This window comes from Pseudophryne corroboree, chromosome 6 (assembly GCF_028390025.1).
Source record: "Pseudophryne corroboree isolate aPseCor3 chromosome 6, aPseCor3.hap2, whole genome shotgun sequence".
Taxonomy (NCBI): Eukaryota; Metazoa; Chordata; class Amphibia; order Anura; family Myobatrachidae; genus Pseudophryne; species Pseudophryne corroboree.
In genome coordinates, this window is record NC_086449.1 from 513,943,038 (window position 1) to 514,444,776 (window position 501,739).

The 501,739-nt window shown below is 45.4% G+C and overlaps 1 protein-coding gene across 1 annotated transcript; it reads right to left on the minus strand.

Moving 5' to 3' along the window:
* Positions 1 to 56,587: 56,587 nt before the first annotated feature.
* Positions 56,588 to 487,222, minus strand: TPH2 (tryptophan hydroxylase 2). Its single transcript, XM_063927454.1, has 11 exons — positions 487,067 to 487,222; positions 451,566 to 451,706; positions 410,412 to 410,595; positions 368,426 to 368,526; positions 347,914 to 347,981; positions 347,163 to 347,359; positions 335,446 to 335,581; positions 291,784 to 291,910; positions 103,396 to 103,491; positions 59,114 to 59,247; positions 56,588 to 58,990 (listed from the first exon to the last, which is right to left on the minus strand). Exons 1-11 carry the CDS (start codon positions 487,163 to 487,165, stop codon positions 58,816 to 58,818), a joined length of 1,458 nt encoding a protein of 485 aa, XP_063783524.1. The 5' UTR covers positions 487,166 to 487,222; the 3' UTR covers positions 56,588 to 58,815.
* Positions 487,223 to 501,739: the final 14,517 nt, after the last annotated feature.

The window sequence follows — 501,739 nt, forward strand, 5'->3', positions numbered from 1 at the left end:
TCACAGTCGTGTGGCAGACCCTGTCACTGAAATGATGGGTTGGTTAAAGTGTGCATGTCCTGTTTATACTACATAAGGGTGGGTGGGAGGGCCCAAGGACAATTCCATCTTGCACCTCTTTTTTCTTTCATTTTTCTTTGCGTCATGTGCTGTTTGGGGAGTAGTTTTTGGAAGGGCCATCCTGCGTGACACTGCAGTGACACTCCTAGATGGGCCAGGTGTTTGTGTCGGCCACTTGGGTCGCTTATCTTAGTCACACAGCTACCTCATTGCGCCTCTTTTTTTCTTTGCGTCATGTGCTGTTTGGGGGGTGTTTTTTGGAAGGGCCATCCTGCGTGACACTGCAGTGCCACTCCTAGATGGGCCAGGTGTTTGTGTCGGCCACTTGGGTCACTTATCTTAGTCACACAGCTACCTCATTGAGCCTCTTTTTTTCTTTGCGTCATGTGCTGTTTGGGGGGTGTTTTTTGGAAGGGCCATCCTGCGTGACACTGCAGTGCCACTCCTAGATGGGCCAGGTGTTTGTGTCGGCCACTTGGGTCGCTTATCTTAGTCACACAGCTACCTCATTGCGCCTCTTTTTTTCTTTGCGTCATGTGCTGTTTGGGGGGTGTTTTTTGGAAGGGCCATCCTGCGTGACACTGCAGTGCCACTCCTAGATGGGCCAGGTGTTTGTGTCGGCCACTAGGGTCGCTTATCTTAGTCACACAGCTACCTCATTGCGCCTCTTTTTTTTCTTCTTTGCGTCATGTGCTGTTTGGGGAGTAGTTTTTTGAAGGGCCATCCTGCGTGACACTGCAGTGCCACTCCTAGATGGGCCAGGTGTTTGTGTCGGCCACTTGGGTCGCTGAGCTTAGTCATCCAGCGACCTCGGTGCAAATTTTAGGACTAAAAATAATATTGTGAGGTGTGAGGTGTTCAGAATAGACTGAAAATGAGTGGAAATTATGGTTATTGAGGTTAATAATACTTTGGGATCAAAATGACCCCCAAATTCTATGATTTAAGCTGTTTTTTAGGGTTTTTTGAAAAAAACACCCGAATCCAAAACACACCCGAATCCGACAAAAAAAATTTGGTGAGGTTTTGCCAAAACGCATTCGAACCCAAAACACGGCCGCGGAACCGAACCCAAAACCAAAACACAAAACCCGAAAAATTTCCGGTGCTCATCACTAGTATCTGGGCCCAGCCAGGCACTCTACTGCCCTAACTGGGAGGCATGCCATGCTCCTGTGAGTGGGTGCTTCTCATGTGCTAGACATGCCCTCAAAGAGGTGTGGCCATGCCCCCTGCATGCTGTGGTCACACCCCCTCCAGGGGGAGGCAAGGGGGCCAAACAGGTGTTTTACCAGGGCCCAGGATTTCTCTTGGCAGCCCTGGTCATCAGTGCAGGACTCTGGTGGGGTAAGTATTTAAGAAATGGGTGCAGTATGTGTGGTGTGGGCACCGCACACACTGCACCCATTATAAAAACACATGTGCCTTCACGCATCTATTCAGTATCCATAAACACTTAAGGAAAGTCTGCTGATCTCCCAATATCTTAAGGTAATTAAGGTTTAATTAAGCATAACAAATATCTATATTCTTGAGCTCTTTTTATATGTGAAATTACTCTGCTTATTGGACGTGCTTTTTTATTGCAGTATGTTATATTGTGTATTAATAAATGTCATAATTACAAACTTACTAGTTTTGTTGTTACAAACAATCAATTTATACATTATACATAGCACTGCTTTTTCTCATTTCTTTGACATACAGATGTGTCCTCGTGCATTGTGGCTTCAGTCACATCAAACTGTCCTTCTTGGCATGCCAGGTCCCGTGTGCTTAGAGTCTTTCTTACTCAAAATACTGTATGTGTCTTAGTCGCATATAGAAAATAACTGGAAGCGATAAACTACTTTGCTAGATTACACTGATCAATTTAATGTGTAACATTTGTGTGCAATTGAGTCTCAAGCTGTACAAGAAGTGCTGTGATGCAGCGGCCATTGGTTTTTATCATCCCAAGTTCCGTAACGCTTCATCAACCACTTTGTACATATTTAAAACTAATTTCTGTGCTGTTAAAGTCACGGTCCAGGATCTCTAGTACAGTGTGACTGGTGGTTTGCTGTGTCTACGATGTGAATCAGACAGTACACTACAACTCTGGGAGTGGCTGTTGCACCAGGCATCTGGTGTCATATGGGGGGTCATTCCGACCCGATCGCTCGCTGCAGTTTATCGACTGCGCATGTACCGGCAACGCAGTGCGCCGGAGTATGCTAGACGGCCGAAGGCCGTTGTTCTGTAGCGATTGCCTCTGCCTGACTGACAGGCAGAGGTGATCGCTGGGCGGGTGGGACTGACATGTGGGGCGGACTAGCCCTGTGCTGGATGTCCCCCCGCATGTCTGAGTGCCTGATCGTAGCTGTGCTAAATTTAGCACAGCTCCGATCAACTCGGAATGACCCCCATGGTGTATACTGTAGACATTGGGTATATGAGAACACAATAAGGTAATAATATATCCCTTATAAATAAACCTCTAAACCCTCTAATCAAATTATTTTTTATATTTTGCTTTTTTTTTTTAGTTTTAATGTTTTAGTTAATAGAAATTGGATATTTTAATGCATATTTAATTTTTGTATGTTACAATGTGTTATATAAATGTTATGAGTGTTATTTGCATGGTAAGTGATCCTTCTCAATAAGAGCGCCCTGTGGGATGATAATACTGTTTCTCTTCTCTTTGGCATTCAGGTGTAGCCCTCCCTCCCTTCCTTTTTGTAGTAATTTAGATGAATCTTGCCGTGTATTCCCCAAGCCGCTACCTTGCTGTTATGTCAGCATCCTGATGCCACAGGAATGAAAGTAATTTACTGGAACTTTTGTGGATTAAAAAGATGTGCCCATTCTGGGCTGTGCATTAATAGCACACTTCCATTATGCATGCCCTAGGGGACTTGGTGTCACTGCTTGATACAGCCAGCCTGGTGTCACTGTGCTCCCTCTTCGTTTGTTTCACAGAGCTACCCCCTCCACTTCTCTGCTTGGCTTTACTGTAGCTGCTCCATTAGATAAAGTGTATATTGTATATGCATCTAAGAGAGAAGTGGCAATTGGTCCTACTAGCACATACAAGCCCACTGCAAAGTTGAGTCTTAAGCTGGGTACATACTTAATGATGTGTACCCAGCACAACATCGTCACTGACGGGACCTGCCGGGGGAAGGCAGTGTGCCTGAGACACAGTGGGCTGCGGGGCTGAGCGTCAGCGTGGCGGGGTGCGGCGATCAGTAATAAACAAGTAGGGCAGGCTACTGCACGGTGGAAATGTGAGCATGGGCCGCAATTGGCCCCTGGGCCAGACTTTGGACATGCCTGGTCTAGTGTGTATCCAGCTTTAGGGGCAGATGTACTAAGCCTTAGAGAGTGATAATGTAGAGAGAGATAAACTATCAGTCAATATGCTCCTAATTTTTTTCAAACACAGCCTCTAACATGGCAGTTACATGGAGTTGATTTGCTGGTACAAACAGAGGGACATGTACTAAGCAGTGATAAAAGTGGAGAAGTGAGCCAGTGGAGAAGTTACCCATGGCAACCAATCAGCATTGATGTAACATTTATAATTTGCATACTATAAACGTATACAGAGCAGCTGATTGGTTGCCATGGGCAACTTCTCCACTGGCTCAATTCTCCACTTTTATCACTGCTTAGTACATGTCCCCCTTAATACCATTAGAGCTTATTGCATTTAAGCTCAGAATTTGCCCTTAAAGGTCAGTACACACTGGCAGAGATGTGTGCTGAGCGATCTATCACAGACCGCTCAGCACACATCTCTCCCCCCACTCAGCACAGCGCGATGTGTGCTGAGCAAGGGAGGGTGACAAGGGGCGCCGCTCATTTCATCCAGTGGGTGAAATGAGCGATGTGCTAGATTGTGCCTGCATGCAGGCCAATCTAGCACCGGCAATAGCAACGTGCAGGGCCGCGCATCGCTATCGCTGGGGGATATACACATGGAGAGATCCGTGCTTAACTTCTAAGCAATCTAGTCAGATTGCTTAGAATTTAAGCACTGATCTCTCCATGTGTACCGCCCTTAACAACTAATAACTACAAACTATTAGCTCAATCAGTTTAAAAGCATTGTGTTATCAAGGATATTTTCTTGAATTCTGATTGGTTGCTTTAAATACTTATTTAAAAACCAATTAACCATTTTTTGAGAAGTTTGTGAAAATAGTGAATTTAACTAAGTGACATTTACTGTATAAATCTATATATATAAAAATGGATGTATGTGTGTAGGTATGTTCCAGCATAACTCTGGAATGCCTGGAGCAATTTACACCAAACTTGGTACACATATTACTGACAATCTTGAAAAAAATACTGTGGGGGTAAAACACCCCTAGCACCCCTAGGGGTGGGGGTGGGAAGGAGGTGACATGTAAAAATCCATAGTTTTCTGTGTCGCTGAGATGAATAGTGACTCTCCCGATGCCGTTTCAGTCCAAGTTCAGCCCCCATCAGCATGGGGGTTGAGAAGGAGTAGTGAACTTAAACTTTAAGTTTGTACCCTCCTGTTACTGCAAAGGGACCCTTAAGGTACTACTAACCATTTGTTCCTTACTCTCCTATTGTGCACCTGTCCCCCTGCAACTGCCATCCCCCCCGCACCCTGTATCTGCCCACCTACAATATGCACCTTCCACCTCTGCCCCCTACATCTTCCCTCCCTACACCCCATAACTGCCCACCTCTGCACCCTACACCTTCCCACCCTGCACCCTGAAACTGCCCACCTCTATGCCCGAAACCTTCCCTCCCTGCACCCTGTACCTGCCCACCTCTGCAACCTACACCTTCCCTCCTTGCACCCTGTAACTGCCACCTTTATGACCTAAAACCTTCCCTCCTTGCACCCTGTAACTGTCCACCTCTGCACCCTGCACCAAGGGTCTTAAGCTGATGTAACATCTATTTGCAGGGACTGGGTGAAAGATGAGGAGATGGAGGAATGACAATGAAGAGGAATGTGGAGGAGAGGCTTTACTGTGCTGCAATGTGTATAAGGGGCTCTGCTGTCTGGTGTAATATGAATAACAGACACAACTGTGTGGTCAGGTGTAACGTGTATAAGGGACGCTACTGTGTGGTGTAATGTGAACAATGGACACTACTGTGCAGTGTAATGTAAGTAAAGGCCAGTACTATGTGGTGTAATGAGTGAAGTGAAGGGGGATGGTGAGAGATGCAGACAGGAGATGATGTTATGGCAGAGAGATGCAAGCGAGAGATGATGGTGTAGATGAGAGATGATGCAGATGGGAAATGATGGTATGACTGAGATACAATGCAAAGAGGAGATGATGGTGTGGCTGAGAGATGACTCAGGGAGGAAATTATAGTGTGGCTGAGAGAAAACTCAGGAGATGATTGTGTGGCTGAGAGACTCAGGGAGGAGATGATGGTGTGGCTGAGAGATATGGGGAGGAGATGATGGTGTGGCTGAGAGATGCGGGCAGGAGATGATGGTGTGGCTAAGAGAAACAAGTGGGAGATGGTGTGGCTGACAGATGCATGGAGGGGATGATGGTGTGACTGAGAGACATAGAGAGTAGGAGGTGACACAAGTCTGCTTGAACCTCTGTTGAATGATGATGACATTGGTTATATTCCTACACAAACAGGCATCTTCCAGACCATGGGATATCCTACATGAATAGTGAGTACCGAATGAAGACGCTGTCTGACCAGGAAGGATACGTTTCTTCAGAGGTTCCCCATTGTGAGAAACCGCCATACAGGTAAGGTGCATATGGAATGAAAAGGAATGTCAATAGGCAGTGCTAGACCTTCCCGACAGGCGGTTATAGACATGCCTAGTAGGTGGTGCTAGACACGCCCCTCCGACGATGCACCCCCTAATAAAATGTGCTGCGCATGCCTATCACTGTACTGTAGTGTCATTTATTTCTTTCTTTTTTGCTATGCACTTTGCCAAAGACCTTATAGACATCTCAAAGACAGCTCTCTTCAAATAAATTAGACTACCTGTGATGAGGAAACCATTGATAGAGACTGAAGAACCGAATAATGTATGTAAAATTACAATTAATGAAAGTGTTTAAATTCCTTAAGGTGGGTACACACTATTAGATATATCTGCAGATCAATTGATCTGCAGATATATCTATGTACGGATCGGGCAGTGTGCTGTGCATACACACAGCCCGATCCGTCGGGGGACTGACGTCATGAACTGGGTGGGCGGGCGCTCGCGCCCGCCCAGTTCACCTGTCAATCACCGCCGGACGACCGCCCCGTACACACACAGCGACGGGCCAATATATCGTTAGATATATTGGCTGTCGGCTGTGCTGCGCGGCCGACGCGATACGTCTGTGAACGACGGAGTTCACAGACGTATCGCCCGTACACACTGGCCGACGGTCCCGCGATGTATCGGCCGTTCAAGAGAACGGCCGATACATCGACCAGTGTGTACGGGCCTTTAGTAAAAAGTGCCTCTATGCAATTTGCTAACTTATCTTAGGGGCAGATGTACTAAGTTTTGGAGAGTAATAAGGGGAGGGAGGTACACTACCAACCAATCAGCTCTTAACTCTCATTTTTCAAACACATCCTGTAACATGGCAGTTAGGAGCTAATTGGTCAGTAGTTTATCTCTCTCCACCTTATCACACTGCAATGCTTAGTACATCTGCCACTAATTACTGTCTCAGGGAATTCTGGCAGCTGATGTCCTTATAGGGATTCTACTTCCTTATCTGACTTTTTACTAACTTTCTAGGGGTATTCAATTGTAAGGCCAATTCCTCCAGCAGTAAACCCAGGGTTAACGCGTGGTACAGTACAGTAACCCATAGAGTCTCCGATAAGTGCCCGGAGCTATGGGTTAATGTACTTGCCACAGTAAGGCCAGAAAGCCCTACTTACCATAGATTTATGTTCGCACCTCAGGAGGGGGTGCACAGAAAGATGCTGGTTTACCTTGGGCTGAATTTGAATAGCCCTGGGCACTGCTACAGTACAAGCTAACTGAAATATTCTACAGTTATTGTGTTACGTACTGACTTGATATTTTGCCAAATAACTAATTGTGATTATTAAACCAATCACTTGTTTAATGGTAGGGACATTTTACAAAAAATTTATTTTTATTGACTGTCAGCAAATTAGAGTAATTATTGTGAGATACTCATTTGAGTTACTGGCTTATTTGTTGGCATTACCGTTTTGTTTTGGCATTACTTATTTATTTATATTGCCTGTTTTTAGCCGCGGTGCTTACTATGGGCATTTGTTCATATGTAAATACATATATTTTTTATGTGTTGTGTTAATAATGTTTGTCTAAATTATAATAACCATAACTTAGGTCATTTTTAAGCACATACCAATAAAGCTCATCTTATCTACTAGGTTGGTTTGAGTGCCCCATACAGTGAGAGTACTTTTTTTATTTCTTTTTGCTATTGTATTCTCTAATCTAAACTTCAAAGGTACACCTCCTCACTTGTTATACAGCATCCATGATAAAGGCGTGATTCTAGTTTGCTGGTGGATATACCTGCTGTACCTATCTTCTATCATAGCAGTTAGAGTACCAGTGCTTAGGATCACCCTCCTTGTTCCCCTGTTCATTAGTTTAAATGGGTCAAACTGCTCAAAAAAATAAAGGGAACACTAAAATAACACATCCTAGATCTGAATGAATGAAATATTCTTATTAAATACTTTGTTCTTTACATAGTTGAATTTGCTGACAACAAAATCACACAAAAATGATCAATGGAAATCAAATTTATTAACCCATGGAGGTCTGGATTTGGAGTCACACTCAAAATTAAAGTGGAAAAACAAACTACAGGCTGATCCAAGTTTGATGTAATGTCCTTAAAACAAGTCAAAATGAGGCTCAGTAGTGTGTGTGTGGCCTCCACGTGCCTGTATGACCTCCCTACAACGCCTGGGCATGCTCCTGATGAGGTGGCGGATGGTCTCCTGAGGGATCTCCTCCCAGACCTTGACTAAAGCATCCGCCAACTCCTGGACAGTCTGTGGATGGAGCGAGACATGATGTCCCAGATGTGCTCAATTGGATTCAGGTCTGGGGAACGGGCAGGGCAGTCCATAGCATCAATGCCTTCGTCTTGCAGGAACTGCTGACACACTCCAGCCACATGAGGTCTAGCATTGTCTTGCATTAGGAGGAACCCAGGGCCAACCGCACCAGCATATGGTCTCACAAGGGGTCTGAGGATCTCATCTCGGTACCTAATGGTAGTCAGGCTACCTCTGGTGAGCACATGGAGGGCTGTGCGGCCCCGCAAAGAAATGCCACCCCACACCATTACTGACCCACTGCCAAACCGGTCATGCTGGAGGATGTTGCAGGCAGCAGAACATTCTCCTTGGCATCTCCAGGCTCTGTCACGTCTGTCACATGTGCTCAGTGAGAACCTGCTTTCATCTGTGAAGAGCACAGGGCGCCAGTGGCGAATTTGCCAATCTTGGTGTTCTCTGGCAAATGCCAAACGTCCTGCACGGTGTTGGGCTGTAAGCACAACCCCCACCTGTGGATGTTGGGCCCTCAAACCACCCTCATGGAGTCTGTTTCTGATCATTTGAGTAGACACATGCACATGTGTGGCTTGCTGGAGGTCATTTTGCAGGGCTCTGGCAGTGCTCCTCCTGTTCCTCCTTGCACAAAGGTGGAGATAGCGGTCCTGCTGCTGGGTTGTTGGCCTCCTCCACATCTCCTGATGTACTGGCCTGTCTTCTGGTAGCGCCTCCATGCTCTGGACACTACACTGACAGACACAGCAAACCGTCTTGCCACAGCTCGCATTGATGTGCCATCCTGGATGAGCTGCACTACCTGAGCCACTTGTGTGGGTTGTAGACTCCGTCTCATGCTACCACTAGAGTGAAAGCACCGCCAGCTTTCAAAAGTGAACAAAACATCAGCCAGAAAGCATAGGAGCTGAGAAGTGGTCTGTGGTCACCACCTACAGAACAACTCCTTTATTGAGGGTGTCTTGCTAATTGCCTATAATTTCCACCTGTTGTCTATTCCATTTGCAAAACAGCATGTGAAATTGATTGTCAATCAGTGTTGCTTCCTAAGTGGACAGTTTGATTTCACAGAAGTGTGATTGACTTAGAGTTACTGTTAGGCGCCGAGGGTCCGCCCGTCAGTGCGGCCCGGTGCCTAGCAACTAGGGACGCCGCATGCGGACAGCCGCCGGCTCCCTAGCAACGCTAGACGCCGGGCGCACGGAGCCGCTCAGACCCTAGCAACGGGGACGCCACTGTCGGACCGCGTTCCCCGTTGCTGGGTCTAGATTAATCACCTCATTGGTATCCTGGCCGTGCAGCATGCAGCTGCACGGCATGATTGTTAATTACCCTGTCTGGCTCCTGATTGGAGAGCTCCCAATTAAAAGCACTCTCAGGACTTCTCACAGACGCCGGTAATAGCTTCCTGTTTGCTGTGTCTGTTGCAGAGAGTTTTCCAGTCCTGTCTATCCGGTCGTTCCTGTCCTCAGTGGTCCAATACTCGGAAGTTGTCATCCTTTCCTGGAGTCCAGACCGAGCACCTTTAACATCCAGTGGTGTTCGTGAGTCGCGGCGTAGCCGTGTGTTGCGGCTTGACCGCTTACTATTTATTATTTGGTTATATTGTGTTTCGGAGCTTTTGCGGAGGATTCCGCTCCCACAAATCCACTCTGGTATCCAGCGGTGCTGGATAGGAGTAACGGATTCGTGGATTTTTGGTTGTCCTTTTCCCTGGCGGTTTGTCCGCACATACTTCTGGTTTAAGTTAGTTAGCTTGTAGCCCCTGGCCTGGTTGCTTAGTCAGAGGGCCCCTTGTTATCACCCTGTCTCGGATTTCCCTTTGTCTCCCATTAAGACCTGAGGGGGCATCGGAGTTGGGCAGACATAATCCGCCCTTCAAACGCGGCTGCCATGGGCTCAAGCAACCATAGTCTCGCAGGGGATTTCTGATAACACGGGCGAGACAACGGAGTTAGGGCGCCAGGGGTTACTAGGCTTTCCTGCTCCCGTAACCAGCATTCCCTTCCAGTACTCTGACCTCCGTCATAAGATCTCCTCTGGTCAGACGTACTGGTATCATAACATTATTACCGGCCAGACTAAAATTTAAAATTAAAACGGGATTTGATTTTTTCCCTTATTCAGTTTGGAAGATTTGTCGGCCTCATGAATCCCACTGGTGTAGGGCCAAATCCTGGCCAGCTTCTAGTCAGTCAGATTCAAGAACTTACTCAGATGGTTCAGGATCTATCCCTTCGGGTGAGGTCACAGGAAGATCTGTTACGGACTTCCCCGAGGGTCGTTCCTGAACCGAAAATGCATTTGCCTGACCGTTTTTCTGGGGATAGAAAGCAGTTTTTTAATTTTAAAGAGTCTTGTAAACTTTATTTTCGTTTAAGACCAGTCTCCTCAGGTACGGAATCTCAGCGGGTCGGAATTATTATTTCTTTACTTCAGGGGGATCCCCAGACCTGGGCTTTTGGTTTAAGAACAGACGATCCGGCATTGTTGTCTGTAGACGCCTTTCTGCGGTCTTTAGGGCTACTGTATGATGACCCTGATAGAGAGGCATCCGCCGAGAGTCATTTGCGTGCTCTCAGACAGGGTAAGAATCCCGCAGAGATTTATTGTACGGAGTTTCGCCGTTGGTCGAACGACTGTGGATGGAATGACCCAGCCCTGCGCAGTCAGTTTCGCCTCGGCTTATCTGAGTCTATAAAAGACAGTCTCCTTCAGTATCCCGCTCCTGAGACTCTTGATAAACTCATGGAGCTTTCTATTAAGATTGATCGTCGTCTCAGAGAGCGGAGGGCTGAAAAAGGAGCACCTGTCGGGTCTGCTCCTTGTGTTTTTTCCATTCCTGTGGACATAGAGGAGCCCATGCAGATAGGTCTCTCCAAGCTGTCTCCTGAAGAAAGAACCAGAAGGCAAAATTCTGGTCTTTGTTTGTACTGTGGGAGTAAGGGACATTTTGCCCGTAATTGTCCGAACAAGTCTGGAAACGCCTCGACCAAGTGAGTTGTGAGGGGGTTCACTTTGGTCTGCAGCTTATCTCCTCAAATAATTCACTGTTAGTCCCAGCTAAAGTTTCCTTTGGCAGCCTCTGTTCCTCGGTGTCGGCTTTTGTTGACAGTGGAGCTGCAGGGAACTTTATGGACTTAACGTGGGCCAAGGCCTTAGGTATTCCTCAGTTAGCCTTGGGTAGGTGTATCACCATGCATGGTTTAGATGGGAGTCCCTTGTCCAATGGGGTTATTTCTCTCTGTACACCCCCTGTACTACTTTCGGTAGGAGCTCTTCATTCCGAAAAAATTGAATTTTTCCTTACCCATTGCCCAGCAGTTCCAGTGGTTCTGGGTCACCCTTGGCTGGCCTTTCATAATCCCATCATTGATTGGCAGTCAGGGGAGATCTCACAATGGGGTACCATCTGTAACAAGGAATGTATTACGCTTCCCATCAGAATAGCTGCTGTCATTCCCGCACCCATTCCTGTGGAATACCAGGATTTTGTTGATGTATTTTCCAAGGGCAATGCGGACATTCTGCCTCCCCATCGGCCTTATGATTGTGCTATTGAGCTAATTCCTGGTGCCACTTTGCCTAAGGGAAGGTTATATGCATTGTCCGGACCAGAAACTGTGGCCATGAATGAGTATGTTAAAGAAAGCCTAGAGAAAGGATTTATCAGGCCATCTAAATCCCCTTTAAGTGCAGGCTTCTTCTTTGTGGAGAAGAAGGATGGATCACTCAGACCTTGCATTGACTTTAGAGCCTTGAATAAAATCTCAGTAAAAAATACTTACCCTTTGCCGCTGATTTCTGTCCTCTTTGATCAGCTACGTTCGGCTGTGATTTTTTCTAAGATTGACCTAAGAGGAGCATATAACCTCATCCGAATCAAGTCAGGGGATGAGTGGAAAACGGCATTCAGTACTCAGTCGGGTCACTATGAGTATCTGGTTATGCCATTCGGCCTGTCTAACGCTCCGGCAGTTTTCCAGGATCTCATTAACGATGTGCTCCGTGATTTTCTTGGAAGATTCGTAGTAGTCTACTTAGACGATATATTGATATATTCTGACTCTATTGAACAACACGTTACCCAGGTGCGTCAGGTTCTAAAAAAATTACGTGAAAATCACCTATATGCCAAGCTGGAGAAGTGTGAATTTCATGTCACGGAGGTATCCTTTTTAGGGTACATTATTTCCCCTCGGGGATTCTGTATGGAACCGAAGAAGCTCCAAGCCATCCTTAGTTGGGCGCAACCCACCAACTTAAAAGCAATTCAGCGCTTTTTAGGGTTTGCGAATTATTATAGAAGATTTATTCACTCTTTCTCCGACCTAGTTGCTCCCATTGTGGCACTGACTAAGAAGGGAGCGGATCCAACCAACTGGTCACGTGAAGCTGAATTATCTTTTCAGGCCTTGAAACAAGCCTTTATCTCAGCCCCAGTCCTCAGACATCCCAACCCAGAATTGCCTTTCATTGTTGAGGTTGATGCCTCGGAGGTTGGAGTAGGGGCTATCCTATCTCAGAAGGATCCGGATTCTCTAGAATTACATCCTTGTGCCTTTATGTCCAGGAAATTCTCATCTGCTGAATCCAACTACGATGTTGGTAACCGGGAATTACTGGCTATTAAATGGGCTTTCGAGGAGTGGAGGCATTGGCTTGAGGGAGCAACACTACCATTTCAGTTTTGACTGATCACAAAAATCTTCAGTACATTGAATCAGCTAAACGGCTGAATGCCCGGCAAGCTCGTTGGGCTTTATTTTTTACTCGTTTCAAGTTTTTTATCACCTTCAGGCCAGGTTCCAAGAATACCAAGGCGGATGCCCTATCACGCAGTTTTCTTCCAGTTCATGATAACATTCCTGTTACTCCCATACTTCCGTCTTCAGTCATTCGGGCAGGCCTCACACAAGATTTATTTACCCAGTTAAAGCAGCTTCAACATCAAGCTCCTGGAAATACTCCTGCTGGTCGTCTTTATGTCCCTGAGTTTTTGAGAGCAACTGTTTTGACGGAGTTTCATGATAGCAAAGTTGCCGGGCATCCGGGGATCGCTAAGACTTTGGAATTAGTCTCCCGCTCAGTATGGTGGCCTGGTCTTTCCAAAGACATTAAGGAGTTTGTTTTTTCGTGTCAGGTCTGTGCACAGCATAAAGTTCCCCGTTCCTTGCCTATCGGTCAACTTATGCCCTTGAATGTTCCTCTCAGGCCATGGTCTCATATTTCCATGGATTTTGTGGTGGACCTCCCTCTGTCAGCCGGATGCCGAGTCATATGGGTGGTAGTTGACCGTTTTAGCAAGATGGCCCATTTCATTGCTCTTCCCCGATTGCCATCTGCCCAGGGATTGGCAGTTTTGTTCCTCCGCCATGTTTTCAGACTCCATGGGTTACCCACTGATATTGTTTCTGATCGGGGTCCACAATTCATTGCACAATTTTGGAAGTCTTTTTGTGCCTCTTTAAAGATGAAATTGTCTTTAACGTCTGGCTACCATCCCCAATCCAACGGGCAGACTGAGCGAGTTAATCAATCATTAAAACAATATTTGCGTTTGTACTCGGCCAAACTCCAAAATGACTGGTCCGAGTTTCTTCCGTTGGCGGAGTTTGCTTACAACAATGCCTGTCATTCCTCCACCAATGTGTCTCCATTTTTTACAGTTTTCGGTTTTCACCCCAGAGCTAATTCCTTTTTTCAACATTCCTCTGTCTCCTCACTGACCTTGACCGCTCATCTCAGACTCATTTGGAGAAAAGTGCACCTTGCTCTCAGAAAAGCGGCATTTCGGGAGAAAAAATTTTCTGACAGGCTCCGGCGGCCGTGCACTTTTAAAGTTGGAGATAGGGTATGGTTGTCGACTCGCAACATTAAACTTCGACAAACCTCAGCCAGATTGGGCCCTAAATTTATTGGACCATTTCATATTATAAAAAAAATCAATCCAGTTGCTTTCCGGTTACGTTTACCAAGAACTCTCCGGATCGGAAATACCTTCCATTGCTCCTTGTTGATGAAACCATACGTTTCTTCCAGTAGATTTCCTCGGAAGATCTCTCAGGGGAAATCACCAATAGATGTACAGGGTCAGCAGGAGTTCTTGGTGGAGAAGGTTCTCGATTCCAAGTTGTCCCGGGGTCGGCTTTATTTTTTGGTACATTGGAGAGGTTATGGTCCAGAAGAAAGGTCTTGGGTCCTGGATGAGAATCTCCATGCCCCGAGGCTCAAAAAGGCATTTTTTCGAGAATTTCCTCAGAAACCTGGCCTTAGGGGTTCCTTGACCCCTCCTCAAGGGGGGGGTACTGTTAGGCGCCGAGGGTCCTCCCGTCAGTGCGGCCCGGCGCCTAGCAACTAGGGACGCCGCATGCGGACAGCCGCCGGCTCCCTAGCAACGCTAGACGCCGGGCGCACGGAGCCGCTCAGACCCTAGCAACGGGGACGCCACTGTCGGACCGCGTTCCCCGTTGCTGGGTCTAGATTAATCACCTCATTGGTATCCTGGCCGTGCAGCATGCAGCTGCACGGCATGATTGTTAATTACCCTGTCTGGCTCCTGATTGGAGAGCTCCCAATTAAAAGCACTCTCAGGACTTCTCACAGACGCCGGTAATAGCTTCCTGTTTGCTGTGTCTGTTGCAGAGAGTTTTCCAGTCCTGTCTATCCGGTCGTTCCTGTCCTCAGTGGTCCAATACTCGGAAGTTGTCATCCTTTCCTGGAGTCCAGACCGAGCACCTTTAACATCCAGTGGTGTTCGTGAGTCGCGGCGTAGCCGTGTGTTGCGGCTTGACCGCTTACTATTTATTATTTGGTTATATTGTGTTTCGGAGCTTTTGCGGAGGATTCCGCTCCCACAAATCCACTCTGGTATCCAGCGGTGCTGGATAGGAGTAACGGATTCGTGGATTTTTGGTTGTCCTTTTCCCTGGCGGTTTGTCCGCACATACTTCTGGTTTAAGTTAGTTAGCTTGTAGCCCCTGGCCTGGTTGCTTAGTCAGAGGGCCCCTTGTTATCACCCTGTCTCGGATTTCCCTTTGTCTCCCATTAAGACCTGAGGGGACATCGGAGTTGGGCAGACATAATCCGCCCTTCAAACGCGGCTGCCATGGGCTCAAGCAACCATAGTCTCGCAGGGGATTTCTGATAACACGGGCGAGACAACGGAGTTAGGGCGCCAGGGGTTACTAGGCTTTCCTGCTCCCGTAACCAGCATTCCCTTCCAGTACTCTGACCTCCGTCATAAGATCTCCTCTGGTCAGACGTACTGGTATCATAACAGTTACATTGTGTTGTTTAAGTGTTCCCTTTATTTTTTTGAGCAGTGTATATGTAATTTAGTGGCCTATCACAATAGCATTCAAGATAATTAGGGGTGATATGCAATTGAACATGCCATGATATTTAGCTAGACACATACAGTATTGCCTGTTACAGTAGGCTCAACATTACAAGTTTTCCTGCTCACCTCTATGGGGTGTGTAGAAATACTTGTAGCATTGTGGGTTAGTCGCTAATGGATTTTCTCCCTTAATGGGCTAACTTTTCCATTTGTGCAAAATATGTTTAGACTGTGTTTTCCTTTAATTTCTAATCATAGTGCAAAAAAAAAACATTTTATCATTAGGTAACTAATATCACCAATGCTGTACCAAGTGCTGTAGCAACTGTCAATAATGATAAAAAAAATGGTGCTGGTGATACTAAAGAGTCAAATTAAAATATAATGTTTAATACTGTGTGTGATAAATATAAAATTATTGAATATATATAAAAACCGGGTCTGGGACTGAGGGTCGACAGCACAAAGGTCGACACACCTAAGGTCAACGCCAATTGGTCGACACATCTTAGGTCGACATGGACAAAAGGTCGACATGGACAAAAGGTCGACAGGAACAAGGTCGACATGGAAAAGGTCGACATTAGTTTTTTTGGTGTAGTTTTCTTCTTAGAGTGACCGGGAACCCCAATTAGTGCACCGCGTTCCCTCGCATGGCTCGCTTCGTCGCCATGCTTCGGGCATGGTGCCTTCGCTTCACTCGGCACACTTTACCGTTCCAATCGTAGTCCACGTGGATCGTTAAGTATGAAAAGGTTCAAAAAAAGAAAAAAATCGTGAAAAACTCATGTCGACCTTTTTCCATGTCGACCTTGTTCCTGTCGACCTTTTGTCCATGTCGACCTACGGTGTGTCGACCAATTGGCGTCAACCTAAGGTGTGTCGACCTTTGTGCTGTCAACCTGGAGTCCGGATACCATAAAAACCACATAAAAATGCATACAATAAGCAAAATATATTCATACTAGCTACCAGTCCGTCAAAATGATAAAACAATATAACAGTAATGTTAGCACCGGCGGCTGTGCGTGCCTGAACGGAGCAACACTTGAATTGCTCTGTTGGGCGCCATCTAGTGGCCACCACATCGCAAAAGACACTTGAATTCCAACCATAAAGGTGAGGAGCAGCATTAGCCTTTTATTATGTAGGATGAATTAATAAACCTCAGTCTATATAAAATGCAACAATGTAAAGTATGTATGAATTTATATTTATCCTCAAGTATCACCTCCTCTTAATAATAGTCAATTCAATGCAACCAGCAGATCTATAGATCTGTGGTGAGAGTCTCACACTGTAGATCAAAAACAAATAATACACAGTAGAGATAAGCACTATACACAGTTGAAACCATTAAATCAGCTCCATGAACTATTATCATTGTTGCAACATAAAGGCAGCTAAAATGTAAAATAGACACCCACTGAAGATACTTACATGCCCCAGAAATTTGACAGAATTAGGCTACTCCAATTATAGTCCTACCCCTATATTAATACTCCAGATCTAGACAGAACAAGTGGACTACAGTATATATACCATCCATGGATTAGTAATATTGGGCTACCACAACAAAGCGTTTGTTCAATGTGTGCTCACCGATAAGGTGAAAACAATAAAAAGAGACAGTTGAGTTGGAAACAAAATTCAATAGAATGGACAAACTTTGCGTTTCATTGAAGATATGATTTCTTCAAAGGGATACTGCCACCTATTTTCCTGTGGTTTAGAATTACTTCAGTAATTACAAATTTGAGGGCAGTTTTCCCAAACCACAGATACAAAAAAATATATAAAAATACAGGCCCTCATTCCGAGTTGATCGGTCGCAAGGCGAATTTAGCAGAGTTACACACGCTTAGTCTACGCCTACTGGGAGTGTATCTTAGCATCTTAAAAGTGCGAACGAAGTTTACGCAATATTGCGAACAAAAAAAACTTAGCAGTTTTAGAGTAGCTCCAGACTTACTCTGCCTGTGCGATCAGTTCAGTGCTTGTCGTTCCTGGTTTGACGTCACAAACACTCCCAGCGTTCGCCCAGACACTCCCCCGTTTCTCCGGCCACTCCTGCGTTTTTTCCGGAAACGGTAGCGTTTTCAGCCACACGCCCATAAAACGCCGTGTTTCCGCCCAGTAACACCCATTTCCTGTCAATCACACTACGTTCGCCGGTGCGAACAAAAAGCCGTGAGTAAAAATCCTTTCTTCATAGCAGAATTACTTAGCGCAGTCGCAGTGCGAACATTGCGCATGCGCTCTAAGCTGATTTTCACTGCGATGCGAAAAAAAAGAACGAGCGAACGACTCGGAATGAGGGCCACAGTTTCACTCATATACTAAAAACTCTGGATAAGGCTAATAGAAGGATGTTTGGCCTGGTGGATAATAAAGCCTGTGGAATTTCTGGGCTTTGTATGAGTCAGAATAGGTTTGGTTTAGTTAGTAGTTAACCAATAATGGACCATTTGAAGGGAGGGGTTTCTATATTGTATATTAGGGTCTGCCCCCTGACTAAAGTCTTTTTTTCCCAAGACATCTGCAGGTAAGTACACTGCCTTATTGCTTCCCTGACTTCTCTTTGTTGCTGCTTTTCCTTTCACTGGATTCTACTCATCTACTTTTTGTTCAGGGCTGGAGATAGGCTGGAGACAGTGTATATGACAATCACTATTTTAATTTGGTGCTGCTACAGCTGAAGTTCTATTGGGGTTCTCTGTTGTTCCAATTAAGGCCTTAGGCTGCTGGAAGCTGGACTGTTATAAATGGTTTGTCAGACTTCACAACTTCACAAATCAAGGCCTTCTATTTACCCATAGGCCTGATCATTTAGTTGGATTTCCAAGAGGACATACAGGGCTTTAAGTTCAACTTGAAGCAAGCTGTGTCCCCCCCCCCCCCCATCTTTTTCTTTTCTTTTCTTACTTATCCTCCTATGTCAGGTCATTATTTGGCCTATTGTTGTGTTTTTTATTGGCCATGTGTAATTTCCCTGCTTTCTTGCAGGAGCCTTCTGTGATCCTACATCTACTTGGTTTTCCTGGGTATTGGGGCTGTGTGGATGTTAATCTCATGGTGTCTCTGTTTTGCTATTCCTGTGTATAGGCTCATGGTGATGGTCATGTATTTTTGGGGTACCTTGGATCCTAGTGTTTTACCTGGGAGGTTGACCAGAATGAATGGATGTTATAGACATTGGCTTTCTGGACTGGCTGATGATGCTCTGGATGTGGTGTAAGGTGGTGTAATTGGTGTAAAATGGTGTCATTGGTCGTATTCCCTTGACAGCTTTGGCATTGCCATCACAGTGGGACGGATATTGTTTTTGGGGAAGATAAATGGTGCCATTGCCAAATTACTGTCCACTTGGGACAGTCCAGCATACAATTGACTTAAAAAAGACTTTCCCGGGGGCGTGGCCTGGACGCAGCAAGGAGAGGTTGTGCTGCAACAAGAGCTCCTGCTAAAGTGGGCTAAAAAGACTAATTCTAGTGGTGCTTTCTGCCCAGACCCACTCTAACTGATATACCCCACGGCCGTGGGCTGCGTTCTGAGTGAGGAGACCCTGCCCGGTGGCTGCTGCACCACTTTACCAACTACGGCCTAATCTGAAATCACAAGCCGGGGCCTTGAGTTTGGGGCCTGCCGTACTCCGAGCTCCGGACCCGGAACACGTCCTGAACGGGACCCGGGGAGACGAGCCTTCCCATCTGGACCTACCCGCAATCCTTTCCACCCCGTGCCTGACCGCTGGCCGCTACATTACCAAGACAACTTCACTTCCTCGCCGCGGGAGATGTGACAGCCGCACAGATCCCCCTGCTCGTCCCGCTGCCGGCGGCCATCTTGAGGTGAGAGCTGATGCTGACCGCGGCTTGCCGCTGCCCCGCTGCACTCCACACCAGCCTATCTCCCTCCACATCTCCCCACTTATCTGGGTGCCCCAACCTTCGGGACCCACACATCAGGCGATAGACGCCACAGTCAGCGGCCCGCCACATGGCCCTTGGTCCCCGGCTCCTTTCACCCCGCCAGAGCTCTGGCGGTCAATCCCACCGGGAATACACCCTGAGACCTACCCGCCAGGTGTCTCCCCTAAACCCTGGGAATCGGTACGTTCAAGTGAGGTGCCTGCCGGCCGGCGGCGCCCGGGAAGAGAAGGTAGCAGACACCTACCCCCCCTCCCTCCCCCCACCAGATGTCCCAACCTGTGGAGATACACAGTCACCAGCACAGCTCACCCCCATGCATCAACACTGAGGGGGCACAGTCTGAACATTCTCCATTACCATCACCCCCTACACGGAAAAGACGAGGCCTGCGCTTTGGGTGACACACTCAGGGAGAATCACAGTCTTCCTCACGTCTCCCGGAGATTGGATTAGAGGACAGAGAACACCAACTACCGTTGCCTTGCTGTCCCTAAAGGGGGAATCCCCACCCTCCTGGAACCATTGATTTGTGTGCTAACCCACCCCACTTCGATCTTATCCTATACTTTCAAGCTAACTGCTCTGCGACCCCGATGTCCTACATCTGCGAAACCTCCAAAATGTAAGAGCTCTTAGATCCGACCACCGCCACTCATGTTTGCCTAAACAACAAGTACATATTATCAATGTGACTGAGTTCTCCTGTTTCACTATAATTCATTGATTGGACCCAGCCAAGAGGTGCGCCTCTTAGTGATTTCTACATACGTCCCTACTGGTGAGAAATGGCTCCTAAAAAAAACAAAGAGGTAATACCCCCTAAGGTTTCCTTCCCCCCTCAGAAGCCCCTCCAAATTTCCCCTCTACAAAATGCCTCTTCCCCCTCTGTCATGCTAGACCACACGGGATCAAGTGTCCTGACTTCCGCCCTTTCAGTGTCTGGAGTGGACTGCGAATCGGACGCCCCCCTGACCGTGAGATCCCTCTGCCAGATCCTATCCACCTTCAAGTCTGAACTTTCTAAAGATCTGACCTCTGCCATCCGCGAAGTCAAGACTGAGCTGGTGGCACTGGGAGACAGGACAGACCATTTAGAACGCAAGATGGAAGAATTGGTCACTTCCCACAATGATCTCCTCTCATCCCATGATCACCAACAACAAGATCTGGACCAATTTAAGTCCAAGCTGGCAGATATGGAGGACAGATCACGGAGGAATAACGTCAAGATCAGAGGCATCCCAGACTCAGTCACCAACTCTAAATTGGAGCCCTATGCCACTGCTTTATTTAAGAAGCTTCTTCCAGCTGCAGACTCCGCGGAACTCCTGATCGACCGCATCCACCGACTCCCTAGACCACGCAACGTCTCATCTGACCTCCCTAAAGACACCCTCCTCCGAGTGCATTTCTTCCCAGTTAAGGAGCGTATTATGAGGGCCGCTAGAGAATCCAAGAACTCCGATACTTTAGGAGGTCTTCAAATATTTCAAGATTTCTCGGCTGCCACCATAGCAAAGAGACGTGCTTTTACTCCTATCACCCTCGCCCTAAGATCTCACGACATACATTACCGCTGGGGATTCCCGGTCAAACTGATAGTCACCTACGAAGATTCGACCTATATCATCTCCTCCCTAGACGCGGGTGTGAAGCTATTACTTGATTGGGACATATCTATCCAGAAACCACCTACTTCGTCCCGAGCTGCTGCCATCCGCCAGGAATGGTCGACTAATTGAGCCTCTGGACTACTGTATCAGGTCCTTTCAAATTTTTCCTATTGATATCTCCGGTTCACGGAGAATGTAGACCTCTTCCCCTCTACTGAGAGGGGAAGGATTTTTCCATTTTCTAACACCATTGTATACCTAATTACATGTTTCATATCTAGGTCTACAAGTTACAGGTTTACTCTTTCACAAGTTGTTTAATTATTGCCCTCTATTAAGGGGCTTCAGTTTGTTTTGTCATAACTACCTATTGAACACCTGTTATTGCCCCATGTGCACTCACCTGATAATTAGTGAGGATTATACTATATGTACGTGCTTTAGTTCTACCCTTTTAGAAGTTATATTAGAGTGGCGGTGCATGTTACTCCAGCCCGCCCCCGCCTTTTTCTGTACTACTGCAAACCCCTGAACCTTTTCCCCTTCCCTGCAGTAGTCATGCAGGTCCAATATACCGGACCTTTTCTTTTTGTTGTTTACCTCCTACTTTCCCGATTTGATCCTTCCCCACGTTATCCCCGCATGCCTCCCTCCCCCCTGAGCTCCAGACATGGCTCACACCTCCATCCACAGGTGCACCCTAGTATTCGGTACATGTCCTCTATATTGGTTCAATATAGATCTCTATCTCTCATCTCTGATATATGTTTGCAATGCTGAACCTTCTATCCCTCAATGTCAAAGGCCTGAACTCGCCTAACAAGCGTAGACTGGCCCTCACATCCTTCCACCAACAAAAAGCAGACGTGGTCGCACTGCAAGAAACACACTTCTCTTCTGTTAACCCTCCCCTTTTTAAGAACAGTTACTTCCCTGTGGGGTACTACGCAAATGGTCCATTTAAAAGCAACGGGGTGGCTATCCTTTTTAGCAAAAATGTCTCTTTTACCCTCCATTTTCAACTCTCAGACAAAAGTGGCCGCTACCTTATCCTCACTGGTCTGCTTGATGACAAGCCTGTCACATTGGTATCCCTATATGCACCTAATTCTAACCAAGTCCCCTTCCTGCGTAAATTATTCCTCACAATACGTAACACACTGAAGGGCTCCCTAGTTATTTTGGGTGATTATAACCTTGTTCTAGACACGAAAATGGACAAATCCCGCCAACCCTCCCAATCTGTTTCATCTGCTCACTCCGGCCCCTCCTCAGCCTTTCGCAATCTTCTTGCGGAATTCGACCTTTACGATGTCTGGAGGTCCCATAATCCCTCGGGTCGGGAATATACATTCCACTCCCTTGTCCATAATACCTACTCCAGAATAGACTTGATTCTATGCGACAAATTGTCTCTCCAGAGAACTAAGGACGTCGATATTTTGCCAATTACATGGTCTGACCACGCCCCAGTTCTCTGGAAATGGAACTTACACGATCTCCGCAACCCACCCCGCCAATGGCGCTTATACCCGTATCTCCTAAATAACCCTGTGTCTAAGAAAATTATCTCTGACTCCATCAACTCTTACTTAGCCACTAACTCTCCCCAGGACACCTCCTCTATTAACCACTGGTGTGCCTTTAAGGCAGTCACTCGCGGAGCTGCCACTCAAGCAGGTGCCACTCTCAAAAAACAAGCCCACCAACTGCAAGCGAAACTAGAAGCTGAACTGTTAGATCTCGAAACTCAAAATATAACTCATCCCTCTAGAACTCTTAAAAATGAAATCTCCAAGGTTCGAGGTAAACTCCAAAAATCGCTTCTTGCCCGCACCCAAGCGGCTCTGAATAGGATGCGCCACAAATTCTACCTCCTTGGCAATAAAGCCGGCAGAATGTTGGCGCGTAAATTACGGGTTCAGCAAGCCAGAAACAAGATTAAGTGTATCTACTCTCCCACCAAACAGAAGATATTGAACCCCAGAGACATAACGAATCAATTTGCAGAATATTATGCCAAACTATATAATCTAGCAACTGACCCTTCAACTCCTCAACCCACCTCTTCTTCTATCTCTTCCTTTTTAGATAACCTCTCTTTCCCCACTCTCACCCAGGAGCAAGTAGCTACACTCAATGCCCCATGGTCGGCGGAGGAAATCTCCGCAGCTATCAAATCCACTCCTAGAAACAAGGCCCCAGGCCCAGATGGATTTGTCTCCGACTTTTATACCACTTTTCATGACGTTCTCTCTCCCCACCTGACTGCCCTCTTCAATGCATTTTCTGACCACGGCTCTCTCCCTCCAGAACTCCTCGAAGCGCTCATTGTTACCATCCCTAAACCCGGAAAAGACCCTGCCTATGTGCATAATTACCGGCCTATCGCACTACTTAACTGCGACATCAAACTCTATGCCAAAATTATTGCAACACGCAATAATAGATTTCTCCCACTGCTGGTACACCCGGACCAAACTGGCTTCGTGCCTGGAAGACAAGCGTCCGATAACACGCGAAGGGTCTTTAACCTGATAGACTCCCTATCTGGAGATCAGGGCCTTCTCTTGCTGTCCTTGGATGCTGAGAAGGCCTTTGACAGATTAAATTGGGAGTACATGCGGGAAGCCCTCCTCCGATTCAGATTTAGAGACCGAATATTAACCTCTATTCTGACACTATATAGTTCTCCTACGGCCCGGGTGTTCAGCAATGGCTTCTTATCTGATTCTTTCCCTATCACAAATGGTACTAGACAAGGTTGCCCTCTATCCCCCCTAATATTCGTCCTGTCAATCGAACCCCTTGCAATCACAATACGAGATAGCCCCCTTATTCCGGCTCTACAATTTGGTTCATCCTCCCATAAACTAAGCCTCTTTGCAGACGATGTCCTTCTCTTCGTCTCTGAACCCGCTACAACCCTACCTGTTTTACACTCTATTCTGGATACCTATAGCCTAGCATCCTACTATAAACTCAACACTACCAAAACGGATGCCCTCCCCTTCAACATACCCCACTCCCTCCCAACCCTCCAATCCTCCTTTCCATACAATTGGCGGTAACACACGATAAAATATTTGGGTATCAATATCCCTATCTCCACTACTGACATCTTCACTGTCAACCTCTCCCCCTAATAGAGACGCTAGAAGCCCTAACAAACTCCTGGTCATCCTATGAGGTCTCCTGGCTGGGACGTATGGCAGCATTTAAAATGTCCCTACTACCCAAACTAATGTACCTTTTCCGCACAATTCCATATACTTTTCCAAAAAAGACCCTACAGACATGTTCCTCTGTCATGTCTAAATATGTCTGGTCCTCAAAACCACCATCACTGGCACTCTCCAGAATGGTCCTGCCGAGAGCATTCGGAGGTCTCTGTCTGCCTAGTATCCCCCTATACCAGTAGGCCTCTCTTTTAGCCCCCACTAAATATTATTTTGAGGCCCATTCACACTTGGGTTGGGTGGAGCTGGAACAAAATCGAGCAAACCCATTTCCCCTAGCTAATCTTTTCCGCATCCCAAAGCCACTTCGACCCACCCTTATGACTCTCCTTCCCTCCACGCAAGCCACACTTCAAACCTGGGACAAATTATCCGCCAATCTTCCATCCCCTATATCTCACATTTCTCAGATCTCCATTACTACACTAGCACTAATGATACCCCATCTTAATCTATCTAAATGGAGACGTGCAGGTATACTCTGCTTAGGTGACCTACTCGACGGACTCTCTTTATTATCCTTCTCAGCTCTTCAGTCACAATTTTCTTTACCCGCCACAGAACTCTTCCACTATATGCAAGTTGCACACTGGTGGAGAGCAATCCCCTCTACCTACTCAACGCTACACACAACTTCATATACCCTCTTCTCTCGCCTCTCCCTAATTGAATCTAAAGGCGACATTACATACTGGTACAAACTACTGATAACCCCTACCTCCCACACCAAATCGAATGCTCAATTGACTTGGGAACAAGACCTGGGAAGAACTCTGACGCCAAATGTCTGGCGTCTCATTTTCTTAACTTCCTTCTCCATGTCCAAATGCTTAAACCACACTGAAATGCATATAAAACTGATACACAGACTTTACCTGACCCCTGATCGGCTCCATAAGTTCTGGCCCTCCCATAGCAATAAGTGTTGGAGACTATGTGGCTCGGTAGGCCATATCTACCATATATTCTGGTCGTGCCCAGTGAATGCCGATTATTGGTCAAAGGTATTTGACCTGATAAACAAGGTTTTGTCCATTCATATCACGCCAGACCCGATCCTAGCATCATTCCATGTTGTCCCTCCTTCTGTTCCCCCATCCGCCAGATATGTTCTGGGTCACATCCTAATAGCCGCCCGCGCCAACCTGGCTCAACTATGGAAACAACACTCACCCCCTACCTTGCTAAAAGTTATTCATAAGATGAATCATCACTTTCTCATGGAAACGAAATATATCCCCCCCCCACCAACACCACCTCCCCCAAAGCAAGCTGGTCCCTATGGCGTCGCTATGTCTCCACCGAGGAAGGATCTCAATATTTTCATAAATCAACTATACACAACACAACCCAATTTAGCTTAATTGAACAACCAGACGATACCTGATGACATATAGTATTGGCTGTTAGGCTACTCCCCCCTATCACTGTAATCCTATACCCTCCCTACCCCAAACCGAGGCAACCTCAGTCTAGAATTTCCTCCCTACCTTCTACCAATCTATACCTATATACCTTGACCCCCAGGGCTAGAGTCCTATTTCCCTGAGGCAATGTAACGGTCTCTACTATGCATAAATATAATTGTTGTATTATATATATTTGGTTCCGATGTACTAGTCCTCATCCTCAGTCTGGATGCCCCCCCCCTCCCACCCCCCATGTACCCCCTTTCATATCTGCCTCTGTATTGAGTTGTTATGTAACCCCTCTTTTTTTGTTCTGTATCCCATAAAAGTGATTTTTCTTTCTTAATAAAAACTATTGATGTTAAAAAAAAAAGACTTTCCCTTTTTCTAGGTGACCGATTTAGGGTTTTGGTTGAGCTTGGCTAGTTGTGTATGATGGCAGTGCTTCAGCACTTCCAGGGAATCTTGTTCTGGTGGGAGTGAGTATCAGATCAGAAATGATACCATGCTTACAGTGGTACAGTATACTCTCCTTCTCAGAAGAGCATTGGCTGATTTAGACCATAACCCGGAGTAAGCTACATCACTTTGCTGGTTGAGTCATCAATTATACATGATAATAAAGAGTATGCATAAATAATTTTTGGGACAGCTGGGCATATGGGAGGCTGTTATTGGATTGCAGGGCCTTAGAGAGGTAGTCTGATCTGCAAGCTGTCTCCTTCCTACAATACGAGTTATAAATTGATGACCAAATTTAATGCCAGTAGTTGTTTGTGTGGTTATTTATTAGAATTTAATATTGTTATTACTCTGTATAGTGGTACATTGATGACATATGCCATTAGGAGGTTTATAGACTTTCACTCTATATGTGTATATACTTATTTTTTATTTTTTTAAAGCAATTTATTAATAAAATTATCTCATTGTAAAAAAATATAGTCAAGAACGTTTGTTAACGTTAATACATTTTAATAATAAAACAAAACAATTTCAAATATAGCTCAGGAAAGTGAATATACTTAGTAGCAGCAATTTTCAAATGTATACAATTTAATCTGGCATAACCAATGCTGCAGACAATTTTACATGAAACAATACCCAAATTTCCAAATGGTCATTTAGAGCTTACTTAATATTAGTTAATTAGTTGTACATTCTGTAATAACACTTGTCAAAGAAATCCCTAGACAATATATAAGTAAAGTGAAAAGCAATTAATACCATGTATTCTCTCAGGATAAATCACTGTCCCCAATAAGGCAGAGAAAAGCATTTGAAAAACTTTGAATAATTTAATATGGGAGCTTGAAACCATAATGTATAAATCAGACTCAAAAATGTGTTATAGTCTCAACTCTTTTTGTAAAAATACAGACCCATTTATTATTTAACAAACCTGACAAATCTAGAAAGCACAGGACAATATAAATGAGTTATAGCAAGTCAATCCAGGGACTGGTTGGTTGGTTGGTTGGTTGGTTGGTTGGTTGGTTGGTTGGTTCATTAATTTATTTATTCATTGATTCAATTTCCTCACCAAACATGGACCACCTAAATACATTAAGTGAACTTATTTAATAAGTTGCTTCATTAAGGTCATTTGGAAACAAGGAATTTAATTGGTAAAGCCAAAATGCATCTTGTCAACACAAATGTTTGTCAGTCACCACCCCTTTGTTTTTAATTTTCTATGTTCTATTACGGAAAGTTGTAAAACGCAGGGATCTCTGTTATGTTTTTCTGCAGAATGTTTTGAGACACTGGGATTCAGTATTATATTTAAAATATTCTGTTGATGGCCATTGAAGCGTATCTTTAGCAGTTTGATGGTTCTCAGTCCCTACATGCAATAAGCCTAAGCTATATTTGAGCAAATATACTATAAACTTTTTGTTGTAAATGATAAAACCATATACATTATTTGGTACTACTGGTGCCCCCATTGAGACACTATTGAATTGACCTTAATTCACAGCTATATTAATATGTATGCACATGACCACCATACTTGGAATATCAAGTTGAGGTAGACAGTAACCACCTTTTCTCTTTGTGCAAGTTGCATATAAGTTATCTTTTCTTTAAGAAAGCTTGGAGCAAAAGTGCTTTGAGGTTTGTTGACTGGGCCAACTGACATAATGTACTCACCACCAAGGATTCTTAAAATTCCAGCAGGGATCCAACAGTAGCAAAATCCCCAGGGTCTTTCACTAACTGATGCAATGAATACAGGAGGGGGCCATGGGTACAGGTGTGTTATTCCTTGTGGTATGTGCCCTGGCACTGCTGACAGGATGATCATGGACTGGCGCAGGGTATAGTGACCTGTGCGACAACAGTGACTGCACTGCATTGCTATGGCCCTGAGTGAATCTCATCTGCTGGGACTTTGTCACCTCTGGGATTAATTTGCACAATGAGTTCACAGGATTTTAAACACGTAACTGATTATTTTTCCAGGGCCAGATTAGGAGTCACATGGGCCTGGAGCTGAAAATTTTCAAGGGCCTATACTGAGAAGGAGAGGAGCTGTCACCAGTACTGTGTGAATGTGGTCAGAGCCATGTGGGCGTGTACACCCTTTACATTATGAGCGCCACTGTCTCCCTAAATACATAAACATAGAAAAAATTGGATAATTTTGGGAGAATCAGAGCCGGTGGAACCCGCTCAGTAGAGGGATGCAAAGCAGGGAGGCGCCAGGCTGAAGAGGCGCTCCCCCTGCTCTGCATCCCTGCTGTTGTCCAGCCCGCTGTTGCTGCGGCTCCCGCTGTGCCTATATGACAGGCATCGGCACCGGCAGCATGAAGCTGTGATGGGGAAGAATATACCTGCTTGCCTGACACTGTGTATTCCCAGGAGCTGCTGTCATGTGGTGCAGAGAGGGTCCGTCCCTCTCATCCCTCCTCCCAGCACCAGCAGGCACCGGAACTAAGGTCAGATCACCTATCTATCCTGTGTGTCCAGAAAAATAGTAGCCCCACCCCTCCAGGTCACCGGGCTCAGCAAGGCAGAGAATGGAGACATCGCAAGTGCAGACTGAGTCATGTAGGAGGAGGACAGGCTGTGTCAGGCTCCTGCAACCACTCTGCTGCTTCCCCTGGGATAGAGCACACAGTATAAATACTGTATCTGACTGTTGGGGAAAGGGCTCCTCTTCCGCACCACCCACAAGGTAAGCTGGTCACACAGATGGTTCCACCTTTACTTAAACCACGCCCCTTCCCAGCTTCACCTTTACATACACTACCATCCTTTTCAGCTGACCGATATTTGCTTTTTTTTAATCTAATGAAGGAGCAAAGGCAGGCTGTGGTGGCCGGAATGTAGAGGGAGCTGCAGCGCGCATCTCCTCATCCCATGAAGGAATACTGACAATGACAGCCTCTGTGTGCATCTATGCTGTATGGTGCCGGTGGGAGGGGCGGATGTGAAATCTGATGTCCCTTTCGCCTTCCTCCACACAGTCATCTAAAGCCCTGCCTGCCGGGATGCGGGGGGCCCGCCAAAGCCACTGCACATCCTGGGGCACCTGCCCAAAAAGACACCACAGCCTCCTCCAGGTAACTGCTCTCCTGGTCACCTGACTGCAAGCTCTTCTGCCCAATCTCATTCTGCTGCTTTCTCTTTAGTCTCTCCCCATACCTGTCTCATTCTGCATGCCTCTCTTTTCCTCTGCCTATGCCGCCCTCTCTTTCCATACCATCTCTCTCTGTCTCTCCCCATGTCACCTCTCTCTCTTCCATTCCCCTCTCTCTCTCTCTCTCTCTCTCTCTCTCTCTTTCCCCATGCCTCTTACCCTCTCTTTCTCCATGCCTTCTCTCTCCCCCATGCTTTTCTCTCTCTCTCTCTCTCTCTCTCTCTGTCTCTCTGTCTCTCCCGATGCCCCCTCTCTCTCTCTCTCTCCTCCATGCCCCCTCTCTCTTTTCCCCTCATGCTAATATCTTCCTCTCTATCCATGCCCACACTCTCTCTCCCCATTCCTCTCTCTCTCTCTTACCCCCCATGACTTAATGTGTATAAGGGGTATTACTGTGTGGTGTAATATGAATCAGGCACTATGTGCAGTATAATGTGAATAATATTGTGCTACTGTGTGGCGTAATTTAAATTGGGAAAACTATTGCATGGCCACGTCTCTTCCTTGTAAGATCACACCCTATTTTTGGCGCACAATGACCCTTTATACTGTATGGGAGGTAGGTGCAAATTTATAGTTTGCAGGGGGGGCACTGAACACCTTAGCACCTGCCCTGGGGAGAATACTACAAAAACAAATTTAATACTTATGATTTCTGATTGCTTAGCCAGCTACCTATTTTAATGTGAAGGCCTGGAGCTGTAGTTCCATCTGCCCCATTGTAAATCTGGCCTTGGATTTTTCCCTTCAAAACCGTTCATATAGTTTAAAAAATATTTTTGAAAATATTTAAATATTATATTATGCACATCTACAGAACGAATCTTCTCGGCAAAAACTGGGGGACACAGTGGGGTGGCAGGATCACATGTGATCTGAACATGCTTTGTTTTTTTTAATATGTATTAAAAGTAGAATTATGGTAGACTTACCATTGTTAACTCTCTTTCTACGAGGTACATTGGGTTCCACAGGGAAATAACGGGTGTAAAGTGGATCTTGATCCAGAGGCACCAACAGGCTAAAGCTTTAGGCTGTCCCAGGATGCATTGGGGCCTCCTCTAGGCACTGTAAGCTCAATTCGTTAACCATTCCAATGCAGCAGGAGCAGGTAAGAGAGAAGGTCGATGTTAGTCACATAGAACCACATTCTCACGACAAGAGAAGGGACTAGCGGCTAATGCCATACAAACCCATAGAAGCTAGGTGAGTCAGGGTGGGCGTCCTGTGGAACCCAATGTACCTCGCAGAAAGAGAGTTAACAATGGTAAGTCTACCACAACTCTCCTTTTATGCAGCAGGATACATTGGTTTCCACAGGGAAACATCAGGGATGTCCTAAAGCAGTGCCTCAAGGGAGGGGATGCACCTTAGCGGGTATGAGAACCTGGCGTATAAAGTAAGTATCCTGGGAGGCAGAAGTATCAAAGGCATAGAACCTAATAAACATGTTCACAGATGACCACGTAGCCGCCTTGCACAATTGTTCTGCAGACACGCCACGGCGGGCCGCCCAAGAAGGTCCAACAGCCAGGGTAGAATGGTCTTTAATAGCAGCAGGAGCTGGGAGTCCAGCCTGCGCATAAGCTTGTGCAATCGCCATACTAATCCATCTGGCCAAGGTTTGCTTATTCGCAGGCCAGCCACGTTTGTGAAAACCAAACAAGACAAAAAGGGAATTTGACCTCCTGATAGAGGCAGTCCTCTCCACATATATATGGAGAGCCCTTACCACTTCCAACGACCGCTCTTTGGAGGACAAACCAGAAGATATAAAGGCAGGAACCACAATTTCTTGGTTAAGGTGAAAAGATGACACCACCTTAGGTTAATAACCTGGGCGAGTTCTAAGAACTGCCCAGTCACGATGAAATATTAGAACGGGTGGATGACAGGACAAAGTGTCTAAGTCCGACACCCTTCTGGCAGAGGCAATAGCCAGTAAAAACAAGACCTTTACTGTGAGCCATTTAAGGTCCACCAACTCAAGAAGTTCAAATTAGAGATGAGCGCCGGAAATTTTTCGGGTTTTGTGTTTTGGTTTTGGGTTCGGTTCCGCGGCCGTGTTTTGGGTTCGACCGCGTTTTGGCAAAACCTAACCGAATTTTTTTTGTCGGATTCGGGTGTGTTTTGGATTCGGGTGTTTTTTTCCAAAAAACCTAAAAAACAGCTTAAATCATAGAATTTGGGGGTCATTTTGATCCCAAAGTATTATTAACCTCAAAAACCATCATTTCCACTCATTTTCAGTCTATTCTGAATACCTCACACCTCACAATATTATTTTCTAGGAGTGGCACTGCAGTGTCACGCAGGATGTCCCTTCCAAAAAACCCTCCCCAAACAGCACATGACGCAAAGAAAAAAAGAGGCGCAATGAGGTAGCTGTGTGAGTAAGATAAGCGACCCTAGTGGCCGACACAAACACCGGGCCCATCTAGGAGTGGCACTGCAGTGTCACGCAGGATGTCCCTTCCAAAAAAACCTCCCCAAACAGCACATGACGCAAAGAAAAAAAGAGGCGCAATGAGGTAGCTGTGTGAGTAAGATAAGCGACCCTAGTGGCCGACACAAACACCGGGCCCATCTAGGAGTGTCACTGCAGTGTCACGCAGGATGTCCCTTCCAAAAAACCCTCCCCAAACAGCACATGACGCAAAGAAAAATTAAAGAAAAAAGAGGTGCAAGATGGAATTGTCCTTGGGCCCTCCCACCCACCCTTATGTTGTATAAACAGGACATGCACACTTTAACCAACCCATCATTTCAGTGACAGGGTCTGCCACACGACTGTGACTGATATGACGGGTTGGTTTGGACCCCCACCAAAAAAGAAGCAATTAATCTCTCCTTGCACAAACTGGCTCTACAGAGGCAAGATGTCCACCTCATCATCATCCTCCGATATATCACCGTGTACATCCCCCTCCTCACAGATTATCAATTCGTCCCCACTGGAATCCACCATCTCAGCTCCCTGTGTACTTTGTGGAGGCAATTGCTGCTGGTCAATGTCTCCGCGGAGGAATTGATTATAATTCATTTTAATGAACATCATCTTCTCCACATTTTCTGGATGTAACCTCGTACGCCGATTGCTGACAAGGTGAGCGGCGGCACTAAACACTCTTTCGGAGTACACACTTGTGGGAGGGCAACTTAGGTAGAATAAAGCCAGTTTGTGCAAGGGCCTCCAAATTGCCTCTTTTTCCTGCCAGTATAAGTACGGACTGTGTGACGTGCCTACTTGGATGCGGTCACTCATATAATCCTCCACCATTCTTTCAATGTTGAGAGAATCATATGCAGTGACAGTAGACGACATGTCCGTAATCGTTGTCAGGTCCTTCAGTCCGGACCAGATGTCAGCATCAGCAGTCGCTCCAGACTGCCCTGCATCACCGCCAGCGGGTGGGCTCGGAATTCTGAGCCTTTTCCTCGCACCCCCAGTTGCGGGAGAATGTGAAGGAGGAGATGTTGACAGGTCGCGTTCCGCTTGACTTGACAATTTTGTCACCAGCAGGTCTTTCATCCCCAGCAGACTTGTGTCTGCCGGAAAGAGAGATCCAAGGTAGGCTTTAAATCTAGGATCGAGCACGGTGGCCAAAATGTAGTGCTCTGATTTCAACAGATTGACCACCCGTGAATCCTTGTTAAGCGAATTAAGGGCTCCATCCACAAGTCCCACATGCCTAGCGGAATCACTCCGTGTTAGCTCCTCCTTCAATGTCTCCAGCTTCTTCTGCAAAAGCCTGATGAGGGGAATGACCTGACTCAGGCTGGCAGTGTCTGAACTGACTTCACGTGTGGCAAGTTCAAAGGGCATCAGAACCTTGCACAACGTTGAAATCATTCTCCACTGCACTTGAGACAGGTGCATTCCACCTCCTATATCGTGCTCAATTGTATAGGCTTGAATGGCCTTTTGCTGCTCCTCCAACCTCTGAAGCATATAGAGGGTTGAATTCCACCTCGTTACCACTTCTTGCTTCAGATGATGGCAGGGCAGGTTCAGTAGTTTTTGGTGGTGCTCCAGTCTTCTGTACGTGGTGCCTGTACGCCGAAAGTGTCCCGCAATTCTTCTGGCCACCGACAGCATCTCTTGCACGCCCCTGTCGTTTTTTTAAAAATTCTGCACCACCAAATTCAAGGTATGTGCAAAACATGGGACGTGCTGGAATTTGCCCATATTTAATGCACACACAATATTGCTGGCGTTGTCCGATGCCACAAATCCACAGGAGAGTCCAATTGGGGTAAGCCATTCCGCGATGATCTTCCTCAGTTGCCGTAAGAGGTTTTCAGCTGTGTGCGTATTCTGGAAAGCGGTGATACAAAGCGTAGCCTGCCTAGGAAAGAGTTGGCGTTTGCGAGATGCTGCTACTGGTGCCGCCGCTGCTGTTCTTGCGGCGGGAGTCCATACATCTACCCAGTGGGCTGTCACAGTCATATAGTCCTGACCCTGCCCTGCTCCACTTGTCCACATGTCCGTGGTTAAGTGGACATTGGGTACAACTGCATTTTTTAGGACACTGGTGAGTCTTTTTCTGACGTCCGTGTACATTCTCGGTATCGCCTGCCTAGAGAAGTGGAACCTAGATGGTATTTGGTAACGGGGGCACACTGCCTCAATAAATTGTCTAGTTCCCTGTGAACTAACGGCGGATACCGGACGCACGTCTAACACCAACATAGTTGTCAAGGCCTCAGTTATCCGCTTTGCAGCAGGATGACTGCTGTGATATTTCATCTTCCTCGCAAAGGACTGTTGGACAGTCAATTGCTTACTGGAAGTAGTACAAGTGGGCTTACGACTTCCCCTCTGGGATGACCATCGACTCCCAGCAGCAACAACAGCAGCGCCAGCAGCAGTAGGCATTACACGCAAGGATGCATCGGAGGAATCCCAGGCAGGAGAGGACTCGTCAGAATTGCCAGTGACATGGCCTGCAGGACTATTGGCATTCCTGGGGAAGGAGGAAATTGACACTGAGGGAGTTGGTGGGGTGGTTTGCGTGAGCTTGGTTACAAGAGGAAGGGATTTACTGGTCAGTGGACTGCTTCCGCTGTCGCCCAAAGTTTTTGAACTTGTCACTGACTTATTATGAATGCGCTGCAGGTGACGTATAAGGGAGGATGTTCCGAGGTGGTTAACGTCCTTACCCCTACTTATTACAGCTTGACAAAGGCAACACACGGCTTGACACCTGTTGTCCGCTTTTCTGTTGAAATACCTCCACACTGAAGAGCTGATTTTTTTGGTATTTTCACCAGGCATGTCAACGGCCATATTCCTCCCACGGACAACAGGTGTCTCCCCGGGTGCCTGACTTAAACAAACCACCTCACCATCAGAATCCTCCTGGTCAATTTCCTCCCCAGCGCCAGCAACACCCATATCCTCCTCATCCTGGTGTACTTCAACACTGACATCTTCAATCTGACTATCAGGAACTGGACTGCGGGTGCTCCTTCCAGCACTTGCAGGGGGCGTGCAAATGGTGGAAGGCGCATGCTCTTCACGTCCAGTGTTGGGAAGGTCAGGCATCGCAACCGACACAATTGGACTCTCCTTGTGGATTAGGGATTTCGAAGAACGCACAGTTCTTTGCGGTGCTTTTGCCAGCTTGAGTCTTTTCAGTTTTCTAGCGAGAGGCTGAGTGCTTCCATCCTCATGTGAAGCTGAACCACTAGCCATGAATGTAGGCCAGGGCCTCAGCCGTTCCTTGCCACTCCGTGTGGTAAATGGCATATTGGCAAGTTTACGCTTCTCCTCCGACAATTTTATTTTAGGTTTTGGAGTCCTTTTTTTACTGATATTTGGTGTTTTGGATTTGACATGCTCTGTACTATGACATTGGGCATCGGCCTTGGCAGACGACGTTGCTGGCATTTCATCGTCTCGGCCATGACTAGTGGCAGCAGCTTCAGCACGAGGTGGAAGTGGATCTTGATCTTTCCCTAATTTTGGAACCTCAACATTTTTGTTCTCCATATTTTAATAGGCACAACTAAAAGGCACCTCAGGTAAACAATGGAGATGGATGGATACTAGTATACAATTATGGATGGACTGCCGAGTGCCGACACAGAGGTAGCTACAGCCGTGGACTACCGTACTGTACTGTGTCTGCTGCTAATATAGACTGGATGATAATGAGATGTAGTATGTATAAAGAAGAAAGAAAACAAAAACCACGGGTAGGTGGTATACAATTATGGATGGACTGCCGAGTGCCGACACAGAGGTAGCTACAGCCGTGGACTACCGTACTGTACTGTGTCTGCTGCTAATATAGACTGGATGATAATGAGATGTAGTATGTATGTATAAAGAAGAAAGAAAAAAAAAACCACGGGTAGGTGGTATACAATTATGGATGGACTGCCGAGTGCCGACACAGAGGTAGCTACAGCCGTGAACTACCGTACTGTGTCTGCTGCTAATATAGACTGGTTGATAATGAGATGTAGTATGTATAAAGAAGAAAGAAAAAAAAACCACGGGTAGGTGGTATACAATTATGGATGGACTGCCGAGTGCCGACACAGAGGTAGCTACAGCCGTGGACTACCGTACTGTACTGTGTCTGCTGCTAATATAGACTGGTTGATAATGAGATGTAGTATGTATAAAGAAGAAAGAAAAAAAAAACCACGGGTAGGTGGTATACAATTATGGATGGACTGCCGAGTGCCGACACAGAGATAGCTACAGCCGTGGACTACCGTACTGTACTGTGTCTGCTGCTAATATAGACTGGATGATAATGAGATGTAGTATGTATAAAGAAGAAAGAAAAAAAAAACCACGGGTAGGTGGTATACAATTATGGATGGACTGCCGAGTGCCGACACAGAGGTAGCTACAGCCGTGAACTACCGTACTGTGTCTGCTGCTAGTATAGACTGGATGATAAATAATGATGTAAAAAATATATATATATATCACTACTGCAGCCGGACAGGTATATATTATATAATGACGGACCTGCTGGACACTGTCTGTCAGCAGAATGAGTTTTTTAATTTTTATAGAATAAAAAAACACCACACAAGTCACACGACGAGTGTACTTTTTCAGGCAGACATTCAATCACAATATATATACTATACTGGTGGTCAGTGTGGTCAGGTCACTGGTCACAGTGGTCAGTGGTCAGTCACACTGGCAGTGGCACTCTGGCAGCAAAAGTGTGCACTGTTTAATATGTACTCCTGGCTCCTGCTATAACCTATAACTGCTCCCCAGTCTCCCCCACAATTAAGCTGTGTGAGCACAGTCAGATATTATACATAGATGATGTAGCACACTGGGCTGAGCACAGATATGGTATGTGAGTGTGACTGAGTCACTGTGTATCGTTTTTTTCAGGCAGAGAACAAGAACAGAACGGATTATTAAATAATAATAAATTATAAAACTGCACTGGTGGTCAGGTCACTGGTCATCAGTCACTAGTATAACTCCTCCTAAGCTCCAGTAAGTAAATGAAGTGTCTCACTCTCACTCTCCTATCTATTTTAATTTCTAAACGGAGAGGACGCCAGCCACGTCCTCTCCCTATCAATCTCAATGCACGTGTGAAAATGGCCGCAACGCGCGGCTCCTTATATAGAATCCGAGTCTCGCGATAGAATCCGAGCCTCGCGAGAATCCGACAGCGTGATGATGACGTTCGGGCGCGCTCGGGTTAACCGAGCAAGGCGGGAAGATCCGAGTCGCTCGGACCCGTGTAAAAAAACATGAAGTTCGGGCGGGTTCGGATTCAGAGAAACCGAACCCGCTCATCTCTAGTTCAAATGGAGACTCTTGCAGGGTGTCAGGAATCTGCATTCTCCATCTGTGGAACTACAGGTTCCAGCAGTTCAGTTCTGTTCCAGTTCCAGTTTTCTGTCTACTGCAGCCTGGAGTACACAGTGCTTCAGCTAACTCACAGCTGATCTGAACACCCAATCCAGAGGGGTGTGTTCTCACAGAGATACAACATCCAATCATCACAGACCAAAGTGTATAAACTCCAGTTCCTGGCTCAGTCTCATCGCCTTGGACAACGCGTCACATCCTTTGAACAGGCGTCTCCTGTCTTCAGTCCTCTGTCTGCAGAGATTCCCCAGTGTATTGGACCTGTGGAACTACAGGTTCCAGCAGTTCCATTCCAGTTCCAGTCCGCAATCCCCTGTTTCCAGCGATCTCCTATTTCTGGCATTTCCAAGTTGTTTCCCTGTTCCAGTGTTCCTGTGGAACTACAAGTACCAGCATCCATTCCAGCTTTCCTACGAGTCACATTCGGTATACAAGTTCTCCTGGTTCCTGTGTTCCTGTTTCCAGTGGTTTCCTTGTCATTCTTCAGTTTGCTATGAACTCCAGCCACAGTTTGCCACAACAACTTGCAGTAAGAGACTTTCTTCAGGTATTCTTCCATTACTCAGCCTGTGCACCTGATTACCAGCATCTAGCATTGTGCATTGCATTCAGCACTTAATAACTTGCTGTGTTAGAACTGTGTCCTGCTAGGGCCTTGCTTGGCTTAAAGACGTGTGCTTCTACAGAGACTGTGTGCTTTGATTGCTATTTGTTATATATCGGAGTTTCATTTGCTGCATCTGATTTCATTATTGCCTTATCATTTATATCAAGTTACAAGTTCATCTTCATTGCTCATTTGTTACCAGTGACTTTTGAAATATTCATTTATCGGATTAAGTTATTATTCATTGTTCCTGTCATCCGTTATCCCTGTGTGATAATAAATATCAAGCGCACATGCACTGAACTTTTCGTCAGTTTCCCTGTTTCCTCTATCACTCCTACACTGACCCACTAGTGCCCCCTCCGGGGACAGACAAAGTTACAGAATCCTGACACAGGGCATTCAACAACAGACAAATCCCATGGAGCCACCAGAGGGACATAGGGAGGCTGAATCCATAAGATACCCTAAGTGAATGTATGAACGTCAGGTATAGACGCAATTTTTCTCTGAAAGCAAACCGACAAGGTAGATATATGAACCTTGAGGGAGACCAGACGAAGACCTAAATCCAGGCTGCGTTGCAGAAAAGCCAGAATTCTGGAAGTTTTGAATCTGTATGCATAATAATTCTTAGCAGCACACCAGGTGAAGTAAGAATTCCAGACCCTGTAATAAATCCGGGCAGATGTCGGTTTGCGGGCTTCAACATAGTTTGGATGACCACCTCAGAGAATCCTTTGGCCCTCAGGAGTGATGCTTCAAGAGCCACGCCATCAAAGCCAGTCTGGCCAAGTCCGGATAAAGACAAAGGCCCTGTATGACGAGGTCTGGGTGCTGAAGAAGCAGAAGGGGACGCTCTGTCGATAGACCCTGCAGGTCTGAGAACCAATGCTGCCTGGGCCACGCTGGAGTGACTAGAAGCAGTATTCCTCCTTCTTGTTTGAACTTCCACGGGATCCTGGGCAGGAGTGAAACTAAAGGGAACATGTATGGCAGCCAAAAGCTCCATGGATTTGCTAGTACGTCCATGAATGCTGCTTGAGGATCCCTGGTCCTTGATCCAAAGACCGGAACCTTGTGATTGTGTCGAGACACTATCAGGTAGGCCCCACTTGTCCACTAGGAATTGAAAGACTTCTAGATGAAGACTCCACTCTCTTGCATGCATGTCCTGGTGACTGAGGAAGTCCGCTTCCCAGTTTAGGACACCTGGAGTGAACACTGCCGATATTGCTGGCAGATGGTGTTCCGCCCAATGATGGATCTATGACACTTCCATCATGGCCATGCGGCTTCGAGTGCCACCTTGATGGTTTATGTAAGCCACCGTGGTGGCGTTGTCTGACCGTACTTGAACTGGCCTGTACTGTACCAGAGGCAGGGTGAGGGTCAATGCCTTGAACACCGCCCGCAACTCCAGAATGTTTATTGGAAGGAGTGATTCCTCCTTGGTTCAGCGACCCTGAAAAGAGTGTTGCTCCAACACCGCACCCCATCCCCTCAGACCGGCGTCCATTGTCAGCAGGACCCAGTCGGGGATACAGAAGGGACGGCCCCTGCTCAACTGCTGGTCTTGTAGCCACCAGGTCAGCGACAGATGATCCTCCGGAGTCAGTGATAATGTGAGATCTGATTCGATAAGGTAGGCCATCCCACTTGGAAAGAATTAATCTCTGCAGAGGGCGGCAGTGAAATTGAGTATACTCTACCATGTCGAATGAGGACATCATCAGGCCAACTACTTGCATCGCAGAGTGTATCGACACTCTGGGGCGACAAAGGAAGCATCTTATTCTGTCTTGAAGTTTCAGGACTTTTTTTGGAGAGAGAAACAGCTGCTGACTGTGTGTGTCCAGGAGTGCCCCCATGTGCACCATGCTCTGAGCTGGGACCAGAGAGGGTTTCTTCCAATTGATGAATCATCTGTGGGCTTGCAGGAAGCTTTCAAATGACTGAGCAGGACATCATCGGAGTTTGCCAGAATCAGCAAGTCGTCCAGATACAGCTGTATCCTGACTCCCTGGCGTTGGAGATGTGCCATCATTACGGCTATGACCTTGGTGAAGATATGAGAAGCCGTAGTCAGTCCAAATGGCAGAGCCTGGAACTGATAGTGAAGGTTGCCAATAGCAAACTGCAGATACTGCTAATGCGACACGGCAATAGGTATATGCAGGTACGCATCCTGTGTGTGAAGGGATACCATGTAGTCTTTGGGTTCCATAGACAGTACAATTGAGAGCAGTGTTTCCATACGGAACTTGGACACTCTCACAAACTTGTTCAGTGATTTGAGGTTGAGGATAGGCCGGAAAGACACATTGGGTTTCGGAACTAGAAACAGGGTCAAGTAGTAACCTCTGTCTCTCTGGTACAGAGGTACCGGCACTACCACTCCTGTATTCAGGAGAGAACTCACAACCTTTTGCAGAGCTTGCGCTTTTAATGGATCCGAAGGGATAACCATGGTGCAAAACTGGCGAGGGGGACCTCTCTTGAAGGAGACTGCATACTCGTGAGAGACAACTTCCTACAACCATGCGTCTGAAGTGGTCTTTAACCAGACCCTGGTGAATTGCAGAAGTCGGCATCCCACCCTGGGGTCCCCCAGGGGGAGGCCTGCCCCATCATGCGGCAGGCTTGTCTTGTTTAGAAGCAGGCTGACGGGCTGCCCAGGACTGCTTTGCCTTGGGCTTAGTGGTTTTGGGAGCACGAGATTGTCTCAGGTATGCCTAACCTTTTGCTTTCCCTTGAGGCTGAAAGGAACGAAAAGTGGTACCTTTAGCCTTCTGTGCAGAAGGATTAGCATTTGAGAGAAAGGCAGTCTTAGCAGCCGCCAATTCAGACACAATTTTATTTAGGTCTTCCCCAAGCAAAATGTCCCCCTTAAAGAGGAGCACCTCCAAGGTCTTTTTGGTGTCTAGGTCCACCTTCCATGACCTCAACTACCAAATACGGTGAGCCAGGACAGACGTAGTCGACGCCTTGGCTGCCAACACACCCGCCTCAGAGGACGCCTCCTGAATGTAATAGGCGGCGGTGGTAATGTGAGACAGGTATTGTCTGGCGTTGTCAGATATATCCTCGGACAGCTTTTATTCTAATGCCTGAAACCATGTTTCAATACCTTTTACAGCCCAGGAGGCTGCAATAGTGGGTCTATGGTGGTAACTCAGAGTTGTTCGCAGCAGCAAATTTGTTAGCAGTTGGGCAAAACCATGTGCACTGCATGGGGGGCAGATATAACATGTGTAGAGAGAGTGAGATTTGGGTGGGTTATTTTGTTTTTGTGCAGGGTAAATACTGGCTGCTTTATTTTTACACTGCAATTTAGATTTCAGTGTGAACACACCCCACCCAAATCTAACTCTCTCTACACATGTTACATCTGCTCCACGTGCAGTGCACATAGTTTTGCCTAACTGCTAACAAATTTGCTGCTGCGATCAACTCTGAATTAGATCCTATGTACAGCACCTATAAGGGAGTAAATAAATTTCAGACATCCCTCCATGTGCTTATCTGTTGGTTCCTTCAGTGAAGTGACAGTGGTGACAGGCACAGTAGACGACACCACTAGGCGGGTGACATGAGAATCCACCGGCGCTGAATTTTCCCACTTGTTACATAACCCTGCAGGGAGAGGATAGCGAGCCAAGGCCTGTTTTGACAGAGGGAATTTCTTCCCTGGATTAGACCAGGGTTTTCCTGCCTGATGTCCACCAAATGGTCAGAATGGGGTAATAGATTTTTAACCACCTTCTGCTGTTTAAACATATCAGTTTTCTTAGCCACAGTAGTGGAATCCTCATCATCAGTGATTTGTAGAATTTGCTTAATAGCAACCACGAGGGCAGGGACATCAATTTGCAATGAAGAATCCTCGTCAGAAACACCTGATTCAGTGTCTGACAATGTCTGACAGGACAGTATGCTCCCTCTCCTCTTTAGATGACCCAGAGACACAGGAGTGACCTGGAGTAGATTTTTGTCTGACCAAGGATTGATTTAATTGCTGCAACTGGTTAGACAAACTTTCCACCGAAGGCCGATTAACCATAAGGACAATTTGTGACTGTAATGGCACAGGTGGTCCCATACAGGGCGTAAGTCGTTCCACCAGAGTACCCAGTAGGTATGTGAATGCAGCCCAGGGTGGCTCCTGATTGGTTACAGGAGCTGCGGACTGACTGGGAGATGTATGACACATAGTACACAGACCATCATACAAAATTTCCCCCTCAGGTAAATCTTTGGCACATGCTCTGCATGATGCTGGAGCATCCACAGACTTACTGCCCTTCTTGTTAGACATTGTACACAAATGCAACAACAGCGTAACTTGGGGGCTAATTCAGACCTGATCGCTGCTGTGCGTGTTTGAACAGCAGCGATCAGGTCTGAAGTGCGCAGTGCACTGGCGCATGGCAGACAGCCGACGGCTGTCTTAGTCCTGCGATTGCCTCTGCCTGGTTGACGGGCAGAGGCGGTTGCTGGACGGGAGGGGGCGGGCCGGTGGAGTTTGGCCGCCATTTAGGGCATGTCCGGACTGTTAGGGTGGTGGGCCGTGGCGGCTGCATGATGTCACATGCAGCCACAGCGACCCGGGCAGTGATGAATAGCTCCCTGCCAGTGTGCAGGAGCTGTGCTGGCTGGGAGCTACTCCTACAGTAAAAAAGCATCGCCGCTGTGTGATGCTTTTGTACTTGTATGACGGGATAGGGCCTGACATGCGGGGCGGACTAGCCCTGTGCTGGGCGTCCCCCCGCATGTCAGGAAGCTGATCGTAGATGTGCTAAATTTAGCACATCTACGATCAGGTCTGAATCCCCCCCTTAGTACGATAAAGCCAGACAGAGTACAATACCTGCGAATAAATCCTTTAGTATGTGACTGAATACACAGTACACAACAACTGCAAATAAATCCTGCATTATGTGACCGAGTACACAGTAGAATGCACGTAATAGGTAAATACTGTGATGCACTATATATATGACCCAGATGCACCGAGGTGGTCATTCCGAGTTGATCGCTAGCTGCATTACTTCGCTGTGCAGCGATGAGGCAGAAAAACGGCACTTCTGCGCATGCGTATGCGGCGCAATGCGTACGTGCGACGTACTATTATAACGAATGATGTAGTTTCACACAGGGTCTAGCGAAGCTTTTCAGTCGCACTGGTTGCCGCAGAGTGATTGACATGAAGTGGGCGTTTCTGGGTGGCAACTGACCGTTTTCAGGGAGTGTTCGAAAAAACGCCAGTAAAAACGCAGGCATGGCTGGGTGAACGCAGGTGTGTATGTGACGTCAAAACAGGAACTGAACAGTCTGAAGTGATCGCAAGCGCTGAGTAGGTTTTGAGCTACTCTGAAACTGCACAAAAAAACATTGTAGCCGCTCTGCGATTCTTTTTGCACTTCTGCTAAGCTAAAATACACTCCCAGTGGGCAGCGGCATAGCGTTTGCATGGCTGCTAAAAACTGCTAGCAAGCGATCAACTCGGAATGACCACCCTAGTCCCTTAGGGTACAGAATATAGTGATGGATATATCTGGGAAACACTGAAAGTGAAACCACACAGCAGATATAGGCACACACAGTCACAGGCAATGTAGATAATTATTATGACAATAAAGCTGCACTGGATTAGTATATGTACAGATATTTTATATATATATATATATATATATATATAGATATAGATATAGATATATATAGATATATATATATATATATATATATATATATATATATATAAAACACAGCGCGGTCCTGGGCCGGAGGTATGTATCAGAATACTCGTACAATATATCCTGTAATAGGTACACTCTTTCTTAACTAACGCTGTCTGTATGAAGACATGTAGAATACTCAAGTGTTTGTAAAGTCACAGCACTGTATACAGGCGGCTTTACAAGGGAGACCTTGCCCTGCAGTCCCGGAGACCAGCCGCAGCTATGCTTAGAAGATGGCACCCAGCGTCTCAGTCAGGGAGTGAGGGAGAGTGTGAGGCAGCTCCAGGGTGGGAAAATCTGCAGTAGATGGCGCCCAGGGCTGGGGGAAGGGCTACAGGTCAAGCGCCAACTCCCCTATGCTGGACTTCCACCCCGGGTACTGTGAGCCTTATTAGGTGGGGTGTTAGTACACCTGACCTGTACTCGATACGCCCCGGTGGTGACAGTGTCCACGTCAGAGCAGCAACCCGTCTCCCTAGGTCACGGATGGAACGCGATTTAATTGCGGGTCCCACCTAGGGTACCTTCTTACCTCCTCCCCGTAGCAACCACGCGAACCAGGAGAGCGTCTGTTACAGTATGCCTAAAGCCGGAGCGCCTCCGCCGCAAGTAACTGGGAACAGGCTGCGGGAGTAGGCAACGCCGCTTAGGAGGTGATGGAGCTGCAGCAGTGAATGTCACACTGACATATCAGTGCTGCAGCCCTTGAAGTCTTCTTAGAAAACTTTTCAGGGATGCCCAGTGCAGCCCCCCTGTTAAGTGATCTGTTGCTGCAGGCACCAACTCGAAACTGAGCTCACAGTGCCTGAAAGCAGGGTTATAGAGGAGGCCCCAATGCATCCTGGGACAGCGTAAAGCTTTAGCCTGTTGGTGCCTCTGAATCAAGATCCACTCTAGACCCCGATGTTTCCCTGTGGAAACCAATGTAAACTGCTGCAGAAGAGAGTATTATGTTAAATTTGTTTCCTTCTAGTTTTTTACATTAATTTGCACAGAACGATTGGAAGCTTTTTGCTTTTGAATACAGATTTGAGAGAAGGTGCTTTTTATGCAGAATTTCATATGATTCACATGCCTTTATTTCCTGGGCATCCTGTGAGTAAAGTGAGAGCCATGGTTACATCACATCAAAAGCACAAGGAAATTGATAGAGGTAGGGGGAGACTGGAGGAATAGGGGAAGAATAGGTAGAGATGGCAGGAATAGAGGTAAGAATAGGGGAAGACGGGAGGAACAGAGCAAAGAATAAGGGGAAGAATAGGGATAGATGTGCATCTATACATCACTGCTTGCATAAAGGCTTGTGTTCCCAGTCTACGTCCCCCTCGTATGTGTACCAGGGTCACTGTATTTGCATACCAAAGCATGTCACATATAGGAGGAAGTGTGGCACAAAAAGTCAATACAAAGTGTTTACACAATCAAAAGAGTAAAAGCTTGTATAAAGCTCATGATGGTCATAGGCAAATGCAGGGGGGGGGGGGGTTTCTGGTTGCCTGGAACCCCCCCCCCCCCCCTCCTCTTGGCAAGTGGCTCAAATTATGACGATAGCAATGATATATAATAAGATTACTAAAGCTGCGGCCACATCATGCAGTTTAAGGGACAGTGCAGAGCTGCTGCACATGCCCAGTGGTAGCAGCTACTTCTAACAAGCTTGCTGTGTGTGTGGATCTGAGTCCTCAATCAGTGCACTGGACCAGAGAGCAGCGACCAGGAAGGAGAGACAGAAGCCCAACCATGAGGTGGAAGAATGTGTGCTTAGAAAGTGCAGTACTGGTTTTATTATATATGTGTATTTATTTATTAATTTAGTTAGTTATGTTTAACCTTCTCCTGACCATTTATTTATATTATTTAAATGTTTGATACAGCCTATACTAGAGAGCATCTATAGTTAAATATTAATACTGTATTCCATACAGTATCCAGTGTATAAAAAGACCAATGTTTACATTAATGTCCAGGGTCATTATTAGGTTCTTTTACCACTCCCCCCGACTCCCACACTTGTTCCAAAGTTCTGCAGAGCAGGAGATTGTGGACTGTATTTGGAAACCCCCCTCTAGAAATCCTGCGTTTGCCACTGATGCATGCGTCAATATATCAAAATATGCTTTTGGGAGTATATTAAGATATACATATTTCAGCATATCAAAAGCTATTTTTAATATTTATGCAATTTATCCTGATCTTCCCCATCTCTTAATGTGGATTTGCACTGTAATTAAAAATACTAATTTACATAAATATTTAGAGTGCGTGGTAACATTCATACATGAATATTTGTTGATTCATTACTTCTCATATGTTCACTTATTCATCCCTATTTTGGAATATATTAATTTATACATTCATTTGCATAGGCAATCACGAAGCCTGACTGATTACATCTACATCTTAATGATATAAGAATGGAGGTATTATATTTGTGGCACAACAGAACATCTGTAGAAGGACTGCACGGTGGAAATAATTGTCATACATCTGCAGAATGTTAATGTAAAGAAGAGTAAAGGTGTGCGTATACTGTCTGCGTTTATGCAAATTCTGCCATAAATTAACGTGTCTATGGCAATCAAAATTCTGAGGGAGATTAATGTCTTGATGCTGTATAACTGTGCTTGCAGTGATATTTACATATTACTTGCTTACATTTTGTTTTAAATGCACTAGGCCACATTAGACAACTAGTCTCGCCAGCTGTTTTTATTACAGAGAATATTTGGCCATTCACATCAATCCTAGCCCCAGTGGAGCTTACAGTCAATGGGGCAGATGTATTAACCTGGAGAAGGCATAAGGAAGTGATAAACCAGTGATAAGTGCAAGGTGATAAACGCACCAGCCAATCAGCTCCAATATGTAAATTAACAGTTAGGAGCCGATTGGCTGGTGCGTTTATCACCTTGCACTTATCACTGCTTTATCACTTCCTTATGCCTTCTCCAGGTTAATACATCTGCCCCTATATTCTCTACCACATGTATACGCACATACTTACATACTAGGGTTCATTTTTTTTGTTGGAACCCAATTGACCTAGCAGTATATTTTTGGGTTGGAGGAGGAAACCAGAGTACCCGGAGGAAACCCAAGCAAGTACGGGGAGAATATACAAACTCCACTAATGCATTTAATACTGCATTTACAAGCATTCAAGACATAGGGGGTAATTCAGACTGCATTGCTGCAGCGGCAGTGATCGCAGTCTGAATTACTTTGTGTAGTGCACATGAGCACCCCAGGAGCCCAGTGAGATGCTATCAGCATCAGATTGACAGGCAGAGGCGGACCCGGGCCGGGAGGGGACGTGCCAACGGCGTTAGAATGCCGTTGGCGGGGCGCAGTCCGAACAACGGAGACGTGTCTGGACCATGGGGGGGGCGGGTCACAGTGGCTGCGTGACATCACATGCAGCCGCTGCGACCCAGAATGCGGCGGGTAGCTCCCTGCCAGCATGCAGGAGCTGCGCAGGTAGGGAGCTACTCGCCAGGTACAAAAGCATCACCACCGTGTGATGCTTTTGTAGTTTGTACCTGTGCGGGGGGGGGGGGGGGGGGGTGTAGGGCCTGACATGCGGGGTGGACTAGCCTTGTGCTGGGCGTCCCCGCACATGTCAGAGTAAATGATCGTAGATGTGCTAAATTTAAATCAACTCTGAATTACCCCATAAGCATAAAAAGTAATTTGTAAAAGTGCAAATGCACGTACACATAACTTGTCAGTTTGTGCAAACACACCTATTCGTCCACCGTGAGTGCCTTTGGAACGGCCCACAAAATGCATCAGCTCAGAATTTTGACCAAGTGATTCCAATGGAATATTTGCAAAGAATATACTTTTTCCTTTTAAAATACCTCTCACAACGGTATCACTTATATGGACTATACATACTTTGGGCATATATAATATCAACCTAGACATACTACACTATTGGTACCTTTTCGCAGTGCCGTAACTAGGCATTTTAGCGCTGTGTGCAAGAAACGACATTGGCGCCCCCCCATGCAAGATAGGGGCAGTGCGCAAAATATATAGGGGCGTGGCTTCATGGGGAAGGGGCATGGTCACAAAATAATACCAATCCATACTACGGTGCACAGTAGTCTCCATTATTCAAATTACGCTGCACAGTAGCGCTACTACAACAGGTAGAGCCCTTTTTAAACATTACAGCAGACAGTCCCTCTTTTTAGATATTACAGCAGACAGTCCCCCTTTTTACATATTACGTCAGACAGCGTCCCCTTTTTACACATTACGGCAGGCAGCGTCCCCTTTTTACACATTACGGCAGACAATGTCCCCCTTTTACACATTACGGCAGGCACAGTCCCCCTTTTTACACATAACGGCAGCCAGTCCCCCTTTTTACACATTGCGGCAGACAGCGTCCCCCTTTTTACATATAACGGCAGCCAGCCCCCCATTTTACACATTGCGGCAGACAGCGTCCCCCTTTTTACACATAACGGCAGCCAGTCACCCTTTTTACACATTGCGGCAGGCACAGTCCCCATTTTTATACATAACGGCAGCCAGTCCCCCTTTTTACACATTGCGGCAGGCACAGTCCCCCTTTTTACACATTACGGCAGACAACGCCCCCCTTTTACACCTTACGGCAGGCACAGTCCCCCTTTTTACACATTACGGCAGACAGCCTACCCTTTTTTACACATTACGGCAGACAGCATCCCCTTTTTACACATTGCGGCAGACAGCGTCCCCTTTTTACACATTACGGCAGGCACAGTCCCCCTTTTTACACATTGCAGCAGACAGCGTCCCCCTTTTTACACATAACGGCAGCTAGTCCTCCTTTTTACACATTGCGGCAGGCACAGCCCCCCTTTTTACACATAACGGCAGCCAGTCCCCCTTTTTACACATTACGGCAGACAGCGCCCCTTTTTACACATTACGGCAGACAGCGTCCCCTTTTTACACATTGCAGCAGACAGCGTCCCCTTTTTACACATTACGTCAGGCACAGTCCCCCTTTTTACACACAATGTCAGTCACTCCCCCTTTTTACACATTGCGGCAGACAGCGTCCCCCTTTTTACACATAACGGCAGCCAGTCCCCCTTTTTACACATTGAGGCAGCCAGCGTCCCCCTTTTTACACATAACGGCAGCCAGTCCCCCTTTTTACACATTGCGGCAGGCACAGTCCCCCTTTTTACACATAACGGCAGCCAGTCCCCCTTTTTACACATTGCGTCAGACAGCGTCCCCCTTTTTACACGTAACGGCAGCCAGTCCCCCTTTTTACACATTATGGCAGACAGCGTCCCCTTTTTTTTACACGTTACGGCAGACAGCGTCCCCTTTTTACACATTGCGGCAGACAGCGTCCCCTTTTTACACATTACGGCAGACAGCGTCCCCTTTTTACACATTACGGCAGGCACAGTCCCCCTTTTTACACATAACGGCAGCCAGTCCCCCTTTTTACACATTGCGGCAGACAGCATCCCCCTTTTTACACGTAACGGCAGCCAGTCCCCCTTTTTACACATTACGGCAGACAGCGTCCCCTTTTTTACACATTACGGCAGACAGCTTCCCCTTTTTACACATTGCAGCAGACAGCTTCCCCTTTTTACACATTGCAGCAGACAGCGTCCCCCTTTTTTACACATTAAGGCAGACAGCGTCCCCTTTTGTACACATTGCGTCAGACAGCGTCCCCTTTTTACACATTACGGCAGACAGCGTCCCCCTTTTTACACATAACGGCAGCCAGTCCCCCTTTTTACACATTGCGGCAGGCACAGTCCCCCTTTTTACACATAACGGCAGCCAGTCCCCCTGTTTACACATTGCGGCAGACAGCATCCCCCTTTTTACACGTAACGGCAGCCAGTCCCCCTTTTTACACATTACGGCAGACAACGTCCCCCTTTTTACACATAACGGCAGCCAGTCACCATTTTTACACATTGCGGCAGGCACAGTCCCCCTTTTTATACATAACGGCAGCCAGTCCCCCTTTTTACACATTGCAGCAGGCACAGTCCCCCTTTTTACACATTACGGCAGACAACGCCCCCTTTTACACCTTACGGCAGGCACAGTCCCCCTTTTTACACATTACGGCAGACAGCCTACCCTTTTTTACACATTACGGCAGACAGCATCCCCTTTTTACACATTGTGGCAGACAGCGTCCCCTTTTTACACATTACGGCAGGCACAGTCCCCCTTTTTACACATTGCAGCAGACAGCGTCCCCCTTTTTACACATAACGGCAGCTAGTCCTCCTTTTTACACATTGCGGCAGGCACAGCCCCCCTTTTTACACATAACGGCAGCCAGTCCCCCTTTTTACACATTGCAGCAGACAGTGTCCCCTTTTTACACATTACGGCAGACAGCACCCCCCTTTTTACACATTACGGCAGACAGCGCCCCTTTTTACACATTACGGCAGACAGCGTCCCCTTTTTACACATTACGTCAGGCACAGTCCCCCTTTTTACACACAATGTCAGTCACTCCCCCTTTTTACACATTGCGGCAGACAGCGTCCCCCTTTTTACACATAACGGCAGCCAGTCCCCCTTTTTACACATTGAGGCAGCCAGCGTCCCCCTTTTTACACATAACGGCAGCCAGTCCCCCTTTTTACACATTGCGGCAGGCACAGTCCCCGTTTTTACACGTAACGGCAGCCAGTCCCCCTTTTTACACATTACGGCAGACAGCGTCCCCTTTTTTACACATTACGGCAGACAGCGTCCCCTTTTTACACATTGCGGCAGACAGCGTCCCCTTTTTACACATTACGGCAGACAGCGTCCCCTTTTTACACATTACGGCAGGCACAGTCCCCCTTTTTACACATAACGTCAGCCAGTCCCCCTTTTTACACATTGCGGCAGACAGCATCCCCCTTTTTACACGTAACGGCAGCCAGTCCCCCTTTTTACACATTACGGCAGACAGCGTCCCTTTTTTTACACATTACGGCAGACAGCTTCCCCTTTTTACACATTACGGCAGACAGCTTCCCCTTTTTACACATTGCAGCAGACAGCGTCCCCCTTTTTTACACATTAAGGCAGACAGCGTCCCCTTTTGTACACATTGCGTCAGACAGCGTCCCCTTTTTACACATTACGGCAGACAGCGTCCCCCTTTTTACACATAATGGCAGCCAGTCCCCCTTTTTACACATTGCGGCAGGCACAGTCCCCCTTTTTACACATAACGGCAGCCAGTCCCCCTTTTTACACATTGTGGCAGACAGCATCCCCCTTTTTACACGTAACGGCAGCCAGTCCCCCTTTTTACACATTGAGGCAGACAGCGTCCCCCTTTTTACACATAACTGAAGCCAGTCCCCCTTTTTAAACATTGTGGCAGGCACAGTCCCCCTTTTTACACATAACGGCAGCCAGTCCCCCTTTTTACACATTGCGGCAGGCACAGTCCCCCTTTTTACACATAACGGCAGACAAGATAGAGAGAGAGGGAGAGAGAGAGAGAGAGAGAGAGAGACAGAGACAGAGAAATATACTTATTATCTCTCCAGCTGGCAGTCAGGCTCCTCGTGCTGGCAGCTCCGGAGGCAGCGGAGAAGGAGGAGGAGGGAGGGGGACTGGAGCCGCAGCAGCGCTATTTCATTGGTAGTAAGTGTCACTGCAGCTGTCCCCTCTCCTTCCGTATTGGCTGCCCGGCGCTGCTGTGGATGCTGGGATAAGGGAACCGCATCCCAGCATCCACAGCAGCACCGGGCAGCCAATACGGAAGGAGAGGGGACAGCTGCAGCGGCGCTTACTAAAAATTACATTGTGCTGCTGCGGCTCCAGTCCCCCTCCCTCCACCTCCTTCTCCGCTGCCCGGCGCTGCTCTCTCCTCCACAGCGCGGCGCATGGCGCACACAGCAGAAGTGGCATGTAATGAGTTAATTTGATTCATTACATGCCGCTGGCCGTTGCGCCCTCAGGGCAACTGTGCTGTGTGCCAGGCACACCTGGCACACAGGTAGTTACGGCCCTGCCTTTTCGTTTGTTTGTTTGCGATTATATTAAAGATGAGCAGGTTTGGTTCCTCGGGATCCGAACCCCCCGAACTTCATCCATTTTACACAGTTCCGAGGCAGCCTCGGATCTTCCTGTCTTGCTCGGCTAACCCGAGCGCGCCCGAACGTCATCATCCCGCTGTCGGATTCTCTCGAGATTCATGTTCTATATAAGGAGCCGCGCGTCGCCGCCATTTTCACTCGTGCATTGGAGATGATAGCGAGAGGACGTGGCAGCATTCTCTCAGTTTCTGTGTTCAGTGTGCTGCAAATATCTGTGCTCAGTGTGCTGCAAATATCTACGATCTCTGCCTGAAAACGCTCTATATCTGTGCTGCATTGTAGGAGGACAGTGCAGAATTTTGCTGACCACCAGTATATATATATAGCAGTACGGTACAGTAGTCCACTGCTCTACCTCTGTGTCATCAAGTATATTATGCATCCTTACCTGTGCTGTATTTTAGTTGTGCACAGTATATAGTAGGAGGATAGTGCAGAATTTTGCTGACCACCAGTGTATATATAGCAGTACGGTACAGTAGTCCACTGCTCTACCTCTGTGTCGTCAAGTATACTATGCATCCATACCTGTGCTGCATTTTAGTTGTGCGCAGTATATAGTAGGAGGACAGTGCAGAATTTTGCTGACCACCAGTATATATATATATAGCAGTACGGTACAGTAGTCCACTGCTCTACCTATGTGTCGTCAAGTATACTATGCATCCATACCTGTGCTGCATTTTAGTTGTGCGCAGTATATAGTAGGAGGACAGTGCAGAATTTTGCTGACCACCAGTATACATATAGCAGTACGGTACAGTAGTCCACTGCTCTACCTCTGTGTCGTCAAGTATACTATGCATCCATACCTGTGCTGCATTTTAGTTGTGCGCAGTATATAGTAGGAGGACAGTGCAGAATTTTGCTGACCACCAGTATATATATATATATATATAGCAGTATGGTACAGTAGTCCATTGCTCTACCTCTGTGTCGTCAAGTATACTATGCATCCATACCTGTGCTGCATTTTAGTTGTGCGCAGTATATAGTAGGACAGTGCAGAATTTTGCTGACCACCAGTATATATATAGCAGTACGGTACAGTAGTCCACTGCTCTACCTCTGTGTCATCAAGTATACTATGCATCCATACCTGTGCTGCATTTTAGTTGTGCGCAGTATACAGTAGGAGGACAGTGCAGAATTTTGCTGACCACCAGTGTATATATAGCAGTATGGTACAGTAGTCCACTGCTCTACCTCTGTGTCATCAAGTATACTATGCATCCTTACCTGTGCTGCATTTTAGTTGTGCGCAGTATATAGTAGGAGGACAGTGCAGAATTTTGCTGACCACCAGTATATATATATATATATATATATATATAGCGGTACGGTACAGTAGTCCATTGCTCTACCTCTGTGTCATCAAGTATACTATGCATCCATACCTGTGCTGCATTTTAGTTGTGCGCAGTATATAGTAGGACAGTGCAGAATTTTGCTGACCACCAGTATATATATAGCAGTACGGTACAGTAGTCCACTGCTCTACCTCTGTGTCATCAAGTATACTATGCATCCTTACCTGTGCTGCATTTTAGTTGTGCGCAGTATATAGTAGGAGGATAGTGCAGAATTTTGCTGACCACCAGTATATATATATATATATATATATAGCAGTACGGTACAGTAGTCCATTGCTCTACCTCTGTGTCATCAAGTATACTATGCATCCATACCTATGCTGCATTTTAGCTGTGCGCAGTATATAGTAGGACAGTGCAGAATTTTGCTGACCACCAGTATATATATAGCAGTACGGTACAGTATTCCACTGCTCTACCTCTGTGTCGTCAAGTATACTATGCATCCATACCTGTGCTGCATTTTAGTTGTGTGCAGTATATAGTAGGAGGACAGTGCAGAATTTTGCTGACCACCAGTATATATATAGCAGTACGGTACAGTAGTCCATTGCTCTATCTCTGTGTCGTCAAGTATACTATCCATATGTGTGCTGCATGTGCTGTTTGGGGACTATTTTTTAAATCGGCCATCCTGTCTGACACTGCAGTGCCACTCCTAGATGGGCCAGGTGTTTGTGTCGGCCACTTGGATCGCTTAGCTTAGCCATCCAGCGACCTTGGTGCACCTCTTTTTTTCTTTGCATCATGTGATGTTTGGGGACTATTTTTTAAATTGGCCATCCTGTCTGACATTGCAGTGCCACTCCTAGATGGGCCAGGTGTTTGTGTCGGCCACTTGGGTCGCTTAGCTTAGCCATCCAGCAACCTTGGTGCACCTCTTTTTTTCTTTGCATCATGTGCTGTTTGGGGACTATTTTTAAATCGGCCATCCTGTCTGACACTGCAGTGCCACTCCTAGATGAGCCAGGTGTTTGTGTCGGCCACTTGGGTCGCTTAGCTTAGTCATCCAGCGACCTCGGTACAAATTTTAGGGCTAAAAATAATATTGTGAGGTGTGAGGTGTTCAGAATAGACTGGAAATGAGTGGAAATTATGGTTATTGAGGTTAATAATACTATGGGATCAAAATGACCCCCAAATTCTATGATTTAAGCTGTTTTTGAGGGGTTTTTGTAAAAAAACACCCGAATCCAAAACACACTTGAATCCGACAAAAAAATTTCAGGGAGGTTTTGCCAAAACGCGTCCGAATCCAAAACACGGCCGCGGAACCGAATCCAAAACCAAAACACCAAAAATTTCCGGTGCACATCACTAGATTATATACATTTGAGGATTCCAGGACAGAAAGAGACATTCCACCAGACCATATGGATGTTTTTGTATGAATTCAGCTCTTATACAGGCCCTAAAGATTGTGACTTAGGGGCCTATTTATCACCATCCGCATCCAGGATATGGATGACAGGTGATAAAATCGCCCAAACTCGCACTGCGATAATTGATTACATCACAGGGATGTATCAATTATCGCATGCAGGAACAGAGCTTGCGATAAAGCTCTGTCCCTGCGATGCCTCTTCGCAGCATCATCGGGCTATTTTTTGTAAAATATACCCCGATGTCCTGCAGCGCATGCGCCACCGCCATCGCCGCTACCCGGTCGACTTCCCCCATAGCGACTACTCCCGTGTGCCGCGGACCCACCCCCCCAGCAGGATAATATACTCACCTGTCCAGGGAGTCGGTCCGCGCTGCTTCAGGAGGCTGCCGGGTCCTTCTCCTGCGCTGTGACCCCCGGTGCTGTAAAGTGCGCTGCCATTTTGCAGCGTCACTTTACTGCACCGGGGTCACATTGCAGCATATGGGGGACCCGGCGCCCAGCAGCGCTAACCAGAGCAGCGGACACCGGCTCCCTGGACAGGTGAGGTTTTTTTTTTTTACACTCTGATCAGCTTGTGTGTCCATCGGACACACAGAGCTGATCACTGGAGCCGGGTACCCAGGGGCAGAGAAACCTGGGCAAAAGGGTGCTTATCGCAGTGCCGCCCTGTGAACTCGCCAGCCTGAGCTGGTGAGATTATCACAGGGCACACTGCGGTATTTTTTCACTCTTTTTTTTTTTTTTTGTAAATCTGGTCAGATCGCATTTCCCATTAGAAGTATGGGGAATGTGATGTGGCTTACTAAAAAAAAAGTGAATTAAAGGGTTTGGAGCAGTTTTTCATGAAAACTGCTCCAAATGCCCTTTAATACATTCAGGTGATACTAAAAATAATGTGAAAAGTAGTGATGAGCGGATTCGGTTTTACTCGGTTTTACTCGGTTCTCAAAACCGAATCTTATTGGCTATCCAAAACACGTGACATCAGTGAGCCAATAAGATTCGGTTTTGAGAACCGAGTAAAACCGAGTAAAACCGAATCCGCTCATCACTAGTGAAAAGGGTGTGAAAACACCCTTTTTCACAATATTTTAGTAAAAATAATTTTAATAAATAGGCCCCTTAGACTTTAAGGATTGCCTGTTAGATATATGCTACACAGCCTGTATGTAGTGATTGTGGGGGTGATTCGGAGTTGATTGTAGCTGTGATAAATTTAGCACAGCTACGATCAGGCACACTGGGCCCCCTCCCGCCCAGCGAACGCCTCTGCCTGTCAATCAGGCACAGGTGATCGCTGGGCAGCGACAGCCGTCGGCTGTCTAGCATGCGCTGGTGTACTGCGGCGCCGGTGCATACGCACTTCTGAACTGCAATGAACGGCAGCATGCGATTAGGTCCGAATGTGTCTCCTAATATAAGGATAGTACAGTTTATGGTGGAACTGAATGTCTTATAATCATTTGTTTCTCAGGCCCCTATAAGGGTATTTTGTATGAAGAGTGAGCACAGGTGTTTGGCCTTATCAGATTTATTATAATATGTGTAATTCTTGTGTGGTGGTAAGTGACCCACCTTTGATAATACTTGATTGCAGCTCCTAGTGTGTGCAGCAGTCCTCTATATCTTTTTGTTATACAGTATATAGCATCCCTTATACATTATCTTAATGATGGGACATCAGGACTATGCTAATTACATGTCACTTTTGTGTGTCCGGATGTTTTTATTAGATTATTTGATGCAGAGTTGAATGACAGTCAGTTTGCAGAGCACACCTGCTCATGCTGCGGAACCAGGCATATACAACTAAGGGGTAGAGTCATTCATACACAGTTCAGTGGCATCTCTACGGATGATGAAGGCGCATATCTGGGCTCTAACAGGGCATTTTCACATAGGCAATATTCGCTGAGGGCTATGTAGGCTTGTGTAGATTCCAAATGAATCTTTTGCACCTAGTCTCAGGCTGGTTCAAGTGCGTGCTGATGATGACAGGGATAAAAAAAAAAGTGTACAAATAGCAATTATATACGGGACAGAGAGGCATCGGCCTCTCTGTCCCGTATAATGTGCACAATGAAGGTATGAAAGACAATTCCGGATATGATTGTTGGTTGTGTAATGCAGTGCTTGCTCAGTAGGACGCTGTATCATAATGTCAAAGTCAGACATTTTCCCATGGCAGCATTCCAATGATAAGATTGACAGTAAGCATTAACAACAAATAAATAATTTATTTGGCTCATGGCAAGTCAACATTTATTATTATCAGAGTTGTACAAGAAAATCCATAGTTCAAATGAAAAAGAATATATTTGCTGCATTCACTTGAATGAATATTTAATAATGTACCCAAAACACAAGTGTGGAAATTGGTAGTTTTGTATCATAATCTTTGGCTTGAGAGAGTGATCATCTTTTCCCTTGTATTTTGTAACAACTACAAATTCTGTAATATTACAGTACAGATAGTACTAGTATAATGTCACTTGATATGTCACGAACTTCGTTAAAAGGCACCTGATGCTCTGAAGGGAGACTGCATAAATATTAGCTAGTAATGTGTACTGAATAGAACTATTTATTCATCACGTCTTTATTTCATCAAATATACTAGATGTTTATGACACATCTTTACTGTGTTGGGAAGCAGATTTACAAAGTCTACACGTTAGTGCTGCTACTGCTTTCTACAATTAGGTCTATTCACAGGGTATGGATTAAAAGATTGAAAATGATTGACAGTACATAGACAGTCAATAGATCAACACCAGATTGTCGACAGTCAATAGGTCAACAGGGTGACAGTTAAAGCAGTCAACATGTACTTAGGGTTCCAAAGGTCGACATGCAAATGGTTGACACAGAAAAGGTCAATTTTTTTCCCCTTTTGCCTAACTCTAACCATCCCCTTCCACAGCCTAACCCTAACCCTCTGCCAAATGCATAACCCTAACCATACCCTCCGGCAGCCTAACCATAACCCTTACCCTAAACATCATGAAAAAACATTCCGTGTCAACCTTTTCCATGTCAACCATCTGTTGTTGACCTACTGACTATTTACTGTCTATCTTCCATCTGGATAACCTAGTCACAAACTAAATTAACAATAACTGTTTACAGCATAGGACACTATATACTTTATAATACAGCACACGCATTTTGTACATGTTCCCTTCACTGTATTTAAAAATAGATTGTAAAAGTCCAGGAACATTTTCCAGACCTATGACCAATCATCTCTTATGGCATGCATAAAGCCGAAAGAAGTGGAACACACAGTGAAATCATGGTCCCCAAATAAAAGTTCAACATAGTTGAATTTCTCAAATGAATATCTGTGAAGAATTTATGCTCTGTTTCCTATTGCTCCCCATGTGAATGACACATGTTTGATGCCATAGGGATCAGTCATCCATAGGTCTCTGGACATTTCCCATGATTTCTTTCTTGTTGGTTTTATCCTTACCAGAACAGAGGGAAACTAAATAAGCTTACGTTGCACAAGTATTATATCTGCAACACTTGAGCTTGTTTTAAATCAATAATTTCATTTTTCAAAAACTTTACTATGTATTACTTATAATGAATCAACTTCTATAGCCTTAGTGAAGTCAAGATTTTACAATGTTTAATCTGTTAATAGATTTTACACAGTCCGAACAAGGCTAATCAGTTATCTTCTTACAGCTATCGAACAACTAGATCAGCACCTCACAGTGACTTACTTATTTAAGCAATAATTGCAACAATATTGTGCTTGGATTTCATGAACTTTTCAAATTGGAAAAACAAGTGTTTTTGCTTTGCGTCCCAATACTAGCTGGAAAGCAGAATAGTCTTTGCTAATGTGATGGCAAATTGAAGCTAGGCATTTTTATTCAAATTGATTTTCCAGCTGCTTTTACTTGGAGCTTGATTGAGAGTGATGGATAAGCTTAGAACAGCAGCTATGAGTGTTACTGCTTAACTAACTAACTAAAGGTATAAAAGTAATTCTACACAGAAAGTAAACAAATAAAATTACTTATTCAATAGTATTGTATAACACTACAATATTTTTCCTAATGGGGTAGAGAAATTACTCAGGATATATTGTACATATTAAGTTCTAGATTTTGAAACATTTCACAAATACTTTACACAGATGAAAAACAAGCATTGAGGCTGTGTGTGGGTATATATACATACATACACAGACATATATACATGTATATGTCACACATATATGTGTACAGTATTCATACGCGCGCGCGTGTGTGTGTGTGTGTGTGTGTGTGTGTGTGTGTGTGTGTGTGTGTGCATGTATAGTACTGTATATTATAGCACAGGAGTGAATCAGTAATACATTACTTATTATAGAAATGATGACCTAAGATGAAAAGGATCTCAGTATGCATTTGGTATCTACAGAGAATCACTTTTATCCTGGCTATACGTCATATCCCCAAATATTTATTCATTTTTGTTAAAGCATCACACACTGTGTTTAAGTCACTCCGCAAGTCTTGGACAACATTTTCAATACTCCTGGTGTCCTTAAGGATTTGAACACTCTGGGTGTAAGGATTGAAGTAGACCGAGAAGGGACGGTTGATTGACTTTGCAAACTCTCTAAAGGATTAAAAGACAAAGTTAAAAATGCACTTTAGAATCATTTCAGTAGTCAGAAATGTTCTCTATAGTTTCTTCTTTTTTCCCCCCCTCTCTCTCTCTCTCCTTAATAACTAAATGTACCTCATCTTTTCCTTGGCTTCATCAAAGCTTTCTGACACAAAGTACAAATCCTGAAAGGTAGTGATAATACATTCTTGCAAGCAAGTTGTCTTTGGATCAAACGTTTTCACAGTAGCTTTGTCAGACAAGGCATGCTGCAGAAAGAGAAACCAAACACACCTTTTAAAACAGAGCTTCAGGAAATAAAGGGAAATAAATCTCAAAATTCACTTGTTCTAGATTTAGCATATACGATGAGCTTACATTTTGAAGATATGATGATTCAAAACATTTAATTTCATTTTAACATAAAACAGCATTTTTTTCTATTGTAATTTTAGCTATTGTTTGATAGATGCGTTTTCGGTGTGCAGCAGACTGCTGATCTGTATTTAGTACAAACTCAGTTAAAGCTAGGGTACAGTGCACAATATAGAAAATAAATATATATATATATATATATATATATAGATATAGAGGTATTTCATAGTGGAATGCATACTTGTCAAGATGTAAGAATCTGTTTATATAAACAATTATCCTTATACTATTCTTATATTTGACCGTACATGACTCACGGGTTTGTATACTGTATATACAGTAGTTTTAGTTGAGTGAGACAAACATACAGAGTCCAACCAAATTCATTAGTGTGCTACATAAATGTTGATGGGCTGATCACTCATAGAGAGTTTTAAATTCTAAAGCTGGAATTCCCAAGCGCGGTCCTCAAGGCAAACTAACAGTGCAGGTTTTAGTTATATCCAGGCTTCAGCACAAATGGTTAAATCAAAATAACTGAAGTACACAGCGACGTGCGGTGAGATGAGGCAAATCCTTTCCTGTCATACTAACATATAAGCCAGAGTTTTGCTGCATGTCTTTTCCACACATCTCTGATCATAACTCACCAAATTTCCAGCAGTATATACTGCTGCACCTGTGTATAATGCCCACATGAACCCTCGGGTTCATATATTTTGTGTAAATCTGGTTCTGCTACTAGCTAGTGCCCCCTGAATGATTTACTGCACTGTAGCTAGGTGTCATGGTGCCCGGAGCAAGGGTATGTTTTGGCGCCCCTCTCCCCTGTTCTGAATTGTGGGCCTGGCCAACATGTGATGGCGTGTTACATTTGAAAAGAAACAATATTTAAATTGGTGACAGGGTCAGTTCTAGACCTTGTAGAGCTCATTGCGAAAGTTTCCTTTGGGTGCCCCCATGTGTAAAATATGGACAGTCAACTAACATATTGGGGCATGGATACATAATAGTAGCAATTCACATTACACTGCACAGTAGTGTCCATTATTTATATTGCACCATACACTAGAGCTGCTTATACACGTTATGCCACACAGTAGAAACGCTTATATATGTTACGCCAAAGAGTAGAGCTGATTATACACATTACACCACAATAGAGCTGCTTATACATGTTACACCACCGAAGAGCTGCTTATATATGTTACGCCACACAGTAGAGCTGCTTAAACACATTATGTCACATGCCACAGTAGAGCCTCTTATATATGTTACAGTATGTTAAAGCCCCTTTTACATGTTATGCCATGGTAGAGCCTCGCATACACTTTACTCCACAGTGGAGCCATTATGAAAGTAGCTGTAGTCAACTGTTTACTTTTTTAATTCAAATAAATTAAAAACACTATGTATGCCTCGACTGACCTGACAACCCCCAAACCCTTAATGAAAATAATGCCCTAAATGTGAACTTCCACATACCTGATAATCCCTCCAATCTGTCATTGAAAATAATGCCCCAAATCTGACCTGATAATCTCCCAATTTCTCAATGAAAATAATGTCCCAGAATTGCCTGAGAGGCAGAAATAGCTGCTCTACAGCAGCTTGAGGGGCAGGAAGAGCTCCAGCATGTGCTGGCTGTCAGCCTCTTGCTGTTGCCTCTGCCTGTCCTGTTCACTACCTAGTATCAGAGTCCGAGTCAGTGTGCACCTCCTCTGCTCTGTGGCACGCCCACTAACTATTCTGGCGCCTGAAGCTCGTGCTCCACTGGAGCTACCCTCGCTACACCCCTGTATAGTACTAATTAAGTCTCCTGTGCTCAAGCATGGATATCACTAAAAACTGGACTGTCAGTGTGCCTTGAGGACTGTGAGGTTGGGAATGCCTGCTCTAAAGAGTTCTTCTACAATAATACAACAGACATTAGTTATTGAGAACATTTATAATTAGTCTAACCTAAGCAGTATAAGTTATCTTTATTTATGCCTCCACAATGTCCAGAAATGTATCAAATGATCCTTGCTGATGACTGTACCCATTATTTGAACATAGTATGAATAAATAATGTACATAAACCAGTGCTCATAAATAGCATTACTCAGGGCAAAAGCACAATGTTTTAACCAGGATATCAGTCTCTAAGAAACCAATAGTTTATAGACTGAACTGACATGCGGCTCTATGTGCATTACAAGGCTGACCGCTACTGTGAAAGCATGAATTATTGAATGTGTACATAGGAGGACAGACTAGGTAAAACATAAAGACAGTCTCCTACTATCAGCACATGCTATCTATGGGCTGGTTTGTCATGATGTGAGTTCAAGGTTCTGAATTTTAATACTTATAGCCTAGGAGGAGTCATTAAAATAATGCTAAAATTAAAACATTGCATAAGTACTAGAACACATTATGCAGATCTGTAAGTCAGTGTTTATATAATATGTATTTTAGAGATGTGCGCAATGTTGGGCTCAAACGTACACCAAAAATACAGGTTTAAAAATTGCACTGTAACTAGATTGGACATATTTAAAAAATTCACCATCCTAAACAGTGTATCACGAGAAAATATGTCATGTCAAGATATGCTCTAAGTATTCAACATCAGGAGCCAGATGGCCCCAGATGATTAAGTATCCAACTCATCATGAGTTTCAATAGAGAAAACTTATCCCTGGAGCAATTCAGTGATCAGTAACGTTGCTATTTACCACCCCCATTGCTGGCTTCTGTAGATGTGCACAGCCACTGGGCACACAGTGAGGAGGTGGCGGAAGGATCAGCTTGGATACCTCTTCGCAATCCCGGTCCTTCTTCCCATAGGAAGGAGCGGGGCTCTGGAAACAAATGGCAACTAAAGAAGGCGTTTGTTCTTGGAGACAAACTCTAAAAACTTTCCAGAGTTTGCTGAACATTAGGCGGATTTATTGGGCCCCAAATAATGAGAGGGCCCATTACATAAAACATGCATGTGTAATGAGCATTAAGTGATGATGAATAGGCACCTAAGGGGCCTATTCAGCATTGCTCCGGTGTATTGCTCCGCTGCTCCAAAAAGCTTCAGTAGCAGTAATACCACCGCCATTACTGTCTTCTGCACATGTGTGACCTGAAATCGCACATGAGCACCACCAGTAGCAAAACTTATGAGTGGTGGGCCAAGGTGCAAAAATATGGTTTGAGCCCCCTTCTTCACCCCACTCCAAGTTTACAATATGCCACTTGGCATTGGGTAACAGGGAAAGGCAGTGACTGACAGGGAGAGCTAGAGGGTGACAGGGAGAGGCAGTGAAAGACTGGCCCCCTGCTCCTAGTACTGGGCCTTTCATCTGATATTGATCAAAATGGCTGGTCAGGCCAGGGAAAACTCTTTGCTGGTCTAGGCAGCTGTGGGCACCTTAGAGCATAGGGGCCATGGTGCAGTGCATCTGCTGTACTACCAGTAGTACCACCCCTGCACACAACTGCTGGGCACACAGTGAGGAGGTGTTGGAGGGATCTACTTGGATCCCACTTTGCAACCCCATGCCTCCTTCCCAAAGGAGGGAGTGGGGCACTGGGAACAAATGGCATCTGAAGATTTTGCAGTTTTTGTTTAACTTTAAGTGTTTGGAGTTTGCTGAATATTAGGCAACCCTAGTGGACCCCCAGTGGCGTAACTACTGCCCCCGCAGTGCTCGCGGTGGCTTGGGGGCGAGGGGCTGCGGGGGTGCCGCCACTGATTTAGCGCAGATTGACATGCAGACGAGCGTCCGCATATCAATCTGTTCTCACTAACCCTCCCTGCTGTAAGTGTTACGATTCCTGTACTCCAGACTGGAGAAGATCTTATGGCAGAGATCTGAGTACAGGAATGAAATACAGGTTGTGGGAGCTGGAGAGCCTAGTAACCCCTGGCGCCTTAACTCCGTTGTCTCGCCCGTGTTATCAGAAATCCCCTGCGAGACTATGGTTGCTTGAGCCCATGGCAGCCGCGTTCGAAGGGCGGATTATGTCTGCCCAACCCCGATGCCCCCGCAGGTCTTAATGGGAGACAAGGGGAAGTCCGAGACAGGGAGATAACAAGGGGCCCTCTGACTAAGCAACCAAGCCAGGGGTTACAATCTAACTTAACTAAATCAAAAGGTATGTGCGGACTAGCCGCCAGGGAAAAGGACAACCAAGGATCCACGGATCCGACACTCCTATCCGGCACCGCTGGACACCAGAGTGGATCTTGTGGAAGCGGAATCCTCCGCAAAGCACCAGAACTCAAAATAAACACAATAATAAATAGTAGCGGACAAGCCGCAACACACGGCTGCGCCGCGACTCACGAACACCACCAGATGTTAAAGGTGCTCGGTCAGACTCCAGGAACAGATGGTAACTTCCGAGTACTGGATCACTGAGAACAGGAACAAACGAACAGACCGGGACTGGGAACTCTCTCTGCAGCAGAATCAGGCAAACAGGAAGCTATCACCGGCGTCTGTGAGGAGTCCTGGGAGTGCTTTTAACAGAGAGTCTTCCAATCAGCTGTTTGGAGGCTGATTGGATTAAATGCCATGCAGCTGACAAGCTGCATGGCCAGGGAAACAGATGAGTGATAATTACAACATGCCGTGCAGCTGCATGCTACACAGCCAGGAAACCAGTGATGATATAAACTTAGACCCAGCAACGGGGAACACGATCCGACAGTGGCGTCCCCGTTGCTAGGCGCCGGCCGCACTGACGAGCGGACCCTCGGCGCCTAACAGTACCCCCCCCTTGAGGAGGGGTCAAGGAACCCCCAAATCCGGGTTTCTGAGGAAATTCCTGAAAAAATGCCCTCCTGAGCCTTGGGGCATGAAGGTCCTCATCTAGGACCCACGACCTTTCCTCAGGACCATAACCTCTCCAATGCACCAAAAAATAAAGCCGACCCCGGGACAGCTTGGAATCGAGAACCTTCTCAACCACGAACTCCTGCTGACCCTGTACATTAACTGGTGATCTCCCCTGAGGTTTTTTACGAGGAAATCTGCTAGATGAAACATATGGTTTGAGCAAAGAGCAATGGAAGGTATTTCCGATTCGTAACGTTTTTGGTAGCTGTAACCGGAAAGCAACTGGATTGACTTTTTTGATAATGAGAAATGGTCCAATAAATCTAGGACCCAATCTGGCTGAGGTTTGTCGAAGTTTGATATTGCGAGTCGACAGCCACACCCTGTCTCCTACTCTAAAAGTGCACGGCCGCCGGAACCTGTCCGAAAAATCTTTTTCCTTGAAAGCTGCTTTTCTGAGAGCTATGTGCACTTTTTTCCAAATAAGTTTAAGATGAGAGGTCAGGGCCAGAGAGGAGACAGAGGAATGTTGGAAAAAAGAATTAGCTCTGGGGTGGAAACCAAAAACTGCAAAAAATGGAGACACATTGGTAGAGGAATGACAGGCATTATTATAAGCAAACTCTGCCAATGGAAGAAACTCAGACCAGTCATTTTGGAGTTTGGCCGAGTACAAACGCAAATATTGTTTTAAGGATTGGTTCACTCGCTCAGTCTGTCCATTTGATTGTGGGTGATAACCGGAGGTTAATGATAATTTCATTTTTAACGAAGCACAAAAAGACTTCCAAAACTGTGCAATGAATTGTGGACCCCTGTCAGAAACAATATCAGTGGGTAACCCATGGAGTCTGAAAACATGACGGAGGAACAAGACTGCCAATCCCTGGGCAGATGGCAATCGGGGAAGACCAATAAAATGAGCCATCTTACTAAAACGGTCCACTACCACCCATATGACTGTGCATCCAGCTGACAGAGGGAGATCCACCACAAAATCCATGGAGATATGCGACCATGGTCTAAGAGGAACATTCAATGGCATAAGTTGACCAATAGGCAAAGAACGGGGAACTTTATGCTGTGCACAGACCTGACACGAAAAAACAAACTCTTTAATGTCTTTAGAAAGACCAGGCCACCACACTGCGCGGGATACCAATTCAAAAGTTTTAGCGACTCCCAGATGCCCTGCAACTTTGCTATCATGAAATTCCTCCAAAACAGTTGCTCTCAAAAACTTAGGAACAAAAAGACGACCAGCAGGAGTATTTCCCGGAGCTTGATGTTGAAGCAGCTTCAATTGAGAAAAAACATCCTGTGTGAGACCTGCCTGAATGACTGAAGGCGGAAGTATGAGAGTAACAGGACTGTTGTCTTGAGCTGGAAGAAAACTGCGTGAGAGGGCATCTGCCTTGGTATTCTTGGAACCAGGTCTGAAGGTGATAATGAATTTGAAACGAGTGAAAAATAAAGCCCAACGAGCCTGTCGGGCATTCAGTCGCTTAGCTGATTCAATGTATTGAAGATTTTTGTGATCTGTCAAAACAGAAATGGTATGGGTCGCTCCTTCAAGCCAATGTCTCCACTCCTCAAAAGCCCATTTAATAGCCAGCAACTCCCGATTACCAACATCGTAGTTGGATTCAGCAGATGAGAATTTCCTGGACATAAAGGCACAAGGATGTAACTCAAGGGAATCTGGATCCTTCTGAGAAAGGATAGCCCCTACACCAACCTCCGAGGCATCTACCTCAACGATGAAAGGCAATTCTGGGTTGGGATGTCTAAGGACAGGGGCTGAGACAAAGGCTTGTTTCAAGGCCTGAAAAGATACTTTAGCTTCACATGACCAATTGGTAGGATCTGCTCCCTTCTTAGTGAGTGCCACAATGGGAGCAACTATGTCAGAGAAAGAGTGAATAAACCTTCTGTAGTAGTTCGCAAACCCTAAAAAGCGCTGAATCGCTTTTAAGTTGGTGGGTTGCGCCCAACTCAGGATGGCTTGGAGCTTCTTAGGTTCCATTCGGAATCCCCGAGGGGAAATAATGTACCCTAAAAAGGATACCTCCGTGACGTGAAATTCACACTTCTCCGGTTTGGCATACAAGTGATTTTCACGTAATTTCTTAAGTACCTGACGCACCTGGGTAACATGTTGTTCTATAGAGTCAGAAAAAATCAAAATGTCGTCTAAATAGACCACAACGAATCTTCCCAGAAACTCACGGAGCACATCATTAATGAGATCCTGAAAGACTGCCGGAGCGTTAGATAGGCCGAAAGGCATGACCAGATACTCATAGTGACCTGATTGAGTACTGAATGCCGTTTTCCACTCATCCCCCGATCTGATTCTAATGAGATTATATGCTCCTCTCAGGTCAATCTTGGAAAAAATAACAGCCGAACGTAGCTGATCAAAGAGGACAGAGATCAGAGGCAGAGGGTAAGTATTCTTTACTGAGATTTTATTCAGGGCTCGAAAGTCAATGCAGGGTCTGAGGGAACCATCCTTCTTCTCTACGAAGAAAAAACCTGCACTTAAAGGGGATTTAGATGGCCTGATAAACCCTTTCTCAAGACTTTCTTTCACATACTCATTCATGGCCACAGTTTCAGGACCAGACAATGCATATAACCTTCCTTTAGGCAACGTGGCACCAGGAATTAACTCAATGGTACAATCATAAGGCCTATGGGGAGGCAAAATATCCGCATTGCCCTTGGAAAACACATCCAAAAAATCTTGGTACTCTCCAGGAATATGTGCGGGCCTGGCAGCAGCTACTCGGATAGGAAGTGTAATACATTCTTTATCACAGATGGTACTCCATTGTAGAATCTCCCCAGACTGCCAATCTATGATGGGATTATGAAAGGCCAGCCAAGGGTGACCCAGAACCACAGGAACTGCTGGACAATGGGTAAGAAAAAACTCAATCTTTTCAGAATGTAGAGCTCCCACCGAGAGCAAAACAGGAGGTGTACATAGAGAAATAACCCCATTGGATAAGGGACTCCCATCTAAACCATGCATGGTGATACACCTACTTAAGGTTAACTGAGGAATACCTAAGGCCTTGGCCCATGTTAAGTCCATAAAGTTTCCTGCAGCTCCACTGTCCACAAAAGCAGAGACCGAGGAACCGAGGCTGTCATAAGAAACTTTAGCAGGAACCAATAGTGAATTATTTGAGGAGATGAGCTGTAGACCAAAGTGAACCCCCTCACTATTCACTTGGTCAGGAAGTTTCCCAACTTGTTTGGGCAACTACGGGCAAAATGTCCCTTACCTCCACAGTATAAACACAGACCAGAATTTTGCCTCCTGGTTCTTTCTTCCGGAGACAATTTGGAGAGACCAATCTGCATAGGCTCCTCCATGTCTATCGGAACGGAAGAAACACAGGGAAAAGAAACTACAGATGCCCCTTTCTCAGTCCTCCGCTCTCTGAGCCGACGATCTATTTTAATAGAGAGCTCCATGAGTTTATCAAGGTTCTCAGGAGCGGGATACTGAAGGAGGCTGTCTTTTATAGATTCAGATAAGCCGAGGCGAAACTGACTGCGCAGGGCAGGATCATTCCAGCCACAGTCGTTCGACCAACGGCGAAACTCCGTACAATAATTCTCTGCAGGATTCCTACCCTGTCTTAGAGCACGCAACTGACTTTCTGCGGATGCCTCTCTATCAGGGTCGTCATACAATAGCCCTAAAGATTTCAAAAAAGCGTCTACAGACGATAAGGCCGGATCGTCTGTCTTTAAACCAAAAGCCCAGGTCTGAGGATCCCCCTGAAGCAGAGAAATTATAATTCCAACCCGCTGAGCCTCCGTACCTGAGGAAACTGGTCTTAAACGAAAATACAGTTTACAAGACTCTTTAAAATTAAAAAACTGTTTTCTATCCCCAGAAAAACGATCAGGCAGATGCATTTTTGGTTCAGGGATGACCCTCGGGGAAGTCCGTAACAGATCTTCCTGTGAGCTCACCCGGAGGGACAGATCCTGAACCATCTGGGTAAGTTCCTGAATCTGACTAACCAAAAACTGGCCAGGATTTGGCCCAACACCGGTGGGATTCATGAGGCCGACAAAATTCTCCCTACTGGATAAGTGAAAAAATTAACTCCTGTTGAAATTTTTTCTTTTGTCTGGCCGGTGATAATGTTACGATTCCTGTACTCCAGACTGGAGAAGATCTTATGGCAGAGATCTGAGTACAGGAATGAAATACAGGTTGTGGGAGCTGGAGAGCCTAGTAACCCCTGGCGCCTTAACTCCGTTGTCTCGCCCGTGTTATCAGAAATCCCCTGCGAGACTATGGTTGCTTGAGCCCATGGCAGCCGCGTTCGAAGGGCGGATTATGTCTGCCAAACCCCGATGCCCCCGCAGGTCTTAATGGGAGACAAGGGGAAGTCCGAGACAGGGAGATAACAAGGGGCCCTCTGACTAAGCAACCAAGCCAGGGGTTACAAGCTAACTTAACTAAATCAAAAGGTATGTGCGGACTAGCCGCCAGGGAAAAGGACAACCAAGGATCCACGGATCCGACACTCCTATCCGGCACCGCTGGACACCAGAGTGGATCTTGTGGAAGCGGAATCCTCCGCAAAGCACCAGAACTCAAAATAAACAATAATAAATAGTAGCGGACAAGCCGCAACACACGGCTGCGCCGCGACTCACGAACACCACCAGATGTTAAAGGTGCTCGGTCAGACTCCAGGAACAGATGGTAACTTCCGAGTACTGGATCACTGAGAACAGGAACAAACGAACAGACCGGGACTGGGAACTCTCTCTGCAGCAGAATCAGGCAAACAGGAAGCTATCACCGGCGTCTGTGAGGAGTCCTGGGAGTGCTTTTAACAGAGAGTCTTCCAATCAGCTGTTTGGAGGCTGATTGGATTAAATGCCATGCAGCTGACAAGCTGCATGGCCAGGGAAACAGATGAGTGATAATTACAACATGCCGTGCAGCTGCATGCTACACAGCCAGGAAACCAGTGATGATATAAACTTAGACCCAGCAATGGGGAACACGATCCGACAGTGGCGTCCCCGTTGCTAGGCGCCGGCCGCACTGACGAGCGGACCCTCGGCGCCTAACAGTAAGGAGGGACACGGAGGGCACAGTGCACGCCTCTCCTGTGTCCCTCCTGCGTCCCTCCTGCGTCTCCGGCGGGTCTAATAAAGGAAGTGCCGTTTGTGAGCTCCGATTGGCTCACGAACCGGCACTTCCTTTAACAGACCCGCCGGAGACCCAGGAGGGACACAGGAGAGGCGCGCGCTGTGCCCTCCGTGTCCCTCCAACACAAAATAGAGGGGGAGCGCGGGGGAGCGGGGGCACACACTGGGGGAGCATATGTGCACCGAGGGGGCATATATGGCACTGGGGGGGGGGGGTGTATGTGTACCTGGCACATGGGGGGCTATATTTGGCACTGGGGGCACGTGAGTACCTGGCAACGTGGGGGAATATCTGGCACTGGGGGCATATGTGGCACTGGAGGGGTATATGTGTACCTGGCACATTGGGGGGGGCTATATTTGACACTGGGGGCATGTGAGTACCTGGCACTGTGGGGGAATATCTGGCACTGGGGGCATATGTGGCACTGGGGGGGTATATGTGTACCTGGCACATGGGGGGGCTATATTTGGCACTGGGGGCATGGGAGTACCTGGCACCGTGGGGGAATATCTGGCACTGGGGACATAGGTGGCACTGGGAGCACAGCCCTAGCAACAAGCACTACCCCCTAGCAACGCGCATGACACCCAGTGCATGAAACCCCTGGCAACGAGCATGACACCCAGTGCATGAAACCCCTGGCAACAAGCATGACACCCAGTGCATGAAACACCTGGCAACGAGCATGAAACCCAATGCATGAAACCCCTGGCAACGAGCATGACACCCTGAGCATAAAAACCCCTGGCACCATGCATGGAACCAAGAGCATGAAACCCCTGGACACGAGCAGGTAATTTAAAAGTAATTAGAAGCCTTACTGTAGGACTTAATGTGTAATGGGCATTACGGTGTGTGGCATAATGTATCACGGACATTGCGGTGTGTGTCATAATGTGTCACAGGCATTACGGTGTGTGGCATATTATATCACGGGCATTGTGGTATGTGGTATAATGTCTCAGGGGCATTGCAGTGTGGCATAATGTATAACGGGCATTGCGGTGTGTGGCAATGGGTATAACAGGCATTGCGGTATGTGTCACAGGCATTATGGTGTATGGTATACTATATCACGGGCATTGTGATATGTGGTATAATGTCTCAGGGTCATTGCAGTGTGTGGCATAATGTATCACGGACATTGCGGTGTGTGTCATAATGTGTCAGGCATTACGGTGTGTTGTATACTATATCATGGGCATTGTGGTATGTGGTATAATGTCTCAGGGTCATTGCAGTGTGGCATAATGTATAACGGGCATTGCGGTGTGCGGCATAGGGTATAACGGGCATTGCGGTATGTGTCAGGCATTACGGTGTGTTGTATACTATATCACGGGCATTGTGGTATGTGGTATAATGTCTCAGGGTCATTGCAGTGTGTGTCATAATGTGTCACAGGCATTGTATGTGCTATAATGTATCAGGGGCATTGCAGTGTGTAGCATAATGTATAACGGGCAATGCGATTCCTGTCATAATGTGTCGGGGGAATTACGGTGTGTGGCATAATGTGTCGGGGGCATTACGGTGTGTGGCATAATGTGTCGGGGGCATTATGGTGTGTGCATATTGTGTCTTGTGCATTATGTTGTGTGGCATAATGTCTAAGGGCCATTGCAGTATGTGGCATAATGTATACTGGGCATTACTATAAGGAGGAAAAATGACAAATAATGTAAGGGGCATGAATCAGGATTATTTTTCTTTCTTGTGGTGGCCAACATCTGGGCACACCCACATACCCCTTTCCTTACATAGGAGCCAGCTCTGTAGGTGTTTCATACCTGAATAATTTTAAAAGTGGTTTCCTATAACATAGCAGCAGGTTCACAGAACGCACCGTAAAGGGAACACCCAGGTGGCAGGGAACATATCCGGGAGGTGCGGGGGCTCAGCATGCATCACACAGCAAGGACCCATCCTACCCCCAGCCTCCTCCTCACCTGTGAGTGAAACAACACCAGGCTTCTGTTACCCTCCCCATGGTCGCTCAATTCATTCTCGTCCATCTTCTCTGCTTCTATCCCCGGAAAAGGTGCTGGATGCGGCGGTATCTGTCACTTGTGCCCCAGAGCTCTGGTATGAAGGGAAGCAGGAGAGAGTCCTGCAGGTTGGTCAAGTGTCTGGTGCCATCTTGCCGGTGTGTGAGGCAGTGAGTGCACCCTGGCCGGCAGCAAGACAGTCAACAGCACTGCAGTCAGGAACGGGAGGGAGGCTGCAGCGCAAGGGTGTATGAGAGTGCTGGCTGCTCCATACTCTGCAGTGGTTGCTCCCTGGATGCCATGCGCCATGCTTGCATGACGACATAACACCCAGCACCCCCGGCATTCTGGGCCACTGGGGGAGAGTACAGCAGTACAGCACTTGTTCAATGTACAATATTGCGCTGTAGGCGGTCAATAGCGCGTGGGGTGACAGCGGATGCACCCTCAGGCCACAACGCCCCAAGCAGTTGCTCTGCTTCCCTGCCACTAGTTGCTACTGTATGTTTTTTACTACTAATGACTACACTTTTTTATGTCTCTGTGGTTCTTGCATGTATGAGTAGATTTACTATAATTTGCCATCCTATGTGTATGTGTATATGAGCTATACAGTCCCTGGAAAGAAGATCGCACATACTGGTTATATAAAGTTGTGAGCAAAGACCTATCACATCATAACAGTTTTGAAGAACATGTAAATATTACTTTTCACAATTGACACAGATGTATGAGTTTACGTGTACAATAATAAATTATATGTCCATCCCCTGCATGGAAAAATATATAGAGTCAATACTGTATTTGCATACAGCTGCTCATGTCTTACCTGCATGTTAAAAATGCAGCATTATATTTAGCTTCCATAGATTGGTGCAACCACACATATACTAATATAATTCCCATAAAATGATGGCATGTAAAATGTGATCTCACATAAAGCTGTACAGTATTATTAAAAAAGCATTGTTTATATGCTATAAAATTAAGGACTGTTAGTTATTATATTAAACATACATAACAACACTTATTATCCTGATATAAATATGTTTTCAACCATCCAAGGTATTACTGGTCAGTTTCCATTACCAAATTAATTCTACAACATCTTTTTCTGTGTCACAAAGCTCGTTGCCATATTTCAACATTGTACTGCTTCCATTGCTGTAATAGTATTTCTCTTTTTCTCAAGATTTTGTTTTACCGTCACTGTATGTAAAGCCCTAAGTATAATTTTAACATACATCTCAACCGATTCTTTAGTGTAAAACACAAAGCAAACAAAATACAATAGCTGCAATTTCCGACATGGGGTGATGTTGAGCCTTTTCTTTTCTTGATCTTTTTCGAAGCAATGTAAAAACTAATTATGTCACCCAATATCAAAGAACATCCTTTGTCCCGAGCATTCTGAAAATTAAACACCTCACGCATGGTTGTATTACATGACTCATACGTTGCTGTAACATACCAAGCTGTCACAGAATATTTGACAACTAGACTCATCTTTAGCAGCAAAATGGTGTAGAATCTCAAGTTAAAAAATTAGATTATTTTGCTCTTGTAAATCCAGTGACGTTAATACTGTATTGTTTAAAGTTAGATGACATTGGGTGACTGACACATTGTGGGAGGAAGTCATTCCAAACATAACGCAGCCATATTGTGGTGAATGGTTACCTGTAGCAACCATTGGCAAAGTTTTTGAAACATCTAATGGAGTCTGTATATGATAAACTAAAGCTGAAAGGTATGCACTCCATTAGATAAAAGGATCAATGGAGTGTATCTAATCGAAATAGGAACACAGGAATAAAGGTTAACACGAGTTAAAATGTTACTTATTTCAGCTTACAACGTAATATTGCTTATATGTATACATTAAAATAATCATTATTAATGCAAATGTTTAAACAAGACGTGCTATGGCTTATTCTAGTAGAAATCATTTTGTTACTGCTCACACTTCCAGGAACTGTCAACTCCTGAAAAAGCATCAATCATCTATAATCTATGCCGTCATCTCTTGTCAGCTGATCACCGATGCAGATGGTGTCATCTCCATTTGTGTTACATATGAAATATAAAAAGCCTCCCTCACTGCAGGATACTACATGAAAGTATAATAGCGGAATATGTATGCTTACACGTACTGCACATGCATATAAATTATTGTCGCAGTTTAGATAAAAAACAAAAGCAGAGGGGAATATTCACGTAATACCCACCACTGGCAAATTGCAATATTAATTCACCAACATTTTTTTTCTGTACTTTGAAATCTATCTGCAGAACGTTCAAAGGCAAGCAATACATAAATGCCTATTGGCAGCACAGTCCTGAGAATGATTCTTTATTATAGAGTACCTGTAGCTAAACCTCTGTCACTAAAAAGTGATATGTGCCATATTGTTCCTTGGGTAATGGGTCTTGTTGCCTTGTAAAATGGTGATTATGCTTTATGAACTATAGATCTTTAATATTACTGGGCACTTGAAAGATACTGTCTACTTTGTGATGATCAACTACCAAACTCTAGAATTTATGATTTTATTTCCTGGGGTAATGCACCAGAGTTACTATTTGTTCTTCTCAGGTTAAGAATGATTTTAGATTGCAGCAGCATAAGGGTTTTCAGCCAGTACTTCAATTCTGACTATGCCCTCAAGCCAGTACCTGCAACATAACAAAGCAACTCAAAATAATAGTGTATTTATTGTCTGTCTTTGAAGAAATCCTGAAGCTTTTGTCACTTGAAATATAATTTTTTTTATACTTGTTTATATTTGAAAGTCTTTTGGCTGCAAACCTGATTTTTATTTGCTTATTTCTTTGTTCATTTTCATTGTTGCTTTTAAGGTCCCATTGAAATACACTTTTTCTTTTCCTTTATTAAATCAATGTGCTGCTTTCAGTCAATAGATCATGGCAAATGAAGTCAATAAATAGCCAGGAGAGCTTGGTGAATATTGTGCAGGCTAAATGGACATTGCAACGATAATAATGTAACAATGCTTTCAGCAGAAAAACTGTGCCGTCAAAACCGCATGTTTTTAGGTAAAGAAATACTATAAGGACCTGCAATTTACATAGACTATAATTGGAAGGAAAATGTAGACATTAAGTGTATATTCCTTATTTTATTCTGCAGCATGTAACATGTACAGGGATACATACCACATCCATACTTATGCAGCAGCACATACTGTACTGTATATTCATGTTCAAAACATCATAGACCTTGTTAGGTGGCCCCTGATAATTAAGTATCCAACTCACTGCAAGTATCGGCAGTGGAAACAAAAACACTGGAGCAATCCCTTTCACCACTACTTAAGTAGCAAAGAAAATTAGCACTGACAGGTCTAGTGCACTGGAACTTGAATTTACACATGCATAACTTCTGGTTGAGAAAGCCATAGGGAAGGAGCAGAGTCTAGGAATCAGCACCATCTGAAGATGGTGAAGGTTCTTGCTGTCAAGTACCGAAAATGTAGTATTTTTTATGAACTTAGGTCCCCATACTAGTGTGTGGGGCAGCGGGCCAGATCAGGGCTGAAAGGTAAGCAGGACCTCTCCATGACATTTTATTTGATAGCCTGACACCCATCAGATACCATGAGCATACACTGTTGATTTCTTGCAGTGCATATGGCCTCAGGTTTTCAGTCCTCCTCCAATAGGGAGGATACATTTCCCGTTCCTCACCAGTGGAGCAACAGGGGAAATATCCATTGGTCAGCCGCAGCAGTGTATACACTACCCGATGCAATCAACTTGCAATTTCAATATATCGCATCGGATGAACATTTTGGATGATTCAACATGTCCAACCAATCAAGCGCATACACTGTACAATTATCCACTGATATCGGACATATCCGCCACATAATTGTATAGTGTATGCCATTAGAGAAACAAGTCATCCCTTTCATGACAGAAACACTCCTGTGACTCTATGAGATTACATTACCCAGTATTCAGAGTTAACAGATCTTCTGTAAAGAATGCAGTGTTTTAATGGAGGCAGGACAGGTCAACAAAAACTTAAAAGTAACACCACATAGCATATTACAAAATTAAAGTCTAGGAATCCACTTCATGTCATCACTTGGGGTGCACTCAAACCAGGGTTCTTGTCTGAATCTGGAAAATATAGAGCAGTAAATGGGGCACTCACCAATGTAGTATAAATACTTCCTCTTTATTCACATAATAGTAATCATGCATTATTATTATTATTATTATTATTATGATTATGTGAATAAAGTGGAAGTATTTCTACTACATTGGTGAGCGCCCCATTTACTGTTCTACATTACAAAATTAGTAATATGAATTATGGACAGGCTAGCCCATGATGGCAATTAGGAAGATATTACAATGTGTGAATATCTATCTTTATTAAATTGTGAAAAAAGCTGATTATTTTTCTTCACAGCAGTTGCAAATTTTAAATTTACATTTTTTACAACATATGGCATTCATCTACAAAATATGTGATGCATTAAATATTCATTTCAAATTTGCTATATTTGTCGTCACACCTTTGTGGATTTTGAGAAAAAGCACCATGTACATTGTATAAGAAAAGAAACAATGTTAGTGTAACTGGTAATGGAGCAAAGAAAAGTATTGCTGTGAATCCTCATACTTATCCTTCTTATTTAAAAAAAAAAAAAATACAATAAACATTTTCCAATTGTATCCAATGCAAAGAAATCTGTTTTTGCAGATTCTGCATTCAGGGCCTACAAAATTAATTTGTAGTTCTGTCAAGAGGCAATGATAACGAGAAATATCACATAAAAAGAAGCAACTGTCATTCAAAAACAACATAAAAAGTCTTAAAAGTATAGATTATGACCCACCAATTGCCTTGGCATCTGAGACTGAGAGTATTGAAAACAACAGTAAGCCAAACACTGCTGCAGAGGGCAGGCAATAATCAGTGGAACCCATGGGACCATAAATGCCCTAGGCTGCCACCTTGGATGTCTCATCGGTGATCAAGATCTGCTATGAACCATCCATGGCGAAATCATCATGCATAAATGCGCATACAAAACAGACAATTTTGCATGTGCATGGATGCATGATGATTTCGCCTGACTAAAAGTTTTTATAGCATCTCTGGGAGTGCCGCAGTCTCTTTTTTTTGTGTGTATATATATATATATATATATATATATATACAGTATATATATATATATATATATATATATATATATATATTAGGGTATTCCTTAAGCCAAAAAGAGACCTTCCCAGCCAAAAGAAGGAAACCAGCACACCACCAGTAGCAATTTCATGAAAAACTGTATTGTAGCATGGCAACAGTCACAAAAATGCAAATGCAAACTTTATATTCCAGCCAGGATTAGCATGATACTTTACATGTCCCTCCGGATGAAAACAGAACAGGTGATCCTTCTTGCGCTTATACTAGATAGCAGCCTTTAATCCCACAAACAAGAAACCTTCACCGTGGTTTCAACATATCACACCAAACACAGAAAGTGTGAGAGAAAATGGCGCAACTAGACACTTCTAGAGACGTAAAAAGGATTGCTTACGGGGGGCGTGGCCTGGCAAGTGAGCTGAGAGGAGGTGATTTCAATGAGCTCCTGCTGGCCCTGCTCTTATTCTAGCTCTAAAAAGTGAATTGGGGGCTTACACACACCTGCAAAGTAGTGTACCCTCTCCCTATTACACTTGGGACTGGAGGGTCTGGACTGCAGAGCCGGGGAGCCCTTTTCAGGGTTCCTGCAGGTTGCGGCCTTCCCCTCCACAAGAAGCCGGGGACTGAAGTGGGACTCCCCCCCCCCCCCCCCCGCCCGGAGACATGGTTGTACGGGCCGACAGAAGGAGGGACCTGGGTGTGCACACGCATACTCCGGAGCATCGACTGGTGATCTCCCCGGAGCCTGAGACGTGCAGCTGATATCGGGACTGAGGGGTGCTGGCGGCGGCGGCTCCGTACGGCGGGTGAGTCCTCTCTCGCGGGTTTACTCCGGCGCAGCATCGGAGAACCTTCCCCCCCTCCCGCCGCTGTCCCTACCCCTCTCGACTTGCCTGCTACAGCCGGGTGCGTGCCGCGGAATCGGGGAGCAGACCCTGGAGCTCCCGCGGATAGCGGCCTAGCAGCTTACTACAAGCCGGGACCTGGATTTTACCGCCGGGCCGGCGAGGTCCGCGGTTCAGGCTCCCCACCCTCACCCTCGCTCCTGAGCACTCAACACGCCGATGCTCACCCTCTTGGAGGCCTCCCTGCTGCCCTTGTATTGGACCACGCCGTGGGCCGCGCTGCTTGGCGGAGCTGAGGGACACCCGGCGGCCATCTTGGAGGGGTCTCAGCTCTTCCCTGGATCTCCAGCTTAGTAGCACCCACTGACCCCCGGGATGCCTGTTAGATACCCCTGGGTATAAATATCTCCACACAGCCTCACATTACACTGCTGTGAAGCTCTCTGCATTGCTGCTGGGAGAATACCCCTGCATGAGCACTCTCTCTCCCCAGCAGTATACCCTCAGATTGAGATCTCACGGGGACAAGCTGCTCATACTAAGTCCTCTCCGATAGGTCTGCAATACTCCAACCTGGGCTAGTGCTGCATCTGTGGGACACCCTTCCAGACAGGCCCGCTTACAGCTCACTGCGGGGGCCCTCCCTTCAGAGGTTTCCAACGCTTTCGCAGGCCGGGAGAATACACCCACTACGTTGGGGCCTGATCAATACCTAAACTTCAGAGCGCACCCGTCTGGATCTTCCTGATCATCATCTGTGAAGTGCCTATCATGTGATCTCGTTTCGTAATGCACCCGATCCCGTGTGTGTCTCTAATGCTATAGGAGCTACTCCGCCCAGGTGTTGACTACCAGCTTATCTCACGTCTTTCTGCCACCATGCCAAAAGGGGGGAAGAAATCGAACGCCCACAACCTGGTGGGCTACTTTAAGAACTCTGCCCCATCATCCGCTAGGAAAACTTCCTCGCCCCCTCCTGCCTCGGTGACGTCAGACCGAGATTCGGATGAAGACTCTTCCTCCACTCCCGCTACAAAAGCTGACGTCGCCCTTCTCCTGTCCGAAATGCGCAATATTAAAAAATCAATCCGCGCGGAGGTACAAGAGGCTATCTCAGGTCTGAAAACCGATGTGGACGGCCTGGGCTCCAGGGTAGATGCTATCGAACGGAAACAAGAGGAGCTTATCGCTTTCCAACAAGAATCAGAACAGGAGATAGCACAAATGCGTACAGACGTTATGCTACTAGCGGACAAACAAGAAGATTTGGACAACAGAGGGCGTCGGAACAATCTTAGAGTCCGTAACGTTCCCGAGACGGTAGAACAAAATCACCTCACGGATTATCTACTCCGCCTCTTCCGCTCCCTTGCTCCCTCCATCCCGGATGACATGCTACTCCTTGACAGGGCACACAGAGCTCTACGTCCCAGATCCCAAGACGCCAAGACACCGAGAGATGTAATCCTGCGCTTTCATTACTTTGTGGTCAAAGACCAAGTTTATGCCAAAGCCCGGAGGTCCTCGACTATCCCTTTTGAAGGCTCTGATCTCGCGATCTTCCAAGACCTGTCGCCAGTCACATTAAATAGAAGGAGGGAGTTAAAGGACATAACCAAAACCCTGAGAGACAACAACATCAGATATAGGTGGGGCTTCCCGTTTGCCCTCCAAGTCAAGGCAGATGGCAAATTCCTCTCCGCCAGATCCCCCGACGAGGCCCTTCAGCTTCTCAACCGACTGAATATCTCTGGCCCCCAGACCGCTCCTCAAAACTCTCTACCAGTCAACACCTCCCCTTCCCTCACAGCTCCATCCTCAAGTTGGACCACCGTCGGAACTACTCCTCATGCCTCTCTAGATACATGATCCAACATTAGTGGTTCTCACCACAAGGACTTGTCAATTGCGTTAGCCTTCTAACGGTACTTAGAGTATTACTTAAGAGTCATGCTGAGATGCAGTAGGGTATGGGGCCCTCGGGTTGGTTACTGTTTACCGTTCAAGGCCTTACTAAATTTATTGTGTGGGGGTCGGGTCGGGCCCTCGGGGCCGGGGCTCTACGCGGGCGACCGTGTGGGCGCCGGTCCCGGGTGGCCCGACTGATTCGGGCCCCCTCTGTCGATTTCTACCAAGTTTTGCTGTTACTATAGTTGTTATGGGATCACCATGCCAAGTTTTACCCTTGACTCCATTGCCTCTGCTCCCCTCCCTCCCCCCCCCCCTCCCTCTTCCCTCGCCCTGTAGCTCCCTTAGCTTACTAATTGCAATCTGCTTATTTTAACCGAGTTTGTTCACACACGGGACCCGGTTCCCTCTCTGGGCTGCTAGGTCCACCTACCCCCCACTCGACCCCAAGGGTCGACGTCGGACGACCCAGACCTACGGGTCTATTTCCTCCTTGGGTCCGACCAGCGAGAATGGATTTGATATGTCTTCCAGTTACTGATACTAAGTTTTGTTTGTTCCCCATCTGTTCTCCTTCTCCTTCTCCCTATCTTTTTCTGTCCTTCTCCTCCTCTCTTTCCCCAATCTCTTTCAGGGTTCCGCGGGTGCGCCGCCACGTGAAGAGAGCTCCGCTCCTGTACCATGGTTCTTAGAATAATTACCCTGAACACGAAAGGCTTAAACAGCCCACGTAAGCGATCTCTGTTATTTCAGTCCCTTAAACAACTGAGAGGCGACATTATATTTCTACAGGAGACCCACTTTACTGGTAAGTCACACCCAGAACTTAAGTCAAAATCCTTCCCAAACACTTTTCATGCTTGCGACCCCATACGTAAGAAGAAGGGGGTATCAATACTCTTTGCTAGACATCTGGATTTCATCCCCTCTGAAATACTGCGGGACCCTGAAGGTAGATATCTGCTCTTAGTGGGGCTGTTAAATGGGTCCCCCTACACTTTCCTGAATATTTATGCCCCAAATCAACTTCAGGCCCCTTTCTTCCATTCCCTAAATAATCTCATAACCCTGCACAGACGGGGTAACGTGGTATTGGGGGGGGACTTTAATGTGGCTCTGGACAGTGCCCTAGATAGATCGAAACCCCTGCCCAGATCTATGCGCTCCTCTCACACGCGTAATGCAGCTGCTCTGAACCTTCTATTATCACATCACCTTCTTTTCGGAGGGTGAAGGAACCGAATGCTAAGGACTACACATACTACTCCCCCATATACGATGTTTACACTAGACTGGACATGATTTTTCTGAGCTCAGAACCCGCTCAATGTATCCTGGACACCTCCATTCACCCTAGCACTTGGTCGGATCACGGCCCGGTCACCGTGGATGTTCCAGGCCCGCATCCCCCAGCCCGCCACCATGTGTGGAGGTTAAACGACAGACTCCTTCTTAACCCCCAAACGAAAGCCCATCTAGCCACCGAAATCTCCCATTACTTTGAGACAAACATATCTCCGTCGGTTCCCCCGATGTTATTATGGGACGCCCACAAGGCGGTAATACGAGGTTGCCTGATCAGCGCCTCGTCTTACAATAAAAAGGCCAGATCCAGACGCATCCGAGAGCTCTCGGATCTGGTTACCTCCCTCTCACTGGCACATAAACAGTCAGGTTCAGAAGCAGAACTTTCCTCCTTGTCCGCGGCCAGAGGTGAACTGAATATGTTACTGACGGCTAAGGTGGAAACTAGCTTAAAATGGCTCAATCAATCCTTCTATGAAAAAGGGGATAAGGCAGATCGGCTTTTAGCCTCTAGGCTTCGGGCTAAACTCGCAAGGAACAATGTAATGTCGATCCAGTCATCCTCGGGTGAGAAAACAAACGACCCCAAACACATCACTGACGCCTTTTCCCGCTTCTACGAGAAGTTGTATAATGCCCATGGGGCCACTCAATCAAGCCCAGACTTTCTTGGGGCCATTCGCACCTTCCTGTCGCAATGCCACCTACCTACTTTGAGTTCTTCGGTTTCCGCCGAACTGAACTCAAAGATATCCGACGAAGAGATTGCCACCGTTGTCAAATCTCTAAAACTTAACAAGGCCCCTGGACCAGATGGCTTCACAGCCGCCTATTACAAATCTTTTCTCCCACAACTGACGCCCCACCTCACGACCCTCTTCAATGCCGTCTTACAGGGAGCCTCATTTTCCAAATCGGCTCTGGAGGCTAAGATCATAGTAATTCCCACAGATGGCAAAGACGCATCCAACTGTGCGAACTACAGACCTATCTCGCTACTTAACACGGACATCAAGATATACGCAAAAATCCTAGCCCTCCGACTGAATAATATCTTACCCCACCTGGTCCATAATGACCAGGTGGGATTTATCCCCGGTCGCCAAGCCCGAGACAACACGAGACGAGTTGTTACTCTGGCTCACCACATCAACCTAACACGTACTCCTGCTCTCTTGCTCTCTCTGGACGCGGAGAAAGCATTTGACAGGATAGGGTGGCCCTTTATGTTCGAAACTCTTGCTCACTTTGGTTTTCAGGGGGAATTTCTTGCAGGGATTCAGGCCCTGTACACGAACCCTTCCGCCAGGGTTTCCGTGAATGGGGTGCAGTCAGACCCTTTGGACATCTCCAACGGCACCAGACAGGGCTGCCCACTCTCGCCTCTGATCTTTGCCCTAGTGATAGAGCCATTGGCAGCCCGCATACGTGCCTCGCCCGATATTGGAGGACTGGAGGTGGGGAACTCTGTCTACAAGATCTCTTTGTTCGCAGATGACGTCCTTCTATCGCTCTCATCACCGCACACTTCTCTGCCGAACCTGTTTAAACTCCTGTCGGAATACGGACGTGTCTCGGGTTACAAGGTTAACTGGTCCAAGACGGAAGCTCTCCCCTTCCACATTCCCCCTCCCCGACTCTCCCACATGCAAAACAACTTTAAATTTTCCTGGTGCACCTCTAAGATCCGATACCTAGGGATCTTTATTACAAGCCGCTATGGAGACTTATATAAAGAAAACTTCTCACCACTGCTTAAAAACCTTAAGGCCGACCTCCATAAATGGCAATCTTTGATCATTTCCTGGTTGGGTCGAATTGTTGCTCTTAAGATGAATATCATACCTCGTCTCCTTTATCTGTTTCAGACTCTACCGGTGAAAGTTCCGGATGCGGTCTTAACACAAATACACTCATGGTTGCTCCGCTTTGTATGGAGAAATAAGACCCCTAGAATAGGTTTTTCTACCCTACGCAAACCAGTGCAGGACGGGGGCAGAGGTTTCCCAGATATCCGTCTTTACTATCTGGCTACCCACCTCAGTCAGGCGGTGGCCTGGTTTGCCCCTACACAGTCCTTACGGTGGCTTCAGCTGGAAACGGCGTTTAGTCACACCACATCTCTGTCTTCTTTACTCTTAACTCCCCCTAGGGCAAGACCTCCCCATTTACAACTGCACCCTGTGTTGGAATTCACGTGCCAGGCTTGGGACTACTGCACGCGCCGCTATCACCTGCGGTCATCCCCCTCGGCGCTTACCCCCCTGTGGGACAATCCTTCTTTCGTCCCGGGTCAGTCATTGACCCGTTCGCGCCCATGGGCGGATCACAACATCCGATTTGTCCAAGACGTGCTGTCCAGGGGTACCAGTGCACCTTTACCGGAGATCATGGCAAAATACGACTTCCCAGATGCGAACCCTTTCACCTATCTCCAGGTGAGACACTTTGTCGCTTCTTTATTGAATTCGTCCCCATTCCAACCTCTCTCTACTTTGGAATCCCACTGCTACCACAAACCACTAGCCCGAGGAATCATCTCCCTACTGTATTCCCTTCTCCAGACATGGGATCAGGCGGCGACCCCGGCTTTTATACTCCAATGGGAACGGGACTTAGGCCCGATACCAACTGACTATGACTGGTCGGACGTTTTCACTGCGGCCGCGAAGTCCTTTATCTCAACCCTAGTAAAGGAAAACGCATATAAAATCTTATATAGGTGGTACTTTGTCCCCTCTAGACTCCACAAAATGTTTCCTTCCTCTTCACCCATGTGCTGGAGAGGATGCGGCGGACAGGGCTCTTTCCTTCACATATGGTGGACATGCCCTAAAATCACCCTATTCTGGGACTCAGTCGCACACCTGATGAGTGGTGTGCTCCAGTCTCGGATATACAAAGACCCTTGGTCTTTCCTGCTGGGCCTCCCCATTGTTAATGCACCTCCAAACTCTGGTAAACTACTGACACAAATCCTAAACGCAGCCCGGTGCTCAATCGCTCTCCACTGGAAACAGAGGGAGCCCCCCCCTATACAGCAGGTCATCAACAAAGTATGGTACTTCGCAAGCATGGAAAAAATCACTGCATACCTCCATAATAGATCTTTCCAGTACCTCCTGATATGGGAACTATGGTTCGACTCTCAGACGCCTGCGCATGGTTCACGATCCCACGGGGGCTCGATGGCTCTCTTACTATGATCTTTGTAATCTTATAATCGGTCGTGTTGATCGGAGTTTACCCCTAGCATGCCCTTATCGTGTCACTCAGGAGTACTCTTCAACCGGTTCGGACAACAGGAGCGCGGTTGGCGGAATCTGGGGGCGCATCAATAGCCCCACTAACCCTGTTTCTTCTCCCCCCTCCCACTCTTCTCCCTTCTCGTCTTAACCGTCCCTCTTTCTCACTCTTCTTGCTCTTTCTCTTTAACTATCCTCCTTTCATTGCTATAACGTTGTGTTTAAGTTTCGGTTCCCGCCCAACTGAATATACTATGTATACCCATCACTGTTGCTCGTACCAACAACGTTTTTAATTTTTTTTTTTTTTTTTCTGTTTTACATTGTGGGAACCGTATATTCTTTGTCATAAGGTTATAACACTGCTTTGAGTAGCATACTGTTAAAATGTATCGGATCACCCCACATGTGGGGGAAAGTTATTGTAATGTCTATAACCTGTAAATTTAAATAAACAATTTAAAAAAAAAAAAAAAAGGATTGCTTACACACTGGTATTTTTAAATGCGATAGGTAACGATACACCTTCCCAACATATGGACACTATTCCCGTGGAGTGGAAGCGGTTATATACAATGTATATGGTTTCTACATGCAAATATACCATCTATGCCATGTGAGTGGGACCAGTAACGAATAAAAGAAACACCACCTGATTTAACTGGATTACACTATGTTCTGTGTTCTTTTATTATCATTTTAGTGTCCATATGTTGGAAAGGTGTATCGTTACCTATCGCATTTAAAAATACCAGTGTGGAAGCATGTCCCTCCGGATAACAGACCAAGGAATCCAAGTCCCCTCTGCCCAACAGCCGTTTCGGTGTTACCACCTTCCTCAAGGGCATATAACTAATTGCTGAGCCAAACGCTATTTAAACCATAGCTAGACGCCTGTCAACAGCCCCTCACGCCCACTCACCTATTATCTACAACTCACCCCATCTGTGCACTCTCACGTCCGCGCTGGCTGCAGCATGAGGTTCCCATCATGGAACGCAAACAGTCCGCGGTGGAACGCACTTCCGGTCCCAGCATGCACCACGGAAGAACATCACTTCCGCCCGGCGCTGTGGTTCCGTAATCGGCGAACCAATCACAAGTACATACAGAGTGTCACCCGGGCAACCAAAGAAAACCCAATATGTAAACACTGTTCTGAACTAGTACAATACTGGTTATTGAATCAGACTCGAGCATCGGTGAGATAGGATTGAATGTGCCTGACAGGCGTCCAGCCATGGTAACATCACAAAATAGATCTCTATCTAACCTATACAGAACACCAAAATCTATACCAAAAAAAAACATAAAAAACACATACACAGACAAATACACAAATATAACCCAGTGTTCATGAGCAGCCCCAGGAGACCATTAAATTTAATAAAAAGATGGCAAACGCAATTAAAGCTATCAATCTATTTCATAAGAAACAACTGAAAGATAATTCTTCATTTAACCCGGAAGGTGCCACAGTGTTAAAGTTGTAAATCATTTCACATTCTCTTTGCAAAAGCCTTTTGTGTCTGTCTCCACCCCTCTTCCAGGGTTTGATTTGGTCCAATGGCATAAATTTAAAGTCCCGCATGGTGTGTCCTTTGGTGGCAAAATGTCTAGCTACTGGTGGTGTATTTGGTTCAACTTTAAGCATAGCTTTTTTAATAGAAGAACGATGCATAGCTATACGCTCCTTCAGTCTCCTGATCGTCTTGCCAATATAGATGAGATTGCACGGGCAAAGTATAAGGTACACCAAGAATTTGCTCTCACATGTCATGTGGTGTTTAAGGACATATTTCATTCCAGAATGCGGATGAATGAAATTATCGCCAATGATCATATGTTGGCAATTCACACAGCCACTGCACCCATAGGCCCCATTTTTCAATGAAAGCCAATTTGCTCTAGGGATCCCAGGGCTGATGTCAGATGATGTAATAATGTCCTTCAAATTGGAACTTCGTTTATAAGCAAATAATGGTCTGTTGTGACAGAGGGACCCGATGGTCTGATCAGACTGCAAAATGTGCCAATGCCTGTGAATTGACTTTCTTAAGTGATGTGATGAAATAGAGAATGTATTCGGAAACACCATCCGTTCTAGAATTTTTTTCTCCTGAGACTTATTAAGCAAAGTGTCCCGTTCTAATGTAAGGCATTTCTGAATAGCCTCCTCAATCTCGCCTCTAGGGTAACCACGTTCAATAAAGTCATTACCCATTTTCCATAATGCATCCACCAACATTTCACTATCTGATGTAATCCTTACAATGCGAATGAGTTGAGAAAAGGGAAGTCCTTTCTTAAGTGGTCTAGGATTAAAACTATCACATAACAACACTGTATTTTTGTCAGTAGGCTTCTTAAATATAGCTGTCTCAAATTTGCCATTATTGATGGAAATTGTCACATCTAAGAAATCTATGCTCCTGGGGCTGCTGTTATGCGTCAATCTAATGGTGACCGTCAAAGAATTCAGACTATCAATGAAATTGGACAATGTAACATTGTCCCCTGTCCAAATAAAGAAAATGTCGTCGATGAAACGTACATAAAAGGCTATATATTGTGAAAATGCACTGCTGCCCAGGATATGCATTTTCTCATATTCATGCATGAATAAGTTAGCATACGATGGGGCCACATTGGACCACCATCGCCATCCCCTGTAGTTGAAGGAAAAAAGAATTCTCAAACATAAAATAGTTTTTATGCAGGATCATATCCAATAGCAGCAGTAAGTATTCACAAGGAGGACCCTTATATTCAACATTTTCAAAAATGGACTTACGAATAGCATCTATACCTGCTTCATGTCCAACATTAGTATAAAGGCTCGTTATGTCACAGGTCACCAACAAACAATTCTCAGGGGGAGACCCAAACTTGACCAACCTATTCAAAAAATCGGTCGTGTCCTTCAAGATAGTAGGCGTGGAGGACACCACCGATTGAAGAAAGTAATCAACAAATTGTGAGAGACTTTGACATAATGACCCCCTGGAAGAGATAATTGGTCACCCCGGGGGTTTGGCAAGGGACTTATGCACCTTTGGCAATATATACAATATTGGAATTACCGGATGTTCTTGGGTTAGAAACTTAACCGTTGGTTCATCGATCCAGCCATTATCAAACCCCAGGGAAATGGCGGCATCAATCTCTCGTTTATATCCAAAGGTGGGGTCATATTGTAACCTTTTGTAACACACTGGGTCATCAAGCTGTCTATAGACTTCTGCAATATACTCCTTTTTGTCCAATACTACCACCCCTCCACCTTTATCCGCAGCACGTACTACGATAGAAGTGTTAGATTTCAAGCTCTTAATTGCAAGCTGTTCCTCCTTACTGGTATTGGAAAAAGAGCGTTTGTTTTTTCATTAAGGGGATGATATCTTGTCTGACCAGTCTCATAAAAATATCTATAGATGGATTATTAAAGGGTGGTTCAAAAGTACTTTTGATAGGAAATGGAGTCCCCGGGTTATTCCTGACCCCCTGTTTACTAAAAAAATCTTTCAGTTTAAGTTGTCTCTGAAATTTATAAAGCTCCACTTCACAATCAAAAGTACTTTGCCTGTATGTTTGTACAAAGGACAAGCCCTTTGATAGCACCTTATGTTCACTCTCAGTGAGGGTGTATTCAGAAAGGTTATAAACCTTTATTTCCTCCTGCCCCTCCAGGAGTTCTCCTTTTGGGCATTTCCTTTTCCGCTTTCCCCTCCTACAGCACCTTGATCTTTTTTGTTTCTGGTGCGTGTAAGGCCCACCTCTCGTAAAAAAGGGCCACTATGGGTCGTGGACTGGTCAGAATCTGAAGTATGGGACTCAATATCCGTATAAGATCTCACAAAACGTTTTCTACCAGATTGTTTCGGACGCCATTGCCGTGTCCCCCCTTGAAAGAAAACCCAGGGGTATACTCTCAATTCTTTATAGTCAGCTCTCACCTTTTTATACTTGTTTTTTTTAAAGATCAATAAGTCAGTTTTAAATGACATAACATTATTTTCCAGCCTAGAAAGCCATTCTGTTGAAGTATCTGATTTTAATATCTCCAACCCTGCAGCCTCACATGCACTAATCTCTTTTTCAAGGTTACTGATATCATTGTTAACCTGCTGAATTACGAGCACCATTAAATCGAGGCTACACTGGTTAAGTATATGACACCATTGCTTGCAGAAGTCTTTATTGTTTCTCCCAATAGTGGGTTGATTGTTAATGCGAAATCCCCTCGGTATTAGTTTTTCCTTGTGATATTGGGACAGGGTTAGTCCATATAAATTTAATTCCACTAAACGCTTTTTCATCTTTAATAAATAAGAGAATATTTCTGCAGGACTGTCAGTGTCAAAATTTAACTGATCTGTATTAGTGAATAAAATCTTGGAAATGTCTTTCTCCAAAAATCTCTTAGTGCCTGCCAGGTCACTGGCCTCGAGATCCATTTTAATGAAACACTGAAGAAGATATCTTAGGTAAACTTCTTTAACTGAACAAAACAGGATGGTGCTGGTTCTACATAAAACTTGTTACAAAAAAACAATCGGAAAAACCGCACACATTTCACTTTGATCCATTTCAACCGGGTGCTGCAATTTCATATAGATAAAATAATAAGATTTTACTTACCGATAAATCTATTTCTCGTAGTCCGTAGTGGATGCTGGGGACTCCGTCAGGACCATGGGGATTAGCGGCTCCGCAGGAGACAGGGCACAAAACTAAAGCTTTAGGATCAGGTGGTGTGTACTGGCTCCTCCCCCCATGACCCTCCTCCAAGCCTCAGTTAGGATACTGTGCCCGGACGAGCGTACACAATAAGGAAGGATATTGAATCCCGGGTAAGACTCATACCAGCCACACCAATCACACCGTATAACTTGTGATCTAAACCCAGTTAACAGTATGACAAACGTAGGAGCCTCTGAACAGACGGCTCACAACAAATAACAACCCGATTTTTTTGTAACAATAACTATGTACAAGTATTGCAGACAATCCGCACTTGGGATGGGCGCCCAGCATCCACTACGGACTACGAGAAATAGATTTATCGGTAAGTAAAATCTTATTTTCTCTGACGTCCTAAGTGGATGCTGGGGACTCCGTCAGGACCATGGGGATTATACCAAAGCTCCCAAACGGGCGGGAGAGTGCGGATGACTCTGCAGCACCGAATGAGAGAACTCCAGGTCCTCTTTAGCCAGGGTATCAAATTTGTAGAATTTTACAAACGTGTTCTCCCCCGACCACGTAGCTGCTCGGCAGAGTTGTAATGCCGAGACCCCTCGGGCAGCCGCCCAGGATGAGCCCACCTTCCTTGTGGAATGGGCCTTGACAGATTTAGGCTGTGGCAGGCCTGCCACAGAATGTGCAAGTTGAATTGTGCTACAAATCCAACGAGCAATCGTCTGCTTAGAAGCAGGAGCACCCAGCTTGTTGGGTGCATACAGTATAAACAGCGAGTCAGATTTTCTGACTCCAGCCGTCCTTGAAATGTATATTTTCAATGCCCTGACAACGTCCAGCAACTTGGAATCTTCCAAATCGCTAGTAGCCGCAGGCACCACAATAGGCTGGTTCAGGTGAAACGCTGACACCACCTTAGGCAGAAACTGAGGACGCGTCCGCAGTTCTGCCCTGTCCGAATGGAAAATCAGATATGGGCTCTTATACGATAAAGCCGCCAATTCTGATACTCTCCTGGCTGAAGCCAGGGCCAGTAGCATGGTTACTTTCCATGTAAGATATTTCAAATCCACCGATTTGAGTGGCTCAAACCAATGGGATTTGAGAAAATCCAAAACTACATTCAGGTCCCACGGAGCCACTGGGGGCACAACCGGGGGCTGTATATGTAGTACTCCTTTTACAAAAGTCTGGACTTCAGGAACTGAAGCCAATTCTTTCTGGAAGAAAATCGACAGGGCCGAAATTTGAACATTAATGGACCCCAATTTGAGGCCCATAGACAATCCTGTTTGCAGGAAATGTAGGAATCGACCCAGTTGAAATTCCTCCGTGGGGGCCTTCCTGGCCTCACACCACGCAACATATTTTCTCCAAATGCGGTGATAATGTTGTGCAGTCACCTCCTTCCTGGCTTTAACCAGTGTAGGAATGACCTCTTCTGGAATGCCTTTTTCCTTTAGAATTCGGCGTTCAACCGCCATGCCGTCAAACGCAGCCGCGGTAAGTCTTGGAATAGACACGGTCCCTGCTGAATCAGGTCCCGTCTTAGAGGTAGAGGCCACGGATTTTCCGTGAGCATCTCCTGAAGTTCCGGGTACCAAGTTCTTCTTGGCCAATCCGGAGCCACGAGTATCGTTCTTACTCCCCTTTGCCGTATAATTCTCAGTACTTTGGGTATGAGAGGCAGAGGAGGAAACACATACACTGACTGGTACACCCACGGTGTTACCAGAGCGTCCACAGCTATTGCCTGAGGGTCTCTTGACCTGGCGCAATACCTGTCCAGTTTTTTGTTGAGGCGAGACGCCATCATATCCACCTTTGGTTTTTCCCAACGGTTCATAATCATGTGGAAGACTTCTGGATGAAGTCCCCACTCTCCCGGGTGTAGATCGTGTCTGCTGAGGAAGTCTGCTTCCCAGTTGTCTACTCCCGGAATGAACACTGCTGACAGTGCTATCACATGATCTTCCGCCCAGCGAAGAATCCTTGCAGCTTCTGCCATTGCTCTCCTGCTTCTTGTGCCGCCCTGTCTGTTTACGTGGGCGACTGCCGTGATGTTGTCCGACTGGATCAACACCGGCTGACCCTGAAGCAGGGGTTTTGCCAGGCTTAGAGCATTGTAAATTGCTCTTAGCTCCAGTATATTTATATGAAGAGACATCTCCAGGCTTGACCATGCTCCCTGGAAGTTTCTTCCCTGTGTGACCGCTCCCCAGCCTCTCAGACTGGCATCCGTGGTCACCAGGACCCAGTCCTGTATGCCGAATCTGCGGCCCTCTAACAGATGAGCACTCTGCAACCACCACAGAAGAGACACCCTTGTCCGTGGCGATAAGGTTATCCGCTGATGCATCTGCAGATGCGATCCGGACCATTTGTCCAGCAGATCCCACTGAAAAGTTCGTGCGTGGAATCTGCCGAATGGAATTGCTTCGTAAGAAGCCACCATCTTTCCCAGGACTCTTGTGCATTGATGCACAGACACTTTTCCTGGTTTTAGGAGGTTCCTGACAAGTTTGGATAACTCCTTGGCTTTCTCCTCCGGAAGAAACACCTTTTTCTGAACCGTGTCCAGAATCATTCCCAGGAACAGCAGACGTGTTGTCGGGGTCAACTGAGATTTTGGAAAATTCAGAATCCACCCGTGTTGTTGCAGCACTACTTGGGTTAGTGCTACTCCGTCCTCCAGCTGTTCTCTGGACCTTGCCCTTATCAGGAGATCGTCCAAGTAAGGGATAATTAATACGCCTCTTCTTCGCAGAAGAATCATCATTTCGGCCATTACCTTGGTAAAGACCCGAGGTGCCGTGGACAATCCAAACGGCAGCGTCTGAAACTGATAATGACAGTTTTGCACTACGAACCTGAGGTACCCTTGATGTGAAGGGCAAATTGGGACATGCAGGTAAGCATCCTTTATGTCCAGGGACACCATAAAGTCCCCTTCTTCCAGATTCGCTATCACTGCTCTGAGTGATTCCATCTTGAACTTGAATTTTTGTATGTACAGGTTCAAAGATTTCAGATTTAGAATAGGTCTTACCGAGCCGTCCGGCTTCGGTACCACAAATAGCGTGGAGTAATACCCCTTTCCCTGTTGTAGGAGGGGTACCTTGACTATCACCTGCTGAGAAAACAGCTTGTGAATGGCTTCCAATACCGTCGCCCTGTCTGAGGGAGACGTTGGCAAAGCAGACTTTAGGAACCGGCGAGGGGGAGACTTCTCGAATTCCAACCTGTAACCCTGAGATACTACCTGCAGGATCCAAGGGTCCACCTGTGAGCAAGCCCACTGTGCGCTGAAATTCCTGAGTCGACCCCCCACCGCTCCTGAGTCCGCTTGTACAGCCCCAGCGTCATGCTGAGGGCTTTGCAGAACCCTGAGAGGGCTTCTGTTCCTGGGCAGGGGCTGCTTGCTGCCCTCTCTTACCCCTTCCTCTGCCCCGGGGCAGATATGACTGTCCTTTTGCCCTCTTGTTCTTATAGGACCGAAAGGACTGCGGCTGAAAAGACGGTGTCTTTTTCTGTTGGGAGGGGGTCTGAGGTAAAAAGGTGGATTTTCCGGCAGTTGCCGTGGCCACCAGATCCGATAGACCTACGCCAAATAATTCTTCCCCTTTATACGGCAATACTTCCATATGTCGTTTGGAATCCGCATCACCTGACCACTGTCGCGTCCATAAACTTCTTCTGGCAGATATGGACATCGCACTTACTCTCGATGCCAGAGTGCAAATATCCCTCTGAGCATCTCGCATATAAAGAAAAGCATCCTTTAATTGCTCTATAGTCAATAAAATACTGTCCCTATCCAGGGTATCAATATTTTCAGTCAGGGAATCCGACCAGACCACCCCAGCACTGCACATCCAGGCTGAGGCGATGGCTGGTCGCAGTATAACACCAGTATGTGTGTATATACTCTTTAGGGTAGTTTCCAGCCTCCTATCAGCTGGATCCTTGATGGCGGCCGTATCAGGAGATGGTAACGCCACTTGTTTTGATAAGCGTGTGAGCGCCTTATCCACCCTAGGGGGTGTTTCCCAGCGCGCCCTAACCTCTGGCGGGAAAGGGTATAATGCCAATAACTTTTTTGAAATTAGCACTTTTCTATCTGGGTTAACCCACGCTTCATCACATACATCATTCAATTCCTCTGATTCAGGAAAAACTACAGGTAGTTTTTTCACCCCCCACATAATACCCCTTTTTGTGGTACTTGCAGTATCAGAGATATGCAAAGCCTCCTTCATTGCCGTGATCATATAACGTGTGGCTCTACTTGAAAATACGTTTGTTTCTTCACCGTCGACACTAGATTCAGTGTCCGTGTCTGGGTCTGTGTCGACCGACTGAGGTAGAGGGCGTTTTACAGCCCCTGACGGTGTCTGAGACGCCTGGGCAGGTACCAACTGGATATTCCGGCCGTCTCATGTCGTCAACTGATTTTTGTAATGTGCTGACATTATCACGTAATTCCATAAACAAAGCCATCCATTCCGGTGTCGACTCCCTGGGGGGTGACATCACCATTACCGGCAATTGCTCTGCCTCCACACCAACATCGTCCTCATACATGTCGACACACACGTACCGACACACAGCAGACACACAGGGAATGCTCTTATCGAAGACAGGACCCCACTAGCCCTTTGGGGAGACAGAGGGAGAGTTTGCCAGCACACACCCAAGCGCTATAATATATATGGGAACAACCTTATATAAGTGTTGTATCCTTATAGCAGCTTAAATATATAAAATATCGCCATAAAAAGTGCCCCTCCTCTCTGTTTTACCCTGTTTCTGTAGTGCAGTGCAGGGGAGAGTCCTGGGAGCCTTCCTCACAGCGGAGCTGAGCAGGAAAATGGCGCTGTGTGCTGAGGAGAATAAGCCCCGCCCCCTATTCCGGCGGGCTTTTCTCCCGTAGTTTGTAATATCTGGCAGGGGTTAAATACATCCATATAGCCTCAAGGGCTATATGTGATGTATTTTTTAGCCATAAAAGGTATTTACATTGCTGCCCAGGGCGCCCCCAGCAGCGCCCTGCACCCTCCGTGACCGTTGGTGAGAAGTGTGTGACAAACAATGGCGCACAGCTGCAGTGCTGTGCGCTACCTTCAAGAAGACTGAAGAGCCTTCTGCCGCCGGTTTCTGGACCTTCAATCTTCAGCATCTGCAAGGGGGGTCGGCGGCGCGGCTCCGGGACGAACCCCAGGGTGAGACCTGTGTTCCGACTCCCTCTGGAGCTAATGGTGTCCAGTAGCCTAAGAAGCCAATCCATCCTGCATGCAGGTGAGTTGAACTTCTCTCCCCTAAGTCCCTCGATGCAGTGAGCCTGTTGCCAGCAGGACTCACTGAAAATAATAAACCTAAAAACTTTTTCTAAGCAGCTCCTTAAGAGAGCCACCTAGATTGCACCCTGCTCGGACGGGCACAAAAACCTAACTGAGGCTTGGAGGAGGGTCATGGGGGGAGGAGCCAGTACACACCACCTGATCCTAAAGCTTTAGTTTTGTGCCCTGTCTCCTGCGGAGCCGCTAATCCCCATGGTCCTGACGGAGTCCCCAGCATCCACTTAGGACGTCAGAGAAATTAGGGTATTCCTTAAACCAAAAAGAAACCTTCCCAGCCAAAAGAAGGAAACCAGCACACCACCAGTAGCAATTTCATGAAAAACTGTATTGTAGCATGGCAACAGTCACAAAAATGCAAATGCAAACTTTATATTCCAGCCAGGATTAGCATGATACTTTACATGTCCCTCCGGATAACAGACCAAGGAATCCAAGTCCCCTCTGCCCAACAGCCGTTTCGGTGTTACCACCTTCCTCAAGGGCATATAACTAATTGCTGAGCCAAACGCTATTTAAACCATAGCTAGACGCCTGTCAACAGCCCCTCACGCCCACTCACCTATTATCTACAACTCACCCCATCTGTGCACTCTCACGTCCGTGCTGGCTGCAGCATGAGGTTCCCGTCGTGGAACACAAACAGTCCGCGGTGGAACGCACTTCCGGTCCCAGCATGCACCACGGAAGTACATCACTTCCGCCCGGCGCTGTGGTTCTGTAATCGGCGAACCAATCACAAGTACACACAGAGTGTCACCCAGTCAACCAAAGAAAACAGTGATACCCAATATGTAAACACTGTTCTGAACTAGTACAATACTGGTTATTGAATCAGACTCGAGCATCGGTGAGATAGGATTGAATGTGCCTGACAGGCGTCCAGCCATGGTAACATCACAAAATAGATCACTATCTAACCTATACAGAACACCAAAATCTATACCATAAAAAACACATACACAGACAAATACACAAATATAACCCAGTGTTCATGAGCAGCCCCAGGAGACCATTAAATTTAATAAAAAGATGGCAAACGCAATTAAAGCTATAAACCTATTTCATAAGAAACAACTGAAAGATAATTCTTCATTTAACCCGGAAGGTGCCACAGTGTTAAAGTTGTAAATCATTTCACATTCTCTTTGCAAAAGCCTTTTGTGTCTATCTCCACCTTTCTTCCAGGGTTTGATTTGGTCCAATGGCAGTATATATATATATATATATATATATAATATCATAGCTGCAGCTGCACCTCAATTGTTCACATTAACTGCTTCTCTAGTTTGGCTGTTATGCTTATTAGTGCAATGCAACTGATGTGCAGTAATAAGTTTAACACACCCACTACTGCAGAGACATAGTACTAATTCACATTACCTATTTCTCAAATGTCAATATTGGAATTATTGTTATGACTGGAAGACAGTGAACTGAAACTGCGAACTGATCACACATCTCAACCTCATTATATGAAATATAAAAATAAATACTGACATTGCTAACTAAATGATCATGAAACTAACTCACCCTAAATTATCCTCAGCAAAATGATCTAATGATCAGGAACCAGCAGCTAACTCATCAGCAAAAGCTAATGTGCATTTTGTAATAAAAGTTTTGTCAAAGATAACTGTTTGCTGGGCTATCAAAACTTAATGGACTGTGCTACGTCAATCAGCCCAGGTCCACTACACCTGGGGAAAGAGGGAAGGCCCGGAAAAGAGTATGATGCTAGAGAGGTTTACCTGGCATCCGGCACAATGGCTGGAACATAAATGACATCAGTGTGCAAAGCAAGCAACAGATGCTACAGCAGTGAGACAGGCTGTTACATATAATACCTGATTCAATATATCAAAGGGGGATTAAAAACCAAGAAAAATAAAGTGAAGATGTTGCCCATAGCAACCAATTAGCTTCTAGCTATCATTTATAAAGCACAGGCATTCCCAACCACGGTCCTCAAGGCACACCAACAGTGCAGGTTTTAGTGATATCCAGGCTTCAGCACAGACGGTTAAATCAAAATAACTGAGGTACTAATTAAGTCACCTGTGTTCAAGCCTGGATATCACTAAAACCAGGACTGTTAGTGTGCCTTGAGGACCGCGGTTGGGAAACCCTGATCTAGCACATTCTATACAGTGACAGACTGCATTTATAGGAAGCCATGGAAGCCAAAATTACTATCTTATGCCAATGCGAGTATCTGTAGGGCTAATGTTAGTATCCACACACCTTCAAGCAGGGAGCCGCACCACCCACAGTTTCTCTGTACACAGCCTCTTCCATCATCATTAGTATTACCAATGTCACCTGCCTCACACTGAGTGTAATGGGGCCCATACACTTGTGAGATAATCGGTGCACATTTTAGGTATCTTGCAACGCGATGCGCGGCACACCGGTCGAATCTCGTGTCTCAAGATAGTATGTGCTGCACTTAACATTTATCGAATCACAGTGCGGTATATCACACTGCGATGCGTGATGGGCACCCACCTGGAGTGGATGGAGGCCGCTCCCTCTCGGCAGTGACGTGCCCATCACGTGATTACCATGCGATCTATCGCATGATCGCATGGTAATCACTTTGGCAGTTCAGGTAAGATTTCATCGCACCTGAACTGCCGGTGCGATGCCCGCGATGTCGCGTTGTGGGGCATCACACAAGTGTATGAGAACCATTAGAGATCTGCCAGAGCCAGTCTTCCCTACACTGTACCACTGACCCAGAATAGCACAGAAGTATAATTACCCACCCACAATGCTCCCATGAGACAGAACTTGCTGTCTGGAAACACCTATTTCATGCAATGCCAAAATTCATGCAAGTCAGAATCAGTCAGAGATCCGCAAAAACATGTACACTCACTTCTGTGCATGCGCAGTTTGCTAAAGCTCGCTATTTGCAGCCATGTAATGAGCTGCATCAGAATCAGACCCTGTATATGCTCAGTCACCGTTACTTAATGTGAATAATAATTCTGATTGATACACCTGAATGCGGTCAGAATAAGCTTCAACAGTCAGGATTATTCAAATTTAGAAGAACAAAACTTTGTGCTGCCAGTGTTCTAGTGTAATATCTGAACATGTGTACCATGCTGCTGGGAAACAGAAAAGTGCAGACAGTTATCATTCAGAGACGGAGAAGTGACCCACCTCACTCAGGGATTCAGAAGAAAACACCGGGTATTATATATTTAAAATACTTACCTGTATAATAAATTGTTGTGTGGGTGCCTGAGCTTTTACCTGCCCCACAACATCCCCTTTCTTCCATCACTATCAGCCCAGTACAGGATGAGTAGAGTACTTGTAACCTTTTCATTTTTCCCCAATATAAATGTGTATCACTGTGGAATGCAAATAAAAGCTAACAAGTAAGATTAAAAATAGAAAGAATATAGTAGCATGCATGTTTATTCCATTTCACTAAACTATGAACTATAGATTATCATATAAAAAGATGTTTGAACATGGTTTATAAATGTAAAAGATATGTAGTTGGTTAGTACATAGAAGCACATATGAGCAACTTGCTGGCAGAGCCGGCCCTAGGCATAGGCAAACTAGGCAAAGACCTAGGGCATTTGGTATGCTTAGGGGCACCAGCAGCTTCTGCTGATTAAAATGATATGCGGCATGCCTATATTCTGTGGAAATCACTGTAATGTAGCATTTCGTATGCAGATACAGCCGCAGTCGCACACAGAATATAGGCATGCCGCATATCATTTTAATCAGCAAAAGCTGTTTGTGCATCCTAGCCACACAGTAATGCAAATAAGATGCATTTTCATAAACAAAAGGCGCCCCAACATTAGCAGAGCTGCCAGCTGACTCATGCCAGGCATGTCCTGCAGAACTAGCGGCGGTGCTAGGGGGCACCAGCCAAAATCTTGCCTAGGGCATCGTATTGGTTAGGGCCGGCTCTGCTTGCTGGAACAGACCCTTGAAAACGGTAGAACATAAGGGTTATTTATTAGACTCACACTGTCTCTGGAAAATAATTTTTGGAAACACTGAATCTATTGTACATCCTGCAAAACAGGAAAGCAAGAAAGTATCTAGTCTGAAAGAGCAAAGGGACTCAGGTGGTGGTGAGTCAGCCCACTTCAGCAGGAGTATGGAGCACTCTGGGGAGGGACTGGCTGATCTGACATATACTGTAGTACAGATGAAAGACAGTTACATTGCGTCTGCTGACTGTACCAATAGCGAGTTGCCCAACCCTTCACCTGCGCTCATTACTCATTGCCTGTGGTTTTATTGCAAAGATTAGATTTATGCTTTGTATTCCTGTGATGGCTTACTGATGTGCATTGTACGTACACCGTTTTCTGTACCTGTTTTTAGGTTACCAATTGCACAGGGCAAAATACAACTTATACACCTAACAAAAGATTATAATAATCATATACATTTATTCAGTGATGTGCGGTAGGGAGAGGCATATGAGGCAAAGCCTTTCCTGTAATACTAACGTATATGCCACAGCTTTGACTATATAAAGTATATGAAAAAGACAAAGGATATATTAGAAATATCTTCTTTGTATTATTCTAATCATTTTTATAGTTAAAACTCTGGAGTAAAAAGTCTATGGCAGGTAAAGCAGTGTCTCCCCTTTTTCCACACTTATCTGATCGGTACGCGGTTAGGATACCGCTTGTTGGGATCCTGACTGTCACAATACCAATGACAGGATCCCGACAGGGTGAATAGAACCTGTGGTGAGCATAGCTCACCACTGAGCCTGCAGCATGGCGAGTGTAGCGGGCTTGTAAGGAGCTTTGTTGCGCTCGCCCCCTTGACAGCATTCTACCGCTCGGGATGCCTATGTCGGGATACTGACATTCAGCATCCCAAGTGCCGGTAAATTATACCGAACCCCTCTGATCAAAAGTCACCATATTTCCAGCAGTATACTGTTTACTGCTGCACATGTGTATAATTTCCACATGAACCCTTGGGCTAATATATTGTGTATAAATCTGGCGCTGGTACTAGCCAGTGACTCCTGAGCCATTTACCTCACCACACGTCTCTGCATCTATCCCACATTAGGTCTATAACACAGTACACCAGTTAATTTAGTGGCACAACCAAACACAGACACATTATTAGCATTGCCTAGTACTTAACTCCAGCCAGTCCAAAAATACAGGAGGATCTATAGGGGCATGCCCTAGCGTGTGCTGGCTGCCTGTGTCCACATACTCCATAATCATTCCTGGGAGCTGAGACATAGAAGAGGAAGGTGGACCTTCATATGCATGTGGCAGAATACCTTGTTTAGTTTGATGCTCCTAAGATTGGAATCATTTGAGGTACATGTGTTCTTATAAAATGAGCAGTAGGGTCAGGGGTGTAGACAGAACTTTGTGGGCCCCATAGAAATATTTTCATGGGGCCTCTGTTCCAATGCTTCTAGAGACACCTATCCACAGCAGTTGTTCACCTTAAGCCTCATAATAGTGCCCTAGTTCATTTTATGAACCATAGTAGTGCCCTAGTTTATTGTAGGGTCACCAGTACACATTATCCAACATGGTGACCCCACTTCACATTTATGACATGCAGTGTGCCCAGTTCATATTATGAAACATTACAGCACCCCCAGTTCATATTACGCCACACTATAGTGCCTCCACTTCATATTGTGCCAAATTACAAATTCCCAGTTCAGATTATAAAACATTATAATGCCCTCTAATTTGTTTTATACCACATTACAATGAGCAAGTAAATGGACATAACTAGATATAATGATGGGCCCAAGGCAAAGGTTTGTAAGGGCCCCTGCATATCACACAAATTGGGCCCCTCTCAGCTCTCATAGCTACGCTCTTAAATATGGTCTGTATCCCATTCACCATACTCATGATACTGATTCCACAAGATGCTGAAAACTTTCTGTAGAATTTCTATTTCATGTTGATATGATAAAATCACAGTTGCTGCATACAGTATTTGTCGGCTGCACGTTCTTCCATTGCTCTATTGGATTAAGATCTGGTGAATTTGTGTACACATGGAGTACATTTAACTAATTGTCATGTTTATGGAATCAGTTTGAGGCAATGTGTGCTTTGTTACATGTAGGACTGTTTCTAGACAATTTGGCTTCCATTTGCTTTCACCAAATTCTGACACTACTATTTTGTTGCAGCAGAAAGCAAGAGTTGCTGACCAGTGTACAATTTTCCAATCTTCAGCTGTCAAAATTTGGTGAACCTATGCCCCCTGCAGCCTAAGTGTCCTGTTCTTTACTGATAAGTCAAACTCGGTATGACCTTCTTCTGCTGCTGTAGTCCATCCACTTCAAGGTTTGGCATACTGTACATTCCGAGATGCTCTTCTGCATACCACTATTGTATTAGGATGCATTTAGTATCCTGATAGACAGATGCCGGTGGTAATTTGACCAACGTCAGAATTTTGACACCTCTCGGGAGACCGGCAGCGGAAGACCAACAGCCGACAACCCGAGAGTAAGTATAGGGGGCACTGATGGGTTAGGGCCCCGGGGGGGTCTTAGGGTTCGGCACTAGGGGGGATTAGCCCTTGCTGCCACCCCTGGAGGGTTAGGGTTGGGATAGGGAGGTAAAAAAAAAAACATACTCCCTCCAACGTCAGGATCTCCAGTGTCGCGATGCTGGTGTCGGTCATCTGACCGCCAGCATCCCGGCAAGCGAGATATCATACCGAACCCATTGTATTGCATGGTTATTTCAGTTACTGTTGTCTTTCTGTCAACCTGGACTAGTCTGCAAATTTTCCATTCACCTCTCTCATTATGAAGGCATTTTGGTCACAGAGCTACCATACACTTGCGACTGAGTGGGTATAACTGGGCAGCAATAGAGTGTTTGCATGTAGGATAAGTTTGCTGTGGGCTAGTTGATGAGGTGAGTGTATTCAGCCAGCCATCTCCCTTCAGTAGGACATTCACCAAGGATAGAGCTAGTACAAATGCATGCTGATGTCTTCTTTCATCATTGGATGGATAGGGAGGTACATTCGCAAAGGTGCGGCTGACTGCATACAGTTGGAAATCTGCATTTATGTACAAACTCACAATTGTGTCCACTTTGCGTGCAATTTTGAATGTACATGTACAGAACATCTAACACATGGAAACTAACAGATAATTTCCAAGACTTACTAAATGACATAAAAAAACAAACAAATTCCAATAAAAATAAACTCTAAATAAAAGAATCACTTCAAAAAACAACACTTTTTTTTTTAAACTCCAACTTGCTGTGTTGGCATTCTCTGCGTCTGCTCCAACACACATTATTGATTGGTTGGTATGAAGTAGGATCAGAGCCAGAAACCAAGGGATGGAAAAAGAATGAAACTGCAATTTTCAAGAATTTTGTAAAAAAAGAAAGAAAGAAAAAAAAAGGAAGAATAATTTCACTATAATTTGCATATTATAAGATTATGTGAAGCTAAATTGCTGCAAACAGCCATACTTGAAATATGTATTTTGTCTGCAGCTAATTGTGAAATTTACACATGAAGGCTCATCTACAGAACATTCCTCCATCCCTGTGCTAAGAACACGATAAGGATATTCTATACCACCTGATGATAATGATTATATATTAGTGTTTTTATTCATTTATGCTATATCAGAGACTTTGGAGGCAACTATACTTACATTGCCAGCAGTAGCAAATTTCCCATTAGGCACATAAGGCACATTTCTAGGGGCGGCACATCGGCTCATGTTTCCTTACTGTCAGTCCAAAATTACCAGTAACTACAAAATATTTCCTCACTAATGTACTGTACACCATCTTGAGTTGAGATTGAATGGGTAGGACATGGGCAGACTGCTCCATGAGCTGTCCTACTTAGTAAATAAGTATACATAATAAAAAAATAAAAAAATGTCATGGCTTGTTTTATTATTAAGTCATATTAAGCTAAACTATTAATCGTCAAAATGAGGGCTTATGTTCAAACAATGAAAAAAATAAAATTGGATAGCAAGAGTAGTCAATATTGTTGTTCCTAGGGGTACATTAACCCCTAAATCCACCCTTGATTGGCAGGAATATCATACTGTAGTTATTATATTAGATTGCTCCTGTACTGCTGTGACCAGTCATAGATATTACATATTGTACAGTAATCTAGCAGACCGGGGAATGTCCTACCAGGGGTGTAATTAGGGGTCCAAGTGCCCCTGGCAAAGTAAAGGACTGATGCCCCCCCATATTTGAAATGTGTGCCAAAAAAGGGGCGTGGCCACTCAACAGTACCCCAATTCAAATTACACCACAGTAGTGTTTCTTACTCACATTACACAGCACAGTAATGTACATTATTCATGTTATGCTACACAGTAGTACGCCTTATACACATTATGCCATACAGTAGTGCTCATTATATATATATATATATATATATATATATATATATATATATGGGAAGGCGTGCATGCTCCTGGGAAAGTGGGCGTGGCCTCACAATTTTATATTATGATATCAAACTGGAAATATATAATCACACCCCGACATATGCACACACACAATTAGCAGCCTTACACACAATACCCACAGTAGTTCTACTTACACATAATGTCCCCAGTATAGTGTCAGATGCACATAATGTCCCCCAGTATAGTGCCAGATACACATAATGACCCCAGTAGTACAGTACCAGATACACATAATGCCTCCGAGTATAGTGCCTCATACACATATGCCCCTTCAGTGCCAGATACACATATGCCCCCTCCATTTCAGACACTTGTATGCCCCTACAGTGCCGGACACTCAATTGCCCCCACAGTTCCAGACACATGTATACCCCCACAGTGTCAGATACACGTATGCCCCCACAGTGCCAGATACATGTATGCCCCCACAGTGCCAGATACACGTATGCCCCCACAGTGCCAGACACACATATGCCCCCTGTTGATTTTACTATTAAAGGCAACACTTTTAGGTAGATTCAGTTTTATAGGTGGCAGCTATCCTCCCACCCCCATGTAGTTCCTCAACATCAGGGATGCCCATTAATGATCAATGAATGCAGCAGCAGCAGCAGCCACTGTAATTGGCACCGGGGTCCAGCACCACACCACAATACAAACAAGAAACTCTACATAAACTACACCTCCCAGCAGCGGCTGCTGCATGCTGTGATCATTACTGGACATCCCTGCTGGTGAGGAACTACACAGGGGTGGAGGGATAGCTGCTGCCACTAAAAGTGAATCTACCTACTGCCCGTGGGTGGCACCTCTGGATGGCGCCCCTCCTCGGCTGGCGCCCCTGGCGAGTGCCATCCTGGCCAATAGGAAGATACACCCCTGTGTCCTACTGTTGTACTGTATGTTTGAAGAGTAATTGTTACCCATTGCATTTGGCATTTCTTGGAATCACGTACTGTATGACAATGCAGCCCAAATTGTGCTAATAGAATACTGTAGCATGACTTTTCCACACTCTTACCGTCAATTCCCCAATAGAAGATAGGAGCCCAGCACCATATGCACGTAGCTGTCCATCTTGTTTGCAGAGACCAAATTCAATAGTAAAGAAGTAGCACTAGAAAATAAATGGAAGCACAATAAAGGTTCAAAGGTCTGCTTTTAAAATATAGATTTGAAATGTACTACTATTATTACCAGGACAGAATAAATCTGATACATAGATATTACATAGGGGTGATGCACCCCTCATTGTAAATAAAGCTAAAGGTAAGTAGAACGAACCAGGTAATATAACATTACAGGGCTAGAGACAGAGTGCTTTATGTAAGTTAAGAAAATACAGGGGGGGGGGGGGGACTTCAAGTATTTACAAGAAATTACAGTGTAGGATGTGGTATTCCTTACAACACCCAGGATATTCTACTTAAAACAGAACAGAAGTCATGCATCCAGAATCCATAAATCTTGACATCATAGCTCAGCATTTGTATTGTAAAGTAATTTATACAATATAGTATAATTTTATCTATTATATAATCAGCTAATGTGTCAGTCTAGCAGCTGTGCAGTGAGAGCTGGAGCAAGCCCTCTTTGACTCCTGAAGCCTGTCTCTCTTCTCATTCCAGCACTGTTTGGATGCACAGAACTGTTTTTTTTTTAGTCCTATGAGTACCTGGAACCAGCAACCCCCTGCCCTTTTCGAAAAACCCCATTTTGGATGATAGAGGCAGACAGTAAGGAAGAGATAGGAAGGTGTAGGAGAAAAAACACCTGCAATGCTATGTGCAATAGCTGGCAGCCTGGCAAATGGTGAGTCGAAAATAATAGTATAATATAATAGTATAATAGCACAGTAAAGCACAGTATTTACACAATGAATTTTCTGAATTCAGCATCCTCAACATCAAATATACATTGATAAATATGTGGACTAAAAAACTATATTTTTTTCCCCAGCATTAAATTGTTTACTATTATTACAGTGTCTAAATCTAGATTTTATTTTTTATTGTAAATAGTATTTGGTGTCTCAAGGGGCTCAGTATGATTTACCGACGGTCAGGATGCCGGCCATTAGTATACCGACAACAGTATGCCGGTAGTGGGTGAGCGCAAAGAGTCCCTTTGCGGGCTCGGTTGCTCTCTGTGCTTGCCACAGGTCCTATTCCCACTCTATGGGTGTTGTGGACACCCAAGAGTGGGAACAGCCCCTGTGAGCCAGGATTCCGGAAGTCTGTATTGTCAGCAGTCAGGATTCTGGTGTCGGCAAATTAACTGCATCCCATCTCAAGTATGCACCTGCATATTTGTGCTGCATCGTACAAACTCAGCCAGAGAAGTATATATCTGATATGTATTTCACCCTTCTTTATGTACATGTGTACAGTACATTTATATATATATATATATATATATGTTGTGCCCTGGGCAGTTTTGTGGCACCGGCATTTGCCAATGCTTTCATGTTTCACGTAGAAAAAACATTATTTTTTTATAATATCAATTACAGTAAATTCATAAATTTTTACACTAGATTTATCGATGATGTCTTTGTTGTATGGACAGGATCCAAAGAACAATTTGTAGAAATTATGTATGAGGTTAATCTCGGTGATCCAAACATCAAATTCACCTATGATATACAACCTACATCAATTCACTTTTTGGATGTAACTGTCTCTTTAAGAAATAAAATGTTGGTAACCTCACTCTACACAAAGCCGACAGACTGCAACACCCTCCTTCATGCTACTAGTTTTCACCCAACCCCGCTAATGAATGATTTGCCATTTTCTCAATTCCTCCGCATACATAGAATATGCAGTGATGAGGGAGATGAGAAAGAACAGCTATTAAATATGCGGTATAAATTCCTACAGAGAGGGTACTCTAGTCAGCTGCTTACAAAAGCTATGAAACGGGCACTTTTAATGCCTAAAATACCAGAAGCTAAGGATAGTGGTGAGCAACAAGATACATTTGTTTGGGTTAATAGTTACAATACTTGTAGCAGGCAAATGAGTACAGAGGCAAAACAATACTGGCCCTTGGTACAAAATGATCAAAAATGACCTTCCTTAGAGAATAAGAGATTAATGCCTTGTTACCGGAGAGGGAGAAATATTAAAGATGTAGTAGTGTTGACTGACATTTCTAAACTTAAAAATCCGCAGGCACATTTTCTTCCAAAAAACTCAGTGTATATAGTTGTTTGGGATGCACGACGTGCACATATCTTGAAGTAGGTAATTACTTCTTGCATCCATTTACTGGTAGGAAAATATTGATTAAGCATTTTTTAACGTGCAGTAGCAGATATATAGTTTATTATATATGTTGTGCGTGTGACAAACTATATGTTGGTAAATCAATTAGGACTTTTAAGGAAAGGATGGCACAACATAGGAGCGCAATTCAACAGTGTCTTATGAGAAAAAGCATAGATAAACCAGTTGCTAAACATTTTAAAGAGGCTGGGCACACACTAGCACAACTTAGATACAAAATGATAAACCATGTTTCTGAAAATATTAGAGGAGGAGACCGTGACAGAATTCTCCTACAGAAAGAAACTAGGTGGATCTATGTATTAAATGCTTTACAACCGAATGGGTTAAATGAATATTTATCATATAGATGTTTTCAATAAACTCAAATTTATGATTTAATTTCTATGTAATGCTGCGATTACATGTACCTAATATTGTTCAGTTAAACGGTTTGCAACAGAATTGCTAATTACGTATTTTGACTAATGTGAGGCTGATTCCTCTGACTGTTTCTATGGTGATGGGTATACACAATTTGTCTGGTTAGCGCAGATGCAGATGCGGTGGACGTGAGTCTGCTACAGATGACGTTGGCTCTAATCAGAAGTGGCGCGTTGTTGCACCGGTACACTGGGTGTGTGATTACTACTTAAGGTAGGAATGTTTCTGTACTATTTTATTCCTGATGATGGTTTTTATGAATAAAACTGAAACGTAGAAACTATGGAGTAATACGTTTGGTTTCTGCAGTACCCATTGAGTGCCGCCGCAAGACTGTGCAATTTTGCATAATTTATTTGGAGGGCACCGGGTCGTATGAATATAGGGAGGCTAGGAGTGCCAGGAAGAACGAATATGCTATAATATATATATATATATATATATATATATATATATAAATACAATAGTATCTCTGTGGAGCGCACTTCTTTGGAGTAAATTATAAAGTATTCTTGATTGAATAATATTATAGAGAGGATTGGGTTAAAATAAAGAGAGGATGACCTTGCACAATTAAGCACCCTTTTTTAAAACACACTTACATTTATTAATAAAACAATATGATTCAAATTCACATTTACATTAAAAGGAAATGATAATAAACATTTCTTTTACAGGATAATATTGTTCATTAAAAATACAATGATTTGTTTCAACTTTTCAGATATGATATAATGAACTGCTTTCATCCAACGCGTTTCATCTTATAGCGACTTCTTCAGGGGTGATTCTGTATAACCAATCTTTGTTTATTTAGAAAAGCTGTATCTTTCCTAAAGAATGTATTCCATAATTAAACTAAAAAAAGGTACTAAAAATAATTATAAAGTAGATTTGAAAATTCTGAAAAATTAATTTCCACAATTTGGCAACACTTGGTGGAGTTCCCTATTTGAGACCACCTAATAATTTATATTATTCTCCAAAGGGATTATTAATGAATAGTTTATCCAGCTTCTCTTAATTTTCCCATAGCAATCCTATATGTCTGTAAGGATAGAAATCCAAAGGTGGACTGAATGTTATCAGGCCTCTTTTAATCTCCCAGAACTGCTTTTGGATCCTTATGCACACAGACGTATAGGCATACTGCTGGGAAATTAAAAGAGGCCTGATAACATTCAGTCCACCTTTGGATTTCTATACACTGCTCAAAAAAATAAAGGGAACACTAAAATAACACATCCTAGATCTGAATGAATGAAATATTCTTATTAAATACTTTGTTCTTTACATAGTTGAATGTGCTGACAACAAAATCACACAAAAATTATCAATGGAAATCAAATTTATTATCCCATGGAGGTCTGGATTTGGAGTCACACTCAAAATTAAAGTGGAAAAACATACTACAGGCTGATCCAACTTTGATGTAATGTCCTTAAAACAAGTCAAAATGAGTCTCAGTAGTGTGTGTGGCCTCCACGTGCCTGTATGACCTCCCTACAATGCCTGGGCATGCTCCTGATGAGGTGGCGGATGGTCTCCTGAGGGATATCCTCCCAGACCTGGACTAAAGCATCCGCCAACTCCTGGACAGTCTGTGGTGCAACGTGGCGTTGGTGGATGGAGCAAGACATGATGTCCCAGATGTGCTCAATTGGATTCAGGTCTGGGGAACGGGTGCGCATCAATGCCTTTGTCTTGCAGGAACTGCTGACACACTCCAGCCACATGAGGTCTAGCATTGTCTTGCATTAGGAGGAACCCAGGGCCAACCGCACCAGCATATGGTCTCACAAGGGGTCTGAGGATCTCATCTCGGTACCTAATGGCAGTCAGGCTACCTCTGGCGAGCACATGGAGGGCTGTGCGGCCCCCCAAAGAAATGCCACCCCACACCATTACTGACCCATTGCCAAACCGGTCATGCTGGAGGATGTTGCAGGCAGCAGAACGTTCTCCTTGGCGTCTCAAGACTCTGTCACGTCTGTCACATGTGCTCAGTGAGAACCTGCTTTCATCTGTGAAGAACACAGGACGCCAGTGGCGAATTTGCCAATCTTGGTGTTCTCTGGCAAATGCCAAACGTCCTGCACGGTGTTGGGCTGTAAGCACAACCCCCACCTGTGGACGTCAGGCCACCCTCATGGAATCTGTTTCTGATCGTTTGAGTAGACACATGCACATTTGTGGCTTGCTGGAGGTCATTTTGTAGGGATCTGGTAGTGCTCCTCCTGTTCCTCCTTGCACAAAGGCAGAGGTAGCGGTCCTGCTGCAGGGTTGTTGCCCTCCTACGGCCTCCTCCACGTCTCCTGATGTACTGGCCTGTCTCCTGGTAGTGCCTCCATGCTCTGGACACTACGCTGACAGACACAGCAAACCTTCTTGCCACAGCTCACATTGATGTGCCATCCTGGATGAGCTGCACTACCTGAGCCACTGTGTGGGTTGTAGACTTCGTCTCATGCTACCATTAGAGTTAAAGAACTGCCAGCTTTCAAAAGTGACCAAAACATCAGCCAGAAAGCATAGGAGCTGAGAAGTGGTCTGTGGTCACCACCTGCAGAACAACTCCTTTATTGGGGGTGACTTGCTAATTGCCTATAATTTCCACCTGTTGTCTATTCCATTTGCACAACAGCATGTGAAATTGATTGTCAATCAGTGTTGCCTCCTAAGTGGACAGTTTGATTTCACAGAAGTGTGATTGACTTGGAGTTACATTGTGTTGTTTAAGTGTTCCCTTTTTTTTTTTGAGCAGTATATATATATATATATATATATATATATATATATATAGAGAGAGAGACAGTATATACATGTATATATACATATATATATATATATATATACACACATATATATATATGTACATATATACACTATGTGCACACAGACACAAAAAGTGTCATCACTAAATATCTAACATTACAGTACATACTGTAAGTACAGAAGCTTCTCCTAGGCATTGCTGGATTGTCTATCCTTTGCTTCACTGAGTCGTGGCTGGATGACCTAATTGCCGACTCCTCAGTGTCTCTGATGGGTTTTAGCCTTTACAGGGCTGATCGTGACAAGGATCTCTCCGGAAAACTAAAGGCGGAGGTATTTGCTTCTACATAAACAAAGGTTGGTGCACCAATGTCACGGTCCTAAGTAAATCATGTAGCCCGCAATTGGAGACGCTCATTATCAATTGCAAACCGTTTTACTCCCCCTGTGAATTTGCATCAATATTCCTGGTGGGGGTGTATATTCCACCCCAAGTAAGTGCGAATGAAGCCTTAGATTAACTAACCACCAGGATAACAGACGTAGAACTTAAATATCTAGTTTCACCGCTTATTGTACTGGGTGATTTCAACGGCACAAATTTGAGCCAGGAGCTACCGAAGTTTAAGCAGCAAGTTAAATGCCCAACTAGGGAAGGGCGCATTCTGGATCACTGCTATACTACCATCAAGGTGCCTACCGGGCTATCCCTTACGCAGCCTTAGGCCTTTCTGAACGCTGCCTAGTCCACCTTCTTCCAACTTACATCCAGAAGTTTAGATGGGCAAAGCCTGTGGTCAGGTCTGTTAAAAGCTGGACAAGCGATGCTAAGCTGTAGCTTCAGGCTTGTTTTGACTGCACGGATTGGATGGTTTTTTAAACTTCTGCTTCTGATTTAGACAAATTGGCTGATGTAGTGACATCTTACATCAGTTTTTGTGAGGACTTGTGTGTGCCAATTAAAACATCTTGCACTTTTAACAACAAGCCGTGGTTCAGTGCTCAGCTGAGGAAGCTCCGCCGGGCCAAGGAGCAGGCCTATAGCAGTGGGGATAGGGACCGGTATAAACTGGCCAAAAACTCCCTGATTAGTGAAATTTGGCTGGTGAAAAAGCAGTTCTCCAACAGGCTGATAAACAACCTTTCAGCTAACGATCCTGTGTCAGTTTCGAGAAGTATGCAAGTTATGACCTGTTATAAAAAAAATCCTACTGTCATGCATCAGGAACTGGCAGATGAGCTGAACAACTTTTATTGCAGATTTGAGAGGGAAGCCCCCACTTTTAATTTTACCCCTGACTTGGGTAAAGATGCCCCCTCCCATCCAATGAGGGTGGGTCCAGGAGAGGTGGAAGACATGTTTAATAGGGTCAAACATAGGAAAGCAACAGATCCGGATGGTGTGTCACCATCTGCCCTGAAGATCTGTGCTGTTAAGCTTGCTCCTATTTTTACCATGATCTTTAATTCCTCACTGGAGATGTGTAAGGTTACCTCCTGCTTTAAACGCTCAATAATTGTTCCGGTTCCCAAGAACTCAACCGGTGAACCACATGAAAGAGGTGACTAACACTCACTTGTATTCTTTCCTGTTTTCATGGTATGCGAACTGCAGTGTTGAGGATGCAGTCAATCTGGGGTTGCATTATATCTTACAGCACTTGGATCGACCAGGCACCTATGTGAGGGTTTTATTTGTTGACTTTAGCTCAGCATTAAATACAATTGTTCCCAGTGTCCTGCAGTCCAAACTTCTCTCCTTAGGGGTCCTGCATCAACATGCTCCTGGATTGTAGATTTTTTGACAGCAAGGACACCGGTGGTGAAAGCAGGGAAGTTTTCATCTAGTGTGCGTTCAATCAGCAAAGGGGCCCCCCAAGGATGTGTTCTCTCTCCCCTACTTTTCTCTCTATACACCAATAACTGTATTTCGGCTGAGCAATCAGAAAAAATCATAAAATTTGCAGACAATACTACCATCATTGGATTAATCAAAGACCGAGATGAGGCTGCTTACAGAAGCAAGGTGGATCATCTGTCACAGTGGTGCGGCAGGAACAACCTCGACCTAAATCCCCTTAAAACAGTTGAGATGATGGTAGATTTTAGAAGGAAACCTGCTGCCATGCACCCACTTGTGATAGCAGATAGCGTGGTGTCATGGTTGATTCCTTTAAATTTCTGGGGTCCACAATTTCCCATGACCTTAAATGGGGGCCAAATATAGGCTCCATTGTCAAGAAGGTGCAAAAGTGGCTGTTTTTTCTGAGGCAACTTAGGAAATTCAATATTTCACAGAAACTGCTGATTATCTTCTATACAGCCATTGTGGAGTCTGTTTTATGCTCTTCAATCACAGTCTGGCATGGTGCTGCCAATGAGTGTGACAGACATAGGCTATAGAGGGTGGTGAGGGCCGCAGAAAAGATCTTTGGAGCTGTTCTACCCTCTATTCAGTACCTCCACCTGTCCAGAGTCAAGAAGCGTGTAGGGAAAATTGTGGCAGACAAGCTGCACCCTGGTCACGTCCTGTTTGAAACACTTCCATCAGGCAGACGTAATAGGTCCATTCTCGCCAAGTTGACCAGAACCAAAAAAAGCTTCTTTCCGCTAGCTGTCCACTTACTAAATTATGCCTAACAAGTCTGGTGCAATGAACTGCTATGTAATTGTAAACAGTGTTTTATACTAATGTATGTTGTGTGTGTATGTGTGTTGTGTTATGTTATGCCTTTTCTTTTTATGTTGTTATTTGGTGAAGCATTGTAAACCGCAAACAATTCCTAGTATACGTAAGTATACATGGCCAATACAGTCGATTCTGATATATTGTTTTTCCTTTAGAATTACAGTATCATATCTAACATGTAGGGGAAAGAGGGGAGTTTATATGATTTCATCTATTTATTAGCCTACTGTATGTGAAATGTAAAGTATTGTCACTATTTTGTTTGCAAACCAATGCAGACTACTATAGAGATGCATACAGTATGTCTGTAAAAGCCATATTATTAGCGGGTGCCACTGTGATAATAGGGGTCATCAGCATTAGCTAATTCTGATTGGGTGATTGCAGATTCACCACTGAAGCTGATAAAGGTTTTTTTTTACAGTGGTGAATCATATATAATAAGTCTGTGAAGGTACTTTAGCAAGTTTTTTTTAATTATTGTTTTATGCATGCATGAGGAGAGTTATAACTTCTGAATGTCATTTTTTTCACATCTAATGGTGAATTTGTACTTCAAATTAAAACATTTTAAATTAAATCTGCTGAAAGTACATTTTACTTGAGCCTGATGTAAACTGGGCACATATACTATGGGTGAAAACCTGCATGCGTCTTGTGAGTTTTGCAAATTGGCATATACTGTACCTGCAATAGTGATCTGGTCACTGCTAAATCTAAAGGCCATTACTCACTACTTAACCTCCTTGATCTCTCTGCTGCTTTCGACACTGTTGACCACTCTCTTCTCATACAAACAATACAATCCCTAGGTCTTCAGGACACAGCCCTTTCTTGGTTCTCATGCTATTTATCTAATTGCTCCTTCAGTTTTCATTTCTCTGATTCCACCTCCTCTTCGCTACCTCTCTCAGTTGGAGTATCGCAAGGCTAAGTCTTAAGTCCTCTGCTTTTCTCTATCTATACCGCATCTCTTGGTAAACTAATCAGCTCTTTCGGATTTCAGTATCATCTGTATGCAGATGATACTCAAATCTACCTATCCTCCCCAGATTTGTCACCATCTGTATTGGGCCGTATCACTAAATGCCTTTCTGACATTTCATCTTGGATGACATCTCGCCACCTCAAACTTAATATTTCCAAAACAGAATTAATTATATTTCCACCAATAGTAGTTACCAACCTGATATCTTTATCACTGTTGATAACTCGGCAATCATCCCTACCCCACAAGCTCGCTGCCTAGGTGTCATTCTAGACTCTGAGCTGTCCTTTGGTCCCCATAGTCAGTCTGTCTCAAAATCATGTTACATACATCTAAGAAACATATCCAATATATGACCATATCTTACACAAGACACAGCAAAAACTCTAATCCATGCTCTCATCATCCTGCATTGATTACTGTAATAATCTCCTGACTGGTTTTCCCAAACAAAGGCTTTCACCACTACAATCCATTTTGAATGCAGCTGCGAGGCTAATCTTCCTCGCTAGACGTTCATCGACTGCAGATCTGCTCTGTCAGTCCCTCCATTGGTTACCAGTATTGTACCGCATTGAATATAAAATATTTTTACTTACATACAAGGCTATTAACCAAACTGCACCAACATAGATCTCCTCACTCATCTCAAAATATCTCCCTACCCGACCTCTCTGCTCTGCACAAGATCTGTATCTCTCATCCACACGTAAAATTACAGGACTTTATCCGAGCTTCACACACTATGTGTAATGCCATCCCATGCACAATAAGACTCACCTCTAGTCTCCAAACCTTTAAATGTTCCCCCGAAAACTCCCCTCTTCAGACAAGCCTACCAAATTCCAGACCCACCCACATAACCTTCAATTCTTCCCTATCTGAATACATCCTCTCTGTGCAGTACACACAACCTTACATATTTTTTCTTTCTTTACTCTCACACCCTCCTGATCCTTGGCCAACATTGCTGGGTGATCATATCATACAACCCATTAACAAACCAAGTAATCTGGTGGACCATATTGCAATAGGTAGCATCTATCCTTGTGTATCAATGCCTATTTCCCTATAGATTGTAAGCTTGCGAGCAGGGCCTTCCTACCTCCATGTCTGTCTGTTTTTACCCAGTTTTGTTCTATTACTGTTCTAATTTTAAAGCGCAACAGAATATACTGTGCTATATAAGTAACTGGTATTATTAATATTAATAATAATAGTGGTTTTTCACTGAAAGCATTTTTTACGCATTCTGTTCAGTCTCAGACTCCGTCCTATTGTTGTCAAATGTGGGGCTTGGCTTGGGATATTAAAGGAGTGGTGTGGCCAATGTGTGGGTAGTCTTATTTGTTCCAGTATTGCTTTCTTAAAATATTAGTAGCTACTGTATGTGGACCTGTCTTGCAGTGAGGGCTGGCAAATAAGTTGCATTAGGAAACATCATATTTCATTCTACAGGTAACATTTTTGTCAAACTTATAAAAAGATTTAGTCAGTCGCTAAAGCTCTTCATAGACAGCAACATGTTAAAACAGTAGAACAGTAAGTGAAGGAAGAGTAAAAATGAAACTTTTAAAAAATTAAATATTCAAATATTATTCAAAATTGGCTATCAAATATAATGTAATGACCTCCCTGACTGTTCCAATTAAGAATGTATTTTTTTTTAGCAAATAGATAATTTTCACATAATAAAACATTGTTTAGCATTACAAGGCTTGGATTTGCCTTTTTCCACCAGATTAGAACATAAGTGAATACTTTGTAGTATAACCTAAGTACATACTATATTTCAAAGGCTTTTAATATTTTCCAATGTGAATTTAATTTGCATAACCACAGAATTCTAAAAAGGATTCATTAATAAAAGCTTTACCCATTCTCATTTAATCATCTACGGTAGAGGTTTGATTGTAGCAGAGACTGAAGGCAGAAGTCCCTATTATTGTTAATTAATAGCATGCCTGTGCACATCAGTATAAATCGATTTAATTGGTACAGATCACGGCTCTGATTTATTACAGCCTGCTTGAAGGATGGTATAATTATTGATATTTCATGCTGCAGACACTGTAGATGAGCCACAAGCAAACTCAAGTGAGACACGAACATTAAGTGAACTTAAAAACTGTTATTTGGAATGGAAAATGTATGTATTTAGAGAAGAAATGCTTTCTGGCCAGAATGTCTTTATTATACTTGTGGAGTGATTGTCAATATGTGACCAAAATTATTATTTTAACACATCAACAGCTTTTACTTTGCTGTGAAGTTTTTCTATAACACACAAATAGCTAGCACTTCAAATGCCATGCTGAGGCATGAAGAAATAATACCTGGTTATTTAGTACATTACATAGTATGTGATTAGAGCTTTTGGCCAGAGGTTTGGCCATTTGGTTTGGAAAGTGTGACTTTGCAGACAATTTACGCTCCTGGGAACAAAAAGGAGAACACTGGCCTGAGAACAGTGAAATCTGCAGAACAATTCATGCACGTGATTAACCTATTGAACAGATTTCTCATTTATAGTATCAAATCAATGTTATTATTTCAGTGTCCCAAAAATGGCTATATAAATACCAAGAACCTTTAATGAACCAACAATAAAAAAAAAACAAAGATCAAGGCAAATTGACCTGTTTTGCAATTTGCAGCAACTGGTTTCACTGAATAATTTACCTATTTTACATATTCCTAGCAAATCACTGTGAAAAGTCTGATTCTCATTGTCAGATGCTAAGTTCTTCTCTAATTTGATGAGAAAGCCATATGAATCCCTTAACACACAAATACAAATTAGCATATATTTATTGTTCATGTTTTATGGTTTATAGAAAATGTAAAAACTATTATAAAAACAAAACCTCACACATCATTTAAAAAAGCTTACCTATCTTTGTCCAGACTATGGAGGTCATTCAGAATTGTTGGCAAACCAAAAAGTTAGCAATTGGGCACAGCCATGTTACACTGCAAGTGGGGCAGATGTAACATGTGCAGCGAGAGTTAGATTTGGGTAGGTTAGATTGTTTCTGTGCAGGGTAAATAATGATTGCTTTGATTTTACACTGTAATTTAGATATCCGTTTGAAAACACCCCACCCAAATCTAACTCTCTCTGTATGTCTTACACCTGCCGTGCAGCATGGTTTAGCCCAATTGCTAACTTTTTTGGTTTGCCAACAAACCTAAATAACCCATAAGATGGGGCTTCTGACCAATTTGTGAATCTTCCATATGGGCTTTAATTAATACTGTGGCATAACTGAATAAATGTCTGCAAAACCAACCTCCATAAGAGCAGGCTGCACAAAACGGGAGAGGTAGCCAATCCACGGTTTACATTTTTAGAAGAGACATCTTAAATGGAAATGATGTTAGATAGTTTGGTGTACTCGGTTACTAATTTACCTGTTACAGGAATGTAAGACAAATAGGGAGAGATTTAAATGTTTGAAAGTCAGTTGGGAGTCTGTTTTTTCCTATCTAATAGACAGGAAAAAACAGACACCCAACCGACTTTTAAAACATTTGAATCTCCCCCATAGTGTTGAATGTATACATCATACTGTATTTTGTGAAAGGGATACATAAAGAATACAGTGCTTGTACTGTAAGTATTGCATTAACCCACTATGAATAAATATGCCAGTAAGGACAGTGTAGGTGCTCGTGTGAATAAAAGACAAATCAAAGTTTTGCAGGAATGGAGAATTTTAGGGCAATAAAGTCAAGGAAATATCATTGAAGATGTACGTAAATCATACCCAGTGATTATCTATTACACAATGACTGTTTTATTATTATGATACGGATGTAAGTTAAACATTGTAGTTGGAGCAAATTCACTGCGATACTCAAAACTATTATATGTTTCTAATAAAGTGAAACAGGTGTAAATGTCATTGGTTGCTAGGAGATAAACTGGTAAACTAGTATCTTAAAGCTATTGCCCCCCCCCCCCCCCCCGGGAGACACATGATAGCAGTATAGCTATATAGATGCAAGCTATTCCTATTTTATCTATCTTCATGAGCATTTAATTACTGTAATGAGGTTGGAAATTAATGGGAATCTATTGGTGACAGGCATGTGACGCAGCAAATGAAGCACAATTATAACCTTAATGAAATAAAACAGATGTCTTGTGAATAGCACAGTTGGCTTTCCTCCTTCTGGCTTAGAATAATGTAACAATACAGTGCATAGAGGAAAGAATGGATCACCTGACCACAACTAGAGGATGGGGTGCTTTTGTGTGCTTCGTTCTTCTGACATGTGTAAGTAGGGTATATTATTGTAATTCTCTTGAATACGTGTAGAAAAGGAAAGTTTGAATTGAAAAGAAACTTTGACAGGTTGAATTACAGTTCATCTTAGTTTGCCCAATAAATGAAACTACAGTACTAAAAGATAAAGGCCCAAATGTATTAAGCCTTAACAAGTGATAAAGTGGAGACAGATAAAGAGTGATAAAGTACCAGCCAATCAGCTCCTGTCATTTTTTCAAACACATCCTGTTACATGGCAGCAAGGAAGCTGATTGGCTGGTCATTTATCACTCTTTATCCGTCTCCACTTTATCATTTGTTAAAGCTTAATACATTTGGGCCATTATCTCTAATGGGTAATGTGCTTTAACATATGAGAGTTCCTGGTCTAATTGCATAGCTTGCAGTACAGTAACATGTATGAACAATGTTTTCATGTTAACAACTAATTCTGTCTATGTTATGACATGATCAGTTCATGCAAGAATGATCCTGAGTGTGTAAAGTGTACCCTTTATCTGCTTGAGAAGTCTGCAGAGAAGTGATGAGCTTGGTAAAAGACACCCCATAGATTATGACTTCCATGAGCTGTCGGTGTACGACCAGGAGACAATAAGTCAAGACAGTGATAAAGTCAGAAACTTACAAAAATTCAGGATACATAGCAAACGTTTGCAGAAAGATCACAGGCCACAAACTGTATCAAGGTACTGAGTGGACTGGCTTAGTCAAAAAGAGGCCATTTCAGTAAGTGATTATAAGTCAGTAAGAGGCAGCACAGTGAAGGTTAAAAACATGCCAAGTCCTTAGCAGATAGATTCCAGTAACAACACAGGGAGAACAGGAAAAGGCAAGGGTGACTACCAAAGCATAGAGTTGTTGTTGTTATTATTATTATTAAATTTTATTTATAAGGCACCACAGGTGTTTTTCAGCGCCATACAAAGGACAGTACAGGTAGATAAAACTTAGCATTACAGTAAATAAATAACAGTAATAGAGTACAGGTAACAAAGAGACCACAATTCTCAAGACATAATACAGCTAAGATGTAAGTAGTGAGGGAGTGATCATCGTACTACTAGGAGCTGGCGGCCATAGATGGAGATGAGCCTTTACCAGCAGGAGAAAAAGCGGTAAAGATGGTCGCTGAGTAGGGGAGGGCTGTAAGTGAAATGTGTCGAGAAGAGGGCTTAGATAACAAAAGGAAAGAGGGCCCTGCTCTGAAGAGCTAACAATCTAGTGGGAAGGGGCGACAGACAGATGACATGAGGCGCAAGCAAGCGGGAGGTAGCCTGATGGCAGTATGTAAGCAAAGCTGAGATATTCAAGGCATGAGGAAGGGGGATGGAGGAGCAGCCTCAGGACTAGGTTATGCATCGGGAGGGTATGCTTTGATAATAGGTGGGTTTTTAGAGTTGGTAATGTAAGAACACTGGAGCATGAAATCATTGGTGAGTGGCATGTTACAAGGATCTTGGGTAAGAGCATTGACTCTGCCTATTTCGTCTCTGTACATATAACATGATCAATCTCATTATGTACTTTCATATATCAATGGAATGGACAGGCACAGAAGAGAATGCCTCACATCAGCCTTGCTACACTTCCCTCCTACATTCCATAGGATCTCCAGAAACCCCTCTATGCATTCTTCTCCATCTCCAAGTGTGGCTAATCTCCCTTACATTTCAAGCCATGCAAATGTTTTCCTTTTATGTGCTTCACCTAACCACAACCACCTTCTCCTATCACTAAACAACCCCTTTAACTTTCCTACTAAAGGGCCCCATACACTAGAGCAGTGGTTCTCAAACTCGGTCCTCAGGACCCCACACAGTGCATGTTTTGCAGGTAACCCAGCAAGTGCACAGGTGTATTAATTACTCACTGACACATTTTAAAAGGTCCACAGGCGGAGCTAATTATTTCACTTGCGATTCTGTGAGGAGACCTGCAAAACATGCACTGTGTGGGGTCCTGAGGACTGAGTTTGAGAACCTGTGCACTAGAGCGACCACATGTCGGAGGCGATCACAGGCGATCACCCCGGCAGCCTCCCGGGGGGGCAGAATTGGCCAAGATACATCGTACACTGCCCTTTTGCATCCGATGTATCTTGGGCGATCCTGGGCGATCCCAGCCATGCCCCCAGGTCGGACCTGGTTGAATGTGCAGCACATTCAATCTGCAGGATCCAATGTGATGCTCACGGGAACGCGCATCGGATCGGAAACACCTCAAAAATGCCTGATTTCATCCAATATATTGGGCCGAATGACCGAAATCGTCTGAAATGGGGCATTATCGCTCTAGTGTATGGGGCCCTTAACACCTCTTCCTATCAGAGTGAACAAAACTGCAAGTGGCCAGGCTGTGCTTATTATTCAGTGCTATGGTTTCCATAAAATGGAATAAAAGGAAGGTACATTTTAGATGTCCTATAAAATAAATAGAAGCAATAATAGGGAATTATCACTGACCGTTCTATGCAGAAACATTTTTATTACATAAAAAAAAACCTAGGAGAACTTAGACGGACACATATTGTAAATAATATTCATAGGCTGTATTACCCATAATAGTTATTTACTGTATTTGGCTGCATCTATTATTGAACATGTCCATTATTGCACAAGTCTTTTGCCGTGTAAATCATAGTAAATTAATGGCACAAAGAAACAGAGTGCATTTAAGATGACACTGGGAAATTTAACATACTAAACCTAAAAGCAAAAATGTGAAAAAACAAAAGCTTTCATATACAGTGCTTGCAGAAAACATGTTGTTCACTGTTTAAATGAAACCAATCTTAATAAATTACAATATAAATGATCTAGTATTAAAGCATAATGCTTATTATATACAGCAAGTAAATTAACGTTTCCCTTCTGCAATAATTTATGGCAGTGTTATGCTTAACAAACCCCTCGAAATAAAAACTTCATGATAGAATACATTTATTCCTCATTGCAGTTTAGTCAGTAAAATTTGTTGGCTCTGCTTAATGCACAGGGGGGAAAAAGCACTCAATGCTGCCACCTTTTGATGTATTTAAATTGTTGTGCAACTGCAATACCACTATAGCTATAGTAAACATATCATTTCAAAGATTATTATTTCATCAGTAGTGCAGGCTTGAGTTATACCACTACAGCTCTGATAATCAAATCATTTGAGAATATATTACATCAGTAGTCCAGGCTTGATTAAAAATATAATTTCCTGTATTTCATTGTTGGCAAAATAAGTTTTAATATTGTGGCCCATCCCTTCTATCTTTCTATCTTTTATACCCTGCGGTACTTCCCTTTAGAAAAGTACACACTAAAGAATTGTCTGTTAATCAGCTAAGAATTGTACGATTGGCCCAAGAACTCCACAATACAGATGTTTCCTTTAATACTGTTGCTGCTGGAGGCAGCATACCATTGTGCTACAGCGATGCAGAGTGCAACCTCTCACAGGTTACAGCTCCCCCATTCAATGCTATGGTGTTGGGGATCCTGCTACCGCCGCTGGGTGCAGTTAAAAACCTATGGATAGCAAAAGCGTAGCTTTCCACTGCCCCTGCTGATAAACCTCTGCCGGTTCCCCTGTGCTATTGTGGGTAGTGGAAGCACCGCTTCCCACTACCTTCCTCAGCTTCTGAGGGATGTGCTGCACAGGTAGAGGGAGCATGCGTACACAAGCTCCCACTACCATATGCTATGCCGCTGCAATCAACTCGCCATTTGAACGCATCACAGGCAACAAACCCAGAGGACACAACTTTATGTATGCACTGTGATAAAAGCACTGGAAAGGCTGTACATGGGAGATATACAGTATTTGTCCCAGGTTTCTGACCTATATGATTTAAAACCCCAGGAAAATATCTGTGATTGCAAATCATACTGGTTAAATGTTTTGGGCTTTAGTTAAAGCCAGTTAAGGGTTCCTGGGGTTGTGGATGGAGAGAGATGGTACAGGCTCCATCTACTAGGCCCATTTTGTTTCCTTAGGCCTCAGTCTTGATCAGGCTAATTAGTGTTTGCACCTATCAGGGCCAATAAAGCTGTGTCAGGGCTTTACTCAGGGTTTTACTACCTAGGTAGCAGGCTTGTACAGAGAAATAATGATGTACTGACCATGAGTACTGTGCATATGCCTTTGTTGTGGTTGGGGCATTAGGTCCTACCACTCTGAGTGAAGTAATCTGTGTGTTACTTAGTGCCCAGATGGGCTAGGATTTATTTTATGTTTTGTTTATCTGTACTTTACATTAAACCTAGCTACAGCTAGATTGCATGAAAACCCTGGACTGATGTGTTGCTTTCCTGACTGCTGTGTGTTTGGATGTGCTTATCTACCCCAGGAGAGTGCACCCCTACTTTGATCTCCTTACAGCATGTACTCGTACAAATTCTGGTTATTGCACATAAATCTGTCTGATCGCATGATTGGATATTCCAGCATATTTGAAATACACTGCTCAAAAAAATAAAGGGAACACTAAAATAACACATCCTAGATCTGAATGAATGAAATATTCTTATTAAATATTTTGTTCTTTACATAGTTGAATGTGCTGACAACAAAATCACACAAAAATGATCAATGGAAATCAAATTTATTAACCCATGGATGTCTGGATTTGGAGTCACACTAAAAATTATAGTGGAAAAACACACTACAGGCTGATCCAACTTTGATGTAATGTCCTTAAAACAAGTCAAAATGAGGCTCAGTAGTGTGTGTGGCCTCCACGTGCCTGTATGACCTCCCTACAATGCCTGGGCATGCTCCTGATGAGGTGGCGGATGGTATCCTGAGAGATTTCCTCCCAGACCTGGACTAAGGCATCAGTCAACTCCTGGACAGTCTGGTGCAACGTGGCGTTGGTGGATGGAGCGAGACATGATGTCCCAGATGTGCTCAATTGGATTCAGGTCTAGGGAACAGGCGGGCCAGTCCATATCATCAATGCCTTTGTCTTGCAGGAACTGCTGACACACTCCAGCCACATGAGGTCTAGCATTGTCCTGCATTAGGAGGAACCCAGGGCCAACCGCACCAGCATATGGTCTCACAAGGGGTCTGAGGATCTCATCTCGGTACCTAAAGGCAGTCAGGCTACCTCTGGCGAGCACATGGAGGTCTGTGCGGCCCCCCCAAAGAAATGTCACCACACACCATTACTGACTCACTGCCAAACCGGTCATGCTGGAGGATGTTGCAGGCAGCAGAACGTTCTCCTTGGCGTCTCCAGACTCTGTCATGTCTGTCACATGTGCTCAGTGAGAACCTGCTTTCATCTGTGAAGAGCACAGGGTGCCAGTGGCGAATTTGCCAATCTTGGTGTTCTCTGGCAAATGCCAAACGTCCTGCACGGTGTTGGGCTGTAAGCACAACCCCCACCTGTGGACGTCAGGCCCCCATACCACCCTCATGGAGTCTGTTTCTGATCGTTTGAGTAGACACATGCACATTTGTGGCTTGCTGGAGGTCATTTTGCAGGGCTCTGGCAGTGCTCCTCCTGTTCCTCCTTGCACAAAGGCGGAGGTAGCGGTCCTGCTGCTGGGTTGTTACCCTCCTACGGCCTCCTCCACATCTCTTGATGTACTGGCCTGTCTCCTGGTAGCGCCTCCATGCTCTGGACACAGCAAACCACCTTGCCACAGCTCGCATTGATGTGCCATCCTGGATGAGCTGCACTACCTGAGCCACTTGTGTGGGTTGTAGACTCTGTCTCATGCTACCACTAGAGTGATAGCACCGCCAGCTTTCAAAAGTGCCCAAAACATCATCCAGAAAGCATAAGAGTTGAGAAGTGGTCTGTGGTCACCACCTGCAGAACAACTCCTTTATTGGGGGTGTCTTGCTAATTGCCTATAATGTCCACCTGTTGTCTATTCCATTTGCACAACAGCATGTGAAATTGATTGTCAATCAGTGTTGCTTCCTAAGTGGACAGTTTGATTTCACTGAAGTGTGATTCACTTGGAGTTACATTGTGTTGTTTAAGTGTTCCCTTTATATTTTTGAGCAGTGTATATGATCAATGTGGTCACAGTATCATGCACAGTTTGCAGTGCTTATGGTCTGAGGAACAACTTACTGATAGGTTTTCTGATATTTTATTACATTGTGGGCATGCATAGCCAATCTATAATTATGTATCCTACGTTGTTCTCATCCAGTGTTGGACTGGAGCATGAAGGGATCACTGGGGGAATGCAGTGGTAGGGGCCCATGTTTAGGGGTGTGGTTGTCTCCTGTGAGGGTGTGGCCAGCTGCCACAGAGGTTTGACTAACTATTAGTGAGTGCATGGCCTGATAAATTTATATAGGAAATACTACTAGTGCATGCATGGTAATGTACCAGATTAATAACAGAAATACACCACAGTCCTGTGCAGTATTAGGTAACATATGTAAAATATATAATTCAAGTGCACAGTCTGGAACCTAATCTATAGAGGAGGAGGTGGCCTCCCAAGCAGCCCTATTCTTGTCACAGTATGAGAATGAGAATGCAATCTCACTGAATGTATTTTATGTGATAAAGAAATGTTCTACATGGTTTACAGAAGAAACTATGTAATTTCTTTTTTTCTTATGTTATCAAAGTGTATTTTGTGCAGTCTATGCAAATGTATGTCCTAGCAAAAGAAATGTGTGCTACTTTTAATATATGCTAAACTGTGGAATGTTTCTTAATAAATCTTTAACTTATTGTAATGTGCCTATTTCTTCCACATATACATGAATCCACAAACTTTTGTTGTTTGTATGAGATGTGATGTCCTAATGACGAGGCTAATGCCCTGAAAGCATTTGATGTTTAATATACGCTCTTTTTGCTTTTAAAAAGACCCTGAGTGCCCTTCTTTTAAAGTGTGTGTGTGTGTGTGTGTGTGTGTGTGTGTGTGTATATATATATATATATATATATATATATATACACACACACACACACACACACACACACACACACACACACATAATCCCAGAGTAGAGCCACACTCATCTTAACCTGCTCGGCAATGGTGCTGAGGTGCGTAGTTTCATGGTCATCATGAACACAATGTGTGAGCTTCAACATAGGAACCGTGGGCAAGGTACACAGCAATCACCAGACTTCTCATTGTATTGCAGAGAGCATGTGAAGATTAATCACTCACAGCAGCATTTACAAGGAAAATTTTGATGTTTCAGCCTCCAGGAGACCTTTATCAAAACCACAGTAATACTTGTTTAGATAGACACTATCTTTACAAGTATCACTACTGTGGTCTTGACAAAGAAGAAGGGTAACATTATTGCTAGTTCTTGGACATCATCTGGAAATGGCGTCCAGCACTTCCGGCATGCATTGTTTGGCATACCAGCCCCCAGTGACGATGCACTGCTGCATGAATAGTACAGTAGCTACATGACCAATCTTGGCCACAAAAGCAGCCACCATCTGCTTGGCCACACTGCGCACTCATCTGAACTTCTGTGAAGGTGAACCTCCAACTGGGGTCCACTGGGCTGACTTTTGTTTGGTATTGGGGTTGAAACTTTAGATCCATAATTCATCACCATGATGATCTCACAGGCAGAGGTTGAGCAACTGCCATCAAACCTGTTCAGTCACCGGAGCCCCCTTCTTCTCTCAAGTTACCTGCTGCATGCAAAACCTTGCTCAGGCCAAGCTTTTTGTGGAGTATTGAGTGGATGGATCCTGATGCGATACCTATCTCTTTCTCTAACTGTGGCCAGCACGGCAGCAACGTTGTCCTTTGTATTGGCGAACACAGGTCACCAACAGCACTTCTCGTATTCCAGGGACAGTCTCCCATGTCGAAAGTCTGCAAACCACTCAAACACAGTGGTCCGGGATGGTGCTTCATCCCCAAAAGCAGCTTGCAGTTGATCAAAACTCATCTGTAGACTACTCTTGCAATTGTAGAAGATCATGGCTCTCCCAAGCATCTGTTAAGCTCCATAAATGAGTTTATGAAGGAAGTGAACATGCTTCTTCAGTGTGCAGTACTGCTTATATACAGTTCTGTGCCTTGACATTTCACAAGAACTTTAGTCAGAGATTACAGTATTTGGCAATAAAATTAACTCATGATAAAAATAATGTCATTACTTTGGCATTTTAGTGACAGTTTGTATGAACTCTGACCCCACCTACCAGTGACTATGATGTTAATTCCAGAGAGTTCTGGCATAACACATAACTAGTACTGGATCCATATACTTCTGTTATACATAATTATCAAATATCTAATGGTGAAAAAAAATAAGTTAAAAAAAACAACCAATAATGTCCACAACCAATAATGATTAAAGTATAGAAGAAAGTATAAAAGCACACACGGATGAGCAGGCCACATACAAAGAAGAAAATACGGGGATGCCCCAAATAGTGCAATAGCAATGATTAAAAGAAAATAGGTAATGCTAACTATAATCTAAATAATAAAATTAATTGCTGAGAAAAATTCTATTAGTACTGTGTATTAGTGTGCATTCATGCATTTCGGCTCTAGTACACATGGTGCCCACCTACTGTACCACTGAGTATTATAAGGAAAAATTTCACACACTCAGATCACCTCAAAAACTCTGTCCTCTTTCCCCTATAAACAAATACAAAATAATTGCTGAAGCTATTAAGTTTAGTAACACAATCCAGGCACGTGAGCATGCATGTAACAACTTACACAGCACTCACCACCACGATGGCAACTGGAAGAACTGAAGATGGGCACACAGAGGAGGTGGTACTGAAAATAAAAAAGGCAGAGAGGGAGGAGTGGAGCAAGATACAGAGGGGTAGGGAAGCAAAAGGGGAAAATAGAGCAAGACAGAGGAGGAGTGAAGAGAGAAAGGATACAAAAGACAGAGTAAAGGGAAAAAAATAGAAAAAGTGGAAGGTTGTCAGAGGGACAAAGATAAATCGACAAGCAGCAAGATGTATGAAGCATCATATTTTGAATGTGATCCATCCTGCCTCTTATCACATACATAGCAGCATTTACTAATGTTGTAGGCATGAAGATTTAAGCAAAGGACATCTAGTCTAATAAGAGCTGTCCTTTGCAGTTTGTGTGGACCTCTGGGTTTATAAGCCAGGAATCCTACTGTACTCATAGTATCATATGGTAACAGTGGAGTAAGCTGTATATGCAGAGGACTGTCCTCTCATACATGAACAGCAGTATGCAGGTAATAGCAGCCTTGTCTCATATTCCTTTGACTGTTTTAAGATCGCACATGTTTAACAAGCATGAACCATTCTTGGATGCAAATTAAATGTCTTGTGGCTCCCAAGTCTATATACCAGCAATCTCTTTTGTGACTGTCTGTGATGCTTAAAGCAGACTCATTTTTATTGTTGCACTTCTTTTTCTGTGCAGCATTTACATCTTTCAGTTTGCATCCAGAAGTTTGTGTCAACTTTATGACATACAAAGCAATTACAGAAGACAGTGTCCTTATACAACCAGCCTCAATATGCCTTGTGATGCAAGACATCTGGTATGACTGAGCCGCCAGGTCCCATGCAACTCTGCTAGCACCAATCATTATTTTTGCATCTTTTTACAATAGAACTTGGTAAGGAAAAAAACTGTGGCCGCTGTATCGTAGCACTTCATATACAGGTTTAGACATATGCTGGCCATGCCACTATTCTGTTGCATTTCAGTACTAGGTAGAAGCGCTACAGCATGCAAATCCTCTAACCACCTTGTCTCTATGCCTGTCTATGTTTAGACACAGAAAGAATTTGAGAAGATTTATTAAATCTATATGAAATTATTCAATACATATATTACATACATACATACTGACATACTGACATACATGAACATGTCTTGTGTTAAAGAAAATATTAGCAGCCTTATATCAATTACAAATCTCATTTTAAGAATATCATTGTTTCAAAGATAATGGTTAGAAATTGTTTAAAACTATAAAAATAGCTTAAAATAGAAATGGCATTTGTGCAGTCTTTGTAACAAGGACATATACGGTACATGTGTTTAATTGGATTCAGATGAAAACTGTTTTCTAAGTATGCAGTCTTTAATGTGCAAGGTTATAACATCTATCTAGTTACAGACTGTGACCTACAGTATCAATGGGCAGAGATATGCGGCAGAAGTGAAGTTCGTTATGTGTATAGTAGCATGTCAGGGGGCAAAGCCACGCACCAATTTACTTTGCTGGTTGCCGTCTGACAGCCCAGCGCCACCCCTCCTGTTTGGGTAATGGGCTGTTGGAATTCTAGAAATGTAAGATAAACTATTTACCCTTTACTTTATTTTATCCAAGTTTATAAAGCCTTCATCATGAAAGCTAATTCAAGGAAACTGTGTTTAAAAAATCCAGGTAATGTGTCAGATCCTAGCATAACTAAACAGGAGGTGAGAACTTATAACACCAGAGATTTGTATGATTTGTACTAAATCAAATCTCACAAATCTAAACCAAACTAGTTAAAGGCCCATCAAATTGATGGACCCCAGGGCCGAATTATAGAGGGGGGCTGCCAGGTTTCTGGAAGTCCTGCTGCTGGGAGCCAGGGGTCTGTCATGCTGAGTAGGTGTGTGTGTGTGTGTGTGTGTGTGTGTGTGTGTGTGTGTGTGCTTGCGTGCGTGTGTGTGTGTGTGTTTGTGTGGCAAAAAGCACTTTGCAAATGTTATAGGTAGGTGTGGAAAAAATGCTGCAAAGAATGCTTTAAAAAATAAGATTTTACTTACCGGTAAATCTATTTCTCGTAGTCCGTAGTGGATGCTGGGGACTCCATAAGGACCATGGGGAATAGACGGGCTCCGCAGGAGACAGGGCACTTTAAGAAAGAATTTGAATTCTGGTGTGTTCTGGCTCCTCCCTCTATGTCCCTCCTCCAGACCTCAGTTAGAGAAACTGTGCCCGGAAGAGCTGACAGTACAAGGAAAGGATTTTGGAATCCAGGGCAAGACTCATACCAGTCACACCAATCACACCGTATAACTTGTGATAAACATACCCAGTTAACAGTATGAACAACAACGGAGCATCAGATCAACCCTGATGCAACCATAACATAACCCTTATTTAAGCAATAACTATATACAAGTATTGCAGAAGAAGTCCGCACTTGGGACGGGCGCCCAGCATCCACTACGGACTACGAGAAATAGATTTACCGGTAAGTAAAATCTTATTTTCTCTAACGTCCTAGTGGATGCTGGGGACTCCGTAAGGACCATGGGGATTATACCAAAGCTCCCAAACGGGCGGGAGAGTGCAGATGACTCTGCAGCACCGAATGAGCAAACACAAGGTCCTCCTCAGCCAGGGTATCAAACTTGTAGAACTTTGCAAAGGTGTTTGAACCTGACCAAGTAGCTGCTCGGCAAAGCTGTAATGCCGAGACCCCTCGGGCAGCTGCCCAAGAAGAGCCCACCTTCCTTGTGGAATGGGCCTTAACTGATTTAGGCAGCGGCAACCCAGCCGCAGAATGAGCCTGCTGAATCGTGTTACAGATCCAGCGAACAATAGTTTGCTTTGAAGCAGGCGCCCCAAGCTTGTTGGAAGCATACAGGATAAACAAAGATTCTGTTTTCCTGACCTTAGCCGTTCTGGCTACATAAACCTTCAAAGCCCCGACTACATCCAGCGACTCGGAATCCTCCAAGTCGGTAGTAGCCACAGGCACCACAATAGGTTGGTTTATATGAAAGGATGAAACCACTTTCGGCAGAAATTGTGGGCGGTCCGCAATTCTGCTCTATCCGCATGGAAAACCAGATAAGGGCTTTTATGTGACAAAGCCACCAATTCTGACAAACGCCTAGCCGAAGCCAAGGCTAATAGCATGAACACCTTCCACGTGAGATATTTTACTTCCATCGTTTTGAGTGGTTCAAACCAGTGTGATTTCAGGAAACTCAACACCACGTTAAGATCCCAAGGTGCCACTGGACATGAACATGCAGCACTCCCTTTACAAACGTCTGAACTTCAGGCAGAGAAGCCAGTTCTTTTTGAAAGAAAATGGATAAGGCCGAAATCTGAACCTTAATGGAACCCAATTTAAGGCCTAAAGTCACTCCCGACTGTAGGAAGTGAAGGAAAAGGCCCAGCTGGAATTCCTCCATAGGGGCATTCCTGGCCTCACACCAAGCCACATATTTTTGCCATATACAGTGATAATGTTGAGCCGTCACATCCTTCCTAGCCTCTATCAGCGTAGGAATGACCTCATCCGGAATGCCTTTTTCTGCTAGGATCCGGCGTTCAACCGCCATGCCGTCAAACGCAGCCGCGGTAAGTCTTGGAACAGACAGGGCCCCTGTTGCACAAGTCCTGTCCTAGAGGCAAAGGCCACGGGTCCTCTGTGAGCATTTCTTGCAGATCTGGATACCAAGTCCTTCTTGGCCAATCCGGAACAAAGAGTATTGTTCTCACTCCTCGGTTCCTTATGATTCTCAGCACCTTGGGTATGAGAGGAAGAGGAGGAAATACATAGACCGACGGGAACACCCACGGTGTCACCAGTGCGTCCACAGCTATCGCCTGAGGGTCTCTTGACCTGGCGCCATATCTCTGCAGCTTTTTGTTGAGGCGGGATGCCATCATGGCCACCTGTGGCAGTTCCCACCGACTTTCAATCTGCATGAAGACTTCTTGATGAAGTCCCCACTCTCCCGGGTGGAGGTCGTGCCTGCTGAGGAAGTCTGCTTCCCAGTTGTCCACTCCCGGAATGAACACTGCTGACAGTGCGCTTACTTGATTCTCCGCCCAGCGAAGAATTCTGGTGGCTTCTACCATCGCCACCCTGCTCCTTGTGCCGCCTTGCGGTTTACATGAGCCACTGCGGTGATATTGTCTGACTGAATCAGAACCGGTTGGTCGCGAAGCAGGGTCTCCGCTTGACTTAGGGCGTTGTATATGGCCCTTAGTTCCAGGATATTGATGTGAAGGCAAGTCTCCTGCCTTGACCACAGCCCTTGGAAATGTCTTCCCTTTGTGACTGCCCCCCACCCTCTGAGGCTTGCATCCGTGGTCACCAGCACCCAGTCCTGAATGCCGAATCTGCGACCTTCGAGAAGGTGAGCACTCTGCAGCCACCACAGGAGAGACACCCTGGCCCTGGGGGAAAGGGTGATGAACCATGCATCTGAAGATGTGATCCGGACCACTTGTCCAGTAAGTCCCATTGGAAGGTCCTCGCATGGAACCTGCCGAAGGGAATGGCCTCGTATGATGCCACCCTCCTTCCCAGGACTCGAGTGCAGTGATGCACTGACACCTGTTTTGGTTTTAATAGATTCCTGACCAGCGTCACGAGCTCCTGAGCTCTCTCTATCGGGAGATAAACCCTTTTCTGGTCTGTGTCTAGGATCATGCCTAGGAGAGGCAGATGAGCTGTAGGAACCAGCTGCGACTTTGGAATATATAGAATCCAGCCGTGTTGCCGTTACACTTCCAGAGAAAGTGATACGCTGTTCAGCAACTACTCTCTTGATCTCGCTTTTATGAGGAGATCGTCCAAGAACGTGATAATAGTGACACCTTGCTTCCGCAGGAGCACCATCATTTCCGCCATTACCTTGGTGAATATTCTCAAGGCCGTGGAGAGACCAAACGGCAACGTCTGAAATTGGTAATGACAATCCCGTACCGCAATTCTGAGGTACGCCTGATGAGGTGGATAAATGGGGACATGAAGGTATGCATCCTTTATGTCCCGAGTCACCATAAAATCTCCCCCTTTCAGGCTTGCAATGACCGCTCTTAGCGATTCCATCTTGAACTTGAACCTTTTCAGGTATATGTTCAGGGATTTTAAATTCAATATGGGTCTGACCGAACCGTCTGGTTTCGGGACTACAACATGGTCGAATAATAACCCCCTCCTTGTTAAAGGAGGGGAACCTTGACCACCACCTGTTGAAGATACAATTTGTGAATTGCAGTTAACACTGTTTCCCTCTCGTGGGGGGAAGCCGGCAGGGCCGTCGGTGAGGGGGCATCTTCTCAAAGTCTAGCTTGTATCCCTGAGACACAATATCTATTGCCCAGGGATCTAACAGGGAGTGAACCCACTTGTGGCTGAACTTACGAAGGCGTGCCCCACCGGACCTAGCTCCGCCTGTGGAGCCCCAGCGACATGCGGTGGATTTTTGTAGAGGCCGGGGAGGACTTCTGTTCCTGGGAACTAGCTGTGTTGTGCAGCTTCTTTCCTCTGCCCCCGCCTCTGGCAAGAAAGGACGCACCTCGGACTTTCTTGTTTCTTTATTCGAAAGGCTGCATTTGATAATGTTGTGCTTTCCTAGGCTGTGCAGGTATATAAGGCAAAATATCAGAATTACCAGCTATAGCTGTGGAGACCAGGTCCGAGAACCCTTCTCCACACAATCCTCAGCCTTCCATATGCCTCTTAAGTCGGCATCATCTGTCCATTGCATATTCTACAGGACACGTCAAGCAGAAATCGACATAGCTTTGACTCTAGGACCCAGAATACTCATGTCTCTTTGGGCATGTTTTATATATACATATCTTTTAAGACAGCATCTTTAATATATATATATATATATATATCTCTATATATACATATATATATCTATATACATACTAGGGTCTCAATCTCTGCTGATAAGGTACCTGTCCACGCTGCCACAGCGCTATAAACCCATGCCGACACAATCGCCGGTCTGAGTAGTGTACCAGAATGTGCACGCTATCTGCAGGATCCCTGAGAATAGCTGTTACGTCAGGGCTACCTTTTGGGCAAACGTGACACCCTAGGGGAAGATTCCCATCATATCCTGGCCCTAGTGGGGAAAGAGGCAGTGGTAGTAAAATAACAGAATATAGGTCCACACAGACCAATTTGGTATATCCCATTAGACAGTTCCTGACCTGTTCTACCAAGAATTGTGTATACCTTTTAGAGTGTGAATGTGGCACACAATATGTAGGACGCACGACAAGGGCAATGAAGGTTAGGATGGCGGAGCACGTCCGTAATATCAAAAAAGGCCTGGAGACACATAGTGTGTCTCAACATTTTAAAAATGTACATAGCTGTAATATTAGTCATCTTGTGAGTTTTTGCGCCATCATGAGCATTCATCCTAATTGGCGTAGAAACGACGATGAAGAAAGACTAGCTAAGGCCGAAATGAGGAAGATCTACGAACTTAAAACATTATATCCAAATGGTCTCAATTTAGATTTTGAGACCAAGTGGTTCTTGTAGATCTTCCTTTGGTCTGGTTATATTTTTTTGATAAAGAAATCCAGGGAATATTATCAGTTTGTATTAGGAGACAAAGTCTACAGTAACTCATGGTGATTAATGAGAAGGGAATCCTCATCTGTATATTGAGGATGATTCTATTAATATATTTTTTATGGGGAGTATGTGTAAATTATTCAAACACCCATGTAGGGAGAAGAGACGAGGTATAATATCAATATAAATGTTTAATTGTGGAAATATTTCATAAGATCAACTGGATTCCGTGATTATAAAATGTATTTTGTATGAATATAAAGGTTATGAGGTGGAATATAAAACACTGACATTTGCCTTTGTTTCCATATGTAAACTGTATACGGATGGAGGACAACGTTGCTTTGCGGTTCAATGGACGGCACTGGACTTCCGCATTGCGGTCCAGTCATCGGAAGTGAGATGATTCACGTGATGAATACTTCCGGCTGCTATTTGCTATAGACGGCGGGGAGAGGAGACGTGCGGTCTCCTAGGAAACCAACATACACAATGCGGAGAGGGACTTCCGGGCGGACACACGTGGTGTCACATGATCTATGGACCTTACGTAAATTGTGGCTATTCATACCCGGGATGAGGGATGTCTCCCTATAATGAAGGATTGTTCCAGTGATCTGTATCAGCTTATTCATTTAACCAATTATACGAAATAACAAATTTTTATGGATTTATGTTAGTTATTTAAGGACATTAGGCAGCTCAATATGATGATGTATACATATGTGAAAGTCTTATGACATTTGTAGATCAAAATGTGGAAATTGTAAGCCTATTTAGAAACAGTGGAACCCGATTGGCTAGAGTAGATATGTGACATAGTCAGATGGGTATAAAAAGACTAGGGGGTCACTTCCACTGCATACCCTGAGGAAGGATTGTTAATCCGAAACGCGTTGGTTATTTAAAGGAGGACCCTGGGCAGCTATCTTCCATGGTAGTTGGCATCATCTTGTGGGTAATTTTTCCCTTATGAATCCCTCAAAGTTGGTAAAATTTTCCTAGTCCATCCTACCGGTACCATTGGAAGTGGCCCTTGTTTTTTGTTTGTTTTTTTGAATACAGGGTACCCCTTTGATTTTGTTTTATTGTTTTTATATTTTGTGTATACTGTTTTTATCCCTATTGTTTGGGGAAATAATTTTTGGAATAAAAATAGACATTGTTTTCACCATATTTGCTGTCATTGGAAACTGTTCGTGTGGAGAGAACGGAGTGGCTGGATACCAATAACAGGACTGGAAAAAGATACCTTACATTGCACATAGGGCTTATATCAAAGGTAAGCCTGGTGTAGATAAGTCGTGGGTTGGAAGGCCATTTAAAGTGTTAAAGAAACCTTTATGGGAACGCATCTCATTTAGCACAGGTCAGGAGTGATGACCTTGGAAGACATTTGTAGACACATTCAGAGCAACTAACAAATATGTTGTACAATATGTTCTTTGTTTGAGGAACAAGAATCACATCGATTTGGAACGTGTATATAGCATCGCTGGGAGATCGCCTCTTTTTTTACAAATTTGGGAAAGGATATTGCCTGAGAATTCTTTGTGGGAAACTGCAGTCTCTTGTCTGGAGATTCCCTCTCTTTTTCATCATGAGAGGAGGGAAATTTACCTCAGCTTTCTTCCCCTTAAACATGTGTACCCTTGTGTCAGGGACAGATGAGTCATCAGTGATATGCAAATCATCTTTTATTACAATAATCATATATTGAATACTTTTCTGCCATTTTGGCTGTAACTTTGCATTATCGTAGTCGACACTGGAGTCAAACTCCGTGTCGATATCAGTGTCTATTATTTTGGATAGTGAGCATTGAGAGACTCTAAAGGTCTCTGCGACATAGGGACAGACATGGGTAGATTTCCTGTCTGTTCTCTAATCTTTTGTGCAATAAATTCACCTTAGCACTTAATTACACATATCCAAACAGGTGTCGGCGTTGTCGACGGAGACACCCTCTCACACACATATTTGCTCCATCTCCTCCTTAGGGGAGCCTTTTACCTCAGACATGTCGACACACACTTACCGACACACCACACACTCAGGGAATGCTGATCTGAAGACAATTCCCCCATAAGGCCCTTTGGAGAGACAGAGAGAGAGTATGCCAGCACACACCCCAGCGCTATTAACCCAGGAATAACACAGTAACTTAATGTTAACCCAGTAGCTGCTGTTTATATTGATTTTTGCGCCTAATTATGTGCCCCCCCTCTCTTTTTACCCTCTTCTACCGTGTAACTGCAGGGGAGAGACTGGGGAGCTTCCTCTCAGCGGTGCTGTGGAGAAAAAACATGGCGCTGGTGAGTGCTGAGGAAGAAGCCCCGCCCCCTCGACGGTGGGCTACTGTCCCGATTTCAGGTACAATTTTGGCGGGGGCTCATACATATATACAGTGCCCAACTGTATATTATGCAAACTTTTGCCAAAGAGGTCTCTAATTGCTGCCCAGGGTGCCCCCCCGCCCCCTGCGCCCAGCACCCTTACAGTGACCGGAGTATGTGGGTGTAGTGTGGGAGCAATGGCGCACAGCTGCAGTGCTGTGCGCTACCTCATATGAAGACTGGAGTCTTCTGCCGCTGATTTCGAAGTCTTCTTGCTTCTGTCACCGCCTTCTGTCTTCCGTCTCTGCGAGGGGGGCGGCGGCGCGGCTCCGGGATCGGACGACCAAGGGTGCGATCCTGTGTACGATCCCTCTGGAGCTAATGGTGTCCAGTAGCCCAAGAAGCAGGACCTATCTTCAGTGAGTAGGGCTGCTTCTCTCCCCTCAGTCCCACGTAGCAGAGAATCTGTTGCCAGCAGATCTCTCTGAAAATAAAAAACCTAACAAAATACTTTCTTTTTAGCAAGCTCAGGAGAGCTCACTAAGTAGCACCCAGCTCGTCCGGGCACAGATTCAAACTGAGGTCTGGAGTAGGGACAGAGAGGGAGGAGCCAGAACACACCAGAATCCAAATTCTTTCTTAAAGTGCCCTGTCTCCTGCGGAGCCCGTCTATTCCCCATGGTCCTTACGGAGTCCCCAGCATCCACTAGGACATTAGAGAAAAATAAAAGTGTTAATAGTTTAATTTTATCAATTAATAAAATGCAAAGTGAATGAACAGAAAATAAATCTAAATCAAATCAATATTTGTTGTGACCACCCTTTGCCTTCAAAACAGCATCATTTCTTCTAGGTACACTTGCACACAGTTTTTGATGGAACTCAGCAGGGAGGTAGTTCCAAGCATCTTGGAGAACCAACCACAGATCTTTTGTGGATGTAGGCTTGCTCAAATCCTTCTGTCTCTTCATGTAATACCAGACAGACTTGATGATGTTGAGATCAGAGCTGTGTGGGACTCTTTGTTCTTCTTTACGCTGAAGATAGTTCTTAATGACATTGGGTGTATGTTTGGGGTCATTGTCCTGCTGCAGAATACATTTGGAGACCATCAGATGCCTCCCTGATGGTACTGCATTATGGATCAGTACCTGCTTATATTTCTGGCCCCTGGCCATGCATGCATAGTACTGTATGTGTGCCAGATCTGAACACATAAGCACAGTGATAGCGGTAACTATGACTCTTTCCCAGTGATCCTAGCACTATCTTTAATGTTGCAGGGGTGAATTAACACCAGTTTCCTTTGTCATTGACTCCAGTATATTTGGGTATAAGTTAGCCTTGATAGTTACAGTCTATAGAACTAAGGTCATCACCAATCCAGTATTACTCCAGCCAATCCAAAGTTTTAAATATCACAACCTCGGGAGCTCCTGTCTGCCTTTTCTGCTATGGTGACTGTGTGGTCTTCAGTGTAACCCTCAGTGGTGGGAGATTTCTTTGGAGTTACTAACCCGTTAACTTCTATATAGTGCCTCCACCCAAATTTATGTTAGCTATTGTTATATTTTTAATGTGTAAATTTGGGAAAAACCCTTTAACTCTATGTGTTTTATTTTATGTATTACAGTTAATTATATACCCAATATTCCTCAGATCTTCCTCATCACTCCACACCTCAGGTAAGTAATCACCACTCAATATAGGTTTAGTTTTATATTAAACAATATATATTTAGTAGCTGATACATAAATATAACAAACATATTATACTTTTACTTACATATATCATAAATGAAGCTAAATTGGAGATATATTAATACGGTATACAATCTAATAACTAAAACAATTCTACAATGAGCTCCTCTGTGTTACTCATCCAGGCAATATTATTTCATTTAAGCCATATTACATTTACTTATACACAACATTTCATATTAAATTCTCGGGTATAACATTCTATAATATTAAATACATATATCAGTTCATGGAGATTATATATATGCATATATATATATTTTTATATATAGGTTCCTTGTTGGGTTATACCAGTAGTCCCTAGGTTTTCTGAATATATATATATATATATTCAACTGGGCTGTAAGTTTTCCTCCAATTGAAGTTAATCGAATTGTTATTTACTGCAAATGCTGTCGGTATCACCATAACACTAGAAACTCCTGACTATGTGTCTCTTGTGGAGAAATGTTACTTGTATCACTGTCTTACTTGTGATACAAATTTGTCATTGTATCCAAATAGAAACTTCTTTCAGTAGAAGTGTGATATAAAGCAGCGAGTAAATTTCCAATTTGTCCTCACTAGAGTTCACTATTCCTGTATTCAGCGATCCCTTTCCAATTGATAGCTATACTGGATATAATGTGGGATAATTAATATATATATAGAGCTGTTAATTTATTCCTTGGTAATTAGTAACTAAATATTACTGCAACCTTGACTGTCACTTGAAAACTCCTCCCCCAGCCATTAACTTAAAGTCTTATTAGATGCTTCGGTATAGTTGGTCTGGTCTCTCCATCTTTTAAGATAATGTTCTCGCTTTTCCTGTATGTATAAGGACCATTAGGATGTTCCAGTGCATTGTAGGTAATATTTCATAAATTAACCCCCAGTCCTGTGAGGTGCCTAATGATGTCCCTTATCTCACCTTTCCTAATAAAGCAGAGAAAGTCACAGTACTATAAAGGAGAAGTGTAGTGCCATGTGCGAGGTTAACAGCAATATGCCAATGAAGATATATCACAGACCTTAGCTGTCTTCACAATGGGCTCCTGCCCATTGCCAGTACACAGGGCGACGAGGATGGAATATCGCCATAGGTGGCTGTAACAGGAGGAGAGCAGGAGGCTGCGTCTATAGGGAGCTATTGCCGTAGGCGGCTCCAGCGGGCGGGGATTGAGGTATAGGCGGCTCTTACTAGCGGAGCTCACCAGGGGGCTCCTTCAATAAAGTTAATGCTGTGGGCGGGTCCGGCGGGCATGAGTGGCTGCAAGGGCGGCTCTTGTTAGCGGAGCTCCGGAGGTGGCTCCTTCACTAAAGCTAATGCTGTGGGCGGCTCCGGCGGGCATGAGTGGCGGCAGGGGTGGCTCTTACTAGCGGGAGGGGATCGCATCAGAGGCGGCTCCCCCAAGCGGGAGTTGATAACAACTGATAGCAGAGGCTTTAGCGGCGGGGCGGCGCTGGATGCATTAGTGTCTCAGGTGGGTAATCTTACCACGATGTACCTTTAGGTTCTCCCTCCTCCACCGGCTCGCCCTCTCCACTCCCGCTGGTCTCTTCTCTCTCTGCGGCAGCCCACCTCTTGTCTTCTCCCTCTGGCGACTATTGAACCGCTTCTCCTTCTCTTCAAGCCGCTCTTCTTACCCAATCTTCGGGTGCTTTCCCTCCGGACTGAGTCTCCTTCTTCTCCCCTGCTCCTGCTGAATGTTTACAGCACAGCTCTTTTATGGCAGGGCAGGGAGAGAAAGAAGTTATGCTCACCAGAGGGGCACCAGTGTGAGGTAATGCGCTGTGATCCCCCCTTTTATATCTGTTTCAGGGGGTCTCGAGAGCAGTCATTTTCCCGCTCAGGTCGCGGGACACCCCTCAATTGCACTGTCTCGTGCTTCCTGAGCTGTGTATTCAGTAATAGGTACCAACCAGTCTCTGACTGAGGGTCGCAAGACAAGTGCCTTTTCCCGCTCCACATTAAACATCACATATCCCAAGTTACATTACCACATTTTTATAATAGTTTCCTCAACAGCAGCATTATAAACATATATACATATAATATAAATATATATAGTTAGTTAGAGAATGGTCAGGTTCACAACATTTATTACAATATCCTGCCCATCACACATATAGCAACCAGTCAGGGTCACATTTCTCCCCCTGGTGATCTGTAAACTACCAACACCTACCGGAGTCTTGGTTTAATTTCACAGATCACCACAATATTCTAATATACAAATATAAGGTGTTAACACACATATACATGTTAGAGAATTGGTATATGCTAAATAGTTACATTTCTCCTCTATTCATTATACCCAAAATAAGGCCAGCTATGTACAATATTGGAATGGAGAATTAGGGGTTCATGAGTTGGATACCCTAACCGGTCATAAGTAAAAATAGTAGGAGGTCTACGCAGTCGTTGTGGTCTTGGACGGCATCTTTCTCCTCCAACTACTGGGTTTTTTGTATCTAGCATGGAAGGAGATAGAGTAAATAAGTCACGTCCTTGTGGATCGAGAATGTTACTATCATTAGAGTCACTCCAATCATCCTTAACAGCAGTATTTTCTTCCTCTGGTGGTGATAGGTCTTGGAATACTGGAGATAATGGTACTTCTTTTTCACGGGAAGCACTTTCCTGACTTTCATGACTATAGAAATACCCTAGTTCATTTGCTGGAAATTCATCCACACTACTTTCTTCTAATGACAGAGGAGAAGGATCTGAAGGTATTTGTTTAATATTCTTAAGTTCAGGGCTATTTTTCATTTCTATGTCACCTGGGAAATATACATCCTGTCCAACGGGCAACAAGTGATGCCTGTGATAGGTGAGTATGGGTCCATCTCCTTTTTCTGATGTAAGTCTATACACTGGGATATCAGGTAATTTTTCCACAATTCGGTAAGGAGTCTCACGCCACCTATTAATTAATTTTTGACGTTTTGGAATTCCAAGTCTTCTAAGGAGTACTCTATCCCCTGGGAGTAATATATGTTCAACTACTTTCTGGTTGTACAGTCTCTGATTCTTTTCTCCTTGCTTCTTAGAGGCCCTGGTAGCAACTTCAAAAGCTTCATTCAATTCTTTTTTTAGTTTCCTGACATATTGAGTGTGTGAGGATGACTTTACGTTATTGGGGGATATTCCTAAACTAATATCAATTGGTAATCGGGCTTCTCGCCCAAACATAAGTACATATGGGGAATACCCAGTGGCCTCATTTTTGGTACAATTATATGCATGGACAAGATGAACTATATGATATTTCCACTGCAGTTTAGATTTTTGATCCATGTTCCCAGCATGTTCAATAGAGTTCGATTGAACCATTTAGGCTGAGGGTCTCCTTGTGGATGATAGGGAGAGGTACGTGACTTCCATATCCCACAACATTCACATAGCTCTTTAATGAGATTACTTTCAAAGTCACGTCCCTGATCAGTGTGGATCCGGGCTGGTAGCCCATAATGAACAAAGAATTTTTCCCATAGGGTTTTAGCGACTGTTATAGCTTTTTGGTTTGGGGTCACAAAGGCTTGAGCGTATCTAGTGAAGTGATCGGTTACTACTAGTACATTGCTGTCTTGTCCATTAGGACCTTGAAAGGATAAAAAATCAATGCATACCAGTTCTAATGGTCCAGTACTACTTAGATTAACCAATGGAGCTGCATGCATAGGTAAGGTTTTTCGTAAAATGCAATTTCGACACTTTTTGCAGTATTGTGCGATTTCAGCATTCATTAGAGGCCAATACATTCTATCAGCTATAAGTGCTTGTGTTTTATCATAGCCTACATGGCCATGTTGATCATGTAATGAGGATAAAATTAAAGGAATAAATACTGCAGGAAGGACCAGTTGAAATTTTACTCCTCCATTAGCTTTAAGAGTCTTGTGATACAATATTCCTTGTCGAAATAGTAATTTCTTTCTTTGTTGTATCAAGGTCTTTAGAGGATTTGACAGAGAACTGTAATTGGTGGTTAAATGACCTGTCTGCAGATACTTAATTAGCACTGATATAGTGGGATCCTTACGTTGTTCCAGTCTCAGTTGTTCCTTGGTGATCATGGGTAGATGTTTTATTTCGGCTTTATTTATCCAACAGTACATGGAGGGAAGTGCGGTTTCGGATGCTCCCAGTGTGCAAACAGTTGCCCTGGTCAGTGTGTTTATTGTTAAAATCTGCTGGCATAGACTACTAAGTGCTGGTGCAGGTACCTCCACCCAGTCATCATTATCGCTGGTAGTTGGGGAAAGGGGTATTCTAGACAAAGCATCAGCGTCTGTATTGTGAACTCCAGGCTTATATTTTAAGGTGAAATTGTAGTTGGATAATGCAGCCAACCATCTATGACCTGTGGCATCTAATTTGGCTGTTGTATTTATATATGTAAGCGGATTATTGTCAGTATGGACTGAAAAGTTGGGCCCATATAAGTAGTCGTGGAATTTATCAACGATTGCCCATTTGAGTGCAAGAAATTCAAGTTTGTGCACTGCATAGTTTTTCTCACTATTGGATAATCCTCGACTGACATAAGCAATAGGTCGGCATTGATTCTGCTGTTTTTTTTTTTTTTGTTGTTTTTTTTTAAATCTTAAAGTTTTATTAATAGAACAAACGAAAACAGTACATAAAAGACATGAGTACGGTTGAGATAGAGCGTGAGAAAACAGGAATATATAATAAGTTCTCAGCATAATGCTCTGGATTACGAATAAAATCAAACTATAACAAAATAGATAATGGGTATATAAAAATCTAATATATCAAGAGAGAAAGAGAAAAATTAGTAATAGATAGAAAACCAGACACAAGACCAAAGAGAGAAGGAGGGGAGACAAGGGAGATGAGAAGAACTACTTGCCAGGGCCAGCCAGTGGAGCATCTGGGAGAGTTTAGGAAGAGAAAAAAAAAAAAAAAGGGGGGGAGAAAATATAAGAGCGAAATAGGAGTGAAAGAGAAAACGAGGGGGAGGAATGAACGGAGGGAGGAGGGGAGAGTGGGGGAGGAGAGCAGGAGGAGTGGGAAAAGAACGTAGAAGAGAGAACGAGCCGGGTATGAAAAGAGGGGAGGCAGAAGAGGAAGTGATGAGGTATCAGTTAAGGCCTGGTGGGTCCATTTGAAATTCAGAGTACCAGGGATTCCATACTTCATGAAATTTGTCCACAGTGTCATTTAGCAGAGAGGAAAGATGTTCCATTCTAGCCACAAACCAAATACGGTTCACCAGTTCCTGACGCGTGGGAGGATAGGTTTGTTTCCATACTTTAGCAATTTGAAGCTTAGCGGCACAAGAAATATGAAGTACCAGTTTGTTTTTGGGTCTAGACAGCTGGCAGGCCGGGGCACACAAAAGAAGCACCATAGGAGGAAGTGGGGGACAAAAGGGAATGACCGAATTAATCAGGTTCTGGACCAATTTCCAAAAGGGCACGATCTTGGGACAGCTCCACCAAATATGGAAAAATGATCCAACTTGACCACACCGGCGCCAACAGAGGTTGGGCGTATTGGGGTACATTTGATGTAAGCGGTCTGGAACAAGATACCATCGTGTATATACCTTGTAGGAGTTTTCCTTAACTGATACGCTGATTGAGCACTTAGAAATAGTCGAACGTATATCGTCCCAGACTTCGTCTTCGAGGGGGTTCCCCAGGTCAGATTCCCAGGCGATTTCATGCGGGGCACGAGAAGGGGGGACGGGTGTCAAAACAGTTCGATATAATGTAGAAATAATGCCTCGGGACATAGAGCAATGAATACAGAGGCGTTCGAGAGGGGTGGGAAGAGTAGAAATAGGCGTTTTCCTCGTAACAGACAGAGCGAAGTCACGGATTTGGAGATATTGGTAGAACGAGGACGTGGGGATAGAGTGCTTTGCCTGGAGGTCTGCAAAGGAGTAGGGTGTGTTATTATGGAGGAAGTGGTGTAGACGAGTGATACCTGCGCTGGACCAGATAGAAGCCATATGAGGAGAGAGGCCCGGGGAAAAGGAAGGGTTATTCCAGATAGGAGTTAAGGGGGATGGGGATACGTGGGGAGATAGTTTATTTTGATGTGAGTCCCAGATCGACAATGTGAGGGATACTGTGGGAATGGACTTGATGTTTGTAGGTCGGTGTAGTCTGGGAAGCCACGGAATGTTAGAAATGGAGTCAACCTGGGCCAGATCACCCTCCAGGTCCACCCACCATTTCACACATCGCGGGGAGTGCCAGGCCACAAATTGACTCAGGACCGTGGCGTGGTAGTATCTTGGAATGGAAGGAAGGCTCAAGCCTCCACATATGGAACTGTTCTGCAGGATTTCCCTACGTAATCTGGGCTTCTTATCATTCCAAATGAATTTGCAGAATTGGGTCTGGAGAGTTTTCAGGGTACGGGGGGGGGACCGGGATAGGCAGGGTCTGGAAAAGGTATAGTAATTTGGGGAGAACATTCATTTTAATAGCGTTAATCCTACCTATCCAAGAAATAAAGTGTTTTCGCCAAGATAGAATGCCCTGAGATATTTTTTTAAATAGGGGGGGGTAATTCGCTTCGAATAATGAGTGATACGATTTAGTAATATGGATACCTAAGTAGTTGATGGAGCTGTGACGCCAAGTGAAGTCAAAGTTGGATTTGAGCAGAGTCAATGTGTCCGTTGGAACATGTAGGGGCAGGGCTTCTGATTTATCATTATTAATTCTATAACCGGAGAGGTCCCCATATAAGGTTAGTTCCTTAAATAGATTAGGCAGGGAGATTATTGGATTGGTAAGTGTTAGAAGAACGTCGTCGGCAAAGAGGGAGAGTTTGTATTGTGAATCCTTGACGGTGAAGCCCGAGATGTCCGGGTTAAGTCGAATACGACATGCCAGGGGTTCTATTATTAAAGCAAAAATAAGGGGTGAGAGGGGGCAGCCTTGGCGTGTGCCGTTAGCAATGGGAAAGGAGTCCGAAAGGATGCCGTTTGTGAGGACCGAAGTGGAGGGGTTGTGGTAGAGTGCTGTAATGGCGTGGAGGAATTCACCTTGGAAACCAAAACTATGGAGAGTTTGAGTGAGAAAATCCCAGGAGACTCTATCAAAGGCCTTTTCTGCGTCCAAAGCTAATAGCATAGAGGAGAGCCTGTTAACGTTAGCGTGGTGAACCAGGGCAATGGTACGTCTAGTGTTATCTAGAGCTTGACGGGAGGGAACAAAACCGACTTGGTCGGGGTGTATTAGAGATGGGAGGAGCGGGTTGAGACGTAAGGCCAGTATTTTTGCGAAAAGTTTAAGGTCCGTGTTTAAAAGGGATATGGGACGGTAGTTAGAGACCAGTAGTCGATCTTTTCCTGGCTTGGGGATGACCGTGATTAAAGCTTTAGTGGTTTCGCTGCGGAAACAGTCGCCGGCAAAAACTTTATTGAAAAGTGAAGTTAGGTGGGGAACTAGAGAGCTTCCAAATGTTTTGTAATATGCGAAAGGTAGGCCATCGGGGCCCGGGACTTTGGACGGCTTTTGCATCTGAAGAGCTGCAAGTACCTCCTCCTCTGAGATAGGACGGCATAGTGCCTCGGAAGTGGGGCAGTCTAGTTTTGGCAAAGAGCAAGAAGCTAAATAGTCTGGGGTGGGTATACGTGCATCAGAAGCAGCGGAGTCAATGTCTGGGGAATTGTATAGTCGTGTGTAGTATTCCTTGAAGATAGAATTGATATCCAAAGGGTTATAGTGAGTAGTGCCGTTGCAGTCTTTGATCGATGCAATAGATGTGAGAGCTTTACGAGCCTTCAGTCTGTTTGCTAGGAGTGAGTCGGCTTTATTACTCTTTTCGTAGAAGCGCTGATTAAGCCAACGGAGGGATTTCTCGATTTTTTCTGTCAGGAGGGCATTAAGAGCTGCCTTGGCGGCAAATAGCTGTTTATAATTAGCATCCGTGGGATTTTTCTTATGAAGAGAGTCAAAGGTGTGGACTTGGTCGGTGAGAGATTTGAGAAGTAACTTATGTTCCCTATTACGGTGCGAGGCAAAGCTAATTATGTGACCACGGAGGACCGCCTTGTGGGCCTCCCAGACTAAAGGAGAACAGCCCGTGGGAGGATTATTTAAGGAAAAGTAGTCAGTCAAAACATCTTCTATTTTAGATTTAAAGGATGGGATCTTAAGGAGAGTTTCATTTAGGCGCCAGGAAGGGCGGGAGTTAGGTACGTCTAAGAGGTCAAAAGCAACAGTTATTGAGGAGTGATCTGACCAGACATTAGGAACGATGGAAGAGGATAGGATATGTTTGGTGGCCATAGGACCACAGAACAGGTAGTCAATTCTGGAGTATGAGCAATGCGGTGCGGAAAAAAAAATGTAGTCCTTGGAGGACGGGTTGAGGGCTCGCCATGTATCAAACAAAGAGGCTTCTTTTATCTGTTTAGAAAAAGCAATGGAGATTGGGCAGGGGCGGGTGCCTCTCTGGGGAGCGGATCTGTCAAGGAGCGGGTCAAGTACTGCGTTAAAGTCACCTCCCAAGAATACATAGCCCGCTCTATGTTTATGTAGATCGGTGAAAAAAGTTTGAAAGAATCGTTGTTGTCCCGAGTTGGGAGCGTATATGTTTGCAATGGTCACTTCCAGGTAACCCAGCCTGCCAACTAAAATAATATACCTCCCATCCGCGTCAGTGTGAACCGAGGATAGAACAAAGGGAAGTTTGTTGCTAATCATAATAGCCACTCCGTTATGTTTGGAGCTGCTTGAAGAATAAAATACCGTGGAGAATCGTTTAGAAGCTATGGTGGGGTGGTCTGGGTTCCTGAAGTGAGTTTCCTGGAGTAGGACTATGTCTGCTTGTAGAGTGCGGATCGTGCGAAACAGGTGTGACCGCTTCTGGGGGACATTAAGGCCTCGGACATTCATGGAAGCTATAGTGAAGGGCATGGTGGGTGAGAAGTAAGGCAAGAGTAAGAGAGAGATATGGGTAGGGAAGACTGGATAGGAGAAACGGCTCGCTTAGTGTAAAGAAGAGAAAAAAGAGGAAGAGTGAGGAAAGGAGGGAGAGAGAGAGAGAGAGGGAGAGAGAAAGAAAAAAGAAAAAGAAAAAATATATATAATAAAATAAAAGGAGAGGGAGAGAGGTGAAGAGTACTCTACTTGGGTCGGGTTGAGTGTAGCAGAAAAGTTAGGTGAGAGAAGATAACACCCGTCGGCAACGTAGTGGTAGGTACTCGACAAATAGGATTTTAAGAATCCAAGTGGGCGAAGGAAAAAGAATCTCCTGAACGCCCCAGAGATAAGCGTGAAAAATAAAGAAATAAGAAAAAAGAAATAGAAAAAAAAAAAGGGATATCGTTAAAAGAGAAAAGGTTATGAGGGAGCGGAGAGTGGTGTGTTGAGAACGTAGTGGGAAGGAAAGTGAAAAGATTTACAAGTTAGAGGTATATATGCAAAGGTCGGGGGTGGGGGGGGGAGCGAGCACCCCTGGGCGATAGAGGAAAGGGGAATGGGGGAGAGAGAGAAAGAAAGAAAAAAAAAAAAAAGGGGGAGGGAAACCCCACGGTAAAATGCGGAGCAACGCTACAGTTGTGAAAAACAGCCCCAACAATTGGGGAGAACATGCCTAATACGGATTTTGGTGAGTACACCACCTACCATACATATTGATTCAGGTAACAAATGGTACATTTAGAAACGTCAAACCATACAAGAGCACACCCAGTGAGGGGAAACAGTAAAAGCATGAGGGTAAAGTCTAACCATAGATGTAGCAATCCTATAATCTAGGCATTAATAGAAATGTCAGGATGGCTCTGATCGGGCCTGCTCTGAGAGCAGGCCCGATACCTGGTCAGCCAGGGTGGTAAAGGCATGAGGGGGCGCACATGGTGTGGTACTAGAGGTGAGCTAATATGGAGCTCAGGTGGGTTTGATAGGGGTGGGATGTTGAACCTAGGTCGAGAACGTGAAGACATCTGCAGGGCACGGAGCGAATTCAGCAAGGGGGGAGGGGAAAAAAAAAAAAACACAGGACACCCCTATAGAAAAATGCTAACTGGTACCATAAGTGTGATATGTCGCCCCACTGTATGAGGAGAACGTATACGTCACGGGTTCTGGAGAATATTGCTGAGGCATGTGCGACAAATAACATCAAACGGTTCAAATAGCAAGGAGTGCATGCCTGGAATCTGAACCATGGCAGGGTGCACCTAGGGAAGGAAAACATTAATAGCAGGAGAATATAGATTAACAGCATATGTAACCATCCTGAAGTTAAAACAGAAGGAGAAAAAAAAAAAAAAAAGGGGAGGGGGTTGAGGAGCCACTCAAAGTTGTACAGTAGCAAAAATCTGAAATTACGCTCAGGCAGTGTCTGCAAAGGTAGGGTAATGAAACGCCAAAGGTGTTAAAAGTCTTAAGACCGCTGCCTGGGTTGGAGTGAGTTCATCGGGGAGGGGGGGAGGGGAAGGAGGGGCGTCCCGAAGAAGTCCTGCTTGGTACTGTAATAAGGTGTTAATTGGGGTGATCCAAATCAGGGGAGGGTCCCGATTCTTCGATGTGTGATAATAGGTCTTTGCCCTCACGAGGATCCCATACAATAACAGTCTTTCCGTGAAGATCCACAATCAACTTGAAGGGAAACCCCCAACGATACCGGATATTCCTATCCCGTAGAGCCTTAGTGAGATCACGAAGTTCCCTTCGTTTGGCGATGGTGAGGGGGGCCAGATCGTGGAAAAATTGAAGTGTGGATGATTTGAAGAGGATTTGGGATTTGCCTCGCGTAGAGAAAAGGACCCTCTCCTTGTCTTTGAATTTAAGAAAGCGCAGGATCACATCACGGGGGGGTTCACCCTCTCTGGGTTTGGGACGTAGGGCCCGGTGAGATCTTTCTAGTGGAAGATGAGTGTCGCCAAGGTCCGGTAGCAAAAAGGCGAAGAGAATGTGGAGATAGGGCTCTAGATTGTCCGCAGTAACAGATTCCGGGATGTTTCGAATACGGAGGTTACATCTGCGTTCGCGATTTTCCAGGTCCTCATTTTTAGTGCGGAGGTCAGCGAGTTCAGAAATCACGTGGTCTAGGTCCCTGCCCGTGTCGTTTAAAGCTTTTTGGAAGGCATCTTGTCTTGACTCCATTTTAGTAGCTCTGGAGGCGAGGGAGGAGATATCTGACCTAATGGAGGTCACTGCACTATCTAGCTTGGATTCCAGGGATTCCTTAAAGTCAGTAATGAGAGAGCGGAGGGCCAAAATATCATCTTTCGTGGAAAGTGCCGGGGCCGATTTAGCTGAAGTCTCCATTAAGCTTTGGACTGGAGAGGGTGGGCCCCTTTGTTGAATGCCTTTGGTGGCCCTAGTGAAGTGTTGAGATATATCAGCACCCCCTTGTTTAGGAGTGTTTGACGAGGATTTCTGCATGTGGACCAGGCCAGTGCTGAGTGGGTAAACACTAAATAAGTATAGGCAGGGGGATTATGGAGACCAAGCAGGTACGGGTGTGGGGGAAATAAAGGGCGAGATCACCCAGGGGGGTCGCTCCGTCCAACCTTAGGCGTGCATGGAAGCTGTCCCAGAGCCAGGCATTTTCAAAAGTGTAGCAAGTGAGCTCAGAGAAAATAGAAAGTTTCGATGCAGTGGAAGCGGTGTGACGTGACCCAGGAGGGGTGGGAATCCGTGAGAAGACACAGGGACCTGTCCAGCAGTGTCCAGTATATCTAGTAGCTCATGTCCGGAAGAATATCGCAGGTGGAAACAGGGAGGACACCGTATGCAGAGACGTAGTGGAGGATGATCTTTCAATCACTGCTCCCACTGAGTGATACTTAGGTCCTGTGTGATTCACAAAGGCGTCTGCAGCTCTGGTCTCCGATAGGTAAGGGTCAGCAACCAGGGGGCCCTCCACTGGATGCAGGAGCATGCAGTGGGTCCAAGTACTCCACCTGCAGCTACCAGGATCACGACAGGCAGCAGATAGGCAAATCTAGGATTTCTCCTGTGAATCCAAGATGGCCGCCGCAGCTCACAGGAGACGATCCCCTCACAGTTATATTCTGCCCTGGAGTCTCCCCCTGGCAGGAGTCCCAGCTGATGGAGCCCTCAAGGGGTCAGGGATATTGTCAGGCGGTGGAGGGATGTCGGGGGAATATCCACGGCCCCTCTGTGCGTCTCTGTGCGCGATCGCGTGGCGCCCGCCTCCCGGAGCTCAGGAAGCGGGTAAGCGCCGCACTCTAGTCCCCGGATCCTCGGAGCACCTAGGCCGCAATCCGGACAAGCAGTCCCTCGGCTCCGCGATCGTCAGCGGTCAGCACAGGAGGTGTCCAGGTACAGTTGGGGAGCACGGGGGGTGATATGTATGGCTATGAGTGCCTGTAGGGGTTTTTTAAACAGGGTTGGGGTCAGAGCCCTGTTCCGATGCGTCCTCTCCCTATTACCGCTAGGCCACGCCCCCTGATTCTGCTGTTTTTGATACAAGACTCCCCCCAATCCTTCAAAAGAAGCGTCAATGTGTACTTCATAAGGTAACTCTGGATTGGTGTAAGCTAGTACCAGCGAATGTGTTAAACAAGACTTGAAACGCGGCTTCACACTCGGGCGTCCATCTATCACCAAAATTATCCTGTGGCTTAAAGTACGATCTTTGATTAGTAGCACTTGTAGCGGCCTTGTTTTTTCCTACAGGAGGATATCCCTTGGTTAATTCAGTGAGGGGCCGAGCTATTTTGGAATAATTTGGTACAAACCGCCTATAATACCCACAAAAACCCAAAAAAGAACGTAGATATTTTAGATTTACTGGGCGAGACCATCCCCTCACAGCCTCCACTTTGCCAGGGTCGGTGGATATTCCTTCTCGGTTCACGACATGGCCTAGATAGGTCACTGTATTTTGGCACATTTTGCATTTGTCTATCGATAACTTCAACCCGCGTTGTTGTAATCGGTCTAAAACTTTCAAGAGTCTATCATTATGTTCTTCTAGTGTTTTACCAAACACGATAATGTCATCCAAATAGACAATCACTTCTCCGTAGCACATGTCCCCAACTGTTTGCTCCATGGTGCGTTGGAAAGTAGCTGGGGCTCCTTTAATCCCTTGGGGCATCTTCAGGAATTCAAAGAAGCCAATGGGACAAATAAAGGCAGTTTTAGCGCAATCCTCCGGATGCATCGGAATTTGATAATATCCACATCTGAGATCCAGAATGGAAAACCATTTGCTTCCTTGGAGGCAGTTCAACGCTTCTTCTATTTTAGGGACAGTATATTGATCCACTAAAGTCCGATTATTCAAGGTATGATAATCAATACACAAACGTATGTCTCCATTTTTCTTTCTAGCTACTACAATTGGCGATGCGTAGGGGCTTTCAGAATCAGCAATGATGTTATTCTCCAACAGATGCTTCAAGTGCTGCCGAACGTCATCAAAATCAGCGGGAGCCAATCGACGAGACCGTTCTCTAAATGGACTCTCATCTTGTAGTTTAATTCTATGTTCAATGCCGGTAGCTGTCCCTAAATCCCAATCTCCAACTGAGAACACAGATTCACGATGAATGAGATGTTGCAATAGTTGTTCTCTTTCGACCTGTGAAATATCACTGCCTATGAAACAATCTTTCAATTTATTTAGGAAAGGTTCATAATCTACTGAGTATATTATATTAGCTTCTGGAACTGTCAAAGGAGTCGACACCTTCATTGTTATTCCATAGGAATTGCAGACATCTCTGTTCTGAATGTCATCCTGAAGTCTTGCTTGCTCCATACACCAATCAGATAATGTCCGGAATAAATAGGAGTTGGTCCCTACAATAACAGTTACCACTCCTTGATCAGAAGGAGGATCAGGACAAACTAAAGCCAGAAATGGGAATGGATGCTTAGGACTTCCTGATTCCACGGGAAATTCAATTTGGGTAACAACATATCCTAAATATGGGTATTTTTGATTGCTTAACCCCCATATTACTAGTCCATCAAATGCTAAAATGGGAAGGTGGGATAAATGTTGCTGGTACCAACTTTCAAAGATAATAGATACTTGGGATCCACTATCCAGTAATACATTGCAGGGCTGTCCATCAATAATTGCTTGTACCATAGGAGCCTTTCCTATAATCCCATCTGGAATTACATTAGACCACTGGGTACTCCCCATTGCACACACTTTTATAAATTGGGCGTCGATGCGGGGTTCATCGGCGTCCCGTTGGAGTTTTCCGTCGGTGTTGAAGATCTTTCTACCCTAGAGGTGTTCCTTCGTATACTTCCTCCTTGAACACATTCGAAAGCTCGATGACCAAACTGTCCACAATAATAACAGGTGAAATTGTTGTAATTACTCCTATTATCATTTCTCCTATTAATCCCCCTTCCTCTTCCCATGGGAGTTATAGCAGATGAAGCAGATAGATTGGTTTGTAGGGTAATCAATTGATCTAGTTTCTTATTTTTTCTTCCATTAATTTATATAACTTTTCAGATGCTAAATTATTTTCAGCTGCCGGCAATACTACTTTGACACGTTTCAAACTTTTTTCTCTATTTTCAATCTGTACTTCCTCCAATTTCACTTCCTTAATCAATTCTCCTAACGTGAAAGGAGGACTCTTGGCCATACTACATCTTAATCTCTGTGCTACCGGATTGCTGGTAAGAGCTCCACGCAGAAGATGTTTCATCCTCCATTCATCTATATCTTTAGCTTCTATTCCCCCTTTGTCCAAGAGTTTATACAGGATTTTATCTATTCTATAGATATATTTAGTAAGAGATTAATTTGGTTCTTGATAGGTATGATTTAGTCTTGCCAGAATATCACCAACATCCTCTAATGTTCCGAATTAATAATCTAAGGCCTCAAAGTAATCTTTTAGGGTGGAATTTGGATTACTTCTTCTTGTAGCATGGATAATGCCCATAGCTGGACCCCTCAAACTCTCAACAATCCTTTGTTTTTTTATGTGTTCGGGGCATCGCCATTCTTCCGACTGTTGAGTAGCTGTTTCTTTCCAGGTATCATAGTTTTCCTCTCCTGCGGGTACTGGCATAATTCACGAAAATATTCTTAATCTTCTATATCCTCCCTCGTAGTGCCATCTTTCAAAATGACTAACTACTTTGTCCATGACCGCATCTACATTCTGTTCAGTACCATCTTCACCTCTAGGAATGTCTGTTGCTGGCTCCCCAGCTATAGAATAACTACCTCCTATATTCCCTCCTTCTCCTACATCTGTTCTACTATCACACTCTACTGGGGCTTCTTCACTGAGATCTTGGGGAATCATAGGCCAAATAATTTTCAATCTTCTACCTGGAACATTCTCTAGCATAATGTTAGCAGGGATTAAGGATGGATCCAATTCATTACTATTAGTTAATAATACAGCACATATCACTCCCAAATTACCTCTCCATTTATCACATATGTGTGGGTCCTTAATTCCATACCATTTCTTCCCTTCTTTAAGTATCTCCTCATCAGATATATCTACTAAATTTCCTCCAATACCCACACTACATTTAATATCCACCGTCTTCCTTTTACCCCAATTATATATATCCTCTCCATTTATGCACTCCATATTCGATCTCAGCAGCAGTGCCTCCATTATGTAACCCTCAGTGGTGGGAGATTTCTTTGGAGTTACTAACCCGTTAACTTCTATATAGTGCCTCCACCCAAATTTATGTTTGATATTGTTATATTTTTAATGGGTAAATTTGGGAAAACCCCTTTAACTCTATGTGTTTTATTTTATGTATTACAGTTAATAATGTACCCAATATTCCTCAGATCTTCCTCATCACTCCACACCTCAGGTAAGTAATCACCACTCAATATAGGTTTAGTTTTATATTAAACAATATATATTTAGTAGCTGATACATAAATATAACAAACATATTATACTTTTACTTACATATATCATAAATGAAGCTAAATTGGAGATATATTAATACGGTATACAATCTAATAACTAAAACAATTCTACAATGAGCTCCTCTGTGTTACTCATCCAGGCAATATTATTTCATTTAAGCCATATTACATTTACTTATACACAACATTTCATATTAAATTCTCGGGTATAACATTCTATAATATTAAATACATATATCAGTTCATGGAGATTATATATATATGCATATATATATATTTTTATATATAGGTTCCTTGTTGGGTTATACCAGTAGTCCCTAGGTTTTCTGAATATATATATATATATATATATATATATATATGTATATATATATATATAAATATATTTTACTGGGCTGTAAGTTTTCCTCCAATTGAAGTTAATCAAATTGTTATTTACTGCAAATGCTGTCGGTATCACCATAACACTAGAAACTCCTGACTATGTGTCTCTTGTGGAGAAATGTTACTTGTATCACTGTCTTACTTGTGATACAAATTTGTCATTGTATCCAAATAGAAACTTCTTTCAGTAGAAGTGTGATATAAAGCAGCGAGTAAATTTCCAATTTGTCCTCACTAGAGTTCACTATTCCTGTCCTCAGCGATCCCTTTCCAATTGATAGCTATACTGGATATAATGTGGGATAATTAATATATATATAGAGCTGTGAATTTATTCCTTGGTAATTAGTAACTAAATATTACTGCAACCTTGACTGTCACTTGAAAACTCCTCCCCCAGCCATTAACTTAAAGTCTTATTAGATGCTTCGGTATAGTTGGTCTGGTCTCTCCATCTTTTAAGATAATGTTCTCGCTTTTCCTGTATGTATAAGGACCATTAGGATGTTCCAGTGCATTGTAGGTAATATTTCATAAATTAACCCCCAGTCCTGTGAGGTGCCTAATGATGTCCCTTATCTCACCTTTCCTAATAAAGCAGAGAAAGTCACAGTACTATAAAGGAGAAGTGTAGTGCCATGTGCGAGGTTAACAGCAATATGCCAATGAAGATATATCACAGACCTTAGCTGTCTTCACAATGGGCTCCTGCCCATTGCCAGTACACAGGGCGACGAGGATGGAATATCGCCATAGGTGGCTGCAACAGGAGGAGAGCAGGAGGCTGCATCTATAGGGAGCTATTGCCGTAGGCGGCTCCAGTGGGTGGGGATTGAGGTATAGGCGGCTCTTACTAGCGGAGCTCACCAGGGGGCTCCTTCAATAAAGTTAATGCTGTGGGCGGCTCCGGCGGGCATGAGTGGCTGCAAGGGCGGCTCTTGTTAGCGGAGCTCCGGAGGTGGCTCCTTCACTAAAGTTAATGCTGTGGGCGGCTCCGGCGGGCATGAGTGGCGGCAGGGGCGGCTCTTACTAGCGGGAGGGGATCGCATAGGAGGCGGCTCCCCCAAGCGGGAGTTGATAACAGCTGATAGCAGAGGCTTTAGCGGTGGGGCGGCGCTGGATGCATTAGCGTCTCAGGTGAGTAATCTTACCACAATGTACCTTTAGGTTCTTCCTCCTCCACCGGCTCGCCCTCTCCGCTCCCGCTGGTCTCTTCTCTCTCCGCGGCAGCTCACCTCTTGTCTTCTCCCTCTGGCGATGATTGAACCGCTTCTCCTTCTCTTCAAGCCGCTCTTCTTGCCCAATCTTCGGGTGCTTTCCCTCCGGACTGAGTCTCCTTCTTCTCCCCTGCTCCTGCTGAATGTTTACAGCCAGAGGCGGATTGGCCATAGGATTTACAGGGAAGATTCCCGGTGGGCCGACGCACCCGTGGGGGCTTGTTTTGTTTGAGGACATGTGCTCCTTTTTATAGACATAATGAATAAGATTCAAAATAATTTGCATATATGAAAATTACTTTGCCACTTAGCCTGTGATTGCAGATGATCTAGTGCAGGGCTGGCCAAACCGGTCCTCGAGATCTACCAACAGTTCATGTTTTCCAGGCCTCCTGGAGATCTGTAGAATGGTCAGTTAGGAATGAATGCAGCACATCTTAATTAGTAATGACTACACCTGTGCACCAGCTAGGTAGTCTGGAAAATGTGAACTGTTAGTAGATCTCGAGGACTGGTTTGGCCAGCTCTGATCTAGTGTATGCTCTGTCTGCCTGCTTGGCTGACATATAAGATTGAGTGAATAGTGATTGGGATACGGTTGGTGTAATAAGCAAGAAAATATATCTTTATAAAGAATGATATAGTTTCCTAAATTCTGAAGGTGTATCAAATAATTTGCTCATAATATTTAATTGTATTTCTCTTTAACTTCCTCCTTGATGCTGGACATGCCCACTATCTGGAAAGTCTTGGGGGGAGGGTGCTGCTGCCATGGCCCATGACTATACCTTACACCTCTGGTGTTGCCCATGTGGGGCCACTAGTACAAATTTTTCCAGGGCCGCTTTTTGTTCCCAATCCGCCCCTGTTTACAGCACAGCTCTTTTATGGCAGGGCAGGGAGAGAAAGAAGTTATGCTCACCAGAAGGGCACCAGTGTGAGGTAATGCGCTGTGATCCCCCCTTTTATATCTGTTTCAGGGAGTCTCGAGAGCAGTCATTTTCCCGCTCAGGTCACGGGACACCCCTCAATTGTGCTGTCTCATGCTTCCTCAGCTGTGTATTCAGTAATAGGTACCAACCAGTCTCTGACTGAGGGTCGCGAGACAAGTACCTTTTTGCCGCTCCACATTAAACATCACATATCCCAAGTTACATTACCACATTTTTATAATAGCTTCCTCAACAGCAGCATTATAAACATATATACATATAATATAGTGGAGGGATAAGGGTACCGGCGACCAATGTTGTGTAAATGTGCAAATAATTAATATTAAAAGCTTAAGATTTATGAGCCAAAAAATATAAAATCGAACAAACAGTTTTAATAGCATATATAGATAAAATACATAAAAGGTCATATAATATCCGAATCAGGTAAAAAGGTAACAAGGTAAAAGACTTAGCTTTAAAATAGGCAAGGGGGTCACTGCAGGGAACCCAACGCGTTTCGTCACATCAGACTTCTTCAAAAGTCTATTTGCCTATTTGCCTATTTTAAAGCTAAGTCTTTTACCTTGTTACCTTTTTACCTGATTCGGATATTATATGACCTTTTATGTATTTTATCTATATATGCTATTAAAACTGTTTGTTCGATTTTATATTTTTTGGCTCATAAATCTTAAGCTTTTAATATTAATTATTTGCACATTTACACAACATTGGTCGCCGGTACCCTTATCCCTCCACTATATCTTTTCTCTGGCAGCACCGTACTAGTGCTGCACCCTTAAGGGGTGGCTGACACCTCTAACAAGGTGGTTGTGTATCTTATACCTTTTTATTACATCATATATCTTTTTATTACAACATATAAATCAAGTTAGTACTGAGACTATACCCCACAAGTGGCGCTGTATCACCCTTTTGCAATATATACATATAATATAAATATATATAGTTAGTTAGAGAATGGTCAGGTTCACAACATTTATTACAATATCCTGCCCATCACACATATAGCAACCAGTCAGGGTCACATTTGTCTGCAACTTCTTACTGCAGATAAGTCAGGGACAGTGCTTATGGCATGCTCAGCCTCTGCAGTGTGTTCCACCACAGCTAATGGCAATCACGGATAATCATATATGAATCACCAGACTAGAATATTAAGAGGCATATGAAGTTGATGACATGTAAGGGACATATGAAGGGATCTGATGGCATATATATTGCACATGGATGGGTCTTATAGGATAAAAGGAGCCTATAGAGGAGTCTGATAGCATATAAAGGGTATACAGCAGTGACGTGCGGTGGGGTGCGGCAGGTGAGGCAGAGCCTTCCTGTCAAACTGATGTTTGTGCCAGAGATTTTACTGTATAAAGTAAATGAAAAATACAAAGAATATGTTTGAAATATCTTCTTTACATTATTCTAATCACTTTTTAGGATAGTATTCAGAAGTTCCTTGAAGCCAATAAGGTCATTAATAGAAACCAACATGGATTTGTGAAGGACAGATCATGTCAAAACAACTTATTTGGCTTTTATGAAACAGTAAGTGCGAACCTTGATCAGGGTAAGGAGGTGGATGTAATCTTTTTAGACTTTGGCAAAGCTTTCGACACAGTACCACACATGCAACTCATCTATAAGCTACAAGAAATAGGGCTAGGGAGCACAATATGCACTTGGGTCAGAAATTGGTTAGATAATAGGGAGCAGCGCGTTGTGGTTAATGGATCATTTGCAAATTGGACTGAAAGGCTAAGTGGTGTGCCACAAGGGTCTGTACTTGGACCACTATTGTTCAACATTTTCATTAATGACCTAACAGGTTTAGAGAGCATGGTGTCAATTTTTGTACACAATACCAAATTGTGTAAGGTTATAAATACAGAGGGGGATGCTGAGTCTCTTCAGAACAACTTAGTTAAACTAGAAGCATGGGCAGCAAAATGGAGATTGAGCTTCAATACAGACAAGTGTGGTAGCAAGAGCAAAAATAACACCTATATACTAAATGGGGTTATATTAGGGGATTCTGTACTAAAAAAGACTTAGGTGTTCACATAGATAGCAAACTAAGCAGCAGTATCCAAAGGATTGCGGCAAAGAAAATAAGACATTAGCATGCATAAAACGGGGATTTGACGCAAGGGACAAGAGTATTATACTCCCATTATATAAACCACAAGTGAGGCCACATCTTGAATACTGTGTACAATTTTGGGCACCATACTACAAAAAGGATATCCTGGAGTAGAAAAGTGCAGAGGCGGGTGACCAAACTAATTAAGGGCATGGAGACGCTGGAATATGAGGAAAGGCTTGCAAGGCTAGGCATGTTTACACTGGAAAAGAGGAGACTATGGGGGGTCATTCCGACCTGATCGCATACGTACCGCAATGTACAGGCGCATCATACGAGTACAAAGTGAATTGGTGCTGGGCAATGGATTTAACGAAGAATCCATTCGCACAGCCGATCGCAAGAAGATTGACAGGAAAAAGGCATTTATGGGTGTCAACTGACCATTTTCAGGGAGTGGTTGGAAAAATGCAGGCGTGTCCAAGCGTTTGCAGGGCGGGTGTCTGACGTCAATTCCGGGACCGGACAGGCTGAAGTGATCGCAACGGCTGTGTGTCACGCTGCCGCCCCGGGCTCCTTACTTACCTCTCCGGGCGCGCTGGTCCTCTCTGAGGCCGTCCTCACTGGCGGCTCCCGGCTACCGTCGCTCGGCCCGGCGTCTGGGCGGGTGACGTCATCAGGTACTTCCCACCAACCAGCTGGTGGTGGGAAGTATAAATTCAGGCATCAGGCGCTGTATCAGTGCCTGAGTATCATCAGTTCCCCAGGAGTGGTGATCGCCAGACTTCCGTGCCTCCAAGCACCTCCGTGCCACCAGCACCTCCGTGCCTTCAAGTACCTCCGTGCCTCCAAGCACCTCCGTGCCTCCAGCACCTCTGTGCCTCCAAGCACCTCCGTGCCTCCAGCACCTCCGTGCCTCCAAGCACCTCCGTGACTCTAAGCACCTCCGTGCCACCAGCACCTCTGTGCCTTCAAGTACCTCCATGCCTCCAAGCACCTCCGTGCCTCCAAGCACCTCCGTGACTCTAAGCACCTCCGTGCCACCAGCACCTCCGTGCCTTCAAGTACCTCCGTGACTCCAAGCACCTCCGTGACTCCAGCACCTCCGTGCCTCCAGCACCTCCGTGCCTCCAAGCACCTCCGTGCCTTCAAGTACCTCCGTGCCTCCAAGCAACTCCGTGCCTCCAAGCACCTCCGGGCCTCCAAGCGCCTTAGCGCCTCCAAGCACCTCAGTGTCTCCAGGCACCTCAGTGTCTCCATGCGCTTCAGCGCCTCCAAGCACCGCAGCGCCTCCAAGCACTTCAGCGCCTACAAACACTTCAGTGTCTCCAAGCCCCAGTGCACGTTTGCGCAGTTGTGCCTCCAGCACCTAGTATTCTTCTCTGATTCACCAGCACCTTTCAAGTTCTGTCTTTCAGGAGACCTTCAGCGTCCACATGTGCCTCCTGTCTGCCAACCTGATCCTGCATGAGGAAAACTTACATCCGACCATCTCTGCTGCGGCCCAGTTGCGGTTCCTCTTCCCGGTCACCGGAAGAAACCCCGAGTCCACAACACTCCCAAACCAGGTCAGTGATAGTATACTCAGGCCCCATGGACCCGGGGGATCGGAACACGGACTCAAGTGCCATCCAGAACCTGGCTTCCCGAGTACAAAGTCAGGAAGCGGCACAAGGTCAGGTGATGTAGTACCTCCAGGAGTTGTCCGGGCGTCTGGATCAGATTCAGGCGTCTCTAGCCTCGGTAATTCCGGCACCAGTTCCAGTAGCCGCACCAGTTGCCGCTTCCAGCAATGTCCAACCATCGGCCGGTGCCACTCCGCGACTTCAGCTGCCTACTCCGTCCCGTTATAATGGGAATCCTAAAAATTGTTGTGGTTTTTTAAACCAATGCGAGGTACATTTCGAGCTACTTGCACACAACTTTCCTACAGACCGGTCCAAGGTGGCATATATTATTTCTCTGCTGGAAGGATCTGCCTTGGATTGGGTGTCTCCATTATGGGAACGTTCTGATTCACTGGTTTCCAATTACTCCGAATTCATCACGTCTTTTCGACGAATTTTTGACGAGCCCGGCAGGATGACCTCGGCCTCTTCTGACTTGCTCCGCATCCGTCAAGGCTCCCGATCCGTGGGTCAGTATGTGGTTCATTTCCAAACCATTGCCTCTGAACTTCGCTGGAATAATGAGGCTCTGAGAGCCGCTTTCTGGAACGGTCTTTCTGATCGCCTGAAGGATGAGTTGGTCACTCAAAAGCTTCCGGATTCTTTAGAGGAATTGATCTCTCTCTGTGTCAAGGTAGATCTCCGGATGCAGGAACGTGGAGGTGAACGTAGTCGATCGGATCGTTCTAGGTTTCCGGCTTCCTTCTGCAAGGCAAGCGGTGGTCCCAAGTCCGGACGAACCCATGCAGATTAACCGATCCCGGTTGTCCCCGGAGGAGCGACAGCGTCGTCATGAGGGTAAGCTCTGTCTGTACTGTGGAGCTGCGGGTCACTTCATCAAGTCCTGCAAATCCCGTCCGGGAAACGGGCAGGCCTAGCTTGTTCCGGAGGAGTCAAGTTGGGGGTTACGACCAAATCTTCTCCGACTTCGGACTGTTTGCTTCCTGTAACGTTAATCACCAAGGCTACTTCCAAGTCTTTTGAAGCCCTGTTGGACTCCGGGGCTGCGGGGAATTTCATTTCTTCCCTCTGTGTCCAAAGCCTGAATTTGGAAGTACGGTCCATCGAACGGCCTATTTCCTTGACAGCTATCAATGGTACGAGGATATCCAAGGGTATCATAACAGAACGCACGGTTCCAGTTAAATTACAGGTCGGGGCTCTACATCAAGAATATTTGGAGTTCCTGGTGATTCCGGAAATGCATCACGATCTGGTTCTCGGAATACCTTGGCTCAAAATTCACAATCCCCGTAGCGATTGGAAGACCGCACAGATTCGGTCTTGGGGTTCTTTTTGTCACGCTAACTGTCTCACCCCTGTCTGTCCGCTTCGTGTTTCTTCTAAGGCGGAGGAAGAACTTATCCCAGAGGAGTACCAAGAGTTCAGGGATGTATTCTCGGAACAGGCGGCTGACCAGTTACCACCACATAGGTCTTGGGACTGCCCCATTGACCTTATCCCAGGGAAAATGCCGCCTCGGGGTCGCATTTATCCTTTGTCCCTTCCAGAGACACAAGCTATGTCAGACTATATCAAGTCCAATCTTCACAAGGGATTCATCCGCCCCTCTATCTCCCCGGCTGGAGCGGGCTTCTTCTTCGTGAAAAAGAAGGACGGAGGGTTAAGACCATGTATCGACTACCGCGGCCTAAATGATATTACCATCAAAAATAAATACCCCTTGCCTCTAATCACAGAGCTATTTGATAAAGTTCGTGGTGCCCACGTTTTTTCCAAGCTCGATTTGAGGGGGGCCTATAACCTTATACGCATCAGAGAGGGAGATGAATGGAAGACCGCCTTCAATACCCGGGATGGGCATCATGAGTATCTAGTGATGCCGTTCGGTCTTAGCAATGCTCCTGCTGTCTTCCAGGGATTCGTCAACGAAATCTTCCGAGACATGTTATACCTAAGTGTCGTGGTGTATTTGGATGACATACTGATTTTTTCAAAAGACCTTGCTGAACACAGGATACAGGTCAAAGAGGTACTCCGCCGTCTACGTGAGAATCATCTCTATGCCAAGATATCCAAGTGTACCTTCGAAGTAACATCAATACCGTTCCTCGGTTATATCATCTCGGTGATAGGGCTTCGCATGGACCCCGAGAAACTCTCCGCCATTCGGGACTGGGCACAGCCACTCTCCTTGAAATCAATACAAAGATTCCTGGGTTTTGCGAACTATTATAGAAAGTTCATTAGAAGTTTCTCCACCATTGTTGCACCCATTACCGCCTTGACGAGAAAGGGTTCCAACCCGGGTTTGTGGCCTCCCGAAGCCATAGAGGCATTTTCCCACTTGAAATCGGCTTTTATGTCCGCTCCAGTACTCCAACAACCAAATTTCGAGGAACCTTTCTTCCTAGAAGTCGACGCATCCTCGGTCGGAGTTGGGGCCGTTCTCTCTCAGTACGCCTCAGATAAGAAATTACATCCGTGCGGCTTTCACTCTCGTAAATTCTCTCCGGCTGAACGAAATTACACTATTGGAGACCAGGAACTCTTGGCGATTAAATCTGCCTTGGAAGAGTGGAGATATCTCTTAGAAGGGGCCAAACATGTGATTACCATTTACACTGATCACAAAAATTTGTTGTATATCAAAACCGCACAGTGCTTGAATCCTCGCCAAGCTAGATGGGCACTCTTCTTCACTCGATTTTCTTTCATTATCAAGTACCGAGCCGGGACTTTCAATACTAAAGCGGATGCACTGTCCCGTTCACAAACTCCCACAGATGAAGAGGATTCTTTTGAACAGAGTTTAATTCTGAATCTAATTTCTGTCTCTGCTGCCTCAACTACTCCAGGTCCTCCCCCTGGAAGAATGTCCGTACCAGCTAAATTCCGGTTGAGGATACTACAGTGGGCCCATATCTCTAAGTTTTACGGTCATCCCGGCGCCCAGAAGATTTACAAGTTTCTGCAAAGATCTTACTGGTGGGACTCCATGCGGAAGGATGTACAGGATTACGTTAATTCCTGTCCCCAGTGTACACAGCATAAATCTCCCTGTCTACCTCCTGCTGGGTTACTTCGTCCTCTGTCCATTCCTATGAAACCCTGGACTCACATTTCCATGGACTTCGTCAGCGACTTGCCCTGTTCCAAAGGGTTCAACACTGTCTGGGTGATCGTCGACCGTTTTTCGAAGATGGCGCATTTCGTTCCTTTGACTGGTCTGCCGACAGCTCCTAAATTAGCTCTAATATTTGTCCGAGAACATTTTCGGTTGCATGGGTTGCCTCAAGAAATAGTCTCTGATCGAGGGGTACAGTTCACCGCAAGGTTTTGGAAAGCTCTCTGCTCGGCTTTACAAATTAAACTTAAGTTTTCATCCGCTTATCACCCCCAAACTAATGGGCAAACGAAACGGGTCAATCAAGACTTGGAGACTTTCCTCCGCCTGTATCTATCCCCTTCACAGGACAACTGGGTAGAGTTATTGCCTTGGGCAGAGTTTGCACATAAGCATTCATTTCATTCCTCTACTGGCGAATCTCCGTTCTTCATCAACTATGGCTTCCACCCACAGGTTCCGGAATTACCAATTCTGCCAACAGGGGAGGTTCCAGCTGTGACTTCCACTCTACTACACTTCAGACAAATTTGGAGTAAGGTTCATGCTAGTCTTAAAAAGGTTTCTGTCCGATACAAGTTCTTCGCGGACAAGAAACGGCGAGCCGCTCCTCAATACAAAGTTGGTGACAGGGTATGGCTCTCCACACGTAACCTTCGGCTAAAGGTACCCACCATGAAGTTCGCCCCAAGGTTCATCGGTCCATACCCTGTGCTACAAATCCTGAATCCTGTGGTCTGCAAGTTGGGATTACCTTCCCACCTACGCATACCGAATGCCTTTCATGTTTCTCTCCTTCGTCCTCTCATCCTTAATCGTTTTCATTCTAAGCCCTCAAACCCTACTCCGGTAGAAACTGAAACTGGGACAGACTTCGAGATCAAAACTATTCTGGACTCTCGTTATCTTCATAAGAACCTGCAATACCCAGTAGAATGGAAAGGTTATGGTCCTGAGGAGAGAAGTTGGATAGGAGCTTCTGAGGTCTCAGCTCCTCGACTAATCCGGATCTTCCATGCCAAGCACCCTACGAAACCCGGTAAGTGTCCAGGAGCCACCCCTAGAGGAGGAGGTACTGTCACGCTGCCGCCCCGGGCTCCTTACTTACCTCTCCGGGCGCGCTGGTCCTCTCTGCGGCCGTCCTCGCTGGCGGCTCCCGTCGCTCGGCCCGGCGTTTGGGCGGGTGATGTCATCAGGTACTTCCCACCAACCAGCTGGTGGTGGGAAGTATAAATTCAGGCATCAGGCACTGTATCAGTGCCTGAGTATCATCAGTTCCCCAGGAGTGGTGATCGCCAGACTTCCGTGCCTCCAAGCACCTCCGTGCCACCAGCACCTCTGTGCCTTCAAGTACCTCCGTGCCTCCAAGCACCTCCGTGCCTCCAAGCACCTCTGTGCCTCCAAGCACCTCCGTGCCTCCAGCACCTCCGTGCCTCCAAGCACCTCCGTGCCTCCAAGCACCTCCGTGCCTTCAAGTACCTTCGTGCCTCCAAGCACCTCCGTGCCTTCAAGTACCTCCGTGCCTCCAAGCACCTCCGTGCCTCCAGCACCTCTGTGCCTCCAAGCACCTCCGTGCCTCCAAGCGCCTTAGCGCCTCCAAGCACCTCAGTGCCTCCAGGCACCTCAGTGTCTCCACGCGCTTCAGCGCCTCCAAGCACCTCAGCGCCTCCAAGCACTTCAGCGCCTACAAACACTTCAGTGTCTCCAAGCCCCAGTGCACGTTTGCGCAGTTGTGCCTCCAGCACCTAGTATTCTTCTCTGATTCACCAGCACCTTTCAAGTTCTGTCTTTCAGGAGACCTTCAGCGTCCACACGTGCCTCCTGTCTGCCGACCTGATCCTGCATGAGGAAAACTTACATCCGACCATCTCTGCTGCGGCCCAGTTGCGGTTCCTCTTCCCAGTCACCGGAAGAAACCCCGAGTCCACAACACTCCCAAACCAGGTCAGTGATACTGAGTAAGTTCAGACCTACTCAGAAACAGCACAAAACTTTTTTGTACCGCTCGCTTACACTTGCAAAGCAAAAATACACTCCCCCATAGGCAGTGACTATCTGATCGCATCGCTGCAAAAAATAGCTAGCGAGCAATCAACTCGGAATGATCCCCTAAGAGGGGACATAATCAACATTCACAAATATATAAAGGGGCAATACACAGAGCTTACGCGGTATCTGTTTTTGGTAAGATCAGCACAGAGTACACGTGGTCACTCCCTTAGGTTAGAGGAGAGGAGATTCCGAACAAAGCGAAGAAAAGTTTTTTTCACAGTAAGGACAATACGTGTTTGGGATTCCTTGCCTGAGAAAGTAGTAACGGCAGACTCAGTCAACACCTTTAAGAATGGGTTAGATAAATTCCTAATGGATAAGGGTATCTAGGGTTATGGTGTGTAGTCACGCACTATAGTTAAAAAAAAAAAAAGGGAATAAAACACAATGGTTGACATCAGCATCAAACAAAATTAGTCCAAAATTAATCCTGCATAGGAGACCACAAATAGGTTGAACTCGATGGACAAATTGTCTCTTTTCAACCTTAGACACTATGTTTATAGCCAAAACTCTGGGGTAAAAAGTCTGCGGCTGGCCTATCATTATTATACATCTCTGAACAAAACTCAGAAAAATGACCTGGAGTTTATACTGCTGCCCCTAAGTATAATGCCCAGATGTACCCTTTGGCTTACATATTGCATGTAAATCTGGTTCTGCTGCTAGCCAGTGCCTCCTGAGCGATTTAGCTCACTGCACGTCCCTGATATATAGAGGGTATCTGATGTCATGTAAGGTGCACGTGGGGGCTCTAATGGCATATAAAGGGCACGTGGGGGAATTTGGTGGCATATAAAGAACACATTTTACTGCAAGAAATAAATGAATCTTTCAATGTATATATGTGCTCTTTTGGAGAGTAATGTCAAGCACATGGTGTGGTGTACTTATAGAAACAAGTAATTACTTATGGATAATTTGGAGTATAGCCACAAATCTGGCGCCATAAACATATTTTTCTGTTGTAATTACAGTGGTCACAAATTTTCAACTTGAAGTGTATTAAACATATCCTGGTTTGTTTAAATTCTGTTAAAGTGAGAGTAGATTTTGCTTGCCATAAACAAAAATGCTTGAAGCACTATACATTGGCCATGAGAATGGGGAAGGATGTCTGGCAACCTTGACAACAGTCATGTTTAGTGTCAGGATTGTTACTACATTCTGTTTCAGCATGTTTCAATAATAAAAAATTTTATAAAACGTCAGTGCTAGCCACAATAGAATAAGATTATATAGCCAAATATAACTACAATACATCATTATCTTACCCATTAAGAGAATCTAAACATCATGTGCATGGTCCTGAAGAAGCAAATGTTATGTAATGATTGGGTAGAATTTCTAATCAGAAGAGAGAGATGGACACCATAGCCTGTGGAAGTAGCTCCACTTCAAAACATATTACAGTATGCAGGTTCCTTATTTCTACTTAGTACTACTACCAAAAGTCCTACAGAGTATATCACCTAAGAAATACCATTGTAGTTTAATAAAGTTATAACGTTTTCCGACTTGATCTATTGCTGTCCCTGTGAATTTTTACAGTTATTCTATACCTTGGACAAGTTACTCAAGAGGCAATGGGAATGACCAAGTGACCAAGGTGTACTATAAAACGGACATCATTTTAAGTGCATATATTTAATAATTAATAAATTCAACATGCATTTTCTAGATTGTGGGCTATTCTGACGTTTCTACGAGCATCTATATCATTCTTTTGATTATACTTTTATAGAACAAACATAATTCTATATTTAAAAAAGAGAGTGCAGTAGCTGTGAACAAATACTGTCTACTATTGTACGATTAATAACAAAGCAGTGATAATTAAAATATCACAGAGCAAAACACAGTAATAATGATCAATAGGTGTGCTAACTGCTAGCCAACAGGCGAAAGATTAGCAATAGTATTAATTATAATAATTATGATACATCAAATTATGATGAAATTGTATGACATACCGCTGTTGTACAATTGTCCTGCAGCTGTTATATCCATGCTGTCCTAAATCATTAGTACCTATGTGCTGTACACTCTTCACACAGTCTGAGAAAGTGCCTCTGAGTCTGACCAGCAAATTGCAAGGGCTACAGACCACAAACACCCCTTTATAAAATTATAAAGTACATTTATTACATTCAGTAGACAGCACAATGCTCACAGTAATAAATAGATGTGCTAGTCAACACTATCCAGCGGACAAAAATAATAATTCAGGGGGCTTTTATTATGTACTCGTATGTACAGTATACAGTATGTTTTACTTCTGAAATACTAACAAAGAATTTCTACTTTGAGGTTAATTCACCGGCAGTGTTTTTTAACACCCTCATGGCATCTATAAATTTCAGTTTATACCAATAATTACCAGTAGTGATATTGAATGTGGTACAATCAAGTCTGGCCAGCAATTTGCAAGTATTTCACATCACAGATATCCCTTTATAAAAGACAGTCACTACACAACAAGACAGAGCAACTGTCACAGTGACAGGTCAGTGGGGAAAACTTGCATTATTAATTCTGGTACATTAATCCAGATGGAATTTTATGAATATTAGGCGCTGTACAATTCTGCTGCAGAATTGTATGCACAGTATACATAAACTGCAGTAAGATGTACCCTTAGCCTGAGACTCTGATAGTGATGCTTTCTTATCAGTAATTGTAAGCACAAAAGACATTACATCATTATAAATCTGCAAAAGTTACCATTACTAAATGGAATATAATAAGACCACTCTCTGTGACTGATAGGTATATTAGGCAAAGCACAAATATGAATAGCCAGTACTTCAGATCTTCCTCTGGAAGACCAAATCAAGACAGAGTAATTGTATACATTTCAGTTGCTGTATTTAATACTCCTGCAAAGCTATGCTGTGCTAGTACAATATCTGCTTCTACCACAGCTTCATCATATGAATTGACCTTTATCACCGACGCAGCTCTATTTACAGAATAAATGAAGCTTTATTGGAATGTACAAATATTGCGTTAATGGCTGTTCTGCAAACTGGAGAAGTAAATGTGGAAATCAAAGATTGTGTCACCAGTAATTCACTCCCTACGTAAAATGTTGTCACTAGACAATGCATACAAATCTCTAAATTATGCTGGGCAATCCATAAACCTAAATAGCACAGTACAGTGCAGCCCACTTTGAGAGGCATTACCATGGGAGCGAGCAGTCTGAAACAGCTGAGATAGCAGACCTGATCAATACAAAACAGTCATTTACCACATGCATGACTAGATAGCTTTTATATTGTACATAAACAAATGTAGTCTTCACTGCTTCCAACTTTATGCTCATTAGTTAGCTAATAAACTAATCACTTCAGTTTTGGGGGTTTTCAGATTTTTCGCCCAGGACTAAAGTTATATCTAAATCAGTTTTACAAGCTATAGATGTCTATGTACTAAGACTGGAGAGAGATAAAGAGGCTGGAGATAAAGTAACAGCCTATCAGCTCCTAACTGCCATGTTACAGGCTGGGTTTGAAAAATGACAGAAGCTAGTTGGTTGTTAATGTATCTCCGTCTGCTTCACCTTTCTTCAAGGCTTAGTGCATAAACCCGATAGTCCCTCCTGTAATTTAAAAAAAAATCACTTCCTATAGATATATTTATTTGTTTTGTTATAATGAATCATATTTGTTGATAAACATAATACATACTCACAATTTTGTAACAATTAGTTTTTTAGTTGTTAATACACAATTTTTTGTAAAAAGACCCATATGGTAACCAATGTTTTGGTTAACAATCCTTGATTACATTTCACGTTTTTCATTCATAGGGGCCTATCCATCATGTGGCCCTCAATAATTAAATATCCAACTTGATACAAGTAGCAGCGATGGTTACAAAATAATCACAGGAGCAACTGCTCCGGTGTGCAGACAGCTGATCCAAAGAATAGCTGACCCTCAATTTCTATCACAGGTACTTTAGCAGCTGTCTGACATGGCAGTGCAAGCATGCATGGATTCAGTATGATATCCTGGTTGTCAGGATTCCGGCGGTCACATGACCAACACCGATATCCTGACACTGAAGATCCCGACTTTGGAGGGGGTAAGTATTTAAAAAAAAAAATCTCTCCTATCCTAACCCTAATCCTCCGGTGGTGGCTGCAAGAGCTAACCCACCGGAGGTCTCGGCTAGTGCTATCCCTCGGGGGCAGGCTAAGGAGAAGCCCCACGGATCCTAACCCTAACCCTCCCTAGTGCCTAACCCTACACCCCCCCCCCCCCAGTTTGGGCCCTAACCCTAAAAGTTTCCCCGATACTTACCATTGGGATGGTGGGTGTCGGTCTCCTGAGTGGTGTCGGTCACATGACCGCTGGCATTCCAACAGCTGGAATGCTAAATGCATCCCGTGTGCCTACAAGAACTGAGGTTCAAGCAATTAGGTCCCCATACTATTGTGTGGGACAGCAGGCCAGATTGGGATTGGAAGGTAAACAGGAGATATCAGTGATATATTCTGCATTACCTTTATAATGAATGACCCTGACACTTAATTTCCACAAAAGTAGGTGAACATTTTAATTTGCACCTACTTTTGCAAAAAATAAGAGATGATGAATAGATTCCATTTATTTATGCATTTCACATTTAGATGTGGAAGGAAACTGAAATTATTTTATATATGTTATTTCAAAGCATAAAAAGGATGGTCTGCTAGCTAACAACTTAGTAATCAGAAACATAATGTGGCATCCATGCAAATGAGCAATTCATACTAATAATATAGCTATACTGTATGTCATGGCAATAGCTTTTATACTAGAGATGAGCGCCGGAAATTTTTCGGGTTTTGTGTTTTGGTTTTGGGTTCGGTTCCACGGCCGTGTTTTGGGTTCGACCGCGTTTTGGCAAAACCTCACCGAATTTTTTTTGTCGGATTCGGGTGTGTTTTGGATTCGGGTGTTTTTTTCCAAAAAACCTAAAAAACAGCTTAAATCATAGAATTTGGCGGTCATTTTGATCCCAAAGTATTATTAACCTCAAAAACCATAATTTCCACTCATTTTCAGTCTATTCTGAATACCTCACACCTCACAATATTATTTTTAGTCCTAAAATTTGCACCGAGGTCGCTGTGTGAGTAAGATAAGCGACCCTAGTGGCCGACACAAACACCGGGCCCATCTAGGAGTGGCACTGCAGTGTCACGCAGGATGGCCCTTCCAAAAAACCCTCCCCAAACAGCACATGACGCAAAGAAAAAAAGAGGCGCAATGAGGTAGCTGTGTGAGTAAGATTAGCGACCCTAGTGGCCGACACAAACACCGGGCCCATCTAGGAGTGGCACTGCAGTGTCACGCAGGATGTCCCTTCCAAAAAACCCTCCCCAAACAGCACATGACGCAAAGAAAAAAAGAGGCGCAATGAGGTAGCTGTGTGAGTAAGATAAGCGACCCTAGTGGCCGACACAAACACCGGGCCCATCTAGGAGTGTCACTGCAGTGTCACGCAGGATGTCCCTTCCAAAAAACCCTCCCCAAACAGCACATGACGCAAAGAAAAAAGAGGCGCAATGAGGTAGCTGTGTGAGTAAGATAAGCGACCCTAGTGGCCGACACAAACACCGGGCCCATCTAGGAGTGGCACTGCAGTGTCACGCAGGATGTCCCTTCCAAAAAACCCTCCCCAAACAGCACATGACGCAAAGAAAAAGAAAAAAAAAAAGAGGTGCAAGATGGAATTGTCCTTGGGCCCTCCCACCCACCCTTATGTTGTATAAACAAAACAGGACATGCACACTTTAACCAACCCATCATTTCAGTGACAGGGTCTGCCACACGACTGTGACTGATATGACGGGTTGGTTTGGACCCCCCCCAAAAAAGAAGCAATTAATCTCTCCTTGCACAAACTGGCTCTACAGAGGCAAGATGTCCACCTCATCATCACCCTCCGATATATCACCGTGTACATCCCCCTCCTCACAGATTATCAATTCGTCCCCACTGGAATCCACCATCTCAGCTCCCTGTGTACTTTGTGGAGGCAATTGCTGCTGGTCAATGTCTCCGCGGAGGAATTGATTATAATTCATTTTAATGAACATCATCTTCTCCACATTTTCTGGATGTAACCTCGTACGCCGATTGCTGACAAGGTGAGCGGCGGCACTAAACACTCTTTCGGAGTACACACTTGTGGGAGGGCAACTTAGGTAGAATAAAGCCAGTTTGTGCAAGGGCCTCCAAATTGCCTCTTTTTCCTGCCAGTATAAGTACGGACTGTGTGACGTGCCTACTTGGATGCGGTCACTCATATAATCCTCCACCATTCTATCAATGTTGAGAGAATCATATGCAGTGACAGTAGACGACATGTCCGTAATCGTTGTCAGGTCCTTCAGTCCGGACCAGATGTCAGCATCAGCAGTCGCTCCAGACTGCCCTGCATCACCGCCAGCGGGTGGGCTCGGAATTCTGAGCCTTTTCCTCGCACCCCCAGTTGCGGGAGAATGTGAAGGAGGAGATGTTGACAGGTCGCGTTCCGCTTGACTTGACAATTTTGTCACCAGCAGGTCTTTCAACCCCAGCAGACTTGTGTCTGCCGGAAAGAGAGATCCAAGGTAGGCTTTAAATCTAGGATCGAGCACGGTGGCCAAAATGTAGTGCTCTGATTTCAACAGATTGACCACCCGTGAATCCTTGTTAAGCGAATTAAGGGCTCCATCCACAAGTCCCACATGCCTAGCGGAATCGCTCCGTGTTAGCTCCTCCTTCAATGTCTCCAGCTTCTTCTGCAAAAGCCTGATGAGGGGAATGACCTGACTCAGGCTGGCAGTGTCTGAACTGACTTCACGTGTGGCAAGTTCAAAGGGCATCAGAACCTTGCACAACGTTGAAATCATTCTCCACTGCGCTTGAGACAGGTGCATTCCACCTACTATATCGTGCTCAATTGTATAGGCTTGAATGGCCTTTTGCTGCTCCTCCAACCTCTGAAGCATATAGAGGGTTGAATTCCACCTCGTTACCACTTCTTGCTTCAGATGATGGCAGGGCAGGTTCAGTAGTTTTTGGTGGTGCTCCAGTCTTCTGTACGTGGTGCCTGTACGCCGAAAGTGTCCCGCAATTCTTCTGGCCACCGACAGCATCTCTTGCACGCCCCTGTCGTTTTTTAAAAAATTCTGCACCACCAAATTCAAGGTATGTGCAAAACATGGGACGTGCTGGAATTTGCCCATATTTAATGCACACACAATATTGCTGGCGTTGTCCGATGCCACAAATCCACAGGAGAGTCCAATTGGGGTAAGCCATTCCGCGATGATCTTCCTCAGTTGCCGTAAGAGGTTTTCAGCTGTGTGCGTATTCTGGAAAGCGGTGATACAAAGCGTAGCCTGCCTAGGAAAGAGTTGGCGTTTGCGAGATGCTGCTACTGGTGCCGCCGCTGCTGTTCTTGCGGCGGGAGTCCATACATCTACCCAGTGGGCTGTCACAGTCATATAGTCCTGACCCTGCCCTGCTCCACTTGTCCACATGTCCGTGGTTAAGTGGACATTGGGTACAACTGCATTTTTTAGGACACTGGTGAGTCTTTTTCTGACGTCCGTGTACATTCTCGGTATCGCCTGCCTAGAGAAGTGGAACCTAGATGGTATTTGGTAACGGGGGCACACTGCCTCAATAAATTGTCTAGTTCCCTGTGAACTAACGGCGGATACCGGACGCACGTCTAACACCAACATAGTTGTCAAGGCCTCAGTTATCCGCTTTGCAGCAGGATGACTGCTGTGATATTTCATCTTCCTCGCAAAGGACTGTTGAACAGTCAATTGCTTACTGGAAGTAGTACAAGTGGGCTTACGACTTCCCCTCTGGGATGACCATCGACTCCCAGCAGCAACAACAGCAGCGCCAGCAGCAGTAGGCGTTACACGCAAGGATGCATCGGAGGAATCCCAGGCAGGAGAGGACTCGTCAGAATTGCCAGTGACATTGCCTGCAGGACTATTGGCATTCCTGGGGAAGGAGGAAATTGACACTGAGGGAGTTGGTGGGGTGGTTTGCGTGAGCTTGGTTACAAGAGGAAGGGATTTACTGGTCAGTGGACTGCTTCCGCTGTCACCCAAAGTTTTTGAACTTGTCACTGACTTATTATGAATGCGCTGCAGGTGACGTATAAGGGAGGATGTTCCGAGGTGGTTAACGTCCTTACCCCTACTTATTACAGCTTGACAAAGGGAACACACGGCTTGACACCTGTTGTCCGCATTTCTGGTGAAATACTTCCACACCGAAGAGCTGATTTTTTTGGTATTTTCACCAGGCATGTCAACGGCCATATTCCTACCACGGACAACAGGTGTCTCCCCGGGTGCCTGACTTAAACAAACCACCTCACCATCAGAATCCTCCTGGTCAATTTCCTCCCCAGCGCCAGCAACACCCATATCCTCCTCATCCTGGTGTACTTCAACACTGACATCTTCAATCTGACTATCAGGAACTGGACTGCGGGTGCTCCTTCCATCACTTGCAGGGGGCGTGCAAATGGTGGAAGGCGCATGCTCTTCACGTCCAGTGTTGGGAAGGTCAGGCATCGCAACCGACACAATTGGAGTCGGACTCTCCTTGTGGATTTGGGATTTCGAAGAACGCACAGTTCTTTGCGGTGCTACTGCTTTTGCCAGCTTTAGTCTTTTCATTTTTCTAGCGAGAGGCTGAGTGCTTCCATCCTCATGTGAAGCTGAACCACTAGCCATGAACATAGGCCAGGGCCTCAGCCGTTCCTTGCCACTCCGTGTGGTAAATGGCATATTGGCAAGTTTACGCTTCTCCTCCGACAATTTTATTTTAGGTTTTGGAGTCCTTTTTTTACTGATATTTGGTGTTTTGGATTTGACATGCTCTGTACTATGACATTGGGCATCGGCCTTGGCAGACGACGTTGCTGGCATTTCATCGTCTCGGCCATGACTAGTGGCAGCAGCTTCAGCACGAGGTGGAAGTGGATCTTGATCTTTCCCTAATTTTGGAACCTCAACATTTTTGTTCTCCATATTTTAATAGGCACAACTAAAAGGCACCTCAGGTAAACAATGGAGATGGATGGATTGGATACTAGTATACAATTATGGACGGGCTGCCGAGTGCCGACACAGAGGTAGCCACAGCCGTGAACTACCGCACTGTACTGTGTCTGCTGCTAATATATAGACTGGTTGATAAAGAGATAGTATACTCGTAACTAGTATGTATGTATAAAGAAAGAAAAAAAAACCACGGTTAGGTGGTATATACAATTATGGACGGGCTGCCGAGTGCCGACACAGAGGTAGCCACAGCCGTGAACTACCGCACTGTACTGTGTCTGCTGCTAATATATAGACTGGTTGATAAAGAGATAGTATACTCGTAACTAGTATGTATGTATAAAGAAAGAAAAAAAAACCACGGTTAGGTGGTATATACAATTATGGACGGGCTGCCGAGTGCCGACACAGAGGTAGCCACAGCCGTGAACTACCGCACTGTACTGTGTCTGCTGCTAATATATAGACTGGTTGATAAAGAGATAGTATACTCGTAACTAGTATGTATGTATAAAGAAAGAAAAAAAAACCACGGTTAGGTGGTATATACAATTATGGACGGGCTGCCGAGTGCCGACACAGAGGTAGCCACAGCCGTGAACTACCGCACTGTACTGTGTCTGCTGCTAATATATAGACTGGTTGATAAAGAGATAGTATACTCGTAACTAGTATGTATGTATAAAGAAAGAAAAAAAAACCACGGTTAGGTGGTATATACAATTATGGACGGGCTGCCGAGTGCCGACACAGAGGTAGCCACAGCCGTGAACTACCGCACTGTACTGTGTCTGCAGCTAATATAGACTGGTTGATAAAGAGATAGTATACTCGTAACTAGTATGTATGTATAAAGAAAGAAAAAAAAACCACGGTTAGGTGGTATATACAATTATGGACGGGCTGCCGAGTGCCGACACAGAGGTAGCCACAGCCGTGAACTACCGCACTGTACTGTGTCTGCTGCTAATATATAGACTGGTTGATAAAGAGATAGTATACTCGTAACTAGTATGTATGTATAAAGAAAGAAAAAAAAACCACGGTTAGGTGGTATATACAATTATGGACGGGCTGCCGAGTGCCGACACAGAGGTAGCCACAGCCGTGAACTACCGCACTGTACTGTGTCTGCTGCTAATATATAGACTGGTTGATAAAGAGATAGTATACTCGTAACTAGTATGTATGTATAAAGAAAGAAAAAAAAACCACGGTTAGGTGGTATATACAATTATGGACGGGCTGCCGAGTGCCGACACAGAGGTAGCCACAGCCGTGAGCTACCGCACTGTACTGTGTCTGCTGCTAATATAGACTGGTTGATAAAGAGATAGTATACTCGTAACTAGTATGACTATAAAGAAAGAAAAAAAAACCACGGTTAGGTGGTATATACAATTATGGACGGGCTGCCGAGTGCCGACACAGAGGTAGCCACAGCCGTGAACTACCGCACTGTACTGTGTCTGCTGCTAATATAGACTGGTTGATAAAGAGATAGTATACTCGTAACTAGTATGACTATAAAGAAAGAAAAAAAAACCACGGTTAGGTGGTATATGCAATTATGGACGGGCTGCCGAGTGCCGACACAGCCGTGAACTACCGCACTGTACTGTGTCTGCTGCTAATATAGACTGGTTGATAAAGAGATAGTATACTACTAATATTATATATACTGGTGGTCAGGTCACTGGTCACTAGTCACACTGGCAGTGGCACTCCTGCAGCAAAAGTGTGCACTGTTTAATTTTAATATAATATTATGTACTCCTGGCTCCTGCTATAACCTATAACTGGCACTGCAGTGCTCCCCAGTCTCCCCCACAATTATAAGCTGTGTGAGCTGAGCACAGTCAGATATATATATACATTGATGCAGCACACTGGGCTGAGCAGTGCACACAGATATGGTATGTGACTGAGTCACTGTGTGTATCGTTTTTTTCAGGCAGAGAACGGATATATTAAATAAAACAAACAACTGCACTGTCTGGTGGTCACTGTGGTCGTCAGTCACTAAACTCTGCACTCTCTTCTACAGTATCACAGCCTCAGGTCAATCTCTCTCTCTCTCTCTCAACCCTAATCTAAATGGAGAGGACGCCAGCCACGTCCTCTCCCTATCAATCTCAATGCACGTGTGAAAATGGCGGCGACGCGCGGCTCCTTATATAGAATCCGAGTCTCGCGATAGAATCCGAGCCTCGCGAGAATCCGACAGCGTCATGATGACGTTCGGGCGCGCTCGGGTTAACCGAGCAAGGCGGGAAGATCCGAGTCGCTCGGACCCGTGAAAAAAAACATGAAGTTCGTGCGGGTTCGGATTCAGAGAAACCGAACCCGCTCATCTCTATTTTATACATTAACTTTTCTGTAACTAATAAAAATGTTTAATTCAAAAAGTGACCAAAAGGTCTCTTTCTCCTTGATTACTCTGTCGCCACTCTCTCCTCTGTCCCCCAAGTGTGCTGCCTCAGTATAATCTTTGGCTCTGATCTCCTTCATTTACCATTTTAAAGACATATCTCAACCCTGTGCTTCCACTTCTGGAACATTACCAAAATCTGGCCCTTCCTCACCAGTGATGCCACCAAAACTGTCATGCATACTCTCATAATTTCCCAATTAGACTTCTGTAAATATCTCCCTTCATCTCTGACCAGTTCAATCCATTTTTAACAAATGTATTTACCTCTCTTGCTGTATTTTCTTCCTGTCCATGCCGGCCCTAGGCATAGGCAGAATAGGCAAATGTCTAGGGCCATCTGAAAAGCATAGGTGCATCTGGGCAGGCTGGGAATCTACATGCTAATTAGCAATTTACAGCTGCAGCTTTATTGCAGCCGATGTAGCTTTATTGCACTGGCCAGTGGAATAAAAATGTTTTTGTTCATTACAGAGCAGACCCTTGTATGGGCTGAAAAGACTTACGGGGGCTGAAGCTGTGTGGGTTGGGGAGCACAAAGCAATGGTGGAAGGGGAGCACAGCACCATGAGATCACGCCCTTCTGTGAGACCATACCCCTTCCACAAGGCCCTTCCCCTTATTATTAATTTAGCAATATCTTATACTCTTACCTCCCAACATTGGTGGACAGTGGAGTAGGACTCTGCATGAGCCCCAAGGCACACGCGTGAATGCAAAAGGGACAGAGCCTGCAGGAAGGGATAAAGCACTTTGTGGCACTGTGGTGGTGTGCCCAGCACTCTCCAAGAGGCAGTCCCCAGGTTCCCTCTACACGGTCAATAGATGCTGTGCACTGTTCACTTGCTACTTATCTTATTTTGCAGAGTTTTAACCTGATCGCAGTGCTTCAAAAAGTTGCTAGCGAACTATCAACTCGGAATGACCCCCAATATCCACATAAGACTTAGCAGGTTTCACAGGGGACATTAAATTGCGGAGCAGGCCATATGCTTTTCCTCCCATCGCACTTAATAGTACTGGTACTTGTTTGTCTGCAGCAATGTTATTTGCCAGAAAATACTGTTCCAGCCTTTTAGTATAGAGGAGCCAGTCATCTTTTTCAATGTCAAAGTCATTTAAGGTGCCTATATGTAGAGTCATGGCAGTGGTCCCTTACCTGTGCAAGCTGCACAATAGCACTGAACAACAGACAGTGGTGAAACATGGAACTGCAAGTGTAAAACAAAAATGCACAGCAATGTGAATCTGACATAGCCAGATTCCAATATCTAACACTATCCCCCCCCCCCCCTCATTTTGTGGGACACTGCGGACAGTGGGTGGGACAGCAGGAAAGTCCTACAGATGTGTCCACATGCATCTAGCCTCCTGGCATGGTAAATAGCCCTTTAGGCACACCATAGCATGACTTGGTAGTGCCGAGCATCTTTTCAAACAGCTTTTTCCTTTCAAATTAGCTTATTCACAAAACAGGACGCACACGCAGCTTTTGCTGATTAAGATGATATGTAGCATGCCTATATTCTGTGTGCGAACGTGGCTGTATCTGCATACAAAATGCTACAAAATACTAATGTGCCATTTTGTATGCAGATACAGCCGCAGTCATACACAAAATATAGGCATGCCGCATACCAATTTAATCAGCAGAGTTTGCTTGTGCCTCTTATAGTGATGTGACTAAGACGCATTTTTGGAAAGAGATGCCCAATACAAACAGAGTTGCATGGGATTTGTCAGCTCACTCACGCTAGGCATCTCCCGCTGCATATTGAGGCAAGATAATTGAGGACACATCTGTATGCTTTTGCTATAGTATGGCATTGTGTATTGTACTTATGCTTTGAAACCAAGTTACTTTGAAACTTTTTTTTTATATTACTGTGTATGGCACAAAAACATCTGTAGTTTTGCAAACATGCCTGACATGCACATCTCAGTGTAAATATGACTAATTATTATAATGTTATATGAACAAAATAATTTGCTACTGTGTTGATACCTTCCTGTAACTTCTTCCACTTCAACATGATGCCCTACCATGTAAATGAGCATTTCTTCTAAACAGTGAAATTGATTGAGAACTTCTTGATATGTGTCTGTCATCGTAATGACGCATTAAGCACGAGTGTCGCATGGCGGCAGAACAAGCAAGAAAAATGAACTGGAAACAATCAAAATGTTGAACAAGCACATTTAATACAGAGACTACTCAGCCTCAAAGGATGAAAGTCAATAAGCTTTCCTGAACACTTGAGCATGAAAAGAATAAATTATACCACCATGTAACACAGTTTAATGAGAAATAAACTTAGAAAGTAGCACATAGGAAAACAGCATGAAGAATATAGAGAAAGCCCCCTATGCAACACACTTGTAATGAGTGCATATAACCCAAACAAATAAAATGATACACTAGGTAAACATTGTGGATATAAAAGAAATAATCTAATGACAGAAAGAAAAATGCTGTAATTCTGCAAAATATGTCTTGAGCATTTCTCCAGAACTATTATTCTCTGAAATTCCCATTAGTGTGAATGTTTAAAGAAAAGGGGATGACAAATGTTCATGTTCAAGTAACGAGAGCATCTTTAAAATAAGATATTGAGAAATTCATGCTTTGTGCTGTAAAGGTTATCCGGAAAGCAGATATTTAGCACAGAAGATAAATATGTTGACTCATTTTTAGAAAAACACCCCAGATACTAAAAAAAGGAAGTAATACTAATACTGTATTTTCTATAAACACTGCTAAGACTGAGCATGACTGGCTGCTATCTTACCTGCTATTACAGGTCATCTCTCAGTATCTCATTAGGAAATTGTTCACAATTATATACAGTATATATTGAATTAATTTAACAACTTCAAGGTCAGTGGAGGTATAATATAACCAGAACATTCATGTTTTTTGTGCCTTCTATATTCAGTTGTGCCAAGAATTTCTTACTCTTCCCAAGCATGTTTAATATTGTTTATATATTTGTTTATATATATATTGTTTATATATATATCAGACTAAAACAGGTAACCAATGGCTAGAGAAATACAGACAAAATTCACTGGGGTCGCTTCAATTAAATTTGATTTGAATAGCGCCGGGAAGGAAGTCCTGGAGCTATTTAATTCAGCGCGCTGTTATGTCAGAGAATGCTGGTACTTGCGACTAAACCAGGTGTTTAGCTGTAAAAGCGGGCATTCTCTGGCTTAAGTGCTAAGGGTAGAAAACAGCATCACGGTAGTAGTTTAGTCGGATTTCTGCTCACATCCTAGAAATCTTCTGGTCGGACATAGTAGCGCGCTGAATTGAATAGCTCAGGGACCTCCTTTCCAGCGCTACTCTCATCATGTTTAATTGAATCTACCCCACTGTGTTCTGATGTCATTGCTTATAATATGTGAGCTGTGATGTGATCACTTCAATATTCAATATACAATTTGTGTATTACTGTAAAAGGAATAATTTACCACCTACTGTAAACTGTTACTTGATATAAGAAGTCACCTCTGATTTCTGTGACACTTATCATAGGACATATGGTCATAGAAATCAGAGGCTACTTCTAATTGTGCTATATGTGCTATATGTAGAGCAGCGAGTGCATTATATTATATAAATTTAGCAAGATTATGATGTCAGAACTGTACAATAAATAATTGGGATTGGGTACGAAATCCCGGCAGTCAAGATCCCAACAGTCAGCATGGAAATAGCAGGATCTTGATGGTCAGAATCTCGACAGATCTAGGGAAGCATTTTAACCCTACCCTTAATCTTAACCCTAACTCTGCCAACATGTTGCCTAACCCTAACCTGTCCTGAAAAAAGTATTTACTCTCATAAAGGAGTCGGAAGCACTGCAACACACAGTTAAAAAAAAATCTAGTCAAATACTATGTATACATGGCGTATCAGTAGTACCACTGGCCCGGATGGCAGATTGAACTTCCTTCTTGTCTATGAATGAAAGTAGTACATTTATCCTCAAATGCACCCATAAAATCATGTAATATATGCTATACACAAGCAATAAAGAAAGCACTTATCAGATTCAAAAGTCCACAAACAAATAATAAGAAGCCACAAATTAGAACCGATGAACATCATTATCATCAACATTTATTTGCACCAGGCCACAGGTACACACAAATAAGGCTGCTGACAGGCATATAAGTATCTCGTCTGTCACAAACTCAACTTACTGCACTCAGTTTGCATCTGTACATCCCCTTCCACCCCTGTTCTGCCTCTTGAAGCACAAGGAGGTACAGTATAAGTACCAAATCGGCCCAGGTGTACACTTTTTTCTGGGCATGCACAGTACAAATTTTAGCATTTTTACACTAAGCAAACTGATGTACACTCCACACAGCATATAGCATCATGAAGTTTAGTTATTAATAAAAAATAGAGATAAGTGGGTTTGGCATCCTTGAAACCACCCAAGAATCCGCATTATGAGTAGATCCGTGTCCTGGCTCGGGTCTTCCTGCCAGACTCAAATCCAAAAATGAGGCAAAACATTATCTTCCCAAGCATTGGATCTCATGTGTTTTGGATTGCATTAAGTACCTCCCTCGTGATTTTTGCACCATTTCACACCAGATGCTAGAGAGAGACGGTGCGGGACTGTGGGATCTGAGGCCCTAAAAAATGCACTGGCAGTAAACACACCAGTGGCAGTGACTAGAGCGTGTGTGTGGGACTGTGGGCTTCGTGTGGGACTGTGGGCTCTGAGGCACTAAAAAAATACACAGGACATACACCAGTGGCAGTGACCAGAGGGAGAGTGTGTGGGACTGTGGGTTCTGTGTGGAACTGTGGGCTCTGTGAGATACTCTATTGTGTGTTCAAACACTGTGTGAAAAAAATAAAACTGTTCTGTGTTCAATCACCATGTAAACAAATTAAAAAAAAACTGCGGTTTGCTGTTCAGGCACTGTGTTAAAAAAAAATAACATAATCGGGGTGCCATTACTAGTAGTGCTGTGAGTCAATATGGATCAGTTGATTGAAGAGAAGGAGCAGCAATCCAGTACTAGTGCTGTGGCTGCTGCCAGTCATGATAGTACTTCAACATCTACTAAAAATTGTATAGGGGATACAAAGTTTAAAAAAGGGCACCCGAAATCTAAACAACACAATGTTTAAGAAAATGTCACATCTAAAGGGAAAATATAATATTTAAAAATGTAAAATTGCCAACATGCCATACACCAGATGCAGTGGCAAGGAAATACTCAGACCATGGTCTTTGTTTGCGAGTGGTGGTCCTGCTAGTGATACTGCTGTTTCATGCACTGGAAGAATTCCTATTAAGGAAGCCAGGGTCAATCATAGTCAGGCATCTTCTTCTATAACCTCACATGCTTCACCTTCTTTCTCTGAGTCTAGTAGAAGTGTCACCTTTAAAACAGACAAATCAGTGCCCCAAAAATTAACACCATTAAGGTTGAAGAACAAACTGTGTTCACAAATCCCTGAGGAGAGTCTATGGGTGTCCACGTTAGCTACATGTGAGTCTGACATTTCTGACACTGTACTCAAAGAGAAGCCTCCTTCCACCATTATAAATGTAAGAGATCCATGTAAAATAAATGTAATAGTAATTACAGTATCATTAAATCCACTTTGCATTAAATCAATTAGCTCTGAAACTGGGGGACATATTGATATCTAAAGCTATTTGTTGATAAAATAATAATTAATAATAATAATAATACATAACTAATACAGGTTGAGTATCCCATATCCAAATATTCCGAAATACGGAATATTCCGAATTACGGAACTTTTTTTCGTGAGAGTGAGATAGTGAAACCTTTGTTTTCTGAAGCTCAATATCCACAAGCTTTGTTTAATACACAAAGTCATTAAAAATATTGTATTAAATGACCTTCAGGCTGTGTGTACAAGGTGTATATGAAACATAAATGAATTGTGTGAATGTACACACACTTTGTTTAATGCACAAAGTTATTAAAAATATTGGCTAAAATGACCTTCAGGCTGTTTGTATAAGGTCTATATGAAACATAAATGCATTCTGTGCTTAGACTTAGGTCCCATCACCATGATATCTCATTATGGTATGCAATTATTCCAAAATACGGAAAAATCCGATATCCAAAATTCTTCCGGTCCCAAGCGTTTTGGATAAGGGATACTCAACCTGTATAGGAATTATTTAATTGCTGCTGGCCATAAAAATACGTCAGACCTACATGTGGACTATGCTGCATTATTTCCATTAGATAGGCTGTTAGATGGGACTCCAGATTCCTATGAAATATTAAAATATTAATACTGTTTGTACTATGTATAATTCTTTAAATACAAAATACCCTTTTTCCATTATTTTTCTGTACAGTATATGTAAGATCAATATTAAATCGACCAATTTTACTGCAAGGGTTAGATAAAATATTAACTTGATGTGTATGGCTAATAAATATGTGCAATATTATAAATTAGAATTAAATTGCAAAGACGAAATGAGAGCAAGGGTTCATGATTGACTAGAAATGTGGTGAAGCTGAAACATGAATAACAATCCCATATGACAGAATGTACGTAGTATAATGACCGAGTGCAGTGAAGCTCGAAGTCCTCATAGCAGGCATTTTTCAGTGTCTTGGGAACAACATAAAAAGAGACCCAATCATGAGAATAATGTTATTTAAGCAAAGGTTATGACATTACAAGCAAAATATGTAAGATTAATACTTAGTAATTCAGCATGCTTAGGTTTGATTTTCACCCTTCACAAAAGTGGAAATGACCTATTAATGTGAGTTATGTTGGAAGAGCATGTTTGTGTTCAGGATTAATTATAGAACAATATAATGGTAAATTGTTTTCAAAGCAATAACTGATTGTATAGCTCCAATCACAATTTCATGTTATACCAAAATAAATCAATACAACACTTTTTCAACTTTAAACTTCATCCTTTTTGTTTGATCATTATTTAAACATTTAATTCACATTTTTTCAATACTAATACATTTAGAACATGAGAATGCGATTTACAATTGTGCATATTGGTAATGTTCATTTTCTTACAATGGGTGAACAAATTATGCAATTTTATTATGTAATCCTCCAGGAAAAGTGGAGAGGAATATACAGCATGATAAGAGCGACAGGAGAACATTGCTGTGTGGCTTTTAAGGCCAATCCATTTAGTGTACAACACGTCCTCCTCACTGCAGTGACACAGATACATGTAATTGCTGAGTGAGGAAATAAAACTGTTCATCAGATGTCTTGCATGTGAGCACTATTACTACTTATATATTTCATGTATTTCTGAACTGCCGCACATCCCCTGCCTAAAGTCAAGGCAAAGAGAAGACAATAATATAGGGAGGGAGGGAAATCAACTTGGCATGAAAGAGGCCTGAGTCATTTTAAAAAAAAAATAGACTCCGACAGGCCTGAGACCACCCCTTAGCTATTAACTGATTGGATCTAACGTCAACATTAATAAGGATTCATAAAAATGGAGTTCTTACACAGTCGATAAACTGGGCACTGCCTCTGTGTTTAATCCTCGTCAGACTGATTAAAGTTCTCTCAGTCTTCTAACCTATACTAACTCTGAAATACTATGCATATGACAAAAAAAAAAAATTACTTATAATTGCTGAAATACAAACATGACAAAAAATATGTGGGAAACTTAGATCGCAGCTTTATTAATTGATATTAATGTGCACAACATATAGGGATTTAATCTTCCAATAAAAGTTGTCATGCCACCTAAATGTCAGAAATAGCCACCTGGGGTCCCATCTGTGAACAAATCCTCCATGGACAAAAACCATAAACTCCTTTATGCCCTCAGCAACCCCTTTGAGCCCTCCACATCAACTACAGTGCAGTACAGATATGGGGGCCGATTTAACGTTAACGAAACGACTTCAAACCTCGTTTAAGTCTGATATATCGAAGGAATTTAAATTGGCCCTACAAACCTGTCAACAATCTGTAGACGCAGTAGGCCAGCATACAGACCACTTAGAAAATAAGCTAGAAGAAGTTGTCAAATTGCATAATGAACTTATTTTCCCTTCATGAGGACCTTCAAGTGGAAGTCACGGCTCTGCGCGGTAAAGTAGGAGATTTGGAGGACAGATCATGCCGGAACAATGTTAAAGTCTGAGGTATCCCTGAGTCTGTTTCTAATTCCGACTTGACAGAATATGTTACAGATCTTTTTTCAAAATTACTACCAACTGTCGCTATTACAGACTTTTTACTGGACCGTATTCATCGACTGCCTAAGGCAAAAACCACTCCTAAGGACACTCCTAGGGACACTAATGTGATTTCATTATTATCAGATCATGGAACGGGTACTTCAGGCTTCCAGATCTGCAGATGTTGCTTTGGGTGACCTCCAGGTTTTTGGGGACCTGTTGCCTGCCACATTGGATCTTAGGAGGTCCTTCTCCCTGGCCACCAGGGCCCTCTGGAAAGCTAATATCCAACACCGATGGGGTTTCCCCATGCGCTTGATTGTTAAGCGTAAAGGCACCACGACTGTCGTCACCACACCAACTGACAGGACCTGACTCCTGGTTCATTGGGACCTGGAAGCACTTTCCTCTAACCTACCGGGCGTCTCCAAACTATCCCAGGACTGGTCAACTGTGAGTCATTTGACCTGAATGTTTTATATTCTGTATGTTAGATGTTCAATCGTTTCTCTTAATACGCGTCTTTTACAGGAGTCTCTGGACAAACATGTTGTTGGTATATTGATTCTTATGATGATTCAAGGTCTTTCCCTATGCCACACACCCCTATGTGCCACATCTTTCGGTGGTCTAAAGTTGCACCATTATGGTTCCTTGTCTGTTTATTTGCCCTTTTTCCCTTTCTTTTGATTTTTTTCCCCCTACTTCCTTCCTTCTGTTTAAATTATTTTACAGATGAAACTGAATTCAAGGTTACCTAAATTAGATGCTATTTTTTTCTGTACTTCTATATGCATATACATGTTCTTTTGCTCCATGGCGGGTCTTTATTGTTGTGTAATTCTATTTCAACCCTAATATGGTTAATGTCATATCTTTAAAAGTTAAGGGTCTAAATTCCCCGAACAAGCGGAAACTAGCATTGACCCACTTCACTAAGCTTAAAGCCCACATAGTAGCCTTACAGGAAACCCATTTTATATCCTCTTCTCCCCCATCCTTTTTGATTAATAAGTTTCCTCTTTATTATATGTCTAACAGCCCCAGTAAAAAGACAGGGGTTGTTCTTTTAATATCCAGCTCATGTACTTTTATATTGGATAGGCAGCTCTCTGACTCCAATGGTCGATATCTGATATTGGTGGGTAAACTGGATGACAAACCAGTTATGCTGGGGGTTGTATATGCCCCTAATGCCAAGCAGATTCCTTGTGTTAGGATATTTTGTAAAGCTCTTCAATCCTGTAACAATGGATTTTTATTGATCTTAGGAGATTTCAATATGGTCTTGGAACCGAATATAGACAAACTATGCAAGCACCGCTCCACAAAGGATTTACCTAGGTGCGATCTTTTCTCCGTGTTTAGACACATAATACATGAATATGAAGTATATGATTTTTGGAGAGCTAGAAAACCAAATGATAGAGACTTTACATTTTATTCCCCTGTTCACAGGTCCTTCTCCAGGACTGATGTGGCCTTTTCCGATAAATGGACTCTCCAGAAAATTAAAAAGGCTTCGGTCCTGCCAGTTGCATGGTCTTCATTCCTTTAGAACTTCCCTCCTGCCCTTGGCGAACATCTTCTCTCTAATGTGGAGGCTAAGAATTCGATTGCCCAAATGCTCTCCATGTATTTAGAAATGAACAACCCAGCAGACACCTCTTTGTTTACACATTGATGCACCCTCAAGGCAGTAACTCGAGGATCCGCAATTAAAGCGGTCGCACATTTGCGTAGACAGAGGGAGGTCCATCAGAGGGATGTTGAAAATAGGTTGGTAGATCTTGAAAATAAACTTAAATCCATTTATCGGGACCTTCTAAAGGTTAGAGAAGAATGGAATGTTATCACATTAACAGAAGTTCAAAGAAATCTGTTTAAGTTGAAACAGAACTTTTATGTACAGGGTGATAGAGCAGGCAAATTGTTAGCTTATAAATTGAGAGCCAGAGCCGGCTCCAGGTATGTTCGACTCGAGCGCCCGTGCAGGGAGCCACCCTTAAAGGGTGCCGCAGGCTGGCATCGTCATGTTGGAGCCTGGAGCCGGCTCTGTCCTATGCTAAAGTGATATGTGCGCGCTGTGCGGTGCCGGCGTCTAATGTCAGACACCGGCGCCACACAGGATGCACAGATCACTTACATGCACCGGCGCCGCATAGTGCGCACAGATCACTTTAGCATAGGACCGCCTACAGCAGGTACTCTGGGGGCATATGTGGCACTGTGGGGGCATTAATGTATCTGGCACTGTGGGGGGCATTAATGTATCTGGCACTGTGGGGGCATATCTGGTACTGTGGGGGCATTAATGTATCTGTCACTGTGGGGGGCATTAATGTATCTGGCACTGTAAGGGCATTTCTGGCACTGTGGGGGCATTAATGTATCTGACACTGTGGGGGGCATTAATGTATCTGGCATTGTGGGGGCATATCTGGCACTGTGGGGGCATTAATGTATCTGGCACTGTGGGGAGCATTAATGTATCTGGCACTGTGGGGGCATATCTGGCACTGTGGGGTCATTTATTTATCTGGCACTGTGAGGGCATATCTGGAACTGGGGGCATTAATGTATCTGGCACTGTGGGGGGCATTAATGTATCTGGCACTGTGGGGGCATTAATGTATCTGGCTCTGTGGGGGCATTCATGTATCTTGCACTGTGGGGGGCATTAATGTATCTGGCACTGTGGGGGCATATCTGGCACTGTGTGGGCATTTATGTATCTGGCACTGTGGGGGCATTTATGTATCTGGCACTGTGGGAGGCATTAATGTATCTGGCACTGTGGGGGCATATCTGGCACTGTGGGATAATTTATCTATCTGGCACTGTGGGGGCATATCTGGCACTTGGGGCATTAATGTATCTGGCACTGTGGGGGGCATTAATGTATCTGGCACTGTGGGAGCATATCTGGCACTGTGTGGGCATTTATGTATCTGGAACTGTGGGGGCATTTATGTATCTGGCACTGCTGGGGACATGTCATGTGCATCTGGCACTGCTGGGGGGCATGTCATGTGCATCTGGCACTGCTGGGGGGCATGTCATGTGCATCTGGCACTGCCATCTGGCACTGCTGGGGGGGCATGTCATGTACATCTGGCACTGCTGGGGGGCATGTCATGTGCATCTGGCACTGCTGGGGGCATGTCATGTGCATCTGGCACTGCTGGGGGGCATGTCATGTGCATCTGGCACTGCCATCTGGCACTGCTGGGGGGGGCATGTCATGTACATCTGGCACTGCTGGGGGGCATGTCATGTGCATCTGGCATTGCTGGGGGCATGTCATGTGCATCTGGCACTGCTGGGGGGCATGTCATGTGCATCTGGAACTTCCATCTGGTACTGCTGGGGGGGCATGTCATGTACATCTGGCACTGCTGGGGGGCATGACATGTGCATCTGGCACTGCTGGGGGCATGTTATGTGCATCTGGCACTGCTGGGGGGCATGTCATGTGCATCTGGCACTGCTGGGGGGCATGTCATGTGCATCTGGCACTGCTGGGGGGCATGTCATGTGCATCTGACACTGCTGGGGGCATGTTATGTGCATCTGGCACTGCTGGGGGGCATATCATGTGTAGCTGGCACTGCTGGGGGGCATATCATGTCTATTTGGCACTTCTGGGGGGCATATCAAGTGTAGCTGGCACAGCTGGGGGGCATATTATGTAGTGTTCCCGTGTCTCAGTGCAATACCTGGTGCAATGTGTAGCAGTGCTCTACCTGGTACAAAGTGTATAACGTGCTCTGCCTGGCGCAAAGTGTATAACGTACTCTGCCTGGCGCAAAGTGTATAATGTTCTCTGCCTGGCGCAAAGTGTATAATGTGCTCTACCTGTCGCAGTGTGTATAGGAGGTTATACCTGGTTCAATGTGTATTAGCTGCACTACTGTGTGGTGTAATGCGAATTGCCACTATTGTGTGGCCACGCCCCTTACCCATGAAGCAATGCCCCTAAATTTTTGCTGCGCGCCTTCGCCGCACACTGTCCATGAGTTCGCCAGGGAACACCAAGCATTACGGTATGTACATAATTTTGCCCTTCTAACTTAAAAATGTGCCCTCCCAAATGCAAAATGTGCCCTCCCCGTGATCAGCACCCTGCCCTAAAAATATCCTAGAGTGAACACTATCATGTGTAGCTGGCACTGCTGGGGGGCATGTCATGTGTAGCTGGCACTGCTGGGGGGCATGTCATGTGTAGCTGACACTTCTGGGGGCATATCATGTGTAGCTGGCACGGCTGGGGGGCATGTCATGTGTAGCTGGCACGGCTGGGGGGCATGTCATGTGTAGCTGGCACTTCTGGGGGCATGTCATGTGTAGCTGGCACTTCTGGGGGCATGTCATGTGTAGCTGGCACTTCTGGGGGCATGTCATGTGTAGCTGGCACGGCTGGGGGGCATGTCATGTGTAGCTGGCACTGCTGGGGGGCATATCATGTGTAGCTGGCACTGCTGGGGGGCATATCATGTGTAGCTGGCACTGCTGGGGGGCATATCATGTCTATTTGGCACTTCTGGGGGGCATATCAAGTGTAGCTGGCACAGCTGGGGGGCATATCATGTAGTGTTCCCGTGTCTCAGTGCAATACCTGGTGCAATGTGTAGCAGTGCTCTACCTGGTACAAAGTGTATAACGTGCTCTGCCTGGCGCAAAGTGTATAATGTTCTCTGCCTGGCGCAAAGTGTATAATGTGCTCTACCTGTCGCAGTGTGTATAGGAGGTTATACCTGGTTCAATGTGTATTAGCTGCACTACTGTGTGGTGTAATGCGAATTGCCACTATTGTGTGGCCACGCCCCTTACCCATGAAGCAACGCCCCTAAATTTTTGCTGCGCGCCTTCGCTGCACACTGTCCATGAGTTCGCCAGGGGAACACCAAGCATTACGGTATGTACATAATTTTGCCCTTCTAACTTAAAAATGTGCCCTCCCAAATGCAAAATGTGCCCTCCCCGTGATCAGCACCCTGCCCTAAAAATATCCTAGAGTGAACACTATCATGTGTAGCTGGCACTGCTGGGGGGCATGTCATGTGTAGCTGGCACTGCTGGGGGGCATGTCATGTGTAGCTGACACTTCTGGGGGCATATCATGTGTAGCTGACACGGCTGGGGGGCATGTCATGTGTAGCTGGCACTGCTGGGGGGCATGTCATGTGTAGCTGGCACTTCTGGGGGCATGTCATGTGTAGCTGGCACGGCTGGGGGGCATGTCATGTGTAGCTGACACTGCTGCGGGGCATGTCATGTCTATCTGGCACTGCTGGGGGGTATATCATGTCTATCTGGCACTGCACTACTGTAGACATTATGTGTAGCTGGCACTATACTGGAGACATTGTGTGTATACTGTGGCTGTTATGTGTAAGGCTGCTAATTGTGTGCATAGAGGGGGTGTGAAAATATATTTATTTATAGTTTGATAATATGAAGTTGTGAGACCACGCCCACTTTCCCAGGAGCGCGCGCATAGAGGATGGGAGGGGGCGCTTTGAAATTTTCTCGCTCAGGGTGCTAGTAGGCCTGGAGCCGGCCCTGTTGAGAGCGAAAACTACAAAGGAACGAGTGAAGGTAATTACCAACTCCCGAGGTACGAAAGTATCTGACCCGCTGATATAGCTTCTGCCTTCGCCAATTATTATGCCATCTTGTACAATTTGAAGGAGGATTCCTTGATCCCCCAGCCATTGTCTGAGGATATCAATAACTTTCTGGGGAAGACGTCGCTCCCGCACGTGGAAATGACACCCTAGCACCGGCCCTACCTACACCGACCTGATTTTAATAACTATGCAAGTGCTACCAGCTCCTGGCTTATGTCACAGTGCCTTCTATTGTTACAGAATTACCATCTTCTTCTAGATTGTAATTTCCCATGAGCAGGGCCCTCTCTAGCCTTAGTACTGGTTATATGTACAATACTCACTCCTACTATTTCTATATTACTCATGTTTTCCATATTCACACACACATGCTGATCAATATGTACACACATCAAAATAACTCTGATATCATAGACAATAAAGGATTAATGAAGAACAAACAGTTAACTTAGAAACATAATGGATAAAAGTACTCCGTATAAAAACTGGAAACTTACTACTGAATATAGCCGAGTGATATTGCATAAAATCTTACCTGTTGAACTATACTGCATTGTATGTACTGTAGGTAAGGATTTTATGCACCATTTACAGGGCTGGCGCTTCCATTAGGCAGCTGCCAAGGGTGCTAGGACCTGAGGGGATGGCACGCTGAGGCTGCCTGGAACACATACAAGGGATCCTCATCAGCCTCGCAGGCTGTACAGGAAGAACGACAAGGAGCTGAATGAGCAGGAGCTAGACAGGTAAGGAAACTTTTTAATGGTTTCTTGGTGTGTGATTGAGTTAATGGATGCTGGGGGGAGGTGTGAACTGTATACCTCCCAACTGTCCCATATTTGGTGGGACAGTCCCATTTTCAGGCACCAGTGAGCCACAGTGTCTCATGTTGGGGTGGAAATTGGGAGGCCCCCTCTCACTTGCTGCTCTACAAAGCAGAGCAATGATGAACAGACGAATGCGCATGCGTACAGCATCTCTTCACAGGGAGAGAGGGAATGGGGGCATGGCCAGTAGCTCAGAGAGCACTGGGCATGCCCACACAGTGAAGAAAATGGGGCATAGCTCACGAGTGTGGCACTTACCATGAGACCAAGTCCCCCGGCCCTGACGCCAAACCCCCTAATTCTGGTCTCTCGTCTTCGCTGCGTGCAGCTGTCCCTAATACATCTTGGGTAAAGTTGGGAGGTACAGTATAGAACTGTTTAATAGATGCTGGGGAGGGATGTCTTAATTGGTGCTGGACAGGGGGCAGAGGGAGGTTAATGAGTGCTGCTGGTGAATGGATTAATTGGTGGGGGATGTCAAAGGGTATGAATTAATAGGTGCTGGGTGGGGGGTTATGGGTGCTGTAAGGGCAGGGTTAAACGGCGCTGAGAGTGAATGAATTAATAGATCTTGGGTGGGTGGGGAGGGGTTAATGTGTGTGGAGAGACAGGTCCATGCAAGGACTTTTAGTACGTGAACAAAATCAAAGATTTGGAACAAATATGGAAAGAACATCAAAATGAAAGAATTTATTAACTGTAATGCCATGGGGATTATTTAGTTCCTGGAATGTGAACATCGATTTGGTGCATTATTATTATTTGCATTTTCAAACACGTCGCAAGTTATATTAAGATTGATAATTATTAAGGTTATGACTTGTAAATACAGTATATAACACTGGTACTGTACATTTAAAAGGGATTTGCAACTATAAGCAATAAAGACAATCTTTATTTATTCAGTACACACACTGTGTACTGTCTGGATAAAAACGATTTGTGTACCGTACAGCAAACTGCGTACTGTTTGGACTTGTACTGTTCTGTATTTTAATAGGATGACTCTGGTGACCCCCCAGTAATGATCACACCATGTGGCTATTGAATATGATCAATACAAAGTTCTTACATAAAAATGTAATTTTCATATATTTATAAGTTGTAATAACTGTATGCTCATGTTTAGACTTGTTTTAATCAGCATAAGAAAATATGCCAAATACTTACTATATATATATATATATATATATATATATATATAAAACAAATAGTGAAAGCGCCAGTGTACTTATGTATAGATAGTCCAGCAAAGCCAACAGATGATCTGTAGGGAGTCTGCACTTATAACCACGTATATCAGGGCCGCTGCTCCCCTACTCCAACTCCAGAAACCCAGGATTCATGGGTGTAATTTCTAACAAAAAAGACAAAAGAAGAGGGGGCGCTCCATAGTGCATAAAAGTTTTAATTCAAACAGACAGATAAAAGACTGTAAACTCCAGAGAGATGTGACTCGTACCAGAGAATAAAACACTGTGGGCTGGTTACCACACGACATATAATGTTACCATCCAGGCAATACTCGTCCCGCAGTTTAACGACTCTCCAGAGCAGACCACATGAAGCTGCCAGCCGGAAAAGATGTTTTAGCTTCACACGGACCCGCCGTGTGTGTGAGCTGCTGCACTGGATCGCTTAGACACAGTAAAGGATTGCCGGAGGTGCAGATAGAGAGCAAACTATCAGATCACACCCTGACCGGTTTCGTCTGAAAAACTTCGTCAACTTACTTACTAATATATATATATTAATTAGAGGTGAGCGGGTTCGGTTCGTTGAGATCCGAACCCCCCCGAACTTCACCTATTTTACACGGGTCCGAGGCAGCCTCGGATCTTCCCGCCTTGCTCGGTTAACCCGAACGAGGCCGAACGTCATCGTCCCGCTGTCGGATTCTCGCGAGATTCGTATTCCATATAAAGAGCCGCGCGTCGCCACCATTTTCACTCGTGCATTGGAGATTGAACGGAGAGGACGTGGCTACGTTCTCTCCCTGAAAAGCTCAATATCTGTGCTCAGTGTGCTGAAAATATCTGGCCAAGGCATGAGTGTGCTGCAAATAACTGTGCTCAGTGTGCTGCAAATATCTACGTTCTCTGCCTGAAAACGCTCCATATCTGTGCTCAGTGTGCTGCATATATCTGGTCAGTGTGCTGCATTGTGGGGACCACCAGTATATAATTATAGTACAGTACAGTAGGCCATTGCTGTATCTTGCAGCTCCATGTCAGACTCAGTTCTAGACAGTATCCTGATCATCAGTGCTCAATATCTGCTGCATTGTTGTGTGACCAGTATATATATATATTATATATAGTAGTACAGTGCAGCATTTTGGTGACCACCAGTATAGTAGTACAGTACAGTAGTCCTTTGCTATATCTTGCAGCTCCGTGTCACTGCAAGTATCCATCCATATGTGTGCTGCATTGTTGTGAGCAGTATATATAGTAGTACAGTGCAGCATTTTGGTGACCAACAGTATATAGTTGTACAGTACAGTAGTCCATTGCTGTATCTTGCAGCTCCGTGTCACTGCAAGTATCCATCCATATGTGTGCTGCATTGTTGTGAGCAGTATATATAGTAGTACAGTGCAGCATTTTGGTGACCAACAGTATATAGTTGTACAGTACAGTAGTCCATTGCTGTATCTTGCAGCTCCGTGTCACTGCAAGTATCCATCCATATGTGTGCTGCATTGTTGTGAGCAGTATATATAGTAGTACAGTGCAGCATTTTGGTGACCAACAGTATATAGTTGTACAGTACAGTAGTCCATTGCTGTATCTTGCAGCTCCGTGTCACTGCAAGTATTCATATCTGTGCTGCATTGTTGTGAGCAGTATATATAGTAGTACAGTGCAGCATTTTGGTGACCAACAGTATATAGTTGTACAGTACAGTAGTCCATTGCTGTATCTTGCAGCTCCGTGTCACTGCAAGTATCCATCCATATCTGTGCTGCATTGTTGTGAGCAGTATATATAGTAGTACATTGCAGTATTTTGGTGACCAACAGTATATAGTTGTACAGTACAGTAGTCCATTGCTGTATCTTGCAGCTCCGTGTCACTGCAAGTATCCATATCTGTGCTGCATTGTTGGGAGCAGTATATATAGTAGTACAGTGCAGCATTTTGGTGACCAACAGTATATAGTTGTACAGTACAGTAGGCCATTGCTATTGATATAATAATATTACTGGCATATAATTCCACACATTAAAAAATGGAGAACAAAAATGTGGAGGGTGAAATAGGGAAAGATCAAGATCCACTTCCAACTAGTGCTGAAGCTGCTGCCACTAGTCATGGCAGAGACGATTCAATGCCATCAACGTCGTCTGCCAAGGCCGATGCCCAATGTCATAGTAGAGAGCATGTAAAATCCAAAAAACAAAAGTTCAGTAAAATGACCCAAAAATCTAAATTAAAAGCGTCTGAGGAGAAGAGTGAACTTGCCAATATGCCATTTACGACATGGAGTGGCAAGGAACGGCTGAGGCCCTGGCCTATGTTCATGGCTAGTGGTTCAGCTTCACATGAGGATGGAAGCACTCATTCTCCCGCTAGAAAACTGAAAAGAGTTAAGATGGCAAAAGCACAGCAAAGAACTGTGCGTTCTTCTAAATCACAAATCCCCAAGGAGACTCTAATTGTGTCGGCGGTTGCGATGCCTGACCTTCCCAACACTGGATGGGAAGAGGTGGCTCCTTCCACCATTTGCACGCCCCCTGCAAGTGCTGGAAGGAGCACCCACAGTCCAGTTCCTGATAGTCAAATTGAAGATGTCACTGTTGAAGTACACCAGGATGAGGATATGGGTGTTGCTGGCGCTGAGGAGGAAATTGACAAGGGGGATTCTGATGGTGAGGTGGTTTGTTTAAGTCAGGCACCCGGAGAGACACCTGTTGTCCGTGGGATGAATATGGCCATTGACATGCCTGGTCAAATTACAAAAAAAATCACCTCTTCGGTGTGGAATTATTTTAACAGAAATGCGGACAACAGGTGTCAAGCCATGTGTTGCCTTTGTCAAGCTGTAATAAGTAGGGGTAAGGACGTTAACCACCTAGGAACATCCTCCCTTATACGTCACCTGGAGCGCATTCATCAGAAGTCATTGACAAGTTCAAAAACTTTGGGTGACAGCGGAAGCAGTCCACTGACAACTAAATCCCTTCCTCTTGTACCCAAGCTCCTGCAAACCACACCACCAACTCCCTCAGTGTCAATTTCCTCCTTAGACAGGAACGCCAATAGTCCTGCAGGCCATGTCACTGGCAAGTCTGACGAGTCCTCTCCTAACTGGGATTCCTCCGATGGATCCTTGAGTGCAACGCCTACTGCTGCTGGTGCTGCTGTTGTTGCTGCTGGGAGTCGATCGTCATCCCAGAGGGGAAGTCGGAAGACCACTTGTACTACTTCCAGTAAGCAATTGACTGTCCAACAGTCCTTTGCGAGGAAGATGAAATATCACAGCAGTCATCCTGTTGCAAAGCGGATAACTCAGGCCTTAGCAGCTGTGTTGGTGTTAGACGTGTGTCCGGTATCCACTGTTCACAGGGACTTAGAGAATTTCTTGAGGTAGTGTGTACCCGGTACCAAATGCCATCTAGATTCCACTTCACTAGGCAGGCGATAGCGAGATTTTACCAATTAATATCAGTGATTTATAATTAATTATTAATTACAGTGATCTTGCCAAATGATTCCAGTGATTTTGCCATTTTCTTCCAGTGATTTGGACCAATAATTCCATTGATTAGAACGAATAATTCCTGTGATTTTGTCATTTTCTTTCAGTGATTTGGACCAATAATACCATTGATTAGAACAAATAAATTCCTGTGATATTGAGGTGTTTGTGTCGCTTAGCTTAGCCGTCCAGCGACCACAGTGCACCTCTTTTTCTCTTTTCTTTGAATCATGTGCTGTTTGGGGCCAATTTTTTTAAGTGCCATCCTGTCTGACACTGCAGTGCCACTTCTAGATGGGCCAGGTGTTTATGCCGCCCTCTTGGGTCACTTAGCTTAGTCATCCAGCGACCTCGGTGCAAATTTTAGGACTAAAAATAGTATTGTGAGGTGTGAGGTGTTCAGAATAGACTGGAAAGGAGTGGAAATTATGGTTATTGAGGTTAATAATACTATAGAATAAAAATTACCCCCAAATTCTATGATTTAAGCTGTTTTTGAGGGGTTTTTGAAAAAAAAACACCCGAATCCAAAACACACCCAATTCCGACAAAAAAATTCCGGTGCACATCTCATATATATATATATATATATACACATATATACCCATATATACACACACACACACACACACACACACACTGTGTATATATCTGTGTATATATATCTATACACATGTATATATGTATATATATACATATAGATAGATGTAGTATTATATATGTAATGTTTTCAGATCCATTTACTAGGAATCATCATCATTATTATTATTATTATTATTACTACATTTTATTTATAAGGTGCCACAAGCATTTTGTAGACATTAGAACAATAGAGGGTACACAGACCCTAACATTACAGTAACTGAAAAATGAAAACAAAGCACAGGTAACATTCAGTACCAGAATTCTCAGTACACAGTACAGCTGAGATGTAAGGAAGAAAAGGAGTAATCAGCGTACTACTAGGGGCAGGCAGCCATTGGAAGAGATAAACAGTAACGAACAAGAGGAAATGTGGGTATGTACATTCGCTACATAAGAGAGAGCTGTAATTGAAGTATGAGAGAAGAGGGTTGTGAGAACAGGAGGGAATAGGACCCTGCTCCAAGGCGCTCTCAATCTAGGGGGAGGGGGAGACAGACAGGTGATATGAGGTGCGAGTAAGAAGAACATGGCCTGATGGCAGGAAGTAAGCGAGGCATAGATGGCCAAGGCATTAGGCAGGGGGTTGGGAGAGTGACCTCGAGATTAGGTTATGCATTGAATGTTTGGAATGTTTAGTTAAATGTATAGTTTACAGTTTCCCTGAAACTCACTCCTCCCCTCACCCAAGATACTGTAAAGGCCCAAACACACTGGGCGATTTTGAGCTGAGAGCAGGTCACTTTTGGTGTGTTGAGTTGCTTTCAGCTCAAAGCCGCCCAGTGTGTATGGACAAGCCGTGAGTGGTGAGCGCTGATGCGCGCTCCTGCTTCATCGCTGGCAGTCGCCGTTCATCTACTGGTATTACCAGTAGATGAACGGCAGGGTGAGCGGCTTTCCATAGCGTCCTGCTATGGAAAGCCATTCACCCTTGCTGACATCGCTGGGCAGGGGGGAAAAGCGCTCAGTGGGGGTCATTCCGAGTTGTTCGCTCTGTATTTTTCTTCGCATCGCAGCGATTTTCTGCTAACTGCGCATGCGCAATGTTCGCACTGCGACTGCGCCAAGTAAATTTGCTATGCAGTTAGGTATTTTACTCACGGCATTACGAGGTTTTTTCTTCGTTCTGGTGATCGTAGTGTGATTGACAGGAAGTGGGTGTTTCTGGGCGGAAACTGGCCGTTTTATGGGAGTGTGTGAAAAAAACGCTACCGTTTCTTGGAAAAACGCGGGAGTGGCTGGAGAAACGGAGGAGTGTCTGGGCGAACGCTGGGTGTGTTTATGACGTCAAACCAGGAACGACAAGCACTGAACTGATCGCAGATGCCGAGTAAGTTTGAAGCTACTCAGAAACTGCTAAGAAGTGTCTTTTCGCAATTTTGCTAATCTTTCGTTCGCAATTTTGATAAGCTAAGATTCACTCCAAGTAGGCGGCGGCTTAGCGTGTGCAAAGCTGCTAAAAGCAGCTTGCGAGCGAACAACTCGGAATGACCACCAGTGTGTATGCACTGAGCGATTTTCAGCCCAGCGATGTCAGCGATCATCGCTGTGCATACACGCTGGGCAAAAATGCCCAATGTGTATGCACCTTTAGACAAAGGACATACAGATCCAGCTACTCAGAGAAAAAGTTTCTGACCTATCTGACATCACATATACAGATCCCTGCCTGTAACCAATGACTTTATTCCCCAAGAGCTATTTGAATGCAACAGTAGTTTATAAATTGTGTGAGCTCTGCTCTGAAGGTCAGAGCGTTCTGTATAGAAGCTTGGGGCAGTGCTGTCCAGGCGCATGTGAATGTAATTGGCTGTACTTATACTTTATGGTTATGGAATAAATAGCTCTTTGTGCTTTGGAACCACACGATCGGATTGGACTACATCATATGCAACTATGGCCCAAATGTATTAAGCTTTAACAAGAGATAGAGTGGTGATAAATGACCAGCCAACCAGCTCCTCACTGTCATTTTTCAAACACAGCCTGTAACATGGCAGTTAGGAGCTGATTGGCTGGTCATTTATCACTCTTTATCCGTCTCCACTTTACATCTTGTTAAGGCTTAATACATTTGGGCATAAGTATGGTTTTAGCAAATCTCCATTCAGCTATTTCTGATATGCTGGGAAGGATCATACAATCTATATATTTTTTAAATAGCTGATTATTATTTTATATGAATTTTGAATAAATATTGTTTTATGGTTATTACATATTTTGAAGTTTAGTAAGGTGTATATGAGTGTTGCTATTGGTTGATTCTTGTTTTGTTGGACCACAAAATTATATTCATTTTTATTACAAATGTATGACAGTTGATAGATAGACCTATTTATTTGCAACAAACTTGGGAAATAGCTTTTTGCTTAGCTACATCACTAATCATTCTAAATCAATAGAGACAATGCTCATTTGCACAGGCTGAAAGATCTCTTTGCTGTTTGAAAACAATTTATATAGAAATGAACTATATCATTGTAAAAGTGATTTATGCTGAATTTTACCTGCTGACAATATAGGCTACAGGCACAGTGGTGTTAAAATTCTTCATTTGAGATGCATTCCTAACGCACGTAAAGTGCATAGAGATGGGTTGACCATAAATATCACTGTACCAAACAGACTAGTTCATATTTGCGTCTTCTGTGCATTTTACTTTAGTTGTGCTGCAATGCGGTTTTCTAAACTTTTAAAAACAGGCAAAGACCAGAACCAATCAGATAGATCCCTAAGTGACAGCTAGGACAGGCGCAACTTCTAAACGCAGCTTCTGTTGAACAGTATGTAGACTTAATGAAACTGGAAATCTGGCACAGGATGGCTCAGGAAAAGAAAAAAATAAAGTAGTATTTACTAAATAAAAGTCTGTGTAAAAAATTATGTATACGCACTCACCTCAATTATGTGTTCATATTCACATGTAGAATTGAAAGGGGATTCCCGCAAACAGATGCTTGTTATACTGATGATGACTATCCAAAGTGATAATGAAGAAAGAAAAAAACACTGAATGTTTTTGTGAAAAAGACTGAATGGATATTGGGAGGAAGTAAACTGAATTAACACTCACATATTGTAGCAAGGCAATAAACAAATTCATAGTACATGAATAGGCAACCCTTGCCATTAGTACCACAGGGTGCACTCAAACATGTTTTGAGTGGCTTGTTGTGTCAGACCTCTTCCACTACACATGCTGTCCACCGTCTCCCATCCTGCTATACCTTAAATCTTCAATGGAGACATTTTTGGTCTTGCAAGATCATCTAGCGAGATGTATATGCTGGTTTTTATGCTTTCCACAAAGTTTTAAAAACATGTAACAATTCCAAAACTTACCATTTAGACCAGAATCATAATGATAATATGATTATTGTTATAATATTGTCTCTCACTCCTAATGCATCAGAAGGGTATTTCAGTATGACAGCTGGGAAATGTCCCCCATTTTTCCTATCTAGTCTAAAGCCAGTGTAGCCCCATTGTCCTCCTGGTCTTAGGTGTCCTGAGGACTACAGGGGCTGCACGGATTAAGACCCAACCAAAATGGTGAATTACTGTGTGGACTGCAAGATGGCCATCGCTTAAATACTATAGGGCCATCAACTCTGTTTGGGAGTGGACTGAAAGTGAGTGATGCAATCAGGGGCGGAGAGTGCACAGAGACAGTCCTAGTGGGAAAAGGAGGAGAGTCCTTAAAAGGGTCCGATTGGCACCAAAGGCGTTCCTGATCTTGCAGAGAGGGAGTGGAGCTAGGGGGCTAACTAGGCAGTTGCAGTCAGTCCTGCATGGGCATGCAGCTGCCGTAGCACACTGCTGAGGACCTGAGAGACAGGGCAGTTAGTTACTGTTGCAGCTGGAGAGCGGGCTGTAGTAAGGAGCAGGATGTGCATTGGAAGTGCAGAGAGCAGTGTGGAGCTGATGTAGGGGATTTTCAAGCCAGTCTCTGAATAGAGAGGGAGTCTCCGGTTCTGGGTAGATGTCGTAGAGGGTTTCTTGAAGCAAAAAAGTGGTGACTACTACCTATCTTGAGTTCTTTATAGATAAGTGACTTTACAATATTTGGATATCTCCACAAAGAGTTATTACTGAGAGCTGTGGACAGTATCTCAGGAACAATTTTTGATAACCAAGTGTTCCTTTGGAGACATCAGTTATTGCTATTGTGTTACATCATGCAGAAAGGATGATTACCCAGATATACTGCATTCAGAGTGCATAAACAACATACTAAGGGGGTAATTCAGATCTTATCGTAGATGTGCTAAATTTAGCACATCTTCAATCATTTACACAGACATGCGGGTGGACGCCCAGCACAGATCTAGTCGGCCCCACATGTCCGGCTCTGCCCCCCTCCCCCCACGCTGGAAGGGGGATACCCGCTGTGTCCCGGGTTGCAGCGCTGTGCGTGACATCATGCAGCCACCATGGCCAGCCCACACTATGGTCCAGATACGCCTGTGTTGTCCTGTGTTGTTCTAATGCATTTGGCCTGCCCCATCCCACCCCACGACCGCCTCTGCCTGTCAGTCAGGCAGAGACAATCACAGACCAGAAATGCTGTTAGCATCTCACTGGGCTCCCGGGATGCGCATGCGCAGTGCGGCCGTGCGCGAGAGCACTCCAAAAGGAATTCAGAATGCAATTGCTGCCCCTGCAGCAATCCAGTCTGAATTACCCCCAAAGTTCTAAGAGACATTGTTTACAAAAGCATTCATTTATCATCCAATACTGAATGCGCACCAACGCCTATGGTGTACACTGCCAGATCAAGCTCATAATATTACTTTATGCTGCACGTCTAAGTGTGCAAGAGTGTGTGTGGCTGAGTGTATTGTTGTGTATAGGTGTTATTAGAAGATAGGGAGGTTAAGGATGAATAGTTCAAAGCGCTGCTGGTACAGTAATTACCATACTTCTAGTAAGCTTGTCCTATAAAAATTATATTGCGTGTTCTAGAGTTAAAATGATTTAATAGGAGAGAAGAGTGTATTGATAACTATGCAGTTGCCTTCTATCAGTGCTATTTCTTTGGCCTTGTACTTGTGTATATTCTTCTATATTTTACCTTCTACAGTATATTGTGCGTTATTACCTCATTTCTATGCCTGTCATCGATGTTATCTTGTGCAGATTCAGATATCAAAAGTTTATATTTTGTACTTACTGTATTTTGATATTTCTCATTCAATAGTGGTTCTTAATATTTACTATACCTCGATATTTACCATTTTTAGTTCATGTTTTATTATCTGTCTGCTCTCTTATGTCACATTTATTGCTGATATTATCATACCTCAATTTCTGTTGTTGCCTTTATGCAATTTCAACTAATTTTCTGTTATTCAGATCCTATATTCTTATGGTTTTTGCTGCTTACATTTGTTATCTCTTTGATAGTCAATAAGTTGCCACCACTATTTCTATATTAAAGACAAATACAGTAAATATACCGTAATGGTTTTTGCAACACATTTTGTGTGGTTTGTACTTGTTGAGTTCAAAAAGTCAGTGGCAGTGAGGCAGAGTTTTCCTGAATCGATCTCTGGTGGACGGAAGACCCATTCATCACCCCTGCAGCCTATACAGTTTCAGGTGGAGGCACTGCCAATAATCAAAGAGAAATGGTAACATGAGTATAGGAGCATAGACAACACTTACACATGATCCTACCCATAGCCGTGTACAAAAGAGGTATGTGAACGTATGTGTTTCTAGCATATTTCATGACTTTCTGGCCGCCACCTCCAGAAGGAGGCAGCCAGGTCAGCTTAACAGGGGGTGGGGTATCGGCATATGCTGGCGGTGCGGGGGTGTGGAGGTGTGATCGTATCATCGGGGCTCTACAATGATGTGATTCAACACGAATCTCATCATCGCCCGTGACCCTTTTGGTCTGCAAGTGGGTGGATGATGGGGTGCAGAGGGGGATGTGCAGGCGACTAACGAGCTCTGAGAGACTTACCTTCTTTTCCGGGTGGGCAGGAGTGCCACCTGTTTTGCGGGTGCTTCCAGACCATTACAGGAGAGTAGGCAAGTATGACTTATAGCCAAAGAAATGTATTAAAGACTCCTAGAATTTTAAATAGAAACCAGGAGACACAGATGTATAGATGCGTAACTTCCACTATTTGCTTCAGCTGCAGTAGAACAGTTACAGGATCCCATTGCCATTTATGTTCATACAAACATAGAATTTTATGGCAGATAAAACCACTTACCCATCTAGTTTGCCACTTTTCTAACTATAGCTACAATGTGCATAAAGAATCTGATTTATATGAAAAAAGATAGTAATAATGACAGTCAGTGGCAAACACCAGGACACATCACTCACTCCATATAAGTGTCCAACAAATCATTAGGGCTATCCGTTAAATCTAGAAGAGTTTATTTTGGGTCATCACAGCTAAAATAAGTAAAGTTGTAAAATTTATTAGCAGATTTGCCTTTACCAAGTTACTTAAATGAGTGTACTCCACATGGTATATATTTTCATACAATCACCTGTATTTGTGGCCCCACATGCTTTGAGCTATGCTTATTGTACAGGCTGAGTCTCCCATATCACAAATTCTGAAATCCGGAATTTTTTGAGAATGACTAAAAAATATAACATTTTGCTTTCTGATAGTTCAGTGTACACAATCTTGATGCACAGAATTTGTAAAAAATAAGATTCTACTCACCGGTAAATCTATTTCTCGTAGTCCGTAGTGGATGCTGGGAACTCCGTAAGGACCATGGGGAATAGCGGCTCCGCAGGAGACTGGGCACAACTAAAGAAAGCTTTAGGACTACCTGGTGTGCACTGGCTCCTCCCTCTATGACCCTCCTCCAGACCTCAGTCTTCCGGACTGTGCCCGGAAGAGCTGACACAATAAGGAGAGGATTTGGAATCCCGGGTAAGACTCATACCAGCCACACCAATCACACCGTATAACTCGTGATATTATACCCAGTTAACAGTATGAAATATAACTGAGCCTCACTAACAGATGGCTCATAACAATAACCCTTTAGTTAGGCAATAACTATATACAAGTATTGCAGACAATCCGCACTTGGGACGGGCGCCCAGCATCCACTACGGACTACGAGAAATAGATTTACCGGTGAGTAAAATCTTATTTTCTCTGACGTCCTAGTGGATGCTGGGAACTCCGTAAGGACCATGGGGATTATACCAAAGCTCCCAAACGGGCGGGAGAGTGCGGATGACTCTGCAGCACCGAATGAGCAAACTCAAGGTCCTCCTCAGCCAGGGTATCAAACTTGTAGACTTTTGCAAAAATGTTTGAACCCGACCAAGTAACAGCTCGGCAAAGTTGTAAAGCCGAGACCCCTCGGGCAGCCGCCCAAGAAGAGCCCACTTTCCTTGTGGAATGGGCTTTTACAGATTTAGGGTGCGACAGTCCAGCCGCAGAATGTGCAAGTTGAATCGTGCTACAGATCCAGCGAGCAATAGTCTGCTTAGAAGCAGGAGCACCCAGCTTGTTGGGTGCATACAGGATAAATAGCGAGTCAGTTTTCCTGACTCCAGCCGTCCTGGAAACATATATTTTCAGGGCCCTGACTACGTCCAGTAACTTGGAGTCCTCCAAGTCCCACGTAGCCGCAGGCACCACAATAGGTTGGTTCACATGAAAAGCTGAAACCACCTTAGGAAGGAATTGGGAACGAGTCCCCAATTCCGCCCTATCCATATGAAAATCAGATAAGAGCTTTTGCATGACAAAACCGCCAATTCTGATACACGCCTGGCCGACGCCAAGGCCAACAGCATGACCACTTTCCACGTGAGGTATTTTAGCTCTACGGATTTAAGTGGCTCAACCCAATGCGACTTCAGGAAATCCAACACCACGTTGAGATCCCATGGTGCCACTAGAGGCACAAACGGGGGCTGAATATGCAGCACTCCCTTAACAAAAGTCTGAACTTCAGGCAGTGAAGCCAGTTCTTTTTGGAAGAAAATGTACAGAGCCGAAATCTGGACCTTAATGGAACCCAATTTTAGGCCCGTAGTCATTCCTGACTGTAGGAAGTGCAGAAATCGACCCAGTTGAAATTCCTCCGTTGGGGCCTTCCTGGCCTCACACCAAGCAACATATTTTTGCCATATGCGGTGATAATATTTTGCGATCACATCTTTCCTAGCCTTAATCAGCGTAGGAATGACTTCCTCCGGAATGCCTTTTTCTTTTAGGCTCCGGTGTTCAACCGCCATGCCGTCAAACACAGCCGTGGTAAGTCTTGGAACAGGCAGGGCCCCTGCTGCAGCAGGTCCTGTCTGAGCGGCAGAGGCCATGGGTCCTCTGAGATCATTTCTTGAAGTTCTGGGTACCAAGCTCTTCTTGGCCAATCCGGAACCACGAGTATAGTTCTTACTCCTCTCCTTCTTAGTATTCTCAGTACCTTGGGTATGAGAGGCAAAGGAAGGAACGCATACACCGACTGGTACACCCACGGTGTTACCAGAGCGTCCACAGCTATCGCCTGAGGGTCCCTTGACCTGGCGCAATATCTTATTAGCTTTTTGTTGAGGCGGGACGCCATCATGTCCACCTGTGGCCTTTCCCAATGGTGTACAATCATTTTGAAGACTTCTGGATGAAGTCCCCACTCTGCCGGGTGGAGGTCGTGCCTGCTGAGAAAGTCTGCTTCCCAGTTGTCCACTCCGGGAATGAACACTGCTGACAGTGCTAACACATGATTTTCCGCCCATCGGAAAATCCTTGTGGCTTCTGCCATCACCATCCTGCTTCTTGTGCCGCCCTGCTGGTTTACGTGGGCGACCGCCGTGATGTTGTCTGACTGGATCAGCACCGGCTGGTGTTGAAGCAGGGGTCTAGCCTGACTTAGGGCATTGTGAATGGCCCTTAGTCCCAGAATATTTATGTGTAGGGAAGTCTCCTGACTTGACCATACTCCTTGGAAGTTTCTTCCCTGTGTGACTGCCCCCCAGCCTCGAAAGCTGGCATCCGTGGTCACCAGGACCCAGCCCTGTATGCCGAATCTGCGGCCCTCTAGAAGATGAGCACTCTGCAGCCACCACAACAGCGACACCCTGGCCCTTGGAGACAGGGTTATCAGCCGATGCATCTGAAGATGCGACCCGGAACCCTTGTCCAACAGATCCCACTGGAAGATCCTTGCATGGAACCTGCCGAATGGAATTTCTTCGTAAGAAGCTACCATCTTTCCCAGGACTCGCGTGCATTGATGCACCGACACCTGTATTTGTATTAGGAGGTCTCTGACTAGAGATGACAACTCCTTGGCCTTCTCCTCCGGGAGAAACCCTTTTTCCTGTTCTGTGTCCAGAACCATACCCAGGAACAGTAGACGCGTCGTAGGAACCAGCTGCGACTTTGGACTATTCAGAATCCAGCCGTGCTGTTGTAGCACTTCCCGAGATAGTGCTACTCCAACGAACAACTGCTCCCTGGACCTCGCCTTTATAAGGAGATCGTCCAAGTACGGGATAATTATAACTCCCTTTTTTCGAAGGAGTATCATCATTTCGGCCATTACCTTGGTAAATACCCTCGGTGCCGGGGACAGACCAACGGCAACTTCTGGAATTGGTAATGACAGTCCTGTACCACAATTTTGAGGTACTCCTGGTGAGGAGGGTAAATGGGGACATGCAGGTAAGCATCCTTGATGTCCAGTGATACCATGTAATCCCCTTCGTCCAGGCTTGCAATAACCGCCCTGAGCGATTCCATTTTGAACTTGAACCTTCGTATATACGTGTTCAAGGATTTCAATTTTAGAATGGGTCTCACCGAACCGTCTGGTTTCGGTACCACAAACATTGTGGAATAGTAACCCCGGCCTCGTTGAAGGAGGGGTACCTTGATTATCACCTGCTGGAAGTACAGCTTGTGAATTGCCGCCAGTACTACCTCTCCTCGAGGGCAGCAGGCAAGGCTGATTTGAGGTAACGGCGAGGGGGAGTCGCCTCGAACTCCAGCTTGTATCCCTGTGATACTACTTGCAGAACCCAGGGATCCACCTGTGAGCGAGCCCACTGGTCGCTGAAGTTCCCGAGACGCGCCCCCACCGCACCTGGCTCCACCTGTGGAGCCCCAGCGTCATGCCGTGGACTCAGAGGAAGCGGGGGAAGATTTTTGATCCTGGGAACTGGCTGTCTGGTCTCTGTGCAGAAAGGAAGCGCCTTTGACCCGCTTGCTTTTCTGAAGCCGAAAGGACTGTACCTTATAATACGGTGCTTTCTTAGGCTGTGAGGAAACTTGAGGTAAATTTTTTCCTTCCCAGCTGTTGCTGTGGATACGAGGTCCCAGAAACCATCCCCAAACAATTCCTCACCCCTATAAGGCAGAATCTTCATGTGCCTTCTACAGTCAGCATCGCCTGTCCACTGCCGGGTCTCTAATACCCTCCTGGCAGAATGGACATTGCATTAATTCTGGATGCCAGCCGGCAAATGTCCCTCTGTGCATCCCTCATATATAAGACGACGTCTTTAATATGCTCTATGGTTAGCAAATAGTATCCCTGTCCTGACAGGGTAATAGACCACGCTGCAGCAGCACTATCCATGCTGAGGCAATTGCAGGTCTCAGTATAGTACCTGAGTGTGTATATACAGACTTCAGGATAGCCTCCTGCTTTTTATCAGCAGGCTCCTTCAAAGTGGCCGTATTCTAAGACGGCAGTGCCACCTTTTTTGACAAACGTGTGAGCGCCTTATCCACCCTAGGGGATATCTCCCAACGTGACCTATCCTCTGGCGGGAAAAGGTACGCCATCAGTAACTTTTTAGAAATTACCAGTTTCTTATCGGGGCAACCCACGCTTCTTCACACACTTCATTCACTCATCTGATGGGGGAACAAAACACTGTCTGCTTTTTCTCCCCAAACATAAAACCCCTTTTTTTGTGGTACCTGGGTTAATGTCAGAAATGTGTAACACATTTTTCATTGCCGAGATCATGCAACGGATGTTCCTAGTGGATTGTGTATATGTCTCAACCTCGTCGACACTGGAGTCAGACTCCGTGTCGACATCTGTGTCTGCCATCTGAGGTAGCGGGCGTTTTTGAGCCCCTGATGGCCTTTGAGACGCCTGGGCAGGCGCGGGCTGAGAAGCCGGCTGTCCCACAGCCGGCTTCGTCATCCAGTCTTTTATGTAAGGAGTTGACACTGTCGGTTAATACCTTCCACCTATCCATCCACTCTGGTGTTGGCCCCACAGGGGGCGACATCACATTTATCGGCATCTGCTCCGCCTCCACATAAGCCTCCTCATCAACCATGTCGACACAGCCGTACTGACACACCGCACACACACAGGGAATGCTCTGACTGAGGACAGGACCCCACAAAGCCCTTTGGGGAGACAGAGAGAGAGTATGCCAGCACACACCAGAGCGCTATATAATGCAGGGATTCACACTACCCACAGTGATTTTTCCCTTATAGCTGCTATAATACACAGATTTGCGCCTAAATTTAGTGTCCCCCCTCTCTTTTTAACCCTTTGAGCCTGAAAACTACAGGGGAGAGCCTGGGGAGCTGTCTTCCAGCTGCACTGTGAAGAGAAAATGGCGCCAGTGTGCTGAGGGAGATAGCCCCGCCCCTTTTTCGGCAGACTTTCTCCCGCTTTTTTATGGATCCTGGCAGGGGTATTTTACACATATATAGCCTCTAGGACTATATATTGTGATTATTTTGCCAGACAAGGTGTTAATATTGCTGCTCAGGGCGCCGCCCCCCCCCCCCCCCCCCCCCCAGCGCCCTGCACCCATCAGTGTCCGGAGTGTGAGGTGTGCATGAGGAGCAATGGCGCACAGCTGCAGTGCTGTGCGCTACCTTGTTGAAGACCAAAGTCTTCTGCCGCCGATTTTCAGGACCATCTTCTTGCTTCTGGCTCTGTAAGGGGGACGGCGGCGCGGCTCCGGGACCGGACGATCGAGGTCGGGCCCTGTGTTCGATCCCTCTGGAGCTAATGGTGTCCAGTAGCCTAAGAAACCCAAGCTAGCTGCAAGCAGGTAGGTTCGCTTCTTCTCCCCTTAGTCCCTCGTAGCAGTGAGTCTGTTGCCAGCAGATCTCACTGAAAATAAAAAACCTAAAATAAACTTTCTTTTTCTAGGAGCTCAGGAGAGCCCCTAGTGTGCATCCAGCTCAGCCGGGCACAAGATTCTAACTGAGGTCTGGAGGAGGGTCATAGAGGGAGGAGCCAGTGCACACCAGGTAGTCCTAAAGCTTTCTTTAGTTGTGCCCAGTCTCCTGCGGAGCCGCTATTCCCCATGGTCCTTACGGAGTTCCCAGCATCCACTAGGACGTCAGAGAAATATTGTATAAAATGGCCTTCAGGCTGCATGTATAAAGTGTGAAACAAATGCATTCTGTGCTTACACTTTGGTCCCATCCCCAAAATATCTCATTATGGTATGCAATTATTCCAAAATACGGGAAAAATACGATATCCAAAATACTTCTGGTCCCAGGATATGGGAGACTCAACCTGTATAATAAATGCAGCATGGAGTACCCTCTTTTTATAACACTAAAATAAAACACTGGTGACAGCTGCATGATGCAGAGGATGGTGTTTTAAAGCTGGTGACACAAAATGGAATAAATGCATATTAAAGCACATTCATACAGTATATAAAGCTGGTGGTAAGTGAGGTTGTGAGGGATGCCTTTTAAATGAGGGCATTATAAAACGGAAACACTAAGCATCTATATGCAAGGAACATCAACCAACTTTATTCCACGGTTGTACAAAAACTGAGCAATACAGGTTTATATAAAAAAATATATATATACAGTATGTAAACTATATAGGCCCTATTTATATAAAGAATTGTAGCAGACTTGACTATGAAAGCTGCATAACGCAGCATTCCTTGTGACTGTGTATTAGGAACTCATTTTCCAAGCCTAGGCACTATCTAAACTGCATGCGTGGTTAATCTGCTGGTCCAGCCATAGGACATCAATAATGACTCTGACCTTTTAAGTGCCAATGCAATTCAAACTTAATAATTTGCTCTACAATCTGAAGGCTGGAAATGAAAATATCACACAATAAAGGTCGAAAAGTTCAAGCTAAGATATGAACCATATAAAATTGATAACCGGCTGCAAAGTACCCAGCAAACCTCTAATGGCAGTATTTTGTCATTGAGAATTAATCACTAGCACTTCAAACCACTTGGGGGGAAAAAGAACATCTTTGTGATTGAAAGCAAGCTGTGGTTATATGTGAACTAATCCAACAAGTTCTGAAGTTTCCTGTACTAGTTCTTACTTAAGGAGGCTGTATTTCCTCCAATATGGGTAATGTTAAAGAGCTACCTTATTCCTGAACACACAAACATACTTTTCATAGGTTGCCAACAACCCACTTCCACCTGTCAGCTTGTGAGCCGTTGCATCTTTCTTCACTGAGTGATACCAGTAAGTCAAGGAATTCAATGAATATGTCACCCATCTATCAGAGAATCCCACCTTTTCATCATTTTCTTTTACCAGAATACGGAATGACAAAAATGCTAGAGGCAGGCAGAAGACAAGGAGAGAGAGAATGGTAATTTGTTTCAGAAGAGAGCCATTAACCAACCTTTCAAAGTATAGCTCTGTCAGGACTTGCACACTATCAATCAATTCTAATTATTGCTATAAACTCTATAACACTATAGAATAGGTACAGACAGCAAAGATAAATAATACATAAGTAAAAATGGGACATTTCTAAACAATTATATGAAAAGATATAAGACCCAGACCTCAAGAGCTTACAGTCTGTGGGATTAATGCAGAGTTGAACACGTGTCAGGCAAAATGCTCCTGTATTACATGCACAGAACTAAATGTGTATATTTCCCTATATGCATAGGTGATTCCATCTTTGTGAGTGGACAACAGTTATCTGTAAGCTTGGTTTCATACTCATCGTCATCATCAGTGTGCACTTGCACCAATCCTTTCCTTGATGCCAAAGATACTGAAAATTTATGTGAGAATGGCCCACTATAACCGCAGTTGCTGAAATGTGATGACTCTGCATCACGTGTACATGCATACAATTGGTTATGGAGTATGTGCAATGTGAAAATACAGAAGAACCACTTCTTATTGATCATATTTATCACAAATTGCATCTCAGATGTGGATGAGATGTGATAAACTTGCCCAACTTTGCATTGCAATAATTGAATACATCGCAAGGTTGTGTCAAATATTGCAATCAGGGACAGAGCTTGCAAGAAAGCTCTGTCTCCGCGAATGCTCCCCATACTTCTCATGGTATTTTTCACATAGTGATCAGCCTGTGGTCTTTCAGATCACAGAAAGGGACTCCTTGTTCAGCCTTCCCTGACAGCAGGCAGGGAAGGCTGAGGTTGACTAGGGGAACCAGAGGAAAGCCCTAATAATGCCACGTGAAGATAGTATAATTATTATCACAGGGCTTCCTCCGGTATATTTTCACAAACAGATTTTAGTAAATATGAAGCAGATCATATCTTTCATTACAGGTATAGGAAGTGTGATCTGCTTGCTAAAATAATGCGATATTAAGGGCTTAGAGGAGAATTTTGCAAATTCTCCACCTATTGCCGATAAGTACATTTAGGTGATACTAAAATACTGTGAAAACTCCCTTTTTGACATTATTTAGTAAAAATAATATTGTCCGTATGAGAGCGTTTCGTCAACTGTGCATTAGCTACATTATGATGTACCAGAGACACTATGGACCCAATGTAACAGCCTGCAATTTGCAAGCGCTGCCATGATTTTGGCAAAATAGTTAATAGATAAGGTTGGTTTTGCCTTGAAAGTACTCGCCTATTTAAATCTAGTGACTATCTTTCTCAAATCGCAGACTATTACATTTGGCCTATTAACTGGGTCAGAATGGCAATTGAGCTCCAAATCTCTTTCCTCACACAGAAGAGGACATGCACTTGTCAGAGCTTCAATCTGTGCTTCAGTAATTGAATAGTCTATGTACAGATGAGTCCTAGGCTCACCGTACCTGCTAAACACTGCAAACACAGGTTGTTTGTCATGATTAACGTGTTTGCAGATGTGCACTGTGCATGCATCCGCAATCCTTATGATTGCATGGGTGCGTACTCTCCTGCAAATGGGATACACACAAGTGCTGCAATCCGCAATCACGATGCACCCGCACATGCGACTCGTTCATGAGATAGTTGAGGGTTGTATAACTGCCCTTAACAGTTCACTTCCTTATAGTTATCTTTGAGAAAAGCTATGATTATACAGTGTTTAATAGGTTGTTTCAAGAAAATCAAACGTATTTTGAAAGCTAATTTTGGATGTGTCCAATTCCTACTCATTTGTTTTATTGAGACTGTCAGCTCTTCTCTTAGCTACTACCACCAATATTATTAGTCAACCTAATATAAAGAGGGGCAGACTTTGCAGCGGTGCAAGTATGCCGGTACGCTCGGGTACGGAGTACCCTTAAGAATTTGGCAGTATACCACCTGCAACACACTTTGCCATTACCACAATTATAATGTGCCACAAAGCAACAAGACCATGGTGCTTGGCAGCATGACGGCTCCTCCCACTTTGTCAGGGTTACTGGGAGTGGCTGTATTTTACTGTTATAATAGAGGTATTACTATGTATTGTTATTAAATTGGGGGCATTACTGTATATTTCTATTATACTGGAGGTATCACTATATATTTCTATTATACTGGAGGTATCACTATATATTTTTAGCCTTGCCTCCAGATTCCCCCCAAAAAAGGGTCTGTCATGTGGCCATGCCGCTAGTGTCATGTAGCCACTCCCACTAGCATCATGTGACCACGCCCCCTCACAACACATGACCACGCACATTTTTGACACTAAGTACCACTAAGAAAATATTTCTGCTTGCACCACTGAGACTTTGTAACCTTAAACCGTCATCCCAGCACTTTATGTAGACATTTCCATCCACAGTCTCACTAATAATACTAACTAGAGCTACTGACATATTCTACCAGTATCTTTAACATTCCTAGGTTGACTCAGATAATGTAATGGATCATGACACAGATATAAGCTATTGACATTTAGAAGCACTACATCACATATAGAAATATAGACACATTAAAAATTAAACTAGTGGTGTTACAACAAGACATTATTAACAAGCTAAGGGGTCTTTTTATTAGGGTTAAAGCCTGCCATTTCCTCATGGCTATATTACCACTGCAATTTAACAAAGCCTTAAAGTAGCAGATATCAATGAGGACTGTGGTCTTGCTCAATATATGGCATCCATGTTTCTCCATGGACAGCTATTGAGATTATACTGTATGTATGGACAGTGTCAGAGCCAACAGTAAAGTTATAGCAATAGCTATTATTTTACTGCAAACCTGTTTTACAGGATATGCTCCTATTGGAGATGCTGTGTACACAATGATTTTTAATTAAATAGCCTCAAAAAAATGATTCCAAATCTCCGTGATATGTTGCGATGGATGAAACTTTTCAGGGAGCCACTGCCACTATTGATAAATATACACCATAGACCCATAGGCTATAATAATTCAGAAAGAGCTAGACACTGCATTAGAGCCTATCTACAAGAACTCTAGCACTACAAACTAAATAGCTATAGACATACGGAATGATTCAATTGGGCATGAGTTGACCAAAACCTTTTTTATATTCAGTTAGAACTTCATGTTAATGTGGGTCTCAATGGAAGTTAATGTGGATTTAAGTACGTAGATACAGATGTCAAAAGTAGGGAAAAGCCTATATATACAGGCATATCCTTCCCAGTGAATAATAATGTACTGTACAGTATTTAGGGGTTTTTAATTAGGAAAATATGGCCACTTAGAGTAGTGTTGTTTTTTTTTTTACGATTGTTTACAAATATGTATTTACATACTTAAAATCATTGTAGAGACACCTGAATAAACCCCAACTACATTTTTATTTAAGTACACTTCCATAACTTAAAAAAGTTGCACAAATCAACCATTTGACAATTTAACTGCCTCCAATACTAGCCTTCTACACTGTCCTCCTATCTTATTTGCCACTGCTTCGGGGGTTCAGGATGATTTCCCCATTCTTTCATGTACATGTACGTCACATAGGTTACACACTGCAGAATTAAGGCATAACATTCACAATTTGCCATTCCTTATCGATTTACAAGGGAATAGGGAGCATACTTCATGAAAATATCCTGCAAAATGAGAGTAATGTTAACCAGCAAGCAAAGGGCTAGGAACCCACGGCTAATTGTATTGGCCACATTAACTGACAAAATATGCAGATTTCATAAAAAAAGATGTGTCCATTTATATCTTTGCCCGCAATGCTGCATAGTGTGGCACAACGTGAGGTAGATTTGCATGCTCGCCACTACCCGTTGCTTTCAATGGGTGAGCATGAGAGGTAGCATGAGCCTGTGTAGGCATACTCCCACTAACAATAGCTTTCAATGGGAGGAGCTGGGGGCTGCAGGAGGCTGCGCTATGCCACAAAGCGTACCCATCGCGGAATTGCCGGGACAAACTGCCTCCTGCAGCAACAATATACTGTAGAGAGAGAACTACAGTATAAACATAAACCAGCATAAGCTATAAACCACAACAGAGCTCTAGAAAACCATAGCAACAGCTTTAAACATTCTAAAAAAGACAGAACCTCTCTCATTATTCAGTAAACCACTCAGTACTTCACCTACTTACTCTACTGAAAGAGAAGACACCCACAGCATATGCTTATCTTTTCTGCAGAGCAACCACGGACACCTTGATTATCTGCACCAATAACACTGGCAATTGTAAAGTATTTGAAATCCTGATCTCCTCTATCTATGCAGCAGCAGCTACATGTCCAATTAAGCATAGGCCACCTTGACTACATCTCACCCCAGACTTTTATAAATGTAGAGTGACCATTTTATCCCTTTTACCTGGGATGCTCATGGATTACACATGGTAACTTTTTTCCCCTTATAAACAAAGTTTGTTCTGGAACCAAACATTGCAGTTTAGCAAACCACCCAATACAGTATCTCTTAAGGTGGGTACACACTATTAGATATATCTGCAGATCAATTGATCTGCAGATATATCTATGTACGGATCGGGCAGTGTGCTGTGCATACACACAGCCCGATCCATCGGGGGACTGACGTCATGAACTGGGCGGGCGCTCGCGCCCGCCCAGTTCACCTGTCAATCACCGCCGGCCGCCGCAGCATGTGTAGTGGGGGTGTGGCCTAATTTTCTAAACAGACAGCCCCGCCCCCAAAGCTGTCAGCAGCATCTGCTCTCTAGGCTTCTCCTGCAGAGGAGATGAATAAAGCAGGCAAGTATGACTTACAATGTAAAAGAAAAGTGAAGTCACTCAAGTGACATGGGGGCAAGGTGAGATCAAGTGAAGCGATGAACAAAAATGGAGCAAACATAGAGCTTTCCACAAAGTTCTGAGAAAAGTGACTGCAACAGATGAGCAAAGGGTAGTAGCAGGTCTATTAAAACAGTGGGTTAAAATTAAATGAAGCACATAGGGCATATTAAGAAAATGGTACAATGTATAGCAGTGAGTACTATAGAACAGTCCAGCAATTGATGGGTTATAAGCTGCATGGTATGACAGTAGATGGTATCCAGCTGAAATTTGCATGTAGAGATGGAGTACTGCTTGCTGCTTTTTTACTTTTTTCATATCACTAATATGTTTTGTAAATGTAAGTGATGCGTTAATAAAAATAAGTCAGAAAACTGATATCTAAACCTCCTTTATCATTCTATGCAAAGTACAGGAAAGTATTGTACCCATGTGTTTATTTATCTTATGCAGCCAACAGCTTTTTCTACTTTGCATTTTGTGCTGCTGACTGATTTACCGATAAAGTTATATAAATTATTTAGACAAGGCCACATTCTTTATATATTATTTTCTGCATTTTCCAAGGGCAACAGAGCACTGGCCCTGGTTCGCTAATAAATATTAACTGGATCTCGGCCAAACACATTATCAGAACGGACAAAGTGTTACTTTGAAATGCTATTGCTGTCCTTGTATCTACAGTCTTTTACCATACTCATCATTTATATTTAGATCTGAACTGCCAAATGGGACTTTAAAGCTGTGCAGCACTTCTAATATCTTTATCAACCCTGAATACACTATGTATTCACATTAACAGAGTGTCAAATCCATAATATTAAGCTATATTTTCTGGCAAACTATTCATTGGCTGTACTATTGTACCATGTAAATATCTTAACAAACTCTAAGCAAACTGGGCTAAGTATGTGTGGTGGCTATAACATGTGTGGTGGATATAATACATTACAAAGGGTGGAGATGGAGATCAATTATAAAAAGAAAGTTATTTAAAAATAATTATATTTGGAGCGCACAAAAAAATTCTGGTGGCGGTGGAAGGGAGATATGAGCTGTATAATTAATAAAAGTGGGAGAGACAGAATGAATGTGAGACATGATGTGACTGTGAATGTGTTAAAACAACTTAGAACAGATTTTTCATTAGTAGATTCAGTGGTTGCATGTCACATTAAACCAATACCAATGACATATCATGCTGATAAAGAAATGATTGTGTCAAAATCGGATTATGCGTTTGTTTAAAAAGAGATTAAAGGGTATAGTTGCTAAATGATGATTTTCATTCATTTTAGATCATTGAAAATCAATCTAAATCGATGTTGTGTTTCCAGGGCTAAAACACACATTTACTAACAGATGATTTTTGAATATACATTTTTCAATGTTAGGAAATGTGTATTTTAGCCCTGGAAACACATAATCGATTTAGAGGGAGTATCATTGATTTGAAATTGATTAATATTGATGTGAATCGACCTTTAGTATATATACCTATGCTATGTAAGTGTAGGTAGTAACATTGGAAAGAAAAGTACTCTCTTACTGGGGGCACAAACCCACTATTTAATATCAAAATTAGCTTTTAATAAATAATGTCAATAAGAAAGGTGGTATCATTTCCCTACAAAAAAGTCAAAAACAAATTACACACAGAGAAAGCATAGACATAATACACATAGTGAAATGGTGTTGCACACAGATGTTTATCAAGAGAATTAACCAGAAGGTTGAAAAAATACTGTCCTGGTTATAAGTGAACACACCAAGGGGTAAATTTACTAAGCTCCCGATTTTGACCGAGATGCCGTTTTTTCATCAAAGTGTCATCTCGGTAATTTACTAAGCAATAATCACGGCAGTGATGAGGGCATTCGTAATTTTTTGCAAGTCCAAGAAAAAAATTACGAATGAATACACCATCGGTCAAAACGCGGCTGTTTAAGTATGAATCTCGGTAATTTACTAAGAAGTGCAAAGCAAAAAAAAACCAAACACTGCCATGAAAAATTACAACTCGTAAAAAAGTGCTAAAAAAAAACAGACCTGCTTTTTTTTTCCGTGATTGGATAGGCATGCAGGGATCCATGAGATCCGTGCATGTATATCAGTGGGAAGGGGTGGGAAAGTTGTTATTTTATTTAAAAAAATTGCGTGGGGTCCCCCCTCCTAAGCATAACCAGCCTCGGGCTCTTTGAGCCGATCCTGGTTGCAGAAATATGGGGAAAAAATTGACAGGGGTTCCCCCATATTTAAGCAACCAGCATCGGGCTCTGCGCCTGGTCCTGGTTCGAAAAATACGGGGGACAAAAAGAGTAGGGGTCCTCCGTATTTTTAAAACCAGCACCGGGCTCCACTAGCTGGACAGATAATGCCACAGCCGGGGGTCACTTTGATATAGTGCCCTGCGGCCGTGGCATCAAAAATCCAACTAGTCACCCCTGGCCGGGGTACCCTGGGGGAGTGGGGACCCCTTCAATCAAGGGGTCCCCCCCCCCCAGCCACCCAAGGGCCAGGGGTGAAGCCCGAGGCTGTCCCCCCCCCATCCAATGGGCTGCGGATGGGGAGGCTGATAGCCTTTTGTGATAATGAAAAGATATTGTTTTTAGTAGCAGTACTACAAGGCCCAGCAAGCCTCCCCCGCATGCTGGTACTTGGAGAACCACAAGTACCAGCATGCGACGGAAAAACTGGCCCGCTGGTACCTGTAGTACTACTACTAAAAAAATACCCAAAAAAAGACAAGACACACACACCGTGAAAGTAAAGATTTATTACATACATGCACACAAACATACATACATACTTACCTTATGTTCACACGCAGGTCGGTCCTCTTCTCCAGTAGAATCCAAGGGGTACCTGTTGAATAAATTCTACTCACCAGATCGCGGGTCCCAGGCTCCTCGGGGCATCCATTTGTAATCCACGTACTAGCATAAAATAAGAAAACGGAAAGCCGAGCCACGAACTGAAAGAGGCCCCATGTTTTCACATGGGACTCCTTTCCCCGAATGCCAGAAACCCACTCTGACTGATGTCTAAGTGGGTTTCTTCAGCCAATCATGGAGCGCCACGTTGTAGCACTCTCCTGATCGGCTGTGTGCTCCTGTACTGTATGATAGGCGGCACGCGGCAGTGTTACAATGTAGCGCCTATGCGCTCCATTGTAACCAATGGTGGGAACTTTCTGCCCTGCGGTTGACCTAAAGTGACGTCACCGCTGAGCAGAAAGTTCCCACCATTGGTTACAATGGAGCGCATAGGCGCTACATTGTAACACTGCCGTGTGCCGCCTGTCATACAGTACAGGAGCACACAGCCGATCAGGAGAGTGCTACAACGTGGCGCTCCCTGATTGGCTGAAGAAACCCACTTAGACATCAGTCAGAGTGGGTTTCTGGCATTCGGGGAAAGGAGTCCCATGTGAAAACATGGGGCCCCTTTCAGTTCGTGGCTCGGCTTTCCGTTTTCTTATTTTATGCAAGTACGTGGATTACAAATGGATGCCCCGAGGAGCCTGGGACCCGCGATCTGGTGAGTAGAATTTATTCAACAGGTACCCCTTGGATTCTACTGGTGAAGAGGACCGACCTGCGTGTGAACATAAGGTAAGTATGTATGTATGTTTGTGTGCATGTATGTAATAAATCTTTACTTTCACGGTGTGTGTGTCTTGTCTTTTTTGGGGTATTTTTTTAGTAGTAGTACTACAGGTACCAGCGGGCCCGTTTTTCCGTCGCATGCTGGTACTTGTGGTTCTCCAAGTACCAGCATGCGGGGGAGGCTTGCTGGGCCTTGTAGTACTGCTACTAAAAACAATATCTTTTCATTATCACAAAAGGCTATCAGCCTCCCCATCCGCAGCCCATTGGATGGGGGGGGACAGCCTCGGGCTTCACCCCTGGCCCTTGGGTGGCTGGGGGGGGACCCCTTGATTGAAGGGGTCCCCACTCCCCCAGGGTACCCCGGCCAGGGTGACTAGTTGGATTTTTGATGCCACGGCCGCAGGGCACTATATCAAAGTGACCCCCGGCTGTGGCATTATCTGTCCAGCTAGTGGAGCCCGGTGCTGGTTTTAAAAATACGGGGGACCCCTACTCTTTTTGTCCCCCGTATTTTTGGAACCAGGACCAGGCGCAGAGCCCGATGCTGGTTGCTTAAATATGGGGGAACCCCTGTCATTTTTTTACCCATATTTCTGCAACCAGGATCGGCTCAAAGAGCCCGAGGCTGGTTATGCTTAGGAGGGGGGACCCCACGCAATTTTTTTTAAGGATTTTACAGTGTTTAATTTAAAAAAAAAAAAAATGAACCCCAGCACGGATCACACAGATCCGGCCGAGATTCATTGTAAAAAAGTCGGCAGTGTTTTGCTAATCACTGCCGTAAAAATAAAAAATAAAACACGAATGACATCGACATCGGAACAAAAGAAAAACCCGAATACGGCAGCTTAGTAAATCCGTCGTAACAAATTCAAAAAGTTGCAGTTTTACACTTTCGATGTCATTCGTGACTGAACTTTGACCTGAAACGGGAAAATACGAATGTTAGTAAATTTACCCCCAAGTGCAAAATACAGGGCCCCTGGCCACAGTGATAAAACTACAAATAAGGCTAGGTATAGTATTTATTGGCTCAAAAGTGTAAGGAATTGTTACGCACACCAGTGCTAACAGGAGTATACCGGTGTATGAACAGAGAGGGAAGCGAAGCAAACATACTCACAGACAGTATAACATAACATACACAGGAGGTGATGGAATAACTAATAAACACAAAGTGAACGGAGAAGCCCAAAGGCTCAGGAATTGGGTGTCTCCCTAGTGTCAGGAATGCTCAGATGGAATAGAGCGGACAATGAAGCGATGTGTAGTGATTTAACATGTGGAGCACCTGAAATGATGTTGCTAAGAGCAACAGAGAAAACCCCAAAGGGTTACCAACGGGTGTGGGAATAAACTCCTTGGTCAGAGATAGAAATATAGACACAAGGAGAGTATCCACAATCCTAACCCCCACTTGCAGGGCACAGGTTCAGCTTACTGCCACTAAACTGACACCTGGACGCCCTGCACAGTGAGGGAGGATTAAGCAAGCAGGTCTGAGAGTACAGCCGCAAACCTGCTGGGTTCACAGAATAGCAAAAGAACCCCAGCAGGTCAAACAACTGACTCCAGTCTTACTGCTAGGTCCGGATTGGCAGAATGAAGTACCGAATCCCAAGGCCTATTCGCAGTAAGCAACAAGTAAATACAAAGTCACACAGTACTAGCTAACTCTCTGGAACTGACTAACAAACAAAGATTCAGCAGCATTTGCCTAGCCTGAGAGGATGGTTTATATAGCAGGTGCTGTCCACGCCCCACTCAGACCTCACAGACTGTGAGCACAAAACCAGCGCCGGATTCCCTGCCGTGCACAGAGCCTGTAACCACTACACAGTAAAAACCCGGACCGGAGTATCAGCTGCGCTCAGGTTACTTCGCTAACACTTGCCTCTCGGTTGCTATGGCGACGTGGCAGCACAGAGCAGGAGATCCTAACAGTACCCCCCCTCTGACGAGGATCAAAGAACCCCTACCACCGGGTTTATCGGGGAACTGCGAGAAGAAAGAGCGTATCAGTCTGGGGGCATGAAGATTACAACTGCGCACCCACGACCGCTCCTCCGGGCAATACCCCTTCCAGTGCACCAAAAATGACAGCCGACCCCGAACCATCTTGGAGTCAAGAACCCTTTCAACCACAAACTCCCTCTGACCCCGTATCAGAAGAGGAGAAGGTCTTCCACTGGAAGAAGGATTATTAACCACCAGTTTTAAAAGGGAACAATGAAATGTTTTATTGATACCCAATGAACGGGGCAGATCTAACTGAAATGCCACCGGATTGATAACCCTGGTGATCTTATAAGGGCCGATGAACCAGGGGCCAAACTTATGAGATGGCTGTCTCAACTTCAAATTCTTGGTGGACAACCAGACGAAGTCTCCTAATTTGAAGCTGCAGGGTCTTCTCCACTTATCAAAAACCCTTTTGGTCACTAATGACACAGACACAAGGGCTTTCTTCACTTTCCTCCAAATACCCCTAAGGACCGAAACAACAGAGGAACCACCAGACGTGGAATCCAGGGGGTCAAAAGAATTGGCCTTAGGATGATGCCCATACACACAAAGGAAGGGAGAGATCCCTGTAGCAGAGTGAGCCACGTTGTTATAGGCAAACTCCACCAAGGACAGATGAGCAACCCAGTCAGTATGACACTTGGAGACATAACACCTGAGGAACTGCTCCAAGGACTGGTTCACCCTCTCAGTCTGCCCATTAGACTGTGGATGGTAGCCTGACGACAAGCTCACAGAAATCTGGAGATCAGAACAAAATGCCCTCCAGAATTTGGCCACAAACTGGGATCCACGGTCAGAGACCACATCAAGTGGCAACCCGTGGAGGCGCACAACATGCTGCATAAATAACTCAGACAGGCGTCTGGCCGATGGCAACCCAACCAGTGGAACGAAATGCGCTATCTTCAAAAACCTGTCAACGACAACCCAAATGGCTGTCATCCCCGAGGATTTGGGCAAGTCCACCACAAAATCCATGGAAATGTGGGTCCATGGCTTAGACGGAATAGAGAGTGGATGTAATGGGCCGACAGGAACCCCTCTAGGAGTTTTATTTCGGGCACAAACGTCACATGCCCGAACCCACTGATCCACATCCCTAGCCACCGAGGGCTACCACACCGCCCTAGACAGCAACTCCCGAGTTCTGGCAATACCCGGATGCCCTGCCGACCTCTTGGCATGGAATTCCAGGAACACTCGCTGTCTTAACCTAGGAGGCACAAACAAGAGACCTACCGGAAGGTCTGGAGGAGCCTGCTCCTGTGCTCTAAGGACTAATGACAAGAGGTCCTGGGTAATGCCCACTTTAATACATGATGGGGACACAATGGGCAATGGCTCCTCGGTGGTCTATTGAACTGGAGCAAAACTCCGCGAGAGCGCATCAGCCTTGAGGTTTTTTGACCCAGGGCGATATGTTATCAAAAAATTAAAGCGAGCAAAATACAAAGCCCATCGTGCCTGCCTGGCATTGAGCCGCTTCGCTGACTCTAAATATGCCAGATTCTTATGGTCGGTGAGAATTGAGACCATAAACTTAGCCCCCTCAAGCCAGTGTCTCCACTCCCCGAGTGCATCCTTTATAGCCAACAATTCCTGGTTACCCACATCATAATTCATCTCGGCAGACGAAAATTTACAGGAAAAGTAAGCACAGGGATGAAGGCGATTATCAGACACCCCCATCGGAGAGAGCACTGCCCCAATACCTATCTCAGAGGCATCCACTTCTACCACAAAAGGACGCTCTGGATCTGGGTGTCGCAGCACCTTGGCCGAGACAAATGCCCTTTTGAGACGGGCAAAGGCCGCTTTGGCCTCACAAGACCAGTGAGCAACATCCGCCCCTTTCTTAGTGAGTGCCACCAAGGGGGCCACTATAGACGAAAATCCAGCGATAAACCGTCTATAAAAATTTGCAAAGCCCAGAAAACGCTGAAGCGCCTTCAAACTAGTGGGCTGCACCCAATCCAGGACTGCCTGTACCTTAGAACCCTCCATTTGGAAACCTTCTGAGGAGATAATATACCCTAGAAATGCGATTTGCTGGACTTCAAACTCGCACTTCTCCAGCTTCGCCCCAAGCTGGTGGTCTCTGAGTTTCTGGAGGACTAAGCGTACATGCTTCCGATGTTCCTCCAGGGAATGAGAGAAGATTAGGATGTCATCTAGATAAACAACTAAGAATCTATCCAAATATTCCCTGAGCACATCGTTCATGAATTCCTGGAAGACTGCCGGGGCATTAGAGAGCCCAAAAGGCATCACCAAATATTCATAATGCCCTGAGTGGGTATTAAAGGCAGTCTTCCATTCATCCCCCTCTCTTATTCGGATTAGATTGTAAACACCGCGTAGGTCAATCTTAGAAAAAATGGTGGCAGTACGAAGCTGGTCAAACAAAACCGAAATGAGAGGCAGTGGGTACGAGTTTTTAATCGTGATACGGTTCAATTCCCTGAAGTCGATGCAGGGTCGCAACGAACCGTCCTTTTTACCCACGAAAAAGAACCCCGACCCAACTGGGGACTGTGGCGGTCTGATAAATCCCTTAGCCAAGTTCTCCTGAATGTACTCTGCCATAGCCTGAGTCTCAGGACGTGACAGGGAGTACAACCTGCTCTTGGGAAGCTTAGCATCCGGCAACAAATCAATGGCACAGTCATAGGGGCGATGGGGAGGTAGTACCTCCGCAACTTTTTTGGAGAACACATCCGCAAAATCTGCATAACATCCTGGCAATCCTGGCAAACTTAGCTGCGAGAGCCTGACTGGAAGGCTCAAGCAACTCCTGAAACAATCACTACCCCAACTAAGAATCTCCCCAGAGACCCAGTCAAATTGAGGGTTATGGGCCCTTAACCAGGGTAACCCCAAAACCAATGGGGCAAAAGAACAGACAGTCACATAAAAAGACAATTTTTCAGAGTGTGTGGCTCCAATAAACAAAGGAATTTGGCTGGTGCAGGAGGTAATTTTACCCTGGGACAATGGTTCCCCGTTTAACCCACAGATCTCAATCTCTGATGCCAAAGGTACTGAGGGAACAGAGTGTTCCAGGGCGAATTGACGGTCCATGAAAACCCCATCGGCCCCACTGTCAACAAAGGCCTCAGTCTTGACAGTCTGACCGAGGATCTCCAAAGTCACCGGAATGAGAAAAGTCTTTTTAGGAAATTCTGACTTCTGGCCTGACAGGATATTTCCCATCACCCTTAGGCCCTGAAGTTTTCCGGTTTTTCTGGGCATGATACTACAACATGACCTTTATTCCCACAGTACAAACACAAACCCTGCTGTCTCCTCCGCGTCTTCTCACGCGAGGAGAAGCGGGTAGCCCCAATCTGCATAGGCTCCTCGGAATATTCCTCAGAGTCTGAGGTTCCCTTGGGAAAAAAGGAAACTGCGGTCTCCCTTTCAAGCCTACGCTCTCTCAGCCGTCTATCCACCCGGATGGATAACTGCATGAGCTGATCTAAGCTATCAGGCGAGGGATATTGTACCAGTTGGTCCTTTATCTGGTCAGAAAGGCCCCTTCGGTACTGGTTTCTCAGGGCTGGGTCATTCCACTGGGTATCATGAACCAACCTCCGAAACTCCGTACTATAAACCTCAGCTGGCCGTCGCCCTTGCTTAAGAACCGTAATCTGAGCCTCGGCTGAAGCCATCTTGTCAGGGTCATCATACAAAATGCCCAGTGCCGTAAAAAAAGCATCAACACTTTTAAGTGACGGACAGTCAGGCTGTAACCCATATGCCCAGACCTGTGGGTCTCCTTGTAGCAAGGAAATCACCATGCCCACCCGCTGAATCTCCGACCCAGAAGACTGGGGCCTAAGCCTGAAATATAGCTTACAGCTCTCCTTGAAACAAAAGAACTGCGAGCGATCTCCAGAAAAACGATCCGGGAGATTTACTTTCGGCTCCTTAACCCCAGAACTTGCCGCTGCTGCTGCGGGAGCTCCGCTAGCGGCCTGCGGGGTGTTCATTTTAATGGACATCTCATTAAATTGTCGAGTCAGGACCTGCACCTGATCGACCACCTGTTGCAAAGTATTTTGAGGGGTATGCTCCATATTCCCACAAAATTTCAACAAGAGTAAGGCTGCTGAATATGTAACGCACACCAGTGCTAACAGGAGTATACCGGTGCATGAACAGAGAGGGAAGCGAAGCAAACGAACTCACAGACAGTATAACATAACATACACAGGAGGTGATGGAATAACTAATAAACACAAAGTGAACGGAGAAGCCCAAAGGCTCAGGAATTGGGTGTCTCCCTAGTGTCAGGAATGCTCAGATGGAATAGAGCGGACAATGAAGCGATGTGTAGTGATTTAACATGTGGAGCACCTGAAATGATGTTGCTAAGAGCAACAGAGAAAACCCCAAAGGGTTACCAACGGGTGTGGGAATAAACTCCTTGGTCAGAGATAGAAATATAGACACAAGGAGAGTATCCACAATCCTAACCCCCACTTGCAGGGCACAGGTTCAGCTTACTGCCACTAAACTGACACCTGGACGCCCTGCACAGTGAGGGAGGATTAAGCAAGCAGGTCTGAGAGTACAGCCGCAAACCTGCTGGGTTCACAGAATAGCAAAAGAACCCCAGCAGGTCAAACAACTGACTCCAGTCTTACTGCTAGGTCCGGATTGGCAGAATGAAGTACCGAATCCCAAGGCCTATTCGCAGTAAGCAACAAGTAAATACAAAGTCACACAGTACTAGCTAACTCTCTGGAACTGAATAACAAACAAAGATTCAGCAGCATTTGCCTAGCCTGAGAGGATGGTTTATATAGCAGGTGCTGTCCACGCCCCACTCAGACCTCACAGACTGTGAGCACAAAACCAGCGCCGGATTCCCTGCCGTGCACAGAGCCTGTAACCACTACACAGTAAAAACCCGGACCGGAGTATCAGCTGCGCTCAGGTTACTTCGCTAACACTTGCCTCCCGGTTGCCATGGCGACGTGGCAGCACAGAGCAGGAGATCCTAACAGGAATATCAGATTTCCATGAGCCACGTGTTCTTGATATCAATAAGGCTGGGTCAATTTTATGCATAAATTAATAGGGTGGGAAAGTTAGGGATCTTCCCACTCTGTAATATTTGTAGGTGAATTCCTAAAGTAATATGAAATTCAGCACCAAGATGATGGTCGCCCTTTTAAGTGAATTGTATCCAGGTACACAATATGATAATTCAACCTACTAACAAGGCTATGACTTCCACAGATATCTGCGTATTCATGTAGTGTGTGTACCCATGCAAGATTCATATACAGAGAAAACACCACAAGATGTATATATATATATATATATATATATATATAAATATATACACACACATACGCACACACACACGCACACACGAACATGCCGGTCAATTCATCAGGCATATATTCATAAAGAGTCTCCAAAGCATACAATATTATTGCTGTGTAGTATGGTTGTATTCATATACAAGATATGTAAAGCATACTGTAGATATGTGGGTACTGCACATAGAGAGGGTTATGCATAGAGATCAGTATGATATATATATATATATATATATACATACACACATACATACACACATACATACACACATATATATATACACTGCTCAAAAAAATAAAGGGAAAACTTAAACAACACAATGTAACTCCAAGTCAATCACACTTCTGTGAAATCAAACTGTCCACTTAGGAAGCAACACTGATTGACAATCAATTTCACATGCTGTTGTGCAAATGGAATAGACAACAGGTGGAAATTATAGGCAATTAGCAAGACACCCCCAATAAAGGAGTTGTTCTGTAGGTGGTGACCACAGACCACTTCTCAGCTCCTATACTTTCTGGCTGATGTTTTGGTCACTTTTGAAAGCTGGCGGTGCTTTCACTCTAGTGGTAGCATGAGACAGAGTCTACAACCCACACAAGTGGCTCAGGTAGTGCAGCTCATCCAGGATGGCACATCAATGCGAGCTGTGGCAAGAAGGTTTGCTGTGTCTGTCAGCATAGTGTCCAGAGCATGGAGGCGCTACCAGGAGACAGGCCAGTACATCAGGAGATGTGGAGGAGGCCGTAGGAGGGCAACAACCCAGCAGCAGGACCGCTACCTCCACCTTTGTGCAAGGAGGAACAGGAGGAGCACTGCCAGAGCCCTGCAAAATGACCTCCAGCAAGCCACAAATGTGCATGTGTCTACTCAAATGATCAGAAATAGACTCCATGAGGGTGGTATGGGGGCCCGACGTCCACAGGTGGGGGTTGTGCTTACAGTCCAACACCGTACAGGACATTTGGCATTTGTCAGAGAACACCAAGATTGGCAAATTTGCCACTGGCACCCTGTGGTCATACAAGCACGTGGAGGGCACACACACTACTGAGCCTCATTTTGACTTGTTTTAAGGACATTGCATCAAAGTTGGATCAGCCTGTAGTGTGTTTTTCCACTTTAATTTTGAGTGTGACTCCAAATCCAGGCCTCCATGGGTTAATAAATTTGATTTCCGTTGATAATTTTTGTGTGATTTTGTTGTCAGCACATTCAACTATGTAAAGAACAAAGTATTTAATAAGAATATTTCATTCATTCCGATCTAGGATGTGTTATTTTAGTGTTCCCTTTATTTTTTTTGAGCAGTGTATATAGTATGCAGATATAGTAAGTTGTCCCATTGTCACAGGGATGTATATTATAGCATTGCATCTATCAGTGAAAATATACACAATGATAGTGCCTGTATGTAAATTTCTGAGGATAGTGTGGAGTGAACATGCCACTGTGATGCTGCAGCCTCAGAGTGTGTAATATACATTATACTCTGGGTGAGCAATCCCTAGTGGTAGAGGTATCCACAGAATAAGTTTAGTGGCTATGTTTGTAGGTACAAATTCCTTTAAACAGTCTGCTGCCCTAATTGGGTATTGCAGACAATTGTTATGAGAGACCCACAATATCAAGAGTGTACGTTAAATGAAAAAGGTACCTGGGGCAAAATGTACTATCGTTCGATTTTGATTTAGAAGCGATTTTGGCATTCTATTTCCATTCGATTTCGATTGAAGAGATTTATTAAAGACCAAATCGAATATCAAAATAGATTCTAAAGCCAAATTCAATTCACATCCCAAAAGAAATAGAATTTCTGAAAAACATCGATATTTTCCCATAGCCCAACATAGAATCCCCTCACTTACTAAAGTTTGATTTGAAATTGAACTCAAAATCAAACTGTAAATCGAACCTCAAATCCCCAAATGTTTAGAATGATGTTAGATAGTTGGTTTTGGCTTCTAAACCCATTCTAATGGTAGGAAATTGATAGTGGTGACTTTTTAAGTACCCAAAAGCATGCAGGGCATTGTGGAAGTAGTAATAATGGATGTCCAAGGTTATGATATGTTGTGCACCTGCCTGCACAATACAAATCACCATCTGACTGAGATGAGTTGAATAGTGCACATATTTATACTTATAGACATCATACTTATTCCATGAATGTGCAATAGATAGTACCAGAGCACAATATTGGGCAATTTAACTGGATGATATAATGAATTTAAAAATCATGAGTGTTGTAACTGGCTATCCTGGTTCGTCCCATGATGCCTACATTCTCACCAATTCATCCCTGTCTGCAAAAATTCTTGTGGGACAAATGCCAGAGGGATGGTTATTGTGTAAGATACCAGTATGTGCTAATAAAGCAGTTAATAGTAATTGTTACTATATTGTTCTAATTTGTTCCCCTTCCACCACAAAAAGGTTATATTGGCTATGGCTGTTGCTCCTGGCTTCTGACTCCATTGATAAATCATCAAGCTCCTGCTGAGCATAAGTATGAAGAGGCACATATAGCCACTCAACCCATGACAGTATGCACCTTTGGTTTATTGAAAAAAAAATATTTGGAAGACATATTATTATATCATTTTGCAAAATTGTTCAATATTGTGCTCTGTTGCCATCTATTGCCTAATCGCACATTAAAGAAACCACTCCACCCATATTCTGTAATAAACAGGGAGAAGGCAGAGGTTTTGTTACCAAAAACTGACTATGTGAACACAAAAAGTTGGAAGCAGACGGGAAGGCAGATTAGGACTAAGTTTAATACCAACTATTTCATCTGTATTTATTTTATAAATTAAAAAAACATAAAATTTTAATCATCAATTATGTTTTCATGTATAAAACAGTGTAAAGAGAGAGCTACCCCTTTAATTAGTGTGCATTTGATACATTTGGACCAATAAGAAGCAATGAGGAAGTTCTATTCGATTTTACAGTCGAATTTGCTTGGAATTTCAAAGAGGATTTGATGTTCGATTTCTGAAGGGAAAATCCAATTCAAAAATCGATCAACATCGAATTTTATTTGAAAATACATTTTTAGTAAATAAGGGATTTTTAAAAAAACGTACAAACTCTAAAGGAATCGATTTCAATCGATTTTGAAGATTCATAAAGTGGTTTTCAAAATTTAATTTTAGTAAATATACCCCCTGGATTCCATAGATGGGCTTTGTGCTAATGAGGAGGGCAGTTAGATATGTGCTAACCCTCCATAACAGGACCAGACAGCTATTTCAACCTTGTGGGGGGGGGGGGGGGGGGAAGGGGGGGCTTCCTCAGTGGTAGCCTCTCTTTCTTATACACTTTCTTACTGAACCAGTGCTCAGGGCTCTATTCCCCCCCCCCCCCCCCCTTTACCCTGCACACTATATAAGTGTGTAAATTATGTACATATTGTAGCAGAATGCAATCTTTGGATCATGAAAGCTTAATGTTTAAGACAGAATGTAAAAATTGTGGAAGCTTACTGATCATGATGGGTGAAAGGTTTTAAAGATCATTTTGAATATGTACAGTATGTGAGGTCAGGATGCAGGACATGTTTTGGAATGTTTTGGAATAGTTGGATTGGTGAAGTTTTGTTTTTCTTTGATAAGAAGGAAAAAAACAAATGGATTTCTGGGAAATGAATGCAATACTTATCTGATTTTGAATACAAGTTATTCAAATAACTGAAGAGAGATTTGTATAAATGTGAGAGCGGGGTTGAGGTTGTGCAGGAAAGTGATGCAAGTGAATAGATTAAAGGGGTTTTTATTTTTAATGGGAATGAGTGTGGGGTGTGTGGGGAGAAGATGATGGGAATTTTATGGTCAACCATATAATAGGGAAGGAGCTGATGTTGATATGGAAGGTGTTAGAACCAACTGCTGATAGAGTAAATTAAGACAAGATGCAAATGTTGATTTGTAAAGTGAACATGAAGCAAGTGCTAGAAGACAAAGGAAGAATTAGACACATGGCAAAGTGCTGTTCCATTTTCTATCATTAAGTGAGTGATTGTGGGCAGTGATATGACCGATATGAGTCAATTTTAGAGGGTAGTGTGTGTTTGTGTTTTATAAAAATAGTGATAAAAGAGTACTGAGAAACATTTTAGTCATATGCTCTTATTTAATGCAAAATGATGGCTAATAGAAATTAAATGGTAATTGAAAAGAGCCGGTTATGCAGAAAAACCAGGTATGTGCTGCAAGAGAGATTGTTGATAAAGGAAATGAACTTTGAAAATGTGTTTTATGTGTCTTTATTTCATACAATACATGTCCTTAATGAGAAGCAGGTGTTAGAGCACATTGCTGTACAGCTGTACATGTAAGTGATCACTTGTAAATATGGTTTCAAGGTACTGTATGGAATATTAATACCAATAGACCCTAGAGACAGCGATCACCTAGCAACTCTGCAGAAATCAGGCTTTCTGGATCTATACATTAGAAACACAACCGCCTTTTGATTTTAATGAAACTTCTGATGTATTATAGAAATAAAATTTGATATACTGATATGATGTACTCTGTGTAAGCAACTGAAAGTTTACACAGTTGTTGTGCAGCATGGTGCAGCTCTTAAAGATATCGATGGTAGGAGCGAGGGACAGCCACCCTCTCTGTCTTCCTGGTAGTCCCCCCCCCCCTCGCCCGATGGTGGCCCTGTACACCTAAAGCAGTGTTAAGGGACACACCCAAATGTTCTAATGATTGTCTGTACAACAAATGTGTAAGTGCAATATATTTTGTCAATTTTAACACACAAAAAAACAAAACAAAAAAAACTCTATCTAATGGAAATTTTACTTTTATAGTGCACACCTGGTTGATTCGTGTGTTAATAAAAATGGAGTTTCAAAATAAGTTTGTAAGTAAATTTAGAAGAACTTATTATAATGTTTTAAGTGGAGTTTAATAGTTTGAATTTGAGTCAGTTAATCCCACAAGACAAAACTAAATTTTCCCAGAAAGCTCAGCTCTTGTGTTTTGTATTACATTTAATGTGATCCAAAACAGGCAAATCCTGAAGTTCCCAGAAAAATATATTTTGCCTAATTTTCAGATCTAAACTTGTCGGGAAGAGCCAAGTTAGATCCGACCCATTCATCTATCTTTGGTTTTCAGAAGAGTGTTGGTATATGGATAGAATGAAAAAGGAGTGAGACAATAATAATTTTCACTGATTATATTTACTGTATATACATGATAGAGCTATTTCGCAGGACAGGCTAGGCTCTTTCACCCAGGGAAATGAGTTCCACCACCTCTCCAGGACCACTCTAAGCCCTGCCCCTGCATACACATAACTGCCAACCGGAGAACTTGTCTTGCCAGATCCCCCCTAGCTTTGCCACCGAGGTTAAACAAAGCGCTCAAATTGATATCTAGGAGTGGTGTAAGATGTTCAAACTTATATTTATACAATGATGATGGGGAGATTGTATTTGACACAAAAGTGGTGCAGGGCAGTATATTGCCAAATTTCTACTATAATATTTTTTCATTGAATAAAAAAAAAAAATAAGAATTTACTCACCGGTAATTCTATTTCTCGTAGTCCGTAGTGGATGCTGGGTACTCCGTAAGGACCATGGGGTATAGACGGGCTCCGCAGGAGACTGGGCACTCTTAAAAGAAAGATTAGGTACTATATCTGGTGTGCACTGGCTCCTCCCTCTATGCCCCTCCTCCAGACCTCAGTTAGGGAAACTGTGTCCGGAAGAGCTGACATTACTAGGAAAGGATTTGGAATCCAGGGTAAGACTCATACCAGCCACACCAATCACACCGTACAACTTGTGATAACTATACCCAGTTAACAGTATGAACAATAACTGAGCCTCTCTCAACAGATGGCTCATACAATAACCCTTTAGTTAAGCAATAACTATATACATGTATTGCAGAGAGTCCGCACTTGGGACGGGCTCCCAGCATCCACTACGGACTACGAGAAATAGAATTACCGGTGAGTAAATTCTTATTTTCTCTGACGTCCTAGTGGATGCTGGGTACTCCGTAAGGACCATGGGGATTATACCAAAGCTCCCAAACGGGCGGGAGAGTGCGGATGACTCTGCAGCACTGAATTTTGCAAAAGTGTTTGAACCCGACCAAGTAGCAGCTCGGCAAAGTTGTAAAGCCGAGACCCCTCGGGCAGCCGCCCAAGAAGAGCCCACCTTCCTCGTGGAATGGGCTTTTACTGATTTAGGATGCGGCAGTCCAGCCGCAGAATGTGCAAGCTGAATCGTGCTACAGATCCAGCGAGCAATAGTCTGCTTTGAAGCAGGAGCACCCAGCTTGTTGGGTGCATGCAGGATATATAGCGAGTCAGTTTTTCTGACTCTAGCCGTCCTGGAAACATAAAGTTTCAGGGCCCGGACTATGGCCCTCATTCCGAGTTGTTCGCTCGGTATTTTTCATCGCATCGCAGTGAGAATTCTCTTAGTGCGCATGCGTAATGTTCGCACTGCGCATGCGTCAAGTAACTTTACTAAGAAGAAAGTAATTTTACTCACGGCTTTTTCGTCGCTCCGGAGAACGCATTGTGTTTGACAGGAAATGGGTGTTACTGGGCGGATGTACGGCGTTTTAGGGGCGTGTGGCAGGAAACGCTACCGTTTCCGGAAAAAACGCAGGCGTGTCTGGAGAAACGGTGGGAGTGCTTGGGCGAACGCTGGGTGTGTTTATGACGTCAGCCGGGACCGAAAAGCACTGAATTGATCGCACAGGCAGAGTAAGTCTGGAGTTACTCAGAAACTGCTAACTCGGTTTTGATCGCAATATTGCGAATACATCGGTCGCACATTTAAGATGTTTAGATTCACTCCCAGTAGGCGGCGGCTTAGCGTGTGTAACTCTGCTATAATCGCCTTGCGAGCGAACAACTCGGAATGAGGGCCTATGTCCAGCAACTTGGAATCCTCCAAGTCCCTAGTAGCCGCAGGCACCACAATAGGTAGGTTCAAATGAAACGATGATACCACCTTAGGGAGAAATTGGGGACGAATCCTCCATTCTGCCCTTTCCATATGGAAGATCAGATATGGGCTTTTACATGACAAAGCCGCCAATTCTGACACACGCCTAGTCCAAGCCAAGGCCAAAAGCATGACCACTTTCCACGTGAGATATTTTAGCTCCACGGTCTTAAGTGGCTCAAACCAGTGGGATTTTAGGAATCCAACACACGTTAAGATCCCAAGGTGCCACTGGAGGCACAAAAGGGGCTGAATATGCAGCACCCCTGTAACAACGTCCGAACTTCAGGCAGTGAAGCCAGTTCTTTTTGAGAGAAAAAGGGATAGGGCCGAAATCTTGGCCTTTATGGATCCTAATTTTAGGCCCATAGTCACTCCTGACTGTAGGAAGTGCAGGAATCGACCCCCCTGGAATTCCTCTGTAGGGCCTTCCCGGCCACACACCAAGCAACCTATTTTCGCCATATACAGTGAAAAAGTCTTGCTGTCACGTCTTTCCTAGCCTTTATCAGCGTAGGAATAACTGCATCCGGAATGCCCTTTTCCGCTAGGATCCGGCGTTCAACCGCCATGCCGTCCAACGCAGCCGCGGTAAGTCTTGGATCAGACAGGGTCCCTATTGCAACATGTCCTGACTGAGAGGCAGAGGCCATGGGTCCTCTGAGAGCATTTCTTGCAGTTCCGGGTACCGAGTCCTTCTTGGTCAATCCGGAGCAAATAATATTGTTCACACTCCTCCGTTTATTACAATTCTCAGCCCTTGGGTCTGAGAGAAAGAGGAGGGAATATATAGACCGACTGGAACACCCACGGTGTTACTAGTGCGACCACAGCTATCGCCTGAGAGTCCCTTGACCCAGCGTAAAACCTTTTTTATCTTTTTATTGAGGTGGGACGCCATGTAGTCCACCTGAGGCAGTTTCCATCAATTTGCCAAACTGCGTGAAGACTTCCTGATGAAGTCACCACTTTCCTGGGTGGAGGTCGTGTCCACTCCCGGAATGAACACTGCTGACAGTGCGCTTACTTGATTCTCCGCCCAGCGAAGAATTCTGGTGGCTTCTACCCTCGCCACCCTGCTCCTTGTGCCGCCCTGGCTGTTTACATGAGCCCCTGCGGTCTGACTGGATCAGAACCGGTTGGTCGCGAAGCAGGAACTCCGCTTGACTTAGGGCGTTGTATATGGCCCTTAGTTCCAGGATATTGATGTGAAGGCAAGTCTGTTGGCTTGACCACAAACCTTGGAATTTTCTTCCCTGTGTAACTGCCCCCCACCCTCGGAGGCTTGCATCCGTGGTCCCCAGGACCCAGTCCTGAATGCCGAATCTGCAGCCCTCGAGAAGGTGAGCACTCCGCAGCCACCACAGGAGAGACACCCTGGCCCTGGGGGATAGGGTGATTAACCGATGCATCTGAAGATGTGATCCGGACCACTTGTCCAGTAAGTTCCATTGTCCTTGCATGGAACCAGCCGAAGGGGATGGCCTCGTATGATGCCATCATCCTTCCCAGTACTCGAGTGCAGTGATGCACTGACACCTGTTTTGGTTTTCAATAGATTCCTGACCAGTGTCATGAGCTCCTGAGCTCTCTCTTTTGGGAGATAAACCCTCTTCTGGCCTGTGTCTAGGATCATGCCTAGGCGAGGCAGATGAGCTGTAGGAACCAACTGCGACTTCGGAATATATAGAATCCAGTCGTGTTGCCGTTTCACTTCCAGAGAAGGTGATACGCTGTCCAGCAACTGCTCTCTTGATCTCACTTTTATGAGGAGATCATCCAAGTATGTGATAATAGTGACACCTTGCTTCCGCAGGAGCACCATCATATCCGCCACTACCTTGGTGAAATTGGTAATGACAATCCCGTACCGCAATTCTGAGGTACGCCTGATGAGGTGGATAAATGGGGACACGAAGGTATGCATCCCTTATGTCCCGATTAATTTCAGGCTTGCAATGACCGCTCTTAGCGATTTCATCTTGAACCTGAACCTTTTCAGGTATATGTTCAGGGATTTTAATTCAATATGGGTCTAACCGAACCGTCTGGTTTCGGGATTATAACATGGTCGAATAATAACACCCTCTTGTTGAAGGAGGGGACCCTTGACCACCACCTGTTGAAGATACAATTTACGAATTGCAGTTAACACTGGCTCCCTCTCTTGGGGGGAAGCCCGCCGGGTCCTCGGTGAGGGGGCATCTTCTCACAGTCCAGCCTGTATCCCTGCGATACAATTTCTATTGCCCAGGGATCTAACAGGGAGTGTACCCACTTGTGGCTGAACTTACGAAGGCGTGTCCCCACCGGGCCTAGCTCCGCCTGTGGAGTCCCAGCGACATGCGGTGGATTTTTGTAGAGGCCGGGGAGGACTTCTGTTCCTGGGGACTAGCTGTGTTGTACAGCTTCTTTCCTCTGCCCCCGGCTCTGACAAGAAAGGACGCACCTCAGACTTTCTTGTTTCTTTATTCGAAAAGCTGCATTTAATAATGTCGTGCTTTCCTAGGCTGTGCAGGAATATAAGGCAAAATATCAGAATTACCAGCTATAGCTGTGGAGACCAGGCCCGAGAACCTTTCTCCACACAATCCTCAGCCTTCCATATGCCTCTTAAGTCGGCATCATCTGTCCAATGTATATTCTATAGGACACGTCAAGCAGAAATCGACATAGCTTTTGTCTCTAGGACCCAGTATACTCATGTCCCTTTGGGCATGCTTTATAATTATATATCTATCACTTAAGACAGCATCCTAAAATATTTATATGCATACTAGGGTCTCAATCTCTGCTGATAAGGTACCTGTCCACGCTGCCACAGCGCTATAAACCCATGCCGACACAATCGCCGGTTTGGGTAGTATACTAGAATGTGCACACTATCTGCAGGATCCCTGAGAATAGCTAGTGCAAACAGGACACCCAAGGGGAAGATTCTCAACACATCCTGGCCCTAGTGGGGAAAGGATCCAGCCTGAGAATTCTCTTGTGGGAAGCTGCCGTCTCTTGTCTGGAGATTCCCGCTCTTTTTCTTTATGAGAGGAGGGAAATTTACCTCAGCATTCTTCCCCTTAACATGTGTACTCTCGTGTCAGGGACAGATGAGTCATCAGTGATATGCAAATCATCTTTTATTCCAATAATCATATATTGAATATCTTTTAGCCCTCTTGGCTGTAACTTTACATTATCGTAGTCGACAGTGGAGTTAAACTCCGTGTCGATACTTTGTTATTTTGGATAGTGAACATAGAGAGACTCTGAAGGACTCTGTGACATAGGGACAGACCAGGGTAGATTTCCTTTCTGTTCCCAAACCTTTTGTGCAATAATTTTACCTCAGCACTTACACATATCCAAACAGGTGTCGGCGTTGTCGACGGAGACACCCTCCCACACACTTATCCGCTCTATCACCTCCTTAGAGGAGCCTTTTACCGTAGACATGTCGACACACGCGTACCGACACACCACACACACAGGGGATGCTCTATTTGAAGACAGTTCCCCCACCAGGCCCTTTGGAGAGACAGAGAGAGAGTATGCCAGCACACACCACAGCGCTATATAATACAGGGATGTACACTATACTGAGTGATTTTTCCCCTATAGCAGCTTATATACACAGTTTTTGCGCCTAAATTTATGTGTCCCCCCCCCTCTCTTTTTTACCCTTTGTGTACCAGGATACTGCAGGGGAGAGCCTGGGGAGCTTCCTTCCAGCTGAGCTGTGAAGAGAAAATGGCGCCGGTGTGCTGAGGAAGAAGGCCCGGCCCCCTCAGCGGCGGGCTTGTCCTTTTATGTACTTTAATGGCGGGGGTTAATGCACATATACAGTTTATCAGACTGTATTATGTGCTTTTCGCCAAGTAAGGTAATCTAATTGCTGCCCAGGGCGCCCCCCCCCCAGCGCCCTGCACCCATCAGTGACCAGAGTGTGTGGTGTGCTAAGGGAGCAATGGCGCACAGCTGCAGTGCTGTGCGCTACCTTAATGAAGACCGGAGTCTTCAGCCGACGATTTTCAACTTCTCTTCGTTCTTCTGGCTCTGCAAGGGGGACGGCGGCGCGGCTCCGGGACAGGACGACCGAGGACTGGGCCTGTGTTCGATCCCTCTGGAGCTAATGGTGTCCAGTAGCCTAAGAAGCCCAAGCTAGCTGCAAGCAGGTAGGTTCGCTTCTCTCCCCTCAGTCCCACGTAGCAGTGAGTCTGTTGCCAGCAGATCTCACTGAAAATAAAAAACCTAACAAATACTTTCTTTTCTAGGAAGCTCAGGAGAGCCCCTAGGGTGCATCCAGCTCTGGCTGGGCACAGATACTAACTGAGGTCTGGAGGAGGGGCATAGAGGGAGGAGCCAGTGCACACCAGATATAGTACCTAATCTTTCTTTTAAGAGTGCCCAGTCTCCTGCGGAGCCCGTCTATACCCCATGGTCCTTACGGAGTACCCAGCATCCACTAGGACGTCAGAGAAAGGACAGCTGAGAGGAAGCAGGAAATAGAATGGTAAGCAAGTGGGTTGTTTCAAAGGTGCACAATTTCCCTTAGACTAAGTGCTGGTTGGGAAGGAAGTAATTCAACCATTGTTGTCCATTGTAAATGTGTTCAGTGCCATTAATACTGCACACGGGTGCAGTGACGGCGCTTGGAGAGGACATTGGACAACCCAGGTGACCAAGGGCGTTTTAAGAGAGGAGGAGGCTCGTGTTCAGCCTCCTCCGTCGGGCCCCCTCCTCTCTGCCCGGAGCGCCGTAGAGTCTGAGCACTAGAGGGCTCAGACTCTACTGCGCATGCACAGATCTCCGGGAAAATTGTGCCATTTTCCCTGAGATCTCTCTACTGCGCATGCGCATAATGCCGTGAAGATGGTCGCTGGGCCATTTTCACTGTGTTCTAGCGGCGCTGCGGATGCCGGCGCTGGACTTCGGAGGGGTAAGTATTTTACAAATGGGTGCAGTGTGTGCGGTGGGGGCTCCCTCTGGACTCAGAGGCCCGTGTGCCAGGGAAGGAGCCGTTTGCACTGACAAAAATCCCAGTTTGATGCGCATTTATGTGCAATAACCAGGGATTTTTAAATTGGTGGAAATGGGCTATAACAGTGATAAAATGCCCCTGGTGCAAGAACTGGGACATCCACTTTGATCATTTGTACACACTATAATACTGCCTGGCACATCTTTACTTGTCACTATTGGTGTATCATTGAAACTTGCACATGCCCTATGGCAGGTACAGATTTACCATGTGAGTATGGCCTCCCAAGTAAACCATTGAGCATCTGCGTATGTAAATACTTCAGTGACAGACCCACAACACTGTCACAACACAACCATAAGACTATCTCCATCTGTTCAGCCATCTCCCAGTTACCGCCCAAGAACGTTCAACACATTTCTAAGACATGTCTGAGACTGTGCGTCTCATTCAAAACAGCACCTTTATGCATACACTCTGTGCAAGCCTTTAGGGTTTTTTGCACATGCGCAGTAACAAAATACCACTCAACTGTGTCAACAGCAGCAACTCTGAATCAGGCTCTCTGGGGTTTATTTATGGGGTGCAGGTTTTGTAGAAAGGGAGATGTTTCCCATAACAACCAATCTGACTCTGCCTATCATTGATCTAGCACCTTCTAGAAGATAGCAGCTAGAAACCGATTGGAATCTGATTGGTTACTATGGGCAACTTCTCCACTTTTGTAAACCTGCACTTTAGTAAATATACCCCCTACTCTGTTACATGACCTAGGTCACGATAAACATAGGTCTATTGCAAAACTCAATTATCAACAAACATAATGTATTAACCACTTACCTGGCTGGGTCTCATGTGATGTGACCAGATCAAGGAGTACTGTACGTCACATGCCCAGGTTGCACCACATGGGACACCCTGACCCGATGTTCACTGCCCCTGATGTGTGCCCTGGACACCCGGAAATAATGTGGTGGTATCGGAACAACCAACATCACTGCTGGAATAGTGCCCCGGAATGCCGTGTTACTGGCATTCTGGAGCGTATGTGCCAGGATCGCAGTGCGGGAAGGAGAACTTGGTTCCTCTCCCAGCACAATTTGGCTGACCTCTACGTGTGCAGAGATCAGTGGCAGCATGGGGGTCTCATCATCAGTCCCACCTGACATGCGCTCTGCTATGGAACTATAACCAGTAGGGATGGGGTGAAATGAAAGTAAATAGTTAAATGATGGAGGGAGGTCGGGGGGGAGGGGGGGGTGCGGGTGCAAAAAAAGGAGCTTTTTACATACAGAAGGGGTGGTTTATAAAACATTGATTTTTTTTATGCTACAAAGGGGGGTGGGGTGTACTATTATTAGGATTTAAGAACACTGGGGGGTCTGTTGCCAATTGGGGGTGTGATGTTATTTTAGAATGTGGGCCTATAAACACGTGGGTAGGGGTAGGGGGAGAGTGCAAAACACATACTAGATATATATATTTTAGATAACATATTTTAATATTCCATTAATATTCCATTAAAAATACTTTTTAAACTTATTTAAATTATTTAAAAAAAAAACTATTTCTTAGCGGTTTGGTGGGGAAAAGAGAGTTAAGTTGTTAAACAATTCAATTTTACACAGAAAATGTCCCAGAAATATTGTTAGGATAGCTATCAGTACAGAGCTAGTATTTCAAACAATTGCTGATCCACATGCCTATAATAGGGAGACCTTTTTCCGTGCAGATGACAGATGTTTTATATATTGTAGAAAGGTTCACTGCAATGTGAATAAATCAATGAGGAGATTGATATTTATTTATACAAGTCATAAGAAGAACATACTGCAGAAGACATAATTAATGTGAATCTTCTGAAACAGATCCATAAAATCTATCACAATTAATGTATAATCTGCGCAGCAAACCTTACAAACAATAATTGTATTCCTTAATTATGATTTGTGACTATTGATTACTCAGACATATTTCACATACTCCATATAAAAGGCTGAGGCATTTCTAAATGGCAAAACAAAGAAAAACACGTACAGTATGCAATATTTGATGGTTATACAGAGTTTCCTAAAGATGTACTGTCATAAATTTGTGCATTATATTATTTACATATAAATGTGCCAACCATTTACATAAAATACTGTAGAAACCACTGTGTGAATACAAATGTTACTTCATCTGTAGGCATATCATCTGCAGTTAGCCAGTTGTCTTGATTAATAAAGGAAAATGGCTGTAAACAACATGAAAAAATACATACACAAATAAGTTCTTTATAAGTGTTGATCATCATGCTTAGGTGTGTTTTGTCTTCAATAACTCAACTTCCAACTAGAGATGTGTAGATTCGGTTTTCTGAAAGGCGAACCCACCCAAAATTTGCATACCCAAGTACTTCAGTGCTGGCTTGGGGTTTCCTGCCAAGCTCAGATTCCAAAACGAAGCAACACATCATCTTCCTGGCATACATGTGTTTGAGTTGATAAAAATCCCTACCTCATGGTTTGTGCATCATGTCACACAGGATGCTGGAGGGTTAGGGTGGGCTGTGGGCTGCAGAATTTAGTGAAGGGCTGTGGAGCTAAGAAAGGTGATGGGGCTGTGACTGAGGATGGTGCCAAGGAAGGTGATGGGGCTGTGGCTGAGGAAGGTGATGGGGCTGGGGGCTGTGGAAGGTGACGGGGCTGGGGAAGGTGATGGGGCTTAGGACTGAGGATGGTGATGAAACTGGGGGCTGAGGGTTGAGAAAGGTGATAGGGCTTAGGAAGGTAATGGGGCTGTGGCTGAGGATGTTGATGGGTGCTGTAGCTGAGGAAGGTGTTGAGGGCTGTGGACGTGGGAGGTGATGAGATGCTGAGGCATCAGAAAAGTGATGTGGGACTGAGGATGGTGATGAAAGGCCGAGGAAGGTGATGAGATGCTGAGGTGATGAGGGCAATGAGGGAGGGAGGGAGAGAGTGGGACCAAGTTCCAACCCACTGGCCTGGACTCTCTGTAGGAAAGCACTCAGTGGTCTGGACTCTCTGGAGCGACTGGAGGCTGGTCTCCTGTGGTTAGTTCTGCAGCTATCTGTGACAGCTAAGCACATGAAGTCAGTCTTCTGTAAGAGGCTGGTCGAATCAATGTTTGTTTAATTTTTTTTCTGGCTGTGGAGGCAATGACTCAACGTGTTGTTATTTTTTTCTGTGGGAGTAATCATTTAATCTACTGTAGGTTTCTCATTTTTTGTGTAGGCCAATGTGTGTTTTTCTCCTGTGGGGATCAATGTGTATGATTTTTTTCCCCTTGTCTGGAAAATGTGTGTGTTTTCCCCCTGTGGGGGACATTGTGTTTTTTTCCTTGTAGAGGCTATTGTGTGTTTGTCTCTCATGTGGAGATCAATGACATATAACCAATGATAGATTAGACTGCTCCGGGTGCCATGGCTTCATGCTACACTTCTGACTGTAAAGGGCTGTGTGCTGCATGCAGCACTAAAAAGACTGTCAGTGAAGAGCTGTGGGGTGCAAGCACTACTGTGGTTGTATTAGACTGTAGGGCAGTTAGCTGCAGCACTACAAACAATGTGTCAGTGAGGGGCTGTGGGGTGCAACTAAGTACTACTGTGGCAGACTTTGAAAGGTTGTGGCCTGCCTGCAGCACTGAGAAGACTGTCAGTAAAGGGCTGTGGGGTGCAAGCACTACTGTGGCTGTGTCAGAGTGAAGAGCTGGCACACTTCAAATACGGTGTCAGTGAAGGGCTGTGTAGTGCAGGCACTACTGTGCAACTACTGCTATGGCTGTGTAAACCTGTGAAAGACTGTGGGATGCAGCACTAAGGATTGTGTCAGTGAAAGACTGTGGAGAGCAAGCACTATTGTGGCACTACTGCTGTGGCTGTACACAGTGAAGGGTTGTAGGATGCAGCACTATGAGGCACTGTGTTATTCAATACAGGCACCATGTTAAAAAACCTAAAATAAAAATGTCAAATAATAACATTCATTAGCTGCCAGTATTCCAGTATTATGAAAAGCACAGTGAATCACAGTAGTGAGCCTAAAGTTATTAGGTAGGAATGTTAACCATCTAAGCACATCCTCCTTTTTACATAATTTGCAGCAAATTCATGCAAGTTATTTATTTGGACCAGCACATGCAAGCTCCACCACCAACACCCTCATCATCCACCTCCTCCTTAATGATCAGAGATAGTCCTTCTAAATATATGGTTTTGGGAGCCCAATCAAACCAAGCACTTCAGACATAAAAGTGGCAGTCCCTGTCGCTGAAGTGTTTGATTTATTAAACTGTGCATGTCTTTTTTAATATCCAACATAAAGGTAGGAGGAAGGGCTCAAAGGCAATTCCATCTTGCACCACATGTGGACTACATTTAGGAGAAAAAACATGGTATTATCCATCATACCCACTCTTTTATATGTTCCTGAAAAACAGATACTGTAGTTGCAATTTTCTTTTAAATTTATTTAATTTTCTAAATCAAATTATTCAATTGTAATCAATTAATCAATCAATTAATTAGTTAATGCTTTACCTGCCTGCCACTAAATATTCCACCTCCATTTCCCTGTACTGCCCTGGGGCTTCTTCTTTCTATGGGGTTGTATAGTTTACTGTGACTGCCATCCTGTCCAACATAGCTGTGCCTTTTCTTTCATACTCTATATTCTTAAAATAACTGATGTGTGTTTGTGCCGCTGCTCTGTCACTTCATTTAGCCAGCTTATATTGGTGAACAATATTGTGAGCTGTGAGGTGGTCAAAATTGACTGGAAATGACTGTAAAATTAATATTGTTGAGGATAATAATACTGAAGGAACAAAAACATGCCCAAATTACATGATTTTAGCTGTTTTTAGCAACTGAAAAAAATTCCGAATCAAAACACAGATGGCGGTTTAAAAAACAACAACACAGTGGTCGGTGCACATCTCTACTTGTAAGTAACATTCACACTTGGATTGTATTACAGGTCATAATGTTGGGTATCTGAGTCAGGAAAAAGTCATAACCTGAATCTTATACAGTATATTAGATAAAGCATACCATACTTTACATTCACTAGTCTGGAAAAACTAAATGGGGCTCACACATTAGGGGAGAAGTGGGGCAATTCCCATTTCTTCTGATGACTGGGTCAGGGGATCCGAAAAATCCAACATGTTAGAAATCCTCTATTCGCCAAAATGATCGGGATCAATAAGTTGGGTATTTTCAACAGGTAGTTTTTTCCAGATACCCCTAAGGTTGGTTTTGCCTTGTAAATGATTGCCGCTTTAAAAATATGGACAGTCACGTCCAAAATCATGCACTGCCAGCAAACTCGGACCCTATTACATTTACCAATAGGCCAAACATTGCAGTTCTCACAAGATAATACAAATTTGGCCACCAATCATGCTTTAGGGGACTAACATTATGAGATTAGGGGAAGAAGAAAATTGCTACCCCTTGTAATAAACATTTATTTCACAGGATATAAAAATTTTTTTGCTAAATATTATATATTTTTACATTTCAGAAAACATACTATAAATGAGTGACACATACTTCAGCTTTAATGTATCCATTAAGGACTTTTTTGCCTTCAACAGTAATTAACATAATGGAAAAAGAACCACTTTTATTGAGTTCTGCTCAATGTCATGCACTTTGTCTATATACAACTATTATATTTGAATACAATGTACTTTTTCATTATACTCTTCATGCTTCAAACAAAAGACTGGGTTAATACAGCTATTAAATTCAGTTCCTACTACTGCCATTTCTCTAGCTGCCGATAGCCTGAATGTCCAAAAACTACATACAATTCACAATAAAAGTGGTATAAAGAGAAAGGGTGGGATATGATAGTATTGGTTGTTCTTAGCAGCTTGCGATACAGATTTGATCCTGATGCGCACTCCTGTGGGGTCGGTATTGTAAGGCTAGATAGAATGTGCAGGCAAGTCAGTCTTGACTATCTAGTGTACTATCTAGTACAAAGTATAGTCAAAATCGTAAATAGACAAAAACTCAAGCACAGATAGTCAAAATCTGTACTATCTGTGCTATCTGGGCTCTGGGGGAGTTCAAGGGAAATCACATAGTCAAATTTGAACATAGCAAGGATCTCACCATGTGTACACACCTTTAGACAAACCTGCCCCCACTATTGAGTTTGTAGGCATTAACATTTAACAAACAAAATTATATTCTGTACGTCTAGAAAAAATGAATTATAAAATATTTGGTAAGATAGAAAGGGAAACACTTTGGTACACTAGTGATTTTACTGTTCAAACCAAAGAGAAAGTACAACAAATGTATTGCTACAATTTTCCAGAAACATTCATACAAGACCAGTATCATGGAATAGGACTTGATCCCTGGACTTGTGGTCTTAGGAGTAGTCATATTAACTGGTGAGCCTCAGTTGCTTATTTTAGCCCTAAGTCAATATTTTATGCCAGTGTTTCCTAAATCCAGTCTAAAAATGAATAATTCATACCACCTGTGGATTTTGTGTTAAAAAATTAGGTCAATTAGTAATGCATATCCCTGTGCTCCAGCACAGATTATGGAAAACATGGACTGAGTACTGTGGTTGGGAAACACTGCTCTGTGCGTTTCCTTAGGCCATTATCAGTACAGCACACCGCTGAGTTCCTGGTAGCAGCCAATCTTCTGCATCCTGGAGGTTTATAGGGCTAGCATACACAAATTGTCAGCTTACTGTGCTTTCCTGCCTTGATCCAGCGCTAATGATTACATTTGTATACCTATTCTAACAACCTCCATGGCTCTCTGAGCCTCATTTTGTGTATGAGTTCCTCTAACTCTTTGGGGGTTATGTAATAGCTTCCAGGATTAAAAATCAGCACAAATTTGGTGAAAGTGGCAAACAGTTATGAGGCATAAACCAGACGTATTTGATTGCCTCTTTAAATTTAGCTGCAAACTTGCCGAGATCACTTCTGTTATTTACTTGCTGAACCTATTACATAATGCCCTTTACATAATACTCCAGCGTCTACTACAGATCACTTTGGCTTTTCCACTGCATATCATACTCTCCAACATGAACCCTTCCACCAGGTACAACGTTTTCTGCTCCTGGACTTCTGATTTTATAAATGCAGTCAACTGTTTTGAAACATCTTTTTAGTCAATGCATTAAATCAACACAGGTGACTGCAATCATACATTAAGTAGGAGGTTCAGGAACAGAGTATTTTGTACCTGGTGGAATGGGACACGCTGGAGGGTCTGCAGACAGCTATGGATTGTTATCCTGCTGGCCACTAAACTGCTCCTGCCATGAAATCCTAACGTCTGCTTTCTAGTTCTGGGAGTTCTTTGTATCACGCATAATATTGCACCAGACATAATAGCTAGCAAGGGTGTAACTACGCAGGTGCAGCTGCTATTGGGCCCATAGCTGAGAGGGCCTGTCTTCCTCGTCTGACCTCTGTTTCTATGTGAGTTTATTTTTTTAATTGTGCAGTACAAGGAGCCCTTATAAATGTTGCTACGGAGCCCACATATAACCAGTTACACCACTAATAGCTGGCATATAATACAGACATTTATTTAGTCAACAAATAACACTGTATAGTAGAAAATACAAAATGCTACAGCAAAATATTTACATTGACCGTTGGACTTCTGAGTGACCCTAAGGTTGCTCAGAATGTCCTTTGCTATTTGGCTGCTGGTGTCAGTGGAGCTACGTCTTTCAACTCAGTCACTTACACTGGCATGCCCCTGACATGCCTACTGACACACATGCTGACTCAAACCACCCTTCTGTCACTGCCCAGGAATGCCTATCATTAACCATTGGGAAGCATGCACAGTGCATCTTGGATGCATGCGCATAAGTAAGACATGTTTTACTTGTGCCCACTTTTGAATCAGCCCAAAATTTGATAAGGGAAAACATGTGTAAAATGAGCCGTGTGTTGGAAGACAATACTATAAAGCCAATACGTCATTCAGATATCAGAGGAACTTAAATCCAGCACTTATTTGACAAACAAATGTTATCCATAGATGCTACCTTTGTTTACATAGTTTCCTTTTGTGTTTAATGTCCATTCATTTTAAGTGTTTTTGTTCAACAGGTTAAATAAAACTGTGAATGATTCTGAGGTATATTACAGAAAACTACATTTTTATATACTAAATAAAAATCTATTGATTAAAAAATACTAGTAAGAAACTTTTTGAGGTTCAATAAAAGGTTTGTAATGTTACCAGGCATTTCAGAGAACACTGTCTCTGTAGACATTTCCAAAAAAAGAAAGCGCAATTTATTATGTGTGGAACATATGTCTCTTGGGAGACCGGTCCACGCCGTTACTATAAAAGCAGACTGAACCTTCTAAAGCCTTTCCTTTCCCTTGTTCTTCAATAACTACAAGTGCCTGAAGGAATGACCACAAACCATTAACTTTATCGCACCCTACCTGAGCAAGCTGGAAAATTTAAGAAATCTACTAAATAACTATTACCAGAATATGCGCCCTGTGCTTAAAGTTTTCATGAGCGCATTAAAACAATATTTACATTTGCATGTTCCTGAAATGAATTGCAAAGTACAGGTGGCATAACTTGATAATACACATGGCTGGGAAGGATTTGCCTCTGCTAAAACAAATGTAACAGAGGACCCAATGCTTGTATAAAAGGAATCCTCAATTTTCTGTTTATGAAGTCTTCCGATAAAAGAAATGTGCTTTCAACACCTTTTACTTTGCACATTCTGCTTCCCAAGGGAATCATTTCCATTCTCTATCCATTTGTATTTGTACCAAGCAACATCTAAGCTTTCAAAGAGTCATAATAATGGATTACTAGTGTAAAAAAAAGGTTCATTAATATGCATGCTATCTGTCAGTTCATTTGTCCCAGTGTTTACTCTGAAGTTACATACTCGCATCTTTATCTGTCTTTTGTCTCACACCATTTACTTTTTTTCATTTCATCATCTGGCGTGTTTTTTGTATTTTTTTTTTCAAGTTTTACCAAAAGGAAGTAGTACAAAAGGGTGAAACGTCTAGCTACATTAAAGCTAATCTAATTCTAGATAGGACTACGGCAGAGAAACAATGCTTCAAATGCTTTTTGTGATAAGGCTGCATTTCAGCTTTGTATTGGTGTTATATATAATTTGCCTTTTCCTGTTACTGAAAAAAAAAATATTCAGCATCATTTGTCGCGCTTATGCTGTGAGGAAAGAGTATCTAAGCGCTAAGGCAAATTGTACATAAAAAATGAGTGAATCAGAACAAACAAAAGACACTGTGGAAATATTCAATATATTTAATGCTAGGGCTGCAAATTATTTCTGGCAGACCTTTTATGTTTGCAATTTTTAAAGACTTGTCTTCTTGATATTTCATCATTACCGAAAACCTTTGTGCTCGAACTGAAAGTGGGAGAAAAAAAAAAAAGTAATTTAACCCTTTCACTCAGGTGCGTTCTCCACTAAGAGCAAACAGGGATTGCTACTTTTAATTTCATGAAGAAAAAAATACCTACTTTCAGAGTACTGCGGTGGGGCAAATCTGTCTTGGTGCATCTTTAGGCATCATGTGACTCACATGTATTCATATTACTTAAAACATCGCCCATCTGTATGCGCATTGGCATTGCTTTTGGTTAACGTGAAACTCAGAATCATGCCTCTAATGTTTACAGGTTATAGAAGTTGTGCCCAGCGTTGCTTGGGTATTTTTTTTTATTTTTTTTTTGTCTCTTGTATCACCCATCCTGTGCTAAGGGAAAGAAAAACCTATTACTGCCTTACAGCTGTTGATGGCATAAAACCATCAGATCTTATCCATTGATGGCACAATCATCAACCATCGGTTGCAAACCATTGATGGTTGTTAATCATCCCTAGCCCATCTCATTCTCTTTCATTTTCTGGACCTGATATTCATGCAGCTGGCCAATATTGAAGTAATGTGCATCCCCCTGGGAGGTACTGTAACAAGGGAGTTGCCTGGCAAATACTGGTGTTACGCTAACAGCTGCTGCATCTAAAGACGCACAAGTGCTCACTCAGGATGCCATACTTAGATGGAGAAACTGCACCTGCCATAGGATTGGTGCGTCCAACAACAGTGCACCAATGAGGTGTCTAAAGAAACACTGAGGCACACCTGTACTGCTGCAACACACTGAAAATGAGCATCTCAGTGACAGCAAGTAGTACTTGCAGCGATGGGGCTGTGCAATGGGCACTTGTGTGGCCTATCGTTTGCGAATACCTATATGTCCAAAATTTAGCAACTGATTTTTTTTCTAATCCCCAATTTCATGGAATATTATATGGATTATGAGCTATATATATATATAGACGATCACTTTCTGATTTTGAATTGTCCATGCTAGAACTTACTGGATGCAATTACTATGATGAACACCCAGGAAGAGAGAGACTATCAAATTTATGTTTGAGGTTAGAGATAAATCAGTTCATTATTTAGATGTTCTGGTCACACTGGAGGATGGACTACTACACACCTGTCTGTATAAAAAAAAACACAGACAGGAATACTTACCTGCATGCAAACAGTTAGCACCCAGTGACTCCCATCAAAGGTCTTCCCCTTTTCACAATTTTTGAGCATTTGCAGCATTTCAGATAGAAAGGAGCAGGCTTCCAAGGACATTGATGTTTTGATCCAGAAGTTCATCCAAAGGGGTTAAAGAACCAGGGAACAGTTACTTAAACCAGTTCCCAAAAAGGATATAATGTCTGAAAGTATATAGTCTTTGTCCAACAGTATTATCCAAACAGTGAGTTTAACAACAGAACAGCCAAAGAGCTGTGGCTGATAGTTTCACTGGGTTCCGACTTACAATTTGCTAAAACACCAAGATATTGCCAAGTTTTTCCAGAAACATAAATCTTAAGGACCTACTCTAGAGAAATGACATTTCCCATTTACAACAGCTATTCCTACAAACTTTCCCAGTCGTAAACCTGGATGCTACAAATGGTTCCGGTATGAATGGTCGACCATGTTATGGTCGACAGTCATTAGGACGACCACTATTGGTCGACATTGACATGGTCGACATGGACACATGGTCGACACATGAAAGGTCGACACATGAAAATGTCGACATTAGTTTTTTTACTTTTTTTGGTGTCGTTTTTTGCGTAAAGTGACTGGGAGCCCCAATTAGTGCACCGCGTCCCCTCGCATGGCTCGCTTCGCTCGCCATGCTTCGGGCATGGTGCCTTCGCTTCGCTCAGCACAGATTACGGTTCCAATCGTAGTCCACGTGGATCGTAAAGTATGGAAAAGTTCCCCAAAAGAAAAAAAAGTAAAAAAACTCATGTCGACCTTTTCATGTGTCGACCTTTCATGTGTCGACCATGTGTCCATGTCAATGTCGACCAATAGTGGTCGACCTAATGACTGTCGACCATAACATGGTCGACCATGTGAACGGATACCGCTACAAATATGTCAGCTGCATTACCTATAGCTACATGGAGACTGGTAGTGATTTTGCCCACCCACATACAGGAGTACAGATCCTTTTATTAAACCTATCCTAACATGCAGTAGCAAATTTGTGGTATATTATATATACATTGTAACTGCGGACTGATGTATGTAGGGAAAACTACCTGTATGTTTAAAGAAAGAATGGCCACACACAGAATGTCTATCAGACAGGCCTTAGAAGGCAGTGACCAAGAACAACTGGTCACTAGGCACTTTAAATTATTCAAGCATAACCTGTCCATCAGGCTCGCATGCCCATCTGGCACTTCTGGCATATGCCGGAAGAGTCGATGGTCTGGTGAGCCGGTCCAGTCACACAGAGAGCCGGGAAAGCGGCGAGCAGCGCAGCTTAAAGCTCTCCATTTTGCCCACCAACCCCCACCCGAATTGCCTGTTTTAAAGAATTATGGGGGCATACTGCAAGTCTACGTCCCCCTGACTCACGGCACACCCCCATGAATGTGTGCCTCCTTTCACAAATGCCAGGGCAAAAAGCGGCCCCAGTCTATCCCTGCTGGCCACTCTAAGTTATAAAATCATAGACCAGACGCACATCAGGGATGGTACCAGGGGTAAGAAGCTTCTACAACTGGAAACCTGTTGGCTCTGTAAACTGAATACCGTGGCTCCTGCTGGCCTGAACGAGAACATTTCTTGGAACAGTTTTTTTATAAAAAAGTAACAGTACAGCTTAGTAGCTTTTTCCTAGATCGGGTACACATAGTTTTCTGTCAACTGTAGTTATTCTTACCTCTTCTTTTGATAATGGTCTTGTTACACTTTGTACAAGCTAGCTATATATGGTTTAACTTCATTCTTGCTGGAATATGGTAGATACATTTCTTTTGTATAGCATATGGTCCTGATGACCTCAGTCTATTACCGCTGATCAGGTATAATGCTGATGCAGCTAATTAGCGGTCTGATTTTACTGAGGACAAGTGGGCTAATCGCATAATACTAATATACTACTCAGCACTGTATGTTAAGGTCTGCTATTTTGTAGGTGACGGTTATGTGTTTATTCATGTTACCAGGTAATGAGCGGGACGGGAATAGTGTAGAGGGGCGCGCATCGTAAGTTTGTGATGTCACACCCACTCCGGCGGCCTGTTGTCTTGTGCTGCACTTTTAGTTATTGCTTGTCTATAAAGGTAAGATTCTTTTGTCATCTCTGTATCGTGACGAAAGTGCTGCCTCATCTAATCTCTCTCTCTCTCTCTCTCCTTCTCTCTCTCTCTCTCTATATATATATATATATATATATATATATATATATAGAGAGAGAGAGCATGGAGTACATTTTCAGTGCATCTAACATACAATAAATCCTGTGTGTAGCAATCCACTGTAATCCTAGTTTTCTCAGGCCTCTAAAATGTGGCCAGTGTTGTAAACATTATGAAAAAGGGTGGTCTTAAGAAAAAGCAAAAGACAAAAAGCAGCTATATGCCTTTTCCAGGGCACGCTTAGAAAAAAAAAATTTTGGTAAAGGTAATGACTTATGAAAATGTGAGTGAATTAATACTTAACTTTTATTAGGATATACTTGGTAAAAGGGAGAAAGCGAATGTAGATAATTACTACAAAATTTAGGGCGATAAAAATATAGAAGGGCGAAAATATGTTTACTCCCTTAATGATCCAAAAAATTCAAAAAATTACTCCAATATTGGATTGAAACAATCTTTATGGGAGTAGACCTGCTCCAACAGCTATCCCATGTCAGAATATCATAATAGGATATTAGAAAAAATTAATTAATTAAATGTCTGGGACTGCACCAATGGCTGGAAAGACTCAAACAGTATGAGAGTAAAATACCTACGGTACCTAGTATTCCCTGGTGGTCTCCCAACCGGGTACTGACCAGGCCCTGCAGTGTATGGCTTCCAAGATCAGACGAGATTGGGCATACTCAGTGCGGTCTGATCTTGGAAGCCATACACTGCAGGGCCTGGTCAGTACCAGGTTGGGAGACAACCAGGGAATACTAGGTACCGTAGGTATTTTACTCTCATACTGTTTGAGTCTTTCCAGCCATTGGTGCAGTCCCAGACATTTAATTAATTAATTTTTTCTAATATCCTATTATGATATTCTGACATGGGATAGCTGTTGGAGCAGGTCTACTCCCATAAAGATCATTTCAATCCAATATTGGAGTAATTTTTTGAATTTTTTGGATCATTAAGGGAGGAAAAACATATTTTCGCCCTTCTATATTTTTATCGCCCTAAATTTTGTAGTAATTATCTACATTCGCTTTCTCCCTTTTACCAAGTATATCCTAATAAAAGTTAAGTATTAATTCACTCACATTTTCATAAGTCATTACCTTTACCCAAAAAAAAAAAAATTTCTAAGCGTGCCCTGGAAAAGACATATAGCTGCTTTTTGTCTTTTGCTTTTTCTTAAGACCACCCTTTTTCATATAGTTTACTGAACTATTTTCCGGGAGCACCACCAACCCATTGCTGAATTTATTTGTTTGCAGTAAGCATAATGTTGGTCTAACAAATTACTAAATTAAAATAGACATTATCAATACAGTATTCTGTGCAGATTTACCAATTTCTTAGCAGTGTTGTAAACATAGCAGAGCAATTTGTGAGAAAGTAGGAAATTCTGTGCACTCATTTTGTCTATTATAAAAGGCCCTGTCTTGGTGGCAGGACGCGTGGCATGGTTTAGCATGACTTAGTCGTAATTTCAGTAACGTATTAAGGGGTCATTCCGAGTTGATCGTAGCCTTGCAAAATTTTGCAGGGCTACGATCATGACAATAGACATGTGGGGGGACACCCAGCACAGGGCTATCCCACCCCTCATGTCAGTGCCCCCGCACCCCCCCCCCCCTGCAGAAGTGCAAAAGCAATGCACAGCGGCGATGCTTTTGCACTTTAGGAGTAGCTCCTGGCCAGTGTAGCTTTAGCGTGCTGGCCGGGAGCTACTCATCGCTCACCGGCCCGCAGCGGCTGCGTTTGACATCGTGCAGCCGCTGCGGCCTGCCCCCCACACGGTCCGGCCACGCCTGCGTTGGCCAGACCGCGCCCATGAAATGGCGGCCAAACGCTGTCGTTCCGCCCCCCCCCCCCCCCCCCCTGCCCAGCGACCGCTTCTGCCTGTCAATCAGGCAGAGGCGATTATACTGCAGCGACGGCCTTCGGCCGGCGCATGCGCAGTTCTGACCCGATTGCACCGCTGTGATAAACTGCAGCGTGCGATCGGGTCAGAATGACCCCGTACGTACAGCTACAGTATTTTGCATAAAAACAGGTGAATGAGGACATACAGTATGTGTATTGTCAGCCTATGTCCTTGCCAGTGGTACTAATAACAAATAATGTTGTTCAGCCTTTCATTCACTTAGGATATGTTTTCCGTATGTATGATTTTCAAGGCTTTCAATAGAGAGAATAAAAAAAAATAAGATTTTACTTACCGATAAATCTATTTCTCGTAGTCCGTAGTGGATGCTGGGGACTCCGTAAGGACCATGGGGATATAGCGGCTCCGCAGGAGACAGGGCACAATAATAAAAGCTTTAGGATCAGGTGGTGTGCACTGGCTCCTCCCCCTATGACCCTCCTCCAAGCCTCAGTTAGGATACTGTGCCCGGACGAGCGTGCATAATAAGGAAGGATATTGAATCCCGGGTAAGACTCATACCAGCCACACCAATTACACCGTACAACCTGTGATCTGAACCCAGTTAACAGTATGATAACAACGAAGGAGCCTCTGACAAGATGGCTCACAACAAGAATAACCCGATTTTTGTAACAATAACTATGTACAAGTATTGCAGACAATCCGCACTTGGGATGGGCGCCCAGCATCCACTACGGACTACGAGAAATAGATTTATCGGTAAGTAAAATCTTATTTTCTCTGACGTCCTAGTGGATGCTGGGGACTCCGTAAGGACCATGGGGATTATACCAAAGCTCCCAAACGGGCGGGAGAGTGCGGATGACCCTGCAGCACCGAATGAGAGACTCCACGTCCTCCTCAGCCAGGGTATCAAATTTGTAGAATTTAGCAAACGTGTTTGCCCCTGACCAAGTAACTGCTCGGCAAAGTTGTAAAGCCGAGACCCCTCGGGCAGTCGCCCAAGATGAGCCCCCTTCCTTTTGGAATGGGCTTTTACAGATTTTGGCTGTGGCAGGCCTGCCACAGAATGTGTAAACTGAATTGTATTACAAATCCAGCGAGCAATCGTCTGCTTAGAAGCAGGAGCACCCATCTTGTTGGGTGCATACAGGCTAAACAGCGAGTCAGATTTTCTGACTCCAGCCGTCCTGGAAACATATTTTTCAGGGCCCTGACAACGTCAAGTAACTTGGAGTCCTCCAAGTCCCTAGTACCCGCAGGTACCACAATAGGTTGGTTCATGTGAAAAACAGAAAACACCTTAAGGAGAAATTAAGGACGAGTCCTCAATTCTGCCCTGTCAGAATGAAAAATTAAGTAAGGGCTTTATATATGATAAAGCCGCCAATTCTGACACACGCCTGGCTGAAGCCAGGGCTAATAGCATCGTCACCTTCCATGTGAGATATTTTAAGTCCACAGTGGTGAGTGGTTCAAACCAATGTGACTTTAGGAAACTCAAAACAACATTGAGATCCCAAGGTGCCACTGGGGCACAAAATGAGGCTGTATATGCAGTACCCCTTTTACAAACATCTGAACGTCAGGCACTAAAGCCAGTTCTTTCTGGAAGAAATTCGACAGGGCCGAAATTTGAACCTTAATGGACCCTAATTTTAGGCCCATAGACAGTCCTGTTTTCAGGAAATGTAGGAAACGACCCAGTTGGAATTCCTCTGTAGGGGCCTTCTTGGCCTCACACCACGCAACATATCTTCACCAAATGCGGTGAAAATGTTTTGCGGTTACATCCTTCCTGTCTTTGACCAGGGTAGGGATGACTTCATCTGGAATGCCCTTTCAGGATCCGGCGTTCAACCGCCATGCCGTCAAACGCGGTCGCGGTAAGTCTTGGAACAGACAAGGCCCCTGCTGGAGCAGGTCCTTTCTTAAAGGTAGAGGCCACGGGTCTTCCGTGAACATCTCTTGAAGTTTCGGGTACCAAGTCCTTCTTGGCCAATCCGGAACCACGAGTATCGTTCTTACTCATCTCCCTCTCATGATTCTCAGTACTTTTGGTATGAGAGGCATAGGAGGGAACACATACTCTGACTGGTACACCCACAGTGTTACCAGAGCGTCCACCGCTATTGCCTGAGGGTCCCTTGACCTGGCGCAATATCTGTCTAGTTTTTTGTTCAGGCGGGACACCATCATGTCCACCTTTGGTTTTTCCCAACGGTTTACAATCATGTGGAAGACTTCCCGATGAAGTCCCCACTCTCCCGGGTAGAGGTCATGCCTGCTGAGGAAGTCTGCTTCCCAGTTTTCCACTCCCGGAATGAACACTGCTGAGAGTGTTATCACATGATTTTTCGCCCAGCGAAGAATCCTTGTAGTTTCTGCCATTTCCCTCCTGCTTCTTGTGCCGCCCTGTTTACGTGGGCGACTGCCGTGATGTTGTCCCACTGGATCAATACCGGCTGACCTTGAAGCAGAGGTCTTGCTAAGTTTAGAGCATTGTAAATTGCCCTTAGCTCCAGTATATTTATGTGGAGAGAAGTCTCCAGACTTGATAACACTCTTTGGAAATTTTTTCCTTGTGTGACTGCTCCCCAGCCACTCAGGCTGGCATCCGTGGTCACCAGGACCCAGTCCTGAATGCCGAATCTGCGGCCCTTTCATAGATGAGCACTCTGCAGCCACCGCAGAAGAAACACCCTTGTCCTTGGAGACAGGGTTATCCGCTGATGCATCTGAAGATGCGATCCGGACCATTTTTCCAGCAGATCCCACGGAAAGGTTCTTGCGTGAAATCTACCGAATGGGATCGCTTTGTAAGAAACCACCATTTTTCACAGGATCCTTGTGCAATGATGCACTGATACTTTTCCTGGTTTTAGGAGGTTCCTGACTAGCTCGGATAACTCCCTGGCTTTCTTCTCCGGGAGAAAACATCCTTTTCTGGACTGTGTCCAGAATCATCCCTAGGAACAGTAGACGTGTCGTCGGAAAAAACTGCGATTTTGGAATATTTAGAATCCACTCGTGCTGTCGTAGAACTACTTAAGATAGTGCTACTCCGACCTCCAACTGTTCTCTGGACCTTGCCTTTATCAGGAAAGCGTCCATATTTCTTTTAAGAAGAATCATCATTTCGGCCATTACCTTGGTAAAGACCCGGGGTGCCGTGGACAATCCAAACGGCAGCGTTTGAACCGATAGTGACAGTTCTGTACCACGAACCTGAGGTACCCTTGGTGAGAAGGCAAATTTGGACATGTAGGTAAGCGTCCCTGATATCCAGTGACACCATATCGTCCCCTTCTTCCTGGTTCGCTATCACTACTCTGAGTGACTCCATCTTGATTTGAACGCTTGTATGTAAGTGTTCAAATATTTCAGATCTCACCGAGCCGTCTGGCTTCAGTACCACAATATAGTGTGGAATAATACCCCTTCCCTTGTTGTAGAAGGGGTACTTTGATTATCACCTGCTGGGAATACAGCCTGTGAATTGTTCCCAATACTGCCTCCCTGTCGGAGGGAGACGTTGGTAAAGCAGACTTCAGGAACTTGTGAGGGGGAGACGTCTCGAATTTCCAATGTACACCTGGGATACTACGTGTAGGATCCAGGAGTCCACTTGTGAGTGAGCCCCCTGCGTGCTGAAACTCTTGAGATGACCCCCTACCGCACCTGAGTCCGCTTGTACTGCCCCAGCGTCATGCTGCGGACTTGGCAGAAGCTGTGGAGGGCTTCTGTTCCTGGGAATGGGCTGCCTGCTGCAGTCTTCTTCCCTTTCCTCTACCCCTGGGCAGATATGACTGGCCCTTTTGCCCGCCTGCCCTTATGGGGACGAAAGGACTGAGACTGAAAAGACTGTGTCCTTTTCTGCTGAGATGTGACTTGGGGTAACAAAAGGTGGATTTTTCAGCTGTTGCCATGGCCACCAGGTCCGATGGACCGCCCCTTTATACGGCAATACTTCCATGTGCCGTCTGGAATCTGCATCACCTGACCACTGTCGTGTCTTCGTCTGGCAGATATGGACATCACATTTACTCTTGATGCCAGAATGCAAATATCCCTCTGCGCATCTCGCATATATAGAAATGCATCTATAGTCAATAAAATCTTGTCCCTGTCAAGGGTATCAATATTTTCAGTCAGGAAATCCGACCAAGCCCCCTCAGCGCTGCACATCCAGGCTGAGGCGATTGCTGGTCGTAGTATAACACCAGTATGTGTGTATATACTTTTAGGATATTTTTCAGCTTCCTATCAGCTGGCTCCTTGAGGGCTGCCGTATCTGGAGACGGTAACGCCCCTTGTTTTTATAAGCGTGTGAGCGCCTTATCCACCCTAAGGTGTGTTTCCCAACTCGCCCTAACTTCTGGCGGGAAAGGGTATACCGCCAATAATTTTCTATCGGAGGAAACCCACGTATCATCACACACTTCATTTAATTTATCTGATTCAGGAAAAACTAGGAAAAAGTAGTTTATTCACACCCTACATAATACCCTTATTTGTGGTACTTGTAGTATCAGAAATATGTAACACCTCCTTCATTGCCCTTAACATGAAACGTGTGGCCCTAAAGGAAAATACGTTTGTTTATTCACCGTCGACACTGGAGTCAGTGTCCGTGTCTGTGTCTGTGTCAACCGACTGAGGTAAATGGGCGTTTTTACAAGCCCCTGACGGTGTCTGAGACGCCTGGACAGGTACTAATTTGTTTGCCGGCCGTCTCATGTCGTCAACCGACCTTGCAGCGTGTTGACATTATCACGTAATTCCTAAATAAGCCATCCATTCCAGTGTCGACTCCCTAGAGAGTGACATCACCAATACAGGCAATTTGCTCTGCCTCCTCACCAACATCGTCCTCCTACATGTCGACACACACGTACCGACACACAGCACACACACAGGGAATGCTCTGATAGAGGACAGGACCCCACTAGCCCTTTGGGGAGACAGAGGGAGAGTTTGCCAGCACACACCAAAAACGCTATAATTATACAGGGACAACCCCTTATACAAGTGTTTTCCCTTATAGCATTTTTATATATGTAATCATATCGCCAAATAAGTGCCCCCCCTCTCTGTTTTAACCCTGTTTCTGTAGTGCAGTGCAGGGGAGAGCCTGGGAGCCTTCCTCACAGCAGAGCTGAGCAGGAAAATGGCGCCGTGTGCTGAGGAGAATAGGCCCCGCCCCCTTTTCGGCGGGCTCTTCTCCCGTTTGTGAGATCTGGCAGGGGTTAAATACATCCATATAGCCTCAAGGGCTATATGTGATGTATTTTAGCCATAAAAAGGTATTATACATTGCTGCCCAGGGCGCCCCCCCCAGCGCCCTGCACCCTCAGTGACAGTTGGTGACTGTTGGTGAAGTGTGCTGACAACAATGGCGCACAGCTGCAGTGCTGTGCGCTACCTTATGAAGACTGAAAGTCTTCTGCCGCCTGTTTCTGGACTCTGGACCTCTTCAACTTCGGCATCTGCAAGGGGGGTCGGCGGCACGGCTCCGGGACGAACCCCAGGGTGAGACCTGTGTTCCGACTCCCTCTGGAGCTAATGGTGTCCAGTAGCCTAAGAAGCAAATCCATCCTGCACGCAGGTGAGTTTACTTCTCTCCCCTAAGTCCCTCGTAGCAGTGAGCCTGTTGCCAGCAGGTCTCACTGAAAGAAAAAAACCTAACTTAAACTTTTATTCTAAGCAGCTCAGGAGAGCCACCTAGATTGCACCCTTCTCGGCCGGGCACAAAAATCTAACTGAGGCTTGGAGGAGGGTCATAGGGGGAGGAGCCAGTGCACACCACCTGATCCTAAAGCTTTTATTATTGTGCCCTGTCTCCTGCGGAGCCGCTATATCCCCATGGTCCTTACGGAGTCCCCAGCATCCACTAGGACGTCAGAGAAATATTCAAGTAGAGGCCCCCATTAATCATACACATTGTGTAAACTATATTATATTATCATGTTGGTTTTCCTTTAATGAGTGTACTCCAAGCAATGTCATAGAAACAAAGGAGATAATCTCTGAGCAATTAAAAAAATAAGATGGGCTCTAACCTAGGAGATAACGTTTTATGGCCAAAACCAACAATCCCTAAGGGGAAAACACAAATATGGAAACAAAATTATTTTTGCAAAAAGGTATTAAAATCAATATACAAAAATATTATAATACTACGTTGCAGAAAGAAAGATAAATTGTAAATAAAGATTTACAGGCTCAGGGTGAAAGTTATGAGTTGCATAGGAATATTGATTTCACACAAATAATGTATAATCTGAAAACTGCAGTACCAGAAACATAGGCAGAGAAAGCAATCAGTCTGGGAGGGAGCAGCTGAAATCTAGGGTTAAACATCTGCAAGCAAGATTATAAATAAGCTCCGCTAGAGACCTTGGGGCATCGGTTGCAACACCAGGGAAATGTCATGGAAACAGCAAAAAAATGGCAAATTTTATAAGAGAAGAATAAGCAATCAAGATCTGGCAATAGAAAGCAGGTGCTGTGCTCATGGAGGTCATACGGATGCAAGAAATTATGGAAGAATTAATAAATCAATTTGCTTCAAACCATTGTCCTTTCCAGGAGTGTCCTAATCATTCAAAGATGTGTATAACAATTACGTGATACAATGCAGGCCTGCTTTACCGGAAGGTGCCCTTAGTGTGGATTCAATTATGCCATGATTGTTTTTTGAAATTTTACCCACTTCTATCTTATCTGTAAGCAAAGAATGATAATGCTCTCCAACAATCGAATACTAACAAGGTATCACAAAAAATGTTTATTTAATAGACACTTGATATAAAGAAGAGGAAAAGAACACACAGCAAATTAAAAAAAATGGTAGAATACGGACCTTGCATTAGAGAAAATATACAATGTATGAGCTAGTAGCACAACAAATACCAAACAAGTCACCTAAAATTCAGCAGTTATAAAGACATTTGACGCTGGATGACAGCCTCTATTTGTTTCAGGTTAAGTTAATGTTGCATTATAATGGCTTCAGAAAAATAGCTACAGAAAGCAATTAATGAAAAAAAGAACAAACAAAAAAGCCTACAATTCTTTATGCAGCCGCTTAGTTCGGGTACACACCGGTGCCATATTGGCACGATTTGCTCTATCGGAACAACAAATCACACATACAGTATAGCTGAGTGTGTATGCCCGATTGCACGCTCCTGCAGGTCCCATGCGACATCTACTGGTCAGCCGTGCTGCATGAAGGATGGAACTAGATGTCATTCATTACATCGGGCAGTGTGTACTAGCAATCTTGCATGATCTGGGACAAAGGGAATTCGTCCTGACTATCGGCAAGATTGCTGGTCAGCCTGATGTGTACCTGGCCTGTGATCAATAAATTAATTATACTGGGGTTTGTACTGGTTTTACAATCTTTACTGTTGCAGACTGAGAGACACCATATTAATGTGAAAGAAAATTAACGGCAATAGAAAAAAATGGTGGGAAACAAAGCAACTTGAAAGCAACGGCTTCTGTCGTTGAAAGCAATGGCTTCTACGTAGATGAGATTTAGAAGAGAATTAGGAAATAAAATCCCAGAATGGATTGTGTCATGCAACAATGGTGAGCTGCCCTGGTTGCCAAGAATTATGGCTAATATTGCTGCAAGAGGTTCTAAACAAACTTTGAATGAATGCTAGTTTTTGGAGTGCTTTTGGCAATTACATGGCCATGGCAGCTGATCTTATTACTGTCTACACTACATTATGCTCCAAAGAAAAATCAACAGCAAAAATTGGCAGAATATGCGTATTCCTGGACTGTGCAATTTATGGTATGCATTATTCAAAGGTTAAGGCAAAACAGGCATGTAACTGCAATTCAAGTGACTGCAAATTTCAACCCACAGCAGAAGTAGTCAGTTTAAATAAAAATAGGCAAACAAACATCACAGGGTGCAGGCAGTGCAGCTGCTATGGGGCCAGAGCTGAGAGGGGCCCACCTTCCCTGTCAAAGTTGCATGTGTTATATACTGTACATGTCTCTAACGTCCTAGGGGTTACTGGGATGGTATTAGTACCATGGGGTATAGATGGGGCCCATTGGAGCCTTGGCACTTTAAATTAGTTCAGAGTGTGCTGGCTCCTCCCCTCTATGCCCCTCCTGCAGACTCAGTTTAGAAAAATGTGCCCAAGGAGCCCATTGCATTCTCTGGAGCTCTAGAGTGTTTTCTTCAAAAACGTTATTTACTTTCCTGTTCCCCCTGAGAATAGGAAGGTGTGGAAAAATCCATCTGCAGTGGATACTTCAGTGTTCTGGCTGTAATGTTAGATTGTGCTGCCTGTACCTGGAGCTATCTCCTTAAAAGACCCTGCTGGTCATAAAATTGAGACTACTCTCAAATCCATTTGCACAGCAGTGGGAGTTGCTCAGAGACCCACAATTGCATGTGGATGATTACTAGGGCCATTGATAAATGGACAGGTAATATACTGAAAGGTTTTGACATGATGCCTCAGGATGAGATTATCACACTAATGCGACATGTACAGGATTCTGCATATTTTATGTGTGTAGCATTCTAGGATATAGGCCTGATCAATGCACGCTCAAAGGCTATGGTGGTGTCAGCGCACAGTGTTATGGATGCAGTGGTGGACAGCAGACGCTGATTCCAAGAGAGGTGTATTGAGCCTTCCCTTTACGGGGGAGGCTTTGTTTTGTGATGAACTGAACAAGTGAATTTCACATGCTACGGCTGGTAAGTCCACCTATCTCCTGTCTGCAGCTCCGCTGTCTGGATGTGCTTACCCAGGCCCCACTCTACAGTTTTTTTGGGTTGCCAGATTTAAGGGCAAGGCCAGAGGTACCTCCAACGCTGCTAGATGACCCAGAGGTATACCGCGCAAAACAGTGGCTGCTGGTTCACAGGAGCACTGCTCAGGCTCAGCCTCTGCCATGCCATCAGCATGACGGTTGAGGGCCTTACAGGTGGGAGCTCACCTCAAATATTTCAGTCACATTTTGGCCAGGCTACTGTCAGAACCCCTGGGTGAAAGACCTATTGTCCCAGGGCTACAGGTTAGAGTTTCAAACGTTCACACCTCACAGATTCTTCAGGTCAGGCTTACCAGTTTCACACGAAACAAGAGTAACCTTGCAGAAGACATACAAACACTGTTATGGACGCAGGTCATTGTTCCAGTTCCGAGTGTTCCACTTCAAGATGTAGTCTCAGGTCTGGAAGAAGGGGAATTCCTGGTATTTCTGGATATCAAGGATGCGTATCTTCACATCCTGAAATGGCTGCCTCATCAGGCTTACCTCAGGGTGGCGCTACAGGACAGTCACTACCAGGTCTAGGCCTTGCCTTTCGGTCTCTCAATGGCACAGAGGGTGTTCACAAGGGTGATTGCAGAGATGTCGCTACAACTCCGCAAGCAGGGAGTGAACATTGTTCCATACTTGGACGATCTCCTCATAACGGCTCTGTCCAGAGCACAGTTAATGGAAAGCATCAGCCATACAATACGACTTTTCATGGATCATGGTAGGATTCTCAATCTGCAGAAATCCCACCTAGAGCCTACGCAGAGTTTTCGGATCCTGGTAATGATTATGGACAAGGTGTCTCAGAAAGTGTTCCTTCCTATGGACAAGGCACAGGCAATTGAGACAATGGTTCGTTCCATTCTGAAGCCGAACAAATTCTCAGTACATCTTTGCATACTCCTACTGGAAAAGATGATGGCCTCCTGCGAGGCAATTCGGTACGGAAGATTCATGCATGACCATTCCAGCTGGATCAGCTGGACAAATGTTCAGGGTCACATCTGCACATGCGCCAGATTATATGCCTTTCACCAAAAGCCAGGATTTCCCTCTTGTGGTGGTTTCAGATCTCCCACCTGGTGGGGGGGTCGACACTTCGGAATTCAGGATTGGATTCTGTTGACAACGGTTGCAAGCCTCCGAGGTTAGGGTGCAGGGACCCAAGGGGCTCGGTTCCACGGTAGGTGGTCAGATCAAGAGGCCTCCCTTCTGATATATGTTCTGGAACTCAGGGCAATTTACAATGCCCTTCTGCAGGCCTTTTCTATACTTCAGTATAGGACCATACAGGTACGGTCAGAAACCACAGACTGTGGCGTACATGACCCGACAAGGAGGTCATAACAGCAGAGCTGCAATGAGAGAGGTGTCCAAGATACTTCTCTAGGCTGAGTAGAATGCCAAGGCTATTTCCATCATACTAATTCCAGGAGTAGACAATTCGGAAGCAGACTTCCTCAGCAGACATGGTCTGCATGCGTCGAAACATTACCATCGCATATGGGAGACATGTATCTCTTGGTGTAAGGGTCGACAGTATTCTGTTGGGGATTTTCATCTGTGATGTTTCTTGCACTTCCTGCAGGCTGTTGTGTTGGGCCTACGTTTAGGCTCTACAGCTGTTCAGATCTAAGCCTTGTCCTTTTCTTCCAGGGAGAAGAAAAAAAATGGCTGTTCTCCCAGTAGTCTAGATGTTCTTGAAGGGTGTACTTCATATTTGACCACCCAATTTGGTTCTGACCTTTCTCCAATCGGATTGATTTGAACCTTTCCACAAGGTGGACATGGAATATTTGACGTGGAAGGCTATCATATTGTTGGCCTTGGCCTCTGCAAGGTGTGTTTCGGAATTTGGGGCCTTATCCTGTAAGAGTACTTCTCCGGTGTTTCATGAAGATAAAGCCGAGCTCAGAACTCGCTAGACATTCTTGCCTGAGGCGGTGTCGGCATTTCATATCAATTTGCTCATAGTGGTTTCCGGTTGTCACTGGCGTGTCTGTTACACCAAAGTCCTTGGACGTGTTTCGGGCTTTGGAGATATATGTTCAGTGGACAGCTCGTCTCAGTAAATCAGACTGTTTTTTTGTTCTCTATGATACTTCACAGATTGGTTGTCCTGCTTTGAAGCAGTCTATTGCATGTTGAGTCAGGCTTACGATCCAACGGGCTTACACTTCGGCAGCTTTGACGCTGCCGAGGTCCATTCAGGCCCACTCCACATGACCGGTGGGTTCTTCCTGGGCGGCTGCCCAGGGTGTCTCGACTTTGCAGTTATGCCGGGCAGCTTCTTGGTCAGGTTCGAGCATGTTTGTTAAGTCTTACAAATTCAACCCCTTGGCTACTGAGTAACTTCAGTTTGGTCAATCGGTTTTGCAGGGGTCTCAGCACTCTCCCACTCGGTCTGGGAGCTTTTGGACTTCCCCATGGTACTAAGACCATCCCAGTATCCCTTAGGACATTAGAGAAAATAGGATTTTAATACCTTCCGGTAAATCTTTTTCCCGTAACCGTAGCGGATAATGGGCGCCCGCCTCTGTGCTTTTTTATTTTCCTGCAAGAGTTGTTCTTGTGTGTTGGTAGTTGGGTCTGCTGTTGCTATCAGTCTTTTCAAGTTGTGGTTAGTGTTGCTATCCTCTTGTTTTGTTGTGTGCGCTGTTTCGTTCTCTCACCACTTTCTTGTCTATTTTTCTCCTCTCAAAGTATGTCCATCTCCTTGGGCACAGTTTTGCTAGACTGAGTCTGCAGGAGGGGCATAGAGGGGAGGAGCCAGCAAACTCTGAAGAAATTTAAAGTGCCAAGGCTCCAATGGACCCCATCTATACTCCATGATACAAAAACCACCCCAGTATCCCCTACGAAACTACGAGAAAAAGGATTTACCCATAGATATTAAAATCCTATTTTTTCGCCATTCGGTGGTAAGTAGGGGTCCTTTTAAACTTTTTTCTTGGGGCCTACAATATATCTAGATATGCCCCTGGACCTGCTTATTATAGTGTGGTATAAAATGAACTGGAGAGCATTTTAATGTTAATGCATTAATGAGGCACAATACGAACGGGCAGCACTATATACAGTTGCAAGAAAAAGTATGTGAACCCTTTGGAATTTCCTGGATTTGTGCATAAATTGGTCATATAATGTGTTCTGATCTTTATCTAAGTCACAACAATAGACAAACAGTCTGCTGAAACTAATACCACACAAACAATTATATGTTCTCATGTTTTTATTGAACACACCATGTAAACCTTCACAGTGCAGGGTGGACAAAGTATGTGAACCCTTGGATTTAATAACTGGTTGACCCTCCTTTGGCAGCAATAACCTCAACCAAATGTTTCCTATAGTTGCATATCAGACCTGCACAACGGTCAGGGGGAATTTTGGACCATTCCTCTTTACAAAACTGTTTCAGTTCAGCAATATTCTTGGGTTGTCTGGTGTGAATCGCTCTCTTGAGGTCATGCCACAGCATCTCAGTTGGGTTGAGGTCAGGACTCTGACTGGGCCACTCCAGAAGTTGTATTTTCTTCTGTTGAAGCCATTCTGTTGTTGATCTACTTCTGTGCTTTGGGTCATTGTCCTGTTGCATCACCCATCTTTTTTTTTATCTAAGGGGGGGGGGGGGCACATTTTTCTTTATGTCATGGGGGGCGCATTTTTAAATCTTACACTGCGAGCCAAATTGGCTAGTAACAGCCCTGGGTGAACTTAAGCACTACTATGATTCATAAAAGAAACTAGGGCACTACTATTAGGCATAACATTAAATAAGGCTCTGCTATGGTTCAGAAAATGAACTAGGGCACTATTATAGGGCAAAGATTAACAACTGCTGCAGAGAAGTGTCTCTCTAGAAGCACTGGGATGGGGGCCCCTTCAAAATGTTGCTATGGGGGCCACAAAGTTCTGGCTATGCCCCTGATCACAGAGCAGGATACCAAAGCCAGGTTGCAATGCATGGACCTCTCATCACAGCTGCAATAGATGCTTGCAACATCAGTAGTGCAAGGACCACAGGTAAATGACTACTGATATGTAGATAAAGACATTCTAGGCAGCGGAATTATCCTACACAATGTTCTGGTGACTACACATATAGCACTAAGCTAAAGAACTATACATTCCTAAGACCTTTCTTTTAACAGAGAAGTGGTCTGGTGGTTCCATACTGTTGAGGTGGGCATTTATTTCCTTACAAGGCAAAGTTAATGCTAATCGCTATTTCAGTAGGGCTCATGGTACTGCTGATGTCATACTGGTGCCAAATTAAAATAGCCCGGTATATTCATACCACCCAATTTCTACTGACTCCTAGGCGGGACCCTTTTGCGTGGCGAAGTCTTGCCCACCCGTAGAGGGGGCATGGCCTGTTGGAAAAGAGGCGTGGCTTCACGGGAATGCCACTGATGCGAGCCATGCTCATCACTATGGGATCATGGACAGCGCTCTGTGAGCTGCTGGCATGCCCTCTGTCCCTGTGAATAGACACTGTGCACCTGCGCACAGCGTCGATTCACCGCTGCTCTGCTAAGCAGGGCAGCGAGTGACAGGAGCCTCCCATCTGCCCCCCCCCCCCTTCACCGTGGGATGCTACTGCCAGCAGGTGGGACAGCGGGACAGTCCCAAAATAATAGGACTGTCTTGTGAAAATTGGGACAGTTGGGAGGTATGATTCAGCTCTGGCAGTCAGTATCACTGCCAGACTATTAGGCTCACCTCATGTACTCCAGCATTTGAGGTTCTCAACATTCATTCTATATCCTGTGTCTTCACCCAGTTTGTCCTCCAATACCCCCTCCATCTGCTCCTCTGGGTGTGGATCATTGGGTCAACCCTAACTAGGTCGACAGTCATTATGTCGACCACTATTGGTCGACAGTGACCAGGCCGACACCTGGGGGTAAATTTACTAGGATGGGAGTTATATTTCAGATGGGATGTTGCCCATAGCAACCAATCAGATACCAGGTATTATCTTCTAGAAGGTGCTAGGTAAATGAGAAGTAGGATCTGCTTGGTTGCTATGGGCAACATCCCATCTGAAACAGAACTCCCATCTTAGAAAATTTACCCCCTGGAATAGGTTTAACACGGTCATGAGGTTTTTGTGATGATTTCTTCGTAAAGTGACCGGGAACCCCAATTAGTGCATCATGGCCCCTCGCATGACTCGCTTTGCTTTCTGTGCTCACCAGAGGCTTCTATTCCCAATCGTAGTTGACGTGGATCGTAAAGTAAGAAAAAGTTTAAAATATATATATATATTTTTTAAAACCCATGTCGACCTTTTCATGTGTCAACCTTTGCCATGTCGACAGACTGACCATGTTGACCTAATGACCATGTTGACCTGATGCGTGTCGACCAATAGTGGTCGACCTAATGACTGTCGACCTAAAGACTGGATACTGCTCCTCTGGTACCATCTCTTGTGACTTCCTGGTTCTGATTCCTGGCTTTACTCTGATTATATAGCTTCTACTCCCTGCTACTGTCCTGCCCTCTTGGAAACTGACCCCTGTTGCCTCTTGTGAACATCAGCTTGCTCTGCTAGAAACCTACTTAGAAGGCCAAAACCAGCGTAACGGAAACAGTAAAATCCTTGTGGGGATCCCTGGCAAAGACCTCCAGTGCATTAGACTCCACTTCTGTTTACTGGTAGTGTCAGTTCTAGCTGACAGTACAGCATCATCAAGAATCTTCTGAGTACAGGTATTTGTGACATGGACATCTATTAGAATGGTAAGGTGCCCACAGAACAAATTACTGTTGATATGGTGTTTGTTGCTCTCAAAAAAAGGGGTATTAGCAAACCCCTGGGTAGAAAATAAAAATAAAAAAGGAATAGAAAGTGCAAACAGACTATTTTATAACTTACAATTATTTATTAATAATTAATCTCAAGTGATTAATATTGATGAAAATCCCTTTACATAATGAACAACAATAACAATCACATTTGTTTCTAAAAATATGTAACAAGTTCACAAAATATCACCAAATATACAATGCAACACTGTTTAAAGTAGAATATAACCAAATAGAGGTCCTTAATAAAGATTTGTTTTGGTTAATATTAAATTATTATTATTATTATTATTATTATTATTATTACTACATTTTATATATAAGGCACCACAACTGTTTCGCAGCGCCATACAAAGGACAGTACAGGAAGACAAAACTTAGCATTACAGTAAATAAATAACAGAAATAGAGTATACAGGTAACAGAGAGCACCACAATTCTCAAGACATAATACAGCTAAGCTGTAAGTAGTGAGGAAATGATCATCGTACTACTAGGAGCTGGCGGCCATAGGCAGAGATGAGCCTTTACCAGCAGGAGAAAGAGCAGGTAAAGATGGTCGCTGAGTAGGCAAGAGCTGCAAGTGAAATGTGTTGAGAAGAGGGCTTAGATAAGAGGAAAGAGGGCCCTGCTCTGAAGAGCTAACAATCTAGTGGGAAGGGTCGACAGATGACATGAGGTACAAGTAAGTGAGAGGTAGCCTGATGGCAGTATGTAAGCAAAGCTAAGATGTTCAAGGCATGAGGCAGAGGGGTGGAAGAGCGGCCTCAGGACTAGGTTATGCATCGGGAGGGTATGCTTTGATGAATAGGTGAGTTTTTAGTGCCCGTTTGAAACTTTGCAAGGTCAGGGAGAGTCTAATGGAGCAGGGGAGTGCGTTCCACTGAAGGGGTGCAGTACGGGCATAGTCTTGAACTCGAGCATGGGAAGCAGTGACCAGGGTGGGTGGAGAGGTGACGGTCATTAGTCGACCGTAGGGGGCGGGAGGGAGTATGAAGGAAGAGGAGGTTGGAGATGTAGGGAGCAGTGGAATTGTAGATGGCCTTGTATGTGAGGGTGAGGAGTTTGAAGAGGATTCTGTAGGGGAATGGGAGCCAGTGTAGACTTTCTCAAAGGGGAGTAGCAGATGTGGAGTGGCGGGAAAGGAAGATAAGCCTAGCTGCGGAGTTCAGGACAGATTGGAGGGGAGCAAGATGGGAGCAAGCGATGCCAGTGAGCAAAACATTGCAGTAGTCAAGTCGTGAGATGACCAGTAAGTAGATGATAAGTTTAGTTGAACTCTGGGAGAGAAATGGCCTGATATGAGTAATGTTGCATAGCTGGAACCGACAGGATTGTGCCAGAGCTTGGATGTGGGGTGCAAAGGAAAGGGAGGAGTCAAGAGTGATGCCCAAGCAGCGGAGTTGGGGAATGGGGTATTTGGTGGTGTTGTCAACAGTGATAGAGATATTGGTAAGGGGTGTTGCTCTGGATGGGGGAAAGATGATGAGTTCAGTTTTGTCCATGTTGAGCATCAGAGAGCGCTCAGACATCCAGGAGGAGATTGCAGAGAGGCAGCTGGAAACCTGAGAGAGGACAGAGGGGGACAGATCAGGAGAGGTAGAGTTGTGTGTCATCAGCATAGAGGTGGTATTGAAGGCCAAAGGAGTCAATGAGCACACCCAGGGAAGAGGTATACAGGGAGAACAGAAGGGGGCAAGAACAGAACCCTGAGGGACACCAACAGGAAGAATGGAAGGGTGTGAGGTGGTGCTGGAGGCAGACACAGAGAAGGAGCGGTTAGTGAGGTAAGAAGAAAACCAGTCAAGGACAGTGCTAGAGAGGCCAGCATTTTAGAGTTTGCGGTGGAGGAGAGGATGTTCCACGGTGTCAAAGGTAGCAGAGAGGTCCAAAAGGATGAGCAGAGAGAAGTGGCCCCTGGATTTGGCCGAAAGCAGGTCATTGATGACTTTCACCAGGGCAGTCTCAGTGGAGTGGATTGGGCGAAAGCCAGATTCTAGTGGATTGAGGATGGAGTTGTCAGAGAGGTAGCTTGTGAGACGGCTGTAGACAAGTCGTTCAAGTAGTTTGGAGGCGAAAGGGAGAAGAGAGATGGGGCGGTAGTTAGTGGGTGATGAAGGGTCGAGGTTGGGTTTTTTGAGAATAGGTGAGACCAGAGCATGTTTGAATGGTGAGGGGAAGATGCCGGTAGTGAGCGACAGGTTAAAGAGGTGAGCAAGGTGGTACCAGGCAGTGGGGGAGAGGGAGCGGGGAAGACGGGAGGGAGGAGGGTCCAGGGGGCAGGTGGAGGGGCGGAGGATAAGATGAGGGAGTGGAATTCCTTGTCTGAAGTGGGACGGAAGGAGGACAGGGTGGGATAGATGGAGGGGAGGCATGACGGGGGAGACGTCGTGTCGGATATCCTAAATTTTGGAGATGAAGAAGGAGGCAAAGTCAGTGGCAGTGAGGGAGGATTGGATGGGAGGATGAGGGGGGCGAAGGAGAGTGTTGAAAGTTTCAAAGAGATGGTGTGGACAGGAGGACTGAGAAGAGATGAGTACTTGGAAAAAGGATTGCTTGGCGAGGGAAAGAGCAGAGCTGTAGGAGGAGAGAATAAACTTGAAATGGAGGAAGTCCGGCAGAGAGTGAGATTTCCTCCAGGAGCGTTCAGCGGAGCGTGAGCATTTTTGTAAGAAATGTGTTAGTTTGGTGTGCCAGGGTTGTGGTTTGGAGCGGCGGAGGGGGACAGAGGAGAGGGGGGCCACAGAGTCGAGAGCAGGGGTTAGGGAAGAGTTATAGAAGGAGGCTGCCTGGTTGGGACAGGTCATAGTGGAAAGAGGAGAAAGGAAAGTCTCGAGGGAGGACATGAAAGTGGGGTCGATAGACCCGAGATTGTGTCTGGTGATGGTGGATCTGGGCGTGGAAAGGAGAAAGGAGGATGGGAGGGTGAAAGAAAGCAGATGGTGGTCAGAGGCTGAGCCTAAAGGCTGATAATGCACAGCATGCGCTCAGATCTGAACTGCGGGTGCACCGCAATGCACAGACGCGACGGACGGCTGCACAGTGGATCGCCGGCCAGCGATGGATTTGTGCGACGGATCCATTCGCACAGGTGTTCGCATGGAGATTGACAGGAAGAGGGCGTTTATGGGTGGCAACTGAGCGTTTTCAGGGAGTGTCTGGAAAAACACGGGCGGGACCAAGCATTTGAAGGGAGGGTGTCTGACATCAGCGCCGGCCCCGATCAGCCTGATGTGATCGCAGTGGCTGAGTAAGTCCTGGGCTGCGCAGAGACTGCACAAAATCAGTTTGTGCAGCTCTGCTACACATGCGATCGCACACTTACACAGCGAAAATACACTCCACCTGTAGGCGGCGACTATCTGATTGCAGGGCTGCAAAACAATGCAGCCCAGTGATCAGGTCTGAATTACCCCCTTAGACCGGAGTTTCTACAATATAAAGAGCGCTTTAAAAAGCCATGGTTAGTGGTGGCTGGGAAGCCTAATTCGTGTGGTACAGTCTAGGCTTAAATATACTGTGTACTAGCCAACAGCGTTTTGGATGGCCACGGCTCCCGTTTTAAAGGAAGCTAGGGTGGGCGGCTCCAAGTACGGCAGAATGGGCAGCTCAGTCCGTTTAGTTCCTGGTTTGACGTCACAAACGCCCTGCGTTCGGCCAGCCACTCCCCCGTTTCTCCAGACACTCCCGCGTTTTTCCCTGACACACCTGCGTTTTTTAGCAAACGCCGGAAAAACGCTGAGTTGCCGCCCAGAAACACCCACTTCCTGTCAATCACTCACCGATCAGCAGTGCGACTGAAAAGCGTCGCTCGAGCAACAGCAAAATTACTAAGTTTTTAGTAAAATAACTATGCGCATGCGCGCTGCGTACCATGCGTATATGCATTTAACAGCAAATCGCAGCATAGCGAAAATCGGCAACGAGCGAACAACTCAGAATGACCCCCAAAGAGAGGATACTAATGAGATCACATTTTCCTTCATTTTTCTCCATTATCAGCCTTTAGGATCATTTAATATTAACCAAAACAATTCTTTATTAAGGACCTCTATTTGGTTATATTCTTACTTGAAACAGTGTTGCATTGTATATTTGGTGATATGTTGTGAACTTGTTACAGATTTTTAGAAACAAATGTGATTGTTATTGTCTGTTTATTATGTAAAGGGATTTTTATCAATATTAATCAATCGTAAGTTATAAAATAGTCTGTTTGCACTCTCTGTTCCGTTTTTAATTTGTGACATGGGCACCTGTAGTAAAGGCCACTTTGCTCACAAATGGACAGATTCCCAACATTCATCGCAAACTGGTGCCAACTAAGCTTTACTACCTGACTGTCCCCAGCGGGTTTTTCATCAGTCCAAATCTTCCATAGTTCAGGCATTTGTCAAGGCACAGGTCTCAGAACAAACAATTGCAGGTTAGACATGCTGTAAATCATCATATCTCTCAACCACAACAATCTCTCAACCAAGTGATTGTGGGTCCGACTGCAGCACCTTCCCCTGAAGTTCCCTATCCAAACCACATATGCAATTGCCTATTGCCAGGATCTTTATCATCTAGATGCTTCTCCAGTTGTAACTGAAGACTTATGGACAGTTGCCAGTCACAATTCCTCTGGACTCTGACCAGTCCTGTTAACCCCATTACGTGCTAGAATAGCTATCTTCAGCTGTTGACAGCAGCGTCCTCCTACTCCAGGACCATTTATGTATGCTATGCTTCCCTACAAAATAGGTTGCATGTAGTTCTGACCAAGAGATTTATTCCGAGTTGATCATTCGCTAGCTATTTTTTGCAGCGCTGCGAACAGATAGTCGCCACCTATGGGGGAGTGTATTTTCGCTTTGCAAGTGCGCAATGGCATGTGCAGCCGAGCACTACAAAAAAAGCTATGTGCAGTTTCTGAGTAGCTCAGAACTAACTCAGCCGCTGTGATCACTTCATCCTGTCCGGTCCCGGAAACTGACGTCAGACACCCGCCCTGCAAACGCTTGGACACGCCTGCGTTTTTTTTAAACACTCCCAGAAAACAGTCAGTTGACACCCACAAACGCACTCTTCCTGTCAATTTCTTTGCGATCGGCTGTGCGAATGGATTCTTCATTAAATCTATCGCTCAGCAATGATCCGCTTTGTACCCGTATGACGCACCTGCGCATTGAGGTGCACATGCATGTGCAGTTCTGACCTGATTGCAGCGCAGCGAAAAATCCTAGCGTGCGATCAGGTTGAAATTACCCCCTAAATCTCTAGGGGTCAGCTGGCCCGCTTATTGGTACGCTCAAATTGCACCAGGTATGCCTGCACATAATCCATGGGTGTTAGCTTCCTGGCAGGAAATTGGAACCTAGCTTCCCGTATCATCCCTCGATGACACCACTGTGATAAAGGTAGTTCCAGATGATGACACCTCAGACTGATCTGCTGAACAAAAGTCTTCTGTTTAGTCATCAGGATGGCAAAAGCTTGTTCAGCAGTAAACAACCAAACATTCAAAATTCCTGTCACCCTGTGTTTTACTATATATGGACCAACTGCCTATACACCAGTTAGTAACTGCATCAGTCATGCCCACCCCAATGCAACACACTTACATACCTCAACCCAAGCAATAACTGACACACAGCTGCTTCCCCCAACTGTGTCTCTGTCTGTGTGCTTCTAATTCACAGCTCCAGGGCTCTCCAGTTGTGAACGATTTGGGAGAACAGAATTTGACATGCCCAGAAAGTGTCCTTTAAATGGTCCCAACCCACTTGTAATTGCCTAACACCCTCCACCACTGTTACCTCCCCCAAACACTGACTGCCTCTCTGTCACTTTGCAAATAAATCCTCTGTGCATACGCTTTAGCTAATCACTCCACATAAGCAGTGTTACTTTGGTGCATGCGAATGGGCAAATAGTCACTCAACTACGTACACCATAGACATTGCATCCAACTATGAAACAGGCCTCAAATCAGCAAACACCACATACCCAAAATGGACCAGTGGAAATTTACAAACAAAACAAATGAGAAAAAAAATGAAAATAAAAGCAACCATAAATAATCAAAATCATTCCTGGGCAAACAAAACAAAATGTTAAGAAAAAAAATGCTACTCTATAACAAGAAACACTAACATAATAAAGACACATAACTGAAAGAATGCCCCCAAAAAGCACAGGGCCATTACAACTCAAACTTGCAAAAAAATATATGCAAAATACATGCAAAGATAGAACACGGTGCTATGCTAAGAAACAGACAAAACAAACAACCACAAACAACAAACAAACATCAATGAGAGGTGCAGTGACACGAACAATGTGGTCATACCACCACAAAAAATAAGTTATTGTCTCAACAAAATGTCAGCATTGATGGATGCCTACAAATCTCCATTTAAGTAGTCACTGTAGGTAGATGAGATGAAAATCCAGGGTTAAAAATTGCTTGCTTAATTCCTCCAGTCCAGCTGGGTGACCTCCCAAAAAATAAGGATCGCGCTCGCCCTCAAGCAGACGTTTGAGATACCAATTCCCTAAACTTAATCAAGTTAAACTGAGACAGTGTCTGTGAGTACATTTTCAACCCTAACACATGCTTAGCTTGAAAACATTGCTATGTATTTGAGTAGAAACATATAGCAATTGACTATGGGGGTCATTCCGAGTTGATCGCACGCTGCCGTGTTTCGCAGCATAGCAATCAGGCTAAAAACTGGCTTTTCGGCGCATGCGTATGGGCCGCAGGGCGCACGCGCCAAGTAATTTCACACAAAACTAAGCAATTTTACACAGGGGCGAGCGACGCTTTTCAGTTGCTCTGCTGATCGGTGTGTGATTGACAGGAAGTGGGTGTTTCTGGGCGGAAACTGAGCGTTTTCCGGGAGTGTGCTAAAAAAACACAGGCGTGTCAGGCTAAAACACAGGAGTGGCTGGGGAAACGGGGGAGTGGCTGGCCGAACGCAGGGCGTGTTTGTGACGTCAAAGCAGGAACTAAACGGACTGAGGTGATCGCAATCTAGGAGTAGGTCTGGAGCTACTCAGAAACTGCAAGGAAATATTTAGTAGCAATTCTGCTAATCTTTTGTTCGCTATTCTGCTAAGCTAAGATACACTCCCAGAGGGCGGCGGCCTAGCGTTTGCAATGCTGCTAAAAGCAGCTAGCGAGCAATCAACTCGGAATGAGGGCCTATACCATATATAATACCTTTACCTCAAATAGTACAGCATCAAAAGCGTAAAACCTATTCACAACTAGTAAACATGCGCTAAAGGCTAAGGTTCCTTACTCTGTGTAACCATACACTGCATATCTGTAGCAAAGATACTTCCAGCTCCTAGTTGTAATTATATACGCACCTGTAATCCAATCTAGCCAAACTGTATTATCCAAAATGCTTAGCACACACAGCTGCTGCAGTACCACCTCTTGCCAGTAGGCCGTAATACATGGCCTTCATTTTTTAAATTGCCTATTTATCTATCATTAAAAACTAGAAAACTTGTTTTATGCATAGGTTTTTGAGAAAATAACATTGCTGAAGATAAAGGTGAATCCTCTTTATCCATGAAATCTTTGTATTTACTCCTGACTTTTGGATGTCAATAATTACATTTATTTTGGAAATCATTTTCAGCAACAAGACAATATGCCCACGGACAGAGCAAACAGCATATCTGCTATCACTGAGTCTCTTTCCTATTATGGATAAATATAAGCCATATAAACAAATCTGTCATGTCCTAGAAAGACCAAAAAAAATCACATTATAAAGAGTGACTCAACCATTTCAACTCGGGAATTGGAAATAGTCAGGTTTTACTGCAAAACATTCCAGCAGGGCTGTTCTATTGGCTGCGGGCCTGGCAAGTGCAGATTGATAAAAGGTTTTATTATCCTTTTAGCATTAAACAAACTGTTGCTCATATACATGCTTATGCTTTTCCAATCTGTTGTCGCGCGTGCTCAATTAGCAATTTTTCCCTATTTATTTCAAAAGACCTTAAAAGGACTCCAAACAGGTCATAACTTGAGCTGTTTTCTGATCGTGCAGACTTCTAGATGTGGTCTTACAAAAATATATCTTCTGCACATGCAAAATGGAAAACTGCAAACATGAGCAGGAAATGACACTTCTACATTTTGAAAATGCAAAAAAATACAATTAAATAGCCAACAGCCAGAACTATACTAATATACAGATTTATTTTAGGTGATGTTTACTAATGACACAGGACCAAATGACACTGAGACGATGCTGAGTACTCGGACGCACACGGATCACTAATGCAAGGAGGAGGCATCAGATGCCTCCTGCTGCAATCCCATATAAGTTCATTGCTGCTGCGATGCCACCTCTGTCCACATCTGAATTTGGCCCACGGTTATATCATACCATATCCTGATGCAATGTGATGTTATATTCTAGATGGTACGAAGAACTGGGTGTGCTAAGCCTCGTGCAGTTCTGAAAGCAAGCTGGCTATAATTGCTCACACCAATGTGTACATTTGCTTGTATACTTCGTTGTACACATCTCTGTGCCTGGCTTCAAAGCTGCTTGCATCAACCTTATCCTCAATGCTAAAAATACACCTGAAAACAGACGTAATTATCATATGTACAACTCTACATATCCTACAATTCTGTCACCACGCACTCTCTGAACTTAGTCTACCACCCATGTGTGCCCCTTCAGTCACAACAGGTAGAGATGCAGCTGAGGGCCTGATTTAGAGACGAACACTAATACATTCACAGCTGTGGTCCCAAGTACAGTGCATAAGGAAAACTATGCAAATGACACAGACACCTGGATTTGTATTGAAACGCCCACCTGAGGCTTTGCAGATTCAAGCAACTGTGTACAAGCACGCAGCAGCAGTTGCAGGTCCTTCGATAGCTGATACCTGAGTAACCTTATGCTCATGCAGAATGGCTGTGGGAATTGAGACACTAGTGAAATGCCTGTGTTTTTGCAGCCACTCCCTATTACCTTTCCCAACCAGTCCCTGAATGTCAATCATGTTGCAACTAAAATGTCACTGTTAGCAACATCACTGAGGTACCTTGACGCAGGCGCAGTGTGACCATGATGTCTGCGTCATCCGATAATCTCTCAACAACATAAATATCAGCATTACGCAGAACTCTGAATCAGGCTCCGAGCTGCACATGGCTCAGTATCGCCCATCATTGCATAGGCTTGGCTACAGAGATAAGGATAAATCTGCAAAACCAAATTGCATGCATCTCTGCATCAGCCCAACGAGTTTGTTTGTTTTATTTACTATTGCTACAATTTCTTGTTTGGCTTAGTGGAATACATCCATAAGTAAACCGAGTAACATGCGAGGCAAAATTGGTTGTATTCTCTGTAGAACGAGTCCAATGTCTATAACATATTACTTAGCAGCTAGAGCACACTAAGACGGAACTGAAAACCACAGGCTTCTTTTTTCTTTTAGTAATAGAAGAAGGTCAGGGATTGGATCATCAATCTCTCCAAAAGGTGAAAATATATGTTGTTCCACAAAACAGAATATATAAAATAATCAAAAAACTCAGCCTCTACCTAATGGAAACTGATGGTAATATACATTTTTATTTGAAGAAAGCACACATAGCTCCCAGCCGCAGACAAACATCCCTGCTATAACATGGTAGTGATTTATCAAAATCTTGAGTAGATTGCCGGCACTGCTATTGACATAGATCTCATTTATTTCAAACTGTATACGTGCTCTCCCTCCATATGTATTAACCCTTGAGACGTAATATGATTCATCATGTTCATTTAAAACTGTAGATGAGCCTGGTGATCTATCACCAAATTTCTAGATTTTTCAAGTACAAACTACAACTGGGAATTACATAAACCATTCAGAAGTATTAGGTTTGTGTTCACATGCTGGGGATTTGTAATTACCAGTTTGAGCTTGCTATGTAGCTGCAGGTACTGTACTTGGGAGAAATATCTTGATCTTTTATTCATTGGCCTTCAGTAACAACTCTTGGGGGAATGTTCGGTGTTGCCTCTGTTTGCAGCAATAGATGCCTAGCAATAAGACCCAGAGACTTGCTGGAGGGGCAACCTCCGACCTACACCTTCTGCGCATGTGCAAATCTGCACTGCATCTTTTCTCTCTATCCATACAAGCCAGTGGACATGCTCCTGCGTAGTCCCATGAGAAAATAACAAAGTAGTCATTGCGCTTGATGGAAAAATTATTATTTTTTAAAAAAAGCATAAAAACTTGCAATAGTCGCTTCTTATTTTATGAAACAACAATGCTCATAAATACTTAAAAATTTTTACTTTGTGCTAGAACATGGATACATTTAAAAAATCATACAGATACAATTGTTTCAAAAGTTGCTAGAATAAATAATTGTAGCAAAAGCCTATTCAGAAGATCAACAGTTTAGCTTAAAAAGACATCCTCTTGTCTCTGTACAAATCTTAGTGTACAAACAGATCAATAAGGACTTGCAAAGTGGACCTTAATCTGGACCTATGGGCACATTTAGATAAAGCTTTTCCAAACAAAGGGAATTCAATCCACCATTAAGATGGTTCAATGCACAGTGGTACCGAGAGGGGGGTGGGAGAGGGTACTGATTACTGAGGTCAAGACTGAGGTCAAGGCTGCTGTAGGGGCCTGGGTCCACTGCCCCCAGCCCCTCCCCCCCCCCAGTATGCCTGTGGCTGGCACCATCTTCCCAATGATATCTTCGGAAAAATGGTGCCACACAGTGAAATCAAGGACTCTGGCACTGTGCCAGAGTCTTTCCACTCTAGTGGCCAGCATCATCTTCCCAAATATCACTGGGAAGATGGCTCTGGTGGGGGGGGGGTGGGGGGGGCTGCTTTCTTCCCCCTTTGGCCCCCTGTGTTAAAATGGTGCACCCACGGCCCGCAATTATTTTATTTTTTCATAATTTAATATTAACTGGCATTAACACGCCCCATCCACCTTACCAGGGCCCAGCGTGGCTCTCTATGCCCGTGTCTATGCATATGTTTAATATAACTGCTGGTGTTCCTCACTGTAAACCAAATCACTGTCGCTTTAATTGAGGACTTTAGGTGGGTGCTGGCATCCCAGCAGCAGCGTCTAGTATGCAAATTATTTCCCTCTGCAGCACTACAATGCACACCCCTTAACTTGTGTGTTGTGGATGGATCCGCACCACCAAAAGCAGTTTGGGGTTACCAGACTCACTTACACATGCCATGCTGATGAAGCCTTCGAGATCAAGATGTAAGCCTTTATCTGGCAATGTTCACAGGAAGGAGCGACAGCGTGGCTGTAGCTGGTGGCAGGCAGGTCTCTAAGTCAGGTAGGAAGTGTGAGACTGAATGATAACATCAATGCGTTTCGTCTCCTTAACCATGGAGACTTTCTCAAGAGTATTGGCTATCTAATAGGTACCACATTTAATATGCTTCTGAGATCTGCCTCTATTAATTACTTAACTGTCAATTATGCATAACTTCAATAAAAACTATAAGCTATACTCTTAGTATCACTAGTACACCGATACTAAGATTTACACATGGTATATATATATATATATATATATACACACACACACACACACACACACACACGGTATAAATAAGCTTTTTGTTTCTTACTTTCTTAAATGATTTCAAAAAGGATACACATAGTTTTATTATCTAAACAATCTTCAGCAGTTCTTTACTGTATTTCTAATAAATCATTTGTTTAGTTTAATCTAATTATGAGAGGCTAAATTCCTTTGGACTCTAGTTCTTTTCCATATTTAATGCACTAATTACTACACTGTCAGAAAAAGTGCACACATAACCCAAATAGTACCTTAATGCTTAGATTTAGCTATTCTATTAATGACAATACGAGGATATTGCTACAGCATCCATCTGTGAGATTTGGGGAAGAGGGTGGGTGCAGCTTGACAGCATTCCCAAAAACAGGACATTTTGCTCCCATTTTCTGGGAGTGCCAAGGCCGGGATCTGCATCTCCCAACACAGATTTCCTAGCCTCATCCGAGCAGTCCTGGTGGTCATTGTGAGTAAGCTTTGGCTTACTTAGATGAGCGATGCTGGCAACACCATTACAATGGTGATCCGATGCGGCATTTTTGGACATTTTGGATGCAGCACTCACAGATGCTGACAGGAGGTGTCTTTTTCCTACAGATGCCTCCTGCGGCATTAGCATTTTTACAGATGGCTGCTGCATCCAAAGTTGCAGCAGTATGTGTTCTGCATCCATCTCTGAATCAGGCCCTAGATCACCTAGTAGGATACAACAATGTAGAGATGCTTCTAGATGACATGGCAATGGGGATGTTGGTAAACAATCCTGAAAGACCAGAGTGAAGTTACATGCAAAGCTGTAGAGTATAAGCACCTAGCAGAGAATCAGACATGCTTGAGAATAAAATCTGGGATCTGACAGTCACAGAGAATACGAAACTAAATATCTAGCTCTCTATCTCAAAACTAACGGCATACAGGACCAACTGTTAGGATCTCCTGCTCTGTGCTGCCACGTCGCCATGGCAACCGGGAGGCAAGTGTTAGCGAAGTAACCTGAGCGCAGCTGATACTCCGGTCCGGGTTTTTACTGTGTAGTGGTTACAGGCTCTGTGCACGGCAGGGAATCCGGCGCTGGTTTTGTGCTCACAGTCTGTGAGGTCTGAGTGGGGCGTGGACAGCACCTGCTATATAAACCATCCTCTCAGGCTAGGCAAATGCTGCTGAATCTTTGTTAGTCAGTTCCAGAGAGTTAGCTAGTACTGTGTGACTTTGTATTTACTTGTTGCTTACTGCGAATAGGCCTTGGGATTCGGTACTTCATTCTGCCAATCCGGACCTAGCAGTAAGACTGGAGTCAGTTGTTTGACCTGCTGGGGTTCTTTTGCTATTCTGTGAACCCAGCAGGTTTGCGGCTGTACTCTCAGACCTGCTTGCTTAATCCTCCCTCACTGTGCAGGGCGTCCAGGTGTCAGTTTAGTGGCAGTAAGCTGAACCTGTGCCCTGCAAGTGGGGGTTAGGATTGTGGATACTCTCCTTGTGTCTATATTTCTATCTCTGACCAAGGAGTTTATTCCCACACCCGTTGGTGCTCTTAGCAACATCATTTCAGGTGCTCCACATGTTAAATCACTACACATTGCTTCATTGTCCGCTCTATTCCATCTGAGCATTCCTGACACTAGGGAGACACCCAATTCCTGAGCCTTTGGGCTTCTCCGTTCACTTTGTGTTTATTAGTTATTCCATCACCTCCTGTGTATGTTATGTTATACTGTCTGTGAGTTCGTTTGCTTCGCTTCCCTCTCTGTTCATACACCGGTATACTCCTGTTAGCACTGGTGTGCGTAACATATTCAGCAGCCCTACTCCTGTTGAAATTTTGTGGGAATATGGAGCATACCCCTCAAAATACTTTGCAACAGGTGGTCGATCAGGTGCAGGTCCTGACTCGACAATTTAATGAGATGTCCATTAAAATGAACACCCAGCAGGCCGCTAGCGGAGCTCCCGCAGCAGCAGCGGCAAGTTCAGGGGTTAAGGAGCCGAAAGTAAATCTCCCGGATCGTTTTTCTGGAGATCGCTCGCAGTTCTTTTGTTTCAAGGAGAGCTGTAAGCTATATTTCAGGCTTAGGCCCCAGTCTTCTGGGTCGGAGATTCAGCGGGTGGGCATGGTGATTTCCTTGCTACAAGGAGACTCACAGGTCTGGGCATATGGGTTACAGCCTGACTGTTCGTCGCTTAAAAGTGTTGATGCTTTTTTTACGGCACTGGGCATTTTGTATGATGACCCTGACAAGATGGCTTCAGCCGAGGCTCAGATTACGGTTCTTAAGCAAGGGCGACGTCCAGCTGAGGTTTATAGTACGGAGTTTCGGAGGTTGGCTCATGATACCCAGTGGAATGACCCAGCCCTGAGAAACCAGTACCGAAGGGGCCTTTCTGACCAGATAAAGGACCAACTGGTACAATATCCCTCGCCTGATAGCTTAGATCAGCTCATGCAGTTATCCATCCGGGTGGATAGACGGCTGAGAGAGCGTAGGCTTGAAAGGGAGACCGCAGTTTCCTTTTTTCCCAAGGGAACCTCAGACTCTGAGGAATATTCCGAGGAGCCTATGCAGATTGGGGCTACCCGCCTCTCCTCGCGTGAGAAGATGCGGAGGAGACAGCAGGGTTTGTGTTTGTACTGTGGGAATAAAGGTCATGTTGTAGTATCATGCCCAGAAAAACCGGAAAACTTCAGGGCCTAAGGGTGATGGGAAATATCCTGTCAGGCCAGAAGTCAGAATTTCCTAAAAAGACTTTTCTCATTCCGGTGACTTTGGAGATCCTCGGTCAGACTGTCAAGACTGAGGCCTTTGTTGACAGTGGGGCCGATGGGGTTTTCATGGACCGTCAATTCGCCCTGGAACACTCTGTTCCCTCAGTACCTTTGGCATCAGAGATTGAGATCTGTGGGTTAAACGGGGAACCATTGTCCCAGGGTAAAATTACCTCCTGCACCAGCCAAATTCCTTTGTTTATTGGAGCCACACACTCTGAAAAATTGTCTTTTTATGTGACTGTCTGTTCTTTTGCCCCATTGGTTTTGGGGTTACCCTGGTTAAGGGCCCATAACCCTCAATTTGACTGGGTCTCTGGGGAGATTCTTAGTTGGGGTAGTGATTGTTTCAGGAGTTGCTTGAGCCTTCCAGTCAGGCTCTCGCAGCTAAGTTTGCCAGGATTGCCAGGATGTTATGCAGATTTTGCGGATGTGTTCTACAAAAAAGTTGCGGAGGTACTACCTCCCCATCGCCCCTATGACTGTGCCATTGATTTGTTGCCGGATGCTAAGCTTCCCAAGAGCAGGTTGTACTCCCTGTCACGTCCTGAGACTCAGGCTATGGCAGAGTACATTCAGGAGAACTTGTCTAAGGGATTTATCAGACCCTCACAGTCCCCAGTTGGGTCGGGGTTCTTTTTCGTGGGTAAAAAGGACGGTTCGTTGCGACCCTGCATCGACTTCAGGGAATTGAACCGTATCACGATTAAAAACTCGTACCCACTGCCTCTCATTTAGGTTTTGTTTGACCAGCTTCGTACTGCCACCATTTTTTCTAAGATTGACCTACGCGGTGCTTACAATCTAATCCGAATAAGAGAGGGGATGAATGGAAGACTGCCTTTAATACCCACTCAGGGCATTATGAATATTTGGTGATGCCTTTTGGGCTCTCTAATGCCCCGGCAGTCTTCCAGGAATTCATGAACGATGTGCTCAGGGAATATTTGGATAGATTCTTAGTTGTTTATCTAGATGACATCCTAATCTTCTCTCATTCCCTGGAGGAACATCGGAAGCATGTACGCTTAGTCCTCCAGAAACTCAGAGACCACCAGCTTGGGGCGAAGCTGTAGAAGTGCGAGTTTGAAGTCCAGCAAATCGCATTTCTAGGGTATATTATCTCCTCAGAAGGTTTCCAAATGGAGGGTTCTAAGGTACAGGCATTCCTGGATTGGGTGCAGCCCACTAGTTTGAAGGTGCTTCAGCGTTTTCTGGGCTTTGCGAATTTTTATAGACGGTTTATCGCTGGATTTTCGTCTATAGCCCCCTTGGTGGCACTCACTAAGAAAGGGGCGGATGTTGCTCACTGGTCTTGTGAGGCCAAAGCGGCCTTTGCCCGTCTCAAAAGGGCATTTGTCTCGGCCAAGGTGCTGCGACACCCAGATCCAGAGCGTCCTTTTGTGGTAGATGTGGATGCCTCTGAGATAGGTATTGGGGCAGTGCTCTCTCAGATGGGGGTGTCTGATAATCGCCTTCATCCCTGTGCTTACTTTTCCCGTAAATTTTCGTCTGCCGAGATGAATTATGATGTGGGTAACCGGGAATTGTTGGCTATAAAGGATGCACTCGGGGAGTGGAGACACTGGCTTGAGGGGGCTAAGTTTGTGGTCTCAATTCTCACCGACCATAAGTATCTGGCATATTTGGAGTCAGCGAAGCGGCTCAATGCCAGGCAGGCACGATGGGCTTTGTTTTTCGCTCGCTTTAATTTTTTGATAACATATTGCCCTGGGTCAATAAACATCAAGGCTGATGCGCTCTCGCTGAGTTTTGCTCCAGTTCATGAGACCACCGAGGAGCCATTGCCCATTGTGTCCCCATCATGTATTAAAGTGGGCATTACCCAGGACCTCTTGTCATTAGTCCTTAGAGCACAGGAGCAGGCTCCTCCAGACCTTCCGGTAGGTCTCTTGTTTGTGCCTCCTAGGTTAAGACAGCGAGTGTTCCTGGAATTCCATGCCAAGAGGTCGGCAGGGCATCCGGGTATTGCCAGAACTCGGGAGTTGCTGTCTAGGGCGGTGTGGTGGCCCTCGGTGGCTAGGGATGTGGATCAGTGGGTTCGGGCATGTGACGTTTGTGCCCGAAATAAAACTCCTAGAGGGGTTCCTGTCGGCCCATTACATCCACTCTCTATTCCGTCTAAGCCATGGACCCACATTTCCATGGATTTTGTGGTGGACTTGCCCAAATCCTCGGGGATGACAGCCATTTGGGTTGTCGTTGACAGGTTTTCGAAGATGGCGCATTTCGTTCCACTGGTTGGGTTGCCATCGGCCAGACGCCTGTCTGAGTTATTTATGCAGCATGTTGTGCACCTCCACGGGTTGCCACTTGATGTGGTCTCTGACCGTGGATCCCAGTTTGTGGCCAAATTCTGGAGGGCATTTTGTTCTGATCTCCAGATATCTGTGAGCTTGTCGTCAGGCTACCATCCACAGTCTAATGGGCAGACTGAGAGGGTGAACCAGTCCTTGGAGCAGTTCCTCAGGTGTTATGTCTCCAAGTGTCATACTGACTGGGTTGCTCATCTGTCCATGGCGGAGTTTGCCTATAACAACGCGGCTCACTCTGCTACAGGGATCTCTCCCTTCCTTTGTGTGTATGGGCATCATCCTAAGGCCAATTCTTTTGACCCCCTGGATTCCACGCCTGGTGGTTCCTCTGTTGTTTCGGTCCTTAGGGGTATTTGGAGGAAAGTGAAGAAAGCCCTTGTGTCTGTGTCATTAGTGACCAAAAGGGTTTTTGATAAGCGGAGAAGACCCTGCAGCTTCAAAATTAGGAGACTTCGTCTGGTTGTCCACCAAGAATTTGAAGTTGAGAAAGCCATCTCATAAGTTAGGCCCCCGGTTCATCGGCCCTTATAAGATCACCAGGGTTATCAATCCGGTGGCATTTCAGTTAGATCTGCCCCGTTCATTGGGTATCAATAAAACATTTCATTGTTCCCTTTTAAAACTGGCGGTTAGTAATCCTTCTTCCAGTGGAAGACCTTCTCCTCTTCTGATACGGGATCAGAGGGAGTTTGTGGTTGAAAGGGTTCTTGACTCCAAGATGGTTCGGGGTCGGCTGTCATTTTTGGTGCACTGGAAGGGGTATGGCCCGGAGGAGCAGTCGTGGGTGCGCAGTTGTGATCTTCATGCCCCCAGACTGATACGCTCTTTCTTCTCGCAGTTCCCCGATAAACCCGGTGGTAGGGGTTCTTTGACCCCCTCGTCAGAGGGGGGGTACTGTTAGGATCTCCTGCTCTGTGCTGCCACGTCGCCATGGCAACCGGGAGGCAAGTGTTAGCGAAGTAACCTGAGCGCAGCTGATACTCCGGTCCAGGTTTTTACTGTGTAGTGGTTACAGGCTCTGTGCACGGCAGGGAATCCGGCGCTGGTTTTGTGCTCACAGTCTGTGAGGTCTGAGTGGGGCGTGGACAGCACCTGCTATATAAACCATCCTCTCAGGCTAGGCAAATGCTGCTGAATCTTTGTTAGTCAGTTCCAGAGAGTTAGCTAGTACTGTGTGACTTTGTATTTACTTGTTGCTTACTGCGAATAGGCCTTGGGATTCGGTACTTCATTCTGCCAATCCGGACCTAGCAGTAAGACTGGAGTCAGTTGTTTGACCTGCTGGGGTTCTTTTGCTATTCTGTGAACCCAGCAGGTTTGCGGCTGTACTCTCAGACCTGCTTGCTTAATCCTCCCTCACTGTGCAGGGTGTCCAGGTGTCAGTTTAGTGGCAGTAAGCTGAACCTGTGCCCTGCAAGTGGGGGTTAGGATTGTGGATACTCTCCTTGTGTCTATATTTCTATCTCTGACCAAGGAGTTTATTCCCACACCCGTTGGTAACCCTTTGGGGTTTTTTCTGTTGCTCTTAGCAACATCTTTTCAGGTGCTCCACATGTTAAATCACTACACATCGCTTCATTGTCCGCTCTATTCCATCTGAGCATTCCTGACACTAGGGAGACACCCAATTCCTGAGCCTTTGGGCTTCTCCGTTCACTTTGTGTTTATTAGTTATTCCATCACCTCCTGTGTATGTTATGTTATACTGTCTGTGAGTTCGTTTGCTTCGCTTCCCTCTCTGTTCATACACCGATATACTCCTGTTAGCACTGGTGTGCGTAACACCAACTAACTATCACCTACAAACTAGAACAAAACAGCATGAGTGGGAGATCAAATAGAACAACAGCTGAAGAGCACAAAACAAGAGCACGGACCATGTTAAATGATACAGGTCTGGATAAAAGATTCTGGCCAGAAACAGTCCAAACAGTTGTTGATCTCAAGACTCAAATACCTACAGTGGCAGTCCAACACAAGATGCCATTGAAAACATGGTCCAGGAAAAGGGGCAACTATTAAAACTTTGCATTTATTTGGGTGCAGAGCATATGCCTATATATCTAAAGAAAGATGATATAAGATGGATTCCAAGTCCATCCTGTGTGTCATGATAGGATACTGCCAAAAGAGCAAAAGTTACAGATTATGGGACATCAGCATAAAACGCTTCTGAAGTCAAGAGACGTTGTTTCACAAGACTACTTCAATTAAAGACAAGCAACATATTGCAACTCCACAAAAACCTGTGATGCTAGATAAGCCAACAGCTGGAAATACACATATTTTGTATGACTTGTTGTTACCGACTTACTGCTACACCAGCTGGGCTTTGACTTAGACTACTTAAAAAGTAAACTAGAAAAAGAAATGTTCATGGAACCACCAGAACACCATAATGCAGATACATTACCACAGGGAAAATAGTTCCTTCTGAAGAAATTATTGTATGAGCATAAATAAAGTGGCCGTTGACGGTTAGACAGTATTACTACTGGCACTGAACTTTATTCAGTCAAAAACTGATCATTGTCTATACTATGAGTGGAAAGAGAAAGAACTTTTCATTATACTTGTCCTTGTAGATGATCGACTGCTAGTTGGACAAGAGAACCAAATAACCAATGTTGAGCTGTTGCAAAGTTACACTCTCATACATCTCAATAGGCCACGGCAGAAACATAAGCATTAGCATACAGACGCAGTAGCAGCTGCTACAAAGGTCGTGGCTGCACCAAAACTCACAGCTGCTACTGTATCTGCTTCTGAATCAGTGGCATCACTAGGCGAGTGCGGGGAGTGCGGCCCGCACCCGGGGGTGACACCAAAATGTGGGCTCCTCCACAGTGACAGGAGCCAGGTGCTGTAGAGTGAAAGTCTGCAACAGTACCCAGCTCATGTCATAGAAGAGGAGATGATAGCGCTGGGAGACAGTCTCCGGGGGCAGCCCAGTACAGCCCAGCATCTCTGGAGATGCTGGGCATGCCCCCAGAGTGACAATCCCCATGAGACAACGCCCCCTTTATTTATGGTCATGCCCCCTTTTTGCCGCGAGTGCGCCCCCAGAGTGACAATCCCCGCAAAGACCACGCCCCTGTAATTTTGGTAACGGACCATTTTTGCAGCGAGTGTGCCAGGGCGTGCTGGGAGATCAAAGGTGCATACCGGTTAGCTAGGTATTTTTAGCTTAGATGAGACTATGAACATTGCATATGACAATAGAGGTGCAATGGACTTATCTTCCAGTACCAAGCACCATGGTAGATACAAACACAGGGGTTAAAGTGGGCGGGAACAGGGTGGAGCTGCGTTCCATCAGTTGTACTTGAAGGAGGAATACATTCCACCTCCAGCCGCCTACCTTACCACAACGATTATGAAAAAGGCAGCCAGGCAGGAGTGCACTGCCAGATGCCATGTGCATGTGCTTGGCATCTATTCACCATCAGTGAAGAGATTAAACTCCAACTCCCCCCACATGTGGGACGGTTAGACAGTCCCCGAAAAGCAGTTGGGAGGTATGCAGTAATACACACTGTGCCCCCAGAGTAGCCTGCAGGAAACAATGTCTTATAATGGTTTGCATAGAACTATGACGGTGGTAGAACTGTGGAGGCACAGAATGTGTCATCATCGCACACAGTGCCGCCTAAGCCGCAGCTTGAATACCAAGGTGTGGAGGGGCAGAGCTGGGCAGCCCTTTTTTTCTGGGTGTGCCAAGGCCAGTGTTTGTATCTTCTGATGCAGATTTACTGACTCCAGAAGCCTGAACAGCATCAGAAACAGTTGCAGCAAATTATAATTACATAATTAGGCATAGTAGTTTTTTCACTTCCTGTTGTTTTATTTATGCAAATAAGATGCACATTTTGAGCAAGAAAGACGGTCGTCTGGAACCTGGCTTGCTGAGGGGAGCTATTTGCCACGACATGTGCATCAATGTAAGAGGACACTTATCTGTAATTCTTCATATATTTCATTGACTTCATAAAAACATCTATATGCAGACAAACCACAACTACATGGTCTTTGTCAAAGCCCTTTTTTCCATTGTCTTGTGCTGCAAGAAAAGCTGGCCATATAACTAGTGATGAGCGGGTTCGGTTCCTCGGAAACCGAACCCTCCCCCGAACTTCACCCATTTTACACGGGTCCGAGGCATACTCGGATTCTCCCGTATGGCTCGGTTAATCCGAGCGCGCCCGAACGTCATCATCCCGCTGTCGGATTCTCACGAGATTCGGATTCTATATAAGCAGCCGCGCGTCGCCGCCATTTTCACTCGTGCATTGGAAATGTTAGGGAGAGGACGTGGCTGGTGTCCTCTCCGTTTATTAATAATATTTGTGCTGCTTATTGCTTGATTGTGGGGACTGGGGAGCAGCTGTATTATATAGGAGGAGTACAGTGCAGAGTTTTGCTGACCAGTGACCACCAGTATACGTTGTCTGCCTGAAAAACACTCCATATCTGTGCTCAGTGTGCTGCATATATCTGTGCTCACACTGCTCAATTGTGGGGACTGGGGAGCAGCTGTATTATGTAGGAGGAGTACAGTGCAGAGTTTTGCTGACCAGTGACCACCAGTATACGTTGTCTGCCTGAAAAACACTCCATATCTGTGCTCAGTGTGCTGCATATATCTGTGCTTACACTGCTCAATTGTGGGGACTGGGGAGCAGCTGTATTATGTAGGAGGAGTACAGTGCAGAGTTTTGCTGACCAGTGACCACCAGTATACGTTGTCTGCCTGAAAAACGCTCCATATCTGTGCTCAGTGTGCTGCATATATCTGTGCTCACACTGCTTAATTGTGGGGACTGGGGAGCAGCTGTATTATATAGGAGGAGTACAGTGCAGAGTTTTGCTGACCAGTGACCACCAGTATATGTTGTCTGCCTGAAAAACACTCCATATCTGTGCTCAGTGTGCTGCATATATCTGTGCTCACACTGCTTTATTGTGGGGACTGGGGACCACCAGTATATTATATAGGAGGAGTACAGTGCAGAGTTTTGCTGACCAGTGACCACCAGTATATATAGCAGTACAGTACGGAAGGCCACTGCTCTACCTACCTCTGTGTCGTCAAGTATACTATTCATCTAGATTCTATACCTGTGGTGCATTTTAGTTTTGCAGTTTGCTGAGAGTGACCACCAGTATATATAGCAGTACGGTACGGAAGGCCACTGCTCTACCTACCTCTGTGTCGTCAAGTATACTATCCATCCATACCTGTGGCGCATTTCAGTTCTGCGCAGTATATATAGTAGTAGGCCATTGCTATTGATACTGGCATATAATTCCACACATTAAAAAATGGAGAACAAAAATGTGGAGGGTAAAATAGGGAAAGATCAAGATCCACTTCCACCTCGTGCTGAAGCTGCTGCCACTAGTCATGGCCGAGACGATGAAATGCCATCAACGTCGTCTGCCAAGGCTGATGCCCAATGTCATAGTAGAGAGCATGTAAAATCCAATAAACAAAAGTTCAGTAAAATGACCCAAAAATCAAAATTAAAAGCGTCTGAGGAGAAGCGTAAACTTGCCAATATGCCATTTACGACACGGAGTGGCAAGGAACGGCTGAGGCCCTGGCCTATTTTCATGGCTAGTGGTTCAGCTTCACATGAGGATGAAAGCACTCATCCTCTCGCTAGAAAACTGCAGTGCCACTCCTAGATGGGCCAGGTGTTTGTGTCGGCCACTTGTGTCGCTTAGCTTAGTCACACAGCAACCTTGGTGCGCCTCTTTTTTTATTTGCATCATGTGCTGTTTGGGGACTATTTTTTTGAAGTGCCATCCTGTCTGACACTGCAGTGCCACTTCTAGATGGGCCAGGTGTTTGTGTCGGCCACTTGTGTCGCTTAGCTTAGTCACACAGCAACCTTGGTGCGCCTCTTTTTTTATTTGCATCATGTGCTGTTTGGGGACTATTTTTTTGAAGTGCCATCCTGTCTGACACTGCAGTGCCACTCCTAGATGGGCCAGGTGTTTGTGTCGGCCACTTGGGTCTTTGTGTCGGCCACTTGGGTCGCTTAGCTTACTCACACAGCTACCTCATTGCTCCTCTTTTTTTCTTTGCATCATGTGCTGTTTGGGGACTATTTTTTTGAAGTGCCATCCTGTCTGACACTGCAGTGCCACTCCTAGATGGGCCAGGTGTTTGTGTCGGCCACTTGGGTCTTTGTGTCGGCCACTTGGGTCGCTTAGCTTACTCACACAGCTACCTCATTGCTCCTCTTTTTTTCTTTGCATCATGTGCTGTTTGGGGACTATTTTTTTGAAGTGCCATCCTGTCTGACACTGCAGTGCCACTCCTAGATGGGCCAGGTGTTTGTGTCGGCCACTTGGGTCGCTTAGCTTAGTCACACAGCTACCTCATTGCGCCTCTTTTTTTTTTGCATCATGTGCTGTTTGGGGACTATTTTTTTGAAGTGCCATCCTGTCTGACACTGCAGTGCCACTCCTAGATGGGCCAGGTGTTTGTGTCGGCCACTTGGGTCGCTTAGCTTAGTCATCCAGCGACCTCGGTACAAATTTTAGGACTAAAAATAATATTGTGAGGTGTGAGGTGTTCAGAATAGACTGAAAATGAGTGGAAATTATGGTTATTGAGGTTAATAATACTATGGGATCAAAATGACCCCCAAATTCTATGATTTAAGCTGTTTTTGAGGGTTTTTTGTAAAAAAAAAAAACGAATCCAAAACACACCCGAATCCGACAAAAAAAATTTCAGGGAGGTTTTGCCAAAACGCGTCCGAATCCAAAACACGGCCGCGGAACCGAATCCAAAACCCGAAAAAAATTCCGGTGCACATCACTACATATAACATGTATTTTACTTCCAGGACAAGAGTTACCAGACCTTTCCTGTTTACATTTATAGGACACACTGTACCTGCACAGGGCACATACAATATTTATAATCACATGATAAGAGCTGACAGTAAGTTACTTTAAGCAGGGGCAAATGCTGAATTTATGGAGGGGAGTTTCCAAGTGTTTGATTTTAGAGCGATTGTCCCCAGCCCATGAAGGATGTATAATTAGCATGTTACATGCTATAGTCTGGCCCAAAGTGCAATTTATGTAATATAATACTTCAGCCAAATACAGGCCCACTGATCACGGTAAGCCACTTACCAGATTCTCTCTCTGGTGCAATAATTGAGCACTCAGATCCACAGATACACACATACATACGCACACACACTTGGCAGGAAAATCTGCTGCCACTGGGCATGTGCAGCAGCTCCATTCCACCCTTTATACTGCATGTAGTGGCCTCTGGCCAGCCTGTTGGGATGGGAGGTTTCGAGCAACTGGAAACTCCCACTGCATTTGCCGATGACTTTAAGTATATCAGGTAATTATTTACATAGGTCAGGTAGTTACATAAACATTGTGGGGCAGATGTACTAAGGGATCTATTCATTAAGCAGTGAAAAGTGTAGAGAGATAAAGTGGCAAGAGATAAACTACCAGCCAATCAGCTCCCAACTGTCATTTTTCATGCACAGCCTGTAACATGGTACTGAGGAACTGATTGGCTGGTACTTCACTCACCAAGGCTTAGTAAATATATCCCTCATTCTTTCAATGGTTGAATAGCATTAGTGTTCTTTCTCGTACCCTCCACCTAATCAGTGAGGAGGGCTTCTTTTAAGTTTGAAGAGCAAAATTTTAGACGTGATGTATCACTACAGCTACTGCAGCTGTAGCGATACATCACATGTACATTTTTGGACTTAAAAATGTAAATATGCCCTCCCCACTGATTAGGTGCAGGGTGCGAGAATGAAAACTAAGTATTATCTACTGAAAGGTGTGTCATAAAAATTATATTTATAGAAATGTTTAAATTGTGAACTGCTTTATGCTGTCAAAATTATCCAGTGGGCATGAAATGCGATGGCCAACAATGTTTTGTTCAGCTCTCAGTACTAATGTTTTTACCATATCATATGGGTCTAGAGATAAGACGTCTAAACTTTCACTTTCATCATGGACTTCTCTATTTTGAGTATATGCCATTCACAGGTTGTATCCAAAATGGGGAAAAGAGGTAAACACATGGAAAATACATCAAGAAAAAATAAATCTAATTATGTTTTCGAAGAAATGTATTTGTAATACAATGCAAATATAAAAATACCATTTTTAATTTTTTGACATTCATTTTTAGACATGGATTGTTAAAATTCTACAAATTAAAAATCAAATTCTTGTTTTATAACCATGTTTGCAATGTATGAAAGGAGAAAACACCTAAGACTGTTCTATATAGTCATATATACAAAAAATTCTGAGAATCCTGTAAAACACAGTTAACAATATAAACAATAGAAAATATTTCAAGGCCATCTTTAGAGATAGACCCGTACCTAAAGGAATGTAGACAATGGATAAGCATGGTGGTATATTGCAAAGAATTGCTTCACAATTGGGCCTAATTCAAGGTTGATTGCAAAAGCAAAATCTTCCTCTAATGGGCAAAACCATGTGCACTGCAGAAGGGGCAGACATTACATCTGCAGAGAGAGTTAAGCTAGGTACACACTATCCAATTATTGGGCAGAGTTGGCAATAATTGGAAGAACGACCAAAGTTATTGTATAGTGTGTACGAATGATCAGCGTTTCATTTGGGAAAATCTTGCCACACACACGAACAATCGATTTTCCGGTCTATCATTTCAAACAAAAAATATCCGCCACAATCTCCAGATATTCGGCAGTGTGTGTGCGTTCTCAATAATCTGCCCATATTTCCTATGTTTTCCTCTCACTACATCAACCTATTTGTTGGCGGACATATGAAAATGCAGTGTGATGTGGCAGAAAATTGGTAACTTAAACAAATAAATCTTTCAGATATTGGTGTCTACAATTTTCCGAAAAAATTGTCCGATTGTCGGGTAGACCAAAAAAAAATCTGACAGTGTGTACCTAGCTTTAGATTTGGGTGGGTTATATTGTTTCTGTGCAGGGTAAATACTGGATGCTTTATTTTTACACTGCAATTTGGATTTCAGTTTGAACACACCCCACCCAAATCTAACTCTCTCTGCACATGTTATATCTGCCCCCCCTGCAGTGCACATGGTTTTGCCCATTAGTGGAAGATTTTGATTTTGCTATCAACCTTGAATTAGGCCCAAAGATTCAAATTTCTACACAACTGACATTTCAGAAAACTTAAACTTTACCAGTTGGCAAAATTGTATTTTGGGGGCTAAATCATAACATTACCACAATGAATCTTGATAAATGTTCTGCTTAATAAAACTGTTAAACAACATATTATTGCTCTATTTACAGACAGGTTCAAAAAATGTGGTTAAAAGTATAGCATTTTGTTGTCATCATAAGTAGCTGAACTGTATACAATATAGAATATATGTATGCATAAAATAAAATTTCACAAGACACCTTGATGTAATAGATGCTGACAGTCACACTTACGGTTGCTAGTTTTTGAACATCTTCATCAGATGCTCCGACTGAGGCAAGGCCAATCTCTTGGGAAAATTGTGCAAATTTGGGATCCGCAAGTAAAGGAACATGACCAAGTAGCTCATGACATGTGTCCCTAGTAAAAATGATAATATGTAATAATACGTGAGGCCCATAATGTTTAGATATATATGAAAAAATCAAGTCATTTTGTAAGACAAGGGAAATATGTTATTTGCCAAATCCGAATGTTAGCAATACAGTGTAAAATGTAATCAGCCAAAAATATGATTTAGAAACATAAACATAGAATGTGACGGCAGACAAGAACCACTTGGCCCATCTAGTCTGCCCTATTTTTTACCATATTTTTACCTCAAACCTTATTTGATCCTTATTTCTTTGTAAGGATAGCCTTATGTCTATCCCATGCATGCTTAAATTGCTCTACTGTCTTAGCCTCTACTACCTCTGATGGGGGGCTATTCCACTTGTCCATTACTCTTTCTGTGAAGTAATGATAGAATTTAAATATAAAAGACTACACATACATTTATCCCTAGCAATAATTTAGTACAATTATGTTACTAGCACAGGATGTATGCTGTAGTACAGAGTTGCTTAAAGGCATGCTTAAAGAGGTAAATGTGAATAGCCTTCAAGATGCAGGCATTGTCAAATTCCCGGTGAGTCTGGTCAATGTTTTAAAGAGGCAATCACTTAAAAGATGTTTGCTCCTTTAAAAAAATAGTCCAGAGTCACCGGAAACTTGCCAATGCCTGCAAGTCACAGTCTATTGTATTTACCCACAAGAGGGGAATTCAATCAGCCCAGTTAATTTACCCCCCCCCCCTTTCTTTTTGCCTCTTGTATTGGTTCATTGCCATTGATATGGACAACAACACTGTTACTGTTAAAACAAATGTCTTTATATTACTATTGATTGTACTAATTCCTTAATTACGGTGATTTGTAAAATGCCTACTTTGACTTTAGGTGGAATGACGTTACTGATCATCTACTCTCATGTGTGGTCACTCTTTCTCTGCTATGATACACTAAGCTGTTTGGAAGTTTGCCTACTGCCATATATATGTAATCTCTTTCTAGCATATTGAATTGTGTATTGTTGATACTTGTGGTGCTTTAAACAATAAAAATAATCTTATAATCATTTTACAAGACAATTACTTTGTAGGGTGGCCTATTATCCAAAAATCATTCAGACACCATGGGGAAATGAACATTAAGTAGAAAATGGTTAGGGTCCATAGATCCAAAAATCTTCGTTTCCATATAGTTTGTATTGAGGAGAAAGATAAAACCTTGGGTTAAAGATTGACTTAGCAGGTTTTGTTATTTTTCCATTGGTTTGCAATTACTTTACTCAAAACTAATAGCAAAATGACCAAATGACTGATTTTAAGACACTCTAGGACATTAGACCAACTAGCGAATATTTTACATAGTATAGAAACCAGAAATTTCCAGTACTAAGTGTTGGTTTGATAACTGACCAAAAACTGCCTCTAAAATGATGGCAAACCCACCCAAACAATAGACCTGACTGTAGCAGGCGCATTTGGGTGAAGTACTGCACAGATCACTGTGATAAGTATAGGCTTCATTAGTTTAAAAATTGTTCAAATCCATAATCAGCTCAGGGCTTCTAAGTGATTGCCTCTTTAAAACATTGACCAGATTCACCGGGAATTTGACAATGCCTGCATCTTGAAGGCTATTCACATTTACCTCTTTAAGCATGCCTTTAAGCAACTCTGTACTACAGCATACATCCTGTGCTAGTAACATAATTGTACTAAATTATTGCTGGGGATAAATGTATGTGTAGTCTTTTATATTTAAATTATATCATTACTTCACAGAAAGAGTAATGGACAAGTGGAATAGCCTCCCATCAGAGGTAGTAGAGGCTAAGACAGTAGAGCAATTTAAGCATGCTTAGGCTGGTATCGGAAAATTGGGGGGGGGGGGGTTTCCCCTATTTTACAATAACCAACACCAGGCTGAACCAGCTGGGGAAAATGATGCTACAGCAGGGAGACACACAGCATGGTGTCCCTCTGCCATAACAGCAACCAGCCCTAACTGGTCAGCCCAGTGCTGGAATTCCTAGGTTGTCACGACACTCGAGTTATGTAGATTCAGAACAGAACCCTCAGGGTTAACTTTATTAGAAGGAGAATGGATCAAGATTGAAGCCTTTAGAACGTTTCTACTCATGGAACCAGACTTACTGTGTATGGATATCTAGATACCCTGAGAAGAGACTGAGCATGAGTATGTTCTGTAAATTTATTGCGTATCACTAGAAACAGGAGACAGACACAGGTGTAGATACAAACTGGAATTAGAGATGTGCTCCGGCCCAAATTTCTGTGTTTTTGGTTTTGATTTTGGATCTGTATCTCCTTCGTGTTTTTGATCTGTATTCGTTTTGCCCCAACCGCCCTTGTGGGTTTTGGTTTTTGATTTGTATTTAGAAAAAATCATAAAAACAACTAAAATCACAGAGTTTTGGCATGCTTTTGTTTCTACAGTATTTCTAGCCCCAATAACATTCATTTCTACTAATTTCCAGTAAATTGTGACAACCTCACAGCTTACAATATTTTGTTTTCATCCATTTAGGCCAAAGGCTGCAGTGAGCCGGCTGGTTACTAACCGACAGTGCAGCAGCACAAACACACAGCAGTTTATAGCACATCTATGAAACATTGCCACACAGCAGTTCAGACATGAAGAGTGGTGCAAGATGGAATTGTCCTTGGGCCCTCCCTCCCACCCTTTTGTTGGATACTAAAAATGACATGCACAGTGTAACAAACCAAGCAATTCAATGACAGGGACTGACACGTTTGTAGCTGAAGTGCTTGCTTTGTTTGGGCTCCCACAAAACTATTTTTTGAAAGGAGTACCACTGATCACTAATGAGGAGGTTGATGAGGAGGGTGTTAATTACGTTATAATCTTGTACAAAAGGGAGGACATAGACAAACGCAGGGGGGGTTTCCGGTTGCCCAGAAACCCCCCTCCTCTTGGAATGTGGCTCAAATTATGACAACAATAGCAATGGTATATAATACGATTACTAGAGCGGCCACCACATCATGCACTTTAAGGGACCTAGCAGAGCTGCTGCACATGCCTAGTGGTAGCAGCTTCTTCTACCAAATTTACTGTGTGTGTGGATCTGAGTTTTCATGCAGTACACTGGACCAGAGAGTACCTACAGTACCAGGAAGAAGAGACAGGAGCCTTACCATGAGGTGGGAGAATGTGTGTTTAGAAAATGTAGTACTGGTTCTATTATATTTGTGTAGATATCTATAGAGTTTAAGAACCTATGCCCTAGACCATCTATTGTGTTAAATATTAATACTGTGTATTCCATACATTTCCCAGTGTATAAAAAGACCAATGTTATAGGTCCAGGGTCATTACTAGGATCCTATACTGCTTCCCCAGACTCATACACTTGCTCCAATGTTCCACAGAGTGGGAGATTGTGGACTGTATTTAGAAACCAACTTCTGGAAATTCTGCGTTTGCCCCTGGAGGAGGTGCCTAGATGGCTTATGTTCCTACCTCTACTAACTTTGGCCTCACAAATAGAGCAGATGCCTTAGCAATCAATTTCAGGATTTGTGGAAAAATAATTCCACACCCAAGAGATGGCTTTTTTATACTATGCCTAGGCATCATAATGGCTTTCTTTTTATCATGAGCAAGAACTGCAGCCACAACATCATCAACACCCTCAGTGTCAGGTAGTAGTATACACATATCCCCCTCATCCTGTCCACTTCCACACATGAATCCTCAATTTCTATTATGCCCTCATCACCATCTTTACGTGTACTGCTCCCAACATGTGCAGATGGTACAGAAATGGTGGATGGAGGTGAAAGAGGCTTCTCTATGAGGACAGTGTGAAAATTGTCAGAATCACACATAGCTAACATGGACTGGCCAATAGGAAGTCTCTGCCAGTCACAGTGAACCCAGTACAGTCACGGACACTGAGCTGGGTGGTGGATTTTACCTGGGGGGGGGCTGCAATCCTGCATTCCATGGGTAAAATCAACCACTGGATGCAAGTGCAGAGCAGCCATGGTGTTAGATGAATGTGGACTGGAGTAGGTACAGGCACACTAGTGAATAATGGATCAGAAGCTAAGTGCACTTGCGAATGAACTACAAAGTTTATAACTAAGTGCGTTAGTAAATGCAGACTCAAAGTTTGTGATGCAGAGACAACAGCAAGATGCACTTGGCAACGACAAGTAACAAGAGCTGAATACACTTGGTAACTACAGGTAACAGGAGCTAAATACACTTGGTCAAAGGTGCTGAATAGACTTGGTAACTACAGGAAACAGGAGCTAAATACACTTAATAACAGGCGCTAAATACACTTGGTAACCACAGGTAACAGGAGCTGAATACACTTGGTAACAGGAACTTGATCAGGAGCAGACTTGCAATGCAAGTGACTGAAACAAATCCAGAAAATTTTAGCACTCCTTGGAGATCCATTGCCGGAAAACAAACACAGAGTGCTGTTTAGCAATGATGACAACTTGTAACAGAAAAAAGTGCAGAACCTTGTAGCAATGCTGAAGCCTTGAGCTAATATAGGTTGCTTGAAGCAGTAAATGGACTGAAACCATGCAAGGATGCAAAAATACAAGGAGCCAAGGTACTAATCTCTGTAAAGATGTTGTACTGGCAGAGGTCAGAACACAAGTTCAGGCTTAAGTCGGACGCCCATAGTGCTGATAGGCTGAGTGGATCATGTTACTATAGTTGCTGGCACCTGGTTGGAGAAGCCACTCAGGTTATTATATCCAAGATGGTGGCACATGCATATTTCAGAAGTACGGGGAAATTAAGAGAGAATGCCAATCCCATATGCTGGTTAGTAAGCAGAGAGACACCTTCTGCGTCCAGGAGGGCACGGATGACCAAGATGTAACACCACCAGACAGGTAAACAAGGGTTTGGACCCTGAAGTGTGGCGTAGGGAAGTGGAGGCCCCCCTAAAAACTAAGGTCCTCCCTTCCCAAAGACAACCATCCCAAGGTGTGGGAACTGGTGCACTCTAACCAATTAGCATGTCCATATTCATTCCTATGCAGTATGACCAGGAGTAAACAGGGCTCTGTAAAGAGCAGTAGGCAACATTTTTTGCTTTGCTAAGTGTTGGGATTCATCAACCAAAGAGGACGTGACCCTTTCATTTTTAAATAATAAATAGTTTCAACCAGTGGTCAAAGTGGAAAGTTAGAAGTGGAGGTATGGCAAATGTAATGATGGTCAGAGAGTGGGAAGGGAAAGTTGGAGTAGTCAGAGAGTGCACACAAAAGGGAGGAGGGGAGGTCAGGAGAGAGAACAGTAGGGAAGTCAGGCAGCAAAAATAAGAATTTACTTACCGATAATTCTATTTCTCGTAGTCCGTAGTGGATGCTGGGGACTCCGTAAGGACCATGGGGAATAGCGGCTCCGCAGGAGACAGGGCACAAAAGTAAAAGCTTTAGGATCAGGTGGTGTGCACTGGCTCCTCCCCCTATGACCCTCCTCCAAGCCTCAGTTAGGATACTGTGCCCGGACGAGCGTACACAATAAGGAAGGATTTTGAATCCCGGGTAAGACTCATACCAGCCACACCAATCACACTGTACAACCTGTGATCTGAACCCAGTTAACAGCATGATAACAGCGGAGCCTCTGAAAAGATGGCTCACAACAATAATAACCCGATTTTTGTAACAATAACTATGTACAAGTATTGCAGACAATCCGCACTTGGGATGGGCACCCAGCATCCACTACGGACTACGAGAAATATAATTATCGGTAAGTAAATTCTTATTTTCTCTGACGTCCTAAGTGGATGCTGGGGACTCCGTAAGGACCATGGGGATTATACCAAAGCTCCCAAACGGGCGGGAGAGTGCGGATGACTCTGCAGCACTGAATGAGAGAACTCCAGGTCCTCCTCAGCCAGGGTATCAAATTTGTAGAATTTTTCAAACGTGTTTTCCCCTGACCAAGTAGCAGCTCGGCAAAGTTGTAAAGCCGAGACCCCTCGGGCAGCCGCCCAAGATGAGCCCACCTTCCTTGTGGAATGGGCATTTACATATTTTGGCTGTGGCAGGCCTGCCACAGAATGTGCAAGCTGAATTGTACTACACATCCAACTAGCAATCGTCTGCTTAGAAGCAAGAGCACCCAGTTTGTTGGGTGCATACAGGATAGCAGCAAGTCAGTTTTCCTGACTCCAGCCGTCCTGGAAATCTATATTTTCAGGGCCCTGACAACATCTAGCAACTTGGAGTCCTCCAAGTCCCTAGTAGCCGCAGGTACCACAATAAGCTGGTTCAGGTGAAACGCTGACACCACCTTAGGGAGAAACTGGGGACGAGTCCGCAGCTCTGCCCTGTCCGAATGGACAATCAGATATGGGCTTTTGTGAGACAAAGCCGCCAATTCTGACACTCGCCTGGCCGAGGCCAGGGCCAACAGCATGGTCACTTTCCATGTGAGATATTTCAAATCCACAGATTTGAGCGGTTTAAACCAATGTGATTTGAGGAATCCCAGAACTACGTTGAGATCCCACAGTGCCACTGGAGGCACAAAAGGGGGTTGTATATGCAGTACTCCCTTGACAAACTTCTGGACTTCAGGAACTGAAGCCAATTCTTTCTGGAAGAAAATCGACAGGGCCGAAATTTGAACCTTAATGGACCCCAATTTGAGGCCCATAGACACTCCTGTTTGTAGGAAATGCAGGAATCGACCGAGTTGAAATTCCTCCGTGGGGGCCTTCCTGGCCTCACACCATGCAACATATTTTCGCCAAATGCGGTGATAATGTTGTGCGGTCACCTCCTTCCTGGCTCTGACCAGGGTAGGGATGACCTCTTCCGGAATGCCTTTTTCCCTTAGGATCCGGCGTTCAACCGCCATGCCGTCAAACGCAGCCGCGGTAAGTCTTGGAACAGACATGATCCTTGTTGAAGCAAGTCCCTTCTTAGTATCTCTTGAAGTTCCGGGTACCAAGTCCTTCTTGGCCAATCCGGAGCCACGAGTATAGTTCTTACTCCTCTCCGTCTTATAATTCTCAGTACCTTGGGTATGAGAGGCAGAGGAGGGAACACATACACCGACTGGTACACCCACGGTGTTACCAGAGCGTCCCAGCTATTGCCTGAGGGTCTCTTGACCTGGCGCAATACCTGTCCAGTTTTTTGTTCATACGGGACGCCATCATGTCCACCTTTGGTCTTTCCCAACGGTTCACAATCATGTGGAAGACTTCCAGATGAAGTCCCCACTCTCCCGGGTGGAGGTCGTTCCTGCTGAGGAAGTCTGCTTCCCAGTTGTCCACTCCCGGAATGAACACCGCTGACAGTGTTATCACATGATTTTTCGCCCAGCGAAGAATCCTTGCTGCCATTGCCCTCCTGCTTCTTGTGCCGCCCTGTCTGTTTACGTGGGCGACTGCCGTGATGTTGTCCGACTGGATCAGCACCGGTTGACTTTGAAGCAGAGGTCTTCCTAGGCTCAGAGCATTGTAAATTGCCCTTAGCTCCAGTATATTTATGTGGAGAGAAGTCTCCAGACTTGACCACACTCCTTGGAAATTTCTTCCCTGTGTGACTGCTCCCCAGCCTCTCAGGCTGGCATCCGTGGTCACCAGAACCCAGTCCTGAATGCCGAATGTGCTGCCCTCTAGTAGATGAGCACTCTGCAGCCACCACAGAAGAGACACCCTTGTCCTTGGAGACAGGATTATCCGCTGATGCATCTGAAGATGCGATCCGGACCATTCGTCCAGCAGATCCCACTGAAAAATTCTTGCGTGAAATCTGCCGAATGGAATCGCTTCGTAAGAAGCCACCATTTTTCCCAGGACTCTTGTGCATTGATGCACTGACACTTGGCCTGGTTTTAGGAGGTTTCTGACTAGCTCGGATAACTCCCTGGCTTTCTCCTCCGGGAGAAACACCTTTTTCTGGACTGTGTCCAGAATCATCCCTAGGAACAGCAGACGTGTCGTCGGAATCAGCTGCGATTTTGGAATATTTAGAATCCACCCGTGCTGTCGTAGAACTACTCGAGATAGTGCTACTCCGACCTCCAACTGTTCTCTGGACCTTGCCCTTATCAGGAGATCATCCAAGTAAGGGATAATTAAGACGCCTTTTCTTTGAAGAAGAATCATCATTTCGGCCATTACCTTGGTAAAGACCCGGGGTGCCGTGGACAATCCAAACGGCAGCGTCTGAAACTGATAGTGACAGTTCTGTACCACGAACCTGAGGTACCCTTGGTGAGAAGGGCAAATTGGGACATGGAGGTAAGCATCCTTGATGTCCAGGGACACCATATAGTCCCCTTCTTCCTGGTTCGCTATCACTGCTCTGAGTGACTCCATCTTGATTTGAACCTTTGTATGTAAGTGTTCAAAGATTTCAGATTTAGAATAGGTCTCACCGAGCCGTCTGGCTTCAGTACCACAAATAGTGTGGAATAATACGCCTTTCCTTGTTGTAGGAGGGGTACTTTGATTATCACCTGCTGGGAATACAGCTTGTGAATTGTTTCCAATACTGCCTCCCTGTCGGAGGGAGACGTTGGTAAAGCAGACTTCAGGAACCTGCGAGGGGGAGACGTCTCGAATTTCCAATCTGTACCCCTGGGATACTACTTGTAGGATCCAGGGGTCCACTTGCGAGTGAGCCCACTGCGCGCTGAAACTCTTGAGACGACCCCCCACCGCACCTGAGTCCGCTTGTACGGCCCCAGCGTCATGCTGAGGACTTGGCAGAAGCGGTGGAGGGCTTCTGTTCCTGGGAAGGGGCTGCCTGCTGCAGTCTTCTTCCCTTTCCTCTACCCCTGGGCAGATATGACTGGCCTTTTGCCCGCTTGCCCTTATGGGGACGAAAGGACTGAGGCTGAAAAGACGGTGTCTTTTTCTGCTGAGATGTGACTTGGGGTAAAAAAGGTGGATTTTCCAGCTGTTGCCGTGGCCACCAGGTCCGATGGACCGACCCCAAATAACTCCTCCCCTTTATACGGCAATACTTCCATGTGCCGTTTGGAATCTGCATCACCTGACCACTGTCGTGTCCATAAACATCTTCTGGCAGATATGGACATCGCACTTACTCTTGATGCCAGAGTGCAAATATCCCTATGTGCATCTCGCATATATAGAAATGCATCCTTTAAATGCTCTATAGTCAATAAAATACTGTCCCTGTCAAGGGTATCAATATTTTCAGTCAGGGAATCCGACCAAGCCACCCCAGCGCTGCACATCCAGGCTGAGGCGATCGCTGGTCGCAGTATAACACCAGTATGTGTGTATATACTTTTTAGGATATTTTCCAGCCTCCTATCAGCTGGCTCCTTGAGGGCGGCCGTATCTGGAGACGGTAACGCCACTTGTTTTGATAAGCGTGTGAGCGCCTTATCCACCCTAAGGGGTGTTTCCCAACGCGCCCTAACTTCTGGCGGGAAAGGGTATAACGCCAATAATTTTCTATCGGGGGAAACCCACGCATCATCACACACTTTATTTAATTTATCTGATTCAGGAAAAACTACAGGTAGTTTTTTCACACCCCACATAATACCCTTTTTTGTGGTACTTGTAGTATCAGAAATATGTAACACCTCCTTCATTGCCCTTAACATGTAACGTGTGGCCCTAATGGAAAATACGTTTGTTTCTTCACCGTCGACACTGGAGTCAGTGTCCGTGTCTGTGTCTGTGTCGACCGACTGAGGTAAATGGGCGTTTTAAAGCCCCTGACGGTGTTTGAGACGCCTGGACAGGTACTAATTGGTTTGCCGGCCGTCTCATGTCGTCAACCGACCTTGCAGCGTGTTGACATTATCACGTAATTCCCTAAATAAGCCATCCATTCCGGTGTCGACTCCCTAGAGAGTGACATCACCATTACAGGCAATTGCTCCGCCTCCTCACCAACATCGTCCTCATACATGTCGACACACACGTACCGACACACAGCACACACACAGGGAATGCTCTGATAGAGGACAGGACCCCACTAGCCCTTTGGGGAGACAGAGGGAGAGTTTGCCAGCACACACCAAAACGCTATAATTATACAGGGACAACCTTATATATGTGTTTTCCCTTATAGCATCTTAATATATAATAATATCGCCAAATAAGTGCCCCCCCTCTCTGTTTTAACCCTGTTTCTGTAGTGCAGTGCAGGGGAGAGCCTGGGAGCCTTCCTAGCAGCGGAGCTGTGTAGGAAAATGGCGCTGTGTGCTGAGGAGAATAGGCCCCGCCCCCTTTTCGGCGGGCTTCTTCTCCCGTTTTTCTGACAACCTGGCAGGGGTTAAATACATCCATATAGCCCCAGAGGCTATATGTGATGTATTTTTAGCCAGCATAGGTACTTTCATTGCTGCCCAGGGCGCCCCCCCCCCCCCCCAGCGCCCTGCACCCTCAGTGACCGTTGGTGTGAAGTGTGCTGAGAGCAATGGCGCACAGCTGCCGTGCTGTGCGCTACCTTAAGAAGACTGGGAAGTCTTCAGCCGCCGATTTCTGGACCTCTTCTCTCTTCAGCATCTGCAAGGGGGTCGGCGGCGCGGCTCCGGTGACCCATCCAGGCTGTACCTGTGATCGTCCCTCTGGAGCTAGTGTCCAGTAGCCTAAGAAGCCAATCCATCCTGCACGCAGGTGAGTTCACTTCTTCTCCCCTAAGTCCCTCGTTGCAGTGAGCCTGTTGCCAGCAGGACTCACTGAAAATAAAAAACCTAACAAAACTTTTACTCTAAGCAGCTCTTTAGGAGAGCCACCTAGATTGCACCCTTCTCGGCCGGGCACAAAAACCTAACTGAGGCTTGGAGGAGGGTCATAGGGGGAGGAGCCAGTGCACACCACCTGATCCTAAAGCTTTTACTTTTGTGCCCTGTCTCCTGCGGAGCCGCTATTCCCCATGGTCCTTACGGAGTCCCCAGCATCCACTTAGGACGTCAGAGAAATTATCATGAAATTGGGAAGTGCAGAGAAGACATGGTGATACATAAAAGTAGACTGGAGTAGCAGCGTTCCTTGGACATTGCAGCCGGCTCTGCAGTAGCACTACTGGCTGCAGGGTGCCATTCCAGTAACAGTGCAAGCCACATGGAGGTGCCGTGGGTCAGCAATGGTGCCACCATCCTGGGCCCTGCACCCTGTGCGACTGCACTGCTTGCACACCCCTAGTTGGGTGTGGTATAGGAGATCTACATGTATTAGGTCTACAGTCATAAGGTCGTTCCCATATGGTCGACAGGCACAAGGTGTACATGGACAAAAGGTCAACATATGAAAGGTTGGTACTGGAAATGGTCAACAGGTACAAAAGGTCAATATGTTGACATGACAATGGTCGACACAAAATAGTCAACAAACATTTTTTTGCATTTTTGTGGTTAGTGTGGATAGTTTTGTCATCTGAGACCACCATTTGTAGAAATGTGTCGTTCTCCACACTCTAGGTATGATGTCTCGCTTCAGTCGTCATAAGGTTACTAAAGGTTATAATTTGTGACATGGATTGTCAAGGATGGAACAAATTCAAAACATGGAAACCCCCCAAAAAGTTTGGCCAGGCCTGAACTAGAGACTAGGAGGGGGAATCAATTTAGCCCTGGGGTTTGCCACACAGGAAAAAGTTCAGAGTTTCATACCTGGAGCTAGTCAATAAAATAGACTTTTAAACACCAGGTTAATGTGCGCTAACATGCGCTAACCCATTGATTCAGTGTAAAATAAAATACAGAATCAGTGGGTTTCCCCACACATTTAAACCCCAGAGGGTGCCTTGTATAATGGATTTTCCTTGCAGCTCCTAAAGCTGCAAGGAAAGGTCCCTCTCTGTGGTTTTGTGTGTGGGGTAAAACCTGCTAATTAAATCAGTATAACCAGTTAATTGGATTCCCTCTTTAGAGATTAATTCCCTCTTTAGAAGTCAATACTTGCATCTTCCTAGTGCCAGAGGCAGATTTAAACATGCTCAGCAGCTAAAGCTGTATATATCCTGTGACATTCAGTAGTCACACGACAGGAGATTTTAGATTCGAGAAGAGCCACTCAGACAACCCTAATAGGCCCTACACACTTGGCGATATTCTGAAAGATATGAACGAGAACTCGTTCATATCTTTCAGTGTGGAGACTTAAGCGATGAACGATGCGCGTCCCCGCGCTCGTTCATCGCTGGTCTCCCGTCGGCTGTGCATGCAGGCCAATATGGACGATCTCGTCCATATTTGCCTGCACTTCAATGCAGCCGGGTGACGGGGGGAGTGAAGAAACTTCACTCCCCCCGTCACTGCCCCCCCCGCCGCCGGGTCGCTCGTCGGCCGTATCGGCCGTCGGGCACCTCGGCGGCACATCGCCAAGTGAGTAGGGCCCATAAGATAATGAGCAAGATGTTGGCAAATAGGAGAGATCAAAACATCAGAAGAGCAGAGAGTGCTGACAGACAGAAAGAAGAGTTAGACCCAGTAAGTGCGTGCTGGGTTCTGGTACTGCCTGACAATAAATGTATATACTGTACGTGTATGTATACACCTAAGTATACAGTACGATTCATATGTGCAGTCCACCTACAGTACATCTACAGTCAGGACATCAGTGCATTATCCCTCACCCTTTCCTATTTCTAACCACCTAACTGACACAGTTGCATGGGTTGCGACTGCAACCAGCTGGGCACTTAATGACACTATCGCCAGGGCCGGTTCTAGACCTTGTGGTACCCAGGGTGAATGTTTCCTTTGACACCCTCCCCCCCCCCTTCGCAATTTAAAATAGGTGATGCTGAAGGCGAGCGTAAATAATATAGGGGTATGGCCTCATCGGGAAGGGGCGTGACCACAGAATAGTACCAATTCACATTGTACCACACAGTAGTGTTCGTCAGTCACAATACACCACACAGTATTACCCCTTATACACCCGAGGTAGTGCCACTTTTATACACGTTACTCCATGTAGAGCTCCTTTTATATATGTTATGCCAGGTAGAGCCTCTTACACTTGTTGCGCCAGGAAGAGGCTCATGTACACATTGAGCCAGGTAGCCCCTTATACACGTTGCACCAGGTAGAGCCTCTTATACACATTGCACCAGGTAGCCCCTTATACACATTGCACCAGGTAGCCCCTTATACACATTGCACCAGGTAGCCTCTTATACACATTGCACCAGGTAGAGCCTCTTATCAGGTCCAGCTCCAGGCCTACTAGCACCCTGAGCGAGAAAATTCTGAAGCGCCCCCCATGCACACGCTCCTAGAAAAGTGGGTGTGGCCTCGCAACTTCATATTATCAAACTATAATTAAATATATTTTCACACCCCCTCTACACACACTTACACATAACAGCCACAGTAGTGTTCCCTCTAGCAGTGCCAGATACACATGATATTGCAACAAGTAGTGCCAGATACACATGATATGCCCCCCAGCAGTGCCAGATGCTAATGATATGCCCACCAGCAGTGCCAGATATGCCCCACCAGCAGTGCCAGATACACATGATATGCCCCCAGCAGTACCAGACAAATGATATGCCCCCCACATGATATGTTACTTCCATAGCCTGTATAATGAGGACTATCAGCATGAGATATATGGGCACTTACAGCTGCTGGTGGATAGTACAGACAGTGCAGTATATATGTATATATAACTGATAGAGGGAGGCCGGAGTGCTGTACCCTGCTGCATCCTATGGGAGGGTCTGCACAGTCTCCAGCCCCTGTCACTCCCCCATGCATCCCAGGCATGAGAGCACTAGTAGTACTAGTAAGTGTAAGCCCATGTGTGGGACAGGATCTGCACCCTGCTGTCAGTGCCGGCCACCTGTGTGAACCTCCCTGGACCCTGCAGAGCACTATCAGGCTGGCTTCTTCACATACAGCCTGGAGGATCCCAGCACTGCCCTGCTGCTGCTGCTGCTGCTGCTGCTGCTGATGTATCACAGTGCAAGTTATGGGACAGCATGCCCATGGACTAAAGCTAAACTACTCTGTGCACGCTGTATGGCACCGGCGTCTGACATCAGATACCGGCACCACACAGCGCACACAGAGTAGTTTAGCTTTAGTCTGCAGCCTGCCCACAGCACTCCCCCTCCCTCGTCGTCACACATGGCCACTGCTGCTAGCGCTAGGAGGTGGGCCAGGCCAGAAGCTGCTGTGCTGTTGCAGGGTCTGGCTCCAGACAGGCTCCAATATGGTGGGGCGAGCGGGCGGTGCCCATTAAGCCTTGCATGGCCGCTATATTGGAATGTGCTCTTATACACATTGGGCCAGGTAGCCCCTTACACACAATGCACCAGGTAGAGCCACTTATACACATTGCACCAGGAAGCCCCTTATACACATTGCACCAGGTAACCATTTAAACACATCGCACCAGGTAGCGCCCCTCTATATATAGGGAGATAGTGAGTGTGAGTAAGATTGCGTGTGTATGTATGTATATGAAATGTGTTTGTATTTGTGTGCATGTGCCATCCATCCCGCTGCCTACGTCCCCGTCACTCACCATCCTGCACCGGGTCCTGTCCCAGAAGGGAAAATAGACTCACCCAGTAGGTCCCCCGGCTCTTACCTCACCTCCGCCCAATGTAAGGTGGGGTGCGAGTAGCGGGAAGTGGCCAGCAGGAGGCAGCTGTTGTGGGCAGCGGGCAGGCGCACGCAATTCAGATGGTGCTGGTGGGGTGACTGTGGCCATGCCCTCAGGCCCAGCGCCCAGTGTGCCCGCCCTGCTTCCTAAAACTGCAACTGCACCGACACTAACACAAACACTGACACTAACACACTGACATAGAGACTGACACCCTGACACTGACACACTTACATTCACAGGTACTGACACAATGACACTCTACTCTGCCCTGCTGGCATCTGCTGCTTTATTTGGTCTTGATCCCCCCATATAGATCTTGCTTGGTAACATCTAACACGGAGCCTCCGTGCATGGTTGGGGGACATCGGCCTGTCTCCCGGCTTCCGGCTCTTACTTCACTTTCACTTAGCATGGAGCTGGGAGGAAGTGAGTAGTGGTGGGCTGTGGGGGGTGAGTAGCGGGTGGGTGCATGCAGTTAAGATACCGCTAGCGGGGTGACTGCGGCCGTACCCTCAGGCCACAGTGCTTCACCTAAAACCCCTGCTAGCCTGCACCTAAAACTGCCACTGATCATCGCATCCCATGCAAACATACCATCCACGTTCATCCCCTGACTGTTAGTTTGTACATCCATTCTGTAAATTTGTGCCCCAGAAAGCTGTGCAGAGCAAAAGTGCGAGATCAAGCTGCAGCAGGTGGGACTGATGCCCTAAGACATGCTCCGCTGCATTCTTCATGAGGGCAGGGATGGACTGGTCATCTGGCATTTCTGGCCGTTCTACTCAGCCATAAGGCTGACAGAGAGCCAGGGGCTGGCTGAGCAGCTCCACCTCATGGCGTTCTGCTCAGCTGCCTGGCTTATAGTGACAGAGGCTGGCAGAGCAGCCCCACCGCCTGGCCGTCTACTCGGCTGCCAATGTCTGCTCATAGTGACAGAGGCTGGCCGAGCAGCTCCACTTCCCAGTGCTCTGCTCGGCTGCCCAATATACAGAAGATAGGGGAGTGCAGCTAGTGCAGCCGTAACTATGCCCCTTGGCATGCACTAGAATTCTGGGGCCAAATCAGACCCCAGTCCGTCTCTGCATGAGAGGGATGGGTAACGACATGGGAGACGTGGGTAATACCCCTGAGGAGACTGTACTAGCATGGGGTGGGGATGTAATACCCCATTTAATCTTTGGTTGTGGGGCAAGGGCGTAGCTACCATAGGTGCAGGCAGTGCAGCTGCTATGGGGCCCAGAGCTGAGAGGGGCCCACCTGTCCTGTTAAAGTTACAAGTATTGTATACATTTTTCGTCATTAGGTGGTACGTAGGGATCCTTTCAAAGTTTTTCCTTGGGGCCTACAATATATCTAGGTATGCCCCTGGACCTGCTCTTTGTAGTGTGGTAAAAAATTAACTGGAGGACATTTTAAATGTTATATTATATGAACCGGGGCACTGTAATGAGGCACAATGTTACAATATATCTAGGTATGCCCCTGGACCTGCTCTTTGTAGTGTGGTAAAAAATTAACTGGAGGACATTTTAATGTTATATTATATGAACCGGGGCACTGTAATGAGGCACAATGTGAACGAGAAGCACTATATATCATAATGTGAATTGGGGGTACTGTGCGCCATAATGTGTACTGGCAGCTCTGAAATGTGACATAGGGTGAACTTAAGCACTACTGCGAATTATAAAAGAAACTAGGGCTCTACTATGGGGCATAACGTTAAATAAGGCTAAATTATGGTTCAGAAAATAAACTAGGGCACTATTATAGGTCATAAAATTAACAACTGCTGCAGAGAAGTATATCTCCAGAAGCACTGGGACGGGGGCCCTTTCAAAATGTTGCTATGGGACCCACAAAGTTCTGGCTATGCCCCTGCTGTGGGGAATGGGGACAGTGTAACTTTCTTACATAGTGATAAAGGCCACAGTATGGGTAGGGGAGGGTCAGAGCCGGCCCTAACCAATATGATGCCCTAGGCAAGATTTTGGCTGGTGCCCCCTAGCACCGCCGCTAGTTCTGCAGGAGATGCCAGACATGAGTCAGCTGGCAGCAACGTCGGGCGCCTTTTGTTTATGAAAATGCGTCTTATTTGCATTACTATGGGGCTAGGACACAGACGCAGCTTCTGCTGGTTAAAATGATATGCAGCATGCTTTTTTGCTGTGTGCGACTGCGGCTGTATCTGCATACAAAATGCTACATTACACTGATTTCCAGGAATACACTGCAACGTAGCATTTCGTATGCAGATACAGCCGCAGTCACACACAGAATATAGGCATGCCGCATATCATTTTAATCAGCAGAAGCTGCTGGTGCCCCTAAGCATGCCAAATGCCCTAGGCATTTGCCTAGTTTGCCTATGCCTAAGGCCGGCTCTGGGGAGGGTAGTGCCACAATGGGGACATAAGGGTTAATTTGTTTTGTTTAATGGGTCCCAATATCGCTTAATGTTAAAAATATACTGTTCTATGTAAAATAAAGGTCAGACTTTGCAGACAGCAAAGAATCATGTTACTTTTTGGCTCAGTAAAATTGCTAAAAACTACCAGCTGTTTATCAGATTTGTGATTAAATGAACCAGATACTCTATGAGATATCTACCTGTACCTGGTATCTGGTACATTAAACAGCAGCTGTCTGGGATTCCAAATGAGGATATTATTGTCTTGTGAAAAGATGTGATTTTATTTTTTTAGCAGTAAATTTCAGATGTATTTAAAAAGCAGAGATATAGGCCCTCATTCCGAGTTGATCGGTCGCAAGGCGAATTTAGCAGAGTTACACACGCTTAGTCTACGCCTACTGGGAGTGTATCTTAGCATCCTAAAAGTGCGAACGAAGTTTACGCAATATTGCGAACAAAAAAAACTTAGTTTTAGAGTAGCTCCAGACTTACTCTGCCTGTGCGATCAGTTCAGTGCTTGTCGTTCCTGGTTTGACGTCACAAACACACCCAGCGTTCGCCCAGACACTCCCCCGTTTCTCCGGCCACTCCTGCGTTTTTTCCGGAAACGGTAGCGTTTTCAGCCACACGCCCATAAAACGCCGTGTTTCCGCCCAGTAACACCCATTTCCTGTCAATCACACTACGTTCGCCGGTGCGAACAAAAAGCCGTGAGTAAAAATCCTCTCTTCATAGCAGAATTACTTAGCGCAGTCGCAGTGCGAACATTGCGCATGCGCTCTAAGCTGATTTTCACTGCGATGCGAAAAAAAAGAACGAGCGAACGACTCGGAATGAGGGCCATAGTACAATACATAAGGTTTTGTAGTGTGTTCTCTATCCACAAGTCACCAGCATCTTAGTGCACGGCTACAGAGGGAACATGTGTATGTAATACAGTAAATGCAATACAATCTACCGTAACCAGAAATATATAGGTGCATTGCTATTCACTTTCAAACGTCCAATTACATTTTCAGAAGCAATTTAAACATTAAAAGCGACTGTTTATCAAGCACATTCAGTGGCAATATAAACATGGCAAATTGCAGTTTATGCAAAACTACAACTAAACTGTAGATGTACTTTGATAATTCACCATTTTACTAAGGAGTCCTGATAAACTAATTGCAAATTTAGCTCAAAATTTATAATGTATAATTTGAGTCAGAAGTAATGCTAGTAAGGACAGGAATTTACATTAGCAGTTCATTTAGATCTCAGTAGACCTTCTTGTCTTATTATTATGGGCTCAAATATATTCCTGTGCAAATAAAAATTATTTTCTTGGTGCCTAGGAGACAATGTTGCAAACCTTGATTTAGTTTTACCAACTGTATATATAAACACCCAAGGTGCTGGTTATGCAGATTATATGCATGTACATAAAATGGCTAGGTTTCTATTGATCATTGTTTCCAAAAGGAATCACGCACATTTTGTGAATTCTGAGCAAATACTAAGGATCTTTTTTTATTAATGTGATCCATATATGCACATACTGTATGCTGTAACTCATAGCAACTAAACAGATGTATTGTTCATCTATTTAGAAAAAAATGCAAACTACTGTAACGGACAGTAATGGGTTACAGCAGAGTTTCCCATATTCCACCATTACAATCCAGGATTTAAGGATATCCATGAGTGACTTAATTAGTACCTCTTTCAAACTGATTTAACCATCTGCACTCAAGCATGGATATCATTAAAACCTGGACTGTAATGGCTAAGTTTGGGTTACAGAAAATGGGAGCACATTGGCTCAAAATCCATAAACAGTTTCATGGTAACCTGTAAATGCAGAGTTCACGTTCTCACCACGGTTACAGAGGAATATAAAAATAATGAGTGTAGCCTGGCAAAATGCATTTCTTTTTGCACAAAGGTGCCTATTTATTCACATCATGCATACATACAGTAGGAGCACATCTAGCATTTTTGGGAGCTTCCCTGGGAAAATGAGTGTGTGCCTACTTGTGCAGAATTGCCGTCCTAGCTACAGATGGAGCCTCGCTCATCTTGGCTTCTCTGCTGTGCCTAAGTGCATCATGGTTTATTAGTATAAGCCTTTCATCTATTGTTCTCAGCTGCAATACAATACAGAGAGAACAATACAGCAGGGGATTAAGGGGTACGTTTACTAAGCAGTGATAAGAGTGGAGAAGTGAGCCAGTGGAGAAGTTGCCCATGGCAACCAATCAGCACTGAAGTAACAGCTATAATTTGCTGAATTTAAAATGATACAGAGCTGCTGATTGGTTGATGGGGAAATATCTCCACTGGCTCACTTCTCCGCTCTTATCACTGCTTAGTAAATGTACCCGTAAATCATTACAGGATGAAGAGGGCTCCATCTGTAGAAAGGTAATTTCAGTCCCAGCTATTGCCAAGGCTCGGCGCCCTCACTGCTTCAAACGTTTTGCTTCTTTCCCTAAATATTACTACTATTTGGCATTGGCAACAACTTGTACTCTGCATTCCTTTATATGTGATATAGTTCTCATCATATACAGTAGAAAACCTTAGCACTAACATAATGGTGTGGTCACAAATGATGCAACCACGGCAGGCAAGTGGTTAATACCATACACGCTACAATGGCACATTTATACATGTAAAATCATTTTCTGTTGTGAGTGACCCATGATGTGTTTAAGAGTGTGGAAGAGACATTCAAAGTACAGTGTGAGTAGGATTTATTTCAAAGTAGAGGACTGATAGAATGGGTTTTGTATACATGACAGTCAGTCTTGCTTCATCTGCTAGTAAGTTTCCAGTATTAGTTTACTATTCTTAGGGCACTATTTATCAATTAATATTTGCAGGATGGCCTCACCATTACTAAGTATCCCTGAGTATACAGTATGTACAGGCAACTGTAACAGATATCAGTGATATCTGCTGCAGTTCCCAGTTTTCAACCATAAAAGCAGCCTCCATGGGGACTGCATTATTGCCAAATTCACCAGGCTTCGTAATGTGAAGCTTTGTGGAGCTTGGCCCCAATAGCTAACATCATTTATTCTGAATCCTTTATGCTACAATCCGCAGCATTTACCTGGTGTTGCCGGGAGCCCGGCCACCGGCATACCATACTACACCCCAAAGGAGAAGTGATGTGATATCATTAGTGATGACTTCACTTCTAACACATTTCAGGTATGAGCTCCTTTCATAGTCCCTGTCCTTGCATGTGATGGTTAATACATGCTAGAAAGCAATCATTTCTTATTGCTGCAAATATTGGTGATAAGAAATAATTATCAGGTCTAGAACCTGATAGTTAATAAACATGCCCATGAGCAGGGATGGACTGGGGCTTCTAATCAGCCCGGGCATTTGTGAATAATAGAGCACGCGAGGCGAGCAGACACGACGCATGGAGGCGTGCTGCGACTCAGGTGGGCGTGGACTCGCAGTATGCCCCCACTTCCATGGAGACCGGTGGGGGCAGCTAAACTAGAGAGCCGGGGGCTGGACTGCGAGCGCCCTTCCCAGCTCTCTATGGGACCGGATTGGCGCACCAGCCCATCGGCACTTATGGTATATGCCAGAAGTGCCAGATAGCCAGTCCAGCCCTGCCCCTGATTGATGAGAGACCAACAAGCCTAGACTATACTTTATATATTTATAAATGTTCAGAATTACAGACTGCCTTCCATTTCTTAATGGTGCCTGGTGACAACTGAAACTAAAGCTCCTAGGCAGAATGTGGATGAGGAGGGGCCATGCAACATCCAAAGGTGCAAAACAAAATAGTGCTTTCCAAATGGAGATTGGGCCAGGAAAAGTTAAACACCCCCTCTAGGTCAGTTCTTGCTAAAAGAGGGATTGTTGAAACCTTCTTCTGTGAATTTCCCTGCCAGGTGAATGATCATTTCTAAGAAAAGAGGTTTCAACAACCTGGCTATGAGTTTTAATAAGACCTGTCCAGGCAGGACGGAGAATATCCCAAAAACTATATATTTTCAAAAACTGGGATTATTTGGTCTTTAAATATTTTGTTTAGATATAAAATAAGCTTACCTTAGACTGTGTGATGTGAAATCTATCTGGCACCGGAATAAACTGACTCTTATGCCAAACTTGAGTGACATCACAAAAGCTCTTTATGATGTCAGTCACTACAGCAAGCTGCCAGCATTCTGTGCTGCACTAAGGGCATTTTCTACTGTGGAGATGGACAGTACATAGCTGTTTACACATATTAGGGGGCAGTAACATTTTCTTAGCTATAGAGATTGTTCCAAACAAAGAAAAAATCCGCACAGATCATAGAGGTCATATATTCATAATAATCAGTTACTTCCCATTGTTTAGTCATAAACAGTTCTTAGAAGAAATTGTTAGTATTAATCATTAGTTTGGGGGTGCTCCCTGGAATAAATTAATCATATTAGAACACAAAAAGAAAAAGTATTCCACATTGGGGCACTCATCTGTAACTGGCTGTAATGATATTTCTAAATCTAGGTGCAGGACGACTCCCTCTAAAACGTAACCTTTATTATAATTAGTATAAAATACCAGTCATGGGTAGCTAGCGAAGTATTAGAAGAAAATGTGTGAAAAGTGAATAGTGTAGAAGAAAAATCAAAAATCAAAATAGAACACACACCAGTCTCAAATATGATCAATCAATTAGATAATTCTCTCCTATAATGAATATACAACTATATTGTTGTGCTTGTTATCAATATTGACCTATAGGATTGTATACATAAATTGTGCGCTCCCCTCATTGGGATATGGGAAAACCATCACCTATTAAGACAAGGTACTCCATTAAATTGTCTACATGAGTAACAATCACAAGTGTATCAGAATTTTTACCTACTCATGGCATCAGTACGCGAATTGCTGACTGTGATTGTAGTACACTATGACCAATATTAAAGTGGATCTCCCTATTCAAAATACCCTAACAATAAGCCCATATCCCAATGAGGGGAGCGCACAATTTATGTATACAATCCTATAGGTCAATATTGATAACAAGCACAACAATATAGTTGTATATTCATTATAGGAGAGAATTATCTAATTGATTGATCATATTTGAGACTGGTGTGTGTTCTATTTTGATTTTTGATTTTTCTTCTACACTATTCACTTTTCACACATTTTCTTCTAATACTTCGCTAGCTACCCATGACTGGTATTTTATACTAATTATAATAAAGGTTACGTTTTAGAGGGAGTCGTCCTGCACCTAGATTTAGAAATATCATTACAGCCAGTTACAGATGAGTGCCCCAATGTGGAATACTTTTTCTTTTTGTGTTCTATAGAGATTGTTCCCAGCAATACCTGTTGTGAAGTCAAATACAGTTCTCATAGAATGTATAGTACTATGTGAGTATTCTTCAAAGAGGAAAATAAATTTGTGATGCAGTTTGAAGTTACCTTTGTCTTTTGTAAGCAGAAGAGGATGTTGTATTGTGTTAGCCAGTAGAAAATGTGCGGTTGTAAAGTCCTTTGTGGGGATTAAAAAACTAAAAATATTATTAAAGTAATGCGTTTAATTACTAACTAGAAAAGATAGCTCAACACAAGCTCTACGTTGTTCTATAAAATAACCTTCATTTCGTGAACATTTTATTTATTTCTTAACATTTATTTATATAGCGCCAGCACAGTCCATTGAACTTACAATACTGGGTATTAACAGAGGTAAGAGGGCCCTGTTCTGAAGTTTATAATCTATAGGGAAATAGGAATTTGCTACATGAGGTTTGTAGTGCTACATACAGTATAGAAAGTGTTTATTGGGCTGTATAATCCAGTCATCCAGCAATTTAGCCAGAAATTCTGTCTTGGGGATTGAAGATGGATAATAATCATGGATGCGGCCGCAATGTGTATGTCCGCGCAGCTGCGATGCATGGATCGCAAAAGCTAAATCTTTCTCTAATGGGCAACATTTATGGGGGTAATTCAGATCTGATCGTAGATGTGCTAAATTTAGATCCCCAGCACAGGGCTAGTCCGCCCCGCATGTCAAGTACCTGGACACGCCTGCATTGTCCGGACCTTGCCCTGCCAAAGGCGTTCTAACGCCATTGGTACGCCCCCTCCCACCCCGCGACTGCCTCTGCCTGTTAATCAGGCATAGACGATCACAGCCCTGAGATGCTGCACGTGCACACTCCACAAAGGGCTTCAGACTGCGATCGCTGCTGCTGCAGCAATCCAGTCTGAGTTACCCCCTATGTGCACTCAGTGGTGTCGAGAGAGGGGGGGAGAGGGTACAAATAACCTGGGCCCAGGTCTGATGGAGGGGCCCAGAGGGGGCCCAGGTATCCCCCCCCCCCCCCATCCCTTAACTAGAATCAGCAGCTGCTGCTTTTCTTCTCAGACAGCAAACGCTGCATTGTGCTGGGCTGCAGTGTGGCCAGGAAAGTGGTTAAAATAAATTTGTTTCTGTATTTTTAACAAAGGGTGCATGGTCACACCTCCTATGCTTAGGCCAGGGGTGGCCAGACTTTTGGGACCTGGGATCTACTTTTTGTTCACTTACTTAACAGTGATCTACCGGCATCAAATAACACCAATAATAACGATCACATTTAATAATAGCATTAATAATGATGTCATCAAATAACAGCACCAATATTAATGCGCACATTTAAAAAATAAGAATTTACTCACCGGTAATTCTATTTCTCGTAGTCCGTAGTGGATGCTGGGGACTCCGTAAGGACCATGGGGAATAGACGGCTCCGCAGGAGACTGGGCACATCTAAAGAAAGATTTAGGACTATCTGGTGTGCACTGGCTCCTCCCCCTATGACCCTCCTCCAAGCCTCAGTTAGGAACTGTGCCCGGAAGAGCTGACACAATAAGGAAGGATTTTTGAATCCCGGGTAAGACTCATACCAGCCACATCAATCACACCATATAACACGTGATAGGAACCCCCGTTAACAGTATGATAACAAATGGAGCCTCTGAAGAGATGGCTCACAACAAAACCCGTTTTTTGTAACAATAACTATGTACAGGTATCGCAGACAATCCGCACTTGGGGTGGGCGCCCAGCATCCACTACGGACTACGAGAAATAGAATTACCGGTGAGTAAATTCTTATTTTCTCTGACGTCCTAGTGGATGCTGGGGACTCCGTAAGGACCATGGGGATTATACCAAAGCTCCCAAACGGGCGGGAGAGTGCGGATGACTCTGCAGCACCGAATGAGAGAATTCCAGGTACTCCTCAGCCAGGGTATCAAATTTGTAGAATTTTGCAAACGTGTTTGCCCCCGACCAAGTAGCTGCTCGGCAAAGTTGTAAAGCCGAGACCCCTCGGGCAGCCGCCCAAGATGAGCCCACCTTCCGTGTGGAATGGGCTTTTACAGATTTAGGCTGCGGTAAGCCCACCGCAGAATGCGCCAGCTGAATAGTGCTACAAATCCAGCACGCAATAGACTGCTTAGAAGCAGGAGCACCCAGCTTGGTGGGTGCATACAGGATAAACAGCGAGTCAGTCTTTCTGACTCCAGCCGTCCTGGAAATATAAATTTTAAGGGCCCTGACTGCGTCCAGCAACTTGGAATCCTCCAAGTCCCCAGTAGCCGCAGGCACCACAATAGGTTGGTTCAAGTGAAAAGCTGAGACCACCTTTGGGAGAAACTGAGGACGAGTCCTCAATTCTGCCTTATCCATATGGAAAATCAGATAAGGGCTTTTACAAGACAAAGCCGCCAATTCTGAAACCCTCCTGGCCCATGGCCTCACACCAAGCAACATATTTTCGCCAAATGCGGTGATAATGTCTTGCGGTGACATCCTTCCTGGCTTTGATCAGGGTAGGGATGACTTCCTCCGGAATACCCTTTTCCTTCAGGATCCGGTGTTCAACCGCCATGCCGTCAAACGCAGCCGCGGTAAGTCTTGGAACAGACAGGGTCCCTGCTGCAGCAGGTCTTGTCTGAGCGACAGAGGCCAAGGGTCCTCTGTAAGCATCTCTTGAAGTTCCGGGTACCAAGCTCTTCCTGGCCAATCCGGAACCACGAGTATGGTTTTCACTCCTCGCCTTCTTATTATTCTCAGTACCTTGGGTATGAGAGGTAGAGGAGGAAACACATAAACCGACTGATACACCCATGGTGTCACTAGAGCGTCCACCGCTATCGCCTGAGGGTCTCTTGACCGGGCGCAATATCTTGTCAACTTCTTGTTGAGGCGGGACGCCATCATGTCTACCTGTGGTTTTTCCCACCGGTTGACCAGCATTTGGAAGACTTCTGGATGAAGTCCCCATTCTCCCGGGTGGAGGTCGTGCCTGCTGAGGAAGTCTGCTTCCCAGTTGTCCACTCCCGGAATGAACACTGCCGTCAGTGCTAACACATGATTCTCTGCCCATCTGAGAATCCTTGTGGCTTCTGCCATCGCTATCCTGCTTCTCGTGCCGCCCTGTCTGTTTACATGGGCGACCACCGTGATGTTGTCTGACTGGATCAGTACCGGCTGGTTTTGAAGCAGGGGTCTTGCCTGGCTTAGGGAATTGTAAATGGCCCTTAGCTCCAGGATATTTATGTGAAGAGAAATCTCCTGATCTGACCACAGTCCTTGGAAATTTCTTCCCTTTGTGACTGCCCCCCAGCCCCGAAGGCTGGCATCCGTGGTCACCAGGACACAGTCCTGTATTCCGAATCTGCGGCCCTCTAGTAGATGAGCCCTCTGCAGCCACCACAGCAGCGACACCCTGGTTCTGGCCGATAGGGTTATCCGCTGTTGCATCTGGAGATGGGACCCGGACCATTTGTCCAACAGGTCCCACTGGAACGTCCTTGCGTGGAACCTTCCGAATGGAATTGCTTCGTACGAAGCTACCATTTTTCCCAGGACTCGTGTGCATTGATGTACCGACACTTTTCCTGGTTTTAGGATGTCTCTGACCAGAGATGACAATTCCTCGGCTTTTTCAAGTGGAAGAAACACTATTTTCTGGTCTGTGTCCAGAATCATTCCCAGGAACAGAAGACGTGTCGTCGGGACCAGCTGTGACTTTGGAATGTTTAGAATCCAGCCGTGCTGTTGTAGCACTTCCTGAGAAAGTGCCAACCCCACTATCAACTGTTCTTTGGACCTCGCCTTTATCAGGAGATCGTCCAAGTACGGGATAATTAAAACTCCCTTCTTGCGAAGGAGTATCATCATTTCGGCCATTACCTTGGTAAAGACCCTCGGTGCCGTGGATAACCCAAACGGCAGCGTCTGGAACTGATAGTGACAGTCCTGTACCACAAATCTGAGGTACTCCTGGTGCGGAGGGTAAATGGGGACATGCAGGTACGCATCCTTGATGTCCAGGGATACCATGTAATCCCCCTCCTCCAGGCTCGCAATAACCGCCCTGAGCGATTCCATCTTGAACTTGAACCTTTTGATATAAGTGTTCAAGGCTTTTAAATTTAAGATGGGTCTCACCGAACCGTCCGGTTTCGGTACCACAAACATTGTGGAGTAGTAACCCTTTCCTTGCTGAAGGAGGGGTACCTTGACAATCACTTTCTGTGAATACAGTTTTTGAATAGCCACCAACACTGCCTCCCTGGCAGAGGGAGTTGCCGGCAAGGCAGATTTTAGGAAACGGCGGGGGGGAGACGTCTCGAATTCCAGCCTGTACCCCTGAGATACCACTTGAAGGACCCAGGGATCCACCTGTGAGAGAGCCCACTGTGTGCTGAAAAACCTGAGACGTGCCCCCACCGTTCCCGATTCCGCCTGAACAGCCCCAGCGTCATGCTGTGGACTTACCGGACGCAGGGGAGGACTTCTGCTCCTGGGAACTAGCTGTGTGCTGCAGCTTTTTCCCCCTTCCTCTGCCCCTCGGCAGAAAGGATGAGCCTCTAGCCCGCTTATTTTTCTGGGGCCGAAAGGACTGTACCTGATAATACGGTGCTTTCTTTTGCTGTGGGGTAGCCTGTGGCAAAAAAGTCGATTTCCCAGCAGTAGCTGTGGAAACGAGGTCTGAAAGACCTTCCCCAAAAAGTTCCACCCCTTTATAGGGTAAAACTTCCATGTGCCGCTTGGAGTCGGCATCACCTGACCATTGCCTAGTCCATAACCCCCGTCTGGCGGCAATGGACATAGCGCTTATTTTTGATGCCAGCCGGCAAATATCCCTCTGTGCATCACGCATGTATAAGACCGCGTCTTTTATATGGTCAATCGTTAGCAAAATATTGTCCCTATCCATGGTATCAATGTTTTCCGACAGGGAGTCTGACCACGCAGCAGCAGCACTGCACATCCAAGCTGATGCAATAGCGGGTCTCAATATAATGCCAGTGTGTGTGTATATAGCTTTTAGGGTACTTTCCTGCTTTCTATCAGCAGGTTCTTTTAGGGCGGCCGTATCCGGAGACGGTAGTGCCACCTTCTTTGATAAGCGCGTCAGCGCTTTATCTACCCTAGGGGGTGTTTCCCAGCGTGACCTATCCTCTGGCGGGAAAGGGTACGCAGCCATTAACCGTTTAGAAATGATCAATTTCTTATCTGGGGAAGTCCACGCTTCCTCACACACCTCATTTAATTCGTCAGATGCAGGAAAAACTACTGGTAGTTTTTTCTCACCAAACAAAATACCCTTTTTTGTGGTACCTGGGGTATCATCAGAAATGTGTAATACATTTTTCATAGACTCAATCATATAACGGGTGGAACTATTGGAGGGTACACTCGTCTCATCATCGTCGACACTGGAGTCGGTATCCGTGTCGACATCTGTATCTGTCATCTGAGGTAGCGGGCGTTTTATAGCCCCTGATGACATTTGAGACGCTTGGACAGGCACAAGCTGAGTAGCCGGCTGTCCTATGTCGTCAAACCTTTTATGTAAGGAGCTGACACTGTCACGTAATTCCTTCCATAAGTCCATCCACACTGGTGTCGACCCCGCAGGGGGTGACATCACATTCACAGGCATTTGCTCCGCCTCCACATCATTATCCTCATCATACATGTCGACACAGCAGTACCGACACACAGCAGACACACAGGGAATGCTCTTACAGAGGACAGGACCCCACAAAGCCCTTTAGGGAGACAGAGGGAGAGTATGCCAGCACACACCAGGGCGCTATATAACACAGGGATATCACTATACAGAGTGTTTTCCCCGATAGCTGCCTATAATATATATATACTGCGCCTAAATTGTGCCCCCCCCCCCTCTCTTTTTTACCCTTTCTGTAGTGCAGGACTGCAGGGGAGAGCCAGGGAGCTTCCTTCCAGCGAAGCTGTGAGGGAATAATGACGCCAGTGTGCTGAGGGAGTTGGCTCCGCCCCTTTTTCGGCGGGCTTTCTCCCGCTATTTTATCGTTTCTGGCAGGGGTTAATATACACCTATATAGCCTCTGGGGCTATATATAGTGTTAGTTTTGCCAGCCAAGGTGTTACTATTGCTGCTCAGGGCGCCCCTCCCCAGCGCCCTGCACCCATCAGTGACCGCAGTGTGTGGTGTGCATGAGGAGCAATGGCGCACAGCTGCAGTGCTGTGCGCTACCTTGGAGAAGACAGAAGTCTTCAGCCGCCAATTTTCCGGACCACCTTCTTGTTTCTGGCTCTGTAAGGGGGACGGCGGCGCGGCTCCGGGAACGGACGACGAGGTCGGGTCCTGTGTTCGATCCCTCTGGAGCTAATGGTGTCCAGTAGCCTAAGAAGCCCAAGCTACCACCACTTAGATAGGTTCGCTTCTTCTCCCCTTAGTCCCTCGTTGCAGTGAGCCTGTTGCCAGCAGGTCTCACTGAAAATAAAAAACCTAAACTATACTTTCTTCTAGGAGCTCAGGAGAGCCCCTAGTGTGCATCCAGCTCAGCCGGGCACAGAAATTTAACTGGGGCTTGGAGGAGGGTCATAGGGGGAGGAGCCAGTGCACACCAGATAGTCCTAAATCTTTCTTTAGATGTGCCCAGTCTCCTGCGGAGCCGTCTATTCCCCATGGTCCTTACGGAGTCCCCAGCATCCACTAGGACGTCAGAGAAATAGCATTAAGAATGACAAAATCAAATAACTCCCCTCTGTGCAAATCCCCCCCTTGTGCAGATACCCCCCTTCCACTCCCCTGCATAATAGCCCTCTGTACAATACCCTCCTCCGTGCAAATCCCCCACTTTGCAGATACCCCCTTCCAGTCCCCTGCATAATATCCTCCTGTGCAATAATCCTCTCTGTGCAGAACCTCCACCCTTTGCAGATCCCCCCTTGTGTAGAAAAAAAAAACCTTTGTGAAGATACCACGCTCTGTGCAGATCCCCCCTTTGCAGATTGTCCCTACCCTTGTGAAGAAACCCCTCTTTGCATAACTTGCCTGACAAGTTGCCACGCTGCCTAGCTTCAGTCCTCCCTCCCCCTGCAGTCACACTCCCACTTTCACGCTGCATGGCCTCCCGCTGGCTGCTTCTCCTGTCGTCGCCACCGCCAGCTGGATCAAACTAGATCCAACAAGCGCCCAGGCTCCTCACATCGCACGTGACGTCATTACGTCACCTGCACACTGCATCCCTGGGAACTGTGAAGAGATGCAGCGGTGGCAGGCTCCTTACAGTTATTTTCTGTTAAGTCTGTCGCGATCTACCGGCGGATGCTCCGTGAGTTACCGGTAGATCGCAATCTACCTTTTGGCCACCTCTGGCTTAGGCCATGCCCCCTGAAAAGTTCTAGGCCAGGATCTCTACTGCTACGGCTGGAAGGCATGCCATTATTCTGTGAGTGGGTGCTTCTCATGTGCTAGACACGCCCCCAAAGAGGTGTGATGATGTTCCCAGAATGCTGTGGTCACACCTCCTCCAGGGAGGCCCAGGAAGTTGTTGTGCTGGGGCCCAGGATTTCTCTTGGCAGCCCTATGTGCACTGCAGGTGGGGCAGATATAACATGTGCAGTGAGAGTTAGATTTGGGTGGGGTGTGTTCAAACTGAAATCTAAATTGCAGTGTAAAAATAAAGCATCCAGTATTTACCCTGCACAGAAACAATATTACCCACCCAAATATAACTCTCTCGGCACATCTTACATGTGCCCCCCCCCTCCGTAGTGCACATGGTTTCTCCCACTAGATAAAGATTTTGCTTTAGTGATCCGTGCTGAGTTAGGCCCAAAGCTCTGTACAAACTATGAGCACACTTAGTATTTGTATCTGCCAACTCGTTGATCCCAGCATGGTCACAATGGCATCATGCCCCCAACCTCATTATGTCACATATTCCTTGCTCTAAGGCCATGCCCCAAGCTATTGTTTTGCAAAAGATTATCATACTCAGTCAGAATGACAGGAGAGGTCTATGTGGAGATAAAGGATTAATGGGGAAAATAAATTAAGTAATAGACTCTTTACTGTATAGTGAGATTTGAAAGCAATTCTTTTAGCACAATCACAGAAACTAGTTAAAAATCCCTGCTCACATTATATAGAGGACAAAAGAAAAAGAAAGAGAGGGGGAGGGAGAGGAAGAAGTAAAAATGAAGATAGGTAGAGGTGGAGAGAGGGATTTCTGAATTCCCATATCACAGATTTACATACTGTATACTTATTGTGTTATGGACCAGTTTATAACTCTAACTGCCCTTTAGTAAATTCAGGTCATATGTTTGTAAATGTTTACCAAATAACAATTTGTGCTATTGAATGGGTAAATTAATAACACTTTAAAAAAAAAAAAAAACTTACTGTATATATTTAACTTCTTGCTTTAATTTAACTGTTACAGATAGTATATGAGTTTGTCTGAGGTTCTTTGGGGTACATACAATCTAGGTCGAGAAACTCTAGTTTAATAATAATAATAATAATAATAATAATATAGAATTGCTTGCACAACAGTCCCCATTATGACATGTCTCTTGGACTCAGTTATAACAATTTTAATGTATAGTTTCAGAAAATATTCTCTTACATCATCAAGAAAATAATACATAGTGAGAATTGCCGCCAATATGTACAATAAGTGCAACAACTATGAAACTCAAACGGCTGAGAGACAATGCATACTCCTCTTTTGTGCTGCCATGCATCTCAATTAGTGATGTGCACCGGACATTTTTCGGGTTTTGTGTTTTGGTTTTGGATTCGGTTCAGCGGCCGTGTTTTGAATTCGGACGCGTTTTGGCAAAACCTCCCTGAAAATTTTTTGTAGGATTCAGGTGTGTTTTGGATCCGGGTGTTTTTTTACAAAAAAAACTCAAAAACAGCTTAAATCATAGAATTTGGGGGTCATTTTGATCCCATAGTATTATTAACCTCAATAACCATAATTTCCACTCATTTCCAGTCTATTCTGAACACCTCAAAACCTCACAATATTATTTTTAGTCCTAAAATTTGCACCGAGGTCGCTGGATGACTAAGCTAAGCGACCCAAGTGGCCGGCACAAACACCTGGCCCATCTAGGAGTGGCACTGCAGTGTCAGGCAGGATGGCACTTCAAAAAATAGTCCCCAAACATCACATGATGCAAAGAAAAAAAGAGGTGCACCAAGGTCGCTGTGTGACTAAGCTAAGCGACCCAAGTGGCCGACACAAACACCTGGCCCATCTAGGAGTGGCACTGCAGTGTCAGACAGGATGGCAGATTTAAAAAATAGTCCCCAAACAGCACATGATGCAAAGAAAAAAAGAGGTGCAATGAGGTAGCTGTGTGACTAAGCTAAGCGACCCAAGTGGCCTACACAAATACCTGGCCCATCTAGGAGTGGCACTGCAGTGTCAGACAGGATGGCACTTCAAAAAATAGTCCCCAAACAGCACATGATGCAAATATAAATTAAAGAAAAAAAGAGGTGCAAGATGGAATTGTCCTTGGGCCCTCCCACCCACCCTTATGTTGTATAAACAGGACATGCACACTTTAACAAACCCATCATTTCAGCGGCAGGGTCTGCCACACGACTGTGACTGAAATGACTGGTTGGTTTGGGCCCCCACCAAAAAAGAAGCAATCAATCTCTCCTTGCACAAACTGGATCTACAGAGGCAAGATGTCCATCTCCTCCTCATCGTCCGATTCCTCACCCCTTTCACTGTGTACATCCCCCTCCTCACAGATTATTAATTCGTCCCCACTGGAATCCACCATATCAGGTCCCTGTGTACTTTCTGGAGGCAATTGCTGGTGAATGTCTCCACGGAGGAATTGTTTATAATTCATTTTGATGAACATCATCTTCTCCACATTTTCTGGAAGTAACCTCGTACGCCGATTGCTGACAAGGTGAGCAGCTGCACTAAACACTCTTTCGGAGTACACACTGGAGGGGGGGCAACTTAGGTAAAATGAAGCCAGTTTGTGCAAGGGCCTCCAAATTGCCTCTTATTTTCCTGCCAGTATATGTATGGACTTGTCTGACATGCCTACTTGGATGCGGTCACTCATATAATCCTCCACCATTCTTTCAATGGTGACAGAATCTTATGCAGTGACAGTAGACGACATGTCAGTAATCGTTGGCAGGTCCTTCAGTCCGGACCAGATGTCAGCACTCGCTCCAAACTGCCCTGCATCACCACCAGCGGGTGGGCTCGGAATTCTTAGCTTTTTCCTCGCAGCCCCAGTTGCGGGAGAATGTGAAGGAGGAGCTGTTGACGGATCACGTTCCGCTTGACTTGACAATTTTCTCACCAGCAGGTCTTTCAACCTCTGCAGACTTGTGTCTGCCGGAAAGAGAGATCCAACGTAGGTTTTAAATCTAGGATCGAGCACGGTGGCCAAAATGTAGTGCTCTGACTTCAACAGATTGACCACCCGTGAATCCTGGTTAAGCGAATTAAGGGCTCCATCCACAAGTCCCACATGCCTAGCAGAATCGCTCTGTTTTAGCTCCTCCTTCAATCTCTCCAGCTTCTTCTGCAAAAGCCAGATGAGGGAAATGACCTGACTCAGGCTGGCAGTGTCTGAACTGACTTCACGTGTGGCAAGTTCAAAGGGTTGCAGAACCTTGCACAACGTTGAAATCATTCTGCACTGCGCTTGAGTCAGGTGCATTCCCCCTCCTTTGCCTATATCGTAGGTAGCTGTATAGGCTTGAATGGCCTTTTGCTGCTCCTCCATCCTCTGAAGCATATAGAGGTCCACCTCGTTACCACCTCTTGCTTCAGATGATGGCGGGGCACGTTCAGAAGTGTTTGCTGGTGCTCCAGTCTTTGGCACGCGGTGGCTGAATGCCTAAAGTGGCCTGCAATTCTTCGGGCCACCGACAGCATCTCTTGCACGCCCCTGTCGTTTTTTAAATAATTCTGCACCACCAAATTCAATGTATGTGCAAAACATGGGACGTGCTGGAATTTGCCCACATGTAATGCACGCACAATATTGGTGGCGTTGTCCGATGTCACAAATCCCCAGGAGAGTCCAATTGGGGTAAGCCATTCTGCGATGATGTTCCTCAGTTTCCGTAAGAGGTTGTCAGCTGTGTGCCTCTTATGGAAAGCGGTGATACAAAGCGTAGCCTGCCTAGGAACGAGTTGGCATTTGCGAGATGCTGCTACTGGTGCAGCCGCTGCTGTTCTTGCTGCGGGAGGCAATACATCTACCCAGTGGGCTGTCACAGTCATATAGTCCTTAGTCTGCCCTGCTCCACTTGTCCACATGTCCGTGGTTAAGTGGACATTGGGTACAACTGCATTTTTTAGGACACTGGTGACTCTTTTTCTGAGGTCTGTGTACATTCTCGGTATCGCCTGCCTAGAGAAATGGAACCTAGATGGTATTTTATACCGGGGACACAGTACCTCAAGCAATTCTCTAGTTTCCTGTGAATTAACGGTGTATACCGGAAACACGATTAACACCACCCAGGCTGCCAAGGCCTGAGTTATCCGCTTTGCAGCAGGATGACTGCTGTAATATTTCATCTTCCTCGCAAAGGACTGTTGGACAGTCAATTGTTTACTGGAAGTAGTACAAGTGGTCTTCCGACTTCCCCTCTGGGATGACGATCAACTCCCAGCAGCAACAACAGCAGCGCCAGCAGCAGTAGGCGTTACACTCACGGATGCATCGGAGGAATCCCAGGCAGGAGAGGACTCGTCAGACTTGCCAGTGACATGGCCTGCAGGACTATTGGCTTTCCTGTCTAAAGAGGAAATTGACACTGAGGGAGTTGGTGGTGTGGTTCACAGGAGCTTGGTTACAAGAGGAAGGGATTCAGTTGGCAGTGGACTGCTTTTGCTGTCACCCAAAGTTTTTGAACTTGTCAATGACTTCTGATGAATGCGCTCCAGGTGACGTATTAGGGAGGTTGTTCCTAGGTGGTTAACGTCCTTACCCCTACTTATTACAGCTTGACAAAGGCAACACACGGCTTGACACCAGTTGTCAGCATTTCTGTTGAAATAATTCCACACCGAAGAGGTGATTTTTTTTTTTTGTAATTTGATCAGGCATGTCATTGGCCATATTCGTTCCACGGACAACAAGTGTCTCCCCGGGTGCCTGACTTAAACAAACGACCTCACCACCAGAATCCTCCTTGTCAATTTCCTCCTCAGCGCCAGCAACACCCATATCCTCATCCTGGTGTACTTCAACAGTGACATCTTCAATTTGACTATCAGGAACTGGACTGCGGGTGCTCCTTCCAGCACTTGCAGGGGGCGTGCAAATGGTGGAAGGCGCCACCTCTTCCCGTCCAGTGTTGGGAAGGTCAGGCATCGCAACCGACACAATTGGACTCTCCTTGGGGATTTGTGATTTAGAAGAATGCACAGTTCTTTGCTCTGCTTTTGCCAGCTTAAGTCTTTACATTTTTCTAGTGGGAGGATGAATGCTTCCATCCTCATGTGAAGCTGACCCACTAGTCATGAGGAACAAAGGAGAGGGCCTCAGCCGTTCCTTGCCACTCTGTGTCGTAAATGGCATATTGGCTTCTCCTCAGACGCTTTTAATTTAGATTTTTGGGTCATTTTACTGAACTTTTGTTTTATGGATTTTACATGCTCTCTACTATGACATTGGGCATCGGCCTTGGCAGACGACGCTGATGGCCTTTCATCGTCTCGGCCATGACTAGTGGCAGCAGTTTCAGCACGAGGTGGAAGTGGATCTTGATCTTTCCCTAATGTGTGGATTTATATGCCAGTAATATATCAATAGCAATGGCCTACTGTACCGTACAGCTATATATTATATACTGGTGGTCAGCAAAATTATGCACTGTCCTCCTACTACTGCGCACAACAACTAAAATGCACCACAGGTATGGATGGATAGTATACTTGACGACACAGAGGTAGGTAGAGCAGTGGCCTACTGTACCGTACTGCTATATATTATATACTGGTGGTCAGCAAAATTATGCACTGTCCTCCTACTATATATACTGCGTAAAACTTAAATGCACCACAGGTATGGATGGATAGTATACTTGACGACACAGAGGTAGGTAGAGCAGTGGACTACTGTACCGTACTGCTATATATTATATACTGGTGGTCAGCAAAATTATGCACTGTCCTCCTACTACTGCGCACAACAACTAAAATGCACCACAGGTATGGATGGATAGTATACTTGACGACACAGAGGTAGGTAGAGCAGTGGCCTACTGTACCGTACTGCTATATATTATATACTGGTGGTCAGCAAAATTATGCACTGTCCTCCTACTACTGCGCACAACAACTTAAATGCACCACAGGTATGGATGGATAGTATACTTGACGACACAGAGGTAGGTAGAGCAGTGGACTACTGTACCGTACTGCTATATATTATATACTGGTGGTCAGCAAAATTATGCACTGTCCTCCTACTATATATACTGCACAAAACTTAAATGCACCACAGGTATGGATGGATAGTATACTTGACGACACAGAGGTAGGTAGAGCAGTGGCCTACTGTACCGTACTGCTATATATTATATACTGGTGGTTAGCAAAATTATGCACTGTCCTCCTACTACTGCGCACAACAACTAAAATGCACCACAGGTATGTATGGATAGTATACTTGACGACACAGAGGTAGGTAGAGCAGTGGACTACTGTACCGCACTGCTATATATTATATACTGGTAGTCAACAAAACTATGCACTGTCCTCCTACTACTGCGCACAACAACTAAAATGCACCACAGGTATGGATGGATAGTATACTTGACGACACAGAGGTAGGTAGAGCAGTGGCCTACTGTACCGTACTGCTATATATTATATACTGGTGGTCAGCAAAATTATGCACTGTCCTCCTACTACTGCGCACAACAACTTAAATGCACCACAGGTATGGATGGATAGTATACTTGACGACACAGAGGTAGGTAGAGCAGTGGACTACTGTACCGTACTGCTATATATTATATACTGGTGGTCAGCAAAATTATGCACTGTCCTCCTACTATATATACTGCACAAAACTTAAATGCACCACAGGTATGGATGGATAGTATACTTGACGACACAGAGGTAGGTAGAGCAGTGGCCTACTGTACTGTACTGCTATATATTATATACTGGTGGTTAGCAAAATTATGCACTGTCCTCCTACTACTGCGCACAACAACTAAAATGCACCACAGGTATGTATGGATAGTATACTTGACGACACAGAGGTAGGTAGAGCAGTGGACTACTGTACCATACTGCTATATATTATATACTGGTGGTCAGCAAAATTATGCACTGTCCTCCTACTACTGCGCACAACAACTAAAATGCACCACAGGTATGTATGGATAGTATACTTGACGACACAGAGGTAGGTAGAGCAGTGGACTACTGTACCGCACTGCTATATATTATATACTGGTAGTCAACAAAACTATGCACTGTCCTCCTACTACTGCGCACAACAACTAAAATGCACCACAGGTATGGATGGATAGTATGCTTGATGACACAGAGGTAGGTAGAGCAGTGGCCTACTGTACCATACTGCTATATATTATATACTGGTGGTCAGCAAAATTATGCACTGTCCTCCTACTATATACTACAATGCAGCACAGATATGGAGCGTTTTTCAGGCAGAGAACGTAGATATTTTCAGCACACTTAGCACAGATATTTGCAAGCACACTGAGCACAGATATTTGCAGCACACTGAGCACAGATATTTGCAGGACACTGAACACAACTGAGAGAACGCTGCACACGTCCTCTCCCTATCATCTCCAATGCACGAGTGAAAATGGCGGCGACGCACGGCTCCTTATATAGAATACGAATCTCGCAAGAATCCGACAGCGGGGTGATGACGTTCGGGCGCGCTGGGTTTAACAGAGCAAGGCGGGAAATTCGAGTCCGCCTCGGAACCGTGTAAAATGGGTGAAGTTCAGGGGGGTTCGGATTCCGAGGAACCGAACCCGCTCATCACTAATCTCAATGTGTACAATTGCTTACATTGCATAGGACTACGGAGCAAGATGTTGGCATTTGTGGAGGTGCGCTGCTGATGGGAACAGTTGGATAATGTGAGGACATTCCTTGTAATGTAGGAAGCAGATCTACCTTACAAGTAATGCAAATCTCAGATACTGTAGATAGAGCATAAAAAAGGAGATAATCATTGGGAATGGGCTGTGCTTTGCCTTGCAGAGAGTGTTACGCACATTTCCTTTCCCCAAAAGGACTGGATTTTTGCACCTGCAGAAGTGAATCTCTTTCTGTACTTTAGTGGTCGCTTAAGAGGATTAAATACAGAGATAGCTGATGGTAATTGAAGGTACTTTGAGAGAACACCATAATAGGGAACTAAAAGGGAATGGTAATAGTGGGCAAAATAATTAGCTGCAGGCTAAATACCTACGGTGACCAATTCAATCAATGGGGTTTACCCTGCGCGTTAAACCACAGAGGTGCACTTTTCAGCGATAAAAGGCCTCCTCTGGAGTTTAACCCACAGGGAAACCCATTGAGTCCACATTTTTACGTGGAATCAAAAGGCTTGTGTATGTTACTGCAGGCATTTCCAACCACGGTCCTCAGGGCACTCTCATACCCCTTTTCCACTGCCGCAATAACCTGAAATATTGCCGGGTCTACACAGGTCACAGCTTGGTGTCTAGGGAATCTGACCCTGGTAGCTACCATGGTTGGACCCAGGTAACGGTTTAGTATAAACAGCTTGACCTGGGTTATCCGACCCAGGGAAAGCTTAAAAGCTGCTGATTGGATGTGTATGTAGAGGTCTGACTCATGGTAGGCTCTGTGAGTGACATACAGGACAGACCCAGGTTCAGTGTTGGGGCTGACCCGGGAATAACCTGGGTCTAAGGTGCAGTGTAAACAGGGTCTGACCCGGGTTGGAACCGTGTCCAGCAACCTGTGTCGGACTTGGGTTTTTAGAGGAAAAAGTGGTAATACAGTCCAGGTTTTAGCAATGCTTGAACACAAATGGCTTAATTCATTTAGTACCTCAGTTATTTTGATTTAACCATCTATGCTGAAGCCTGGATATCAGCGAAACCTGGTAGTGCACCTTGAAGACTGAGGTTGGAAATGACTGGTTTACTGCTTAATTGAATAGCTGTGGCCGTGAAACCTGGAGCTTTTCCCCATGCAACATACGACACAGGTAATTGAATTCCTCCCTTAAAATGGTATCATCCATTATTTAAGGCACCACAAAAGTCTGCAGCACCATACAGTATAACAAATCATGCAAAAAATAAGTCCTACATAAAACATACTGTAACAGAGACATACAAGAGTTATGTTGACGGTGCACATGAAACAGAGAGTAGACAGGGCTCTGCTACTGAGAGATCTCATATGACATTTACCCCTCTGCAGATTTTCCACCTCTCCGAATAGATAGGCATGCTTCTAGATTGCAGGGGCATATCTCGAGAGTTGAGAGAAGGAATGCAAATTTAGTATGTGTGTGTGCGTGTCTTTTTCAAAGTAGGTAGACTGAGCCAAAGTTGCATGTCATTTATTGGTGATTATCTGTAATGGGTGCAGGGTGATATATGCATGTGCAATAGAGAAGTCTCCGGGAACAGATGCCATGTTACTGGAGACCTGCGCATGCACAGTAGACTGTGGCACAAACCCAGAGTCTACTGCTCTGCCAGAGAGGAGGGGCCCCACACAGAGCCTGCACACGTGTCATCGGGATCCGGTCAGGATCCCGGCGGTCGGGATCCCAGGAGTCAGAATACAGATGCCAGAATCCGGACACTATTTGAAATGCTGACACCGGTATTCCAAATAGGGTCTCTAGCACAGTGCTGGAATCCCTACAGCCAGAATCCCGAACGAGCAGCCGCTGCCACGCTGGAGAAGTAAGCCGCAGGGGTTGGGAGGAGATTAGGTTTAGGCTGTGGGGGGAGGGTTAGGGATAGGCTGAACCCCAGGTGGGCATTAACTTTAGGGGAGGGGGGTGGGTTAGGTTTAAGCACCTCCAAGGGAGGGTTAGGGTAAGGCTGCGGGGTGGGGTGGGTTACGTATATGCTGCAGAAAGGGGGGGTTAGATTTAGGCACCACCAAGGATTAGGGTTAGGCTGCGGAAAGGGAGGGTTAGGGTTAGAGAGCCGGGGAGGGGGGGGGGTAAGTATCCCTGTCAGGATTCTAGCCATCGGGATGCTGCAGTCGGTATTCTGATCACCGGCATCCAGAGCGCTGGCAAATCAATCCCAACCCATGTCATCTCCTTTCTTAATCCGCCTCTGATGTCATTTTGTGGCCAGGTGATTTTATGCACTACACATGTATCCAAATAACTATGGGCAATTCACAGTCAAACACATCTCAGCTGCACCAGTAGCAGAACTAGAGAATGGTGGGCCCAGGTGCAACAATATGCATTGGGCCCCCTCCCATATTAAAAACAGGGAAATGGCGTCGCCCAAAATACGGTGTTTTATCTCACTAACAAGGGGTGTCGCCACACAGTAGTACTCCCAATTCACAGTAGAGAGCCTTATACACAGTACGCCACACAGTAGAGAAGCTTATACACAGTACACCACACAGCAGAGAGCCTTATACACGTTGCGCCACACAGTAGAGCGCCTTATACACGTTGCGCCACACAGTAGAGCGCCTTATACACGTTGCGCCACACAGTAGAGAAGCTTATACACGGTACGTCACACAGTAGAGAGCCTTATACAGGGTTCGCCACACAGTAGAGAGCCTTACACAGGGTGCGCCACACAGTAGAGATCCTTATACAGGGTGCGCCACACAGTAGAGAAGCTTATACATGTTACAACACATAGGGGGGTATTCAGTTATTGCCGGATTTTTCATCCAGTCTAAAAAATCGTCAATTATTGGTAATTTTTAGGGCGAATGACATTTCCCCTATTCAATGCATGTGCAGGATTTTTCAACTGGTCAAAAAATCCAGCACTAACGAAAAACACGTGGATCTGTGAATTTCCTGGTGAGCCATGTGTTTTGACGAATTTGCAGGCATTTTCGCCCGGTTTTTGGGTCTGTTTTCTCCCATGCCAATTCGACAAAAAAAGTGAAACGTCGTGGGTGAAAAGGGATTCAAAAATGGGCGAAAAACCTGCAATTAAATACCCATGGTCGAATTATACAGTTTTTTCGGCTAGCCGAAATTGAATACCCCACATAATAGAGAAGCTTATACACGTTATGCCACACCGTAGAGAGGCTTATACATGGTACACCACACAGTAGAGAGGCTTAAACATGGTACGCTACACAGTAGAGAGGCTTATACACGTTGCGCCACACAGTAGAGAGGCTTATACATGGTACGCTACACAGTAGAGAGGCTTATACATGGTACACCACACAGTAGAGAGGCTTATACATGGTACACCACACAGTAGAGAGGCTTATACATGGTACGCTACACAGTAGAGAGGCTTATACACGTTGCGCCACACAGTAGAGAGGCTTATACACGGTGCGCCACACAGTAGAGAGCCTTATACACGGTACGCCACACAGTAGAGAGCCTTATACATGGTACGCCACACAGTAGAGAGCCTTATACACGGTACGCCACACAGTAGAGAGCCTTATACATGGTACGCCACACAGTAGAGAGGCTTATACACGGTACGCCACACAGTAGAGAGCCGTATACACGGTACGCCACACAGTAGAGAGCCTTATACATGGTACGCCACACAGTAGAGAGGCTTATACACGGTACGCCACACAGTAGAGAGCCTTATACATGGTACGCCACACAGTAGAGAGGCTTATACACGGTACGCCACACAGTAGAGAGCCTTATACATGGTACGCCACACAGTAGAGAGGCTTATACACGGTACGCCACACAGTAGAGAGGCTTATACACGGTACACCACACAGTAGAGAGCCTTATACATGGTACGCCACACAGTAGAGAGGCTTATACACGGTACGCCACACAGTAGAGAGCCTTATACATGGTACGCCACACAGTAGAGCGACGCACACGTCAACATTTACAACCAGGAATGTGAGACAGATACAGATGAAGACAGCCTTATCGTTGCAGCGATGTGATGGAACTGGCGTACACATCACAGCAAGCTGCAGTGAAAGCCGTACTGTGGCTAGTCGCTGCCTCCGTTCACTCCATAGATGTCTATGGCTTGCATGCGTACACACACACGCGCTTCATAGACATGGGCACACTAGTCGCGCCATCCATGCCGTGATGCGAACTCATCGCGGGTTGGATGAGTGTGGCTACATCTATAGATATGGATATACACACACACACATAGTAAAACATACGCAAAGCAAGACACATATACACAGACACATCCACAGAAAACACACACACACACACACACACACACACACAACACATAAATACAGCTAAACACACATAGCAAAATACATATACAGTATATACACAGAAACACACACACCCATAGCTAAACACACACACACACACACACACACACACAGCTAAACAGACATAGCAAAATACACATACAGTATATACAGACACACACACACACACACACACACACACACACAGACAGCTAGACATAGCAAAATACTTATACAGTATATATAGAAACACACACGCACACAGCAAAACAGACATAGGAAAATACATATAGAGTATACACTGAAACACACACCCATAGCTAAACACACACATTGCCAGCAAAACACAAACTCTTTACTTTACATATGTTTTCATTTTCCACAAGTTGCACACTTTCCACCTCCTAGGCTAGCTCTGGATCCGGCAAGGCTCCTCACTGTGCAGGGTCTGAGTGCACTGACGTGACGTCTCCTCAGTCCTCACTCTTCTTTATACACACACTGCTGCCGTGACTCCCCTCTCCCTCCCCCTCCCTCCCTCTCCCCCCCTGTCCAGTATGCAGTGACTCTGGGGCAGATGTATTAACCTGGAGAAGGCATAAGGAAGTGATAAACCAGTGATATGTGCAAGGCACCAGCCAATCAGCTCCAATATGTAAATTAACAGTTAGGATCTGATTGGCTGGTGCCTTTATCACCTTGCACATATCACTGGTTTATCACTTCCTTATGCCTTCTCCAGGTTAATACATCTGCCCCTCAGTCCAGGAAGCTGAGAGCTGCAGCCGAGATGAAGGGTGATGTGATCACCCTTCTCACATCACTGGTGCCGGGGACCGCAAACAGGCTTCCTCAGTTAGGAGTCTAGGACCCGCAGCAGTAGCTCAGCGGTAGCAGCGTGTAATGAGTCAGTCTGACTCATTATACTGCTGCCGGCTATGGGCCCCTTCACAGCGCTGGGCCCCAGTGCACTGCACCGCTTGCACTGCCGCAAGTTCCGCCTCTGAGCTGCACCTTTGGCTGAATCGATGTAACTGAACAGCAACCATACGACCGCATGTAAGCTAAGTATTCCAAGAGCATCTAGGCAGAAATGACTGCTATGCAGAGATACTGTATGCATACACAAATAACCTGTAATTTCAGACGGATCTCTTGACGAAATGTGGTAGCATTTGCACCCAAGTTCCATGAAACTTTGAATTGTCTACTTCTTTGTTTATTTCCCAAATATGATAATGTCTCAGTATTAATAATATCACGATTATCATTCCATTCTGCTGTTTTTTCATACACAGTTTTCAGAACCTACTGTCTTATTTAAAAAAAATATATATATTTGGCTTACTTCCAAAATTGTGTATAGTACTACAGCTGACTGCACAAACCAGTTAATCCAAATCATTATCTTCTTGGAAGACAATAAGATTTCAGACAAAAGTTGGATTCTTACCCGTGTTAAATCCCAAAGGCTCACTCTAGACTTGAGTGTTCTCTTAATATTAGTTTGTAGATGCAATCTAAAGAGAAGTGCCTATAACAAGTGATGCACGGCCACTGCCTTCAGTACAGAAAAAATAACTGCATCTAGGAAAAGAATGTGAAACATCTATTTTCTTATAATCAAGTGAACCCAACCTTTATTGATTTTCTTGGATAGAAAATGACAGATGTTGTTCATTAGTCGTATTGTGCACAGAGGAACCCTAGCATAATTGGATGTGCTATAATTTAAATGCTGCATCCTCAGCTGCATATTAATCTCCATAGCCTGGATTCATATTGCTACTACAAATTGGCATCACAAAATACTTACGGTTCAGGTGTGTAGAGTGGATCTGAGCCATGTCTGATGTATTGGGTACAGTGAAACACTCTATAGGCTAGTCCAGCTAAGAAGTCTCTCGGAGAGAGATAGCCAGCCACAGGCCGTACTGTGAATCCAGATCTTTCTGAATAAAAGACAAAACATACTTATTTCAGCATCCATCAAGGGAAATGCTTCTGTAAAGACATTCCACAAATGTATATTACTAAAACAGGGAATAGAACACACTGAAATTATCCTATTAGGATTGAAATATGGTTCCCTTGCAATTCGTGCATCTGCATAAAGAAACATAATACATTTGAATCCAGTGGTGCTGGAAAGGCCTCCAGTCTTTTATGCTGTTTTCATTAGCATCAAGCCCTTTAGTTCCTTTTGCCACCTAAAGTTGTGGTGAATAATAATGTATACATCAAACCCCTTCCCCTGGGCAGGAAAACATAGAAGGCCACATGCATTTTCTCCACACTAATTAAAATAATCTGGGGATGCAGCCGAGAAAAAAAAAAAAAAGGTTACTAAAAAAAAAGCCATAGTACAAAAATACTGTGCTAGATGGTCGGCCATTGCATAATACACATGAAAAAAAATGTGGGGCCTATTTATCACACTGTGTGGATTTTCTAGCAATGCCAAAAAACAATTGGAGCTCGCTGGTAATATTATATAAGGGTCCTGTTGGTGCATGCATGCATGACTAGATACACAGATAGACAGATAGACATGTACTAACCCCCATCCGCCGCGTTTTCGCCTATGAGGGTTTCGTCATCTTTGGATGATGATACCCTATAGAAACCTATGGGCTTCTTATCACTGGCTGTCGCAACCCGCCGCCTCTGCCGCACCCCGCCGCTGTCACCGACCCCCCCCCTCTCCCCCCGGCATACCTCTGTCTAGGCAGCCTGGACCTGGAAGGTAAACTCCTCCTCTCTCTTGAAACACAGCCGGAGGTCCTTCCGGCTGCAGGGAGGATTCCTGGTAGGTGGAGACCCCAGGGGGTTGACAAAGACCACACCACCTCACAGGTATCGTGGGGGGGCCTCCGTCACCGCATTGCGGTGTTTATCGCATATGTTAGTACATATGCAATCAACATCACTGCCATGGTCGGCGAGGGGCGGCGCTGTATCTTAATACATCCCGCCCAAAATCTCTCACTTCCTGATCTCACACCCTATTACATCCCACACAGAGTCTGACTTGCTGAGAACAGCTGAAGTCCAAACAAAGGGCGGTATTCAAATGATATATCACGCCTAATCTCCTTTCTAAAATGATCCCCGTTATTGCGCATATCACGGTCATAGTAACCAGATTTAGCTGGGTAAAGAGTTGGGTGCCTCTCTAGTGAGCTGAAATAATGATACTATGCCCGTCAGTAGAAACAGAATGGGTGTGGAAGGAAAGAATTGAATAACGCCCAAATAGTCCAAATCCAGGAAATAACAAATGGATCCAATTAGCTGGAAAGTAACTTGACACACTGGTGGAAGTTTCAAGACGAGCAGCAAGCATGGATCAGGGTCTTGCACAGTGAGACTGCCATTGAGTAATAGTCACAAAACACAGTGCAGCAAGTACAAACATCAAGTCCCAGGTGCAGCCCACAGTTCCGTAATTAGGCAATTAGTTCAGGTAATCACAAGTAGTGATGTGCTGAAGACACCTCCAAGGCAGGCGACACCACAGGCAGAGCAGAGGAACTGCACATTATTGTAAGAGTACACCCTCCCCAAGGAGTTGATTAAAGATGCTCCCAAACTCATCTTTTCCAATTTTTCCTTCTTTGCTGTTCATCAGAGAATCACTGGATATCACTGGAAGCACTGTAGTTCTTTCATGCTAAAAACGCAAAAGCATGCACTTAGGTCTCAAAAACCCAAAGGCTAAATATAGTATCAAGGGTACTATAATGGAAACTACTGAGGAGGAAAGGGATTTAGGAGTCACTATTTCAACTTTTTCAAGTGACTTGAAGGCAGGAAAGCAGTGCAACAAAGCAATGAGAAAGGCAAGTCAGATCCTTGGTTGTATAGGGAGAGGAATCAGTAGCAGGAAAAAAGAAGTGATAATGCCACTGTATAGGTCATTGGTGCGGCCCCATCTGGAATACTGTGTCCAGTTCTGGAGACCATGGCCCTCATTCCGAGTTGTTCGCTCGCTAGCTGCTTTTAGCAGCATTGCACACGCTAGGCCGCCGCCCTCTGGGAGTGTATCTTAGCATAGCAGAATTGCGAACGAAAGAGTAGCAGAATTGCTACTAAATAATTCTTTGCAGTTTCTGAGTAGCTCCGGACCTACTCACGAATTGCGATCAGCTCAGTCCGTTTAGTTCCTGGTTTGACGTCACAAACACGCCCTGCGTTCGGCCAGCCACTCCCCCGTTTCTCCAGACACTCCCACGTTTTTCCCTGACACGCCTGCGTTTTTTTGCAAACGCCGGGAAAACGCTGAGTTGCCGCCCAGAAATGCCCCTTTCCTGTCAATCATTTACCGAACACCAGTGTGACTGAAAAGCGCCGCAGAAGCCACAGCAAAACAGCTAAGTTTTGTGTTAAATAACTAAGTGCATGCGCCCTGCGTGCCTTGCGCATGCGCAATTTGCAACTAATCGCAGCATAGCGAAAATCGGCAACGAGCGAACAACTCGGAATGACCCCCCATATCTCCAGAAAGATATAAATACATTAGAGAGCGTACAAAGAAGGGCAACTAAAATGGTGCATGGCCTACAGCACACAACTTACCCGGAAAGGCTAAAAGATCTTAACATGTATAGTTTGGAGGAGAGAAGGGAAAGGGGAGACATGATAGAAACTTTCAAATATATCAAGGGTCTTAACAAAGTTCAGGAGGGAAACATTCTTCAAAGGAAGAGAAGTATTAGAACTCGAGGACATACACTGAGACTGAAGGGGGGGAGGTTCAGGGGAAATTTTAGGAAAAATTACTTCACAGAAAGGGTAGTGGATAAGTGGAATAGCCTCCCATCAGAGGTGGTAGAGGCTAAGACTGTAGAGCAATTTAAACATGCTTGGGATAGGCATATGAATATCCTTACAAAGAATTAAGGTTCAAAAAGGGTCTAGATTGCCTAAAGGATTAAAAAAAGGGGCAGACTAGATGGGCCAAGTGGTTCTTATCTGCCGTCAAATTCTATGTTTCTATGTTTCCTGGGAAAAGACACAGGAGAAAACATGGGACCCCATTGAAACAGATTGAAATGTCTAAAAATCAGAATTGGAGTCTAATGGGCCCTCCACACCCGGCGATGTGCCGCTGAGGTGCCCAATGGCCGATACGGCCGATGGGCGACCCGGCGGCAGGGGGTGAGTGATCAGGGGAATTACATTTCTTCTTCACTCCCCCTGTCACCCGGCTCCATAGCAGTGCATGCTAATATGGACAATCTTGTCCATATAGGCCTGCATGCATAAGCGACCTGGCACCAACGATGAACGAGCGTGGGTCCACGCATCGTTCATCGTTGGTGCTTACACACTGAACGATATGAACGAGTTCTCATTCATTAATGAAGGAGAACATTCATATCGTTCAGTTACATCTTTAAGTTACATCTTTAAGTGTGTAGGTCCTAATTCAGCATGGATCATTATTCTGAGAAACTGCAGTTGTCTGCGAGTAGAAAGGCGCCGCCCCGACAGGAAGAAAAAACGCCCTATGCAAGTTTGCGAATGCATTGCAGATCGCTATCCATTCATGAATGCATAAGCGATTTCGAACATCAAAGATTTTTTGAGCAAATGTAAGTAGATCTGAGGCTGCAACTAATCTGTGACTAAGACGGCCTGGAAGTTATCTGGGCTGACGTCAGAGACCCTCCCCGTAAACACCTGGGCATGCCTGCGTTTTTTCTAACACACCAGAAAATGTCAGGTTTCCACCCAGAAATGCCGACTTTCTGTAAGTCAAACAGTGGCTACATTGTGATTACGATCTGTACGCATTTCTGTTGCTATTACCCCTTGCGCATGCACAGTCGTTCCATAATTCAAAAATGTGCAAATTATCTGAATAACGGAAATCACGCAGCCGCGTGGCCCTCCCCAATGGTGGGCATGCCAGCATTGGCCGGACCATGCACCCTAAACGGCAGCCAAATGCCGCCGGCCAGCCCCCTCCCACCCAGCGACCACCACTGCCTGTCAATCAGGCAGAGGCGATTGCAGGGCTGAGACAGCGTCGGCTGTCTGGCATGCGCCGGCGCACTGCGGCACTGGCGCAGTTCAGACCTGATCGGCTGCTGTGCGAAAACGCACAGCACTAATCAGGTCTGAATTAGGCCCATTATGCCCAACAGCAAGAGCAGATGGAACCTCATGCCCAATGGCAAGGGCAGATGGAACTTCATGCCCATGAGGCAAGGGCAGAACTGTGAGGTAATCTAGGTATTGCAGCAAAACTGGAAGGATGGCACCCTCTTAGAAACTAGCTGGCTGGAGTCCCCAAATGGGACGGGCAGGACACTTGGAGACCCGTCTTGGGACAAGACACTTGGAGACCACTCCTCTGGAGCTGAGGCCCTTGAGACCTCTCATGGGGCTACATCACTAGCTTCCCCTCCTGAGGCTGCAACACTAGCAACCCCTCCTGAGGCTTTGGCACAAGCATCTCAGGCTCTGAACCCCTTCCCAAGGTGGCACACACAGAACCCCTTTCAGGGGCAGCAGGCAGAAGTCCATCCTTGGGACTGTTAGACAGAAGTCCCTCCTTGTACTGGTATACAGACGTCCTTCCTTGGGATCGGTAGACAGAAGTCCCTTTTCAGAACTGCAAACTCGGAACCCACTGCTGGGGCTGGAAACTCAGAACCCCCCCTCTGGTTCTGGAAACTGAGGACCCCCAACTAGGACTGGAATCTCAGATCCCACACCTGGGGTGGACACCGGAACTGCTGGGCTGACAGCACACAGGACTTGGGATAGTACCCAGACACTTGAAACTCAGGCTGACTCCCTGATATTGAGAACTTGGATTGGAGCTCCAACATTGGGAACATGGGCTGGCACCCCAACACTGGGAACTTGGGCTGGCATCCCAACATCAACTATTGGCTTCCATGTGGATCATTCTTGGATGAAATGTCCTAGACCTCTCAATACAGGATTTTTGTTCGGACATTACTAACATTTTGCTTCCAAGCCACTATGTCGTGTAAAGCTACTGTATTAATTATTTTGAGTACATGGAGCTCAGGTGAAATGCACGGAACTAAGGAGTTTGAGGGTTAACAGGTGGGAAAGATATTTTCTCAGGCAGCCCGTTAGCCTCTCTGCTTCTGCACTCTTTGGGCCAAATCATACTGTCATGATTCACAAAGGGTTTCCCCTTAGTGAACATGCTAAGCAGGGAACAATACTAATACAGCAGGTACTGCGCATTGTGTGCGCAGTACCACCAGCAGCACCCGCACGATGGTGCTCCTGCCGCTATTGCCACAACACCAAGCACCTGGCCAGTACTCTGCTTGGGCGCCCACCCACAGCCCGCCTACCAGCCAGTCTGTCTGCTCGCCCTCCCGTCTCTGTCAGAAAGTGATAGAGACAGGTTCTGCTGTCCACTGGCTACTGCTCTCTGTAGCAGCACAAAAAAGTTTAATTGCGGAGCACGTGATGTCATAACGCGCCTCTAGAAGAGAGAGGAGCCACACCCCAGAGGAGCAAGCAGACGGACGAAGGCCTGGTATTTAAGTTTGCAGGCAGGCTGAGGTAGAAGAGGGCTTTTCTGCATGGCTGCAGAGTGAGTGAGTGAGTGAGTGTGTGGGTGTGCATGGCTGCAGTGGCGGATTTAGGGGGGGGGGCACCAAGGCACGTGCCCCCCCTGTCATTTTTAGTGCAGACTGACATGCGGACGAGCGTCCGCATGTCAGTCTGCGGTCTCGTTTCCTCCCCTGCTGTTAGGAGGGACACGGAGGGCACAGTGCACGCCTCTCCTGTGTCCCTCCTGGGTCTCCGGCGGCCGCTGGTCTCATAAAGGAAGTGCCGTTCGTGAGCACTTCCTTTATTACAGTGACCCGCGGCCGCCGGAGACACAGGAGGGACACAGGGAGGCGTGCACTGTGCTGTGCCCCCCGTGTCCCTCCTAACAGCAGGGGAGCGGGGGGAGCAGCGGTGGCGGCGGCGGAGGAAGGGGGGGGGACGCGGGACGCACTGGGGGGGAATATCTGGCACTGGGGGCATATTTGGCAGGGAGGGGGGGGGGAGAATATCTGGCACTGGGGACATATATGGCACTGGGGGGAATATCTGGCACTGGGGGCATATATGGCACTGGGGAGGGAATATCTGGCACTGGGGGCATATTTGGCAGGGAGGGGGGGGGAGAATATCTGGCACTGGGGACATATATGGCACTGGGGGGAATATCTGGCACTGGGGGCATATATGGCACTGGGGGGGGGAATATCTGGCACTGGGGGCATATGTGGCACTGGGGGCATATGTGGCACTGGGGGGGGAATATCTGGCACTGGGGCATATGTGGCACTGGGGGCATATATAGCACTGGGGGGGGGCGATATCTGGCACTGGGGGCATATGTGGCACTGTTGGGGAATATCTGGCACTGGGGGTATATGTGTACCTGGCACATGGGGGGGGGGCTATATTTGGCACTGGGGGCATGTGAGTACCTGGCACCGTGGGGGAATATCTGGCACTGGGGACATATGTGGCACTGGGAGCACAGCCCTAGCAACAAGGACTACCTCCTAGCAACGAGCATGACACCCAGTGCATGAAACCCCTGGCAACGAGCATGACACAGAGTGCATGAAACCCCTGGCAACGAGCATGACACCCAGTGCATGAAACCCCTGGTAACGAGCATGACACCCTGAGCATGAAAACCCCTGGCACCGTGCATGGAACCAAGAGCATGAAACCCCTGGCAACGAGCATGACACCCAGTGCATGAAACCCCTGACAACAAGCAGGTATTTGAAAAGTAATTAGAAGCCTTACTGTAGGACTTAATGTGTAATGGGCATTACGGTGTGTGGCATAATGTATCACGGACATTGCGGTGTGTGTCATAATGTGTCACAGGCATTACGATGTATGGTATACTATATCGCTGGCATTGTGATATGTGGTATAATGTCTCAGGGTCATTGCAGTGTGTGGCATAATGTATCACGGACATTGCGGTGTGTGTCATAATGTGTCAGGCATTACGGTGTGTGGTATACTATATCACGGGCATTGTGGTATGTGGTATAATGTCTCAGGGTCATTGCAGTGTGGCATAATATATAACGGGCATTGCGGTGTGTGGCATAGGGTATAACGGGCATTGCGGTATGTGTCACAGGCATTACGGTGTATGGTATACTATATCACGGGCATTGTGGTATAATGTCTCAAGGTCATTGCAGTGTGTGGCATAATGTGTTACAGACATTGTATGTGCTATAATGTATCAGGGGCAGTGCAGTGTGTAGCATAATGTATAACGGGCATTGCGATTCCTGTCATAATGTGTCACAGGCATTACGGTGTGTGGCATAATGTGTCTGGGGCATTACAGTGTGCGCATATTGTGTCATGTGCATTATTGTGTGTGGAATAATGTCTAAGGGCCATTGCAGTATGTGGAATAATGTATACTGGGCATTACTATAAGGAGGAAAAATGACAAATAATGTAAGGGGCATGAATCAGGATTATTTTTCTTTCCTGTGGTGGCCAACGTCTGGGCGTGCAGGTTGCAAAACTGGGGTATAAGGTAGTCTTTTCCTGCAATACCACGCCCATTCAAACGAAGCCACGCCCATTCCAATGAAGCCACGCCCCTTATGGTGCCCCCCCCCCTGTAATTTTTTTCTGGATCCGCCCCTGCATGGCTGCAGAGTGAGTGAGTGAGTGAGTGAGTGAGTGAGTGAGTGGGCGTGCGGGCGTGCATGGCTGCACAGTGAGTGTCTGTGTGTGTTTGTTTGTTCATAGCTGCAGAGTGGTGTGTATGTATGCATGCCTGCAGAGTGTGTTTGTGTTTGTTTGTTTGTTTGTGCATAGATGCAGACTCTGCCTAGTGCAATGTGAAAAGGGACTGGGGCTCTAACAGGCGCAATGTGTAAAAGGGGGCTCTACCTGCCATACTGTGTAAAAGGGGCTCTGTCTGCTCTGTCTAGCATAATGTATATAAGGTGCTCTACCGGGTGTAATATGTTTAAGTGCCACTACTGTGTGGCGTAATTTAAGTAATGGAGACTACTGTGTGGCGTAATATGAATTGGTATTATTTTGCAACCACGCCCCTTCCCCAAGAACCCATGCTCATACATATTTTTCACAAGCCTTCAGCGCGCACTGTCCCTATTTTAAATATGGGTGGGGGCAGCAATTCTATTTTGGAACAGTGCATTAACATGTGTCGTTACGGCTCTGGTTAACAGGCACAGATATTCAGAGGGTATTTCATAGAAGAGAACTTTATATGATATCTAGGTTATTGGTGCAGGAAACAGAATCACAGATAACTGCTTTTTTCTTGCAGATAGCTAATAATAAAATGAATAGAGGAATGCTTGCCAGGAAACTCAGGTACTCAGGTGAAGCCAGATACAAACTCAGATCCTGACTTGCTGAGACAACAAACTCCAATTAGCTGGAATGTAATACCACTTTTAAACCGAAACTCAGGCTTGACCCAGGTTTCTGGACAGAGAGGATTATTCAGGTTTGTTAGCAAACCCAAAAAGTTAGCAATTGGGCAAAACCATATTGTACTGCAGGAGGGGTAGATGTAGCATGTGCAGACAGATTTAAATTTGGATGGGGTGTATTCAAACAGAAATCTAAATTACAGTGTAGAAATTAAGCAGCCAGTATTTACCCTGCACAGAAACAATATAACCACCCCAAATCTAAATCTCTCTGCACATGTTACATCTGCCCCACCTGCAGTGCAACATGGTTTTGCCCAATTGCTTACAGTTTTGGTTTGCTAACAAACCTGAATAAGGCCCAGGGTTTCAATCTGGGTCAGACCATGGTCAGACCCTGTTTACACTGCACATTGTATTCGGGTTATTCCCGGGTCAGCCCCATACACTGAACCTGGGTCTACCCTGCATGTCACTCATACCCCTTTCACACCGCCAATATCGGATCCCACCCGGGAATTGGAAATGGGTCCTTCCTGGGTGGTATCCGGCATTGGACGCTGCGGCTGGCTTCTCCGACCCAGCAATATGCTGGGCGGGTTGCCATAGCAGTGGGGGGCGGAGCCGGCAGCGGGGGCGGAGATGGCACTGGGAGATAAGATCATCTCCGCACTGCCTCTCCCTGTTGTAGTAAACGGGTCCCATCGACCCGGGAGCCCATTTACGCAGCCATTGACCCGGTATTCAACCCGGGTATAACACTGCTGTATTCCCGGGTTGAATTGCCAGGTAAGGCGACACGGGATATCCGACATGGCACTTTCACACCGCATGCTGACCCAGCATATTGCCGGGTCGACAAGGGTCAGCGTGCGGTGTGAAAGGGGTATCACAGACACTGGGTTATTTGTGCGGTGTGAAAGGGGTATCACAGACACTCAATTGAGGCAGACCTCTGCATACACAGCCAAGCAGAAGCTTTTAAGTATAACCTGGGTTGTATAACCTGGGTTGAGCTGTTTACACTGCACCATTACCTGGGTCCAATTCTACTACCTACCAGGGTCAGATTCCCAGGTCACTCGACCGGAGTTATTTTTCAAGGCTGTGACCTGGGTAGACCCGTCAAAAACCCAGCTTATTTCGGTAGTGTACACCCCTTTCACACTGCGAAATGCCGGATCACACCAGGGAAGGACCTGTTTCCAATTCCCGGGTGGGATCCGGCATTGGACCTAACCTGCTCACTTCCCGACACGGCAATATGCTGGGCAGGTTGCTATAGCAGCGGGGGCAGAGTCGGCAACAGGGGCAGAGGCTCATCTCCGCTCCACCTCTCCCCATTGTAGTGAACGGGTCCCGGGTCTAATCAACCCGGGAAACCGTTCACGCTGCCACTGACCCGGTATTCAACCCGGGAATAACGCTGCTTTATTCCCAGGTTGAATTACCAGGTCAGACGACCCAGGATTTCGACCATGTCGCTTTCACACCGCAATATGCCGGGTCGATACTGGCCTATTTGTGCGGTGTGAAAGGGGTATTATACTGCTTGCACATCGCAAACTCAGGTCCAACCCGGCATTTTGAACCCGAGTCCAACCCCAGGTTGGCCCCTTTCACACTGAACCCAGGTCACCCATGTAAACACTATGGATGTCATTTAAAATGGACTTTCCCCCATCAAAGGAGACACATGAACATCTAATCAGTGCCTTTTTTTGATTCTCGGGTTGAATAGCCCAGGTTAGACTCTTTCACAGTGCACATCGATCCAGGTCCGACCCAGTTGAAATGCCGGGTTGCTTGAACTGGGTTATTTCACTTTGGTGCTTTAGCATTGCACCTCGATCTGGGTAGACCTGGCAATAACCTGGGTTATTCTGGCAATGTGAAAGGGGTATTGGGATATTAATGATCTGGCCCTGAACACACAGTGCAGCAGGTACAGATAGCAAGTGACAGAGAGAGCCCACAGCTGCTTAATTGAGCAATTAGCCTGGATAGTCCAAGTAGAGATGTGCTGAAGATACATCCAATGAGGGCGACACCGCAGGCAGAGCAGTGGAACTGCAAAGAATCATGACAGTTGATTATCAGAGAATCTGCGACCACCGCTACATGTTTATACGCAATTGCTGGGTTATGTCAGGCCGCCAGTTCGAATCTCAATACATTTTCAGCGTCTTTGGAATTAACATATTTTAGCACGGTAGCTTAATAAAAAAAACTGTAGCTGTGATGGCATTAGCAACCACATCAGAATCAGGCCCCCTTGCATCTGAAACAAACACTGTTACAATCAAGGGGTTCAAATACATTTTTTCTCATGCAGAGTAAGCATTGTTTTTTCACGTAGCCTATACATGCTGAACAGCTTTATTTTCACACTGCAATTTAGATTTAAGTGTTGGCACATCCCACCCAAATCAAAATCTTTCTTCACATTTTAAATCTATTCCACGTGGTACTTCACATGATAATAGTAATGCAGAGATCGCAGAGTCAGTTACATACAGAACATTTGCAAACATATGACAAGCCACCAGCCACAGCAAGGTGTCTCTTCTCTGGTAGTCCTACACAAAATGATAATAACACCACTTTGGGTCATATATTTATATATTTCTAAATGGAGAGCTAACTGACCTGGAAGCAATATACAGTACTGTATGACTCAAAGTGGTGCTATTATTTATCTCGTAGTGGAGGACCACAACAGTAGAAAAGCCTTGCCGTGGCTGGTGGCTTACCATATGTTTGCAAATGTATATAACTGTGATCTCTGCATTACTATTATCATGTGGAGTTTGACACACCAGTACTACAGTTATTCACAGGCCAGCATCTGGATTGGATCAAAGTGAACTATCATGTACAGTATGATACTGCTTTACAAGAGCTGATGCTGTACAGAGAAGCAAAACTCCAAATTTGTTGATATCCTGGAAAGATTACTTTCTTACATTGTATGTAGCTCAATGATACACAGGTTTTGTCATACTGTACAGTATATTAATGTTCTAAATAGGGTTTCATTACTTTGAGATTTGGTTAAAAAGTATGCTTGAGATCTCACCTTTCAAAAAAATTGCAACATCCTCAAGCTGGGGAACATTATCTTCTCTGTATCCGCAGTATTTTGTTAACAGAGGTAGATTCTTCAAGTATTCTTTGCAGGCGTGAGTTGGGTACAGCTTTGTAAGTTCTCTGAACACCGTGCCCCATGTTTTTATCTCTTCTGCTGTATACTCTACTCTTGGAATTGGTTGTCCACTAAATAAATAAAAAGGGATATATTTTATGGGCAATAAAAGTGTATACCTAGCAAAACACACTTTTATATAGGATGGAAGAATTAGAAGCAAGCGGCACTGACCACTCAGTGCAGGGAATGGGGGGTGGGGGTTACGCTTAGCTCATATAGGCCCAGATTTATGAAGCCTTGGATAGTGATAAATTGCACTGTAATAAAGTACCAGCCAATCAGCTCCTAACTGCCATGTTACAGGCTGTGTTTGAAAAATGACAGGAGCTGATTGGTTGGTACTTTATCACAGTGCAATTTATCACTCTCCAGGGCTTGATATATCTGGGTCATAAACCTACTCTCCTTTAAGCCCGCCCCCAGACATTGGCTAGTTTCACAGGAGTCTGGGGATGGGCTTAGAGAGGGAGAGCAAAGCCTAATGCTAAACCCCGAGAGCCACAAGGAGGCTTAATGCACACAACGCTGTCAATCCAGGGATAACCAGCAGCCACTTATACATTTTAAAAAAGTTAATAAAATAATCACAAATACATAACAAAACAGTGACATATAAACTTACTATTTATAGCCCATAGCAACATCCACAAAATATTTTCTTCTTTGGCGATACACATTATCTTTAAATCCCTTAAAGAAAAAAAAGGAAGGAAGGAAGAAGAACCTTTTAATGTACAGGTAAAAAATGGTTAAAAAAAAATGTCCATATGAAAAACCCTTAATAAACATAATAAGGTTTGGCCGGGAAATATGATTAAGGTACTTTAGTTACTGCAAGATTAAAGGCTAAGGAGGTTACAGTATATAACAGTATATAACACCCAGTGCCATTTCCTGGAGCCAGTCGGGTCGTCCGGGCCGTGTGATCGCACAGGGTGTCGCAGCCACGCCAACTGCATGTAACAATATTCCACCTGGAATACTATTGACAATGTCCCTCCTAAAATGGCTGCCGCCTCCTCTAGTCTTCTGTAAAACTGTCTTTTATGAGGTGGCGGCCATTTTGAGAAGGTAATTTTAAATATTTGAACTGGAAGCAGCCGCGAACAGTGCTTGGGGACTGCAGAGAGTGACAGCAGCGGTGGCCAGGGAGATCCCCTGACAATGAGAAGGACCACTTTACAATGAGTAGGTATTGTGGCATTACAGTAGGGGGTATAATATGGTGACAGAGGCATGTAGGGGCATAATATGGTGTTAGGTGCATTATAGTGGGGGCATAATATGGTGTCAGGTGCATTACAGTGGGGGCATAATATGGTGACAGGGGCATCAGGGCCGTAACTACGTGTGTGCCAAGTGGGCTTGGCACACAGCGCAGTTGCCCTGAGGGCGCACGGCCAGCGGCATGTAATGAGTCAAATTGACTCATTACATGCCGCCTCTGCTGTGTGCGCCGTGCGCCGCGCTGTGGAGGGAGAAGAGGACCAGCGCCGGGCAGCGGAGAAGGAGGAGGAGGGAGGGGGAGCAGGGAGCCGCAGCAGCGCTATGTCATTGGTAGTAAACGCCGCTGCAGCATCCCCCTCTCCTTCTGTATTGGCTGCCCGGCGCTGCTGTGGATGCTGGGATGCGGTTCCTCCATCCCAGCATCCACAGCAGCGCCGGGCAGCCAATACGGAAGGAGAGGGGGATGCTGCAGCGGCGCTTACTACCAATGACATAGCGCTGCTGCGGCTCCCTGCTCCCCCTCCCTCCTCCTCCTTCTCACCTCACTGCCTGCACCGAGGGAGCTGCACGAGGAGCCTGACTGCCAGCAGGGAGATGGTAAGTATATCTCTCTTTCTCTCTCTCTCTCTCTCTCAGGGGGTCACCGTCTGCCGCAATGTGTAAAAAGGGGGATGGCTGCCGCAATGTGTAAAAAGGGGGACTGGCTGTAAAAAGGGGGCCTGGCTGCCGCAATGTGTAAAAAGGGGGACTGGCTGCCGCAATGGGTAAAAAGGGGGACTGGCTGCCGCAGTGTGTAAAAAGGGGGACTGGCTGCCGCAATGTGTAAAGAGGGGGCCTGGCTGCCGCAATGTGTAAAAAGGGGGACTGGCTGCCGCAATGTGTAAAAAGGGGGCCTGGCTGCCGCAATGTGTAAAAAGGGGGCCTGGCTGCCGCAATGTGTAAAAAGGGGGACTGGCTGCCGCAATGTGTAAAAAGGGGGCCTGGCTGCCGCAATGTGTAAAAAAGGGGCCTGGCTGCCGCAATGTGTAAAAAGGGGGACTGGCTGCCGCAATGTGTAAAAAGGGGGCCTGGCTGCCGCAATGTGTAAAAAGGGGGACTGGCTGCCGCAATGTGTAAAAAGGGGGACTGGCTGCCGCAATGTGTAAAAAGGGGGACTGGCTGCCGCAATGTGTAAAAAGGGGTACTGGCTGCCGCAATGTGTAAAAAGGGGGACTGGCTACCGCAATGTGTAAAATAAGATTTTACTTACCGGTAAATCTATTTCTCGTAGTCCGTAGTGGATGCTGGGACTCCGTAAGGACCATGGGGATTAGCGGCTCCGCAGGAGACTGGGCACAACTAAAGAAAGCTTTAGGACTACCTGGTGTGCACTGGCTCCTCCCACTAAGACCCTCCTCCAGACCTCAGTTAGGATACTGTGCCCGGAAGAGCTGACACAATAAGGAAGGACTTTGAATCCCGGGTAAGACTCATACCAGCCACACCAATCACACCGTATAACTCGTGATACTATACCCAGTTAACAGTATGAAATATAACTGAGCCTCTCAACAGATGGCTCAACAATAACCCTTTAGTTAGGCAATAACTATATACAAGTATTGCAGACAATCCGCACTTGGGATGGGCACCCAGCATTCACTACGGACTACGAGAAATAGATTTACCGGTGAGTAAAATCTTATTTTCTCTGACGTCCTAAGTGGATGCTGGGACTCCGTAAGGAACATGGGGATTATACCAAAGCTCCCAAACAGGCGGGAGAGTGCGGATGACTCTGCAGCACTGATTGAGCAAACTCTAGGTCCTCCTCAGCCAGGGTATCGAACTTGTAGACTCTTACAAAAATGTTTTAACCCGACCAAGTAACAGCTCGGCAAAGTTGTAAAGCCGAGACCCCTCGGGCAGCCGCCCAAGAAGAGCCCACTTTCCTCGTGGAATGGGCTTTTACAGATATAGGGTGCGGCAGTCCCGCCGCAGAATGTGCAAGTTGAATCGTGCTACAGATCCAGCGAGCAATCGTCTGCTTAGAAGCAGGAGCACCCAGCTTGTTGGGTGCATACAGGAGAAATAACGAGTCAGTTTTCCTGACTCCAGCTGTCCTGGAAACATATACTTTTCAGGGCCCTGACTACGTCCAGTAACTTGGAATCCTCCAAGTCCCAAGTAGCCGCAGGCACCACAATAGGTTGGTTCACATGAAAAACTGATACCACCTTAGGAAGGAATTGGGAACGAGTCCTCAATTCCACCTTATCCATATAAAATACAGATAAGGGCTTTTGTATGACAAAACCGCCAATTCTGATACACGCCTGGCCGACGCCAAGGCCCACAGAATGACCACTTTCCACGTGAGGTATTATAGCTCCACGGATTTAAGTGGCTCAACCCAATGCGACTTCAGGAAATCCAACACCACGTTGAGATCCCACGGTGCCACTGGAGGCACAAACGGAGGCTGACTATGCAACACTCCCTTAACAAAAGTCTGAACTTCAGGCAGTGAAGCCAGTTCAATTTTGGAAGAAAATCGATAGAGCCGAAATCTGGATCTTAATGGAACCCAATTTTAGGCCCATAGTCACCTCTGACTGTAGGAAGTGCAGAAATCGACCTAGCTGAAATTTCTCCTTTGGGGCCTTCCTGGCCTCACAGTACGCAACATATTTCCGCCATATGCGGTGATAATGGTTTGCGTTCACTTCTTTCCTAGCTTTAAATAGCGTAGGGATAACTTCCTCCGGAATTCCCTTTTCCTTCAGGATCCGGCGTTCAACCGCCATGCCGTCAAACGCAGCCGCGGTACGTCTTGGAACAGACAGGCCCCCTGCTGCAGCAGGTCCTGTCTGAGCGGCAGAGGCCATGGGTCCTCTGAGATAATTTCTTGGAGTTCTGGTTACCAAGCTCTTCTTGGCCAACCCGGAACAATGAGTATAGTTCTTACTCCTCTCCTTCTTATTATTCTCATTACCCTGGGTAAGAGAGGCAGAGAAGGGAACACATACACCGACTGGTACACCCACGGTGTTACCAGAGCGTCCACAGCTATCGCCTGAGGGTCCTTGAACTGGCGCAATATCTTTGTAACTTTTAGTTGAGGCGGGACGCCATCATGTCCACCTGTGGCCTTAACCAACGGTGTACAATCATTTGGAAGACTTCTGGATGAAGTCCCCACTCTCCCGGGTGGAGGTCGTGTCTTCTGAGAAAGTCTGCTTCTCAGTTGTCCACTCCGGGAATGAACACTGCTGACAGTGTTAACACATGATTTTCCGCCCATCGGAGAATCCTTGTGGCTTCTGCCATCGCCATCCTGCTTCTTGTGCCGCCCTGTCGGTTTACATGAGCGACCGCCGTGATGTTGTCTGACTGGATCAGCACCGGCCGGTGTTGAAGCAGGGGTCTAGCCTGACTTAGGGCATTGTAAATGGCCCTTAGTTCCAGAATATTTATGTGTAGGGAAGTCTCCTGACTTTTCCATAGCCTTGGAAGTTTCTTCCCTGTGTGACTGCCCCCCAGCCTCAAAGGCTGGCATCCGTGGTCACCAGGACCCAGTCCTGTATGCCGAATCTGCGGCCCCCTAGAAGATGAGCACTCTGCAGCCACCACAACAGCGACACCCTGGCCCTTGGAGACAGGGTTATCCGCCGATGTATCTGAAGATGCGACCCGGACCACTTGTCCAACAGATCCCACTGGAAAATTCTTGCATGGGACCTGGCGAATGGAATTTCTTCGTAAGAAGCTACCATCTTTCCCAGGGCTCGCGTGCATTGATGCACCGACACCTGTATACGTATTAGGAGGTCTCTGTCTAGAGACGACAACTCCTTGGACTTCTCCTCCGGGAGAAACCCTTTTTATCCTGTTCTGTGTCCAGAACCATACCCAGGAACAGTAGACGCGTCGTAGAAACCAGCTGCGACTTTGGAATATTCAGAATCCAGCCGTGCTGTTGTAGCACTTCCCGAGATAGTGCTACTCCGACGAACAACTGCTCCCTGGACCTCGCCTTTATAAGGAGATCGTCCAAGTACGGGATAATTATTTCGGCCATTACCTTGGTAAATACCTCGGTGCCGGGGACAGACCAACGGCAACGTCTGGAATTGGTAATGACAATCCTGTACCACAATTTTGAGGTACTCCTGGTGAAGAGGGTAAATAGGGACATGCAGGTAAGCATCCTTGATGTCCAGTGATACCATGAAATTCTCCAGGCTTGCAATAATCGCCCTGAGCGATTCCATTTTGAACTTGAACCTTCGTATATAAGTGTTCAAGGCTTTCAATTTTAGAATGGGTCTTACCGAACCGTCTGGTTTCGGTACCACAACATTTTGGAATAGTAACCCCGGCCTTGTTGAAGGAGGGGTACCTTGATTTCACCTGCTGGAAGTACAGCTTGTGAATTGCCGCCAGTACTACCTTTCTCCGAGGGCAGCAGGCAAGGCTGATGTGAGGTAACGGCGAGGGGGAGTCGCCTCGAACTCCAGCCTGTATCCCTGTGATACTATTTGCAGAACCTAGGGATCCACCTGTGGGCAAGCCCACTGGTCCCTGAAGTTCCCGAGACGCGCCCCTACCGCACCTATCTCCACCTGTGGAGCCCCAGCATCATGCGGTGGACTCAGAGGAAGCGGGGGAAGATTTTTGATCCTGGGAACTGGCTGCTGGTGCAGCTTTTTCCTTCTTCCCTTGTCTCTGTGCAGAAAGGAAGCGCCTTTGACCCGCTTGCTTTTCTGAAGCCGAAAGGACTGTACCTGAAAATACGGTGCTTTCTTAGGCTGTGAGGAAACCTGAGGTAAAAAAATTTCTTCCCAGCTTTTGCTGTGGATACGAGGTCCCAGAGACCATCCCCAAACAATTCCTCACCCTTATGAGGCAGAATCTCCATGTGCCTTTTACAGGCAGCATCACCTGTCCACTGCCGGGTTTCTAATACCCTCCTGGCAGAATGGACATTGCATTAATTCTGGATGCCAGCCGGCAAATATCCCTCTGTGCATCCTTTATATATAAGACGACATCTTTAATATGCTCTATGTTAGCAAAATATTCTCCCTGTCTTAGAGTATTATCTGACAGGGTATCAGACCACGCTGCAGCAGCACTATTTATGCTGAGGCAATTGCAGGTCTCAGTATATAACCTGAGTGTGTATATACAGACTTCAGGATAGCCTCCTGCTTTTTATCAGCAGGCTCCTTCAAGGTGGCCGTATCCTAAGACGGCAGTGCCACCTTTTTTGACAAACGTGTGAGCGCCTTATCCACCCTAAGGGATATCTCCCAACGTGACCTATCCTCTGGCGGGAAAGGGTACGCCATCAGTAACTTTTTAGAAATTACCAGTTTCTTATCGGGGGAACCCACGCTTCTTTACACACTTCATTCATTCATCTGATGGGGGAACAAAACACTGGCTGCTTTTTCTCCCCAAAAATAAAACCCCTTTTATGTGGTACTTGGGTTCATGTCAGAAATGCGTAACACATTTTTCATTGCCGAGATCATGTAACGGATGTTCCTAGTGGATTGTGTATATGTCTCAACCTCGTCGACACTGGAGTCAGACTCTGTGTCGACATCTGTGTCTGCCATCTGAGGTAACGGGCGTTTTTTGAGCCCCTGATGGCCTTTGAGACGCCTGGGCAGGCGCGGGCTGAGAAGCCGGCTGTCCCACAGCTGTTACGTCATCCAGCCTTTTATGTAAGGAGTTGACATTGTCGGTTAATACCTTCCACCTATCCATCCACTCTGGTGTCGGCCCCACAGGGGGCGACATCCCATTCATCGGCCTCTGCTCTGCCTCCACGTAACCTTCCTCATCCAACATGTCGACACAGCCATACCGACACACCGCACACACACAGGGAATGCTCTGACTGAGGACAGGACCCCACAAAGTCCTTTGGGGAGACAGAGAGAGAGTATGCCAGCACACACCAGAGCGCTATATAATGCAGGGATTAACACTATAACTGAGTGATTTTTCCCCCAATAGCTGCTTGTATACATATATTGCGCCTAAATTTAGTGCCCCCCCCCTCTCTTTTTAACCCTTTGAGCCTGAAAACTACAGGGGAGAGCCTGGGGAGCTGTCTTCCAGCTGCACTGTGAAGAAAAAATGGCGCCAGTGTGCTGAGGGAGAAGCCCCGCCCCTTTTTCGGCGGACTTTTCTCCCGCTTTTTTATGGATTCTGGCAGGGGTAATTTATCACATATATAGACCTGGGACTATATATTGTGATGATTTGCCAGCCAAGGTGTCTTATATTGCCCTCAGGGCGCCCCCCCCCAGCGCCCTGCACCCATCAGTGACCGGAGTGTGAGGTGTACATGAGGAGCAATGGCGCACAGCTGCAGTGCTGTGCGCTACCTTGGTGAAGACCGAAGTCTTCTGCCGCCGATTTTCCGGACTCTTCATGCTTCTGGCTCTGTAAGGGGGACGGCGGCGCGGCTCCGGGAACGAACACCAAGGTCGGGTCCTGCGGTCGATCCCTCTGGAGCTAATGGTGTCCAGTAGCCTAAGAAGCCCAAACTACCACCTGTTAGGTAGGTTCGCTTCTTCTCCCCTTAGTCCCTCGCTGCAGTGAGTCTGTTGCCAGCAGATCTCACTGTAAAATAAAAAACCTAAATATACTTTCTTTCTAGGAGCTCAGGAGAGCCCCTAGTGTGCATCCAGCTCAGCCGGGCACAAGAATCTTAACTGAGGTCTGGAGGAGGGTCTTAGTGGGAGGAGCCAGTGCACACCAGGTAGTCCTAAAGCTTTCTTTAGTTGTGCCCAGTCTCCTGCGGAGCCGCTAATCCCCATGGTCCTTACGGAGTCCCAGCATCCACTTAGGACGTCAGAGAAAAAGGGGGACTGGCTGCCGCAATGTGTAAAGAGGGGGCCTGGCTGCCGCAATGTGTAAAAAGGGGGACTGGCTGCCGCAATGTGTAAAAAGGGGGCCTGGCTGCCGCAATGTGTAAAAAGGGGGACTGGCTGCCGCAATGTGTAAAAAGGGGGACTGTCTGCTGTAATGTGTAAAAAGGGGGATGCTGTCTGCTGTAATGTATAAAAGGGGCTCTACCTGGTGTAGTGGCGCTACTGTGCAGCGTAATTTGAATAATGTAGACTACTGTGCACCGTAGTATGAATTGCTATTATTTTGTGGCCACGCCCCTTCCCCGTGAAGCCACGCCCCTATACATTTTGCACGCGCCTACGGCGCGCACTGCCCCTATCTTACTTGGGGGGGCGCCACTGTCGTTTCTTGCACACAGCGCTAAAATGCCTAGTTACGGCACTGAGGGGCATTACAGTAGGGGCATAATATGGTGTCAAGTGAATTACAGTGGGGGCATAATATGGTGTAAGGGACACTATGTCGGTGAAAAGTAGCCTTTTCCTGCAAGGCCACGCATATTGGAGCAAAGCCACACCCATTATAGCGAGGCCATGCACCCTTTTGGGGTCGTGCAAATGTTACTTTTTTATATGTATATTGGGGAGGGGAGAATTTTTTTAGTGTTCGCACTGGGAGCAAAATTGTTTAGAAAAGATCCTGATAAGACCAATTGCATTTTAATGCAGCAGGGACATGAAAATTACACCTACACCTTACTCGCAATGCAGTTATTAAAATTACCACTTGCATTTACCATTCTCTAGGTGCAAGTACATGCAGAGCTTTAAAAAAGGCCCTGTCCCAGTGAATGGCTACAAGAAAAGTGATAGCTACCTCTATCACAATGTTTCCAGGTTTGGACCTGACGCATATACTGCACATGAATGGCTGTTGGAGTGTGAATGCATGGTGGGGGCCAAAAGGGACGGATTCTCCAAAAAATGTTAGAGAGAGAGTAGCCCATGGGCTACCAAGCTTCACATTTCGGAGTCTGACCATATAGCAACCCCCATAGAAACATACACTATACTGTATGTAAGTATTTGGCCAAACCTGTTAAATTACTGAATTCAGGTGTTTCAATCAGACCAGCTGCCACAGGTGTGTAAAATCAAGCACCTAGCCATGCAGTCTCCATTTATTCAATTGTGGTACTGTGATAGGATGCCACCTTTGCAATAAGACGGTTCGTGAAATTTCATCCCTGCTGGATATTCCATGGTCAACTGTAAGTGATATTATTAGAGAGTGGAAGCATTTAGGAACAACAGCAACTCAGCCATGAAGCGGAACACCACGCAAAATCACAGAGCAGGGTCAACGACTGCAAGGTGCATGGTACGTAAAAGGCACTGACGCTCTGCTGATTCTATAGCATTAATGTAAGCACAAAAACTGTGTGGCAGGAGCCTAATGGAATGGGTTTCCATGGCTGAGCACCGGCATACAAGCCTCACATCACCAAGTCCAATGCCAAGCGTCAGACAGAGAGTGTAAAGCACACCGACACTGGACTGTGGAGCAGTGGAAATGTGTTCTGTGCAGTGACGAATCTCACTTCTCTGTTTGACAGTCAGATGGATGAGTCGGGGTTTGGTGGATGCCAAGAAAATGTTACCTGCCTGACTGCATTATGCAACTGTGAAGTTTGGTGGAGGAGGGATAATAGTATGGGCTGTTTTTCAGTGTATGGGCTAGGCCCATTATCTCCAGCGAAGAGCAATCTTAATACTTCAGCATACCAAGACATTTTGGACAATGCGATGGTTCCTACTTTTTGGCACCAGTTTGGGGAAGGCCCTTTTCTATTCCAACATAATTGTGCCCCTGTGCAAAAGCAAGGACTCTAAATACATGCTTTGATGAGTTCAGTGTGAAAGAACTTACCTATCCCGCACAGAACCCTGACTTCAGTGCCATCGAGAACCTTTGGGATGAACTGGAACGGAAATTGCGAGCAAGAACTACTCGTCCAACATTAGTGCCTGACCTCATAAATGCTCTACAGAATGAATGAGCACACATTCCCACAGAAGAAACTCCAAAATCTTGTGGAAATCCTTCCAAGAAGAGTGGAAGCTGTTATAACAGCATTACAGTCCCTGTTGGTGTAATGGTCAGGCATCCGAATACTTTTGTCCATATAGTGTATGTGGGCTGCTTTTGCAGTCAATAATGGAGGAACCGTGGCATATCGGATATATCTACTGCAGCCCCTCCTTCTTACAACCAGGGGATACTTTCAGGAATCTTTTGAAAACCTTCCTATGCCTCTACATCAGGGTTATCTAGCTTGTAGCCCAGAGGCATACTATAGTCGAAGGCTTTTTTATTGGCCATTAGCTTCCATAGTCTCAAGTAACATGTGGCTTTAAATTTATATTGATACAAACTTCCTCATGGACATATGTGGACTGAAATTACAGTATATGGGGGAGATGTACTAAGCCTTAGAGAGTGATAAAGTGGAGAGAGATAAAGTACTAGCTCCTCACTGCCATGTTACAGGCTGTGTCTGTAAAATGACAGGAGGTGAGTGGTTGGTAGTTTATCTCTCTTCACTTTATCACTCTCCAGGACAAATGTCCCTTTGTGTTTAACATTACTGTATATCAGCCCAACTGGATGTTTGCACGTCTGTAGAAACAAAAATACAAGGTCCTTTATATGTACTTGGAGAGGGTTGACAACCCATGCATTAAATCACAACATAGCCAACTTAACTGTGTGAATGCTGTGACAAATAGATGTAAATGTGTTATAAAACATCAGCGATATTATAATAATACAAACTTTATGACTAGACGCCATAGAAATTTCACTGTAAGCAGAACTTTAAGTAAAAGCAGTTCCAGCGCATCCTTTACATTTTTATGTCTCTTTAGATTAGGATGTCAAGTGATTTAACTGCATTATAAACTATGAAATATCACAACAATTTTCAGAAAAGTCTGTTTTTGTTATTTAAGAGTATTGCACGTATACAGTGCAGTTTTTCAGTGCTGTAAAAGAAACACATACAGGGGCTTAAAATCTGCTATAAAACACACTCACAATAAGTAGGGATGTTGTAAATGTCAGCATTCTGCATACATTTCTCGTTATAGCCGGAATACAAATGAGCTTTTCATTATTCGACAAAAGACGGAAGATATCAATCTTAATTTGAACCCCCTTTATTTTCCAGATGTTACAGGCAGCTAAAAAATATCAGTTGAAAAGGAAATTGCCACTTTGAGTCTGAAATTAGATTCTGATAACCTGGTATATTTAAACTGCTGACTTGTGTAATGCTGATTACAACACACATACCCAAAACACAAATCTCAGTTTTGTATATGCTGAAAGAAACACCACTACTCTTGTAAGTACTGTTGTAAATGGGGCTAATGGAATTGGACAGTAAATATACAGTTTTCCTCCTTCTCCCACACAGAGAGGGAAGGAAATAAATGTTGGTTTAAACGATTGGTAGGATAATCCCAAAGGGTCTAACCAGTCTGAAGTAATTCTAGATTAAACAGCATCTGCCCAGACAGAGTAGACTGTTTATCTGATGCTTTCATTAATCCACCATGATCTATAAAGATGGCACAAAACTAAATTGTAGAGCTTATCATAGCAAGACCAATACTAATTATAGCTGGGTGGAAAGTAATATTTATACTATTCTTTGATTAATCTACTCTTCTTAATCTAAGTGACAGATGATAATTACTCAGAAAGCTGTTCTTAATAGCGAGAAAACAAATTTCAGAAATCTTTATCGTCATGTTCCGGAGAAATATCTGCCCTGTGCTTATAGGGGCTTGTGAGCTATGAATCCCAGCTGTCTATTTAAAACGCAATGTTTAAAACTACAGTTAACTCCTTTTTTCTCCAACAATTGACTACTAAGCTGATCAGAAAATATAACTGTCTATGGTTGCACTTGTAGTACTTTAGACTTTTTTTTCTGGAGTTAAGGGTCTAATTCAGGGTTAATCGCAAAAGCAAACTCTTTCTCTAATGGGCAACCCATGTGCAGTGCAGGTAGGGCAGATATAACATGTGCAGAGAGAGTTAGATTTGGGTGGGGTGTGTTCAAAACTGAAATCTAAATTTCAGTGTAAAAATAAAGCAGCCAGTATTTACCCTGCACAGAAACAATATAACCCACCCAAATCTAACTCTCTCTGCACATGTTATATCTGCCCCCCTGCAAAGCACATGGGGGGTCATTCCGAGTTGTTCGCTCTGTAATTTTTTTAGCATCGCAGCGATTTTCCGCTTAGTGCGCATGCGCAATGTCCGCAGTGCGACTGCGCCAAGTAAATTTGCTATGCAGTTAGGAATTTTACTCACGGCTTTTTCTTCGTTCTGGTGATCGTAGTGTGATTGACAGGAAGTGGGTGTTACTGGGCGGAAACTGGACGTTTTATGGGTGTGTGCGGAAAAACGCTACCGTTTCTGGGAAAAACGCGGGAGTGGCTGGAGAAACGGAGGAGTGTCTGTGCGAACGCTGGGTGTATTTATGACGTCAAACCGGGAACGACAAGCACTGAACTGATCGCAGATGCCGAGTAAGGTTGAAGCTACTCACAAACTGCTAAGAGGTGTGTAATCGCAATTTTGAGAATCTTTCGTTCGCAATTTTAAGATGCTAAGATTCACTCCCAGTAGGCGGCGGCTTAGCGTGTGTAAAGCTGCTAAAAACAGCTTGCGAGCGAACAACTCGGAATGACCCCCATGGTTTTGATCGTTAGAGAAAGATTTTGCTTTTGTAATCAACCCTGAATAGGCCTTAAGTGTCCAAGAAGTCCAGAAGTGAATGTACTTAACAAAGCTATGAGTTATGAGGTGTAGATTGTGGCTCAATAGCAAAGGACCAAAAAGATCAGGTGTAAAAATGATGACAGTAATGCTGGTGCATGTGATGTTTATGTAAAACACCTTGGCTTGTAAATGTTTCTCTGACGGTTGAATGAGTTTTGCTTGTTTGCAAAACTGATGCAGTACTAGACAAACAGATAATAAATGCCTGACAGCTATAAACGTTATGCACTGCTCATTTTGCCTGTTTCAGCTATTTGAGATGCTTTGATCCTAGTACTGTACCACACATGGCATGTCTATGTGTACCTATGTGGCACGGGTATACCATCCATTATAAACAGCATTGCATCTGTAAAAATAAGAATTTACTTACCGATAATTCTATTTCTCGGAGTCCGTAGTGGATGCTGGGGTTCCTGAAAGGACCATGGGGAATAGCGGCTCCGCAGGAGACAGGGCACAAAAAGTAAAGCTTTTCCAGATCAGGTGGTGTGCACTGGCTCCTCCCCCTATGACCCTCCTCCAGACTCCAGTTAGGTACTGTGCCCGGACGAGCGTACACAATAAGGGAGGATTTTGAATCCCGGGTAAGACTCATACCAGCCACACCAATCACACCGTACAACTTGTGATCTAAACCCAGTTAACAGTATGATAACAGAAGAGCCTCTGAAAGATGGCTCCCTAAACAATAACCCGAATTAGTTAACAATAACTATGTACAAGTATTGCAGATAATCCGCACTTGGGATGGGCGCCCAGCATCCACTACGGACTCCGAGAAATAGAATTATCGGTAAGTAAATTCTTATTTTCTCTATCGTCCTAGTGGATGCTGGGGTTCCTGAAAGGACCATGGGGATTATACCAAAGCTCCCAAACGGGCGGGAGAGTGCGGATGACTCTGCAGCACCGAATGAGAGAACTCCAGGTCCTCCTTTGCCAGGGTATCAAATTTGTAGAATTTTACAAACGTGTTCTCCCCTGACCACGTAGCTGCTCGGCAGAGTTGTAATGCCGAGACCCCTCGGGCAGCCGCCCAAGATGAGCCCACCTTCCTTGTGGAATGGGCCTTAACAGATTTAGGCTGTGGCAGGCCTGCCACAGAATGTGCAAGTTGAATTGTGTTACAAATCCAACGAGCAATCGACTGCTTAGAAGCAGGCGCACCCAACTTGTTGGGTGCATACAGTATAAACAGCGAGTCAGATTTTCTGACTCCAGCCGTCCTTGAAATGTATATTTTTAAAGCTCTGACAACGTCCAACAACTTGGAGTCCTCCAAGTCGCTTGTAGCCGCAGGCACTACAATAGGCTGGTTCAGGTGAAACGCTGATACCACCTTAGGGAGAAAATGCGGACGCGTCCGCAGCTCTGCCCTATCCGAATGGAAAATTAAATAAGGGCTTTTATAAGATAAAGCCGCCAGTTCAGATACTCTCCTGGCGGACGCCAGGGCCAGTAACATAGTCACTTTCCATGTGAGATATTTCAAATCCACATTTTTTAGTGGTTCAAACCAATGGGATTTGAGGAAATCTAAAACTACATTTAGATCCCACGGTGCCACCGGAGGCACCACAGGAGGCTGTATATGCAGTACTCCTTTGACAAAAGTCTGGACCTCAGGAACTGAGGCCAATTCTTTTTGGAAGAATATTGACAGGGCCGAAATTTGAACCTTAATAGATCCCAATTTGAGACCCATAGACAATCCTGATTGCAGGAAATGTAGGAAACGACCCAGTTGAAATTCCTCCGTCGGAGCACTCCGATCCTCGCACCACGCAACATATTTCCGCCAAATGCGGTGATAATGCTTCGCGGTGACTTCCTTTCTTGCCTTAATCAAGGTAGGAATGACTTCTTCTGGAATGCCTTTTCCTTTTAGGATCTGGCGTTCAACCGCCATGCCGTCAAACGCAGCCGCGGTAAGTCTTGGAATAGACACGGTCCCTGCTGAAGCAGGTCCTGTCCTAGAGGTAGAGGCCACGGATCGTCCGTGACCATCTCTTGAAGTTCCGGGTACCAAGACCTTCTTGGCCAATCCGGAGCCACTAGTATCGTTCTTACTCCGCTTTGCCGTATGATTCTCAATACCTTTGGTATGAGAGGCAGAGGAGGAAACACATACACCGACTGGTACACCCAAGGTGTTACCAGCGCGTCCACAGCTATTGCCTGCGGATCTCTTGACCTGGCGCAATACCTGTCCAGTTTTTTGTTGAGGCGAGACGCCATCATGTCCACCATTGGTCTTTCCCAACGGTTTATTAGCATGTGGAAAACTTCTGGATGAAGTCCCCACTCTCCCGGGTGAAGATCGTGTCTGCTGAGGAAGTCTGCTTCCCAGTTGTCCACTCCCGGGATGAACACTGCTGACAGTGCTATCACGTGATTCTCCGCCCAGCGAAGGATCCTGGCAGCTTCTGCCATTGCACTCCTGCTTCTTGTGCCGCCCTGTCTGTTTACATGGGCGACTGCCGTGATGTTGTCCGACTGGATCAACACCGGTCTTCCTTGAAGCAGAGGTTCCGCCTGGCTTAGAGCATTGTAGATTGCTCTTAGTTCCAGAATGTTTATGTGAAGAGACTTTTCCAGGCTCGACCACACTCCCTGGAAGTTTCTTCCTTGTGTGACTGCTCCCCAGCCTCTCAGGCTGGCGTCCGTGGTCACCAGGATCCAATCCTGTATGCCGAATCTGCGGCCCTCCAATAGATGAGCCCTCTGCAACCACCACAGAAGAGATACCCTTGTCCTTGGAGACAGGGTTATCCGCAGGTGCATCTGAAGATGCGTGCATTGATGTACAGACACCTTTCCTGGTTTTAGGAGATTCCTGACCAGGTCGGATAACTCCTTGGCTTTTTCCTCGGGAAGAAAAACCTTTTTCTGAACCGTGTCCAGAATCATCCCTAGGAACAGCAGACAAGTTGTCGGCATTAATTTGGATTTTGGAATATTCAGAATCCATCCGTGCTGCTTTAGCACCTCTTGAGATATTGCTAATCCCATCCCTAGCTGTTCTCTGGACCTTGCCCTTATTAGGAGATCGTCCAAGTATGGGATAATTAATACGCCTTTTCTTCGAAGAAGAATCATCATCTCGGCCATTACCTTTGTAAAGACCCGAGGTGCCGTGGACAAACCAAACGGCAGCGTCTGAAACTGATAGTGACAGTTTTGTACAACGAACCTGAGGTACCCCTGGTGTGAGGGGTAAATTGGAACGTGGAGATACGCATCCTTGATGTCCAAGGATACCATAAAGTCCCCTTCTTCCAGGTTCGCTATCACTGCTCTGAGTGACTCCATCTTGAACTTGAACTTCTTTATGTACAGGTTCAAGGACTTCAGATTTAGAATAGGCCTTACCGAGCCATCCGGCTTCGGTACCACAAATAGAGTGGAATAATACCCTTTCCCTTGTTGTAGAAGAGGTACCTTGACTATCACCTGCTGAGAGTACAGCTTGTGAATGGCTTCCAAAACCGTCTCCCTTTCGGAAGAGGACGTTGGTAAAGCAGACTTCAGGAAACGGCGAGGTGGATCTGTCTCTAATTCCAACCTGTACCCCTGAGATATTATCTGCAGGATCCAGGGATCTACCTGCGAGTGAGCCCACTGCGCGCTGTAATTTTTGAGACGACCTCCCACCGTCCCCGAGTCCGCTTGAGAAGCCCCAGCGTCATGCTGAGGCTTTTGTAGAAGCCGGGGAGGGCTTCTGTTCCTGGGAAGGAGCTGCCTGTTGCTGTTTCTTCCCTCGACCTCTGCCTCGTGGCAGATATGAATAGCCCTTTGCTCTCTTATTTTTAAAGGAACGAAAGGGCTGCGGTTGAAAAGTCGGTGCCTTTTTCTGTTGGGGAGTGACTTGAGGTAGAAAGGTGGATTTCCCGGCTGTAGCCGTGGCCACCAAATCTGATAGACCGACTCCAAATAACTCCTCCCCTTTATACGGCAAAACTTCCATATGCCGTTTTGAATCCGCATCGCCTGTCCACTGTCGCGTCCATAAAGCTCTTCTGGCCGAAATGGACATAGCACTTACCCGTGATGCCAGTGTGCAGATATCCCTCTGTGCATCACGCATATAAAGAAATGCATCCTTTATTTGTTCTAACGACAGTAAAATATTGTCCCTGTCCAGGGTATCAATATTTTCAATCAGGGACTCTGACCAAACTACCCCAGCACTGCACATCCAGGCAGTCGCTATAGCTGGTCGTAGTATAACACCTGCATGTGTGTATATACTTTTTTGGATATTTTCCATCCTCCTATCTGATGGATCTTTAAGTGCGGCCGTCTCAGGAGAAGGTAACGCCACTTGTTTTGATAAGCGTGTTAGCGCCTTGTCCACCCTAGGAGGTGTTTCCCAGCGCTCCCTAACCTCTGGCGGGAAAGGGTATAATGCCAATAATTTCTTTGAAATTATCAGCTTTTTATCAGGGGCAACCCACGCTTCATCACACACGTCATTTAATTCTTCTGATTCAGGAAAAACTATAGGTAGTTTTTTCACACCCCACATAATACCCTGTTTAGTGGTACCTGTAGTATCAGCTAAATGTAACGCCTCCTTCATTGCCAAAATCATATAACGTGTGGCCCTACTGGAAAATACGGTTGATTCGTCACCACTGGAATCAGTGCCTGTGTCTGGGTCTGTGTCGACCGACTGAGGCAAAGGGCGTTTTACAGCCCCTGACGGTGTTTGAGGCGCCTGGACAGGCACTAATTGATTTTCCGGCCGCCTCATGTCGTCAAACGACTGCTTTAGCGTGTTGACACTATCCCGTAATTCCATAAATAAAGGCATCCATTCTGGTGTCGACCCCCTAGGAGGTGACATCCCCATATTTGGCAATTGCTCCGCCTCCACACCAATATCGTCCTCATACATGTCGACACACACGTACCGACACACAGCAGACACACAGGGAATGCTCTAAACGAAGACAGGACCCACTAGCCCTTTGGGGAGACAGAGGGAGAGTCTGCCAGCACACACCAAAAAGCGCTATATATGACAGGGATAGCCTTATAATAAGTGCTCCCTTATAGCTGCTTTATATATATCAAGATATTGCCATTAAATTTGCCCCCCCTCTCTGTTTTACCCTGTTTCTGTAGTGCAGTGCAGGGGAGAGACCTGGGAGCCGTCCTGACCAGCGGAGCTGTGAGAGGAAATGGCGCCGTGTGCTGAGGAGATAGGCCCCGCCCCTTTTCCGGCGGGCTCGTCTCCCGCTATTTTGTGAATACAGGCAGGGGTTAAATATCTCCATATAGCCTCTGGGGGCTATATGTGAGGTATTTTTAGCCTTTATATAGGTTTACATTTGCCTCCCAGGGCGCCCCCCCCCAGCGCCCTGCACCCTCAGTGACTGCGTGTGAAGTGTGCTGAGAGGAAAATGGCGCACAGCTGCAGTGCTGTGCGCTACCTTTAGAAGACTGCAGGAGTCTTCAGCCGCCGATTCTGGACCTCTTCTTACTTCAGCATCTGCAAGGGGGCCGGCGGCGCGGCTCCGGTGACCATCCAGGCTGTACCTGTGATCGTCCCTCTGGAGCTGATGTCCAGTAGCCAAGAAGCCAATCCATCCTGCACGCAGGTGAGTTCACTTCTTCTCCCCTCTGTCCCTCGTTGCAGTGATCCTGTTGCCAGCAGGAATCACTGTAAAATAAAAAACCTAAGCTAAACTTTCTCTAAGCAGCTCTTTATGAGAGCCACCTAGAATTGCACCCTTCTCGGCCGGGCACAAAAATCTAACTGGAGTCTGGAGGAGGGTCATAGGGGGAGGAGCCAGTGCACACCACCTGATCTGGAAAAGCTTTACTTTTTGTGCCCTGTCTCCTGCGGAGCCGCTATTCCCCATGGTCCTTTCAGGAACCCCAGCATCCACTAGGACGATAGAGAAATACTGTATACCTATATAGGGGAATATGCTAAAATGCTCTAGGTTGCCTGTTGGTGTGTCACAGCATTATGCAGTGAAAAGCAGAGCCATTGAGAGCTTGGCATTACCTGCATGGGGCACGGCCTAATCGCGATAGGCACTGCCACGACCCCTTAAACATTATCATTGAAAAAAGTATTTAAACTTTGTGGCGCTGCCCGCTGAACAAACAGATCCAAAGGGTGATCAGTGTGAAGACAGCCCTGGTAAGAAGCATGGAGTTGGGTTGTACATTTAGCTGCATTACAGTGAGGGTCCTGCATAGCTAAACACATTGGAGCTCATCTAGAGCTACATACAGTATGTGTTCACATACACACATCCTGAAATCGGGTCTATTTTGCATGCGTCTAAGCTGCACCATCCATCTCATCACACACATTTTCATAAAATATGTACCTCAGTCACATTGCTAATGCGGGTACCCTGAACACTGGTGCTGGCACTGCGTACCAGTGCCGTAACAAGACATTTTAGTGCTGTGTGCAAGAAACCGCATCGGAGCCCCTCCCCTTCCCCCCGTATACAAAACAGGGCCAGCGTGCGCAGAAGGCGAGCGTCACAAATATAGGGGCATGGCTTCATGGGGAAGAGCTCCCTTTTACACATTATGGCAGCAGGGCCCCCTTTTTAACACATTAGGCAGCTAGAGTCCCCCCTTTTTACACATTAAGCAGGCAGAGTCCCCTTTTTACACATTAGGCAGGCAGAGTCCCCCTTTTTCACACAAGATAGAGAGAGAGAAAGAGTGTGTGAGTAAGTATTATACTTACCTGTGACCAGCTGGCAGGCATCTCCTCTTCTCCCTCCTGCCCAAGTCCTCCCCCAGTTAGCAGCTCCTCGCAGCGCTGGTTGGGGCGCAGGGCAGTGTGGGAGACTGAGTAAGCCGGGACTGGGAGAGACATCTGATGTCATCACGTCTCTCCTGAGTTGCTGGGGGCGGGAGCGATCCGGCATCCAGGGCTATCAATAGCAGAGGAGGCAGAGACCCGGGAGCTGGTGGCTGGGGCAGCGCACCCGAGTCTCTTGCAGAGGCGGCGGAAGTGCTTGCAGGACTTGGAGACCGAGTGAGCAGTGACAGCCTGAGATAGCGGCCATGTGGGGAGGAATGCAGCGCTCCCAAGTCCCTTGCAGAGGTGGCGGCGGGAGAAAGTTGTTGGTGCCGGTGGGACTCAGTGCTCAGTGAGTAGTGACTGACTGGAGATAGCGGCCGTGCACGCGCTCGGGGGGGGAGGGGTGCTGAAAGATGGTGCGCCTTCGGTTAATTTGCACTGTGGGCAAGGCACCATCGGCACACACCTAGTTACGGCCCTGCTGCGTACAGCTAACCTGTGTGCAACTTACACGCTACCCTGTATAACAAGGCAAAATACGGAGGACTGGTATGAGAGAGCAGCACCTCGCATCGTTGTGCTTAATCTGTAACTTTGTACCAATTATTTTGCAACAAAGTGCCTAATATACTATGGGCCTGATTTAGAGATGGACACAGTTCACATCACTGCTGTGTCTGTTGAAGTGGAAATATGCTAATGCAGCAGGAGGCGTCTTGTGTAAATAGATGCCTCCTGTCTGCGTCTGTGATTGGCTGATGCACCCTAAGGACGGTGCAGTATCGGATCACACCGCAAAAACATCAGCCATCTGAGTGAGCCTGAGGCTACTTAGATTGGCCATCACAGCTCTGTAGCTGAGGCCAGAATATCTGCGTTGGAAGACACAGACACTGGCTTTTGCACTGCCAGGAAACAGGGATGACACACCTTTACTTTTGGAAACGCCGGCCATCCCCGCCCCCATTCCACCCCTAAACATGAAATATCTTGCAGTAGAATAAAGGCACAGGCGCAGTACAGATCCTGCACATGGGCCAATCTTCTTACATCACAGTGGTATGTAAACCATTGAGGGGGGGCATTTGCAAAATGGACAATAGGAGAATAGGAAAAGATAGTGAAAATTGTACTCAATATTTAAATAAGACATAATGCACTGTTCTATTCATTACTTCATTTGTGTTTGGCAACAATTAAAAATGAAGATATTCCCATGCATAATTCATTATATCCTAAAAACTGGTGGCAATTACAGATGAATTAGTTTTAGAGCAACAGTTATGCTAAGTGGATTTTATTGTGTTTTCCCTCTTCCTGAACTGTGCCTAGTACTAAAACAATGAGGAAACTGAGATTAGCAGGCAGTTTTGTCTATATTGCTTTTATAGATACTGTACTTGATACTCACAGGATGGTCAGCATCCAGTTCTGAACCATACATAAGAACTCTGTGGGAACATTTGTCAAGTTCTGAAATCTTTCTTGGAAACCATGGGACTCCATCGAGTTCTACTGGAAAGAGAGAAGCAAGGACCTGTATTAAAACGTGAGCAATGTGTATGACTACATAATGAGCTCATCAAAACACAATGGGGATATGAGTAAAAACTGTACCACAGACAACCGTGCTATAAACATCACAGTACACTAGAAGAGAAAGTATGCCACTGTGGGCCTAATTCAGACCTGATCGCTAGCAAGTGATTTTTGCACTGCTGCGATCAGATAGTCGGCGCCCATAGGGGAGTGTATTTTAGCTGTGCAAGTGTGCCAGCGCATGTGTAGCAGAGCTGTACAAACAGATCTTGTGCAGTCTGAGTAGCCCAGGACTTACTCAGCCGCTGCGATCGCTTCAGCCCGTTCAGGACTGGAATTGTCGTCAGACACCCGCCCTGCAAACGATTGCACATGCCTGCGTTGTTCCAAACATTCCCAGAAAACGGTCAGTTGACACCCACAAATGCCTTCTCCTTGTCAATCTCCTTGCGAACGCCCATGCAAATGGATCCTTCGCACAAACCCATCGCTGAGCGGCAATCCGCTTTGTACCCGTGCGACGCTCCTGTGCATTGTGGTGCATATGCATGCGCAGTGTAGACCTGATCACCCGCTGTATTTAAACGCAGCCTAGCGATCAGGTCTGAATTAGCCCCTGTGTCCATTAGCCCAAAAGGTCATACGTCTTAAGTAATAAACCTAATAGATAAAATACACATTAAAGATTAAACACCTCAATGAATCTCCATCTCAGTGTCAACTCATTAATGTTCAGCCTATGAACATATGACCATCATAGCTCAAGGTATTCTTTTGAGGAGTCTCTAACCATATACTGTAGAGTGAGATTGTATTTGGTTTGACTTTTTTGTCAAGTAGATTCAGGCTATCATGAGGCACTTAAGTAGGCTGACCATATTATCCCTTTTCCCGGGGACACTCATGAATTACACAGGTTCTGTGGCTGGCTGACTACAAGCCTGCATTTCACCTGGTTTTAAGCAGCCACAGAACCTGCGTAATTCATGAGTGTCCCAGGTCAGCCTAATTTAGGGCACTAAACAACCAGATCCGGCCCTAGGCATAGGTAGTATAGGCAAATGCCTAGGGGGATCTGAAAAAGCATCTGGGCAGGATGGACATCCAAGCTCTGCTGCCCTGGATCCAGATTTCAGAAGGCCCGGCTGGCTATCCTTCGATGGGATGTACAGACTTTCCAGCACTGCTGCGTTGTTGCCTGTATTATAAGGGCACGGTCGTGCCCTTATATTAAGGCTGAATCGAACAAACGGAATTCTCCCATAGGGAACTTCTGAGATGGGGGCATGGTGTTTGAGGGGCTACACCTCAAAACTGATTGGACGTACCGAGCTGAAATTTGGCATGGACGTGTAGAATCGTCACCCGCTGGTGCATGCCAAATTTCAGGGCAAAATAATAAAAAATGAGGAATTGAGAGTAAGCTAAAGTTCCAACTGTCAGTTTTTTTCTGCCACTCCCTCTGTGGCTTTTTGACATGGTTTTCCTATAGAGTGAATGAGGATTTTTTTGGGAAGGCATAACTCAGGATAGAGGACAAATTAAGACTTGGGGTTTGTTTTATTAGATAGAGTATGTCCCAGTGTAGTGCCTTTTGGGGTTGTGGTTTTTCAAAAAGTTATAGTTTTTTTTTAATTAAGTAAAATATGCCCCATTATAAAGATAGGGCTTTTCAATTTGTTGCGCCTGCGCAGTGGCCGCCAGCAGGGGGTGAACATAGATGAGCTTGTCAAGTTGTGCACGAGGAGAGCGCGGGAAGCAGTGTCTCGTGCATGACGAGGACAGCTGCAGGCGGCGGGAGGACGAGAAGGAGGGAGCCTCTACAAGACCCGGAGGATATCGCGGGACGTGAGCGATGGAGGGAGCCTTACTGGGGGAGGAGAACGACGGAGCAGAAGCCGGGTCCCCTTCAGGAGTGTCAGCGGGAGGAGATAGCCGCCGCTCGGAGGAAGCCGGGCCCACTTAACTCAGCGGGAGCGTCGGCAGGATGTATGCCATCCTTTCTTATTTTTCTTATACTTCTCCCGCCCTGTTGTGTCCGCCCGCCCGGCCGCCCTGCTGTGTCCGCCCGCCCGGCCGCCCTGCTTTGTCCGTCCCCCGCCTGCCCGCCCGGCCGTGTCCGCCCGGCCTGCTGTATCCGTCCTCCGATGCTGTGCCCGCCCGCCCTGCTGTGTCCATCCGGCCTGCTGTGTCCGTCCTGCCGTGTCCGTCCTCCGCCCTCCCTGCTGTCTACGCCCATCCCCCCCCGCCCTCATAGCTGTCTACGCCCTCCCAGCTGTCTACGCCCTCCCTGCTGTCTACGCCCACCCCCCCGCCCTCCCAGCTGTCTACGCCCACCCCCCCCCGCCCTCCCAGCTGTCTACGCCCATCCCCCCCGCCCTCCCTGCTGTCTACGCCCATCCCCCCCGCCCTCCCTGCTGTCTACGCCCACCCCCCCGCCCTCCCTGCTGTGTACGCCCACCCCCCCCGCCCTCCCTGCTGTGTCCGCCCATCCCCCCCGCCCTCCCTGCTGTGTACGCCCATCCCCCCGCCCTCCCTGCTGTGTACTCCCACCCCCCCCGCCCTCCCTGCTGTGTACGCCCACCCCCCCGCCCACCCTGCTGTGTCCATCCGGCCTGCTGTGTCCGTCCTGCCGTGTCCGTCCTCCGCCCTCCCTGCTGTCTACGCCCATCCCCCCCCGCCCTCCCAGCTGTCTACGCCCTCCCTGCTGTCTACGCCCACCCCCCCCGCCCTCCCAGCTGTCTACGCCCCCCCCCCCCCCCGCCCTCCCAGCTGTCTACGCCCATCCCCCCGCCCTCCCTGCTGTCTACGCCCATCCCCCCCGCCCTCCCTGCTGTCTACGCCCACCCCCCCGCCCTCCCTGCTGTGTACGCCCACCCCCCCGCCCTCCCTGCTGTGTCCGCCCATCCCCCCCGCCCTCCCTGCTGTGTACGCCCATCCCCCCGCCCTCCCTGCTGTGTACTCCCACCCCCCCCGCCCTCCCTGCTGTGTACGCCCACCCCCCCGCCCACCCTGCTGTGTCCGCCCATCCCCCCCCGCCCTCCCTGCTGTGTCCGCCCATCCCCCCCGCCCTCCCTGCTGTGTACGCCCACCCCCCCGCCCTCCCTGCTGTGTCCGCCCATCCCCCCCCCCCGCCCTCCCTGCTGTGTACGCCCATCCCCCCCGCCCTCCCTGCTGTGTACGCCCACCCCCCCGCCCTCCCTGCTGTGTACGTCCACCCCCCCCCCGCCCTCCCTGCTGTGTACGTCCACCGCCCTCCCTGCTGTGTCCGTCCATCCCCCCCCCCGCCCTCCCTGCTGTGTCCGTCCATCCCCCCCGCCCTCCCTGCTGTGTCCGTCCATCCCCCCCCCGCCCTCCCTGCTGTGTCCGTCCATCCCCCCCCCGCCCTCCCTGCTGTGTCCGTCCACCCCCCCCGCCCTCCCTGCTGTGTCCGTCCACCCCCCCCGCCCTCCCTGCTGTGTCCGTCCACCCCCCCCCCCCGCCCTCCCTGCTGTGTCCGTCCACCCCCCCCCCGCCCTCCCTGCTGTGTCCGTCCATCCCCCCCGCCCTCCCTGCTGTGTCCGTCCATATCCCTGCTGTGTCTGTCCACCCCCCCCCCGCCCGCCCTCCCTGCTGTGTCCGTCCACCCCCCCCCGCCCTCCCTGCTGTGTCCGTCCATCCCCCCCGCCCTCCCTGCTGTGTCCGTCCATATCCCTGCTGTGTCCGTCCACCCCCCCGCCCTCCCTGCTGTATCCGTCCACCCCCCCGCCCTCCCTGCTGTATCCGTCCATCCCCCCCGCCTTCCCTGCTGTGTCCGTTCATCCCCCCCGCCCTCCCTGCTGTGTCCGTCCATCCCCCCCGCCCTCCCTGCTGTGTCCGTCCATCCCCCCCCGCCCTCCCTGCTGTGTCCGTCCATCCCCCCCCGCCCTCCCTGCTGTGTCCGTCCATCCCCCCCCCGCCCTCCCTGCTGTTTCCGTCCATCCCCCCCCGCCCTCCCTGCTGTTTCCGTCCATCCCCCCCGCCCTCCCTGCTGTGTCCGTCCATCCCCCCCCGCCCTCCCTGCTGTGTCCGTCCATCCCCCCCCGCCCTCCCTGCTGTGTCCGTCCATCCCCCCCCCGCCCTCCCTGCTGTGTCCGTCCATCCCCCCCGCCCTCCCTGCTGTGTCCGTCCATCCCCCCCCGCCCTCCCTGCTGTGTCCGTCCATCCCCCCCCGCCCTCCCTGCTGTTTCCGTCCATCCCCCCCCGCCCTCCCTGCTGTGTCCGTCCATCCCCCCCGCCCTCCCTGCTGTGTCCGTCCATCCCCCCCGCCCTCCCTGCTGTGTCCGTCCATCCTCCCCCGCCCTCCCTGCTGTGTCCGTCCATCCCCCCCGCCCTCCCTGCTGTGTCCGTCCATCCCCCCCGCCCTCCCTGCTGTGTCCGTCCATCCTCCCCCGCCCTCCCTGCTGTGTCCGTCCATCCCCCCCGCCCTCCCTGCTGTGTCCGTCCATCCCCCCCCGCCCACCCTGCTGTGTCCGCCCATCCCCCCCCCCGCCCTCCCTGCTGTGTCCGCCCATCCCCCCCGCCCTCCCTGCTGTGTACGCCCACCCCCCCGCCCTCCCTGCTGTGTCCGCCCACCCCCCCGCCCTCCCTGCTGTGTCCGCCCATCCCCCCCCGCCCTCCCTGCTGTGTACGCCCATCCCCCCCGCCCTCCCTGCTGTGTACGCCCATCCCCCCGCCCTCCCTGCTGTGTACGTCCACCCCCCCCCGCCCTCCCTGCTGTGTACGTCCACCCCCCCCCGCCCTCCCTGCTGTGTCCGTCCATCCCCCCCCCGCCCTCCCTGCTGTGTCCGTCCATCCCCCCCGCCCTCCCTGCTGTGTCCGTCCATCCCCCCCCCGCCCTCCCTGCTGTGTCCGTCCATCCCCCCCCGCCCTCCCTGCTGTGTCCGTCCACCCCCCCCGCCCTCCCTGCTGTCCGTCCACCCCCCCCCCGCCCTCCCTGCTGTGTCCGTCCACCCCCCCCCGCCCTCCCTGCTGTGTCCGTCCATCCCCCCCGCCCTCCCTGCTGTGTCCGTCCATCCCCCCCGCCCTCCCTGCTGTGTCCGTCCATATCCCTGCTGTGTCTGTCCACCCCCCCCCCCCCGCCCTCCCTGCTGTGTCCGTCCATCCCCGCCCTCCCTGCTGTGTCCGTCCACCCCCCCCCCCCCGCCCTCCCTGCTGTGTCCGTCCATCCCCCCCCGCCCTCCCTGCTGTGTCCGTCCATCCCCCCCGCCCTCCCTGCTGTGTCCGTCCACCCCCCCGCCCTCCCTGCTGTGTCCGTCCATCCCCCCCGCCTTCCCTGCTGTGTCCGTCCATCCCCCCCGCCCTCCCTGCTGTGTCCGTCCATCCCCCCCCGCCCTCCCTGCTGTGTCCGTCCATCCCCCCCCGCCCTCCCTGCTGTGTCCGTCCATCCCCCCCCGCCCTCCCTGCTGTTTCCGTCCATCCCCCCCGCCCTCCCTGCTGTGTCCGTCCATCCCCCCCGCCCTCCCTGCTGTGTCCGTCCATCCCCCCCGCCCTCCCTGCTGTGTCCGTCCATCCCCCCCGCCCTCCCTGCTGTGTCCGTCCATCCCCCCCGCCCTCCCTGCTGTGTCCGTCCATCCCCCCCCGCTCTCCCTGCTGTGTCCGTCCATCCCCCCCCGCCCTCCCTGCTGTGTCCGTCCATCCCCCCCGCCCTCCCTGCTGTGTCCGTCCATCCCCCCCCGCCCTCCCTGCTGTGTCCGTCCATCCCCCCCGCCCTCCCTGCTGTGTCCGTCCATCCCCCCCGCCCTCCCTGCTGTGTCCGTCCATCCCCCCCCCCCGCCCTCCCTGCTGTGTCCGCCCATCCCCCCCGCCCTCCCTGCTGTGTCCGCCCATCCCCCCCGCCCTCCCTGCTGTGTCCGCCCATCCCCCCCGCCCTCCCTGCTGTGTCCGTCCATCCCCCCCCGCCCTCCCTGCTGTGTCCGTCCATCCCCCCCTGCCCTCCCTGCTGTGTCCGTCCATCCCCCCCGCCCTCCCTGCTGTGTCCGTCCATCCCCCCCGCCCTCCCTGCTGTGTCCGTCCATCCCCCCCCGCCCTCCCTGCTGTGTCCGTCCATCCCCCCCGCCGCCCTCCCTGCTGTGTCCGTCCATCCCCCCCGCCGCCCTCCCTGCTGTGTCCGTCCATCCCCCCCGCCCTCCCTGCTGTGTCCGTCCATCCCTCCCCGCCGTCCCCAGACGCATCACCTGACACTCACACGGACCTGACACACACGCACACATTCACACGCAGCGCCTGACACACACAGTCGCGCAGCGCCTGACACACACAGACGCGCAGCGCCTGACACACACAGACGCGCAGCGCCTGACACACACAGACGCGCAGCGCCTGACACACACAGACGCGCAGCGCCTGACACACACAGACGCGCAGCGCCTGACACACACAGACGCGCAGCGCCTGACACACACAGACGCGCAGCGCCTGACACACACAGACGCGCAGCGCCTGACACACACAGACGCAGCACCTGACACACACACAGACGCAGCACCTGACACACACACACACGCAGCACCTGACACACACACGCAGCACCTGACACACACGCAGCACCTGACACACACACGCAGCACCTGACACACACACTCACGCACCTGACACATGCACTCACACGCAGCACCTGACATACTCACACGCAGCACCTTACACACACACACACACATGCAGCACCTGACACACACACGCAGCACCTGACACACGCAGACATGCAGCACCTGGCACACGCAGACACGCAGCACCTGACACACGCAGACACGCAGCACTTGACATGCAGCACCTGACACACACACACACACACACACACACACACAGCACCTGACATTCAGACATGCAGCGCCTGACACATACACACACGCAGACATGCAGCGCCTGACATGCAGCACCTGACAGACACACACACAGACATGCAGCACCTGACACACACACACACAAATATGCAGCACTTGACACACCCACACACATACAGACATGCAGCACCTGACACACACACACACAGGCAGCACCTGACACACACACACAGACGCAGCACATGACACTCACACGGACCTGACACACGCACACACTCACACGCAGCACCTGACACACACACACAGACGTGCAGGGCCTGACACACACAGACGCGCAGCGCTTGACACACACAGGCACGCAGCACCTGACACACACACACAGACGCGCAGCACCTGACACACACACACACACAGACGCGCAGCACCTGACACAGACGCGCAGCGCCTGACACACACACACAGACGCGCAGCGCCTGACACACACACACAGACGCGCAGCGCCTGACACACACAGACGCGCAGCGCCTGACAGACACAGACACGCAGCGCCTGACACACGCAGCGCCTGACAGACACGCGCACTCACACGCAGCACCTGACAGACACGCGCACACGCACTCACACGCAGCACCTGACAGACATGCGCACACGCACTCACACGCAGCGCCTGACAGACACGCGCACTCACACGCAGCGCCTGACACACACGCGCACTCACAGGCAGCGCCTGACACGCACACACACTCACACGCAGCGCCTAACACACTCACACGCAGCGCCTGACACGCACATACTAGTGATGAGTGGGTTCGGTTCGTCGGAATCCGGACCCCCCGAACTTCACCCCTTTTACACGAGGCAGGTTCGAACCTTCCCGCCTTGCTCGGCTAACCCAAGCGCGCCCGAACGTCATCATCCCGCTGTCGGATTCTCACGAGATTCGGATGTCTGCATTCGTGGAAAGGGGTCCCATGTGTAAACATGGGACCCCTTTCAGTCCGTCTGGTCCGGGTGTTCGGTTTGTTGTTTTGCCAAGTACGTGGATTTAATCTGGAACCTGGATCAGGTGAGTATAATTATCTTTTATTTTCAGGTACCCGTGGATTCTACTTGGAGAAGAGGACCGACTGCTTCGTGTCAACATAGGTAAGTATGTGTGTGTCGGCAGGTGTGAAATAAAGTTATACTTTCACGGTGTCTGTGTCCTGTTTTTATTTGGGTATTTTTTTCCCAGTAGAACTACAGGTACCAGCGGGCCCGTTTTTCTCCCGCATGCTGGTACTTGTGGTTCTCAAAGTACCAGCTTGCGGGGGAGGCTTGCTGGGACTTGTAGTACTACTGGAAAAAACAATATTCTTTCAATTTTCTCAAGGCTATCAGCCTCCCATCCGCAGCCCTTGGATGGGGGGGACAGCCTCGGGCTTCACCCTTGGCCCTTGGGTGGCTGGGGGGGGGGACCCCTTGATTGAAGGGGTCCCCACTCCCCCAGGGTACCCCGGCCAGGGGTGACTAGTTGGATATTTAATGCCACGGCCGCAGGGCACTGTATAAAAGTGACCCCCGGCTGTGGCATTATCTGTCCAGCTAGTGGAGCCCGATACTGGTGTAAAAAATACGGGGGTCCCCTACTCTTTTTGTCCCCCGTATTTTTTGCACCAGCACCAGGCGCAGAGCCCGGTGCTGGTTTTAAAAATACGGGGGATCCCCTGTCCGTTTTTCCCCCGGATTTTTAGAACCAGGACCGGCTCGAAGAGCCCGAGGCTGGTTATGCTTTGGAGGGGGGACCCCACGCAATTTTTTTTTCCGGGTTTTTTACATTCCATTTAAAAAAATAATAATCTTTTAAAAAATATATAAATAATACTTGTGCCTCCAAAAAAGACAAACCAAGTACCTAATCCCTTCTAATATAGATATGCTATTACCAAAAAAACAACAACTTTTATTTATTAGATTCCGCCTGCAAAGTGTGACGGATTGAAAATGACGAATTTACTGTTTAAAAGCACTGTTGTCGAATTTACAAACTTCAATTGAATATACTTTTGTCGAATTGCCGCATTTGTACCATTGCAGAAAAGTCGAATTTGTCAAATGTCGAATTTTTAAAAAAATCGAATTTTGAAAGCCTGTAAGAATAGGCCCCGCCCCCTTCTTCACATCAGCCGTCCCCTTGTACCCCTGTACCTTGCTCTCTCCTGTCTGTGCTCTCTCCCGTCTGTAGGACTAGGCCCCGCCCCCTTCTTACCCTCCAGTGACTGCTCTCTCCTGACAAGTGGACCAGGCATGCCCCTACACGCTGCTGGTGTCTTCATTGTTACTTGGTCTGGAGCTCCGTTGGGAAGAGAACTCACGTGAGCTCATTAAGAATGAGGAACTGGGATGCTTTAATTTTATTGTGAGTAGTGTAGTGTGGTGATGTAGTATGTTGTATGGGGGGTATAGTGTAATTATGAAGTGCAGCATATGGGAGGGCTATAGCATAGTGATGTAGTGTGGCATATGGGGGGTGGTAGCGCATAGGCGTGCGTACAGGGGGTGCCTGGTGCGCACAGGCACTCCCTAATGTCCAGCATCGCTGCACGCCACGCTTGCTGTAGCACAGTGATCACTGAGTGTGTGATCGGTGGAGCCTAGCCTGCAGCTCATTTCCGTACCTCCCACCACCGATGCGCCCGCCCCCCCTCTGCCTGCTGCTAATACTATGCTGAGTGCATTAGTTGGCGGCCTCACTGGGGGGACTGGCGTCACCTTGCAATGTGACTTGGTGATGTCCGCCCATGCTCTCCTCCCGCCCACCTGTGCTTTCCTCCCGCTGCGGTCTCTCAGTCCTAGTGTGCCGCGGCCGCCACACCACTGGGGACTGGGAGCCGCCGGCAGACACATTCTGCTGAGACTTACTTGTCAGTGCGGGTTCCGGACGGCAGGCGGCGGGTGGGAGGGCAGACGGGGAGCAGGTGTCACAAGGAGTGTGTGGGTAACTAATTCACAATACTTCCGCTCAACGTGGCACTGCTGGTCCTTCATCTCCCATGTCTCTTCACCAGGTGGCGGGCGGCCCGGAAATTAAGTGATGTGTTGTGCAGCAGTCAGTGTGAAGTGACTGTGAGTAACACTGGTGGTGCTGATGATGCTGCTGCAGAATCGGGAAGCAATTAATTCATAAATATAATGTACTCTATCAATGTATTATACATACATAAACATGGACATACGTGTATTTGTGTATACATGTATATACATGAGTGTGTGTGTGTGTGTGTGTGTGTGTGTGTATATATATATATATATATATATATATATATATATGACTTGGGGTTTGTTTTATTAGATAGAGCATGTCCCAGTGAAGTGCCTTTTGGGGTTGTGGTTTTTCAGAAAGTTACAGGGTTTTTTTAATTGAGAAATATGCCCCATTAGAGATCGGGCATTTCAATTTGTTGCGCCTGCACAGTGGCCGCCAGCAGGGGGTGTATTAGAGTGCCTTCACTTGAGAGCCGCAATATGGCCGCCTTCTCCCCGGTTATTCTGTAAATAGGAAAATAACCTCACAGGTTCACATAGGGCAGAGTTGCCACCACTAGTGCAGGGCTGTAACGTACAGTACTAAGGAAAAGCCATATACTAAAGCGGCACGGTGACCTCACCCCTCTCAGAGACACCAGGGCGCAGCACACTGTACGGGGTACACTTGGTACACACACCTGTTAGCTCAGGGCAGCACTATAGGACCCTCCTGTAATGCTGTGCTGGAGGCGTGTAGTGATCAGGGCACTGGGAGACTGGCTGGCTGGTCTCCGTCTCTGCTGCCTATAGAACTTCCACCTCTGTTATATATCAGGGCTGCTCTCCTGTGTGTTCTCTTCCTCTCCTACTTCACACTGGAACTAGCCGCCCAGAGAACGAGAGGGCAGCGGCTGACATCAGAGAGGGTGCAGCAATCTGTGTGGGCAGAGCCCCTCACAGCAAGGTGTCCTTTTGCTGTGCCCCATGTAATCACTGTGATCCATACAGACTCTCACCCTGGTAAGCTCTCTATTTATTATTTATTTTTGTACACTGCAGCATGCTCGAGGGAAGGGAGCAGGCACCCCCCCACCCCACCGCCACTACTCCTCCGCCAGCATCACTGCCGAGCCGGTCAGTGTTCCGGTGGCAATGAGCAGTAGGCAGCCACCAGCAACATCAGCCAGGAAGCTGTTACTCCCGGCAGCAGTAGCGTCAAGCTGCAATTCAGCCAGCGGCACGATGATCCGGGAGACAGTGGCAGCACAGGGAAGCAGTACCCCCTCCAATCGCAGCACCAACCTGGAGACTGAGGCAGCAACCCACCCCCAGCAGCAGCACCACCCTGATGATAGGTAAGATGCATTTTGGTGTCACAAGAAGGTGGCCGGAGTAGTGGCTGGCTGTGGTCACACCCCGGGCAAAAGTGATAGTGATTTCAGTGTTCCCTTGCGCGGGGATTGGATGTGTAGATGTATGAAGGCTATGTTTGTATAGATGTGAGCGGCAGTGTGCGGATGTATGAGAGCGGCAATGTACAGCTGTATGAGTGCGATGGTGTGCGGCTGTAAGAGTGCGATGGTGTGCGGCTGTAAGAGTGCGATGGTGTGCGGCTGTAAGAGTGCAATGGTGTGCGGCTGTAAGAGTGCAATGGTGTGCGGCTGTAAGAGTGCGGCAGTGTGCGGCTGTAAGAGTGCGGCAGTGTGCGGATGTATGAGAGCGGGGTTGTACGGATGTATGAGAGCGGCAGTGTATGGATGTATGAGAGCAGCAGTGTACAGTTGTGTGAGAGCGGCAGTGTATGGATGGCAGCATCATGGGGAGGGAAGTCAGAATGCTGTTATAGGGTTCCTAATACAAAATGGAATCCGTATAGTGGGCGGGGCTGCACCATGGCACCACGTTGGGCTTGATGGGCAGGTAGTGCGGCAAGCACACCCAAATTGGCGTCTGACGTCGCCCGCAGTCCACACTGTTGTGAGGAGTCAGAGTTAATTTTGACTGTGTAGTGTACTCACAGAGGACCTACCGCCCGTCCCCTCCTCGCATCTGAGCAGCAGGTCAGTCTCTTATTTTCTTTTTAATCAGGAGAGGCCGAGTGAACTCTGAGCAGGGGGGCAGAGCTACATGGGACCCAGAGGGGCTGCTGTGCTGTCAGAGAGGAAGAGAGAGATGAAGCTACTGCAGATCCCCTGCTGATTGTGAGGTGCCGGGTTGAAGGGTGATGTGATCACCCTTCTCCCTCGCTGCAGCTGGGGACCGCATCTAGGCTTCCTCCATCGAGTGCATGCGGCGCAGCAGTGGGCGGCGTGTAATGAGTTTGTCTGACTCATTATACTGCTGCCTGTTGTGGACACCTCCGTCCGTACGGACTGGTGTACATGCCCAGCACAGAGGTGACAGTGTTGGTAGAAGTGCTGCCCAGCTCTGACCCTGCAGGCCTCCCTGATCTGGCTGCGGCCGCTGCTGCTGTGGCCTGAAACCCCTGCCGGTCCCCTCCATAGACTTCCGCCTGGCCAGCGCTGAGGTACTAGGGGTAGCCCAGCTGCGGGAAGGGTATGTCTCTGGCTTTCTCTCCGGCAGGGGAAGGTGACAGCGGCGGAGGAAGTGCTGCCCACCTCAGACACTACAGGCCTCCCCGATCCAGCTGCGGCCACAGCTGATGCTGCCAGAACCCCCTGCTGGTCTCCTTTGTTGACTGCCGCATGGCCAGTGCTGAAGTACTGGGGGTAAGCCAGCTACGGGAAGAGTGTCTCTGCCTCTGGCTCTCTCTCTCTGGCAGGGGAAGGAAGGGCTGATTCTCTGGCACAACAGGGAGGGCTGGGCTGCAGGAACACAGCACTGGAAGAAACAGGAGGCCGAACTCATGACCAAAAAGTGAGCAGTGCAGTGATCAGCCCCCTAGTCTTTCCCTCTCTCTGGGTGCAGAGCTGTATTCTACAGAGAGAGCTGGGATGGGAAGAAGGGGAACGGCACTTGACATACACATACACGCGCAACCTGACACACACATACACGTGCGGCACCTGACACACACACACGTAGCATCAGACACAATAAAATAAACATGCAGCACCTGACCCACACATACACGCGCAACACCTGACACACACACATATACACAGGCGGCACCTGACACACACACGTAGCATCAGACACAATTAAATAAACATGCAGCACCTGACACATGCATATACACGCAGCACCTGACACATACATATACACGCACACCATCAGACACACACATACACATGCAGCACCTTACTCACACACACATAGACACGTGTAGTACCTGACGCACACACATGTACACGCGCAGCACCTGACGCACACTCATGTACACACGCAGCACCTGACGCACACTCATGTACACGCGCAGCACCTAATGCACACTCATGTACACACGCAGCACCCGACGCACACTCATGTACACGCGCAGCACCTAATGCACACTCATGTACACGCGCAGCACCTGATGCACACATGTACACGCGCAGCACCTGACACAGACATACGTATTCATGCACAGCACCAGACCTACCCTTGTACACACGCGGAGCACCTGATACTCACACACATATACACCCGCAACACCTGACACACATACACGTGCGGCAGCTGACGCATACACACGCACCATCAGACACACTCGTATATACACGCAGCACCTGACACACATACACACACACACACAGGAGCTGATACACAGGCAGCACCTGACACACACACACATATACACGCGCAGCACCTGACACCACGCACTCACACGTACAAGCAATGCATTTCACGCCTACCTCCAGCCTCAGTCACAGGCTGCTGCCGCCTACCCCCCTCCCTGCATCAGCTGCAAAGGCAGCAAAATATTTTGACCAAAGTCTAAAGGCCCATACACATTAAACGATGTCGCTCTGTGAGCGACATCATCTAATGTTTCCCCCGGCCGGCCGGCGGCCAACTGTACACGCTGAGCGATATGACCGCTCATATCGCTCAGTGACGTCACGCCCCCGCCAGCCCTGCATGAAGGTCGTGGACGACAGTCCACATCCTTCATGCATGACCTACCGACAGCGACGATTGTTGCCGACCCGCGGGGCCGCGCATCGTTCGTCGCTGGCGGCATACACACTTAACGATAAAACGAGCGACATCGCTCAAAGAGGGGGAAAATGAGCGACGTTGCTCATTAAATCGTTAAGTGTGTATGGACCTTAAACAATTCGGTTTGGTTAATAAAATAATTTTGCACAGAACAGTGATGTTATACGAACATTTTCATTAAACATTTAAAAAATCAAATGTTTATTCTTACAGTGAAATTTTACATTTCTGAATAAAAAGAATAAATTTAAAAAAAGCGATGAAATTCCATAGACAAAAAACCTTACGGTTTCACATGTCCCATTAAGGCTTCTTAGACATGATCGAAATTTCAGAAACCTGTTGTAACTCTTCCACTCAAACTCCAAAAAGCAATGAAATTCCGATCATTAAGGCTGACGCCTTAATGGACGTGTTCCTTGCGCAATACAGATATGGTATGCCATCACAGCCTGTGGGTAAGTGCAGATTCAGCACTCTCACAGAGTGAGATTGCTGTCACTCACACAATGGTGGAGCTGCTAATTCACAGATTTGTGTGCTCATTGGAATACACACATGCAGTCTATGCAACTGAAGGTCTGAGCGGAAGACAAAGCTGCTCAGATGAGGTAAGAGTGTTGTTGATTGGAGGGAGGAGAGCGGTGTGGATGGGGGAACAGAAGTGTGTGGATAGAGTTGAACACTAAGCAGCACTGATGGGGGGGACAAAGAAACACAGGGGGTAATTCAGACCGCAGCAGCAGCAATCGCAGTCTGAATTAGTTTGTGAGGTGCGCACGTGCAATGGCCGCACTGTGCGTGCGTACCCCAGGAGCCCAGTGAGATGCTATCAGCATCTCACTGGCTGCGATCACCCTGCCTGATTGATAGGCAGAGGTGGTTGCGGGGAAGGAGGGGGGCGTGCAAACAGCGTTAGCATGCCATTGGCAGGGCATGGTCTGCACAACGGAGGCGTTTCCAGACCACTGGGGGGTGGGCTGTAGCGGTTATCCCCCTGCCAAGAGCACATGATCCATGAAATTTACCTTCAGGATGTCAGCTACATGAATGGGGTAAGAGTGGTGTGGATAGGGGGTAGATTAAGCAGCAAGTATGGGAAGGGAGACAAAGCGGTGCAGATGGGTTGAAAACACTGGCATGGATGGGTAGAAAACGTGCAGATGGGAGAGAAAATAGTGTGCCATGTACTGAAGGAGGCAGAGTGACGTTGAAGAAGGAAACACTGAGCAGCACAGAGAAGGAAACGGTGGTACAGACAAGGCACAGGTGGGGAAAGACAGATGGTGCAGATAAGTTAGTACAGACTAGCACAGATGGGAGAACACAGCAGTAGGGATTGGGGAAGACAGGGCAGCATGGGGGTGTATAGGGGAAGTAAGTGTAGATGCATAGACCGTAGATAGGGTATTATAGTTTTAGCAATTAACCAAGATGTTTGAGGGAGCTAAATGTGTATACTATGTGAGATGGATGTATGGAGTCAGAAGGATGTTGTAACAAGGTGGGATGGTTGTGGTGACCGAATGGGATGGTTGTGGGCACTGTGTGGGATGGGAGCACCACAAAACTGCTCAGACCTTCAGTTGCATAGACTGCATGTGTGTATTCCAATGAGCACACAAATCTGTGAATTAGCAGCTCCACCATTGTGTGAGTGACAGCAATCTCACTCTGTGAGAGTGCTGAATCTGCACTTACCCACAGGCTGTGATGGCATACCATATCTGTATTGCGCAAGGAACACGTCCATTAAGGCGTCAGCCTTAATGATCGGAATTTCATTGCTTTTTGGAGTTTGAGTGGAAGAGTTACAACAGGTTTCTGAAATTTCGATCATGTCTAAGAAGCCTTAATGGGACATGTGAAACCGTAAGGTTTTTTGTCTATGGAATATTATTATATGTCAGGCAGCAGAGCAGCATCAGAAAGCATGTACAGACCAGTCATACAGCACCTGCAGCTTCCATCAGTGTGACATTCACAGCAGAGAGCATGCTGCAGAGTAGAGAAGCAGAGGGAAGACAGTAAAGGAAAGTAAATTATGAGAACTTGTTAGAATGATAAGTTGGGGATTGGATTGCTTGACACACACAAGGACAGGGGCGGATTGGCCATAGGGCTCACCAGAAACATTCCTGGTAGGCCAACATGTCTGTGGGGCCTGTTTGTGGCTTGTCATGTGGCCCCACCCCCATGTGACAGGCAGCCCACTGCACTCAGTAGACTGCATTGTCCCCGTTAATTCTGTTATTACATCTTTGTAGAACAGCAGCTTTGCCATCCAGCGATGCTGCCATGGCTACACGGTATGTTATACCTCTTGTACTGCCTATGTCGGGCCACTTCTACAATATTTTACAGGGCCACTTTTAGTTCCCAATCCACCCCTGGTCTCAGACACAACTGCAGCAAAAGATGCAAAGAAGGCCGCAACTGCGTCCAATCAGGCCTGATAAGGAGGGATCCCACCGCCCTCAACACACCCCAGACCCATTAGGGCTGCTTCCATAAAATTCCCTAGACTAGTTTTCCATCCCAATCTGCCCCTTTACAAGGGGGAGAGATTTAATTGCTGGAGACAGACAAGAGGGAGAGTTTTGATGGCTGAAGTTAGTGATATCCTCTGCCTCCCTAGTCATCCAAAGTCATGAGGCTACGCCCATTCGGCAAGAACATACCCCCTTATCATGCACACCAAAGGTAAGTGCAAAGGGTCCCATTAGTGGATGGGGGTGGGAAGAGTTCCAGCTAGAATCTTGCTTAGGGAAGGGATATACAGCGCTAAACACTGGATATATACAATGACATTTTTTATTTAAACAAGATAAACTTTTGGTTGCAACCACATGTGTAAAATATAATAAAATTAGTATAATTGATAAAATAGGGCAAACACAGCACAGCACTTGGTTGAATATATTACCACTGTGCTGTGCTGTGTTTGCCCTATTTTATCAATTATACTAATTTTATTATATTTTACACATGTGGTTGCAACCAAAAGTTTATCTTGTTTAAATAAAAAATGTCATTGTATATATCCAGTGTTTAGCGCTGTATATCTCTTTCCTATTAGCATTTTTCAGGGATTGACTACCACTGTAAACAGCTGCTTTGGGTCAAACAACACATTTTGAGGCTCCGGGTCTATTACCTTGGTCATTTTTCTTTTGCAGAATCTTGCTTAGGCCTTCAAACTGGTCAGGGCCAGCAATGTTTTATATATAGGTGGCCCGGGTCCGGTATGTAATACCAGTGGTCGGGATCCGGGTAATCACACTGTGCTCGCCACACTTCGAGCCCGGAGGTGAGCTTGGCTTGCCACACTATTATATTCACCCTCGGGTGATGCCGTGAACCACAACCTAAGTGGGAAATCGGGGTTTTGGTCGGGATTCCGACTGGCGGCATTTCGGCGCCGGTCAGAATTCTGGCATCTGTCTCCTCACCACCAGGATCTCGACAGCCGGTAAATTAACTGCATCACGGTGGTCCATAGGAAACAATCTAGTCATTAAAAAGAAGTGACGTAAATTAATTTATGCTAAATTGATGCCAAGGTTTTAGTTAAGTGATAAAATTGTTGTAACAGGGTCAGGTGAACAAGTGCCATCTCCTGGTGTAGATGGCAGTATGCAGCAGCTGAGAGATTACAGAAGCCAGTTGGTTTGGTGCAACTGGCCTCAACCAGTTTTATTGGCACAAGAACTAAAATAAACTTGAAACATAAAATACCTTGCCAGCTGGTACTAACTAAACACAGGGCAATCCTAACTCACTTCCAAAAAATACAAGGAGAAGTTTACCAGGCACAGCTCAGTGGTTTCCCACAGCAGGTTTCTCTCTAACAGAGACACCATAGTCTCTCCTCTTTCCCCATGCAGTAGGAGAAACAGATGATCAGGCTGACAGCCGTTTAACACATGATCATAGCAGAACACAGGAAATGGGCCTAAATGGGTGGAGAACCCACCCTCTCTTCTCACATCCAACCACATGACCCTAATCCGGTTCTTACCGAAAAAGCCAAAAGCTCTCAGCAGAACCAACACAATATTCCTGGGATTTTAAAACGGTTCTGGTATGAAAGATAGATAGTGTCTAGTTAGACAGTCAATAGATAGACACCATATGTTAGACAGACATTAGGTCGACGGGGTCAAAAGGTCGACAGGGTCAAAAGGTCGACATGGTCAAAAGGTCAACATGAAAAAGGTAGACACCATGTTTTTTTGCATTTTTGTGGTTTGTGTGGATAGTTTTGTCATCTGGGACCCCCAATTGTAGAAAGGCCTGCGCTCGCCACGCTTCGGGCACGGTGGCTCGCTGTGCTCGCCACAAGGTTAATAACCAACTCTATGCCGACATGGATAGAGAAAGTATGAAATAGTCCAAAAACATGTTACATAAAAAAACAACATTTGTCTATCTTTTTTATGTCGACCATTTTCATGTCGACCTTTTGACCATGTCGACCTTTTGAACTGTCTACCGTTTTCATGTCGACCTTTTGACCCTGTCGACCTAATGTCTGTCTAACATATGGTGTCTATCTATGGACTGTCTAACTAGACACTGTCTATCAAACGGATACCTTTTAAAACACATACTGTAGGTAAGAATCCTGGGGCATATATACCTGACTTCCACCTCTGTTCCAGTGATCTTGTCACACTATGGGCCTAATTCAGAGTTGATCTCAGCAGCAAATTTGTTAGCAGTTGGGCAAAACCATGTGCACTGCAGGGGGGGGCAGATGTAACATGTGCAGAGAGAGTTAGATTTGGGTGGGGTGTGTTCAAACTGAAATCTAAATTGCAGTGTAAAAATAAAGCAGACAGTATTTGCCCTGCACAGAAACAAAATAACCCACCCAAATCCAACGCTCTCTGCACATGTTATATCTCCCCCCCCCCCCCCCCCCCGTAGTGCACATGGTATTGCCCAACTGCTAACAAATTTGCTGCTACGATCAGGTCTGAATTACCCCCTATATACTATGTAACTGTGAGATGTCAGAGCTTCATTTAGGAAAAATGAAGGAGTTGCTGAAAAATAGAAATTATAAAGATTATAATCTTAGTTACACCATGTCTAACAGAAACAGTGGTGCAGATGTATTAAGCCTGGAAATGGCATGAGGAAGTTATAAACCAGTGCAAGGTGATAAACGCCCCAGCCAGTCAGCTCCTGTCAATTTGCATATTGGAGCTGATTGGCTGGTGCGTTATCTCCTTGCACTTATCACTGGTTTATCACTTCCTTATGCCTTCTCCAGGTTAATACCCCCAGTGTTTTTAGATGTCCCCCACAATCAGTTTATCAAATAGCTGACATTTTATCTCTCAGTTCTTGCCTCCATGTCTGTATTTCTTAATTAAGTTTATTTAGAAATAAACACACAAGACACACCTCAGCTCAGCCGTTAGTTAGTGTATAGAAATAAAATAAAAACTACTCTTGTTTTACTATGAAAAAAAGAAGAATTAACCACCAAGAGGCAAAAAAATGTTTCCCTGCACACAAATAAGTTGTTTAACTCTTTAAATTACCTTATGTAATAGAAGCTTATGCCCTTGATACCGCTTTAGCATCACAATCCAGGGAATTGTACAAGGGGGCTTCCTGGGTACAGTCCGCCATGAGACCCATTTCAGGCAATTTGCCAGGTCGGGTTACCATAGGGGGCGGGAGCGGAGGCAGCGCTTGGAGATGAGATCATATCCATGCCGCCTCCTCCACAGTGTGAACGGGTCCCGGATCTCATAGACCTGGGTATGCGTTCACACCGCACCTGACCCGCTTATAACCCAGGAATAACCCTGCTTTATTCCCGGTTTCAAAAACCGTGTCATGCGACCGGGAATTCAGGACTTACCCCTTTCACACTGCACATCGACCCGCGTCGACTCGGCAATTTACCGGGTTATTTGTGTGGTGTGAAAGGGGCATCAGTAAAATCCTGCAAGCTGCAGAACAGACACAGTTCCAGCAATTTAGCCCGTAGATGTAAAGTAAAAACAATTTAGAAGGTAAAACTAGGTTTCAACACTAAACAATGGAGAGAGTATTTACTCATACCCCTTTTCCATCTAAAAACGCGGGTCACGGCCACGTCAGCTCCCTTTCCATCTGCAGTCACCATCCCGGCAGATTGACGGGTTGGTGACGCTGCTGGTGATGTGGCGGGGGCAGCGATGTGATCTCCCAGCGCCGCCCTTCCATACAATATAAACGGGTTTCATCAACCCGGCTTCCGTTTACACTGCACAGCTTACCGTTGAACCCATGTTCAACCCTGCAAGCTACCCAAGTTGGAATACCAGGTCACTCGACCCGGATTATTCCAACTCAGACCTTTTACACCAGTCAGCAACACGTGTTATGGGCCTGCATGTGCAATAACCTGTGTTGTATGCTGGCTTCTGTAAAAGGGGTATTATTCTACTTCCACACCACTCCATATAGGTAGGAAGATGCCACCAGATCATGCTTCAACTTTATCTTAGTCCTCCAGAAAGCTGGATGGAGATTCCCCTGTAATGACTAGGCACTGCAGGCATGGGGATCACTTGACCTCTGGAACACTAACGCTGTGGGAATACAAGCAGAATTTACTCTCTGTAGCTTGTCTTGCTGTAACAGTGTGTACTTTCTCCAAAGCTAGTTTCTAGATATTCAATGGCAGATTGTGAAGTCTCTGGCTCTGTCTCTTTAATCACAGTCTACCTAGCAAAGCACTGTCAGTTTTTTAGCTTCTGTGGCCACCTTTCTCTGCTTCTCTGCAGTCTCTCTCTCTCTCTCTTTCTTGATCAGTCTCATCCAGGGCCGTCTTAACAGCAGTGTAGGCCCCTGGGCACAGCAATGCACTGGGGCCTGTACTCATCCTCCAGCGGTAGGGGTGGGGGGTGCTATCAGTGGCAGCTTTGATATCCCACGGGTGGTATGGGGTGTTCTATCTTCCGCTCAGCATGTAGGACCTGGAGCAGAAATTTCTACTAATTACTCCTTTACTACACAGATGGGTCGGGAGGGAGAACACCAAACTGTAGAAGGGGGCATTGGGCTGAATGAAGGTGCCCTGGTACATGACTTTCAAGGTGGTAGGGGGTGTTTACTATGTAGCGGAGGGGTGGATAGTGAAGTGAAGTGGGCTTCATATAAATCATTTTCTGGTGTGAGGGCAGCTTGCTTGACTGAAGATATCTCAAGTTCCTGGAAATAGATTTCTTAGCTTTTAATGGGATAAAAACCCTTTTTTTTAGGTGTGTGGAGCTGGAGCATATTAGGCATATTAGGTGTGTGGAGCTGGAGCAGGGACCAGCTGCTGGAAGGCTGAAATCTCTGGTTCTGGGCATAGCAGAGACAAGCTGTCAGTGTCCATTGGAAGAGGAGAGTCCCAGCTTTTGGAGTTTACCCTTAGAAAAACTCTCAGACAGAACCCGAGATATCTGGCTGGGAAGAGCAATTAAAAGGCTCGGATGGAGACCACTGCTTTGAAGTCGGATATCTCCGGTTTCCCAAGGCTGGTTTTCAAAATTCTGGTGGAAACAGGGGACCCTCAGCTAGGGCCCTTATACTCCTGGGGCCCTTGGGCAAGTGCCAATTGAGCCCATACAAAAAGACGGCCCTGGTCTCATCAGCTTTACCATGCTCAACTCTGGGTCTCACCAGTGGCGGATCTTGCCACGGGCAAGCAGTACTTTTGCCCGGGGCGCCGCCTTCCGGAGGGCGCTGGCGCCATCCGGAGGGCGCCGCACCGTGGCAAGATCCGCCACTGCTGCCCGCTGTGTCCCCGTCCGCCTACGCTGCCGCCCCTGTCCCCATCCCCGTCCCCGTCCGCCTCCTGAAGGGAACTAGACGCTATGCGTCTAGTTTCCCTTCCTGGAGAGTAACTTTGCTGAGCGGTGCGCGATGACGTCATTGCGCACCGCACAGCAAAGGTCCTCTCTACGAAGGGAACTAGACGCATAGCGTCTAGTTTCCCTTCGTGGAGAGGACCTTTTGCTGTGCGGTGCGCGATGACGTCATCGCGCACCGCTCAGCATTCAAGCGGCGCTTTTAATGTACAGGGGGCGTAATTGACCACGCCCCCTGTATTAGGCCACGCCCCATTTCCTGCCCGGGGCGCAGAGCGCCCTTGAACCGGCCCTGGGTCTCACTGACAGGAATCAAGTGCCAATTTGCCATTGTGCAAAGAAAGAACTAGAAAAACAACATCAGCTAGGGGCTGAATCAAATGCAGCCCCCAGAAGATGAACAGGGGTGCTGTAGTAAAAACTGAAGATGCTTCCCATGGTACTCAATCTCTCTGCTAATGGCAGTCTAGACTGGCAGTTCCAGGGGGAAAAAAAGCACCTTCCCCTAGGATGCCTGTCTGATGTGTGATTAACAGAATGGGAAGCCCCTGCTAATTCACATAGTGGGGGACTGAAGACTCGTGGGGGACTGGTGGATTTTACTGAGGGAGGCTGCCCTGCAGCCCCTAGATAAAATCCGCCACTGATACGGACAGTGCACGGTTATGGGCCCTACACACATACCGATCCGCCGCCGAGCTGCCCGACGGCAGATACGGCCGACCCGGCAGCGGGGGAGCAGAGACGGGGGGAGTGAAGTTTCTTCACTCCCCCCGTCACCCGGCTCCATAGACGTGCAGGCAAATATGGCCGAGATCGTCCATATTGGCCTGCATGCACAGGTGTTGGGGCACCGGTGATGAACAAGCGGGGGGGCCGCGCATTGTTCATCTTTGGTGCCTACACACTGAAAGATATGAATAGTATCTCGTTCATTAATGAACGAGATCGTTCATATCTTTCACTAAAATCGCACAGTGTGTAGGGCCCTTAAGAGTCAGATTATCTTTTTCTAATTTAAACTGCACAACTTGTTGCAAGAATTCATTTAAAAAGTATTTTTCTTTTAACATCAGAATTTGATGGGCACATTCTCCAGTGCGCTCTCTCTCTCTCAAGTCTCCTTATACATTTTCTTAATGTCTCCATTTCTTGTTGAATTTCTTTACTTCTTGTTTTCATTTTACTGCAGCCAGACTGCTTTTGTTCTCTTCTTGCAATGCAGTCTCTTTCATTACTCCACATTCCTCAAGGCACATAATAGCCATAACTGCCAGTTATATGCCTGTCTCCTTACAAGCGGTTACAGCTGTCTCTTTCTCATGTTGGTTCTGCAAAATGCTTTCTTTAAGATTTTTAATGTCACACTCTTTCCCTCTTGTCCATATAAACTTTTTAAGAAAGACATTTCACTTTGCAAGCTGTCAATATTTTTTGTGGATGCAAAGTTTTCTCTGCAAAAAAACTTCTGTCCTTTTTTTTTTTTTTTAAGCGTTTTTGTTTCCTCCAAGTAACCTAAATATCTCTCATTCATAACTTGTATTATATTTATATGGCTTAGAGCCTGATTCTGGTTTAGGGATAAAGGGGGTCATTCCGACCCGTTCGCACGCAGTGGTTTGTCGCTGCGGTGCGAATGGGCCCGGAATGCACATGCGCGGTGGCCGCCCTACGCATGCGTGACGTTGCCCGGCGACAGGAGTCGCCGGGTTACGTCGCGTCCTACGAAGAAAGCGGTCGCAGAGCCGACCGTAAGAAGATTAACAGAAAGAAGGCGTTCCTGGGCGGATCCGGACCGTTGGCTGACGTTTACGGGGAGTGGTAAGGAAAACGCAGGCGTGTCCAGGAGAACGGAGGGTGGATGTCTGACGTCAAAGCCGGCCCCAGCATCGCAGAGATCGTCGCACAGGGTAAGTATGTCCAGGGCTAGTCATGTTTTGCTTGAAATTTTTTTAGCTTAGCAGGGCTGCACAAGCATTCGCAGCCCTGCTAAGCTAAAATACACTCCCCCATAGGCGTGTACTAGTTGATCTCAGCAGCAGCAAAAAATTGCTGGCTGCGATCAACTCGGAATGACCACCAAAGTAAGAAAGAGCAAGTACTTGTGCATCTTGCTCACTGTAGGTGGAGCAAATGCATACCTCCCAACATTACCCTCTCCAGGAGGGATACAATGCTCTGCTCCTGGACTTTTCTCTTAATTTATGATTGCCACTACCTGTGTTGAGTAGGTTAATGGATACATAGGCAAACGCGGGGGGGGGGGGTCCAGTTGCCTGGAAACCCCCCTCCTCATGGCAAGTGGCTCAAATTATGACAATAGCAATGGTATATAATATGATTACCGGAGCTGCTGCCACATTATGCAGTTTAAGGGACAGAGCAGAGCTGCTGCACATGCCCAGAGGTAGCAGCTTCTTCTAACAAGTTTGTTCTGTGTGGTTCTGAGTCCTCAATCAGTGCACTGGACCAGAGAGCAGCTACCAGGAAGAAGAGACAAGAGCCTTACCATGTGGTGGGAGAATGTGTGCTTAGAAAGTGCAGTGCTGGTTCTATTATGTTTGTGTATTTATTATTGTATGTTTAATTTTTTCCTAACCACTTATCTTATTTATATTATTTAAATATGTTTCCTACAGCCTATACTGTAGACCATCTGTAGTGTTAAATATTAACCTGTATTCCATGTTCTGCAGAGTAGGAGATTGTGGATTGCATTTGGAAACCCCACTCTACAAATCCTGCGTTTGCCACTGGGATAAGAAAGGTGTTTCAGAACAGGTGCTGGCAATCATAAATTAAGAGAAAAGTCCAGGAGCAGAGCATTCTGTCCCTCCAGGAGCGGGTCATGTTGGGAGGCATGCAGATGTAACATGTGCAGAGAGATTTAGATTGGGAGAGACATTGTCAAACTTAAATCCAAATTGCAGTGTAAAAATAAAGCTGTGCAGCATTTATGGGCTACATGCAAAAGCAGCCAATATTTATCCCACATGCAAAATAATGTATGTATAGGCTTACCATACTATCCCTTTAAACTTAATTACACAGTTCTTGCGCTGATTAAAACCAGGTGAAATGCAGACTTGAAGTCAGCCAGGGACAGAACCAATAATTCATGAGTGTCCCGGTTAAAGTAGGGGTGTTTTGTGTTTTGGTTTTGGATCTGGATCTCCTTCACGTTTTGGATCTGGATTGGTTTTGCCAAAACCACTCTTGCGGGTTTTGGTTTTGGATCTGGATTTTTTCGTAAAAATCATCAAAACAGCTAAAATAACAGAATTTGGGGGTGTTTTTATTCCTACAGTATTATTAACCTCAACAACATTAATTTCCACTCATTTCCAGTCAATTTTGACCACTTCACTGCTCACAATATTGTTCACCAACATAGGCGAAAGCTTGGCTGGCTAAACTAAGCAATAGAGCAGCGGCACAAACACACGGCAGTTATTTCTGTTTAAAAATGTTTTACAGATTAGTACAGTATTAACAATAACCAATCAAACCAACTCTCAAGTACTATCAATAGAAAACAATCCAACACGGGTATTTCATAGGAATCGGGTGTAGAATATCATTGATCTAAAGTAGTTAACAAACATCAAAGAAAAAAACCTGAAACCATGTGTACAATAGCAACAGCAGACATTGATGCCCCCTACACAAGTGCACATGTGCCCAGCACATGACTATTATCAGTGCCCATTCTGTACCTTACTCCTGGGGGCCCTGGGTCACTGAAGACTGTCAATTTGTGCCCATGTAAGGCCCGATCAATAAGCCATTTTGTCGAGCAGCTTCCCTCAATCTACCCAATCACAAAAAAACAGCATTCCGTACCTGCGTAGTACAGTGCAGAATACTTTGGAACACAGTTAAATATTGACCAGGTTACAGCATACTTGCCTACCTGACCCTCTCCATGAGGGAGAAAATGCTCTGTTCCTGGACTCTCCTGGTAATGTATGATTGCCATCACCTGTGGTGAGCTAGTTAATTGATAAGAAAGGTGTTTCACCACAGGTGATGGCAATCATACATTACCAGGAAAGTCCAGGAACAGAACATTTTCTCCCTCATGGAGAGGGTCAGGTAGGCAAGTATGGGTTACAGTGCTGGTCGGATACAGTGCGGGTCAGACACAGTGCAGGTTTCAGTGCAGGTTGGATACAAAGCAGTCGGATACAATGCAGGTTATAGTGTGGGTCAGATACAGTGCAGGTGGATACAGGGCAGGTCAGATACAGTGCAGGTGCAATTTATGGAATATAGGTTGTATATAGTGCAGATCGCATACAGTGTGGGTTGGATACAGTGTGGGTCGAATACAGTGCAGGTTACAGTGCGGGTTGGATATAGTGTGCATTGGCTACAGTGCAAGGTTGGATACAGTGCAGGTCGGATACAATGCGGGATACAGTTCAGGACAAATTCAGTGCAGGTCAGAGCATACTTACCTACCTGACCCTCTCCATGAGGGAGAAAATGCTCTGTTCCTGGACTTTCCTGGTAATGTATGATTGCCATCACCTGTGGTGAGCTAGTTAATTGATAAGAAAGGTGTTTCACCACAGGTGATGTTAATCACACATTACCAGGAAAGTCCAGGAACAGAGCATTTTCTCCCTCATGAAAAGGGTCAGGTAGGCAAGTATGGGTCAGAGTGCGGGTTGGATACAGTGTAGGCCAGTGGTTCTCAAGCGTGGTCCTCAAGTACCCTCAAAAGTTCATGCTTTCCAGGTCTCCTCACAGAATTGCAAGTGAAATAATTTGCTCCACCTGTGGGTCTTTTAAAATGTGTCAGTGAGTAATAAATACACCTGTTCAACTGCTCGGTGACCTGGAAAACATGAACTGTTGGGAGTACTTGAGGACCGAGGTTGAGATCGACTGGTGTAGGCTATAGTGCAGGTTGGATACAGTGTGTGTCACACACAGTGTGGGTCAAATACAATGCGGGTCGGATACAGTGTGGGTCGCATACAGCATGGGTTTCAGTGCAGGTCAAATACAATGTGGGTCGGATTCAGTGTGGGTCAGATAAAGCACGGGTTACAGTGCAGGTCGGATACAGTGCACGTTAGATACACCAATAGTGTATATACTGTGACAGAGGGTCCTCAGTGCAGGGTTGTCAGCGGTGCCTTCAGTGTAGTGGTGCCAGCAGTGTCGGCAGTGCAAGGGTGCCAGTGGTGTCCTTAGAACGGTAGTGCCGGCTGTGCAGGGGTGTCACTATTACCACTGTGGGGGCATCCATCTTGGCCATTGTAGCCTATGGGGACACTCTGGCTGAGAGCCTTGACAGGTGGCACTCTCAGCCAATCAGTGGTTTTCCATAGGTTACTATGGAGACCGGCGTCCGAAGCAAAACCTCAGGATCCGACAGCAGGATCCTGAGGTTTTGCCACAATTGGGGATCTGGGGGAAGGCAGGGAGATCCGAGCTGTGGCTGGGATCGCCCAGCATTTCCTAGGTCCGGGGGGGGTTTGCTTCTCTGAGAACCTAACCCGATCAGCCCTAGTTTAAAGGGATAGTATGGTAGGCCTATGTATGTGCAACCCTTGCATTGTCTGGGTTGAACAAAAATCCGGTAATGTTGGGAGCAAATGGCAATCAACCATTTGCTTATAAACACTACAAAATGAACAAAAATGATTGGATAAATTTGTTAAATCCCATGGATTTAACCAATTTGTCATAACGACTGTTGTCCATTTTCCAGTGTTTGGAAGCAAATGATTGTCATTTGCTCCCATACATTACCAGTTGTTTGTTCCCATCAGATAGATTGGACAGATAAATATTTAGGTGTGTATCCTGCTTTACTTTATTCCCAACTCAGAATTGGGTCCATAGTCCTATCCAGGCAGAAGCAGTAACCACAATTTGTTTTGTTTTTCTTTTTACTTGATATGTTTATTTTCTGAATTATTACTAGGCAGATTCTACAAATAAGCACATAGGGTCTAATTCAGACCTGATCGCTGCTGTGCGTTTTTGCACAGCAGCCAATCAGGTCTGAACTGCGCATGTGCCAGCGCCACAGTGACCCGGCGCATGCCAAACAACCAATGGCCATCTCAGCCCAGCGATCGCCTCTGCCTGATTGATGGGCAGAGGCAATCGCTGGGCGGGAGGGGGCGGGCCGGCAGCGTTTTGCCACCGTTTCGGTGGCGCGGTTCTGGGGCCGTGCCGCAGCGGCTGTATGACGTCACACGCAGCCGCTGCGACCCGGTCAGCGATGGGTAAGTCCCTGCTGGCGAGCAGGAGCTGTGCAGGTAGGGAGCCACTCGTCAAGTACAAAAGCATTGCCGCTGTTCGATGCTTTTGTACTTGTGCGGGGGAGGCCCAGACCTGCGGGCATCCCCCCCGCATGTCTGATTGCACGGCTACGATCAGGTCTGAATTAGGCCCTTTGTACGGATCATACAGAGGTTTTCCATTCTGGAATCCGTACAATCCTTGTTTTGTAACTCTCCACAGTGAGACTGAACATTTAAAACACCTGTATGCAATGTTTTGTGATGCTGGGTACACACTAAACGATGTGTGTACCCAGCAAATGCACAATGCGGCAGCAGGATTCATCGTGCCATCCATACACACTGCACAACGTTCCCTGGGCCGTCCCATTGGACATACAGCATGCCTGACAGGATCACCCAAGGAACAACCTGTGGGAGCATGCAATCGTGGGTACATGCTGAATGACGTGGCTAATGTATCATTTCGATCATCCAATTAATCGCCTAGTGCTGAAGTTCTCAATGCGGTCCTCAAGGCACTGCAGGTTTTAAGTGTATCCATGCTTGGCCACAGGTGACTTAATTAGAATCTCAGTCAATTTGATTTAACCATCTGTACTGAGCCATGGATATACCTAAATCCTGGACCATTGAAGACTGCATTTAAGAACCTCTGGCCTAGTGTGTAGCCGGCTTAAGCATTCCTGATTTTTTTCTTGCCATATTTTACCTGGACTGAACACAGTATGCACAGGCCTAAAAAATAGCAAATTAAGTGGTAGCAGCTACAGAGTTAACAGTAAAAATAACAGTGTTATGTCGATATTGCAATGCCGACACAGTTGTAATGCTATTTAAAGCATTTTAACCATGTTGGCATTATAACTTTAAAAAAGGACGTTTGCTAGTTATCATGCTTTATAATTACTACACGGTTAAAAGGCTTTAAATCACATTGCATTGTCACGTCAACATAATGCTGGCATGCAACATTTTGACTGTTGATAGCATTACTGTTGATAAATTATATGTATCCTGTTTAAACAATTTCCATACAGCAAACAGTTTTGCTGATCCGGAGTGTGTGGCACTACAATGACCAGCATGCGTTTGTTTAATGATCCTTAAAAAGGTCTCTGGACCACACCAAACTCTTGCTTATAAAATTCACAAACTTTTCACACTTCAGCACAAAAAAATACATATTTGTGTTTTCTCTTTTAACTCCTCTGTCAGCTCTGACTTAACACTTTTGAACAACATTATTAATACAGGCCAGTTTGTGAAACACTTTCCAGTTTTAAGCCATTTGCTTTCCCTGGAAAACAGCAATCTTGCAACTTGTACAACTCATGATACATTGATTGTCTTCTGTCTTGCCAAAGACAAAATGTTCACTTGACACTGGAAATTTAACACCTTTGCTGTCTGTTCAAAGTTTGCAAATCTCCACACATGCAGAAAACATTTTCTGATAAAGCAATACCGTAAAGCAGTTCTTCCCAAACTGTGGGACTAATTCAGACCTGATCGCACCAGCAAAATTGTTCTCTAATGGACAAAACCATGGGGGTCATTCTGACCTGATCGCACGCTGCCGTTCATCGCAGCGATCAGGTCAGAAGTGCACATGCGCCGGCGCCGCAATGTGCCGGCGCATGGCTGACAGGCGACGGCTGTCATTGCCTAGCGATCGTCTCTGCCTGATTGACAGGCAGGGGCGGTCGCTGGGCGGGAGGGGGCGGCATGGCGGCATTTGGCCGCAGTTTTGTGGGCACGGTTCGGCCAATGCAGGCGTGGCTGGACCGTGCATTGGGCGGGCTGCAACGTCTGCGTGACGTCACACGCAGCTGCTGCAATCCGGGCAGCGACGAGTAGCTCCCAGCAAGCATGCAAAAACTGCGCTGGCCAGGAGCTACTCCTGAAGTGCAAAAGCATCACCGCGGTGCAATGCATTTGTACTTCTGCGGGCCTGATATGCGGGGCGGACTAGCCCTCTGCTGGGCGTCCCCCTGCATGTCATTGTGCCTGATAGTAGCCCTGCAAAATTTTGCAGGGCTACGATCAGGTCTGAATTAGGGCCTATGTGAACTGCAGGTGGGGCAGATATATCATGTGCAGAGGGAGTTAGATTTGGGTGGGTTATGTTGTTTCTGTGCGGAGTAAATACTGGCAGCTTTATTTTTACACTGCAATTTAGAATTCAGTTTAAACTAGAGATGAGCGGGTTCGGTTCTCCGAGATCCGAGCCCCCCCGAACTTCACCTATTTTACACGGTTCCGAGGCAGCCTCGGATCTTCCCGCCTTGCTCGGTTAACCCGAACGTGGCCGAACGTCATCATCCCGCTGTCGTATTCTCGCAAGATTCGTATTCTATATAAAGAGCAGCGCGTCGCCGCCATTTTCACGTGGCTGCATTCTCTCCCTGAACAGCTCCGTCAAGCAGTGTGTTGCCTTTGTCAAGCTGTAATAAGTACGGGTAAGGACGTTAACCGCCTAGGAACATCCTCCCTTTTACGTCACCTGGAGCGCATTCATCAGAAGTCATTGACAAGTTCAAAAACTTTGGGTGACAGCGGAAGCAGTCCACTGACAACTAAATCCCTTCCTCTTGTCCTCAAGCTCCTGCAAACCACACCACCAACTCCCTCAGTGTCAATTTCCTTCTTAGACAGGAACACTAATAGTCCTGCACGCCATGTCACTGGCAAGTCTGACGAGTCCTCTCCTAACTGGGATTCCTCCGATGGATCCTTGAGTGTAACGCCTACTGCTGCTGGTGCTGCTGTTGTTGCTGCTGGGAGTCGATTGTCATTCCAGAGGGGAAGTCGGAAGACCACTTGTACTACTTCCAGTAAGCAATTGACTGTCCAACAGTCCTTTGCGAGGAAGATGAAATATCACAGCAGTCATCCTGCTGCAAAGCGGATAACTCAGGCCTTGGCAGCTGTGTTAGTGTTAAACGTGTGTCCGGTATCCACCGTTAATTCACAGGGAATTAGAGAATTGCTTGAGGTAGTGTGTCCCCAGTACCAAATACCATCTAGGTTCCACTTCTCTAGGTAGGCGATACCGAGAATGTACACAGACGTCAGAAAAAGAGTCACCAGTGTCCTAAAAAATGCAGTTGTACCCAATGTCCACTTAACCATGGACATGTGGTCAAGTGGAGCAGGGCAGACTCAGGACTATATAACTGTGACAGCCCACTGGGTAGATGTATTGCCTCCCGCAGCAAGAACAGCAGCGGCGGTACCAGTAGCAGCATCTCGCAAACGAGAACTCGTTCCTAGGCAGGCTACGCTTTGTATCACCGCTTTCCATAAGAGGCACACAGCTGACAACCTCTTACGGAAACTGAGGAACATCATCGCAGAATGGCTTACCCCAATTGGACTCTCCTGGGGATTTGTGACATCGGACAACGCCACCAATATTGTGTGTGCATTACATGTGGGCAAATTACAGCACGTCCCATGTTTTGCACATACATTGAATTTGGTGGTGCAGAATTATTTAAAAAATGACAGGGGCGTGCAAGAGATGCTGTCGGTGGCCCGAAGAATTGCGGGCCACTTTCGGCATTCAGCCACCGCGTGCCGAAGACTGGAGCACCAGCAAACTCTCCTGAACCTGCCCCGCCATCATCTGAAGCAAGAGGTGGTAATGAGGTGGAATTCAACCCTCTAAATGCTTCAGAGGATGGAGGGGCAGCAAAAGGCCATTCAAGCCTATACATCTGCCTACGATGTAGGCAAAGGAGGGGGAATGCACCTGACTCAAGCGCAGTGGAGAATGATTTCAACATTGTGCAAGGTTCTGCAACCCTTGGAATTTGCCACACGTGAAGTCAGTTCAGACACTGCCAGCCTGAGTCAGATCATTCCCCTCATCAGGCTTTTGCAGAAGCAGCTGGAGAGATTGAAGGAGGAGCTAAAACGGAGCGATTCCGCTAGGCATGTGGGACTTGTGAATGGAGCCCTTAATTCGCTTAACCAGGATTCACGGGTGGTCAATCTGTTGAAATCAGAGCACTACATTTTGGCCACCGTGCTCGATCCTAGGTTTAAAGCCTACATTGTATCTCTCTTTCCGGCAGACACAAGTCTGCACATGTTCAAAGACCTGCTGGTGAGACACTTGTCAAGTCAAGCGGAACGTGACCCGTCAACAGGTCCTCCTTCACATTCTCCCGCAACTGGGGCTGTGAGGAAAAGGCTAAGAATTCCGAGCCCACCCGCTGGCGGTGATGCAGGGCAGTCTGGAGTGAGTGCTGACATCTGGTCCGGACTGAAGGACCTGCCAACGATTACTGACATGTCGTCTACTGTCATTGCATATGATTCTGTCACCATTGAAAGAATGGTGGAGGATTATATGAGTGACAGCATCCAAGTAGGCACGTCAGACAGTCCGTACGTATACTGGCAGGAAAAAGAGGCAATTTGGAGGCCCTTGCACAAACTGGCTTTATTTTACCTAAGTTGCCCCCCCCCTCCCCCCTCCCCCCTCCAGTGTGTACTCCGAAAGAGTGTTTAGTGCAGCCGGTCACCTTGTCAGCAATCGGCGTACAAGGTTACTTCCAGAACATGTGGAGAAGATGATGTTCATCAAAATTAATTATAATCTTTTTTTCCGTGGAGACATTCACCAGCAATTGCCTCCAGAAAGTACACAGGGACCTGAGATGGTGGATTCCAGTGGGGACGAATTAATACTCTGTGAGGAGGGGGATGTACACAGTGAAAGGGGTGATGAATCGGACGATGAGGAGGAGGTGGACATCTTGCCTCTGTAGAGACAGTTTGTGCAAGAAGAGACTGATTGCTTCTTTTTTGGTGGGGGCCCAAACCAACCAGTCATTTCAGCCACAGTCGTGTGGCAGACCCTGTGGCTGAAATTATGGGTTTGTTAAAGTGTGCATGTCTTTAAGTGCCATCCTGTCTGACACTGCAGTGCCACTCCTAGGTGGGCCAGGTGTTTGTGCCGCCCACTTGGGTCGCTTAGTTTAGTCATCCAGCGACCTCGGTGCAAATTTTAGGACTAAAAATAATATTGTGAGGTGTGAGGTGTTCAGAATAGACTGGAAATGAGTGGAAATTATGGTTATTGAGGTTAATAATACTATGGGATCAAAATTACCCCAAAATGATTTAAGCTGTTTTTGAGGGGGGGTTTCAGGGAGGTTTTGCCAAAATGCGTCCGAATCCAAAACACGGCCGCGGAACCGAATCCAAAACCAAAACACAAAACCCGAAAAATTTCCGGTGCACATCTCTAGTTTAAACAGACCCCACCCAAATCTAACTCTCTCTGCACATATTATATCTACCCCATCTGCACTGCACATGGTTTTGCCCATTAGAGAACAATTATGCTGCTGTGATCAGGTCTGAATTAGGCGCTGTGTGCCTAGGCACCCTGGGGTGCCGCAAGGCTTTTGCAGGGGATGGTGGTCCAGGACAGTGACGTGCGATGGGGTGAGGCAGAGGTCCGATTGTATAAAATATATGAAAAATACAAATAATATGTTTAATAAATCTTCTTTGCATTATTCTAATCAATTTTATAGCCAAAACTCTGCACATCTCTTATCAAAACTCACAAAATGTCCAGGAGTTTATACTGCTGCACCTGTGTATAATGCCCAGATGTACTCTTGTGGCTCATATACAGTATTGTGTGTAAATCTGGCTCTGGTCCTAGCCGATGCCTTTTGAGCCATTTAGCTCCCCGCACGTTCCTGGTTCAAGACCAAATCAAATTATTTATGGTCAAAGTGATAGGCAAAACCAGTACTAGTGGCAGGCAATAATAAAACATGTGGACAATTAGAATTACAACTCTGTAAACCACCATATATCTGACCCTAAGGATGACAGGTAGGCACAATTTACTGAGTTTAATATTTTTTGTTTCTAAATTTATCAAACAAAAACTTTTATCCTAGGGTTGCCGTGAAAAAAATCCTTATACTCTAGGGTGCCGTGATTGAAGACAGTTTGGGAACCACTGCATTATAGAAAGACTTGTGTCCAATCATGAGACAGCTGAAGTTTTCAGAGGCCTCCTGCTATCATTAATAAAAGCAGTCCCAATATTTCTGTATGGGACCGCAATAATGGCAAAGTTATCAAATCTTTCTGAACCTAGCCCCGGTAACCAGGGGTGTGCGAGTGGTGACACCACACAGAGAGTAGATCCCTGTGGGCGGCACCGTCGGTGCCCCACGGTCCCAGCATCTGGCTAGCAGTGTGTCTGGAATGGCACCCTGCAGCCAGTATCACTGCTGCAGCACCATCAGAGCTTCCAGATGCTCCAGACATGCAGCCTACACAGCACCCCAAGGCAGGGATGTGCAGTGAGCAAAATGGCTCAGGAGGCACTGGCTAGCGCCAGATTTACATGCAATATATGAGCCAAAAGGTACATCTGGGCATTATACACAGGTGCAGCATTATGTACTTTTGGAAATTTGGTGAGTTTTGATCAGAGATGTGCAGAAAAGATAGGCAGGGGAGACACTGCCTCACCTGCCATAGACTTTTTACTCCACAGTTTTGGCTATAAAGTTGATTAGAATAATGCAAAGAAGATATTTCAAACATATTCTTTGTATTTTTCATATACTTTATACAGTCAAAACTCTGGCACAAACGTTAGCATGACAGGAAAGGCTCTGCCTCACCTGCCTCACCCCACCGCAGGTCACTGCCCCAAAGCATGCTGAGGATACTCCCATGGTGTTGCTGTTCTCAGAGCCGTAACTACGTGCGTGTCAGCGGTGCATGGCACACGGCGCAGTCGCCTTGAGGGAGCAACTGCCCGCATCCTCGCCTAAAGTCAGCAGCATTGTAATGAGTCAAACTGACTCATTACAAGCTGCGTGTGTGTGTGTGTGTGTGTGTGTGTGTGTGTGTGTGTGTGTGTGTGTGTGTGTGTTGACGCCAGAGAGGAGAGGCGCAGCTCCGGGGGCAGGGGAGAAGAGGGAGGGAGGGGGACTCGGTAGCCGCAGCAGCACTATGTAATTGGTGGCGGCGCCGCTGCAGCTGTCCCTCTCCTTCACATTGGCTCGCTGCAGAAGTGTCTCTCTAGAAGCATTGGGACGGGGGCCCCTTTTAAATTTTGCTATGGGGACCTCAAAGTTCTGGCTACACACCTGACATGAGGTCAGTGTGTGTGGCCGGCACAGGGCACTGGAAAGGGCTGTTACGGCACTGCGGGTAGCGAATGATGGCATTAGCTCAATGTAGCCTATGAGCAAGCCATGACAGTCTATGACAGTCATTACATACGCATTAGCCTTTCCAGATCCGTACCCAGAAGAAAAGCGTAAGCTATCATTTTACTTCCTATTCTTTGCCAAGGTGGGCTCTTAGTGTATTTAACCGTGGATGAACATATTAATATAATTTCTTAGGGTCACTATATGGCTATAAGAAATTAGATTTAACAGGGGGAAAAAAATCACAATATTATAACATTTGTTAATATGCCCCTTACTAACTCCAGTAATTGTGATTGGGAATTAGCTCTGGTGCACAAATGTCCTACATACAGCAAAACTCAGACTCTAACCATACTGTAACTCAGGACTAGTGGTGTCTATCGGGCCATTTTTCGGGTTTTGTGTTTTGGATCTGGATCTCCTTCGTGTTTTGGATCTGGATTGGTTTTGACAAAACCACCCTTGCGGGTTTTGGTTTTGGATCTGGATTTAAAAAAAAAAAATCATCAAAAGAGCTAAAATAACAGAATTTGGGGGTGTTTTCGTTCCTACAGTATTAACCTCAATAACTTTAATTTCCACTCATTTCCAGACTATTTTGAACACCTCACAGCTCACAATATTGTTTTTATCCAGTTTAAGCCAAAAGGTTGCACAGAGGTAGCAGGACAGGACAAGGTAGCTGGACAGGATACTGGGAGGACAAAATATAAAAAAATAAAAAATAAAAAATATATATATATATATATATATATATACGTAGCAAGGGTACCGGCACTCCGTCTCCAGGCTGTATAGGTGCCTCGGTGCCTCCAATGCAGTGCTGGGCAGCAAGGCAAAATAGTGTAGAGGAGAAGAGTGGCACTCGAACGGACTTCTTACTTCACATAAACAGAATGGGCGCCGCACGCCACAATGGGTTAACGTTTCAGTTTTATTTTACAAAACTTTACAAAACTTTCGTTTTATTGTAAAATAAAACTGAAACGTTAACCCATTGTGGCGTGCGGCGCCCATTCTGTTTATGTGAAGTAAGAAGTCCGTTCGAGTGCCACTCTTCTCCTCTACACTATATATATATATATATATATAAAACAGATGCATTAAGCAAGGCTCAAAATTTCAGTTCACAAAAAGATGATGAAGGCAAAGAAGAATAAGAAAGACAATATTTTAGATTTAATTTATTTTAATTATTTTAATTTCAATTTATTTTAATTTAATTTATTTTATTTATTTACAATCAAATTCTTCATTTCCTCCAAGATATCTTTGATATGCTGAAAGTTCACTATACGAGTGTGGGTAGTTTATTTATATTCATTTAATTTAAATTTATAATGATTATTAATAATATTAATTTGAATTAATTACAATGTGGTGATAAGAAGAGTTATGAAAATAGGACAATAAGTTATAATAAGAATATGAGCTACAGACACCACACCCTGAAATGGACAGAGTACACCTGGATGTATTCTGGGAGGATACAGCACAAAATATAAAAAAATAAGATGTGTTTTTATTTTGGGTCGACTGACAGAACACCCCTAGATGGACGGAGCAGCTGCAGTCCCTGGATGTACACTGGGATGACACAGCCCAAAATATTAATTTAAATCAAAATATATATTATTTTTTTTATATCACACACTGTGGTTACAGTGTCGCACAAATGAGTAGAAATATGTAGAAGTATTATTTATGTCACACATAGGTGGTTACAGTGTCGCACAAATTTATTAGAAATATATATAATAATTACACACTGCGATCACTACACCGACAGCGCCGTACAATGCATTTATGAGTAGGAAATAATATATTGCGGTCTGACCGGCAGTGTCACAGTACTTATGAAAATAAAATAAAAATTGTATAGTACACTGGGGTACAGCACAAACAAAAAAAATAGATATATTTTTTATAAGTTTAGGCTTTTTGTTTTTAGCTTTTATTATTTTAATTTTACACTGGGGCGGAGCCCTTGGATGGACGGACAGATGACCCCTTTCAAATACACAATAGGAATATATTTTTGACTTTGGATCACACACAGATATATAGCAGTAGTGTATGGCAGCTGTAGTACTAGTCGTTGCTGAGTGACGCACCAATAGAAATATATATTTTTGCTTTGGATCACACACAGATATATAGCAGTAGTATACAGCAGTACTGGTAGTCATCACTGAGTGACGCACCAATAGAAATATATTTTTTGCTCTGGATCACATACAGAGGATATTTAGCAGTAGTGTACAGCAGCCGCTGTACTAGTAGTCAGAGTGATGCACCAATAGAAATATATTTTTTGCTTTGGATCACACACAGTGGATATATAGTAGTAATGTACGGCAGTACTGGTAGTCATCACTGAATGACGCACCAATAGAAATATATATTTTGCTCTGGATCACACAGAGAGGATATCTAGCAGTAGTGTACGGTAGCCACTGTACTAGTAGTCAGAGTGATTCACCAATAGAAATACGTATATTAATTTCTCTGTATCACACAAAGAGGGCATTAGCAGTAGTGTACAGTATTACTAGTAGTCACTGAGTGACGCACCAATTAGAAATACATTTATTTCTCTGTATCACACACAGAGGGTATTAGCAGTAGTGTACAGTATTACTAGTAGTCACTGAGTGACGCACAATTAGAAATACATTTATTTCTCTGTATCACACACAGAGGATATTAGCAGTAGTGTACAGTATTACTAGTAGTCACTGAGTGACGCACAATTAGAAATACATTTATTTCTCTGTATCACACACAGAGGATATTAGCAGTAGTGTACAGTATTACTAGTAGTCACTGAGTGACGCACCAATTAGAAATATATTTATTTCTCTGTATGATACACAAAGTATATATATACCAGTAGTGTACGGCAGCCGCAGTACCAGTAGTCACTGAGTGATGCACAAATAGAAATGTAATATATTTATTTCTCTGTATCACACACACACACACACACACACGATATTAGCAGTAGTGTGATGCACGACTGTACACAGTCACACAGCCCCTTATAGACAGAGAACACCTGGCCCTGACTCATGACCTATACACAGCCACAGTATGCTATATGCAGTGCACTAGTATGCAGAGCCCTAACACAGCAGCACACATACACACAAAGCCACAGATCAACTGAACTCTCCTGCCTCCTGCAAAATAACAACCCCTCTGCTCCACAATAATTCTCTCATGCCCACCTTCCCTTAACAGCACACAGAGAAGGAACACTCTCTGTCCTGCAGCCCTTCCCTTTTTGTGACAGGACAGAGCACACACAGAACCGAAGGAACACTCTCTTGCCCCCCTTCCCTTTTTGTAACAGCACAGAGCTTGTTTTTAACAGTACAGAGCACACACAGAAGGAACATGTCCTTACTGTGTGTACACTCTCCAAGTACATGGTGAAAATGGCAGTGAGACGTGGCTCCTTATATAAAATTCAAAACCCTAGAGATCCGACAGCGGGATGATGACATTTTGCCTCATATTCGGATCCGAGTGAGGTGCGCAAATCCGAGCCTGACTTGGATCCGGGCTCGGATCTCAAAGTTCGGGGAGTGTTAGGTTCTCAGAGAACCGAACCCGCTCATCCCTACTCAGGACCTAATCATTCTGAAAATAAACAAATGTCTGGCACTACCTCACTAACGTGTAGCTATCATGTGGAGCTAAACTCCGCAGCTCTCAAGTCAGCCTGTTCTTAGGACTTCTGCTTAACACACAATGATCTCCCTATCAGTGGCGGCACCAGGGTCGGTGACACCTAGTGTGCCAATATAGCCCCCTGTGCATGTCCAGAATGAGAAAAGGCCTCTTAGAAAGGGGCAAGACCCCATTGGAAGTCCCACGTTACAACACTGTGGGGGCGTGCTTAGCATTCCCGGAGATGCTGGGCTGCCCCCAGAGACTCTGGGCGGGATGTACTAACATATATCGTCGCCCATCATAGCGATGCTAATCACATATGTACTAACATATGCAATTAGCATCGCAATGCGATGACAGAGGCCCCCTGCGATACTAGCCCCGGGAGGTGTCGTGTGCAGGGAGACCCTGGCTCCTCTTCCTCCCTACAGCCAGAAGAACAAATGGCTCTGTTACAGTGGAGGAGGAGGTTGGGGGATTGTGGAGTGCACCAGGAGGCTGATAGGATGCAGGGGAGGGGGATCGGCATGAGCGGCACAGGGTGGCGGAGGCGGTGGGATGCAGTGTTTTATAATCCAACCCCACGCTTTCAAGTTTATTTAGCAGTCTGCGATGTGGGACAGTGTCAAAGCCTTACTAAAGTCTAGATATGCTACACCTACAGCTCCCCCTTCATCTATTATTTTTGTCAGAGTCAAAAAAGTCAACAAGATTTGTTTGGCATGATCTCCCACCAGTAAATCCATGCTGTTTTGGATCTGTAAATAGTTTAATTTAAGATATTCCACAACTCTCTATTACTTTCCCTACTACTGATGTAATGCTTACTGGTCTGTAGCTACCTGCTTCTTTCTTGCTTCCACTTTTGTGCAAAGGAACTACATTTGCTCTTTTCCAGTCTTCTGGAATGGCACCTGAATCTAGTGACTGGTTAAATAATTTTGTTAATGGTTCCAGCAGCACATCGTTTAGCTAGTATCCTTGGATGATTTGCTATTGCCTTGTCTCCCTCCACCAAATTCTCACTCTCTGTTGTAAGTCTTATTATTCCTCCATATGATTTTCTCCTTTCACTTATATACTTAAAAAAAGTTTTGCCCCCTTTATCTACTGACTGGGCCATTTCTCCACAGCTTCTGCCTTTGCACGTGTGATCACGTTCTTAGCATCCTTCCTTCTGTCAAGATACACCTCTTTGTCGTTATTATTTTGATGTAGCAAACCTGGGAAACAAATAACATGGAGAGAGATAAAGTACCAACAATTCGGCTTCTAACTGCCATATAGTCCTTGTGGACATTTTGGTTGTCTAAATAGTGTAACTGTCAGTGGATTTAGTATGAAATACCTACAATCAAAATCCAAATGGTCAAAATCCCAACAACAATTAACCGATGGTCAAAATACCGACATGGTCAAAATACCGACAAGGTCAAAATACCAACATTTAAAATACAGACAAGGTCAAAATATCAACATTCAAAATGTCGACAGGTCAAAAAGTTTTTAATTGGCTTTTTGTGTGTATGTCGACATGGACACCATATAAGTGTACCGCGTCCCCTTGATTGGCTCGCTGCGCTCACCATGCTTTGGGCACGGTGCCTCACTGCACTCGGCACACTATCATATTCCCCCTCCGGGTCAACTGGGATGGTAAAGTATGAACAAGTCGGTTTTAATGAAAAAATCATGAAAAACTCATGTCGACTTTTCTACCTGACGACATTTTAAATGTCAGTATTTTGACCTTGTGTGTATTTTAAATGTCTGTATTTTGACCATGTTGGAATTTGGACCTTGTCGGGATTGTGACCATTGGTCAACGGTTGTCGGGATTTTGACCATTGGGATTTTTATTGTAGATAAATTGACCGCATCCCCTGTTAACAGTATGTTGCCTATATTTTGAATGTCTACATTTTGCCAGTCTAATACTGTACTGTACACCCAACTCTGTACTGTACTGTACACCCAACTCAACTCGAATTTGAACTCGCTTTAATACATTTGGGTGAAAAGCCGATTATACAGATGGAGCCACGCTAGTCGTGGCTCTGTCTGTGCCTGGGCGCGCCCGTGACGGAGACGCGCCCCATTCACTATGGATCGCCTAGTCATGCCAGGAGTGCATGCCTGCGATGGAGCCGCCTCAGATGAGCGTGGCTCCATCTGTAATCATCATGATTACATATGAAAAAAACTAATAATAAGGGTTATTCGGAGATGGCCGCAGATCGCTGCATATGCAGCAAGATCTGTGCCCATCACCTCATATGCTGTGGGCCGCCCTGCACAGGGCAAGGCCGCTAAGCATGTGTGGCATCATCTTACGGACGCATCCTTCGGAGATGCACCTGCAATGTGAATGACTGTGCAGGTGCGAGGGGGCTGCTGCACTTGTGCAGTTTGCCGATGTACGGAAAACTGCGATGTGGCTGCATTAGAGGCCAACTCTGAATTAGGCCCAATGCTCGCGTTGAAAATGTGATTAAGAATACATCTGCCCCCACAAGTGAATGAATGTTTCATCGAGTTCATTCATGATGTTAACATCAGAATTCCTCGTGGTAAGCATATTTAAGGTGATTGATCTAGATCTTTTTATGCCTAAAATGATTGATAAGTGATAACAACATCTCACAGTGACATGCAGTAAAAGGGTTGCATTCTATATTATGTAAAATGTATTTACTTACTGGCAGTCAGTGAGTTTGCAGAGATGGGATAAAATAAACATGAGTCCAGCCCTAAATTCCGACACGGAATAAAAATTGTACCATAGACATTTGTGAGGGTGCCATTTCTTATTGGGCTATATAATCATTTGAATACAGTATGTTAAAATACAGACTTTTACAATGTGACTAAATGACTAAATGTAGATATTGTAATTACAGAAAGCAATCATTATCTATGAAATAGAAGTCTTGCCTTCATCTTCTCTCCATTTCCTCTCTGCTGGATTCAAAGAGATGATGTTCGGCTGAAGCTTTATCAGATGAATTAGTTCCTGGGATTTTTTCTTAGTGCATTCAAATTCTATGTAGATCTCAGCCTCTGAGCTGCCTTTTTTGGGCTTCCTTGACTCAATATGTATAATGCTGACATATTTTTCCTGCAGATACAAAGAATAAAAACAATGAATATACTACATGAGAGCAAACAATAATCCCCTGTTGCTGTTTTTAATTGGGGTTGGGAGAGCAATTTTAGTAATGCATACAATAGTCTAAACGTTTCAGAGCTTTATTATTAAATTGAATTTACACCTTCAGACAAATTTAATCTATTGTTCTATGTACTGCATGCCTTGCTTTACATTGCCAGCTTCTTCAATGTTATTCTTTTATGTTTTAGAATTTTCGGGACTTGTACAGGTTGAGGTTCTTGAATGAATTAATAATTGAAAATGTAGGCATGTTTCTAATAGAGAGCTCAGGAAAACTAGGATAATGTAATGACACCTTTATATTGAAGTGGCTAACAACCTGATTCCAGCACTACATTTATTAAACATAAGGGAAATGTATTTAGTCCATGTGATTTTATACAAATCCTGAACCAAGGTCTTAAATTATTAGGAGAAATAATAGGAGCAAAATTCACTGTTCTCTACCTCAAACACATTAAAACACAATTGTATTAAATTAAGGTATTGTCACTGGGGTAGCTTTGTAGCTAAGAAACATAGATGTAATTATTTCCCATAGAAATGTATAATACTTTTTTTTTACAGTAACTAGACCCAATGTAGTTATTCTAAATCGCCAAGCTCCAGTCATACCTATGTCATTTAGATGCTATATTTTCTATTGATTTTTGTAAACCAATAGGAATGATTGGTCAGATTACCACACACTGGTCAGTGATTGGTGGAAAATCTACAGCAGCTACTCTGCATTGCAAATTATAATGCTATTTGGTGTCCATATACTGTACTAGAGATGTGTGCTGGACCATTTTTGCTGGTTTTGGTTCTAATTTGTTGTCTGGTTTTAGTTATGCCAAAACCAAATCACGGTTTTGGTTTTGGATCTGTATTATTATTATTTGTTTAATTGATAGAAACAACAAAAATTACATAATTTGCGCCTTTTTTGACCTACAGTATTTTAACATTAATAACATATGAATTAATTTATTAGAAGGCTAAGAAGAACACAGCAGCAGTTGGCCCCCTTCCCCTCCGCCACCAGATTACAGGAGCAGCAGCTGCCGGAGAGTACCACCCCCACACCAGTAAACAGCTGCAGCCGACATAACTCCTCCACCCACAGGGGGTAATTCTGAGTTGATCGCAGCAGCAAGTTTGTTAGCAATTGGGCAAAACCATGTGCACTGCAGGGGGGGGGGGGGGGGGCAGATATAACATTTGCAGAGAGAGTTAGATTTGGGTGGGTTATTTTGTTTCTGTGCAGGGTAAATACTGGCTGCTTTATTTTTTACACTGCAATTTAGATTCCAGTTTGAACACACCCCACCCAAATCTAACTCTCTCTGCACATGTTATATCTGCCCCTCCTGCAGTGCACATGGGGGGTAATTCCAAGTTGATCGCAGCAGGAATTTTGTTAGCAGTTGGGCAAAACTATGAGGGGTAATTCCAAGTTGATTGCAGCAGGAATTTTTTTAGCAGTTGGGCAAAACCATGTGCACTGCAGGGGAGGCAGATATAACATGTGCAGAGAGAGTTAGATTTGGGTGGGGTGTGTTCAATCTGCAATCTAATTTGCAGTGTAAAATAAAGCAGCCAGTATTTACCCTGCACAGAAACAATATAACTCACCCAAATCTAACTCTCTCTGCACATGTTATATCTGCCTCCCCTGCAGTGCACATGGTTTTGCCCAACTGCTAAAAAATTTCCTGCTGCGATCAGCTTGGAATCACCCCCCATGTGCACTGCAGGGGAGGCAGATTTAACATGTGCAGAGAGAGTTAGATTTGGGTGTGGTGTGTTCAATCTGCAATCTAATTTGCAGTGTAAAAATAAACCAGCCAGTATTTACCCTGCACAGAAATAAAATAACCCACCCAAATCTAACTCTTACTGCACATGTTATATCTGCCTCCCCTGCAGTGCACATGGTTTTGCCCAACTGCTAACAAATTTGCTGCTGCGATCAACTCAGAATTAGGGCCCTCATTCCGAGTTGTTCGCTCGCAAGCGGATTTTAGCAGATTTGCTCATGCTAAGCCGCCGCCTAGTGGGAGTGAATCTTAGCATCTTAAAAATGCGAACGATGTATTCGCAATATTGCGATTACACACCTCGTAGCAGTTTCTGAGTAGCTCCAGACTTACTCGGCATCTGCGATCAGTTCAGTGCTTGTCGTCCCTGGTTTGACGTCACAAACACACCCAGCGTTCGTCCAGACACTCCTCCGTTTCTCCGGCCACTCCTGCGTTTTTTCCGGAAACGGTAGCGTTTTTTCCCACACGCCCATAAAACGGCCTGTTTCCGCCCAGTAACACCCATTTCCTGTCAATCACATTACGATCGCCAGAACGATGAAAAAGCCGTGAGTAAAATTCCTAACTGCATAGCAAATTTACTTGGCGCAGTCGCAGTGCGGACATTGCGCATGCGCATTAAGCGGAAAATCGCTGCGATGCGAAGATTTTTACCGAGCGAACAACTCGGAATGAGGGCCTAGGCCCATAATCAGCAGCAGCCGGCTTCCCATGTGACAGACAGGTCGCTCTCCTGCTTTCAGGCACTTCTGCCTGCCAGATCTAATCAGTGGCCGCTAACATGGTAACAAGACTCTAGTTGGCTCACTCTCAGCCAACTAGTTCCTGTTACCATGGTAGCCACCGCTGATTGGATCAGACAGACAATACCAGACCAAAACACAGTGATCCGATGCCAGGATCTCTGTGTTTTGCCTTATTTTTGGATCCAAGCCCAGCAGGAAGAACTGAGCCAGGACTCGTTTCTGCTCAGAACCCCTAAATTTGGGTGGGTTCAGTTTTCTGGTAACCGAACCCGCTCATCTCTACTATAGATACTATTGTCCCTGTTGTGTTGGCGCCTGAAGACAGGCAGAAATACCTGCAAGCATTGTTGCAATTCAGGAACACAGGATGTGATTTATAGGTGATCGCAGTTAGCATCTATAATATGCAAATGTCGCAGGAGATGTCTTGAGTTAAGACACCACTGCCGGCTTATGTGATCCGCTGTTGCATCGGGTTACTCAGTATATCTGGGTAAATCACACTGCAGAAGCTGTAAACTGCATCAGAAGATGCAGACCCTGGCTTCGTAATGCCTATAAACCAGTGGTGCAAGTAGAAAAAATGTCTTATAGGTACTGTGTGCACGCGTGCTAAAAAATGGGTGTTTCATTGGCCACATGGGTCGTGGCCAATGAAAATGGGGGCATGATACACATATGGGGGGCCAGATATACACATATTACCCCAATAGTGCAGGATATACGTTGCCCCACAGTGCCAGATATACATTGCCCCACAGTGCAGATATACATTGCCCCACAGTGCCAGATATACATTGCCCCACAGTGCCAGATATACATTGCCCCACAGTGCAGATATACATTGCCCCACAGTGCAGATATACATTGCCCCACAGTGCCGGATACACAAATGCCCCCACAGTGCCAGTTATGCCCCCACAGTGCCGGATACACAAATGCCCCACAGTGCCGGATACACAAATGCCCCCACAGTGCCGGATACACAAATGCCCCCACAGTGCCAGATACACAAATGCCCCTACAGTGCCAGATATACATAAATGCCCCCACAGTGCCAGATACACAAATGCCCCCGCAGTGCCAGATACACAAATGCCCCCACAGTGCCAGATATACATTTCCCCACAGTGTCAGATATACATTGCCCCACAGTGCCAGATACATAAATACCACCACAGTACCAGATATACATTGCCCCAGAGCCCCCCCCCCCCCCCCACCGCTGCCTCTGTTGCTGCTGTGTGAGGGGAGGAGAGTGTAGCTCGCGCCTCTCCTGCCCCTCAAAGCTCATGAAGTCCGTTCTCTGGCGGCAGGTATCTCAAATGAGGTGCCAGTTCGCTAGCCAATCAGGAGCCACAGCTGCCGGTCCGCAAGCTCTGATAGGCTAGCAAACCGGTGCCTTATTGAGATTCATCCCACAGCCGCTGGAGACCGGACATCACTGAGAATTGAGGAGCAGGAGAGGTGCTCCCCTCACATAGCAGCCAGCAGGATGCAAGTATGGTGGACGGCCCGGCGGTATGGCGTACCGGCTGGGAATTTTTTTCCAGTACGCCGTACCGCCATACTTGCAGCACTGCAATAAACTGAGGCTCACAAGTCCCTCCTTTTATAAAACGCTCCCCATCGCCCCATCGCCCAAACCCCAAATGGTTGCAGCCTGTCAGTCAGGCTGCAGTGTGCAGGGCACTACAAGTGATAAGAATCGCTTGTATGCCCTATGCATCGGCAGATCAGGGGCAAACGTAGGACTTGTGGAGGTTTTTTTTTGAATGTTTGATTTTAGAGCGAGTGTTGCCAGCCCATTAAGGATGCATAATTAGCATGTAACAAGCTATTGTCTGCCCCAAACAAAGTGCAGTTTATGTAATACAGTACTGCAGCCATGTGCAGGCCCAACGATCTTGGTAAGCCACCTACCATATTGCCCCTCTGCTGCGATCACTGAGTACTCAGATCCGTAGACACACACACACAGAAGACAAAACAGAAAAACAGGGCTACTTAGAATGAATAGATAAGAACAGTTTAATTTAATACATAATTAGATGATAAAAACAATATCTGGTATGTATAAGGAAACTTATCTATTGGTGATACACAGATATAATCATAAAGACTCTGGATCCAGTCCACTAATCAGTGCACTCCTTTATCTAGTAGTGTCCAATTTAAGGTTGGGAATTACTCACACATGGCCGTGTTGTGACAGCAAAATAAATTTTCCAGCTGTGGATAGCTTCCAAACTGTGTTCCGATTTAGGGGTCAGCTAGAGGCTGAGGTTTTGGCGGTCAGGCTTGTGGAAACAGAGGATGAGGCCGTTACCAGTCCACAACCTAAAAACAGGACCCTAAACCTGCTGACAAGACCATGGCATGGCGGTCTTCCAACTCACCTGGGGTCTCCTATGGTGGGCGCAAGGTTGGAAAGGTTACGGTAAACCTGGGCTGAAACCTCACCAGAGGTCTGGATCAACAATATCATCTCCCAGGGTTACAAGATAGATTTTCTAAACCGCCCTCACTGTCAGTTCTTTACGACAGGTCTTCCTCAGTGCCCTCAAAGACCGGTGGCATTAGACACGGCTATTCAAAAGTTACTGCAGACGGAAGTAATTATACCTGTCCCAACTTCTCAAAGAAGAACAAGATTTTATTCAAATCTTTTTGTAGTACCAAAACCAGATGAGTCTGGCAGGCCAATCCTCAATTTAAAGGTGTTAAATCAATTCCTGATGGTTTACAGATTCAAGATGGAATCAATACAGTCAGTGATTTCGGGACTCAAGCATTGGGCGTTCATGGTGTCGATGGACATAAAGGATGCATACCTGCACGTCCCAATTTGGACTCCACACCAAGCCTATTTACGGTTTGCAGTGGGCAAGAATCATCACCAGTTCAGAGCTCTACTGTTTGGCCTATCATCAGCCCAGAGAGTCTTCACAAAGATCATGGCAGTCATGGTAGCGAAATTGAGATCATTAGGGGTAACGATAATACCGTAACTGAACGACCTTCTGATCAAGGCTCCCTCTCAGGACCAGTTGATCCGCGATGCTCAGATCACTCATCAGTTTCTGATTCAACACGGCTGGATTGTGAATTTCAGGAAATCCAATCTGCAACCAATGCAGAGGATTCAATTGCTTGGCCTCATTTTAGACATGTTACAGATGAAGGTGTTTCTCCCGGAAGACAAGATTCGAGACATCAAGAAAATGGTTCGTCAGGTTCTACAGAAACAGACGGTCTCCCTACACCTTTGCGTACGGCTTCTAGGGAAGATGGTTGCATCTTTCAAGGCTATTCAATACAGCAGGCTGCATTCCAGACCCTTTCAGCTATATTTAATTGCTCAGGGGGCAGGCATGCATTTACTTCACAGAAGGATTTGCTTGTCACCCCAAGCAAGGACCTCGTTAATCTGGTGGTCAGTTCACAAGAATCTATCGGCGGGAAAGAGGTTTGGAGCCTGGGACTGGAAGATTTTGACTACAGATGCCAGTCTCAGAGGATGAGGAGCCGTATTGGACAACCATCAGTTTCAGGGAATACGGATGCAACAGGAGGGCAGTCTTCCAATAAATGTACTGGACTTGAGAGCCATTTACAATGCACTTCTTCTAGTGGAAGACCTAGTATGGGCTCAGCACGTGAGAGTACAGTCGGACAATGTGACTGCGACAGCATACATAAACCATCAGGGAGGAACAAGAAGCCGCATTACTTTAAAGGAGGCCACAAGGATTCGGTCTTGGACAGAAAAGCGCAACATAATCCTGTCGGCAGTTTTCATCCCAGTGGAGAATAGGTCGTCAAGACATGCATCCAGGGGAGTGGTGTCTACATCCACAGGTATTTGAGGCAGTGATACGACGGTGGGGTCTACCGCAAATAGACCTAATGGCCTCTCGGAACAACTATCATCTGCCAAGATATGTGGCCAGGATGAGGGATCCAGCAGCAGAGCCGGTGGAAGTGCTGGCGATTTCCTGGACATACGATCTGGTGTATGTCTTCCCACTGTTCCCTCTTTTACCAAGAATGTTAACAAAAGGTCAAACAGGAAAGAGCGTGGGTGATTTTAATAGCCCCAGATTTGCCTCACATGAGTTGGTACTCGGACCTGAGGGGACTTCTGGCGGAAGATCCTTGGAAACTGCCACAGAGGGAGGACCTTTTGTCACAAGGCCCATTCCTTCACCCAGATCTAAATCGTCTGTGTTTGTTGGCATAGTTCTTGAGACCAGGATACTGAGAGACAGAGGTATCCCGAAATTGGCTATTCCTACCATGATAACTGCAAGGAAGCCAGTCACTGCAGGATACTACTACAGAATCTGGAAGAGGTACATGGACTGGAGCCATTCTAAGGGCTGGAATCCCAGAGATTTCCGCCTTACTAGACTTTTGAGGTTTCTCCAAAATGGTTTGGATGGTGGTTTGAGATTGGGATCCTTGAAGGTTCAGGTCTCAGCCCTCTCAATCCTTTTTAAGCAACGTCTGGCAGACTTGCATGAGGTCCAGACATTTTTGCAGGGCATGTTGAGAATACAACCACCTTTTCGTCCTGCCATGGCTCCGTAGGATCTAAATTTGGTGTTTGAATTCTTAAAATCGCCAGTTTTTGAGCCTTTGGAAAAGGCAGATCTGAAATACTTGAGCTGGAAAGTAGTCCCGCTTTTAGCTTTAGCTTCAGCGAGGAGGGTCTTAGAGATAGGGGCTCTATCGTATAAAAGTTTTTCATGAAGACAGAGCGGAGCTACATACAAAAGCAGAGTTTGTGCCTAAGGTGGTTTCAGGTTTCCACATAAGCCAGCCGATTGTGGTCCCCTCCTTCCAGTGATCGGCTGACAGGGACTTTGCCTTGGATCTGGTCAGAGCCTTACAGGTAGGTACAGGCTAAAAAGTCCATTAGGAAGTCTGTTGCTTTGTTTGTCTTGTATGATGGTCCCAGAAAGGGCTGGCCGGCTTCAAAACAAACTTTGGCGAGATGGATACGACTAACCATAAAGCAGGCATATCTCTCTAGTGGTAAGAGAGTTCCATTTCAGGTAGGTGCTCATACCACCAGATCAGTGGGTGCTTCATGGGCTGTGGCTAGAGGAGACTCCACTACCCAGCTTTGCAGAGCTGCAACTTGGTCATCTGCAAACACATTCACTCGCTTCTACAAGTTTGATACATTTGCATCTAGAGATGCAAGGTTTGGACGTTTGGTTCTTCAGGCTTTGGACAACACTCCTGCCCATGGTAGTATCTTTGGGACATCCCCAGTTGTCTAAGAAATCTCCAGGGTCCCCTACTGGATGAAAAAGAAAAGAGGATTTTGGTACTTACCGATAAATCCATTTCTCTGAATCCACTCAGGGACACTGGACACCTGCCTCGGTGCTGTTCCTTCTCCTATGGCCTGGATTTTTCATGTACCCTCTTCTCTCCATCTATTTTTCAAACTGGGGGGGGATTATGGGGCATTAAGGAGGAGGAGCCAGCTGTGCATAATTTTTTTTGTTATTGTGCTAGCGCTGGTCTGCATCCCTTCACACCCCCAGCTGTCTAAGAAATCTCCAGTGTCCCCGAGTGGATTCAGAGAAATGGATTTATTGGTAAGTCTCAAAATCCTCTCTTTAAAAGTCCATAGTTGAGGCACCCAAAGTGCCTAAACCCAGACTTTGGACGCCAATCGCAGCTAAACCCGGAAGCTGACAGGTGCCTTAACTGGCAATAGGCGTCTGAACGGAGCAACGATTGAATAGCTCCGTTAGCCGTCCATTGCTAAAGACGCCCAGCAAGGGGCGCAAGAACAATTGAATCGGCCCCATGGTAGGAAAATCTGCTGCCACTGGGCATGTGCAGCATCTCCATTCCACCCTTTATACTACATGTATTAGCCGCTGACCAGGCTGCGGGGAAGCAGAGTTTCTGGGCAACTGGAAACCCAGCCTGCGTTTGACTATGCAGATCTCAAACCATTGGAGTTAATGTACATCTTTGAATCAGGACCACAGTGCACCTATGTGTCACTCATTTGTAACTCATTTGAAAGTGGGAGGACATGTACAGCCCCTCTAACCTGTATCAATCAAGTTAATGGTGTAGGCTACTGTATTAGGATTGTTGCAGGCACATATTTTGTATTTCCATGGTACTATATTTAAATAAAGGGACATAAGCTTTTTTCCTGGCTCTGGATCATACGTGAAGACGCCACTCTACTTCCATTCAGCTATCTCGATATTCTAAGAAACCACACAACTGAGGATAACCACTGAAGCTTTAGAAATGTTGTTAGATCTGCTCACATCAAAGAAAAGCCTTCAGAAATTATTTATAACCCATATACATTAACAAATGTTTGAGGAGGCAGATGTAGCAAGAACAAAGACCCATTTTTATACGGAAACCTGGGGAGATTAAAAGCACTTTATTATTATTATTTCCTGTGTTGTTTGTTTGTTTGTTTGTTTTGTTTGTTTATTGTTGTTGTTGTTTTTTTACAATGATTAATGTTCTCCAACTAAGGACTCCACCATGCAAGTTATTAGCCTCTCCTTACATGAGTACAGACAACTGTACCACTGGACACTTGCATTATTCTCGATATTACAGCATATATAAATATTGAATGAGATGGTGAAGAGAGGATGATATAACATATTCATGATCACCTAGCACTGTATAGCTCTTCTTAGTTATCAGTTAAATGTGACACATTAGCCCTATATTTTTTGCCATTACAAATATGCTTTCTTTTGCTACTATTTTAGTTGCTAGTAATAAATAAATACATTTTGTTTAATCATTGCCAAAGAAAAATACAAAGTACAATTTAAATGATTCAGTTATTATCTTTTTATTTTTTGTTAACAAACTACTCTGAGCTTTTTCATATGAATTTCCCAAGTTTGTTATGAAGTCGCCCCCTTCTGGCTACTATGCTAGCTGCAGAAGCAAACTGGAAAATACTATACGGAAATGTGTTCTAATCGTATTAGAGAACTTTGAGAGTTTTTAGTTGCATCTCACATTCTCAGAGTCTACAGATAAATCTCCTGATGACTCACAGCCTCTTGCCTCATGGATTTCAGTGAGATGTAAGTTACATTACATTACTAGAAACAGTGTTCATAGTTGCATTTTGGAATTCAGTTATTGTTCTTCTGGGAAAGGAGTCTTATATCTTTCTGTCATTGTCATGCAGTCAATGCAATCCAACAAACATGAATAGAAATGTGCATGCCTAATTTATGAACTAGACTCTGGACTATGGGCCTAACACAGAAATGTACATAAATTCAATATTGACGTACATCCCCAATGTCTGCAGATATGCGCATCCACAGGAGATGCATTGCGCTTGTGCAGATCTGTTTCTGTGACGTTGGTTGTTGTGCCCCAAAATCATGGCATTGCTTGCGTTTTGGGGCAGCGATGGGGAGCGCTCCAGTAAATGGGGGCATGTCCATGGACGTAGTGTCACTGGCACCGGCAGTGTGATTTCACCCGACATGCTAAATAAACTAAGGGTTACTCAGATGTCTGATGGTCATGCAGTTGAGGCAATGGCTGCGTCTGTGGATGCAGCATCAGATCAGGGAAGCCAATAATTGGCATCTATTTACTTTACTTACTTTATCTTTCCTGGCCCCTTTCAGACTGAGCCACGATCCGGGTCAACCCGGCAATAACTTGCGTTATTGCGGCAGTCTAAATGGGGTATTATCTTGTGCAGGGTTTGGTGGGTTGGAAAATTGAACACAAATTTGAATGTTTTGTGCCAAACTTTGAGCAGTGGGGCACTCATCTCATTATAGCCACAGAGGCCCTCATTCAGCATCAGTTGCAAATGCGAATAATCATGTAATGAGCAATTATTGGCACACTGTGCATGCATACATAATCAAACAGAAGACAGTGCGCACGTGCCAAGTCTGGTGTTTGGGGTGGAGGCTTGTCAGTGGGATGGGTCCGCAATATCTGCGATGAGGGGCGTGTAGTGGGTGTTGCAATTGCAATATTTGCAAAACAGATTACAGAAATTGTGAACGCATCAACAGCACAGGCTGAGTAGCTAGAGAGTGACGCAAGTTCCGCTGATCAAGCTAATAATTGCAAAATCACGGGCAGCTGATGGTGTTTACAGTGATGCAGGGAATGCTGTTTAGTGTGCTGCATGCCTAATGAAATAAATTAGTTTGTTTTAATCTACAAAATTACACTTTTCTTTAGCTATGTACGTTTAGCACAGTGTGGTTATTACTATTGTAAGTAACATGTTACTTGCTTTAACATTTTACATATGTATTGTGTTTACACCATGACCCTAATGCCTGCCAAACATTATTCTGACAGAATAGAACAAGCATCCCAGTTTTGTGCTGCCATCTATGTATAAGAGATGTGTTTATTCTCGTAATTTTGAGTGAATGTACGCAGAGGCGTAACTAGACTTTTTGGTGCTCAGTGCCAAAGACAGAACTGATGCTGAACTGAACTGAACTGGATGCTACCTCCAGTCAGTCATAACTAGAGATGTGTGGCTGGCACTTTTCGGGTTTTGGTTTTGGTTCTAATTCCCCGCTCGTGTTTTGGTTTTGGATTTGGTTTTGGATTGGTTTTGCCAAAACCACCCTTTCATGTTTTGGTTTTGGATCTGGATGATTTTTGGAAAAAAAATAAAAACAGCTAAAATAACAGAATTTGGGGGTAATTTTTCTCCTACGGTATTATTGACCTCAATAGCATTAATTTCCACTCATTTCCAGTCTGTTCTGAACACCTCACAATATTGTTTTTAGGCCAAAAGGTTGCACCAAGGTGGCTGGATGACTAAGCTAAGCAACACAAGTGTGCGGTACAAACACCTGGCCCATCTAGGAGTGGCACTGCAGTGGCAGACAGGATGGCAGATTTAAAAAATAGGCCCCGAACAGCACATCATGCAAAGGAGTAAAAGAGGAGCAATGAGGTAGCTGTATGACTAAGCTAAGCGACACAAGTGTGCGGCATAAACACCTGACCCATCTAGGAGTGGCACTGCAGTGACAGACAGGATGGCACTTAAAAAAACTAGTCTCTAAACAGCACATGATACAAGGAAGAAAAATAGGTGCAAGATGGAATTGTCCTTGGGCCCTCCCACCAACCCTTATGTTGTATAAACAGGACATGCACACTTTAACAAAGCAATCATTTCAGCGACAGAGTCAGCAATCATTTCAGCGACAGAGTCTGACACACGACTGTGGCTAAAATGACTGGTTTGTTTGGGCCCCCCACCAAAAAAGAAGTAATCAATCTCTCCTTGCACAAACTGGCTCTACAGAGGCAAGATATCGACCTCAACCTCATCCTCCGATTCCTCACCCCTTTCACTGTGTACATCCTCCTCCTCACAGAGTATTAACTTGTCCCCACTGGAATCCACCATCACAGGACCCTGTGTACTTTCTGGAGGCAATTGCTGGTAAAGGTCTTCCCGGAGGAATTTATAAATAATTTTGATAACCATCATCTTCTCCATATTTAGTGGAAGTAACCTCCTACGCCGATCGCTGACAAGGTTACCGGCTGCACTAAACACTCTTTCGGAGTACACACTGGAGGGGGGGGGGCAACTTAGGTAAAATAAAGCCAGTTTGTGCAAGGGCCTCCAAATTGCCTCTTTTTCCTGCCAGTATACGTACTGACTGTCTGACATGCCTACTTGGATGCTTTCACTCGTATAATCCTCCACCATTCTTTTAATGGTGACAGAATCATATGCAGTGACAGTAGACATGTCCGTAATCATTGGCAGGTCCTTCAGTCCGAACCAGATGTCAGCACTCGCTCCTGACTGCCCTGCATCATCACCAGTAGATGGGCTAGGAAATCTTATCCTTTTCCTCGCAGCCCCAGTTTCAGGAGAAAATGAAGGAGGAGCTGTTGATGGGCCACGTTCCACTTGATTTGACAATTTTCTCACCAGCAGGTCTTTGAATCTCTGCAGACTTGTGTCTGCTGGAAAGAGAGATACAACATAGGCTTTAAACCTAGGATCGAGCACGGTGGCCAGAATGTAGTGCTCTGATTTCAACAGATTGACCACCCTTGAATCCTGGCAAAGCGAATGTAGGGCTCCATCCACAAGTCCCACATACTTTGCGGAATCGCTCCTCCTTCAATTTATCCAGCTGCTTCTGTACAAGCCTGATGAGGGGAATCACCTGACTCAAGCTGGCAGTGTCTAAACTGACTTCACATGTGGCAAGTTCGAAGGGTTGGAGAACCTTGCACAAGACAGAAATCATACTCCACTGCGCTTGAGTCAGGTGCATTCCCCCTCCTTTGCCTATATTATAGGTGGATGTATAGGCTTGAATGGCCTTTTGCTGCTCCTCCATCCTATGAAGCATATCGAGTGTTGAATTCCACCTCGGTACCACCTCTTGCTTCAGTTGATGGCAGGGCAGGTTCAGGAGTTTTTGATGGCGCTCCAGTCTTCAGCACGTGGTGGCTGAATGCCGAAAGTAGCCCACAATTTTTTTCGGGCCACCGACAACATCTTCTGCATGCCACCAGGATCGGACTGGCCCACAGGGGTACAGGGGAAACCACTGGTAGGCCCCACTATCTGGGGGGCCCTTCTCCCCTAGGGATCAGGTTCTAGACTGTGCACTTGAATTATATATTATACATATGTTACCTTATACTGCACAGGATTATGATGTATCCTCTACAGTACATTGCTGTCATTAATCTGGCACATTATCATGCATCACTAGCATTAATTACTATATAAATTATCAAGGAGTCCAGACCAGGTACTCTATAATGGTTAGCCAAACCTCTGTGGTGGCTGGCCACGCCCCCTTTGGAGGCTGGCCACACCTCTAATCATGGGCCCCTACCACTGCATACCCCCCGAGGGCCCTTTATGCTCCAGTCTGACACTGCATGCCCCTGTAATTTTTCAAAAAATTCGGCACCACCAAATTAATTGTATGTGCAAAACATTGGACGTGCTGGAATTTGCCCAGATGTAATGCACGCACAATATCAGTGGCGTTGTCCGATATCACAAATCCCCAGGAGAGTCTAATTGGGGAAAGCCATTGTGCAATGATGTCCCTCAGTTTCCGTAAGAGGTTGTCAGCGGTGTGCCTCTTACTGAAAGTGGTGATACATAGCGTAGCCTGCCTAGGAAAAAGTTGGCATTTGCGAAATGCTGCTACTGGTGCCGCTGCTGTTGTTGCTGCGGGAGGCCATACATCTACCCAGTGGGCTGTCACAGTCATATAGTCCTTAGTCTGCCCTGTTCCACTTGTCCACATGTCCGTGGTTAAGTGGACAGCGGGTACAACTGCAGGACACTGAGGACGCTTTTTCTGACGTCTCTGTACATTCTCGGTATCGCCTGCCTAGTAAAGTGGAACCTAGATGGGATTTGATACCGGGGACACAGTACCTCAAACAATTCTCTAAGTCCCACTGAACTAATGGCGGATACCGGACGCACCTCTAACACCAACATAGCTGTCAAGGCCTCAGTTATCCGCTTTGCAAAAGGATGACTGCTGTCATATTTCATCTTCCTCAAAAAGGACTGTTGGACAGTCAATTGCTTAGTTGAAGTAATATAAGTGGCCTTCCGACTTCCCCTCTGGGATGACGATTGACTCCCAGCAGCAACAACAGCAGTGGCAGCAACAGCAGGCATACCACTCAAGGATCCTCCGGAGGAATCCTGGTTAGGACAGGACTCCTCAGTCTTGCCAGTGACATGGCCTGCAGGACTACTGACGTTCCTGACTGAGGAGGAAGTTGACGTTGAGGGAGTCGGTGGTGTGGCTTGCAGGAGCTTGGGTACAAGAGGAAGAAGGGATTTAGGTGTCAGTGGACTGCTTACGCTCTTACCCAAAGTTTCACAACATGACACTGACATCTGATGAATGGGAGGATGTTCCTAGGTGGTTAACATCCTTACCCCTACTTATTACAGATTGACAGAGGCAACACACGGCTTGACCACCTGTTGTCCGGATTTGTGGAGAAATAATTCCACACCGAAGAAGTGGCTTTTTTGGTATTTTGCCCAGGCATCACAATGGGCTTCTTCATCCCACGGACAACAGGTGTCTCCCCCGGTGCCTGATTTAAACAAACCACATCACCATCAGAATCCTCATCGTCAACGCCCTCCTCAGCGCCAGCAACACCCATATCCTCATCCTGGTGTACTTGAACAGTGACATCTTCAATTTGAATATCAGAAACTGGACTGTGAGTGCTCCTTCCAGCACTTGCAGGGGGCGTGCAAATGGTGGAAGGAGCCACCTCTTCCCGTCCAGTGTTGGGAAGGTCAGGCATTACAACCGCCAACACACTTGGACTCTCCTTGGGAATTTGTGATACCATCTTAGAACGCACAGTTCTTTGCTGTGCTTTTTCCACCTTAACTCTTATCATTTTTCTAGTGGGAGGATGAGGGCTTCCATTGTCATATGAAGCTGAACCACTAGTCATGAACATAGGCCAGGGCCTTAGCCGTCCCTTGCCACTCCATATCGTAAATGGCATATTGGCAAGTTTACGTTTCTCCTCAGACCATTTAAATTGCTCTTTGGGGGTCTTTTTACTGAACTTTGGCCTTTTGGATTTTACATGCCCTCTGTCACATTCGGCATCGACCTTGGCAGACGACGTTGATGGGATTTCATCGTCTATGTCATGACTAGTGGCAGCAGCTTTAGCACTAGGAAGAAGTGGTTCTTGATCTTTCCCTATTTTATCCTCCCAAATTTTTGTTCTCCATAATTTTTCTGAAGTTGCGGTACAGGAGAGCGTACCTCTACACCACACAGGGCAAACCCTGTGAAAATTATTTGTATTAAATATTAATAACCCCTTTACTTGGAGTAAATAATATACAGCACAGGACAGCACCACTGAACTTATATGTCAGCATCACTGGATTTATACGGAATTATATGGATTTATATGGAATTATACGGCAGGATCACTGGATTTATATGGCAGTACCGCTGGACATATACGGCAGTATCAATGGACATATATGGCAGTATCACTGAACATATATGGCAGTATCACTGGACTGGACTTATACACCAGTACCACTGGAATTATATGGCAGGATCACTGGACTTATACACCAGAACCACTGGAATTATATGGCAGGATCACTGGAATTTTACCTCAGGATCACTGGATTTATACAGCAGTACCGCTGGACCAATATGGCAGTATCACTGGACATATATATGGCAGTATCTTTGGACATATACGGCAGTATCACTGGACATATACACCAGTACCACTGGACATATACACCAGTACCACTGGAATTATACGGCAGGATCAGTGGACATATAGCGCAGCATCAATGGACATATATGGCAGTATCACTGGACTAGATTTATACACCAGTACCACTTAAATTATACGGCAGGATCACTGGAATTATATGACAGGATCACTGGATTTATACGGCAGTACCGCTGGACATATACGGCAGTATCACTGGACTGGAGTTATACGCCAGTACCTTTGGAACTATATGGCAGGATCACTGGATTTATATGCCAGTACCACTGGAATTATACGGCAGGATCACTGGATTTATACGGCAGTACCGCTGGACATATATGTCAGTATCAATGGACATATACGGCAGCATCAATGGACACATACGGTAGTATCACTGGACATATACAGCAGCACAGGAACACCACCACTGGACTGATGCAGGACAACACAGCACCACTGCAATGGACTGGGCTTATACAGCAGCACTGGACATATGGCAGCAGAGGACACCACCACTGTGACTGGACTGATGCAGCACAACACACCACCACTGTGACTGGACTGATGCAGCACAACACACCACCACTGGACTGATGCAGCACAAGACAGCACCACTGGACTGATGCAGCACAACACGGCACCACTGGACTGGACTTATAAAGCAGCACCGGACATATGGCAGCAGAGGACACAACCACTGTGACTGGAAATATGCAGCACAAGACACTACCACTGAGGACGGAGACACATCCTCTCTCTACACTCTCCAATTCCGGAGTGAAAATGTCGGGGACGCGCAGCTCCTTATATGGAATCCAAACCCCGCAAGAATCCGACAGCGGGATGATGAAGTTTTGCCTTGTTCTAGTTTCCGAGTCAGGCAGGAAAACCCGAGCCTGACTCAGATCCGGGCTCGTGACGTCAAGTCTGGGGGTGTTCAGTTCTCTGAGAACTGAACCAACTCATCTCTAGTCATAACCTACTCACTGTGAGTCCCACCATTACCAGTATCCCGCTGCAGCCTATCTCCCACCAATGCCTGACTACCGCACCGCCTCTGCAAGGGACTGGGGAGTGCTGCATTCCCCTCTGCCCGGCCACTATCTCAGGCAGTCACTCCAAGTACCGCCGGTGCCGCCGCCTGTCTCCCACTGTAAGTGACTTGGGAGCGTGGCCACAGCCGCCAGCTCCCGGGTATCTGCCTCCACTGCCTGCCATTGACAGCCCTGAATGCCGGATCAGACATCTCATGGTAGCGTACTAGTCTCTGCCCTGTACCCTGAAGAGCTGCTAGGTGGGGGAGGACTCAGGCGGAAGGAGAAGAGGAGATGCTTGCCAGCTGGTCATAGATAAATATAATACTTTGTATCTCTCTCTCCTCTCTCTTTCTCTTGTAGAAAGGGGGACCCTGCAGGCCTACTGTGCAAAAAAGGGGGACTCTGCCTGCCTAATGTGTAAAAAAGGGGGACTCTGCCTGCTTAATGTGTAAAAAAAAAAGGTGACTGCCTGCTTAATGTGTAAAAAGGGGGACTCTGCTGTTGTAATGTGTAAAAAGAGGGGGCTCTGTCTACCTAGTGTGTAAAAAGTGGGACTCTGCCTGCTTAATGATCAAAAAGGTGACTCTGCCTGCTTAATGTGTAAAAAGGGGGACACTGCTGTTGTAATGTGTAAAAAAGGGGATTCTGCCTGCCTAATGTGTAAAAAATGGGAACTCTGCCTGCCTTATGTGTAAAAAAAAGGGGGACTCTGCCTGCTTAATGTGTAAAAAGGGGATTCTGCTGTTGTAATGTGTAAAAAAGGGGACTCTGCCTGCCAAATGTGTAAAAAAGGGGGACTCTGCCTGCCTAATGTGTAAAAAAGGGGGACTCTGCCTGCTTAATGTGTAAAAAGGGGAACTCTGCTGTTGTAATGTGTAAAAAAGGAGGACTCTGCCTGCCTAATGTGTAAAAAGTGGGACTCTGCTGTTGTAATGTGTAAAAGGTGGACTCTGCCTACTTAATGTATAAAAAAGTGACTCTGTCTGCTTAATGTGTAAAAAGGGGGACTCTGTTTTTGTAATGTGTAAAAAAGTGGGACTCTGCCTGCCTAATGTGTAGGAAAGGGGGACTCTGCCTGCCTAGTGTGTAAAAAAAGGGGGGATCTGCCTGCCTAATGTGTAAAAAGTGGGACTCTGCTGTTGTAATGTGTAAAAGAGGGGGACTCTGCCTGCTTAATGTATAAAAAGGTGACTGCCTGCTTAATGTGTAAAAAGGGGGACTTTGCTGTTGTAATGTGTAAAAAAGGGGGACTCTGCCTGCCTAATGTGTAAAAAGGGGGATTCTGCCTGATTATTGTGTAAAAAGGGGGACTCTGCTGTTGTAATGTGTAAAAAAGGAGGACTCTGTCTGCTTAATGGGTAAAAAGGGGGACTCTGCTGTTGTAATGTGTAAAAAAGGGGACTCTGCCTGCCGTTATGTGTAAAAAGGGGACTCTGCCTGCCTAATGTGTAAAACGGGGAAATCTGCCTGCCTAATGTGTAAAAAAAGGGGGGCTCTGCCTGCTTAATGTGTAAAAAAGGGGACAAGGTAAGCTTCAAATAGAACCTGCTTAGAATTAGAATTATCTACCTATCTATGCAAGGGCAGATAGCTCACTGAATAGATTAGCTGACTCCAATGCCACAGGCAATGGGTTCGAATCCCGGGTATGTCAGTATCTTGAAATGTAATAAAGGACAGTGTGACTGAATAAAAGAGAAATCTCAAGTTGAGTTCATAAATGTTGTACAGGTATTAGCGACAGAAGGGGTCAGGGTAGGAGACAGCAGCAGTCAGGAGATGCTGGGCTTCAAAAAGGGGGATAGCTGCAAGTGAAAGTAATTAAAACAGATAATTTACAAGTGCCACCAGCGCCCCCTACCCTGCAGCGCTATGTGCGGTGCCCCCTCCACACACACCTAGTTACAGCCTGCAATGTAGTGTTTGTAGCTATGCGTGCAATGGGAGTGGGCTACATTTCACGACTACATCCATTGTGGGTTTGGCTAGAGGTCTTCACAGATTTGCGATTGCCATCGCAATCATTGTGCGTTCAGTCGCAATTCGTGCTGAATGAAGACCAGAGTCCCCAGTTATTATTACATAATCTATGTAATTTAATGTGGAACTTCCTACTCCAGCACTCAGTGAAAGCCATGCTGGTGCTTACTAAAGCAACGCACGCAGGAACATGTACTGTAGTTTCCCAATAACTGTTAATCCAGTATAAATTACAAGAACCCCTAAAAGTCTGTCTATTATACAAATTAAAATAAAAGAAACCACTGCATACACATTTTGAAATGAAGTTTAATTGAAATAAAACACAGAAACACCTGATTCCCATTAAAATCAAATTAATCTTTTTTTTGTCATAATCTAATGGGAAATTATGTTCTAATTCAGTGAGAAAAATAAAAAGCCAACAACACATAACAGGTAACGGTAGACTGCTCAGCCCCCTCACTGAATGACTGTAACATTAATTGAGTGTGATTTCCCGTAGCTGCTAGCCAATCACAAGCACCCAGTGTGACAAAATGATTGTGAATAGCAACTAATAAGATTGTCAGTCAAAATTCCAGCATTGTCTGTGATAGATTTTTTACCCCATTGCATAACATTGAGGAACAGAGACAATATTTTTTGGGGGGAGGGTGCTGGGGTAAAATATTATTAGTTTTTTTTTTATTTTATGGTTGGCTTTATAATCCTGCAATAACTCAATTACAGATCACCACAGGTATGACACAGCAATGGATCTTGCAGAAGCAGAAAAGGCAGGGCTGTCATTGTATTAATCTCTGTGACAGTAATATCAAACTGCCGCAATCAACACCTGTTGCTTAGAGGCGGCTCTACTATGAAACTAATGAAGCTTAAGCTTCAGGGCCTCTAATACCGGAGAGGCCCATCTTTACCTCTTGTTTTTATGTACTATATGACTATAGCTTGTCACGGGAAGCAAATAGTTTCCCGACGGTCATAATGCCGATGCCAGAATCCCGACATCCATGGGAATTCCGGCGGTCAATATCCTGACCAGGGCACCAAATCCACACTCGGTTGTAGTCCACGCTACCCCCCGAGGGGGAATAAATTAGTGTGGCGCCATCGTGCCCGAAGCATGTCGAGCATAGCGAACCTGCGAGGGGACTTGCTGCACTCGCCGTCGGGATGCCGAATGTCGGAATTCGCCCTTGTCACCAATATCACCATGACAACCAGGCTTCTAGTACAGCATAGCTTCTTGGATGTGCGTCGCTTGGTAGCTCAGGAGCTGCTGAGAGTTGTAGTCTAGCTCTGTGATTTGTGCTCTGTAAATAGTATGAAATGTGTATACATTTTAAACTACACTTCCTGACAGCCTGCAGAACTTCTCTTTGTAACATTCCCAGTAATAGTAGAGCCTGAGAGGGCCCATCCTAGGGAGGTGGATGGGAGCAATGAAAGGTGATAAGGAGCCCGGGACAAGGAGGCACCTTATTAGGTAATCTTGATGGCGCTGTGCTGTCAGTTGCTTATTGAAGGGGGGGAGTGTCATGAGGTGATTATTAAAAGGGGGTGCCTGTAAGGTGATTACTGATGTGGGGGGGTCTTGTTAGGTGACTATTAAAGGAGGGAGTGCTGTGAGAGGTAGACATTAAAGGGACCCGGGGGTTGCTGTAAGCAGACCTGCCCCACGGACTCTCGCCCTGTCACCCACCACAGCTCCCCGCAGTGGCGTCACAAGGCGGGTGCGGGGGGTGCGGCCGGGTGTGACGCCTGGAGGAGGGTGACACCAAATGTCAGCTCCTCCGCACTGACAGGAACCAGGTGCTGCAGTGAGAAAGCCTCCTACAGCACCCGGCTCCTGTCGCAGAAGAGGAGCCGACAGCGGACGGAGACTGGCTCTGGGGGAAGCCCAGAATCTCCGGAGATGCTGGGCACGCCCCCAGACTGACGATTCCGGGATCCCCGTGAAGCCACGCCCCCTACGTACAAGGCCACGTCCCTTTTTTGTTGTGATCGCGGCAGGAGATCAGGGGTGCGCACCGGGTGTCACCACACCCGGTGACGCCTCTGGCTCCCCGCAGACATTCTCTCACCCACCACATATGCCCCCTCAGACTCAGTGTTCCAAATACCTGACCTGTCCCCACCGGCACAGGCTGGGGGGAAAGAGCTCACTGTATGGCCCATTTTCAAGGACTCCACCCCCTTATCCACCATTTGGTCTTTGAGGTGATTGCAAGAGCAGCAAGGCCCATTGGACTTTGTTGGGTGTTGGGCAGCATGGATGGTGTAATGGTTAGCTTTACGTCCTCGCAGCACTGAGGTCATGGGTTCAATTCCCACTATGACCCTAACTGTGTGGAGTTTGTATATTCTCCCTGTGCTTCCATGGATTTCCTCTAGCTACTCTGGTTTCCTCCCACACTACAAAAATATACTGGTAGGTTAATTGGCTCCAAACAAACAAAAAATTTACCCTAGCGTGAATATGTGTGCGTGTGCATGTGGTAGAGAATATAGAATGTAAGCTCTCTTGGGATAGGAACTGATGTGAATGGCCAAAATATTCTCTGTAAAGTGCTACGGAATATGTGTGCGCTATACAAATAACTGGTAAATAACATAATGAATAACTGTTGCCCTATTGTTGCTGGTTGCGAAAGGGCCCCCATAACAGTTCCAGTTTCAGGGACCCCAAAAATGTAGGTCCGCCACTGATAGTGCTAGTAGGAGGGTCTGAGTCAGAGGTGTCACTGGGTCTGTAAGTGACAGATCGGTTGTGGAGCTCATTTCTTCTGTTACTCTTAGTGCATGTGTTGATGATGATAAAGTCATTTGATGCTTATACCATCCATTCTTATGACAGTGCATTAGTCCATGGTCTTGCAACATCTGATGTATATGTTAAAAGTGGCATGGGATCACTTTGTGCCAATGGAACACAATTATTTTAGCGTTGTATTTAGTTTATTGTACACTGTGTGCCGTGCCTTCATGATGTTCTATGAGTGAGGTAATATGGCTAGGCTGAGTTGGTACTATGTGATAGGTGCCTATTCATCATCCTTAATGGGCCCATTACACATGCGGAAATGCTAGTTTACGCATGTTTTAAGTAGAGATGAGCGGGTTCGGTTCTTCGAGATCCGACCCCCTCGAACTTCACCTATTTTACACGGTTCCGATGCAGCCTCGGATCTTCCCGCCTTGCTCGGTTAACCCGAACGGGCCCGAACGTCATCATCCCGCTGTCGGATTCTCGCGAGATTCGTATTCTATATAAAGAGCCGCGCGTCGCCGCCATTTTCACTTGTGCATTGGAGATTGAACGGAGAGGACGTGGCTGCGTTCACTCCCTGAAAAGCTCCGTAATCTGTGCTCAGTGTGCTGCAAATATCTGTGCTCAGTGTGCTGCAAATATCTGTGCTCAGTGTGCTGAAAATATCTACGTTCTCTGCCTGAAAATGCTCCATATCTGTGCTCAGTGTGCTGCAAATATCTGTGCTCAGTGTGCTGCATTGTGGGGACTGGGGACCACCAGTATATAATTATAGTAGTACAGTACAGTACAGTACAGTAGGCCATTGCTGTATCTTGCAGCTCTGTGTCAAGTATACTATCTCTGTGCTGCATTATTGTGAGCAGTATATAGTAGGACAGTGCAGCATTTTGGTGACCAGCAGTATACATATAGTACAGTACAGTAGGCCATTGCTGTATCTTGCAGCTCTGTGTCAAGTATACTATCTCTGTGCTGCATTATTGTGAGCAGTATATAGTAGGACAGTGCAGCATTTTGGTGACCAGCAGTATACATATAGTACAGTACAGTAGGCCATTGCTGTATCTTGCAGCTCTGTGTCAAGTATACTATCTCTGTGCTGCATTATTGTAAGCAGTATATAGTAGGACAGTGCATAATTTTGGTGACCAGCAGTATACATATAGTACAGTACAGTAGGCCATTGCTGTATCTTGCAGCTCTGTGTCACTTCTAGTATCCTTATCAGTGCTCAATATCTGCTGCATTGTTGTGACCAGTATGTGTACTGTACTGTGCGACGTGTGTTATACACCTGGTGATTTTATACATCCTGTAATCTGTACTGAGGGATGTGTGAGATACACCTGGGGATTATACACCCTGTATACTGTACTGTGCAACATTTGTGATACACCTGGTGATTATACACCCTGTATACTGTACTGAGCGATGTGTGAGATACACCTTGGGATTATACACCCTATATACTGTACTGTGCAATGTGTGTTATACACCTGGTGATTATACATCCTGTAATCTGTACTGAGCGATGTGTGAGATACACCTGGGGATTATACACCCTATATACTGTACTGTGTAATGTGTGAGATACACCTGGGGATTATACACCCTGTATTATTATTATTATTATTATTATTATTATTATTATCCTTTATTTATATGGCGCCACAAGGGTTCTGCAGCGCCCAATTACAGAGTACATAAATAATCAAACAAACAGGAAAACAGCAACTTACAGTTGATGACAGTATAGGACAAGTACAGGGTAAATACACATAGTTACATCAGCTGGAATAAGTATCAGGTGGCAGAAAACTGCTGGATGTGGTACAGTTGAAGATTATTAAAGTAAGACACATGAGGGAAGAGGGCCCTGCTCGTGAGAGCTTACAATCTAAAGGGGATGGGTAGACAGACATGGGTGACACAGATGGGGTACATAGAGAACGTGGAACAGAGGGTTAGGATGAGATTTGGCTGGGTTTGGTGAAGAAGTGGACCCCCAGAAGGCACAAGTCAATACTTAACATTGCAACATTTTACTGGGCTATGCAGGAGAAAATTAAAAATAGGGGGGGGGGGGGGGGGTGAAGAAAAAAAAGAATCAATAACTTCTACCGCTTTCAAAAAGGTCAATGGAAGCTGAAAAAATGGAAAACTACCTCATGGAAACCAGATACAGTATACCAAACAGTACTTAGCAGAGATAGGAATGAGTGCTTATGAAATACAGTAACATTTTGTCATAATATTTCAGAAACTGCATGGCTGATCTCTTGCACTCTTTTGCTCTAATACACCACCTGCTTTAGGATTTATATTCAAAAACATTATGTCTCCATAATCCCAAAAACGTCAGTCTTCTTGGAAAGTGGTTTGTTCCTTTGTAAGGGAAAGAGAACAAACGTTCTCAAACAACGGTTTCTCTATTTCATTTTCCTCTGGGAAGGGATTGTGGATTCGCAGGAATATCTGAGCATTTCTGTAATCAGAAAGCAGCGACTTTCTACAAATGTTTACGAATAATTCCAGTGATTTTGTCAATTTCTTCCAGTGATTTGGACCAATAATACCATTGATTAGAACGAATAATTCCAGTGATTTTGTCATTTTCTTCCAGTGATTTGGACCAATAATACCATTGATTAGAACAAATAATTCCAGTGATTTTGTAATTTTCTTCAAGTGATTTGGAGCAATAATACTATTGATTAGAACGAATAATTCCTGTGATATAGAGGTGTTTGTGTCGCTTAGCTTAGCCGTCCAGTGACCACAGTGCACCTCTTTTTCTCTTTTCTTTGCATCATGTGCTGTTTGGGGCCAATTTTTTTAAGTGCCATCCTGTCTGACACTGCAGTGCCACTCCTAGATGGGCCAGGTGTTTGTGCCGCCCTCTTGGGTCGTTTTGCTTAGTCATCCAGCGACATCGGTGCAAATTTTAGGACTAAAAATAGTATTATGAGGTGTGAGGTGTTCAGAATAGACTGGAAATGAATGGAAATTGTGGTTATTGAGGTTAATAATACTATAGGATCAAAATTACCCCCAAATTCTATGATTTAAGCTGTTTTTGAGGGTTTTTTGAAAAAAAAAACACCCGAATCAGAAACACACCCGAATCCGACAAAATTTTTTCAGGTTTTGCCAAAACGTGTCCGAATCCAAAACACGGCCGCGGAATCGAATCCAAAACCAAAACACAACACGAAAAATTTCCGGTGCACATCTCTAGTCTTAAGTATAGATGAGCATTCCGGATTTTAGTAAATCAGGAACCCCCCCCCCCCCCAGAACATTGATGGACAGAGAAAATCCGAGCCGCAGGCAAAAACATCATCGTCCCAGTGTCCATCCATCCAAAAGCTGTGCTGACCCCGTGCCCATCCATCCACAAGCTGTTATCACTGTGTCCAGACATCCACAAGCAGTAACAGTGTCCGTGTGTCTATCCCTTAACAAGATGTGCTGTCACTCTGTCAATCCATCCACAACCTGCCAGTGTGTCCCTGTGTCCATCCACCTACAAGCTGTGCTGTCACTGTGTGCATCCATCCACAAGCTGTCACAGTGAGCTACGAATTGAAAAATTTAAAAAATGTATTCTTGCATTGTTCTGTGGGCTGCATACCAGACAGTGGGGGTCATTCCGAGTTGTTCGCTCGCAAGCTGCTTTTAGCAGCTTTGCACACGCTAAGCCGCCGCCTACTGGGAGTGAATCTTAGCATAGTAAAATTGCGAACGAAAGATTCGCAATAATGCGAAAAGACTTCTCTATGCAGTTTCTGAGTAGCTCGAGACTTACTCTGCCAGTGCGATCAGTTCAGTGCTTGTCGTTCCTGGTTTGACGTCACAAACACACCCAGCGTTCGCCCAGACACTCCTCCATTTCTCCAGCCACTCCCGCGTTTTTCCCAGAAACGGTAGCGTTTTTTCACACACTCCCATAACACGGCCAATTTCCGCCCAGAAACACCCACTTCCTGTCAATCACATTACGATCACCAGAACAAAGAAAAAACTTCGTAATGCCGTGAGTAAAATACCTAACTGCATAGCAAATTTACTTGGCGCAGTCGCACTGCGGACATTGCGCATGCGCATTAGCGACTAATCGCTCCATTGCGAGAAAAAAATAACGAGCGAACAACTCAGAATGACCCCCATTGTTTTTTTGTTCACGTAATATAAAAATGTTTGAAGTGGCGATATGGGGTAGAAGTGGTATCTGCGTACATTATGGCCCTCATTCCGAGTTGTTCGCTCACTAGCTGCTTTTAGCAGCATTGCACACGCTAAGCCGCCGCCCTCTGGGAGTGTATCTTAGCTTAGCAGAATTGCGAACGAAAGATTAGCAGAATTGCGAATAGAAATGACTTAGCAGTTTCTGAGTAGCTCCAGACTTACTCAGCCATTGCGATCAGTTCAGTCAGTTTTGTTCCTGGTTTGACGTCACAAACACACCCAGCGTTCGCCCAGACACTCCCCCGTTTCTTCAGACACTCCTGCGTTTTTCCCAGAAACGCCAGCGTTTTTTCACACACGCCCAGAAAACGGCCAGTTTCCGCCCAGAAACACCCACTTCCTGTCAATCACACTACGATCACCAGAACGATGAAAAATCCTCGTTATGCCGTGAGTAAAATACCTAACTTTTGTGTAAAATAACTAACCGCATGCGCTCTGCGAACCTTGCGCATGCGCAGTAAGCGACTAATCGCAATATAGCGAAAATCGGCAACGAGCGAACAACTCGGAATGACCACCTATGTGCGCTGATACCGCTTCTTCCCTATGTACTACGCACGCCGATATATGGGGGCAATGTATGAAAGGTCAGTTTCACTGAATATTCTGACACCTGCAGCCATTGGTTTCGTCAGCTGCAGGTGTCGTTGCTGATACACCACAGCCAGGGACAGTGCTGTCCATGGCTGTGGCGGGTGCCGGCTCCGGGATGCATGTGAGATCTCATGTCAGTAGCAAGATCTTGAGTATGCGCACAGGATTTGGCCGTAAATATACACAGTGCATAAGGCTGTTGTGCTGTGGGGCACAGGCAATGATCGCCGGAGGGGGTAGTTTTCACTCCCCCGCTTTGGCATCCGAGATACTAATACATCTCGGTGCTGCTGCTTCCTGCTTTGCCTTGGTAAAGAGGCGAAGTAGGAAGTGTTATACCCGCATGATAAGTGTGGGTATAATGCATTCCCCTATTGATTCCCTGCAGTAAGCTGTGAATTGTAAAAAATGTAAAAACTATACAGTATATATTGTTCTATTGTACTGTTCTGTGTGCTGTATTCCAGCGGGGATGAATTGATATTGTGTGAGGATGATGTACACACTGATGAAGGTAAGGATGGTAATGACAATGACATCTTGCCACTGCAGAGCTGTTAGCTGCCTTAAGCCCGTTGATAGCTTGGTTTGTGGAGGCCCAAACAGTCCAAGCACTTCAGCAACAAAAGTGGCAGTTCCTGTCGCTGAAGTGCTTGGTTTGTTAAACAGTGCATGTCCTTTTTAATATCCAACAGAATGGTGGGTGGCAGGGCACTACTTTTCATTTCTGCCACTGCTGTGTGGCAATGTTTTCATAGATGTGCTATAAACCGCAGTGTGTTTGTGCCACTGCTCTGTCACTTAGTAACCAGCCAGCTTGCTGCAGCCTTTGGCCTTAACTGGATGAAAACAATATTGTGAGCTGTGAGGTGGCCAAAATATGCTAGAAATGACTGGAAATTAATGTTATTGAGGTTAATAATACTGTGGGAACAAAAAAGTCCCAAATTATGTGATTTCAGTTATTTTTGACAATTTTTGAAAAAAAATACAAAACCAAAACCAGTCACTGTGTTTTGGCAAAACCAAAACTGGCCAATGAATAAGATCCAAAACCAGCAAAAATGGTCTGGTGCACATCTCTTGTTTTAAGTAAGGGACCCTTTCATTACTAGGGGCCCAATGGGGCTGACAAGTACTCAACAGGTGTTGTTTCCCAGAGCATCACTCCTTCCTATGGGAAAGATTCAATTGCGTCCCTCCGCCCCATTTATATTCCTTTTTGGGATTTTGTGCTCATGCGTGAATCAAAGTGTATGCTTGCATCTGCTCCCTGATGATGAATAGCACATTGTTACTTTTTTACCAACCCTGCTGGTGTTAGTGTGGCTTTGTTAGCTGGCTTTATGTCAAGTACAGTGTTTCCTGAGTTGCCCCTGGTGAAAAAAATCCACAATTATCACAAGACAGAATTAAGACCTGATTGAAGCACTCTGTCATTAAGGGGATTGAGAGTAGGTGATGCAACTCCCAAATCAAGGACCGTCTCCTCTTACAGTGCTAGAGAAGGGGTGTTACACTGGTATAATAGGTAGGGTAAGAGAGATTTGGGTACTGTATCTTATCTAGGGCTGGTGCTAGGGTGTTGGACGCCACCCTGCAAACTATAAATTAGCATCCTCCCTTCCATCTAATAGGGATCTGGTCTCACAAGGAAGGGGTGTGGTCATACAATAACACCCAATTCAAATTACACCACACAGTAGCAAAATCTTATTCACATTAAACTGCATGTAGATCACCTGATTTATATTACACCGCATTGTAGACATGTTACAACAATGCTGTAGTAGTGCCCCTAATACGCAATGAGACTAAATCAGGGTGGATCGCAAATTGCGATCCAACCGGAATTTTTACGATCGCCAAGAAGGCGCATGCACAGCACCAATCCTGCACATGCACCCATACTTTCTGTGGGGGGCGCAGAAAATGCAATCGCCTCTGCCTGTTGCGGGACGGGGGGAGGTGTTGGAGCGTTGCAGGTGCGGTGCGAACAGAGGGTGAAGGTGGCCAAATGGGGGCTTTTCGGGGGTGTGATCATGGCGGCTGTGTGATATCACACGCAGCCAACGCAATTGGGAAGATGGCGGCGGGCCTCCTGAGGGCGCAGCTAAGCTGCACCAGCAGGAGTCTTCCTTAGTTTCGGCTAACAAGCAGAAATTGCGATGCGATCGCAATTTCTGCTTGTTCAATGGGGGGAGGTTCTGGTCAGCATGCTGGGAGGCCATGCTCAGTGATGGGTGGACCCCAGCATGCGCTCCAAAGGATTGCAAATTCTGCTAATTAGCAGAATTTGCAATCCTTACTGAATTAGACCCTATGTCCATAGTTGTGACCCTTATACATAATGCCCACATGTAGTAGTACCCCTTACACCAGGGCCATAACTAGGTGTGTGCCAATGGTGTCTTGCCCACAAGCAAATACACTGTGCTCTCATTCCCGCCGCCTTCCGCTTCCCTTCTCCTGCCTCCCACTAGCCGCCTTTGCTACAAAAGAGCGCTACCGCTGCCTTCAGGGACCGCAAGACAGGATCTGATGATCCGCGTCTGCCCCCCTGTGTCTTCACAGACTCAGGGGTCTCTCCTAGCTGTTTCCCATACTGCCCGGTGCCAAGAGGAGCTGCTGCTGTAGTTGGGGGAGGAGGAGGAGGCAGTACATGTCATTCAAGTCAGCCACTGCCTCACACACTCTCACCCTGCAGCAGCAGCGCAGCATAGGCACAGGGTATGCTACAAAAAGATGCTCAGGTGACCTTTCCCTCACATGTCTTCACTAGAGGGTGGTGAGTGGAATATAAAATCAATTGTTATTGTATATAAATATTATTATAAAAACAAGTAGGGGAGGGGGGTGAGGTAGTAGTATCAAGAAAAGGAGGTTACGGCAGAGGTTCCTAAACTGTGTGACGTTGCTCCCAGGGGTGCCTCGATACACTTGCAGGGGTGCCCTGGGTTGGTGGTCCAGGACCAATTCAAATTATTCATAAAAGTCAAACAGAAGCAAATCTTGACCCTCACCACACAACTGACCCTAAGGATGACATATACACGCGATCTACTTAATGTAATATTTCTTTCTAAATTTCTCAATAAGAAATTTTTGGCCTAGGGGTGCCGTGAAAAAAATTCTGATATTCTAGGGCGCCGTGATTCAAAAAAGTTTGGAATCCACTGGGTTACGGTATAAATGAAAGAAATTGAAAATGAAGTTGGCATAGGGAGGGGGGTTATTAATGGGGAGGTAAAGTTATAAATTTAGATAGAGTGAGTAATAGAAGGGGAGTTTGGGGGGGTGGGGAGTATAAACCCCTTCTTCTCTATGCCTCACTCCCTCTAAATTTATAATATTTATAATAACTTCACTCAAGGCCGTAACTAGCTAAATAATAGTATAATAAATACTTTGGGGTGATATTCAATTTGCCCGCAACGATTGTGGGTGTAATGTGACGCAGCCGGGGGCTATCTAATAAGCCCCGATAAGCTGGCACGTGCCGTGGCTTATCAGGGATTTTGCTTTACCTGCCTCCAGCAAGCGAAGCAAAATGCCCGATAACGGCCCTGTTTTCATCCGAAAACGGGACTATTTCACCCGAAAACACACAGGTTTCACTGAACCTGTGTGTTTACGGGTGTAACTGCACTCGTTACCGGTCGAGCTAATTAAATAGCCCAACCACAGCACCCAAAGAAACATCAGGGTTTTTACTCCCGCTGTCTCTTCGGGGGCAAATTGAATATCCCCCTTTCTCTCTCTCTCTTGGACTCTGCCTGCCTAATGTTTAAAATGGGGGACTCTGCCTGCCTAATGTGTAAAAAGGGGGACTCTGCTGCCATAATGTGTAAAAAATAAAAAAAGGGGGGGGGGACTCTGCCTGCCTAATGTGTAAAAAGGGAGACTCTGCCTGCCTAATGTATAAAAAGGGGGACTCTGCCTGCCTAATGTGTAAAAAGGGGGACTCTGCTGCCATAATGTGTAAAAAAAGGGGGGGGACTCTGCCTGCCTACACACAGTTCTCACAGTAGTAGTGCCCCTTACACATACAGTAATGCCCACAGCAGTACTGTAGTTCTGCTTACATACATCATGACCACAGTAGTAGCAACCCTTACACAAAGTAATGCCCACAGTAGTGACGCCCCTTACATACACAGTAATGTCCACAGTAGTAGCGCCCCTTACACATAAAGTAATGCCCACAGTAGTAGTGCCCCTTACACATACAGTAATACCCACAGTAGTAGTGCCCCTTGCACATAAAGTAATACCCACAGTAGTAAGCTCCTCTTACACAAACAGTAATGCCCACAGCAGTAGAGCCCCTTACACATAAAGTAATGCCCACAGTAGTAGCGCTCCTTACACATACAGTAATTCCTAACAGCAGATTCAGGGGGGAGGGGGAACCAAGTCCCGTGCCCCTCCTCCCGTCATTTAGATTATTTTTTTAATTGTATTTATACTGCAGCAGGCTGCAGTGACACTCCCGCCCGCAGTACTATAATGAGTTGGAGACTGACTCATAGTACACCGTGGCCAGGTACCATTACAAAATATTGATACCCTTGGCTCCCAAATCCCCATTCCGCCTCTCCCCGACTCTTACCACTGGCTCCTCCTTCACCTCGGCACTGCACTGTCCCTGCTGTACTGTCTATGAATTCACTCCTCTTGTCATAGACAGTCCCACTAGAGGATGTGAGTGGTGCAATTTCCTGTGACTAGCTGCAGCTGTCAGTGATCATTACCCCCACAGAAGCACAGAACCTCCTGGATGGTAGACACACTGACATAACCTCAGTGACCGCCACTGAGCGCACTGCAGTGGTGGACTGCAGCCTGTGGCCAATCAAGTTAGTAAAAAATAAAATGGTGGAGTTTGATTGGTGGTCACTCAGGACTGTGACTGAACTATTCAATGATTATACATACAGTGTGGGTGGCAAGGGGGCAGTATGTTACTACACGTAAAGTGCTGGATGAATAGAGAAGTGAGCTGTAATGCAGGTGAGTGAGTTGGAATGACAGGGGGATGGAGACACAAGGCAGATGATGATGAGAACAGAAGGAATAGCGCTGGTGAGAAGCAGGAGAAATAACATTGAGATGTGGGGAAATACCGCTGGTAAGAAGCAGGAGGGATGGCACTGAAGAGATGCAATAGGAATGACACTGATGAGATGCGGGGGAATGGCGCTGGTGAGAAGCAGGAGGGATGGCATCGAAGAAATGCAGAGGGAATACGCAGGGGGATAACATTGGTGAGATGTGTGGGAACTGAGCTGGTGAGAAGCAGAAGGGATGGCAGTCGAGAGTCTCAGGGGGAATATTACATGTACGCCATGACCCCAACGTGATGAAAATGAGGGCGTGGCTCTGAATCCACCTCTGGTAATGCCCACAGTCATAGTGCCCATTACACATACAGTAATGCCCACAGTAGTAGTGCTGCTTACACATACATACAGACAGGGTCACATACATACATACATACATACATACATACATAAAGGGTGTGTCACACACATGCATATTGAGAGAGAGAAAGAACGAGAGAGGCAGGATCCAGACAGACTGAGGCACCTGTCATGTGTAGCTTCCTGCAGCAGCTCCCTTCCCTTCCATGGCCAACCAGGAGTCAGGATGGAAGATGAAGAACATAGCGTTGTACAGTAGCCTTGCCATCCTGTAAGGTCAAAGGAGCATGTTCTAGGCTCCACCAATCCAACCTCAGCACACACTCCTCTGGCCTGACTGTCTTATCACCATAGAGCAACAGCAGTGAGGAAGGACTAAGGAGGATGTGCACCTCTCTGCAGCGCTGCAAGCCTCTGAGGGTAGAGGAGACCCAGCTCAGGAATTTAGATCTGATGTGCTCCTGCCCTGCCTTAGCTTGCTTCTGCCTGTCATATAGTCTGAGCAGGAAGAGCACCTGTCCAGCCCAGCGCCTCCCTGGATTGCTGACTACACTAAGTGGGTAGCGCCAGCTATGACCTTACCATTACATTGTGACAACTGAGGTGCAAGGCTAATAGTCTCTTGGATTGGGGAATACTGTGACTTCGGAAACACCCCACTTGCCATAGAGGCAACAGCCTTACACTGGCTGGTTTCTACTATCACAGGAACACCCCAAGCTTGTGGTCTATCTGCTATAATGGGAACTACCCAGGTTATGTAGCAGTGTGAATGGTTATCCAAGAATCTTTCCATCACTCTGTGTGTTCATCAGATTGAAGTGATAACATTTTAGTGCTTGCAAGCTAAAGTAACTTGTACAACTGATAAGGATATTTTGACATATGAAAATGGAGAAGAGACTAAACAGATATTACTCCAGTTTAATTATAACTAGAAAGATCATAGTGATCTAATAAATATTTGTGTGCTTGTGTACAGATGTGTGCTGGGATAGCGAAATGGGAACATGTGCCACCCAGACCGTACTCCTTGGCAGGTTTCTGCCCCAGTGAAGACCAGAGGCATTCCTAGTGGCCCTTTTTGTCACTAGCAAGCTCCCATAAGGATGATTCTTGTGGTTGAGCACTGTCCACCCAGGGCCATAACTAGGGATGTGCTAGTGGTGCCATTGTCCAGTGCACAGGGTCCTGGGGACCGCACCATTGCTGCCTCTCAGCTCCTGCATTAGGCTTGCAAGGTGCCTGGAACAGATATCCACAGTTCATTATTATAATACATTTTCATTCCCATAGTCAGAGTCCCAGTGGGAGTTTGAAGCAAACTTTTGTATGGAAGGCACACAAGCCCACATTTATCTACATATCTGAAGCAGCAGAAAATCTAATCTCAAAGAGAGTGCAATTATTCTCTGAGAGCCTCAAGATTGCATCTATTTCATAGCACCACTACCGACCCTACTGTAATGGATGACTAATGGAGAAAGTACAGTGGCAGTACAGGGGGATGTGTTGCCATGGAATCCATTCAGAATCCCAGCATTGGTGATCCTGGCAGTAGGAATACCGACATGGATCGAAATGCCGGTGCTGGGACCCCGAACGCCAGAATCCCGAACGCAGAACTGCCGAGACGCCACTCTGGTAAGTCACAGGTGGGGTTAGATTTAGGCTGCAGGGGGGAGGGTTAGGGTTAGGCTGTGGGTAGGTTTACGCTGCAGGGAGGGAGGGTCAGGGTTAGGCACCACTGGGTAAGGTTAATGTTGGGCTGCTGGGGAGGGAGGGTTAGGTTTAGGCTACGAGGAGGTGGGTTAGGGTCCACCGGGGAGGGTTAGTGTTAGGTTGTTGGGGTTACGGTCAGGATGCAGGAAAGGAGGATTAGGGGGTTTGGGGATAAGGGCTAGCATACTTACAAAGTTGGTGTTGGGACCACTCTTGGTATTCTGACTTCCGGCGTCCCAAGTGCCGGGATCCCGATACAATACCGTTGCCATGGTGTTGTGGTGGTGGTGTTGCTGCAGATGTGAGGAAATATGTTGCTACAGGTGGAAAAGGAGAATGTGTTGCTACCTGGGATGCCACATCCCCAGTACTAGTGAATCCTTCTTTGTGGCATTATGCTCCATAGGGAGCTTAAAATAATGCTGTAGGGCAGGCATTCCCAACCTCTGTCCTCAAGGCACACTTATTCAGGGTACACACTACATGATGCGTACCCAGCACGATTTTACAGGCGATGAACCCAGCAGCGGGCCTCGGCATCGGCAAGTGCATACACAGTTGCTGATGCCAGCAGCGACAGAGTGATAGCGGAGAGTGGGGACTGGCGATGTCGCTTGTCAGTCCTGCATATCCGACAGAGGATGTTGCTGATGACGCGCATCATCAGCGACATAGTGTGTATACACCGGACGATTTTAACGATGTGATGTTCTGATCAGACAGAATCGGCCACTTCATTAACAATGTCGTCTAGTGTGTACCTGGCATAACAGTCCAGTTCTTAGTTATATCCATACATGAGCACAGGTGACTTAATTAGTTCCTCTGTTATTTTGATTTAACCATCTGTGCTGAAGCTTGGATAGCACTAAAACCTATAAATGTGCCTTGAGGACAGAGGTTAGGAATGCCTGCTGTGGGGTCTTTTCAACAAGACAATTAAAGTTGTATTGTGGCCCTTTCAATGAGTGCAATCTCTCAGTGCAGCCCTCGGACTACAAAAGGTTGTACACCCCTGATTTAAACAATACAGCTTCATACATCCCAACGTTTGTGCCCAAAAGGGGAGTGGCCAGCAGGACACTGCCCAAATAGCGGAACTGTCCCGCTGTAATCGGGACAGTTGGGAGGAATGCAGCTTTAAAAAAATGCTTGATAACCCCATTGATATAAAAGGCATTGGCAAAAGGATCTATTTTCTCCAATGGATTTTCCGCCCTTCTCATGTTTGTGTGGTTTTCTTTAAGGGGTTCCAATTTACTCCCAGAGTCCCAACAGACATCTGACAATATGGTCCATATGTATATGCTTATGTGGTAGGGAATTTACACTGTAGGTTTTAGTTGGGTATACACTGATGTGAATGACTAAATATTCTCTCTAAAGCGCTGCATAATGTGTAGGCACTATTTAAATAGCGTTTAATAAATAATAATTGCATTCATTGCCTTATTAACTGAGTACCTGTTGGCCACGCCAAGGCACACAAAACATAAAACTTCCATGTGGCAGGTCAAGGGCTTATTATATGTGAAGCAAGAAACTGAATACTTGTTGAATTAACCTGTGACATCTTCACATGTTTATTTGCAGCGTTTTACTAATGATATCTAATGCAATGAAAGTGCTGGGAACAAGCTAAATGTACATGAGATATTCTCAAAGTTCTGTGCAGGCTTTAATTCATTAACCTCCATGTTAGTTACAGCCACATTAAGATGTAATGGTTCTTCGTGAATCAATGACACTAATGGAGAGGTCATACTGAGGTGATTTGTTTAATTAGACAGATACAAATGCAGTTCATCTAACATTTGGGGGCAATATTCAGCTTTCGGCCAGCTCTGCTGGAAAAGTGCAGTAAAATCAATCTTCTAAATGACAAGCCTCAGGCAACAGGTTCACTGGAACATATCAGAAAATCAGAGTATACTCCCATCAAGTTAAAACATTTTTGTAATTCTATATACAGTACAATCACCAGTTTAGATTAATTAAAATATATTTCACAGAAAATATACTTTAATTACAAATTGAAAAAAAAAATATATAGTTGTATGGATGCTGGAGTTTGTTCTTGTGTCATACACTTGTCAATATTCAGGTCAGGAAAGTATGGATGCAGTACATGTTGCTATATGATAAAAGTATATTTTCTGACTCATAAATATGTATTTTTCCAACCTTGTATCTCTTTCTTTTTTAAATTGTAAAACTTGAGTTTAGTAAAAACAGCAGGAAGAAAGTGCAATACAATTTAACATATTAAGGGAGGTAAGGGAAAACAAAGCATAACAGAAGGTAAGGGGAAAACAAAGCATAACAGCATTGCAATAAACAACAAACAGAGAGAAGGGGCAGAGCAATCTGTGAACAATCTGTTCAGAAATCAAGGGTAAGAGGGAGGGGAACAGAGATTCAGTTATCCGGACTAGCAAATCAGCACATGGTTGTAATAGTGTGGGGACGGTAGGGGAGACAGGGATCACAAGGGTCAATGGTCAGATGGACAGGATAGACGTGAAGTGGTATGGAGCAAAGTTGCGGAAGTTGATGGAGAGCTTAATAAAGAGGGGGGTACAAGAGAGTGTTGGGGAGGAAGGGCACATAAAGATAAGATGATTGAGTCGGGGGGAGAATGTACGTACGGTGTGGAAACCCTGGGAAGGGTAAGGGATGGGGTGAAAGGTACAGAAACAGAGAAAGTGAGAGGAGATAAATGTAGAGGATCCCACAATTAAGAGAGGCCAGGAAGGGTCATGTTGTATAGCATGTACCAAGGAGACCCCCCACTGCCTGAAACCTGACCACTGTCCTGTTGTGGAGACTGGTGATATATTCCATTAGTGATTTGACATCTAGATGTGCAAGCAATATGTAGTATCAATTTATTAGCATTTTTAGTTGTCTGGCAGACTGGGGGGCACAAATGAAGATGAAGTATCTACACTCCTCTCATCTGCCGATTCTACTACCTTTCCTATTGATCTTATACCCCCCCCCCCCCCACACACACAAAAAAAAGTCAAGCTCTGTCTCCTGTGCCCATCCAAACCTTAACTAAAATGTGTACACTCTCTCTCTCTCCTGGTATCTTTCCATCCCTGTTCAAACATGCAGAGATTACTCCCATTATGAAAAAAAGCTAAATTCTGACCCTCTTTCTCAAATTAAATCCCATTTCTCAGCTCCCATGCCCCTCCAAGCTACTTGAGAGACTTGCCTACACTCGCCTCACACACTTTCTTGACTTACACAACTTATTGGACTCACTTCAGTCAGACTTTCATTCTCAACACTCCACAGACTAAAGTAGTGAATGATCTGTAGTGAAGTCTAAAGGCCATTACTCACTACTTATTCACCTTGATCTCTCTGCTGATTTTGACACAGTTGATTACTGTCTTCTCATACAAATACTACAATCCCTGGGTCTCCAGGGCATAGCCCTTTCTTGGTTCTCAACCTACCTATCTTATCACTCTTTCAGTGTTCGTTTCTCTGAACCCACCTCCTCTTTGCTCCCTCAGTTGGAGTACTGCAAGGCTCAGTCTTAGGTTCTCTGCTTTTCTCAATCTTACCAAATCTATTGACAAACTAATCAGCTACTTTGGATTTCAGTATCATCTGTATGTGGATGGTACTCAAATCCACCTATCTTCACCAGATTTGTCACCATCTGTATTGGTCAAAGTTACTGAATGCCTTTCTGCCATTTCATCTTGGATATCATCTCGCCACCTCAAACTTAATATTTCCAAAACAAAATTAATTATATTTCCACCGGCCAATAATAGTTACTACCTGATATCTCTATCACTGTTGATTACTCAATAGTCAACCCTACCCCACAAGCTACCCACATTCAATCTGTCTCAAAATCATGTTACATACATCTAAGAAACATATCCAAAATGGGACCATATCTACCAAGACACTGCAAAAACTGTAATCCATGTACTCATTATCTCCTACATTTATTATTGCAATAGTCTTCTTACTGGTCTTCGCAAAAATAGGCTCTCACCATTCCAATCTATTTTTAATGCAACTGCGAGGCTGATTTTCCTCGCTAGAAGTTCATCGTCAGTGGATCCACTCTGTCAGTCCCTCCATTGGTTACTGATATTCTACCATATTCAATATATAACACTTTTACTTACATACAAGGGTGTTAACCAAACTGCAACGACATACATCTCTTCACTCATCTCAAAATATCTCCCTACCTGACCTCTCTGCTCTGCATAAAATCTGCGTCCCTCATTCACACATATTACTCGCTTCCATTCAAAATCACAGGACTTCTTCTGGGCAGCACCCACTCTGTGGAATGCCCTCCCATGCACAATAAAACTTGCCTCTAGTCTCCAAACTTTCAAGTGTTCCCTGAACACTCACTGACTATATCATACAGCCCATTAAGAACCTTAACAATCTGGCAATACCATTATGCAAAAAGTAGAACATATCCTTGTGTATCAATGCCTTAATCGCTATAGATTGTAAGATTGTGAGCAGGGCCTTCCTAACTCTAGGTATGTCTGTTATTACCCAGATTTGTTCTATTACTGTTGCTCCAATTGTAATGGAATATGCTACGCTATATAAGAAACTGTTAATAAATAAATAAATAATAAATAATTACATTTGTGACTTCACTCGCTGTGCAATTACATAAATATGCTAATGACTCAGACACCATACAAAAATGGAAACATTGGACACAGATCAGTCGACCATTGAACTTCTGTTCTGTTTCAGACTCAGTGGTTCTCCTAAGATACAAAGGGCTCTCTAGCTGCGAGCAAATTTGCAGTGGCTGACTTTGGCACACCCAGACAATGGTCCCAACACACCTGTGTTTTTCTAGCCACTCCTTGTTACCTCCCCCAAATGCTGACTACTTGTCACTCATTTTGTGAATACATCCTTTGTGCCTACGCTATTGCAAATCAATTGCTGAGTGTGCGCAGTGTGGCTTTTGAACATGCACAGTGGCAAATATTCTTTCAACCGAGTATAACATTGACATTGCGTAGATCTTTGAATCAAGCCCAGTCTCTGATGGTACCAAATGGTGCATAGTATACCGAGACCCTTTTTTATTGTTGTTCTTTCAATTCTTATAACTTGTTCCAGAAAGATGAACGGATCAGAGAAATAAAGTATCTAAAGACAGAGTTTGGAACCTACTATAAATCTCGTATCACCTTGTAATCTATTATAAATGCCATAACCTTTTAGCTGAGTACCTGTTTCCTTTCTCCATAGAAAAAAAGGGGATGTAGTAATGTGACCGGCAGGGTCACAATACCTTCCCCTACATCCCGCCCTTTCATAATCCCGATGGTTGGCATGCCGACCACCAGGGACTATTCCCACTTGTGGTGTTCACCCACAGAGTGGGAATAGAACCTGTGGCAAGCACAGTGAACCTGCAAGGGGCTTGTTGTGCTGACCCCCCACCCCCTTCCCCCTAAATTGCTGAGATGGCGACAATTGAATGTCATGCAGGACTGATTAAGCTCTGAAGAGGGTGCTGGCAAAATCCAAGCTTTATCCCTGTCAGCGTGTCATTCTCAGATTTAAATCATACAGGGTCTGCATCCTCCATTTCAGCACAAACCCATGACTTACATTCACTACCAATTGCTTTCAGTTCAGGCACAGCACCGACAATAAAAGCTGTGTATTTACAGTACATAAGGAAAACTCATGATTAATCAGCACCAAGCTATCAGACTGGGCTGGACACTCTATAACAGGTAATATAGACTAAGCGGTTTATGTTTTGAAGCATTGAGTTGGAAGATCTGGTGCTTCTGATTACCCTTTTAAATATCGCCCATAAACATGATCAAAAGCACTTCATAAATAACCATCTAAGGCAGGGTACATGCTGTATTTAGCCAACAGATTATTTGCCCGGCTGATCTGCTAATTGATCTATCGATTGTTATTTGCACAAAAGATCTTGTACAAGCACACTTAACAATCCGCTGTCAGATATGTCTGGCTGCAGAGCCATTTGAACACAACTTCCATTTGTGACGAGTTTTCAGATTAACCGTACACACACAGCCAGATGTACCTATATCAGAATTATAGAAAAGGTACACACTGAGTACAATGTGATGTGTTTGGGAGCTGCTGCACACTAAGTAGTCCAAACTTAGAAACACCAATATAAAATTCTATTCATGTGCTGTGCTCAACATGATGTTACCCCATAGTCTTCATTATATTACTATGGCCCTCATTCCGAGTTGATCGGTCGCAAGGCGAATTTAGCAGAGTTACACACGCTAAGCCGCCGCCTACTGGGAGTGAATCTTAGCTTCTTAAAATTGCGACCGATGTATTCGCAATATTGCGATTACTAACTACTTAGCAGTTTCAGAGTAGCTCCAGACTTACTCTGCCTGTGCGATCAGTTCAGTGCTTGTCGTTCCTGGTTGACGTCACAAACACACCCAGCGTTCGCCCAGGCACTCCCACCGTTTCTCCGGCCACTCCTGCGTTTTTTCCGGAAACGGTAGCGTTTTCAGCCACACGCCCCTGAAACGCCGTGTTTCCGCCCAGTAACACCCATTTCCTGTCAATCACATTACGATCGCCGGAGCGAAGAAAAAGCCGTGAGTAAAAATACTTTCTTCATAGTAAAGTTACTTGGCGCAGTCGCAGTGCGAACATTGCGCATGCGTACTAAGCGGATTTTCACTGCGATGCGATGAAAAATACCGAGCGAACAACTCGGAATGAGGGCCTATGGGTGTAAATTTACTAAATGTACTAAAACAGAAAAGTCAAAGTCAGATTTTGTCTAACATTTTCTAGTATGCAATTGTGAGATGATAGACAGAATCTGATTGGTTGCAATGGGCAACATCACCACTTTTCATTTTTAGAACCTTTAGTAAAATTTACCCCTTTGAGTGCTGACCTGTTGATATAATTATTTTAATGAAAGGTACAGTACCGTATATAGAGAATTCTAGCACCTGTGCATTTGCTTCCCTGATTTTAGTCAATATGCTAACAAGCATGGAACCACTCATCTGTCAACTCTGTTGTCTATGAAAGTACACTATAATAATAGCAGAGAATAATAACATATTTCTGAGCAAAATATTCTTCCATGTAGGAGAACATGTATAATAGGTAGCAATTTACTCTTGTAATGCATATTTTTATGTGAGCAATGAGTTTAATTTTTTTTTTTTTTATACGAGCCACAAATAAAATCAGATTTGGAAACTTACCTTAAAGATTTTTAAATTTTGTAATAAACCTCCAACTTCATTTTTCAGCGTGAGGACAACTGCTGTTCTTTCTATTTCAGCAGCTGGTTCAGCTTTGCTACATTTGTTCTCATTAATTTTCACAGCATTCAATTTGTCTCGCTGCAAAAAATAAAAATAATAATACATTGATTGAAGGATGTCAAAAGCCCAATTTGAAATAAAAAGTAAATGGTTACATAACACAGAAATGTAACAGACAAATTGCAGTGTTCTGAATACAATTACTTCGCTCAGTCTATGGATAACAGGTAATTTATGGATGTGTGCTATATGTTATACAGTAGGCAGCTTTTTTTCCCTATTCATTTAAAGCAACATTTTTAAGTTTTTAACTTTTTTTATACATAGAGTATGACATATTTAATCGTTGGAGAGCAATTGATAAAAAGAGTCATTTCAGTTTACTTTTATTGGGTCAAACCTTTCTAAATGCAGATCCCAGCACACAATCCTGATTTGCTGAGGATGGTCCTGCTGTCTTCAGAAATTCCTAATGTCTTACTGTAGGGCAGGCTTTTTCAACCAGTGTGCCGCGACCAGTTGCAATGTGTGCCGCGGAGCCAGAGCAGCTTCCTGCACCTTCAGAGTGAACTGTTGGCCCGGGCTCTTCTTAGAGGATCATTCATGCTTCGACCGTGACCTATGCCTTGATGATGCGGCAGTGTGATATCATAGGTCACGGCCGCCGCAACTTACCACCCAGCCAGCCCACCCACCTGCATACATATCTTCCAGTTCCCGCCTGCATCCACAGCTTTCCTTGCCCATCCACATCCACACCTGCCCGACCATCCGCTGCTCAGTATTCGCAGCAATCCACTATGAACAACCTCCGCCACTGAGGGACAGGGAGGAAGACAGCTGACCGGTAGGGGCTAATATTTGTTATGTTATTTCTCCTGTGGGGATATGTAGATTTATGGGGGGAACAATAGGATTTATGTGGGGAGCAATGTGATTGATTTATGTGGGGAGCAACAGGATTTATGTAAGGAGCAACATGATTTATGTGGGGAGCAATGTGATTGTTTTTTCTGTGTATGTGTGGATTTTTTATTACTGTGAGGGCCAATGTGTGTTTTTATTTTTTTTCCTGTGGGGAACGGATGGTGTGCCTTGGCAATTTTAAAATATTGTTCGATGTGCCGCGATTAAAAAAAAGGTTGAAAATCACTGCTGTAGGGGATAAAGTCCCCATTATCCGCAGTGGGGATCCAGCAAGCCTTTACGGCATAGGAGAGGATACACAGAGGATGGAGAAACCGCTGGACCTTGTAGGATAGATAAGTAATAGCAAATACCGGTTGTATAATAGTATCGCTGTAACACTATCCTATGCTGTGGGTGCAGATTATTAATAATAAATAGGGCCCCCAGATGTTATATAGGGCCTGATTCAGGTCCCAGTGTTTGGTACTTCGGATGCAGATCAACAGCAGACTATTAGTCATTGTCAGTCTGCTACCACTGGGGGGGGGGGGGGGCAGGAAGAGGGTGGCGATGGCCTCCTTTGCCCAAAATGGAGGTGTGTCACCACCGTTGGGGGGAGTGATGAGGCCAGACTCTCTGTCGGAGGATGGAGATTTCCTGGCCTCTTGGTCAGAGCGGTGATGGCGGGCTTGCGCGATCACATGGGTAATGCAGCCAGGCGATTGTGTCACAGATGACACAGTACAGGATCACTAATGTGTAACGCCTCCTGCTGCATTAACATATTAATGCTATCACTGCTGATTCCATGTAAACCGCAGCAATAGCTACTCCAACCACATCTGAATCAGGCCCATAGCTTGTAGAATATCTTGAGACCCATGCAGAGATGGAAGTAAAATAGGAGTAAATTACTCAAAATAAACATTCTCACAAAACAAAAAATCAAAAACAAAACATTTTGGCATATAAGACTTTCCAACAAGCCATCATTAGCACGTAGTTACACCTGTCTATAGCGGGCTCAATAGATACTCCTTCTAATATCGCTTTCACATCGCTAACCCGGTAAAGAACCAGCTTTTGAACACGCTTCCGACCCGGGTCTGAACACGCTATACCCCTTTCACATCGCAGTTTGGAGCCGTGTTATTACCGGGTTATTCCTGGGTTGGTGCCTTTCACACTGAACCCGGTTCACCCTTTGAAAACATTTGTGATGTCATTATAAATGTCTTTTCTGTCTCCTATTGATGAGGTTTGAAAGGTATTACAAGGAAGGGCTGGGGAGTGCTCAGTAGTGCAGCAATCATGGCCGACACAGCACATGTCTCTATAGACTTCATGATAGTCTCAGCTGTACTGCTCTTGGATTCAGCCTGTGAGAGGATATTTGAGCTTCTCACATTCTGTAGCTTGTTCAGCAGCTATGTTATGAGGAGGCTGCAGTATTTGAGAGACACCGCCATTCGTCACCGACAATACCTGCGCAGGAGGAGATCATTTATATCTGCTTCTGTGACCACCATACTCAACCTTAACCTCACTACTGAACGAAGATTGTGGTCTAGAGAACGGCAGCATGGACACGTTTTTATGCAAAGTGTGCTGAACTTTCAGGATGTTCAGTGGAAGTGTCACTTCAGAATGTCGCGTCACACATTCCACTACCTTTTGGATTTAATGTCCCCAGCACTCTCTAGACAGACCACAAACTTCAGGTCACCAATAGAGCCAAGCAGGAGGCTAGCTATAGCATTGTGGTGGTATGCCACTCCAGGTGAATATTGCACAATTACTTGCCTGTTTGGTGTGGGGATATCTACCGTTTGCACCATTGTACATGAGGTGACCAGAGCATTGGTGGACAACCTATACCACAGATTTATTTCTCTTCCGCATGGCCAGCGTTTGGATAAAACAATTAATCGCACCTTATGATAATCCTGCCGACTACTACAACAGAAAGGGATGGCATTCCATTGTTTTGCAAGCTGTGGTGGATTATAAGTATTGGTAATGTTCTTGTCAGTGTGCTTTCTTAATGCTAATTGTTTATAATTAATTTACAACTTAATATATATTTTTATATTAGCTTCACAGACGTATTCATCGGTTGGCCGGGACGGTCACATGACGCTCGAGTGCATGCTAACTCTGATCTGTACCGGCTAGCAGAGGACAAGCAAGAGAGGTGATTTTGTTTAATAATTTTAATACTTTTGAAAACATGCCCAAGAAAAGATGTGTTAAAATGACGCAATGTTCATGAATCAAGCAGGTTATAGATGAATGCAATTTAATTTACATTGGGACCAATTACTTGTCGTTACCTTCAAACATGCTTCCTATGTGCCCACCAGCCTGCCCATCACGGAGGAGTCTGCTCATATTTGTATTCCAATTTCTTGTTGCTAACGTACATTTTTTATCTATATTCCTCCATTATTGACTGCAAAAGCAGCCCACATACACTATATGGACAAAAGTATTCGGATGCCTGACCATTACACCAACAGGGACTGTAATGCTGTTATAACAGCTTCCACTCTTCTTGGAAGGATTTCCACAAGATTTTGGAGTTTCTTCTGTGGGAATGTGTGCTCATTCATTCTGTAGAGCATTTATGAGGTCAGGCACTAATGTTGGACGAGTAGTTCTTGCTCGCAATTTCCGTTCCAGTTCATCCCAAAGGTTCTCGATGGCACTGAAGTCAGGGTTCTGTGCGGGATAGGTAAGTCCTTCCACACTGAACTCATCAAAGCATGTATTTAGAGTCCTTGCTTTTGCACAGGGGCACAATTATGTTGGAATAGAAAAGGGCCTTCCCCAAACTGGTGCCAAAAAGTAGGAACCATCGCATTGTCCAAAATGTCTTGGTATGCTGAAGTATTAATATTGCTCTTCGCTGGAGATAATGGGCCTAGCCCATACACTGAAAAACAGCCCATACCTTTATCCCTCCTCCACCAAACTTCACAGTTGCATAATGCAGTCAGGCAGGTAACATTTTCTTGGCATCCACCAAACCCAGACTCATCCATCTGACTGTCAAACAGAGAAGTGTGATTCGTCACTGCACAGAACACATTTCCACTGCTCCACAGTCCAGTGTCGGTGTGCTTTACACTCTCTGTCTGACGCTTGGCATTGGACTTGGTGATGTGAGGCTTGTATGCCGGTGCTCAGCCATGGAAACCCATTCCATTAGGCTCCTGCCACACAGTTTTTGTGCTTACAGTAATGCTATAGAATCAGCAGAGCGTCAGTGCCTTTTACGTACCATGCACCTTGCAGTCGTTGACCCCGCTCTGTGATTTTGCGTGGTGTTGGAGTTGCTGTTGTTCCTAAATGCTTCCACTCTCTAATAATATCACTTACAGTTGAGCATGGAATATCCAGCAGGGATGAAATTTCACGAACCGTCTTATTGCAAAGGTGGCATCCTATCACAGTACCACAATTGAAGTCACTGAGCAAATGGAGACTGCATTGCTAGGTGCTTGATTTTACACACCTGTGGCAGCTGGTCTGATTGAAACACCTGAATTCAGTAATTTAACAGGTTTGGCCAAATACTTACATACAGTGTATGTTTCTATGGGGGTTGCTATTAGTGATGTGCACCGGACATTTTTCGGGTTTTGTGTTTTGGTTTTGGTTCCGCGGCCGTGTTTTGGATTCGGACGCGTTTTGGCAAAACCCCCCTGAAATTTTTTTTGTCGGATTCGGGTGTGTTTTGGATTCGGGTGTTTTTTTACAAAAAACCCTCAAAAACAGCTTAAATCATAGAATTTGGGGTCATTTTGATCCCATAGTATTATTAACCGCAATAACCATGTATCAAATTTGTGGACGGAGTGGAGATCCCGGTGCACATAATTGGTGATGCAGCCTACCCGTTACGACGATGGCTCATGAAGGGGTTCACCCAACATGTCCAGCTGAGCCCCAATCAAATTACATATACGCACACCCTGAGCTCAGCAAGAATGGTGGTCGAAAATGCCTTTGGACGATTAAAAGGACGTTGGCGCTGTCTTATGAAGCGCAATGATGTAGACATTAATATCATGCCTAACATTGTTGCAGCATGTTGTATTCTGCATAACCTATGTGAGTTTCAGAGGGAGGAATTCCTACCAGAGTGGACAGTGCAGGCCTCCGCTGCATACCCTGCACTTGATTGTGAGGCCTATCTGGGCGACCATTCTGGAAGTGCAGAACAGATGAGGTCTGCTATAATGGCCAACCTTCCCTCATTACTCCGTTAATTTTTTTCAGTTTGTATATTCTGTTAATTGTTGTTGCTACAAAAAATAAACCTGTTTAGTTGACGTTCTGCTACTGTATCGATAACAAATGTACAACATCAATATCCAATTTGAAATGGATGTATCAAGCATTTTGTTTGTAAGTAAAAATAGGACAAGTCCAAAGATTAACAAAAGGCCAGAGACCTTAGAATTTTAATTTGTATAAAACTTTGGTAAATAAAGTAGTGAAATCTTTACAGTAATAAAAGTCAAACCAGTAATAGTGTAGGAAAAACACTCCTATGATTTTAAAACCAACTTTTTTTTAAAAACAATAACCATTTAAGATAAATTACGGTAAACAGGAGACTCTGTAGTTGTCTCCGTTTCAGAAGGTGATTGGGTGTGTTGAGGTTGTGTATGTCGAGGATGGGTATAGTGAGTTGGAGTTAGTGGAAGTGGGGTTTGTTGAGGTTGTGTATGTTAAGGATGGGTATAGTGAGTTGGAGTTAGTGGAGGTGGGGTTTGTTGAGGTTGGTTATGTCGAGGATGGGTATGGTGTGACGTTGGTTGAGGTGGGGTATGTTCATAGTAGGGGGGGCCAGGGTAATATTGGGTATACGGTTGAGGGTAGTTTGGTGGCACTGTGTGCATCCCTTCAATGCATTGGAACATTCGGTCAAATATGGACATTTGAAATTCCTGCATTTCCCTCTGACGTTCTCTTGCATCCCTATTATAGGTTTCCTGCATAGAGATCAGCTGCGTCATAAATGTGTTGTTCATGTCTTGCTCTGCCTGCAAAAATTGCTCGAGACGTGCATCTTCTCGATCAGCCATGGCAGCATCCATCTGCTCTAATTTCTCCACCAGGACAGTGGTCATAATTCTTGCAGCTTGCTCCGTTTTGTTTGGGCGGCGCCTCCTTGGCGGAACAGTATATACTGCAGACACAAATCAAATAATTATGTTATTGGAATTTGCAAAGAGCTTATATAAAATAGCAGTGTTCGCAAACGTGTTTGTGGCCTCCTCCCACCTACACACTGCATATACTCTGCAACATTTATCATTTTTAATTGTATGCATTTATTGTTAAGATTTAATGACGTTAATATTTAGAGTTGTTAGTTTGTGTTTAGTTTACGTTAATTGTTAATGTTAGTTATTATGCTTTTAGGATTGTTGTACTTACTGTTTCCACGCAAAGGCTGCGTTTGTGCAATTGGGGCCATTTGACTTGGCCCAGTCTCTGTGTCTTCTGGCGCATCAGTGGTTTCAGTTCTGCTGGGCTCCTGTACAACTGGGTCAGGCATAGTGGTTTGCATCGGTTGCGTATCATCCAGTACGAGTGGTGATGGTGGTGGTGATCGGGTGTCTGGGTCCTGTGATCGGGTGTCTGGGTCCTGTACGCTGCAGGTGGAAGCAGCACAGGCCTGTCTTGTTTCTGCTGCTGCTATGCTGGGGGATAAGCTAACCGGTGTTGCAAGTGCTGTGTGGCCAAATATGGTGGCACACTGCTCGTAATATTGCCACTCCATACGGGCAGCACCACTTCTATTTCTGTTGTGGTCGTGGACCTTATGGAAATTCCTTTTAATGGCCTTTAGTTTATTGATTACCTGCTGGGAGGTACGGTGGAATCCAGAGGCTGCAAGCATCTTTGTTATGTTTTTGTACGTGATTGCATCCTTAACAGTCCCTGTCATTTGGTGGGTGATTTCAGACTCCCCTCTTATCCGTAACAGCTCCCTAACCTCATCCTCACTCCAGTTTTCCATATTCTCCAAGCACTGTAGCAATGTAGCACTGTGAATGTAGTATAAATAAAAACACACTGTTTAAAGCGTGCTGCCTGTTTATTTCCGGGTTCAGACAGGTTACATCATGCAGGGAGACAACCTATCACCTCCTTTTTAAGATTACCGGGTTGAATATAGCGGGTCTGAGGCTTTCACACTGCCAAATGAACCAGTTCCGAACCGTGTAGGATCCTTCTTTGTACACGGGTTGAAATACCGGGTTGTTTGACACGGTAAATTCATAATGGCGCTTTCACACTGCACCTCAAACCGGGTTGACACGGCTCAAACTCGGCAATATACCGGGTTATTTTTGCGATGTAAAAAGAAGAAAAAATTGCTGCGCCTATGTCTACCAATTATACAATAAACAATGTTGGTATCCTCAACCTGGAATTAACAGTGTCAAATGTACGTTCGCCTCTATAAGGAGTTGTGTGCTACTCCTGCAGCTATATGGATCAGAAAAAAAGAAGATTAAATAGAGGCGCTCATTTCATTTTGACACTGTGAGGTCCTAGTTCTTTCACAACCAGAGAGTCAGATAAAGATATAAAATAAATATTTATTATCAAACTAAATCAATATAAAACACACTTTTTTAGCACAAGCTCATATATAAAATATAATGCGTGATCCCTATCCTCACTGAATTGCCACGTGTATTAAATTTAGAGCTCACACAAATTGCATATATTGTTTCAACAGACAATAAGAGCAATGATGCAGACTGAATGGCTAACAGCAGTCCAAATGTAGCGACTATTGCAACACTGTTGCCAAGACTGCTGAATGAAGCTGTTTAGCTGTTAAATGAAACACAGTTGCTGAATATGAATAAGAATACTGAGGGCAATTATAGGCTCTTAAATATTGGGCTGTATTGTGAATCGCCTCAGAGTTCCAGAAGCTGGTACATAAATGGAAATAGAGTGTTGAATTACCTCTCCAATAGGGCTAAAGGACCCGAGCGTCCTCGGGTGAGTCCAAAATGCCCAATAGGTTGTAGAGTTGGAGGGTTTGTCCGTGCAGGCCGGGATCCCACTGTTGTAAGCTTAATTCCCCTGGGCGTGCACCGCCCGCTGCAGTGTGTGGGGAAAGACAGGTGTGCGGCTGATTGAATGGAAGCCGCTACAGGGATCCAGCGTTTTATGAATGTCCTCCGGTACTCCCTGGACGAGTGCCGTCCGTTGGTGATCAAAGGGAGAGAGGCTAATGATCGGCCACTATAGCCGCACGAAACTCACACGTCGGCTTCGTCCTGTGCTGGGACGCGTGCCGCTTGCTCCTGTAGCCGGTGGAATAGGGCTGTGAGAAGTGTCCCAGAGCGTGCAGTCGGTCAGTGAGAAAGGGGGAGGAGTCCTGACGCGTTTCGTCACGCAACCCGTGACTTTTTCAAACGCGTCTAATACCTACCTGTAAATTGTACCCTTCCTCGTGATACTTACCCCGAGTGACACACATGTTGGAGGGTATGCGAAATAGGGCCTAACTCAGATCTGATCGCAGCAGCAAATTTGTTAGCAATTGGTCAAAACCATGTGCACTGCATGGGGCGGGGGGGAGGGGGCAGATATAACATGTGCAGAGAGAGTTAGATTTGGGTGGGGTGTGTTCAATATGAAATCTAAATTGCAGTGTAAAAATAAAGCAACCAATATTTACTCCTCACAGAAAAAACAAAATAACCCACCCAAATCTAACTCTCTCTGCAAATGTTAGATCTGCCCCCCCTGCAGTGCACATGGTTTTGCCCAACTGCTAACAGATTTGCTGTTGCGATCATATCTGAATTGCACACATTTTGAGCAAAAAAGACACATAACATGACCAAGTCACACTGGACCTGGCGTGCTGAGAGGGGTTATTTGGCGTGACCGAAATCACAGTAAAAAAGGACAAATCAGTATGGACTGGTTTTTACAAACACAACATTTATTATTAACCTGCTTTTGTTAGATGTAATTAAAAAAAACACATTTATTTTAAAACAATTTACCACACATCTACCTATTTTTATATTATTTCATGAGGTCAAGGCCAGATTAACAATGTGGCAGACTGTCACACTCGCAGCGCTGCGGCTGCTGCGCTTACCGCTCCGGGTGCGCTGGGTCTCCCCGCGGTCGTCGCCCCCAGTGGCTCCGGGTCATCGCGTCTTGCTGGCGCTGCCTCCGGCGTGTTCCCGGGGTGTGGGCGCCGCCATTGCGCCCGGCATCCACGAGAGCGTGGTGAGCGGGTGACGTCATCGGCCCCTTCCGCCAATCGGGAGAAGGCGGGAAGTTCAAAGGCAGATGCCGTACAGAGCCCCGGCGCCTGAGTATCATCTTTCCAATGATCACCAGTGCTAGCAGCATTTAGCGTGTTCTCAAGCTGAACGTCTCCTGTGTTCCAGCGTTGCAGAGTATCTTTCAGTGGGACATTCCCTGTGCTACCAGCATTACAGAGTATCTTTCAGTGGGACATTCCCTGTGCTACCAGCGTTACAGAGTATCTCTCAGTGGGACATTCCCTATGCTACCAGCGTTACAGTGTATCACTCAGTGGAACCTTCCCTGTGCTACCAGCGTTACAGTGTATCACTCAGTGGAACCTTCCCTGTGCTACCAGCGTTACAGTGTATCACTCAGTGGAACCTTCCCTGTGCTACCAGCGTTACACTCAGTGGGACATTCTCTGCGTTACCAGCGTTACAGTGTATCTCTCAGAGGGATACCTCCTGTGCTTCCAGTATTACAGGGTATCCCTAAGTGGAACGCCTCCCAAACTTCCAGAGTTACACTTAATCTCAAATCCTCATTTATTTCTTCAGCATCACTCACAAGTTCTTCATTCTTCTGTGTGCTTCAACATCATTCTCAAATCCTCATTCATTTCTTCAACATCGCTCACAAGTTCTTCATTCTTCTGTGTGCTTCAACATCATTCTCAAATCTTCATTCATCTCTTCAGCATCGCTCACAAGTTCTTCATTCTTCTGTGTACTTCAGCATCGCCCACAAGCCTTGGCCACAACTAATTCTTTAGCATTACACGTCGGTTTCAACGGCTAAGTTCTGCATGAGGAAAACCTACATCCGGCCATCCCTACTCAGGCCCAGCTGTGGTTCCTCTTCCCTATCATCGGAAGAACCCCCGAGTTCTCAACACTCCCAACCCAGGTCAGTGACACAGATGGGACTACAGCTCCAGGCCTCCACATAAATATAAGCCCATAATCATGACAGCATGAGGATGACCAGCCACTCAGCTCATCCCACGGTCAGCAATAAATCATAAGTATTAAAACTGTATTTCCGTTTTCCTCACAAAATCATGCAACTTTGTATTTTATATAATTTTGTGAGCCATCGGGACTGATAGTGTAGGCGGTGTATACGCCCACATGGCACAGGCCACACCCACCCAGCACTGGTAACACCTCCTCCGCTTCTCACAATAGGTCCATGGACATTTTCAGCACCAGACACATGTGGCCATTAATCCGGACCTGCATGATATCTTGGGGCATTATTAAGCAGCTCTTTTCAAAGTTGCTACAGTTTCAGCAACTGGATATTAAATACAAAACCAAGTATGTCATATTTAATATTATTGTCCTTGTAAATCCAGCAGTCAAAGACTCCATAGACGAGACAGTTTTAAAAAAGCGATGCATAGAAAATGTACCCTCTTGTGTGGATTGTAGACAAAGATTTTTGATGATCAGGATGAATGACCAGAACTTAATGAATGTCTTATAATGTGTCCTCTATAGCCAACTGAAGCAGCCATTATAAAACAGTGTTCATGAAAATGTGACCTACTACAGTATATCAATATGCACCAGCCACATCACTGACGTTTGAGGCATTTTGTACTGTTTGTAGGTGATTTTCATTGAAGACTAAAATATTTTTCTAATACTGTACCATAACATTCAGTGACACCACTGGCTATAGGATACTGATAAAGCATCCAATACAATGGCAAATAAGGTGCACAGCAGAGTTAAATAAAGCTATGGAAAATACACAGTGTGAGCATAAACTACAAGATAATGTCAGCGAGCATGTCAAATGACCTGACAGAAATCAATGTTAAGTTAGTAAAACTATTTTGCATGTTTCAACTTCCAAACAAATGTACCGTTTATTACCTGATAAAGCACTACATGACTGATTGTTCCTACACCCACTCTCTTCTCGACAGTCTGCAGTCTAGCTTTCACCCTCATCACTCCACTAAAGTGACCAGTTTCTTGGCCTACATAGCACTTTCCACTCCTGGTTCACCTTCTATATTTCTGATTGCCCCTTCAGTTTCTCTACTCGTGATACATGCTCATCTACTCTCCCTTTATCTGATGAGATGCATCAAGGGTCTGTTCTTAACCCTCTCCTCATCTATCTCTTGGTGATCTCAAACAGTTATTTGGACCTAACTACAAACACTATGCAGATGACACAAGTCTACATTTCTACATAGCATGTCCAATAGGACTCACTCTCTTTCCCATCCAAATGTCACATTTCACTATGACCCCCACACAGTCAATAACATGATGGTCTTCCCTGTGCCTGCTGTCTTGGTGTCATCATCTCCACCTTCCTAAAATTGCCCATCCCCCAGGACATAACCAAAATCCATTCTCTAATTACCTGCTGCTTTGACTACTACAACCTCCACTTGGCTTGACTTCAATTTACCAGTCTTTCTAGCCTTTCCCATTTCCAATCTAACTTGAACACATTGGCAGAACTAATCTTCCTCTCCCACCCCTCCTCCTCTGCTGCTCTACTCTACAAATCTTTCACCAGCTCCCAGTTCCCTCCAAAATTGATTTCACACTGTTCACCCTCAAATACAAAGCCCTCACCAATTCTACACCTTCATGCATTTCTGATCTGGTGACGAGACACACTCTGGTTCAAAATGTCTCTCCATCCCTCTATTAACTACATCTTACACTTACCTTTTAAGACTTCTCTCATGCTGCTTCCCACTTATAGGACTGTCTGTACCACCTGCTGGACATTATCTGCTCTTTCTAGCATGCTCTCTAAACCCACTTAGTCTCTACTGCCTACACAACCACTTACTAGACAAATGTATTTGCTCCTATTCTATCGCCATTTGTGTACTATATGATCCCACTACTTTGACCCTCCCTCTAGACTGTAAGCTCTCATTAGCACAAACCTCTTGACCCTATATCTTATGTCTGTAAACTCTTTTTCTACCTTGTATATACCTGTTTGTGGGTTTATTTTTTGTTAAATTCTATGTGTTTTTATGTTATCTTTATATTGCACATATAGGATCTATATTAATATGTGCGCCTCTTGTATATAGAATTGTATGCTTTTTACACTTGTATTTGCTGTCACATTTTGCTATTATATTTATTCAGTATTGATGTAACGTGAATGCAAGCTGTGCTGTGGAATTGTGGAGCCTTAAAAAAATGATAATCAAGGCCATAATTAGGAGTGTGTAATTGATGCTGCTGCCTCGGCCACCTATATCTGGCTGGTGGGGTGTCTGGAAGGGAAGTCCTTAGGGCTTGCCTAGCTCCTCCTTCTTGCTCCCTGCCCCATTTATTTGACTTCATGATGTCACATATGCTGTCAGCAAGGGGCAAGCCTGGGGCCCCTACTATGTAGAGTCATTTCTAGGCGTGGGCATTAGGTGCTCCAACCCCTACTGCCACTGACCAGCAGAGCAGATAGAGTAACCTTGGGCCCAGGCATTACTGGGCTCTTCCAGGCAGCTCAGATGCACACCGGGCTGTGACATTTGGCAGCCCTGTAGCATGTCATCATAGGTCACACAGCCACAGTCTGTCACACATGCACAGCACAGTGTAGCCTCCGCATCAGTGAGGATGCACAACTCCTGGTGCTGCTGCTTCCTGTTACTAAGGGTGAGGAATGGACTGAGCTCTTCTCCTTTGCAGTGCTACCGACAGGTCAGTTAAGTCTTCTGTGGTGGGCTGGGGCAACTAATGTGTTTTGTTTTCTGTGTTGGCCAATGTGTTTTATTTTTTTTTACTGTGGGCGCCATTGTTATAATTTTCTATTGTGGTGGGGATTGTGGATTGTTTGTTTTATATTGTGATGGGCAATTAGTTTTTTTTTTCTGTGAGGGCCAAGGTGTGTTTTTCTCATGAGGCCATGCCCCTTGATATGAGACGACACCCTGACCTCTGCTTGTACGGTATGATACATTTTGAAAATATCAAGGGCGAGGGAGATGTGTTTGTGTGTGTGTATGTGGAGGGTGAGGGGGTTTTGGAGGGAGGGGGGGTTTGAGCAAATTTTGATTGTTCGTATTGGAAGCCATATTTGTGTTTAGAAACTGCCCATATTTGACTGGTTACTGTTATTTTAATAAGCTTTTGCTAAAAAAAAATCCTCATGGAACTAATAAAGCAAAATAAATCTATTCTGTGAACTAGTTCTGAGCACTAGTTTTTAAGCATGCAAAGCAATGGGAACATTTATAAACATGTACTCTAGCTGTAAGGGAGCTATTAGCTATTTGCTGACTGCAAGCGATAAGTAAAAATAAGATGCTAGAATTAAAGACAATCAATAAGGTTCCGAATGTCAAAAAATAAGAATTTACTCACCGGTAATTCTATTTCTCGTAGTCCGTAGTGGATGCTGGGAACTCCGTAAGGACCATGGGGAATAGCGGGCTCCGAAGGAGGCTGGGCACTCTAGAAAGATCTTAGACTACCTGGTGTGCACTGGCTCCTCCCACTATGACCCTCCTCCAAGCCTCAGTTAGGATACTGTGCCCGGACGAGCGTACACAATAAGGAAGGATTTTGAATCCCGGGTAAGACTCATACCAGCCACACCAATCACACCGTATAACTCGTGATATGAAACCCAGTTAACAGTATGAAACAACAGAGCCTCTCAACAGATGGCTCAACAATAACCCGATTTAGTTAACAGTAACTATGTACAAGTATTGCAGATAAACCGCACTTGGGATGGGCGCCCAGCATCCACTACGGACTACGAGAAATAGAATTACCGGTGAGTAAATTCTTATTTTCTCTGACGTCCTAGTGGATGCTGGGAACTCCGTAAGGACCATGGGGATTATACCAAAGCTCCCAAACGGGCGGGAGAGTGCGGATGACTCTGCAACACCGAATGAGAGAACTCCAGGTCCTCCTCAGCCAGGGTATCAAATTTATAGAATTTTGCAAATGTGTTTGCCCCTGACCAAGTAGCAGCTCGGCAAAGTTGTAAAGCCGAGACCCCTCGGGCAGCCGCCCAAGATGAGCCCACCTTCCTTGTGGAATGGGCATTGACAGATTTTGGCTGTGGCAGGCCTGCCACAGAATGTGCAAGCTGAATTGTATTACAAATCCAACGAGCAATAGTCTGCTTAGAAGCAGGAGCACCCAGCTTGTTGGGTGCATATAGGATAAACAGCGAGTCAGATTTTCTGACTGTAGCCGTTCTGGAAACATATATTTTCAGTGCCCTGACAACGTCTAGCAACTTGGAGTCCTCCAAGTCCCTAGTAGCCGCAGGCACCACAATAGGCTGGTTCAGGTGAAACGCTGACACCACCTTTGGGAGAAACTGGGGACGAGTCCTCAATTCTGCCCTATCCATATGGAAAATCAGATAAGGGCTTTTACAGGACAAAGCCGCCAATTCTGATACTCGCCTGGCAGAAGCCAAGGCCAATAACATAACCACCTTCCACGTGAGATATTTCAGATCCACGGTTTTTAGTGGTTCAAACCAATGTGATTTTAAGAAACTCAACACCACGTTGAGATCCCAAGGTGCCACAGGGGGCACAAACGGGGGCTGAATATGCAGCACTCCTTTAACAAATGTCTGAACTTCAGGTACTGAAGCTAGTTCTTTTTGAAAGAAAATCGACAGAGCCGAGATCTGTACCTTAATGGAGCCCAGTTTTAGGCCCATATTTACTCCTGCTTGCAGGAAATGCAGAAATCGACCTAGTTGAAATTCCTCCGTTGGGGCCTTTTCGGCCTCACACCATGCAACATACTTCCGCCATATGCGGTGATAATGAGTTGCTGTGACCTCTTTCCTGGCTTTAATAAGCTTAGGAATGACTTCCTCCGGAATGCCCTTTTCCTTCAGGATCCGGCGTTCAACCGCCATGCCGTCAAACGCAGCCGCGGTAAGTCTTGGAACAGACAGGGCCCCTGCTGTAGCAGGTCTTGTCAGAGCGGCAGAGACCACGGGTCCTCTGAGATCATCTCTTGAAGTTCCGGGTACCACGCTCTTCTTGGCCAATCCGGAACCACGAGAATTGTGTTTACTCCTCGCTTTCTTATTATTCTCAATACCTTTGGTATGAGAGGTAGAGGAGGGAACACATAAACTGACCGGTACACCCACGGTGTCACTAGAGCGTCCACAGCTATCGCCTGAGGGTCTCTTGACCTGGCGCAATACCTCTCTAGTTTTTTGTTTAGGCGGGACGCCATCATGTCCACCTGTGGACGACCCCATTGATTTACAATCATTTGGAAGACTTCTGGATGAAGTCCCCACTCTCCCGGGTGGAGGTCGTGCCTGCTGAGAAAGTCTGCTTCCCAGTTGTCCACTCCCGGGATGAACACTGCTGACAGTGCTAGTACATGATTCTCCGCCCATCGGAGAATTCTTGTGGCTTCTGCCATTGTCATCCTGCTTCTTGTGCCGCCCTGTCGATTCACATGGGCGACTGCCGTGATGTTGTCTGACTGGATCAGCACCGGCTGGTGTAGGAGCAGGGATTTTGCTTGACTTAGGGCATTGTAAATGGCCCTTAGTTCCAGAATATTTATGTGAAGGGCAGTCTCCTGACTTGACCATAGTCCTTGGAAGTTTCTTCCCTTTGTGACTGCCCCCCAGCCTCGTAGGCTGGCATCCGTGGTCACCAGGACCCAGTCCTGTATGCCGAATCTGCGGCCCTCCAGAAGATGAGCACTCTGCAGCCACCACAGAAGAGAGACCCTGGTTCTTGGGGACAGGGTTATCAAGCGATGTATCTGAAGATGCGATCCGGACCACTTGTCCAGCAGGTCCCACTGAAAAATTCTGGCATGGAACCTGCCGAATGGAATTGCTTCGTAAGAAGCTACCATTTTTCCCAGGACCCGCGTGCAGTGATGCACCGATACCTGTTTTGGTTTTAGGAGGTCTCTGACTAGAGAAGACAACTCCCTGGCTTTCTCCTCCGGGAGAAACACTTTTTTCTGGACTGTGTCCAGAATCATTCCCAGGAACATTAGACGTGTCGTGGGGACCAGCTGTGACTTTGGGATATTCAGAATCCAGCCGTGCTGGCGCAGCACTTCCTGAGATAGTGCTACTCCCACTAACAACTGTTCCTTGGATCGTGCCTTTATTAGGAGATCGTCCAAGTATGGGATAATTAAAACTCCCTTTTTTCGAAGGAGTATCATCATTTCCGCCATAACCTTGGTAAATACCCTCGGTGCCGTGGAGAGTCCAAACGGCAGCGTCTGGAATTGGTAATGGCAATCCTGTACCACAAATCTGAGGTACTCCTGGTGAGGATGGTAAATGGGGACATGCAGGTAAGCATCCTTGATGTCCAGGGATACCATGTAATCGCCCTCGTCCAGGCTTGCAATTACCGCACTGAGCGATTCCATCTTGAACTTGAATTTTTTTATGTATGTGTTCAAGGATTTCAAATTTAAAATGGGTCTCACCGAACCGTCCGGTTTCGACACCACAAATAGTGTGGAATAGTAACCCCGGCCTTGTTGAAGTAGGGGTACCCTGATTATCACCTGCTGGGAATACAGCTTGTGAATCGCTGCTAGCACCGCCTCCCTGTCTGAGGGAGCAATCGGCAAGGCAGATTTTAGGAACCGGTGGGGTGGAGCCGCCTCGAATTCCAGCTTGTATCCCTGAGATACTATTTGAAGGATCCAGGGATCCACCTGTGAGCGAGCCCACTGATCGCTGAAATTCATGAGGCGGGCCCCCACCGTACCTGGCTCCGCCTGTGGAGCCCCACCGTCATGCGGCGGACTTGGAAGAGAAAGCGGGGGAGGACTTTTGTTCCTGGGAACCTGCTGTTTGCTGCAGCCTTTTTCCCCTACCTCTGCCTCTAGACAGAAAAGACTCTCCTTTTCCCCGCTTGTTTTTCTGGGTCCGAAAGGACTGAACCTGATAAAATGGCGCCTTCTTAGGCTGTGAGGGGACATGGGGTAAAAATGCTGACTTCCCAGACGTTGCTGTGGAAACTAGGTCGGAGAGACCATCCCCAAATAATTCCTCCCCTTTATAAGGCAAAACTTCCATGTGCCTTTTGGAATCTGCATCTCCAGTCCACTGGCGAGTCCATAAGCATCTCCTAGCAGAGATGGATAATGCACTTACTTTAGATGCCAGCCGGCAGATTTCCCTCTGTGCATCTCTCATGTATAAGACTGAGTCTTTGATATGGTCAATTGTTAGCAGAATCGTGTCTCTGTCTAATGTGTCAATATTTTCTGACAGTTTATCTGACCACGCAGCGGCAGCACTGCACATCCATGCTGACGCAATAGCTGGTCTAAGTATAATGCCTGAGTGTGTATATACAGACTTCAGGATCGCCTCCTGCTTTCTATCAGCAGGTTCCTTAAGGGCAGCCGTATCCTGGGACGGTAGTGCCACCTTTTTAGACAAACGTGTGAGCGCTTTATCCACCCTAGGGGGTGTTTCCCAACGTAACCTATCCCCTGGCGGGAAAGGGAACGCCATTAGTATCTTCTTAGGAATTACCAATTTCTTATCAGGGGAAGCCCACGCTTCTTCACACACTTCATTTAATTCATCTGACGGGGGAAAAACTACAGGTAGTTTTTTCTCCCCAAACATAATACCCTTTTTTGTGGTACCTGAATGTAAATCAGAAATATTTAACACCTCCTTCATTGCCTCAATCATGCAGTGAATGGCCTTAACGGGCATTAAATTTGACTCATCGTCGTCGACACTGGTGTCAGTATCCGTGTCGACATCTACTTGTGCCATCTGAGATAGCGGGCGTTTCAGAGCCCCTGATGACTTTTGAGACATCTGGACAGGCACGAGCTGAAGACTCGGCTGTCCCACAGTCGGCATGTCGTCAAATTTTTTATGTAAGGAGTCTATACGTGCACTCATTTCCTGCCATAAACTCATCCACTCAGGTGTCTGCCCCCCAGGGGGTGACATCCCTGCTAAAGGCATCTGCTCCCCCTCCACATCATTATCCTCCTCAAACATGTCGACACAGCCGTACCGACACACTCCACACACACAGGGAATGCTCAAACAGAGGACAGGACCCACAAAAAGCCCTTTGGGGGGACAGAGTAAGAGTATGCCAGCACACACCAGAGCGCTATATATATACAGGGACCAACTGAGTTATGTCCCTAATAGCTGCTTTTCAATAAAATATATATATTGCCAAATTTAATGCCCCCCCCTCTCTTTTCCCTCTTACTGGTACTGTAGATTGCAGGGAAGAGCCAGGGAGCTTCCTTCCAGCAGGAGCTGTGAGGGAAAAATGGCGCCAGTGTGCTGAGGAGATAGGCTCCGCCCCTTTTTCGCGGCCTATTCTCCCGCTTTTTATGGAATTCTGGCAGGGGTATTTACCTCATATATAGCCCCTGGGGCTATATATTGAGGTATTTTAGCCAGCCAAGGTGTTTTTATTGCTGCCTCAGGGCGCCCCCCCCCAGAGCCCTGCACCCTCAGTGACCGGAGTGTGAAGTGTGTGAGAGGAGCAATGGCGCACAGCTGCAGTGCTGTGCGCTACCTTGGTGAAGACAGAGTCTTCATGCCGCCGATTTTCCGGACCATCTTCTTGCTTCTGGCTCTGTAAGGGGGACGGCGGCGCGGCTCCGGGACCGAACATCAAGGCTGGGCCTGCGGTCGATCCCTCTGGAGCTAATGGTGTCCAGTAGCCTAAGAAGCCCAATCCGGCTGCAAGCAGGCGAGTTCGCTTCTTCTCCCCTTAGTCCCTCGCTGCAGTGAGCCTGTTGCCAGCAGGTCTCACTGAAAATAAAAAAAATAAGAATTTACTTACCGATAATTCTATTTCTCATAGTCCGTAGTGGATGCTGGGGACTCCGAAAGGACCATGGGGAATAGCGGCTCCGCAGGAGACTGGGCACAAAGTAAAAGCTTTAGGACTAGCTGGTGTGCACTGGCTCCTCCCCCTATGACCCTCCTCCAAGCCTCAGTTAGGATACTGTGCCCGGACGAGCGTACACAATAAGGAAGGATTTTGAATCCCGGGTAAGACTCATTACCAGCCACACCAATCACACCGTACAACTTGTGATCTGAACCCAGTTAACAGCATGATAACAGAAGGAGCCTCTGAAAAGATGGCTCACAACAACAATAACCCGATTTTTGTAACAATAACTATGTACAAGTAATGCAGACAATCCGCACTTGGGATGGGCGCCCAGCATCCACTACGGACTATGAGAAAATAAGAATTTACTTACCGATAATTCTATTTCTCGGAGTCCGTAGTGGATGCTGGGGTTCCTGAAAGGACCATGGGGAATAGCGGCTCCGCAGGAGACAGGGCACAAAAGTAAAGCTTTTACAGGTCAGGTGGTGTGTACTGGCTCCTCCCCCCATGACCCTCCTCCAGACTCCAGTTAGGTACTGTGCCCGGACGAGCGTACACAATAAGGGAGGATTTTGAATCCCGGGTAAGACTCATACCAGCCACACCAATCACACCGTACAACTTGTGATCTAAACCCAGTTAACAGTATGATAACAGAGGAGCCTCTGAAAGATGGCTTCCTAAACAATAACCCGAATTAGTTAACAATAACTATGTACAAGTATTGCAGATAATCCGCACTTGGGATGGGCGCCCAGCATCCACTACGGACTCCGAGAAATAGAATTATCGGTAAGTAAATTCTTATTTTCTCTATCGTCCTAAGTGGATGCTGGGGTTCCTGAAAGGACCATGGGGATTATACCAAAGCTCCCAAACGGGCGGGAGAGTGCGGATGACTCTGCAGCACCGAATGAGAGAACTCCAGGTCCTCCTTTGCCAGGGTATCAAATTTGTAAAAATTTACAAACGTGTTCTCCCCTGACCACGTAGCTGCTCGGCAGAGTTGTAATGCCGAGACCCCTCGGGCAGCCGCCCAAGATGAGCCCACCTTCCTTGCGGAATGGGCCTTAACAGATTTAGGCTGTGGCAGTCCTGCCACAGAATGTACAAGTTGAATTTTGTTACAAATCCAACGAGCAATCGACTGCTTAGAAGCAGGTGCACCCAACTTGTTGGGTGCATACAGTATAAACAGCGAGTCAGATTTTCTGACTCCAGCCGTCCTTTAAATGTATATTTTTAAGGCTCTGACAACGTCCAACAACTTGGAGTCCTTCAAGTCGTCTGTAGCCGCAGGCACTACAATAGGCTGGTTCAGGTGAAACGCTGATACCACCTTAGGGAGAAAATGCGGACGCGTCCGCAGCTCTGCCCTATGTCGAATGGAAAATTAAATAAGGGCTTTTATAAAACAAAGCCGCCGGTTCAGATACTCTCCCGGCCGAAGCCAGGGCCAGTAACAAAGTCACTTTTCATGTGAGATATTTCAAATCCACATTCTTTAGTGGTTCAAACCAATTGGATTTGAGGAAATCTAAAACTACATTTAGATCCCACGGTGCCACCTTAGGCACCACAGGAGGCTGTATATGCAGTACTCCTTTGATAAAAATCTGGACCTCAGGGACTGAGGCCAATTCTTTTTGGAAGAATATTGATAGGGCCGAAATTTGAACCTTAATAGATCCCAATTTGAGACCCATAGACAATCCTGATTGCAGGAAATGTATGAAAACGACCCAGTTGAAATTCCTCCATCGGAGCACTCCGCTGCTCGCACCACGCAACATATTTTCGCCAAATACGGCGATAATGCTTCGCGGTGACTTCCTTCCTTGCCTTTATCAAGGTAGGAATGACTTCTTCTGGAATGCCTTTTCCTTTTAGGATCTGGCATTCAAACGCCATGCCGTCAAACGCAGCCGCGGTAAGTCTTGAAAAAGACAAGGACCCTGCTGAAGCAGGTCCCTTCTCAGAAGTAGAGGCCACGGATCGTCCGTGACCATCTCTTGAAGTTCCGGGTACCAAGTCCTTCTTGGCCAATCCGGAGCCACTAGTCTTACTCCTCTTTGCCGTATAATCCTCAATACCTTTGGTATGAGAGGCAGAGGAGGAAACACATATACCGACTGGTACACTCAAGGTGTTACCAGCGCGTCCACAGCTATTGCCTGCGGATCTCTTGACCTGGCGCAATACCTGTCCAGTGTTTTGTTGAGGCGAGACGCCATCATGTCCACCATTGGTTTTACCCAACGGTTTAATAGCATGTGGAAAACTTCTGGATGAAGTACCCACTCTCCCGGGTGAAGGTCGTGTCTGCTGAGGAAGTCTGCTTCCCAGTTGTCCACGCCCGGGATGAATACTGCTGACAGTGCTATAACGTGATTCTCCGCCCAGCGAAGGATCCTGGCAGCTTCTGCCATTGCCCTCCTGCTTCTTGTGCCGCCCTGTCTGTTTACATGGGCGACTGCCGTGATGTTGTCCGACTGGATCAACACCGGTCTTCCTTGAAGCAGAGGTTCCGCCTGGCTTAGAGCATTGTAGATTGCTCTTAGTTCCAGAATGCTTATGTGAAGAGACTTTTTCAGGCTCGACCACACTCCCTGGAAATTTCTTCCCTGTGTGACTGCTCCCCAGCCTCTCAGGCTGGCATCCGTGGTCACCAGGATCCAATCCTGCATGTCGAATCTGCGGCCCTCCAATAGATGAGCCTCCTGCAACCACCACAGAAGGGATACCCTTGTCCTCGGCGACAGGGTTATCCGCAGGTGCATCTGAAGATGCGACCCTGACCATTTGTCCAACAGATCCCTTTGCATGGAATCTGCCGAAAGGGATTGCTTCGTAAGAAGCTACCATTTTTTCCCAGGACTCTTGTGCATTGATGTACAGACACCTTTCCTGGTTTTAGGAGGTTCCTGACCAGGTCAGATAACTCCTTGGCTTTTTCTTCGGGAAGAAAAACCTTTTTCTGAACTGTGTCCAGAATCATCCCCAGGAACAGCAGACGAATTGTCGGCATTAATTGGGATTTTGGAATATTCAGAATCCATCCGTGCTGCTTTAGCACCTCTTGAGATAGTGCTAAACCCATCTCTAGCTGTTCTCTGGACCTTGTCCTTATTAGGAGATCGTCCAAGTATGGGATAATTAATACGCCTTTTCTTCGAAGAAGAAATATTATCTCGGCCATTACCTTTGTAAAGACCCGAGGTGCCGTGGACAAACCAAACGGCAGCGTCTGAAACTGATAGTGACAGTTTTGTACAACGAACCTGAGGTACCCCTGGTGTGAGGGGTAATTGGAACGTGGAGATACGCATCCTTGATGTCCAAGGATACCATAAAGTCCCCTTCTTCCAGGTTCGCTATCACTGCTCTGAGTGACTCCATCTTGAACTTAAAAACATAGAAACATAGAATTTGTCGGCAGATAAGAACCACTTGGCCCATCTAGTCTGCCCCTTTTTTTTTTTTTTTATATATTATTTTTTTTTTATCACTAACCTTATTTGATCCTTATTTCTTTGTAAGGATATCCTTATGTCTATCCCATGCATGTTTAAATTGCTCTACTGTCTTAGCCTCTACCACCTCTGATGGGAGGCTATTCCACTTGTCCACTACCCTTTCTGTGAAATAATTTTTCCGCAAATTTCCCCTGAACCTCCCCCCCTCCAGTCTCAGTGCATGTCCTCGTGTCCTATTGCTTCTCTTCATTTGGAGAATGTTTCCCTCCTGGACTTTGTTAAAACCCTTCATATATTTGAAAGTTTCTATCATGTCCCCCCTTTCTCTTCTCTGCTCCAAACTATACATATTGAGATTTCTTAGTCTTTCTGGGTATGTTTTGTGATGTAGGCCATGCACCATTTTAGTTGCCCTCCTTTGTACAGTTTCTAATGTATTAATATCCTTTTGAAGATATGGCCTCCAGAACTGAATACAGTATTCTAGATGAGGCCGTACCAATGACCTATACAGTGGCATTATTACTTCTTTCTTTCTGCTGCTGATTCCTCTCCCAATGCAGCCAAGCATCTGACTAGCCTTCCTCATTGCCTTGTTACATTGCTTACCTGCCTTTAAGTCATCTGAAATAGTGACTCCTAGATCCCTTTCCTCCTCAGTAGTTTCCAGTATAGTGCCATTAATACTGTATTTAGCTTTAGGATTTTTGAGACCCAAGTGCATGATTTTGCATTTTTTGGCATTAAACTGTAATTGCCAGACTCTTGACCATTCCTCTAGTCTACCTAGATCCTCAATCATTTGTTTTACCCCACCTGGTGTGTCTACCCTGTTGCATACCTTTGTGTCATCTGCAAAAAGGCATACTTTCCCTTTAATCCCATTTGCAATGTCACCAATAAAGATATTGAAAAGCACTGGTCCAAGTACAGATCCCTGGGGTACTCCACTGGTAACATTTCCCTCCTGTGAATGCACTCCATTTACCACAACTCTCTGTTTTCTATCCTTCAACCAAGATCTTATCCATTCAATAATCCTAATATCCAATCCCAAACTTTCAAGTTTATTTAGCAGTCTGCGATGTGGAACTGTGTCAAAAGCCTTACTAAAGTCAAGATAAGCTATATCCATGGCTCCACCTTTATCCATCACTTTAGTCACACAATCAAAAAAGTCAATAAGATTTGTTTGACATGATCTTCCCCCAGTGAATCCATGCTGTTTGGGATCCAGTAAATTGCCGGATTTGAGATGATCTACAACTCTTTCTTTTAAGAGTGTTTCCATCAATTTCCCTACTACTGATGTAAGACTCACTGGTCTGTAGTTGTTTGCCTCTTCCTTGCTTCCACTTTTGTGCAGTGGGACTACGTTTGCTCTTTTCCAGTCCCCTGGAATTTCTCCTGTAGCTAATGACTGGTTGAATAATTCTGTCAATGGTGCTACCAGCACCTCTTTAAGTTCTTTTAGTATCCTTGGATGTATCCCATCTGGCCCCATAGATTTGTCCACTTTCAGCTTTGAGAGTTCTGTTAGGACCTTCTCCTCTGTAAATGTACTTGTTTCATTTTCCTGAATATCCCTGCAACTTGAACTTCTTTATGTACAGGTTCAAGGACTTCAGATTTAGAATAGGCCTTACCGAGCCATCCGGCTTCGGTACCACAAAAAGAGTGGAATAATACCCCTTCCCTTGTTGTAGAAGAGGTACCTTGACTATCACCTGCTGAGAATACAGCTTGTGAATGGCTTCCAAAACCGTCTCCCTTTCTGAGGGGGACGTTGGTAAAGCAGACTTCAGGAAACGGCGAGGTGGCTCTGTCTCTAATTTCAACCTGTACCCCTGAGATATTATCTGCAGGATCCAGGGATTTACCTGCGAGTGAGCCCACTGCGCGCTGTAATTCTTGAGACGACCGCCTACCGCCCCCAAGTCCGCTTGCGAAGCCCCAGCGTCATGCTGAGGCTTTTGTAGAAGCCGGGGAGGGCTTCTGTTCCTGGGAAGGAGCTGCCTGTTGCTGTCTCTTCCCTCGTCCTCTGCCTCGTGGCAGATATGAATAGCCCTTTGCTCTCTTATTTTTAAAGGAACGAAAGGGCTGCGGTTGAAAGGTCGGTGCCTTTTTCTGTTGGGGAGTGACTTGAGGTAGAAAGGTGGATTTCCCGGCCGTAGCCGTGGCCACCAAATCCGATAGACCGACCCCAAATAACTCCTCTACGCATCGCCTGTCCACTGTCGTGTCCATAAAGCTCTTCTGGCCGAAATGGACATAGCACTTACCCGTGATGCCAGTGTGCAGATATCTCTCTGTGCATCACGCATATAAAGAAATGCATCCTTTATTTGTTCTAACGACAGTAAAATATTGTCCCCGTCCAGGGTATCAATATTTTCGATCAGGGACTCTGACCAAACTACCCCAGCACTGCACATCCAGGCAGTCGCAATAGCTGGTCGTAGTATAACACCTGCATGTGTGTATATACCTTTTTGGATATTTTCCATCCTCCTATCTGATGGATCTTTAAGTGCGGCCGTCTCAGGAGAGGGTAACGCCACTTGTTTTGATAAGCGTGTTAGCGCTTTGTCCACCCTAGGAGGTGTTTCCCAGCGCTCCCTAACCTCTGGCGGGAAAGGGTATAAAGCCAATAACTTCTTTGAAATTAGCAGTTTTTTATCGGGGCACCCCACGCTTCATCACACACGTCATTTAATTCTTCTGATTCGGTAAAAACTACTGGTAGTTTTTTCACACCCCACATAATACCCTGTTTAGTGGTACCTGTAGTATCAGCTAAATGTAACATCTCCTTTATTGCCAAAATCATATAACGTGTGGCCCTACTGGAAAATACGGTTGATTCGTCACCTTCACCACCGGAATCAGTGCCTGTGTCTGGGTCTGTGTCGACCGACTGAGGCAAGGGGCGTTTTACAGCCCCTGACGGTGTTTGAGGCGCCTGGACAGGCACTAATTGAGTGTCCGGCCGCCTCATGTCGGCAAACGACTGCTTAAGCGAGTTGACGCTATCCCGTAATTCCACAAATAAAGGCATCCATTCTGGTGTCGACCCCCTAGGAGGTGACATCCTCATATTTGGCAATTGCTCCGCCTCCACACCAATAACGTCCTCATACATGTCGACACACACGTACCGACACACAGCAGACACACAGGGAATGCTCTATACGAAGACAGGACCCACTAGCCCTTTGGGGAGACAGAGGGAGAGTCTGCCAGCACACACCAAAAAGCGCTATATATGACAGGGATAGCCTTATGATTAAGTGCTCCCTTATAGCTGCTTTTATATTGATATATTGCCATTTATTTTGCCCCCCCTCTCTGTTATACCCTGTTTCTGTAGTGCAGTGCAGGGGAGAGACCTGGGAGCCTTCCTGACCAGCGGAGCTGTGACAGAAAATGGCGCCGTGTGCTGAGGAGATAGGCCCCGCCCCTTTTCCGGCGGGCTCGTCTCCCGCTATTTAGTACATTTAGGCAGGGGTAAATATCTCCATATAGCCTCTGGGGCTATATGTGAGGTATTTTTAGCCTTTTTAAAGGTTTTCATTTGCCTCCCAGGGCGCCCCCCTCCCAGCGCCCTGCACCCTCAGTGACTGCCGTGTGAAGTGTGCTGAGAGGAAAATGGCGCACAGCTGCAGTGCTGTGCGCTACCTTAAGAAGACTGCAGGAGTCTTCAGCCGCCGATTCTGGACCTCTTCTTGCTTCAGCATCTGTGAGGGGGCCGGCGGCGTGGCTCCGGTGACCATCCAGGCTGTACCTGTGATCGTTCCTCTGGAGCTTCATGTCCAGTAGCCAAGAAGCCAATCCATCCTGCACGCAGGTGAGTTCACTTCTTCTCCCCTCTGTCCCTCGTTGCAGTGATCCTGTTGCCAGCAGGAATCACTGTAAAATAAAAAACCTAAGCTAAACTCTCTAAGCAGCTCTTTATGAGAGCCACCTAGAATTGCACCCTTCTCGGCCGGGCACAAAAATCTAACTGGAGTCTGGAGGAGGGTCATGGGGGGAGGAGCCAGTACACACCACCTGACCTGTAAAAGCTTTACTTTTGTGCCCTGTCTCCTGCGGAGCCGCTATTCCCCATGGTCCTTTCAGGAACCCCAGCATCCACTTAGGACGATAGAGAAATAGAATTATCGGTAAGTAAATTCTTATTTTCTCTAACGTCCTAGTGGATGCTGGGGACTCCGAAAGGACCATGGGGATTATACCAAAGCTCCCAAACGGGCGGGAGAGTGCGGATGACTCTGCAGCACCGAATGAGAGAACTCCAGGTCCTCCTCAGCCAGGGTATCAAATTTGTAGAATTTAGCAAACGTGTTTGCCCCTGACCAAGTAGCTGCTCGGCAAAGTTGTAAAGCCGAGACCCCTCGGGCAGCCGCCCAAGATGAGCCCACTTTCCGTGTGGAATGGGCTTTTACAGATTTTGGCTGTGGCAGGCCTGCCACAGAATGTGCAAGCTGAATTGTACTGCAAATCCAACGAGCAATCGTCTGCTTAGAAGCAGGAGCACCCAGCTTGTTGGGTGCATACAGGATAAACAGCGAGTCAGATTTTCTGACTCCAGCCGTCCTGGAAACATATATTTTCAGGGCCCTGACTACGTCCAGCAACTTGGAATCCTCCAAGTCCCTAGTAGCCGCAGGCACCACAATAGGTTGGTTTAAGTGAAATGCTGAAAACACCTTAGGGAGAAATTGAGGACGAATCCTCAATTCCGCCCTGTCCGAATGGAAAATCAGATAAGGGCTTTTACAGGATAAAGCCGCCAATTCTGACACGTGCCTGGCCCAGGCCAGGTCCAACAGCATGACCACTTTCCATGTGAGATATTTTAACTCCACAGATTTAAGTGGTTCAAACCAATGTGACTTTTGGAATCCAAAAAAAAAACTACATTGAGATCCCAAGTGCCACTGGAGGCACAAAAGGAGGCTGTATATGCAGTACCCCTTTTACAAACGTCTGAACTTCAGGGACTGAAGCTAGTTCTTTTTGGAAGAAAATTGACAGGGCCGAAATTTGAACCTTAATGGACCCCAATTTCAGGCCCATAGACACTCCTGTTTGCAGGAAATGTAGGAATCGACCCAGTCGAATTTCCACCGTCGGGCCTTACTGGCCTCGCACCACGCAACATATTTTCGCCAATTGCGGTGATAATGTTTTTGCGGTTACATCCTTCCTGGCTTTGATCAGGATAGGGATGACTTCATCCGGAATGCCCTTTTTCCTTCAGGATCCGGCGTTCAACCGCCATGCCGTCAAACGCAGCCGCGGTAAGTCTTGGAACAGACAGGGTCCTTGCTGGAGCAGGTCCCTTCTTAGAGGTAGAGGCCACGGATCCTCCGTGAGCATCTCTTGAAGTTCCGGTTACCAAGTCCTTCTTGGCCAATCCGGAGCCACGAATATAGTGCTTACTCCTCACCATCTTATCAATCTCAGTACCTTGGGTATGAGAGGCAGAGGAGGAAACACATACCCTGACTGGTACACCCACGGTGTTACCAGAGCGTCTACAGCTATTGCCTGAGGGTCCCTGGACCTGGCGCAATACCTGTCGAGTTTTTCCCAACGGTTTATAATCCTGTGGAAGACTTCTGGGTGAAGTCCCCACTCTCCCCGGGTGGAGGTCGTGCTGAGGAAGTCTGCTTCCCAGTTGTCCACTCCCGGAATGAATACTGCTGACAGTGCTATCCCATGATTTTCCGCCCAGCGAAGAATCCTTGCAGCTTCTGTCATTGCCCTTCTGCTTCTTGTGCCACCCTGTCTGTTTACGTGGGTGACTGCCGTGATGTTGTCCGACTGGATCAACACCGGCTGTCCTTGAAGCAAAGGTCTTGCTAAGCTTAGAGCATTGTAAATGTCCCTTAGCTTCAGGATATTTATGTGAAGTGATGTCTCCAGGCTTGACCATAAGTCCTGGATATTCCTTCCCTGTGTGACTGCTCCCCAGCCTCGCAGGCTGGCATCCGTGGTTACCAGGACCCAGTCCTGAATGCCGAATCTGCGTCCCTCTAGAAGATGAGCACTCTGCAACCACCACAGGAGGGACACCCTTGTCCTTGGTGACAGGGTTATCCGCTGATGCATCTGAAGATGCGACCCGGACCATTTGTCCAGCAGGTCCCACTGGAAAGTTCTTGCGTGGAATCTGCCAAATGGGATTGCTTCGTAGGAAGCCCCCATTTTACCCAGAACCCTTGTGCATTGATGCACTGAGACTTGGCTCGGTTTGAGGAGGTTCCTGACTAGCTCGGATAACTCCCTGGCTTTCTCCTCCGGGAGAAACACCTTTTTCTGGACTGTGTCCAGGATCATCCCTAGGAACAGAAGACACGTCGACGGAACCAGCTGCGATTTTGGAATATTGAGAATCCAATCGTGCTGCCGCAACACTATCTGAGATAGTGCTACACTGACCTCCAACTGTTCCCTGGATCTTACCCTTATCAGGGAATCGTCCAAGTAAGGGATAACTAAAATTCCCTTCCTTCGAAGGAACATCATCATTTCGGCCATTACCTTGGTAAAGACCCGGGGTGCCGTGGACCATCCCTACGGCAGCGTCTGAACTGATAGTGACAGTTCTGTACCATAAACCTGAGGTACCCTTGGTGAGAAGGGTAAATTTTGACATGAAGGTAAGCATCCTTGATGTCCCGAGACATCATGTAGTCCCCTTCTTCCAGGTTCGCAATCACTGCTCTGAGTGACTCAATCTTGAATTTGAACCTCTGTATGTAAGTGTTCAAAGATTTTAGATTTTAGAATCGGTCTCACCGAGCCGTCTGGCTTCGGTACCACAATAGTGTGGAATAATACCCCGTTCCCTGTTGCAGGAGGGGTACCTTGATTATCACCTGCTGGGAATACAGCTTGTGAATGGCTTCCAAAACTGCCTCCCTGTCCGAGGGAGACGTCGGTAAAGTCGACTTTTGGAAACGGCGAGGGGGAGACGTCTCGAATTCCAATATGTACCCCTGAGATATTACCTGAAGGATCCAGGGGTCTACTTGCGAGTGAGCCCACTGCGCACTGAAATTCATTGAGAACGGGCCCCCACCGTGCCTGAGCTTGTAAAGCCCTAGCGTCATACTGAGGGCTTGGCAGAGGCTGGAAAGGGTTTCTTTTCCTGGGAACTGGCTGATCTCTGCAGCCTTTTTCCTCTCCCTCTGTCACGAGCAGAAAAGAGGAACCTTTTGTCCGCTTGCCAACAAAGGACTGCGCCTGATAATACGGCGTCTTATTTTGAGAGGCGACCTGGGGTACAAACGTGGATTTCCCAGCTGTTGCCGTGGCCACCAGGTCTAAAAGACCGACCCCAAATGTCCCCTTTCAAAGGCAATACTTCCAAATGACGTTTGGAATCCGCATCACCTGACCATTTTACTGGTAGAATTGGACAACGCACTTATACTTGATGCCAGTCGGCAATTATTCCGCTGTGCATCATGCATATATAGAAATGCATCTTTTAAATGCTCCATAGGCAATAATATACTATCCTTATCTAGGATATCAATATTTCCAGTCAGGGAATCCGACCATGCCAACCCAGCACTGCACCTCCAGGCTGAGGCGATAGCTGGTCGCAGTATAACACCAGTATGTGTGTAAATACCTTTTTTTGGATACCCTCCTGCTTTCTATCAGCAGGATCCTTAAGGGCGGCCATCTCATGAGAGGGTAGAGCCCTTGTTCTTACAAGCGTGTGAGCGCCTTATCCCCCCTAGGGGGTGTTTCCCAATGCATCCTAACCTCTGGCGGGAAAGGGTATGCAGCCAATACTTTTTAAGAAATTATTAATTGTTATCGGGGGGAAACCCACGCATCATCACACATTTTATTTCTCAGATTCAGGAAAACTACAGGTAGTTTTTCCCTCACCGAACATAATACCCCTTTTTTGGTGGTACTCGTATTATCAGAAATGTATAAAACATTTTCCATTGTCTCAATCATGTAACGTGTGGCCCTACTGGAAATCACGGTTGTCTCTTCACCGTCGACACAGGAGTCAGTATCCGTGTCGGCGTCTGTATCTGCCATCTGCCTGACGGCCTATGAGACGTCTGGACAGGCACAAGCTGAGTAGCCGGCTGTCTCATGTCAACCACTGTTTTTTTATATAGAGCTGACACTGTCACGTAATTTTCAACAGTACATCCACTCAGGTGTCGACCCCCTAGGGGGTGACATCACTGTTACAGACACTCTGCTCCGCCTCCACATCATTTTCCTCCTCATACATGTCGACACACACGTACCGACACCCAGCACACACACAGGGAATGCTCTGATAGAGGACAGGACCCACTTAGCCCTTTGGGGAGACAGAGGGAGAGTTTGCCAGCACACACCAGAGCGCTATATATGTATAGGGACAACCTTACAATAAGTGTCTATCCCTTATAGCTGCTTATATCTGTTATTTTGCCAAATAAGTGCCCCCCTCTCTTTTTTACCCTGTTTCTGTAGTTGCAGGATGCAGGGGAGATTCTGGGAGCCTTCCTACCAGCGGAGCTGTGTGGGAAAAATGGCGCTGTGTGCTGAGGAGATAGGCCCCACCCCCTTCACGGCGGGCTCTTCTCCCGCTTTTTACTGGAAAACTGGCAGGGGTTAAATACATCCATATAGCCCAGGAGCTATATGTGATGTATTTTTCGCCAACTAAGGTAAATTCATTGCTTCCCAGGACGCCCCCCCCCAGCGTCCTGCACCCTCAGTGACCGGAGTGTGAAGTGTGCTGAGAGCAATGGCGCACAGCTGCAGTGCTGTGCGCTACCTTATGAAGACAGGAAAGTCTTCTGCCGCCGATTTATGGACCTCTTCTTGCTTCAGCATCTGTAAGGGGGCCGGCGGCGCGGCTCCGGGACCCATCCATGGCTGGGCCTGTGATCGTCCCTCTGGAGCTAATGTCCAGTAGCCTAAGAAACCCAATCCACTCTGCATGCAGGTGAGTTCGTTTCTCTCCCCTAAGTCCCTCGATGCAGTGAGCCTGTTGCCAGCAGGTCTCACTGAAAATAAAAAACCTATTTAAACTTTTACTCTAAGCAGCTCAGGAGAGCCACCTAGATTGCACCCTTCTCGTTCGGGCACAAAATCTAACTGAGGCTTGGAGGAGGGTCATAGGGGGAGGAGCCAGTGCACACCAGCTAGTCCTAAAGCTTTTACTTTGTGCCCAGTCTCCTGTGGAGCCGCTATTCCCCATGGTCCTTTCGGAGTCCCCAGCATCCACTAGGACGTTAGAGAAATCTAAGACTATTACTTTCTAAGAGCTCAGGAGAGCCCCTAGTGTGCATCCAACCTCGGCCGGGCACGAAATCTAACTGAGGCTTGGAGGAGGGTCATAGTGGGAGGAGCCAGTGCACACCAGGTAGTCTAAGATCTTTCTAGAGTGCCCAGCCTCCTTCGGAGCCCGCTATTCCCCATGGTCCTTACGGAGTTCCCAGCATCCACTAGGACGTCAGAGAAACTATGGTACTCTCAGATAAGGGATCTAGTGTTTCTACAGCAAGAAATCAGCACAATCCTTTTTAATTACATTTTTCAGTTCATTAACACTGCTGTTTTACATCGACCTATAGTAAAACAACTTTAGGAATCTATTGCAAATAATATCATACATGTTACAACTTACAGCAAAGCCCATCCAACTGTCCAGGTTCATCTTCATAGTGGGCTGAAATCCCTGGACTCAGTGGATAATATATACTACAAAGGGTATCCTGAGTTTAGATGCATAGAGAGATTTCTTAAGAGTACAATAATATTTTGTTGCTACTGAGCCCAAAAGAAATGAATATCTGTCATGCAGGTAACGCAGCTAAACTGGTAAGGATGGAAATAGATCAGTTTTGGAAGAAACAGATGATCTTTTTTTGCAAAGGAATTAATTTATAAACCAAAGAATCACACATACGTACTGTATGTACCCACTCCCTCCTCAGTACATCACAGCAGCAGGTTACATAAAATATGCGCCCAGTAATGCATTCTTTACCCATGTATAGAGCTACAGATCTGGATGCACTCTATATACAATACAACAGATGCACTCTTCCAGAAGTATGAATTCTAGGAAACTATTAACTATCAATAGCAAAAAACAGGACTGTCCAGGGAAAACTGGCCATAACTAACCATCAGCTTCATATACTGTGTGTTTTACTGTTCTGCTGTTTAGTGTACAAGATATTTACATTATCGTTTGCTGCTAATTAACGCTACATATATTATTTCCAGGTGCACAGGTCTACATCCTGGATTTTAAAATGAAAATCTCCTCATTGCCAACTAGGGTTTCCATGGTAACCTCCAAGGCTAAATGAGGGAGAATACATTAAGAAGGGAGGTAAGATAGGAAAAAATTCTCTAAAGTATTAAAACATTGATTTGAAAACAACATTATTAATTTCCAGAAAGGCAAGTTCTCCTATTTGTGTTAACGATATGCACTCCCATATCATAGGCTAAAACTCCTGCAGAATAATTTGCCTGATCATCAGCCTGATCATTTACCATACAATATAACAGGGGAGGCCAAACTCCATCATCAAGTAGCCATAACCGTTCATATTTTTCAGATCTCCTAGTTGGTACATATAGGATGCAGTTAAAATGCAGGCTGTCGGGATCCCGGCGTTCAGGAGACCGACACATAAAACTGACAACATATGAAAGGTATACAGGTGGATGTGGCAATGTCAATGCCCTGTAATTGATTGAGTTTACTAGAAAAAATGGGAATAGTTAGAAATATTCATAGCTGTATCATTTTATACAGGTATAGCTATTGTAAAATTGGTCATAACTATGGTTTAAGCAGCATATAAGCAAGTTATTTATTTCCTAGCTCTCCGTCAGCTTAATTCAGTCACTACTGTGTTTAGGAATAGCTTGTGGGGGGATGTAGTTACACTCACAACACCTCCCCCTGCATCCCGCACACAGAGAATCCCGACAGACGGCATGCTGACTAGCAGGGACTACTCACGACACCCATAGAGTGAGAATAGAACATGTGGCGAGCCCGCCAGGGGCTTGCTGTACACCCCCGCCCCTGCCGCCGGCATTCCGCTGTCGTGATATCAGCGGAGGTAAGCTGACCGCCGGTAACGCATACCCAACCCCTTGTGGGGTATGATTTCTCATTACACCCTTCAAAAAAATTCTGTATGCCAAATAATCAATGTCATTATTTACTTTGTTCCAATCATTTCATGACCTGAAAAGGATACTCGTGTCAATACTTGCTATTACATTCTTTCAGCTATTATAATCAAATTATTTCAATATACAAATGTATTTCATTTTAACATAGCAGTAGGAGACAACATTTTCTATGATGTGTCAGCACAAACAACATATAAAATAATTCACGATACTTCAAAAAATTTTGGAACAAAAATAATATTATATAAAATTCCACAAATACAACATCACAACAGTTTAACATTTCAAATAGATTAAGGAAAAGAAAAAAAAATATTATTTCTATCATTAATAAGGAATTATCACATTATATCGCGCTGTAAAAACATTTCCTTTAAATGTTCATTAAGAATATTTTTTAAATTGATTCACTGATACCAGGCGATCCTTGCAATTCTAAATAAATGTCAGTGAAAAGCTATTCAGCTCCTCATTAAAGTACAATAAATCACTCTGTAATGCCATATGCTAATGCAGTGGAACTGCTGCAAGTAATAACAGCCCTTTGTGGTTACAAATGATACTAACACTATATATACAGTATGTGCAGAGTGCATATATTTTACTTCTCAACAGTTTTCAAGAAAGGAAACAGTTTCCAGTATCTCCATATAATAACCACGTTCCCTAGGTATGTCCACATTTTATTCCCCATGCAAATGCTATTAATTCTGCTCACTGTCCATGTCTGGTCGTGTGTATCTTATCATAACTGTAAAGTCAATGAAATCTGAAATGCTGTGTAACAATTTCCATATAACTATGCCCTAAATGTATAGCTTTTTTTTACAAATTGAAAAAATAATATTGTGTATTTGGTATATAGGTTAATTGTACTGTACATCACAAGCTGCAGAAAGTCTATCTAGTGCTAATATATAGCGGAGATAATTTATAATTAGAAGAATTTTTGAAAGACTTGAAAATAAGCTGCACAGGAAATATGTTTTCTGAGAATTAAATTAACCAATATTTTACTTTCAAGGTGAATTTATTATTTTATTTGTAAGTTGCAATGTCCAGTGATCTGTTGCAATAAAAATTGTTTTTAAAATTAAATTTTGTTTCATTGGTTGAAATAACAACAGGCTTCATTCATGGAGGAAGGGCATGTGCTGCTATTGCATTATTAAGATGAATGTGTACACTCAGCACCTAGCAGACCCAATTGAACACAGTAATACATCTCTGAAACTACAAGTGGTGGCAAAGGGAAAAGTAATTCATTAAAGTTTTCCAGTGCTTTGTTCCACTGCAACATCGGTCTAGCTCTGTGCTCTCATTAAAGTTAATGAAATATTTATGCTGATAAATACTATGTTGAATTGACAGGGCATGCTGATGCATAAAACTGCATTATTAAAATATTTAAAAACTACAAATAAATAGTAAATCAGATAAAATACATCAAACAAAGTTGATAGCTAATTTCTACTGATAAAATCATCTACATGTTGAATTGTGTAACATTAGCAGCATATTAAATGTGTATAACATTTATTTTAGTTACTATATTTGTATTAATGTTTTAATTATTATATTTATTAAATAAATAAATAAATAAGTAAATAACTTAAATACAATACAGAGAGAAATATGTTAAAGGTACTGTAGTTTGTACTTACTGTTGAGTTGCTCAGAAAATCTTGGGACATTGCAGAGTCTAGAGACATTCCCCTTCTTGCCCAATATTTGGAAGAGAACATCATCATTGCAGGTTGCATGTGGACAGTGTAAATATTCTATTTGGACAGCAGAGGGTGCTGTGGTCAGTCTTTGCTTCTCCTGTTTGTGTTGTACAGATTTCCAGCTTGCTCTAACGCTGCTCTTTATATTTATAGGAGAACCTCAGCACATCAGCTGATTGATCAACGCAGAAGATTCCAGCTATTGTTGTCATTCATCCCCAAGTCCTTTTTTTCAACTCAAATACATCATTCTCATTGTATTAACAAAAAGCTGGGATATCATTTGGGAGAAGATGTGATTGATGCAATTGAATATGTGTAGATAGAGCTACATATTCTGGGAATATTTTTGAAAGAATGATCTAGATTCCAGTGGCTTTTTAAACAAAATAAGCTGTTTTAAGATCCCTGGCCTGGAAGAGATTAGGGGGTAATACCGTATATACTGGCATTCACAAATATCTGAGAAACATAATTTTCCTTATAAAGACATAAGGAAATGTATTTAAATAGCATCACCATAAAAGTAACAGTAATAAAACAAGACTGGGTATTAATAGATTAAAACTCTAAGAGGGTGAGCGTATGACCAACATTTTGCATACTGGTCCAATAAGAATGCTAGGGTACAGATGGGTCCACGGTTATCTTGGCTAGTTTGCTGTGCCTAGGCACAACGTGGTTTATTAACATAAACCCTTCATCTATTGTTCTCAGCTGCAATACAATACAGAGAACAATACAGCAGGGAATTAAGTCATTACAGCAGAGGATTAAGTCTGACTGCCCAGTCTCAGTTAATCCTATTAAAGGTCAAGATAAACATGGACCCATCTGTATGCTCCAGTTACATGGCAATGTTACTTTGGGGTCAGATGGCTGCATGACCCCATAACGAAAGACAGGCAGAGAGAGAGAGTAATTTGGTGAAGAATGTGTATAATCAAGGGAATGTTGAAGTCACCCAAGATAATGTGTTGATGCTGAGATAAGTGTAAGAACCAGACAGATAAATCTTCAATAAATTGTTTGTGTAGTCCATGGAGATGATAGATCACAGCAACACGCAGAGAGAAAATCTACCTAATAGCCTGTATGTAAAAAGATGTGAACGTGAGACGTGAGTGATAGAACATTTGGTAGAACTGTAAATGTAGTCTGGGTGAAGGAGGATTCCAACCCTACATTCTTAACTCCTTCCAGGCCTAGAGTTGTAGAGACTACCATGTGACAGGTCTGCTGGTGAAGTGATATCTGATGTGTGAGCCATGTTTCTGGTATTGGCAGAAGGCTTAGGTTTGCTAGATTTCCATGTTCTGAATCTGAATGACTTGTATGGAAGATATATGAGGGGCCTTAATATTATATATGAGAGAGAGAGAGAGAGAGAGAGAGAGAGAGAGAGAGAGAGAGAGAGTATTGGAAGATGTTATTTTCTGGTGATAGGGTGAAGATGTTACAATAATAAAAAAAAAAACATTCATGACCACAAATGGTTTATAATTTGTGTAAAATTTTGGCTAACACCTGGTGTGAACATAGATCCCTAATCTGCACAAATAACAGTATATAAAGAACAAGTCTGTGATTAGGATGCTAGGGTGTCTAGTATATGAAGTGTCTAGTTATAAAGATTCAGCTTAAAATCAATAGCAGTGTTATACCGGCGTGTTATTAGTTATATCTTCAACTGATATCGATTTGTGAATTGACTTCGCCTCTCTCCTGCTCATCAACAGGTAAATCTATTCAGATCCCTATTGCAGACTATCTGAGGCATTTGTACTGAAATAGTACTAGGTAAATGTATTCAGATCACTATTGTAGACTATCTGAAACATTTGTACTAAAATATTACTAGGTAAATCTATTCAGATCCCTATTGCAGACTATCTGAGGCATTTGTACTGAAATGTATTCAGATCACTATTGTAGACTATCTGAAACATTTGTACTAAAATATTACTAGGTAAATCTATTCAGATCACTAATGTAGACTGTTCGTACTGGAATATTACTAGGTAATTTGATAAACTATTACTCTCATTGGATTTAGGGATCTGTGTTTTTCTAGCATAGTAGTGATTACATTGCATAGGTAACATTTTAAAAAGCTGTTATAATTGGTTTTATATCTGTACTATATCAAGAATTTATAGTGATTGAGTGTGGTTTAGTGACCTTACATTTGTTAGATTTCTTTAACACGTTTTACTGGAGGTTAATGAGTGGGGTGGGTATAATAAGCAGGATGAGCATGTTTCTGTAGCCATAATTATTCAGTATAGGTTAGGACGCCATGACTTTAGGATGCTAGGGTGTCTAGTATATGAAGTGTCTAGTTAGTAGTTTTCAGCTTAAAATCAATAGCAGCGTTGTACCAGCGTTGAACCAAAGGAAAACAGGAGGCAAACAACAAACCAACATTACTACAGGTGGTCTGTGTTAAAACCACAAGTATGTAATCTATTTCTCATGCTGCAAAATTGAGTGTAATATGGTTTGCCGGCGGTCAGCATACCGACAGCTGGGCGAGCGCAAATGAGCCCCATGCGGGCTCGCTGCGCTCGCCACGCTGCAGGCACGGTGGCTATCTATTCTCCCTCCAGGGGGCCGTGGACCCCCAAGAGGGAGAAAAGATGTCAGTATGCCGGTGGTCGAGACAACCCACAAAATCTACTCTGCATCTCATATATATAATGTTATAAACTATGAGAAGTCATCTCCATGCTGCGTGCTGCAAACTCCAACAAACATTTCTCTCTCATACAAACTCATGTATGTTTTTAACATTTTTAATGCGATAACTTGCTTGTCATTGGTATAGCCTGTGTGGTGGTGTTGGTCAATGAATCATAGATATTATTGCATGCTGCCTGGTGTTTACGCAAACACAGTACTAATTATTTCCTTGGCCACTTGGCCATTTGCCTATCTAAAGCTGACCTACTATGTCTTTGAATCAGTCAGGGGCAGCTGTGGCTGAGGGTTGCAGCCGTGTTGTGAAAGGACAAGTGTGAGTTATGAACAGTTAACAAAAAATAAAAATAAACATTGAACACCACCACCAAACAGGTAATATCGACAATAAACTTGACATTTTGTTATGTAGTGTCTGAAAATGGCTAGGAATAACAGATGAACAAACAAAATTCTTAAAGCTGTGTGTACAAATGCTAGGCACTTAGGTAACAAAATTCTAGAGCTAATTGCGGTACTGACAAGGGATGATCTGGATATTGTGGCTATTACAGAGTCATGGTACAATGACAATAATCCCTGGGACATAGCTAGACGAGGATACAATTTATTTAGGGAGGGCAGAATGGGAAGAATCGGAGGAGGGGTAGCAATGTATGTGAAAACAAAGCATAAATGTTACTTTAATACAAATATTGAAGAAAAAAATGAGGCCCTTTGGGTGACCATAGAAATGGGGGGAGAAGGACTCTATTTGCACTGGAGTGATCTATAGATCACCAGGCCAGGGGTAGGAACTGGAAAAGGGACCTATTACAGAACATCAGTAAAATGGCTTTAAAAGGAGAAGTCATAATCATGGGAGACTTTGATCTACCTGATGTAAACTGAGATGCGACTCTTGCAAATTCAACTAGAAGTGGCACATATCTAAATTCCTTACAGGGAGCATCCGCCAAGCAATTGGTGAGGAAGCCCACTCACAGAGATGCAATATTAGATTTAATACTCGCAAATGGTGACAGGATATCGGCCATATATGTGGTTGAGAACCTAGGATGCAGTGACCATCAAGCAGTATGGTTTAATATAAAGTCAGAGTCTAACTTGTGCCAAACAAAAACAAAGGTGTTGGATTTTAGGAAGGCTGACTTTGCAAAAATGAAGAGCTGTATTAGCAATTCATTGGCAGGTTGGAGGAACTTAGAAGGAGTGCAGGAGAGGCGGAAAAATGTTTAAAGTGCAATACTAAAAGCAACAGACCTTTGTATCAAGAGTTAGAAAAAGCACAAGAAAAAGAAAGCCAATGTGGTTCACAAAAGAGGTATCAAGTAGTGTGAAAGCAAAAAAGGTGACCTTTAGGAACACTGCTCAAAAAAATAAAGGGAACACTAAAATAACACATCCTAGATCTGAATGAATGAAATATTCTTATTAAATATTTTGTTCTTTACATAATTGAATGTGCTGACAACAAAATCACACAAACATTATCAATGGAAATCAAATTTATTAACCCATGGAGGTCTGGATTTGGAGACACCCTCAAAATTAAAGTGGAAAAACACACTACAGGCTGATCCAACTTTGATGTAATGTCCTTAAAACAAGTCAAAATGAGGCTCAGTAGTGTCTGTGGCCTCCTCGTGCCTGTATGACCTCCCTACAATGCGTGGGCATGCTCCTGATGAGGTGGCGGATGGTCTCCTGAGGGATCTCCTCCCAAACCTGGACTAAAGCATCCGCCAACTCCTGGACAGTCTGTGGAGCAACATGGCATTGGTGGATGGAACGAGACATGATGTCCCAGATGTGCTCAATTGGATTCAGGTCTGGGGAATGGGCGGGCCAGTCCATAGCATCAATGCCTTCGTCTTGCAGGAACTGCTGACACACTCCAGCCACATGAGGTCTAGCATTGTCTTGCATTAGGAGGAACCCAGGGCCAACCGCACCAGCATATGGTCTCACAAGGGGTCTGAGGATCTCATCTCGGTACCTAAGGGCAGTCAGGCTACCTCTGGCAAGCACATGGAGGGCTGTGCGGCCCCCCAAAGAAATGCCACCCCACACCATTACTGACCCACTGCCAAACCGGTCATGCTGGAGGATGTTGCAGGCAGCAGAACGTTCTCCTTGGCGTCTCCAGACTGTGTCACATGTGCTCAGTGAGAACCTGCTTTCATCTCTGAAGAGCACAGGGCGCCAGTGGTGAATTTGCCAATCTTGGTGTTCTCTGGCAAATGCCAAACGTCCTGCACGGTGTTGGGCTGTAAGCACAACCCCCACCTGTGGACGTCAGGCCCTCATACCACCCTCATGGAGTCTGTTTCTGATCGTTTGAGTAGACACATGCACATTTGTGGCTTGCTGGAGGTCATTTTGCAGGGCTCTGGCAGTGCTCCTCCTGTTCCTCCTTGCACAAAGGTGGAGGTAGCGGTCCTGCTGCTGGGTTGTTGCCCTCCTACGGCCTCCTCCACGTCTCCTGATGTACTGGCCTGTCTCCTGGTTGCGCCTCCAAGCTCTGGACACTACGCTGACAGACACAGCAAACCTTCTTGCCACAGCTCGCATTGATGTGCCATCCTGGATGAGCTGCACTACCTGAGCCACTTGTATGGGTTGTAGGGAGGTCATACAGGCACGAGGAGGCCACACACACTACTGAGCCTCATTTTGACTTGTTTTAAGGACATTACATCAAGTTGGATCAGCCTGTAGTGTGTTTTTCCACTTTAATTTTGAGGGTGACTCCAAATCCAGACCTCCATGGGTTAATAAATTTGATTTCCATTGATAATTTGTGTGATTTTGTTGTCAGCGCATTCAACTATGTAAAGAACAAAGTATTTAATAAGAATATTTCATTCATTCAGATCTAGGATGTGTTATTTTAGTGTTCCCTTTATTTTTTTGAGCAGTGTATAAGCAGACTCAAAATAAAAATGACAAAGTAGTGTATTTTGCCAGATGAAAGGAGGCTAAGAAGGTGATCAGTCATGCAAAGGCAGAAGCTAAGGAGATGAGGAGAAAATGGCCCAGTCAGTTGATAAAGGGGGCAAAACTCTTTTTAAGTATATAGGCGAAAGGAGAAAATCAAATGGAGGAATTATAAGACTCAAAACAGAGCGTAAGAGCTTGGTGGATTTAGACAAAGCAATAGCAGATCATCTAAATAATTATTTTTGCTCAGTATTCACTACAGAAGGAGAGGGGAAGGGGCCAAGTTTCAAGTACATTCGTAATTATATAAGGTGGATGAAAGTATATTTACAGAGGAGAAGGTCCTAACAGAACTCTCAAAACTTAAAGTGGATAAATCATTAAGCCAAGATAGGATACATCCAAAGATACTAAAAGAGCTGAAAGATGCAGTACCAGCAATTTAGGGTTGAGGGCGCATCTAGGCACAACAGATGTCTGTCTGCCCCTTCCCTCATGTGCTTATCCTTTGCTTACTTAAACCATCTTCAACGGCACCAAATTCCACAGTTTTCTGCCACCCTGATAATTACAGCATGTCAGTGTTGTCTGCTGCTGTAGCTGTTTATTTACCCTGTACTTGTACTTTATTGTCTTCAACTGTAAGTCGCTATGTTCCTGTTTTGAATTTTTTGTTTATGTACTCTGTAATTGGGCACTGTGAATCCCTTGTGGTGCCATATAAATAAATGATAATGATGATGATGATGATAATAATAATTAATAGTAAGGCATTTGACATTGTCTCAGCAGACTACTAAATAAACTTGGAAGAGTGGGATTGGGTTATAAAACAATGGAATGGATAAGAATCTGGTTGCAGGATAGGAAACAGACAGTCGTAGTAAAGTAAATGGAATACCAGTGGAATAGCCCAGGGATCTGTACTTGGACCAGTGCTCTTTAATACCTATGTTGGTGATATTGCAGAAGGGAAGGTATGACTTTTGCAGATGACACAAAGATATGCAACAGGGTTAACATACCGGGAGGGGAAAAACAAATGATTGATGATCTATATAGACTTGAGAAATGGTCAAGAACATGATAACTACAGTTTAACGCTAAAAATACAACATCATGCACTTGGGTCTCAAAAACCCAAAGGCTACATACAGTATAGTATCAAGGGTACTACAATGGAAACAATTGAGGAGGAAAGGGATCTAGGAGTCACTATTTCAAGTAACTTAAAGTTTAGGAAGCAATGTAACAAAGTAATGAGGAAAGCTAGTCCGATGCATGGTTGCATAGGGAGAGGAATAAGTAGCAGGAAAATAATAAATTAATAATGCCATTGTATAGGTCATTGGCTATCCTCATCTGGAATATTGTGTTCAGATCTGGAGGCCATATCTCCAGAGGGATATAAATACATTGGAGAGTGTACAAAGAAGGACAACTAAAATGGTGCATGATATACATCACAAAACCTACCCTGAAAGACTAAAAGTACTAGTTTGGAGCAGAGAAGAGAAAGGGGGGCAAAATAGAAACTTTAAAATATATCAAGGGTTTTAAAATGGTCCAGAATGGAAATATTCTTCAAAGGATGAAAAGTAATAGGACACGGGCACATGCGCTGAGACTGGAGGGAGGTAGGTTCAGGGGAAATTTGAGGAAAAATGACTTAACAGAAAGGGTAGTGGCTAGGTGGAATAGCCTCCCGTCGGAGGTGGTTGAAGCTAAGTTAGCAAAGCAATTTAAACATGGTTGGGATAGGCATATGAATATCCTTAGAAAGAAATAAGGATCAAATAAAGTTGAAGTTACCAAAAGGTTAAAAAAAGGGCAGATTAGATGGGCCAAGTATTTCTTATCTCCCATCAAATTCTATGTAACCTGGGATTCCATTAAGGACATTATGATTCTGCATTATACAATCACCAGAATCAGAGTTGTGTATTCTGCTATACAGTACATACTTTTTATTATGAGAGGGTATGTTTAGGGGGTAATTTTAATTTTTTGAGAAATGCATTTATATTTCTCATTTATCCAGGTATTTGCATATTTTCTCTAAAACCTGTACAACTGTTACCCTCAATAGGCATCCTTTCAAATGTGATCCCTCATTTTGTAATAACACTGCAAGAAAGCCAACATTGGAGCTAGCGATGAGAAATATGTTTTAATTTCAATCCAGCAATGAATTGGAGATGTTCCTAACATCAGTATTTATACACATAAAGCTGCCCACACAGGGGGGTAATTCAGAGTTGATCACAGCAGCAAATTTGTTAGCAGTTGGGCAAAACCATGTGAACTGCAGGGGGGGGGGGGGGGGGGGCAGATATAACATGTGCAGAGAGTTAGATTTGGGTGGGTTATTTTGTTTCTGTGCAGGGTAAATACTGGCTGCTTTATATTTACACTGCAATTTAGATTTCAGTTTGCACACACCCCACCCAAATCTAACTCTCTCTGCACATGTTACATCTGCCCCCCCCCCCCCCCCCCCACCCTGCAGTGCACATGGTTTTGCCCAACTGCTAACAAATTTGCTGCTGTGATCAACTCTGAATTAGGCCCACAGTCACAAAAGTAGCCATGATGCAATGTCTAAAACAGTGACCTGCGTAATAACCTTGTTTCCAGCGGAGTGAAAACTATCAGGTTGTTCTAAACTAATATCCTGAAATTCCGGAAATGAGACATGTAAGGGATGCAGGGATTTTATCTACTCCTGGTGACGAAATATCCCAAGTTATTAAAAGATGAATGATAACACTGACATGGAATGGAGATTCGTGTTCCTTCATTATGTTTTCTTGTGATTGCTTTCTTAACATATATGACGCTGGTAGAGTCGAGCTCTGTGAGATAGGAGGTGACGTCATTGCTGTCCACATTAAAAAACATTCTGAAACTTTGATTTTGTTCTCAACAATGAATCCATCAGATTTATTTTTCTTATTCTGTCCTATTGCTGTGCTATTAGCCAGTCTTGTTTTGTTTCCAATTCTAAACCACAATGAAATATTGACGCTACAGTATATAAGTAAATGTTAATCAATAAATACTGTAATAATTTAGGTACAATTTAAAATACTAACATCATTATAATAGCTCCTTTACTATAACTCTGTAGTGCATCAAATACCCGGGTAGCAGTTGATTTACCAACGGACATAATCCCGACTGCCATTGACCGACAGTCAAGATACTGACATTCATTATGCCGACATAGTCAGAATATTGACAGTTGAAATGCTGATATGTCAAAATGCTGACGTGCGTTTTTGAGGAATTTTTGGCCAAAAACAGACTTGCTCATACTTTACCATCCCAGTTGACCTGGACGGGGAATCTAATAGTGTGCCGAGTGGACGGGGAATCTAATAGTGTGCCGAGCGGACGGGGAATCTAATAGTGTGCCGAGCGCAGCGAGGCACCGTGCCCAAAGCCACGAGCCATGCGAGGGGATGCGGTACACTTAGACGGTCTCCATGTCGAGCTACGTTGACATTGACACCAAAAAAACAGACAAACTCATGTCAGTATTTTGACATGTTGCCATTTCAAATGTCGGTATTCTGACTATGTCAGCATTTTGAACATGTTGGCATAATGAATGTCAGTATTTTGACATGGCTGTCGGGATCATGACCGTCGGTATTGTGTCCGTCGGTAAATCATACTGAACCCCAGATAACGATGTAAAGTTATACACATACTGTAACTATTACAAGACATTGACGTGGTATTGTAACCATATGGCCCAAAAGTGCTCTGGATGCATACTGCAAAATGCTTTGGTTTTGCATCAGTTCACATAGATCGTCTGTCCAGCATACAGTATATGCCTATTCCCCCTCCCATAAAAAAAGCAGATGAGATGTACCAGTAGGTTTATCTAGAAGTGTAGGGTCATTGGTGTATCTATAATGGGTGCAGAGTGTGTGGTGTATATGGGCTCCTGGTTCCAGGAGGGCCCACACTGCACACCCTGAACTCTGGAGTCTGGCGTAAGCACTGCAGCAGAAACCATTGGAAAAATGGCAAGGTGTTCTGTTGCCCAGAGATTTGCACATCTCTGGTTATGTTCATGGAGACTTGCCCATGAACAATGCCAGAGTCTACAGCACCATAGAGAGATGGGGGCCTGCATAGTGCCTACACACAGGCACCCTCCTCTCCTTAACTACCCCTGTGTAGCATGGAGTCCTGGCACCTGTAGCAAATGCATGCTATGGGACCCTAAACACCCCCCACTTCACCAGGAACTTCATTAGCAAAAGTGAAGCGTCATTGACAAAATCCTAACCACTTGTAGTCTTGGCTGGTCTATTTCACCTGTGTGAGTCCATCCAAGCGGGAATCTTTTTTCAGTACTCTTTTCCACAATGCCCCTACAAGTGTGTAGTTTGTATGTTCTCCCTGTGCTTGCGTGGGTTTTCTCCAGGGTACTCAGCTTTCCTACCACAAGCCAAAAATATACTGGTAGGTTAATTGACTCTTGACAAAAAAAAAATAAAAAAAAATTAACCCGTGTGTGTTTAGGGCAGACTAGATGTTCCAAGTGGTTCTTATCTGTTGTCAAAATTCATGTTACTGTACATTCTATTGCATCACCCACTGGCTCTCCACTACCATCCCATGTCTTCAACACTATACCACTGTTTCAGACAGCATCCAACCTGTGTCGTCCTTGCTGTCCCCAGTGCCATTTTCCTGTGCGTATTCGGTTTAATACCCCATAGTTGGCTCCTGCAGCAGCCAATACTTACTATGTTTTGTATGTATTCCTCTGCACAGCTGTTTTTCCTTTGAGCATTGCGACGTCTTGACATTTTGAACTTTGCCCCCCCCCAAATAAACAAACAAAAAAACTATATTGAGTCCCTGACCTCAGAGGAGTGCAGTTTGTGAACAAAGACTTAACTGCGACCCCAGTGGAGACAGAGGGAGGCTGCATGCTGCTGTTGAAGGGCAATAAGCAGCATGCGGCCAGCTGTGTATCTTGAATGGGGGAGACGTCGCCTCTGTTCTGTTGGGGAATGGGAAACTGTCAGTCTATCAACCCTGCTTCACCCACGCTCTGGACCAGAATTTAACTGAAGTATATAAAAAAATATATGTTTTACACCCTCACACTCTTCATTCTTCCTATCAGCCAATGCATACTTTTGAACTTCTCCGAATGCCATCATCTTGCGCCACAATTTCATATTTGGAAGAAATGTAGGAGCATAGCATCCGCAAAAATGTTTTAAAACTGCATCAACTGTGTTATGCTTTTGCAAATAAGATTCGGTTTGTGTATATATATCAATGCTGGCAGGTAAATTCCGGCTACATCCCATACAACCAGCACCGGAACCCTTATAATCACTATTGAACAAGGAGCATAAACTATGTTAAAAAAATATATGTTTGTGCGATGCAAGCAAACAATTCTGCATTTCAGTTTATGTCATTTGATGCGAATTAGATATCTGAAGGAAACTTTATGCCTATGTATAAAACCCAGGGGCAAATATACCATCTTATAGGGTCTTTGCAACCAGCAATCATCGATACTCCCAAATTTCTTCAAATATACTTCATTTCAGATTATTTACAACAGGCTCAAATAAGAATGTTCCATATTCCAAACTAAAATTCACTCAGTATCAGAGCTGCAAACAGCTTACGTACAAGAGTTTTTCTCGTGAAACTTCAGACAGATGATGCCAGTGATCACAAGGGGTACCAGTGCGGATGAGGTAAATGCACGTGTGAAGTGCTGAAGTATGTTGTCGCGGACTAATATGAGAGTGAGACAGGATGGTGGTGCAAGCGACTGACTTTCTGAAAATCTACTGAGCCTTGGCGAGGGGTAAATACCTGAGGTAAATGGCATAATATTCCTTTCAGCAACGTTTCTGCCAAGTATTCCCTACTTTTGAACAAATTATTGAAAGTTTATTGACATGTTAAGACAAATGCCCCTTAAGACGATTTATGATTATGCGAACATGTTATCTTTGCAGCGTGGAACGAATAAGATAGACATGCAAATATACCAAGTACACAACTTTTGTAAGATCCAATCATTTTCTATTATCTTGGCTGCTTCCTTTGACAGACTGCTATCAGCAAAGGATCCAAAAATAGGATTAATACCTACCGGTAAATCCTTTTCTCGTAGTCCATAAGGGATATTGGGGAATCTAATACGATGGGGTATAGATGGGGTCCAAAGGAGCCAGTGCACTTTAAATTTCTTGAACTGGGTGTGCTGGCTCCTCCCCTCTATGCCCCCTCCCACAGGCAGTTATAAGAAAAAAGGGGGCCGAAGGAGAAAGGACATATATGAGAGAAGGAACACGATAACAAAAGGCGGTGAGATTTACAAACCAGCACACCACTAACAAATAACCAGCAACGGCTGTTAACAACAGCAGCAATGGCTGGTAACAACAGCTGAACAGGTAACCACATATCAAGAACCTGCAGAAAAGTCAACGCACTGAGGCGGGCGCCCAATATTCCTCATGGACTACGAGAAAAGGATTTACCGGTAGGCATTAAAATACTATTTTCTCTAGCATCCATAAGCAATATTGGGAAATTAGTACGATGGGAACATCCCAAAGCTTCCAGAATGGGCGGGAACGTGCGGAGACTGCTGTAGCAAACTGGGTATCCTCTTTGGCCAGGGTATCAAAATTGTAGAACTTCACAAAGGTGTTCTTCCCCGACCAGGCAGCAGCTCGGCATAGTTGCAAGGCCGAGACTCAGGAAGAGCCCACTGATCTCGTAGAGTGGGCCTTCAGAGACTTAGGAACAGGTAAGGCTGCCGACACATAGGCCTGTTGGATAGTAAGCCTAATCTAACGAGCAATGGACTGCTTTGAAGCAGGGCAACCCTTCTTCTGTGCATCATAGAGCACGAACAAGGAATCAATTTTTCGAACCCGAGCTGTGCGCTTGACATAGATTTTCAAGGCACGCACAGCATCCAATGCCTCCGGAGGAGCAGAAGCGTCAGAACTGGATGGAATCATAATAGGTTGATTCAGGTGAAATGCAGAGATAACCTTCGTCATGAACTGCTGTCTAGTCCGGAGCACTGCTCTGTCCTCGTAAAAGACCAAGTACGGACTTTCACATGATAAGGCCCCCAGTTCTGAGACACGTCGAGCAGAAGCCAGGGCCAGTAACATCACCGTCTTCCACGTGAGGTACTTGTCTTCTACCGTTGTCAGAGGTTCAAACCAGGAGGACTGTAGAAATGCCAACACTACATCCAAATCCCAGGGTGGCGTAGGTGGCACAAAAGGTGGTTGTATGTGGAGTACCCCCTGCAAGAAAATCTGAACTTCTGGCAACACTGCCAATTTCTTCTGGAAGAAAATGGAAAGCGCTGAAATCTGGACCTTAATGGAACCCAGACGTAAGCTCTTATCTACACCAGCCTGCAGGAAATGTAAGAAACGTCTTCTCCAGATATGATGATAGTGTTTTGACGTCACAGGTTTCCTGGCCTGAACCATGGTAGTAATAACCTTCTTGGAAAGGCCCTTGTGAGGTAGGATGTTCCGCTCAACCTCCATGCCGTCAAACGAAGTTGCCGTAAGTCCGGGTAGAAGAAGATCTCTTCTTAGTGGTAGAGGCCAAGGGTCTTCGACGGACATGTCCAGAAGATCCGCGTACCATGCTCTCCAAGGTCAATCCGGGGCAATCAGAATTGCCTGAACACCTTGATTCCTGACTCGCTGAAGCACCCTTGGGAGCAATGGAATCGGAGGAAACAGGTAGACCAGCCGGTACGGCCAAGGGCGACGCCAGTGCATCCACTGCTCTCGCCTGAGGGTCCCTGGTCCGTGAGCAATACCGGGGAAGTTTCTTGTTGTGCCGAGAAGCCATCATGTCTATTTGTGGGCAACCCCACCGGTTGATGATCTACTGGAACACCAGATGGTGGAGCCCCCCACTCCCCCAGGTGGAGATCGTGACGACTCAGGAAGTCTGTCTCACAGTTGTCCACACCCGGAATGATGATTGCTGACATTGCTCTTGCATTTCTTTCCACCCAGTGGAGTATCTTTGACACCTCTCGCATGCAGGCTCTGCTTTTTGTCGCTCCTTGACGACTGATATACGCCACTGCCGTGGCATTGTCCGACTGTACCTGGATCGCGTGATTTTTGAGCAAAGGAGAGGCCTGAAGCAGAACATTGTAGATCTCCTGAAGTTCCAGAATGTTGATCGGAAGGAGGGCCTCGGGGGCTGCCCACCTACACTGGAACTGCGCCCCTTGGGTGACAGCTCCCCATCCCTGTAGACTTGCATCCGTCGTGAGGAGGGTCCAATTCTGAATCCCGAAACTCCGGCTTTCCAGGAGATTGGAAGACTGTAACCACAACAGGAGGGAAATCCTGGCCTGAGGTGACAGCCGAATCATCCGGTGCATCTGTAGATGCGATCCGGACCACTTGCTCAGGAGATCCAACTGCAACGTTCTGGCATGGAACCTCCCATACTGGTTCGCCTTGTATGAGGCAACCATCTTTCCTAACAATCATATGCAAAGATGAACGGACACTCGAGTAGGTCGGAGCACCATGCGGACCAACTCTTGACGTGTATTCACCTTGTCCACTGGTAGAAACACCTTCTGTGCCACAGTATCCATCAACATCCCCAGGAACAGGAGCCTCTGAGTTGACTCCAGGTGGGACTTCTGTAAGTTGAGGATCCACCCATGGTCCGACAGAAGATGGATAGTGCGGTCAATATGGAGCAACAAAAGCTTCTTGGATCGTGCTTTTATCAGAAGATCGTCCAGATAAGGGACAACATTGACCCCCTGGACCCAGAGTTGGAACATCATCTCCGCCATCACCTTCGTGAATACCCTTGGTGCTGTGGACAGGCTGAAGGGCAGTGCCTGGAATTGGAAGTGATTGTCCAGAAGGGCAAACTGCAGGTATGCCTGAT

Bases quoted from the DNA above. Each gene is read 5' to 3' on its own strand.
- TPH2 (XM_063927454.1), bottom strand. From the start codon at position 487,165: ATGCAACCTGCAATGATGATGTTCTCTTCCAAATATTGGGCAAGAAGG. The intron at 451,707-487,066 runs GTAAGTACAAAC...TATTTTTTGCAG, and splicing joins ATTTTCTGAGCAACTCAACA to CGAGACAAATTGAATGCTGT. The intron at 368,527-410,411 runs GCAAGACTTCTA...TCTTTCCAGTAG, and splicing joins GAAATGGAGAGAAGATGAAG to AACTCGATGGAGTCCCATGG.